A 542455-nucleotide genomic window follows, 5' to 3' on the forward strand; every position below is an offset into this window, starting at 1 on the left:
AGACTACCTTTCAACAGTGATTGCAACTACTGTAAATACTAAGATAAATAACTTCCTACCTATATAGGTACAAAGGAAGTTGATTAATTGTTCTGTTGTTGATGGTAGACGTTCACGGTCGACATGTGATAACCCACTAATAATACACCCAAGGGTATTCCTTTCATCGGTAGAAACGCCGTCGCCAATTCCCCACCATCAATCAATTGGATCTCTCATAACTATGTCGCGCACATCAACAACCTATGCAATCATTACATGGTAGCACTGCAGGTAGCTTAGTAGCTAATCTGCCGTTGCCTCCTGGCGCTTGGGCATCCATTGGATGTTCAGCCTCCGATATTCGCTCTCGCCGTCGGTGATGTAGGTCCTGCCTACTAATTGTCTAGGTTGGTACAAACTGTAGTTACAGCCATGCGTGGCCTTGCCCTGTCTAGTAAAGATCAATCCATCATGATACGGTTCTTATTAGCCAACACTCATTATTCCGTTTCATTATCAGATCTTTTCCATTCGCTCTGTGCTGAATGCAACCTCCACGCGCGCCACTGTCGCTCTTTTTTCCGTGTAGTGGGGGTTGCTTCTTATTACTGATCTGTACCTTATCTTGGTTTTGATGAAATCATCAACATCAATCATCGATATTCGTTTTTAGGCATTGCTCTGCGTCAAGTTGAGCTGGATGTTTCATTGTAGCCCCTAATGCCAGGATATCCTCAGTCAACTCTAGACAGTTATCACTACGAGTCTCTCTTGCTGTATTCCAAGTTTGTCAACATGCAAGGTAAATAAAATGCAAACCGTGTCAAGTCGTGGCAGTGTCTTTCTAACCGCCATAATCCATCTACCTACCTCATAATAACCTAAAATCTAAACATTAAACTGTCTGTCGCGTGTCAATTGCATCAACAGCCAAGCTCCCGGGATCTTAGCCCGACCAAGCGCACCAAATCAAACAATCCATTACCAATTCTGAATCCAAACAACTATTCAACATCCAGGAAAGGAAATCAATCTTGGTTGTTGTCGAATCAGAGACGTCGTAACCATGCGGGAATACCGCTGCATCTGCAGCGCATCTTGCGCATGGTACCCTAGTCTCTTTGCTTCTCTCTCTCTCTTTTCCTCCTCCCCCGGCCTCTTCCTCCGACCATGCGAACCTGCACTGCAGTTTTCTAGTCTGGGAAATTATCATCCTTGTCCAAAATTCATTCTCAAGCACATATCGACACTCCCCCCGGACCCTGAACTGTTACATTACAGTACTTATGTAAGTCTAGATACTATCATGCCATTCTCATTGGCCGCCTTGTCATCTTGTTTGAAGAATGAATTGACATCAACTCACACTCCAGCCAATCACACTCTTTATCTTTACCCTTGACGAAAAAAGAGATCTACTACACTATCAAAACCATGACACAGTCAACCCCAGCCCATCCATCATACGTTACCGAAATCCTTTCCCGAACCGTGCCTCGCCTCTTGTCTCTTGATGGCGGGGATACTAGGGACTGACTAGACAATTGCTGGGATCATACTGTAAAATCCGGGGAGGCCAATATTCTCTCACCAATACACCTCCCCGTCCCCGGACCGATTAGCCACCCTTAGTCTCCCGCCGTTTCACCCTTTGCTGCTATTCTGCCCGAGGTCGCCTCTCTAGCAACTTACTCACTGTACAGTAACTAAATGATTCTGGTCCGCCGTTTACGGATCTGATCTCACAGATCCATCCGGAGATACATGTCCACTCGAACTGAACTTAGTCCTACACTTCGGAATCCCTCCGAGAACCACCGTTTACAGTAAAATGTCCGGAACAAACCACCGAGCCGCTAAATACCAAGCCCCAGGACTGTTCTTTGGGCTTTGACCACTACTATCATGAATTTATTTGTCCATGAAAGTTCTCTCCGGCCTTTCGCTTTCATCATGACTTTGACCCCCACCTACACCCCTCATACCATGATCCTTACTTGGGCATTGAACATGACTCCATTCCGATTCATTCCGTATATCCTCAATTACCATGCCGAAAACTTCTCGTTCTTTTATAAACCTCAACACCAGTCAATTGCTAGTACAATGTCTTCGGTCTATTCACGGTCAGTTCCAGGATTCGCTCCCGCGGAGTATGTATTTCCAAGGAACTTCAACCACTCCGTAGAGCAAGGGTAAAAGCCCTCAAAAACACACGAGCCGGGTAATCATGCCATACATCTCTCTATTATCCCAAGGGAGACGCAAATGCTTCCATTGCACATGTTGATCCATCATTGCTTGGTTCTACCAGCTCAACAGTGAACTGATCTCACCAATTGGTCGTGCCGCTTGTTAAAGAAATATCCTTGAACCATAAATTGATGTCCAATATTATGCTTTGTTCTGTCTGACAGAAATGTAGTAACATCTATAGCAATGTTGAGCCCTGACCCAAACCCCAAAAACGCCTTACGTACATAAAATAACTATGTAGAGCCGTCACATCTCATCTTTGCGACTATACATAATGATATACCTATTACTGACCAATCTTCCAACAGCAGCTCTTGCATTACACAGCATATATCATTTTATCAAACCACATTTCAAGAAACAAATCTCAACTTGCAGTTACTCTTCCTCACCACATGGCCGCCTGATCAGCATCAAAGCGAGTGAGTTCGCGACCGGCGTCCTCGAGATCCTTCTTAGCTTTCATGCGCATATAGAAGATGGGGCAATCTTTACTACTGCAGATAACCTCGCAGTGCATGCTACCCTGGCAGCGTTGACACTGGGTCCACAGTCGTCCGAAGCGCACCTCAAGGTCTGAAACGCGATCAAGCGTCTTCTTGTAAAGCTCTCCGACTCGAGGTGCGCAATTGGAGCATACCGCTCCCTCAGACTCCTCTTTTCCTGTCAGAGGCTTCTTGCAACCCATGCATGTCTGCGTCTTCTTGGCGAATTTCATGAGACCTCCAACTGTAGGAGCCGCTACCGAAATGACACGAGTGTGGTCGCCTGTAAGTAGAGATCGCGCCTTAGTCTCCCCAAGAATTGGTTCGAAAATACGCCCAAGTGGCTTGGCTAGCTGGTTGTCTAGGTAGTAGCGCGTATCTATCGGCACGTTGTGCTCAAGCACGTAGATGGGGTCCTCCGACTTCTCGAAGTTTTTGGCGCCGGCAGGACCTCGGATCATGACGTAGGCCACTCGGTCGCCGAGTCCCGGCGCCGAGCCTGCATCTCGCTTCTTCATCCGTTGCGCCAGCTCGACGTGGGCTTGCTTTGCGGCATAATCGTCTTTTGTAAGGGCTTTTGTGATGACCAATTTCGACATGTCGACCTTATTTTGCAGTAGATCTGCAATCGTCTCTTTGACGTACCTAGTGAATCTTCCGTTAGCATCCCGCTTTCGCCCTGCGCCACCAGATAAGGCTTGACAACCTTGTGCATGATGGAGCGTGATCGGAGGGAGAACTTACTCTTGGGCACCTGGAACATCTTGATCGATTAGAATCATTCGTAGGACCTTTTCAATCACGGTCTGCACCAAGAGACAGTTGTCACGACGCACCGTCTCGATACCCTTGGTGTCCATCTTGTCGTACTTCTCTGGCTTGGTCCAGTATAGACCTGCGTATCGCTTTTTGTTGATGAGTAGGTATGGGAAATATACCTTTTCGAACTCAAGCTTGATTGGCTTCACAAACTTTTCCGACACGTATTTTGATGCTTCTTCTCCGAGCCTCATGGCCTCCTGGAGGTCTTTGGTACCAAACTTGATCATGACCGAATCAGTGTCACCATAGATGACTTGGGCGTCGTGTGAGTATCCGTTGGCGATGTTGTAGCGATTTTCCACTTCTTCCTTGGTCTTCTCAATCATTTTTCGGCCAAAACTCGTTGTACTACTGGCAATTTCAAGACAAGGAAGCTTTCCTGTCGTTGCGCCCGTCAAACCGTAGACACTGTTTGCGCTGATCTTCAAAGCCAGCTGTCGACCGTTCAACACAGCCTTCTTGAAGGGGTCTGTCTCAACGGCCAGTTCACGCTTGGCCTGTTTACGCGCAGCAAGCAATTCCTCGAGAATCTGCGCTAGTAAACCCTTGCGTTGCTTGACCGTCACAAAAGTATCGCCGTTTGGGGTGACAATGTAATCCTCGTCTTTCTGGAGATTGAAAGCTTCGATTGCTTTCTTGCTGACCAACGTGGTGTAGCAAAGGTTATGAGCTTGCATGATACTCGGGTACAGAGATGCGAAATCCAGAGTGGCAATTGGAACATCGTAGTAACCTCGGGTGGGCTCAATGACTGTAGCACCCTCGTACTGCTCATCGGAAGCTTCAGACTTGAGGTTGGGGATAACGAGTTTCTGTTCCAGTGCTTTTCGAAACAGCTGACTGATAAACTTGACTTGCTGACCTCGAGACAGCAAGAAGTTAAAGGGCACGCCTGTGACTCTTGCCATCTCAGTGTAGTTTTCTAAGCACGAAAGTTTGTCCATCAGTCTCTGCGGAAGATATGCATCCTTCAAGCAGTATAGCGCAAGACGTCTTCGGGACTCAGGTGTACCGTTGAAAAGTTCGGTAATCATGGTATGATGCACATCTTCCTTCTGCTCGCCCAAGAAATTGGCACACACAGAGTTCAGAGTGTAACTTCGAAGTTGATGATCGCGCTGAACTAGCTGAAGGAGATCCAACTGCAACCTGCCGTTGGTGTTGGTGGCTTTGGTGTCTCGATTACCCATCTGCTTGCTGGAAAAGTTGGTCTCCTTGGCTCTGGATTGCATGCTGGGAATTCGAGTCCAGTATTCAAAACCAGCTACCTTGAGATGTTTGGCTCGATCCAACAGGTACGGGAAATCAAAGTTTGAAATGTTGTAGCCCGTAATGATATCGGGGTCTGTTCTGATCAGAAACTTTTGCCAGTCGCTAAGCATCTTCTCCTCTTTTTCATATGCAATAATCTGAGTCGCTACAATAGAACTTGTCTCTTGCAAACAAAACACGTTTCGGACAAAGGGCTTCTTCTCTCCATATTTGGTGACAATGTTGGCGATCTGAATAACGGGGTCGTGGTTTGCCTCTGGAAAGATACCCTTGCGACCAGCACATTCGATATCAAAGGATAGAATACGCAAAGGAGCCATTTTCGACCATTCGCCGACCGGCTCGTGTGCGATGAGATCAAGATAGCTAACTTCGGCTTCAATCTGACAGTTCGACTGGCGGATGTGGTCGTTGACAAGCTTATACGTCTTTGCTGAGGCTTCGACCCATGACATTCCTCGGACCTGTTTGGATGTTAGAATTAGACTATCGAGTTAGATGGAAGTCCCTACCTTGCAGTCAACCATAAATCGCAGCAAATATTGCAGGTTGTCAAAAGTTTGAACTTCACCATCATTCCTCCACATCCCCTTCCAATTCGCATTACCGGTTTGGATAGTCGTTCGGACTTTGTTTATGAACTTGGGGTCGGTGACGGTGACTTTTAGGTATGGTTTAGACTGGTTGCCCTGGAATCCGTAAATGTTTTCTCTCATTGCGAAAGCAACGGAGTGAATCGAGGGTTGGTGCTGGGCAACCTGTGTCTCCAGGTAGGCTTTGAAAGCTGCGCAATCCTGAGGCTGGAAGTTTACTGGAGCAGGGACGTAGAGATAATGCTTGAAGTCGGTGACATGCAGCATGACCGAATTCCCTGCCTCGTTCACGCCAAACAGTTTGACAGTGGCCCTTCCGCCGTGTAATGTGCCCTCCTCAGCCTCGATAGCCTGGAAGCATAGACTGTCACGCTCTGGGATGAAGTCCACTACGGGTGGTCGATCCCATGCTTGATCTTTTTCGGTATTGTTTCGTTTCCTATCCGATAAGTCCTGGCTGAGTTTTTCAAGGACTTCTGATTCGAAAGCGCTCTTTGGTTGACTGGACGCCATCTTGGATCGGTGGTCATTCTGAGATCCGGGGACCCGAGCGGCGGCGGGGGACGAGGGGACTGCGTCGACCTTGCGTTTTTTCGTTGAAGCTGGAGAGGATGTGATATTCTGACGAGCGTTGTTCTCGCTCAGGACTCGCTTATGAGAAGCAATTGCGCTTGCCATGATGACGGCTGATGGCAAATGCTATGCTTTGAAAGAGAGAACAGAAAAGGAGTGAAAGAAGGGGAAGGGATTACTCGACAATCACATCCACATACACAAGGATGAAGGTATAAAGTGATTGAGGAATTCTTTGGTCAATTCTATTGTTGACACTAAACGGTTGGAGGGGAGACTCTAACAGGGGAGATTTCTGGTGGGTTTGAATTCAATGACACGACTTTAATTGATAGCCACCGCGTAGCGCGACTCGAGAAGCGTGACGTGAAGGACCCCACTCGATGTATAAGCGTTAGTCACGTGGCTTCGCGCTGGCATAGAGCGTACTCCAAGTAGGCGAGGCATCAACTTTGTTCGAACCGATTTCACTAATGGCCAAGTTGTCATGATAGAGATTTGAGAAATTTTGTCAAAATTGTAGATTTTCTTGGAATTAATTTTCCCACAATTGACCCAAATATTGACTATATATCCCAACAATATTACTTTCGAGTCGTTCAGAATTGGCTCCTTATGACTCTGTAACGTCTATACCATTCAGTTAGTAGTGGTCTACCACAAGATAACTAATTGTATAATGAGGAAATGACATATTCAGACATCCATTCTAATGGCATCAGTAGTCCCTTTCGAGATATTCAGCTAAGCCATGCATTGTAAAGGACTCATCATGAGAAAATGTGAAGTAAAGCTTCCAAAGACTTACTGGCAGGACACCTCGGATTTTCATACCTAATAGATAGCGAATCCTACCTTTTCAATCTTGGGATATGTATAGTTGTCTTAAGCCATTGCGGAAAAGATTGCACACTTTCACAAATGACCAGGAAAGAACAGGAGGTCACAGTACCATTTATACTACTGCAATGGGCAATCATCAAACAAGCAGACAAGGTATGCCATCTCTTCCATTCACACACGTAACAACATGCGGGGTATCGCATGATATGATATATTGGTTAAGCCTGACCAGAGCCAAGAGCTGCAAGCTCATGTAATAGAATTGCCAATCCATGTCTTGCATCCATGTAGGTGTGTTTGTATTGGCGAAATGCCTGATGTTCCTAGTCAGAATGATGGCCGCAAACAGTTGTCAGTGTCTGTTGCGAAAAGTACCGATTCGAATTAAATGACTATATTACGAACACGATACATGTGAATATGTCATTGCTTCATGAATTAACACTATAAAACAAGATCCAGCATCCATCAGTCCTAGCAAGGTCGAAGGGGCAATATCGCGTTTGCCCAATAACGCCAATGCTGTGTGATATGCATGCCGCTGCCTTGAACCACGCATTATTGATTCGATGACAGCGTTCAATTATGTCTCCGCCGGAATAACTCCCCAACTCATTGAGTCGATGTATCTTTTAGGCGGGCTTGAGATTCTCGAAAGATCCCCACTCACACCAGTCATTAATAGGCTGTCTGAAGTCAGTCGATGTGCTAGTCTTTGAGGTCCATTGGGAAACTTACAAGGCAGTTCAAGTACTTGCACCATTCGCAGGTGTCGTGGTACTTGTAGAAATTATTGAGAAGAACGATGAAAACAACAATGATCATGACGAGGAAGGCTGCTCGAACGAGCCACCAAGCCCACCAGAGTGGCTTTCGTCCTTTGAAGAAACCGACAGGGTTCTTGAAGAAGTGAGGGGGCGTCTCGCCCGTCTGGGGAGATACAGCTGCATAAGACAGCCCCTCGCCCATTCGTCGTCGCAGCGAGTTAGGTGAGTGCAAAACGCAAACACCGAGGGAGAGTCCCATCAGAAAACCGCCAATATGAACGAAGTTGTCCAGACCGGGCAAAAGTCCGAGCACAAAAGCGATCACCATGTCGAGAATGATAAACAGGAGGTCCTTGACTGGGTTGCGTCTATCCTTCCAAGAGTAGAGAAGATCGAGGAGAACTAGAGCAATAATACCAAAAAGAGCACCGGAAGCACCAACCGATGGCTGCCCTGGAGGCGCGTAATTTCCACCCATGATGTTGCCAAAGATTCCAGCACTCATATAGACAAGTAAAAATCGTACCGGTCCGATAGCCATTTCCATCTCTTTCGCAATCGTGAGCTGCAGAAGGAGGTTGAAGACGATATGAATAAGACCGGCGTGCATAAAGATCGAGGTAATAAATCGGTACCATTGGTTAGGCTCGGGGCTCTGGTTAATATCGCCGTTGAATTTAGGATCGGGGACATCGCCACCGAAACCACACACAACATGAAGAGGACAAAAACTGTCGGACGTGGTAGCGTTCGGGCATAGAAGGCCAGGAATGATAGCACCATCTTTGTTCTTGTCAACACTCTGTATACCCTTGACGTTACGCATACAAGGTGCGTATCGAGCGCCCATGTTGATGAGTAAACCTGGAGATGGGCCGATAAAGACGTTGAACTGAGGCTTGATCGCAATTGGAGTTCCTGTCAATATACCTAAATTTGAGTTAGTTGGAACCGCTCTCTTTCACAAATCTTCTTCTACTTACCCATTCGTGCGATTTCTGCAATGAAAACGGCAACTTGGATGACAGAAAAAAGATAAACAATCCAGGGGATTCTCTTCTTGTCGGATCCTATCATACCAAGTTCACCGAGGCGGACCTTGCCCTTCTTGCTCTTCTTCTTGGGTCTTCCAGGGGCATCGTAGACGTGATCATTCATTTCAACGTCATCATTCTTTGGAGTCCGGTCTTGAAGAGGAATATCCTCTTGGCCGTAAGGCCGCCCAGCTGCATCTGTAGCTCCACCGTGATAGCTCGTATCCTGATAGAAGCCTTGTTGCCCAATGTCAGCTGTACTGGAGCCGGGAGTCGGGCCCGCGTTCGCGTTCGCTGGGTATACATGATCGTCAAAGACGGTGTCGAAAGGAGACTGACCAGTTTGACCAGGCTGGTTGGGCTGACCAGAGGGACTACCATAAGCCGCCGATGGATGATACTGTATATCGTTAGGTGAGTATGGTGTCTGCTTGGTCGGAACAATGTGTGTGGTAGAGTCGGCAGGGTAGATGGAGCTGTCGGGAGCGTAGTTTGGGTTGTAAGAATTTTGCTCGTAGGGCGGCGCTGGTGTTGGCTGCGGCGAAGGAGTATCGTGATTTTGGTAGTAAGGCGATGAGTGTTGAGGAGCTCCGTAGGGGGGCTGTTGGTTGCCGGCGTTGTAATAATCGTGAGAAGCCATGATTGACAGAATAACAGATTATCGAGCGGCGAGAAGAGGTGATGCAGCGGATGGGAGAATGAGCCGCCAAGCGGCAATGAAAGAAGGGGATGCTGCTAATACTGCGACAAGCTGTTTCAGAGCAACGAGACAGCGTCACAGATACAGATTCGCTTATCTGGTAGCTGATCGGCAAGGTGAGAAAAATCCAAGACAGTGATATCCCCAAGAAAGTCTGCCCGTATACGACAAAGAGAGTGTTGTCGCTTTCAAATCTGAAGATGTTTACCAAGAAAAAGATACGGAGAGTGGCTGATCGGTCAGAATTCCAAGTCAGGTCCTGTCCTGAACTGAACCTCAGCTGGGCTGTTTCAAGGGTCGCCAGGGACGTAAAAAGACTGGTCTGGATTGCGTGGAATCGCGGCTCTGATTGGCCACAGGGCACTGTCGACGCGTATAAACAGGGGTCTTGGATCCGCTAAACTGGTCTTGTTTGGCAATAGGTCGTTTCGTATCGCAGCAGACACAGGAGAAAGGAAAACAACGGATAACAAAGAGTGAAGAAAAACAAAAGTAGTAGGAATGGTGGAGAGGGGAAATACTCTTTGTGTATCTTTATCTTTATTCTGAGGTAGCCTTAACCTTCAGGTAACATCCCTGCTACGCTACAATACCTTACTATGCATTACATGGAGCAAACGTGAACAGAAATTCTCGTGCTGACTGGATGCCATGACGAAACAACTCACAGTTGAGTGACGGTGACGTACAGTGCCGGGGCTGTGCTGACAGCTGTGAGCCATATATCCCTGTACCAAAAAGGTCGATCACTGGGACTTGAGTCGTCTGAAAGGGCTTTGGATGGAACACAAGTGCACCGGAAGGCCGTTGAGCCTCACTCTTTGGGGTTCAAGCGCCACATGTTCTTAAATTAGAACGGTAACTGCCCTGCCCACGGGTTAGCCACGAGCCTTATTTGATACATGCTATCCGTAATTAGGTAGGCACTATGAAGATGGGATGAAGGAATACCCCTCAACTCTAGGCCAAATATCCCTTCTATTACAACCATGAATATGTTCCAATATATCCAGAACCATAAAACTTTATTCCATTCTATCAGGCACCTCCTAACCTAAAAGTCTACGAATTGGGTTAGGTTCTTCGCATCATCCTACCCAACTCATCATTCGCCAACCGCAAACACTCTGCAACAATCATGTTGCACAAACTATACCAACAGCAACCATTGCTATCAAAGTCCCAATATTATCAGCTTCAAGCCATATACAGATACTTGCTCACCAACCCACATTCCGCTTCATATCGAATTATGCGTCTTGGTGGCTGATGCAAATAAGCCAACCACAGCCACTACCGAAGCTGACGAATCTTGCCCGTATTCTACCTTGGTATCTATGGATGCTTGAAGTGGAACCCATTGATGCAGTGCCAGCCCCAGGTTTTACTCCATCAGTACAATCAATTGCCTGTTGTACGGATTCCGACTCTGCCAGGCAATTCCATGTCCAAACTTCAGGCTTTCGAAGTGCAACTCTGAGGACAAGAGCAGACTCAGCTAGCCCCCATGTACCCTCTGTGTGCTGCTTCTGCAAGCCATGTCAAGTAGTTGCTCACTCGACTCACACAATGCACCGCTAAATGCTATTAAATCTGACAGCTGACCTCAACGCCAAGATTTGTGGCCGGCACAGTTGCTCCATAGCTTTCCCCGTCCCTCCTTGTCGGGTTCTATTGACATAACCCGCCTCTGGATGGTCAAAAGCAACTAAAGACGCCATGCGCAGATTTGGGCCGACACAGATAAAGGTCCGGAAATTCGGGCTGAAACATGTTGCATCAGTTCTTCTCGAGATGTTTGCCATTGCTAGCCCTATACCGCTGTTAATGCTGGCTGTGTAGACCAGTAGGTGGCAAGATTTGACCGTTAAGCTCTATCGTGTAGAAATTAATAGCCTAAGCCCAGTCTATATCGCATAGACCGATATAGTTACCAATTTCGTTTCTTGTACTTACATCCAGCGGCCAACTTTTGTGGTATCCTGAGGTAGGCCACTGACCTTCAGCCAGCGCCATGTACTGCTTTTTCCAAATCACCAAGAAAATGAGTTGCTGAGTACAATCAGAATTATACAGTGTGATATTTTGTACATGGCATGAATCATCCCCTTCTCGGGGTGTATCTATTGATATCACCTCGCTGTGCAATCCAACAGCATTGCCCTGCGGCGATTCTCCGCCTTTTTCATCAATAGTAGTACAGTTGGTCTTGTACATGTCGATTCCCGTCGACAGTCAGGTCGGAATGCCTGAAGATTCCTTTAATATGTAGTCGTCGTCATTATTACTTCTTCTCGGTCGAGTTTTCGTTGTCCGGCTTCTTGATACCCTTTCCCCAGTTACCATACCAGACATCGGCAACCTGGTCAATAATGATATCACCAATCCCCTTGCCCTCTTCGATTTTTTGTTGATGCTCCTTGACACGCTTCTCTTTCCAGTCCTTCTCTTCGCCCCCCATCCACACGTCGTTGAGCGTCTTGGCCACCACACCCGTCTTCTCTTCTTCGATATGATGTCCCTCCTTGGCTCTTCGTGCCGCTTCTCTCTCGCGATGCTCTCTTAGTAGTTTTTGTGTGCGCTGAGCACCTTCGGGGAGCTCGGTGCCCATCATGGAGCCCATGCGATTGCCGAAGCGCGCATAGATTGACGACCCCGTGTATTCGTAGGCGAGCTGGTTTGTGGCCATGGACCAGGCTCCAGCGAGGACGAAAAACCTTAGATCTATTTTTCGTGGTGGCAGGAGCATCGCAAGGGGTAGAATGACGGCACCAGCCATGGCAGAGTTGTGGATGAAGGCATTGCGGGGAGGCAAGGGCGGTTCCGTTTGAACTTGATCTTGTGACATTTTGGATATGATACGATGCGCCTTGATTCGATCGATCGACTTGATCAAAACTCTCTGGGTTTTTAAACTGTTGACTGCAACAGCGTCGGAGGAAATGTCGTGATCGCGAATCCTTCTTCGTTGATAAAGTCAAAGATGCGTTGATCCGCCATCAACTTTTTTTCTCGATTCTGGTTGGCCATTGACAGCTGTTTGGGGGTACATTTTGTTTCTGCTAATTCTGTGGCAATTACAGGTACCTGTCTGAGCCAAATTGCCGGTGCAGGGTAAGTCCACTGCCAAGCAACGATTGTGACTCGAAATTTGATGTCAATGGTAAGAGTTCTTCATGTTGAGTTTTGTTCTTTAAGATTGCTTAGGTACCTGGGTATGTGTAAGCTGATCAATCGGTGTGCGCAGGGTTGGGAACTTGGCTGAAAGACAAAAGGTCGAATCAATATCGAGGTGTACGTTACCTTATTGTCAATATGGCATCACAATTTTACTGTCTATATTATTTGTATTTCGCATATATCATGGTATCTTTCGATGAATGAGCTTAGAACTTCACAACGGGATGCATGAATAATACTAGACCGTGAGAACGATATAGTTATTAGAATATGAACACCTTGGGCTGTTGTGTTGGGGTCGGCTATATGAGTCTGATGCACCACTTTGATTGAAATTGGAAAAGCACCAAGACGCATAGCCAGTATACGTTACAAACATACCAAACTACATGGGCAAGAAGACATTAGACAGAGAGGAAGTGTTTTGGAGAACCTGACGGGGGTTTTGGGACTGGAAGATCCCCATGATAATTTCCGGGACACGCATGATGAGAAGCTTTGATGCCGCTGCAGTCTGCAGATCGTAATGGGTTGCCAGGGGATCGAACAGAAACTATAATGTGCCGTGTCAACACCTCCAACATCAGAATGTGTCTCGCTGTATGCTGTGTTTGGGTTCTTCTTGCTCGGAATAATCAAATGAATTCGCCACGTCTATCATTGACGGTGCGTTCGGCCGTCATAAAGTCGTATGCTAAACGATAGAGAATGTCATAATAGTACTATTATGCCTAAGCATCCTCCTTCCGTTCCAAAGGAACTTATAATAAGTCCGCCAGTCGGATTTGTCTCTGTTGTAAACTGCCCCCAGAACTGCCTGGTCAATAACGCACAAAGACGGGACGGATGGGCGAGCAGCCGAGGAACAATTCAGTTGACGGTAACTGGGAAAAGATCCGAAATACCATGCATAATTAGTATATCTCGCTACCTAGACTATGTATGAACTAGCTTCAACGATGCCCTTGTGCAGGTTCAATGTTGCCAAGACCTGGCAAAGAAACATATCAGATCATCAGTCTGGACTACGTGCCTCATCCGCCGAAGGTTGTTAGAAGACTGTTTAGCTTTAAACCACCAAACAAAAGCTAGGACGCATTAGCTGCAAGTTCAGACATGCATCCAACAGCTGGCACCAATTTGCCAAGGGAACGGATAACGGGAGATTTTAGGGAAACAGTCGTGTTTTCAATATTGGGACTTGAACGTTCGTTCGACTTCGTTCGACTACAGGTTGCCCACACCCACTTCCTCCTGAGTAGGCCGAACCGTAATGATGACTAGCCAACAGTTATGTTGAACGAATGAGAGAAGGTTTCAAAGACGGGCTGCCGTCACATGCGTAGATCGTCCAGCTCTATGTCGAATATTTCGGTATCAATCCTTAACGAACTGAGAGAAGGGGCCGACTGAGCGAGTCAAGTTCCTGTCTCATAGTAACGGCATAGCAAGATGCAGGGGCCAGAGCTTAGACAATGTCTAACACAGGGTGATGATATGAGAACGCATTGACCTTCCCTTTTCGATGATTGAGAATCTCAACAGAATAGTACTCGTCCCGATGCATAGTGATCAGGCACTGATGCAGGTTAGTTATACCAAGTCTGAAGTCAGTAGCATGTGCCCCTACGATTTGCATGTCGTGAAGAGGTTTGTGGTACGTTAGTACTGTGAAACACTGCTCGGGTACTGCCGAACCAACAAAGTTGTATCTGTACCAGTGCGTCGGTAATTGATAATTTTTAGTTCTTCATGCTGTTGATTCATGATTCGTTAATTACTAAAGAGCGAATTAAGATTTCAATGTGCCATCATTTGATGACTTGTATTCAAGAAAAATCAATTATGATAAAGAATGAAATAAGAGTCATCATGCTTGTTGCTGATGAGCTGAGTATAACATGCACAGTGGCTTAGATTATCGTGTGACTGCACGCATATTCTGGTTTGTGGTAGAGATCCGTCTGATTTCTGAATGTAGACGGTCGCATTGAGTCGCATTGAGTCGGCACAAAGTGTTTCATCTGTAGGTAGTAGCCCGGCCTGAAAGGGTCGGACACAGCTGAGGCATCTTACCGAGGTATGACTGAATAACCAAGGTCGATCAATTCAACTCGCCTCGTCGTCAAGTTCAGTTCTTTATACAAAACATGATCAATAATAACTAACCCGAAAATTTCTCCGACGATCTAGGTACAGTAGGTAGGTACTTTTGAAAAGTCACAGTTTCTTGTTTCTACTTGCCACTTTTGTTTGTTAATTCAGGTTGCTGGCGATGCTCGGTCACGACTTACCCGAGCTACCCGTATTGCGGCAACTTCCGCAGGGCGTGACGAGACTAAACTCGGCAGGCGTTGAGCCAAAGCCAATCTGGGTAGTCTACCCTGCTAAAAAGTAGCAGGTAGGGTAGATTAAGAATCCATTGCATTCGGAAGGTACAGATGACATCTGGTACCGATTGTATGTATGTATCCGCGTCGCATGTTCTGTGATTCAGAATACTACCTAGGTCTAGTACCTGCCTCCTTGGTAGGTCCAGGCAATAACGTTACCTTAGGTAGTGTGTACATTAGTAGGTACTTCCATGTTAACAGCCTTCGTTTTAGTGCTGTACCCCTGGTAAAATATATTCATTCGTTGCTTAGGCGCAAGTATTCAGGGTAGGTGAGCTCATTAATTAGGTACGTAGGTAGTTCAAATGGTAATTACCTACTAATCTACCAAGGCAAAATCCGGGAAGAAACATGACATAATATCTCCATGCCGGCGTTTTGATAAACCCCGAGTCATCTTTGTCCATGTGCATGTTGTGTTGTTTCATCCATTCCATTAGCTACATCCATCCATATGTTATGCTGGACTTGTGGTTGTAATCCTAGTACGTTATTGCGGAGCTACCAGATGAGGTTACATCGCCGACTGTCAACTAGTCTACGCTCGGGTAGTGGGAGACTAAAACGGCAAACGTAAGGTGTAGATACCGGTACTCAACGTTGCCTGATATGACCCGGTTATTCAAAAGAAGAAGTAAAGAATACCGTTGAGAGAGCATTATGTCCCAAGTCCAACTAGATACTTTAAACGCAGTGCCTGTATTCCTGTTACATACATCATTCGAATACTGGTAGTACATGAATTCAGTACTTTAGCACATTTTTACAATATTATAGAATATAAGCTTTATTGCATGCCGGATTCGAAGAGATTGTGTAGCCTGTTATTATTATTATTAGTGAAAGTTATAGGTTATATTATAGTAGCCAAGTGACTAAAAGTTCCAGAGGCTTGTGCACTACTCGGTACCGACAGGGTCTAGGTAACTAGTAGGTACCTAGTGTCTTTTAGACGAGGGTTTATGTACCTTCCATTTCATGGACAGGGTCCTCTACTCTGTATGTACAAGGTCATGGTCTGTTAGTTGTGAGTGGGATGGCGAGCCACCTCAGTTCCCCGTCTTCCATCGCTGGACCTGACACTTTCCCATCACATACCCACCTCATCACCGTTGAAATCTAATTTCCTACTTCATATCACTTCCGTATGTGCAGTGCACAGCATACAGCCGTGCAGCTGGGTGTTATCACCTCCAATACTGCTGTTTATTATTACTCCGACTCCAGGGCCAGCCGCAGCTTCTTAAGCATGAATCATGATCTCAACTTTAGAACTGGGTCGATGATGCCGTCTGATCCACTGCTACTGCCGAAGCCATTTGTCTAGACGGTTGGTACATGACTAGAAGAAAGGTCAAAGCATGTCACTGACTGACACGATCAAGCACTCCTACAAGCCACTAGGCCACCTAATCAATCTCCCAATCTCTGCGGGCCTCAACAAAACGGCCAATTACGTATATCCAACAACAAATGTCAAGGCGTCAAATGGATAGAAACCGTTCCACAACAATACCTTCTTTTAGGATGTGCGTGCGCCGTGCAGCAGTTGCCGCCGGCAGCCTTTTGTCCGTGCTTTTAATATGAACTAAGTGATATCGGCCGTTTGTCTTTGTGGTTGTCACCATTCGGAGCCGATAGCGAGAGTGAGTCGTCGTGGCTGAGACATACCTACCTTAGCAGTTATGGCACGGCTCAGGCCAACAGGGTTGAGAACGTGCGTTGAGTTGCGGCCAACCCGCTGAGCCTAATAGAGAGTGCAAAGTCTTGGCGAAATCGTACCCACTGCTGTTGTAATTTAGCTTAGCAGTACCTAGGTATCCATCAGGTAGGTTCCTTTGTTGGTCTCTCATCTTTCTCCCTCATACCTAGTAGGTACATACTATAAGTACACACGCGGAGTAAAGCTCACGCCTGTGTGACTCTGTGCAGCCGTTCAAGTCTGGATTTGAAAAGAGGGGCTAAAATAGTACTTCTTGCACAGAAAACCCGGCAAGTTTATTTCTGTCAAACGCCTGACGACTAACGTTATATGCCAGCACGATTCAAAAGTCCACCTTGGTACCCAGCACCTAGTCACCAAAAACAAGCTTGACATGTAATAGGGGATCGGCGAACTGCGTCGTATCGAATTTGGTTTATTGCCTGACTGTGACGGACGAGTCTCGGAGAATATTGGGGGAAGCTGTCTCGAATAGGAGATAAAATTGTCCATCGTTTCCGAGCATCGTACGGTGTTGGGACTGCAGTCTATCTACGGCAACGGTAATTACCTACATGCATATAAGATAACCGGACAGGCGACCGGCAGCTAGGATAACAAGAGCCGCGTACCGGGAGAGTAGACGTCGCCCACGGCCATTAGGCCATAAGAAGAGATCTTCACGAACCATTGTAACATTGACATGCCTAATGTGGAGGAGCCGAACCGAAGGCCAGGGGCTCAGAGGCGAAGCACAATTAGCATCGGGGTGAGATGGGAAGGATTCGTATTGCCGTTACAGTAAGATGATGCTACCCATCTACCTGGTCTTGCTAAGCGCTATGGGATCTCTGAAATCTGTAAGGCTGAAGGTTATGGCAGATATGATAGGTAGGATATGATGGAATGGGGATGGACGAGTATGTATGTACTGTTGAATGATTTGATAAATGGTAGATTTTGGTCTCGGACGGGCATTCACTACCGCAAGGGAACCTTATTAAGGTAAACCTTGACGGGGATAAAATCCTTAATGGCAACGGTCATCATCACTCTTTGGGATATCGAGACTCACAGACTCGATACCCCGCCTCGACAGGTCAAAACTATACTTCAATGGTCAATGGTCGTTTTTGTCTGACAAATGTCCCGTCACACTGGGAGCCCCTTCTCCTAGCAGGCCACGAGGACCAGGTAATCAACCAGGTCTTGGCAACCCTGAGCATTGATAGTCATGCGAACACCTTGGGTGACGGAAGATACCGCCCGTTGCCGCCCCCCTGGGACCAATCTACTACTGTACCACCAGAGCAGAGCTAAGAACCAAATCTTTAGCCCAAACTTAGACCACGGCCAGATTAGGGGACGCCTGTGCAGCTGTAATTTACAAGCCTGCAACGAGACGTGATACTTTCGCCGGAACGATTGGCTACAACAGGAGGATTTACGAACAGCTCAAGAGCACAGGTAAAGCCCATCAAAGCAAAGCCAAGAGGGAAGGAAGGGATGCAGAGGAAGAGAGGGAGGTGATGACCTTTACCAAAAACGAAAGCATGAAACAATCCGATGAGCCACTCACTGTGCCGCACATGGTTGGCGAATGCGAAGCTTGTGAGGGTTTGGTTGGTGCTGTGCTGTATGAACTGTAGCAGGTACTGTACAATACTGCTACGTAGTAGTAGTATGGGGTTGCTTGCCGGAGTTCTAATCTATCGAGATCTAGGCAGATTCTCGAGATTAGACGAGTACGTACCTGAATACACATCGAGTTCATCGCATCTTGGATCGTGGGACTGACCGGCTGTTAGTGTTGAGAAAGGAAAGCCGAGCTCTATTTCTGCACCCATGGCCTTGTATTCATATCAGCGTTCTCGTTACGTATTTAATTAACTGTTTAAGGTATGTTTCTAGTCATCGGAAGCCCCGAAGTTACGATAGCCAATGAACCAAGGACAATGGCACCTACCTAACAATTGGACTATCTGAGAGGTATGATGGCATCACAAGTGCAGTAGAAGGGGGAGGGAAGTATGAGTTGTATCAAAGTAATTAGCGAATGCGAGGATACCAGGCTTTAAGTCGTAGTGATTCAACCTTGATGAGTTGGACTGTGGACTGCGACTGTGATTAAGTTAGTAGGTGGGATTTATTTGCTTTTTCTCAGTCGGAGTTGATGTTCACCCGATCTTTTAAATACTACCTACTAAGGTGCCTACCAACCCAGGTAGGCCTTAAAATGACTTGCCGGTGGCGATGGGCACGACATGTAATAAACCCGCCCCACCAAGTACGAAGTCAACCCTGTAGAATATCTGCTTAGGTACTAAGTGAATAGAATGCATACCTGACTCTCAATGTTTTACGTCTTCTCATGTCGATGGTTTCAGTGGTTATACGCTTATCCCGAGACTCAGCTAGCAACCTAGCTGTGCCTCTGTTGTGCGGGTATAGATCGGATATAGTGGAGTAGGAACACGCCAAGACTCTTTGAGCGGGCCACAAGCGCCCACCCAACAGGAGCTTCCATCCTACTAGCCTGTTCCCAGGGCCGGGCCTGTCCCTGTCTTGACTCGGGGAGGGGAAGGTGTGCATACCTACATTGAGCTTATGTTGTACTTACAGCTGCACGTTGAAGGCAGTCCTTGATCCATCATCCCATTGACAAGCTCAACTCTATCAATCAAGGAGTATCCATGGCACAGGCTAGAAACAAACGTCAGATGCACCCCCTGGCCCCCTGCAAATCTCCACCGCCACCGCGCTAATTACGCCTCTAACAGCCCTGCAGATGCAGATGCAGAGTGCTGGGCGTTAATCCTTCTCGAGGCGGTTTAGTCAAGCTCATCCCTCCCTTGTGCGACCAACGCAGCAGGAACACACAAGCGCACCCCTGTCAAATATCGACTCTATCCCTATTGGGTAACAAAGTCTCGTTCTACCACCAACGAGAGTGAGCCTGCACTAGAGTAGTGCTGGAGAGGGGAGGTCCCGAAGCTTGGACGGTTCACCACCTGGCTCCAGCTCTATTTTCAACCAAGTCTAATCAGCATTCACATCCATATTCGCACTGCAACAGGACAGCATCCGTACCTGGACAGATGAATGGGTTTCATAGACCCGGCTATTGTGTCCCGGGCTCATTATCCAGCGTGACAAGCTTGGTTCAAACGTTGTTCAGTGCTGTGTTATGCTGTGTTGTAGGTACAGAGAGACCTGCAGCACTGCATTCCTTCAGCAATGGGTCTATCTGGAACCAGCCAAAATCTCCCAGGTGTTGCATCTGCCAGTACTTTTCCTATCATGCAACACCCTAGCAGACTTGACCCTGTCCTGCCCTGTTTCTGGAAAAGCGTATCCGGACCGACAATTACACTGACCGATTGAGTACATAGTACATGGCATCTGACCAACTAACCAATTGTTAGCCATCTAGACTGGATCGTACCGTCCCATGTCCCCTCGCACGGAAAGTTATGGCGTTTTAATGCGGCTGTCTCGCCAGTCCCTGGTAGATTTGATCTTAGTTGTGGTTACACAGAGTCATGCTACTCCAAGTTTGGCAGAGCTCGCCCGAAGCATGACAGGCAATATGGATATTGCCCAGGCGAAACCCACCGGCGATCTGTTGCCTGTCTCTATTTCTGATTCTCCTCCTGCTGGTGCTGGTGTTTGCTTCTTTTGTTCCATGGGAAGGGTACCCCCGGACCGCTTGTTTGCTACAATGCTCCGGTTCACCTCCCCACAATGAATCAGATTCGTTCGGGGTCTGTTATTATCTGCTGTCGAACTCTTCACTTTGTCTGTTCCTTTCGGGCTGATTGTTCCACCTCCCCCTGTACTTGAGAGCCATGGCATAGTATGGGTTGGTCTGGCCTGGCGTGCCTTCAGCCTCCTCCTCCTCCCAAATAGGAGTGGTGTTTGATATCAAGGAACGGATGAGCCCCATCCATGCTCATGTCAATCTATGCTTGTCAACACAGTACAGCATATGCTTGATCTGCCCCTTGGAACCATCGCAGAGCAATGGGAGTAAGGAGCTGCCTATAGAAAGGTATCATTGCGCCCGAGTACATGACCGGGGCTGACACTACCTTTTCACCTATATCCTCCACAGCCGGACTGCACTGATGTGTTTCCTTATGCGTATCAACTTAGCCAGCCCTGTGCCCATATCTGTAACGATTTACTTTACTCTACTACTACTAGTTTCTTTTACCTATTGCCTCCTGCCGGTGGGACTTAGTCACTCCCAATCCTTTTCAACTTCTACCGGCTACTTCTTGGTCCTCTGCCACCTTTTTCTCGCAGAAACTCTGATTCTCGGCTATACCAACTAAGATCACTTTCCTCATCCAACTTTCCGTTCTCTCGGCCGAGAAGCGGTTCGATACCTGCCTGCATTGGAAAAACGTGGTAGCCGTGGAGCTATCGTAGGGTGGGATAGTACCTTTATTAACGGCAACCTGGCCAGGTAAATCGACAACCCTACCAACCAACCAGCCTTGGCTACTGCCTATATCACTGCACCTGTCCTTTAACTAAAGGTCAAGTTGGTGGTAGCTCAAGTGTCCTGACATTACGCTGTCTTCCATGGCTCAGAGCTGGTTAATCCAAGAGGGCTCATCGTCTCATTCCCAGAGAGCGGGGGGAAGAACAGCGCAGTCACAATTACAACCACAGGCACAAACACAAGCACAAGCGCAAGCGCAGGCGCAGGCATATGCACATGTCCCAGCCCAAATACATGCACAGACGAACTTGGATGTACATTACTCTAAAACTTTTGCAAATATGAACCAGCCTACCAATGTGCCTCCCTCCATGTCGAGGGCTCAATCGACAGAACCACCAATACCGATACCGATACAAACATCATTAGCATCAACATCATCATTGCCAACTACAACCCATGCTCAGGTCCAGACACGGGCAACATCAACAACCCCGGTCTTTCCAACAACTGACCCGATAACTCAGCCACTTTCCTCCTCTCTACACCCCATCGCTATTAACACTTTCAACAATGTCGAAATTCCTTCCAACGAGAGTAATTACAGCAGCAGCAATGTTTCTGCTGCATCGACAAGTACACCAGCCACTCCAAGTGCTACTACTGACGCTATTGCTGCTTCAAGCAGCCCGTCTATCTCCTCCTCTGCCAAGGCCCCTTCTACTTCAAACTCAACAGACCCAACAGCGTCAGCCACCTCAACAGTAACCCCCAAACCCAAAGCGAAACGAGTCAGAACCAGCAAGCCAAAAGTCAAGACAGGATGTACCAATTGCAAGTTCGTCTCCCCAATTCATGATTCCCCTTCCTTCCCACTTGCTTGACCTTGAACACCCCCCGATATATACCATCCATTCTTACCTGACAAAACTGTAGGCAGAGACGTATTAAGTGTGACGAGGCTCGCCCGGCTTGTACACAATGTGTTCGAAGCAACAAGAACTGCACTGGTTACCCACCGCCCAGTCGCAGTTCCCGCCCCTTTGAAGAGGTTCGAATTGCCCCGAAGCCGATGCCAGTCTACGATGCCCATGTATCCTCAAATGCTATCGTTGCGCCCTTGCACGGTGACTGCCACCTGCTGCCACGTCGAGCACACCAACGAGCAGTTCTGAAAGCTGCCTCACCTGGAACCTCGTCTTCGTCGCCCACTACTTACCAACCATCCGTGGCCCTTCACATCCAGCCCAGTGAATCTTTCTACTTTGACATTTTCCGTTCGCATACGGCCCACGAGCTATCCGGCTACTTTCACAACGTGTTTTGGACTCGCTACGTGTTACAGGAGTGCCATTCTGAGGATGCTATCAAATGTGCTGTGATTGCCCTGGGCGCTCTGTATCAGACCCTCGAGCAGACGGCTGCGCTCGACATGCGTCGTGGATCTGATGCGGGCTCTGAGGTTCGTTTTGAGGCTGTCAGGGGTCATTGGCAGGTGGCTATCAGGCGATACGGCGATGCGTGCAACGCATTGGTCAAGCTGAACACCCAGGATCAGAGATCGCACAGAACCTCCATCATGGCTAATGTACTTCTGGCCTGCTTCGACTCCTTTATCGGCGACCACAGGCAGGCAATCCACCAGATTCAGACCGGGCTTGGTTTGCTCGACATATTCCATACTCAACAAAGGCAACGACTTCTGCCAGCATCCGAAGATTCTCTGGAGGACGAACTGGTCACCATTTTTACCCGACTAGCGATTCAAGCAAAGTCTTATGACATGGCCTTCCATTTCCCTCAACCGTTCAGTATACGGCTCAGTTCTCAGTCTCAAACGCAATCTCCTGGTCACAGTGGTGCGAATACCCCTTTACAAGAGGAGCCTCTCTCCATCCCTGAAAACTTCGCCTCTGTTATCGAAGCTCGGGTTGCCTTCGATAACCTGAATGTTCGAATCATGCGATATATCGAGGAACTGTTCTCCATGAAATCGGATCTCAAGGGTTTTCTCCCTTCATCTTGGCTCGATTATGGTCTCTCGTTCAAGAACCATCTGGATAGATGGGCCAAGGCCTTTGATAATCTGTTTTTCGCGCGGCACAACCCTTCTACCAGCCTACAAGAGAAAGCAGGCATTGCAGCTTTGAGAATGCTGGCCACTAACACAAGAATTCTGTACCTTATGATGTTCAGTGAGAAAGAGTCCGACTTTGACAACTTTCTTCCTCAGTTCCAAACTATAGTCGACCTGGGCATTGAGATAGTCGGCGACGAGGAGAGACGAGCTGCCGCGCGCGACTGCCCAAACCCTGGACAGTGCCAGCATCGACAACGCGAAACTTGGCAGTCTCAAGATTTCTTTCCAGCAATGGGATTCTCAGCTCCCCATATCAAACCTCGATTTGCTGCCGATCTCGGGATTGTTTCCCCTCTATTCGTTGTAGCTACAAAGTGCCGTGACCCAGGTACCCGCCGTCGAGCCATTCAGTTACTTCGCAGCAGTGCTCGCAGGGAGGGTATGTGGGATAGTGAAATGGTGGCCAACATCAGTGCCTGGGTTATGAACCTCGAGGAGTCGGAGGCGCTTACTATGGGAGTTGAGTCGTATCCTGCCGATGGTATCTCAAGGCCCATACCCCGCATAATACCTGAAGAGAAGCGCTTCACGATCCGATCCGTCGACTTCGATTTGCGAACTCGTGTTGCAGACCTCCAGGTTGGTACCCGCGGACTTCCACCCAGCATGCCGGACTCAAAGTTTCGTCAAACCCGGTTGAATTGGTGAGCTCAAGGAACCGAGCTTTGTTTCAATTTACACTATATACCAAAGGCGTTTTGTTGTAAATATAGGCATGGGTCACTGCAGACAAAGTGTTTGGGGCCAGGAGTTGGTTATGAAAAGAGAAGCGCTTAGATATCGTGTCAATGCCATGTACTGTATCATGCTAAGTGAGAATTGTCTCTGTAGACCAAATCCAATAGCGTATCCTATGTGCACTATGCTGAGGTTCACCTAAGGGGCCAATGCCGTTCGAACAGTGGAAGGCCACCCAAGAAACAATAAATGTTGGTTATGCAACATTACTCAGAGCGGTGGTAGCTCCTCTCTACATATGGGACACTGAAGCCGAAATCTCATCCAGCCTTCCAAGCAGCCACTGTGGAATATGTGCCTGCAGGGCGTGACCATGTAAAAGCGGCGAGCAAAGACGCCTGCAACGCCCGTATCTTCGTCCTCAGCTGTAAGTACCGGTACCTCAAGAATCTCACGACAGATGGCACAGTCAATGCTCCTCACCGGGCTTTGCCTTTTGCTGCCATCATCACCCGAGGAACGGGCACGTTCAATTCCAGGTGTATCATCTGCAACAAGACCAATTGGTAGACCGCCGGCTTCCAGTCCGTCTTCACGGAGGAGAGGATGGTAATCCCAAGCATCAGGAGCCCAGCCTGCAGGAACACCGAAACGGGGGCCGATTATATCTTGCGCAGCAAGGATGACGAGCTGTATCCAAACCCAAGCACAGAAGACAAAAAATGCATGTCGATCGGAGCGAGCGTACAGAAAGTTGTCCTCTTTAGTCCAAAAGTATGCCACAGGGAGAAGACGTAGAATGGACTGGCCAACGACAAATGGCCATGCGAGAGCTCGACGACAGTTGCGCCTGATATTTCGGCGAATTTGAGGGGTCCAGAGGGAAAGATAGGCGAGAACACAAAGGTTCATAAATATGGAGCGTAAGTTGGGGTACCATGTCGTGGAAGAGATGGCTAGGAATGTGATGCCTAGAGAGGCGAGAATGAGACGTCCAATGATATTCTGAAACGATAGCGGAGGTTCCTCTGAGCGCTGTGCAGTTGTAGCACCGGCGACGGCAGCTGCTGCTTCAGCAATCTCAGCATCAATATCCTGATCGGACGGGACAATGACGGGCTGCGGCGGAGGCAGAGTCGTGACCGGCTGACGCGCCGTGACATGATTGGGCAAAGGCGGAGCAGAACTGGTCGTGTTCGGCCTCGTGGTGGATGAGACCGCACCATTGGAGATATTTCCTGTACTACCGGTATTCTGATCCCGTTCTCTGCGAGGTCGAGCTTCAGGGATTTGAACCTCGTGAATCTTTGATGAGAAACTTCCGCCGATCGTCATAGACAGGAAGGCAGCGAGCAATAGGGACAGAGTGGGAAGAAAGGTAGAACCGGCAGACGACACCCAGGTAGCTGCAGCAGTGAAAGTCATGCCATCGACCATGAGCATGATTACGATGGTCCAGAAACTCACACGACCCATAGTTGAAGGAGTACAAGACTCGCGCATCTGGTTTTTGAGTAGAAAGACCTGGGCAAACATGATGGCTGCATATGCAAGAATCCATGTCTTCACTTGGTAGACCTGAACCTCCAACTTCATGCCAGTCAAATGCTGAGCCTCGCCTGGGCCAAAGTCTGGTGGTCCCTTACTCTCGAGAAAGAATCCACAGTCCGGAGAGTAGATGACGACCGACATTTGGAGCTTGGGGATTTTGGGAATAGGTGCGCCCACAGGCGACTGTAATTCTGATTCGATGCTGCCAATAAAAGACTGTAAAACGTCCTTGGACGATTCCTCAGAATCGAGATTGAAATGACTTCGACTTGGTGGATAGACCTGCGCATACATGATGTACTCGCAATGTGGTGATGGATTGTTGGTGTACAGTGGGTTCTCCAGGTCAGAAGTCCAGGGAACTGTCTGATCCGCGTAGATGTTATCTTTCTTTCTTGCAATTGTACGGGCAATTGATTCGTTCAAGAGCTTCTGACTTGATTGGAAGAAGTCCTCGCCTGGGGTCAAATGTGGTAAGCCGAAGATGCCTTCAAACTTCTCACTGGTGGTAGTCATCAAAACGACACCTTGACGGGGCCAATGGATTCCCCACAACCTCATTTCCCAGTCATGGCCAGATCCGTATGTGTCTTCTATAGTTGTTGTACCTCTGACACTTCGGATGAGACCACCGGCAACAGGGACACCACTTTGAGCTGGCAACTGTTCGTATTCACTGACTGTCTTGTTCCCTTCAAGGCGCAGCATGATGCGCCCAGTACTGCCAGTGATGTTTCGTGCCCAGGGGGCATGCTCCCCAATCCAGTCCAAGTTAGGGGCAGTTTGGCTCAGGTTGTAACTGTCATAACCTCTGGGCACTGAGCCCTTGCGCTTGACCCATTCCCCATGGACAGTTCCTGAAACATTCATCCACATAGGCTCGCCTTGCCCAGCGTCCCATAAGCTGCGGCCCCCTACTGGTGGTACGGCATGTCGACTGAATGCCAAGCTCCTTTCGCGGAACTTTTTCAAGTCACCCCATGTGAGGTTATCTTGGGCGCGGAATCCCGTAATGTTGAGAAAAGAAGACTTCACATTGGAGCCTTTCTCCGGGGCTGGTGTGAAATCGCCCCAGCGCGAGGCGTTGAGCACGTCTAGCGCATCCTGGAAATGGTCGAGTCCCTCCTGTGCAAGATCAGAGAGAGAAGGAGATTGGCTTGCATAGTCGCCGTCGGGCAAAATAATCCAGATGATGAATAAGATAAAGAGGATGGTAGCGATCGGATGTTGGGCTGGAGGCATGATGACCCAAGATGGAAAGCGTCTATCGCTGTGACATGCTAGGTCTGCTTTAGTCGTCGTCCAAGGGCGACGCGCAGACGATGTTGATGGATGATAAGACTGAACGACTGAACGTGACGTTGGAGGGGTTGGTTGAGATTGTTAATTAATGGTTTGTGGCGCTATATTGGGGACCAATGTTGTTTGCGTTATGATTGAAGAAGAGTACCTGTTACTGGCTGCCCGTTCAAGGAAGGGGTACGTATCATGACAGCCGGGCAAGCATGGTGTGGCTGTGACTCTCTCTGCTTTAGTTACTGTCCCTGTAAAATTATGCCGTACCTTTTCCGGCACAGTACGAATAAGGGGACTTTTATACCTACAGGCTATCATGGAACAAACATTCACTCAGCAAACAGACCAACGACAAACCAAGTCATCTATACATTAGTACACGCTTGCAATTATAATATCGGCCCATTTTCCCTGTTGGAAATATTCATCGTCTTTTTTCCAGCTGTTTTCTTCACCGGAGAAATTCAAGCTCTTACACCCAAGCTTCATCATGGCCAGTAATGACCCCAAGCCGGACACCGCTAATAACAAGCCGGAAAATGTACGTTTTGTTCCCAACTCAGGCAGATCTCGGTAGACCCAACGCATGCACCGTTACACAAAGAATGCTTGCGTTGTGTTGCAGAGCGCCAAGGCCTTTGCAAGGTGTGGCCAGCGCCGCTGACTCTATTCTTCATCACAGGCTTCAGATGATGCTCGCGCTGATGTTACGGCGGCTGTTGAAGAGCTTCTAAACTCTCTCTCCAACAAGTTTGCGGGCGTCTCCTCAGAAATCTTTGCAAAGAGTGAGCTCGTTCACCTCCAAGTACTCAAAGTGCTCCACACTGACCATGCTTCTTCAAGTGGACGAGATGTCTCGAAGATTGGATAACCTTGAGGCAGCTCTTCAAGAGAGCAACAAGCCAAAAGATGGAAGTTCAAGCAAACCTTGATGAGTTTCGGATATAGACCTAGAGTTTATGGCGTTTAGGTTATCTCGTGAGGTTTGCTTCATCATGCGCAAATAGAAGGGCTAGCATGTCTGGTTGTTACGGTATTTTCATTATATCGTTACATCAAGTAATCCAAGAATCAACTACATACAAGATTTGTGATTCTGCACTTGCTATCTTTGTTATGCTGTCGTGTTGTTATACTCGATGTCTTACAACTCGTCCTTGACCTCCTCGATCTTCTCCTTAACCTGCTCGACCTTCTCCTCGGCCTTCTTCTGTACAAACTTGCGAAGGACGTTGGTCTTCTGCTGGATCTGGTCGCGCTTCGAAGGAGCCAATCCGCCCTTAGCAAGAATACCATCCAGACGACCAAGCTCCTTAGAAACCCAGTCGTTGTTGGCGCTCAGCTTATCAAAGACACGAACGTAGTACTCGGCGTAGGTCTTCTGGGCAGCGTCGGTGAGGCCTTCGACCTCCTTCTTGACCTCGGCAGCAACCTCAGCAATGGCAGCACCACCGGTGATCTTGGCCACGAGGGTGTCCAGAGACTCAACGGTACCAGCAATGTTGTCAAGACCGCCACCAACAACGCGGTGAGTTCCTGCCTTCTCGTTGATCCAGTCAACAAAGGCCTGCTCTGTGCGCCCGCTCTCGTAGGCGACGGGCTCCTTGCTACCAGCAGGGAACCACTTGATGGTGGGATAGGACTTGACACCCTGATCCTCGGCGGTGGCCTTGCTGTTGGGAGCTTCAGCATCGACCTTGGCAATAACGACGTTCTTGTCGTTGGAGAATGTGGCAGCGAGGTCCTCCCAGGTAGGTGCGAGCGTCTTGCAGTCTATGAACACAGCAGTTAGCAAGTTGAAGAGCGTTACAGAAAAACAAGAACTTACGTCCACACCAGGGAGCAGTAAAGGCGACTAGAACGTGCTGGTCACCGCCAACGGTCTTGGAAAAGGTAGCGTCGTTGAGGTACGTAACCTCGCTGGGCATCTCAAGCTTCTTCTTAGGCTTAACACCAGTCTTCTCAGCAATGTAGTTGGTCAAGCTCTCCAAATCACGGCCGGACTTGTACTCCTGGGGCTTTGCGCTCTTTCCATCGAAGAACTTGAGAGTAGGGAAACCCTGGATTCCGAATCGCTTGCCAAGCTCACGCTGGGCGTCGGCGTCGACCTTTGCAATCTGGATCTTGTCCTTGGCATGCTCGTAAGTGTTTGCAAGGTCCTCCCAGACGGGTGCAAGCTTCTTGCAGTGGCCGCACCACGGGGCGAAAAATTCGACAAGGGTAGGCTTGCCGGACTTGAGAACGATGTCGTCAAAGTTGGAGGGGAGCAGTTCGATGACGGCGGATTTAGCTGCGACGGTGGCGGCGAGGGCACCGAGCACGAGGCTCTTGATGAGAACCATGTTGGATGAACTTTGGTCCAATTGATGTTGTTAGATGAAAGAGAAGAGTAGAAACAAGACGAACCAGAGCACAATCTTGTAAAGAGATGTGCTTTGTTTCTAGGAAGGTTGCTTGGAAATCAATCCAAGATGCCAGTTTGCATAGGAATGTCCGGTGTAGGTGGACATCCCTGTAAGTAAAGCGGGACCTAAGAGCAGCTGAGGCAAGCTTCCACCGCCACCTATCTAGATGGAGTTGTCAGCCAATTACGTGTTAGCTGTGTAGCTGTGCTTATTGTTTCAAGACTTGTCATGAAGAAGTTATTGCTTCTATTTATTGTTACTGTATAACTAGGAGTTGTTACGGCTTGAGTCGTTACATTGACTCGGAACCCTTGTTCCTATCCGTTGACTTGAGTAGGTAGGTACTTGCTATTGGCTGATAGATAATTTAGTACCTAGATAGAATAGTACATAGATAGATTAGTAGGTAGGTAGGTAGGTAGTTTTGTGAGCAATGGGCGTTGGCTCTATTGACAACTCTTTGTAGTTTCAATTTGAGTTCGATGTTAGATTATCTTAGGTCGGGAATTAGAGATCAAAGTCCTGATAACACATCAATGCACAATTACCAGTTTGACACCTAATCATGTCGAATTGGGAAATATTTGCGGGCTCTCCATCAATTGAGCGGCTGTTGACTGAAAGTTAGGTACCTCCTATCAATCAACAAGAAAGAGGTAGCTTCGTTTCCCAGTTAAATTCCTCTTATATCGATGATTCAACTCCTTCCTATTGGGCGAGATAGCTATAGAATACAATGTTCTTAGAATTAATCCGTTCAAAATCACTTTCGGTATGGCAATAAAGCCTCCAGCTTACATCTAGTTGGTACTCCGTTAGTAGTTTGTTTATAGGTAGGTAGATCTCGCTTGAGACTCTAACTGACTACTAAGCTACGCACACACAACTTTAAAGTGCGAGATAAAAATACGAACATCGCATCTCTGATGATAAGCCAATGACCTGTTCACAAGACTTTAAACTAGGTATCCTTCAAATCTATTCAGAGTTGCCCTCATGTGGATGTAAATCACCTTGTTGGACATCCCAGAGTGGGGATCGAGATAACGGACTAACCCATCTTCCGACTACCGAGCCTGTGCCCTCGCTCCTGCCCAAACTGGGGCTGCGGGACCTAGTAAGTCAGCGCACACAAAATTTCACGCAGCAATCCATCTCGAAATCTAAACCATCCCGCAACCCTTCGAGCTTTCGGCCTTCAACCCCCCAACAACGACACCATGTCTCACGAAAGCGTCTGGAACTCCCGCCCCCGAAACTACGGCAAGGGCTCTCGCAGCTGGTACGAACAATCCACAATTCTCTCCCGCCCGTCGGACGCGAAATAAAAAATGCCACCGACGGCGTCCCCCGATAATCGATTCGAATATTATTACATGTGCTAACAAGTATTCCAGCCGTGTCTGCAAGCACAAGGCCGGTCTTATCCGAAAGTACGACCTCAACCTGTGCCGTCAGTGCTTCCGTGAGAAGGCTAAGGACATCGGTTTCAACAAGGTGAGTTTGACATGGAGCGAGTGTACAGCGTGGGGTCTCCAGGCCCTGGCCCAGGACGATCAACGACGTGCGCGAGTCAGAATGAACAGGACTGACCCGGCTGCGTCTACAGTACCGATAAACAATCCATCATCATGACACCCGGTTTTCTCGTTTAAGGGATGGGGGGAAATGCTGGAGAGCAGAGTATTGAGTGGAAGGGGGAGAACTCTCAGCAGAAAGTCAAAGGCCTCGCGTTAAAAAAGCACTCGGAGGGCGGCCGCTTGGAACAGGAGTTTTATGGCTTGCTTGGGTCCCTCAGGAAGATCGTGCGTCTGACGAACATCCTCTGAGGATAGACGAATACCATTGCATTGGACCTCGAAATGTCTATGTGTCTTGTCTTATCCTCGCACTATCCCGCATGACCAACCTGTGGCCATGGAGTGTATCGGGTCAATGTGAAATTACGACAATCAAAAACTCCATGTGAACCATCGGTCCCCTTACCCATCTCGATACCCACCTGTGATCACGCCATCATGACAGTCAAGATGATTAACGACAGAAGTAATCGACTGTGCAGCCCTAGTGGGCGAGTAATCATATGCCACAACATATGTGCTAGTTTTACAAGTCTTATTACTGCCTCCTATGTTTGTGTCTAAATTACAATCGTCGAGACAACAGGAGGAAGCAAAGCGGAGATCTTTGAGCCCCAAGGCCACCTAATATACAAGAGCCAAATGGACTCAAAGAGAAAGACATTGCCAGATGGTACATAAACGTAATAATTCGTACACTACACCCATAAACTTTTCCTTAACCCGTCTAAACACCGCTTATTTGATGATGCGAGTGCAGAGACCAGTAGCAACGGTTCGGCCACCCTCGCGGATGTTGAATCGCTGACCGACCTCAATAGCGTTGGGGTGGCCCATGGTGACGACCATCTCGGTGTTGTCACCGGGCATGATCATCTTGCTGGAGGCATCCTCAGTACCCTCGGGGAAGGTCAGATCGATGGACTCATCAGCAGTTCGGAGGTAGAGCTGGGGTCGGTAGTGCTCCTGGAAGCCAGTGTGTCGGCCACCCTCCTCCTTGGTGAGGACGTAGAGAGAAGCGAGGAACTGAGTGTGAGACTTGACAGTACCAGGGGCGCAGACGACCATACCACGGCGGACATCCTCACGGCGAACACCTCGGATGAGGAGACCGGAGTTGTCACCAGCCTGGGACTGTTCGCAAGACTTCTTGAAAGTCTCGATATCAGTGACCTTGGTCTTGATGACCTCCTGACCCTTACCGACAAGCTCGATCTCCTGGTCACGCTTGAGGATACCACGCTCGACACGGCCGGAGACGACGGTACCACGGCCGGCAATGGAGAAGACATCCTCAACAGACATGAGGAAAGGCTTGTCAAGATCACGCTCGGGGGTAGGGATCCACTCGTCGACAGCGGCAAGGAGCTCATCGACCTTCTGGGTACCAATCTCGGGGCGCTGGTTCTGGAGAGACATGAGAGCGGAACCCATGATGACGGGGGTGTCGTCACCCTCGAAGCCGTAGGTGTTGAGAAGCTCACGCATCTCCATCTCGACGAGCTCAAGCATCTCAGGGTCGTCAATGGCATCGACCTTGTTGACGAAGACGACAATTCGCTGGACACCGACCTGACGGGCGAGCAGCAAGTGCTCACGGGTCTGGGGCATCTGACCATCGGAAGCGGCAACGACGATGATGGCGCCGTCCATGTTGGCAGCACCAGTAATCATGTTCTTGATGTAATCGGCGTGACCAGGGCAGTCGACGTGGGAGTAGTGGCGGTTGTCGGTGGCGTACTCGATGTGGGCGGTAGAGATGGTGATACCACGCTTTCGCTCCTCAGGAGCCTTGTCAATGGCACCATACTCGAGGAAGTTGGCGAGGCCCTTGTCGGCCTGGCGCTTGGTGATGGCAGCAGAGAGAGTGGTCTACAGAATAAAAGGTCAGCTGAGGTCCAGTCTGCGAGAATAATGGCGGGGTCGTTGTTGTTGATAACGTACCTTGCCGTGATCGACGTGACCAATGGTACCAATGTTCACATGGGGCTTTGATCGCTCAAAGACGGCGTATGTGCGGTAGAGGTTGAGGACACCAGAGGCGTTCTGCTTGGTGAAGGCGGACTGGAGAGGGTTGACGGGGTTAGCCCGGAGCCCTTGTCGAGCGGTGCGCAGGAAAGGCGCAAGAGATCGGAAAGCGGTCGACATAGTGACGGCTCCCTATGGGTATTATAAAGGACGAATGAGGAATGAGAAAAGAGAAGGGAGGGGAGGAGGAACAAAAACACACGATGGTGCTGTCGAGAGTGGAGGGGATAGAGGTGGAAATGGAAGACGGCTATGATGAGGCCTCGAAAATTTCTCGAGCTCTGCTTCGCTCCAAAGGCGTCTGGGTCTGTTCTTTTGGTGGAGCCATTGTCCAACCGGCCAGGATTTGATGCGTCCACTCAGACACTGGGGAATAAAGACAGTCACGTGGCATCGTGATTTATCCATGGAGAATCATTGAGATATTAGAGGGTTATAAATGTGTATAATATCATCTTTATCAAGTAGTAAAGGCATTCCTGCTTTCTATGCGATACACAGAGCGCATCATGAGTCTTTGGTTCCAAGGTACATTAGTAGATGGATGGGGCGAAGAAGAGAAAGAACTCTCCCCAGCATTCATACCTTTGTCTTGAATTATATGTCTATGGAAGTATCACCTACTAAGGCAATGATGGCTCTATAAGTAGATTCCCATATTAATATTGTTTTATTTAATTAAATCCTTTTATCATCAAAGCTTCATTATGCGCTATAAAATCACTGATATTCATTCAAGGTTGCTACCCTCATTTGTCTAGCGGGTACAGACAGGTTCCAGAATTTCCATGGCCAGTGAGCGCCGGCCCCATCGGGCAAGTTAAAAAAACAACCTCCCCGAGTCGCGCGCCATTATAAAACTCGACTCAAAGCCTCTACTTATCAGCTCCCGTCATTTTCCCTCTATTCAATCCATTCCTAGCATGACTGAGCATCCTCAATTGTAATCCTTCACTCACCGTTCACGTGGAACTTGGACTTGGTGCGACTCCTTTCACCACTATAACAAAAGCCACCTTGCATCTACGCCAAGCATTGCATTTAAACCTTACATCAAGAAACGCATCATCGCCAAGAAGCTCAGAAAAGGATTCACTCATCTATAACTACAATCAATCCTACTTATAAAAACTCAACATATTCATAATGGATCCCATGGCTCAACAACAACAAGCCCAAGGCGAACAGCCTGAACTCAATGCCTTTGGCAAGTTCACTGCTCAGTTCTTGCAATATGGTGCCAATGCCTCCAACAACATTTCAAGTGCATTCGACGCAATGGACACAAAGGCATGGATACGTCTTATTGTTATCGTCGGCGGCTACATGCTCCTCCGCCCCCTGGCCCTAAAGTTCATCACGAAAGGAGCTGTTCAGAAGATGGAAGACGACGATGCCAAGGACAAGCGCAAGGCCCAGATCTCCCCTAACGAGCTGCGCGGACTGGCTGAAGATGAGCCTGAAATCGACGCGGAGGGCGATGGTACCGGTGCTGACTGGGGCCAGAAGGCCCGCGTGAGGCAGAGAACTATGTTGAAGGACCTTCTCGAAGCCGAGGAGCGACGAAGGGAAGAGGAGGAGGACGACAAGGATATCGCAGACCTTCTTGAGGATTAGACGTTTCTTTAGTTCATTTTTCTTGAAGAGATCATTGGAGAATTCCTAGTCTGGATTTTTGAGCATGGACGGAGTACTGTACTATGGGTAACAGCCCAATTGGGCTGGTTGTAGCAACAGGGAGACAACATGGTATCTGAGTATCTTGTCACGTCGAAGCCCATGTTGGGGTCTGATACAAGTCCTTTGCTTGGTTTCTTCTTCGGAGTTTTGGTAACACACGAGTCGGGTTGAGTTTGCTGTAGTACACTAGTCGCTTTTGCACCCTCCAACAAAACTCTTGAATGCAATTTAATCAATACTATAGTTGAAGTTACTTCTTTTATCCTTCTTTATCCTTTATCCAATCCAACGTAACAGCTTAACGACTAACCCTTGGCACTGCCCATCAAGGAATAAAGAGCAGACCAAGCCACATATCCATGTATTAATTGAGATCTATTCAGTAGGAACAGCTTCAATACAACCAATCAGTCGATCAACACTCCATGGGATAGATACTAGAAGATTTGACTGCTAGAAGCATAAGAGACGAAATTGGTAGGCCACTTTATGCTCCTTAAATCAGTTGTCAAGTTGCTTATTTTTGTACCCTAAAGCTTAGAGGCCAACTGCTGTCTTATCCTGAGTCATTTCGATATGTGGTTCTGCTAAAGTAACATCAGGGAGGTTCGATTCATCATCTTCGAAAAGTGGCAATTTCTACGATGGATGAGCTTCGGTAGTTTCGCTAGAGTTTGATGTCCTCTTAAATATGGCCAAGATTAATATGGCGCTGCCAGTGTCTTAAAAAGAGTTTTGGTCATGACAACTCCGACCACAGAAGAATAACATTGAGTGACAGTACATGTGTAAAGCCTTTCCTAGGACTGGTCATTCGCCTATTCCACAAACATTCGAGCCATTCTTCTTGAGCTTTAGGGGAAAGATTTTGTTTCGGTTGATGCTCGTTCCTCACATGCTCTCTACTGACCACCCTTAGTGTTATGAGGGAAAGTGCATTGAGGCCGCTTTCCGATGCGGACAGTGTAAATATTTCCAGCCGACCTGGTCGTTTCAGCCAGGGTACCTAGGTAGGGAATATTCGGTACATTCAGGTATCTGGGGGGAAACATTTGCCCAGGTGGTTTTCTTCTACGTAGGTGTTGACATATTTTGCGACGATATCTGAACGACTAGGCAGTCGTCCACTCGATATTTAGAAATTTTCTCCTTTACGCTCTCTTTTATAGTGTTTTTCAATGGAAGTTGTGATTTCATTCCTTATGCTCGGGCTTTTGATGCTGTATGAGATTAGAGTGTCTGGCAGAGTCCTTGTCGCAGTTTGGGTATTTTGCGCGCTCTTCGTTGTGAGAAGTCGTTACATATGGGGGAATGGACTCCTTGTTTTGAACACCATTCCGCACCTATCCTTGTGGTTTCGACGGTCTTGGTCGACATACTTCTCCACTGCAAGGAATATGCATACTGGTTTTGCATTCAGTCGGTCAACAGGGGATTTTCTCGTTTGTCTCCGCATGATCTGTCTCCAGATCCTCGCTCTACAGTGTCTTTTTGGACTTGAATGTATGGAGACATCCAAAAAGTCCAAACTCCTGTATATATGTATATGCAGTGAAAAACCATCCAATTCTATGTAGAGGTGCTATCCAGTGGGCTAGAACGATTTGATGAGAAAAAAGTGGATTTTGTTTCTAGGGTGTAGAGTTAACTACAGGTTGGAAGATTCGGAAGGAGAATATGGTGTTCAATATAAAGCTTTTGATAGACAGTATTGTACGGTGTTTTGTCGTGGAAGATGTAGAATCTCTTCAACTAGCACTGCACTCAGTTATTGAGTGAAGCATTTGGTAGTCGCTGGTATATGCCAGTTACCCGTCAGGCAACAGCAGAAACATAATTCTCACTAGGTAGACCTGCGGCCTATATTGGATGTTGCTTAGTTTGTTCATTTCTTGTTATGTTTCCTTATGTACAGGTCGCCCTTTGACAAGGCACCAGCCAATCTAAAGAGTTTTCTAGCATACTAGCTGGGCTTCATACTCCCTTGATACCTAGGTAATAGGCAGTAGTTAGAAGAACCAGGCTGCTTCTCACATCCGTATGTTTCATTTTGTCTTGGACTTGAATCCGTGCCTAGTACAAAAAATCGAATACGTAGACGAATATTTCCAGTAAGAGACATCCCTGAGTTGGGAATCATAGCTTGTAGACACGTTTAATACTCAAAGTATCTAAGGATAATTAGAAATCAGCAGGGAAAACAGGGAAGGAGTGTGGTAACCCTCACTTGAACTCCCCCCAACTTTCCGCTGGGTGAACTCCATAAGCAATCAAGCAACTACGAGACGGATAAGAGGAAACAGTAGTGGCTGGTACAGACAATAAACGAAGTATACGTTGTGCGTGGCCCTTTATATAATACTCCCAAGTTACTTTCGCCGATATTATTGTCGTCCTTCCGAGGAACTCGATGGGCATGTGCTCAAATGCCACCAGGTTCAGGGTAATGGAAGACAATGTCACCTCAAATAATTGACCGGTAACTTCTGACTGACAAGTCGAAATATATATCCAAGGAAATGTGATGTGTCGACAGCTGGAGCCTGCAAAGGAGTTACTGATATAAACCGACATTTCTACCAGGTGCCTTCCTTCCTTCACTCATACATATTTAGCATTTATAGTCGAATTATAGCCATAATGTCTTGGCGCCAAACTTCATCTGAATCGAGTTCCTAATTTGTCACACCGAGTACTATTCTCGTATTTTCGCTATGGGCTCTTATCACTTGATGGTGTTCGGGATTAGGCTGTTGCCGCGTCAAACATGCAAACCCGCCAACGGTGAGCCTCTCCAACATACTTACTTGTCGCCTCTGTAGCTATGGTGGAACCTTGAGAATCACTTTCGATCGATAACATATCCCTTGTAATTCGGAACATGAATTTCTTTGAGCGGCAACTATTGCAAGTACACCGCATTTGCAATCATCCTCGTCTTGTGTATACCGCTGGACATACCGCTGGGTACTTGGTGGTGAGAATGCGAATCCTAGAAGATAATGGATTTTAGCCCATGCCCATGTATGCGACGGTGTATACATCAGCCCAGCCACCAGATACTGTCGGATATGTCCTACATTATCGAGATGCTTGTGCTGTCAGTTCCATTACAGAGATATGCAACTTTACCGCTCAATGCACCGCTCATTGCAATTACGAAGCCATCGGGAGGAAAATATATGAGGCTAAAACGACTTGTCAAATTGTGGGCTCGAGTTGCGGGACCGTCCCTGCGTCCCTCAGGGATACAGAAAACTCGATAGTACTGCTTTCCTTGGAGACAGAATAACTTTGTTACCTTGTGCCATTTTAGACCCGCTATTGGGCTATTATTTTCTGGATCCTAGCTGTCTTGAATTGATGATCTGCAAAGACCATGGATTGTTTCATGATATTAATATTCGATGGCTGATGGTTATCCACAAATAACCTTAACTCTTTGAATGCAATTGCTTCAACGACTATACCGGATTACGTGTAATAGAATATATATGAAGACGAATTAACAAGTTTAATTCAAAATGCTACCTGGTTCTGAGTGTTTAGTTCCTTGAAAGACCCGTCGACATACATGGCATGGCGTGTTGTTGACTTGTTGGCATGTCTCCAGGGTCAATTAAACGAAAGCGGTGGCTAGGGTCATACAGCAGGGTTCCGAGGTTGATTCTTGGTGACAGCGGGTGACAAGACACTCGTGCAACGATCAAATCTGCATTGATATCTATGTCGGTTTACCGAGACATGATACTGTAGGCTATTGATGGGTGGTGATACGTTGCACTGGAGCAAATCGGTGATTTTCTAACCGTAAAATGGAATGGCCTCAATCGGCATGATCCATCCGGAACGTAGGAGGGGCAACCTGGCGGGGCCATTGAATGGAGGGCTAGTAAGAGGGCTGAGAGGAGCCCCATGGCCCAGAAGCCAAAAGCCAGGGCATGAAAGATGGACGAGGATGACGAGAGGAGGGGTGGATGCCCAGCCGCCCACTCTTGGGAGTACATTGTTATATATGGTGGCTTGGGTGGTCGTTCAAGTATATCTTGCTTGCTCTCTCTGTACTACATATGTCATCTAGCAGATAATCTACAGAGGTTTCCTTTCCATTCATAAGAAACCCGACCTAAACTGCGCCCCAAGGTGTCTCCGACCTTCTATTCTGCTTCTCTCTCTTCGACGTTGCCGCCTCCAAAACAACGTCAGACGAGATTCTGTCCTTTCCTGCTTCTGCTAGTGTCTACTGTTTTATTTAAACATTCTCTACGCCCTTCCCTTATATCACACACGCGGCTATACCTACTACTATCTGCGAAACTACCTGTTTTGGAACCCACGCCCGCACCAACCAACCAACCAACCAACCCAACCCAACCTTCCCGTCTCCAGCAGGCCTGTGCGACAACAAACAACATAGAAAACAGACGTTAGCAAGCAACATCAGCCCTTGGACGTCTTTCGAATTTATTCCCGTAGGCGCATTTGCTGTTTTCAGTCTCCCCATAACGTATCATGATTTCTTGCTCCTCCGACATTTAGAGACGCATCATGGGCGAGTCGTTTGATATCCAGAACCTACTCCAGACGGGGTACTTTACAACTTCCCGGGCCAAAAGCCCAAAACCGTATGTGTATTGCAGTTTCGCCTCTGAACAATTACTGACAACGACCAACAGTCCACCATCTCAGATTGAGGATCGTCCCTCTTCTCAACCTCCAGCCCAGCAGCAACCATACCAACTGCCTTATTACCCATTAATACCACGACCGAAGTCTGCAGTCCCAGCACGAGTTCCAAAAATTCGACCACCGCCACCCTCTGTCGAAGATGAAGAAGTTTCACTCAGGCGAGAACATGGCGCGTCCATCTCCATGAACCAGGAGGAAGAAACCCCGTCACGTGGGGAAGCTGAACAAAATCCGGTGATTATGGAGGTTCATGAATATAACCCTGAGCGACGGTTTGTTATTTTGACAGGCTCTTCAAGTGGTTCAGAGGGAGGCGAAACCGACAGGAAGAGCGGGTCAGACAGAAGAAGTGAACCTGAGAGAAGGGCAGAGGGACATAGGCGCACCGAATCTGGCAAAAAGTCTGAGCCAGAAAGGAAGAACGTATCAGAGTCAAAGCCCCCGCGAGTTGACCGTTTTGAGAGACCTGAACGAAGTGAGCGCGCGGAAAGAACAGAAAGAGTTGAGCGGTTGGAAAAACAAGAGAGATCAGAAAGAAACGAAAGGGTTGAACGACAAGAGAGGTCCGAGAGGAACGACCGTATTGAACGACAGGACAGACCCGAAAGAAGTGAACGAATAGAGCGAAACGACAGGCCTGAACGTAGCGAGAGGGCCGAACGACAGGAGAGGCCGGTGAGCGACACCTATACAGACGCAAGATCCAGCCGAAGATACGATGCCAACCTGAAAGCCGATGCACCAGCAACTAGGGAACGCAGCAGACCGCCCTTAGAGAAACGACGCAGTAGACAAGATTTACCTCGACTGGAAACTGAGTTTCGAGATGATCAGTTACCCGAGAAATACCGTACTCGTCCTTCAGCGTCTGCAAGCAGCCGTTATGAACAGCCTCCTGCCCGGCCACCCAAAATCCCCGTTGACCCCCTGCTTGCGCCTGAAATTATTAAGAGCAGCGCCAGCGGCCGGGATCAAGCGTATTATGGACAGTCCCAAAGTGCTGCTCGCAGGTCACCTACCCGGCCCAACAATGTGTCCAGCATGCCGGGCGAACGAAGGTATGAAAGCAGCCATACCCGAAATTCTTCAACTGCATCCACGACGAAACGCACGACTGTCGAACCTGAGAAGTCGACGCGGCCTTTGTCTAAGGAGAGGGTTGGCGAGGTCCCTACTCGCCCGCTCTCAAAAGAACGGGCTGATGAGAAGTCCTCTCGTCCTTTATCTAAGGAGGGTCGTCCTTTATCTAAGGAGGGTCGTCCTTTATCTAAGGAAGGACCCAAAGTCGAGTCCCCTTACAGGAATGAGTACGCATCGAGAAGCAGCAGGAAGGAAAAATCTCCTCCTTATTCAAGACCAGAACGTGAGGATTACGGCCGAGCCTCGACATTCCCTTCCCGTGAGCCTGTACGAGAATCGACAACTCGACGTGATGACCGCCGTGATGGTCGCGATGATCGTGGGGATGATAGTCGCTCCGGCGATGACCATCCCAAGGGCCCACGTGAACTTCATCCTAGGCGCAAGAAGTCTGTTGTTCTGTCGGATGAACGAGATTCTCAACCGAAGTTGGAGAAGGTCGATGCGCCTAGCGGTCCCAGAGAGAAGATTCGTGGGCCTACGATCCCCGTACCCGTCCCTATTCCTATCCCTGTTCCTAATGGGTCAACTCCATCATCAGAAGTCCCTCCAAGCATAAGGCCCGCCTCCACATTCCCAATAACCAGGGATCATCATCCTCTTCCTGAAAGACCAAAATCGGAACTTCCTTATCCTATGGATGATGATCCCTTGGTTGACCCCTTTGACGTTCGGGGCAACGTGGAAAGGGTCGGCAGGTCACGATCTCGATATGACGGCGATTCCGTCATCTCGATGCCTAGCATGCCAGCTCCTATTCCGGGTGGCCCTGGAACATCACTTGACTCTAGGCCTGCGTCGGCTTTTCCATCGATCAACCGTCCTCAGCCTTCTGCGCAATCCTGGCAGCCGCCGGCCTTTGACCCCATTCGAGACGGCGTTCGCCTCGAAAAGCCAGTGGGATCCGTTCGACGTCACTCGGAACATCAGGAAGCGACAGGTGTTACCACGTTTCCCGAGTGCCGCCGAAAGCATCCTGTAGCAGGTCTGGTGGACTGGCTCACGCTACCCCGTACAGATTTCAATATTTGTCCAGACTGCTATGGCACTGTATTTGCAAAGACACAGTATCGAAACCCATTCCAGCCCATGCTTCGTCCCACATCCCAGCCGATTTCATGTGACTTTGGTGTCGGGCCGTGGTATCGTATCGCATGGCTTCTCACTTTAAAGAACGAGCTGCCTGATCTGCGACTCTTTCATGACGTTGCCAACGCCATTACTGCCACCAAGAGTCTCCCTTGCCCGGGTGATAGAGTCACCACACGCAACTGGCAAACACTCTGGAATCCATACACACGACAACCTGTCTACGATTTCACAGTGTGTCCTCAGTGTGTCAAGATAATTCATGCGCTATTTCCCAATCTTACTGGCATCTTCATTCCTGTCGATCCCCGTTCAGAGCCAACTAGAGGGCTCTGTGCGTTACGCTTCAAGCCGAAACGGAAACGATTCGTCATGTACTTTGACGCTTTGGAAACAACGTCAGATCAAGCACGACGGGAGCAAGAAGAGCCAGACCTCAAGACTCTTGCACAGGACATCGAAAAGATGGCTGCAGTGAGCGAGTGTCAGGAAGACAAGCCAATGGTCGACGGGCATTGGCACATTATGCAGTACCTCCAGCAGTTTACTGTCTGTGGCGAATGCTTTGATGAGGTGGTTCGGCCCTCGATCAAGGATGATAACGTCATTGCTCGCAATTTCTACATGAAGCCACAAAAGCTACCACTTGCAACGTGCCAGCTCTACTCTAATCGGATGAGAGAGATTTTTAAGAAGGCTTGTCGATGGAATGATCCTAAGTACTTGGAGGCTAAGGTACTTGAACGGTTGGATGTCGAGGCCATGATCCACGATAAGCTGGCTAGACTGGAGAGATCATCAGAAGATGAGAATTGGGTTGAAGAGCAAGTGGATAAGTACATTCAAGAATGGAAGAGGTGGGAATAATGGGTTATGAATTGGGTTTTGGGTATCTGCATCTTGGAGTAAGTAGACGGGGCATAACGATGACATGTATCTAACTACGTATGCTACGACGAAGCGACCTTGATGAGCCATGATGAGAATGATATAATATTATGAAATCTGCATACTATCTAGTAAATAGTATTTTGAAATAATGCAATTACGTGATTGGTCTCCTAACTTTTAAGCTGAATTGAATCTCTCAAAGATACTACAGAAGCAGCACATGGTTTTACGTCACGTGTACATACGTTTGGCGGACCTATCGTCGACCCCACCTGGGTAGTGGGTCGGTTAGGGTCTCCTCCTCCCACCAAAAGAGCGGTTTCTGCAAAATTACCCAAGGTGAAATTTCGCGAGCCTTGTAACCTCCCACTCCTCAGCAAATTTCGACGCCGCACGACGCCCGAGGTAAGATTTCAACACCAAAGCTGATGAAGTTTCTCTTGAACCTCATCTAACTTAAGCATCATTACAGGTCCAAGTCTCAACCTTCACAATGGCTTCCCGACCTACCGTCACCATTCTCGGCAAAGATGGTGCTCCCACCGGAGCTACCCACGCCATTCCTGCTGTCTTCACCAGCCCTATCCGACCGGACATTGTCCAGCAGGTTCACACCGGAATGGCCAAGAACAAGCGTCAGCCCTACTCCGTGAGCGAGAAGGCTGGTCACCAGACCTCTGCTGAGTCTTGGGGTACCGGTACGTGAGATTTTGAGGATTTTTTTTTTTTTTGGATTGAGTGGGGGACCAGGTACTCATGACTGAGACACTTGGCGATACTTGTCAATATTCTCATTGTGTCATTTGGTCCGCTGCAGTAGTGAAGACGAACTGGCTGGAAGTTTGAGCTCAAAAAAAATCGATTCTCCGAACACAACACGACCACGAGAGAAGAACATAGGCTAATTAAATTCCCCACAGGTCGTGCTGTTGCTCGTATTCCTAGGTCCGCATAACCTCGCCCATTGTCGACCACTCAACACGAATACTGACATTGTTCTAGGGTTTCTGGTGGCGGTACTCACCGCGCTGGTCAAGCTGCCTTCGGTAACATGTGCCGTTCCGGACGCATGTTCGCCCCTACCAAGATTTGGCGCAAGTGGCACATCAAGGTCGCGACCGGCCAAAAGTAAGCAATCTGGAGAGGTTTTAAAGAAACCGGAAGTCTAACGATGAAAACTAGGCGATACGCCGTGTGCTCCGCCCTCGCTGCCTCCGCGGCCGTCCCTCTGCTCCAGGCCCGTGGACACCAGGTCAACTCCGTCCCTGAGGTTCCTCTGGTTATCGACTCTGCTGTTTTCGAGGCTGCTGCCATTGCCAAGACCTCTGCTGCTCTCGGTCTCCTGAAGGCTGTCGGTGCCGATGAGGACGTCAGCAAGGTCAAGAACTCCAAGAAGCTCCGTGCCGGTAAGGGCAAGCTCCGTGGCCGCCGCCACCGCCAGCGACGTGGCCCTCTTGTCATCTACTCCCCCGAGACTGATGGCAAGGAGCTCGTCACCGCTTTCCGCAACATCACTGGTGTCGAGACCTGCCCCGTCACTGCTCTCAACCTCCTCCAGCTCGCTCCTGGTGGTCACCTTGGTCGATTCATCGTCTGGACCTCTGGTGCTTTCAAGGCTCTCGACAGCATCTACGGTTCCACCACCGAGGCTTCCGCCCACAAGCGTGACTTCCTCCTTCCTTCCAACGTTGTCTCTCAGGCCGATCTTACTCGCCTGATCAACAGCTCTGAAATCCAGAGCTCTATCAACGCTCCCAAGGGAGACGCTATCACTCGCCGATCTGCTGTCCAGAAGAAGAACCCTCTCAAGAACAAGCAGGTTATGCTTCGTCTGAACCCCTACGCCACTGTCTTTGCTCAGGAGGCTCAGAAGAAGCAGAACTAAAAATATCCTGACTTGCTGGGTGTGCAGCGAGTTTAGACGGAACTGGATGACGGGTCTAGCATGGTTTGATATTGAGGCGTAATGGCTTCTTCGAAGGTTGAGCTTTCTTAAAAATGAATCAGATTTGATATGAATTACAGCCAGACCCGGCATTGGTTCCCATTTTATTTGATGTCTAATTACAAATGTGAATTAAGTCGTTCAATGTGACATGTCAATTGAGTAGTTGAGTACTTCTTTTGTAAACATCTTTTTGCATTTTTATCTCGTCCAAGTACTGGAAACTGGTGTGGCGGGTATCGCATATCTGCCTGTGTACCTATATGGTGATACACTCTAACATATCAACCCCGAAGGAACAAAGAGCAGCAGGTAATGCGCATTCCTCACTTTACAGCTACAAGAGTATACATCTAAAAGTACTCAGCTCATAAAGTCGAGATGATATCTAGAAACGCTTTCAACTGCGCATATGTTTTGAACTATCTCAATTGTTCTTCTTGTTTGTCATTCAAATTCATAATTCTTTGCTGTTAAAACCCTGGCAGTTTGTTGTGTAACCTGTTTCGCCTGCCCAATCCAAAAAAACAAAACAAAAAACACACTCGCTTCTATATATACAATCCCTTAACCATGTAATTCTTCAAGAAGTTCCTGAATTTCCGAAATTTCCTGAATCTCGAAAAAGCTTTGGACAGCTTTTGTAAACCTCAATGAACCAGCATCGATGTTCTCATCACTCTCAGCTGCGAAGCACAATCGCACATACCTCCAGCCACGCTCATCCCGGATCTGTGGTGTAGCACTGAACATGGTGCCAGGGCTTCCCAGCACCAGATGAGGTGCTTTGGTGCTGTGCACGAGGAACGCCTTCGAAAGGGCAAGGCCGTCGATGATCGGTAGTGATTTGCGGCCTACCTTGGCCTGGTAGAGAGGGTGCTTCTCGAAGTGTATTCGTACCCACAAGAACATGCCACCACGAGGCCAGTCAAAATCCATCAGTCTTGTCTTGGTGATAATGTTCCAGTCGGAGTCAGGACTACTTGGCGTGGAGCTATTCAACTGGAATGCATTCTCTTCGAGGGTCTTGCACATGCGTATCATGCGGCGCTCATACTCACCACGAAGACCTTCTAGCCATCTTACCCAGCCATCAAGCTTCCAACCCGTAAAGGAGGATTTCTTGGATGGTGGAAGATAGAAGAACTTTTGGAGGGTGGTGGAGTGAGGGCCAAGGAGAGTCTGGGCGACGAGTGCTTGAACAAAGCCAGAAGGTTGGCCGGTGCCCGTCTCGGCAATTCTGTGAGTCACGAATCAGCACATGTCGAGACCTCAAGAATAGGGATTTTCTTACCTTGTAAGACGCTCTATTATCGCCGGTTGAGCAGTGATGTAACCCAGTCGGGCACCAGGAGCGATTGACTTGGAGAAGGTGTCGAGGCGAATGACTCGGCCGTCAATATCCATGCTTAGATAAGAGCGAGCTAGCGAGTCGATGAACTCGTAGCCGGATTTTATGGCTGGCTTGGTTGACTGGGTGTCCTGAGGTTTGCCATAGCCTCGCGCTTTGGCTTCGTGTAGAGCGGCAGAAGGGAATTGAAGAAACCAGTAGGGATCATCTTCGACAATGATGATATCGAACTTACTGGCGAGAGCGTAAATCTCTCTTCTTCTCCTGATTCCTACAACACCGCTTGAGGGGTTGTCTCCCATTCTATAAAATCGTGTTAGTATACAGATATCCGTGAGAAGATTGCCGAGTGACTCACGTTACTGTGTATAGGAAGTGTGGTAATAGTCCATTCTCAGGATCCCAGTTCTCAAGGACTTCTCGCAGGCCACCAGGGCCTTCCACCACCATACCTTGGTCGTCAATTTCGATAGGTACAATGTTGATGCCAAGTGGCTTGACTTGAGTGATGATGTTTCCGAACACAAATGTCTCGCAGAGCATGCCTTGCCTCTCGCTCGTGGGGTGTAGTCCCTCGTACCAGGGATCAACCAGAAGTTGGAGGACCTTTGAGAATCCATCCGTGCTTCCATTGTTGAGAATCACATCCACCCCTCCTTTGTAAGGGATATCTGGGTAGAGGACCTGGTTTGTGAACTGCTTGATGAAGGAGAGCAGAGGCGGGTAGCCGGTGACCTGCCCATATTGAAGGGCGGTGGTGAGATCGACCCTCTTAGCGGGATCTGTCTCATGAACAATCTTGGGGATTACGATGCGCGTCGGTTTTTTGTGAGATTCGGATTCTTTGTTGCTGTCTTTGTTGATAATGTTTTTGCCCTTCTTGTTAATATGGCTGATGAAGCCATGAAGACTGGACGTTGGCGCAGTTGGCGCAGGTTCTGGTGCTGGTTCCTCAATCTGCTCTGGGTAATTGGATGAAGGTTGCCATCTGTCTGGTTTTGATATTTGAGCTTCCAGAGTCTCAAATGGGAAATATTGGGCATTTGGCATTCCTAAAGTACAGGTTAGAACTGGTAACTGATTACCAAAGTGGTCCGAGATCGAATTAACTCACCTCCAGCAAAATTGCTGATACCAGGAATTTGCATAAACTTGTAAAAAGCCTTGATTTCGCTCTGATCTCGATTTCTTGTGATTACCGAGAAAAGATGGGACAAGTCTTTTGGTGAAGGTAATGACTTGAGAGCTGCACCTTTGGTCGCTGTGGTTGCGGTGACTGAGGAGATAACAGTCGCATTGCTCTCAGATCTGGCTTTGGATGATGTGGATGGAGCCATTGTTGATTGCTGAGACCTCGTCAAGTTGGCTCTTTTAGAAACCAATGAATGAGTCACAAATCAAGTAGTGAGAACAATCAATGAAAGCAAAAAGGTCTGGAAGGAAAAAATCATCAAAGAAAAAATATGTGGAAATAGATGTTCTACTCCTCTCCTCAAGTACCCTCGCTATCTCTCGATGTCGCCTTACGAACCGCCAACGCATTAACTATCCCAACGATAGTATATATCCACTTACAAACGCTACCCTTGCTATTCGTATGCGCTGTACTATGCATCGAAGCGTGTCCCCAGACGGCAGCTTTGCCGCCAGACGTTGGATCCAGTTTGCATGACAAATCCGTCACCGACTCCCGCCATTTTAATCCACTATCACAACACCAGCACACTCGGATCCTCCCCCGACTTTTCGTTTCATATCTAGAACTTTGCCGAGCGTCTAAGAGTCATCTGCTGGTCCAATCCTTGTGCAGGTTTGCAGATGGACCCCTGTCACCATGCCTTAGGTAGCCACGAGGAACGGTTCCACGTATGCAGTCTAGGGTAGGCCAGACTGATCTTGACCGTCTGTTGGCCTCTTTTGCTGCCTAATTCACGGTTCACGCGGTACTTGTCTGAGTGTCGTCGGGTTTGTAGTAAAATCCAACCTCCTCCATGGTTCGTGCTTTGCAGCCGAGTTGCTCAAATTTTACCTTGGCGTCAAGGAAAACGCTACGCTGCCACATCAGCTCACGATCCCAGTGAGGCGGCTCCTTTCCTGGCTGCTTAGCTGTCATGACCAGATCATGCAACCTGTTGATGTAGAGCCGTCTCCATCGGGGCCAAACATGTGCAAAGCACCCCCAGTCTGCGTTTCCAGTTCCATACTCCAAGCTTCCATGAATGCTTGGGACGGAAGCTTGATATTATTGGACCATACCGCCGCGAAGAGAGCGGCTTGGCTCTCGGCCAGAGGCCAAGGAGCTGCTTTCATGTTGAGGCCAGGGAAGACGAGGGTAGGATGCCGGATATGAAAAACATGTTGGTATAGACCGTGTACGCCTCGACCTGTAGTAATGAGTTTGTGGTCTAGATCCCGGAGAAACGGGTAACTATAAGGGAACCCAGTGCAGAATACAATGGCATCAACGTCTGTCTCGCGCCGGCCGTCTCTGAAAAGAACGCCCTTCTCCTCAACCAGGAACTCCTCGATTTCAGCCATTTCTTCGCATCCAAGTGATGCAGTCGGTCTGGAGGTGTAGGATGCCGCACAGATAAAAAAGCGGGCTTCCTGCACTCTTGATTGATCTGGAGAGCAATGTCGAGACCAGACGGACCGTTACCCACCACGACTACCTTGCGGTCCTTAAACCTGTAGGGCGTCCGATACTGTTTAGAGTGAGTGATTATTCTGGGGTACGCTTCGTTAAACTCTTTTATGTTTCGCATATCGGGAACAAAAGATGTCGAGTAGTGACCGTTTGAAACAACAACGGCATCGAAAACTTGTGTGGCGGTGTTGTTAATAGTCATGGTGGATTTTGTTTCCACCTCCCATTTGTCCCGATCGTCTTGTCGTTTCAACGACACCCTTTCAACACGCCGACAGAACCGATCAGAGGCTTAACGTCCTCGGAATATTTGACCAGATAGTCTTCAATCATGGGCCTCTCGGGGAACAGTTTGGCATCCTCGGGAAAGGCTGATCGGAAAACTGCATGACTTCCTTCGGGATTTCAGCGTGAAGGCTCTCGTACATTGGTGATGTGAATATTGGTGCTGATGTCGGATCCCACTGGAGTGGCGCATCTGGAGGATGATGGGGATCCTCCTGGGTAACGGGACAAGTTCCAGCAGCCAAGCCGTAGTAACGCCAAATACCACCAACATGGTACTGTTGTTCGAAAATGGTGATATCACAGATGCCCTGTGCTATGAGGTATTTCGCAGCAGCAATTCCTGTTGGACCTACACCGATAATGGCGACTTTGTTGACGTCAAAAGACAAAGACTGAGTCAGAGAGCCCATACTGTAATATACCTGTGTTGGGGGTTAGAACAACGGGCGGGTAAAGTTACTTTCAGTCTCAGACACGATAAGTTTGTCTACTGGTAAGAGAAACTTGATGAAAAAGTAAACAGGCCCCTCCACATCTAATTCGTTATAAAAGTTTGTAATTGGTAAAAGAGAGTTGATTGCTCTCCCTTCCCGTCAAGCGAAGACCGGAACTACTTTTAGTAGTTTCATCTCGAATCTTTTTAAAGGCTTCTGTTTAGATACCTGGTAGGTACTACCTACCTAGGTACCTAAGTAGTAGTTGTCTCTTAGTTGGGTAACTTACCTATAGTTACCTATATCAAGGAATCTTGAAGAAATTCAATTGGAAGGAAATCCCGCCAGTATAGGGCAACCGGAGCCGCATTCAAATACCTGGACCTCAATGATTCGACGATACCTAGGTTAGTAGGTACTAAATGATAAGCTGATAGTAGAGTTTAGTACTACAGTGCTTGTCTCACCGCCTTCTTCTTTAGGCTAGATCTGCACTAAATACCTACAGCCAACACAGCTAGGAGCTTTCCCTGCCCGGAAGCTTGCATGCATGTCATTTCAACATTTGCTTCTTACAAGAAAGGTACGCAATCCAGGCCAGCAACTCAATCACGACCAAAAGTATCCCGACTGTACGCCTACGCGATGCGATAATTCCCAAAGCCTCACAAGATTACGAAGGTTTGGGATCGCACATGTACAAATAAATCAGCCTAGATCTTCTAGGTTTCCAACTCATCGCGAATCCCCGCCGACGCGACTGATCTTGCGACAACACCACCATGAACGACTCTCAACCCCCGACTTCCCTACTCGACAAGGGCGAGTCTATCCCTATTTCTGGACTCAGCCCGGACGCCCCCAATCAAGAGAACCGAGTTGTACATGGGACGATAACCATCGTATGGCCTTTTAGTATCATAACCAAATCTATCGCATTCCTCCTGGCCGAGCATGACGTCCGGCTCCGGCGCGAAAATGGACAAGTGCGCGTAAGATTCCATGGTGCAGCCGCAAAAGCCATCTCAGATGCATCGCTAGGCGCAGGAGATGAGATTCGTGTGAGCCTAAAAGGCGCTCAGTGGGAGAATAATGAGACACAGACACAGGTTGCAGGAAGCACTCTAGCATGGCAGCTGGAATTCACGAATCGCCTGGTCATTGGTATTCGTCAACTAAATATGGAACAAGAAACGCTGCTCAATATCGACGCCCCGGCTGCGGAACCAGAAACTGCCACGGATGGTCAGGCAGAGCGTACCGACCCAATCGACACAATACCCGAAGAACCTGCCACACCAGACCCGCCATGTCCGGAGCCCATATTGCCTGCGAAACGTAGCGCTACATCGAACCTTGATCCCTTCGAGTATACTTCTCCCGCTTTTCTCAAACGAGCACGTGTATCCTATGGTTCCCTGTTTGAAGGAGGCTTGGACATTTTCGACGAGGACATTAGCCAGGCGACTAGGTCGAAGAAGCGCTCCCGATTCAGTATGCCTGGTAATACTTGGAGATATACCAGTCAATCTCCCAGTCCCGAGCCTGATGTCCCCGAGGAAGAAGAGGAAGAAGAGCCACAAGTGAATGGAAATCCGCAGCCAAATGGCGACATTGACGACACTCATTTGGACACGCCATCCAGACCAGCAATGGTTGATCAAGGCTCCCAAACCGCAGATGTTGACTTTACGCCCATGGCCAGTGTCCAGGTGTTGGCCGAATCAAGACCAACCTTTGGCTTTACACAGATGACTCCAACGCCGTTTGCTCGAACAAAACCATTTGGTGCAGATAACCCCGTCATAGATGAGGCCCTGAATTTTGGAGGCGACTCAACGACGTCGCATAGCATGCCTCCTGTATCACAACAAAACTCGCTCAGCCAACAACCAAACACCATGGACACAAACATGGCTTTTAGTTTCACGCCACAGACCGTGCTCTTCCCTCAAGCTCCAGCATTTTTCTCTGGGCAGGATGATGTTCCAGACTCGCCCAGTCGCGTTACGGGAGTGGAAGACTACCCGGCCGCACTCTTGGATACTGATCCAACCTCCTCTAATCCTGTAGACGCCCTGATGGGGTTTGCTGCTCATGGGTCGCAACCCGTCGCAACTCACCAAAATCCTTTCTCTACGGAACCAGCCCTAGACCCGGCTTTCGTTACTGCTGCGCCCTCTCAGAACCCTTGGGCTGATGAAGAACTACCTGGATCGCATTCTGCGAACGCTAGCAGCGACGCTGAGAATCCGGTGGAGATTCTGAGCTCATCACCTTCAAGGCAAGAATCGAGGGCTTCAACAGAAGATCGCCAAGTATCTCCTTCCAGGGAAAACACAGAGATGAATGTAACGGCAGATGCATCGCCCGAGCCGACTCTCGAGGACCCAGCAAGTGAAGCCGAATTTTACCGTGATGGCGGTGATGAGCCTGGGGACGACTACGATCTCAGAAAATACTCGCGCACGCACGATGACGACGACGATGTCGAAACGTCGGAAGAGGAGCGAGATGAGAGCGATGACGATCCTGGAGCGCAAATTATGAACCCCGAGGAAGATGATATGGATGTCGATCAAGACGTTGCAAACCAAGTAAGGTATTCTGGTGACGTTTCCGAAGAATACGAGGAAGAAATGTACGAGGAACGGTTCGAGGGTGATGGACAAAGTTATGAAGGGTCTGGAGATGATGCAGAAGGTGAATACTACTCATATGAGGAGGACTACACCGATGACGAAGAAGAGGATGAAGAGGAAGAAGCACAAACTCGCCCTCCCGCTGCACCTATTACCCGAGAGCCTGTCTTTATCGACCTGCTGTCGGATTCAGAAGACGAGGATGAACCGGCACCCAAGTCTGTGGCAGAACCAGAACCTAAGGAAGAGCTCGAAGAAGAGGTAAAGCATGAGTCCAAATCAGATTCTAAAGATGAGGCCGGAGTGAGCCCAAAGAATGCAGAGGACACGACGCCCTTGCCAGTGCCTGAGGAAAAGGAGGAAGCTGAAAACCTTCAGGCACACGAGGAGATGGCTGAACAAACCCAGTCTGTCCCCGGACCCGCAGAGCCATCAACGCTGACTACAGACGAGGCGAACGAGGATACTGAAACGAAACACGTCACTGAAGAAGAAACGACTCAAGTAGAGAAATCATCAGTTCCTATGCTTCCTGCTCGGAATAATTCGAGTCCAGACCGCGATGAAGATCATGAGGCCCCCATTATGTTTGAGGAAATCAAGGCTAGAGGCGGTCCATCGCAAATTGAGAAGTCTGCGGAAAACCAAGAGCCTTCTACAGCATCAAATAATATGGAGATGGACGCACCTGCACTCACGGAGGTATCCAATAAACCCGAGGATGTAGCCATTACGGTCACAGAAACTACGAGAATAAATTCACTTGACGAAACAACGCCTACCGTGGTTGAGGAAACCGCCGATGCTATGGATGTTGATGCAGCACTCGACGCATCTCTAAAAGACACTATTGAGCAAATAGAAACCGAAAAGGTCGAGGTCATTGAGAATAATGTTACCGTCAACGAAGAGGTACAAACCACGATCACGAATGCACAGGAAGAGACCTCAGCAAGTGTCCAGGTCAAAGCGGTCCAGGAAACATCCCTCATACAACTACAAGAGACCTTGGAAGATATTGCAGAATCATCGATCATTAACTCAACTGAAGGTCTATCCGGCGAGGGTGACGCAGAAGCCGGCAAAACTCAAGAATTCCACGACGCCATGATGCAGGACGCGCCCTCCGAAAATGCTACTGGGAAACCAGCTATCAACACAATTGTGGTAGAAGATGCGGAAGAACACTCTACCAAGGACGGCCAACTTTCACCCCCAGCAACTCATTTCTCTCAAGTGCAAAACCTGCAAGAAGACACCATCAATGTCGCTGCCCATGACCATGGCCAGCATCTTCTCACTCCGGGCGAAACCCAAGTGAGACAAGTTGACATGTCTGACATACTGCAAACTACCGCATACAATGACGAGACCGACGAAGAGGATGCAAACCCAGAGGATCAAATAATGGCTGAGATACTGCAGCATTCTCCAACCAAACAGGATACCCATCTACCGATAGAGTCTGTCGCCTTTCCTCCTGCTGCCTCACAGACCAAACCATTTACTCAGACTGAGCAGGCTGATGAGACGCATGAAGGGCCTGCTTCGCAATCCGAGCCAGAGCATGTGGCTGCTGTTGCCAAATCCTTACGACCCCAACGCTCTAAACTAAACAGAGCGTCCGGTTACATCGATCAAGAGGACCCTAGTATGGCGCTGATAGCAGCTACGCCTGCGAAAGAATCCGCAAACAGTGGTAGCAAGCACAGTAGCCCAGCCCCAGTCGGGCCAAGCAGCAAGACTCGCAGCAAGACTCGCAGCAAGACTCGCAGCAAGACCCACGATGATCCCAGCATTCAGTTAGCGGGTGCCTTGGAGCAGTCAGAGACAAAGAACAAGCGTAAAAGAAAAGCGGCAGATGACGAAAGCATTACCAGTCTGGACAACAGCCCATCCGGAACTCGACGAGTGCTGCGATCTATGACTGACCATGATGATCTGAGCATATTGCTCGCGAAAGGGTCAAGCCCTCCAGCCCGGCAAACACGACCAGATCTGAAGCGCGAGACACCTGTGCGCGAAACCCGCTCGGTATCACGAAGTTTACGGCTGCAAGAAGAGTCGCCCGATGCATCATTTGCTTCACTAATATCCCCGTCAATCGCGGGTTCCTTCGCGACTGTGCCTGAGGATGGTGAAGAGGACGTCAAGTCTCTGAAACTACGACTAGCTAAAAACTTGAGGACAGACTTTCCCGATTTTCTGCCGCTTAAGAGCCTAAGAGGGAATATTGACAAAATGACGGATGTCCTTGCAGTGGTAACACAGACACCACCGCAACCACACCGACCAAAGCAAGGTCGTCCTCGGGGTTTCATGCTCACCTTGACCTTGACCGATCCATCTACAGCACCGACTCAAGTCCGTGTAGCCAATATATTCCGACCCCACCTAACCTCGCTGCCGGAAGTTGAGAGTGGGGACATCATCCTTCTCCGACGGGTCAAGGTGGTGTCAATGACGGGCCGTAACTTCGGTGTCCGGTCAGAAGATTTATCGCCATGGGCCGTGTTCAAGCCGAACGGTGAACAAGCTCTCAGCCAAGTCAAGGGTCCGCCGGTGGAAATTACCCCAGAAGAGATCGAACATGCCAAGGGTCTACGGCAATGGTGGAGCCTCCAGGATGACAACGCTATGAACAAGATCCGGAAGGTGACCGAGAGTAAGGAAAATGCCAAATGAGTGGACTTGCAAGGGGGAAAAGGCGTCATGAGCAGGAGAACAGGACAGAGACAGAGGAAAGGCATAAATGCGTAGATTTAATTCACAGCTCCATTGAAGATGCTTGTAGTAGCTGGTGTTTGGGAGTAAAGAAGTCAACGGGTATTGGCATATGGGAATTATGCAGAAACGCAGCAGTATTCATTTATTATGGCTGCAGTCGTACCATAGGTATTCCTGCAATTACTATGTGAAATATCAAAAGCATTATGTTATTCCATTGACAACACACAAGGAAACGAAATGCTGCATGATGGAATACAACTTATGTTACCGAGGATGTTGGACCATGTGCAAGCAGCTGAAGCTCGATGAATGTAATGACTGATGACCGGTATCGGCAGATTATGACTCCTTTGACAGCCTTGGAGGCTTTTACTATTTGTGCACATGTGGTTGCGAATATGGAAAGCTCGTGTAATTGCAAGTCGGACGGCACATCGCAAGGTTAAAGAGTCATAACGTGGCGCCAGGGACAAGGTTTGGCACGAGTACCGAGTCTGAATCTGGGGGAGCGGAGGGACTGATCTCCAGACATGTGGATAGGAGCTAGGACGAACGGCAAGGCCAGGAGGGAGTTCAGGAGGATTTCCCCAGATATTGAAGAATTCGGGTGTCACAATAGAGTAGGTAATAGTGAATGATGGTATGGTAGGTAAGGAATATGGATGGAGTCGACATGGCTAGTACGGAGCCGCACCCTCGGTACCTGTCCGTGGTGGACATGGGTAGTAGTCATAAGCTTAGTACCTTGAGCTTGAGTTACCTAAAAGTAGATATGTATTTGAAAAACACACGCCTCTCTTGTATTATCTGGGGTTTAGAGTGAAACATTGGCTTTTAGGGGGGTGCATTCTAAGATTCATTGTAGATTCTTGGTTGTACGGTCAAAGATGACTTCTTTTGAGAGGACTGATGGTTGTGGAGATGCATGTTTTTGACGACAATTACTGGTAATGGAAATGATTACCTGCAAATGTGTTCCTGAAAGTTAAATACACGTGAGGCGGGGTAGTTAGCTTATTCTCCAAGAGCTCGGGGAGTGTACCTCAAGAAGGCCGGAGGAGCGGAACATGGCGAGCTATAGAGGTCGCCTATGTCAATGTCGAGGAGCTCGAGGTGTATATGGTGAACAGCTGAAGCTACCCCAGTCCAGTTGCACATCAGGCTATGCTGCAGACATATATGATATCTAAGTGACTTGCATGGTAGTGATTATGCGAGGACCGAATATTGTCAAGACATATGTAAATGTTATTCAATGAGATGGCAACCTGGATGGACCGAGGCAAGTCGTACAAGCAACTAAAGACACATGATCATATCTCTTGTTATGCGGCTCTTGATTAGATCGCATTATCTCTTGGATTAATAAGTCAAGGTCAGCAGGGTTTGAAACTCCCAACAGAAAGATTATCTATCGGGTTCCTAAGCCGAGCTGACTCTAGACTCAGACCCAGCCACTTGCTGATCTCGTTGATATCTCGGGTTGCCATGGCTTATACTGAACACGATTGTTGAGCAGAGAATGTATACTACTAAAAGCTTTGCAAATTAAGTCACAGGCTACTGAGAAATGACCTGATTATGTGTTCGGTTAAACTAGCTTCTCCTCGTGGTTTATGAAGTTGAGCTGGCAAATCACCTCGTCATCCACGAACTAGCGGTGCATACACCGCGATACCGACATATACCCTGGAAAAACGCCCTTGTCAGAGCAACAAGACGGTTTTCGGTGTTGCGGAGACTCCTCCGCATTGAGTTCAATATCAAGAGGGTGTTCATACGTGTAAGTACCAAAGTCTACAGGGTAGTATGGGCGACTGTATATTCCGAGATCAGCAGAACATTACGGTATCACGCGAAAACCGAAACTCGTCCGGATGATTTGGAGTGTCATGTTTCGTGGCTTGAGTTCATGATAGCATGTGAGAGTGTTGTCAGCGTATGGTTGAGCTGAGGAGGTGATTAAGTTTCAGTTCAGTTACATAAGTTTTTGTTGACGTTTTACTTTGGCATTGGCATTGCCGCACCCAATCTAGACAAGGACAAGTCAAGTCAACAAGGTCGTCCCGACTGATAGACAAAATGCGGGGTGACGGCATGACATCCAATAGGCGGGTTACATTGGGCGATTCAATGTAGGTAGGGGCTGCAAGAAAATTGACCTTTCTTTTCTTTTCTTCTTGTTGAAAAATCCCAGTTACGGTGAGAGAGGGCATTGGTATTTTCCATGGTACAGAGACCATTTGTCTGCTCAACAAAGAAGTAAGAAAGAAAGAGAAAGAAAAAAAAAACTGAGTGATTACCAATACATGTCCTCACAGAAAGAACCCCTTGAATCAATTAGCCAAGGGACCAGGGGTGGAACTCAGGTGAAGGAAGATGAAGAAGAGAAAAATCAAACCAATCCAAGTGGAGTTCACCTTCCTGGAGATTCCGTGGTGAGACGCCAGAGACCTTGAACCTCTAGAGGTTAGGCGTACCCGAGCCCGACCCATGGGGCCTTGCCTGCCTTGTCCCCCTGCTAGTTCTTGCCTCCCCGCTGGGCTCCTTCTTATTCAATAGATACCCCACAGAAACTCTGATAAATGCATGTATTTAGCCCCATGAGCTCCTCCTGCAGCCTGGGGAGAGCTCAGTGGACCACACCATTCGGGAAGCCGGCTTGAGGCCAGGGGTGTTGAGCGATGCAAGAGCGACCCGCGGGAGTAGGGGCCATCTTCCATGGTTTAGTAGGGGCCCACTCGGGCAATGTCGGAATGGCGTTTTTCATTACTTTCTTTCTGATACATGTCGAATTATCGAATTGGAATTGCAAGTCATAGGTTTTGTTTTCGTCTGACCTAGAGAGGCGGAGTGAGCTCAAAAGTACCTACTCTGCTGCATGGTCTGGGGGAACATCACGATAAAACCTAATGTTCTTTTTTGTTGATGTGATTATTCCTCGTTCAACTAAGTGTTGTATCAGAAATCAACAGTTGGAAAGGATGTGTGGGTGAGAGAGAGACAAGCGACAGAGAGATACGGATACGCATGACTTATTGCCCAATTAGAGACACACTATCACCAAAAGTTACTGATGCTAATAAAGCATCAAGGTTGCAGGATATGTACCTGATACGTAATAGCACCTTGCATTGTCTTGTCTGTCTTACACTTGACCTAGCAAAACGAACTGTATCAATGTTGGGGGAAAACGGTGGTACCTCACTCATTCAATAAGCACACACCGTCTGACACTTATACACCGACTCTTAGGGAAATGGAATAACATGATATCAACATTCATGTAAGCAAAAAAGAACATAGTACTGTGAGTAACCTCTAGATATTTTGGTCATGTTCCTGACCGTGGCGGCTGCAGTCTTCCTGACCGTATCTTGGGTACGACCAGCCCAAGCGCAAAGACGATAATGCAGCTCACCGTATCGACGCCATGGGTGAGACGCAACATGATGGAAAATCGATCCAATCTCATCAAAAGCAAATACAACGGTAGCCAAAGTGGAGTCTCTCCAACTAATTTCCGTCCAACCATTTGCTTTTTTTCCAATGTCAAGTTGAACCGCCAATGAACCCAATGCTGTTTTCCCATATGATACGAAACTTACACAGGTTAGGTCACAGTGGACAGCGTCCATCGAAGCTCTTTGTAAAGAGCCCGGACCTAGCAAGGAAGGGACAACATCACCCCGAATCACTGGGGGTTTCTTCACTCGCTTGTATGATATACGATACGATTGACCCCCTTTTCGGCCTTAAAGGGTCGGGCCGTTGGCGGATGATATGATTTTCTTTCTTATCGGTGCTTCGATTGTTGATATAGTATTAAATAACAAGCAAGCAATAAATCATGAGATTCTGATTTATACAATTATCTGGGATTTTGTTTCCGTTGTTAGTTGTGATATTTGCCGAGCTGCAGATGGTACCTGGCCCCACGAGACTCCGCAGATTTTAGTGCACAAGGAACGAAAACAAAGCGAACAGCATCTCATGCATCTAACTTGACTTGGTATAATGGGTGTCCGTTTTGGATGTAGTTTAAGCGCTGCTGCGATTCTTATTCTCATGGAGTTCGTCAAGCTCCGTCACCGGAGTTGATCAGGTATTTTAGTTGCGGATATCGAATAACAACAACTCTGTTACTACAGTGTAGCAAGATCCAACCTTGTTTGTTTGCTTAGAAAATGCGTAAGGGTCTTTTCTTAACATGTTTAACTGTGGATAGTTACAATATGGGGTTCTTTAGTAATTATGCCATGGACAACTCAGACTTCTCACATAAAAAAAAAAGATGAAAAGTCAGTCTCAACAACCCCGTTTACATTGACAAAGAAAAACCAATTACGTCTTCACTAATAAAGGGTAGCGTCTGTTTGTGCCCCGTAAGCCGGGCTCAATCTCGACCGGAGGAGCTCCTCGTGAGGGGCCTCCAATGTGGACAGCATCGGGTGCCTGGTGGATCACTCACCGGGGCCGTTTGATGATTGCGAACCGAGACCTTGTTCCGAAGAGCACAACCCAATTCAACCCAACATGAATACCGGGTCGCAACAGATTGGATTGTAAGACAAGAAGAGACAAAAGTCTACGGATAAATGCTGGGATACTTTGATTTGCTTTGACCTCTTTAATCTCCTAAAAGCTTGATCGACTTTCATCCGTTTATCCACTGAGGATTCCCTGTCCAGTCGGCATCAATCCTTTTTCCAGTCTCATGTTTTTCCAGGTCGGTCTTAGAGGATCCTCCCCCGTTAAATCTCATCTCGTCAATCATGTCTGGCGTTACCCTTTCATTGCGATTGCGTGTTCTCTCGAGCCAGGCCAGGGATTATTATTGATTCCTTGAGCTTGACCGAACAAGGGCCATAGCCATAGCCATGGCCACGATCATGATCCACTTTCGACTAGCCCCCGTAGTCGGCGCCATGTCTCTCTTACTGTACCTATGTTTTCCGACCTCGTGAGTTTGCTTCAACGGTGTTTTCTCAGTCTCTTGTGACTGTGGACGGCAGTCGTCGGCATCAATACCGACGGTAATGAAGATTCTATGCAAAGATGCGTCCGATGATAGGCATTGGTTTATAGTGTAATAGATAGAGTGACTCGATTCAATTCATCTAGGGCTGCATATAATTAGATCATTGGTTTAAAGAGCAGTTACAAATGAATGCTACAACCAACTTGCCTGATTTGACCTCACATCACCTCACCTCACCTCGACTACCAATCCTGTCAAAGCAGCAATTGGCTTCTGCCAGCAACTTCATCATCAATCTCGGACAATTCGCCCCTCAGCGCTGTTTGATAACTCGACAACGTGTGAGGCGACCCCCACCATCACCCGATTCAGGTCATCGTCAAGCCATTTACACGCATTTACACCGATATCACTGATTGAGCCTCACCGCGGTAAGGTAAGCCAGCCTATGCCTTGTCACAACCTGATACACGGGCAATTGGCTTACTGAACCAATTCGCCGAGTTGTGGCATTGCATTGACCATTTTTTCGACCAAACAATGCAAAGTGGTCATATTGCTGATCAATTTCAACAGGACATTGTGAAGAAACAGCCGTGTATTTGCCTGCCCCATTTATCAGTTCGCGCATAAAGGCTCTCCACACGAGAATCTGCAGAGACGAACAATTCTGTCGATTGATACATAGATACTGAAGTGACTCATACCAAGGTAAGAAAAAGAGGGAGAACAAGGATTGAATAATCTTTTCAGGTCAGACATATCCGGAACTCTTTTCTAATACCGAAACAGCTGCCAAGCTCACCCCAGCATTTGGCGAGTTTTAGAGTCCTGCCTCTTGAGGAAAGAAGACAGAAGCCCAATCTGCAGCTTCCCTTCCGTAACCAGGGTCTGGTCTGGTCTGGTCTCGTCTGGTCTGGTCTGGTGTCCCGTTTGATCTCCGTCCCGTCAAAGCAATCAAGCCAGAAGACAAGGAATAAGGTACGTACCGATCATATTTCTGTCACAGATTTTGAACGACAAGTTCAACAACTTTACACCCCTGCTCCCTCCGACCCGATACATGAATATTCTTCTCCCCTTCCTTCCTTCCTGCGTTCCACGCGAGATCCCTGCCCAGCTCCAGCTCCAGGCTAGTCGGAATCCACATGCTTAGGCCCACCCTCTTTCTATACTCACCTTTCAGCCCCAATGCCCAAGAAGAAAAATTCCCCCATGCGGTTCCCCATCCATTCTGGCAAATGCAAGTGCAGGTGTCTATGGAATCCGTTGACCTCAATACTTTGCTTCAGTTTGTTCAACACGATATGAGATACTGAGGAAAAGCAAAGAGAGTGAGGATAATGACGATAATGATAATGAGAACCGTCATCATGCACCCATAGCCTAACATAGCAAATCCTAGGTATCCATAGATACTTACATCCTTATTCTTTCCTTCTCATCAATCACATTTCCCGTATTCCAAACGTTACCCCGTCCCCCCTCGCCGAGTCAAAAGCTGCAAGGATCTACTACCGTTACTCGGTCGCGCCGTAGACTTTTCGTTGGCGCCCTAGTTAGAGAGTAACTTACCGAATTACGTGCTAACTTGACAGTCCACTCTCAAGAAAAAAAAGGTGACAAGGGCGTATTTCTGGAGGGGGAAAAAAATCACAGTGAAACCGCTTTCTGCCCGCGTTACCATCCGTCTTGCTCCGTCTTGGTCGTCTTGGTTTTGGTTTTGGGTTTTGGATTCTCCTCAACCTTCAACTCTTTTTGGTTTCGCAACGAATTGACTGTTCCGTTGCAGTCGATATTCACTTTGCTGAAAGGTCACGACAAGCAGCAATTATAGTCACACGCACTCTCTGCTCTACTCTGCTCTACACATATCACATCACATTACCAAGATAAGCGTCGGCCGCAGCAACTTGCTTTCACAAGAATTCCTTAATTCAGAACAAGCATTCTTACCCTGCCCTGTTCCTCTCTACTTGTCTGCCCTACACCCAACAACGTTCACCCCCGTCCCGGAGCTTATCCCTGCTCTCCCTCCCCCATACTCCGGTATCTCTTCTCACTCATTACCAAACATGGGCCTGAGCCAAACGCTCTCGAACATGACGGTGGCCTCGCCTTCGGGTCCCGGTTCCGCCCAAAACGTCTTAAACCGACTTTTCCTCGCTAGTGGCCCCTTACGCTCCGCGACCAGGACATCGTCTACTTTGACCCCAGCCGCTGCCACTGCTCTCACGGCGACTACTAATAATCGCCGCCCTCGACCCTCGATCCCAAAGTCTTCCTATTCATCCTTCTTCCCTTTCACATCACCCCATCTTTCTTTCTCCACGTCCATGGCGTCGTCGTCCCATCAAAGTACCGCCAGCTCTGAAATTGCCACACCTCGTTCTCGCTCATCAACAACCTCTTCGTGCGTACCCCCCTCCTATCCCCTCCCTCGACTATAACTAACATTGATGCCCCTCCAGCCCAAGACTTGCAGACTCCAATCCAATGTCCTCCGTCGACCTTAACAAGATTGAACAACAAATCAAGATGGCCGCTCTTGATCAACACCGTGGCTACGTCCAAGACCACTACCAAGAGGTCAAGCAGGAGCGCACTCCTGAGTATGTCGACGAGAACAATGCCGCTGGCTACCAGATTGTCCGAGAGCCTCTCTGGAACAAGGGTAAGTCCATCTAATCAACCTTGTCTCTGCAACAACACTTGTTGCCACCATCATGGGAACAATGCCCTACCATGACATGTTGTCATGAGGGCGTTGCGATCAACAAATTCCTGTACCACTGCTATGCACTCATTGATGCACTTGCTGACGTTTGATCTCCTCAGGTCTCGCTTTCACACCCGAGCAGCGTGCCAACAAGAACCTCACTGGCCTCATCCCCCACACCATTGAGAGCTTCGACACTCAGTGCGCCCGAGCCATGAAGATGATCCAGACCCGCCAGACCCCCATCGACAAGTACCTTTACCTGTCCACCCTCAAGGACCAGAACACCGACCTCTTCTACCGTCTCCTCATCGACAACATCCGAGAGCTCATGCCCCTCGTTTACACTCCCACAATTGGTGATGTCTGCCTGCAATACTCGAGCATCTACACTCGCCCCGAGGCTTTGTACATCTCCATCAAGCAGCGAAAGTCCATTCGCGCTATGCTCGGAAACTGGCCTTGCCAGAACCCCGAGATTTGCGTCGTCACTGATGGTTCTCGTATCCTCGGTCTCGGTGATCTCGGCATCAACGGTGTCGGTATCTCTGTAAGTTGCCTGCAAACTCACCTGCCAGTCCTCCGCTAACCAGTTTCTTCAGATCGGAAAGCTCGCTCTTTACACTGGCGCTGCTGGTATCCACCCCTCCAAGACCCTTCCCATTGTCCTTGACTGCGGTACCAACAACGAGGAGAACCTCCAGGACCCCTTCTACCTGGGTCTGCGACAAAAGCGCCCCTCATACCCCGAGCAGCAGGCTTTCATGGACGAGTTCATGGAGGCTGCCCGCGAGGTCTTTCCCAACATGGTTGTTCAGTTTGAGGACTTCGACAGTGAGAAGGCCTTTGGCTACCTTGACCGTTACCGTGACCAGTACCGATGCTTCAACGATGACATCCAGGGAACTGGTGCCGTCGTCCTTGGTGGATACATTGGCGCTGTTGAGCAGTCCAATGTTCCCATCGAGGAGCAGCGTCTTGTCTTCATGGGTGCCGGCTCTGCTGGTGTTGGTGTTGCTAAGCAGCTCGTTGAGTACTACACTCGTCGTGGTCTGAGCGAGGCTGCTGCTCGTGAGAAGTTCTGGCTCGTCGACACCAAGGGTCTTGTCACCAAGGACCGTGGTGATCGTCTTGCTGAGCACAAGAAGTACTTCGCCCGAACTGACAACAACGGTCAGCAGTTCCGCACTCTCGAGGAGGTTATCGAGTATGTTAAGCCCAGCGCTCTCGTTGGTCTTACTGCCACTTTCGGTGTCTTCACTGAGCCCGTGGTTCGTGCTCTGAAGAGCTCTGTCCAGGAGGGTGGCCTTGAGCGCCGTCCCATCCTCTTCCCCCTCAGCAACCCTCTCACTAAGGCTGAGTGCACATTCGAGCAGGCTATCGAGTGGACTGAGGGTACCGTCCTCTTCGCCTCTGGTTCTCCCTTCAACCCCGTCAAGGCTAAGTTTGGTGATGAGACTCACCACACTGTCTACCACCCCAACCAGGGTAACAACGTTTACATCTTCCCTGGTCTGGGTCTCGGTGCTATCCTGGCCAAGGCCTCTCGTGTCACTGACGAGATGGTTTACACCTCTGCTGCCGCTCTGGCTGGTTCCCTGAATGCCGATGAGGTCCACAAGGGTCTCATCTATCCCCGCATTGAGCGTGTCCGTGATGCCAGCGTCATCGTTGCCCGCGAGGTTATGAAGGCCGCTCGACGTGGTGGTGTCTCTGAGCTTCCCGAGGCTCAGTGGGCTGAGTGGGAGGAGTGGGGTGATGTCGCCCTTACCTCTTTCATCAAGCAGCGCATCTACAACCCTCTCTGCTTTGCTGATGCTAAGTTGTAATCATGTGCACACTTGTGTATGATGTGCAAAAAGCATTGCTTTCAGGGTTTGAAAAATGGTGAAGTGTGTATCTCGACCATGAAGTGCTCGTTGTTGAGATCGCACTTGCGGATGATTGCGTACTTTTAGTGACTTCATGCCACACACTAAGTTCGGTGGCCATCAGTACTCTCTTGAGCGAGCCTTTTTAATAGGCTTTTCTTGTCTTTGATAATCTGCTTGACGCGTTAACGGCTATTTAATTTTTGTTTTCATCTGGAGCCATATAGGCTGGGTATAGAAAGGAGTCAAAAGAAGAGACGGAAGAATGTATATACCAGTAAAGGAAATATTGGAACAGTTATGACGATGACAAGAGCATTGCCTTGCACTGAACTGCCTTTTTTGATGTGATGAATGTAAACCCATGACTTCATGGTCGGTATATCACCAGTAGTTATCGCATCCGGGGTGGGCTGTCAATGACAGAGATCTCGATGCTGTACACATTGTAGTGGCCATGAGTGCTTGCAGGGGGATCTCTGCCGCATGAACCAAGGCTCATTGCTCTCCGTCCAAAGGAAGTGTAGGGTAGTTGAAAGTTCAATATGTTGCTGCGATGGGTTGGGAATCGGTAGTGATATGGTCTTTCAAAAAAAGACATGCGCCGCAGCTGGATGATGATCCGATAAGATGCCTTAGTCAGTCCCAATGGTTGATGGGGCAGTCTGTTAATACATGACGGTATTTCGTCAAGTGTCATAAATACGATGTAATGGTGTTTGTGCTTTCCGGGATGCTATCCTTGCCAAGTGACATTGTCCCTTGGCTTGTCAAATGAGTACGAGCAACTCAAACTCGAGTCGATCTTCCTCTAAGCTTCAAGGTATGGCGCAACATCCGTCTGCAGGGCTAAAATGAATAAGAAATGGCATATGAAGCTGATTGCTGATAGCCAAAAGCGTTGCTTGTGCAGTGTCAAGCTAGCTTCTTGTTGTATATTCAATGATAGGTGTTAGAGTAAGCTTCCATGAGTGGTAAATTGAAGAGTCGTGAAGTCCAGAGATTCGAGTTTGCTTTTGCCCCTGGGGTAGCAGTTGTTGTTGAATAAAGGGATGAAAAAAGGCAATTGACCCCCCTCCGCACATCAATGTCCGGGAGCAAAAGTGCTTGAAGCTGTCCAGAGTCCAAGCTAAGGCATCGAGGCATGTGGATAAGAGTTGAGGACACAACCGAATACAACACCACAAAAGAAAAAGAAATAGAAGAAATTCAACAAAATACGATAAGATCACGATCGCAGTAAAGAACTGTATTAAGAAGGTCCTGGGATGTTGGGGGCAGGTGGTATTTTGTTTTGTCAAAGTCGGGGGTCGTAAGATGGGAGAGAATCAAGATAGCCGCTTCAGGACGTCGGTAGCCGAGGGTTAGCTCGCCTCGAAGATTCGGGATTGGCGTTTTGGTGGAAGCCAAAAGCCGAGCAAGGGTGGTTTATTTGATTACCTACCATTTTCTGTTGGGCTATTTGAAGTACAAGAATGCAGGGCGAGGGCGTGTGGCATAAGTCATATAGGTCAGGAGAAAGTAACTAGGGCGCGTCTTATTGGATAACTGATTTTTCTTCTTATGCTTGTGCAAGGTTTCTTTGTGTTCTTTCTTCAGCGGCATTGGGGGTTTGTACTTCTTGGTGGTGAGGATACTACGATATGGAATCACTGCTGTAAGGTGGATCCTATCGGGACCAGGCCCCAATTTTTGGTCTTTCGTTGATGCTGGAAGATACGGGAAGCCTAGGAGTTGGTCTTGGTGAAATATAATAATCGATGCACCTTTGTTGTATAGAAGATGACGGCACGAATCTTGATGAATATCTGTACCATGCTTTCATGTCGTTTATGTCGAATGAGTCCTGTATCATTCAACTTAGTAGTCTACAGGTACATACCCCAATGCAACAAAGGGAAACACCCATTCATTCATAGACACAAGTCTTGCACAGCTGGCAACAGAAACTCCGGGATGATATTGGGCGGGTCGACGGGAACTTGATTGCGCTATGAAGCGTTGACTGGATTCAGAGGACTCTCGCTTCACTAATCTGTTACGTATATGGAGTATCTGGACACGATACAATGGGACTGTTGAATAGCATGATGCCGACTTTCAACTTCGACCAAAGCCTGTTCCTAGTCCGATTCAACGCATGAACCACTTGGAAATCTCCCGTGGTGTAGCGGGCAGGGATTCTATTGGAAAATTTGACATGACACTGACGTGGTTGTTGATATATCAATTATCGACTGCTGACAGGACGTACATGATGTATATATGGTGTGTTGAGCGAATGTCCGAAACGGATGGCCGGAAAAGTCTTATCAGCTCATATTTGTTAATACCAAAACCACAGCTATATACATGATTCATTGTAAACACTGAATCTGAGCATCTGCAGTATGATTGCCATGTTGAAGTTCTGGCCAGGGTCACCAAATGGTTGTCTTTTTTAAAAGTGGTTCATGAGAGAATATTCCAAGACGGGAGATCGCACATCACCTGCAACTCAGGAGTAAACGATAGTAAAATACGACCAGCATTGTCAGAAAGAATTCAAAAAAGAGAGCCCGCTTCAAAAAAGCCGGTTCAAAGCTCAATTCTTTGCCGGTCATGGCTTTAGCCCTGCTGCAGATGCGTCTGCATCTGCATCACGATGGCTTTTTTAAACAGCACGAGACTGAACAGGCGTTACAAAAACTCAAGCTCAAGCCCACTTTGCACCCCATGGAGGAGGACAAATAATGTGTTAAAGGGCTGGAGTGTAAGGGTAAAGATTGGTCGGATATTATTTACCGCCCCCCCTTCTTTTCATCCGCAGGTGTACGGCTCGGTATGTGACCGATGGGGGGAGGTGATCTCAGGATAGGATCCGACCGGAGGCACCGGGGCCGGAATGGGTCCCACTGCGGATTACGCTCCGCTGAAGCTTTAAGACCTTCGGTGGTTGATTTGCATCGCGATGTTGTGGGCATTCCACCGAATCACATCCCTGACGTCCTTCCGTCTCACCTTTGTTAGCTCGTTTCTCAAGCCAAATTGGTCCTTCACCTTGGATTTAGGCGGTCACGGACTTGGTGTACCAGCGCAATAAATACCCCGTCTCCACTGCCCGTTCATAACCCGCATGACCTTGAGAAACACGGTGAAGGTCAAGATACCAAGCGTCTTGAGATGGGAGTGTGAGGTGAGACGAGAGTAGACCAAGCCAAGGCAAGTGGAGTGAGAATAACTCTGCTGTCTCGCATCGGCTCGAATTGCAGGTACAATACTTTTTGCAGCTGTGTGTCGATATGCACATGCAAGCACGGCATGTACGAACTTGTGATGGCGATTAAGCATGTTCATGGAGCCAAGTTGTATTCGATCGACTTCTCTCATCAACATGATATGACTAGTTATGACAAGACACCTGTCAACAATTTTTCGGTCTTCCATTGTTCTTGGTAATGTGCCATGATGCTGTATTTGCAAACAAACTGTTTTGAAAATAAGTTTTGCAGACTGTAGGCGTCTGTCCCACCAAAAATTGCAGCGAATATTAACAGCGGTGTTGATCTTCCGTCACCCGCCAGATAATTCCACTGAATTGAGTGTTGTAAGTGGAATTGGAATTTGAGCAGAGATTTCACTGTGTTATGATTCGTTGATCAAGTCGTCTGGCTTCTGGTCTGGATAGCCGAACATAGCCGACTAATCTCCTCTATTGGTCAAATTCCATGACGTAAAAGCGGTTGATGTTGTCTGATTGGACCAATGCATACCCAATTCATCCCTGTTGAAGAGGGCTGCACCGGACCAAAGGGACAAGAACCGTTTGAGGCTGCATGTTTGACATGAACGTCATCGTCTTTGACTCGACGATGATTCGGAGCGCTCGAGCAGCTCAATGAAGATCTTTACAGATCAACGTAGGGAATATAAATACATATTGAAAGAGGGTGGGTCTGAAGAGAAGAAGACGCTTTGATAAACTTCATGATAGGACTTTTTTGATATGGGTGTTCCTCGAAGTTTAATGTGATATCGATAGATGCAGCTTCGTCACGAAAAATAGGGCTCTTAGAGCAACCTTAATCTCACATAAATACAAAAGCACTGCTATGCAACCCACTTATCCTTCCTTTAACACAAAGACAAGACCAATTTTAGACCCCTTGAGCGCAAAAATCCATGATAGGACGGTGAGAGGATCTTGAGACTACGGAGTAGAAGTGGATCTGAGAAAGACCACCACCACACCTTCCTGCTCGTGAACCGAGGATCCTAGCAGCCTAGTAACTCTGGGGTACCTTTCTTTGCTGAGATCAGGCCCTCTTGTCTCTCAGGGTTTTCAAGCATCGGCACCGTGACTGCTCTCTGACTGCGAGATCTATGACGAGAAGGAAATGGCGGCTCGCTAATACATTTTCTTGTTCTTTTTCTTTTTTTCTTTCTTTTTCTTTGCTATCATTCTTTACGGGCCGCATTTGTGAGTTTCAACGGCCTCGTGATTTGACTGCGCCAACCTAAAGTGAACCTTTCCAGTTTCAAAGACACGCCCCCCTCCCCTCCAAGGTCTCCAGGGCGGCTGACTCGATGGGGTAGGCGAGGTAGGACGGCTACCGTCGATGATTGGCTTCTCCACACTTTTACTGACAAATTGTGGGGGAAAGGAACAGGACAGGGTCGGAAAGGACAAATCGGGCAGTTACAACGGGAGCTGGGTACGGCATCTTCCTTTCCATTCAGGCGTCGTCACCTCAGGGGGATAACTGTTGAGTTGATTTGACATGGAACTATTGGCTACAATACTAAACCTCCAGTTTCATCAATACTGACAGTGGAGCAGGGAGATATTGTGTATGCGATGGTTTACAGCGGGCAGTCGTGAAAGGTGAGGGACAATGTGGGTACCTACATCTCACTCCAAGTCAAAGTCGGGGTAATGTTTGGAGAACTTTTTTCTTTTTTCTTTTTTCTTTTTTCTTCACTACTCTTGTTTCACCGTCTTAGACAAACACATAAACAATCCAGTACGCCTCGGAATTCCTTCGAGTCAGGCAAGATATTCGTTTGCATCTGACAGTGCTTGGACCATGTGTTAGTCAATTGCTTGTTTTGCTAGCAAGTAGGTACCTAGATAACGTAGTACTTGCTTGGTCAAGAACATGTGATTGCTTTGCATTGCTTCAGAACTGAACATGCCCAATGGCGTCAGCGTCGCCTTATCATTACCCCGTACTTTGGAAGTCGATCAGAGCTAGGCTTGATGACCCAGACACACGGTAACGGCGTCTATAACGTCCAATTTGTTCTGAAATTTGGCTGTCTGATCAAGATCCATCATCCTCTAGACACCAAGAATTATCGTAACGCCCATACTCACGTGGGGGGGTATTCATCTTGAAGAGAGAGGCATGCCTGACAACGTACAAATTCGTTACCCCGGATCTCCTCTCCTAGGGCATTGTAGGGAAAGAACCTATTATTCATTGTTGAGGACAACATAAGTACGTAGTACTCCTCCGGTCGTAGAGTTCCCCGGTCGTGCCCAGTCCGTCCATACCTGGGGCAAAATTTCTGACGCTAGCCCCCGGACTAACATCTATGGCTCGACGCGACGGTGGTTGTGGCCTAAGAAAGAGACCTGCATCTGGTCCCCCGCCAGCGCCAAGAGGCCAGTCTCGACGCCCTGGTGGCTGATTTAAAGTGAAAAATAGAAAAAAGAAGAGAAGCAAAGGAGCGCAGGAAAATGTCAAATCCCCATGCTTGTCGAATTTTGATTCAAGGTTTCAGAGATCTACAAGTGCTCGTATTTGTGCAAGTAAATCGACAACTCAACGGTGTGATGCATATTAAATACATGCCCAGATTCGGGAAGCGAGGCTTGTACATAATCCAACAATCCAACAAGGTGCCGACTGGTTTTGAGTTCCTTGAATTGAATGCCCAGACTTGAGGCGCTTGGCCATGTGATCCCAGACTTGAAATTTAAAGATCCATGACTATCAATTGTTTGTTCTGATGTTAGTCTACCCACAGTTCATGCTTACATCTCTCTTGGCTTGCCACAATTCAAGATAATTCTACAAGAATTCACTGTCATTATGCACATCGGGTAGCAGTTCCCCCATGGCCGATGGAAATCCCCACAGAGCACCCCAATAACCATTGCCAATGTCACGGTCACCTCCAGAGTGTCTTGTCCTGTCTTGTGGTGGGTTAAAGAGAGCAGCGTTATGTACCAGCTTGGACCCAGGTCTCCGCTTACAGTATCCATCATCCAAGTTCCTCGCTGTGGGTTCGATAGACCCACCCTCTGACGAGCCCTGTCCTCTGCGCTCAAACGCCATCGACACCCTTACCCAGAGCTCAAATGCCTCGTACATTCTTGTACCGTACACGCCCTCCTCCACTTGCTCTTTGCTGATGTTCTTGACCTTTTTGACTCTTTCATCGATCAAACTTGTCGAGTCCCGCTTCGTGACTATAGACTAGACTAACCAGGAGAATATAATAACCATCCACACCCCCCACCTGCTCCCCCCGGATTTCCATCCCCTTGGCTTCATAATCTTCCCGTCCTTACCTCACAAGACAAGACATTTGTTCTTGTTCTTCCTTGACCGTGACCCAAGTCCTCTTTCCTAGATCTAGGGTATTGGTCATTCACCTCAACTCGCACTCCAAGTATTGATGTCGATATTTTGAGCTTGGTTTCGCACCTTTACAGACTCATCTACTCTCCACTCATCCGTCTCAAGCAAAGGAACGATTACGACAAGATCTAACCAGCAATAAATCCAATTGAACTTCCACGACAACTACTCAAAACCATTATTCAAACAAATCTCCACTCTACCGCTCGCATTTTGTCATATCGGACATTCAATGATTTATAGCTACGACACCTGTCGCCTCACTCCAAGTTAATCTTGACAGCCTTACTTCCGTCATATCCGAACACGTTCAATTCAAACACCTGCAACACTGGATACGACACTGCTAATTCTACACGACGCAATTACTCACAATCATACCGCCGCAAACATGGCTATGACAACAGAATCATCACAAGGCGCGGCTGCTCCTCCATCGCCGACGTCAACATCAAAGACGGCCCCTGAGAAGAACAGTAAAAAGCGCTCCTCACCGTCAGGCGACTCAGATCAACCAGAGAAGATCACGAAGCGACGCGCTGCCCGCGCTTGCGTGTCGTGCCGAGCACGAAAAGTTCGGTGCGACGTTGTTGAGGGCGCACCCTGTGGAAACTGCCGTTGGGATAACGTCGAGGTACGTTTCTCGATCTCGATTGTTGACCGCCAGAGTCAATTCAGTTCGGGTTTTGAAAGCAGTGACTGACAGTTGAGCAGTGCGTTGTCCAGGAAAGCCGAAGAAGAAAGTGAGTGAATCTCCTGTTTGGTCACGGATCATATTCCGATGGACTCCTGTTCATCCAACTGATTTCTGGTATAACTGGAGATCATGAATCAGGAATGCATCATGCAAAAAAGCACAATCGAATCAAATTGAAAGTTGCGTTGAGTTTAGGTCACTAACGATCATTACCTACAGGAAGAACCTCTACACGGCCAGCACCGCAGGCCAGTCCGTCTCCACAGAAGCCCAGTTGCGCTGCAAAACAACTCCATCAGTCAGCAACCCCACAGGCCCAAGTGCCAGTGCCAGCAACAGCGCAAATCCAGGCATAATAAGCACAGCCGATCTTCGACGACCAAGCAGTGGCTCAGTTATTTCATCAAGCAGCATCGACGGACCCAGCACTTTTCTCAATAGCTCCGCACTCGACAGCCATGTCCCTCACATGATATGTAAGTTTTTCTCCCCTGCTATTGACAGCGATACGTTGCGCTACACCTCTGGCCTTTAACCCTCATTTTCTGTGCGCTCCGCTTTGTCTTAGCCCTCTCAATTGGCTCTTATACTTTCTTTTTTGGGGGGTCATATCCGTTCTCCGCATTTTCAGCCGCCCCCTGTACCCCACTGACCATATGGGACCTGGACATCATGTTTACGCTTACTCGCTCGATTGCACCCCTCGATCACATGGAAATTGGACAAGTTGCAACTTAGAGGAACTTTGGCTGACCACGAGACCTTAGATCAACGATCTGGCTACCGCCGGGACTCGTCTTCCCTCAACAAGGTGCACCCAATAGAATCCAGCGCTCATCGTTCGTCATGGTCCAGTATTATCCCAGATCCTGCCTTCTTCGATTCACTACGCAACACTCATCTGCTCGGCTCCCTTGACGAGAAGGAAATCCCAAAGCCTCAGTTTCCTTCGTTTTTACGACCTCTGCCGAACAAGATTGCGCCTGAAGATGTTGATTATCTGAAGATCAAAGGTGCACTTTCAGTGCCTACCTTGCCACTGCAGAATGCCTTACTACAGGCTTACGTTGAATATGTGCATCCTTACATGCCGCTTATGGACTTGAACTCCTTCCTCGGCGTTATCAGCAGCCGTGATGGTCAAAATGGCCAGACCAGTCTCTTCCTCTATCAGGCCGTCATGTTCGCAGCGTCAGCGTTCGTTGACATGAGGTACCTCAGAGAGGGTGGTTACACAACGCGGAAAGCAGCCCGCAAGTCCTTTTTCCAGAAGACAAGGGTGGGTGACAAATCCGACCACATGGTATTGGCTTAGACTAACCTGCCAATAGCTGCTGTACGACTTTGATTACGAGTCAGATCGCCTTGTGCTTGTGCAGGCACTGCTTCTGATGACATACTGGTACGAAACGCCAGATGACCAGAAAGACACATGGCATTGGATGGGTGTGGCCATTTCACTGGCACACACCATCGGTCTTCACCGTAACCCCGGATCCACGAGTATGGCACCAGCAAAGCAGAAGCTCTGGAAACGAATATGGTGGTCATGCTTCATGCGAGATCGTCTTATTGCACTCGGAATGCGACGTCCCACACGTATCAAGGACGAGGACTTCGACGTTCCCATGCTTGAAGAGAGCGATTTCGAGATCGAGATGCTCCCCGAGAGCAACACTGTTATCCCGAGCACCTGCGCATTGGTTCGCAACACTGACATGCAGCGAGAATTGGCTACTATGTGCATTGCCAAGGCCCAGCTCTGCGTCTGTATCAGCCGCATGCTCAAGGCGCAATACTCTGTCTTGATCCGGGATAAAATGAAGCCGGAAAACACTACCAACAGCACAATGATGCTTTTCCCAAATAAACAGCTGGATAACGTTGAGAGCGTCACCGAGGTAGATCACGAACTCATGGCATGGGCTGAGTCACTTCCGGCATGCTGTCAATACCGTACCCTGACACCTTTGGATGTCAAGGACGGACGATCGACGGTTGCTGTGCAGCGAACACTGCTACATATGGTTTATTACACCACCATTTCAGCTCTTCACCGTCCTCAGTTCTTGCCATCGTCGCCTCTCCAGGCTCCTACAACATCTCGACAAGTCCAGGATATGTCTCGATTGCGAGTGCGCGATGCCGCGATGCACATCACGCGAATGGCCACTGAGCTCCATCAATACCGCTTGGAGCGATTCTTGCCTACTACTGGTGTCACGGTCATCCTCCCTGCTATGATCATCCATCTCCTTGAGATGAAGAACCCTGCTCCTCAAGCTCGGGAGCGTGCCACGCGGGGATTCCGTCAGTGCATGCGAGTTATGGAGAAGCTTCGGGAAGTGTATGCAGCCGCCGACTACGCAACTGGTTTCCTCGACGCTGCTCTCCGCAAGGCTGCTATCGACATCAACTCTAGCGTTGCTCCCTCTACGTTGGCCATGATGAAGCGCGTGCCTATCGAGTTCAGTGCCCAGACACCACCCCCCGAGAATGCGCCATACATGACCGCTTCTGAGTCGCTGTTCAACGAGAGGCCCAAGGAGCCTCAGCCTGCAGCAGCAACGCCTACTATGATGCCACCAAACACTGTCAACGCTGCAGCTCTGGAGATGCCTACACAATCACCACCCACAACGGAGATGGATTCTCCTGCCGCTGGATTGACACCCAGCGTCAGTGCTGGCTCCGAAGAGATTCAGCTGGATGTTGGCAACATGGACCTTGATTTCATGCAGGGTCATGATGAGTTTGACTGGAACGCTGTGGCCGGGACTGATTTCGACGTTGACCAGTGGCTTCAGTTCCCTCCCGAGGGCGTCAATAACCAAGACGACAACTTGATCGCTGGCGTACTGGGCGTCGAAGAGCCTACCATGTCTGCCGAGCAAGCTCTGACATGGGCCATGAACGCTGAGACAGACACAGCAGCTCGTCAGCCTGAAAACCGCGACATTACCGCGTCGGCATAGAGCTCCAAAGCTCTTGCTGCTATATTCACATAACGTTGGATGGATGGCTTTTTGTATTGGGCGTCATATTTAGTTCTTCCGTTACCTGGTGTACATGCCTGCACTGCATTAGAGACGGGCGTTTTTTGAGCGCAGGCCCCGGCCCTAGGTGGCGTATGTTTTTTTTTTCTGGCGTGGAAACGATGGGCTTGTCTTGGATATTGGTTGTGTTTCTGGATGGCACGAACAAAAAGTAACGCTCGACATGACGGTTAATGAACACATGGACTTTTTTGGCGTTGGATACAGACTAGGAAGAGACGCCTTCAGGGGCTCGATGTCTCTCTTTGATGGTGGGCTTTTACGTCGCCCTTTTTAGTTTAGTTAACAGAGAGGTTGATGATGACAAAAGTTATATTTGACTTTGAGCATTCTTGAAGTCGATATGAATTTGTTTGAATATTGACTTTTGAAGATTGGAAAAGCACCTGCCAAGTCATGACTTTGTTCGAAGAATGTGATTAAAATATGACAGAAGCTGTGCTGAGATGGAATGAGGCTCGTAAGCTGATGAACACTGGGTCCAACTATCTAGATAGTCAGATACTAACCCACTGCGCAACAACAAGAGTCAGTGTGCTGCTACTGCGGTTGTTACTAAGGCTTTGTGAGGACCATGGGGCACAACGATCTGCAATGCCCAAGAACGTGTCCAACCTCAATTGCCAACAGCTTTGTGCTGCAGCGGGGCGGCGTAGCTGAAAAACATGTCAATGTCTCACCAGGAAGACCCTACTTACAGGGGAGGGCCATGGAGCTTGAAAAATGGGGTAGATGGATGTTCCTAGTTACAGAAGAGCTTGGGCTTTGCTGCACGGCATACTGATAGGTATCAGGGAACTGTAGCAGATTTAGAAAAAGTAGGAGTCAAAAGCAGGACCAGTAGAGTGCAAAGCAAAAGCACGCGAAATTGGACGGCTGTTGTGGATGGCGTGTTGGGTTTGTTGACATTCTTTAATTACCGTCATGACGGCTGATATGGTGACGATTGACAGGGATGGGTAGCTAGTCCCGAGCTATGAGCTATGAGCAGAGATGGGGTCTGTGGTGATGAAATGATTGGCACGAGAGAGACAGAATGCGCCGGATGGAGAAATGGCTTTCATAGGAATGGGATACGCAAGTTAATAAGTCTTGAATTCTTTTATTACACTATTTCAATTGTCTTGAACTAACGTTGAGTCAAGTTAGTCCAGGCACAATCACTTATCATGTGCTGCAGATCCAGACACTATTCAGGAATAAAAAGTAAATATGTAATGGGAAAGTCTATATGAACCTATCTAGGTATTCATTCATAACTCTCCTGCCACCCCCTGGTCTTGTTGTGCAGGGCAATCAAGCTAAGTCTTTCGCTTGGTCGTCAACCGGGTATCTAAAGCGGATCATTCAGGCCAAAGCGAGATCTCCTTTTTTAAGTTCTTTTCTTCCTGCAAGCAAGTTTTTCTTTCGGGTTTCTCTTAGTCTAGTCTTGGCTTTGATGAGCTTGTGTGGGAGGTGACCAAGAGCCGGAGGAATTGTGATTATGGGGCCAAAACCAGAACAGGCGAGATGAGATGAGATTGAGGCGAAGGGCAAAGTGCAAAGGAGGGGAGGGGGTCCCTTTTTATTAATTATACATGTACGGATACAGTTGCGTTACTATGTATAGGTAGTTGGCTGGGTAGTCAATAGGTAGTACGTATGTCAATCATGTTGCCCTTGTCGTGAGGGCTCATTTCTTCCTCCTTTCAACCAACCTAGCCTATCTCATCTCATCGACTGAACCTTGACCAGACATCATTTCTTTTTCTTTTCCCATTGAATATTCTGCGACTATGGTTATTATTCTCTGTCTACTTGGCATCTGCTTTTTATACCTCATCCGTCAATGGTCGTTTTATGCTTCTATGCCTCTTCATCATCCCTGAGACTCTATCTACATATTTAATCAGCTGATACACAAAGTGGTCACAGCTTCAAACAAGCAACAAAGCTCTGTTCATTGCATAGTTCCAGCAGAAAGCCGATGAGCTTGGTTCTTTAACAAGCCATTCCTTGTTTCTTTCTTCATCATTCTTTACTGTCATATCTCTAATTCGTTCATTACATTCTCGACACGCACTCTCTCGTCATTCGTCCACTTTTCATTGACGATATCTTGACCTAATCCGGCTATCACATAAGTTGCAACAGCCATTCTATCACCAGCTGACATCTTGTTGACTTTGAGCGACGTCAAATCTACGATTATCCGTCTACCCGTTTTGTGTCTGTCTGTTTGTTTGTCTTCTGTGCTCGGGGCGTACGGAGCAATCGATCAAATCAATCTGCAACCTTCCTTGGCTGCCACTTACCACGACGAATCAACGAACCGAACTGGATTTAGGCCGTATTAGTTTTGGTTTTATTTAAAAAACCAGGGCGCTAAACACCTGGACAAACTCCATCGTCCAGCGTAAAACCTCACTTATTACAGGCTTCTCAGCTGCAGCAGGATCCACGACTTTGCTGCACCGCGACGGGACCTGACCGCGACGTGGCCCGCTCTCCGTCCACTCAAGAACCTCCGATCGAGACCTCAACCTCTACTTAATATTTACTACTCCAACCTCTCCGCCAGGTCAATTTTTGACCGCCATCTTAGCATCGGCGATTACTTCGTTTCTCTTTCGCTCCCTCATCTTTCAGAGTGGCCTAGCAAAGGCCCTCTTTGTCGCTCCTTTTTTAAACCTCTAGTCGACTTGTCGACCGATTACTTATCCCTACTTTGCAGTAGAAGGCATCTGCGTCAGCAACCACTTCACCTCTTTTAAAACACTGAGTTGTTTTCCGACCCGCATTGGCATCCTTGCTGCATCGAACAAGTATCTTCACGTCATCCCACTACCAATCAGACCTAAGAAAAAAAGAAAGGAAAGGAAAAGAAGAGAAAGAATATAAAAAAAAGAGACCTAACGACTGACGGCGACCAACTTGACGACTCTTACGTATCTTCTTCTTCGACATGGGCATCAAAACCATCACTGTCTCCCGCCCTATCGACCTGTCCCCAGGCTCCTAGACAGATCATGATTCTACGATTCATCCATCCGACCCCCATCTGTCTGTCTGCTGGATAATAGAATTACCAATAGTAGCCATGAGCGATACACCTACGCAAGTCGCCAGGCATGCGCGCCATGCCCATGCCCATGCCCATACCACTTCCACTTCGCCGCCCCCGAGAAACAGAATTTCCGATGATATACTTGCCAATCTCGGTCCGCGCAATGTCGTCGATGCTCTCAATACCGCTACCGGTGCCCTGAGGGCATCGCTCGACAAATTTTCTACCACCGATCGAGAATTTACTATGCGAACCGCCCTTGCGTCGCACGCTATCTGGGTATGGCTCGAGGAGCTACAATCTTGGCCATGGCCGTCCGGGTCAGGCTCTTCCGGTTTTGAGATACCCAGTGAGGAGGAGCGTAAAAGAAAAACGATGCAGCTCTCCGTGCCCGAGGAGGGAGATGACCAATGGATGGGGAGTTTGCTAGCTCGAGACGTATCAGCGTACGACCGGAGGGTTGCTGATATTCAACGTGATTTGTCAGATCTTGGTATCGAGGATATCAAGACACACATTCGCATGAACCATATCGATCCAATGTCCCGGCCAGGCACTCCGCTCAACGAATTCAATGCAGCTGCACAGCTCTCACGTTCCAGCTACAATCGCATGGAAGACCACACAGCGGTGATCATGACGATTGTCATGCATGCGCTACCCGTTTTGAACAACCTGAGACGTTTATTGCAGACCTGGGACCTGCGCCTTTGCGCCTTACGCCGTGTTCCAACCCTACTGCTGGCCTTAGAGGATGCTGAAGTCGCTCTGCAATCCGCTTTCAAGGCTATTTCTCTTCATACAAGAGATACGCCACAAAAAGATGATGGTTCCTCACAAGATTCGACGCTTACGAGAGAAACTTTCGACGTCATGAAAAAGCATATCGAGCAATTGATTGCGCGTCCGGGTCGATCTCTTGACTATATGCTCGACTGCTTAGAAGGTCTACCCGACACCCTACCCGGGGACTGGCTGGACCGTATGGAAGCTGTCGAGTCGAGTTATAGTGACTGGGTTGTCGTGTGCGAAAAGAAGATCCGGGAAACTGAGCGGAATACCCCTGCACAACCTGACCCACCACCACAACCCACAGAACCTCCACGATCGCCATCACCAGTCAAACAAGATACAGAAGCTAAAGACCCTACTGTACTTGGTGAAAGTGTGGTCGCCGATGAATCCTATAGCGATGACGACACCCCTATCAACGCCAGCACGGGTGTTTTGCCGATCCCATTGCTTCTACCGCCCAAGATAATCAGGAGCGAATTATCTGATGATGCTGGCACATCCATGGAACCCATCAAGTCCAGAGTTCCTTCTGGCTTGTCCGAGGCCGATACTATCGTGCCCGGATGGCACAAGAGAGATAGTTCATCAGAAAGTGAACCCGAGAGCCCACCATCATTTCTTCCCATCCAAGAGGTCGACGAGTCCTTTGAGGAAGAAAATGATACCTTTGATGGGGCTAGGGATGTCATGCCCGGCACACCTAAAGCACCGATACAAAGTATCGAGCAGGACCTGGTCTCCCCAACAGACTTGACTCGTACCCCTGAGACACCTGATTTCAACTACAGCTTCTCGCACGACTATGATCGAGAAATTTCCCCTGAACTGCCACCTCTCCGCCCTCTACCTCTGCCCCGACCAAGAATGGACCCAGCTCGACAGCTTGCCGTCCGTTCATCAAGCATGAACTTCGCAGCCTTGTCTAGCGACCCCCCTGAAGTATCTGGCTCTCCAGATCTGCCTAGAACTCGAATACGCGAGGCCGAGTATTTCCAAGCAAGCCCGCCCAGTTCCCCACCTACGGACTCAAGGTCGGCTCCCCTTGGTAGCCCTTTCCTAGGACCGGACCGTAGTGTTGATGACCTCGACATGTCGCCCATGCAAATGCAACAAATAGAAGAGTCTTTCGAGGACGAGTTTGATGACTCTTTCTCGATCTCGGAATATCCTACTGCTTTTGAACATCGACCTAGTGCCGGTGACCAGCATCTCCAACAGCAAATTAGCGACATTATCAGTTCCATACCGGCAAAGATCAAGCTGTCTACCGAGCAGTCCAAGGTGAACCTTAATCCCCCGGACTTGCAGTTACCACGTGTCAGGAAGAGGCCCTCTATCGAACCATTCCGAAGGAGTACATCAGGCCTCTCCTCTACCTCTAGGGCGGGCACGCCTTCATTTACACTTTCACCGGTAAAGAACAGCAGGGTGCGAAACCGCGGACACTCTGAGATTAAGGTGTACCATCTGTCTAGATCGACTGGTGAAGCTCCGATTAAACTCTTCATCCGGTGTGTTGGTGAACAGGGAGAACGAGTTATGGTTCGCGTGGGTGGTGGCTGGGCCGACTTGGGTGAATACCTCAAAGAGTATGCAAGCCATCACAAGCGACGATCTGCTGCAACGAATGCCAAGGTAGAGGTCCTTCCAGAATCACCCAATTCGCGAAGAACCAACGTCGGCTCGAGCCCTGGAGGTAGACCCCAATCCGCTGTGGAAACGTCTCCCATGTCACCTCTATCCGTCCGTAAGACGCGCCGGAGTGTAGGTGCCATGGGCAGCGAAACACCTCAGCTGGGCTTTGGAACACCCGGAGACGAAGGCCCTTCCGAAGTCTTTGGCCGCTCGAGATCGAACTCTCACCTCAGCTGGAAAGAGGATGATAGTTCTTTCCTTGGACTTGCGGGACCTACCGGCAAGAAGGTTGAGATGAGCGAGGAGAATAAGGCATGGGTCGCAAGCGTTAAGGAAAAGGTCAGAATCGCTAGTACCGGTGAACGAAGAACATCATCGACAGCCAGCCAGTTTGGAGAACTTGGCAAAGTCGGTGGCACGAAACGACTATTCCTTAAGTCTGAAGACCGCAGAGAATCGAAGGGAGGCCGAGAGTCGAGAGGAGGTCGCGAATCGCGAGGAAGTGTCAGATGAAGTTGACATGAAGCTACGAACACCTGAGTCTCGCTCTTTTCATTTACGCATACGCATACACACACTCACACGCATACACCTTTTTTCACCTACGAACCTACCAACGTGAGCAGTAGAGCATACCACAACGCCTTAACGGGGGACGACTTTGCTTTGTGGAGTTGGGGCATAACTGGCACTCATGTCCTGCATGAGCATATCATCTGAATTTATTTTTTTCTTTGTTATTACACGGCACGATCTTCGGGGGCGGAAACGAGGAGGAAGTAGACAGTCAATACCCAAATATTTTCCTTTTTGTCATGAGATTATTATTAGTTTAGAGCATCTGACACGTGAATGACATGTATCGCAACAGAGATTTGTCCTGGTCACATATTTGAGACGGGCGCGGTCATGCTTGAATCGATTCTTAATTGTGTTGCTTAACAAAAGAAATGTTCATTTTATACCGTAGCTGTCCTTAACGGCAAAGACATGTGTCGTATCATAGCTTGGCCTAAAGCCTATCCATAACCAGATCCTTCCCTGCCAGACCCAATGCACCCGTTTCCGATGTCCGTCTTTTTGTACCTTCTCAGTACGTTTGTAGCCGATCCTGTTCTTTTTGATATTTTATGTTCTTGTTTTTATTTAGTCCTCTTCAGCATTCAGCTTGCGAGCGATACGTCGTTTACCCTTGCCCCCCGCGGGGTTACCCTTAAAGTGCTTCTTGCTGGATGCCGTTGCGACCTCCTTGGGATCGAGGCCGTTCTCGAGAGCGACCATGGTGCGGGCCTTTCGGCCTGACAGGTGCTTGCCTGCTAGAGGGTCTGCCTTGCCTTGGTCTGAATATTGGTAGTTGAAAGGCTTGCTAACATGACCCTGGTTGTTACTAGGTCCGAAGAAACCCTTGTCGATCTTCTGGGACTTGGGGCCAGCGGGAAGAGGAACGTCGACGGTTGAGGCCAGGTCGACAGCCTCATCGTCATCAGCAAGGAAAGGCTCGCTGCTAGCTGGGTCAACGACAGAGAGCTGGTTCATAGCAGCGGACAGGGCAGCGCGTCGCTTCTCAGGGAGATGCTCCTGATCGTAAAGACCACGGTTGAAGTCGGCAGCATCGTCGATTCCAGGAGGTGGTGAAACGAAGAGTAGCTTTCCGCCCACGTAGTCCTTGAGAATGTAACGAGCAGCTCGAGACTCATCAGGTTGACCAAGACCTTGGGTCTGGAAACCACGGGCACGGGCATACGAGCGTAGAAACTCGCTAGCAGTAGGGATTCCGGTACCACCCTCCTCGATGGCTCGAGTGCGGATGTGAATACCATAGATAGCCTCAAGGAAAGGTTGGGGAACTCGTTGAGTTACAAGACCAACGGGGCCCAAGAACTCACGAAGCTGGTCGATGGGAAGGATACCGTTGCAGACAAGGTCGGCTTTGGTGGTGGCAAAGTTAGGGAAGACGAGACCAGGACAATCGCAGAGGACAACATCTGGGCTGAGGTGGATGGTCTGGAAGTGCTTGGTCTTTCCTGGTGTCGACGAGACGGATACCTTCTTTGAGCCGATAAGAGCGTTGATTGTGGACGATTTACCGACGTTGGGGTAACCGACCAAACCAACTTGTAATTTGTGATTCGCGCCTGTTGTCGAGTTAGTGGGAACTCTTGCATGATCAGTTGCGAGACTTCTTACCTGCGTCTGCGGGAGCGTGCTTCAGGAAAATACCTTCCAGCTCCTCGACTGTCAAAATTTGTGTATCAATCTCGTCTGCCTCCTTTGCAGCCTTGGCTTCTTGGTTGATTTGAGTCTCCTTGGGCTCATCATCGACCAGAGAAACACCTTCTTGCTCTTGCTGACCACTACTCTCTCCTTGCTCCTCTACTTCTTCTTCAGTAGACTCATCATCCGAGCCTTCGAGATTTCTCGCCTCATTTTCTGCCTTGGCCAACTCAGCCGAGAAGAAACGGTAAGCGATGCCTGCCTCCGTTAGGTGCTTTGCCCAAGCCATGCGCTGCTTAGGCGTCATCATATCTGCCTTGTTGATGAGGAGAAGGTTCTCCTTTTTGGGGTCAATCTCCTTGACGTAGTCTTCGAGATCCTCTGAACGGAAGAGTAGAGGGTTTCTGGCATCGACAATCTGGACAATAAGGTCTGATCGCTCGATAACTCGCCAAAGTTGTCGCCAGACTTCCAAGTTTCGCTCAAAGGGTGTCATGAGTAGATCGTTGTTCTCTTGCAGCTCAGCTAGGCCGCGTCTCCAATTCAGGAAGCTCTCTCGCTCTAGCCGGTCGAGCTCTTCGGGTGTTGTTGTGGAATCCCACTTGGGTCTTCGGGGCACAGAGAGTCGACCCTTGTGCTGCTTGTGCTTTCCAAGAACAGCCTTCTCCTCTTGCGCTGAAAGGAGGTATGGGTTCTTCTGGTCTGTGTGGATGATCTTGACGTTGTTTGTCTTCTCAGCAGTGAAGTCGGTTCCCGCCAACTCGGCTGTGGCCAAAAACTCGTCGAGATCGCCTTGCTCCGTGACGGAGCGCATCTTGACCCAAGCCGCATCCTTCTTCTCGTTGACGAGATATTGCTCGCCTGTAGCGTGATTCGTTCTTGTGATGGCGGATGTTCGCTTCCTGTCTGTTCCTTTGCCTTTACCGAAACGATCGTTCATGAGGGCGTTGCCCAGGCCGACCGAGTTCTTGGACTTTGCCAGAACCATTTTAGCAGTTTACGTTGAGATATGGTTTGGTGCGCTTTTCGTCTTTGGAATACGAGGAATCTCTGTTCCAAGGTACTATATTTTAAATGAGGGTATAAGTGTTGTGTAAAGGTTTGGTTTGAGTTGAACTGAGAGAGGGCTGTAGCGATCAACTGAGTGTGCCCCGCTGATTAATGACTGTTTCTTGGAGGGGCAAATGGAATTTTCGGGGGTCTTTGTCCGTATATCAATTACCATGCTCACACTGTAATTTGTCTCAACACAATTAGGTTCTAGACTGTGTGAGTCAACTTGCAGGGTCATGGATAACTGTGGATATCTCGATAAGCATTTTTTTCGTCACCCCGCTAGAATTTCTGTACCCAGATGAGTGTGATTGAAGCCCAACACCCTCGCTCGTCTCACAACCAGATTCTTGTCGCTTCAAATCGCCAAGATGCCTCGAAAGTGGATGTAAGTGTAGAAATGATGGGATCTGTATTTTGACATAATTTACTAATACGTTTTTAATAGCGACAAGAAGTCAGCACAGCACTTTACGCTAGTGCACCGGCCGCAAAATGACCCCCTCATCCACGACGAAAATGCGCCTGCAATGGTGCTCAACCCTACCCAGACCAAGAAGGGATTCTCCAAGTCAAAGGACTTAGATGATCTCGCTTCCGAGCTTGGTTACGAAGCCGAGGGTGTCCGCGCGAACGAGGGTGAGGCAGCCAGCTATGGCGTCTACTACGACGATACCGAATACGATTACATGCAGCATCTGCGCGATCTTAACACTGGTGGTGGAGAGGTTGTGTTCGTTGAGTCTACAGCCTCCACAAACAAGGGTAAGGGAAAGCAGAAGCAGTCGCTCGAAGATGCGCTGAAGAAGCTGGATATCGAACAAAGTGCAGAGGATATTCTCGATGAAGATATCTTGCCATCCAAGAACCTTGCAAGAGCCACATATGAGGCCCAGCAGGACATTCCTGATTCTCTCAAGGGATTCCAGCCCGATATGGACCCTCGTCTGCGAGAAGTTCTCGAGGCTCTGGAAGATGACGCTTTCGTGGACGAAGATGATGACATCTTCAAGGAACTAGCCAAGGATGGCCGAGAGCTGGAGGACTACGAGTTTGATGAGGCAGGGTTTGAAGAAGACGACGGTTGGGAGTCGGATGCTACAGCAAAACCCACCAAGGAGTTCAAGGACGACCATGTGCCCCAGCTTGTGAAGCAGATGGAGCAACCCGAAGAGGGTCCCTCTCAGGACTGGCTTGAGGACTTCAAGCAGTTCAAGAAAGATCATAAGGGCACCAAAGCACCAGTTGCGCCATCACAGTCCGAGATGCAGTCGATGTGGACAACCACCACAAATGGTGGCCGCCGCAAGAAGAGAAAGGGTGCCCTTACCGACAACTCGAGTTACTCCATGACTTCCTCATCTTTAGTACGAACCGAGCAGATGACCCTCTTGGACGCAAGATTTGACAAGATCGAGGAGGCATACAATGAGGACATGGATGATGACATGCAATCAGTTTCTGCTGTGTCCACCATGTCAACTGTTCAAGGGCCACTCCGTAGTGACTTTAACGGTATCATGGATGACTTCCTTGGAAACTATACCAAGCCTGGAAAGAGAACGAACAAGAAGAACAAGGCCCAAACAGGCCTTGAGCAGCTGGATGAGATCCGACGGGGATTAGGACCTGCTCGAATTCGGGGTCGCATAAGGTAAACGACGATTCAGTGCGAAAGGGATAGAACAGATCGTCAGGTGAATCTGTATGGGATACAAAAAAAAGGAGTTTAGGAGTAACAATTACCAATGAAACAATTTAAAATTTCCTCTTTAATTGATATCTCTGAGCCGCTATTGCTAAGTAGGTACCTACCTACCTAGGTATTCAATTTGTTTCATCCTTCTTTATTGTCCTATTAATGCACGTCACGTGTTGGGTGGGCCATGTCGCAGACGAAAGCTCCCCAGAATGGGAACTAGCTTGATGGGCTCAATTCTACCTCGAGCATTCACTAACTAACCACCTATTTTACCATCATCCACGTCACGCCACGCATCCCGAGCGCTTTAACTTACCCCCATGTTCAAACGATTCCCCAGATGAGTGCGACATTTGTTGCATCATCAAACCAGATGTTTTCGGCTTTTGGTCAACCAACGCGGAGTCCTTCTCCAGCGTTCAATCCTTTCGCAACTAAGTCTGAAGACAAAGGAAGCGCATTCGGTCTTGACGGCGCGAGCGATTCTTCCAAGACGAAACGGAATAAACGAGCATCAGCATTTGGTGACCATAGCGACAGCGAAGCGAAGTGGAAGGTCAAGACCGGTTTTAAGGGAAAAGATGCCAATATGAGTGACGGAGGCGGTAGGCTCAACCCCCGTAAAGGTGACGACAAGAAGAAGATCAGCGGTTCAAAGAAAAATCCATTCGGTGCTGCCCCTTCTACCAAGAATTCTGCAGGTCAAAACGCGCGCAACAATGGCTCTAACCCATTCGCGACAACGCGTGATGAATCGCGACCAACCTCGCCATCAAGCGTCGACACCCAGGATGATCACATCCCCGAAGCCCACCATTCCGATGACCCTCATGCCAAAAGAGTATACGAGCAGTTGCGGAAAGATGGTATTTACCCTCCTCAATGGCCGTCTCAACCTGGAAACCCTAAGAACAAGGGCGAGGTCTCAAAATTTCGCGAGAAATACGAAACCTACCGCAGTAAGGCACGCGCCTCACTCACAAAGGCTGGCCTAATCGACGACCCGGAAAAGCGAAAGACACTTCAAGATGCGATCGACTTCAAGGGTATCTGTGAGGATATGTGCCCCGAGTACGAAAAGATCACGCGAATCAACGAGATGGATGTTCATCAGCCCGAGAAAAATCCCAAAACAACGTTTGCCAACACAAATCGCATGATCAAGAAGCTTGCCCGTTCCGCTGCTGGTCAAGAGGCGCCTCTTCCCATGGATGTTCGATCGATCCCGGCTCTCAAAAGGACTTTGGATTATCTTATTGATGATCTATTACGCGAAGACAGAAAACTACCAGGTTTGCATGGCTTCCTTTGGGACAGAACACGAGCGATCCGCCGAGACTTTACCTTCTTCTCGTCTCTTACACCTGATGAAATGAAACTGCAAGTCTATGTTTTAGAGAATATTGCTAGGTTTCATGTCACAGCACTGCATCTCCTCACCCAAGAGGGTAAAGCACCCGAAGATTTTGTGGAACAACAAGAATTAGAACAGCTTGGAAAGGCTCTGCTATCTCTCCGTGATGCCTATGACGACTGTAACGATCAAGGCATCCGCTGCGAAAACGAACCCGAATTCCGAGCATACTATCTCATATTCCATGCATACGACTCAAATATTATCGAAACTCTCCAGCGCCAATGGAAGCCAAATCTTTGGAGGGACTCTGATGAGGTTCGCACAGCAGTGTCGCTGGTCGAGGCTCTTCAGAACACCCAAGATTTTCATGGGCCCCTCAAGGACGCACCATCATTAGCTGCATCATCAGCATACCAATCATATTTCCGAATCGTCGAGGATCCCAAAGTTTCTTACACAATGGCCTGCTTCGCAGAATGCCATTTTCCCAGACTCCGCCGTTGTATCCTATCTGCTATAAAACGAGGTCTTGCTAGGCCTCGCGAGACTTCCAAGGATGTCACAGCTGCTGAGCTGAACAAATTCCTTCGCTTCGATACTGTTGAGCAGGCAATTGATTTTGCAGAGCTTCATAATATTGAATTCGGCGAATGCGAAGAAGATCCTTCTGATCTTGGCCGTCAATACGCAAAGCTAGACAGTCGAGTTTCATTACCTCACCTTCGACTACAACATCAATTCTCTCACAATCTGGTTGAAAAGAAGCGCGGCTCAAAAACACTTCCTCAGCTTATTCACGAGACTGTATATGAAGATACGACTCTTGCCAAACCTGCAACTAACGGATTTGCTGGAGCAAGTGCTTTCACACCAAGTACTCAAGCTACGAACAAACCTTCGATCCCTACTGGACCCAAATCGACATCGCCGAGTCCCTTTGCATTGCCCAGTGCATCTGGTGGATCTTTGGGAAATAACAAGGCTGTTAACGGCACCTCAGGTAAGATCCCTCCCCTACTGTTTAATGTGCGCCAAAGATTCTGCATACCGTGGCTCTCTGCATATACAACTATATGTAAAGGCCTTTATTTTGCAGGCGAATAGGAAATCGCATTCAGCCGGAGACTCGATAAGCCATCGCTCCTGAGATATACTCAAGAGCAACACCGTTGGCTCGAGACGAACCACTGGAAATCTGGCAAGGACACGCCTAAACCACTGGTTCTGACGTTTGTATTCGCTAGGGACTACATTCAACGGAACCACACCCACGAACGGCTTTGCTGTGCAACAACCAATATCACAAAAAAGTCCTTTTGTTTCAGTTCTGGCTACCACGGCCAAACAGCCTGTTGGCAATCCATTTGCACCAGCTACTTCTGCATCTAAGCCGTCACTGCCTGGCAGCGCCCCTGCTAAAACAGATACCGGCTCCCAGCAGACACAAGCTCTTGGAACAGCGCAACCTTTGAACCCCTTTGCCTCTTCATTCAAACCACCAACCACCATAGATGAGCCAGCAACGCCCAGCCCGTTCGGCCAACCTTTCACCTCCGCAAGTCAAGAGACTGGACCGGCAACAAAACCGACGTTTTCCTTCCCACCGGTCAAACCTGCAGTCTCGGCGACCGAAACCGCTTCCAGTAAGGAGTTGACAGACAAACCACAGAACCAAGCTACAACAACCGAGTCGAAAAAACCACCTACCATCAACTTCATCCCTCCTACCCCTCAACTACCTTCATTCCCCTCTAATACTGCAATTCAACCACCAAATCCATTAAAATCGAGCGCCAGTAACAGCGCTACACAACCAGCACCCACAACAGGGCTTGGCTCGGCCAAATCTGTGCCAAGGAACGAAGAAGTACCTAAGCCAGCAACAAGTATTCTTGGCTCACAGCCGCCTGCTGCGTCAACACCTCAATTCTCGTTCCCATCCATTGGAACACCAGCTTTCCCGGCACCTCCCAAGAGCAGCGATGTATCTCCACCCTCGACGGTCCTGGCAACCGTTCAACCACCAAAAGAGCCCAGCCCTCCTCCGGCACTGCCAGCTCCACCACGTGATCTTCTTGATGACTTCACTAAGTGGTTTGTTGTGGGTGATAACGGACTCATGGACGAGTTTCAAGCATTCATGTTAGACAACATTCTCCAAGGTGTATATCGAAAATATATTCGAGACGAAGAAGCAAAGAGAAAAAAGGAGGAGGAAGAACAAGCCTGTGCAAAGGCGGAGCAATTCCGTGTCTATAACCTATCAGTCAAGTACTTCTATCGTTGGAAGGAGATTGCACGCGATCGACGCCTGAGTCAGCTTCGTCGCAGTGGCCGAGAACAAATGAGAGCCTACTACGAGGAACAACGAGCAGCGCAGGCAAAGGCTCAGAAAGACGCTGCTCGTAGAGCGGCCCGTGAAAAGGCTGAGATCGCGGAATTGAACCGATCGGAAGAGTTGAAGGACTTTCTCAAGCACAAAAAGCCCAGCAAACGTCGCCAAGCAGAAGAGGAGAATGCCCTACTCGCTTCTGGTGTTTTATCCGGAATCGACAACGAACAAGAAGCTATCACCAGGATCGTGCGTAGAGCGCCATCTGTTGCTAGTTCTGCCTCAAGTAAGCAGTCCAGCGCATCGTTCTCAAGAGGTGGCTCCAAAACCAGGGCTCTTCGGCAACAGTTCGCTGGCGACCAACATGCCGCCTTCAGGCGCTCACTGCCTCCTATGGCCTCAAGAAATACCTCAAGCCCCGAACCCGGCAATCGTGTCAGTAGGGTCTCCGAACGCTGGCGTCTCAAAGCTATGGGTATTGTTCAATTGCCTGATGGCACGGCTGTGCCCGACTCAATAGCAAATGAGATGCACCACGATAAAAAGAGACTTGGTGTTAGTACAATGGGCCCCCCCAGTAGCTACCCCATCCGCCGAGCTTCCGGAGGCGATTTCGCACGCTCAGAAACACGGCACCGCATTTCCAGCTCACACGATACAATCGACACCAGCGAATCTGACAGTGGCGCCACCAAAAACAAGAGAAAACGTACAACTGAAGACGAGGACGAAACTACCCAAGAACGGCAAGCAAAATCCAGCTCACATAAAAGGGTCATGAGCGATGCGCAAAATCTTATCAACGAACTCCGCTCTATGAGAGAAGAGATAGAAGAAGGCGCAACATGGTTCAAAGGTCAGAATGACAGGCTACAAAGCGAGTTGATTAGCAGAAGCTCGACGCCCTGGGATCAAGACGTTTGATTGAGAAAGGAGGAAACAAGAAATTGTGATTAATGGGGGTGACACTACTATCCTGAGTATATAATACTACAATTGGATGGATGTGAGTGGGAGGTATATACCTGTTCCAACAGTTGTACTTTTGAGTAGCGACCTCGCTGTCTGTTTGTGGACAAGGGTAGCATGATTTAGATTTGGTTTTGAAAGGCATCATGGCACAAGGGAATGATTTCGCAAATACACATATCCGGCGTTTAAAGCCAAACTACACACATTATATGTCTCGTTAATTGTGATGACCATGCCTTGTTGAATTGTGTGCTTTGGGGACTTGGTCTTGTCCAAGTCTTTGAGCCTGCTTACGCTGATCGTCTCGATGCCAACAGTCAAAGGAAAACATACCGCCCTATTCCACAAGATGGTCTAAGAATGGAGCTGGGTACTCGACATATTACAACGGTAAAATAGAAGTAGTCAGATAATCCTAAATTGGAAGTGATAGTCAAGTCAACAAACTGTATACATGACACGATTTAAACCCAGAAACCACTTGCACGTGTTTTTGCGTCTACTAGTAGCATCAACATCAGTATGAGATTAAATAACGTCCTGTGGAGGAGCTTGGGAGCTGCTGAGGAGTTGAGTCGCACCCTCTACTTATTGTTAGAATCGACCGCTCGGACATTTTCTGTTTCTACTTATTCTTCTGTCAGTACCAGGAGGAATCCCATATCTTCTTCAAATATCTATAACACGAAGAGATTAGAATTGGAATTCTCATAGCCGACACGATTTAAAGTCCTCTCTCAACTTGTACGAACTGGAAGGTAGGAAGCTTTCCTCGTTAAATAAGACAATGCCAGGACACTCCCCAATCACGCTCTGTTCAATTTTGTTAAATCTATCGCCCAAGTCTTGAATCGTCGTCGGCGTCGAAGTCGATCGTGGCGTTCTCTACCCCTTCTCCAGCCGTAACGAGATATTTGCTGAGCTCGATTTTTGGCCATTCCAAAAATTACAAACAGGGCCATAAATCTCTTAAATACCGGCCTCGTCATCTCAGTTCAATAGTCCACTCACATCCCCCACACTTTGTCGACATATCTGGCAGCTGGTTAATCTGGGGTGCAGAGTCTGGGGGAGATAAGAGGAAGCAGCAAAGATAACGCCCCCTGACTTTGACCACTACTCTCTTTCAACTGCTACTCAGATAACGGAGATTTCTTGCCCCTTGTCACCCCAGATTTCCCCACGCAGCGGCGTTTAACTTGACCAGGGAGAGGTACTTGGCAAGTCGATCACTCTGAGATCATAGTTGATCAATTTGTTGTTGATGTTACGAGATTTATATCTATCATGTTCCATGCTGTTCAGGCTCTATTCGAATGCACGTAATTAGTATGAGGACAATCGTAGTGAAAATGATCCATAGAGTTTGCCTTCAACTCCCCCACGCATATGAACATGGGAACCATGATCAAGAACATGGAGGGCGGGCACGCGGGGGGCAGTCAAGTCTATTGACATGATACATCACAGTTTAACCTGGCTATAACAATCCAGTTGCAATATTACACTGCATGTATTCGATGTAAGGGGCAGGTAGACGTGGCAGTCTTATCCATGACGTGGTGGTGTTGATTGACACATTGTTCAACTGGTTACTATTCTATCTAGTATAAGAACAAGCTAGAAACCTGTCAAACTTTTCCCTCCGACTCATATTATTATCCATTTTCTACCACTTCTATCAGTATCCGTAAATCCGGATACTGAATGAAACACACACTGTTCAGGCAATCAATGATAGATTCTGAGAAATGTTCATCGACATGAACAACACAAACAACAAGCCGGCATGGGTGTATACCCAAGGTATGTTTTCTACCCCTTGATCAAAAGGTTCATTTACTCTTGTCAAAGATTCTCGACGAGACAATCAAGTATAGGACAGAGAGAACATATATGCAGCAACGACAAGTGTTGACTATATATACAAAAACAGAAGAGACACCGCATCACATCACACAAAAAGCAAGAAAAGACGGATGGTAATTCGTTAATTTTTCAAGTCATCCAATGACCAAGTCGTGATACAATCATTCAGGTCTTAAGCCCACCCCTGAGGAACGCCTCTTGATAATTCGCAACTACTGTTGGACCAACAACCGATTAAAGCACAACTCCCGCCGAAATGCAATGCCCACCAGGTCCAACTCCACGATCAGCCGCAGGATTCACTGGGGCTTATAGATTTGACTACAGATTCTTCCCATTTTCTTCTGTTCTTCTTTTTGAACAGCCTTCCTCACTTTCTTTTTCGTGTCGTACTTTTCCATCAAAAAAATTCCGGGACGCCATAGGCCTTCAAATATCGGGCTGCCTCATCATGCTAACCACTCCTCCTCGTCGCGCTTACGGCCTTTTATCACAAGACCGTCATCATTTTCATCGTCGCTGTTGTCGTCGTCGTCATCGCCTTCGTGGATCCTCAGTTGCTCGACCGAGTGTGCTGCGTGTTGCACCTCCTCGTCGTCGCTGGAATCATCTTCCAGCATCCATGTCAGGCCGTTGGCTTCCTCTTCTATGGGAAACATCTCTCTGGCGTACTCTTCGATGCCTCGGGGACCCTCCCATAGTTCCAGAGCTTCGCTTGGACAGCTAATTTCAACCTTTGGATCTCCAAAGTAAGGCGGTTGCTTTCTAGGATCCCTTCGATTGGGGTCGTAGAGTTGCTCAAGAGCCACGAGCTGCTCCCGATAGCCTTCTGGGATGCGGACCTTCACCTCGATGGGTCCATGAACATAGCGCACAGGGCGACCAACTCCCTTGGAGAAAAGGCGGCACACCTCCTTTGGGGTCAGGTACTCGTATGCAAGTGCGATACGCTCTCCATTCCACTTGGCAGGGCCGTCTTTGAAAATTTGGAGAACTGCAGGACCGACGTCGTGCTCGGCATCTAGCCAAGGCAGCTTGGCATCAGGGTGGAAAGGTGCTTGCCATCTGAAGGAGCCGTCCTTCTGTAACTCCATGCAGAAGAGGGGGTATTGAAGAGAGGTGAAGTTGTTATTGTAAATGCCGGTATAAACAAAGGTGGCAGGCATTCTCAATTTGCGCACATACTGCTCAACTTCATGCTTGGCGGCCCAAAGGGGCAGCGAGGGCCATTTAGTATCATAAGCAGCATGGTCGGGCATTGATGAGTAGACATAGTGCTGGATTCCGGCTCGCTTGGCGGCATCGGCAAGGGCTTTTCCAATGGCAATCTCGTCGCCGTAAAAAGTGGTGTTGATGAAGGCGAGTTGAGCTCCGCGGAAAAGATTAGCGATCAGGTCGTAGTTGACTCCGACACCAGTGAGAGGGCCATGCTTGGTGACATCGCGGTTTGCCTCAGAGGGCTGATGCCTCGTGTACAGTTCGCCAACAAGAACGGTCACGTTGGGGTTCTCGGAGACTTCAGAAGCGATCACGCCATCCAGATTTCTCAACTGAGCGCGAACATGGTAACCAACAGCGGTGGCGACGCGAATGAAAGACGCAGCCTGTCGCCCGCTGGCATTTATGACAGCGATGGTCTTGTCGGGGTTTGACATGAGCCTCTTATAAGGACGAAAAGTTAAGGAGTTGTTTCTGGAATTCGCGAGCGGAGAAGAATCGGAGTAGGATGATCTCGAATGCTTGTGCTGTTTGTAGAAGACACCCGTCTGGGGCTGATGTTGAGGCTGAGTCTGGTCGCCCGGTATTCGAATGGGAATGCTGGCGGTCATGGACCCGTTTAGTTGAGCGGGCATGCTATTGCAGTGCTTCGCGCTCTGTGTGTGTTGTGGAAAAGAAAAGATCACTTTCGCGATCGGGAGGGAGCAGCCACCGGAGACGGAGCGGAGATGGCAGAAGGGCCTTTATTAGCCGGGACGGGTCAGAGCAAAGTCAAAGCCGGTACGGTGCTCAGTATGCCGGTTTAGGGGAGGCAAAACAGATACGACCACCAAGGAAACGGTTTAGGTGCAGGCGGACAAAGGTAACAGTACAGACAATCTGTACGTAAAACTCAATGTATGGTGGTGGATCAGCCAGAGGGCAACCGATGCAGACAGACAGGGCTGTTGGTCTGTCTGAAAGGTCGAGAGGGAGGAGGGGGGGAAGAAAGAGGAAGATCGTGAGAAAGTCAACCAAGAAGAGAAAGAGGGGGAGGAAAATATAGAGAATTTCAGTCAAGACAGAATCTCGACTAGTTGTGAGCAAACCCCAGTAAAAGAAAAGAAAAAGAGGTCACGATGCTCCGTCGCGGCGTTGCGCCAGGCTTGTCTTGACTTGACTTGCGCTCAGCGTACGCGCCCCAGTTCCTGGGTGGATTTAAATAGGTAAGGTAAGGGTAATGAGAATTGAATCCAGTCCGATCAAACAGGCAAGCCAGCCCAGCCCTGGCCCCAAGCCAATGCAATGTGCGATTGTGGGTGAAGGTGGATTTGGAGAATTGACGAGCTTTTGGTCTCGTTTTCGAAAAGTCCTAGCGCTGATTGATTTCAAGGGTCCTTCCTGTACATACGATGCAGCAGGAGAGAATGGATGTTCGAAGCACTGACAATCCAGATGAACGAGTAGTAGAGGAGAGTTAAGACGAGCTGATGATGAGAGAAAAGGTCGACTTGCAGCTGTAATGTAATGTAGGGGGATCCGTAGCACCGGTCAAGGTCAGGTCGATCTCGTGTAAGAACAGTTCACGAATAGAGCAGAATTGGTTGGAAAGAGCTAGGCTCTGTGCAAGTATAAGATAGGTTGTAGTTGCAGTTGAAGTCGGTCGGTGTGTAGCAGCCGTACAAAAGAAGAAGAATCTATACCTTTGTAAGGTAATGTATCCAAGGCAAGACAAGGTACGGATAGGATGGGATGGTAATAAGGGTGGTGTCGGTTTATGGCGTGCGGTACAGGCTTTGATAGCGGGGAGGGGTGTGCCAAAGACGGGGTGGTGTAGAGATAGCGCCGAGTCCTTGAAACCGACTGCCAGTAGTGGAGATCACTCGCTGTAATGCGCACACAAACGAGGGTCCTCGTGGGTTCGATCTGGGGCCAAATGTGATGGCGTCGATGAAGCCCAAAGAGGTTCAAGTCCAATTTGAGCGTAGAGGGACAAGATGCCAAGAGAAAGAGCTGCAAGTAGCTCCAGACGGACAGCAAATTTGAGCAAGAACAATCTTGGAAATGAGGGGTCTGGGCTGATTTCCTTCTTTCCATAGGTGCCCGTATAGTAGTAGACTACTACCTACTAAGGTATGAAAAGATCTTCTTTGGTCCTTGCTCGTGCCCGCTGTTTAGTTCGGGCCTGACGCAGCAGGCGCAGAAGCAAAAGCACTCCATCCGTACCTACCTGCTACGATTAATAGTCTGTGTGTGACTCGGCCCAAACTGGATAAGGCAACCAATCAAAAGGCACGGTTCAATTCGTTATCAATTACATCAGAGTTCCTGATTCGATAAGACACGCCTGTGATATCCAATGACACGGCCCTCGGATCTTTCACTGACAGTCTATCCAGGGCTGAAGATTTACTTTGCTTGCAGAAGTGCAGTAGAACACGATGGAAAGAATGGGGAAATGGGGAACATGGCAGAAGATTGCGGGTGGAAACCGGGGAATGGCTGGCAGTATTCGCTTGCTTGGCCCAGCCTGGCCTGGCCAGATCAAAAAAAGATCGTGAGAATGAGGGGAAGCCGGAGAAGGGAAAGGGGAGATAACAACAAATGGATACTTGGTCACAATGGGAAACTAAAGTGGCCATTGCTGCGACTGGTGACTAGGGACCGGCATGGAAGACCGACTCGACCGACTGATAAGAGAATTGGCAGTCAGTCAAAGGAAAAGCCATGTTTAATTCAACGACACTACATAAGTACCGCGACACGCCTCTGGTACCTTTGTTGATGGTATGATTGTGCGGCAGCTCTAGCCAAAACAGATGTATCGTCTGATACAAGGGATACATTAACAGTTGCCTTTTTTGTCCATCAGGCTTTTGGTCAACGAGTCACCTGTCTTGTTTCCCTACAGGCTAACTCAGACGGAACCACTCCGTGTTTCTGCTCTTATCAGTACTTCCACCATGTACTGTACCCTTCCGGATGAAACAGTTCTACACTCTTGACCGTTATTTCAAGGTTGGGAAAAGGGATCGTCCTCTCCAAGATGAGACAAGATACGAAAGGGAAAGATAAAGAAAAAAGTGTTGTTGCGCTGTGCTGTGCTGTGCTGTGCTGTGCTGTGTTGTCTCTTCAACGGCCATGTCATCAATGGCTCTATCACATACGCCCCTGCACCTGGGCTGCATTCCCGTTGACAAGTACAAGTCACCTTACCCTCGTGGTACTCTGTAGAGACAATGGGAATAGTGATTCCCGGGAAATCATGAAGCGTTACGTTAACTCACCACCCAATACGATAGCCCGGACCAATACAAATCCAGTAGCACCACAGGGACAGAGAGAAGGAAAGAGAAAAATTCAAAACCGGGCTGGAAAAAAAGCTTCTGGAGCCGTCAAAGTGGATAAGGATAGTGCTAGAAGATCGGTCTTGGGTGAAAGCTTGGGCCAATCGGGGCAAAAATTGATTGCTCGTGGTGAATGAGCCGCTTCCAAGAATTGTCTGTATCCGTACCTTGGTTAGTAGTTATCGCTATCAACATTGGCTTACAGTACACAAACAGTACAGTTTGGCACACCAAAAAGCCTGATCTGCCTTCTCGATATCGTTAGTAGACGGCGAAGTAGAGGCAACCTACACAATTGGGCCCTAGCATCTTATTTGCTTATCCGGCAATTTTGTTGAAGGCCTCAATTTGGTATCTCTGATTGGGGAACGCTTTTCCCACTCTTTAGTCGTTGAAAAAAATCGAGAAGGGGAAAAAAGACCCTCTTTCATTCTCAGACCAAATTCGACCAAGATTTGGAGAAAGTGAAGAAAAAAAAAGTCCGGGGGTGGCCAATCAGACTCAGGCGGTAACTTCAAGCTTGTCTCTGAATCGGCGATCTCTTATCGCTTAGAATTTTGTCTGAAGGTCTTGTCTTGTCGTTGTCTCGGGGTCAACTGACAAGGAAGCTTATTTAGCGCGCCTCCTTCAGCCATGAGGTCAACGTTAATATTTCCCTGCATGTCAGGACAGGAAAAGGAGTAGGGGACTCGACTCGTGAGCGGCCGATCTGGGTAACATCTTGGCAGGTCTTGCATACTATGTACAGCTTTTGTTGTCGTCAACTTGCCAGTGTCAGATTGACATTCACCCTCATGAGAGGGTGTTGACATCCAAAGACAATCAAATCACCAACCATTCCATGCCACCCATGTCATTAATGTCACATTATTACAGCAAGTATGTACTATACATACATACAAAGAAGGACAAGAGAACAAAGGACGGGGATCCGGTCTCTTCCTATTCGTCAATAGACGCCGACCCATTCTCATTACATAGCTTTTACTCGATTGCATCAAACAATTATATCCCACCGGCATATTTAAGCTGGATAGATAGAGTACCGGTATTCAGGTGCAATTTTGTTTCTCCTTTTGGACCCTGTCTATCTACTATAGCCTAACAGCTAGCTCACTTTTGTATTCCATCACAAGACCACGGCTGGTCCGTTCTATCAACCTAGCACCTGTTTTTTTTTTACTAAAACAACCCCTATGGTTATCAAAAAGGGTAGTAAGTTGAGAGAAACCTATTGACCCTTTTGACCTTGCGGCGTAGCGATTCCCATTCCCCCACGATTGGTACAAATGACGCGATGCTACGTATCGCTTCATCATCCGTAATCCATAATCATGAGAACTCTCGGGTGGGGAAGCCGATGTCTCATATCATGTCTCATGTCTATATCGCCTCACTTGTCTTGACATGACTTGTGGGTGCGCATTGCTTTCCGAGATTAGGTGTAATATAACGGAAGCATCAGTTGGCTAGGGAGAAGGAAACTCAAGTTCATGACTGAGGATTGATAAACTGTTATCGACGATAACGCCTATTCTACTATCTCTCGCAATCCTAAACTCTGATAAGGCAAGGCAACGCAAGTGCTAGGTTGACAATCCAATCAAGACCCGTAAATGGAAGTTGGTTGTTTTTCGAGATTATAGATACCTAGGTATTCGTACCTGCCTACTATCTAATCAATTATTTACATGTTGAATCTCCTCCTCGTTGTTCCAAACTCCAACTTGATCCCACCACCATCATCCTCAACTCAACTCAACTCAACCACTAAAACTACAACAAAAAACCTTAAGATTTGCCAAGACTACCAATCCCTGAGGCTCTGCCCGTGACCAACCTTATTCAATTATTGACCAGTCTTAGCAGGTGCCGGTCACTATCGCTACGGTCGTGCGAACCAGCAAAAGAATAACGTACCGACACTAAGAGATCATCGAATTCGACTCTACGAACGAGACACGAAGGGATCATCGCGTCGCGGGAGTGATCCGACCTGACCTACAACCAGGAACACACGCTTCCGGTGCTAGCCTTGAGCCTGGGTCCAGGTCCAGGTCCGGGCCTAGGTCTTGGTATGTACAGTGTATCCTTCCAGCTGGAGACGAGGCCAGTCCCAACCGGCCGGCGGCGAGATTTTCGTGGCAGTCGACCCTGGACAAGTTGCCCACGATAGGGTGGAGGCGAGGTCAAAGAAGTGCCGAAATAGCGTTCAAATTAGGTAAAAATAACGGCCGACTCTCCAGTCAAAAATTTTTACCCCGAATCCATTTCTCATCGACTTGACAACACGTCCAAGTCTTTAAGGCTGCCCATTTGCTCGTGCAACTGATACACATACTGATAACGACGTTGTCGTGGGATGGCCATGAATATGGAGCCATTACCTTGCCGTTTGGTCACCAGACTTGAAAACAAAGCGGATGAAGCGAAGCAACCCGACAGTTCGGAGTGTCCTGCCTGCCTGTGGACAATTACACAGATGTTTTAAGCAATCCAAGTTGGTGGATGAGCTTCCACTATCGGACCGCTAATCTTGTGTGTAGTAGGCGCTGCAGTTGATATTTGACATGCGGTAGGAGCACATTTTCTTACACAATCCCTTCGGATATTTTTACCGGATTGAATATAAGTGTTGTCACAGAATCCATCATGAGAGATTTTGCTTGTTATGAAATCAAGAAAAATTAATTCGCCATAGCCCTAACTCTACAGTAATGATTGATATGGTTGTGTACAACTTTGAAGTCATGTTGACGCATCCGACTTACATGCGGGAGTGTCGTTCAAGGATTACACGGTAGTAATCGGTTCAGAACTTGTTCTACCCCGTCACCTGTTCCCTACACCGAGTGATTGGCCAGCTCTGGAACCATGACAATGTTCTAGAAGCTTCAAATTCCAATTTGGCGGTCTATCAAATGCAATCGGTCACAAGTCCTTTTGGATAGACGTTGCCCCTTGAAAAAGGAAATTATGTACACGGGAAAATAAAATCATATGATGGCTGTCTGTATTTGTTTGCTTCATCATTCAAGGATACATCGGGTAGTGTTCCGCGCTGATAGCATTGGTGTTATGCAAGCTTTTATGCTGTGCACCCAGAATAAGCCGATGGCATTCCGACGCCGCACCTGGAATTAACATCTCCGCGGAGGCTGAGTCCACTAATATTCTCACCCAATTCCCCGGATCGACGTCATAAATCCCTGCAAGCAGACAATGCCTGGGTTGGCCTTGGTCACTGTTAGGATGAGAGACAAAATTAGTAGGTCAGTTTATGCTACTCAGATCGAGTGTCTTAAGCTGTTTATTTTTGTACTATCAAATTCAAAGCCAATTTGTCCGTTACCCACTAAGCTGAGTTTGGCAGCGTGTTGTGTGGTGTACAGAAACTCTTATCATGCCCAACAGAAGCACGTCAGTTATTTCGCAATCTTGGTGATGAATCCTACAGATTAGATGCTGTTGGTTCTTCTCTTATCGGCGCCAGATTTGGCCAACGTACGTGGCAATCTTGTAGGTTTTCGGGCGACCATGTATGAATGCTTATTAACCCCTCAACAACGCCTCGGCTCACAATAGCTGGGCATGCTGATAGTAGAAGAGGAGCTTCATCAATATCTGAGCGTTCTGCGGGGATTAACGAACTAGTTCCCCGGATCTCCTTTTTCCCCAGATAACGGGCCTAGCTCGGGAAGTTTTGTTTGGCCGTGTGTTGTTGCATAACATGTACCTAGGTAGGTAGGTAGGAATCTTAACTTAGTAACTTCATGAGAGCCACACCACCCTTACTCTTACTCATAGAGGAGGCGGTGACATTCCCCTCCCGAGAACGGCTTGTCTTAACCTGCCAGTATCATTATCTTGCATGGGATCCTTCCCCAACATTTAACGGAGGCTATTATAGTCTTCCCTAGTCGTATCTTTAGTTTCATAGTAGAACATAATTGACTTGAGTAAGATCCACGCCTCTATCTACAAACCGCCTCCTAGTAACATCAGCTGGATCCGGGGTGGCTGGGTATCCAATTTCCTGGTCCCATGATGTCCATCTCCTCCAAAGGCGGCGCCCTCTCTATCCATGTCTGTCCGGTATCCTCGTTCCGTCCAGCATCGTGACTATGAGCAAGTGATATGTCCAGATAGCGCTGTCTTGCCGTTAGTTTGAGCCTCAACTCTCATGTCACCTCCTGGACACGGCAACTTACCCAATCCATGTTGCTAGCTGCAGTATCCATCCAAGCCGGATCGAAGTCGAGCCCCTCCGTCCCCATATTCGGAAAACTCATGCTAGTTCCTGCATCTCCTGTGAGACCCAGATTCAGGGGTGTCTGTTCTGATGCAGATCCAGTCGAGGTGTCTGGATTGATGTCAGCATGTGGATTATTTGTCACCTCCGTGTAAAAAGTCCTACTCAGGCCCAGAGATGATAAAAGTCCCGGGTCCGCTCCGGTCGAGCCCATGGTGCTGGGGTCTACCGAGGGAGCACCCAGTGACGAGGATTCGTTCTCGATGCTGATAATAGACATAGTTTGTTCATAAGTGTTTGTCGATTGACTAACTGGAACTCCGAGCTTAGTCAACATTGTCGCAAGTGTGTCTGCTGTCTTTTTGACCTCGGACACGTCTTGTGAGACATCGGACCAGATGAGATGAGATCGCTTTATCATGTCGATAAGTTCATCCTTCGTAGACGCTGCGTAGTTGCCTCCGAATTCTGAACAGTTTTCGTTCTTGGCCACAAGATAGATTACCATAGCAGCCAGCAAAAAATCATGGACTGAGAGGGATGAGACAAACCAAGCGTGATGGCTCAGAACATGACCCGGTTTAGAAGCTTCCCAGATAATATGTTGATAGTTCAGCAACGATAAAGCTCCTTCCAGACATTGCCTACGTGAGTAGTCATGTTCTCGTTGTGGGATTGCTTCTGCGAGATATCGTCGGTGCAAGACACAGCGACATTTGTTGTAGAGGGCAGTCAGCCCGAATCTTTGAATGAGTAACACTGGCGGATCTCCTACGCACTCATCAAGCGGACGCACCATCATGAAAGCGGGAACGTTTTGCCAGGTGTTCTGCAGTAAATCGTCAAGTTTCATGACTTCGGCGTAGCTTGGCGGCGTCAAGGCATGAGCTTGCCGTGCTATTTGTCCAAAGACTCGTAGAATCTGTGTTTTGTGGATAGGATATGTCATAGACGTCCAATCTGTCGAAGGTCGGCTGGAAGGTAACTCTGTTGAGCTTTCATCAAAATCTTCATCCTGCAAGTTTCGTGGTACTGTAGTGTCCGTTTCGATTCCCTGTAGCATACTAGGAAGGCCCATGTGGAAGGATACCAGAAATTCAACTTGAATAGCCATGTTCCACATGCGCCGTCTCATCTCACCTTCAAAGGGCGAAATGTTGGCCAGTTTGCTTGGATCTCTATGAAGGCCCATCTTGAGCATCAAGCGTATACACACACCGGAGAGCACGTAGCAATTCATCTGGGCTGCACGGTTGAATAAGAAGTGCGACTCGACATACAACAAGAAAGCAGGTAGAGTTGCTGATGAAGGCTGTGTGTATTTACCCCAGACCAGAGCCCATCCTGCGCAGGCTTTGTAGTGGCGAATTCTGTCGAGAGCTGGGAGGGGAGAGTCGCCCTCGAGTTCAGTTGAGTTGATGAATTTGTTAAAGAAGACTCCGAGACTGAGCATCATGAACAACTGAGCTATCCAGTGCAACGAGGTTTCCTCGGGGTCTTGCCAGAATTTTGCATACTGTCTGGTGAAAGTCGGCCGATGGACAATATCTATTGCCTGTTAGTACTTGCATTGTAGGCATCTAATAGAAGACATTTACGTTGCGAAGGACTCATTGAGGCAAAATAGCGTGAGATGAGTCTATCTGCTACCTTGCGGTCCGGTAGACGACCCAACAACTTCTCTCGATTTCTTGGACCAGCTCTGGTATTCAACATGAGTTCCGTGGGGTCGATCTCATCTGCCAAAATTTGATCTTCCTCCGTATCATCAGGCTGGTCAAAATAACTCTTCAGGTCTTCAATCTGAAACATTTTCAGTAAGAGCTCTAGATGTAGCAAGCACTAACAAATACTCACATCTTCCAGCATGGCCATGCAATGTGTTGCTCCAACATACGTTGTTGTTTTGTCGCCTCTCACCACTTGGCCTTGCACCTCCGGACCGGTAGCTCCATTGGTAACTCTAGAGCTGTTTACTAAACTCGATCCTGCTGTTTGGACTGAGTTTTCGGAGTCCATCATCTCCCGTACCATACCTTCAAGCCGCTTTAGCCTCGCTGACATGCCCTTAGCTGGCCGCTTTTTCTCAGGCTTGGGAGCATAAGTGCACTGCGAAGCGCGACCCTTTTTGTCGCATTGGCTACATGGTTGCTCTCTATCGCATTTAAGCTTTGAGTTTCGACAGGGCGCGCACGAAAGTAGGATGCGAGAGCGTTTTTGACGAGCTTCAGATGTTGATGACTGTTCGTTATCGTTTGGACTGAGGTCCAGCTCCATAGTTGATGATATCCTGTATTGTAATGGTGTTCTTTTTCTTTTGGAAAGAGTGGTACAAGTAAGAGTATATTTTTCACTGTGCTTGCATTTTGCTTGTTGAATTCGTATTGTATGCGACAACTGTGTGCCTAAATGTAAGACGGAACTCATGGGTTGTGTGATTGTGATAATCACCCAATCACACGCTATTGAAGGAACCTGTGACCACTTATACATATAGGTACCGGGGTAGTCGATTAGCAGATTTCACTATACAGAAGAAAACTAGTCGAGGAAAACACTAGAGTGTTACCACAGTAAGATCAACGGTCATTCTCAATTGTATGGTTAGATTCTTGATGCTTGATTAACTCCTTCAACCACGGCTGTAATCTACCCTATAACCAGACAACAAAGTCAAGTCATATAATAAGATAAGATATCAACAGGAACTGCCCATGTAACGCATCGTAACTCGTAAATGCAATTTTCCATTCCCAAATAGCAAAAAAAAGAAACTCCTCTATGAGTCTGGTGCACCTGGCAGCCTTTCTATCACGTACTTGGCACGTGCCACACTCATGATAGGCACACCAGGAATCTTGCGTAGCCGTTGCTTGAGCGCCTTATCGTTTGTGCCCACAATGTAAATTCTGTCCTTCTGCACTCGGTCTACCAAGCAGTCATCAGCGTACACACCCTTGTGGTCGCACTCAAGTCGTGTCCATCGCTCGTCTCGCGCAACCCTCAATGCCAGCCGGTACTTGGGTCCAAGCTTTTCCAACTCTGTCGGATTCATGTCAGTAACGTTTCAAGACGGTTGAAGAACAATAACCTACCAGCCATGACACACGATGTGATGATAGGGTTACATTTTGCATAGAGACAATCCATCATGGAGTCGAGAAGAGAGAGCTTTCGCTGGACTGAGTGACTGAGGAAGTTGGTATCGACGAGAACGCTGTACGGCGGGACGAGAGCTGTGTTGTGCTGGAAGAACATGTTGCTGGGCATTTGGGGAGCTTCTCGGATAACCTCGCCATTGATAGTCTTCTTTTCCTTCTCCTTCTGGGCCAACTCAGCCTTGAGCTTGTTCTCCTTCAGCCTGGCATCGCGACGACCGATAACTCGCTTGACCTGTCCTTCATAGTTAGCATGTTGAAATTTGGTCAACTTTTGCGCCGCTTATCGATAAGACGCACCTCTGCGAATTTGCGAGTCTTTTTCTGGACACCCATGGCTGACAGTTCCTTGGTGAGTTTTTAAAATTCGAGTCGCAAGATTTTTTTGCGGATTTCTGACGATACTTCTGTCGCGGGTTGTCGAGGATTCGTGGGTTGAAGGGGTATCTTTGAGGTATTGGAGGGTATCTATGCTCTTTGGTAGACTCAAAAAAGTTATCGCACTGACAAGATTTTGCCATTGAAGGATGGAAAGCGGTGGCAGGAGTGGGGCTCCTGATTCCTTCCACAGGTACACACGCACGGACCAACTTTCCTGCTGCTGCTCGACGCGTCTCATTTCTCTTAGTCGCGTAAAGTGATTGACATTCATAGATTGGTAAAGGACTCTAAGGCTTCAGCTTCATCACCAACACCATACCACATCCCACCCAAAATGCCTCCCCAAAAACCTGAAGAACGTGGCGAGTCATCAAACTCAGTCACAAAAGCAGCTCTCGCCGCTTCCACTAACGGTGCCCCAAATTATGAGCTCCCATGGTATGCTTGTTCTCTTCATCCTGTTAATACTATCGCTCACTGCTGGTTGCTAGGGTGGAAAAGTACCGACCAGTCTTTCTCGATGATGTTGTCGGCAACACAGAAACGGTCGAGCGACTAAAGATTATCGCCAGAGAAGGAAACATGCCTCATGTTATCATCTCGGGTATGCCAGGTATCGGAAAGACCACTAGTGTTCTATGTCTGGCCCGGCAGCTCTTGGGTGATTCATACAAGGAGGCGGTCCTGGAACTCAATGCCAGTGACGAGCGAGGTGCGCATAATTCCCCTTGCATGATCGGTCAACCGACTAACATAACCAACCAGGTATCGACGTTGTCCGAAACCGAATCAAGGCCTTTGCACAAAAGAAGGTCACTCTACCTGCAGGTCGCCATAAACTTGTCATTCTCGATGAAGCCGACAGCATGACTTCGGGTGCTCAGCAAGCCCTTCGACGAACTATGGAAATTTACTCCAATACGACACGATTCGCATTTGCCTGCAACCAGTCCAACAAGATTATCGAACCCCTACAATCACGATGCGCCATCCTACGATATGCCAAGTTGACAGACGTTCAGATTATAAAACGACTAAAGCAAATCATGAATGCAGAAAATGTCGATTTCAGTGAACAAGGTTTGGCGGCACTGGTCTTCAGTGCCGAGGGAGACATGCGACAGGCCATCAACAACCTTCAGTCTACATATGCCGGTTTCGGTTTCGTGTCAGATACCAATGTCTTCAAGGTTGTCGACTCACCTCATCCAATCAAGGTGCAGGCAATGCTGAAGGCTTGCTATGAGGGCAACGTTGACTCCGCACTTGACACGCTTCGAGAGCTCTGGGATTTGGGTTATTCGAGCCACGATATTATTAGCACTATGTTCAAGGTGACAAAGACAATCCCCACACTGAGTGAACATTCGAAGCTAGAGTTTATCAAGGAGATCGGCTTCACGCATATGAAGGTCCTTGAAGGTGTGCAGACACTGCTTCAGCTCAGTGGGTGTGTTGTTCGCTTATGCAAGATCAATATGGATCCCAAACGCTTTAGGGTGTAAGATCTAAGGACAAGTGCATGGCAGGCGTTGGAGTTGGTATTGTCTGAGCAGATAAGGGAAGATATGGTAAAAATGTGATTTTACATCGACGACTCAATGGTCATCATTCATGTGAAATATGTACGCCGTTGTACCCCCAGCAGTTATAGTCAAACTTTTCAGTGAAATATTCATAGCTTCCTGACTTTGTTTCCCAACATAGTCATTATTTGCCGTCGCCTTTGATGTATTCCTCCTCGTATCGTTGCCACTTGGCCCTGTCACCCATTAACCTCCTCTGCATTCTTACCCGTTGCTCATATGCTCTCAGTCGTGAGTCCGCCTCAATCATAGCTCCTGGAACCATGCCACACATTTGTAGATACCTTGAAATGGTTAGTGTAAGGCAAAGACGTTCTAGGATTTAACCCTACACTTTGAATTGAACCGTCATGGATCGATATAGCGGCGACCAGACGTATCCGGCAGCACCGAGTATCGCAGCACCAATTCCCCACTTGACAGCACCTGCGACACCTCCTCTGGCTGCTTCCCAGGCGGCATCGTTGGCCTCCTCACTTTGCATAGCATCGTGGGAACGCATGATGACGGGACGAATTGAGTGAGGCTCTATGCTCAGTACTTAATTTATGAGCTCAGGGTTTTGGGCGACCTGAGACCAGCCTGTTTGAGGAATCAATTGAGGAATTGAATAATTGAATTGATGAGAAAATCCTCATAAAACATCAGACGATATGGCCGCGAGCCTTGTAGAGAAGCCGAATGCCGCATGCCGCATAGTTCCGCTTCCATGACACAATCAAATTGGTCGAAATGTGGCGCGAGCTCTCAACAGCCACACTCACAGCCGCGATGACACGGCGAAATATCGGCCCTGACTTCGTGCCCCGCTATAGCGGATTCGCTCATTTAATGAATTTTTTTCTCTCAAGCTACCACCTTCTCTCTTTCCACTCTCTTCCATGGACCAACAAGCGCCGGGAACGAAGATGACACGCATGCAATAACCAAGAATGGTGCCTGGTTTCGCAAAGTCCCGCGCTTCTTCTCCTTCCTCATAAAACGCCGCTGAAGCTTTCGCTTGTTTTCTTTTTCTTCATTACGAGAAGAGAAAACTGTTCTTGACTCGGCTGTTTTATTTACTAATTTATTGCTACCACTAACTCTACATCGCGCAATTGAGCAAAGTTGCCCAAAATGGCGGACAATGTGATGACCGCCTACTGGGATCTCCCAGCTGTCTCTCGGTATGTCACTCTTCGCCTTCATGCTCCTTTGTCCATGTTGCTAACTATCATTTAGGAACCTTGTTACTGCTCTAGTGATGACATCCGTCACCTGCAAGCTTAACATTGTGTCGGTCTACTCGGTGCTTTATCATCCGAAATATCTGTGGATGTTCCCTCCACAGATCTGGCGCCTCGTAACATCCTTCTTCGTCGAGCTACACCCCATCAATTTGCTCATGAATTCGTTCTTTCTGTATCGCTACTGCAATCAGCTGGAGATGGGAAACGCTCGTTTCCCGCGCAAGGTCGATCTTGTCTTTTACATTCTCTTCGTCTGTTTAGTAATTCTGGTAAGCTTTTGTCTACACACCCGTGCCTTGCAACATTCCTATGTGCCCCTTTCAAAACCCCCCTCATATATCTGCCCGGATAGTGCTTTGCCTCTTCAGCTATCACGGTTCCTGGAAATGAGGAAGATTACCCTTGCACTTCGGACCGCCCATCATTCGCATATCAGGGCTGGTCTGTGGTGCAGGCATGGTGGGATGTCTATATGGATGGCTTGTGTGACTCCCAATTCACTCAAGTGGTTTTTTAGCTCCCTACATTTCTATATCATAGCAATAAAACATTTTATATCCCAAACACGTACCCGGATGCCTTGTGCCTGTACAGAGGTTAACGACGTCGCTAGATGATCGACTACCTTACCGGCTTGAACAGCATGCTGTACTTGAACGGCCTCATTCTTGCTATGGCATACACCGTGACCCAGGATCAGCGAGGCCAAAAGGCGCAGTTTCTCGTCCTTACCATCCCAGCTCAAACTCTGCCGGTCTGCATGATAGTCGCCACTGCCCTCATGGTAGGACCTAACGCAGCCCTGGTCGAGATTGAGGGTTTGTTTGCCGCTCACCTCTACGACTTCCTCACACGCCTCTGGCCCGAATTCGGCAATGGCCCTCAGCTGTTGAGAATCCCTTCCTGGCTTGAGCGTCTCGTACGGACTCCCAGAGTTCTCAACCGTGGTTTTGGTACCGCTATCCGACCTGGTAACTCGGCGTCTACTGGTAGCAGTAGTGGTGTGGATAAGGGTGGTCCCTTGCCAGACTCGTGGCGAACTCGTGGCCGAGGTCAACGACTTGGCTGAAATAAGCTCGTGGCCAACAGTCACTTAGTCAATTGCAGCATGTGTACAATAAGATAGAAGAATGATTATCGCTATAGACTCCTGCGCCTTGCCATATGTACCATATTCGTCGATCTAGAGAGCATTTTGCTCGGATATTGCAATTCCAACCAGTAACTCCAGGCTTGAACCCTAATCACATAAGACATGAATTCCCATCCTTGCTGTATCGAGAGCATCTATAATCTATCATCCATAAACACGACTGTTGCCGCTCAGCATTGGAGATTTGTTCGCCTCTCGCCTCTGCAGGTAATCTTCGTTGAATGCAGCTGGTACGTTCTTCGCCATAACGGGACCTCCGCCCAGTGGCTTGTCTTGAAATCGAGGATCCAGAACAGCCAAGGGTTTGGAAATTCTCATTTCTCGCCGAGGATCGTTTCCTAATGCCGATATCGGTGTCGCTGACTGCAGGTTGAGCTCTGGGGGAGGAGGGGCGTTCTTCTTGGGAATGACGAGCTTGTGCAGCGAGGGGAACGAGAGCGAAGGCAATCTTGGTCTGCCTGCATGAAGATCAGGTGCAGGAGGTGCAACAGCTGGAGGCTCGGGGACCTTTTCTTGTCGAGCAGGTGACGGGGTTCGGCTTGAAGCTGTACGGCTCGATGAGGCGTCATGTGTAGGTGCAAGATGTATGCCAAAGTCGTCCGTCGCATTCAGATATGTCTGTAGCGCATATGAATCGGGTGCGTAAGTCTTACGGGACTGGGAGGTGGTCCGAGGCTCGGGAAGTTTGCTCATTACCCTTGGGATATAAGCTGGGTGCGTTGGAAGAGCCGCGTTTGGTCCATTGGTCTTTGAGTGTGGTGCGTAGTGGTAGCTAACATTCGAATTTGTGCCCGCCATGTCTCGTTCGACTGAATCGTAATGTTGCGCATTGGACATACTGCGGATATGACCGCGAGAAGGATCGTGAACAGGGGGTGGGCGCCTTCCGTAATTATCGTCTTTGAAATATGACGACTTTTGTATGCCATGCATGGAGCGGTGGTTCATTGGTGTATCTGGTGGTGGTGACTCAATCTTGATGCCTGCTCCACGACGGGGTCGGCTTCGTCGACAGTAAATCCAAATAAGCCAAGCCATACCAGCGAGTCCAAGGCCACATCCTACCGCAATGCCCACAATGGTACCGGTAGTCATGGAACCAACAGGAGCACCGCCGTCGCCTGGGAGTGTCTCGTTGGTGTCTGGGTCCGTGATGTTGACCAGTGAAGAAGCGAATATCGTCCCGCTGAGGCCAACGATGTCACCTTTCTCGGGTTCCTGTATGCAGCCGGCTTTCAGGGCTATCAAAACTGCAATAAGGTCAGTAACTCGCTTACCAGATGGCAGAAAGAATGGCTTACAATTGGCGAGGTAGGTTTGATCTGACGTTGACTGTAAGCAGCCAATACACTCCTTATAGCTTGGACCATTGATGATAGAGTCTTCTGCCGTGCAATAGTCGAGCTGGTTGTCGGCATTTGACTTTAGTAAGGAAGTCTTCAGGGCTTCCTCAAGGGACCCGCAGGAGGTTTCGATGTTGCAGGGAGAGTTGGTGGTCCCTGAATCCACTGCATCGGGGTAAGAGTAGAGACAAACATCGAAAGCATAACGAACATTGTCTATGGTATGATGGTGTTAGCGGGTTTCATGACCTTCCGGCTTTTCTGTATAACTTACACAGAAACCAAAACACATCACTCTCTTCCTCCCACGTAGCCTCACTCTTCTGAAGACAATTGAGGCAATTCTTGAATCTAATGCCTTTCCCTGTTTTGGAATATTCATCGTCGCCACATACGATATCCGAAGAGTTCGTTCTGGAGAGGCTGGCGTCGCTAAGGGTGGTGTTTGAGCCATCGGAACACAGAGCAGCGCACTCCGAGTCGGGTGTTACTTGAAGAGCAAGTACGAGAGGCAGGGAAAGAGCCAGGCTGCTCAGAATCCCAGAAGGGTTCCACATGCTCGGCGGGTTCTAGGATGGTAGATGAGGTGATAGATGAATATGTCGGGGCCGCCAGAAAGGTTTTGGATCGGTCAATGTGAAGAACCAAGCATGACAGGCGCCAATTCGTTGCAAGTCAGATCTCTCAACTTCTGTGTAATCTACTGCGATTACAGATATTGCTTATTCATATGAAGATCGAAACAAAGAAGATATGTTTCAGTATCTTGACGAAAGATGCGTCGTTGGTTCTGGGTATGCGTTTAAGAGCGGGCGGGTGTCATGTCAGTTTTATCAGAAGAGTTGGAGTAGTACAGACATCAAAAGCAGATGGACAATCTCCAAGAATATCCATAAACTTGCATGGTTCTCACGCCTTAGCTTCCCTATTCCGGAGAAAATGCATTTTGAGTTTTTTAGATTATTATTTCATAGGATAGATAGTCGCCTATTCACCAAAGGAGTGTAAGAGTGTGTCATCCAAGAATAGAAACTTCAGCTGTAGGGATGCAACACACCAGCCAATAGGCTCTCACACTTCGGGAATCTCGCTGGTTGAGTCCCTGGCAGCTACCAATCAGGGGCTAGTAGAATGCTCTCTGGGCGGCTACGCTCAATGATTCCTGGTTTCCGATGGCCGGGAGGGGCTTGAAATTCAGTGTCTTAATCAAATCAAGACACGCGGAAGAGTTTCCCAGACGCCGGCCCGTTGTGCGGCCAGACCATTTCTCTATCGTGCTTGGCTGGAGAATGTTTGGAAACACGTCAATATCGTCCGGTTTCTGAGGAACGGCGGGGCAAGAACTAGCGAAGATAAGATTTTGATCAAGATACGCGGTCAGGGAGAAGAAGATCATCAGTCCATCATCTTGGAGGGGAAAGACACGTCCCAGATAACTGGTACTGTACTTCCCTTATAATATCTTTCTTGCTGCTGTTGGTTCATGGCTACAAACCCAACACCGATTCGATCTCTGTCTACCATTTCTGGTCCGTTCACAGCTTCGACCATGAGAATTGATCTCTTGGCCGCTTCGGTTAGACATTAGCTTGTTATTAAGCGCTCAGATTGCCGCAGACGCGACTAGTTTCGATGCCATTTTCCAAGTTCCTGTCTCGCGTTACTGCCCAAATTAGTAACATGCTCTCGTCGCTAGTCAGCGATGTGACTGTGATAACAGGTGCATATGTATACTCACATAGCGGGTGTGTGGTCTCCCATCCGTGATTGGATAAATATATCATGAGGTTACAATTATAAGACAATTTGGCGCCTTATCCAAATGAAGGACAGAGGCAATAGCCTCTGTTCTCGAGGGTTTTCTGAACTAGGTAGTTGAGATTGCAATCCCATCCGTTACGATGTATATATTAAAGGTGCCATCTCCCTCAGCGATCGACTCGTTGGTTTTTTCCTTGAGAAACTACTTCTTTTTCGCCTATTCCCGTCATCCGATGCCACTGGCTGTTTAACAATAATTCCAAACTGTCGAAGTAACCTAATGTCCAAGTTTTGTGACATTGAGCAAACAGTACAATGCGTCTTGAAATTTTCTTGTCGAAGTCTTTGTGAACAGGCAACGGCTGAACCTTTATCATGGCTTTGGCAAATAGTCTACAATCGTCTCCATCATATACTCAGAAATGCTTTCATTTCCTTGAACTTTGCTATCTCCCTCATTCTCCTCTTTTACTTAGTTTCGTTATACTAACCAAGTCCTCGCGTGTCTCAATTGTTTTACGTTGATTTTCGTACGTGCCAGTTTCCGCTCAATCAAAATTGTCGAATATAGCAAGTGCAAGCACGCTTCGGTTGCGTTTCCCCCAAGTCCTATTTCGTTATCAGGGGCTATTCATCATGACGAAACAACGGTAAGAGAAGGAAGAACATAATGAATAAGCGGTGTTTTGTTCGTGATTGATATTCTCCAAGCAATATGTTGCTGGGTTCACAGTCAGTGATTTGAATTCTGACAGTAAGGTGACTTTTCGGTGAAATCAAGGGCTGGAAGATATACAAGACAATCATGGATAGAGACACATGCTTCAGTTTGAATACCCTAGAGTGTATTGGCAAACAAAATATCAATGTTTGAGTGGTGTCATTATTGGTTGTGAACCTACCCGGTAGCGACTCCAAGTCGATCTTGCAACCGTCTTAAGCCAACGGGATGATTCTTGCCAGATCATCTAGATAGACTAGATAGTTAAATAAAAGGGGCTTCGTTAGTACGGCATCCGGATACTGCTTAAGCTTTGTTCTTAATTGTTAAATGATGCCGTAGCCCAAACCAACCCACAGCCTGATAGACCGACACCACGATATCTCTCACTAAACGCAACTACGAGAATGGCGGTAAGCCATCTGGTATGCAGTTTGGGAGGAGGATTGACGCTGATCACATCATGGTTTCAAGCCAAATCGTTACCTACGACTCTTGTGGCCTTTAAGCGCATTCGTGTGGCTGGACTATATTAAACAGACCCAGCCTCTCAGGGCTCACGCCCAACATGACGGCTGATCACATGGGTGATAAATTGTGCGTGTTGGCACCGGCATTGTTTCTGTCGTGGACAAATTGGATGGCGAACATAACCTTAACCCAGCTTGTGAGAAGCGAGGCGGGGAAGAAACGGTGACATACGGGCACGATAACCACAACAGCCTGATAATTCTGCCCAAAATTTCCCTCATGCAGCGACAGACAGGATTGTGGTAGTGTCGGATTTTCATGCAATTGGGCGGCCGGATTCCTGGCCGCATTAGACGAATGGACGTGTGGTGTTTCGCGCCTGTACCGAGTTCTCGGAACCCAATAGCATAATACAGCCCCTCTATAAAGTGGCATGGACTTGACGTGTGATGCGAACAAGGTACGGAGACAGGCAACGAGAGGCTATCTTTTGAGTCTCCGAGCTCAAAAGGTCGGATCCTATGCACTGTGCGCACAAAAGGACTTGTTGGACTCTGCCCATGGTTCTGCGAATCTAACTAAGTGATATTGATAGGCTGTGACGAGGCCGGAGGAGATGAGAGATTGGTATCGGTCTTGCTTGTGGGTATCGCAAGGCATAGTTCTCTTTGTTTACACTTCCAGGACATAAATCTGATAGCAGTCTAATGAGCCGATGATCTGTGGGGAAATACGAAATACACAGATACAGTACCGAGCTGTCACGTCAATAACATCTATCTAGACTGAGGCGAATTCCGGCAATTTCGGTGGAGTGGAATCTCACAGGGTTGACTAACCAGGCTGTGGATTCCTCAATAGTTCTACCTCTTATCTCACAATTCGAAGTTTGTTGTTACTTTAACAGCGGGGATAAGACATAATAAACTGCGTAGAACTACCATAAATGAACTATCAAGACCATGACTGAGAAATCGAAATCTCTTGCACGCGGAGAACGTGGAGGAGCTACGGAATGATCCAAAATACATACGTGCCTCGTCTAACCGAGATTTGCTGGCTCTGTAGCTCGTCGCCTTGTAAGGTGCAGACAGGGCTAGGCAATACTTGCTGACAGGGTGAAGACGTATGTATGTATGCACTTTGCAAGTATGCGGGACGCACATTGCAGAAGAACCAATATGCCATATGAGGCGATATGGTGGGAGCTGTATGTACAAAAAAGGGCATCCCCTGTATGCTGTTGATTGACATGGCTCCATTCTTGTTGCAATCTGCATCATACGTAGGTAGGCACCAGATATGCTCTATTCAACCATTGCATGGCATAATAGGTAGGCGCCTTGACAGAACGGCCGCTCATACTATACTCCTTTACATACTGGGCAAGTTCCCTCGTGAGCCTCCAGGAGCAAACAATGTCAACGTCGACAGCCAGTCGAAATGGCGAGAAACGCCCAAGCTAGGATGATCATGAACATGGGTCCCCAGAAAGGGCCCTAGGAAGGAAGGGTCCCCTGCACCCTGACAAGCTCCGTTCATAGCGCTTAATGACAGGCCCTGGTTGGGTTTAAGTTTCTACAGCCGCACCTTTCCCCCGCCGACCGTTTATCCACCGTCTGCCTCATTGCCCACCATCACATAAAGCAACTCAGCACTATGATGGGTCAGGAATGACCAAAGTGAAGTGGCAGCTAGCAACCAACATACATATGTAATATCATAACCAACAACCAACACAACTGACAGGGGATTATTAGCTGCCAGCCTCTGGGCCTCAGTCTGTCTTATATTGCTTTGGCCCCCGCGGGCCTGAGGTACGCTAAATCCCGGTCCCCCTCCGTTTTTAGTGTCGTGAGGTCGTTTCCCACATTCTCTTGCAATTAACCTTCTTGTCCGGTCTTGTCATTTCTAATGTTTCACTGTTGATCCTCGTTTTGTGCTTCTTGTTCCTCGTTTGTTCTTCTTTCCGATATACTCACCACTCCGATCGCGTAGTCGTTATTGAGACACCCACCTGAGCCTTCGAAGAGCTGACAGGCTGGCAAGGCGTGCTGTGCTGTTGTTGCGGGGTTCAGTCCAAAATCGCAGTTATGAGAATCGGTTGTTTGCAGTTCGCGCCCCAGGTGGGAGATGTTGACAACAACCTAAATCGTGCGGATGCCGTGCTATCGAGAGCCAACCCCGACGATCTGGATGTTTTAGTCCTACCTGAGCTGGCTTTTTCAGGTAAGTTCATGAAATAGCATCTTTACGTGGCCATACTAATGTCGATTTTGTAAGGATACAACTTCAAATCACTGCAAGATATCACCCCATTTCTTGAACCCTCCGGCTCTGGAATCACATCTCTTTGGGCCAGGACAATCGCTCTCAAATACAACTGTGTTGTCACTGTTGGATATCCTGAAAAAGTCGACGTTTCACCAAAATGGCCTACTGGACCCGAATATTACAACTCGGTCATCGTTGTCAACGGCGACGGCGAGACCATTGCCAACTACAGGAAGTCCTTCTTGTATCAAACCGACGAGACATGGGCGCTTGAAGGTAATCGTGGATTCTTCGATGGCTTCATCCCAGGACTCGGAAACACTTCAATATGAATTTGTGAGTATTCATCAAGTGTCTGGTATTCCTTTATTATTAACATCCTTTATAGGCATGGATATCAAGTTTGTATTCTTTGCCGATGTCATTTTTGATGCACACTAACAAGACATAGTCCGTACAAGTTCGAAGCCCCTTGGCACGCCTTTGAGTTCGCCTTTCACGTTCTAGAAGTGGAATCCAATTTGGTCATTGTCTCAATGGCATGGATGACAAGAGATGACCCACGACGATTTACTCGTATGCCCAACGAGCCTGATATGGAAACTTTGACATATTGGGTCATGCGGCTTGAGCCCCTCATTCGGTCCGACAACGAGGATGAAATCATTGTCGTATTTTGTAACCGTTGTGGAAACGAAGATGAGGTTTTGTATGCTGGGACTAGTGCCGTCGTTGGTATCCACGAAGGCGAGGTCAAGGTTTACGGTCTTCTGGGCCGTGGTGAGAAGGAACTCCTCGTTGTTGATACCAACAACTCGCCTTACGCCAAACTTGTCTATCGACCAGAACCTGGAGGCTCTGGCATGGAGGCTCCTGGCCATCTTGAACAATCCAAAAAACCAGACAGCAACGACAGGAACAGCAACGCTGAAAATCCAAACAATGCCCAGTCTAGCAACCAAAGCACCGGATCTTTGAGCGGAAAAGAGAAGCCTAAGTCGCCATCCGCGCCACTACCACCGCCCCCTCAGCTTCCCGAAGACTTTGCTTTAGAGTCCGAGAGCCCTCCCACAAAAAGGCGACACCCGCCAGATATCACCATCCCCAAGGGCCCTACCGGATCGAACCCCAATTCGGCGCGCTCTCCCGGAGCACTTAGTCTCAACATCCCGACACCGTCCGCTCCCAGCCCAACGCCCATGGCTATTAGACCGCGATTGATCATTCCTGAGTCGCCTCCTATCCTCCCTCACCAATACCCTCCAGACCATCCCATCAGTGCTGCATCCTTGAGATCAGAAAGATCCATCCGATCAGTCAAGTCTGATCAATCGGAGGCCTCAGTGAAGACTGTCCGCACGAATCCACGACCACCAGAGGACAGTACCCCTTATCCAGACAGTGGTGCTCCATTGAGTGGTTACCCAGCAAATTATTCCTATCCAGAGAAAGTCATTTATGGCGGCCATGTCACCATCGACAGTGCTGGGCCATTCAGCCCAAACACCCCGTTCGAAGACATGTCCCCTGTTTCGCCCGAACAATACTACTGGCGGCCATCTGGTAACATGATGAGAACACCACTCTCTGTTGGCGGATGGACACCTGGAACACCCATCGGGAGAAGGCCCGAGCCATTTCCCTGGCCAGCTATTACAGGCAACTCACGCACCCCAAACCCAAGTAGTGCTGTAGAACGGGTGAAGGACAATGCGACGCCAAAAGACTTTCGACAACTCCCACCGCAGTCACCGCAGTCCAACTCCTCATCGAACAGAACAACTAAGAGTGAAAGATCTACGCGATCTGCTCGTTCGGGATCATCTGTCAACTCTAAAGGTACCGTTCAAGGCTCTACGAAACAAGACAAGTCTCTGGCACGACCGTCTTCTCCCAAATCTCGAAATGCCAGCCGTTCCAGAATGCATGAACGCTCTGGTTCAGCACTTGGCGATCGAGGAGCTAACGCTGCGATTTCACTGCACCTGGAGGGCATCTCTCTGCGAGCCGAATCTGCCAGTCGTATGCGGGCAGGTTCTGCTACTGGCACTCCTGTCGGCGAACGCGTCCAATCTCCGCCATCTAGGAACGGTAGCCGTTCTCGTGTCGGCGAATCCGGAAATCTCCAACCTGAAAAGCATATGATTCGTATTGCTGCCAGTCCCAGCATCCTCGAACAGGATCAGAGAAATCAGTACCAGTCTCTGACGCGTGCAGCCCATCATCAACGGAGCAACTCTTTCGTATCCAACCGTAATCCTGCCGACAACGACCGTTCCAATACGCCCAAGTCAGCTATCGAAATGGCACGCCCGGCATCACGTGCCGCCAGCCGTGGACGAACGCCTGGCCCGAAGAAGTTTCCAACGAACGGGGTTGTTAATCCTGCTCTTCCAGCTACGGAACGAGCCTCTTCTGCAGACTCAACGAGAAATGATAGACTCCATAGTCGTGTTCATCAACGTGGAACCGGCAGTCGACAATCTCGGACTGGTAGGATCTCATCCGACCATACCGTGCGTCGTCGGTCTGATGAAGGTGTTACACAGGAGTTCGAAAGAGTTGAGGCCATTCTATGCCCCAATTGCCCAGTACATGGCCGCCGGTCTTCCTCCGCTGCGGAACAGAACATCGATGTTCCAGCACGCGTACCGCAATCGCCTCTCAGATTCCCTCCAACTCACCGGCCGGTGTCGAGCACTGGCCCGTCCCGCTACCTTGAACCCGAGCAGACAGAACTCCGCCGGGCATCGTCAGGTGATGCATCCCAGCTTACCTTTAAGAAGCTTGTGCTTGATCTGAGCGACGATAAACAGTCGTGTTCTCAGAATGAGGCTACTGAGACAAGCGACTGCGGGTCATTCGCGGAAACACTCCAAACTGTCTCTACACCCGGTCGATCTCCCACCACGCCGGCTTTTAACCCATCCACACCAAAGGCAATGATCCTTAATACCAATGATTTAGAGGTCGAATCATTGTTTGGCGGTAACCTAAATGGTTCTGAAAAGACGCCAACAACCGGGTGTGCGGAGCTTGCCGCACAAAACACATCAACCAAGTCTTCAAACGCAGTGGCATGATTGCTTCTCATAGCACTGACCAAGTGTACAACAATCATTTTTTCCCCACTTGCGTTGATGAAACATTGGATACTTTATTATCAATGGATTGATAGTTGATCCTTTATATGGATATTTGAACGATTTATATGACGAAGATAGATGATAGGACATCCGCAACATCGCTACCCTCGCTATTAGCTGGCAGCTACGATACCATTGGTTTTCTGCTTTGAGGAGCCCAACATGTTGTGAGTGGAGGATTTTAAGCTATTATGGCTATAATCCCATTTGAAACTATGGTTGCAAATGGATTTGTCGCAGTTGGCCTCCCTCCAACTTGTGCTTTTGGGGTTCATTTGTTAGATATGCTGAGGAACAAGCTAGGAGTTAGAGAATGGGAGTTTTGCGACATAATGATCATATTTTTGATCGAGTTTATCTTTTTACACCTGAAAAAAACATCAAATGCAATTCAATCAGCAGAATAATTTGCTCGAAATATGTATTCTCGAATGATGCCAACCTGAAGGCAACAGCTGGTGTTCGTGAGGGCTCGGTTGTCCAGTTTCGCTCTTTAGTAACTGGGAATATGAAAGCCTAGTTAACCGTGGACATGTATAAGACTCATCCAATAGGAACGTACGAGTGTATACTCTCGGTTGTATGCAGCTGAATATATTTCCCATATTTCCTGCCGTCGTCGACCAGTCCGTTTTGGAACAAGCATGATCTAGGATCTGAGATCGCATCATGATGGAGAATGGAAAGCTGTGTATCATACGATAGTGCCCATCCTCAGAACTGGACAGCCTGGGAACTTGTCACTGCAAGCACTTGATGTTAGGTCTATGATTGATTGCTCGTGGCCCGGCCGCTCAATATCAACCGTGATAGTGGAGTCTCGGCACCGGGAGACCTTACGCTAGGGTCGGTAGGCCGTACCGACAAGGTCTTTATCATCAATAATTGGCTCTGTAACCGCCAGAACTGGTGTGAAAGTTCAGGGGTCCCATGCAGAGACCCCACGGCAAAAGAGACGGGGCTGGGATATATTGGTGATGACGACTCTGAGTGGTTGGACCCCTCAATCATATTTCTCTCAAGAGCTTGCCCAACACCAGGAAGACCGCCTGCTTTTGCCGGTGGCCAATCCTGATGCTACTTGCTGTGATGAACGAGTGCCACCATATCGCGGATCTTCCAATCGATGTTTTCCGCCCCCAGATACCCCATGCGCCAATCAATCTCCTGCGTGACGGGACAACAGTGGATATTAGAGATATTCAAGACCTGGCGGCTGCACTCTCCTTGTCACGGCGCCATTGCAACTCATCACTCGCATCATTTCACTTGTTACACTGCTAATACAGAGCTTTATATCGAAAGTTTTTGCCTTTGGTAACCGCTCTGTTGGTTCGCGGTGCTGTAATCTGCAGCATCACCCACTGTTTTCACGCATTAGTTGAAGGCACAGCTATATGTCACATCTGGCGGGCGGTTCAGATTCATAAGTGTGTGCCTGTCTCATCTTTGTTTTGTTATAAGAGTGCTACTGTCATCGCCTTTCCGCCCCCAAGCGTCCGGCTTATCAAAACCAAGGTCTTGATCGTGTGTCGGCACATACCTATGTAATACATAACGATCTTGATTTTGTTCCTTAAGGCCCCGCTCTGGTCGAGTCTATTCCGCAACCCGCAGCCTTGATTCATATCTTGCACCCATTGACCTGGCCACACTCTTTCTCCAACAACTTTTAAACTTACGATGAGACCATCAACTTTCATATCAGCCTGCGGGTTACTTAGCCCTGCTGTCGCCATAATAGTCGCAGATAATTCACCTTGTGGAACTTTATGTGGCAACGTTCTTGATGCCACTGCGTCTGACGACATCGTCTGCCATGAAGACGACTACAAGAGTGGTGCAGGAATTGTATATCAACAATGTGTCGCATGCCAGCTAAGTAGCGACTATTACACGAAGGATAACGAGACCGACCAACAATGGCTACTCTGTGAGTCTGCTTGCTGACCTTAAACCCACCTAGCTATAGCTAACATGAAGTGACCATCTTCAGATAATGTTCGTTATGCAGCATCATATTGCTTATTTGGGGTGCCGGATAACGATAAGGTTATCAATACTCCATGCTTAACCTCGTGAGATTCCATTGCCAGCCTGCCATTGATGGTTTGCTAACAATTCCGATAGAAAAGCTTGTGGGCCATTCCGACAGGCCGTCGAATACAAGAACCTGTCTACACAGATCGAGAGTTACGAGTATTGTGATAAATGGCCGGTGCACGACACACTCGACTTCGAAGGATGCACAGAGTGTCTGCGCGCTGGCGACAACCATTATTTGGCCAACTGTAAGATCTTATCAGTAAACGAAAATGGTCTAAACGCTAAAACGCCATAGTCTTTACCCTTCTTCAAGCTGGATGTGAACAAAAACCAGAACCTGGCGTGGAGATCTCTATCGATGGTAGCGTCTTCTCTCAAGAGATTGTGAACATCACAGAACCCTCACCTGTTGCTTCCTTGGACCCAGACTGGCTTGATCAGGGACCCATCAGCCTAGGTGCCAAGGTAGGCATCGCTGCCGGAGGCGTAGCTCTAATTTTGTTCGTCGTTGGTTTCTGTATCATCTGGCGGGGCAAGAGAAGAAGGAGAGCATTCCTACGACAAATCGAACACCGACCCAAACCGCAACCCCGACCTCGTACCAAGAGCGGATGGCCAGCCCAATTGCAAATTAACAACGACATGCGCGAGACACCATTGAGCCAGAAGCCATTGAGAAGCTGGGATGAATCACCAATTAGTGCCCGATCCGAGAAGACCTTCCCAAGATATGTATCTCCATATGGTTCTCAGTTCAATAGCCCCGTCAGCGCTACCGAACTACAGCTTGCACAATGGCCCGTTCTGAATCCCAACCAACCGACATACCCTCCAATGCCTCCCAGTACGGCATCGAACACTCCTTTCGAGATGTTTCCTAACATGTATAAGACTGATCCGAGTCCATCAAATTCTCAGATCGGAGTAGCCCTGGGCGGAGATGACTCGGCACTCAACACTCCTCAGTCAAAAGGCAAAGATCGCGACGAGTCATACGAGATGTACCCCGTCGACGGCCGAGCGCATACTGGCATCGGGATCTACCAGCCTGAACAATATGCGCAGCACGAATATTTTACTCGGGAAACCACGTACCATGGCCAAACTTACCAGGGACAGGTTTATCAAGGTCAAGGGCATGAGTATGAGGACATATATGGTGATGAGCCAAGGGGTAGGAGACAATGACGACAATATGAGAACGATTTAACGCGCCAATCCTTAATACGTACTTAAAACCTGGGCGCTTGGAGTTTCATGGCAGGAATACCAATTTCAATTTCAAAGTCAACTTTTACGTGATACATTCTTCCTGTACCAACTGCAAACATAACTATGGACCAGTATCTAGGTACTTCCTGACGGGAAGATCAGCGCATGAAAAAATTATTTTCAATATAAATAGCTACTGAGCAGGCTTCGCAGCGCGATAGTGTGGGTTAGGATAAGATTGTTGCGTGGAGTATATTATGTTTCGACTATTATCCACAGTGTCAGGACGAAGTCAGTCTTTGGCTTTGAAAGTCACAAACAACCACGAAATCTTACCAAGAAAGTAGAAATGAAAATGGCTGCTAGTCTATTGTGGCGCTGATGTGCCACAAGCAGCTGAATAAGGACTAGTGTCTAATTGCCGCCACACACCGGTCGTAGTTTCCTTCCGGTCCCCACATTGAAATCCATCCAGAGAAAAAAAATTTGGAAGCTTCCTTCCAAACCATCACACCGGGCAAGACACCGAGGAAATTTACGACTCACACCTTCCGTTTCTTCCCTCTTGTCGCAAAAAGCACCTGCCGCGCTTGGCCCGGTATATCACACTGATTCTCCAAAAAGGAAGTCACATTTCACCTAACAGACAAAATGACCACGGACGTCGCAGTCGTCAAGAAGGCGACAGAGGAGGAGTACATCATCAAGCCCCAGGCCAGCACTCCTACCCTCGACACCAGCCAGTGGCCTCTTCTCCTCAAGAACTACGAAAAGCGTGAGTCTCCCTAATGGTTTGATGCGCCTGCAACTTCTTTTTGATGCATTCCCGAGCCTCAATTGCTCGTTCTGTTTTAAGTTTCAAGTGCTAACTCGTAATCTTCAAAACTTGCAGTTCTCGTTCGCACTGGTCACTTCACTCCCATCCCCAATGGCTGCTCTCCTCTGAAGCGCGACCTTAAGCAGTACATCAGCTCTGGTGTCATTAACCTCGACAAGCCCTCCAATCCTTCGTCTCACGAGGTTGTCGCTTGGGTCAAGCGCATTCTTCGGTACGAAAAATTTCAACTCCACACCAGCGCGTCAATGCGCGCGTCGGAATACTTGCTAACATACATTCTAGATGTGAGAAGACTGGTCACTCCGGTACTCTCGACCCCAAGGTTACCGGTTGCTTGATCGTCTGCATTGACCGCGCCACTCGTCTCGTCAAGTCTCAGCAGGGTGCTGGAAAGGAGTATGTGGCTGTTATCCGCCTCCACGACAAGCTGCCCGGTGGCCAGGCTCAGTTCGCCCGCGCTCTCGAGACCCTCACCGGTGCGCTGTTCCAGCGTCCTCCTCTGATCTCTGCCGTCAAGCGTCAGCTCCGTATCCGAACCATCCACGAGAGCAAGCTCATCGAGTTCGACAACGACCGACACCTTGGTGTCTTTTGGGTCAGCTGTGAGGCTGGTACCTACATCCGAACACTCTGTGTTCACTTGGGTCTCCTTCTTGGTGTCGGTGGCCACATGCAGGAGCTTCGACGTGTTCGCAGTGGTGCCATGGATGAGTCTAAGGGTCTCGTCACTCTTCACGACGTTCTCGACGCCCAGTGGCAGATGGACAACACTCGCGACGAGTCTTACCTCCGCAAGGTCATCTCTCCTCTTGAGACTCTCCTGACCTCATACAAGCGTCTGGTCGTCAAAGACAGCGCTGTTAACGCTGTCTGCTACGGTGCCAAGCTCATGCTTCCCGGTCTTCTGCGATACGGTATGTTAATCAAATAGTTTCTTCTGTCGCAAAACGCTAATTCAATTCCAGAGGCCGCCATTGAGCACCACGAGGAGGTTGTCCTAATGACTACCAAGGGTGAGGCCATCGCCCTGGGTATTGCTCAGATGTCCACCGTCGAGATGTCCACCTGCGATCACGGTGTCGTTGCCAAGGTCAAGCGCTGCATCATGGAGCGCGACCTCTACCCCCGCCGATGGGGTCTTGGCCCCGTTGCCCTTGAGAAGAAGAAGCTCAAGGCTGACGGCAAGCTCGACAAGTATGGTCGCCCCAACGATGCCACTCCCGCCAAGTGGAGCTCCGAGTACAAGGACTTCAGTGCCGACGCTTCTGCTGCTGCTGCCGCCGCCGCCGATGCCCCTGCTACCCCCGCCAAGGCCTCTGAGGCTGAGGACACCCCTATGAACGAGGCTGCTTCCCCCGCTGCCGAAGACAGCAAGGACAAGAAGCGCAAGAAGCACGACGGCGAGACCGCCGATGAGAAGGCCGAGAGGAAACGACGCAAGGCCGAGAAGAAGGCCGCCAAGGCTGCTAAGAAGGCTGCCAAGGGTGAGGCTATGGATAGCGACAGCGATTAAGCGATCTACCAAGTGTTTGGTTATAGGCTTGAATCTGAAAGCGGACCTTGATACCCGAGATGTAGGGTCTGTTGGCAAGGAGCGGTCTGCGTTCTGTACCATATTCTCGCGTATTGTGCCGTTTTTTGCTGTTTGAAATTATGTTTTGGGGATACAATGGCGTTTGGTTCGAAAATCGTGGGAGTAGATGTCAGGCACTCAATGCAAAGGACGATAAAAACTACGGCTCGTCTCTGACGGAGAATTTCCTTGATTCTGTGAATGTGTGTATATGTACGTACATATGAGATTGTAACATGTCTCACTGCCGGAGCTGGTTCTTGTGACCGGCATGTGCAATGCCCGATGATGTGTGTTTGGAGGGATGGATTGCGACACACAACGCATAATAAAGCGGTCACGTAATCGGGGACTCGCTAATAGCATTGAATTGTTGGATGCGTAGCTGAGGCTCCATCATCTTGAAACATCTAGAAGCCTAGGCGATGCATGTGTTGTCAGGAAGAAGCAAAGCAGCTGAGGCTACTGCATGTATGATGACACATTTTCTGGGTACACGATGAAAAAATTGAGTTGAGACGAGGTTCCACTACAAAAAGATTCTGACCAGTTCCTGACACGCCGTCTATCTTGTGTATCTATGTATGTAGCAACAGTCCAACCACTGTCGTGTTAGTCAAGGAACCAGCCTTGGCCCTATGAAACACGAAACATTAAGATCTGGATGGCAAAACATGGAACCAATCAGATTCGAGCAGCATATCTAGGAGTAATCTAGCAGTATAACAGCTGTCCCTGTTTCACCATCAACGCAAGAAGTGGCCATCAGGGACGCCTACGGCTTGTCTGGTTCGCCCAGAGTGACCATAGCGTTACAATTCAATCGACCAACGCATGACACAGCATGAATGATCGAGGAGGATCCTGGCTTGGGCGTTGTCTGGCAGTTGCTTGGGCCATCTGATATATTGAACCCTGAAATCTCGGTGCGCTAACAGATTGCGAGGGACCGTCTTAAAATAAATCATTTTGGAAAAGATGGGCCGGAGAGACCGGACAGCTGAACCTTGGTGTCATGCTAAGTTTGTATGAGCACAATGAGGATCGACTGTGAGAGAGGGCGACCCATCACTTGGCCTGGGGGGTTTTAGGGGAGGGGAAATGAAGTATAAAGTCGAGACGAGAAGCGTGATTCGTAATGTTTGACGTGTTGTGTTATTACTCGCTTTCACTTTTCCAATATCAAGCATTACACTTAATATCTTCCTCTTAGACAGGCTTGGCTGCAGAAGAAAGTTTCAAGCAAACAAAAGTTTACTGTCTCAACATACTGCCAACACATCACTGCCCCAAGAACCTTTTTATTATCATTTTCACGACAAGGTTTCTTCTTGGCTGTGCTTATCCAAGCTCTTATATGGGCCAGTGACTTAATAACCAACGTCAGAGTCTGTTGATCCTCCAACCTTCAGCTTTCCTTGGACCCATTGATCGACGACACATATGACATCGAGATAAACAGGTACCGAGATTGAGGCTCAGCTGAACAATCTATATAAGACGTCCCGACATCTTGTAAAGATTTGAACATCGAAAACATACCCATCATGTCTTCCTTATCAAGCCCTTGGAGGCACATTATTGTCTTCCTCTCGTTTCTTCTTCTGGACATTGCCTCAGCCCTACCTTCTTCTCCCTCGATACGACCATACCTACTCCCACCGCCTAAGCAGCTCATTGGCAAAAGATCAGAGTCTTCTCCTTCGATACGGCCATATTTGTTGCCACCTCCCAAGCAGCTCATTAGCAAAAGGTCGGGAAATGGGACTTTCATGCCCCGGCTTGACGTCAACTTCCCCGACCCATGCCTTCTCCATGATCAAGACGGTCGCTGGATATCCTTTGCAACAAGTGGAAATGGACACCATATCCAGATCGCCATGGCTGATGATCCTTTTGGCCAATGGACTCATCTTGAACAAGATGCCCTCCCTGGAGATGGGTGGACGAGCGGCAGAAACTTCTGGGCTCCTGATGTGCGAAAGTTGAACGACAATTCATACGTCATGTACTTCTCAGGGGAAAATCCCGAAGGCGGTCACTGTATTGGAGTTGCGCGGTCACAAAACAGCACAGGTCCATACGAGATGGATCCTGAACCGTTCGCATGTCCCAAAGACGAAGGTGGAGCAATCGACCCGGCCGGTTTTTACGATAAGTCGACTAACAAGCGCTATGTGGTCTACAAAGTCGACGGCAACGCTCTCAAGGGTGGCGCCGGCACTCCGATCCGACTACAAGAAGTTTCAACCGACGATGGATCAACACCGATCGGCGCGCCTGTGGATATCATGGATCGGATCCCTGCAGAGGATGGGCCCCTAGTTGAGGCTCCAAACCTGGTGCACACGGATGACGGCAGATACCTGCTCTTCTTCAGCAGCCACATATACTCGGATGATGCATACGATGTCAAGTACGCTGTGGCCCATCAGGTTGAGGGACCCTATGTCCGGGGACCGGAACCATTCCTCAAGACGCCGGCTCTCGGGCTTAAGGGGCCGGGCGGAGGCACAAGTGCTGAGGATGGGGGTTTCTTGGTGTTCCATGCGCGATGCGCGGACCGGAAGAGGTGTATGTACACGATTGGGTACGATATTGCCAGAGTGGATTGAACAGTCCAACGTATGACAAGGACACTGGATAGATGGGACGGCGTTTAATAACCACGTGGGAATGATTTTTGTGCAATGGTAATTTCCTCTTGAGATTAGAATATTTAACAAGACAATGAAAAGTTTGTTCACTTAGCATCTCGTCTTTGGACTACTAATAGTATGAGATGGATATCGCTTGATGGGGAGTCATGGTGAAAATGAAGTCGAAGATGGAGGCTCGGGCTAGCTACTTTAGGGCGAACCTTTTACCATAAGCGCTGGGGCCTGTGCAACCCCTGGATTTCTGGCTGAACGGCAGTCGTAACCGCCCTTTCCTTTTCTCTCATTCGCTGTGTCGAACAGCCACTGTCTCACCTTCCCCAGTGCAAGCGAATGAGACTCAAGGAAACCTCCTGCGAACAGACTCTAGCAATGTCTTTTCCAACACCATCACTATTACCTAACTTATCACTTATTACTCTGTATACCTGAGCATATCTATAGAACTAAGCGCCCGTATCTGGACCCAGTACTCACCGTTGCCTGATAGCAATTCTCATTCGACAATGGGCCGCTTCCCATCTTGAAGAGGGCATAGTTGGTGACTGTCGCTCATCAACTGCAGTCAAGCGCACAAACGTCAATTGCGGCACGGACAATATGGCGGCATTTTCCATCCGAATATTGGGTGATTGGGAGCTGCATCGCGGCAATCAGATCTCTCCATTTAGTTTTGTCCCTGTCTTGGTTCTTTGGGGCTGAATCTAACAGGCGGGGAAAGTGATGTCTCCATGCATAGCGTCACATCAGCAGTTCTTGATCCAGTGATGAAGAGATCAAGCTGCTACATAATATAATCTCTAGGTACTTGTTACGCTAGTCGTAGTACTTCATATTCGGAAAGCCTGCCCTTCCACGTCTTTATTGTTTTATCGTTCTTGTTGGTTTTCAGTTTGTGTTTCACCTTCACTTTGTTTTTCGTCACCTTCTCTTCAATCATTCGTTGGTATTGCAGACATCGTTTTGTCAATCTACCATTTCTCATTCGTACACCATCGTGACTTGTCTCTTGGATAGTTGCTACCACCAGCATGTTGTAGGAACAACGGGAGATACACACTTCCTTTCTTTCTTCTATTCTTCATTGTCATTCCTTCAAACCCCAACACGAGGTGTTTCACAGCTGGTCTGCCCTCCAATCTACCCTGATAGTTCAAAATATCAAATCGCTTGCCGAAACCGCAAACCACCTTCGAAACAGTGGCCCATTACGGCGGCCAGTATCATAAACCATGCCCCTTATTTCCGCTTTCCTTACACTCCTCTTCTGGGCCTCGGTCAGGGCTCTCCAGGTCACTCCAAATTCGCCATGTGCTCAGTTTTGCCATGGCGCTCCTGATTCAAAATCGAACAAAACCAACGGTGGCGAGATTGTCTGTAATGACGATGACTTCAAAAGACAAGCCGAGGGCCAAAAGTTCCAAAGATGTCTGGCCTGCTTACAGGACAGTACCTTTGAGCAGGGTGATGAGAATGACCAAGACTGGTTCTTGTGTAGGTTGCCTTTATTCCCATTCCCATGTCATCCTCTAATATTTTTGCAATTAGACAACATGCGATACTCTTTCGACTATTGCATATTTGGCTATCCAAACGCAACTGGAATCTCATCAGGCCCATGTGTCACTTCGGAGGCATGTGGACCGATCGAAGATGCCTTGAAAGAGGGTATTACCGAACCCAACGACAGAGACAAGTATGGCTATTGTGACACTGATAGCAAAGCCATGCTTGGTGATGCAGTTGCCAAGTGCCAGGCTTGCGTCAAGGCAGACAGTAGCCAAACGATTATATCGAACTGTGAGTTTTATTCTTATCTAGTCACCCGCCATCTCTGACGTTTCACCAGTTCTCATTGCACTTGAAGCTGCGTGCCAACAGCGTCCCAATCCCGGCACCACGCTCGGGCTTAACGACACTGTCTTCAGCGACAGGACCATCTCGATTCTTGACCCTTCTGCTTCTCTTGCTCCTGGAGATAATCATGAGCTCCCCAACACTTCGATTGCTGCCATTGTAATTGGAGCAGTTGCTTTCCTTCTTATCTTTGCAGGATGCATTTTTATGCAACATCGTAAACGCAAGAGGCTTTCTACCCACAATCGACGCTCGTCCCTTTCTTTTCGCTGTCAGGCACGTCTCACGCCACGAACACCTGGTTTCCACGACCTGCCTCCATATATGGATGAGGAGCGAAACATTTCAAAGTCTTCGCTCTGGAGCCCAAACAACATAGCGAGGAGTCCAAAGGAAGGCCACAAACTCGGTCTAGTCACAACTATTGTCACAATTCCTCATCCGCCACCTACAAAGGCCCCGTTACATACCCCTTCTCGCGAAGATTCGTCACCAGCAGAAAGTGTCTCGAGTTGCTGCAATGCTCCTCTCTTATCCAACGGTACAGTGCAGCAATGCAGCACTCCTTGTGTCGCATCGCCGCTTTTCAGTCCTGGTCTTTCTATTGCAACACCCCGGTCGGGAACCTTCCCACGTGATTGCCATGATAGCAACAATCCTTGGGCGCAGCAACCAACAAGTGCTACAGCTAGAGGTTTCTTAAGAAAGAAGCCGTCAAGAGACTCTCAAGCACCAACTGAGACACGCAATATTCGGATTGTGTTTGATCCACCACCCAAAAAGCCCAGAAAAGGTTGATACACGTTCTTGCTTTTTGTTTTTTAATTCTTTATACTTACTTCAGCAATGGTGTTGTGGGTCAAATATATCCGGGGAAGCTTGACTTGGCGTTTGGGAAAATTTGGATTGGCTGGCTGGGATTAGGATGTGTACATATATCCAAAGAAGTGTTATCAATGAACGTAGTTAGCTTTTAAGTTTCAGGGTACAAGAACAAGCGACCGAAAGGTCGGATATTATTAGCATGAACTGACTGAATGGTTTCATCTCTTATGCTTCTGGGTTGTCTGTGTGATAGTCGCGATGAGGTTTGACACTAATGAAGTTTGGGATCATACGTTGAATCAAGTACCGTTTGCAAAAGCTATATCGGCATTGCTAGGAGTACCTCTGCTCACGAGTGAAAGTCCAGAAGAACATTGACAAGATACCTGAAAACATCAAGTGCCTATACTGTTGGTTTTCTTGTGAAAATGATCTCAGCACTGGCTCCTGAGACCTGACCCTCTTCGAAGTCGGCAGAAGAAATGTCATTGCGACAGCTCTTGCGAAATAGTTTATGGTGTTGTACCTTTCTATCTTGGTCGCATGTTTTTGGCAACCCGGCTTGCCACCTGACATTAGACCTAGTATCGTTTGCTTCCAGGGTAATATTCCAATGCCAATTATATCTGATGAATGACTAACAAGACAAAACATATTCGAGTTAGGACCTAACAGCTGTCAAACATAAGGAGTAACTTAGGGTGAAACGAGGGTCTTTATGGAAGATGTTCGAACTCGGGATCTAAGACAGCTGTTTGTAACGCCGAAAGGAATGGTTCACAGCAAAGAGATGCAAGGTGTGTCTATCTCAGCCTACGGCCCAGGACGATGAGGCGTGGGTGACTATCCTTGGAGATCACTGTGCTGTCCACACCGCGACTGATCATTGAGTGGAACTGAGAGGAGACTATCCATCACGGATGTAAATATCGGCGGATCACCAATACGAGTCGATGCCTGATAATGATAGTCATGGCATGTTTTCTGTCTTGGAAGAACTGGGCCAAGCTGTCGGTTATGCACATGATAACACTGATAGACCTTGCATTCGGCCCCGGTTACCGAGTCCCGCAATGATTTTTTGGAATAGCCCTGTGCTGTTGGATTGTACAAAGACATTGTATTCGGTAATATCGTCTCGGTCGGAAAAGGGCTTCGTCCGATGATATACGTGCCCCAGTTTCCAAATCGAGGTTAACCAACAGTTTAATAACGAAAAGGAGGCATTACTATTTCTAAGATTACAAAGGCAAGAACGATAGCTTGGCAAACAGAAAGTGGTGCCAGCCTGCCTATTTCTGTATGCTGTTGCTATATGTTGGTCTTGCCTGCGCCTGCCCAATTGAACATGACAGAAATTCGTTGGTCGATTAAAAGAAGCTTAAATTAAGTTGCGTCCAAGGATGCTTCTAGCGCGGGGACGTTAGGCTAATTTAGGAAGGTGGCTGGTTTGCGGGGAGGGAGATGGTCTCGTGTAGGAAAGCCATGTTTCTTATTACGACCTTCATGGATAAGGAAAACCACCGATGAAAAGAAAAGGTTGAAGCTGGAGGAGCTTGTTTTTGATGTGGGTAGATCTCTGGGCTTTATTTGCCCAGTTAGTCTATGCTATATGCTCAAGCTGTTTCAAACAAGTTGTATTCGCCATGAATCGACAAAGGATCGAATACCGATAGTCTTTATCTATCTATCTATTTTCGTATCTAGCCGTTCCTTATCACGCGTACATCCATTCCATTTATCCCAAGTAATCGCCGAACTGTTACCGACCTAAAACGTTGCGACTTCCATAGCTACAATACGTTGCTCCAACTTATCTTTTCCGTCTTTATCATGCCCAGACTTACAAAAGTTCTCATCGGCCGGTGCCAAGATTTAGAGCAACGAGCCATCCACAAGCAGCCAGCACCAATATCAACCTACCCCATGCTTGCAGCACTATCTTGGCGCGCCTGTTATCACGAACTGGCTAATCAGGGAAGACTCTCAGCTGCTTCAGATGCATATGTCTTGGCACTGTCGCCTTTTAATGTAACATTGTCGGGGGTCATATCCTAACTAGGACTTCTCAGATAAGGACTGTCCGTTCTGCCAAGCCGAAGGGATTCATTCCTCGACAACCTCGACTCTGTTTGGGATGCGAGAAACTCTAGGACGAGTGTGGTACAGCTTGTGAATGTACACTTTGTCGGAACATGGAGATGCCAAACCTCACAAGAATTCAGCTGCAAGACATGTGCATTTGGCAGATCCAAAACACTTGGGCACTGCACTGTCCCTCTCGCCCAGACGCGAATGTCAAAATCTCCGAGCACCAGCAAGCCACGAAAAGCTAAAACAAACTACTAAAGAACTTTTCCCCCGTTGCCAAGTAAAAGGTGAACTAGTATCCATATAGGTATTTGCAAAAGTTCGTCCTGCCTCTATGCTGGCAGGCTGGTAATTGTAAAGATGCATCCCATTCGCCTCCCTTGACCACTATTACCAACAAACCCATTGTCTTCACTACCAAAGCTGCATGGCTAGCTCTTGGCAGTCCGAGGGATGAATCCACCCCGGTCTTGAGGCTCCTGGTATCAGACCTTTTACAGTAGGTAGCTAACAGGACCTTCTCTTTTCATTCCCATCCCTGCGCCAGAGGTACATCCTCCTGACCCCAACGATGCACAACCTACATACTCGAGTCCCATGTCTCGTCAGATCTGGCGTCTTGGCCCAACCCTGTGTGCAGACCTTCGCCTTCGTGTCGATCGCTGAATGTTACCCAGCAGAGTGTTGTACTGCGCGAGGTCAAAAATGGTAGCTTGGTCCGACAGTTGGAAACTGTATAAAAGACGCATCCCCATGGTAGATGTTTCTCTTCTCTTGACTGTTCTAGTTCGTGTCAGATTATACCATACCTGTCGGTCCATCACAGATCAGCAAATCTTCCACAATGGCACCTACCGGAGACGCTATGGGCGAGACCGTTGCTGCGGCCGGCCTCCACGCTGAGATGGTTGACGAGAAGCGAGCCTCTGTGGCCGCTGAGAGGAGATCTTCTGTGGTCACCGACCCTCATGCTCCTGCTGCTTCTGTGTCCGCTGGTGGTGTCACCGCAGATGGGCAGTTTCCCACTCCTGAGGAGATGCAAAGCTTGAGGCGAATTGCCAACAAGATTCCAATGAAGCTCTTCAGTATCGCTTTCATCGAGCTTTGCGAACGATTTTCATACTATGGATGTACAGTTGTTTGTAAGTCATGAGCTCAGCCGTCATAATTCTATCTCGGCCAATCTAACATTTAAAAGTCACAAACTTCATTCAGCAACCTCTCCCTCCTGGTTCCACTACCGGTGCCGACGATGAGCAGCCTGGTGCCCTCGGAATGGGTCAGCGAGCCTCGACCGGTATCACCACCTTCAACCAGTTCTGGCAGTACCTGATGCCCCTTCTCGGAGCCTACCTCGCTGATCAGTACTGGGGTCGTTACAAGACCATCAGCTATGCCTTGGTTATCGACATCATCGGTCACATCATCCTCATCATCTCCGCTGTCCCTGGTGTCATTCAGAGCGACGGCGCCCTCGGTGCCATGATCGTTGCCATTATTGTTATTGGCTTCGGTACCGGTGGTTTCAAGCCCAACGTCAATCCTCTTATCGTCGAACAGCTTGGTGAGCAGTACATGCACATCAAGACCCTCAAGTCTGGCGAGCGTGTCATTATCGATCCTGCTGTTACCATTGAGCGTGTTTACATGTGGTTCTACTGGGCTATCAACATTGGTGCCTTGGTCGGTCAGGTTACCATGGTCTTCGCTGAGAAATATGTCGGTTTCTGGCTATCATACACCCTTCCCACTTTCATGCTGTGCATCTGCCCTATTATCTTGTTCCTAAACCGCAAGAACTACGAACGGCGACCCCCTGGTGGTTCCGTCCTGGGCCCTGCTATGAAAACCTTCTTCCTTGCTCAGAAGGGCCGCTGGAGCATCAACCCCTTCCAGACATGGAAGAACATGCACACTGGCGACTTCTGGGAGAACGTCAAGCCATCTCGATTTAGCCACGAGAGCCGCCCCAAGTGGATGACTTTCGACGATGCTTGGGTCGATGAGCTTCGTCGTGGATTCAACGCTTGTGCTGTGTTCTGCTGGTACCCCATCTTCTGGCTTTGCTACAATCAGAGTATGTACCCCTTATATAATGCCTTGTAACTGGCTGCAACATCTTGGAATGTTTTGGAATAACTTTGAACGAAAACTAACAATAATGATAGTCAACAACAACCTGATCTCTCAGGCCGCTCTCATGCAGCGTCATGGTGTCCCTAACGATATTCTCTCCAACCTTAACCCCTTCGCTCTCTTGATTTTCATTCCCCTCAACGATCGCCTAATCTACCCTGCTCTCCGAAAGGCCGGTATTCGTTTTACTCCCATCAAGAAGATCACGGCAGGTTTCTTCACTGGCGCCGCCGCCATGATCTGGGCTGCTGTTGTTCAGCACTATATCTACCAGAAGTCTGAGTGTGGCATGCGGGCATCCGGAGAAGACTGCCCGGTCGTTGAGATTAATGTTTGGGCACAGACCGGCGCTTACGTTCTCATTGCTTTGTCCGAAGTGTTTGCCTCTATCACTTCCCTCGAGTACGCCTTCTCCAAGGCCCCCAAGAACATGCGTTCCATGGTCCAGGCTGTTGCTCTCTTCATGACTGCTTTCTCAGCTGCTCTTGGACAAGCTCTAGTCGGTCTTGCTGCTGATCCTCTTCTTGTCTGGAACTACGGCGTTGTTGCCATCCTCGCTGTAATTGCTGGAACTTGCTTCTGGTTTCAGTTCAAGGACTTGGATATCATCGAAGATGAGCTCAACGCTCTCCCTGAGGGTCAAGCAGGTGCCAAGCTCGACGAGGAGTCTCCTATGGGTGAGAAACGAGTTGACGGGTAAGGGGTTGCTGTTTGAGAGAATGAGCTACATATCTCTATTGGTTTTTAGTCTCGATACCCCTGGGATATTTGTTCAAGATATTTAGTTTTATTCATAGGGCTAATATATTCACCCATGATTTACTACACAGTAGTTTCTTTCCACTTACCCTATGTCGTTTAGGCCCATAACATCGGAATAGCGTGATAACGGGAGATCATCGCCTTTTCGAGACTGAGCTGATGATGTACAAGCCGACACATTTATGTTAAAGAGCCCAAGTTAGCATGCTACTGTACATACTTTGGTATGTTGTGACTATCTTATATCCGTAGGTTAAGTTTACTATATATAATTGTTTTTATCATTGCACCTATTGGCCCAGAGATCCTGGAACAAGTGAATCGCATCAACAGGATGGATATTATGGATATTCTAAACCAAGCCTTGAACTGCATACTAAACTAGTAGGTCTCGGTTTGGGATCCAATTCCTTGTTCGCCAAACAGCCTTATTTCCTGGAGAATTATCAAGTAAGTACAAGAAAGAACAGCCTTACTTCCTTCTAGAAAAAGTCGGAAAGAGTTACTCACGGCAACTTTCCGTGAAAGTAACTTTGGCTAGTCATGACGATCCACTTGAAAATGGAGGCAATTGCATCATGCTGGGTCATTCATTCTCCATATATTATCCCCGAATCTAGCAATCATGAACTCGGAAAAGAGTTTATTTCTCGACTTTTATAAATCAATTTCCCTTCCAAATTGCTCATCATCCATTGTCATTCAGACTATTCATTCGTCTACCGGAACCGAGATAAAGTCACTTCAAAACACATTCATCATGGCTGAGAACGTACCCGACAATTACATCCCCAAGTATGCTCAGCAAGACGAGTGGGAGGACAAGGAGCTCCAAAAATTCGCGATTGAGTTCTATCGCATCTCAGACAAGCCAGAAGAGAACCAACGCTGGGTCGACTCCTTTTGCGAGGACGCACGTGTTCAAATTGGCGCTGATAAGGCGCGTGGCACAAATGGTTAGTTGGAACAATCTCGGATGAATTCGTCTGAATCATTGAGCTGATGAGTTAATTTATCTAGACTTGGCCCAATTCCGAACTCGAATGTGGAAGTTAGTCAAGGAGAGGAAGCACACGGTACTCAAGGTCTTCCCTGGACGGTTCCCAGACTCGGAAGCCAACGAGAGCGAGGTGATGATCCTCGGCGAGGTCGGTGTGACTACAACAGACGGACGACTCAAACAAGCTGCTTGGTCAGCCCATGCAGTGGTAAAGAAGGTTGATGGAGCCTGGAAATTCAAGGAGTACCGAGTTTGGTTGCAGGATGAGGGACTTCTATGAAGGATGGACGCAATCGACCGAAACGAACAAAAGTGAATTTGTGCATAGCCTTTAAAGTCGCATTGATGAATAGCAAAACAGAGCAAAACAAAACAAAACAAAACAAAGCAATCGGGAAGCTACCTACTAAGTTACTCACCGTTCACAACCCGATACGTCATGCCAGGATGGAAATTGCGGGGAGACAAATGCCGAAGGATGCCATTATCGTTATCGCTATCGAATCAATTGACCACGCCGATTAATGGACAAGTCTCGCAGGGGAACGGGGAATGGAAGAGTCTACTACTACTACTGCTAATAACAACACCCCCAGTGCGGTTGACTCATTCATCTCGCTGCATCTATTAGACCTCGGACTGTTGAGATGAATGGGCCAAGCTAAACAATCAAGGTTCACCGTCCCTTGCTTTACCACGATGCCGAGTGCTAAATCTGGACAATCAACGTGCCCGTCCCCTGGTGATGATAGGAGAGGCACGCTTAGCACGGCCACATGCTGATGGCGTAGCGGTATGGTCAGGTGAGAGAATCATGTGGCTAAAGGGGGTCGGCCAGAGAAGCTGGGACAGGAACAGGAACCAACAAGGATACAACCGGTAATACCAAGTTATGAATGGGTGGTTTATGCTGAGATCGAGAGGAGGTGAGATCAGAGTCGTCATCAGTTTCTCGCAAGGTACCCGAGGTCGTGGATAAACCTGTTATCACAGCGAATGGGGGGTGACAACGTATCGATAACGACTTAACATGTATGTAAGTAGGTATATTCGGGTGGTCAATCCGGTCTAGGATGGGTTGTCAAGTTCCGGATTCGATCTGATTTGATACAGCCATCTTTCTTCATTGCCATTCCCTTTCCCGGTTCTTAGGTACTAAGTTATTGTCACAGTAATAACCCCGCGCCCAGAACAAGAGTATACCTATCAAGGAATGGGTGACAGGTCTGTTTGTACAATACATACTACTAAGCCATTCACCCGGTATGAAAAAGAAACAATCCCTCGACTTCCCGAATGAGCTAGAAATATGACAGGGACGAAGCCGTGTAGATCCGCCATTTTGATCGCCTACCCGTACTCCATAGATACAGTCACAGCACAGTACCACGGAGACTATTGAGGAGTCGGACTGGGTGTCTTATCGCATGAGGGGTTCAATAGACCCAGCTCCTTATCACCATGGAGGCCCAGCCAGGCCCAGCCAGGCCCGTCAGCCCCCATAAGAATGCCCCATCCCGCGCTAGAACATCCTCGGGGCTCAGTGTGCATGTGGCCTGTAGAGTCAAAAATTAGCCAGACGTTATTATACCAAAACAATCATAACCATTTCTGTCACTACTCCTTTCTCCAATGTCCTGTGTGCCTGTCCCCTTACACACCCCCATGTTTAGCGTCCCCTCTCTCAAGGCGTCAGTGACGGGATGTAGGTACTAATCCTGGCTGCTACACCAGATATCCCGGCGTGACTCTATCCGACATGACTACCTCCTACTGACTGTACACCTTCCTTTGAGCGAGCTCCATCTCAACAATCGACCCTCTCCTTTCACTTACTTACAACTTAACTCTTCAGTGAATGACTACACGATACAAGCATCAAACAAGCGCATGACGATTTCTTTCACTTCCAACTCTACAACGATCTTTGTTTCATCATCATCATCATCATCATCTGGTTCTGTCTCTTCCATCTTACATACTACATACATACAACTTTAGACTACCCATCTACTGCACAGCTGGTCTGCGCCGCTATTATCTACTCAACAATCTCGAGCACCTCGCCGTTCATTCTCGATAATCACTCAACTTGATAAAATACTCACTGGGTTGCCTCTTCCTAGCCTTTCTCACCTCTTTATTCGACAGTCAGTACCACTTGGGTTGCTGTTGCTAATCTCCCCTCCGATTTGTACGAGCCTACCATCTGGCGTCATTTCACTCGACACTGTACAAAGAGGTACGCGACATACCAAAGGATATAGACTGCGAACCTTAATAAACAAGTGCCGGCTTCACCTTTAACGAAACCGACTTGACGCCTCTTTACTGGCAACTACGTTCTGCAGAAACGCGAGCGTTTTTGGGGTAGGAAACTGCTCCGACACTTGCCCAAATCAGTTGAATGCCTTGTAAGTCGGTACCTATTTACCTCTAACACCAACCTACCATCAGCCCCTACCTACATTACCCCTCTACTCCATAGCATTTCCTCCTCCGAACCGTTTGCGCAACGCGCGCTGCCTTTTACCATAGCAACCCGAAAGGCTAACCATGACTCTTTCCTCAGCCTCTAAGAAGGACAGGAAACATGCTAGAGAGAGTGGCGGTATCGCCGCAGCCGTGACAAAGCAAACAGCTGGAAAGTTCGCGTGAGTACCATCCAGTCCACGGGACTCGTCCATCATCATGTTAAGTACCTGGCTGACCCGCAGTCACATTCATAGTACCGCCAACAACACCAGCACAAACCCAAGCAATAAAGACAACGCCATCAACACCAATAATAACGGTGGAGAAAGCAAGAGCTCGTCTACTTCGGTCGCTTCCACGCCTCCGGTCGATACGCCAGAGATCAAGCCTTCCTCCGTCCCTAACAATGACAACCCTGCCGTCTCCCCCATGCTTGCTGCATTGTCCACAACTCCAGCTTCCGTGAGCACAGCGCCGAGTATGAATAACGACTGGATGCGAAGCGGTATTGCTGGCTCCCCAGGAAATTTGATCAGCATCATGGGCGACTCGCCTCCTACTCAACCCTCCTCGTATGAGGATTCGGGTCGGCTGCATCATGGATGGGCTGTCCAGCGTCCATACATGAGTCCGTCACCCTCGTCTCTATCGCCACCAAACCACAGTCGTCGTCCCTTGAGCTTCCAGATGGATGCTCAGTATCAGTCTCCAGAGACACCACCTTTGGCTGGCCACTATCGTCGCAGCTCAGTTGCGTCTCCCTTTAATGGTACAAGAATCGGGAACCTCCCGCCGCTCCCTCATCAACCCCAAGCGCATTTCTACGGAGCCCCCGATATTGACCTTAACCTGACAAACAACTCTGGCATGAAAGCTGGTGAGCGTGGTTACTTCTTTGGCTTCGACAAGCTGCCCGAGTGCCCAGACTTCCCAGCTAGTCCAAGTAACGTCGTCATCGCCGGATATGAAGGTGGTTTAGACGTATACACTGTCGGTAAGAGAGGCCTTGAACCTACTGCAAGCTTGAAGGGACTACGGGGAGGTGTTCAATACGCCAAGATCCTTCCATGGACGCTCAACAACGATAAAAAGTCACTTTTTCCTCTCGTAGCAGTGGTTCTGCATGGTCCTGTCCTGCCTTCTGGTACACCTGACCCTGCACAAGACGAAGGATCAAGTCCCAGACCTGATGGAGCGGCGAGTCCTCGGTCAGTCTATACTCACCAGGAGGGCTTCCAAGGAAGACAGAGCATCGACGCTTATCAGACTTCCGTCGAGGTTTACTCGTTAAGAACAAACCAACTCGTCGATGTGTTGCTCCAGGCACCAAAGATACAAATCAACCCTGAAATCTCCGTTACAAACCCTATCTTCAGACCGCCTCCGCCCAGCGGTTCCTTCACAATTCGGGCAGATTCCGGTACGCTCGCAGTATGCTCAGGCGTTACCGGCGAATGTTGGGTTTACTTGCAGCTATTGGAGGACCAGAACGGACATGTATTTACATGTGTCGGCAAGATCTGGACTAGTCTTCAGCAAAGCGCCCGAGGTGAGGTACCAGAGGAGACGGATAAGACACGCATTTCAACGGCACCCCCGCGCTCGAGCCCGCAAACACCTATTCTTGCGGTCAGTGGAAGATGGATCGCTTACTGTCCCGCGACCCCGTCATCTCAGGTCTCTGTCAGAGCTCATGTGCCACTCCCGATATTGGGCAAAGCACCCGGGCTTGCCACTGTAACTCCGCCTCAGCTGCCATCATCTTCTGCATCGGTAGATCTCCCAATATCCGACAGCGTTGTGAATAAGATTATGCGCGAAACGACCCAAGAGCTTATCCAGGGTGCGAAATGGGTCGGACAACAAGGCTGGCAGGCTTGGAATTCATACTGGAATAAGTCAAGCCCCCAATCACAAACTCAACAAGCACGTTCACCTCCCCAAGGCTGGGCGGGCACTCGATCACCTCGTGGCGATTCATCCCAATTCCCTCCTACACATGGATCGACCGGTCAAACCATGGCAAAGGATCCAGGTCTCGTGTCCATCATTGATACAGAGTCTCTCTTTGCTTCGTCATCAATCCATCCAATTACTACGTTCGCGCCGCCTCTGGGATGCAGTTTCCTGTCATTCTCCCCTTCATCCTTGGCTTTATTTACAGCCAGCAGCAAGGGTGATGTACAGACAGTTTGGGACCTCTTGCGTATTCAACATACCAGATCGTCCCCTCTGCAAGCTACAGTTAGCCCAAACACAAGCACGGGTCCTCAGGTCCGACAAATTGCACAGTTCTCGCGAATGACGGTTGCACGCATTGTTGATGTTGCTTGGACGCAGGCGCAGGGCGAGCGATTGGCTATGGTGACTGAGCGTGGTACCGTTCATCTTCTCGACATGCCCTCGAGTGCGTTCATGTGGCCCGCGCCTCGTCGCCGTCAAGCCATCCAAGAGAGTGGCACTGCAACACCAGAGCAGCCAAGTACAGCCGTCTCTTTGGCAACTGGAGCTTTTGGTGCTGCTTACCAAGCTGCGAAACCATTTGTATCACGACCCCGCCGCAGCAGCGGCAATGTATCCAATGTTCCCGGCAATAGTCTGAAAGACTCGGCGGCCATGGGAGGACGAGTAATTGCTGCTAGCATCAGCAGTTCGCTCGGCAAGACTGGAACCGCTATCAACCAGCTTCGGCACACCGGAGAGAATCGCGTTTCCTTGCCGCTTAGTTCGGGTCTCCCTTCGACATCATGCGTCACCTGGGTCAAAAGTCGGAGGCATCAAGGGCTCTTTGTGGTTGGAAACGGCTTGGTGCGGGCGTTCTCCTGTAGAACTCGCCGATCTAGCGTACAGGCTGGCAGGAAGGTGACACGTGCTAGCAGATATCATGATTACAACGTGCCGAACCTACCCAGCGACCTGGTAGCCCCAGCTGTGCGACAGATGGTGGACTTGGGCGCCCAAGATGAGATTCTCGACCTTTCAGATCGCGACATGGACGCGGGGAACACCTTGACACTCAACGCTCGACCTCGTGTGGCATCGGCAGATCACTATATGGAATCGTCGATCCCCCAGGCTGAAATAGAGTCTAGTGCGCCCTATCAGCCTTTTCACACAGACCGTCGAGTGACGCTTTGCGAGTACCGCAGAGGTACAGTTGATCAACTCGAAGTTGTTTCCGCCATGCTGGCCGATACCAACCTAGAAGAAAATGCACTATCAAAGAAAAAGAAGAAGAAGGGGCAACCCATGGAAACACATGCATCTAGAGAAGTGTCAAACACAACGGCTTGGGCCTTTGGCCAGGATATCCCAGTGATCCGACTGGATTTGGGCTTGCCTACTGTTACCGAGGAGGAGTACGATGGTCCTGAGGATCATATTGCTTTGCCCCCTTCTGCCATGGAGCGGGTGATGCAGTATGGCGACGAGGCGCAGATTGTGGTGACGACGAGGAGACGTCGCGGGGCTCAAGGAGGCAGTCAAGGTGAGGATGGCTTCTTTGAGGATGATTGCGAAGTCCTCGATTTTGCAGATCAGAGGGTGTAAGTGAGATGAGTCTCCTCTCAACAGGCAATTTGTGCAGGGGGTGGTGGTGGTGTATGGATTGTTGAGCTTTACTTCATTCTATGGATTTGACGCTCGGGATAACAATCCATTGCTTATGCTATTCAAACATGGAGCCAAATTTCACCTGTCCATGCTCAGTACGAATGGCAGCATTTAACCAAATTATTGGGCCCGGAATGTTGGAGTTGGTTGATTCTTGACGTGTGGGTATTTTGCCTCATGTAAGGAACACTCTTTAGCACGGAATTCGCTCTGGCAGTTCACAACGCCTTATTAAATAAATAGAAACACATTAGATACCCATCTCTCGTAGTGCTTTTTTTTTTTTTTTTACTTCTTCTGCATAAGTTGTTGCCCCACGGTATCCAATGTTCAAGTCGTCGACATGTTCCGTGGTGCCATTAGGTGACTTTAAATGCCAGTGAACAATTAAAAGGTGTATGAGTCGGCATATTGGTCGTCTAATTGGCCTTCTTAGCAGCAGCCTTGGCCTTTGCAGCCTTCTTCTGGTTGCTCCGAATCATGACCATGCCAAGGAACGAGCCAACAACAGCGGAGCCGAGGAGGATGATGATGACGGGGATGCGAATAGCCCACACGCGGGGAGGGAAGAAGTTCTGGAGAGGGTGATCGTCGTCGACAAAGGGCTGAAGCAATTGTTAGCTCACGATGCATCTGCAGACATGGGTACCCAGGGCAGGTAAGGGCTGCCATATAATGGCACCGAGGTCGGAGGGGTACTTACCATAAGAAGAGCCCAGATGGTGTAGTACGTGAAGACGACAGAAGCGGCCACGAGCATGGCGAGACCGACGATTTTGTCCAACTGTAGTAAGAAAATTATGTTAGTAAAGTTGAAGAAGAGCGAGGGGCTGTCGTGATGCCCCAAGCGGAACCGCGTAAAGGGGGACAAGCTTGTAGATCAGGGCTTCGAAGTGGACATAGTAGTTACTGACCATTGTTAAAGATGCGCAAAGAGCGTAGGCCTTGGATAAGCCGAACAGAAGAGTGATGCAGAAGAGTAGAAATAAAGGAGCGTTGGAAGGTTTGACAAAGTGTCAAGAGTAGGTAGGTACCTGCTAAAAGGCCAAATTTACAATGGACGCGATTTCACCTCCTGATGACCTAGCAGCATTGTCTCGGAGTGGGTGGAGCAGACGCCACTGCACCGCCACATTTGTCTATTTGCACCTGCATAAGAGACGAAATTAGTAGGTTGCTTCCTGCTCCTTGGATTATAGTCTAGTTCTTAGACTATTTATTTATATACATAGTATATATTATCCTTACGTTTTTGCTTATCGTTTTTGAATTGTAAAAGTTCTTAAAATGCCAATCTGTCTGCGCAGATAGTTCATTCAAACCAATTCCATACGGTTCCTTAGACAAAGTTACTGAAAAGATAGAGGCAAGAGGCCGGGAAGACCACTATAGCTGCCCTGTAGGCAACCTAGGCAGGCTCCTTATATGCCGGCGTGAAAGGCAATTCAACCAGTTGCGATTGAATGGTTGCCCGACTTTTGGGTCTATTAGTGGCACCTTTCTTCGATGTGTTACAGTTTCCAATACAAACGTGACAGGGCAGCTGTCTGAACTCTATGATGTCGTTTACTGATTTGTTCTTATACTCCGACCATTTTTCTCTGGTAAATACTAGACTTGCGAGTCCGTTGTAACTCAATATAACCTTTGAGAGAGAGGAATAAGGTGTGTGATTATTGAAGCTCAGTTAAGCCCGGCCGGGGTGGACCTGACAACCACAGCTTTGGCGGGTGCCTCAGGCCCCACATCCAACATTTAAATACTAAGGTAGCTGCTGGCCTACCAAGGTAACTTTTTCAATCGCGCGACTGTAACGGCGATTTTTCTCACGATGACTCCCGCCCCACGATCGCCTTCGCGTCAAATACGAGGCCCTGTGCCTGTGCGCACGGAGGAGGAGAAGCAGGCTGCCGCAAAGGCCGAGTACGAGAAGCTTCTAACAATGAGATCCGGCGGAACCTATATCCCACCCGCGAGACTGCGCGCGCTCCAGGCACAGATCACCGACAAAACGAGCAAGGAGTACCAGCGCATGGCATGGGAGGCACTCAAGAAGAGTATCAACGGTCTCATCAATAAGGTCAATACAGCCAACATCAAATTCATAGTTCCCGAGCTGTTTGGGGAGAACTTGGTTCGCGGTCGGGGTCTGTTTTGCCGATCGATTATGAAGGCTCAGGCTGCCAGTTTGCCTTTTACACCCATCTATGCCGCCATGGCCGCGATTGTCAACACCAAGCTACCTCAGGTCGGAGAGCTCCTGATACGTCGCCTGGTCCTACAATTCAGGAAAGGATTCAAGCGAAACGACAAGGCTGTTTGCCTCTCGTCCACCACTTTCCTTGCGCATCTTATCAATCAACAAGTCCAGCACGAAATGCTTGCTGGTCAAATCTTACTCCTCCTTCTCCACAAACCCACCGATGACAGTGTTGAGATTGCGGTTGGTTTCTGCCGTGAGGTTGGACAATACCTGGAGGAGATGCAGAGCTCGATTGCGAACGTAATCTTTGATCAATTCCGAAATATTCTACACGAAGCCGATATCGATAAGCGAACGCAGTACATGATTGAGGTGTTGTTCCAGGTGCGAAAGGACAAGTTCAAGGACAACCCGGCTATCAAGGAAGAGTTGGACTTGGTTGAAGAGGAGGATCAGATCACCCACCGAGTCGACTTGGAAGGCGAGATTGAAGCTCAGGACGGGCTCAACATCTTCAAGTTCGATGCGGAGTGGGAAGAGCACGAAGAGGCGTACAAGAAACTCAAAGCTGAAATTCTGGGCGAAGGCAGCGACGATGAAGACGACGACGAGGACGAATACGAGAGTTCATCCGAAGATGAGGAGGACGAGAAGACAAAGGCCATGGAGATCAAGGATCAGTCCAACGCCGACCTAGTCAACCTGCGTAGGACCATTTATCTCACCATCATGTCCAGCGCCGACCCTGAGGAGGCTGTCCACAAGCTCATGAAGATCAACCTTCCTGCAGGACAAGAGCCTGAGCTTCCCTCCATGATTGTGGAGTGTTGCTCGCAAGAAAAGACATACACCAAGTTCTTTGGCATGATTGGTGAGCGCTTCGCTAAAATTAATCGACTTTGGTGCGACCTCTTTGAGCAGGCTTTCGCCAAGTACTACGAAACCATCCATCGATACGAAAATAACAAACTGCGCAATATAGCAATGTTGTTCGGTCATATGTTCGCTTCAGACGCTCTGGGCTGGCACTGCCTATCTGTCATTCACTTAAATGAGGATGAGACCACGTCTAGTAGCCGTATCTTTATCAAGATTCTATTCCAGTTTATTGCGGAGGAGACCGGCATGCCCAAGTTGAGGGCACGTCTGACAGATGAGACACTCCGGCCTGTCTTGGAAGGTCTCTTCCCCAGAGACAACCCCCGCAACATCAGGTTCTCCATCAACTATTTTACAAGCATCGGTATGGGCGCTCTTACAGAAGAGATGCGAACACATCTTCAGAACATGCCCAAACCCGCTTTACCTGCTCCTGTAGCTGCAGCTGCAGCGGATTCAGACTCGGATTCCGTCTCCAGTTATTCATCCTACACAGGCTCTTCTTACTCACGATCTCGCTCTCGCTCTCGCTCTCGTTCTCGTTCTCGAACACCACGCAAGGTTGCTGGCCGAGGCCGATCCCTCTCTCGATCCCCTGGCCGGAAGAGCAGGGGACGTTCATACAGCCCCTCAAGGTCAAGGTCATACTCACGCTCTCGATCTCGATCTCGATCTCGCTCTCGAACACCACAAAAGGTTGCTGACCGAGGTCGATCCCTCTCTCGATCCCCTGGCCGAAAGAACAGGGGACGTTCATACAGCCCCTCGAGATCAAGGTCATACTCGCGATCTGTATCTGCACGAGGGAAAGGCCGCAGTCAGTCTGGTTCCGCCAGCCCTCCCCGACGAGGTCGTCGTTACACCAGCGAGAGCCGCTCGCGATCTCCAGCCCCTCGTAATGTCAAGGGCCGAGCTTGTAGCGCCTCTTACTCATCTCGAAGCCGATCTCGCACGCCGCCACACCGTGAAGGAAACAAGTCTATGAGCCCTGTGTCGCCAAAGAGAAGGCGTTACAGCGACAGCGTCTCCATGTCACCGCCACCAATGAAGCGAGGACGGCGGGGCGATTGAAAAGGGCAAGAGAGAGGAAAGTCTATAAGATAATAAGTTTATAATAGGGAAAGAAGTCACTTTATAACTGGTTAAGGTGTTTTATTAGTAAGGCCGATTGAAATTAAAAATGATCAAGGCATAGGTTATTTATTGTTTTTACTAGCTTTGTATTCGCCGACTAGTGAAGTTGATGGGTTTTATTCATGTATCATATCAAGCCCATGTTTTATGCTTTGTGTATGAGATCTAAGGATCAAGTTCCTATGCAATTGTCAGCACTTCACCATCTGTTTCTCATGATTCTACTTGGTAATATTACTAAACCGCCCAATATGAAATTGCATTCGTAACCTGACAATTTGGCCAAACCCACCTCATACAAGACGTCTACCCCTTTCATCGCAGCTGGGCTCTTACCACTGAACTCTAGAGGAAACAACAAGAGCTGTATCGGCGATGGCTCATATGAAGCTGTTTGTTATTTAAGATCATAGGGCAAGCATTGTTGATGGTGTTTGTGGTCACCTAGTGAGGCGACTCCCACCGCATGTTAATGAGTCAAACGAAGAATGGGAAATGAATAAACAGTGCGATCGTCTGTTGCAAAGTTCAAATGAACGAGTCTATACGCTTCAACTATTGCCTTTGTGCTTTTCTTAATCATACAACATCACCACAACCGCCATTTTGACTTGCATCATTTTTTCACAAACCATCGTGGTCATCATGGAGATCATCACCTTTTTCATCATCATTTCTATCTTGGTTGCGTTCATCGCTAATGATCCTATGCAAACGCCATTTGGAGCTATTTTCACAGCAGGTGTTGTTGCGTTCTTCGCATTTATTGGGGGTAAATACGATCATCATCTCTGCTCCTCAGAGTTGGTACTGACCATTACCAGGTGCTTCATTCCTAAATCAGCTCATCATTGCTATTCAAGAGCGATCAGAAGAACAATCAGAAGACGCAGAATCCCCTGGGCCCTCTCTACTTAGATTGGCAGGCCACGGACCTGCAGAATTCGACACCTATGATAAGTTCTACCATGCCTATGGCATCTGCTGTGGTGAAAGGGGGCACTGCCACTCTTGTCTTACGCAGTACGCAGAACAGTTTAGAAAAGAGCATGTGGAAGATGGGCATGAATTTGACAGGCAGTTCAAGCATGCTCTTGCTGAATAGGATGGGTAAGGGTGTGTTATTTCTGCGGTCTGAGGAGACAAAGGGGCACTGAGCAGGATTACAAAACAGTCAGTGAGGGTATTTGATACTGCGCTTCGACGACTATGTATTGTCAGATTGTGGCAATGATGGCCATCGGGGGTTATATGACAAAGGAAAACAGGGCATTTCAGTCATATACGTGGCCGACAGCGCGTCATCTATTCGGCTATGCTGTCTGCTAGAGGTAGTTCTCTCCTGGCTTTACATCAGGGTCTGTTCATTATTCTTCCACGTCCTCTCGTATAGATCCTAGCTTGCGATGGGCTTGTATACAGCCTATCTCTTGCCTTGTTCTCGATTATACAGAACTTCTCCCTGTCCAAGACTTTCTTCCCAGTACCATCGACATGCCTCTACAGCTTCTCTTCTTCCCTGCTTTCTTTCACGTTACTGCCACCACCCGAGGACTTCTTTCCGTCGCACTTGGAATCTCCTTTCACTTCAGAGTAAGCAGTTCTAGCACCCAGGCCCACACCGGCAGCCTGGACGATACCGTGAACGATAGGGACTCCATATCCAGCCATCCCGTAGCTTTGGAGTGTCGCAAAGGCGCTGTGGCCAACGACATTGCCGATTCCTGCGTGCACACCTGCAGCTGCAGATCCTTCACCCCAGTTAGAAAATATGTGAGAACCAGGACATGTTATGGTAGTGTCTGACCTGCAGCTATTCCGTTCGCCCCAAAACCAGCGAGCGCAGCAGCTGGAGCAACGACCACACCTGGCGCGGCTACCAGAATGCCGGCAGCTCCCATGGCTGCTGCAGCTCCAGGGTTATCTTTCGCGTACTGGATAGTACTGTTCGCAGCCTTATTCTTTGGTCAGCAGTCGGTGCTCAGCAACGGTGAACTTGAGTGACTCACGTTCACAAAGTAAGATTTTGCGGATGCCAGCATGATTGCTGATGAGGAATGAATCAAGTCGTGTATTTTGATACAGAAGTTGGGTCTCGGGGTGTAAGTGTTGGCGGTGGTGGTGATATTGAGGGAGAAGAGATGGCCTGCCAGAATATGGGATGCTGACTATAAATATCCTGGCTGTCAAAGGCGGCGCCTATTCAATAAGATACTGTCGCCCTTGGGGGGTGAATATCGAGAATGCCTTGCAAGGGTTGGACCAACACGGTATAAGCGCCAGGATAGTTGCATATGTTGGTTTATATGGAGGGGCAACATGATATGGGATAACAACCAACAAGCACTGAGGCCGGCCAAAGAAGCGGCCTTATTCAAAGTTACCCAATCCGATAAGTAGATACACCTTTGATAATTATGACTCGACTTTACTGGAAATGGTCACATCGACAAGAGAGATAACAACTTTGATAGAAAGTGACAGCCCAAGGTGAATGAAAGAGATCCAGGCAATGATACTCACTTGACCAATAAATAAGAGTCTTGTTTCACGATATGTAGTATATATATGTATGACGTCTGGTGCGGGAAATCAATATTCTACAATTCACTTCAAGCCATTTGGTTTGCTCCTTCATACTATTCGGTTCTGCCTCGATATAGAAACACTTTAAACACAGTTTGTTATATGTGACAGGTTTTGCATAAGTTTGTGTAACAAATAGTCGTTCACCCGCATATAACGTGTTTCAGTAAGTGAATCCTTCTTTAGGTAGGTACCCGTGGATTCGACCTAATAGAGACCCTACTTATAGAGTAGGCGGCAAAATTCTAGGATAAGGGTAAAATTCTGGGATAGCTGGATACCTTGCCCTATTAGAACTTTATTAGAATTACCTACTAAATCTAATAAATTCTAATATATATATATATATAATTCAATTGACTTTTATTTATAAAGCTGCCTTTTTAATCTAGCTAATAAAATACTATATCTATATTATATTAATAATACTATATAAACTACCTAAGAGATCCTTATATTATAAAATTGCCTTAAGTATAATAAAAGAAAGCCTATTACTATAAGGGATACTACTATTAAGTATTATACCTCTAAGAGCGCTATAGAGAGGTATTTTTAATTACTAAAGCTTACTAAAAAGCTAGCTTTTAGTAATATAAATATTAAAAGGCTAAGGAATCTTAATAAAAGTAAAAAGTGTATAGTTATTATATATATTATATAGCTTAAGAGATATAGATTTTCTATAAATTAATTAGTTATTAAAGTAGCTATAAATAAATTAAAGGTATTATAAACTCCTTTATTATACCTAATTAAAGAAGGATAGTATAAATACTTTCTTAAGGATAATCTATAGCTATAAAAGAAAAAGTTAGTATAGGCATTTAATTATAAGAGAGCAGAATTTAAAGTATATAAAATTCAGAAGGTTAAGGATTTCTATATTAACCTTACTAATATTATATAAAGAAGAGATATTAAGCTATCTTAGATCCTAAATACTAATAAATACAGTATATAAATAGGCATTATATATAAGTAGCTTAAGGTAGTTATTATAAGGAAAAAATATAATATAAAATATAAGATTATTGCTTTTTTAAACTGTAAGTTAGTTATAATAATTAGGGCTATAAATACTAAAGGATATAAGTATTCTTTTAATTCTATAGTTTATTCTAATAATACTTAATAGATACTATCTCTTTATTTATAATCTTTAAATTATAGCTAATAGAAAGGTAAGATATTAATAATTTAGATAAGAATATTCACTTTATATACTCTAAGACTGACTTTTCTAATATAGAAATCTCAATAGATTAGATTTATTATTTTAATTTATATTCCTTTTTAGTAATAGTAAAGGCAAGAGCTCTTAATATAAACTTTACTAATTAGTATAATTATAATAAGTTTATAAGAAATATTAATAATCCTGATTTTATTTAGAAAAGGCCTTACTTTAAGTAGCTTAAAAAGGAAAAGATTTAATAACTTCTTATTATTAATAGCTTTATAGGCAAGACTTCCTTAGAATTTATAAAATATTACCTATACTTTAATATTAAGATCTTTATACTTCTACCTTACTTAATATATCTTATATAGCCACTTAATATAAAAGTCTTTTAACTTCTTAAGCTTATATATTAAAAGGCACTTTATAAATATATCTATAAAGGATTTCTAAACTTTAAGTACTTAAATCTTATTACTTACTTATAGAAGATTATTAATAAAAGCTTTATAAAGTATAATATTATTAATAAGTTTAAGAGAAATAGAATATTTCTTCCTAATAGTATAGAAATTATATAAAAGCTAAAGGAAAAGCAGAAATCTATTCTCTCTTAAGCTTCCCCTATAATCTAATCCCTATTTCCCTAAGAATTATAATTCTAAAATACTTAGGAGATTTCTTATTATATTAAGCATAACTATTATAAATAATTTAGCTTGCCTATTTATAAGGTATATAGCACTATTAATAACATTCTTAATAAAATAATAGTATTAAATTCCTTTACTAAAAGTTATATTAAGAACTACCTTAACTATATTTCTACTATAAATAGTTAAAAAATATATAAAAGAAGAGTTTATCCTATTAGCCTCTATATAAATAGTATAATAATATAGTAGATAAAAGAGTAAGTTACTATTATAATATAAAAAGAATAAGTAAAAGAGCTTTATTAATAATATTATACTTAGAGGTAACTATAGAAAGAAGAGGATAATTACTTAAAAATTAAGTAAAAAAAGTAATATAAATATAATATTAATAATAATAAGAAGCTAATTTATATTAGCTTTAAGCAGTAAAAAGAGTAGAAAAATAAGAATATATAGGATAATATTATTACTATTACTTTAATATTATAAAAAGCTTTACTTATAATGCTTAAGAATAGATTTTACTATAATATAAGCAGTTCCTCTGCTTAGCAGTATTTCTATAAGTGCCTTTATAGTATAATAACTACTAGTATTTATTATAGCCTATTATAAAATATACCTATATTTCCTTTAAGTAATAAAATTAAATTTAAACTTAGTAATATATAAGAAGATGTCACAGCTCGAAGTCAGACCAACCTACCCTAGAGCCACAAGTGGATCAGATCACGTGGCGATAGCGTTATCGCCGTAACCTTAGTTAGACCGCCAGTCAGATCCTGAACGTAGCTCCTTGAGCTACGTCTTGTTAATAGAGCCTGACCTGCCTGCAGTGCCTATCCGTAGCAATAGAACCTATTACGCCCGAAGCGTTCCCTGTCCACCCGTACCGCCGGACTCAGCCCGTGACACTACGTAGCTCCTAACCGTTGGACACCGAACGCGATGTCTGCCCGCCCGCTCCCGCCCTTCCTGCCGGACAGCGTCGAGTCATTCCGTGACCATGCCCCGGAACACCTAGACGATTGGTTCGAATACTTCCGGAACGTTTATACCTACGCCGAGAACGCCCAGAACCGTATATCCCAGCTGGAGAATGAGACCCAGAACATGAAGGATAAACATCAAGGACTCGAACAATCCCTGCAACAAATCACCACTGAGCGTAACTTTGCCCGAGCCCAGCTCGAGTACACTGAGCAACAACACGAGAAGGCCCTAAAGAGGAAGGACGACGACATCTTCGAGGCCCGCCTCGCCGAACGTCGCGCCCTCGATGCCACCCGACCTACCGTACCTACTATCCGTGAACCCCCCGAGACTAGCGCTCCCGCTGAGCTTCGTGTAGCGACTCCTATGGGAACGACTCCTCCGCCTTCTTCCCGATCTACCGAATCAACCAGTCTTACCGAACGATTACCCGACCCTGACAAGTTTGAGGGCGAACGGAGCGACCTACGCCGTTTCGTCTCCCAGATACACTCAAAACTAAAAGCTAACCATGACCGATTCCCGACACGCCTCGCCCGAATGTCCTATGTAACTGGCCGTCTTAAGGGACGCGCCTATGCACAAGTCCTACCGCACATTAAAGCTGGTGAATGCCAACTCCCCGACTACCAGGATATTATCGATCTACTAGAACGCGCTTTTGGAGACCCGAACCGGATCAATAATGCCCGCGCCGAATTATTCCGCCTTCGCCAGACTCACAAGGATTTCAGCACCTTCTTCGCCGAGTTCCAACGCCTCGCGCTGGAAGGAGAAATGTCAGAAGAGGCCCTCCCTACCCTGTTGGAACAAGCTGTCTCCCGAGAACTACGCGGAATGCTTATACACAACCCACCGCCTAGCTATAAATATCACGACCTAGCCACCTTCCTACAAGAATTGGAAAACCGACGACGCCGCTTCGCAGCGGAGCCACAGCCTGCGTCACGAAAGACGAATATGCCGCTGAAGGAGTACCCCCAGACACTCCGAAAGAAGTCCCCATCGCCTCGTAGAGGGAGAAGCCCCCCCGAAAACCGCCAACCAGCCGGAGAACCTATGGACCTCAGCAATCAGCGCCGCTATAACCGCCCTAACCAACGACGGGAGAACAACCAGTGCTTCCGTTGCGGTTCAGCCAACCACTACCTCCGCGACTGTCCCGAACCTGACACACGTCCAACCAGGCTCCGTCAAGCCACCTTCGCTTATAGCCCCAACCGCACCAGCCAGCCCCCGTCTCCACACTCGCCTACATCCAGCCGCGCCAGTTCCCGCCGATCTAGACACTCCCGAGGACGCCAGGAAAACGGGGTGAGCCTGTCTTAAGTCGGCGCCAGGCTCCCCTCCCCGCACCTACTGTACCGAAGATTAAACTGTCCGCCGCCTCCGTTCATGGAATCCCGATTGAGAACGAGAACAACCAACGTTCGAACCTGATGATACTGCCTGCCAGCCTCAATGTGGCCGGAAGAGAACCAATTCCGTCTTACGCTATGACCGATAGCGGAGCGGAAGGAAAAGGGTTTATCGACGAGAGCTGGGCTAAGTCCCAGAACCTGAAGTTTAGACCCCTGAAGAGAACCTTCGAGATTGAAGTGTTCGACGGGCGACCTGCCGAGAGCGGGAAGGTCGCCTACTACGTCCGCGCCGGACTCCGCATTGCCGATCACGAGCAGAAGAGCATGATCTTCTACGTGACCCAGCTAGCCAGCTACCCTATTGTCCTGGGAATGCCTTGGCTAAAGCAACACGACCCGCAGGTGGGCTTCGCGGCCCACACGTTCACATTTAACAGCCCGTACTGCCAGAAATTCTGCAACACCCCAACCAAGCCTACAAGGATTAAGGCTTTACAGACCGTCCCGAAGAAGTTCATGCGCCAGATGAAAGGGAGTATCCCACCAGCCTTGGAGGGAAAGGATATCCTCCCGGTTTCCCTGCGAACCGCCCGAATATACAGCCAGAAGGACCGTTACCGCCTCTTCACCGTCACCCTGAAGCAACTGGACTACCTGCTTAAGCCTGAGCCAGAGGCATTCGTGCTGCCGGAAGAACTTCGAGAGTTCCAGGACGTTTTCTCGCCTAAGGAGGCAGAGAAGCTACCACCGCACCGATCTGGAGACCACCACATCGAGCTAACCCCAGGAGGAAAACTGCCGTTTGGACCCTTGTATGGAATGTCCCGGAACGAACTGACAGCCCTACGAGAGTGGCTAGACGAGAATCTGCGTAAAGGATTCATCCGCCCAAGCTCGTCGCCTGTAGCCTCCCCGGTACTATTCGTCAAGAAACCCGGCGGTGGTCTACGCTTCTGCGTGGACTACCGAGCCCTGAATAATATTACGGTTAAGGACCGCTACCCGCTCCCCCCTGATCAAAGAATCCCTGAATAACCTGTCTGGTATGAAATACTTCTCCCGTATTGACATCGTATCGGCCTTCAATAATCTGCGTATCAAGGAAGGCCAGGAGTACCTGACAGCATTCCGCACCCGATTCGGATTATATGAGTCACTGGTTATGCCCTTCGGCCTAACAGGAGCCCCCGCGACCTTCCAGCGGTACATTAATGATGCGCTGAGGGAATACCTGGATATATTCTGCACTGCGTACCTGGACGATATCCTGATCTATAGCCGGACCCGAGAAGAACATGTCGAGCAATTAAAGATGGTGCTTGAAAAACTGAGAGCTGCCGGGTTATTCGCAAACCCAGCCAAATGCGAATTCATGGTTACGGAAACCAAGTTCCTAGGCCTTATCGTGGGACGAGACGGCATCCGAATGGACCCTGCAAAGATCGAAACTGTTAAGAACTGGCAAACCCCGACCTGCCTGACAGATGTACAAGCTTTCACAGGATTTGCGAACTTCTACAGGAGGTTCATCCGTGACTTCTCTAAGCTTACAGCCCCGTTGAACCACCTGACAAAGAAAGACGTACCGTTCGTCTGGGACGAAACCTGCGAAAAGGCTTTCCGAGACTTGAAGGGAGCCTTCACATCAGCACCGATCTTACGCCCCTTCGATTGGACGAAGGACGTAATCCTGGAGACAGACGCCTCTGACTATGTATCCGCCGGTGTGCTGTCGCAATACGACGATGACGGAAGGCTGCACCCGGTAGCCTTCTTCTCCAAGAAGCATACGTCCACGGAATGCAACTACGAGATCTACGATAAGGAACTCATGGCCATTATTCGCTGCTTCGAAGAATGGAGACCCGAACTGGAGGGGGCACCCTCACCGATAAAAGTGATCACGGATCACAAGAACCTGGAGTACTTTACGACGACGAAGTTACTTAACCGACGACAAGCCCGCTGGTCTGAGTTCCTGTCCCGATTTAATTTCCAGATCACATATCGACCTGGGAAACAGGGAGTTAAACCCGATGCCCTGACCAGGAGGTCAGAAGACCTCCCTAAAGAGGGGGATGAGCGCTTAGCGCACCAAAGCCAGGTGGTACTAAAGAAAGAGAACTGGCAACTTCCGCCGCTACGAGTCCAGAGAGCCCGCATCCGCCACCCACTACAACAGAACCAACCCGCACCAACACCCGAGGAGCCGTCACTCTCAATAGAGCTACCAGAAGAGATCGACCGCTTGCTGAACGAAGGATACCAGACCGATGAAGACCTGCAGTCGATACTACAAGCCCTCAGGACCGACGCACCGCGACACCCGAAGATTACGCTTGCAGAGTGCAAGATCGTCCAGGAACGACTGTTGTACCGGGACCGCATCTATATCCCGAGCCACGACGCCCTCAAGACCGCCCTGCTGAAAGCCTGCCACGAACACCCTATAGCAGGACACCCAGGTCGTGCCCGCACTTATGACCTGCTTTCCCGGGATTACTACTGGCCCGGAATGTTGGCCTACATCGAACAATGGGTTAAGAACTGCCATACGTGTCGAAGAGCCAACCCAGCCCGAGAAGCGAAGCAAGGTGTGCTGAAACCCTTGCCTATCCCCGAACGAGCCTGGCAACATGTGTCAATGGATTTTATCACACATCTGCCGCCCAGCGAAGGAAATGACGCCATCCTGATTATAGCCTGCCGCCTGACCAAGATGAGACATATCATCGCATGCAAAGGAACCTGCGATGCCGAAGACGCAGCCCATTACTACCTGAAGGAAGTGTGGAAGCTACATGGGCTCCCACAGACTATAGTATCGGACCGGGGACCCCAGTTCGTAGCGGAGTTCTGGCAGAAGCTCACCAAACAACTGTCGATCAGCTCGCTACTATCCACCGCTTACCACCCTGAGACCGACGGACAGACTGAACGCCTGAACGCTGTGTTGGAACAGTACCTGCGAGCCTACGTGTCATACCTACAGGACGACTGGAACCGATGGCTCCCCCTGGCCGAGTTCGCAGCGAACTCCCTGAAATCCGAAACCACCGGCGTATCTCCGTTCTTTGCAAACTATGGATTCCACCCGCGAATGGGCTTTGAACCCACGATTACAGTCAGAGGAACCCCAGCCACTAGAGACGCAGAACAGTTCGCAAAGACGATGAACGACATCCTAGAGCACCTGAGATCAGAAAGCATTGCCGCACAAGCCCGTTACGAAGCCCAAGCGAACCGACACAGACGACCTGCCCGACGATACCAAGTAGGGGGACTCCAGTGTGGCTAGACGCCAGGAATATCAAGACCCTTAGGCCACAGAAGAAACTAGACTGGAAGAACATCGGCCCGTTGAAGATCGGCAAGGTCATCTCCCCGTACGCCTATCGACTGGAACTGCCCGCCAGCATGAAGATACACCCCGTGTTTCACACGAGCCTGCTAAAGCCAGCTGCCACCAATCCGCTGCCCGGTCAGAACGTAGACCCGCCACCGCCAGTAGAAGCCGAAGGAGTGGAAGAGTGGGAGGTTGAAGACATTGTGGATTCCCGATGGGACAGACGAGGCCGAGGAGGCCGCCCCAGGCTGAAGTATACTGTGAAATGGGCCGGATATGCAGACCCAACAGAAGTCCCTGCTGCTTACGTGGAGAATGCTGCAGAGATCGTGGCGAACTTCCACAGGAGATACCCTGACAAGCCCGGACCACAGTAGCCCGTCTCGGCAGAGCTCGATGCTAAAGAGGGGGGCACTGTCACAGCTCGAAGTCAGACCAACCTACCCTAGAGCCACAAGTGGATCAGATCACGTGGCGATAGCGTTATCGCCGTAACCTTAGTTAGACCGCCAGTCAGATCCTGAACGTAGCTCCTTGAGCTACGTCTTGTTAATAGAGCCTGACCTGCCTGCAGTGCCTATCCGTAGCAATAGAACCTATTACGCCCGAAGCGTTCCCTGTCCACCCGTACCGCCGGACTCAGCCCGTGACAGAAGATAGATTATTTAAAAACCTTATTATAGGAGAATTAAATAACTCTGATTTTAATAAAGAAGTTATTAAGGTAATTAATTTTATATAAAAAGAGCCTAACCTTCTTCCTCTCTTTCCTCTGCCTATTAAATTTAAAAGGAATTTCTCCTTTATATATTATAGAATTATAAATACGCTTTACCTATAAAATATATAGTAAATTATATTATTAGCACTTTCCTTATTAAGAGGAAGGCTAGGCAGGTAAGTTATAAGACCTTATACTAAAGGAAATAAGTCTAATAGTTCCTTAGTAATTATATTAACTTTTAGCTATAATATAGTAAGAAATATATATTATATAATAAAATACTTTTAAATATAGCTTTAAATTAATTTAATATTATTATTTTAGTAATCTCTATTTAATTTAGACTAAAAGTAATAAAGACTAAATAAAAATATTAATCTTTTATATCTATTTATACCTATTTAGCTATCCTAGAATTTTGCCCTTATCCTAGAATTTTGCCGCCCACTCTATAAGTAGGGTCTCCGTTAGGTCGAATCCACGGGTATCTACAAGTGTCAGTGACCGTGCCAGTGCTCGCCAGTTGGCACATTAATATCATCATGAAGCTGGTAGGCCTCCCAAAACCTTCATCTCCCGTTTCTTTCTAAACACGCATCTCGTACTGAATTTATCCATCTTAGAGAAAAGTCATTTATCATCCATCAAAATCTTGGCCATTTGTTTATTGTAGGTCTCATATTTCGACGGCGGAAAACCAACTATGCTAACCTATTCTGAAGCCTCTTTCTCGACGAACAAAATGCCTGCTCGATCCAAACCAGGAGCTGTGGCTGCTGCTGTCACTGGCGCTGCGATCGTCGCAGTTCCTGCTATTGTCGCAGGCCCTATTCTTGGTGCCTTGGGCTTTGGCGCCGCTGGTATTGCTGCAGGTTGGTCTCACCTTGAACCCATATACACGAATTTCACTGGCTGACTCTCTGTCGATAGGTTCTGCCGCCGCTGGAATTCAGAGCGGGATTGGAAGTGTTGCTGGGGGAAGTCTTTTCGCAGTTCTCCAGTCTGCTGGCGCAGGAGGCTATGGTGTTGCCGCTGTCCATGGAGTCATTCAAGCTGTTGGAGTGGCAGTTGGTGCTAGAGGCATCGGTGCTTGGTTCCGTGGCCAGGGTCATGAGGAGGGCGGTTCTGACCACGAAGACGAAGATGGTTCTGGTGACTCCGTTGACGATGACAGCGGCGGAAAGGAAGGGTCTGGAAAGGACAACTCGACCAACGATGGACACTCGAAGTCGCCCAACTAAGAAGTATCGATAGGGCATCACAATCCCCTTTATACTAATGCGACGAAACAGGACTGCCCGAGAATAAACCACAGATGCACCGAGACGATGTGCCAACACGTTTACTCAATTATGAAGTAAAGCTATTGGACAAAGTCTTTTACTTAGAGTACAAACAAGAATTATTGAGTGCATCGAAAAAACATAGAGTTCATTAATTAGGGGTTTCTATGGCATGCTAAATGCGTGCACGATATTGCCCATTTGATAAAACAAGGTGCAGTGAGAAATAAATGTCTTTTGAGCCCCGTACAACCTTACGCCATCTATATTGCATCGATTCTGAGTCATCCTAAACGCCTATAATCTATCCGGCCAGAGCCTCATCCTTTGCCTTTATGTCTTCTTGCTTCCCCTTCTCTTCCTGTTTCTCCTGTTCCTTCTTCTCCTGCGACTTGGCCTTCTCCTTTTTGCTCATAGTCAAGGCCCCCTTCTTGAGGGCCTCGTTGGGCAGTGGACGGATGATTGGCTGTACAACCCAGACTGGTCTCTTACATCGCCGTTGAGTACCCCTTGAGCTCTCTGTCTCTGGGGGGTCTTCCTCTCCCTCCACCAGCGGTGACTCGGCAATGCTCTCGCCGTTTGTGCGCTCGTACTCGAGGAGTTCCTCTGCAACTTTGCGCTCTACTGCCGATAGAACGCGTTCATAGGCTTCTATGTCGCCTGCACGGCTCTTGCCCAGCATATCTCGCACGTCGGTATGCTTGGAGACAAAGTGTCGCAGGAGATGGAACAAGTGAGGTTGCATGGCTGCCATGTTGGGCCCCTGTTCTCCCTTCTTGCCTAGATCCTTTCTTCGCTTTTTGGATGGTGGCTCCTCCTCAACAACCTCACTCTCCTTCATCCATTCTGTATCGTCGCCAGGCATGAAAAGTGGTCGTCGCTCGGGTGGTTTATTTCCGAAAACGTGTTCATGAAGGATGTCCATATACCGTCTAAAGACAGCGTCCACTCTGTAGCCCCCCTTTCCATCTTTTCCACGCCAGTAGTCTCGGCCCTCCTCACCTACAGGTGGTGGTTTGGTGAAGATAGCTGGGTCGCTCAGATTGCCCTCGGCACTCATCACACCATCAGCCCCTGTGGCTTCAAGACACTTCTCTATGTCTCCCTCCTGAAGAATGTTTCCATTGGCAAAGATGACCGTTTCCTTGGGTAAGCTATCCCTTAGGAATCGAATCATCTGCCACTCAGCCAAGCCCGTTAAGTGGCCTTTTTGCTCTCTCCTACGCCCATGAACCGTGAGAATGGATGCACCAGCCTTGAGGACGTTCTGCGCATACGCCAAAGTCTCCTCCTTGGTATCCAGGATTCGAATCTTGGCTGTAACAGGCACAGGTAACTCCTCATGCAAGATATTGATCAGGCGGAAGATGAGATCCTGATCCTCCTGAAGGAAAGCACCGTACTTTCCTTTCCGTGCGATTCCCTGTGGACATCCGAGGTTTAAATCAACGGCATCGCAGTAAGGTGCGACTTGCTTGGCAGCGGAGAGCAGCGCATCGGGATCGTTTGCGCAGAACTGAACGAAGAGTGGGCGGTCGATAGAAGGGTTTCCGTCGAGCCAGGGAGTTTCGCCGTCAGCCTTTACGGCCTGAAAGTGCGCCTTTCGGTACTTGTCATCCTGGGAAAACAGTCGGGCGTGAAGCATCGGCGTATAAGCGAGAAGGCTTTTTTGTTCGGTAGGTGAAATGAAACTTCTGGTGAGCATGCGCCAGGCCTGCAAAACATTAATATATGTTATTATCACAGGACTTGAGACGACCTACAAATTCAGACTGATCCACCATCGGTGCAACAATGAACTTGGGGCTGCCGATACTCTCGTAGAAGGCTCGACCCTCCAGCTTCGCTGGGCGTTCGACCGCGGGGCTATTCTCTTTGGACGTCATTGTCGACATGCACTGTGCGAGACAGAAAAATCGACGCTCGGGGATGGATGCAAAAAAGGGCCCCGGAGTCTTCCGGAGCCGATTCAGACGAGCAAACTTCTCCAGATTGTACAACGGGATATGGGCGCAAAAGCGGTTCTTGTCGTCAAAGATGGAGGTTACTTGACATGCCCCGCGTAGCTTAGAGGAAGAAAAAAAAAAGATAAATGTTGTCGGCCCCGCCATGAACCGGGAAGTGGGTGAGCCTCTAAAGGTGTGGGTTTGTGGCTGGGCGAGACTGGAGCTTTCCCCAGATAAGTTTAAGCTTTTCATATTGTAGTAGTACTTGGCTCTAAAAGTAGAAGGTAACTTCAACTAAGGTCAAGATCTCGCGATCCACCAAATACTACCAAAGAAGCATTGTAAGTACGGATAACAGATCCCCTGAATTACATGCGGCTATCGAATATGGAGCAGACATCCGATTTGTAAATCACTTTCACACTTTCAACATGGACACGTAATGCAACTCAACTCTCTCATGATATGGAACCAAGTGGTGTGCATGTCTCCCAACTTTGTCTCTTCGGTCACGGTTAGAAGTAAAAAAATATATGCTTTGTTTTTTTTTGACCAAATTGGCCATGTTTCGTTATGTCCGCTCCATTGAGTTTTTTTTTCGTGTCTTAAAAAGACTAGTAATGAATAATAATAATGGATAAGTGGCGTTCCCAGTTTCAACGGTGATCGTCTGCTTACAGAGTGCCACGCGTCATTACATAGGGATCCAAGCACACTGACTCCGCTACTGCAAGGTCCCAGAAAATGGTTTCCATCACGCTCCGTTCCTGCTCGAGACCAAAAAAATGAAAATGAAAGAGAGAGATGAGTAAGGCAAGATTAAAGAAATGTATGACTCCCTGGTCTAAATTCCACATGACATGTAGAGACTGGTTAGAGTAATTGAACGCCATTCACCTAACAATGCTGTCCCAAACGCCCAATGGTCGGTTGCGATACAAGACTCCGAGTCTCAAGGCTCGGTTTCAGTCAAAGGAAACAAAATACTGCGCTTGACAAGCTTCGCTCCTCGTGGTGGATTTTGCCATCATCAGAAAAAGTGCGTATAAATCTTTGAGTTTTCGTGAACTTCCATTTCCTGAGCTCGATGTTAGCGGCTGGTGTGCCATAAGTGGAAAAAAGACAATCTTACCATCTTGAAGGTATTGAGCTCCTCCTTAATCTGTTGCGCAAGCAGAGGAGTCAATCGATTGCATGTGGCAATTTCACCACGGCGGTCGTATTCCTGGCTAGGCCAGGTATCATGGAAGATTATGCGAGGAGAGAATGTAGCGTTGCGCTTGGCAGATGGGGTGTTGGGGGCGCTCTTGCTGTCCTGTCGTAGTCTCAAAGCAGACATGAAATAGTCTTCACCGCCAATAGCAATTGAGCCAGTTCGTCGATGACTCTGAGAATCATCGTTGGGAGTGCTAGGAGCACTAGAATTGGGCGAGTCATTGACAGCAGGCAAGCTGGGAAGATCCAGTCCAGGGGACGTGTCTGCAGGTCTAATAGAAGGGCTGGCTGAGCCAGGACCTAACAATGGTGTCAGTTTGAGATATTCACAAGGAGATAACTGTACATACGCTTGAGGATACCCTTCCGAACAGCGGCAAGAACTTCCGCACGCTCTTTGTCGCCGCCAACAATACTCCTGCGAGAGTTGGAGTTGTCGGTTCCAGAGCTTCCAAGACGTTCAGCAATGTCAATGCCCAAACTGGTATCGATCGAATTGCGTTCCAAATGGGGGAAGGTGTCTGTCTGTCTGGGATCTGCCGACACGTTGACCCGTTGCGTCTCAGCTTCGACGGTGACCCTTGACACAGCGGCTTGACTAGCCTCGGGTTTCACGGGACCATCGGCCGGGGCGACTCCAACCACCGATTTGGGTCGGAAGATTCCAACAAATGACCGTCCACCCTTCTTCATGCCTCGTCCCATCTTTCGAATCATGATGGAAGCTGAAGATGCCGTCGACGAGATCGAAAGATTATCGGTTGAACCACCGAAGAATCTGCCACCATAGATGCTGTGTCCGAGACCTGCAGCCTCCTGCGCCTCCGCAATACGGGCTTGTTCGGCATCGTAGGCTTCGTCGGTCGTGGGGTCCTTGTGGAGCTTGGACGGTTCTGTCTTGTCAGATCCTTCGGCCTCCTCGTCAGCCTTGCGGAAGTCAGCAGCGCTGCCGAAAGAGAAAGCGCGACGCAATCTGGATGTCTTGCTCTTCGACTTGCGCCCTTTGTTGATGGCGGCGAGTTGTTTAGCCGCGGGTGATTCCATATTACCCGCACCAGAAGATCGGTCTTCAGCGACCTCGCTTGCCATAGTGGCTGGCCGAGAGAGAGGTGAGGGGTTCGTTGTGCGCTTGAGGGCATCAGAAGATGAACCTCGAGGTGGGACATTGACCTTGGCGTGATCCTGCTTAGAAGTTGTTTCGCTGCTTGCCTGGGAAGAGGGGTTTCCAGTGGGGGCAGACACATTACGGTTGGCAGACTGCATGACATCCCTGTTAGCATACCACTTTTACCATCAATTGCTGATTGGGCAATGTTTCAAGGATCATCAACTTACCGAGGATGGGCGAGAGTTACTGCTGCGACTAGAGTCGACACTCTCAGAACTCCCGTTGCGTGAATGTGCGGCAGCATTGGCGACAACACGTAGGCTTTGGGAGTTTCCATCGACTCTTCCTTTGTCTTGGACGGTTGGTCTCGTAACGTCAGAGTTGGCGCGGACACTGCGCCGGCGTGATCGGTTAGGATCTTCCATATGGGCGAACTGCATATCTTCCGCGGACATTCCAGGCATGGCGTTGTAAAAACTGTTCGGGCGGTTTGGGATGGCGGAGCGAGAAGGATTGGGTCCGTTATAAAGCTGGTTTGCTGTGGGCATCCCAGCATTCACTGGGACAGCAGTGCTCTGAGAGCGACCATGTTGATTTTGTTGGGGGGCGAGCGAGCGTCTATACCTGTCTGGTGCTGCTTTGCTTTGTGAAGTTGGAGAGGCTGGCTGTGTAGGCCCAGCTAGAAAGGCGGAATGGGGTCGAGGAGCGGGCACAACGTTGCGTCGCTGAGGAATGGCCGAATCATCACGGGCACCAGTTTGCCCGACACCCATGCCGTTATACTGCATGTTTGTCCCTGAAGAGCTGAACTGACGCCCGCCGTAGTTGGCGTTGGGGTTATAAGTCCGCGAGGGTTGAGTTTGCTGAGGCTGCCACGTTTGTGCGTGGTTCAAAGTCGGTGTGCTCGTAAAGGCGTACTGCTGGACAGGGGCCGAACTACCACGATAGCCTGTAGGAGAAGGGGCAGCATATCTTGGGGTCTGGGAAGTTCCTGCATACTGGTGGCCATTTTGGCCTTGGGTATTGGGTATCATGCCTGTTGAAGAAGCCGGTCTAGTCTGGAGCATTGTAACCGTTGCAGTTTGCTGGGGGTAGGTTTGAACCAGTGCAGCCATAGTTTGCGTCGACGTTTCGCAGGTGTTAGAGCTACCGCCAACAACAAGCTTACTCGCGAGAGTCGCTTTTGTTAATTGTTGTCGGGCTTTATTGGGAGGAATAGTAGATAATAACGATTCTCAATGCAATCAGTTTGCAACTTGAAAAGCAGCTAAGAAATCATTAGCATCTGTTTCCTTGGAGTCGTGTATACAAAAGTTCAATACATCATCAACGGCTCAACGTTAAGGGCAAGGTTTCCTAGGAGTGTTTGCGTAACCGACCTACCTTTTTTTATGTTGATATCTTTATGACAAACGAGAATAGGAGTAGGCGATGATATAGGACGCCAGCGACCTGAAACAAAAGAAACTGATCGTGCTGAGAAAGTAGCTCACTTTTACCGTGAGCAGGCTGAACTCTGCTACGAGATTGATGTTTGCTAGTAGTAGGTTGGGGGGGACAAGATCAAGAGTCGTCTTTGACAACTTGAATCTCGGCCTAGTTGTAACGGAACATGAGAGTGTCGTCGACGGATCGGGGTAACGAAGATAATGAGGTTGTCGAGTAAGACGAGTCGAAATTTTACGAAGTTCGCTCGCAGAGGATTATGATCGGTAGGACTAGGCAAGATTTCCCGTGGTTGGAAGATCGCCACGGCGGTCTGGAAGGAGCAAAGGCAAAATGCGAGGCAAGTGCGAATGCTAGTGTTACAAGTGTCGAGGTCTATGAGGCCAAACGATCACAGGAGACGAGATGCAGAAGCGTAGGAGGTAGAAAGTATTCGAATGCTTCAGGGAGATTTCGGGTGAAAGCGACGGCCGAAGAAAGGGGGCACGGCAATTTAGAGTGTCAAAGTCGAGCCGTTCAGAAGAGGGGCTGAGAAAGCCAAACAGGCGAAGGTGATGGCGATGATGAGGAGGGAAGAAGAAAGGAAAGAGTAAAACGACACCAGAACAAGGAGAAACAACGAGTATGAAGTTGAGATGGTGATGAGTAGAAAAAAAGAAGTGAGGTGAGGTGTTACCGTTGTTCTTACGCCTAGTCAGACCCGAGCCCAGAGGAAAGAGGATTGGGATTGGATTGGACAGACCCTGCGAGCACCTCACCAAATGCTACATTAGCCCAGTACCTGCGCCCGTACCGGTACCTATCTCCTCAAACTCGTGTCCATCCATACTACCATGGAAGGTACCCACTTTCTGCACAGTTGAATAGCCCACTGAAAGATGCAGCTAAGTTTATCGGTCCAGGGACAATTATAGCGGGCTCTGCGGGAGTGGCACCCCTTGACAGCGATTTAAATCAAACTTGACAACGCTGTAGAACAAACATTCACTGCCCGATCACATTCTTTTAACAGCCCGGGAGACAAGAAGTCCATCTTTTCACGGACGGGCGTCCATCCGTCTATCCATCCATCCATCCATCCATCCATCTACAATCTCAAGTAGTATTTATGGTCCCAGTCGAGTGGGGCCCCGTGACGGTCGTTTGTGCTGCTGATAGTAGCCCCAAATCAGAGAGTTGATTGTTGAGAGAAAAAGCACCTACTAGCATCTTCCTCGCCTAGATGGTCAACTTTCAGCTCCATCACAACAATAACAACGCGACATTGAAAAAGAACGTATCGTCTCGGTGGAGACGATTGTCCTGGAGATAAAGCAGAGTACATACAGTGCTGTGTGTATGCACATACATAATAAGCATGCAGGGGACAAGGGGCAAGACGTCGTAAGCCAATTCTCTCTTCGTCCGTTGGCATTCTCGATTTTACATTCATACTTGCCTCACCCTCACTTGAGCCAAACACGAGATACTGCGTGGAGACCGCCCCAGGGTTCCCCAAATCAAAATCCCACGGCCTCAAGGAGACTTGAGCAGGTCTGTTGATGCCAGAAACGCGACTCATTGGTTCATCGCCCACCGCTCTGGCTGTGGCATTGACCCATCCTGCGCTAGTTGAACAGGGAAGCATGATGGAGATGGATCCCGGGGCCTGGTCTGGTCTGGTCTGGTTTGCTCAGGTCAGGTCAGGCTAGGTAGAGTGACCCGTCCAAGTGCCTTTCTTTCATCTGCTGTACTCTGCTGTGTGTCTTTTGACACGAGGAAAACATATTCCAGCATTAACTCAGTAACAAATTTCCTGTCCGTGCTGACGATGGCTTTTATCTGTGCTTCCTTTTTGCTGCATTGCTCAGCGACCGACTGGCGGGACTGGAGAGAACTCAAACAATGGTGCTGTTTTGTGCGAGGTAATCACGGTGCTTAAGATCAAGTCCCTTAATTTGGCTCGTCAGTTCATATGTATGATGCGTCTGGGCAGCTGGGTTGGTCGTCGTCTCAAACTGGTCCAGTCAAAACGGAGTCAAAAGATTTCGGGGTCTGTGGAAGCTGCCAGGGGTCCTGTGATGATTGTCCGCCTGCACAAAATACTTGCCTGCTGTTCGTGTCCGATAAATGGACTCAAAGCCTCAAAGCAAGGGATCATTCAGGGGAATCCTGGCTGACTAACAAATCTGACCAGACGTGCCAATAAGCACACCAGATATTCGTGCCGATCATCCACAGGGACGATTGATTGTCAACGCTTTAGCTGCTTTAGGAGTTCGTGCTTGTGTGCATCTCGTCTGGAAAAGGTCAAGGCTTTTTTTTTTCGGGGTGTTTCTTTGAGCAAGAGTCCGGACAATTGGAAAGTGGCTTAGGTTGAGCTGGTCCGACTTGGCGACACGATGGATTGAATCTTCATTTCGATGTGACCAACAGCTCGAAGCTAGGAAAGCTATCGAAGACGATTCAAACAAGACCCCGGAGAATGACTCGCCGTGAGAAATTTTGCGACCGAGGACAAATAATTATATGTACATTTTTTGAAGGTTACAAACAGGGCTGCACCGGGTCGTCCCAGTCGAGGCCTATTACTGGGCACAAAGGTGGAAACCGCACAGTTGGTCTGGTTCGTATCCATGGATAGATCATAACAAGCTACGAGCATTGTGTGTACAGTAACTACTATGCCTCGACTAAATAAACTTGGCCTCAACTATCTCCTGCGTCTGATATGAACCAACTTCTTAACTTTTGACATACTGACTCTGAATCACTGGTTCTTTTCCGCGCAACCATAGCCCTGAGACTTTGTCTGATATATCTTACAGACGATTCGAGACGGCAGAAACATCGCGTTCATGGCTTGCAGTAGCTCGCTGCGATGCAATGTCCGCAGTACGTGGATCTCAAACAAACAAACGTCCGATAGTGATGGAAGAAACGGCTGTAAGTTCCTGTACTTCAACGGCTCAGTCGCCGATGCAAGACGCGAGACCCAGTGGATCCCAGACTTATGCACGTTGGGAAAGGTAATAAACGAGAGATCTTGATAGGATGGGGTTTAACAGACATGTTCTACACGACACCATCTTTAGTAACTCTCACCCTGAGAGACATTCCTATGCTTTCCTTGGAAATCCATCGACTTCACTACGGCCTTCAGCCCTTGCATGAATTTCTGCCTCTCCTATTCTCAAGATGATCCATTATGACAATCATTATAGGGGCTGTACTGGAATTTTCCATGACGAGATTACTGACACGCAGATTATCTTACCACTTCTTCCAAGAAGCAATAGCGAGCAATCCGCGTATTTTTAGAATTGGGTCCGCCGGTTTCTCCATCATCAATCGCAAAACCTCCACTGAAGAACTTGTTTTGCGTGGGGTTTGGCTTTATGGATGCGTGGCGAACCCTAAATAACTCGAATGTCTGAGCGCGAGGAATAATTATAGTTACTATGCAGAGGTTCTAATGCTAGTTGGGATTATCATGTTTTGCATCTACATACAACAAAGCAGGTACAGCACAATGCTCTATACGACATGTGACAAGGATCTAAGACGATACTTTGCATCGATACTAGAGCCGCGAGCATCGCAAGTAATCTATAGAAAAGAAAGACGGTCTCAATTCGGCAATAAATGCAGTACTAACTGGTAGCGCATATCAACCGTTGTGCTCACCGACAAAAGCATCGTCACTTGCATACCAATCACTGTCTGCCTCAAGTGTACGGGCCTGAGGTAGGTGGACGATGATGAAAACAAGCTTAGTATGGGGCCTATCAGGCATTTTAACGTCGATTTGACAATACTCTATCTATAGATTGCTTGATTATGCTGATCCTGGCCTTGAGCCATGGATGGAATCGTGATCACCACTCGACACCAGAAGAAAATCGTGGGGTTTGAAGTCTAGAAGGTACGGAAGAAATGAGCTTGAATCTCGGCTCTGTGACAGACCAGATTGGCGTAATTTTGAACCTCGGTTGTAAATCCTTGGAATCATCCTGATAGATCACCTGATGAAGGCCATGGTGATGAAGGGGTCCAATATATTTAGTAAGTTGTGGTTGACGCGGCTACCCATTAAGCTCAAGTAATAACACCGCCGTAGGCGTTGATTAACGGTCACTTCATCCTTCTAGAGAGGTTCCGCTTCAGTCAACAATGTCGCCAGTGGATTGGCTTGGTATCAATCTAAACCCCATTAAACTCCTGGCCTTATTGTTCGCTGTCTTTAGCTTTGCTCGCACAGGCTTGTTTGTGAACCGCCCGACCCTCTCAAGAAAGACGAAATGCTTGTTGGGCAATGTAGATCGATCAATATCTCATCGATGGGTTGGTTATATTACAGGGAGCGTTTAGAAGCGTCTCGCCTCGTACTCAATGGCGTACATTGGCGTGGCTGATGTCGATTCTGATGCCCCTATATTCAGATAGATTGGTTACAGCGGGACCATCAATCATTTCATTTCAACATTTCATTTCCTCTTGTCCCCTTGGTGGATATAACGCGGAGTCTCGATGACATTGTTAGCGTTGTCTCTGAAAAATATTTAATTCCCACGGCTAATTACCGTTAAATATCGTAGCCTTGTTAGGCGTACCGATTTCACATCAATCAATTTCGGTGCGGTTGTCCTATCTAGTTTTTGCCGAAGAGATGATGACTGGAGACATGAGTCAATATGAAGTAGGTACTGGGTAGTAGGTATGGATAGGTTGCAATATGCATACAGCTCAATTCAGGTAGGTCTCATATTAATATCCGAACTGCCCTGCCCAGGTCTTGGAAGAGACCAAATCCTGGTTTCCCCAGATATTTGGACATCTTAATTCTAGCAATTCATGTGTAACTCGACATCACATTACGCGTGCCTGCCAAATTTATGCATATGCGAGTAATTCGTTCCTGCCAAATTTGTTGGTATCCCTTTAGGTTCGGATTGCCTGTTTTAGGTAGGTACCTCCTACCTAACTAGTACTAAGAGAAGATGGTGTATGTAAACTTGGGCAAGGTGAGGCAGGTACGCTGTCAAGAAAAAAAGGTACATAAAGTCAGCAGGCGCCATGAGTCTGACTTACTACAGTCAAAACTGTCATTCAAGGGACGACGAAGCAACGGGGAAGCTTGACAAGGGCCGAACCGGCGGTGCAAATCATTTCCTCCGTGCGCCTCTCCCGCATCTACAGCATTATTGCGCTATACTACAATCATTTGCCCACGCAATCTCTCACAACTTTGCCGGCCGCTTCGGGAAGCTGAGCCGCTGTTCACTCCGATCTCATCAGACTCGATAGCGGCACAGAAGGTTGAGAACCGGCGGTGAGCACTTTCAACTTGAGCAAGGGCAAGACAAGTAACTCCATTGATTGACATCGACATTGGTCATGGGTTAGCACCTATCCAACCGCAAATACTGACTAGGCTCGGACTGACTACAACTGGCAGTTGGGGTACCCCGGAGTACTGGTTGCCAGCTTTGCAGAACCAGGAAGGTCAAATGTGATGGTCTCAGACCCGCCTGCAGTAATTGCTCCAAGTATGGCACTGCATGTCCGGGATATGATCGCAATATCAAGTTCGTCAATAATAATACTGGAAAACACTTGATCCGTCAACGCGGTCGAAAATCAGGAACCGTCGAGTCATCATCCGCCAGATCTTCGTCTAGCATAGCTGCGTCTGATGAGATCGAGAACACCTATGCAGCCAACTCATCAACGTGGTCTCTGGTAAAGACCTCACCAACCCTGCTGAAGCCGGGGCTGCCAAGAGGGCCACTTCTGATTAACATGGTTGAGGTATCATCTAGCTACTCTCAGTCCACTGATGTCTTTACGCTCTTATCATGGTTAAATCTAGACCGATTAGGAAAACGAGCTGTCCTCGATGGTGCCGTCTGCTCTTTTGCTTTGCATCTCGCTGGCAAAGCAAGCTCCAATACAGCTCTAGTCGCTCAAAGCCGGACTATGTACGGCCTGGCACTCAGTGAACTACAAGCAGCTCTCCGACACTCTACAGAATGGAAGACATCTGAGACTTTGTGCGCCGCTATACTCCTATGCTACTTCGAGGTGATCCTCTCACTGCACTCTGTTGGGTCATGGAGCTCATTTGTCTTAGCTATTTGCTGGAACCAGCAGTTCTGAAACCTGGCTCCAACATGCCAAAGGCATTGGTACTTTGATGGAACAGCGAGGGCCAGCCGCTCACGCAGAGGGGTGGGATGCCGCCATGTTACTGTCGTTCCGTGGCGTTCTTGTACGTCCCTTAGTTTTCTTCAACTATAGAAATACAGCGAAGGGTCAAAAACTCGCATTGCCTCTTTGTCAAGTGACAAAGAGGTTTGGCATAAAGATTAGATACTCTTTCTCAAGAATAACCAATCAGAAACGCAGTGACAACAACACCTCAAGCATATCTCTCGTTTCGTCACCGGCAGGGTTACTCTGCATTGAGATGGCGCGATATGGCATCTCACATATCACCCACCCAATCCAAGTGGATTTGCCATCCTGGTAACTCAACCCGAGTGGATCTTTCGTCCCTTCAACAGGCTTTGACAATGTTACCATAGCGGAGTTCCAACTAACACGATCCCTTGTCAGATAATAGGCGACTTTTTTTATCCCGGCGAGGAAGAATTATTTCTGTCACGGCCGGAATGGAATCAAGTGATGTTCGACGGCGGAAGACGCCTCATCTACAATGCTGATACCCCGATCGGTCATATTCACGTTGGTGATGGCTTTCTCGCGAACCTGACACAGCTTTCACCTGTCATACACTGGGGGTATCTCGTCCGTGAAGCCAACAGGGCTGGCATCTCTGTTGAGCCTAGCAAAGTCTCCGCCCTGGCCCAGATGGCTCTGGTAAGCCATGCCAGATTCGTGCGATGGTACGAAGAGTTTGATGCTCTTGAGTTTCCACGTCCTATTGAGACTTTGCCTACTGATCCAACGGCTTCACTATTCAAGACGGTGTTGGAACATCAATCGGCAGCGGCCGGTTCTTTACTCATGGGATATTGGGCGAGTATGCTTATTATTGAAGAAACATTGATCGAGTGTGGAACACCACGAGCCAATGCAGATGTATCCTCTCGATATTTTGTGGAACAGATACTGCGCTCGATAGAATCTGTAGCACAAGGCGCCATGGGACCATATCGAATCGGGTTTGCTGTGCGTATTGTGTATGAGTTTTCGACTGGCGAAGAGCAAAGATGGATTGGCAGTCTCTTGGATAAGTTCTCCAAGGGATATGCGGCTGTGGACAAAAGAACGTACCCTAAGCCAAAGGACGACATTGTTGGATCAGTCGGAGGTGTTTTTTAGTGAGAGCCAATGAAAGCTACGGGAAATAGTTGGCAGTACGGTAATCATTGAGTATCGATAAATTCTCGGGCATAGAGTAAACCGTTTATGAGTCTCGTTTAATGTTGTTTTGGCTACTGGGTAGCAGAAACGTCGGCCTCCCAGATTTCAGGGTATAAAGATAAACAGCCTAGGAAGTGTATGGTCTAAATAACTTAAAGTGGCCTGCTAATTTCGCATCTTATGCTTTTAGTGGCCAAATCCTGATACCTCAAGGTTTGGTCGCTTGAGCGAACGATGCCAACTCGGGTGACTACTGTTATATCCAGGGATAAGGATGTTTCTCAGTTTTTCTTCTTATAGTTCCGTTAAACTGTTGGTAGCAATGGAGGGCTCTCCCATATATAGCGTCCTGTTTCTAAGAAGTGATATGTTTTGACTGTTGAGTAGGAGTCTAGTGTTTGGAGTTTCAGGTATTACAAGCCACATGGATCAGCTTCTACAAATGCATTGAGATACATAAACCCTTTGCAAGGGATATATTGGAAACTTGGAATAAGGTATGGAATATACAAATATAGCAATATGCTTAATAGCTACTCTACCGTTTCAGTTCTGATTCTAGTGATGCACGATTGGATCAGGTTACTCGAAGGAACCCAAGACAGGAAAAAATAACAGGGAAATGTTGAAGTTACACCGAAGCAGGGGTTTGGTATGAATAGGGGCTCAAGATAGAACAAGAATGGTGTATCATCTCGAGGAGGTAGCGATTGGTGGTTGATAGGTATCCTCTCCTGGTGTTATGGGAAACACAAAGAATGACCTAATTTTCCCTATATTATATAGGAGTAGAGAGTTTCCGGTCCGTCAGAGTTTATATTTCAGATATCACTGTAGACTCTTATCCTGCTCATAAGGAATTTATAAAAAGATCTCATAGTGTATAACCAGATATAGATATCCACTATGGGTATATTCGACTATAAAAAACGGGGTTTCTTTCACTTGTAATATATAATATTCGCCCTAACGGGAGCTGGCGTCTTACTAGCCCTATTGTAACAGATTTAAGTAAGGATCTACTAAGCTGGTGCCAGATAAATGGTAGCGTACAGTATATGCCATGCTTTGTATGCTATCTCTTATACTTTAACCACTTTCCTGTAGGTCTGTTGATCTAAGCCAAAGCGTGAATACATCTGACGATCTACTATCGATCCTCGTGGAAGGGAAAGGCCTATGATCTCAGCAGTATCACTCCAGAAAGATACACATGTGAATGAGAGGATGAGTAACTCGGTTAAACTTTGCAAGACTAAATCTTCGAGAGAGAGTGCGGAAAGTAGAAGCAGCGCTCAAGCAGGAGATAAAGAGCATACAAATGCCCTACGTCAGAAAGACTCACAGCTTCACAAAGGCCAAGCCCGTGTAATTAAAGAGCGAAGGCCGAGGCATCCACTGTTCATACTGGCGAGATGATGCTGCTCTCAGGTCATTCGGTGTCTCTTTGTATCATTTGACCGAGGATTTAGCTGGCGGTTTGCACAATTTCTGTATTACAGAGCAAGATGGTTCCGATATGACATACTCAGACTACAGATTCAATATGAATCAATACGCAGCAGCGAATGAAGTTTTGAGTTTTGATGTTAGCGTAAATACATAGGTGGGAAAGTTAGTTATTGAGAAAAAGTTAGGTTTGATATATTGGGTTCTTGATCTGTATAGATCCTTCAGTTTTAAATTTACGAGATAGCTTTGAGAAGACTCGGGCTTCAGCGGAGAGTAAAAAAAATAAAAAAAATAAAAAAAAGTAAATACATAGGTAGCCTAGGGCCGAGATAATTGCCAAGCAATATTCGGCACGGCCAAGAAAACAAAAGAGTTCTTGGCGAATGCTAAGATAAAGATAAGCTTGCCATTTTTTATTTTAGTGTTGATAGTTACGAAGCGAGTGCGACAGGTTAATTGTGGTTGACGACGGTACAGCCGTTTAGTCAAACTTCAACGTTCTCTGCAAAAACAGACAAGCAATGGACCTCATCGCTGGGACATGCCGGCGCAAACATGCTACTGTGGCTTTCCAGCTCAAGCCCATAGCATCATCCCGATGACAGTGACTCACTAAAAATAAAGGATTTGGGCTGTTGTGGCTGCATTAGGTCGTTCTGGTCAGCCTGGAAGATACCGATGCAACGTTTCGCAACACTATTTTTCGGTTAGAAAACTCTCGCATTGTTATTTTGAGAGAAACTAAGTATGACAGTTGCGTATATTTTCTATGAAGCGGAACAAATGTGAGTTTCTTTGGTAAAACTGAGGTTAGGTGCAAGCCACTTTTGGAATTAATGCCTAATAATGCAGATCTCGACTGAATAGAAGTCGACGTTAAGCATCTGACGCAGATCAATCATGAACTGATCATTTTAGGCTCATTTTCGGAACTATCATCAGGCAACAGAAATACTTGCATAAGGCTAAATAGCCATTGACCAACAATGGTTCATCCTATGTGTCTTATGATTCACTCCCATGACAGGACCAAGCCAAAACCGAGCTTGCATTGGGCAAGGCTGAGACGAGGAACGCCCAGCTTGAGTGTGACCCCCCCTCATTCTTGTTGTTGATCTTATCTCTCAAGTCGCAGTCTGCAGATGTACGGATCAACGAATCACTTTCGGAGATGTACAATCTTGCATACAAGGGTTTGCTTCTAGCGGCCTTCTAGAAATGGGGACGCAGTGGAGAAGTGATGTTCTCGTGACCTCTGCTTACTGCTTGGCGATGACAGATAACAGGTCAAGCAGACCTACCAGGGTACCGGCACGGATGGGTCTTCGGAGCTTCCGGTCTTTGTGGGACCAGCCGGGGCCCGCATCGTCACCTTTTCGGATCCGAATTTGCCGTGCCGTACGGGTCTGCGTCACTGGAATGCGGTTGACGGAAAGAGAAAGTGGAGAGGAAAGGGAAAAGAGAGGAGGAGATAAGGGTGACGGACTTGTTCACAGTTGTCTGTCTTAGACTTTATTATCATGTCTGATTATTGTACTCTGTGGTCTGTATATACGCAGCAACCAATGTCTGGCTTTGTTGTTGACAATCTGTCTTTTAGAGAAGGTAGAACAGGTTCTATTCATTGTCTACACTGTACCGTACAGATTAGGTAGATCACTGACTTTCAGTTAACTCATAAGTGGCTGGCTTGTAGTCGATCACATAGCTTCTAGATATCTTCCATACATACTGAAAAAAAGGACAGCCACCATGTCGCATTGTATCCTTTTGTCGGGACCCGCGCGTAAGCTCGTCGGATCTGCACTTCGTCATACCAAGAACGGGCCAAGGCTTCCGGCTGACATCGCGCATGGTTTAGCGTCCTTTCATAGGGCTTTGCTACGTAGCAACAAGGGTTGGCGTTTCCTTAGGGGCCCAGACCTGGGCTTGGCTTGGGGTACGTTGGCGGGGGTTAGGATGAATGAGAATGCGAATGGGACCAGTCCAACAAGTGTCAGGGTCCCTTCACTTCAGGTCTGATCACGAAGGAACTTTTATTTAAGGGAGCTCTTCCCCCCTTGGTCTTCATTTCTTTCCTCCCATCATCAGTCAATCAAGCAACCAGAATACCCATTCATTCTTCACAACAGTCATCATATCACATAAACAAACAGACATTCCTTGACATCTTTTAGATTGCACCAGGAGTGCCTTGACTCGACTCGACTCAACTTGACTTGAACTGCCTCAAAGGCCTATTATACAAACAATACCCCCAAACAACAAATATCCTTTTTAATCAAATCAACAAACTCAAATCTTCAAATCTTCAAAATGGTTTTCGGATCTCGCAACAACAGAGCCTCTGAGGAGGAGCAGCGTGGTCGCAGCCGTGAGCCAGTCCCGCTTATGGAGAGCAAGGTAAGTTCCATCAGCTACATATGCTCCCAAAACTCAAAATCTGGTCTGGACCCTTCAACTAACCGAAATCTTTCCAGCAACGTACCAACTCATACGCAAGCGAACTCTCTACCTCCACCACAAAGTCTTCGGCTTCTTCCACAGCCAAGGCGTCACGCTCTTGGTTCAAGCCCGCACCACAACCCGCCAACGTCAACGTTCACACCTACTGTGGAAGGCACTCAAGCCAGTTCCTATTTGGTGGCCCATCCCTGGTTGACCTCGCTCGAGCCATGTTGGGCAAGGATTGATTTCCAGCATGAGCATAAACGATAAACAAAGTCTGTAACATCCTCACTGGATTATCAGCAGACCGCCTAATCATCCGCGCTCACCCAAACAACCCTTTACTTTTATTATTATTGCATCGCCTTCATTCACCCACAACTTCAACGTCACTGGCTGGTACGGGACGGGCACTCTCATTGGCAAGCGTGGCGTCTTTTGTGTGGTAAAGAAAAGAAGACATTTCAACCATTCATTCGAGAGAGACCAATACACGCAATAGATACCCTTTTGGGGAGGAGGTGGGGGAGACGAGAAATCAGTGGGAAGACTGTACCACGAGAGACGACTTGTACGATTCCATTCTGTGTAGCTATATTCGTAACGAGTCATGAATCCGAACCGATACATACAAATAAATGTATTATTACCTATACATATAACAACTTTTTTATTACTTCATTTCTAAATTTGACCGCAGTGATTATGTTTATGGTTTATACTGTGCTAAGACGCTTATTCCTACCCTGATCCTACTACTGCTTTTAGATGATGCCTCGGTTTCGAAACGATCTTCGCATTACGCGTCTGTCTTGGCGATGTCGCAGGTGCCAAGGCTTGTGATAATCATGCCAATGCTTGGGGCAAAGTGGGTTTGCCGTGTCATCCGTATAACAAAGGACGAAAAATGGTAAAATAGGGTCCGGGAATAGAGGCACGTATCTGTAGATCGCTGGATATATTTTGGGTAGGTCGGATGGAGACATAGGGTAGATAGCTCACACACGGCTAGACGCCCAACCGCTATAATGTTGCAATGTGGAAATAATGATGTTGCTTGTCGAGTCTGTGAATCTTGTGACCGTCAATTTGGTAGTGGAAAAATGGCCGATGGAGGGATCAACATGGTGGTATTCATGTTCTTGCCTGGGTATTTTAGAAAAGCATGCCATTTCTACCGCCCTCTAGATGTGAATACGTAGTTTCCAGGTTTGCAGGCCCTCTAGATTGAAAAGTGAACATATTGGGCTTACCAAAAATATATCAAAAACTCTGCTTTACGAGGTGGCTCGTGATGTTCATGTAAGATATTAATGCACAATTTACGCAGTCACCAATGACAGTAAACGGAACGATGCCTTCTATGTATGACAATGGGTGTGTATACAGAGTGGATCTTATCTGGTATTGCTGCCTGGATCCCAAGGCAACAAACTGTCATCTATCACTGCATGATCCCCCGCCGATTAACCGGCTGTGGAGCTACACGTTGTCGGTTGTCAACCATCAGCCCTATGGAGCTTGAAGTTGACATTGAGCTTTGGCTCCGATGAGGATCCTTGATAGAGCTCGTGTAAGTCGAATTCCTTGAATGGAATACGTGGAAATGAGATCAGGAATTGAATGCGCAAAGACGATCGAGACGCGTCGAGACGTGGAAAAAACGAATATTGAGACAAAAGCCGACCCAAACGATGAAAAAAAGACTCGGAAATCGATATCGAAAGTCATGTCAAGTATTCACCGTTTTAATTAGTATTCATGTCCAAACTGAAACGACTTCACATCTCGATTAATCTCATGGAGTTTTCATGCAGCTGGCCAATCACAGCTCAGGGCAAATAGGATCCACTTCTGTTTTGGTTGGGTTTGGCGCGACCTCAAGACTTCAAACAGTGAACAAACGCGCAACTACCGACTTCATCAAACATCATTCTCTTGTTTTTTTTTTGCCCGCGTTTATGTCCATTCCATCACCGGTATCGGCCAAACGCACTATTTAATCGTGCACTGTTTGGTTGTTTAGGTTAATATCCCTTCCGACGCTTTTGCGCCGATCCTGAGCGCGCTGTAAGCCAGAGCTTCGAGTGCCTTGTCTTCACGCCGCCCATGCACGCCTTGACCTGATATCTTGCACAACACGTTCATGTAGAAGGTGAGTTTGTACCAAAAAATTAACATGCGAAGTTATGGTGATTTCATTCATCCCATCGCATCATTTGCGCCCATGGCCTCTGGTTCTCCATCACGCGAAGTATCCCTTACTGACATCCCTTTTTCTTCCCAGAACCGCAAAAGCTCGATTACATCCACCACCCATCTCAGAGCCACCACAATCTGCACTGAACCCATTATATAGCCATGGTCAGCAAGAGGAAGAGAGTCCTCGAGGACTTTGACCCTAATAAATCAGACCCCGAAGACGAAAACTTCGACCCCACAGAAGCTGGACCACCACGAAAGACCAACAAGAAGAGCAGCCGTTCCCGTAGTGGAAGACCCGGTCGCCGACGTAAAAACGGGTATGGCGGATCGGATATCGACGACGACGAGGATGAAGTCTCTGACAGTAACGAGGAAGACTTCTTCGACGAGGAAGACGAAGAAGACGATGACGAGGCAGCACCTGTGAACGCAGCTGGTCGCCGTGCCAGGAAGGCTGCTACCCAACACACCACCTACTTCGAAAGCAGTCCCGAGCGCGAGGCAGAAGAATCAGCTACCGATGATTCGGATAATGCTGGTAATAATGATGTCAAGCCTGACGAAGATGGAGATAATAAGGAGGATGACGCCGAGGGCGAGCCTGTCGAGGAGCCTATTGAGGAGCCCGTCAGACCAACCAGATCTAGAGTCGTCAAGTTGAAACTCAGCAACAATGTCCCTGCGCCCCGCAGGACAACTCGGGCTCACACGGAGGAAGCTGAGGAATTCCTTGAGCTCTCCAATTCTGGCAAACATGCTGTTCCGTCACGAGACTCAAGGAGTAGAAGTCCCGAGACTTTTGCGCGGAGCACAAGAACCACTCGTGGCCTCAAGGGCCTAAAGAACGCCCCCGAGACGATTCAAGAGGCTACGCAGGAGAGCAGCTTCAGGGAAGTCAGAGAAGCCGACCAGCCGGACGAATTAACTCAAGACCCTGAAGAAGATACGAAACAAGAGGTCGTTGATCAAGACATGCAAGACGCCGCCGATCAAGATGCACCCGGAGAAGACGCCCCTGTCCAGACGGTAGAAGATGATGACGATGACGATGATGTGCCTATTACGCGTAGGACTCGTGGAAGTCGCGCCAATGCTTCCGCCCAACCACAAGAAGCTGAATCCGATGCCGGCCCTAGGAAGTCTCGTCGCTTGACCCGCAAATCTAGCAAGAAGTCTCAAGAAGTCAGCAGTGATTTCGAGCCTGGCGATGAATCCGATGATGCAGAAGCTTCTGACGCAGAGAAACCCCGCCGTCAAGACCCAGACGACGTTGACAGCCCGGTTCCTCGAGGCCGACGCTCTCGACCTGCCAGATCTCGTCGTGGTGGAGATTCCGGAGATGAAGAGCCAGATTTTGATTTGGACGAATTGAACGAAGAAGCTCGAGAACTTAGGCAGGACTCGCGTTCTCGTCGTCGCCGTCCAAGGAAGGAATCACCCATCGTCTACCAAGAAAACACTCGACGAGCACGAACACGCGTCAACTACTACATGCCGCCTCTCACCTCGGCTAACATCGAGGAGGAAGAAGTTGAGGCGGCCACGGCACAACCACGTGCCCGACGCGGACGTGGCGGTGCCAGTCAAGGCTGGGAACGCAGCCTCAACACTACATTTGGGCCCTTCGGCGGAGGTGGTGGTGCCGGCGCCCTTCTCAATGGGCCTTGGGGCACTGGTGCAGCTGGCGGTGTTGATTCGGACAGCAGCGACGATGAAATGGTGCACCGTTCAAGCGTCGCTGGAAATATTGGTATGACTCCGACGTCTGCAGCTGCACCTGGTGGTTTGCTTCCTGGTGCGCCTGGAATGAACCTCGATGGGGCTGGTGCGGCACCCAATGTCGGCAAAATCAAGGATCGCAAGGCTCTTGCAGATGCTGACCCCTTGGGTGTTGACCTGAATGTTGACTTCAGCAAGGTTGGTGGTCTGCAAGGGCATATCGATCAGCTGAAGGAAATGGTGCAGCTGCCCCTACTATACCCCGAGCTCTTCACCCGATTCCATGTTACTCCACCACGCGGTGTTCTGTTCCATGGTCCACCTGGAACAGGTAAAACGTTGCTTGCTCGCGCTCTCGCCAATTCGGTAGGCTCTGGCGGTCGAAAAATCTCATTCTATATGAGAAAAGGTGCCGACGCTCTGAGTAAGTGGGTTGGTGAAGCCGAGAAACAGCTTCGTTTGTTGTTTGAAGAGGCGAGAAGAACCCAGCCAAGTATCATCTTTTTTGACGAGATTGATGGTCTTGCCCCAGTTCGATCTAGCAAGCAGGAGCAGATTCATGCCTCCATTGTTTCGACACTCTTGGCTTTGATGGATGGTATGGATGGTCGTGGCCAGGTTATCGTTATTGGTGCCACCAATCGTCCTGACAATATCGACCCTGCCCTTCGCCGGCCCGGTCGATTTGATCGCGAGTTCTACTTCCCGTTGCCTGATATTGAGGGTCGAAAATCAATTCTCAACATCCACACGGCAGACTGGGGACTCTCAAACCAGTTCAAGGACTCGTTGGCTGAGAATACGAAAGGCTATGGTGGTGCTGATCTGCGAGCTCTCTGCACCGAGGCCGCCCTCAACGCCATTCAACGAACGTATCCTCAGATCTACGCCTCCAAGGAGAAGCTTGTCGTTGATCCTGACAAGATTGGTGTCCACGCGACTGACTTTATGTTGTCTATCAAGAAACTTATCCCCTCGTCAGAACGATCAGCAACATCTGGCGCTAAGCCTCTCCCTAAGTCAATAGAACCCCTGCTTCGTGATCAATTGGCAGCTGCCAAGTCGGCTCTCGATGGCCTCTTGCCTCGCAAGAAGAAGTTGACAGCCCTCGAAGAAGCTATGTACGAGCAATTTGATGATGATGATCACGGCTTTGGTAGGGAGGCTATGCAACAAGAGTTTGAGCGATCTAGAGTATTTCGCCCTAGATTTATCATATACGGCCAGAGCGGAATGGGCCAGAGCTACCTCTCATCTGCTATTCTTCACTATTTTGAAGGAGTTCATGTCCAAAACTTTGATCTCCCCAGCATCTTGAATGACGGAAGGGTAAGTCCATTGCCTCCTTGAAAGCCTCCATATACTAACAGATACCAGGCCATGGAACAGGTTATTGTCAGTCTGTTCACAGAAGTCAGGCGGCACAAGCCCAGTGTGATTTACATTCCCAACATTGAGGCTTGGTATGCCGCGCTGCACAACACCCTCGCTCTCACTACCTTCAAGACTATGTTGCGATCCATTGCTCCTACCGATCCGGTTCTTCTTTTGGCTACGGCAGAAGGTGATAGGGACGAACTTCCCAGCGAACTCATCCGTGACTTTTTCGGGTTCTCCATGAAGAATCAAATGAGGATCAACAACCCCAGCAAGGTAAGTGTTGGTTTCGCGACTGAGGCTATGTACTGTGCTAACTTGTGTAGGAATGCCGCATGGAATACTTCAACACCACACTTCAATATGCCAAGAAGAAGCCGCGCGAGTTCCCTGACCCTGAGAACCGCAAGAAGAGGGTTCTCGAGGAGCTTCCTGTTGCCCCTCCTATGGAGCCTGCTCCCCCAACCAAGGCGGATATGAAGGCTGCACAGAAGCGGGATCATCAACTGCTCAACGCCCTCAAAATCCAGCTCCAGCCTATTATGGACCAGATCAACAGGAAGTACAAGAAGTTCCGACAGCCTGTAATTCCTCCTGCTCAGATAGAATACCTCTTTGTCGAGTCGGAGCCCAACTTTGTACGACCAGATATAGAAGCTGGTCAGCTCCGACCATACGAGATCGTCAAGGACAAGTATGACAACGATGTCCTCCGAGACACCGCGAGTGGCAAGTGTTATTATAACCTCGAGACTACTACTATTGAGGAGCGCTTGTCGAACGGTTTCTACGCCCGACCAAAGGACTTCCTATTTGACATCAAGGCTCTTGCCAAGGATGCCAAAAACATTGGAGACAAAGAGCGAACTCTTAAGGCCAATGAACTTCTCAGCAACGTTGAAGTTGATGTCGCTAGTATCGAGAATCAAACCTCTCAAGTTGACTGGGAAGGGTTATATCGACGTCAACTCCAACGAGCCAAAGATGCCACGGAGAAGGAGCGAAAGCGAAAAGCGATGCAATCACTTGTAGACCGTGTCCAGTCTGATGTGGGCGGTAACGATAGTGATTCTCAGGGGCCTGTTACACTCGGAGTAGTGGTTCCAGGATCGAGAACGACTGCAAGGTTCCAAGTCAGAAGCCCGCTTTCGAACGACCATGGTACTTCAGGCCAGGGCTTGCAGCTTCTGAGCAACGGTATCAACAACACGGTTGGGGAGGACACCCAGATGAGCGGCATCGACAACGATACCCAGGCGCTTTCCGAGATGGGACCCCCGCCCAAGTCTCACGAGCAACTCGGTGTAGCGCATGCGGGAATGACACAAATCTCGCAAAAGTCTGTGGTGACAACGTTACCACCGGGAATTTCGCCCTCAGCTATCATCAACGAGGCATCAACGACCAAAACATCGGACCCTTCAACCCACCGCTCATCAGACTTTAGCCAGATGACCAATGGAGGCCACAGTGAGAGCCGGGGCGTTGATGATGACAGCCAGGTTGATATCCCTGACACACTGATTATTGGGCACAACATTTCTGGAGATGACTCGTGGCTACACTCTCAGGCTCAGGCTGCCGCTGCAGGTGGCGCCCACATGCAGGTCTCGAATATTTCTGACAGTCCCTCTTCGGCGCGCACGTCATTGGGCTTCAAGGCCCAAAGTGTGGGTGGCATGGCGAGCATACTGAACGACCATATTTCTGACGAGCAGTCTGCACGCAACTCTGGCTCGTCGACTTCAGCTTCCCAACCCCTGACACTAGGGGAAGTGGAAGGGATCTTGAATAACTTCACAAAGGCGACTAGTGGCTGCACCATCGAGCAGCTGGAACAGATCAACCGTGAGCTTATGGACGAAATTTGGCGCACAAGAAGTGAGTGGAACCGCAGCAGAGTCATGGACCAGGTTATGGCGGTGTTCAACAGGACGATGGATGAGATTGAGGCGTTTCAAGGCATTGAACCAGCCAGCCAAGCTCGTGACTACTAGCTAGTGCTGGGCAACTCGAGAATTCGCAAGTGAGGACTACCATTTCATGGAAATGTCAGGAAAGGGACGGGAAAGACGTTTCAAAGAGTTGGGTGTACGTTTGTAATCATGTCTAGGAGTTATTTGGGAACGCGACTCTATCAAGGAGTCATTAGATGTGTCTGTTTTTAGAGGATATCATTCATGCATGGCCGCAAAGGTTGACATCCCTACACTATTAGCTACCTGTACAATGGTCTTGTTTTCCTACATATATCTACTCATAGCGATTGCTAACAACTTTACAATTTGGATTTGGCTTTTGTGCTGTCGTACCTTTTGCCCTCGTCTGCTTGCTCTACTACCGTCAGGTCTGGAAGAGACGCGGGCATGATCCTCCGTGGCGCAGTGCCTGGCACAACGTTGTATTTTGAGAAGTCTTTTACACCTGCATGTTCACGTAAGAAGTCTTCGTCTAGTAGTAGTTCTCCATTAACTACAGAAGGCGAAGCTTGAAGGATGGCGAGAATAGCGTCGGAGAAGATGGTTGCTTTTCGGAGGTCGTTGGCTTCTTCTGGGTTCTTGCGTGTGAACTGGTCTGTAGCAGCAGACTCAATGGCCTAGTTTACTGTCAGCTCTCTACTTTGTTTCAGAGGATATTGTGATACGTACCACAGCGGGCCATATGGAGGTAATAGCCATATCATTCTTTCCTTGGCGCTCAAAGTCCATGGCAAGGCCTTTTGTAAGAACACTCATGCCAACCTTGCCCACCGCATAAGCTGTTTTGCCACGGAAAAAACGGCTATAGATGGGAGGGCTGACGACTACAATGCGGCCCGTGGAAGGTAGATGAGGCAGAGCAGCTTGAATGGTTGCGTATAATCCTTCTGGATTAACGCGCTGCATGAGTTGAAATCGCTTCAGGGGTGTTGATGAGACGGGGGCCCAGAATATGGCACCCGAGTTGTAGACGAGAACATCCAGACGACCATAGGTCTGTTGGCATTGAATTAGTACTGGTTTTAAGATGGACGAATTGACTTACAGTGATGGTTTGCGATATCAGGGAGTCAATACTCTCGGGGTAGCGAACATCTACTTGAATGGCTGTGGCGTCGCCTCCTGCTGAACTGATTTCATGTGCGACGGTTGTGATTGTCGAGGCAGATGAATTAGGATCTGGTGGAAAAGGTGATGGGAGATTTGAAGGGTCACTGATGGTTTTTGCGGCGACAACGACTTGGGTTGCCGTGTTAGTTGGTAGTCTACACTGCAGGATATTAGTTGTAGTTGGACGAACCGGCATAGCCATTAGAGGCGAGGTCGATGGCAACTTGACGACCGATGCCCCTGGATGCACCAACAATTAGAGCGACAGGCTTTTTGGATACCATAATGACTGATTCTTTGCTGTAGATTTTGTATATGTTTAGGTTGTTGATGGTATTATAAATACAACTCCAAGGGCTGAGTTGGAGAATCCGGGGGTGGATTGATAGCCTCGGCAACCCCACACCACCAACTAACTACTAAGACATCTAAATACCAGGGGTGACAGTACAATAATAACACGGGGTACCGAGATCCGAATCATTCTTGTTGACTTGTACTTACAAACATATTCAGAGATCATTTTGTGTTATCTAGGTAGTCTTGAGGCAAGTAAACAAACACTCTTAAAATGGGTGGGCGTATCGATTGCTATCTGGACATTGGTGAGTAGCAGTAGTACACTTACCATCTTGGACAAGACAAATAACAATCACAAGTGTCTTTCTACAGCTATACTGGCTTTATTGAGCTACGACGGAGCATGAGCAAACTAGCTGCCCATGGCGTTCAAGTCAAGTAAGTTGAGAATTACTCTCAAGGTGTGCTGTTAAATACTGAGCTATCATCAGTTTCATCCCCGTCTTCTTGGGCGGCATTATGAATGAATCAGGTATACTCTGTCTAGCGACAACCAAAAAAGAATCAATCTCACTATCTACTAGGAAACAAACCCCCTTGGCTGCTCCCTGCAAAGTCGAGATATCTTGCCAAAGACTCTCGTCGCTCTGCAGAACGCCTCTCGGCTCCTTATCAAGGCTCACCACCTGACCTCCTCGCCATCGCAAAGACCATCTCGCCTCTTCGTGCCCTACACTACATCAAGGAAAATTACCCAGAGGAAACCTTTCTCGCAGCTATGCGATTTCTTTTCCACAAGATCTGGCTACCTCCCCACGTCAACCTTGCCGAGGACGCAAATCTTATTGCAGCGCTCAAAGAAGCGACCGACGAGCTCGACGGAGGCAGTGACAGCAAGTTATTCTCTGATGAAGATGTCGAAAAGATCATGAAGGGACGTGAGAGTATGAAAGACAGAGTCAAGGAGGTGACTGGACTGGCGCTCAACAAGGGTGCTTTCGGAGCGCCTTGGTTGATTGCGACGAATACGGATGGCAAGTCGGAGGCTTTCTTTGGAAGTGACAGGTGAGATACTACCCAAAAATATGACCAGAGCATTGCTAACTAATCGTATAGGTTCAACCATATTTATAGGTTCTTGGGAGTTCCTTTTCAGGACGTCCAGATCTTGGCTCCTTCAAAGTTGTAATTGAATGTATAGAGACAGCCTGGGCAATCTATGGAGGATATTCTTAAACGCTGATATGCAAAAGGTAGTCGATTTGGTGCTTGGTAATAACCATGTACTCTATATATATGTATATCTATGACCAGCTGTTGATGTTATGTCTCATGTGTCAGTAGTAGCTCAATCAAAACCCACTCAGTCAGTCATTCATTCAAGTAGAACCTCGCCCAACTTATTACTAAACCTTGACCTCTTTCACCCATCACCTTTCACATACATCGACACCACATTCGAGAGAGACAAAAAAAAATGCAGCCTCTGGAAATCACTCTCATAGTCGCTGCGACTCGTAGCATGGGCATCGGCCACCTTGGTCAAATGCCCTGGCAAGGCTTGCGCAAAGAAATGAAGTACTTTGCACGTGTGACGACTAGACTGCCACCACAGGTACTGACTGCTACTGTCCTTTATTCAAAAACACTGCAGACTGATTATCTGCATAAATGGAATGAGAAAATACGAAAGAATTGCACTAACAAACTCTCAGGTCTCTTCACCATCACTCAATGCAGTCATAATGGGTCGTAAAACTTGGGACTCAATCCCCACCAAATTCCGGCCTCTAAAAGACCGCCTCAACATCGTCATAAGCCGCTCCGCGCCCTCAAACATCCCCGACAAAGTTGAACCGTCCGAGCCCGTGAGAGTCCAGTCACTTGAGCTCGCACTGCAGTACGCTCGTGCTCGCAGTGACATCGGCCGCATCTTTGTCATGGGCGGTGCGCAGATCTACGACGCTGCGCTCAAGCTACCCGAGGCGCGACGTATCTTGCTCACAAGCATCGAACGGGATTTTATTTGCGATACTTTCTTCCCTGTGGAACTGAAGAGTGGAAAGTGGGAGAGGAAGTCGAGGGAGGAGTTGCAGGAGTGGACAGGCGAGGAGGTTGAAGAAGGTGGCCAAGAAGAGGCAGGGACACAATATGAGTTCCAAATGTGGGAGAAACATGACTAGATGAACGGGTAGACTTGGTGGTTTCGCTTCATGAGGCAGGATATCATCATTGAAATTATTCATAAATACAGCAGTCATGCCCAAGAACAATACATCCGCCCAACTCAACCTTCCTCCCGATGCCCTAATCATACAGCCCGACCTGGTCTATTCTTTTTTGTTGTTCAAGTGACATATACATACAGCTGATAATACACACCATCCCTCTCATAATTTAGTTCGTTGACACCTTGGCTGCTCCTGTTGGTACAGTCTCGGCCTCCTTTACAGGCTCTGAAGCAGGAATACTGTCTTCCTGCTGTCCACTCAGCTGCTTCTCCAATCTCGTCCAGAACACATCGACCGGCTTCGCCATGATGGATGGTAATTGTGCAGGGAGGTTATTATCCGAGACAGCCTCAAACTGAAGCAGTGTCGATCGCATCCATCCCACAATGGCAAGCAGAGCCCTGGGATCAGCGTCAGGTGAGCCCTTGAACAGGTTTCGCCAGATAGCGCTCGCCAACATAGCATCGCCCTTGATCAGACCCTCGTCGTACGCCAGGAGAAGACCACGCCACTGGACAAAAATGTCCTTGAGGTATCGTTGTCGCAGGGCACTCGATGTGATGTGGTGGTCGATGTGCATCTTCTTCTCGCACTCGAAGAAGAAGTGATCTGTGAGCTGGTGCTGCCAGTTGTGGAAGCCCTCGCGGTCGAAGCAGCGTATTCGGGTGTTGATTAGGTAGAGGTGCAGCATAGTGACATGGGACCAAGTGCTAAAGGTGGGAGGAAGCTTGAAGGCTATTGCAAGTACAGGGTTAGCAATTTTGAATAATATCTTTTGGTCAGAAATTGTCAGGAGATTAAAACGTACTGTGATGCCAGGGGCTCTCAGGGTTTAGAGAATGTCCAATCTCCTCGCCATCCTCTGCAAGCTTTACATGGTCCTCCTTGCGCTCCTTCTCAGTAATGTGGTAATCAGCTGCCTTGGAGGAAGCCTTGAATAACTGCTCTGTAGCACCTAGGACACGATACGGCTCGGCCATCGACTTTCCGATACCCTGAAGGAGACTCCTTGAGCTCGAATTACTGAAATTTCGTTGAGAAAGCACAGTTGCAACGGGCGGCAAAAACTTTCTTGTCGTAGGTGCTGAGGCTCGTGATGCGCCGACTCGCATTGTGGCCCGGAGGATAGACCGAGCCTGGGTTCTGCAGGATTCGCATGCCATTTTTTTTTTTTCGATTTGTTTATTCGAGGGTTTCGTTCCGGAAAGGAAATTGGCTTGGGAAGAGCCTGAGAAACGGCACCAAGGGAAGTTGTTGTGAGTCTTCACGTCATGCACCAGGTCATGACGAACTGATCTTTTTGATAGTATAGAAATTGTTTGACTTTTGATAGGTTGGCGGGTATATGTCGGCAGTGGAGAAGACCCTTAGTGTGAAGGGCACTGTGCACAATGCGATACCTTCAAAGAGCGACAGTTTTAATTTACCTGCCCTGCCTGCCTACCTACCTACAGTTGGATATTTGTCCATTAGTATTTAGAAAATACTAACGAGCTATTTGTACCACCAAATCCAAAGCTGTTGGACACAGCCACGCCAACGTCTCTTTTCTGTGCCGCATTCGGTACAAAGTTAAAAGCAGCACCGACATCTGGCTTCTGTAGATTCAATGTCGCAGGCACAACTCCCTGGAAATTGTTAGTATTAGGTACATATAATCTAACACAAACACAACATACCTGGTGAATGGCTAGGATTGAGAACAACGCCTCAATGGCCCCAGCAGCACCTAATAAATGTCCAACTGCACCCTTGGTACTACTGACTGTAATATCCGATTCTTTTTCATGTCCCTCCTCGCCAAGCATGAGTCGTCTGATAGCCGATGTCTCTGCCGCATCCCCAACGTTTGTCGCTGTTGCGTGAGCATTGACATAATCAACCTGTAAAGGTTTGACTCCAGCATTCTTCAAGGCTTTTTTCATAGCAAGAAATGCGCCGCGGCCATCCTCTCGTGGCGCAGTCATATGGTAGGCATCACCGCTGCAACCATATCCTTTAATTTCAGCATAGATGCGAGCTCCTCGTGTTTTGGCGTGTTCCAACTCTTCAAGAACCAGCACAGCAGCACCTTCAGAAACCACAAAACCGTTGCGATCGGCATCAAATGGGCGGCAGCTTGCTGTAGGGTTGTCGTTGTATGCTGTTGATAGAGATCTTGCTCTGCCGAAGCCTGCAAACGTCAAGGGATGGATGCACGATTCCGAGCCTCCTGCAACCATGATATCGGCGTCTCCCATGCTGATGAAGCGTAATGCATCTCCGATTGAGTGCGCACCAGTTGTGCAAGCCGTAGTTGCTGCATGGTTGGGGCCTTGGAAACCGTATTTCATGGCTACATGACCAGCCGCCATGTTGATCAGAATCTTGGGTACAAATAGCGGCGATACCTTTTTATAGCCCTGACACATGTTCAGCACTGGTTCAGAATTGGTTGACATGAAATCTTACATCTTTATGGTGCACTAAGCTGGTGTCATAAATCTCATCCAGATTCCCAATGCCACTCCCTAGGCAGACTCCAGTAGCCTCCAGTTGCTCTTGGCTCTTTGGCTCCCATCCTGCATCTTTGAGAGCCATATCGCTGGCAGCAATGGCGTATTGTGTAAACTTGGACATTCGTCTTTGCTCATTTGCACTGAGCCAATCTGATGGCCTCCATCGGCCTTCCCCTTCGCCGCTGGGCACTAACCCAGAGACTGTACTTGTCAACTCTTTCCAGCGCGCTTGAGGCTCTAGATCTGCAACACTGACGATTCCACATTCTCCATTAAGAAGACGGGTCCAGGTTCGTTTCACGCCTACCCCCAAGGGCGTAATGGCTCCAAGGCCAGTCACTACTACCCGACGCATTATGATTCCATACCGAGGAGAAAAGATTGAGATTGAGTCGGTTGGTTGATGATGAAACTTACGTATCGATATAATAGTATAATAACCATAAAATATAATCCCCACTTTTGGGTTAGCGCTAGTTGGATCGTGAGACGGATACAAGGGGCAAATACGGTTTGGTACCAGGTTAGTAACTACCTAGGTAGGTACGTACCTCCCTGGATATATATTCTCAAGATAAGCCTTCAACGACATTCTCAGTAAACTCTCAATCCTTTGTCAATAATTGAATCATTTTCATGATAAATTCTTGTCATGAAATGAGCCAACATCACATAAATTATATACCTGTCATTCATTTAACGTGACGTGATCAATTCCAGGCTTGAATAGACGCCACAAAACAACAAAGGACACGACACGAAACGTCTTTCACACAACGCCAATCCAATATCTTTCCCAATCATATACTATCACCATAGCTTCAAATGACATGAACAGCCTTTGTCGCTAAGAAGAGCACCCTCAAGTTGTGCGGAACTTTGCATTAGTCCTGGCAGCAACTGTCATTCTATCCAGGCGACGACACGCCCAGCTCAGACATATGTTACCATACCAAACGATATACAACATCTTCGACTCTGGGTACTTCTGAATTCAACGATATTTACATTTTGAAACGGAAAAAAGAGAAACCACAAGTAGTTGGAACAGTGTCATCTTCAGGGATTGCAGTCAACAACTTCTAAAAAGGACAAGTCAAGCTCATAATGTCTGAAGTTCGGAAGCCGGGGTCGGCATTACCGGTCGAACATATCGGCCAAAGCATATCAGGTCCCAGCGGACGGCTCTCAACATCATTAGAGATTGAAGACCCGCCCCCCGAAAATCTCAAGCATCGTCTACATGAGTGGGCAGGCACTGGAGCACGCAACGATGACGAAGATGATCAGGGTGAAGAATACGAGCTTCTCATGGACCCAAACCTTCCCCGGGAGTATGAGACGAGACGAAAAAACTCACAAGAGTCTGGCGACGAAGCGGCTTTGATCAAGGATGATGACTCAGACCAACATGAGGAAGAAGAGAACTCACCCTATCCTGAAGTTCGGGCTGCGGTGCGTAACTTTGATGAGGATCTCCCATGCAATACTGTACGAGCATGGACTATAGGAATGCTACTCGTTGTTGTGGGTGCTTCTATGAACACTTTGTTCTCACTACGTCAACCGTCTATTAGCATTGGTCCTCTTATCGCTCAAATCGTTGCATGGCCAATGGGTCATGGCTGGGCCAAATTTGTGCCAGAGCGGGAGTTTACCACTTTTGGTACAACGTGGACTCTCAACCCTGGACCGTTCAACGTGAAGGAACACGCCATCATTGTTGTTATGGCCAGTGTCTCGTTCTCAGTTGCATATGCCACTGATATCATTCTGGCACAAGTCATTTTCTACAAGCAAGACTTTGGTATTGTGTTCCAGCTTCTGTTGACCATCTCAACTCAATCAGTGGGTTACGGCATCGCAGGTATGCTGCGGAAATTCTTGGGTAAGTGTTTGCCATCCCTGGCTGTAATTCTTTTGCTTACAATCCAAGTGTATCCTGCATCCATGATCTGGCCCGAGAATCTTGCTGGCGTTACTCTTATGAATGCCATGTACGAGAGAAACGATGCTCCAGATCCTAGTGTTTTAGGAGGCGCAATGCACCGGTACAAATGGTTCGCAATTGTGACTGCATGCTCCTTTTTCTATTACTTCATCCCGGGTTTCCTGGCTCAATTTCTAAGCATCTTTGCCGTAGCTACTTGGATGGCCCCTCAAAATCCCATTGTGAACCAGCTATTCGGAGGCCAGACAGGTCTGTCTCTTCTTCCTATTACTTTTGACTGGACACAGATTGCAGGTTACGTTGGTTCGCCGCTCATTCCGCCGTGGTATGTATAATGTGCACTTGATCACTGGATTGTAGAATTGTATTAATGAGGAGTAGGCATGCTATCGCCAATACTCTCATTGGTGTCGTTGTCTTCTTTGTTGTTGGATCTTCTTTCCTTCACTACGGAGGAGCATGGTATGGCGAGTATCTGCCAATGAGCGACTCTGGTACATATGACAATACCGGAGCTCGCTACAACACCACGCGGATTCTCACAAAGGACTTCACACTAAACGAAGAAGAGTACAAAAACTACTCACCTCTTTTCATCAGGTATGACAAACCTTCCGTATACTACCGACCTAAGCTGACAAGTAAAGTACAACCTTTGCAATTTCTTACGGCCTGTCCTTTGCTGCTATATCTTCACTTGTCGTGTACACTTATCTGCACAACGGCAAACAGATCTGGCAACAATGGAGAAATAGCACAAATGAAAAGCCTGATGTACACATGAAACTCATGAGGAAGTATAAAGAAGCGCCTACTTGGTGGTACATGTCACTCTTTGCAATTGTGAGCTTCCATTCCTAATTCTCTTGGCAACAATCGATTAATGATAGAGCAACTCAGATGCTCCTGATTGGATTCTATACAGTGCTTGGCTATCCTACCAACCTCTCCTGGTGGGCCTTTCTGCTTGCCATCGCGATCTCTTTTGGATTTGCTCTCCCTATAGGCATCATTCAGGCTGTGACGAATACTCAAATTGGCTTGAACGTCTTGACAGAATTCTTATACGGATACCTCCAACCAGGTCGACCTCTGGCCCTGATGATGTGAGTGTTCGTCTGTCCTCGATCCACACTACTGTATGCTAATCCTGAATGCCTAGTTTTAAAACATATGGATACATCACAATGTAAGTATTGAGCTCTCTCCCTTGAAGCCTCCGAGACCTGCAAGACTTCTGCACAGACACTCACACTCCTCTGTCTAGGGCGCAGTCTCTTCGTTTTGTCTCGGATTTGAAGTTTGGACACTACATGAAGATCCCTCCTCGAACTATGTTCTTGTCTCAAGTTGTCGCCACAACATTCTCGTGTTTTATTCAGATCGTTGTTCTGAACCTGTCTCTGAATAATATCCCCGACGTCTGTGAGCAACATCAGGTAGATCACTTTACGTGTCCCGGAGGTCGCGTCTTCTTCGCTGGTAAGTTTAATGCCGAGTCTAAAATGTTTCTGATCTAATGCATGAGTCGCAGCCTCCATAATATGGGGCCTCCTCGGACCTGCCCGCATGTTCTCGCCTGGCCAAGTCTACTCTGGGCTCTTTGTCTTTTTCGTCATTGGTGCCATAACTCCTGTTGTTATCTACTTCCTGGCCAAGCGCAGGCCCAAGTCTCCTGTGCGTTTCCTCATGGCACCTCTCATATTCGGAGGTGCAGGGGCTATGCCGCCTGCGACACCTCTCAACTATCTTTCTTGGGGGGCAGTGGGCTTCGTCTTCCAATTCTGGATCAAGAAACGCCACTTCAGATGGTGGTCAAGACTTAACTTCCTTACATCATCGGCACTCGATCTTGGGCTTGCCCTTGCGACTTTGTTCATCTTCTTTGCGTTCACGCTGCATGGTATCGACCCGCCAAGCTGGTGGGGAAACGACATCGTCTCATCGACCATGGATGTCCAAGGTACCGCGATACAAGCACATGTAGCTGAGGGAGCGCGGTTCGGGCCTAAGAGCTGGTGATGGTGGGGTGCACACCCAAGGGGAGTTGCTATATATGTATCGTATGTATATTACCTATCTAGAATAACTGCATGTTTTGTTTATGTTTGTTGGTGGCTTGTGCATCTGCAGACAGACATCGAATACCAGTTTTCATTCCGAGACATGTTTGCTTCTAAATAGCTGAATTTACCTACTAATGTAAGAGCCAGTAGGATTTCATGTGGCTTCTGTTATGCAGCGGGACAATAAATCCGCCGCCCGCAACATTGAGACGGCCCTCGACAAGCACTACAGGAGAAAAGATGTACCTTACGTTGTCCAGTCAGACCTCAAGACCGCCCTAAGTTTGTAACTCATGACGTTGCTTTTTCATCCGTTGTAGTGACTAGATTAGTAGTTACCGCCCACCATCTTGCATATCTCGCGGCCCGTGGCTTGCACAAGGGATAAATCCCACGTACCTGGAACCAAGGCTAGCTCTCGCGACGTTTCGTTGCACTAGTTATGTGATCCTAAGGGATATGACTAGGATCGAACAAACATGCATGTCTGACCACGCAAGCATAACCTTTCTGGTCCATATTAGCGATTGAGAAAAAACCCATCCGCCAAAGAGAAGAGAATGTGATACATCGCGAAGGATTTCTTGCAGCATGTACCTACCTAGTCTGGCTGGCGCATGCAATTGAATGATTAATTGTCTCGCTATACATTTGTCAACTCAGCAAAAGTAAAGATCCAATAGCATTTATTGGGCTAGTATCTGTCATTTGTCAAGCCATTCAAGGTCAAGGATTGAAAAACACGTTTACTGAGCGGTTACTGAATAGAAACATGGATACCGCGATGATTCAGTCGAGCTCAGTGTGAGGGTAGTCGAGTTCTATCAAGCCATTGTAACAATAACCACTAAAGTCAATGAACACATGTCACTAGAAAACAATACCATGCTCTCATGTTAATCTTTTCAATTGTAAGGACTATGCCTCTTTTACAATGTCACCATCCACTACTCAACTGCAGTTGTTTACGACCAAGGCCAGGACTAGGATGAATCATCTACATCCCGGAGTGAATTCCCTAGATGCAGTAAACAAGCCATACGAGCCAGTGACTAAAACGTGAGATGCTATCTAATAAGGGAGAGTTCATGCACTACTCAAACATGGCTGGAATAAGCTTATAGCTGTTTATAGGTATAACCCATCCTGACATTAATATGATCCCCAGTAATATTGTGATATATGATGTAAGAAAATGAAATAAGGAACCGTAGAAGTTTGCGACGACGCCTCTCGAGAAAGCCAGCAACATCTTGACACCATCTCCACCTATTCAAATCGCCCACATTGTGAGCCGTCGAGATCCATATCACCACTGTCTTCATTGTGCGAGGAACGCTGATAGTTTTCGACTAAAGTTTGGTGGATAGAAGCGGAAGCGTTTAAATGGTCATGGCTTTCTTGTTTGACAGCATTATGATCATCGGCTGCTGGTCTTCGACGACTATCATAAGACGGTACCCAACTGCTCTGTGTTCGCTGATGGAAAGGAGAGCGGTATTGACTGGACTCATATGCATTAATGATCTCAGTCTTGGTCTGATATGCATATCTCTCGAGCTCCGGCTTGACGGTCGTTGCACGCTTCTGATGATTGAAATCATGTAGAAACAAATTTAGCACCAAAACGGAATGCTCTGCATAAGGGTTCGTTTTTTTCACTGTCCCCAACATGGCTATTGCGTCTTTTGCCAGTGGCAAATGTTCGTTCGTCAAGTGTATGCCTGCATACATGCTGCACAGTAGTACATATGTCGCTTCGATCAAAACGTACCTAGGATTGTTCAGTAGATAGATAGGAACAGCAAACAATATTACTTACGGAATAAATGGATCGATAGGAAGAGGTGGAGTGGGACGCGTGCCTTTTTTGAACATATTTATTGCTCGGATTGATACGGATACACATCTTTGGGATAGCTCGTTAATCTGTGGCTCGATGTTATTCAAAGTCTCGCGTTCTTGCGCGGAAGCGATGAAGCGGAGAAGAAAGAATGGCCGGCAAAGAAGAATGTCGGCATAGATGCGGAACGAGTCAACGCGAACTTGTGCCACAGAAAGGGCCAGGGGGGCAACTTTGACGTCTGTAAGAGAGTCCAGGTATCCTAACAAGACCTTGACGGCTTTCATCGAAATCATGGGTCCTAAATACACAACTTTGACGGTTTCACCGATAATCCGGCATGCATCGACGGCAGGGTTGAGAAGGGTCCCCTTCGGCAGTACAAGAGACTCGTCAGTGTATTGGTTAATAGCCAGTGGCTTGCCCAATGTGGCAGCGAGGAATCTGTCGAGAACGAAAAGGCTTCTCCAGACATTTCGTCTCGATATCTTTTGGGTATCAGACCAACTCTCGATTTCGGTCTTTTTCCCCTGATGAATCCCGAACGAGTGAGCAACTTCAAAGGCTCGAACTGCAAGTAATAAGTCTCACTTCTTTGCAGGCAAACCATATATGGGGCTTACCACAGTAAGAGTGTGCATCATGCCGCCTACATACACACAGCATGTAAAACGACATCAAGACGAGAGCCTGGAGGACCCATGGAACACTATCGGAGCTTTCTGTTCTCATGTATGTTTTCAATGGCGGAAGCAATGCTTCAGCGCTTGCAAACAACTGTTCTTCCAGATTGGGGTCCTGCAAATTTCTTTCTGTCGGACCAGACTCAAACACAAGCCCAACCGCTAGTACCAGATAGATAATGCACCGATCTGAGTTGCATACCTGCATTGGTCCATTGTAGGTTTGATGCAGTATGGCTTGGACGGATTCGAGGCTTACAACATCGATGGAACCGGGCGCCTTAGCCCAGTCAATATACTTATACGTGTAGGATAAAGTGATTGGTAACTCACATTAGTGAAATAACACTTCACTAACCTCGCAGTAGTGATGTGAGACAACTTGGGCGGCCATGTCGGGTACGGACTAGCAGGGCTAGTTTGCTGCGGCCCAGACGAGATGCATGACGACTCTGTAAAATTCGAAGATCCAGAGCCTAGGTTCAGATGTTGTTTGACAAGAGCCACGAAAGACTCGGTTGCATAGCATTCAGCAAAGTCTGGTGGTTTTAGCAACGGGAAATGCAATGTAATAAGGTTTTGGTATCGCTGCTGGCAATACTCTGTGCGAGGGGGCGTATATTGTCCAATTTCTTCGGATCTCAATGTAGAAAGAATGCGGAAACCGTCCAGTTTCCCTGGACTTGCCGATCTTCTTAATGCATATTGACTGGCTGTTTTCCCGCTTGTGCCTGGTGTGTCAGAGTGTTCGGCAGCTTCTGGTGATTGTTCGCCCAAATCGTGCCTTGGAGACGAGCAAGACGCAGTCGAGTCGCTTGACGAATCGGTGGACTTACTCGGCCGATACACGCATTGTAGCCCTCGCTTGCGGCAATTCTTGCAATTTATCAGGCCATCGCACTGCAATTTGATCATGTTAGCAACCAGTGACTCTGCAGCTCACATGAGTACGTGCTAATCATATACGCCCACTGAAGCTTTGCTCAGACCTGGACAGATTGACGTTATTGATACCAGAGGAAGTTTCGCGTTGACAAGAGCAGTTACCAATCTCATCTTGAACAGACGAAATGTGACATACTGCAACAATGGTATAAGGGATATGATGATAAGGAGCAGTGAGCTGAAAGAATCAGGGGCTTAACGGTGACAGCCAAGGCGAGTCTAGCGACAAAAACCTGAGAGATTGAAAGATGTTTCCGTTGACTTACTTTTTGCTTGCGTGTCTTACAGGTGTTGCAGGCTTTTGATACCCTTTTCCGCTTTTCCAAGGCGACTTTGATGTTGGGCATTTTCAACTCAAAAGGCTCAGGTGGTATCTCCTTACCGTGAGAAGATATAATACTAGAAGCCAGCTGATTTCTCAGTGCTTAACTTTTCAGGGTCTTGTGGCGGTATAGAAGTGTGAATGATCGCCTGTTGTGGACAAATATGGTGTTTTATAACTGAATCAAAACCTGACTGTAATACCTACAGCACTGTCAAAGTATTGGGGTAAAATATGTGTCCAAAAGTTCTTGAGATGGAGGGTCTGGTTGGTCTCTGGTCTTATATAAAGTATCAATTTCTCGATGTAGGCCTGTCCCTTGAGAGTGGGCGAAGCAACAGATTTTAGAACCAAGTCTAATGCAACAGGGTGACAGAGTACGCCGAGTAGATTGCGCAGTAAACGGGCTCCTTCTATCCATTGCGAGTCAAGGCGAGCCGCGATGGCTCAGAACATCCAAGTAGAAGCCGTCCCGACTGTACGGGACTGGCTGACAATTGCTATGTGACCAGATGAAACCAGTAATAGCTAACTTGAGAGACCGAAAGGGATATATGTGGCGTAGGAAGATGCATAGGTAGTTGCTTAGGCTAAGAACACAATAGAGCGACTTTGGATGGACACAAGTTCCTTCCTGCCGGCGATGATCCTGGTGTCTCTGGTTCGAAGGGGGGCATGCGGTCGTGTATAGCTAATGTGAGGGGCAGACCTGAGACCGTAGGAAACAAACAAGTTGTCGGAGAGGGCTCTTGGAATGATGTGGATCTTGTCTCGATGGCCATGAGCCTGAACTCAAAGCCCGCTCTCCCCGCAGTAACTCTTCTAGACTTGGTCATGCAATACTTTGAACACTCGACCGGGGGAGGGGGTCCATGTTCTCATTGCTTTGGTGATCCGATATTAGGGAGTGTGGAGATCTTAGCGAGATCTTGATTGCTATTGATCCGTAATGTGTTTCTGTTGGTTCGTAAAAACTGTGGCAAATGCCGATTGACGTCTGTGTGTGGTTGATGAAGGTTTTCTTGTTGCCTCGTGGGTGACAAAGACAGGGGAGGAGACAATGTTCCTGCCCGTGACTTGGTAAATAGGTAGAGAAGGAAACAACGATAGAAGTTGCGTTTCATCCCCCAGCACCGTTTCCCACATGACAGAACTCGACTGCGAGTGAAATCTACTAACCCAGTAGGTACCTACTAGGCAATCTTGTGCTACCTCCTTCCCGTGAGACTTACATGGCTTTATTTCCTTAGTCATCGATTTATTACCCCAGTCCGGATATTGTGAATGTCAATATCTCCTCATCTGTAAACATTCCATAGCTGACAATACAACACCCACCCCTTGCCAGTTTCTCTCTTTCCTCCTTTCTCTCCCTAACGCATGTCTTAGTTCGGGGTTCTACAATTACAAGGATGTCCAAACTCAACATAGCAATCGATATCGACTGATGAGTGGATTGATTAGTCTACCCTCCTAACCTACCTACCTACCTACCTCAACATGGGAAGGATGTTTCCTTTTTCACCCCTATCTAAACCTTTTAGGAAATGATGTCAGATGTGAGTCCCTCTATACCACCGATATCTAGATAGGCCTCGTAGGTAGGTCCTCTGTACGAGCCTTGATACATTGCCAAGGCGTCCATGGATCGGCCTCTACCGGGTCCTTGGGTTCATTGGTGCTTTCCGAGACATTCCCACACCACTATCTAGGTACATTGAACAATTAATCATCCCTAACCCCGGTCTCACGCGCGTAATGCGGATGAGATTACTAGCTTGATGTTGAGGTTTTTGTATGCAAGGTGGTCGACTAAACAACATGAGACTATTTCCTCCTCTTGCATGAATTAAATGGGAGACCGATCTCGACTAAATCAATGTCGGGCCGGTGTGGGAGACCTTGCTCACACTCGCACACTGTCATTGCAACTGATACATACATGGTGATCTATTCGTGATAGGGCTTAGCTTGCGGCTCGGCTCTGGAGATTTCTTGTTCAAGACTGTAATACAGGATGATTAATCATCAATGATCGGGCTCTGCTTTCAGCTGGCTGTCGATCGGTTAACTAGATACTGTACCGCCAAGTGGGAAAAGAACTTTGGACTGCCAAGCTGAAAGGTTTCGAAAAGATCACTAGAGCCAATATCCATTTAGCCATTAGCCATTCCAGAATCTGGAACGATTTGGTGGTCGGTCGGCTTCTGTAATGCAGAGCTGCACGTCTCTGTCTATGGAAGGAGAGATATTGAGCGTGGGAACATTGCAGCTGTTCTGGCGATGGGTTTCATTTGGCTTCGGAACTTACCCAAGTAACAGTGACTTGCAGGTTGGTGATTTTTGACAGAAACTACATTTATAGACTCACCAAATGTTTATCAACGTAGAGCTGAGATCAACCTCCTCCCAGATGACTTTTGCAAATTCCACCGACTTGCCCCTGGGTCTTCTGCTGTAACTGTGGATTAGATGTGACTTTTGATAAATGGATAGAAGTTGCTTCCGAAGTGAAGCAACGATGATATGTAGTCTGTATTCATTTTTAGGATACGGGAATTTCTTTACTGACAGTCAAGTTTTAGGCAAGATCAAGAAATTAAGATCGAATAGCAACTTTCCGGCATCAAAACTTGATTCATAATTGGGGTTGTAGTTCTAGCTATCTGGCAAAACACCGTTGAAAAGCGTAGATGTATCATACCACAGGTGCGTCCAAGCGCAATTACTAGCCATTGTCTATAGCAAAAAAACGATATATTACAGGGATATTTTTCTTCATAAGCTCACAGTACCAGCCGTCCAGGCTCCTCCTCGAGGATGGCCTTGCAGCGTGCAAGGAAGACCAGTGCCCTCTCCTCTTCAGCCTTGGGGACCGTCAGAGTGAACACATTGGCGCCGCTGGACAAGCCGGGGACGGTGCGAACGGAGGCGGACTTGGGAGCAGACTTCTTGCTGGGTGCAGAAAGGAAGTCGATAATGTCGGCCTTCTTAGGGCGAGGTCGAGGAGAAAGCATAGAGGGGGGAGGGATAGCGGAAATCTGGGGTAGGTAGACACCGCGAGAAACCTTGGAGGCCTTGACCTTGTCGAGGCCAAGGACCTGGTCAAACAGCTCGTTAGCGGTAGGGGCACGCTTGGTAGGAGGAAGGTCATCGTTGGCAACCTCAGCCGCACGGCCAACAAAGGTAGAGATGGGTAGGAAGACACCGAGAGTCTCGTGAATTCGGTTCTGGACTTCGACAACCTTGGTCAAGGTGATGGGGATAGAAACTTCCAGATCCTCGACCACGGGGGCCTTGGATTCCTCGGCGGGGCTTGGCTTAGAAGGAGGAGCAGGTTTCGTAGCGACCTTGATGTTGCTAAGATCAAGGTGGAACAGGTTGTTAAAGTTGGTCTCGTTGGCAGCGGGAGTCTCGGGGTTAATGCTTCCAACGTGAGCGAGGATGTCACCCTTGACTAATCGACCGTGAGGACCGGTGCCCTTGATCTTCTTGAGATCAGCCTCACTGATGCCCTTCTCCTTGACTAGGTGCTGAACTGAGGGCAGGAGAGGATACTTGTGCTCGTAGGTGTCGTTACCAGTGGGCTTCGCGCTCTTCTTTTCGACGGGCTTCGACTGGGAAGGAGCAGCCTCCTCCTTGGGGGCCTGAGCGCTGGACTGCTCTTTGGGTTGCTCCTTGGCCTCGTCGGCGGGGATCTCGAGGGTGTTAATATCATCGCCAGCCTCAGCAATGACACCAATGCGTGATCCAACCTGCACGGCCTTGCTGCCATCCGCGGCCATAATCTTGACCATGATACCGTCGTCCTGGGCCTCGACGTCCATGCTGGCCTTGTCGGTCTCGATCTCGAGCAGCACATCTCCGGCGCTAAAAGTTTCTCCCTCCTTGACCTTCCACGTAGCAATGTTGCCCTCGGTCATGGTAGGCGAGAGGGCGGGCATGGTGAAGTTCTGTGCGGCAAGGCATCGTGTCGAAGTGGTGAAGCCTACATCAGACAAGATGTGTTAGTCGGTGCGCGACAAAAGGGGGATTTTCAACATCAGCAAATCGACGTACCACGGACGATAGAAGACCGAGCAGTAACCACCCGGGCAGATGCCCTGCAAGCTGCAGAGAGAGAGGCCATTTCACAGCTTGATTGAGTTAATTGTGGATATGGCGAGATGGAGGCTGGCGAGGGAGGGTTTTCGGTGCAGGTGAGAGCGACCTCGGGGTGTTGAGAAAGACTGGGTTGTCTTCAACTGAAGCTGTTGAGATCCATTGGCGCTAGTGGGGACCCGACGTTAAATTTTGGCGGTAGAACGCGACAAGACATAAAACCCTCAGGGCTTTTGAGATAATTATTTCCCTAAATCGGGTGTGAAGTCTTTTTACTGTAGCATGCTTGATTTAATCAGGAAAGTCGCTTCTATCGAGCTCAGCGAGTCCGTTCTTTTTAAATCCTCCATATCCTATTGTTTACAGGAACTCTTCTTCATGCTTTTATTAATGCTCATATCTCTCATGTCCCACTTAATTTTCTACTCAAACTTCTCGGGCGTTGGTGCCCCGAAAGCCACTTGATCGACAAGCACTTGCAATAATGTACAATTAATAAGTATAAAGAAAAATGAGAACATCGTATAGGGCTTTGACGTTATAATTAGTTATCCAGTCGAACATTATTTATAAAGTCGTTTTTCGTTAATTTGTTGAATTGGGGAATTATGCATACTCACCAATTGCCGCGCATGCCTCCGGCTTATATCCGCTTATCTTATCACATATTAGTAACATTCGTGGGCAAGCCTGAAAATTGAAGCTATTTCAACATTGAACCTCTGAAAGTCACTGTAGCGATTGGATGGCGACGTTTTTCTAAATTGTGGTAACCTCATACTCGACATATACCACTACTGGCCATATACAAATCTTCTTCCGAAAGGCCTCGATTTTATTATGGCGAGCCTCGCAAGGGGCTTCTGCCTCCCGGGCCTACGGCCCCTCCTCGTTCCTCGCGCCGAGCCTCTGCTCCTTCGATCCCGCTTCTTTTCTACTTCCCTCCGCCGGGCTGCTGAGCCTATAAGATCTTCACGGTCACCAAATGCATCAAGGGTTGCCGCCGCCGCCGCGGCGTCCAAGATTGCTCCTAGTCGATACGCCTTTATCAAGAGCCTGACTTCTAAACCAACACCCACGGTCCTCTATGAGGGTCCATCGCACTTTTGGTTCTACTTCGGTTGCTGGTCCAGTGGACTATCTCTGATTGCTTGGACGGGTCTCACTGCGCCGTATGCTGTGCAGCAACCTGAGGGTGTCCCACAATGGATCGGGCTGGTCTTTGGCACAGCTTATCTGCTCCTCGCGTCTATGGGAACATTCATGATCACGAAAACACCAAATATTGTCGGGCAAATCCGTATTCTTCCTGCACAGGCATCCAAGCTCGCTGCCGCTACGCCGGGGCCTACTCCCATACAAATGGAGCTCACTGTCAAGCGAATGGTCCCAATGCTTAAGCCCAAGGTCGTTGTCGCTCCCCTGAATGAGGTCACCATCGCATCTCGGTTTTCGCTACCAGAGGAGTACGTGCCTGGGCTACGGCGCATCGAGTTGGAGCAAAAGACAGAGGCGCAGCGCAAAGCATTGCACAAGTTTGATATGCAGCACCTGTTCACAATGCCGTTCCGAAGAATGGGTCGAGCCGTGTCTGCCATGTTCAACGGTGTCAAGTCTGCCTGGACTGACATGGGATTCGGCATCATAATTGTCGATGGCAAGAAGTACAAGGTGGATGTGACCAAAGGTTACGCTCATGACGGATTCAAGACGTTGGAGAAGCTTGTGGAAATCAAGTCTTAAATTGCTTACCCTGAAGCAAAGATACGACATGTAGTTTGACGGCACAATGTAATTGCCGTTTCAGAGCTAAGGTCTACCTTAGCTTGTACTTGTATTATATATGGTTTATACCAGAATTTTAGCGTAAATGACAGTATTTAGTAACGCTGACTTCATAGTCTGGTCTTGGGTTGAGCTGATGATCGGGTCACAAATCACAATACGAGCAAAACTTTTCATACATTCCATGCGAACACATGTGCAAGAGGAACTTCTTTACCACGTGGCGGAATCGACCGATCAGTTGGACACATGCGCATCATGTAGTTAGTTATACACAGACGGGGCTGTTGCGGCAAGCAGAATTGCTCGTGCACTTCGAGGTGTTGCCATATACGAATGGCTCAGCTCAACACCACTGCAACTGATCATGATGGATAAGCTCAGCACTAAGTTTGACTGAGTCTGGCACTTCTATTCAATCTCCACAAATCAAAGTAGTTCCCCAAGACGGTTGCTAGATGCACTGGTAAGTAAGTATATCCACATCCTGGTTCGAAGGACCATGGTACAGTCCATATAAGTGTGGCAGTGGGATATTCACGCAGGTCTTGTGATGGCCGAGAACCGGAGAGCCGACTTACACGAGTTCCTGGCTGGACACCGCTAAAAGACGCATGTGAAGCAAATCAGTATATCAAGGAACTTGAAAGTATCGGCACACGAGCCAGACTTAGCGTTGGCGTTGGCGTTGGCGTTGAGATTTGACTGTAAACGTCTTCCGCCAGGGGCTGATGAGCACGTCAACGACGGGCCAGGCACGATCCTCGGGGCTTTGCATCGTAGATGGGAATGCCCTCAGACCGGGCATTCCAACGAGACTAAGCACTCGCCTACGAGGAACATGTATGTAACTTAGGTGCATGTACAGCATTACCTTGCGAGGTCAAACAGGGGACTCGGGGTCTAAGCTGAGAAACTTAAACCCAGTTTAGAAGATGTCGTGGAGTTGATAGAATCCTCATGGGTCTCTTGAAACTTGGAAGAGGATATGAAGTTGCCCCTCCAAACCAATGTCGTCCAGTCTTTATGGCGAGCGGTCAGCCAGCCTCAGCTTTGAAGAAACGAGGCTATCCTTGACAAAGACTGGCTGAACAATAAGCGCCAGATTCACCAAGTTCCCGAGATCCACCGACGTGCATAGGCGGGGCACAGAGCGTGGGTGCTATTCTTTTCTTTCTTTTCTTTCTACTGTCTTGGGTATTTCTTCAACTACAACGGACGATTTTTGCTATACTGTATGTGTCACTCGTTTTTGGCAGTGAGAAGCGCAAATCATGCCACGACAACCCCCCATTTTTCATGGACTAAAACGTTGATCAAAGACCGTTCAAGATCAGCAGTTTCATCCTTTGCACATCAGGGTCCAAGCCAATCTCTCAAATAGTTGGAGTTAAGTTTGGAGTTACAATCGGGCTCATCATTCTCGCCTTGAACCCTGAAGAATAACCCCGAATCCATCAAAACCAACTGCCGATGCAGGATATGTACATACTGATACATTGGGCTTGACAGTAGTTGCTTGACGTCATAAAGCCTAGCGTACTCTGGTCGGTTAAGGTCAATCATGGCTTGCGGTGAACAACCAAGAAGCGAGACGAGGGGGACCCTTGTTCCGAGATGGGGTTAGTGTGCGATATCTTGGAACCATTTGGATGAAGATCAACCCCAATTCTAGACTCCAACCTTGAGGCTTTGTCCTCATCAAGGGTTCATTGGCGCCCGCCACCAAGCATCTGACAGCTTTGACTAATAGTAGCCATACAAGGGCCGTGCCATGACAGTCGGTCCATCTCATCCCATCAGAGTGAAAGCATGTTAGTTATAGTGTAAGTGATCATGCAAGGCATTTAAACGTCACTCAACCATCAATGCCCAACATTCAATCTCGCAGTGAATGGTACACCGCCAGGGTGCACCCCTATCAAGTTAGTTATACAAATCCAACTGTGTGACGAAGCCAGAGCATTTTATAGTGTATCAACAGACATACTGCCGGCATGGCCTTCAATGATAACCACTCTTGACAGAAGGGAAGCACTAGGCGTGTAGTCAATGTAACCTGCCCATCTGTCCTCCTCCTTCTTTGTCTTTCGGAACCATATCCACGCAGACAAAGTGTTTCCAGTCGTTGGTGAAACATGGTCACACGCAATCACCCTTCTCCATCAAAGAACTCGCGGAGAATCCGAAAAATCCAGCATTCAGCCATAAGATATGTGCGCAGGTAGCCGCGCCGGCGGGGTGGCTCGATATTAAACGAGAACTTGAGTGCACCTGTGGTCATCAGCCAACCACTTATCCGCTGCTTGCTTGGCTGCTTGGCTTCTGTACCGCAGTAACTAACTTATTGTTAAAATAATTGCGCACCCCTTCCTTCACCTGCAAAACGGTGGCCCTTTCGTCATTGATATTGCAACCCTTCCATTGAGATGCGAATGTGGTATGTTGCCAGAAGAGATTGGATAATTCTCCACTAGATCGAGGGGCTTTCATATGCAACATTCCCATAGAAGGAGGGGTTAGACCAGGCTCTTGACGTCGAATGGCCTGTGCCGCAAGCTTTTTATTTTATTTCAGACGGCATTGCCGGTTGATCGATGATCTACTGAGCACAACACCAACCAATCTCCAGCATGACAAAACTTATACTGATAGCACATCTGTTGGTGTAGTCCTCTACGAGTCTACTCGAATTGCCATTTTGGATATTCAAGACACTATTTTGGATCATCACAAATGATCAACGGATATTGTTCTAAAGCGTCGTTTATGTCATTTCTATATCTCGATTTTAGAAGTTGTCGAGCTAGGAACCGTGGGGGGTTAGGCTCAAGCAGCGGTGAGAAGATCATGAGCGAAACAGAAAGAAATATCGACTGTTCCAGGACGGTCGTCGGCCGAGCTCCTGTTCCCGCAGCCTCAAATCAAACGAAAGGAATGCGAGATCGTGCGTCATGTGCTCTATGTTTCAATCTGGGCATGGCAGCATCTCCTTCGCTATTGGTTGGCTTGTACGTCTTGATTTCTAGAATATCCGCCCGTAGCGCAAAGAGTCGAAATAAGTTGAAGTCGCAAACTCGCCGATCCAATGATACAGCAAAGGGGCGCCATCTAATTGATGAGGTACATGGGAGGGACGCAATGGCTTGCCATTCGCTGGGTCGAGGATATCTACCACACACCCTAGATCCTTAGCCCACTAGCATCTAGATAGAGGCAGCATGGCGTAGATATGAATATCGCGACATTTGAGGCAGGTGATAAACATGGTCTAAACAGCAGACATGTTTCATCCGCTGATCTCTTATGACAACCGAGTCGTGAAATAAATTATTCAGCCCTGTAGCATGATTATGTCCGTAAGGTCCTGTATACGCTGTATTGTGCCTGTGAAACGGCATGAGGCAAACGTCAACTCGAAATAGTCATTTCATTTTATGTTTTCGAGACTATGCCGTAGTGGAGAGGTCTTGATATTGCCTGTGGTGTGATCCGATGCAAGGAATTTGTGGCAGACTCACGGGGTTATATTATTTCCCCAGACTGAGGCTGGAACACGCTTCTTTAATAAAACATTCAACATCGGGGAAAAACAATCTTGTTGAGACAGCATGACTCGGACCACCAAACGCACGTGAAACGCCAGATGATGGCCAGTGCACGATAACAGAAACCCGGGCCTCTTGGCCTTGGACCCTTGCTGTGCCATTACAGAATGTCGTTCTTCCGACTAATACATCTGGAAACAATTCCATAGAGCTTTCCAAGTGACGTATAAATAGACTCTTGGGCATCTAGCTTTTCTTTGTAGAAGGAAAAAGCCAAAAAAAGATTCTTGCGCAGCATTTCGATGACTGCATCTTGTTCGAGCCGCGTCTGCGACAATGACTGCAGTAATAATATTGTCGTGCAGCGGGCTATAAATCAAACAGCCTATGTCCTAAGACACACTGCCAGATTTGGCAGAAAGGCTGATGTTGACGCTCAACGACGGTCTAGACCTCTCACGGAGGGAGGTCCTGCATACAAAGTCCATCGTGAGAATGCAAAGTATCGAGACGGAACAGAATCCCAAAAGTATCTCGCTGGAGCTCTGGGGTGTTGATAGACTCGTCTCGGCCCTTTCTGTGTTAAAAAAATCGCTTGATTATAATAACTACCGGGTTCCCGACAAAGGACATTACAACTGTGGTAAGCGGCACAACGTTTTTGTGGTTAGCGAACAGCCATGTCGCCTCCACGTTCCACAGGTCTTGGCTTGCGCTCTTCGCGTAGCAACACCATGCGCTGATGAAAGTTGTACCACTTTCTGACATCGTAGGGTACCACGTCTGTTCAAGAAGTAGTAACATGTAGCTCGTTTCGGTGTGCGGGCGAACTTATACTATGAAAAAACGCAATCGGCTGGTAGTGGTGAGTTAATATGATAGGTTTCTTGCAACCTAATACGATAGGCAATAAATCCCATATAAACAGTCCAATATCGATCATCCCTTATCGTATGGTAAAAGAGAACAAATGGTACAGTTGCTTTGGTCTTGTCTTGGCAAGTGCTGAGAATGTTTGAAGATCATCGTGAGTCTGAGCATTCTGAAATGTGCAGCGGGATGAGCATCCACTAAGCGACAGGGATGGCAAGATAGATGCGGGCTCAAAGTACTCACTACCTAACACTAGGAGTGGAGCTGGAACAAGGGTCCTTGAAGCAAGATGACATCCAGCTCCTCCAATAATAGATTGTACCTGTTCCATTTTAGTGGAGGTATGACATAGCTGCTGCCAAAACGCCAAGAGACATCAGAGCAGAGGCTCCGCTTGGAGCGGCGTTGACAAAGGGTAAAGGCGCAGCAGAGATGTACATGGATACGATGAATCGTGGTCTTGACAGGTCCATAGGGAAAAGAAAAAGAAAAAGAAAAAAAAAAGAACAAGGAGAAGAACAAGGGGCATTTAGCGAGAAAGAAGAGGTTACGGATGTAGAGAAAGGGTCCTTTCCACATGCCCTAGCCTCATGACGGGATTGCGCGTGGTGTAAGCATAAGATATAGAAGGGACCAGACGGCATGTAGTGGTTGGTCTCGTGGTAGCGAATAGTTGTGCTGCGTGATGGTCATGTCTTAGATTTGCGAAAGATAGTCATGACAGACACCTGGACCGTGACGCGTCGGGTTACAGGTGGGTTTGGTGCTGTGAAATCGCGTGTGATGGTGTTACTGTTACTCCTGAATCAAGAAATGATGTCGCAGATGGATGGGACATCGCTGGATCGAGACCGCGGCGGTATACTTGGTAGTTGGTGTGGGTGGTTTAGTTGATCAAAGTGGACATTTCGGTGCTTGAGGTTAACAGCGTGTAACGGTTTGCTAGTCATTAACTACCTACATATAAATCTCAATGTGCATTTGCAGCGGTTAACTACTGCACATTGCAAGTCATCACTGTCGGCAACATCGCGTAATAACTTAAACAATGCCAGCGTTTGGTAAAAGAATATCGCTTGAGCATCGCTGTGCAGCTAAGGAAGTTTGTGCGACTCCTTGACTGAGATGGAAATTTCCTGATGTGATATATGTACGATGTCTTGCATCACATCGACGCCGTCATTGATTGTCGATGAGAGCCAAGAAGAGATTCAAGGCATTCAAGGGCTGCATATTCTTTTTAAAACATCGACTCTAGCCTGCTGGCGATCCACCGGCACGCAATCAGCTGTCAATTGTTGAGTAACCATGTCGCGAAGCAGACAACTTGGGTAGGGTTTTCATTGTACATAATGGCGTTTTTCTGCATAATCTGATCCTTGTGTCATTTGTCAATTCTTTTCTCCTAATAAGCCGGGATAATTCATGGTGCCAGTAAGAACTTTACCAATGCTTGAGAATAGCATTTTCGGGAAGCAAGTAAACAATAACAACAACAACAATAACAACAGCAGGGCATGACTGTGTTGCTGTTGTCGGTGCTCACGATCTTGGTCTGTGAGACATTGATCAGTGACCTGGAACATTGAGCTTTGACGATGGCTGCGCGCGCAAGCACTGGATCTTCGGTTTGATCGTACTGGCCAGCATCCCCATCTACCATGGTATTATCGTCGCTGTTAAGTTTGTTTACGCCAGAAATCGTCGAGCCTGGACTGTTCCTGGCGGGTAACAGGAAATGAAGGTCCAGCATTAAGAACCCGTCAAGGACTGGATTCCCGACGCTACAGCGTTCTTAGAACCCCTAGAGGAAATAAGCGGCTTGCATCCATCGCTAAAATGGTGATTTCAGCGGGACGGTTATCACCAATCTTGAGCGCAGCACTCGAATTCTCGTCTGTTACTCGTCCGAGTTTCTGTGCCCCTAGTCGTCTCTGGACCATGCCTTCTTTTAGCCCCGGTTCAACGTCAAGAATACCCCCACCATTAGCGAGTCGAGCAAGCATCCATGAATGCTACGACCCCACTCAAGACCTGCGAAGTCTTGGCAGTGCGACTTAGTTGTGCTGTGCAGATATGCTCTTCTCAAACTGGTATCATGAGTTTGCAGCGAGTTTGCAGAGAGTTCGCAGCAAATGATAGGCCGGGCCTGAGGTGTTTTACAGTGTTTTTCAACCACTTGCAAATTTTCTAAAAAGAGAGAAAAATGTAGTTCGTTGTGTCAGTTTACAGGAACTGTGGCACTGTCTTAGCCAGCCTTTCAAGACACAACTGTCCAACAAGCCCAGTCACGAGAATAGTAAGACTCAACGAATTGTTTTGAAAGTCACCGAATACTTGAATGTCAATGAACTCGTTCTATGACATATTCCATGTGGGCCATGTCAGCACATATTGGACTTTGCTCTTACCGACTTGAAGGATAAAATAAATAAAAAACACACAGAGAGGCAGAAATGCGGAGTTGAAGTGAAAGATGACGGAAAATCCTTGAGTCAACACGACAGAGTTGAAATGTGGTGGTACAGGGGACGGATTGGTTGAATGAGAAGCATTGACGGATGGGCTGGCTGGTAGATGAAGGTTGATGCGAGCAAAGCTAAAAGTAGGCGCAGGGTTGAAGAGCCAGGGCCATTATGTGGTCGATGTCGTTATCGTTGTTAATTGTAACTATAGTTATTGTCAGCATTTCGAATAGTGCTTGTCTTGTAGATTACGACTGGAATATGAGCACACTTGTTGCCAACAAAAGAGAGACAATGATCTCAAGCACGAGAGAGCGACGCGGCCCAATCTGTGACGAATGCGTCTCTGCTGCAAGAGACTGAAGCGCCAAGCTCCGTATGTAGAGGACAGTTCAGAAGCCGTCGCTGATGATTCTTCTGAATACCATGGGCCGGGATTGTTCGCAAAAGGTAGACTTCAAGATCCAAGGGGTCCACACATCAACGAGCAAGAGAGAGCGGAGCATCTCATGAGTAACTCCACCATGTTGGTCACTGGTACTTTGCGCGACGGGTGCGTGCCCCCAAAGGAGACCACCCCAGGTCCAATCAGCCGCCCGTGCGACTGCTGATGAACCAGCCAGCCTGCCGGGGTGTGGTGTTTAGTGGACAGAAAAAAGTTGAGAGGGTGTCCTCGAGGCCAGGAAAGTGTGCGAGGTGAGGTGTGAGAGGTTCCAGTGAGAGGCCTGCGCGTGCCCGCTGGCTGTCCGTCCTGTCCTGTCCGCTCCGCTACAGAATAATGAGCCCGCTGTGATGGAAATTGAGGAAACCCCGGCCCCGTCGAATTAGCAGCGTAAATCAGTGGGTGAGGAAAAGATTCCCATTTCTCCCATCTGATCCTATCCCAGCCGGGCAGTCAAGTTAAACCAACACCCCCCTGGCTAGGAAAGTTAGTTATCGTCCATCTGAACGGGTCTCTTGTTCTCTTCCATGCACGGCGCCCACTTTTAGACTTACAAGGAGGTACTTAGTCTACCTAGGCCCCAATTTGGGACCCCTTCTCTGCGTTTGCGTCTGCTTCTTGTCCTCCTCCTACTATCCTCTCCGACCTCGTCGTCGTTCTCGTCCCTCAACCTCGATCATCTCGACGGTTCCTCGAAGCTACAAAGGATTTTTGGGCTCACAATCGGACTTTTCGAGTCTTCACAATCGGTTGTTATTATTATTATTATTTTTTGGAATTGGTCGGACGGATTTGATTGCAAGAGCTGCTGCTGTGCTTGCGGCTGTTTCCCCTCTACACCATCACAGGTCAGTTCACGATGTTCTCTGCAATTTTCTATTCTTTGCCGTCGCATTCTCGTTGAATCAACACTTGCCTTTTGACATTGCCCGGCCTTGCTGCGAACCTGTCCATTATCGCTGTTGTTTCATGATGAAGGAGAAGGTGACTGGTGAAAGCGAGTGGCTTTTCCTCGGCTGCCTGCTCTGCTTCACAACTCTTTCGGCCAACAACCTACCTGCCAATTTAAATCTGTTCGTTGTGTTCGTCCACCCGGTTGCCCTTTCCCTTTTGCAACCTTACGTCCCTGTTTATCGATCTGCACTTTTTCCCAGTGCTCTTCTGCAACCCGGCGACAGAAAGATTTCGTGTTTGAAGGTACAGCCAAGTTTGATTGTGGTTCTTCTTTTGGTTGCTTTCTGCCTCTTGCGTGACTGCTGCCATCAGCCATCCTCCCAAATGCGTGTGACTACGGGTATACGATCGCGATCCATCATGCATCTATACCTGAACAAACTATCGACGACAAGTGAAGAAAGAGCACGGATGTGCCACAACAACAGAAAACCATTGTATTTGGTTGCACGCACTCAATACACTCGTGCATTTTGCTCTCCGCTAGCATTTATCTCTTGCGTGCCAAAAACCTGGAACCAAAGAGTTTGTGCTAGTCACTCAAATTTCAACCCCTTTGCAATTTGTACTGGTCGAGTTTTCAAGTGTGACATGCCACTGACTTTGCTGTGAAATAGGTCGACAATACATTCCCTCGATCCTTAATATCGTAGGCAGCTCCGCCCTCGAAAACGTTTCTTATATATCCTCAAATCTCGAAATACATTTATACCTTTCTCGGGGCGATCCCACTTCTATGTATAGAAGCCGATAAATCATGGATTCAGAAGACGGAGAACTGTTCATAAAGGTATGCCATCTCTTATTCCCATGCACAAATCATGGTAACTGACATTTTTGTTCTCAGCAACTTGCCGGCTTCGTACGTACGCACGAAAAGGCTTTAGCCAATGCTCTCCAATTGCGCCGCCAGGTCCGACATAAACCGTCTCAAAGTACCGGCTCAGCGACGTTGCTATCTCAAACCTCGACTTCTCTACCCGAACGACCCTCTACCTCAGCCTCTACATCCAGCTCGCTCGCAGCCGCCTTGTCGCTCGGGTCCCTCAGCTTCACATCGCACAATGCCAAATCTGCAAAGCTGGCACTTACACCCCATCACCTGTTCTACCTTCTCTCTCGCTTCGAAGAACTCAGTATCAATGTTGGTCCTATGAAGGTCCGGCTCGAGAACCTCCATGACAGTTCATCATCAGCCAATTATGTTTCGTTTCTCAGCAACACCCAACGATCCAGGAGCAAAGGCTCAGATATCGACTCGATACACTCTGTCTCAAGCATGCGAAGTGTCATGTCGGGCATGTCTGCATTGTGGTCGAGCTTTGGTATCGGTGCTAGCATCTCTGCCGCTAGAACGGAGCGTCAAAAGGCTGCTCTTGAAGCTGACATGAAGTATCTCTATTCCGCTTTCACCAAAATCCCTTGCTTGAAATTGGCACCTGATTGGCGCGCTCGTTTGATTCGTGGATATGAGGAGTTTCCCTTCGATTCCGCTGTTCCTCTTTATGTTTTTAAGAACTTGCAGGCTCTCGAAGTCAGCAGTATTGACTTCCGACAGTTCTTTGGTTGGGACCGTCTTGCCGATCAGCTGCGCTCGTTGACGCTCAGACGTGCCGGTATCGAAGACCCTGCAGACATTCTGATTGACATCGTGCTGGATGATATGGACAAACGCCGCAGACGGGTATCCAAATCCCAATCTTCTCCCACGTCTGTTTGGGCAGGTAGCGGTAGCCCTCGTCGAAATGTTGCACACCCTGAGCTCAACCGTGCAGTGTCCGCCCCGAGCTCCCCGGGTCCTCATATCGACATGAGAGTCGGTTCAATGACTCCAAGTGAACATGCTATTGAAGAGAGCAGCCGAAGACAGTCTCTGAGCAAAGAAGACGAGCACAGTGACGAACAGCAAACCTCACACCAGCCCTCTCGTCCCAGGAGCAGTTCACCTCCTCGTCCAACAAGCTCCAGAACTCAGTCACATCCTATCCGGGGAAACCATCACCGCATGAGACGATCTGGATCTGGAAGCTCCCAGTCCAGTTTGTCCGATTCTTGGACTGGCCACCATCACTCTCGTGGCAGCTCTGGTAATTTACTTGCAATGGGAGTTCTCCCCCCTTCCAAGTGGCGTTTTCTGAGACACCTGAGCTTGGCTGATAACTCGATGACATCCATTCCACGCAACAGTCTCGCACCTCTTTCCAACACGCTTTATTCTCTTGACATCTCTTCCAACCTCTTCAGCCAGGTCCCTGATAGCCTTGCTACTTTGACTGCCCTTCGAGCTCTGAACTTATCTCACTGCATGATCGACTCGCTTCAATCTTTGACGCGCAATCCTCTCCCTGCTATCACTGCTCTGAACCTCCGGGCCAACAGACTTCAAAGCCTTGCTGGTGTGGAGAAACTCGTTCCCCTAGAACGACTCGATTTGAGAGATAACCGCTTGGTTGACCCAATGGAACTTGCAAGATTGACTGGAATTCCTGATATACATGAGATCTGGGTAGAGGGAAACCCTTTCACTCGTACCCACAAGGACTACCGAATCACTATCTTCAACCTCTTCCGTAATGCCCCTGGCTACACGGAGGATGTGATTATCGATGGCAGCGGTCCTAGCTATGTCGAAAGACGTTCTCTAGTAGACCGACCTCCTATGCCTGAATCCGTCCCTGTTGTTAAACCACAGGCTCCCGAGGTGCCCACGGTTGATCTGAGCAAGCCGACCGTTGTTTACAACATTCCCAAGGAATCAGCTGTTCTCCGCAAGGAGCGTCCCACCCCTAAGGCCGTTATGAGCGAAATCAACACAAGCTCAACGCGCCGCCGAAAGACACCAAAGAGACGAATTGTTGATTTGGCTACTCCTGAGGCTCCTCCCTTTCCTACTCCCGTTGATGTTCAGGTCGCGAGGCCACCCAACGCTGCGATTGTAAATGATGGAAACTACCGAATTTTCCAACAACCTGAAGGTCAACCGTTGCCTGCTGCTGTTTTGTCACCGAATTCGCACGCCGTCACTTCTCCTGAGGTACCGCGAATTGACACCAATGTATTCTCAAACATCCCTGCCATCTACTCTCCAAGTGACGACACTTCTAATTGGACAGAGCCCCAGGATTGGGATGCTGGTGGTGAAATTTACCGTCAAAAAATCGAAGCTTTGCGAAACAGTGTCGGCAATGGCTACCTTTCGGTTCTGAGTGAAGAGAGCTGGACCCCCGACCGTTCATCAGATTATTCTCCGCCCAACATCCCATCCGGTGCAGTCATGCACACAGCGCATACTCCCATACATACTCCTCAAACTCAGCCCATCCATAGTGGCCGAACTTTGGGCTAAGTGGAACATGAGACACCAGCAGAACTGCGCGTTAAGGAAGGCGGTCCCCAAATGATACCCATATACCCTCTCTGCCGTGGAGTTTGCTGGACTCCTCGGTATGATTCGATTCTCTGTCTTGCTTGGCTCTGAACACCCAAGCTTGGCCACATTTGTGTTTTACGTTTTACTGGCATTTGCAATGAAATTACGGAGCATAGCGAGGCGGCGTTCTGAGCAGAAGGCATATCTGCATTGTTTAAGCATTCGGAAGCAACGTATATGTTTCTTACCCCCTTGTTCTAGAGATTTCAGTTTTTTCGAGAGCCTCTATAGAAGGAAAGGGTTTCGTTTTCGGGAATGCCTGCCACTCTCTTCCCTGCCTATGCGGAAGAAGAATCTGTATTTGTTTTTAGTTTGCAAACTGGAGTCCGGACAAGGCGTTGATAGGAAACGGGCATTTGCTCATTTGCATTATTGGTTTTATATGGCATGGTCAGAAGAAGAAAAAAAGACTTGACCCATGGTCTGAACGTCATACGATCTGTGGTTGCTATAGTGAAGCATTGGAGATTGTTTTAATACACGAAAATCATTGATTTGTTGAGTTCATCTGCGTGTTGCTTCTGATTGCTTAACAGCAGCCAACATGCCCGTTACTGTCTCAAACGTCGACTTAACACTACGTATTAGTGCGTGGTATCCATCCTCTGTAATCACACCTGAGTGCTCTCGTCAGTCATCGGGCTTACTGAACCCCTGGAAGGAAAATGACCCTTCCATGTTCCGGTGATGCCGTCGCGGAAGAAGTCTAAGAGATTGGGGCGGCCTATTGGCTGGCGTGACCAAGTCAGCAACCACAAGTTTCGCATGACCCTGTTTTAACCTGACGCCACAGAAATGAAGGCTACACTTCCGGTCACGGTGCAAAACCTTCGGGTCACGGTGTGGGCCTAACCGATAAGGCCGATAACAGCTGATAAGGCCGATAAGGCTAAACTATGCCTATTTCAGCTAGATCTCTTCATTTTCTTTAAAAATCAATCATCTCTTTACTCTTTAATAAAGGATAGATAAATATATATAAATAAATTCCTTTCTCTCTTCTCTTTCTTCTCCTTTTTCTCTTTTTTAAAATATCTTTTTTCTTTACTTATTATATATATTTTTCTAATTTTTTAGACTGAAAAATAAACTTACTAGGATTTAAAGAGACTAAAAAGAAAAAGTAATATAATTGGCTATTTACTGCCCCACACCGTGACATGAAGGTTTTACACCGTGACCGGAAGTGTAGCCAGAAATGAAGGCCAATCTTGGGGCAGGTTGTAACTAAATTGAGTATGAATCAACACGCGAAGCGCTGCATTTGGCTTACATGGTTCCTGGCATAGCTTAGAGGCTTGAGATGGTGGGATAGATGTAGACGGTACTTGGCGTTTGGAGGAGCGGGCTGATGAAGGAACGAAGGCCTTGGAGGTGGTGTAAGTTTAGGACTTGACCAATTGTTTGAAGTTGAGCGGCGTCGTCATTCCAGGGCGCGGACAACTGCAAGATGTGATATTGTGGCCATGATTAAGCGAGGCTTGGGTGAGTCCTGTCTCAGAATTGAATTCTTACCTCAGAATTGAAGTCATTCGATGAGGCCTGTCATGTGCTTAAGTTTGATGTGAAGATGTCAAGGAGCGATGCGTGACAATATCCACGACAGTCGATTTTCATTAAGTGTTGAATGACAACCTAGGAAGTCATCACATTCGTCTACTTTAGTTGGAAAAAACCCTTGGCCTTCCAAGGCTTCGGGTTGACTTGTCTGTGTCTTGTGAAGTCAATTGACAGAAGCTTAAGGTTTCCTGTTCATCTCGCAAGACACCTTCTCGGGTTGCCTGATCACTCACCACTACCAGGTAGGAGGTAGGTACCTTAGTAGCTATTAAAATAACATCCACGACTGTTAGCGGTGGCATCAAAGTCAGTCGTCACTGGCGTCTAGCATGAACCTAAGGACACACGTTATAACACTATAAACTGATGCACAACTCACGACCATGGATCTTGACGTTCGCCAGCCCTTGGTAGTTAGGGATGAACTGATGTACGAGTGACTACTACGAAGTAGACAGCAAATGGATCCGCCGAGATCGTGCCCGTTCTGGGGCCGCTTGGGTGGATCGAGAAGGATAGTCCCGTGGTCGGGATAGTACTAGGGTCGCTAGATCTGAGGCCATCGTATATACGGCAAAGCTCTCATGCACGTATCAATCACGTAGTTTGTGAAGTTTCAGTCCGGCTTCATTTTGATCGTTTGCGGTGGCTAATAGTACAGCGTTGGAAATGCAAGGTCAGTTTGTCCGTTTCACATGGGTGATTACCTGGGATGTCTAATCTCACAATGCCATATTTATAAGAAAGACCGACACGTCAGGTTGAAAAGGCGGTAACGCAGATCTATGAGGAGTCTTTGACCCAGTTCGCTTACACGGATATCCAAGTTTCAATCAGAGTGGACATGGCATGGGACCTGGGAACGGACCCCAGATCCGTCATTGACTCAGATCTTGCCTGAGCAAAAAAAAGATGTTCCTGCATGGCCAAGATTTGTAAATTCATCAAATGCCATGGGTTGTGTTTCTTGAATTTCAACACATGTTTATATCAAACACTGGAACAATGTTTGACCATCACTAAAAAAGAAAAAAATCATATTTAACCTGGAAATCATACGTCATTTGGGGTTACTACAGTTGAATGGAATTTCTGCTACCCACTGCATTAGTTAGTAGGTAGGTAGTAGTTAGAGCTACGAGTCGTGTCGGCTTCGATAATCAATCCAACAATGTCATTCAGTCCGACTAATGTAGATCTTGTTTCCCCACGTATTAAGATGCAACCTGGAAACCTTAAGCCTGAACAAGACTAACAGACATGTGAGCTGCAGCCTGCAGGAGTAGGTACATATTAAGTCCCAGGGCCAAGTCTATCGAAATTATAACCCAGACAGAGTGTCGCTAAAGGTATGCACAAACAGTCACATGTTTTTTGTCTATCAAGCCATTCCCTGCTGACTAAACTGCACCAAGCCCCTGCTCTACAAGTGGCCCGTGCCTGCTTCGCGTTCAGGATCGTTGCCCCGAAGCAAAGCCGCCAGCCGATTCGACGTCACGTATCTCCTGAAAGTCGCGATTTCTATCAATATTCTACCAGCCAGGCCTCATCTCGACTATCTTTCCCCCCGTACTCAACACAGAATCATTTTCTGCGTGTATGGTTCCTTTCAAATGATCGGTGACCCTGCCAAGCCTCCAACTGAGCCAGCGCGCCACCTTCTCCCTGACGCGATTAATCATCCTCATCTACCGCCAGCAGCACATCGAGCCTTGTATACACATCGCTGTTGACCCCGTTCATGATGGCTCCGGCGTCTCCGACTCTTAGGAGACCCGTGACTGGGCGTCGTAGAGGGCGTCCTCCAGGTTCAACCAACGCGGCCCGCGCCGCAAGGGCTGCTGCTCTTGCGGCAGCTTCTGCTACCGAACCTCCACCAAAACGACGCCGATATGCTCCTGCAGGCTCCAGATTCATTGCTGGAGGGGCTGGTGGAGGTGGCCGATATGTCACGTCTGATATTTTGGCTACACCAAATACCGCTGGCCCTTCAACATCATCCCGGTCACGAGCCGCTGCGCGCGAAGCCATCAATGGCCCTTCACCATCTCTCATGCCCCGGCGCGAACGAGGGGCTCGTACACGAGCTGCCGGAAACGAAGATCTGGAAGAAATGCAATGGGGCTCCGCTGCGGCTATGGCCACAGCGGTAAAGCAAGCTGAAGACTACAAGCCTCGCGAAGAGCGTAGCTGGGAAGACTTCCATCCTAATTTAGATATCGAGGCCACTTTCTTGGTTCTTCGATCCGAACAAGTCGATGGAATCCCGCAAGAGCAGCCAGACATGTCAGCTATCCCGATGCTCACAACACCTTTGGACGAGACCAGGACACCTTCGAGACAACCGAACCCCGCATCAACCGGGAACACTCCAAATCCCCAAGGTCGTTCAGACTCTAATGCCGGCGATGCTCCCACTGAAACCCCCTTACGTCGCCCTCGTCGACCGACTCGAGACGTTGTCAGCTTCTACAGCAGCCGACCTTTGGATCTCATGACAACACCAAAAACACCAAAGATCCTTCCTATTCAAAACCAAACACCGAAAGAGAAACTAGACCTCAAGCTACCTTCATACCGCAAGACGAATCGCATTGAACTGTTCGAAAGCAAAACGTTTGGCCAGGCACGTTATGTTGACAAGGCGATGAGCAATGTCGGTTATCAAGAAAGCGACCATTATATGCGTCCAGACCAATCTTTAATCAAATCCTCTGATCTCCACGCTGAAGATGACGGCGACTTGACTGATGCCACTGCATCTGAAGAGCCGGTTTCCCATCGACGAATTGGCCGTGTAGAGTATGACATGGACGAGCAAGACGACATGTGGCTTGAGCGATTGAATGTTCGTCGCAAGGAAGATGAACTCGAGGAGATAACACGAGAAATTTTCGAGATCACCATGACGAAAATCGAAAAAGAGTGGCATGCGCTGGAGAAGCGAATACCGAAACCTAATCCCAAACCGCCTCAAACTCATCGTCCCCGATCAAGCTCGGCTGCGGCAGTCAATGGTGAGCCGCAAGGAGGCGAAGAGCCTGACTCTAGATGTGCAATTTGCGATGATGGAGACTGCGAAAACACCAACGCAATCGTGTTCTGTGATGGCTGCAACCTTGCAGTCCACCAAGAATGCTACGGAGTACCTTTTATCCCAGAAGGCCAGTGGCTGTGCCGCAAATGCATGCTTTGTGGTCGAGGAGTTCCAGTAGGTTGATTTGAAATCATACAGATAGGCTTTTATGCTAACTTGCACAGACTTGTATCTTTTGTCCCAACACCGACGGAGCGTTCAAGCAAACGAATTCATCCAAATGGTCTCATCTCCTTTGCGCGATGTGGATTCCTGAGGTATCTTTGGGGAACCACACATTCATGGAACCTGTTATGGATGTAGAAAAGGTGCCTAAAAGCCGTTGGAAACTGACATGTTATATATGTCGACAACGGATGGGCGCCTGCATCCAATGTGGAAACAAGAACTGCTACCAAGCGTTCCATGTTACATGTGCTCGAAGATCTCGGCTGTTTCTTAAAATGAAGACGAGTCAGGGTGCCCTCGCCGTATTAGACGGTGGCATGGTTCTTAAGGCGTTTTGTGACAAGCATTGTCCTCCCGACTATGCGCAGGAGCATAACACCCACCAGGCCACAAAAGCCGCCAAGAAGTTCTACAAGAGAACCATGAGAAATCGCATCTGGGCTGACAACACCGTCACTGCAAACAACATTGCCGCGCGGCACCGTGATGCGCTCGCTGAACAACCGTCAGATGAGTCGCAGCTCACGGGAAACAAGAACTCTGCCTCTGGTGACAAGAAGAAAGGGCAGCCCCCAAAAAACTTGTGGAAGATGCCTTCAGGTGCGCCTGTTATACCCCAGATAGTATTTGAGATTGTGGAGGCTTCAATCCAAAGATTTCCTTTCCGTAAGCGTAAGGATTTCTTGAGTGAGACATGTCGCTACTGGACCCTCAAAAGGCAGAAGCGCCGCGGCGCTGCACTCCTGAAGCGTTTGCAGCTCCAGATGGAATCGTTTTCTTCAATGGAGCTAACACGACGAGACTTCGCGGCGATGGGCTCAAGCGGAAAGACGAGATTGACTCGACGCATCGAATTCGCCGAAGACCTAGTGAAAGAACTGGAGCAGCTCAAGAACCTCGCAAATCAAATTGTCGAACGAGAACAGATCAAGGTGGATGCTGGTGAGCTCGAACAAGAATTTGTGGATGAGTGTTATTTTCCCGTTGCAAAACTCCTCGACCCTGCCATCGACAGGGCGATATCGTAGGTACAATCTTCACTACGACTTGTGGCAAAAACTAACTGGTTCAGATTGGACAAAGATCTCTTCAGCGACGGCTTAGACAAGCTCCAAACTCGCATAAACACCCGGTTTTACGTGACAGTAATGTCGTTTGCTGTAGATCTGTGCAAGGTTATCAGCGACGGCGTGGCTGCCACACCTCAATCTAAATCATCTACGGACGCAACTCAAGACGAATCAAATGATACGTCGCCTGCCAAGACCGCATTCTCTGATATCCGAGAACGACGGAAACTGGGGAAGCGAATATTGAAAGCAGTACAGCCGTTCCTCGAGGCAGCTTTACGAGTTGAATCTGAGATCTCTCAGAAGCCATTCGAGGGTTTACAGAAGGAGTTGGAGGACACCATCGAGAAGAGCGTAGAAACTCGTCGTCCACTGACTGCTACAAGCCAAGACAAGTTGACGGATCCTTCCGATGAAGCGAATGACACCATCATGGTTGATGCTGAACTCCAAATCACTGTCAAGGCTGATTCGACCGAGGGCGGAGATGCAATGGATACCACGTCGGATGACGGAAATATCGACGTGAGCACTAATATTGATGTGGACACTTCAGAAATCGCAAAGGCGGAAGCAGGAGGGAAGCAGGAGTCCCTCCCCAACACCGTGCAATCATCTGATACGCCTCCTGGCACAGATGGTTATGTGTCAAAGCCTCAGACTGCGCAGTCAGGGCCACCTACACCACCTCAGTCCAATGGCAGCCTCGGGTTAGATCCCTCGGACCCGCTTACGGATGGAGGGATACTTTGGTATCTCAAAGTGCTTGACCCGAAGGGGACTTCGGTTCTTGAAGAACAGTGGGCTGGCAGGGATGCTGTCCGAACGCTCAGCGAAGATCTGACGGATCTTGATGACGAGGCACTAAAAGGGCTGGGTATGGATGTTGATAACGCAGTGGCATCCGCTGCCGTAGAAGCGGGTGAGAAGGAAGAAGTGAAGGCGGCAGCGGAATCTGTGGGTGGCAAGACCAGGGCGAGCAAAGCGAAGAAGCGGAGGGCATCAACCCGGAGACGATGAATCCTAATGGACAGGTGCATTAGGGTAGCAGACTCATTAGTGAGTGGTTTTTTTCGACATGTTGAATTCGGTTTCGGTTGCATGGGATTATTTCTTGAGACTACAAAGGGCTATACAGAGGCACTCGAGCTTGGCGTTCAAAGGCAGGATGGACACTATAACTACAGGGTTATCTCTTCTTTTTTGAAGGGATCATGGGATGGGAAAAGGCGTTGGCGGAGGACTCCGCAATGGAATGCGGAAGCCAAAGGGCTGGCTCAGCAATGGACTGTTTGAGAATATTTTAAGCCAAGAGCTACGATATCAATGCACAAGACTAATTAATGATAGTGGATTGTTTATATTGACATTAAGGCCACCTTTATCTCGAGTGGTATTCCAATGCTTCGTAACTTAACCTACAGCAGTAGGTAGAGAGTACTGCATCTAGAATCTGAACCAACCATCAGGATATCAATAAAGTTAGCTGCTAGAAGTGAAAGAGACGAAATTAGTAAGCCAGTTTATGCTACTAAGGCTACACTCATTAGACTATTTATCTGTGTACCCTGAGACTTCGGAGACCAACTTTTCTGCTATCCACAGGTACCTAGGCAGCATTTTCATATACAGAGCAGAATATGACAAGATAAAGACGGGCGGGTAGAAACTAACAGTGACATGTTCGAGAATTTTGAGTCAATCATATCACAAAGGAGGTCTGTATCTCATGATTCAAAGTGTGTCTCTAAGCTGTTAGCCGTGCTGATCAGAGCGTGTGTAATTGCGATATCACGTGAAACATCGAGATTAGCAGCTGGATGAATGATGACATTTTCTTGATATGACAAGGTGCCACACTCGTTCGTTCCAGTTGCTTGCCTCAATATAGACTCTCAGAGACAAGCTTGCATTATCGTACACCGGCTGCATGTTTAGTGGGGCATGGAAATGTTATCCTGACGCAATGCTGTTGAGGGAAAGCTGATGGTCGGTGAAGGGTTGGGGTTGTTTCTTTTATTACCGAAAGAGTCGAAGGAGGGACAAAATAGATTACATATGAACGATTTGTTACCGTCTATTTTGACGACTGACGTGTCTGAGAGCAAGAGTGACAAGCTGTGATACACAGATGATTAGATGCTACCCTCGTCGAGCTTACGTGGGATCAATGGTTCAACCGTTCTATTGTAGACTGAGCTTAACTTTGTAGAGCTAGTCCCCCGTCGGTCAAATAGTGAGTCCTCGTATACACCGGGGCTTTGGTCTTGGTTTAGTGTTTCCAGTTATCGAGGGGAAAACAAAGCAACAGACGATGGATAATGATCAGCATGTTTTACAGAAAATGGGCATGTGCCGTGATGTGTTGTGTGGAAGCCGAGTGGCAATATTTAGGCCGTCTAATGCACCGATGTTAAGAAATCCCATGGGGTTTATGGAGATGATCCAGAAACACAGCCCGCGGACGACGGGCTTGACGTGTAGGTTTAGAGGTATGGGGTCTACCTACTAAGATAACTTAGTGCCTACCTCGGTATGTCGTGGCATTATCAAGACAACATCTATTTGCTATAGCAAACGAGAAACTGCACGAATACATAATTGGGATTGGATGTCACGTATCCGCGCAATACGACTTCAAGCTCTCCCATATACATATTTTTTATATGGATATCCATCCATGGCTAAAAATGCATGGATCTCATTTGAGACAAGACACCCCCTGCTGCTGCTGCTGCACTTCACGTCGAATCAGCTCTCCCGATCTAAAACGCACGCGACAGCTTCTTTCTCTCTCGTGTATGTATTATTGTCAAGGTGGCTAATGAGCGGAGAGTTTTTGATATTCGGTACTGGTGGACTGACTGAGCTAAGAAAGCCGAGAGAGGCTGAGCAGTATGAAACTGATATTTAAATTGACTTGGTAATTAAGCGCCGACGAATCCGGTCACTAAAGCTACCTATGCAGTAAGTCTGAGAGTTGAGATGGACGCCCCCTTTTTGTCTGTCTGTCCCCCAAAACTTTCTAATAAACTGGATATTTTCTTCTGCAGAATGGGATGCGGAAGTGAGGGTATCCATACTTGGGCATCCAAAGGGCAGCAAGTAAATGAGACTTTTTAATAATAGACAGAAGGAAATGAGACGTTGATTTCAGCCAAGCAAGCGAGACAAGTAACCCAGGACGACGTGTACATACAGCTACTGACGAAGCAACTGTGGAGGGACTCTGAAGTCGCAAGATGAGCTACGTTCCAGTCTCTTGTTGTCGCATGTGCGTTTGCTTGATTGTCGAGAAAGCCAAGCTTTCATGAGGTGACTTTGATGTGAAGATCGCCATCCTGTACTCTGTAGGATGAATCAAATCTTGCTCAAGACAGCCCGAGGTGCCCAGACAGCTCCGAGCCCGTGTTGGACCGGGCTCAATTATAGCGGCCTCCCACTACAAGCTAGCTACAGCTCAGTAGTCCCAGCAGCGTCGTCATCCCTGTAGTCGCATCCCCAGAAAGCTCCCGAGTCCCATTCCAGCTCATGGATAAGTACCTATCCAATCCTCGGGCCCTGTACTAGCGTCCTTTGAGCCAAGGCAGGTACCGTCGCAGGCAGACCCAAGCGCGGGTACTACAGAAGGTCTGGGCTTTTTTTTTTTTCCTGTAGTGGATGGCTCTAGCTTGCAGTTTGCTTTTTGGTGGTATCCGTAAGGTGTAAGGTGGTGGTGACGAGGACCTTAGGTACTAAGGTAGGTAGGTAGGTAGTAGAGACGACGGACTGGATGGACTGGATGGGTAATGAAAAAATATCCCCCTCCCCCTTCCGTTCTGAGAAAACCTTCACTTCAACCCTTCAAACTCAACCCGACGACGACCGAGACGAAGACGTTACCTTACGTTTATCACCGTGTTAGCCCATCGCCAACACACTCTGCGAATATTTTCCAAGCTGCCCATCTTCGCGAAGAGCTGCTTTGATTAACCCTGCTCCGCCATTTACTTTGGCCCCAGACGACGACCGACGAACCACCGTGTCCGTCCTAAAAACCCGACTCCAAATTCACTGATCGCGCGCCCGCTTGGCCGCCCCAACACAAATACATCACAAGACGACGACAGTAGCGACGACGAGAATATCACTTCTCATCTTCAAAAGGAAAAAAAGAAACAGAAAAGACGATCGAGTGGCCTCTTTGCTACTCTTGACCTGTTTATTGTACAAAGGCGACGAAGCGTCACATATTTGTTGACGCATACCTATTATCTCGGACGAGGATAATAACAAAAACTCGCGCTGACGGTGTTTTGTTCTATTCTCCTCTCCGGCTTGCCCCCCGTTTTCTGACGCCCTGTACCTACGTCTCTTTCTGGTACAGTTATCAAACAACCAAAGTCGGTGGCCCACTGCGGCAACCACGACGACGACTGTTCTTGTCCTTGTATTTGACGTGATCTGATTGTTTTGCAATTCAATTCGGTATCGACAATCTGCTTGAGTCGCTCCTCTGCTGTCAATTTCGCTTTCAACCCTCGAAAGCTTCCGCAGCTATAGCAAATTCTCTCCCTGATAGAGAGACGTGATCCCTTCACGGGTAAGTTTCTATTTGGTGCGCCCCATTCATTATTGCTCCCTCGCTGGCTCGCCGCGCCGCGCCGTCTCGTCTCGTCTCCCCTCTTGTTCCCCTCCCGCACTACCTACGCACCTTGTCTGGCTTCTCCCCTCCAAATTTTCTGGGCTCTCCTTGCTGTTTCCACCATCGCAACGCAACCCGTCTTTTGCCTCAATATCCATCGTCAAATTTTCACGCTTTGTGTCGGTCAAGGCGTTTTGCGAGTTTGGAGACAATTTTTTCACTTCCATTTGTCTTTTTCCTCCGTCTCTCTTTATCTTGTACCTTATTGCTTCTCCGGTTTCACCGGCTGACTCGGCCAGATTTTTTGTGAAGTGCATCTATCCATTTGCTATCATATTCCACTCGACAAGTTGCCCCCGCAGTTGTTCTGATTAGCGATCTTGACTGCCGCCTTCCTCCTCCCCCACGCGACCCTCCCTCATTTCTACCGCGGGCTCGCTCTCGCCAGCAAATATCCTCGAAATGGCAGACCAACACGAGGTCGATCTCGACTCTATAATCGACCGCCTACTCGAAGTGCGAGGCAGCCGGCCTGGCAAGCAAGTCCAGCTCCTTGAAGCTGAGATTCGATACCTTTGCACCAAGGCTCGTGAGATCTTCATTTCTCAGCCTATCCTCCTCGAGCTTGAGGCTCCCATCAAGGTAAGTCTTTTTCCTCTTCTTCTGTTTTTTATAAAAAAAAGTGACTCGGCCGTTTCAACTGGAGAATGATACAACGACTTCTCCGCCGTTGTCTTTAACCTGAGACAACCAGGAGAATCAATGGGCTGACCTGCCTTTTTGCGCATTATTTAGATCTGTGGTGATATCCACGGACAGTACTACGATCTTCTCCGACTCTTCGAGTACGGTGGCTTCCCTCCTGAGGCCAACTACCTCTTTCTTGGCGATTACGTCGACCGAGGAAAACAATCTCTTGAGACCATCTGCTTGCTCCTCGCCTACAAGATCAAGTACCCCGAAAACTTTTTCATCCTTCGGGGCAACCACGAGTGCGCCTCTATCAACCGTATCTATGGATTCTACGACGAGTGCAAGCGTCGCTATAACATCAAGCTGTGGAAGACCTTCACCGACTGCTTCAACTGCCTTCCTATCGCTGCTATCATTGACGAGAAGATTTTCACCATGCACGGTGGTCTGAGCCCTGATCTCAACTCAATGGAGCAGATCCGCCGGGTTATGCGCCCTACTGATGTGAGTGCATTCTGCCTCGTGCAAACGATGAGGTGCATTGCCCCTCGGGTTTCATACTGACGTACCCCAGATTCCTGACTGCGGTCTTCTCTGTGATCTTCTGTGGTCTGATCCCGATAAGGACATTACTGGTTGGAGCGAAAACGATCGAGGTGTTTCTTTCACGTTCGGTCCTGATGTTGTCTCGCGTTTCCTCCAGAAACACGATATGGACCTTATTTGCCGAGCTCACCAGGTTGTTGAGGATGGCTACGAATTCTTCTCCAAGCGTCAGCTGGTTACACTATTCAGTGCGCCCAACTACTGCGGTGAATTCGACAATGCTGGTGCTATGATGAGCGTTGACGAGAGTTTGCTGTGTTCTTTCCAGGTGAGTTTCAAGAACAATCGTTTTGATATGGAGGATGCTAATATTTCCCCCCCAAACAGATCTTGAAACCCGCTGAAAAGAAGCAAAAGTATGTTCAACTGAATGGCAGCAAAAACACGCCAATCAACTCCCCTTCCAAGATGAAAAAATGAAGAATTTATGCCAACAAATTTTGCTCAACAGGTTCGGACGACGTTAATGATCGCAACCCCGACCGAAGTGGATGGCCACTGCGACGAAGAACGAACGACTCGACTCGGGACTTGTCTCGATCGAAGCGCACCTCCAATCTCCGCCGTCTCGCAGCTAGCCTTGCCACCTGTGGTGGTAGGGAATGTTGGTTCACTGGGAGGGTGACGGAACTTAAGAGGCGCCGGACCGCGACGCTGATTTTTGCGAAACCCGAATCGTCTCTAATGCCTATATGCGAACTTGATAACGACAAACGGCTGTTTCTTAGCTCCACAGATAAAACATTGACAAGACTTGTTTTTTGAGTTGCACACAGTTCTCGGATTCCATGCATATGATCCACGGGACAGACGATCTGATGTCATATGTCTGCTCCGCGTAGGCTGGCCCGTGGACAAACGCAGTTCGGGAGGCAGGTGATATATTTCTCACTTTATTTCTTGTGATGACGAGGATAATCCATCGACGGCTAATCTGGCTGGGAGCGTTTTAACGGTCATGTTGCATTTCATGGACGAGGTTTGTGTGGTCTCAGTCGTTGCTTAAAGGCAACCTCTGTATACGTTTTGTGCTTTTAGTTGGGTCTGATGAGGGAGGAGACAGCGTTTGCTTGATTTTGCTGAGTGATCTGGGAGCTAGTGGAAGTTGACCAGGAGGATAGAAAATGTTAATTGCTGTATGAATTGTGAGCTAAAAAGAGATTTCGCTATATTCCCATGAGTCTTATTAATCGTCTTTGTTTCCGAGTCCTAGTCTGGAGGAATGTGTTTGGTATATAGAAACCAGTCACCGCTATAGTTGGTATTGTGCATTGTCCTGGGAACTGTAAGCGGGCTCCTGTTCTAACTGGCCCTATCTGATGTCACTGCGCACTCGTGGCATCATAATTTAACATAAGGCATTCAAATGGACTCTTTATGGACATGTTATTGGCAGTCCTCGCACTTCTTGTCCTCGGTCTGGATTGTCTTTTCGTCCACTGCATCGTCATTCTTCTTACCCCCATCCTTCTTCTTTCCGTAATCTTTGTCTACGTGGCCCAGATCCCTTTCCGGTTCAATGACATCTCTTACCCTTCTCTTGAGCTCCTTTGTCTCGGGGAAGCCCCCATCTTCACGACGGTCCCAGAGAGTTTTGGTGGAGGCGGCTTCTGCCCCCGGAGCCTGATGGGTGATGGAAACGATAAAGGTTCCGCCTGTGGAGGGCTGGAGAGCGACTTCGCCGAGGCCTGTAGAGAATGTGGACAGTAATTCTTGAGCGTACTGAAGAATGTCAGCCTTTTGTTCATGGGGTGTGCCATTTTATATGTCTCATCAGTTGAGGCAGATTTGGCTAACTTACATAGGCTGCTCTTAGCATCCATTTGCATTGCGTGCAAAATTGGATAGAGACGCGGGGAAGAGGCGTTTGGCTGGCCATGCTTTTAGTATCGATCGATGGTTGTTAGCTTCTATGTAGTCGGTTCCGGGAACGTCGTGGTCTGTTTCTTGGCTGGGCCGGCTCTGATTTGACTTTTTATTTCTTTTCCGACCGTGGCGTTGGGGTTCAGAGTTTCAGCTGTAGGAGTAACTCAATGCCTTTCTCAAGCAGCGATCCTGATGTCCGTTTTGATAGGTGAGACTCGAGAGAAGATTCAGAAGTAAATAAGAAGACAGAGAGATTAGATAGGCTCTGGATATGAGAATGATAGATATAAAATGGGGTGAGCTGATGGTTCAGAGTTCAGACACAGTGTTGCTGATTAGCTGATGTGATTGATGCAAGCCTCTTCTTGGTCGAGAGCTCGACCCAGACGATCCACTTGACTCGCTCTGAGGTTGATCAAACTGAACAACTAACATTTTGATCGGGTGGGGTCGGACGAATGCAAGCAGAGTCAAGCCATGTAATGCATGGTGAGTGAGGGAGCAAATAATGTCTGAAAACGACAACTCAATACAATTTATATACCAGCCATATAGAGAGAGGTTCAGAGCAACATTAAAGTCAAGGACAAGCAATTGCAGACGGGTTGAGTCTAGTAAAGACGTTGGAAATTCGAATAATTAAACTCGTCGACTCATTGACAAGAAGTAGAAATTGGCTTGGGAAACGTACACGACATGGAAACGATACCTAGATGATAACAAAAAACGAGAATAAAAAATTGGGAATTATTACATTCGCGAAAAGCCCGATCCGTTAACCGTTTCTTCGAACCCAGACCCAGACCTCCTGGTGGTGCTTCAACCTCCCCTTTGCGGTCTCGTGGCAGCCACTCATGTCTCATCCAGCTGGAAGGAAAGCATGGGCCGAGACAGAATTAAAATCACCTTGAACTATAGTTCCCCTTGCTCTCTCGCTGTTGGCTTTTGTGACCCGCTTAAATGGTATCTTGGGGTATTTCGATCTGGGTCCCTGTGGTACAGCTGGATCATATGGATATAGGCTTTCCCCCCTTCTGGCGCTTCGTCAGTGGGACAGTTTGTTCCTGACAGTTCCCCAAATGACTGTCGTGGATGTCGTTGTCGTGTCGCTAGCAAGCGCTTCAGTATCCAGGGCCCATTTCGCCCGTGTTGTCCGAGTAACCCATACTCGGATCTCCTTAATTTACTCCCCTTAAATGCGTCACAAACATATCAAAATTGACTGCGGCCCTCCTCCAATCGCTGAATCATTGTCGACATTGCGTAGTAGTTGATTTTTGGTAATCCGTAGTGAAGAAAAAGAATTGCAGCGATTGGTATTACATGACCACACAGCAGCCACCAGATTGTTGCGGCGCATAGGGATCCTCGCCCTTGGGGACAGCGCCCCAGACGGAGGGAACCATGTAATCCCGAGTGACATTGCAGTAAGCGATAATGCTGTCGCGGGATTAGTTACTGCAAGAGAGAGAAAAAACGCGACAAATTCTGCGCCAACACTGTTTACATACCTCTTTGACGCTGTGCTGACGGGGATGCGTTCTCGCTCAAGATCCTCGCGCAGGCGATTGTTGAGCTCTGTTAGCCGTCGGAGCTTGAGATCAGCCATGGACTGCTTGTTCTTCTTGATCTGCGAAGGGTCGCCGACATCGCGAGAAGTGTACTGAGGCATCTTGAATCGGGGTACCCAGTGAATTAAGTAATGGTATTTGATAAAAGAATCACGACGACTGGGCGCGCGAACACGTTGAGAACTGCCATTAAGCAAGGTTAGTCAACTGAAGAATCTATTTCGTACTGGTTTCGAGGCGTGATGAAAGCGTCGCGACATGAGCAAAGAGCGGACCAAGGAATTGAAATGAACGTGCTCCGAGTCAATCGAATTTCTTTCGTTCAATGCCAGTACAGGCGGCTGGTCGAACAAGTGCCTTTCATCTCGTAGTTGATCTGGTCGTGGAAAAGGCGAATAATGCCAATGTCGTTCGCCCCTAATTGATGGCGGGTTCGATTGCTTGGAAAATAACTTACGGAGAGTCGGGCTCGAGTCAAATGAATGACTCTGAGTGAGCTGAAAGCTTGCGAAGCAGCTGAAGATGCAGACGAGAACGAGAGGATCGACGGTCGGGACGGTATTCGGAGGTCGATGGTTGGGTTGAAACGGGTATGTGAAAGAAGAAGAAAAAAGGGTCCGTCGAAGCCAGGGAAAGTGGAAATGGATGGGTAAAGGTAAGGAAGGTAAGGTTTGGTGAAGTTTGGTGGCAGAGAACAGGAGCGGGAGAATGTGATGGGAAGGACCCGGGGGGATGTTAGCCTGGTAGGGGGGGAAACTGCACCTCACTTCACTGAGTGGAACCCCCCCGAGCTAGAGACCTGAATTGATGGAAGGTACCTACCGCTACCGCTACCGCAGCCTATAGGCCTAATCCATATTCAGCAGAGTTTAGTTAGAGCCAATAGTGGGGTCGTATCAGTAGAGAATTGACCAGTGATTTTCGTCTGGCGGTTGAGGAACTTGGATGCACGGATTTTCTGAATGGCTCGTGTACTGCGGGAGCCCTGGCAGCAACTGGGGGCATAACCTTGCTAGGGGCCCTTTTTGCGGAAGGACGCTTTCATTGCTACTACATATTAGTACAATCCATGGATGTATATAATAAGAGGAGCACAATATGCTCGGACGCTGATTGTTTGTTCTCAGGAAGCATGCTATGTGCACCTATGAAAACATAACACAAACCCACGGACCAGGTGATTGGTACTTGATGTCCTTCTTTTCTTCATCATGAGGCTGGATCTGATAACTAGCTATCGATGAATATAATAGTGATACTCTGATGAGCTCACTCGCTCTTCTGTCCCATTTCCAGCAATTGATGAAATTTGTCTCGTCTCCTTATCCCCTTGATCGTCTTAGTCTCCATCAGCCGAGAAGCTCGCGCCATTGGTTGGTAGCGGGGCTGCGGGGCTGTCTAATCCCCTTGGACCCAAAATCAAACTCCAATCCGTTTACGTCCAGGCTTCTCATTTTAGCTGCAAAGCTACAGGCACTTGATATTGCCTCTCAGATTGTGAGGAGAGAAACCTGAATCAGCAACCCTCCTAGTCAAAGTCTACAGTGGCTGGGGTTGAGGTTGAGAACATTGTGTTGCTTTTCTAACAATAAAAAGAAAACCTAGATGGTCGATTGGCCAACGTTGTCATTTCATATTAAGAACGAAAGGAAGCTTAATAATTAATGATGACACGCATGTTTCAAACAGCCCATCCCACATTCCCATCTCGGCTTCCCAAAGGACCGCTGCGAAATCACAATCAAAGTATCTGTATCGTCCTCGAGATTTGTTAGCCATTAGGTAGAAATGACAAGATCCACCACCAAAAGCGCGACTCCGAAAAGAAGACATGTCGAAAAGGCATATGACCTCGGGCATAGATAGGTACATGCAAGTACATCAAGTGATTGCACATGGTACCAAGTTGGGGGACGAAGACCAAGCTCTTGATCTCGTCTCGACCACTTGGTGCAAGCTTCGAGCCAAGGACATCAGGATCCGAACTGTTCACGGCCTTTTTTTTGTAATAAACCGATTCACATTTTTCTTTGGGGGATCATGTTCGAGGCGAGACATCCACAGTCTCCGTTTTTGTCGCTTCCCGCTCTCGGAACGCTGCAGTAGCGGCCTGCATACATAAAGGGGCTGCTTTAACCTGCGGGTTAGGGGGGATCTCCAATCGACTGTGCCTTGCAGAAACCATCATCTAGGAATCGATGAGTGAAAACGTCCGTTTTCAAGCCTCGTGCATGTTCTGACAAGCCCAATGTTGCTTTCAGAAACAAAAACCACTGATGCGTTCGGTTTGTTTCTCATATTCCCTCTCTTATTACACCCAGGCCCTTAAATGACATGCTAATAAGCTACCTAGTAGCTAAGAATCCAGGATTGTCTGCTAAAGAAGAGCCATCAAAGCTCCACCAAGAATTGCTAGGGTTCGCGTCGTGATTAAGATGAGACCCGTCTTGGCGACACAACAAAACTCTTGAGAAGGATTTAGTCCGACAGGTCACGATAGTTTTTATTCTCAGGGTTGTAGCATGGGAAAGGGCTGTGTAGCCCTGCACGATGATTGCTATTTTCCGTTTCGGATTACTGTGAGCTGCTGCATTTGAGCTGGGGCTTAGCAGCCGCAAGTGCTCACCAGAGAGTGAAACATTTCTGTATCAAGATGCACAGTATTGCTTTTGTTATGTTGCTTGTTATCCAACGGCTCCAGCTCTCTCAGCCTTCCGCTTCCCCCCGTACCAACGTGTCTCGGTTGCCAATCCCGCTTATGAGCTGATTGCTTCTCACCTGTCTTGACTTCCGTGTATCGACGTGGTCCAAGCCAGTGCACGCCTTCGGCATTTTTACACGATCCGCGGTCCATGTACCTGCGTTCTACCCCTGGCCAGGTTACCATCTCATCTGCTCGTTATGTGCATCCGTACTCTCTTATGGGCTCAAAATCCCAAGCTCGGTTAATTCCAAGTGGACAGTATTGATCAACGCCAAGCTGGGACCACCTGACGCCATTGTCAAGGATCTCCTGTTGATGAGTACGATAAATATTGAATGACCTCTCGACACAAGACATATACAGACCTCGGGTTATCAGAAAAATTGGCCGCTGGAAGCATAAGAGACGAAATTAGTGGGCCACTTTATGCTCCTTAGACTATAGCTCTTAGACTATTTATTTTTGTAACCTAAGACTTGGGAGGTCATTTTTTCTGCTACCCACTAGGTAGACAGAGTAAGTAGAGGCTTCTCTCCTTGGTTGCCAAAGGTTAGTGCTCTGAGTCATTCTCAGTTATCTACGTTGAATGACACATGAAATTAACCGATATGCAATCATGCTATGAGGATAAATTAGCTCGATATCTCCGAACCTAAATTTCGGAAGAGATGCCCGCCCACATTTCTATAACGCTCCGTATGTCGACTGCTCCTGTCATTTTACTAAATCTGAAGGTGATTTCAATAATAAATACGTAGTATGTCCCAACAATCATACTTGCTTCTCAGAATATTGAGTCAAATTGTAAATTTAAATCCGATTTGCAACAAACCTTATCGTAGCAGCGACTACGAGAATTATACATGTATGTGAACTAAACATTAGGGAGCACGTTCACGCCGTACACAATGACGTCCAACTATCTTGCTCAGAGAGGCCTTTTGCGAATCACTCGAGTAGTAATCATATTAGCGTGCTATTTAAACTACGAGTCTCTATAGATACCCATCTCTTTCGAAGAGAGCTGGGTTTACACAACACACCTCTCTCAAGCAGCTTGATATGTCTTTGATAGGTACAGAACACGTAATAATAGCCTTTCTCTCAAGGTTCAAGATAGCTTGAGAACTTCTAGATCACTTGCGCACCTATCAACTTTGCTGAAACGCTCCCTGGATGAAATTGACGTCAATGTCGCTTGTTTCGGATTCTCAGCTGCTCCAAAGCGACCAACTAAATCACCCCGTCGACAAGAATTGTGGCTTCCCTTCCCAACTAGCCACAGACGGTTTATCACCGCCACAACTTTACACATTGGCTGACTCAGCGTGTGAAAGCCCCTCCTCGCATGCTGTAGCGGCCACACACGAAAAACGAAAAATTCATCACAAGAAGGGTGCCTTGCAACACCATCACGAGTGCCGGTCGAATTTCCTCAGCTCTCTCTCCCCGCCGGCTGATCGATCTCGGATCATCGTTACCAACTCTCCTCTCTTAGTCAAGTTATATCTAGAGGAGGTTGCCCAGCATGGTATGTGAATGCCTTTCTTTGTTCCCACCGCCGTGACTCGAGCCCTATCTCCGTTGAAGCCTTACCCCTCCTCCACACTGTATCCGTCATGATGCTGACTTCAAGTTTTCCAACAGCCTCCTCCGCCACACCAGAAGCCCGAGAATGTTCTCAAGAGGGCCCATGAACTCATCGGTGTCGGTCAGGCTTCCGCTGCCTTGACCCTGCTGCATGAGCACATCACCAACAAGCGGTCCCGAAATGTTCCCATCATGTCGCTGGAGCCCGTGATGCTCCTCCTCGTCGAGCTCTCCGTCGAACAGAAGAAGTGCAAGCTTGCCAAGGATGCTCTATACCAATACAAGAATATTTCGCAAAACACAAATATTGCTACCATCGAGGTACGTACATCGATTACAACTTGCGTCTAATCGCAAATCGCTATTGAGATGTTTCGGCGCTAATACAAGCATGTACAGTTGGTCTTGAAGAAGTTCATCGAGCTCGCCGTTGAGAAGGTCACTGCCGCCCAGCAAAAGGCCGACGAAGTTCAGGAGAGCATTGATGCTACTGCCGGCACCTCCAACATCGACGATCTCGAGGCAACCGAGACCCCAGAGTCTATCCTTCTCGCTACCGTCTCTGGCGAGCAGTCCCGAGACCGCACTGACCGAGCCATCGTCACCCCTTGGCTCAAGTTCCTCTGGGAGGCCTACCGAACTGTCCTCGATATCCTCCGAAACAACGCTCGTCTCGAGATTCTTTACCAGAGCACCGCTACCCAGGCATTCGACTTCTGCCTCAAATATACCCGCAAGACTGAGTTCCGCCGCCTTTGCGAGCTGCTCCGCAATCATGTTCAGACCGCGGCCAAGTACTCTTCTCAGATGCACGCTATTAACCTGAGCGACCCCGATACTCTGCAGCGACATCTCGAGACTCGTTTCCAACAGCTTAACGTCGCTGTTGAACTCGAGCTCTGGCAGGAGGCTTTCCGCAGTGTTGAGGATGTCCACACTCTTCTTAACCTCAGCAAGCGACCTCCTAAGAATGTCATGATGGCAAACTACTACGAGAAATTGACTCGAATTTTCCTTGTGGGAGGCAACCACCTGTTCCACGCCGCTGCTTGGTCCAAGTACTACACTCTCCTCCGCCAGTCCTCTATTCTGGTCGCCAGCGGCCAGGGCAAGAAGTCTGATAACCCACCTGTATCCGACGCCGAGCTCCAGAAGGCTGCCTCTTTTGTCGTGCTTTCCGCTCTGGCCATCCCCGTTATCAGCACCAGCCGATCTCGCGGTGCCATGGTTGATTTCGACGAAGCCAGAAAGAACAAGAACTCTCGACTGACTCACCTTCTTGGCATGTCTCAAGCCCCTACTCGTGCCAGACTCTTCCGTGATGCTCTGTCCAAGTCTCTGCTTCAGCGTGCTCGTCCTGAGATTCGTGAGCTCTACGAAATTCTCGAGGTTGACTTCCACCCTCTCTCCATTTGCAAGAAGATCTCCCCCATTCTGACCAAGATTGGCGCCGACTCTGAGATGGAGAAATATATCCTCCCTCTCCAGCAGGTTATCCTTACTCGCCTGTTCCAGCAGCTCTCTCAAGTCTACGAGACTGTTGACCTTTCTTTTGTTGAGAGCCTGGCCCAGTTCCCTGAGCCTTACCAGGTTACCCGTGGCACTATCGAGAAGTTCATCATGAACGGTAACAAGAAGGGTGATCTCTCCGTCCGCATGGCCCACGCCACTGGCGTCTTGAGCTTCGACAACGATGTCTTCTCTTCCTCCAAGGCTAGTCACGGTGGATCTTCTGCTGGCTCTGCTGAGTCCGAGACTGGCACCGTTCAGCGTCTTCAGAGCACCCCCTCTGAGATCGTCCGCTCGCAGCTTACCCGTCTCGCCAAGTCTCTCTACACCACATGCCACTACGTTGATCCCAACTTTAACAAGAGCCGTGTCGAGGCTCGCGAGGCTGCCCTCGCTCGTGCTAAGGCTGGGGCCGAAGAGGAGCATCTTGCCATTCTCTCACGAAAGGACCTCATCCAGAAGCGCAAGGAAGTTGCTTCTGAGATTCAGGCCAAGAAGGAGAAGGAGAATGCCCGTCAGAAGAGACTTCGCGAGCAGGCTCTGCAGGAGGCTGAGGATCTGCGACTTCAAAATGAGCAAAAGGAGCGCGAGGCCAAGCGACTCAAGGCCGAGCGTGACCGTGTCCGTAAGGAGGAGCTCAAGAAACAGATCGCTGATCTCAAGATGGGTGATAAGGCTATCGATATCGATCTGGAGGACCTTGATAACCTTGACAGCAACCGCTTACGTGCTATGAAGCTTGCTCAGTTGGAGCGTGAGAAGAACGATGTTAACGAGCGTCTCCGCATCACCGGTAAGCGCCTCGATCATCTTGAACGTGCTTTCCGTAAGGAGGAATCCAAGAAGCTGTCCGAGGATTATGCCAAGCAAGTTGAGGAAGACCGCAAGATCTACGATCAAATGAAGGCCCAGAAGCTTGAGGAAGCTGAGCTCAAGCATAAGGAGAGCGTTGAGCTTAAGCACCGACTCAGCCGACTGGTACCTCAGTACGAGAAGTTCCGTGACTCCCTGCATGAGCGCCGCCGTGACGAGTTCGAGAAGCGTCGCCGCGACGCCGAGCGAGAGCTTGAGAAGCAGATCACTCAACGTAAGAAGGAGGTCCGCGACCGACGTCTCCGTGAGAAGCGTGAGCGTGAGGAGAAAGAGCGTGAGCTTCGGGAGGCTGAAGAGCGCGCTGCCCGTGAGAAGGAGGAGCAGCGCATCCGTGATGAGGCTCGCAAGGAGGAGCTTGCTAAGCTCAAAGAGCAGCGAGAGAAGGAGCGTCAAGAGACACTGGAGAAGGCCGCCCTTCAGCAACGACGCGAGGACGAAGCACTGGCGCGCCGCAAGGCCGAGAAGGCTCAGGCCTCTGCTGGCTTCTCTCGTGGACCAGAGCGCACAGAGTCCTCCGAAGCCAAGAGACCTGTGTTCGGCGCTGGCAAGTGGAGAGAGCGTGAGGCTAATCGTGAGGGTGGTGAAGCACCTCCTGTCGAAAGGTCCGATTCTAATGACCGACCATCTGCCGGTGGTCCCCCCAGAATCGCCCTTGCTGGCAACAAGCCCAGTTGGCGAGAGCGTGAGGCTGCTAAACAGGCGGCCGGTGGTAGCGGAGCCGATACTGGATCTTCCACTCCTCCACCTCGCTTCGCGCCCAGGGGTGGTGCGCCACCTATGGACCGAAGCGGCTCTGGCCGTGCTGAGGACGATCGAAAGCCGTCTCCAGCTCCTGCGGCGGAATCTCAGCCTGCATCACGAACAGCTGGCAAGTGGGTTCCTCCTCACATGAGGGGCAAATAAGTGGTTAAGGATGACATTTGCGACTCATGGCGTTAAAAGGTTTGCTTCCATGTAGGAAAAGTAGTAGTAGTCCTTATGAATCAATACAAGCGACTAAGCACACGAGCACCATTACAACCGTTTCTTGATTGCGAATCAAAGTTTATAGTTATTCAGGAATAGGTTAGGATTTTGAGGTAGAAAAGCAAATAATGACATGTTGCGACTCTTTAGGAAGAAACCAAGTGCCACGACCTGGCTAGACCAGTTGTCTATTAGTTTGCATTCCTTGTGCCTGGTCGAGGTTTTATCACGGCTTTTGTGGCTGCCAGATTTGAGCCTAAAAGCCAACTGGTAAATTTAGGCGATTTCTTGCCCTGACAAGTACGTAGGCAGTGAGTCGCTGAATAGTGTCATGACATGGAGTGTTCTGTTTGGCAGCTATAGGCTTGGCTAGGCTTACGAATTACAAATGCCAGATTTTGTGAGTCAGATGGATTAAAGTGTTGCGTAATGTTCCGGTTTGATGGAGCTGATAGCAGGTATACTCTACCTATCTAGGTACTGAAGAAAATCAAATAGTCCGAGCTTGAGCTTACGGTAGTCCCATCGATCAGCCTCGATGCTGCCGACAAGACCAGTCGAGGAGTTCTAACACCAATGTTCTGCAATATAGCACCCACCGCAGCAATCCGTTGCGGTTGACGTTGTACTGGTATACATACAATCAGAGTTTGGTTCCTGGATCCTCGGCATCTTTAGTGAACCTCAAGTCTTCAACGGTTCATTCTTGAAACTGCAAGCTCTTTGACGAGACCCATGCTAATGGAGACATAGTTTAAGTATGATCAGATTTCCTTGCATGAGGTCAGACTGACCAAGCTACTGAAGCCAGTAGTGGCACTTCCATGATGCGGCGTTATGCTTCCCTTTGTGTTGCCGATCCCAGGCGGACAAGATCGAACCTGACAAACTCTTTCGCACAATGGTAAGCACTATTTGAATGAGCTTCAGACTGCTGAGTCGTTCCAGGTTTAACGATCTGTTCTCGCGCCTTGAGACGGTTCATTGACCGTGGGTACCTAGTATGATGGTGTCCGTATAAGTAAGTGTCCGTGTAAGTGTCACGTGCGCACTGACTATCATAGGTAAGTAACCTCATCTCTTGACCGCAGCTTCATCTATGCAGCACAACAGAATGGCAATTTTATCTCCAATCTTCTATAACGGGAATGGTTTGGTTATAAATCCCCTGGTGGCTGAAAACCCAAACAAATTCATGAACAAAAGTTTCCTCCATTATTTGTCCAATCTTGACCAAATCCGGCGACGAATGAGACCGGCCAGACCGATCATCAGCCGTCTAGGTTCTCACGGCATGGGCTTTCCGATGATTGGCACCGGATCTTTCTCCTTCTTGATAGGACAAGACTGGGGATGTCGAGGAGTTTTGCTGTGCTAGTAGATCGACGACCAACGGCCAGCAAACAACAGGACGCCAGCAAGTGCTAAGTCCACAGCTCAAGAGTCGACTGAGCAAAGTCATGCGGGTCCATGATTCGCGATATCAATTGCTTGGGATTGGTAATGGTTCTTTGGATCCGATCGGGGCCATCTGGACTACCCAAGAATTTTGAATATAACCATGCGAACTTGTGTCATAGACACTGTCCTCACAGGAACTGGAAGCATATACTCTTCTCGAGGCCATCGAAAGAGAAATTTCCACTGATATATCACTAGCATGGTCTAAAGGATACGAAAGATACTGCATTTTCACTTTGTTTGAGCGCATCCCAACTTCGTATCTGTGGTAAGGTCAACAATGCTAGCACTGGTTCTCAAACTCGGCTCTCAAACTCGGCTCTCAAACTCGGCTCGTTTTCCTAGTGCTCTGCTATGATCTGGCTCTCTTGCAGTGTACATGTACCCGCTTCTGCAGGGACACACGGGAGACCTGCAGAAGCCTCGGACATCTTTGGATCTACTCCAAAAGCCGACCGCCATCGGGCACGTCTGGACCCTTGGCGTCTCCACGTGTTTGGAACTTCATCTTTGAACTTTGTTCCACTCATACTCTCGTGTCAATACAAACGTCTCAAGCCTCCAGATGCCTCGCCCGTTCAGCTAGTACCAACAGCCAAGGCCAATGTACAAACCAGGTTCTGTCCGTCTCATACTCCCCACCAGCCTAACGAGAAAAGGCCATTACCTCACTAGGCTTGGTCGAACAAGTCTCTATCTGGCGGAACTTGAATGAAGTCCGGACACTACAATACTCAAGCTACCTTGGTACATGTTAGACGCTCCGTGGCGTCTATCTGCAGTTACCGATTTAGGCAGAGCACCTCTAGTTCCGCCACTTAATGTGTCCATTGGTATTGGAGGCGTCTCTTGGTCACCGATACTATATGGGCATTTCGATGTGGTATTGTGGACGAGGACGGGGCTTCCGGCCCCTGGGGCTTATTGCAGGCATGGCTGTAAGTGCAGAAGCTGTTGGGGGTGACAACAAACCGTCTTAGTGATATCGGTTCGGGCACAGAGGATAAATAACCTCATCTTCCCATCCCAAAGTCATTCTTCCCTTATCATCCAACAGCAGCTTCTCAAGCAATCAGCTACTCTCACACTCTCTTCTTTCGGCTCATACACTCTCGTTTGTACTCTCGAGTACCACTTTCTTTGAATATTCAGACAGTTTGCAACCTCATCGAGGCAATCGACTCTTACTCTCACTTACAAGAACATCAACCTCGATCTGCAACTCTCAATCCCTTCATTTGATAACAACATCATGTTCTCCCTTCGAACTGTCGCCGCCGGTGTGACTCTCGCCCTGGCTGGCGTTGCACAGGCATGGCACACCGAATACCCGCCTTGTCTCGATCCTTTTCAGCCCTACGTCGCTGCAGGATGCTTCCAGGATGGCGTTCAGGGCAGCAACGCTGGTGCGCTCATCTACCGCTCTGGTCAGAACCAGTACAACATGACTGTTGAGAAGTGTGTCGCCGAGTGCAAGGGCAACGGCTTCCGCTATGCTGGCCTAAAGTACTACGGTGTCTGCTACTGCGGCTCAACTGTCGGCGGCGCCCAGCTCGCTGATGATCAGTGCACTTATCCTTGCACTGGTGATAACACTGAGACATGCGGCAGTGACAATGCCCTCAACATCTGGCAGGATCCTACTTTCAAGACTACCAACCTTGGCGGCGTTGTCACCAACCTTCCTGGGACCGTCCAGTCCATCGTCGGTTACAAGCCTAACGGCTGCTACACTGACAACTCCGCCAAGGGTCGTGCTTTAACCTGGCCTATGGATGTCGATAGCTCTACAATGACTCCAACAACCTGCCTGACCGCTTGTGCTGACCAGGGCTTCCCTCTTGCTGGTCTTGAGTACGGTGGCGAGTGCTACTGTGGTAATGTTTTGGCCAACGATACTGTCAAGGCTGATGTTGGTGACTGCAATGTCCCTTGCAATGGTGACAAGACCTTACTCTGTGGTGGACCCAGCCGTCTGAGTGTCTATATCTCCAACGATTTGCTGTCCCTCCAACCTTGTGGTTATACCCCTGGTAGCTCTTCTTCTTCCTCTTCTTCTTCCACTCAGTCTTCGACCTCGACCACTTCTGCCTCCACATCTAGCTCCAGCTCTACCAGCTCCAGCTCTACCAGCTCCAGCTCTACCAGCTCCAGCTCTACCAGCTCCAGCTCTACCAGCTCCAGCTCTACCAGCTCCAGCTCCTCCAGCTCTACCACAACCTTGAGCACTGTTACCAGCACTACCACGAACAACGGGCCTTACCCTCCTCCCTCAAGCACCAGCAAAGGACCTGGCTCTTCCTCAAGCACCACCAATGGTCCCAACCCTCCTTCAAGCACCACCAATGGTCCCAACCCTCCTTCAAGCACCACCAATGGTCCTAACCCTCCTTCTGGAAGTACTGCTACTACTACCTCCTGCACCACCACTACCGGTCCTGCTATGTGTACTTCTACTGTCGTTGTTCCTAACACCTGCGAGTACAAGTGCGGTAACTGGTGTGCCCCCTCTGTTCCCGATTTTCAAGACCAGAACAGCTGCCAGACTGCCTACAACAACTGCGCTAAGAACATTGCCTCATGCTTCCAGAACGCCGGCTGGCCTGGAGTTCTCAACTGTTTCGATTTCTCCAAGTGGTGTGATGGTGTCCAGGGTTACTGCGCTTCTACTTGCACTCGTGGTCGCACCTGCAGCAAAGCTGGCTGCTTCAATAACAACGCTCCCTCTGGTGGCAACAATGTCAAGACCACTACCAGTGTCTACCCTTGTGCTGCCACTAGTACTTCCACCACTGCTTCTTCTGCTTCTACATCTTGCGCTCCCCAGCCCACCAACATTTGCTCGCAGCCCAGCTCTCGCATCTGGGGTTACGGTCCCGGCAACCCTGTCGGCGGTATTGAACTTCCTCTCGTTGCCTGCAACGACTTGAAGAATGACTTTTCCCAGAACCCATTCAAGCTGTACACCGATACAAACTCCAACTCTTGCTCTTCTTACTCCCGCAACCAGCAATCCAGCGCCTGTGCCGATGCCTGCAAGACCCAGTACAACTCTTGTGTCAATACCTATGTTCAGAGCTGCAAGAAGCTCAATACCCGCAGCGAAGGTAACAACTACTTTGACAAGCGCTCGCACTCCCATTTCCACAAGCGTGCCCTTGAGAAGTCCGGCATTGAGCCCCGCTTCTTCAACCTTTTCGGCAATGTTCAGTGGCAGACTGCTCAGACCAAGTGTGGCATCCAGTACACCGACTGCCTTCTTGAGAACAAAAACGTCTACTACAGCAACCGTTGCCAGACCTTTGGCACTGGTGTCTAAGAATTTGTTTCCAAAAACCTGAAATTTGCGAGGTTAGCAATCAAAACTTGTCAAGGTGTTTGGGTTTGGAATTTGGATAGATATGTTAGGGATTGGTTGGTGTATGGACTTCGGGTGTAGGGTCAGGTTTGTGCTATCAAATTGGTTGGTGTTTTTGTATTTACACACACTCGCTTGGTTATCTTTTACCAGTCAGGCTGTCATTCGCTAAAGAGAAGCTGTTTTGTTTTGATACTTGAATGTTCCACGTACAATATGAATTGTGAATGCTGCCACCCGCTGAATGCCAACTTCTCGTTTCTAATGGTTTCCATTTTCTGCTATTGACACAACACAATCTTTATATATTCTATTGTTGAACACTAGTTATTTCATCATGAGATGATGTATCCGTAGTTAAAAGGTATACTCCATACGCGTATCCACAGTTGACTCGCGATATCTCAGACGGTGCTGTAGGGTAGTTTGTGTCAACCTACCAATTTATTGTGTTGAAGTCTATATCCGACCACCTCATAAATGTGTGCCTTTTTGTTAGTACTTCAATAGGCATGCATGAGCTTCATTATATGCGTGAGTTGCCAATGAACTGTTCATTTGCTAATCTCACCTATGTTAGTTATCTCTGCATCATTATCATGTTCCTAACGACCAACTTTGAACCATGACAAGAAGTCTCATGGAAGACTGCGGTTTGATAATGCAACTCATATTTACATGTATATATTTACGGGTCTTATAGGTCGTTTCTAAACATGTTGGGCTTGCCCTGACATTCTGCTATGAATCGAAGTCTGTCTTGTTGCAACATGTTGATATATCTGTATTTGTTATAGACTTTACTTAAGCAATGCGTTATTGGCACTGTGCAGAACGCGCCAGTCCTGGTCATTGGATAAAACATGTGCTTCCTTATTGTGAACAGCCAATTGTTCTCCTTTCTCTTAACCGACAACGTAAAATCTCAAAATCACTGAAGCTAGGGAGGACCATGGAGGGATTGATACACCAATCTATTGATCTGATGTCGATTTTGACACCAGCCCAATGGTGCCAGACTTTCTTCGCCCTTTCTACGGCCATCGTCCTTGGTATCCAAGCCCTCCCACAAGATGTTCGCAGCGCTCTCATGGACTACGGCGCTCGAAGACCCAAAGATGCAAGACACGGAGAGGAGCAAGAAGTAAACAGGCAGAAAGCTCTTGTGCCTTTGAGTTCATTTATGAAGAATTTGACAGAGTATGGGCAAGTGCCCCATTCATGGTTCTTGCACTTCTACATTGTTTCGGTGGCCCTGTCGGGTTTCTGGGCGTGGCAGTACCTCACTAAAGGTCATGTACTGAGAAACATTGCGACGTGGCAGAGTCGAGCTGGTGGACCGTCCATGACCCTGGAGCAAGCTTTCGTGGCATGGTTGCTCATGGCGTTACAGGGTTCGAGAAGGCTTTGCGAGAGTTTGCTTATGTTCAAGCCAGGGCCATCACCTATGTGGTTTATTCATTGGGCACTTGGTCTTTCGTATTACATTGCAATGAGCCTTGCGGTCTGGGTCGAGGGTTCCAGTACGTTTTCGATATTCACACCTGGCTACGGTAGAAGCTGACAAGTTGCAGGCGCCATTTTAGCAGCCTGGGATTCTGCATATCAGCCTCTCCGGATTCCACGACGGCTACCTTCAGCTCTAGCATTGTATTTTGTGGCTTACTTCAAGCAGAACCAATGTCACAGACACTTGGCAAGCCTCAAGAAGTATACTCTCCCAAGTGAGGGATGGTTCAAGTATATAATCTGTCCACACTATACTGCAGAATGCCTTGTGTACCTTGCAATTGCGTGGATTGCTGCACCGCACGGCCAGATGTTCAACAGATGTATATTGAGCGCTGTCATGTTTGTGGCTGTGAATCTGGGCGCCACGGCAAAGGGTACCAGGGTATGGTATGAGCAGAAATTTGGCGCAGACAAGGTCGCTGGGCGGTGGCTCATGATCCCGCCTGTCTACTAGCTTGAAGCAACAGGCTTCAACGCTTCATGAACAAGCCGAGCTTGCTTCCGACTTTGGACACCTGAAGAACATCCCGATATGTCAGACTTGTGCGGGTTTGACGGACATTCTTGCCACTGGCGAATGCAGCGGGTGAACCAAGGAGATCCCAGTTCGCAACAGTATTCGCACCAAGGTCGACATCCTCTTCGGTATCGGAAATACCGTGTAGATAGTCGGTGTACAGCTGATCAGCAGTGATGAGCAAGCTACGAGGCTCCTGAAGAATTCTCCAAGCAGGCACATGGTCAAGGGCGCCGTCGTCCTTGCTGCGATGCAGGTTCAGACACAAGCTGGCACCAAGGCTCACTGTGCACACTACGGGCCAATACGTGGCACCATCCTATGTAGGATGAGCATGAAAAAGTATAATGTATATCACTTGATGTTTACTCAACTTATGCGGCATGATACCAATGCCAGGTGGATATTCGTTGATTAGAACGTGGTTTGGTTTGTGGTGTGGGCTCTCAGAAAAGACATGGCCTGGTTCCGAATCTTTGGTACGAAGTGACAACAGACGCGATATGACGGGATCCTGAAGCCATACGGGAAGAGGCGCATCAAGTAATTTGTTGTTGACAAGGTCTGAAGGCCATGTTTGAAGACGTCGCTTTGTCAGCTGTTTCCATTTCGGCTTAGGAGCGCTGGATATCTAGAGACAGACTTCAGCGACGAACTTGTTGTTGTGATATCTAAGGACGCACTTTATCCAGCATCATTTGCTCTTCTTCTTCGGAGATAAAGTTGGGTATATAATACGCGGTCTGGGGTAAAGAGGCGATGCGAGCATCTTGTAGCGACTCAGGAAGCAGGGTGTGGCTCCCATCACCACTAGACGAGGCAGACTGTGATGTCTCCATCATGAACTTGCTTTTGTTGGGCAGCAGATGTGAAAGCACATGTGTGTGTGTACAATATGTGTGGACTGGGACTATCCGTATTAGTCGTGATGTGATTAATTTCACACATTAGGAGTTTGATAATGGTTGGTGATTTAGCTAAGATCAGCAGTTATGGAATTGTTAGGTGACTAAGTGGAGAAACTCGAGAATTGTTAGTGGCTACCTCCAATTTTGAAGAAGGCTGGACAACCAAATCCTGGTCCCGACGACATAAATATGGGGGTAATAACAAGCCAGGACTGGTGTGAGGCAAAGTCTAATTGACCTGGGGAGTTGGTTTCTTTCCTGGTAGATAAACAGTTCCTTGAAGTCGTTATACTAGCAATGTCGTCTATGGGAGTTACCTACCTACTATGTATCGTGCTATGAACTGATTATCTTTAAAACTTGCACGTTTGATCCAATCAGAGACAACTTGGATGGATCAAGGTGTCATCTTCAAGTGCCTAAGTAACAGGGGGTCAAGAACTGCCAGCGACCTAAGCCCACTAAATGACTATCGCTAACGCAAGTACGGATAGGCTTCAGTGGGTTTGCCCCCCAAGGTCAGAGAGTCAGAACTACATACATACTAAGGTATGGAGAACTGCCCGGCATATTAGGTAGGTACCCATTGAACTCCACTGGAAGGCCAGGTCAACAACATGGATGGAAACCATAGACCTTAGTGCCTAGCACCTATGGACAATATAAGCAGTATCTGGTCAGAGCCCGCCTTTTATGCTTTAGTTATGCTCTGTAAATGTTCAAGTACTTTGCATACACGCACAGACTCAATATTCATGTCACACGCTCCAAAACAACCCCTTCTTTTTCTTTTATGCTCAAATTGAAGCCTATCGACTTTCGCCTTTGATTGGCTTGAAAGTACGGTCATAGCCTCTATGTGTGACCGTATCTTACTCGCCCTAGTTTTTCTACCCGGACGGACTAAAAGACAGTACGAATGAACGACATGATGGGGCCAATGAGATCCTTCCTTGGAGCCCGGGGCCTGGCTTCTATTGCCCAGGCTTTGCCTTTCTCTCTCTCTTCCACTTTCGTTCTCAGTCAATCTCGCTCTCGCCTCGCCTCGCCTCGTCTCATCTGTCTTACTTAGCGGTTGCCCTCACTCCTGTCTCTGGGTAAACACGCCGTATTATTCATTAGACCGTTTCCCAATACCTATCTACCTACCTACGGACATCCACGGATACCACAACGTAACTCTACCTAAAACAAGGTTTACGTCCCCATCCAGTATCGGTCCTCCGTCGCCAATAAGCCTCCACTTTCAATTCCAATTCTACTCTACCTTCAGTCCAGAACCCAACATTCTCATCGTCTCCCATTATCCACATACAACAATAGTCGACGCCATCGTCTCCTCATTCGACTTCTCGAATAAATTCTGTCATCGCGCATAGCCTTTGGTGTTTTTCTCTGCATCTGCTTCGTGCGTGTCTTTTGACTGCGCCCGTGTTCTTTCGCTGCCTCATTGTCGCGCCCGCCCGTTGCATCCAACTCAATTCATTTCAAAATTCAGTTCTAGGTTTAAGGCATACGCATCAACAACCGCGCGAGTTTATCGCCAGCCATCCTCAGCTTTGATAGTCATCACCAGAATGGTGGTAGTCGCTAGTCGTCCTCGCAGGTAAATGTCATGGATGCGCAGAATGCTGCCCAGTCCGACCAGACGAGGCCTGCTGGCGACTCCCCTCATCAGCGGCCTGAATCGAAACCCGAAATATCGAGGTCGACACCACCGCCAGTAAGCTCAAAACCTTCCGAGCCCACTGGCAAGGACAAAGACAAAGATGCCCGTCGGAACGCGAATCCTTCATCTGTAGTCGATCAAGATGCTTCCGAAGACCGCGATTCTGACGCAGAAACCATCGTACTGCCAGGCAAAGATGGCCATTCCCCGTCAAAAGCTCGAAAGGTGAGGCAGGAGGACAAAAGTGACGGTGACGGCGATAATTCCAAGTCTTCCATCAAGGCTGCTGGTTACCGCCCCCTGGAGCTTGAAAAGCAGGCATCATCTATCCACGCCCGTGGCGACCCAGTTAAGAATAAGCGCACGCCTGCTCATCTCGAACGCGAGAAACTGTCACGAGGGAAAGATGCGGCTGCCTCGAGCGGCTTGAGCTCTGCGCCCGCGTCACCGCCGCATCATCGGCAACCGCAGCGTCGCCGGTTTGTTGAAGACACGCACTCGTCTTCGGATTCTGAACCCAACCCTCTGATCCCTCGCAAGTTACTTGTCAAAAAGCCAAAACCGAGTGAAGCTTCTGTGCCTAACAAGCGGAAAAGCCTCAAAGTTGAGTCCGACGACGAGGGGGAGGGTCGCAAAATCAGGCGACAACGAACAACCAGTGTAAGCATCGATTCGACTCGCCTGCCAAAAGAGCACAAGCCTTTCTCGGCAAAGACGCAACATGATTCGCAAACCCGATCTATTTCCCCACAGTCTCGAACACACCGACGAAGTGCTTCATCACAACTACCTTCTTACACGTCCAACGGTTTTGGCCAGAAGAAGCGGCGCCTGCCACCCCCACTGCACTCGACTGACTGGCACTCCGACGATTCTTCTGCCAGTGGCAGCCCCCACCCTCGCAGCTCTAAACTTCGTAGCCTGGCAACGCCCGCCATCGATACAAATGCATCCCCCGCAAGAATGGCCCCTCATAAAAAGCATCTCGATGCTCATGGCCAAACTTTCTTGGCCCGCGCTTGCGCACGAGGCGAATATGAGGGAGCTAAAACACGCCTGACCGAAAGACCCGAGGACTTAAATGTTGCCGACTACGCCGGAAATACGCCACTTCAAATTGCAGCTATTAATGGCTGCGAAGATATCGTTAAACTTTTGATCGATGCTGGATGCAATTTGGATTGTGTTAATTACGACAAAGACACACCACTGCTGGACGCAGTCGATAACGGTCATCTAGGCGTTGTCAAGCTATTGCTGGAAGCCGGTGTCAACCCCCGAAAAGCAAACGTCAACGGCGAGGAGCCCATCGACCGTGTGAGTGAGGACACGGATAACGCGGACGAGATCAAAGCTGCTCTCATGGCAGCGAGGAAGCGAGTGGGGGATCGAAGGCGCACTTCGGAAGAACACCACTCGCACCAAGATCAGGACGCCAGGGACTCGCACGCGCCAGATAGCCCACGTCGGTCGCCTGCCACCAACTCTGGATCTGGTCGGAGAACGGGAACCGTACGCGCAACAAAGACACGAAACGATCTCTTATACATGCCCCTCGACGAAAAGACACTCCGGCAGGCTGCGGGACGAGGAGATGAAGAAACTGTTGCCCGCATTTTACAAGTGAAGGAGGGATTCAACGACCCCGAGTCTATGGTTGCTGCAGCACGAGGTGGACATGATCTGGTTATTCAGTTACTCCTGGGTCTTGGGGGCGCTAATCCCGACCCGCGACCTGTCTACAATGCTCAACCAGAGTTTGCGACGCCGATACTCGCAGCGATTGGCCAGGAAAACATTAAAGTGGTCGAGTTGCTGTTAGAGCAGGCCGGATTCGACCCTACTAGGAGGTACAAGGGCGAAACATACTACGAAATCGCTCGACAGCGTGCAGGCCCGAATTGGAAAGACGAAGAGCACATGCTAAAGAATGCCTACGACGAATATAAGAGAAGCCATAAGGATCCGGCCAGGACAAAATCACCAAGTCGACGCGAACGAGATCAAGAACGCGGCGATCGTGAAGAGCGAGAAGCCAAGCGCGCGCGGCGCGTGGAAACAAAAGACAAGGAAGAGACCCGACAGCATAAACGAAATCTCTCCAGCCCTGAACCAAAGAAGAAATCCGCCGCCTCTAAACTCACAAGCCCAAGAGAAAAACGACGATCCAACTCTATCACAAATCAGGGAGATGAAAACTTAAAGCGTGGCCCAGGACGACCTCGAAAAGAAGACCGTATCCCACCCATCAATGTATCCGATCGCGAAGTGTCTCCAACGATTTCTCACAAGCAACTCAAGGCCAAGCATGCCGACTCGGACGCTGCTGGTGTATCCTCTGAAGGCGAAACTGTCAAACCTAGGAGGAAACTTGTATCTAAAGGCGAACTTCGAGGAGAACGCGAGCGACAACGACGCGCCAGCATGGCATCGAATGCTTCGTCTTTCAAAGACCCCCCGACAAGCCCCCACGAGTCCAAACACGAGGAACCGGCAGACAAGCATGATAAACACGACAAGAACAGGGTTGAGAAACTGTCGGAGAAGTACCACGATCGAACTAAGGCCCTCAAAAGGGACGAATCTCGGGACCGTTTGTCGGTGTCTGGTGACGGATCAACTAAAAGGCACCGTGCTAGCATCACACCTGATCGACCAAGTAATGGCGATAAAGATGACAGTGAAATTCCCTCTAAACGTCGGCGTCTGGAAGGCGAAACGAAAGAGAAACGTCAGAAACAAGCTTTGTCCTCAGATGAGAGATCTCGTAAATCCAACAATCTCCAAGACTCCTCCAAGACAGCAGCTAAGTCAACACACAAGAAGCACGATGATGATAGACGCGAAAGGCGCGCCAACTCCCATCGTGCTGATATCGATCGTGCCAGCAGTGCTGAAAGGCAAATCCATGTCAAGTCAGAGGATACTGATGTGGAGATGAGAGATGCTGATTCTATTAAGGCTGTGTCGGAGTCAGAACTGCAAGCAGCTCGAGCCAAAGAAGCTAGGGAGGCCAAAGATGCCGAGCAAGAAAAGCAACGACAACTCGAAGCAGAGACAGCCAAGAAGGAAGAGTTTCGAAAGAAGGAGATGACACGCAAGAAGGAAGAGGAACGCAAACGGGCTGAAGCTGAGGAAGAAGAGGTCCGAAAGAAAGCAGAGGAAGATGAGAAGAAGCGGAAGGAGGAGTCAGCAGAGAAAGAGAGATTGCAGAAGGAACAGGAAGATCGCGAGGCTGAGCGCAAGCGCAAAGACGAGCAAGAACGCCAACGCCGAGAGGAAGATGAGAAACAGCGACGCGAAGTTGAGGAAAAGGCGCGACAGGAAGAGGAAGAGAAGCGACGAGTTGAAGTGGAGAAAAAGAAAAGGGAAGAGGAAGAGCAGAGGCAGCGCGAAGAAGAGGAGAGACTGCACCGCGAACAGCTCGAGCGAGAGGCAGCAGAAGAAGCTCGCCGTCAACGTGAGGAAGAGGAGCGGAAAGAACGTGAGCGGCGAGAACGTGCGCATCGTGAAGATCAAGAGCGTAAGCGTGCTGCACGTGAAGCCGAACAACGACGATTCCGTGAAGAGCAGGAACGGATCCGCCTTGGCAGACTACCTCCTCTTCTACGATGGCTTGATACATGTCCAAACCCCAAGCTCCCAGTTCTTGCAGACAAGTTCAAACGCATTCAAGGATGCCGATACGATACAATCCGACGAGAAGCCAACGGAACGCCCGAGGGTCGCGAACAATGGGTGCTCAACACTCATGTGGCTCTGCTTCTGGGCGAGAAGGATCTAGAGCTCTCAAGATGTAAGTTCAATGGCTGTATATGCTAAGGTGATGACTGACAAACTCTCAGACACGGCCTGGGAACGCGCTCCTGTTAGCCAACTAGCCAAGATGTCCCTTTGGCGCGTAGAGTGGCGTCTCTACTCTCTCGTGGACGACAAAGTTTGGGATCTTGGCCGCCAACTGCCAGAATACTACGGTGACGAGGATCCCTCTGAGCTGTGTTTTCATACGAAGCAACGACTAAGAGAAGAGGCTTGGGAGAAGTTCCGCAACATGGACATGTTTTTTGTCAAGGTAATTACTCCAGAGCATCAGAATGGACCAAGGATTTTTTGAAGCTAACACGACACAGTTGTCTGACCTAATGTACACCGTCTCCAACATCCCACATCTCCGCACCACCCAGCTTGCGGTCGAATACCGTGAGCTTCTGGAGTCGGAGGCACAAAGTATGCAGTGGGGTTGGGGTACGTGCCAGAAGTGGAAGCAAGATCCGGATGCGGCCCGCTATCATGGACTCGCTCCACGCTGCAAATACTATGTCAACGGAACACTGGTGGGTGAGGATATGCCTCAGCTAGCACAGACAAGTAGCACTCCTTTCCCCGATAAGAAGGTGCCACGACGCGGACTGGTGCAAGTATTCCCAGATGATCCTGACTATGCGCGGCTTTGTTTGGAACAAGGTCTAGAGCATCTCATCAACGGCCACCTCAGCCCACTGGTCAATGGCATCCATTCTTCTCCAATCAGTCAAAAATCGATGGTGTCAGGGGGACACGGTGTCAACGGCACATTCAAGGCTTTGACGCCCGGATCGACAATTGAGAGCTTGCCAATATCATCAGCAGGCCACGAGACATTGACCAACGGCATCAATGGAAAGACGAATGGAACCTCGCACTGAATCGGATGAGTTCGACATGACGATCGAACATACCTTGTTTTATTATTGCTTTCAGTTTTCTTTGTTAGCATAACGATCATGGGCGGCGCAGATACAGACTAGGGCTACGGAATGGCTTATTGCTTTTATCAACAAGCGGGAATAGTAGTCCGTGAACTACCAGTGTTCACTCACGATGATTGGATCGGCATACAATACAGGTTTGTGGAATACTCGATGGGCATGATTGTAGAGTTGGATGGAAGATTTATCTGGACCGCTAGCGGATGATGAGATGGCTACCTCGGAAAGATTACGCAAGATGATGGGCGATTGTTTTATGCTGAAGCATGACTACATATGATGTCGTAGAGAAGCAGCAGGGACTGATGGGCAGGCAGTCCTGCTGGTGAGAGATATTCAGCTCACTGTGTTTGAGAGGCTGTATATAACAAATTACGAAATATGAAAAACAAGAAATTATATCATGACTATAGTACCTTACCTTGTTACTTCGTGTCTTGAAGGCGACTCTTAAACACATTTTGATTGGCCGTGAAAGAATATTTTGGCTGACGTCAAAGTTTTATGGGCCACATAAAATTCTACCCCACCATTTGACGACTCCCACTCACGCATTTACGCTTTCTTTACAATTTATCACCAGAAGTGCCTTGATCACGAATTGGGCGACGAACCCGAGATCTGAGGCCAGACAACGACCGAATATCGAATCTAAGCCGCTTCTGAAAAGGAAACCGCAATCATGGCGACCACGGTGGACAAGGTTCGTGGCCGCTCCCACCATCAGACTGCACCTGGAACAAGTTTGCTAACCCCAGTCCCCCCACCAGATCAAAGATATTGAGGCCGAAGTATGTGATAACTCAAACGAACCCTTCTACCCGACGCTTTAGGAGACGAAGATAGCCGACGAGTCATAATGGGGGCACCTTTTGTTTCGTCGACCACGGGGACTGGCTCTAACGTGTGTAACTAGATGGCCAAAACCCAGAAGAACAAGGCGACGTCCTACCATCTGGGTCAGCTCAAGGCCAAGTTGGCCAAGCTCAAGCGCGAGCTGTTAACTCCCAGCGGTGGAGGAGGTGGCGGCGGTGCTGGTTTCGATGTGGCCAGGACAGGTGTTGCCAGTATTGGCTTCATCGGCTTCCCTTCAGTAGGCAAGAGTACGCTCATGAGCAAACTGACCGGACAGCATTCGGAGGCTGCCGCATATGAATTCACCACCCTTACCTCTGTGCCTGGTCAAGTGGTCTACAATGGTTAGTCTTATGTGATATCCCCTCCTCCTCCACTTTACCGGTCAGATGTGGCAACCTGCTTCATACAGGGCGCTTGATCTTGATGCCCGATTCAACTTGTCAACGGTTTCCTCACGCGTCAAACATTGCCGTGGCTGACTCGCATTCTCTAGGCGCTCCCTTGCAGATTATTGATCTTCCCGGTATTATTGAAGGTGCCAAGGATGGTCGTGGCCGAGGTCGACAAGTCATTGCTGTGGCCAAGACTTGCCATCTGATCTTCATTGTGTTGGATGTGAACAAGCCTTTGACGGATAAGCGGGTGATTGAGGCGGAACTCGAGGGCTTTGGAATCCGCATCAACAAGGAGCCACCCAACATCACCTTCAAGAAGAAGGACAAGGGTGGTCTTAATATCACCAACACCGTACCCTTGACCCATATCGACCATGGCGAAATCAAAGCTGTTATGAGCGAGTACCGTATTAACTCGGCGGATATTACAATTCGCTGCGACGCTACTGTCGACGACCTGATCGACGTCCTCGAGGCCAAGAGTCGAAGGTATGACTGCCAAAATCGACACACAGACCTACATCTTTGGTCAGATGTGAACCTTGGTTCGCTAACGTTTTGACATGATAGTTACATTCCCGTTGTTTACTGCCTAAACAAAATTGATTCGATCAGCATTGAGGAGCTTGATCTTCTTTACCGTATCCCCAACGCTGTTCCCATCAGCTCTGAGCATGGATGGAACATTGACGAGCTGATGGAGGCTATGTGGGACAAGCTCAGCCTTGTGCGAGTGTACACAAAGCCCAAGGGCAAGCAGCCAGATTACTCTCAACCTGTCGTGCTCCGAGCCTCGCGCTGCACCGTTGAGGATTTCGTAGGCCTACCCATTTCCTCCATATTCTCGCCCCTTCACATTTATGAAGAGCTCTGGATTACTAATTGGTTTGATGTGTAGTGTAACGCCATTCATCGAAGTATCACGGAGGTTTTCAAGACAGCCATCGTTTACGGCAAGTCTGTCAAGCATCAGCCTCAACGTGTTGGCTTGTCCCATGAATTAAGTGACGAGGATGTTGGTAGGTTGAACCGGAACCCCCGAAACCAACTCACAACCCCAGTAGCAGCCTAGACACAGATTGTGAAGGAGGGGGGAACGGCCAAGGTCTGCGATCTACCCTATTCAGGATCTTGCTTCACTGGCCGGCCATGGCGTCCCTCTTCACAACCTCATTCTGGTGGTTAGGGGCTAGATTGCTGGGGTCGGGTTGTACTAAGCTTGCTGCAACGCTAACTTGTAACAGTAACAATTGTCAAGCGATGAAAAGATAACTTGCGGAGATTGAAGGGGGCGATCCCACGGCAACGCGAGAAGCTTGGTGAACTAGATTGCTTGGACTGCCGCTTTCGCATCAAGGTGTTACCACAAGCCATGGCACAGTCGACCACCCTCCAGTATGCGACTCTGGTTTAGCTCCGAGTGGCTCAAGAGGATAGAGAGGAAGAAACCGCGAGGACCAGGGGGATATCGATTGCAATAGAGTCAATAAGGACAGGGCTGACACTGGATGCACGGCTACAAGCACGTCTGGCTGACAACAAGTATCCACCTGGCTCAGCCAGGCACGATAATGATCGGCGCAAGTTTCCGGGGGAGTTCAGAAGTGGCGTGCCTACTCACAGACAGCCTGATGGGTTTAGAACAGGGGGCCAGAGTGTTAGGTCAACGACAATGAGCAAGGGGCGGACACGATTTTAAGATGACGATGGAGAGCAAGACGGAGTAACTACGGACGGGACGGAATTCACACGAAATTCTGTTTCCGGGTTGGTGGCCGGGATGAAACAAAAAGCAACGCATCGTTGTTGATATTTTAGCGCAAACTACTCTAGCAGAAGAAAGAGATTTGGTAATTGGTTATCAGCCGGCTGTAAGGGAGAATTACAATCAACTCGTGAAAAAAGAACATGCATTGTTTCACCAGCAAAGGCGGCAGTCTGACTCTGGTCGTGTGTTGCTGCGTCTCATCGCGATGATATTGGTAATCACTTAACTATCCGCGCGGCTGAAAGAAGTTTTGACCGAGCGGAGATATTTCCAAGAAGAAACTCGTGCCAGGTTCAGGCAACACACACACTACGACAGGAGGAGAAATTTTTGAGGTCTATGCATTGTGACAGATAACATCATGAGATTATCTCCGACACAAGATTAAGAGTACAGGCAAATGTTGATATATTGGATGAATAGATAGGTAGTTTGGCACTAGCTGTTTTTAATTATTCTGACGGGTTTAATATTCTTGACGATACGGCATGCAAGAGCTTCAAGACGCCACCATCTGATGTCAATAAGCAACGGGATGCATAGGTTCGACCTGCATAACCGAGGGCCTCTTGATCTGCGGCCGGATTTCCCAGCAGAAGCGTGGGATGCAGGGCCAGGGGTACACACTTGCGAATCAGGTTGCGCTTTGGTCTTGGTCTTTGCATCAAGGCGCTTAAAGGGACGAGAGGGCACATTGCCTTTTCCCAGGGTGGTTTAGGGCTTTCCCTGTTTTGGTCCATCATGTCATGTACCCATAGTGAAAGAAGGTTTTTTCTTCCCTGTGCAAGTGACCAAGTGTGAGTGAGTGAGATTTGAAACACATCTCTCCAGTTTTGCCAAGGTTGGGTGATGCGGCTTGACAATATCAAAAGTGGTAATGCTCTATATTGCACAGCTTCGTATCGCAAGGTATCTACTAGATTGATACCTCTGTAACCTTTTAGTAGTAGTAATAGAGGTAGGTAGTCATGTGCAGTGTATAGGTACGTACCTACTGTCGCATCGCAGTATATTACCTTGGGCTCCATAACACGCTCCGTTCCGCTCTGCCCCCTCGCTAGCCTACTTCATAGGTATGTACTATGTGCAGTAGAGTCGGAGAGTCCACCCGAGCCGAGATAAGTACATAATGAGTTCTGATCATGGCGGCGCCTAGAAACTCGTTGTGAAAGGCGGAGAGCGTAAGCCTCTTTGGCGAGAATAACGTCCCGAAGCCCACACCAGTTTTGAAGAGGGTTAGTGGGAAGTGAAGGGCCAGGGGACTCATCAGCAGCAGGGAAGAGAAGAACGACCAACAACAGTTCTGTTAGGCGAAAGGTGATCTCCACAGCCAATGTACATACACTACATCCATCCATCCATCCAATGTTGATGAGGACAAGGTCGTAGCCATGGATATGGGTATGGTAGGGGAGCTATAGTACCCGTAACCATAGGTAGGTAGGTCATACAACAGCCGGTAGAGTGGCTGCAGTACAGGGAAGGAGAGAGAAAGAGAGAGAGAGTCTCTCTCTGTCTCTTGATCTTTGCTGAATGAACGTTTTTTTTCTTTTCCTCCTAGCTCAAGCATGATCTTGTCAGAAAAGATGAGCAGCAAGGTTGTATTGTATGTATGTATGTACGGGTAAATTGGTTACATGGCTAGCACGGGCATAAATGAATACACGGCACGGCTCGTCAAGCACTAGATAAGGTCGATCCCGCGATGTAAAAGCAAATCGTCAGCGGTAAAGTCAATGCTGAGATGGATTGATGTTACTGTTATTAATATTGTGGCCGGAAACGGGAGGGAAAAAAGCAACACTAAAAAAATGTAATTCGAACACATCCGCATACGCAGTCATCATTACTTACCTGCCTACCTAGTGCAGGACGGGCAGCTGCAGCACTGATGAGATCTCATCAGCACTCAAGTCAACTGGGCACCAAGTGCAAGGGGTAGATGGAATGGCGCCTAAAGGACGGACAAAGAGAACAGGGAATATCCCTCGGCCGTTGATGATTGATTGACAGACCCCTGGCTGCGCTTGCTTAGCAACCATTGACCAAACGCAGTGCTCATGAAGAGCATCAGAGCAAACTCGAGAGCGATTGGTCAACATTGGCCACTTGTATGCGGTTTCTTTCACCGGGCGTTTAGGATACGATATCGATGTCATGCCCGGCATGATGCTCCTGTCATGAGATGCCGGATGCTTTGCTCTGTGCTAGGGCTAGATTTCGACGCCATTCTTTCTAGTCATGATCTTCCCACTTGGAAGGCCTCGTTTTTCAACATGTATGTTCCTGCAAACTTGTTACAGGGGCATATCCTTTGACGCCTAGATTTCCTAGTGAGTTTAGAGTCCAGCCGGGGAGGTCAGTAGGTACCTGACATGGAAGGTAGACTACTTGTACCTCGGATAGGCAATTTCAATTTCAATTTCAATTTCAATTACATACAGTTGCAGTTGCAGTTGCAGTTGCAATTAATTGGTGAGTCGGTACGTACCTGCCTTACCGTGCCCTGGGCTCTGAGGAGCTCTTTCCATGAATCAGTAACAACTGCCGTCCATGAGGAGCTCCTTCTCGCTTCTAACTTGGAGCAAGGGCCTGAGGATCGTCAACGCCAAATAATCCAAAACAATGGGGCTCCCGTCTTTCCCTTACATAGTATTTTCCACAACTTCCTGCTGTCGCCAACGACGGACAGGACAACGGCAAAGGAAAGGAAAGCAAAGCAAACAGATGCTAGACAACATGAAGATTACCCTCAGCCTACGATCAAGGCGGCGTCAGGGATCTTGATCAAATTGGCCAACTGGATCAACACCCGGACGGATTGGACCGTCCATGGCGCGCCACAACTTGATCCCCTCCTTTGCTCTCCCTCTGTCTGCTCATCATCCATGTATATGCATTCGTCCCATCGCATTTCTCCTCATAATCTACGAGGAGAGACGGACAAACACTGGCAGATTATGGATACTTGCTGCCCAATGGCAAAATCTCTGGGTCGAGTAAGGTCATTCACCCATGGTACTACACAGTAGTGGCTGCATGCCCAATGATTGACAGGTTGATTAATTGACCTCTCCCGAGATTGCACTAACCGTACAGCCACGACGCTGATCCTTCATCGCGACTGACTTGCTTTCGATACGAAAGGTGAAGAAATGAAAATGCTACTCAAGGAATCACTACCCATCGCGCGACCTACCATTTGTTGCTTACAAGACAAGGCTATCCATGACGAAAACGAGGCCAAGCCCAAAGCCCTACACACATGGGGATGTCATGGAGGCCAAACATGGATGTTGATGGGATGGACTAGGGGCGGAATGGCAACTGGCCATGCTGCAATAGGCGGCAGGCGGCGGCTGTCAAACTGGCTCCAGAAAGGGCCGTCCCACTAGTCTACCTCTGTCGATTTGCCCTGGTTAGCCCCAGTTCTACCTTGTTCAGAGTAGCGGTAGATCTCCGTCCGTTTCTCATCCAAAGACGAGCCATACCAAGGCTGCGAGGGAAACACCGTGAAGCTCCAAAATTAACCAATATCGGTGCCTTACCGCACGCACATCAATGTCCTTCATAATACGGGATAGGACGGTCTGGCCTCGGATTTTGACCCACCGTCATTCCAGTTGCGGCATCCCGAGAGCACCATGTCATCATGGTGCTGAAAAGGTGGGAGAGAGGACCGGGGTCGATGTCGGTGTTGACAATCTTTGGCATGACTGCTAGATTGCCAGTTTGCTTCGACAAAGGCAATGTTGAGCCGTCAATACGCTGTAATCATTGATTGATTTCAAAAGAAGATGATTTGCGGGTCGGCTTCACAATGATCATTGCTTCGCATGAACAAAAGTTGAAACGTACATCTCGCAACCTTCGCTGGATTTGTCACACATCAAATAACTCACTATTGAACACTGGCAGACCACGTGCACCGGTCTGTTACAGAGTGAGATAGCCACTACAAATCCTTTTCTTTGTCCTGGTTTGGATGGGGCCGCATGTTACCTGGGTGCCAAATCTCCACGGGTCATGATGTCTGACTACACTAAACTTTGACCAGTAAGCCATGCCGCTCAAAGATCTTGGCCAGAAAACTAGCAAGAACAAGGCCGAGTTGGCTTAAAAGACAAGGATACCTGGATGAAGTTTCGGGGATCCATATCTCATAAGCGAAGAGGACCCTTAACAACCTGAGGCATTCGGTTTATACACTCGGGTTGGATATGCAATCCCGGAACCACGAGGCAAGCAGGACGAGGCGAAGAGACACGACAGGCAAAGAAGAAGCTGTGGCCAGGACATCTGGGCATGGCATGAGGAACAAGGCTGAACGAATCAAAGCACCAACGCCTTGCTCAGCAATCCCCTCCCTTCTTACCACGCCTCTGCTCCATCTTTCCCATGAGACAGGTCTGAGCTCCGGATCTCACCTCCCGGTTGGGCTTTGACCGTGAAGCGCGCCGTGTATCAGGGTTCAATGCCTGAGAAGGAAATAAGAGGGAGAACCAAGAGTGACATACGAGACCGCGCGGGCTGGTCCGCTCAAGGCTGAAGCTGAATGATTGCTGCACCAAGGGCTAACAAGCTGAATTGCCATCATCACGACTACCCATGCCCCGCTATCATTTACGGTTTTCGTCAATAGTCGACTTACTCGCGGTTGACGATAATTATCCTTGATCACTGGAGGTTTCTTTCCATCAAATACCAGGATCATCATGGACCCCTGTCTCTAAGAGTGGCCGGGCATGCCGTTGCCGTTGCCGTTGCTACATACATACTCTTTCTGCTGTACAGAGTACATAGTAGACTGTATCTTATCCGTGGCCCGTTGGTCGATCTTACTTTGGGCTGTATCAAGTCCCTGCTGCCGCTATCCCATCAAAATATTGGGCATTATACTAGAACCAGCATGTTAATATTACGATTCAAGGCTTCGGACCTTCAGGCCAGGCCGGGTTTCGTCTGGGGAGGATCTGGTTTAACAGGTGACCAACCCACCGAGTGGACTCTCTGTGGAAGAATTGGCTGACCTATGGCAGCTCTCCATCGTCCATCTCCAGTTTAAAGACAGACTAGTCACCCATTACCATCAATCGCATGGGTTTTTGGCGCGCCGCGCTTTCTAGATCAGAGAGAGATACCCTATGAAAGCTGCAAGCTGATGGTTCTCAGATGGACTATCCCTCTAGCCCGAGCGCGACTTTTCCTTCCTCCTCCTCTTACAGAAAACTCCAGTGGGCTAGTACTGACATGGCACGCCCCTTCGTCTGACCTCATATTCATCGGAACTGAGCCATATCGTTACACTCTCAGCTCTCGTAAGAACAGGGCCAGTCTCCTGCCCGGAGTGAAATGAGGGATAACAGGTCCGAATATACAACCCGCTGTCAACGTTGGTCTATACGAGAGTTAGTCGCAGCATCAACAGAATGAATACAGAGAAAACCTCATTACTAGGGTTGCAATGTTGAGATGGAGAATGATACTTTAGTCTTGTCCTGACGATTTTGGGCATCTCTCATTGCTTCTTTCACTACTTGTGCCGCGGATCGGAAGTTTATGTATATGGGTAAAAGATTGATTGATTATGCCCTTATTTGATATTCGTCTAGTTTTCACCTATCAGATGGTGCTGACCAAGGGGTTTGCACCTGCCTACGGATTCATTAAACGGTTGACGATTCTCTTGCTTTTTCTGACCTGGCGATGGTCTGGCTAGGATCAACAACAAGAAGAAGATTCGGCTGAGAGCTCCATAGGAGTGTACCCTAGCTCACCGGTCTATCCCCGAACCCGAAGGCGTCCCATCCCATTACCTCATGAGCCCGTCGTCTATCATTCTTTGGTTTTGATCAAATCGCCGCAATTATTAGCGGGTGAACGAGTATGCGTGCCTGTGTGTGAGCCTCTGTCTTGCCTGCAATCTTTAGTTCTTTGCTCTGGGCGTTGAAGGCCTTGTCATACCCTATTCAAAACACTTTCCGTCTTTATCAGCTTCATCCACACCTCCATGCACTGCACACACACTTACACTGCGTTTTAAGGATTCATCAGTTGTCTACAGAGCACACTGGCTTCAACCCACTGCCCTCCCACACACACCATTTCTTGATCTCACGATTACAGTATACACCCCTCCCCCTTGTTGAAGGGAACCCCCACACCCTTGCCTATTCCTCGTGCGTTCTGCATATGTATATGGAGAAGGTCGACCTCTGGGGATAGCTATGCATATGGCTTTAGGTCTCGCTTGTCTACACTACACTACACTGCATGTATTGAAAAACGATATACTCCTCAACGGTCTGGCCTCGTGTTGGAACGTTCGCCTCAAGTCTGTGGTCCACCATCAAAACTTTGTCTTGACGTTACCGTCCGGATCAAGCTACTGGCGGTCGTTTCTGGACATCGTTACTGTTTTACCGCCCCCTGTGGCTTTTCTCATCCGCCCGCCCACCCTCCACCTACTCAGTCCGTTATTGTCTTGTTTTGTACATTGCCCTGCCGCCTTTATCCTGAGACGGCGTTATTGTCTCCGCAATTTCCACGAGCTCAGCGAGAAAAAGCAAGTAGAAGAAACTTCCCGCCGTGTCTCACTTCAGTGAGCTTGCGCCTTGAGAGGAGAGTTGTTTCTGCCCATCGATCAAGATTCACAAACAGACAGAACTGCCTCGAGACCTACCCAAAAACCAACCCTTCTGCGATTTGGACGGTTCTAAATACTGCTGGCCCATCACTGAGGGTTAGACTCTTTCCGGTTCCCTGTGGTTGAGTTACTTGTGTGCTGATGTTGGATCTTGCAAAGGTTTGCTCCAAGACACCCAGCATCATCTACAAAGGTACAAATTGCCCTGAACAGGAACTTGGGAGATCGACGGCAAACGTGGGCCACCTTTTGTCTACACATCCAGAAGCCAATTCGGACAAGACGATGCATCTACCCATCGACCGATGTTAAAAGTGAAGATCATCACATTAAATATTCTGTTCCCTTCTGTCTTCATTTCCAGTTCAGAGGAAGCCGGCCAAGTCAAATCATTCAACATCTCATCCTTGACTAGCTCTCGTGACCGAGATTCTTCAGGCATTGGTAATCACTTGGCCAATTCTAACATTTTCTATACTTGATCCAGTGTCAACTGGACAACACACGCAACGATGAATCACGTCAATGGGACGTCTACGATGGGACAGGACAACACAATGGCCCAAAGCAACGGATATGGAAGCGATGTCTGGACGAGTATCAGTCCCTACAGCCAAAGTCCGTACAATGCCAGCCCGTTGACCGAGTATCCATCCTTTGGTGCCTTTGGCGTCCACGGACTACCATCAGAATCGATAAACCGAATGCCACCACCACAAACACACCAAATGATACAACCAGCACCACCTCCAATGGCACACCAGCAGCTTCCTCTCCTTAATACAAACCAGACCTGGCCGAGTCAGTTGACGAATCCGGCTCCTTCTCAAAGCTATCCAGCACCACCAGTATCTATGGCGCCAGCCACCAGCGCTCCACCTGTGGAAGCCCCCAGGTTACCGACACAGCACGAAAAATCGAGAAAAACCCTGACTACAGAGCAAAAGAGAGCTATGTGCCAGTTTCATGAGGACAACCCTGGTACTCGACAAGCCGATATTGGAGCCCGGTTCGGCGTTGAGAGAAGGTAGGCATTTTTGGATACCAAGTCACACTTCGCCATGGGAATCTAACAAAAACATAACAGCACGGTATCGAAGGTTCTAAGACACAAGGATCAGTACTTGAAACGCGATCAAGAGCCGGAAAATGCCGCAGTGAAGCGTGGAAAAGGCAAGCATCCCGATTTCGATCGAACACTCAGCAACTACGTCAGGAGACAGCAGCAACGAGGGTTTCAGGTCAGCGACGAAGAGATCATGGAGCAGGCAAGACTATTTGCTCATGCGAGTGGTAATCAAGAGAGTGTATTGAACAACCTGAATAGCAGCTGGCTTCAAAAGTTTAAGCAAAAACATGGTATTGGGGCAGGCAAATTGATGCGGAGAGCCTCAGAAGCCAACATACCAGACAGTGCAAGACTATCGACACTTGCCACGAAGGCCAGCGACTTATCCCCCGTGTCACCAACAGGACAGCTCTCGCCCCTATCCGGAAGCAGAAGCGACGAAGAGGCACATGCCGATGGAATCGACTTCGACTTTGGTTACAAACATGCAGAATCCCAATCAACGACGTCACTATCCAGTGATTTCAGGGACAATGTTGCATCTTCGTTCTCAACAGGCACAATGAGCCCTACGGGTACGTTCACTTTCTCTCCTGATCCCAATGTGGGAGGCTTCCCAATGGATTTCCAGCACAGGGAGAAGAGGAGCAATACATTCCCATCCCTTAACATTGATTATGTGAACCAAATTTCATGCTCAACAGAGCCAATGACTCCTCGGTACCCCTCATCGTCGACTGCGCCGTCTTCAGCTCTGGAGTCACCCCAGCATGAACTGCAGGCACCATTCAGTATCGACACCAACGTCAACTCACCGCCTCCGGTACTGCGTCGCAGCAGCAGCAACTCGAGTATAAATCGCTCTACTGCAGCAAACAGTGCTACATCGTCAACCTCGATCGACTCATCTCCAGTTTCGCCGTCCCAGGAGGATGCTCGCCGAGCAGCACAGACACTGCTCAACTACATCCAATCAGCTGGCACATTTGACCCAAGCGACTATCTGTCCATCGTCCAGTTGACCAAAAAGCTCAAGATCCACCAAGGCCGACCGTCCATTGGTGGTTTGTCCCGTATCCCCGAAGGCGACGTCGAAGCACCGGTTCTTTTATCGGCCAAGATGGAACCAGCCTGAATTTTTATGCGGAAACTCATTGAATCTGTTTATTTTTTCTTCTTATGGTCTATATCTTGTCACTTAAACTTGCTCTCGAGTTTAATCGCTGGGAGTACTAGAGGGAGTGCTTTGATCAGGACCATTATGGGTCACTCTTCTGCTCACGCAAGAATCTGCACTCTTTGCATTTGCACTTTACGGCATCGACTGCTTACCATTGGATCCGACATGAAACCTTCGACTGCTAGCGGCAATTGTCGGATAAAAGAAAACACTAAAACCTTACAAAAAAAAACTGTCTTACAGGAACGGACAATTTCTTATACCCAAACCACCCTTGAAGATTTGAATCTCCCGCTCACGCGAACCCGAACGCTTACATACAAAAATCGTCCACACGAATCTACAATCCAGAACTACTCCACGGAAGGGTGACGCATGGAGGAGAGTGAAAGGGCTAGAAAAGAGGAGAAAATACGACGGCCGAAATACGAATGGCAGAGACAAAGTATAAGTCAGAGCGAGGCTCTTAACAACAGTTCAGGGGCGTTGCACCCCGCTTTGTCAAATGTCTGTTTTCTTTTCTCAGCATGTTTTCTTATTTCTATATATATCACTTATTTTCTTTCAATGCATGTATGGCATCGATGCGGAGGGAATAATCATCTACGCACACGCTGTTTTATTTTATTCCCATCATTTCTTGTTTACTTTTCTGTTCAAAGACGAGAGGGCATCTGCTGCGAGGCACGGCATGGCATGGCATGGCATGGCACGGTACGGTTAAGAAACGAAGTGGTGCATATTTTGAATTACATCGGCGATATCCATGTTTTTCAGAGGGAGAGAAGGGAGAGGTCGTTTTTGGCTTGTTATATCAAGAAGATAGCTGGACCAGGCTAAGAACCTACTCAGGGGTTACTGAGGTCGTCAAATGTCTGGCAGATAAGTACATCCCTTCTTTAGTTAACTGGGTGGCATTTGTGCATTTATGAATGTCCTTGATCTTGAATGCCTTATCTATGTCTCATCCTGACGTTATGTTTGTGTGTATTGGTATATTTATTAACAAAGGGGTATCATCAATCTAAAAGAGTGTCTACAGATCTACTGTAATTATCTACTCAACCAAGTCTTTCTTCCCACAATTCTGTCACGCCCTTCTCGGTAAGCTCGGGCATCAATCTAGCAAGTACCAATTCGAGAATGCTGTACATGAGATGCTTATTACAGTACTCGTCATCCAGTACAAGGAGAAGCCGCTCCATCTCATCCACAAGATCTTCGTCATCCGATGGATCGCCCTCGGCCTTCGTATCTCGCCGCCATAAGCGACCGCCGAAATAAAGTCTTCCCACACCCTTCGGTAGCAACTCCCAAAGTGACTTAGCGGCTCTTCGACGCAGGGCGTGTAGCTCGGCTTCGGAAGATGGTGGGAAAAGAGATGCCTTACCGGGGGCATTATTGGGGAAGAGAACGCCGCGAAGTGTACGCAGAAGAGGGGGCAGGTTCGAGGGAGAGAAGAGAGAACTGATATGATGAGAGAGGAGCCTGTGTGAAATGAGAACGTAAGTTAGCAAATATTAACTTCACTTTCCGTTCTAAGCTTGTGCAGCGCGTGGGGTTGAATGATCGGAAACATAATGTACAGCAAGGGGCGCGTTCATTGTCGGCCTAGCCGGTGTGATGCGATGTAATGCAACGCAATGTGAGGTAGAGAAGCAAAGCACAAAGTGAGACGAGGCTGCCAATGGCTTATTGGGTAGCAGCGCCTTTAGACTGGCTCATAAGGTTGCTTCTGTGCTGATCTACCCATGTATGAACGAAGCGGATCTAATGAAGGCCAGGGGAGCAACAAGCAAGACAAGCCTTGCAAGGTGCGGGGAAACGCATCAAGAAGCACATTCTTCGTCTGTATCCCATGCAGGGAGAGGTAGAGGTAGAGATGTGAGATTATATAACAGGCACCCAAGCAATGGGACCGAGGCTGCTTGTGGATAGCGTGTCTTGGACAGGCTTGCTTTCACCCTCAAAGTCGAGTCCAGGGTCGTGCAACAGTCCTGCATGGTAGTCGCAAAAAGCTCGGTGGTTTTTAGCAGTTGTTGGTTTTTAGGAAGACTTGAAGCTGACTAGCCAGAAAGCCGCGATTTAGGAATCCAAGGGCTTGATTGGGTGGTGGAAACCAGGACTGTGATAGCTGCCCTCTTCACGATAGTACTGCAACCAACGTCTTGAAAGGTGATTGTCGCAGACGGGTGGCGCGGCACGGGGCGAGAGTCAATTCAAGCTTATTGACGCATCTTGAAGCGGGTGGTCCTCTTGGAGAAGCTGACATGGGCCGGGCGCGTAATCTTGGCATCCTGCTGGACAGAAAGGCCTAGCTTGGGGCCTTGTCAAGCAATCAGATGTCAAAAGCAGCATCATGCTTTTCAATTGGCTGAGTCTCAGCTCCCAGGACCCATATCAATCATGGTTTAAGGACAGGCGACTTAACAAGAAAACACTATTGCCTTGATGCAATTGCCCTCATCGCGACTCGTGGTACAGTGAAGTGTGTGTTGCAAGGGTGTGTATCGACAACTGCTTCCCGCTCAACAGCCAACAAAGGGTAGAGACGGTATGACCCGCTTCTAAGACCGTGCCGTTGAAGAAATTTGTTTCTGGGAGCTCACTGGAGCATCAGAAGGTCCAGTGACTCCAGACTCATGCGAGGTGGAAATGTCTGGTGACTGTGTAGGTGTGAAGAACAAAAGAAATGCTCATATCTTACCTGTCAACAGGGCCATCATGGCCAGCGATTCGTCCAGGTCCGTTGACCGCGCCGTACTGTAAAAGTGACAAAAATCCATCGAGCCAAGGCATGCGCAAGCTCAGCTCAAGCAAATTTCCAAGGCATGTCCATACTCGACATGATAGGATAGGCGCTTTAATGTAGTCGGCTGACTCGTGGCTCGATGAGACGCTGGACTGTTTATCCTGATCCAACGATACTTCCTTTTCGTTCATGGGTGTCGTTCTAGCAGGTAGGGATGAAGCCATCACCAGGGCAGTACTGATAAATCGGAGTGAAGCAACTACTATCATTCCAAGTTGGATAACGCCGAGAAAAACGGACCTTACAGAAGATCTCACAGACCAAGCGCGACGACCCTTGACTTCAAGCTTTGACTCAGAAGTTTCCTTGTGGGTTCCTGCAGCCGACGGCCCATCATCCTTCTTTTGGCGCAAAACCCTGGCTGTGATACAGATGCCCTCGTATAACATCCACGGCTGTGAAGCCTTATTAGCTATGATGTTGCCAATTATGAGCTCGGAGAAGATTTGTTCGACGAGACTCGTGAGACATGGGTTCTCGAGGTCTTCCGTGGGCAAGAGAATGGCGAGGATGCCTTGGACTAGCAGCTGTCGATATAACGCTTCGTTCCCAGCTTGGTCGGATATTGTGTCTGGTTTGTCTAAGCGAGGCACTGGCGCTAGGTGCGGAAGAGGACATAAAGCGTGGTATGCCTCTCGGGGATCTACCTCCACAGGGGGCCTTGAAATAGTACTGTGAGAGATTCGGTATGCTGATTCTTGTTAGAAAGAGAGGCTCGCAAATACAGTGCATACTTACAAGTGATATGCTTGTCCAGCAAGTCGGGTATCTCGTCCAAAACCAAAGTTTCCAGATCAACCTTGCGGAAGCGCTGCTCCAGTGCTCGCGAACAATGAGCGATGATGTGCAAGACTTCTGCGACAAAGTTCTCGTCTGTCGTGATTTTATTGTACCAGCTTTGAACAAACTCTCTTAGTACGATAGCGAGAACTGCGTATAGCTGGAGGTCGACATCGTTGCGACTGGTCAAAGGAGGAAGCAGCTCGTCAATGGGCACTTGCGCATCGCGGTTCTTATCGCCGAGCTGAGGAGAACACAACGTCCTGCGTATCAAAAGTGAAGTTGCTCGATCAGATAAGGGGTCGATCGTGTTAGAGCGCGTTGAACGACGTGGAGGGGCAGCAGTAGAAGCGACGGCAGTAGAGAGCGACGGTTCAGTATCAAAGGTCACCGACTTGGGTCGTGGGGCCGGCGGTCGGGCAGGAGAGGCGGCCGGGGCCACAGAAGAAGTGGCTGTCATGGCCGGTGTGATCGGCGAGTTTCCACTATCATGACCCGGTCGCAGAGGCGAGGCGAGGCGAACAGAAAGGATACTGTGATGAGTTTACGTGGAGTTCAATTATGTGTCTGAGGATGAAGTCAAGTTAACAACAGGTCGCAGGGGAGGCCGCATGTTAAGCTCCTTCCTGCATGGTACGGGTTGGCCCGCCGCCTGAACCGTGCACTGCAGGCGCGGGGGAGCCGCATGCATGAAATACATACCTACCTGTTACCATGCCCTGCGCTTTCCGAGTACAGTCGAGCACTAAAAACAAGAAGCATTCCAGGTGTATCTACAGTTCAAGCCACAATACTATTGTGTATCTCAGACATGTTGAATAGCGTGTACTGCGTATTGGCTACCATGTACCTAGTCAAGCTATTGCCTACTAGGTGGGTAGGTCGATTTTGATGACGGAAACGTCCAATGGCTGGTTCAGGAGATGCTACTTTTCTGCTACCAAACCTGCATGCCTCCTCATAAAGTTTAGAGAATAGCGTAGTACTTTCAGTGATGATCTATCCATATAAACAGCTATGCTACAGAATCTGTACAATATGGTACACGAGAACTCGGCGGTTTGTTCTAGCTCGTCTCACACTTTTTAAGCATCCCTGGTGGCTGTCTCGTACCTCTTTCCACGGAACGCCCACACGCCCCAGTTACCACAACTGACATCCTGAGGATCCATATCGTTCAAATCCCATCTAAGACTCCTGAAAGTGTTCTCACCGGGCTGCAATAGAATATCGAACTCTCCCTTTGACTTCTTGTTCACCCATTCGACATCGCGCTCCATATCAAATTGAGTGTAGCCTGTGCTGATAATGGGAACCTTGGTCTCCAACAAGAGAGGGAGAGTCTCCTCCCATTCGTGGCTACTAGCAGGATGACCCAGGCCGGGATGGAACAGCACAAAGCAGTCAAAGTAAGGATCGTATGGTGCAAAATGCTGAGTCTGGTGAATTGTGTGGTAATAATCCACGATTGTGCTGATCTTCATCTTGTACCAGACACGGTCCTCAACCACGGCCCCAAAGGGGTTTGAGGGGGTGCGCTCTGGCAATGGGAACTCATCATCCCGGTTGGCCATACTTTCAGGCCCCACAAAGATGAGATGAAGTCGGGCGTCGGGGAACATGTGAGCCAGCTGTACCCAGGCAGGTCGTGGGAGAGAAGACTCTGCACGAGCTCCTAGGATAAATACTCGCACAGCAGGGGCCTCTGGCTTCAGCTCGTCAACGCCAATTCCTCGACCGGACTTGGGAGGATGCAGGTTATATCTCAATGCTGCTCTCATAAATCAGTCGTGAAACCTTCCTTCTGGTCAGCCATTAATACTAACCGCTAAAACTCTTCAGGCCTTCCGTAGTCATTCGCTCCCCAGCCTTGATACTATACGGGCTGAGTTCATGAAGAACACTGCCAATGGTAACCGGGTATGTCAGGAGACGAGTAATCTGTCTCATTTGACGATCAGAGTTGACGGCGTCAAATTCTCTGGTATACATGAAGGTATCCCAGTTTGTCATGTTGATAGCCGCATGCTCCATTTGAAGATCGGGGAGATTGCCTTCCTCAAACACCCGACCGGATCGCAAGTCATGATCATCTTCATTAATCTGTCGTAGGGTATCGCAGACTTCGAGGTGTTTCTCGTAATCGTCCATCCAATGTTCCTCGCAGCAGTAGACCGGCAAACCACAGTCCGGGCACTCAAAGTTCACATGCTCTGGCGGTTGGGTGCCACTCGCAGCTTCTGCATCCTCAGGTTTCGGGGCAATTGTCGGGAGCTTCGTTTGCTGGTGGTCGGGGTGGGGGCAGTAGGCGTGCTGTCGCATAAAGGCAGCTCGTTGACGAAACTCGGGAACAGGCGATTTCGAAAATGGATGGAAGAGGTCATCTTGACTAAGGCGCAGCGATGATGGGTAAGACTTGTTAGTTACAGGAGCAACTGCCCCAGACTTTTTCTTTGCATTGGTTGAAAAGTCTCGGTTAGCAGGTGCGGGTGCTTTTCGTTTCTGGTCTTTGACTGTCGAGTGAACATTTCGGATATGATGGGGTGATATCCTCATCCATGGCTTGGCTGTCACTCCCAAGGCCAATTGCCTCCGCATAGTTGCAGAGCATTGTCCGCAGAGGCTCGAGGCCACTCTTCTCAGAGTCGGCTCCATATCTTTGACAAATATGACCAGTATCCGGACGCCAGTTATTTTACTGACGTCTTCTGTATATTATCTGATTATCGATGAAGTGGGATAATTCGAAGGAGCTCGGGCCACAGTCGGCTGCGCCGCAAAATAATTCCTCCGATGCGCGCCAAAGTTTTGACATGAAAGCTCGCTCGAGTTTCAAAAGCTCCAACCCTCAGCTTCGACGCGACACAATCTGACCTACACCTATTCTTGAAGCCGCGCAGGCTCATCTGCGCCTAGCCGCAAACATGGCGACCACATCGAACATGTTTTTATATTCGCTTACGGTCCAGCCACCTACAAATGTCACACAGGCGGTCCTGGGCCAGTTCGCAGGCACTCGGGAACAGCTCATCATCACTGGTGCTGGCTCACAGCTCTCACTGCTACGACCTGATCCCTCCCAGGGAAAGGTGATTACCCTCCTCTCTCATGACGTCTTTGGCATCATCCGTTCCCTTGCCGCCTTCCGGTTAGCCGGCAGCAATAAGGGTAAGTCAATCCAGAACCCCTCAGGAAAATCACTTAGTGATGTTCGAAAGCGATGCTATAGACGCGTCGACCACAGTGCCACCGAAACTCGAAGCCCTGTCACCAGAAATCTAAGGCTAACTGAACTTTCATAGATTACTTGATTATTGCTTCTGACTCAGGTCGGATCACAATTATTGAGTATCTCCCGGCTCAGAACCGCTTCCAGCGATTACACCTTGAAACATTCGGAAAGTCAGGCGTGAGAAGAGTTATTCCTGGCGAGTATCTTGCTTGCGATCCTAAGGGCAGAGCCTGCTTAATTGCCTCAACTGAGAAGAACAAGCTTGTTTATGTCCTAAATCGGAATTCACAAGCCGAGCTCACGATCTCGTCGCCTCTTGAGGCTCACAAACCAGGTGTCCTTGTAATCTCTATGGTTGCACTCGACGTCGGCTACTCAAATCCTGTCTTCGCCGCGCTCGAGATTGACTACTCAGAGGTTGATCAGGATTCAACAGGCCAAGCCATGGAAGAACTGGATACTCAGCTTGTCTACTACGAGCTTGATTTAGGACTTAACCACGTAGTCCGGAAGTGGTCGGATCCTGTCGATCCTACAGCCTCGATCCTATTTCAGGTTCCAGGTGGCAACGATGGTCCAAGCGGTGTGTTGGTTTGCGGTGAGGAAAACATCACGTATCGACACTCAAATCAAGAGGCCTTCCGTGTTGCCATCCCTCGTCGCCGCGGTGCTACAGAAGATCCCAACCGCAAACGAACAATTGTGTCCGGCATTATGCACAAGCTAAAGGGCAATACGGGTGCGTTCTTCTTCTTGTTGCAAACGGATGATGGTGATCTCTTCAAGCTCTCCATCGACATGATCGAAGATGAAGAAGGTAATCCAACAGGAGAAGTTAAGAGGCTCAAGGTCAAGTACTTCGACACCGTTCCGGTGGCGTCCAGTCTTTGTATCCTCAAGAGTGGATTCCTCTATGTTGCAACACAGTTTGGCAACTACTCCTTCTACCAATTTGAAAAACTTGGTGACGATGATGAGGAACTGGAATTCTACAGCGACGATTTTCCTGTAGACCCCAAAGCCTCTTATGAGCCTGTGTACTTCCACCCCCGGCCAACTGAAAACTTGGCTTTGGTTGAGAGCATTCCTGCCATGAACCCCCTACTAGACTGCAAGGTCGCAAATCTCACTGGCGAAGATGCCCCTCAATTATATACCATCTGTGGCAATGGCCCACGCAGCAGTTTCAGGATGCTCAAACATGGCTTAGAAGTCAATGAGATTGTGGCTTCTGAACTTCCTGGAATTCCTTCCGCTGTATGGACACTGAAGCTGAACCGCTCGGAACAATACGATGCTTACATTGTACTGTCATTTACCAATGGTACGCTGGTTCTGAGTATTGGAGAAACGGTTGAGGAAGTCAGCGACTCGGGTTTCCTCACGAGCGTTCCTACGTTGGCAGCTCAGCTGCTTGGTGACGATGGCCTGATCCAAGTTCATCCCAAAGGCATTCGTCATATCCGCAATGGAAACGTCAATGAATGGGCAGCCCCACAGCATCGGTCCATTGTTGCCGCTACCGCCAATGCCCATCAAGTCGCTGTCGCCCTCAGTTCTGGCGAGATTGTATACTTCGAAATGGATGCCGACGGCTCGTTAGCCGAGTACGATGAGAAGAAGGAAATGTTCGGAACAGTCACATGTTTGAGCTTGGGAGATGTCCCTGAAGGGCGCCTGAGAAGCTCATTCCTGGCAGTCGGTTGTGACGACTGCACTGTCCGTATTCTAAGCCTTGATCCCGAATCGACTTTGGAAAACAAGTCGGTGCAGGCTCTGACAGCGGCACCTACGTCGTTAGCTATTATTGCCATGGAAGACTCTTCATCGGGTGGCTCTACACTCTATCTTCACATCGGACTCCACTCCGGTGTGTATCTTAGAACAGTTCTCGACGAGATCACCGGTGAATTGACTGATACCCGCCAAAAGTTTCTTGGTCCGAAGGAAGTCAGACTATTCCAAGTTACTGTTCAGGGCAAGACTTGTGTGCTTGGGCTTAGCTCTAGACCTTGGCTTGGCTATGCGGATCCTATCACCAAGGGATTTGTTGTGACACCCCTCAATTACGTTGACCTCGAGTGGGGCTGGAACTTCAGCAGTGAGCAATGCGAAGAAGGCATTGTTGGTATTCAAGGCCAGTCACTACGGTATGTCCATTTTATTTTATTTTCCACCCGTTTTGAGTTGCATGATGAGAAAAAGGATCCTATGCCTTGAGCAATGAGGTCTTATTACGCATTTTTTCCAATTGTTCCTACTGAAGCAACAAAATTTTCTGGAACCCTATTGTCGCATACATCAGCGAGACACAAGCTAACACTCGCAGGATCTTCAACATTGATCGTCTCGGCGAGACATTGATTCAAAAATCTATTCCTTTAACTTATACCCCCAAGAAGCTCGTCAAGCATCCTGATCAACCTCTTTTCTACACTATCGAAGCAGATAACAACACGTTGCCACCTGAGTTGAGAGCACAACTCCTCGCCGACCCTGCGGTCGTAAACGGCGACTCCAGGGTGCTCCCACCTGAAGACTTTGGCTACCCCAAAGGTACTCGAAGATGGGCATCTTGCATCAACGTAATTGATCCCTTGTCTGAAGAAGGCCAAGTTTTGCAGACAATAGATTTGGAGAACAATGAGGCAGCCGTCAGTGCGGCTATTGTGTCATTTGCCAGCCAGGATAATGAGAGCTTCCTCGTCGTTGGTACCGGTAAAGACATGGTGGTCAACCCTCGAAGCTTTTCGGAAGGATACCTCCATATCTACCGATTCATGGAAGGGGGTCGGGAGCTTGAGTTTATCCACAAGACCAAGATTGAAGAACCACCATTGGCCTTGCTGGCATTCCAAGGAAGAGTGCTTGTTGCTGTTGGCACATCACTTCGCATATATGACTTGGGTATGAGGCAAATGCTTCGCAAGTCCCAGGCCGAGGTCGCAACACAACAGATTGTATCTCTAAACACACAAGGCAGTCGAATCATCGTAGGCGATGTTCAGCAGGGTGTCACTTACGTTGTTTATAAGCCTGCTTCTAATAAGCTTATTCCCTTTGTCGATGATACAATCGCAAGGTGGACCACATGTACAGCCATGGTGGATTATGAATCAGTCGCTGGTGGTGACAAGTTCGGTAATATGTTTATTGTACGTTGTCCTGAGAAGGCCAGTGAAGAGGCTGATGAGGAGCAATCCGGCTTGCATCTGATCAATGCCCGAGACTATCTCCATGGCACACCTCACAGAGTGAGCTTGATGTGTCATTTCTACACACAAGACATTCCCACCAGTATCACTAAGACAAGTCTTGTGGTTGGTGGGCAGGAAATTTTGCTATGGAGTGGTATCATGGGCACAATCGGAGTTTTTATTCCATTTGTCAGTCGCGAAGATGCAGACTTCTTTCAGAACCTCGAGCAACACCTTAGGACAGAGGATCCCCCACTCGCCGGACGAGATCACCTCATGTATCGTGGCTATTATGCCCCTGTCAAGGGAGTCATCGACGGTGACTTGTGCGAACGGTACAACCTTCTGCCAAACGATAAGAAGCAGATGATCGCAGGCGAGTTGGACCGCTCAGTCCGAGAGATTGAGAGGAAGATTTCTGTAAGTCACTGGAATTACTACTATTTGAACAGGGAACTAATCGTTTTCCAGGACATCCGCACACGATCTGCATTTTAATGAGAGAACATGGTATCTTTAGTGTATCATGGATGCTATTGTACAAATGTTGCAAAATTTGAAGTATTTGGGAAGCTAGCGGCGTTAACGTACAGGGTCAAAAGCAAAGTCCCTGGCTTGGTAGAAGATGGGTTGCCAGCGAACTGAAGATAGGTTGAAACCGCAAGGCGGTATGAAATATGAATATAATAAGTATCCAATTCAAATCTTAATCACAGGCCTCTCCAAAAGGGGCCACGGTTTTTGTACTTGTCAGCCTTCTTGCCTTTGCCGGGTACTGAATGTTCCTGTTCCCATTTTTCGTCGTCTAAATACGCTGTCACGGCATTTGCAATATCATAGCTTGACTGCTCCAAGTAAAGCACGGCAATATCATAGTCAGAGACCTTGCAGGATGTCATGAAGCGACGGATCTTGCCCTTTCTCATCTCCTCCTCTTCGCCTTCGACGGGTCGTGGAGAAAGGCTCACGCCACCCTTGTAGTATTCGCCAGGTATCAGGATTGTTCGTCTGCCAAGAAGCAAGTGGTCGCTTGTGATATTGTTGCTTCGTCGGAGAGCAGAAGCCGGCACGCCGTATCGGAGAGATAAAGAGCTGATACTATCATGATGATGATCGAGAAAATGCAGAATATCTGGGGCGTCCTCCTTCAAAACATCCTGTGCCAACACTGCCTTCTCAACATTGACATGCTGTGTCGTTGAAGCTGCTGAATATGGTGGTGGCGCTCCTGATATATGTGCGGTCGAGCTAGATGACGAATAAGCCGGGGGCTCTCTCAGGCCCTGCGGCAGTGAAGTAGGCACTGTTGAAACCTGACAGTAAGGACAATAATCTGCAAACCGCCCATTTTCCTAGGGACAATAACAGAGCATCAGCTTTAACCCACGCTGCGGTTACGCGAGAAAGAGATAGATGACGAACATGAATGCATTTGCCACAGATGACTCTTGAACAGCATGCGACTCGGCGATCTTGCGGTAGAGACGGTTCCTCTTTTGTATAAGCCGGCGTTGACGAGAGGATGGTTGCACAAGTAGAACAGGACTCCATAGTTTCTTTGCAATTTAAAGAGCAGGCTGTATTAGAAAGGTTCGAGAAATATATTTGCAGTCGAATGCTTGATAGGATTTAATAAAGGATGCACACCTATCCGGGCTATCTGTAGACAAGTATCCAATCACGTCATGGTCAAAATGTTAGTGGCATGGATGCGAGTACAAGACGCCACTTCGAGAATATTGTATCGGCAGCAGCCTGATAGCACGCGTCGCCTGTCATGTGAGAGTGAACAAAACTCAATTCTTAACTTATTGGTAACTCAAACAAACTGTGGGTTGCCCGACATGCTTTGAGAGTCAACCCCAGTCAAGGGTGGACAATACTGTTGACCATATCTAGGTAGGAAACACAATGTGTAAAACGTATCCTTGACTAACAAGTCATGATAAAAAGGTCACAAAAGAGGAATAAGAGATGATTCAATGGGTTTTTGTCATTTATAACCATTTACTTTCAAATATAGTACCTAGGCAGTGCTGTTCCTTAAGGTCTAGGCTACATCTCCTACAAGGGGTGGATAGTGTGAACTACCTTGGTAGGCCTACATACTAACTTACATTATTTTTCACAAGCTCATGCCACGACCCTTATTAGTCTTTATTCTTCCTTCAACTTCAACCTTCCAACAAACTTGCCTAGCCCGCCATTCTGACGTCGCACAACACCCAGCCATACCAGCCGCACTATAATTACCCCAAGGAATACCGCGCCATCCGAGACATATCAAAATTATGAGCAAGCCAGGCTTGTCCTTTGGCCTCAACCTTACGAAAAAGCCAGGCGCGTCGAAGCCTACGCCACCAAAAAGAAAACCCTTGTTCGGCGACGACGATGACTCGGATAACGATGGCGCCAACGTCCAGGGAAAGGTAGAGAAGATCGGAGAGTTCGATGATTTCGACGGCGTCCCAAAGTCAAAGACAACCACGAAACCGACCAAACCGAAGAATGGCCCTCTCACCCAACCACCGAAGCTCAAGTCAAAGGGTCAATCAAGCATGATGTTTGGTGATCTCTCCAGCTCTTTGACGTCGCGGAAAAACGCCGAAGCTGCCGCCGAAGTCGATGCCAGCGTTTACGAGTATGACACTGTTTATGATTCCCTTAAACCAAAGAAACAAACCACAAAAGAGGATCAAGAAAAACGGCCCAAATATATGAAGAACATCCTACAAGCCGCAGACACACGAAAGCGAGATGCGCTTATTGCAGAAGAAAAGAAGATTGCCCGAGAGCGAGAAGCCGAGGGAGAAGAGTACGCCGACAAGGAAAAGTTTGTTACAGAAGCCTACAAGAAACAGCAGGAGGAGAACAAGCGACTAGAAGAAGAAGAGAAGAGGAGAGAAGAGGAAGAAGCAAAGAAGAACAAAACAGGTGGCATGTCTGCCTTTTACAGAAAACTCCTGGATAAAGATGAGCAAAGACATTCAGATGCCGTCAAGGCAGCTGAAGAGCAGACGAAATCTAGTGCACCAGCACGAGAAGAGACTGATGATACTGAGAATGAGAATGACAAGACAGAAGCCGATCTAGCCAAGGAGCTGAATGAGAAGGGCGCCTCAGTAGCCATTAATGAAGATGGCCAAGTCGTTGACAAACGCCAGCTTCTCAGAGGCGGCTTGAATGTGGGCGCAAAGAAGAAAGAATCAGCCCAGCGCGATTCTGGGCGACAGGCAGAATTGCCACAAAAGGAAACCACAAATCACCAATTTAGAAGACGGCAAGCTCAGCGAGAACGTCAAACACGTATGATGGAGCAGCAGCTAGAAGAATCCATGAAGCGATCACGAGATGAAGAAGCAGCACAAAGGGAGGAGATCGAACGGGCAGCCAAGAGTCGCAAGACAGAAGGCGAGATCTCGAGCGCCAAGGAACGATACCTCGCGCGAAAACGAGCTGCCGAAGAAGCCAAGAAGGCTGCTGGAGGAGCTTAGATACCCAATAGTTAGAACAAGAGAAGAGTTTGAATACAATTGCGCAGCATGGCCTTTGATACGTTACCCCTGTTAAATCTGTTCCAGCTCGTCTATTTCCCAATTCTATCCATAATTCGATTGATCATACATTGTGATATCCTCCCAAGACATCGTCCGGCCCATTCCAGACATGTTGTCACAATATCATACAGTCCTGCGGTTTTATTTCAAAGTGTCGCAAGTCGTTTTAAGTTTTATATTCGGATTTCGCGCATCGTCAAGCCGCAGAGGTCTGTCTAGTGACCAGACTCCTGCCTTAATCGAGCAATGTAGGCTGAGTTGACCATGTTCCAGGCAGCCATGTACTTCTCCATGCAGCTAGTCATGCAGGTAGTCTCGCCGCTCGACAGGGAAGTTCCGGGCTTTGGAACGCACTTCTCGAAGCAGGTTTCTTGAAGTTTCTATACCGAGAAGCCGATGTTAGTATTCTGCCCGTCTGAGAGCAATTGCGATGTGGACGGACCTCGATCAGAGTGCGAGCGTTGACCAGGTTGGCCTCCTGCTGGACCTGCTTGATGACAGCAGCCTTGACTTGTGTGGAATCCATTATTGTGATTTGTGGTATGAGAGGCTTGAAGTCGTTGACGTTGCTTGGGCCGTAGAGAAAGCTTGATCAATCGCCTATCGCAAAAAGATAGGCGGTACTGGAAAAATTCATGGTCCGGGTATCTGCATGACTCAGCGCACCATTGAACGGACAATCTGTATCTGCGGTCAATATTTATAGCAATGTCATTAGCTCATCATATACTAACCTTCCTGTGCATAACGTCGTACATGCTGACGTCCAATGATGTGATCATTGCAGTAAGGTAGGTAGGTAGGTATTCCTACAAATAGTGGACGGGTGCCGTCATACATTTTATATTATTCAATCAATAGAATACCAAAGTGATTGGACTTATTTAAAAGCCAACTTACATCACATCGTTGAAAAGTGTATCCATCACGACTAATAGAAGCATCTTTATAATGGTTCTAAGCACAATGAAGGCTATGGTGACCGAGGTACCAGAGAATGGTTCCAAACCTGAGTTGATCAAGAAAGACATCTCCCCGCCGATGCTGGAACCTCATGAAGTGCTGGTCAAGGTGACAACTGTTGCCCAGAACCCAACTGATGGTATATCCTCCCAGTGCACTCTGGCATTTCTAACGCTGACATTGTGCCAGTTCAAGCTTTTGATCTCAATCTCTTCGGAAACGGCGCTGTGCTTGGTTGCGACTTCGCTGGTAAGGTCGAGCGCCTTGGTAAAGATGTCACGAAGGTTACTGAAGGTGACATAATCGCTGGTCTCATTTGGGGTGGTAAGTGGGAGTAGTATAGCATAATTCGAATCAATGACTAATATGATGTGCAAAGGCGAGGTCAAGGGCCTAGGGGCATACAGCGAGTACACCAAGGCGCACGAGAGCATCTGCTTCAAGGTCCCAAAGAGCATCTCCCTGGCAGAGGCTGCCACTATCCCACTGGCATCTTTGACTGCTTGGCTCGCCTTTTTCTCAAAGGACAGCCTAAACATTGACCGTAACAAGTCAGATACAACTGTCCTGATTTGGGGCGGAAGCTGTAAGTATATCAACACCGTTTGTTTCTGAGCCAACTATCTCTAACACCTAGAAGCGAGCGTTGGCCAGTACGCGATTCAAATTGCAACAATTCTTGGGTTCAACATCATCACTACTTGCAGCCCTCACAGCTTTGATCTTGTCAAATCATTTGGGGCCACCCATGTCTTTGACTATAGCGACCCCGACGTGGTGAAATCCATCAAGGACGTAGCACCCAGTTTAAAATACGTATTTGACACGATTGGCAAAGAAACATCATCTGCAAAGGCATCTGAGGCCATTGACGAGAATGGAGGCACTCTCTGTACAGTCAGACCGGACAAGAGCTTCACTGAGAATGTGACCAAACAGACCAAAGTCACGCCTGTACTTGTCTGGACTGCATTCAACAGGGTTATTCAGTACAAGAAGGCTTCGTTCCCGGTGAGTAATTTCGAACCCGCACTGGTACAGTGATGCTGATAGTGTAACAGGCGAGTGAAGATGACCACAAGCTGGGCGCTGAGTTCAACGAGAAGCTCCCTGGTTGGATCAATGAGGGTAAGATCAAGCCTAACAAACCAAAGGTTCTTGGTGGGCTGGATGCTATTCCACAGGGGTTCCAGGAACACAGGGATGGTAAGATTTCTGGTTTCAAGATTGTGTATGAGCTATAGGTCCTAAGGTAGCCACTGAGTTTCAGTTTCACTGTTTATGGGAACTAGGAGGAAGAATATATATCGGTCAAGTTCACTTGTCGTTTGTAGAGTCATGATTGTCTAGGTACTAAGGTACTAAGTTGAGGCTTTCTATGATGCAGCAGATGAATTGGCATCAGGGTGGGTACCAGAAAAGTTGGTCTCTAAGCTTTAGGTTACAGAAATAAACAGCCCAAGAGTCCTGATCTAAATGACATGAATTGACCTACTTATTTCGTCTCTTGTTCTTACGGCAGCCAACTTTTCCGATACTTGATGTTGGTGCATGTGAATCGTGGCTGCTATTTGTGGCTTTTACAAAGTCCAAAGAGATCGAAGGGTCGTCAAATGACAGGGGTCGTCCCCGTTAGTACCTGCAGTGGGGAGCGTCCTCACCTAAAAATCGTTTGGCTCAGAGGAAGAGGACACTTGTGCTAGCTCCTGACCCGACCTACATACAGTATCGAACAGAACACTCCCTACCTTACCCACAGCGTCACGGCGACTTTGACAGCGGCCACTGTGGTCAATCTCTACTTTTACCTATCCCACCACCCGATCGTACTGCAACGGTCAAAAGCAGTGTGCGCCCAATCCAGCCAGTTTTATAATTGGCCTCTTTCGAGACCAGATATAGCTTCATCATGCGGCTGTCCTCACTATCAGCGGCGCTCCTTGGTGCGTTCGCATGGACTACCAGCGCTGCCGAGTTCGATGATGAGAACATCAGGAGTATCTCGGTATGCTCTCTATCCTCTGTTGGTAAACATGTAGAGCTCCTTTGCTAACTAACCTTTTTTACCATGTAGCTCAGAACACATTCCTTGACCCAGGTTAGTTGCGCCGCACGCACGCGAGCATAGAATTCAAGGACCGGCGGATTGATTAACCCTCGTCTTCAAACAGCCTTACCTCGACTCGGATATGCAAAGCCGTTGGTACGACTTTGGCGGGGATACCATTATTCGAACCGACTCGTACGCTTCCCCCCGGTTCTCTAATAACGATATGACAAGACTTGGAACATTAGGTTGACTTGTTACAGGTACATCCGACTTACTTCTGACCGTCCATCGCAGTCGGGATGGATGTACTCGCGAGTACCCCTCACTGCGACGAACTGGCAGGTTGAGGTTGAGTTCAAGATTTCGGGCAAGAACCAGCTCTACGGCGACGGTTTTGCTATGTGGATTACCCGCCAGCGTGCGCAGCAGGGAGCTGTCTTTGGCGGACCCGACAACTTCGAGGGCCTCGGAATCTTCATCGATACCTACAAGAACAACCGCCCCGGTGTCGTTTTCCCCTATGTTATGGCCATGTACGGTGATGGAAAGACCTCTTACGACAAGTCCAACGACGGAAAGCACACTGAGCTCGCTGGCTGCTCTGCGCGCGGTATCCGACATGCAAGCATCCCCACCAAGATGCGTCTTACCTACTTTCAGGACAAACAGCTCAAGCTGGAGCTCCAGTACAAGGTTGAGGATGAGTGGCAGACATGCTTTGATCTTGAGGAGCCCCCGGCTGTTCCCAACATCGCCTACGTCGGCTTCACTGCCGAGACGGGCGAGCTCAGCGACAACCACGATATCATCTCCGTCGCCGCCAAGAACTTGTACACTCAGCCTGGTACCGGTGGCAATGCTGGCAGCAAGTCCTCCAGCAGCAAGAGCAAGTCACGCAAGGGTAGTGGCAAGACTACAAGCGGTCAGAAGCAAGGCAGCAGCTGGACATGGTTCTTTACCAAGATCATCCTGTTCATCATCGTTGTCGGTGGCGCGTACGTGGGCTACACAGCCTACCGATCCAAGGCCAAGTCGCACAGGTTCTAAACTGATAAAATGAATTGTATCGAACAGGCCAGTGATGACGGAAAGGGAGGGATGGGACCGGTTTGATGAGGTCCACACGAGTCTCTGCTCAGAGGATAAGGTCTGGGTTTCCTTGGATTTTTTACATATGGGAGGGAGGCTGATGGGAAGGACACAAGACGGTGAAGGATTGTGAATACCTTTGACGAAAAATCGATCTATCTTTTTGTTGTGTTACAAAATTCGTTTGGTGGTGATCCGATTATCTACATTGACCCTTGCTTGATGACAACCAATGGTAACGCTCGACGTATCTAGGTAGGTAGGTATGTAAATAGATGTAGGTTTGGGTCTTGGTTTCCGCCCGAAGCGGCTCGAACCAACCGCCGGGACAGTTTCTCCAAGCAAATGTAGATGCTGGCGCAAGATCAATTGCGTTATCGGTGCTACGTCTTCGATCGAATGTCTCCGGAAACGGTCAGCTTTAGGGTAGGACCACTGTAAAACAGCTGGTCGTGTTTGATTTGTCCTGGACGGATAGTTCACCAGGTATGTGGTTGAAGGTTTTAGAAACCAGTAAAGACATTTTTGGTTCGCTCTACTTATGTTGTTATTGTATGTAAGAATATATCTGTTTCCAGTGAATGCATATCTACAATGTTGAATTTTTGGCTTTGTCCTCATAAGACCCCGGCCTCAGGATTTCAGAAAAGTTGCGGCTTAGAGTATTAGGTAGTTTTGAAATTAGGAAGTCACTTTGTTATGATATTTTATATTGATGCAAGCAAGACTACCTAGATGCAAATATAAATACGACATTCCACTGCATTCAGGTACAAGAGACAACTCATCATCACACGTTCCGGAGAACGCACGCGCTAACCCTGAGCCGGGATTGGAATTGAGTTACACTTGTTTGATTAGTAGTTGGAGAAGGCTTTCTTGAGTCGGTGTTGGACTAGTTGATCGTCCGCTCGTATTTGAACCCTACCACAGCTGTGTCCTTTTGTCCAGGGCGGGCAAGCACGGTATATCATTAGTTCAGTGTACATGGTAGGTAGCAGCAAGTGAAAAATGGTGGAAGCTCCCGTCATTTCATGACTTTCAACCCCACCATGAGAACACTTCTACTTGCTAGGCCACGCTAAGCCAATGGCTTCGAGGCGATATGCTATGATGCTTGGATGAGTAGGTTAGTAGGTAGTAGGAGGTAGGTACAAATACATACGATAAATCTGTAGAAGAAGGTAAGTATTTTTCCTGACGCCATCTTTTGGCATGCTCTCATGTGCCTGTGTCTTGTTCCCGTTCAATTCAAATTCCAACCCAGTAATATTTGTTGTAGAGCGCCAACCCTCTCTTTCTTCCTCTCTTTTTCCCCCTCTTGCTATCTCTCCCTGTCTTTTCATCATCATTCATCAAGATCATGTTGTCTTGATCGATTTGTTACTCTCAAATCTATCCGACCCGTCTCGTCTCGTCCTCGTTACAGTACTGCACTATATAGTAGACCGTATATCCACCAATTGCCTCGCCTCCACGTCTCTTTCTCCGTCTTTCTATCACATTTCGAACGGACACAAAGAACCGCAAGCGAGAAAACCTGCGACATCGTTTGGCACCTAAATTACCTAGTGTGCAGTCGCTGATCTGAGCTGATCATAAAAGAGGGGCAGCTTTTGTTTTGGCCGAAGCTCCAGCTGCACTACATCATCACCATAGCGTGGTAAACCTTGTATTGTTTGCTTGGTTTAGAAAGTATTCTATACTGTTCGCTCAGAGGATACTGCCTCGCATTGCATTGCGCAACGGTTTACCGTCGCTGACAAGCTCAATTCGCCTCACCTAGAAGTTAAGACGGATTCGCTCTGCTTTTTACGTTGGTCTTTATTTGAAACGGCAGACCCTTTTGAAAGTATCATTGAGTGTTGCCGGGCCACCTTTCCAGCCACCACGAGCAAGGTATAGAGCAACAGCTCGATCTATCCTATCCAATTGCCGGACTCTGTGGAATGCGCCAAGCGTTTGAATCCTTTGTCACCGGCAACACGACCAAAAAACATAATCAAGCCCTGCTTCTGGAAACCAACTTACAGTCATTGTCTTGATCATTCTTTACTTCCTCTTCTGACTTGTTCTCTTGCTGGTTCTTGTATGCTAGCCGAGCTAAAAGTCTCTGTTGCTGTTAAGTTACACCTGAAGCTCAAAGCTGAGAGTGAGAGTGATAGCGAGAGTGAGAGTGAGAGCTTCCCCACAGAACAAAACAGCCCAGGCTCAAACTGGACAGACAGCACGTCAGAATCCAGCCCTTCCCCACTATTACGTTGTTGTGCCTGGACTTGAAAGAGACGGAGAGCTCCAGTTGCAAGGTTAGGATAACTAGGTACCTAGGCTGGGTTAGGTTGCACCCAGGCCAGGCGAGCGAGCTCACTGACCTCTTGTTGGCACCAGAGACCATAGACGGCTTGAATTCTTTCAACTAACAAACTTGGCTCAATCTGTCCTGTCTTGAATTGATCTCAATTCTATCCAGGGAAGAGCAACAGCAACAACAAACCTCAGCAATCTGGAAACTTGCAAAACCACATACTTCACACATAGATCCCGCTTCCAACTCAGCCCTCCCTCCACCTGGCCTTAACTGGAAAACCGTGCGATCGATCTGCAGCGAGTGCTTCCTCATCTTCGGGTCCATTCTACCGTAATCACCAACAGCACGCACCAGTCCAGTACCTACACTACCTACCTACACTAAACTCCCCGCTTCTCTTGCAATCAATTGCTTTCCCCCCTCTCTTTCTTTCGTCACACTGTTACTACCCTATGCCTTCACTGGGGTTTCTCAAGAAAAAGCGGACCAGAGAGGGCAACTCTGACCCTTCGGCCTCAAGTCCAACTAGTCCAGTCACTCCTACCACGTCCAGGTCCAAGTCCATCTCCAAAGCTTTTCACCTGCCTCGAAACAACAGACATTCCACCTCAGCACCGACGGCCCAGCCAACCAACGCCCAACAACAGCAACAGCAACAGCAACAGCAACATCAGGAAGGCGCTGCGTCTCAATCCAATCAGTCTCCTGCGCAAAACCAACAAACGGCAGGTGCCCCCGACGGCCAGCAACAGCAAGACCACGATATGGATACAATCAAGCTTCATAAGCCCGAGTACGGGACAAATTCCATGAACCCACACGATCATCAAAACCTCCCAAGCATCAATAACCTTATCAATCAGCCCCAGCAGCAAAATGCTCAGGGCAATTCCTATAACAACGGCCAGACCAATCCGCAATTCTTAGCAGCTACGATAGATAACCACCGACCACAAACCGTCAGTCCTGGAACTGATCCCGCAATCCTCCAGCAGCAACAGCAGCAGGCTATGCCGCAGCCTCCACAGCAACAACAGCCTTCTGACAACCAGCAATCTCAACAACAATACCAGCAACAGCAGCAGCCTCAACAGCAGCAACAGCAGTTTCAACAAAAGCAACACCAGGAACAAAACCAGAACGAGGTGCAACAGCAGCCACAACAACAGCCTCGTCAGTCTGGTCACCAGTATACTAATTCCGTCATGCGCGTCACGAAAGGCAAGTACTCGCTGGGTGACTTCGATATCTTGAGGACGCTTGGAACTGGTAGCTTCGGCCGTGTCCATCTAGTCCAATCGAAGCACAACCAGCGTTTCTATGCTGTCAAGGTGCTCAAAAAGGCACAAGTGGTCAAGATGAAACAGGTCGAGCATACCAATGACGAACGACGCATGCTGGCTGATGTCAAGCACCCTTTCCTTATCACCCTCTGGGGTACCTTTCAGGACTCAAAGAACCTTTACATGGTGATGGACTTTGTTGAAGGTGGTGAACTGTTTTCGCTTCTGAGGAAGTCTGGTGTAAGTTTCGAATCCGTTTTAAACAAAAAGTCAATTGACTAAAACGTTGCAGCGCTTCCCCAATCCTGTAGCCAAATTCTATGCGGCAGAGGTCACTCTTGCCTTGGAGTACCTCCATTCCAAGAACATCATCTACCGTGATCTCAAGCCAGAAAACCTGCTCCTTGATCGACATGGTCACCTGAAGATTACAGATTTCGGCTTCGCGAAGCGTGTGCCTGACAAGACCTGGACTCTGTGCGGCACACCTGATTACCTAGCTCCCGAAGTGGTCTCTAACAAGGGTTACAACAAATCTGTGGATTGGTAAGTCATGATACATACCAACCGGAGGTGTATGCTGACAGAATTAGGTGGTCATTGGGTATTCTGATATACGAAATGCTTTGCGGTTACACGCCATTCTGGGACAGTGGATCTCCGATGAAGATCTACGAAAACATTCTCAAGGGCAAGGTCAAATATCCCGCATACGTTAACACAGACGCCCAAAATCTCTTGGAGCGCCTGATCACGGCCGACTTGACGAAGCGATTAGGTAACTTGTACGGGGGTCCTGCAGATGTGAAGAACCACCCTTGGTTTGCCGAAGTCACCTGGGACCGACTAGCCAGGAAGGACATAGATGCTCCGTATACGCCACCGGTCAAAGCAGGTGCTGGTGATGCCAGCCAGTTCGATCGTTACCCTGAAGACCCTGAAAAGTATGGAATGGTCGGAGGAACAGATGAGTAAGTAACGAGTATCAAGAAGCGACGAACTAGGCTAACCCATATGCAGGTACGGACACATGTTCACAGAGTTTTAAGGGCATCCTTGACGGAGAAAAGGCCGAGGCTTTTGTATGATTAGGATGAGGTCAGACCTCACTTGATGCGAACAACCGTGGGTGGGGCGCTGATGATGGTGAAATGATGGGCACGCTTTTGTTCTTGACATGAAGGTTCTGTTGATTCATTTTTGCGAGCAATTGTGAGTTTGGATTGTAGGAAAAGATGAGTTGTTGGAGAACAACTCAAGTCGAAAGAGCGCTGGTGGATAAAAGGAGGCTTGGATATTCCCTTATGCAAGCAAGGCTACAGAAACAACCTTATATTAGTAGGGTTACAGACACAGCTTCATCGAGTACGACTGTATCCTTTTGCGACCTATGTATGATGGAATAGGCAGCTTATATGTGGAGATTGATGGAGCTTAGCTTGATGAGCACTGACTTGAAACCAAGGACTTATTCATCCATGGGCGGTTCCTCTATATAGTCTGTTGAATTGTAGAGCAGAAAACCCTATAGTTCCATGAATATGTTGGGGTTTCGTGCGAAGAATGGTTATGATGATGATGATGATGACATTTGACGAAGTCCAGCTTCATCTTCCTTTGCTTTGATTGAATGTTGGACCTTAGTAACTGCCTTTCTCCACTTGACCCATGAACGGGTTCCTCTTTTAGCGGCACCGCGCAGAGGCTAAGTCGAAACGGTATGGGCTGATCTTGATTGAGGCTGGGGTTACACTTCATCATTGCAGTCTGCGTATGGATAGACGGCCACCATGTGGGATAATATTTTTATTAATCGAAGAGGCCGCTCTTTCCGCTCTATTTTCAATTCAATAAATAGAGTTACGGCAAAGGATCGAACTGCAGCGAGAGCAAGGTACGTATGGAGAAAAGAAAAAAGGTTAGTATTATTGCGGGTTGTTCCTTCCACTTTCAAATGATAAAAAGTCACGAGGTTGGGAGCATAATGCTTGTCATTGTTGAGCGGGCAGTAGTAGGTACTTTACTTAAGCAGTGGAATTCTCAGAATCGTTCAATGTCACTCTGAAATGTCACTCTGACATTTGATTCAGCCTCATTGAACATCTGGATCATCTCTTCCCATAAGTACCTGCTACCCAGGTAGTAGTTAGTAGTCAGCAAACTCACCGACTTCTGTTCCTTTGCCTCCTTCTTTGTCCCGTCCCGCTGGAATACGATCCTGTACCTCGAACTGGATCTATTCCTCTTAAAGCTTATAGCCAAGCTTTGACTAGCGAGCTGCAAGACGCAACGCAGGCATTGAACCCGGATGTGGCTTTTTCTCAGGACGCGCCTGCAATTTCATTCATTCATTCATTCAATCAATCAATAAAATAATCACTTCGCATACAGAAACTTATCCACAGCACGTTGAGCATCTGTTCTATACCGCACTTTCGTAATGGAAGATTATCTGTTTCGGCATTATGTTGATCAATGTCGTGTCGTTAAAGAAGAGACAAGCTACGTCGAGATTTTCAATTACTCGGTAAGTCATCATCTGCATAAGCGTCTGCATCCAAGAAATCAATGTCGACGAAAGACCAATCGATTTGCTAATGTACACATTAGGATCCCTTTTACAACGTCTGCGAAGAACATCCTTTACCAGACGACGAGTTCCATAACTTTGTGAATCAAACCGTTAGTATACTACCACTCTGATGCCTTATCCAGAACTCGATTGACAAGAACAGGGTGCCTTCGCACCACCAGAGAATCCAAGGCCTGATACCAAGTTGCTCAGCGGTGTCCGACTGATGTGAGTTTTGAAGATGCTGAAGCTTTGGTATAAGAAACAACTAACACTGTCGCCAAGAGTTCAAAAGAATGCCAAGCATCCTGATACGTTCCTCCCAAAGGTTATCTCACTGCCTTCGGAAAAATATGGATCTATGGTTCGTGCTATGAATCTGCCACATCGAGGTATCGAAACGAATTCTGTTGTTGGCCCTTTCTTCTGGTGCGCCCATGATCAGGATGACGATGACCCTCATCTACGTACGTTGGCTGCTGGACTTATCTAGAGCTCAAATTCACTCACACTCTCTCTCACAGAAATCATCCACAGGAAATCAGATGTCCTTAAAAAGGGTAGGACCAGAGGCTGGGAGATGCTACTCTCTCATTCCTTCAAGACCAGTATCACTACTGGCTTCATCAAGGGAACCCCCAGCTCAGAGATTGAAAAGTCTTTGGACCACCTCAAGGCATGCGCTGATCAAGTTGGACATCCAATTCTTCTCCCTCTCATAATCCTTACGTACGACCTATCTCCCGAAAATGATGAGAAACAGCGTAAAGCTCGTCACTGGCTTCGCCGCCTTGAAAATGCCGTCAGCCTGCGCAACGAGGTCGAGGAGCAGGAGCAGTATTTCCAAAATGGTTTCATCGACATCGACGGTCTGAGTCGCGATCTTGTTGAGTGTCATGGAAATGTCATGTGGAAGCGTCCCCAGGCATATGAAGCACTTGTCAAAGAGATGGAGAAGGCCATGGAGACCTTTCGGTTTGTGTGGATTACGCTATGCCCAGATGCCGAGAAACAATCCGAGGCTGAGCGAAAGCATCGCAAAGAGATTGAGAAACTGCATCGAAGCATGGTGTCCCGATTGGACTTTTACAAGGTCAAACTCAAGGGCCTGGAGAACTACATCCACATCACTCTGGAGAGGCTCAAAGTTCAGCGCGAGGCGGTAAGGGTTCTATACAGAAATCGCGAAGCACTGCTAACATATCATAGCTGTACAACATCATGTCACAGCGTGAGGCAAGGCTGAACCTCGAGATTGCAGGAGAGCAAAGGCGAATAGCCCATGCTAGCAAGCGGGACAGTACGGCTATGAAGACGCTATCCCTCATGGGTGCTCTGTTCCTGCCAGGGACCTATCTTGCTTCTGTCTTTAGCATGACATTCTTTGACTTTGCAGCTGGTTTGTGATAATCATCTGTTTTTAAAGTGCCTCTGAACTGACATGGTCATCTAGATGCCGATCCTGTCATTTCTGTTGAACTCTGGGTCTACTTCGCTATAACTATACCCGTCACCGCCATAATTGTTTTTTGCTGGATGTTTATCGACAAGCGCCGACAGGAACAGCACAAGAAAGACGATGCAGACCTTGAAAAGAATATCGACAAGATGGAGAAGGAGATCATGTTTGCTCTTCGCAAGCGAACGATGAGTAAGGCTAATACTTGGAACACGGTTAGCCCGCCGCCAAAACCATGAGATTTGCCAGGATATTAAACTTGTTTGAACGACTTTTTGCACACTTCTACGAAGGAATGATTCTTGGCTGCAAGGCAAGGTTATGACTAACGAACACATTTTGATGCCCTGTATTATGATGTATACGAGTCGGATTTCATGGATAGAGCTTGTTTTAAATATAATGAATATATCTGCATGATTATATATAAATATGATACATTAAAATCTGAACGTCTTCCCACAATGGTACCTACTCTACTGTTTGCCGAAAGGTCATCAAAACAACTGCCACCGGGTTCCCAATGTCAACTTTCCCTACCTAGATACGGAAAGCAATATTGACATGGCTGCATTAATATTATACTAACTAAACCCTCAAACTCCATCATGGTCTATAGCAAAACGTGAGGCGTTATTCAAACAAAAGTGTGCTTTTCTCCCAAAAAAAGACCATGCGCCGTCATATGTGGAAATGATATTGTTATATGTGAATTTGACCATCGCCAGAACCACCAAACCACCTGCGGAAATCAGGCCCAGAGCTGGTTGACCCAGCACCCGCATCGTTGTCATCACCACCCATCCATTTTGGCTTCTTGATGTCATTGAACCACTTGGGAGCCTCGATGCCATCCATGGTGTTCTTCATGCGATGGCCGATAATTGTAAAAAGGTTGTCATCTTCTGGTTCTTCATCGTTCCAGTTTGGACCATAGCGATGTTCTGGGCCACGGCGTGCGCTCGTCGTTGAAGGCCGAGCGGGTGACCGAGCAGGCGAAGAGGTCGCGCCGCGAGCTGAGGGTATTGACAGAACAGGCGCCGACCTGCCGCCAGTTGTTCCAGCTCCGCCTATCCTGGAAAGAGCATCCTCCCTACGATGGAAGAGTGTGCTTCCACCGAGTTCACGAGAGATGAGATCTCTACCTTCACGCCAAGATCCAGTGCCATAAGTAATTCCGTTCTCTTCTTCGTCATCAATAACATCCATGCCAACGAAAATTCGCTTGACCCTGCCATAGATGCCAAACAGAGTAGCAAAAACAGGGAAAAGCACAACAACAGGGAAAAGATCGTCAAACCAATGACCCAGTGGTGTAAAGTCGATCAGTTGGCCAAGGAAATGGTAGAACACTGTCTTTTTGTAGACCTGACTTGACAAGAAGGTGATGAAATTGTAAGAGATGGGGATGGTGAGTTTAGCTACTTGCATGGCATACCAGAAAGCCGATTCATGGGCTGTATTGCGACGAACAAGCGCTCGGCCACGCCAGACTTTGACTTCCGTCATTGATATCAAGGCAGCTGCACACATGTAGCAAATCCATAGAGACGAGATAGCCTGGCCGGCGAAACCAACTTCAGGCTTATCGCCAACCCAATGGTGCACCACTGTTAATCTGATGACCGATAGCTTGGGGAACGCAACCTTAACGACCTCAGACCAAACAATACAAGCGGATGCCGCTGCCAAGAAAAGGCCAAGAAGAACTTGAGCATAAGGCAAAATCTGGTAATAATAGAGATATCGTGTGTATGGCGTCAAGATGATCGTCCTTTCCCAAAATGTTGCATGGGGCGATACATCGCCAAAGTCGAGTTTTTTTGATGCTGAAGAATCCAGAATTGCTTGTGTTTCGGTTGCTTCTTGAACGAGGTCACTCCAGGCGTTGGTATATCGCGATCGAGCGTGTTTCGCGCGCACGTACTTCCTGGTGAGATCGGCAAGGTATTTTTCAGTGATGACATGCGGAATAATGGTGGTGTCGGAGCCTCCGCCAAATCGTGTGGTGCGCGGTTGAGATTCGGGAATGTTTGCCATTTCCTGCAGTTCTTCAATCCAGTCCCTGTACACGTTTGCACTTCCTGTCTTGCGTCGTCCAAGTTCCGCGACCTGTACCTCAATATCCTCAAGTTTGGCAATCGAATCCTCCATCTCCTCGTAAACCTTGGGCGCCTTGCTTTGAAGTCGTCGGAGTCGTCCGCTGATGCTTGCGCCACGCATAAGGCGCCTAGGTATCGATACCAGACCGTGGCCCATTAAATAAATGGCGAGTATCAATCCCCAGCAGTAGGCAAGTGCCATGATCGTGCCCTTGATGGCTTCGACTTTGAAACCAAACTTGATAAAGAAGTAAACGAGGCCGATGGATGAGAAACCCAAGATAATGGCGTGAAACTGCGCATTACTGCGGACTGAGTACATGAATTTGTCGTATGGTTCTCTGTATCCTGAGTCGGAGTATTCGGCAAGAATTGGTAGTATAAACCTGGGATCACTTGTCAGTATGGCACGCCATATAAACTATTAAGAAAGTCATCATACCAAGTCAAGGCAAATGTCAACCAATACGAAATGCGCCATGAAACCAATATGACTCGCTCGGGAAGCCATATCCCTCTTGTAGCTTCATCTCCAGTGACAGCGCTCGAGGCAAGATCGATTGGGACAAGAATAACGACTATTGTTGGCAGCCAGAGAGCGAAGAAGATGGGGATGAGATAAAACGCTGGTGTTGTTCGTAGAGGGAGGTAGTATCGTAGAATGAGTAGAACGACGAGGGAGATGACGACAAGAACGATGCATGAAAACACCGCTGAGCCAACCGGCGACGAACTGCTTGTTATGTGTAACATTTCTAAGAGACGAAGCGCATGGCGCACAAGTCTGTAAGGATGGGAATTAAAGTGAAGCCTAGAGTGTGTTCACCAAAAGATGGTTTAATGGACATGTTCGGGTTAATGCGACAGACAGGGGCACGGGCCGTTCGGACTTGGCCTAGAGTACGTACCTTGTTCTCTCTCCATCTTGCGTCATTCAAACTTTGATCCGCACAGTGAGCCCTGCAGGTACCTGACGGGACGTTGGCCACCTAGAAACGGAGCCCGCCTTAATTGAAACGCGTCCACAGTTACTAACCTACTAACCTAGGTAGACGCGCTACTGTACGGGCGCGTTTTTGTAGTGGACGACTCTCAACCTAGCAACGCAAGCAAACTCCTACAACGGAGCATCGCAAGTTACCTACTAACTTTATTTTTCTTTGTGCCCTGCTGCGCCGAATTAAATACTATTTGGTTATCACCGTAGTTTATTTCCAAGGAAAAAGGAGAAATGGAAGACGTCACGCCGTGTAAGTCTCGTCTTCATCGCAATTTACAATAATAGGTATTCAGTATTGACATTTTCCCAAGGGCTGTCTGACGCCAACGAGGCCATTCACATCAGCCTTCTGTCTCCCTCTGACTCTGGTCTCCAGCATATTGCGACCTTTAATCCCCGGCACACCTACTCGATTTTCGGCGATGAAGAGAAGATTTTTGGTTACAAGGACCTCAAGGTCAACCTTCGATATCGCGCCAACGACATGCGACCGCATCTGAAGATTTCATACAGCAAGAAATCCGGCACAATCAACGAACTTGAACCCACAGATGTTGCAGCTATCCTTGACGAGGGCAATCATCTCCCTAAAAGTGTGTAACCCATATTGCGCATAGACCTTAAGAAATGCTGACTACATCCAGTTGCTTTTGCGAAAGCCAGCGATTTCGAGGAAAGCTCAAAGCAACTGGGCAACGATTGGACACCACCAGGAACGCTTCACACAATCTTGGACAGCCCAGAGGGCCAATACGAAATCTGGCGCGGAAACCTTGCCGACCCCGCTGTCAAGCAGCTCAACAACCGTTTACAAATATTCGTACCTCTCTTCATTGAAGGGGGTACCTATATTGGCCAAGACCCTGACGAGGACTCGACCGAGCTCGACCTGTCCGATGCCGACCGTTGGACCTTCTTCGGCCTCTACCAGAAGCGCAAGGTGGGAGACAAGACCGCCTATGTGTTTGTAGGCTACTCGACCATCTATCGCTTCTACTACTTCCAACCTCCCACCCCACCAGCATCACCACGAATTGACGAGTGGGAATTGCCCAACGGCAACACAGACCTCGGTGAACTTCCTTGCCGGACGAGACTATCTCAATTCGTTATTCTACCTCCTTTCCAGGGCAAGGGCAATGGTGCGCGACTCTACAAGACCATTTTTGAGCACTATCACAAAATCCCACAAACTTACGAGTTCACGGTGGAGGACCCCAACGAGGCATTCGACGATTTACGCGACATATGCGATCTGCAATTTCTTCGAAAAAATCCAGAGTTTAACAATTTGCAAGTTGACACCACTATTGCCATCCCTAAGAAGGGAACCCTCCCAAAACTGATTATTGGCTTCTCGCTGCTTGAAGAGATTCGCCTTCAGGCTAAAATCGCTCCTCGCCAATTTGGACGAGTTCTCGAGATGCATTTGATGTCTCAGCTCCCCCTATCAGTACGACCAACCATGGCGATCGATGAAGACAAACCAGCTGCGACAAAAGCCGACCGGCACCAAGCCAAAGTATGGAGCTTGATCGTGAAGCAACGACTATACCGTCACAACAAGGACCTCCTTTCTCAAATTGAACCTGCTGAGCGTGTGGAGAAGCTCGATGATACCCTGCATGGGGTTGGGCTGGAGTATGCACGTATCTTGGCTGCTGTCGATCGCTCAGACAAGCACGAGGACCAGACAACAGCTAACAGCAAACGAAAGCTGGATGCGGAGGAGAGCGTCGAAGATTCGAGCAACAAGAAGGCTCGAGTGGAAGATGCCTAGACACCATTTTTCTCATTCATGTGCGAGCTACCGCAGTAAAGAAAGGGGTCTATTTAGGCGTTAGGAAACGTACCGAACAGGAAAAACTGTATGTTCACTCTGTATAAAACCAGAACCATTGCACCATCTATATCCCGATCTACCTATGCTATGCGATGCTATGTAAACAAACTGTCTCAACAGAGGTGAAGCCAAACTTGAAGCCGTTAGAAGGCTTTCCGACTGTTCAATACAATGTAGAAATAGACCGGCAGATCCACCCCGAGGCCCTGAGCCAAACTTCAGTTTGGTCCTGGAAGGTCTCAACCAAGTCTTGATTATAATCGCCTTATTCATAGTTGAACCTTGTTCCATTCACACCCTCAGCTCCCTTGCCAATCTGTCCAGCAACAACAGCGGCTTCGCGAACAGCTCTTGAGACAGTACCTCGGACTTTGCCCTCCTCAAGTACCAAGACGCCACCAATAGTGCAGCCTCCAGACGTGCAGACCTTCTCCCGAAGGAGAGCAGGGTGCTCGCCGTGTTGGACAAGGCCAGCAGTGCCTCTCATAGATTGCGTGGCCATGCGCTGAGCATCCGCGCGGGGGATACCCATGGCGACGGCACCATCAATAGCAGCCTCTAGGACGAGAGCGAAGAAGGCAGGGCCTGAAGCGCACAGAGCTGTTGATGCGTCCATGTGTCGGGTTGGCAAGTAGACGACATCGCCAATACGCTTGAAAATCCAGGTGACAAGGCTTTCAGTGGCGTGGTCGAGAGGAGAGTTGGGAGATGCGATGACGGTCATAGATTCACGGATAACAGCAGCGGTGTTGCACATGGCACGGACAATGCGGCATCGGCCATCTTCCTCGGGATCCTTGCAGGGCACAGCGCCGTGAAGCGCAATCTCAATATCCTCAACTGTGATTCCAGCACAAACACTGATGAGGAGCTTGCCGTGAAGAGCCTTTGAAATACCAGGCTCGGTGAGAATCTCCTTGACCATCCACGGCTTGCATGCAAGAATGACGACCTCAGACTGCTGAACAGCACCAAGGTTGTCATTGTGGACAACCTTGAGAATAGAAGAGTGCTCCCAAAGGGCACTCTTGACGCGCTTAGCACCAGCAGAAGTGGCCACGCTGGCAACAAAACGTGAAGGAAGTCGGTCAGGCACCTCATCGCCGGGCGTTGAAGTCAAGGTCTGGAGGGGCTTGGGTCCTTGCATCTCTGCGAGCGAGTTCAAAATACCGCTGAGAATGGCAACGCCCATGGTACCTGTTCGATGCTCAGCAAGTGAACATGGTGGTTCTGGCCATATTCAATGATCTCAAAACCATGCTGGCGCTTATATCCATGTCTGAGAATATGCTGCGTAGCCATGGTATTTGTCTCATCATGAATGGATCTTTCTACTTACCACAGCCAAGGACAGCCATGGTGAGGTCTGTACTTCCATTTGAGCCGTAAGGCGTGAGAGCCATTGAGTTGGGCATGGTGCTTTCCGTGTCTAAAACTGAACGAATGACCAAAAGTTATTTGTGTATGAGAAGAGGAAAATCTAGAGGCAGAGGACTGACTGACTCGTGTCAAGTGTCAGAGTGGCTCTAGAATTAGGTAGTTTGAAGGAGGCAAGTATGGGGAGATCGGATTGGGGAAAGGTGAGAGCAAAATTGAAGAATACAAAAAGCTGGGGAAATGGGGGGAGAGACTAGATTTATACAAAAGGATTCCACATTTATTTATTTTAGCATTGTCAGGTTGACAGCGCGAGCTTTTGTTTACTACTACATAATACAGCTCAAGAGTACAGTGAAGCTACCTCTCAAATGGTAGAAAAATGCCGGGTAGTAGGTAACGTAAAGTGCCTTTGCTGCCCAATGCGCGACCTGCCCCGTATCCAAAACAGGAAAACGAAGCAAAGACGGAACGATAAGGGGTAAAATAAGTAGCTACATATAAATTCTGTGTGGAAATCGATACTTTTCAATGGGTTCCATTCACCGAGAGAAGAGGCGAAGCAAACTGAAGACACCGAAAGTCTCACCATACTGGGAATTAGGGAATTAAGGAAAAGAAAAAGGAAAAAAAAAACCAACCATCATGTACATGTTTAGCATTCCTCGTGTTAGGTTCCGGCTTGTTCCAGCCAGTCTTGTACGTGTAATAAAGTAGTAATATCCTAAGCCCAAGGTGAGGTGGCCTCTTCGTTCAGATTGTGTACCTATGTGTAAGTGACCCCTGGCGATCTGAGAGAATTCGTGAACAAGGTATGAAGCCCCTGACATGCCCATGCCCATAGCCCATGTGTGGCTTTCAACGTTGCTTCAGCGAAGACGCACACACTTGATAAGTTTTCACCGGCAACCTTTTGTGGTTAGAGAAATGTGATACGTCTTTGGCTAGCCCGATTTGTGTGGTTTTTTTCACCAGTGAAGGAAACAGCTGAAGAGGAAAAGCAAATATTAAAGTGAGGATTGAAGGAGAGGAGAAATTGAAGATGCAGGTTAGGAGGTGAGACTGGCTTATTCCCGGTCGCTTTTCAAGGTCTGAATTCTCTCACCGCGTATGAGCACGGTCACAGCCACAGCCACAGCCACAATATACTACAGGCAATTGTTTCCTTGCCGATCCACTAACAAACAACCTTACCCAGTCCCAGTACATCAACAAATTGTCTAGACCAGGTCTCTCATCTCAACTATCACCACTAATCATCTTGGTTGAATCTATTTTATACGAGAGTCTTGTGCCTTGTCACATTGAGCTTGAAGTCGTCCAAAGGGTCCGAACTTCCGAGATCTGTCACTCCGAACTTTTTGTTTTGTTTTCTTCCACTACTGATTATTCTTATCAGGACTGAAATCCATACTCGTTCACTATGGCCGATCCTTTCGAAGTGCGCATGCGCTTCACCTCCCAGCTTCAACACCTCAATGCATCCGTAGCATCTGCACAAAAGGCAGCACAATATGCTCTCAGATATAGGGATATGGACGAGGATTTACACTCATGTATCCTGGAACAGTTAGAAAGAGTGGTAGGCCCATCGAATCTCAGTATAAACGCATCACTGACCTAAATCAACAGAATAACATGAACATACGGGCCAACATCATGTACTTCATTGAGCATTTTCTCGACATGGCACAGCGCGATGGACACCCAGACTATATTCGGATGATGCAACGTGATATTATTCGTGTTGTTGATGCTGTCGCTCCTGATGATGGATCTGGTGCTGCCAACGTCAGAGTAGTTCGAAAGGTCGGTAGACCCTAGCATCATGCAATTCTCTGGCTCGACTTAGGACACCTGGCTCACATTTACTATAGGTTTTGCAAGGTCTTCAAGGCAAAGGGTACCTGGAGTCGCAAGCAGTCATTCAGATTGAGGATGTCATAAAGGAACGCGAGACAAATGCAGCAGACTTAGCCTCACCAAACGGAGATGTGGATATGACAGATATACCACCTTCGCAAACCATCCCCAAGCCAGGCCGACGAGGCGCATCAAATCAACTTGACAAGCGTCAAATAGAGCAGCGAATCGAAGAGGACCGGGAGCGTCACAAGCGCGAGCGCGAAAGTATATGGGCTATTCCCAAGACTGAAAATGCGGAAATGAATCGGCTGTGGGAAGAGACGAGCGATTTCGGTGAAGACGACGACCGCCTGATCACTGAAGAGCAGAGGGATTTTCAAAAGGAGATGGAGATGCAGTCTGGTTGCCAACACAACCACGGAGCAAAGAATGGCAACCATTACTAGAAACGGGCCCGACGACAGAGGGAAAGGAATCGCTTTATAAGGAAACAAAAAATGGAATGGGGATGCTGCCGCCATACAGAGAACGGAACGAACGGGAACAGTCGTTGGACGTTCAACATATCTCTTCCGGGTTGGTCTTGGAACGGCGTTCGTAATTGGGGAAACTGAAAAACAAAGCATTGATACCCGTCATCTCAATGACTGCCTAGGGTAGCGAAATTTCAACGTTTCATTATAACTTCGAGGTAGAAGTGATTGTAACTTGTCAGAGCGACAATAATTACTTCATGTTCAATGTGATATCATGATTAAAAAGAACTCACCGATGAGTCTCGTCCAAGGTTGCATATTGTTAGATACTAGTACATATGTTTTTATACATGCAATCCAGCAATCTATTGTGCCAAGTCGCTAGTCGTCATGTCCCATAGATCGATCATCCATTTTACTCCATAACCACGGTGGCGCCCAACTCCTTCATGGTGTTGATGATCTTCTCGGCATCTTCCTTGGGAACGTTCTCCTTCATCATCTTGGGTGCGCTTTCGACGAACTTCTTGCTGTCCACCAAGCTCAGCCCGAGCATGTTCTTGATCTCCTTGATGACCTTGGCCTTGGAGGGGGCATCGAATCCTTGAAGCTTGAGGGTAAAGAGGGTCTTTTCGGCGGCGGCGGGAGCAGCCTCTTCAGCCTCCTCAACGGCAGCGGGGGCAGCGGCAGGAGCAGCAGCAAAGCCGCCTATGGGCATATCGGGAATATTGAGCTTGCTCTGTTCAAGGCGTCATGTTAGCGACTACGATCCAAATAACCCCGCCAATGCCCAATTAATGTTTATTTTAGCACCAGCACTACTAACCTTGAGGCTGGAAACAAGGTCGGCAGTCTCCAGAAGAGTAAGCTGGCTAATCTGGTCGACAATGGCTGCGATCTTGGGGTTGACGGGAGCGGCTTCGGATGAATTCCATCTCCTTGATGTGGCCGGGATGCGGACAAGCTGTGCGGGTGCTCGGGCAGCGCCAGCGGATCGGAGCTGGCGAGCACAGCTCTGGGCGGCGTACCGACAAGACATGGCCATTGTTTTGGTTGAACTGGTGAATGCTCAATTCGAGAGAGTCGTCGCGTGCGGGCGTCTAAGGGAACGTCTTGAAGTTTTTCGAGTATCGATGTTCTGGCGGGCTAGCGGCTTGATCACGTGGATAAATGGGGCATTTTTATGTCGAACGATCGTCTTCAATTGCTTTGCAATTAACTTCGGGAGACAAGTAAGTAGGACTTGAATAATATAGTTAATGTTTGATTTGGAACAACTATCGAGCTAATCCGTTTGAATTGTTAAGGCTGCCTGAGTTCAATTGTAATGCTGTGCTGTCTGTCACCTGAGCCAAAAGTTGCGCTTTCTTGGGCCGATGAGACTCAAGGGCAGAACTAGACGTCAATAGTTGGAGGATGGGAAGGTAAAGCAACGCATTGGTTTAAAAATAAATGACAATATGATCAATACTCTCAGAATAGAAATACATGACCTTTAGCGACTCAATTCGGTAAAATGAATGTTGTCGATACTAATTACTTTCCAGGTGGACTCCAGGGTCCATGAGATTAGCGTAACCTGGATGGCCCCACATCTAGCACAAACCGAGATAAGATAACAGAAAAAAAAGTCAAGTTCAAGGTGCGGATGGTGAATCACGTTTACACCAGCATCGGCAACCAAAATTTGTCGACAAGAGCGCAATCATGGCAATGATTGATGTCTCACGACAGAGGAAGTCGCTCCTTGCGGACGCGATTGTGTTAGAACTGTTGCCCGCAGAAATACTGGCAATTATTCAAACAGAGTCCTCGACGAAACTACTCGATGCTATTGCTGAGGCAGCTCTTTGCCCACCACTTACAGAGCGTATCTTTGCGCATTTCGAGCATGTCTTTCCAGATGTTTGTGCTCGATGGATTCTCAACCCCGGCAATGAACAAAAACATATACGAATATACTCGGCACTAGCACGTATTCTTCCTTTTGCTCCCTATCTATCAACCTTCATCGAATACGCCTCTTCTACCGCCGAACAGCCGACTAATTCACACTCTCTACGACTCCCACCCTTGAAACTTGACCAGGATGCCATCACTCAGGACGGCGATGTCCTCCTGCAGAGTCTCCTTGTCGCTTGGAGGTTGATCAGCTTTGACTCTCGCAACTTCGGCCCCTTGACATCCGCTGCTTTCATGCAGACCCTTTTTAATCACCAAAGTACAGCAGTCCGTTATCTCGCGACCAGAATATTTATTCAACTTCTTCATGGGTCAGATTGGAAGCTTGAGTCTCTCATCCAAGAACATATCGGCAAGAGCGAGGCTATCCTCGCAGACTTTGACGGCAGATCGATTGATTACGGGTTCCTTTCGTTGTACGAACAGTCTCGAGTAAAGTCTTTCCTAACCTTGCGTCAAGAAGTACAGGCTGCTCATGAAGCCGAAGACGATGACTGTCCTCCGCACCTACAGGCTCTAACGCCTTATGTCGTTTCCTACGGCAATGTCATTCTCCCCAGACCTCTTGGCCCAACCGGAGAGCCCTCGAATCTCGTACTCACCCCCACGACTGTGTCCAACTTGGAAAAGCTGGCGACCATGCTACGGGAACATGACCCAGTCATGCTTCACGGCCCGCCTGGAGTTGGCAAGACCGCCTTGGTCCACGAAATCGCCAAACAGCTTGGCATGTACTCGAATATGGTTACACTGCACCTTAACGAACAGACTGACGCTAAGATGTTGATCGGCCTATACTCAACTGACACGAAACCCGGCAGTTTCCAGTGGCGTCCTGGTGTTTTGACTACAGCAGTGAAAGAAGGTCGATGGGTGTTGGTGGAGGATCTGGACCGAGCCCCCACCGAGGTTTTGAGCACCTTGCTCCCCCTTATCGAACGACAAGAACTTCTTATCCCAAGTCGAGGCGAAAGGATACGTGCAGCAAGCACCTTCCGACTCTTCGCAACAGTGCGGACGTCACGGGGTATAAATGGACGGGAGAATCTGCCTAGCATGGTTGGTATGCGCTTCTGGCAAACTTTGAATACCCAGGCCCTCGCAGCCTCCGAGCTTGAAGATGTCATAGTTCAGACGTATCCCATCCTGCGAAGGCTTGTCCCCGATATTCTTGCAGTATATGCCCGCCTGTCTCAGTTCAGTAACAAACCTGGTGCATTGACTCGGGGCCGCAATGTGATGGACCGCCAGATGACGCTGCGTGATTTGCTGAAATGGTGTCGCAGATTACGGGAGTCTTTGATCGCCGCAGGCTCCAAGACAGGGGAAGAAGCAATCACAAACACAACAGAAGATCAAATGTTTATGGAAGCAGTTGATTGTTTTGTTGGAAGCTGTCCTGATCCACAAATCGGCAAGGACCTTATCTTCGCGATTGCTGAGGAGATGCGTATTCCAAAAGAACGCGTCGAATATTACTTGTCAACTCATATACCTCCTTTGCAGGAGAGCGAAAACCAGTTCAGCATTGGCCGCGCTGTGTTGCGCAAGAAGAAGCAATCAAACAGAGTACAGAAGTCAAAACGGCCATTCGCGAGCACAGCGCACGCCAAGAGGTTGTTGGAACAAATTGCTGTCGCGGTCAAACTCAATGAGGCTGTTCTTCTTGTTGGAGAAACCGGTATCGGCAAGACTACAGTGGTACAGCAGCTGGCCGAGTCCTTGGGCCACAAGCTTGTCGCCGTAAACCTGTCCCAACAAAGTGAGGTTGGTGATCTTCTTGGTGGCTTCAAGCCTGTTAATACCCGAACATTGGCCATGCCACTCAAGGAGGAGTTCGAGGATCTGTTCTCAGCTACTGGCATCTCCGCATCGAAAAACCAAAAGTACCTCGAGCAAGTTGGCAAATGCTTTGCCAAGGGACAATGGTCAAGGGTGTCTAAACTGTGGAAGGAAGCCCCCAAGATGTTTAACAAGATTGTGAAAGAGCTCGAACGAGTTCAGGCAGAACAACCAGAGACTCGAGATGGGTATGAACAGCCTACGAAGCGTCGAAAGACTCAGTCCAAGCTACAGACTCTGCTCGATCTACGTCCGCGGTGGGACCTGTTTGCCCGTAATCTCGAGCAGTTCGATGTTCAGGTCTCCGGAGGCTCTGGTAGCTTTGCCTTTTCTTTCATGGAGGGAAATCTTGTCAAGGCTGTGCGCAACGGTGACTGGGTACTTCTCGATGAGATTAACCTTGCCTCTCCCGATACCCTTGAAAGCATCGCTGATCTCCTGACCGGGCCTGAGGAGAGGCCATCCATTCTTCTGTCAGAAACTGGCGAGATCGAGAAGATCGAGGCTCATCCCAATTTTAGAATCTTCGGTGCCATGAACCCTGCAACCGATGTTGGAAAGCGAGATTTGCCAGTTGGAATCCGCTCCAGATTTACCGAAGTTTACGTATCAAGCCCAGACAAGGATATTAAGGATCTGCTCAACATCATCAAAACCTATCTCGGCAACAGCAGCAGCAAAAATGACCAAGCAGCAGATGACATTGCGCGTCTCTATATCAACACCAAGCGACTAGCAGAAGAGAAGAGATTGGTCGATGGAGCGAACGAAGTACCTCACTTCAGTCTTCGTACCCTGACACGAGTTCTGAGCTATGTGAATACCATTGCACCCTACTATGGTGTGCGAAGGGCTCTTTACGAGGGCTTCGCAATGGGATTTCTTACACTCCTCGACAGAGAGTCGGAAAAGATGCTTGTGCCCTTAATATCCCACCACATCTTCAAGAGCCACGGTAACTCCCAATCATTACTTTCCCAAGCACCGAAGCACCCTAACGACGGTAAACAATATGTACGCTTTAAGAACAAAAACCGGGACAGACAATACTGGCTCTTCCAGGGTAACGAAACACCCATCGAGCGGGACGATTATATTATTACTCCCTATGTCGAACGAAATCTTCTGAACCTTGTTCGTGCTACCTCAACAAGGCGATTCCCAATTCTTATCCAAGGTCCAACCTCTGCCGGAAAGACAAGTATGATTGAGTACCTTGCAAACTTCACTGGAAATAAGTTTGTGCGTATCAACAACCACGAACATACCGATCTCCAGGAGTATCTCGGTACCTATATCTCCGGGTCCGATGGCAAGCTCCGATTCCAAGAAGGCATTCTTGTGCAAGCAATGCGCCAAGGCCACTGGATCGTGCTTGATGAACTCAACCTGGCGCCAACCGACGTTCTAGAGGCCCTGAATCGTCTTCTGGATGACAACCGGGAGCTGTTGATCCCTGAAACCCAAGAGATTGTTAAGCCACATGAGAATTTTATCTTGTTCGCTACACAGAACCCTCCTGGTCTTTACGGTGGTAGAAAGGTGCTTTCAAGAGCGTTCCGTAACAGATTCCTCGAGCTGCACTTTGATGATATACCCGAAGACGAGTTGGAGTTTATTCTCCAACAACGAAGTCGAAACACTTCCCCTCCTGATTGCCGAAGAATTGTTACTGTCTACAAGGAATTGTCAAGACTTCGTCAAACAAGTCGACTTTTTGAACAAAAAGACAGCTTTGCCACACTTCGAGATCTGTTTCGCTGGGCGTTGCGAGAGGCCGAGACACGTGAAGAAATTGCTTGTCACGGATTCATGTTGCTCGCGGAAAGGGTTCGCGACGAGGAGGAGCGCGTTGCTGTGAAGGATATAATTGAGAAGGTTTTCAAAGTCAAGATCGATCCCCAAAATCTTTACTCTGCCACTGTGGCCCCTGAGCTGAAGCAGTTCACGAGTCAGACGAACAGTCAGGGAGTTGTATGGACCCATGCAATGCGCCGACTCTATGTTCTTGTCTCTCGAGCATTACGCAACAACGAGCCGGTATTGCTAGTGGGCGAGACAGGTTGTGGCAAGACAACCGTTGTCCAGCTGCTTGCTGAAGCATTAAAAAGAGAGCTCCATATCGTCAACGCTCACCAAAACACCGAGACGGGCGATCTGATTGGTTCGCAGAGACCTGTTCGTAACCGTGGAGCTATCATCGATGCCATGGACTTGGATTTGAAGTCGGTTCTGCAGACACTTGGATTAGATATCTCCGGCTCGGTTGAAGAGCGCTTGGAGCGATATAACGGATTGGATATTTCAATCATCAACAATATTCCTCAAGAAGTCCGGGAGCGGATTAATGCCCACGAGACACGAAGCAAAGCTTTGTTTGAGTGGGCAGATGGAAGTCTGGTAGAGTCAATGCGAGAGGGTCACTTCTTCCTACTTGATGAAATCTCCTTGGCCGATGACTCAGTTTTGGAGCGCTTGAACTCTGTGCTGGAACCTTCAAGAACACTTCTTCTTGCCGAAAAGGGTGTTGACAACTCTTTTGTTGTTGGAGCCGATGGGTTCCAGTTCTTTGCCACTATGAACCCAGGTGGTGATTTTGGAAAGAAGGAACTCTCGCCAGCATTGCGAAACCGCTTCACTGAAATTTGGGTCCCAGCATTGTCGCAAAGCGAAGACATCTATGAGATTGTCAAGACAAAGCTCAATAGCGACTCTAAGCAGTTGACTGAAATCATTGTTAAGTTTGCTGCTTGGTTCGGTGACACCTTCAGGTCTATGGCATCGGCGCCGTTCTCCGTCAGAGAAATTCTTGTTTGGGTCCAATTTATCAATAACTTCCGACCCAATGAACCTATAGTTTCTCTGGTTCATGGTGCTTCGACCATTTTTATTGATAGCATTGGCGCCAATCCTTCTGCCGTCCTGGCTACTGATCCCAAGTCACTTGGCCAACAACGCCAGAAGTGTCTGAGCAAGTTGAGTGAGCTTATTGGCGAGGACATCTCTAGGATCTACGAGACACAGCCAGAGCTCTCTATGGATGACCATTCTTTGACCATTGGCCACTTCAGTATTTCTCGGGCTTCCACAGGCGTTGCCGATCCTGGATTTGCTTTTCATGCACCCACTACTCGTTTGAACGCCATGCGAGTCCTTCGAGCGCTTCAGATGCAACGGCCGATCTTGCTTGAGGGAAGTCCCGGTGTCGGTAAAACGACTCTTGTTGCAGCCTTGTCCCAAGCATGTGGGCAGCCGCTGACAAGAATCAACTTATCTGATCAGACTGATTTGATGGACTTGTTTGGTACTGATGTTCCTGTTGAAGGAGCCGAGGCTGGTAATTTTGCTTGGAGAGACGCTCCATTCCTTCAGGCTATGCAGAAGGGCGAATGGGTACTCCTGGATGAAATGAACCTTGCTTCCCAGTCTGTACTGGAAGGCCTGAACGCTTGTCTTGATCATCGAGGAGAGGTTTATATCTCGGAATTGGACCAAGTGTTTAAGCGCCACCCAGATTTCCGCCTTTTCGCAGCACAAAACCCTCATCACCAGGGTGGTGGCCGCAAAGGTTTACCCGCCTCCTTTGTTAACCGTTTCATCGTTGTCTATGCCGATGTCTTCTCAGACGACGATCTGAAATTGATTGCAGCACACAACTACCCCAAAATCGAATCACAGGCAATCAGCCAACTGATTCGGTTTGTATCTCAACTCGACCACAAGCTGGCCATAGAGAAGGCCTTTGGAAGTCAGGGAAGCCCTTGGGAGTTCAATTTGCGCGATGTTCTTCGTTGGCTGAAACTTCTCGACTCTTCTGACCCTCTACTTCGCAATGCCCATGTTGATGACTTCCTCGATATTATTGTCCGACAGCGATTCCGAACACAGCGGGACCGTGAGGAAGTGGACAATCTTTTTACGTCGATTTCCGGCTCGCCGCCACGACAGCATAGTCTGTACCATGATATCAACCCAATGTTTGGCCAAGTTGGACTGGCTCTGCTCGACAGACACCCCCATTCTCAGCCAGAGCGACTCCCCAATATCGACATTGTTCCCAGACTGGCTGAGCTTGAGTCACTCATGATTTGTGTCAAGCAGAATGTTCCTTGTATTCTCAGTAGCCCTTCAGGCTATGGCAAGACTGTTCTGTTGGAGCATGTCGCAGCTTTGGCCGGAAAACCTCTCGTGGTGTTCCCAATGAACGCTGACATCGACACCATGGATCTTGTTGGTGGATTTGAGCAGGCAGACCCCCTTCGGGAGGTTAACGCTGCTCTCCGAGCCCTCCAGCAGGACCTGCAGAACTTGGTCATGTCAACAGTACCAGGGGATGTTCCTAACCAGGCGCTCTATTTACTTCACTTGCTTGACGGCTTTACTGGTGATGTTGCATCGCTTCCTGCCATCACCGAATCGGCCAAAAGGTTGCTTCAAGAGATCCCCGCCGACTCCGAGGTAGCCAGCGCATTGTCTAAGGCCCTTGTTCCCCTGCAACATAATTTGGTATTGGAGAACCCTCGTTTTGAGTGGTTGGATGGTGTCATTGTCAAAGCCCTACAGATGGGTCAGTGGCTGGTTCTTGACAATGCCAACATGTGTAACGCTTCCGTCCTGGATCGACTGAACTCCCTCCTTGAGCCAAACGGCTTCTTGAGTATCAATGAGCATTGCGGGCCTGGCGGAGAACCTAGAATTGTGCGCCCACATCCAGAATTCCGCATTTTCCTAACCATGGATCCCCGATATGGCGAGCTCTCTCGTGCAATGCGGAATCGTGCTGTTGAAATTCATATTCATACACCCCCTCCCGCCCTTGATCCCTCATACAACAGAGTTGTGAGCGTGGAGAGTAGCCTGCAACGGTACGGCATGTCCAAGCAGGTAGCGGACTCGACTACGGCAACCGATGAATCGGTCGAGATCGTTGAGCGCACCCTTGAGACACTTTCTATTTCAGATATCGCTCTCCTTCCTCGATTTGCCGACACTCTGCCAAAGAATACTGTCAACAAAGAAGCGTTCGAGGTTGGGGTTGCAGAATTGCTTAACTTCCTTCACTCAAGCAACGGCACTGATGGTTTCAAAGCCGTCTCCAATTTGTATGATTCCCTAACCGTTCCGGCGCTCAAGCCCGCGCAGCCCCTACACCCACTGAGCAACTTTCCCATGTCTCAGCTTCTGTCTTCGACAGACCACGCACGATGGTTTGGCGCTTGCCTCGAATTCTACCACGACCTGTATCGACTGCAAAACTCGATCGAGGACCAGCGACGTCAGGCTCAGGTTAACAAGTTGAACGCTCTCAACAGACTTCAAAGATCACTTGTCAGCGATCGTGTTGCAGCTGTGTCGAAAGATGCCACTGTGAAGCTGGCTTCGTTCTTGATCTCTACAATCAACACTATTAAAGAGTGGTTTGGGTTCGATTCCGGGTCTTCTGAATCGTGGGCGGAGCGCGTTCGCATTCTCAGAGGTGTGGTACGCTATCTTCAGCGCACCGTCCGGCTCACCACTGAAGACAACTTCGACGAAGCCAAGTTTCAAGCACACCTTGCACAAGGTGCTGACTTGCTTAAAAAACAATTGACTTTGTCAAATGGCACCCAGGCGCGAGAATTCGTTCTCCTTCTTCTTGACCGGCTGGGCAAAGACTTTACAGCCGGATTCAAGTTGTCGACCGGTCTGAGCATGGAGCTGCTTTGGCACGTCTTCCGCCCGACTCCTCTGCCTACAAAGACGCTCTTGGACCAAACAGTGGAACTTGAAAAGTTGGGTTCTCGATTCGATACTTTACGATGGAAGGCGGGAGCAGCAATTTCCGATTTAGCAAAGGCTATGACAACTCTCGAGAAGGCCTCGGGAATTATTAGAAGTGATGTTCCAAACGTGGACGGCCTTCTGGAAGCTCTTACTACAGAAATCGAGTCCCTCGAAAGTCGAATCGGTGCTGATGAGATTGAGCGTATGCCTTTCATGGTTGAAGAATTTGAATCACTTCGCCAAGTAGCAATGCTCAGTCCCACCAACCCAGATCACGCAGAGTTGCAAGTATTGTCTAATATCCCTACTCAGGCCGGAATGATGCTTGCCAGCTCTGAGAATCAGGCTGCCCTTCTCCAGACAGTCGAGAACCTTGTTTTCCAGAGCCAATTCTCATGGGATGGCAAGTTCGTAACGTCGTTCTGGTCAAAGCTTCAAAACTTGGGATCAGTCAACCTGGGCTCTCTGGCTCTTCTTGAAGCAGAACTCCCAATTGCCGGTCGGCAGCTTGCAAACCTCAGTGCTGACTTGGTTCAGAACCCCTTGATTAGACTTAACAGTGTTCTTTCCAACCTTCTTCTTGAGGTTTTCAATGCTCACGGCCAGGGTCTCAAGCAGGCTGTTGTTGAAGCAGCGCAACTTGTTTCTCAGGATCCTGCCATGGATTCTGCAGCCTTCGATGGAATCTTGCCTCTCATTGAACAAGATCACTTCCATCAGATTGCCGTTGAACACCTTATCCCTGCCTTGAAGGCGCTCACTACCTCTCAGGTAGACGTCCACAAGCAGGCACATCTGTCAGCTTTTGCTTGGATTCACTTCAGCATTGGCACTGTCAAGCTGTACGTCCCAGATCGTGTCTTTGATCCTCAGAGCAGGCCGAAGATGGAACGCGAATTTCTTCAAGAGATGCATGCTCTTCTCGACCAGCGAACTGGATCACTTCGAGCGTTTGAGAAACTCTTTACTGGACAGGATACAAATGAGCGCATCCGTCTTCTTGAAGCTGAAGCCATAGCCCTAGGCCCTCTTCCTGAAGAAGTTCGGCCAATCTACAGACCCGATCAATCAGAGCTTAGTCGGCTCCATGCTGAATTCTCTAACGTGCTGAAGGCCGTTACAGGCCCTGCCCTGTCTTCCGCTCTTAAGGTTCTTGACAATGATCCAAGTCGAGCGGCAGAAGAGCTGCAGCTAGTGAAGGAAAACCTACTTCGACTTTTGGACAGGCTCTCTGCGCGTTTCGAAGCATATCAAGACATGACAAGACCTACTTCGAGTTTGCTTCGTTGTCTGATGATTGGACTTTCACTATGCGATGCCGCATCAGCTCGCAACTTGGCACCTGCTTCACAGCAGATTCTTGAAGTTACGCCTTTTCTGGGCGGAACCATGTGGAATCAGAAGGACGGAGACTTTTCGTCGCGAACGTTTGAATTCCTCAACTACATATCTGTCGTTGCCAGCGTTGAAGGTTTCGAGAACATCGGTCATCATGCTCGCGATATGGTTTTCAAGAGCTTTCATAGTTTGTTCGACGAGTGGACTAAAAGACTTGAGGCCGATCGCAAGGAGCAAGCTGCCAAAGGCAGCCTTTACCGTTTCCGAGGCTCATTGGAGGATGAAGAGGAGATTGATACAGAGGAGTTCAACGAGCTATTCCCGACTTTTGATGACGAAGAAGCTGCGAACGTGCCTTCCGCCAAAAAGCAAGATGAAGTGCGCGACCAATCTCTGCGTGTGGCACAAATCCACAAGAACCTTTTCCTCACTCGACAAGATTTCGCTACAACCATCAAGGATGTTTGCAGATCTGTAGGAGACAGAGTTACATCGGAAACCATCGACCACAAGAACATTGATCGCAACCTAACAAACAAGATGCTGGCTGGCACCATGCTCTTCCTGAACGATAAACTTGAGTCACTCGTCTCACCCACCGTGGACAAGGGCTACAACTTCTATACAGATGCCAACGTTCCGGAAGCTCGTCAGCTTGTTGTCCTCATGCATAAGATCAAAGCTCGTTTCCGTGAGTTGCAGATGGTAGACGAGATTGGTCATATGCAACCGTTGGCCGATGTCATCCATGCTTGTGATCAGGTCCTTGAACTTGTCCACACCGAGCCGTTGGCCAAGATCCTTCCCAAGGTTGAGTACCTTCACGGCCATGTTTACGAATGGCAATTTGGTGGATGGGCAAGCAAAATATACGGTGTTCTTACTCTCCACAATCTCCTTACCGACACGGTCATTCGTTGGCGACGACTGGAACTAACAACTTGGGCCAATCTCTTTGACATGGAACATAAAAAATGCCGAGATGATGCGTACTCATGGTGGTTTGTGGCTTATCAAGTTGTCATTGCCGTTCCCCTATCTCTGATTGACGTTCCTAAAGAGATGAAAGAGTATGCTGCTTCTCTGATTTCAAGTCTAGAGATGTACTTTTCCACTGCGATCGTTGGCCAATACGGACCACGTCTCGCCCTATTACGTCAACTTCAAAGCCATCTCAAGCTCCTGACTGAAGATTATCCAATTCTACAGGTTGTATTGCATTCGTTGTCCAACTTTATTCATTATTACTCTCGATACGAAAAGGTTATGGAGGAAACGTTGCAAAAAGGACGTCTTCCGATTGAGAAGAAGATGAAGGATGTTCTACTCATGGCAAGTTGGAAGGACACAAATATCAATGCTCTTCGCGAGAGTGCTCGCAAGTCTCATCAGAAACTTTTCCGGATTATCAGGAAGTTCCGCGGTGTTCTTGGCCAGGAGGCAAAGCAAATCATAGAGCAAGGCCTTCCTGACGAAGAAGTCCGTCGCATGTCTCATATTGGCGACAAGTCTTCTGCTCCCGAGGTCCCGGCTGACGTCTTCTCCAAACTGAACAAGACCATGCCTGGGTGGATTGATGGCCATAAGCGACTTGCCAACGTCTCTAAAACTGTCTCGGTCATGCGCAAGATCTCAGGCAATCCAGAAATGTCTAGTGATGTACCGCAGACCATCGATGACTATGTTTCAAGTCTCAGCGATTCGATGACAGAGTTACGGAAAGAAACGCCGCCTTTCTTGAACGACGAGAACAAGGACCAGGTCAAGCACTTGAAGACAAGAAAGAGGAAACTGTTCGCTGATACCTTGCGCGATCTTCGACAGATGGGTCTCAAGTACAACCTTGGGCAAGACAAACTTGCTGAACAGGAGACACTCTCACTCGTATTAGCATCCATCAAGCCAGTGCAGCTTCCTGAGGACGCTTCCACCGAGGCTATGGACTATCACTTCCACAAGATCCTGGACCTTGTCCCCAAGGTTAGAGATGCGTCTAGAGATCACTCCGAGGATCTGACGAGTGCAGAGATTGCGCGAAGTGTTGGTTTCGTGGAAGGCATGCTCAACCTCCTGATTGCCCAGAGAAGCCTGATATCTAATGGGGGCTCCTCACTGTCGCTACTCAAGCGATCATCATCACAATTTCATCACTTGAGCCTCGCCCAGGAGCACGGTACCCTTCTACGCCCGACAACTGCATCCGACTGGGCACGTCTTCTTCCCTGGATCGTCCAAATCCTCCAGTATGCCATCCGCTTAGTAGAAATCCACGAGAAGCTAGGAGAAGCCAAGCACACCATGACTCTAGAGCATCTAAAGTCGTGGTATGGACGATTTGAGTGCCTCCAGAACTCCACTGTCGGTCTCAAACAACTCCCAGAAGGCGTATCTTCTGAAGCAGCTGCCCTTGCTGAGGCCAAATTCTCCAGCGAGCTAACCAGTTTCCGCGTCAGTCTTGAGGATATGAACAGAGAACAACCGAAGCTCTCATTTGTTTTCATGCAGATTGCTGGCTGGACTAATATTAGCGAGGAGGTTCTAGGCCTGACATACAATGGCGCGGAACTAGGCACCTTCGCAAACGCTACATCGACACTTTGCGACAAGATCCTCGTAGCTGTTGAAGGTGCAAAGAAGGCCGCCAAAGAAATTCCTCGCAAGGAAAATGAGCCCGGTTGGCTGACTAGCCACAGTGACGCCTTTGCTAGCTTGTTCACTAAGCTTCATACTGCAGAGATTGAACGTAGTGTGACTGACTGCATCGATATGCTGCAGCAAATGCAACTCGAGGATCAGCATCTTGGCCAAGCAGCCATGAGTCTCATGGCAATCGCAAGCCCAATCTTGACCGAATATGTTGACCTCTCGCAGCAGATATTGATACAAGTCATCGACATCCATAGCGCTATAGCACACATGGCCTACAACATGACCAAGACCTTCACTCAGATTGCGTCTCAGGGATTCTGCACCCCACAAGAAAAGTCTGATGAAACGTCTGGCGAATCCGGTAAAGTGGAATCTGGCACTGGCCTCGGCGATGGAGAAGGTGCCGAAGATATTAGCAAGGACATCCAACCTGACGAGGATCTCTCTGAGCTTGCTCAGGAAGCCAACAAAGAGGAGAATGGTGAAATGGAAGATGAAAAGGATGCTGTCGATATGGCGGACGAAGAGCTTGAGGGCGATATGGGTAGTGTTGATGGTGCCGATGACGATGAAGAAGGATCGAAGAATGGAGATGAAGAGGAGGAGGAGAATGACATGGACGAAGAAGCTGGGGATGTTGATGACCTTGATCCCACTGCTGTTGACGAGAAGATGTGGGACGGAGACGACGAAGAGAAGGCCGACAAAGACCAACAGGGTGAGAAGGCTAAGGGGCAGAAGAAGGATGATGAGCAGCTGGCGGGAGATGAAGACGCTCAGAAACAGGATGGTGAAGAACAACCAGAAGTTGACGATTCTGGCGAACAAGATGCTGAGGAGGAGGATGAAGCTGGTGCGGAAGAAGAGGATGTAAAAACCCAGGAGGAAATGAACAAGCAAGAGCAAACTGCGCAGGAGAACGACACCCTGGCGCTCCCCGAGGATATGGACTTGGATCTCGGCGACGAGCAGGAGCCAGCATCAGACAGTGATGGTTTGGATGATCTGTCTGACATTGAAGAAGAGAAGAAAGAAGTCGAGGATCAGGAAATGGGTGATGATGTGGACGAAGACTCTGAAGATGCAGCGGCGGAGGCTCAGCTTCAAGAGGAGGCCGGAGAAGAAGCCGAAATTGAAGAGGATGAAGAACCAACCGAAGAAAAAGCTGGCGGTAAGGACGAGGTCGATGAGGAAGTCAAACCAGAGGAAGAAGAGAAAGCCGAAGAACAGGAGGATGCTATGGATCAGAACCAGCCTCCTCAAGACAACGCTACGACAGACACCGACAATGCAGCACCAAGCGATGTCAAGACTTCTGGCCAAGACCAGAATGCAGATTCGATGGACGTCGATGATAACTTTCAAAACAATGCCGCTCAACAAGAGGATGGGGAGATGGGAGAAGGCGCCGCTGACCAGGATACAAGCGCCGGCAACAAGGGTTCTACATCGCAGACAAAGGAGATTATGGACAGAGCCGACCAAGAGCAAGACAAACCGGACTCGGCCCGTAGCGATCCTTTCAAGAAACTCGGCGATGCGCTTGAACGTTGGCATCGACAGCAAGAGGATATCAAGGACGCCGAACCCTCTGAGGCCAATGAACAAAACGCGCCACAGGATCCAAGCGCCGATCAAGGTCGCAAGGAATTCCAGCATCTTCAGGACGACGAGACTGCCACGGACACGCAAGCTATGGGGACTGCAGATGATGAACAGGTGCAGCCCATTGACGAGTCCATGGCCATCGATGAGGAGAAGCAAGATCCCACCAGCCGTTTGATGGACGAGGACAAGGATGAGACCGAGCAAGATCCTGACAAAATGGATACCGCCGACACCACCGAGGCGCCAGATGCCAGCATTCAAGATACAGACAAGGACCAGGACGACACTCGCTCAGGAGTCAAGACACGCCAAGGTAACTACGACCGGGAGCTCAGTCCTTCTGAGCAAGAGGCGCAAATGTTGGAAGACCAAGACGAAGCAGACATTCAAGAAACATCGACTCAACTCTCCATCACTCACATTTCGGATGAAGAACGTCCACTCCGAGACTTTGGAGAGTCGATGCAACAATGGACTGATTTCCAGACCAAGACACACTCACTCTCGCTGGCATTGACGTCTCAGCTCCGACTCATCCTTACACCTTCCCAATCAACCAAGCTCTCGGGCGGTTTCCGTACCGGTAAGCGGCTCAGCATCAAACGCATTATCCCATACATCGCCTCAAGCTACAAACGAGACAAGATCTGGATGCGACGCAGTATTCCGACCAAGCGAACCTACCAAATCCTCCTCTGCGTGGATGACAGTAAGAGTATGGGGGAGACATCATCGGGTACCCTGGCGATGGAATCCCTCGTCATGGTATCACGCTCACTTACAATGCTGGAGGCTGGACAAGTTGGTGTCATGGGCTTTGGCGCCGACGTTTTCAACGCTCATGGCCTTACAGAACCTTTTGCTTCGGATGCTGGAGCCAAGGTGCTGCAGAAATTCAATTTCGCTCAAGATCGCACCGACATTGGCCTGCTCATTCAAAGAACCATCGAAACTTTTAGAGAGGCCCGGCAACAAGGCAGTAGTAATGCGGATCTCTGGCAACTTGCACTCATCCTCTCCGACGGTCTCACACCTTCGTCAGCCCATGAGGGCATCCGACGAATGCTGCGAGAGGCTATGGAAGAGCGGATTATGATCGTGTTTATTATTATGGATGACACGGACAAGAAGAAGGGCGATAGTGTACTTGAGCTCAAGGAAGCCAAGTTTGTCCGGGATGGAGGAGAGAGCAAAGTGGTGATTGAGAGGTATCTGGACACGTTCCCGTTCCAGTACTATTTGATTGTCCACAATCTTGAAGAGTTACCAAGTGCACTGGCTGGTCTTTTGCGAACATGGTTTGCAGAGGTAAATGCTTAGAGTCATGGCGCAGCTTGGACAGTTGTTTCCTTTACTTTATATAAAGGACAAGGTGGGATGGTTTATAGACTGGAGTTTAAGGGGAAATTTGATTTGTTTAACATTCTCGGCAAGATGGGGAAATCTTGATTGATAAAATTACTTAGAACTTAATTTGATTCGATTATTTGTTAGATAAAGCCGTTTTACAATAGCCAAATGTTGAATGCAACAGAGCGTGTAGAGAGAGTATGTATTGTTGAATGAGTCAAACTGTGATATTAAGAACAGAGACACCGATGTCGATCTTTATTATTGTACCACGCTATTGGATCACATTCCAGTGATGACCCGCCTTCAGACCCTGGCCCCCGCCGAGACCTACCTATGGAGGTATTGGGCCCCTGTAGGTAGTAACCTAAGATAGGTAGGTAGGTAGTGGACGCCTCTAGGCCAGGCCTACTGGGGAGTTTACAAGGCACTGGCGCTACTGCATGAACCCAAGACAGCGCCCGCCCCGGGCGATCCCCCCACTTTACCTACTAACCTAGGTACCTAGGTAGGTAGGCAGGTTCCATCCATACTGCCGTTCCCCCGCGCTGCAGCTACGGCAAAGAATTACTTCTCCCACTTTAAACTCACTCATCAAACTCCAAATGTCTCAGATGCCGAATACCGGCTACAGAATTTGACCAAGACTTCTATTTGCATGACAAGAAGCAATACGAAATACCTTTGATTTGGAATTACTCATATTCCCTTTCTCTATCTTGATACCTTTTCATTTTCCTTGTCACACTCCTCGTGGATATGCAAACGCTTGCACCAGTTCTTGCTCGACGTGGGACATCTCAACTAGCTATCGGTTCACGGGCTGCTGCAGCCCCGAATACTGGCAACTCGCTGACAGCTCATTTGATCAGAGGATCTATTGGAGGAAATATTTCGACTCGATCTACTGTGCACAAGGTGCAGCTGCATGCCATGTCTTCTTCAGCACAGAACGAGCTGCGGTTTAGTGAGTTTCGTCGTACACAATCGAGTCAAAGTGAAAAAGGAAAAGAAAATACTGACCATTGATTACAGAGAACCCAAGGATATTGTAAGACAACATGAATAGTACGATACAAGACTTGAAAACTAACTGTGAGTGACACAGCGTCTGCGACATTCAAGAAAAGTTCCGCAAGGTCATTTATGAATTTGACAGCATGTATGTCTTCCTTCATCCCTACCAAAAGTTTACCGCCACACTAACCAGTTACCAGCGTCCTTACCACACAGAAACTTGTTAAATTCGCAAACTCCCTTTCTGTCCCTGTTGTAACCACAACTCAAACCTCAGCTAAACTTGGTCCTACTGTGTCATCTCTTGCTCAGCTCCTGCCCTCAGCACCTCATGACAAGACCAAGTTTTCCATGGCCATCCCCTCTGTCGTTGCCGATTTACCTCCGAACTCTGAGATCGCTCTTGTTGGCATTGAATCTCACATCTGCATTACCCAGACAGCGCTTGATTTGCGCAACGCCGGCCACAAGGTTTATGTCATCGCTGATGGAGTGTCGAGTTGTAACCCCCGCGAGGTCGGCATTGCACTGGACCGGTTGCGCGCCGAGCCTGGCATCACAGTGACTTCGAGCGAGAGTTGGATGTATGAGTGCGTGGGAGACGCATCGCACTCAGCATTCAAGGGACTTTTCGGTGTTGTCAAGGAATCGATGGCCGACACTAAGAAGGTCTGGCAGACTCTGCCTCCAGAGTCCAAGATCTAAGCAGCGGCGTATTTCATAATAGACTGACGACAGAGCCTTCCACTACATAGTTTTGTATAGCACAAACACCATCAAAGTTACAAATTTGTTTATTTTTCTGGTTGAAAGCAAGGGATAGCAGCTTCCTTAACCCTGTCTGTTTATCCCACAAGATCAAATCCCCATTATTATCATTGTTATCATCCTCTTTCCTCGAGAGTCTGTGACTAACGGATAATCACTTTGTACAGCTCAAAATAGCTATAGCTAATCACAATAGATCCAGGCTATCGACTCTGAAACGTCTTCATATCTACAAGACCGTCAAAGAACCGTCAAAGAAAGTGATGATAAAGAATGAAAGACGACATATCATTTTAGGGATCTTTATTCTGAGCCTGCGGTCGCCCTGGGCTTCGATGTTGGTGTCATCCACGAGAACGCTGAAGCAACACCAACGGGGTTGGCTGACCTGGGCAAAGCATTGTTCGAGTTCCCGTTAACATTACGCCCCTCACGATTCACAGACGGCGATGATGACTGTGATTGCGATTGCGCCTTGTGTTCGGCACTGCCCACGCTCATCACGCGCTTGGCCTCCCATCTGTTAGCAGGAGTGACACCATTCTCGCCAACGCCGGCTTGGCTTTTACGCCGGCTGTCCATCGAGCTTTTGGTCGAAGGAGAGGGGTCATAGGAGGAGCCCGCTCTAGAGATTGACTTTTGAGGCTTGAGAACTTTCATGTTGCGACCCCGACCAGCGGGCTGATATCCACTTAACGAACCGTCTCGCTGTGGGCCGTCTGCACCGTTGCCTGGCCCATGGCGCCAGGATCCCCAGATACCAGAAGGAGGCTCCCGCTGACTGGTCTCGGATGCATTGTGTTCAGCGATGCCACCTTTAGGACTCAATGCCCCTCCATTGGTGAGCCCCCGAGACCGCTCACTCTCTGCGCCAGACAAACTGCCTCTGGAGCTAGGGCGCTTGGTAAGGGCTGCTTCGCTTGCCATCGGCGACATTTCGCTTCGGATTTCATAGCCCTGGTCGTTAGTAGGCTCCATGTCATGAATGCTTTCCTGGTTAGCCTTGCTAAAATCACCGGAGACGAAAGGTGCAGCATTGGCATTTAGCTTAGGTTTCTCAGGAATCAAGTTTGTGGTGCAAATATTGCGAAAAGTGCTCTCGTCTTCTGGGCGGACAAATGGAATCTGGAGTCGTTCTCGCTCGTCACCACGAAGAGTCATGGTATTTTGAGAAAAGAGAATATCTGCAGAATGAGCTCTCAGAACATCACTGCCCAGATAAATACGAATAGCTTTGCGATCGGCCTGTTGGGTAGGCTGCTCTGTGATTCCAGAAACTTCGAAAAGGACAGTGATTGAAGGAACAGGAGGTCGAGGGCTGCTGGAGCGGCTGCCATGATGTGTGGAGAGAGCTTCAGCAAAGTAGACATTCAACCTTACACGATGGAGACCATCAACGTCACGTTGAATCTCATCGACTAAATCCAACTCTCTTAGCAGCGAGAAGTCAACCGTGGACTTCTGCGAGCCGCTGCAGACGTCAGCATAGAGGAGTGTGGAATGACCAAAGTTAGGGGTCAGCCAGCATCGCACGATTGAGGGCACTGTGCCAAGGACAAAGAGAGCAGGGGGAGGACCAGGAATATCGAAGGAGTCGTCATCATCGTCGCCAACAGCGAAGTTGTTGTCAAGGCCCAAGCTACTAGCCCGACCAGAAGCAACAGAGTGATGAGAGTGCACTGAATGCCCGGCAGAACTGTGTCGACCGTCCGACTTGTGTGATAGCGAGCGCTCCATCATAAGACCGCTTCCAGGACGAACGGGTCCAAAGTCACCCGAGTGGCGATTCCCTGGGCCGCCCCAGCTTGACCCGTGCAAGGCGCTCTCGTCGAATCGAACACTATTAGCCCGCGAAGCAGCCCCGCGACGAACAGGCTCCTCCTCTGCTGGTCCAAGATGAAGAGATCCTAAAAGTTCCTCGCCTTGTTCGTCCAGATCATCAAACATATCGTTGTGCGGGATAGAAACAGGTCCTAGAATTCCGTTAGAAAACAATTGGCAGTGTTGAGCAGTTGGCTTACCTGTCTGGGGAGTGCCACTCAAGACTCCAGGAAAAGGAGAGTTCCAGACAGATTTCAAGGCAGCATCGTCCGCCTGCTTCTTTTCCAATCGCAGAAGTCGCTCAGCATGATTGCTTTGGGCATACTGTACTTGTTTTACTTCCATCTGTAAAGTGTACAGATCTTCGCGAGAGACAATAAATCGAGGATCCATCCCCAGAGCTGTGTCATACAATATGCCAATATGTACAAGATTGAAAGTGTCTGATTAACTGTAGAGATCTCAGCAAGAGAGAGTTGGGATAAGGCGAGATAAAATCGAGAACGCTGGCAAGGAATGAATGGCAAATAAGATGATTAATTTCAACCATACAGCATGAGCTTGGAGTCCGTACAGATATTATTCGCCAGCCAAACAGTTTGGCACTTCCGACCTCGATCCCCAGTTGAAAAATAGTTCACGAGGTCCTCCCTCCCCGCCTCATCGCCTGGCGTAGACCACAGGTCTCTCTGAAAGCAGAATGCGACCTGGAGAATCGCTTGATCCTTTGGGAACGATGGCCGTGAGTGTATGATAGATTGTTTGCCTGGTACTATGTGTCGACGAATAATGCGAGGCCAAATGGAGCGCACCGGCTCCAGGTGATGTGTGCTGGGATCGGTCGTTGAGGGTCCAGCGTGTTGTTCGATCGCACGTTATGATAATCTGTCGGTGATCGCAGTGAAGCAAGTTGCTGATCACAACGAGTGCGGTCGGGTGTTTTGGGAGGATTAAGAATACAATATATCGCACTTGAAGGGAGACAAAAGCAGAGGGTAAATCGCTATTCGATCGATTCAACGTGATCTTGATATGCAGGTCGGGTTTAAGATGCGTTTGGGCGGCGCGAAAGCAAGGCGATTGTATTCGTAGCGGATCACTTATAGAACAGAAGATGCGACGTCGAGGGTATTTCGTGGGCAGAAGGGGGTCGTATAAGGGCTTTCTGTGGACGGAAAGGACTTCAAGGTAGAAAACAGGGCGAATTGCTGAAAGGGAAGGTCCGATATCAAGTTTCGAAGTTGAATAGGATTCGAGGGATATGGATGAACAAAGCAACCTTAGGGTGGAGATACGTAGTTGAGTCCAAGTTCAAGGCGGACCTAACGTGGCGGATTTTTGTAGCGCCTGTGGCGTGTTAATGCAACCCACTAAGCCACTATAAGCATTGAATATCAGGGGTCTACGTACCTACGTAGGTGCTTTTTAGGTGACCCAAAGGTAGCACAGCCAAACCACATCCTCACAGAGAAGCAATGCGGTTGTATACTAGTCAATCGATTGGAATAGATATATACACAACAGTAAAAACACATGTCAAGTTCTTTCTTTACAAAAGGCTTCCATTGCGAGCTGCTCAACTTCTACTTGTTAGTGGGGTAACGTCGTCTTGGCATTCATGGATCGAAGGATAGGTACCTTAGTACTACTGGCAACCACCAGAAGGCACTTTCATTTTCCTGAGACATTCGGTCGCAGATTAACAGCGATTCAAAACGTGTTTGGGCAGCATAATTGAAATCACACAAAGACAGATTCAGTGCGCAGTACGCCGAGTGTATTAGTTTTCAAGTGTCGCAAATACCATTCAGTTTAATCGCCAGTGTTAAGATCAGCCTGGAGCTCAAGAAGCTCTCGCCAGTCAGGAATCACAAAACCCCTTCGATCATCGCCTGGAAGACCATGCCACTCTTTACCAATAAACGGCTTTAGAGTCTCATAGAATACTTGATATCCAGCACCGCTCATATGGAGTCCATCGTGTAGGAGAATGTCCAACCCGCCCTGCTTGCCATTCTTAGGATCGCCCAGCCATGGCCCGTCAGGTGTGTAGTCTGAGGGGGCAAGGGAGATGGCCTTATCCATCAGGCTTTTCCAAAGGTCGACGAGGATCACTCCGGGATTCTCTCGTGCGACTTCACGGGCAACTTCAGAATAGGCAGCGCTGATAGTGGACATTCGAACAGCCCCCTTATGACCATTTTCGATAGACCGAGGCGTCGCCTTGATTTCATCCAGAGGGGGAGGGGTCACCAAGAGAATATAGGGCTTGTGCGCCGCGATACGTGGGTGGTTGACGATTTGTGTGAGGTTCTTCTTATATCGATCAATTGGAACATGTTGCTTGGTGAAGGCATCTGGGAGTACGGCATCATTGGCGCCAAACAGAAGAACCTAGGCGGGATTAGTCTTCATGTAATATTCATGACAGATAGTTGGCTTCCATACCAAGTAATCCATCTTGGGTGAAGAGGCTGTGCGCTCAGCAAAGATCTCAGGAAGGTATCTAAGTGCGATGTCGGTGTTGAAGCCTGAGTAGCCTCGGTTCACGATGTCCAAACGGCGGATAAATTCTGAGAGATTTCAAAGTCAGAATTGTTTCAAGTTCATGTAACAAGAGACAGATTCTCACCTGACTGTAGAGCAGCTTGGAAAGAGAACCCCTCCTGGAGATCCGAGCATTGCTGGAACAGAGAGTCTCCAAAGAGAACAACCTGAGGAACTGAAGACTGTGGTACGTGAGCATTTTTCTACCACTACTATACATGATTGATAATTCTTACAGCCATTTGAAATTGTAATAGAATCTAGCTTTAGTGAAGCTCTCGTTGATGCGCGAAATAGGCGGGGTGTCAAGTCCTATGCGAGACCAGTTGGTCACGACTTCAACAGCCTCAATGATGCGGTTAAATGGAATTCCAGGTCTAACAATGGATGTAGGTACTAGACGGATTAATAACTAAGTGTTCTCTTTGATGGGCAAACAGGCCCTGTCCCACTCGTTCTCATGTGCCAGCCAATAGTCTTATCTTATGGCCAGTCTGAATGCCAAAGTGGACCAAGACGACTTCCATTTCGATACAACAAGTCTGGCAGGTATTTAGATAAAAGAATGATGGCCTTACTTGGGGTAATGCAGAAGGCTCTTGGAGCAATTACGCTTACCTACCTATCTAGTTCATCGGTAGTTACCAAGTGATAGCGAGACAGTAGGTGTATATGTATGTATAGATGGTAATATGTATTTTTTTTATAATTGCAATTAACATAGCAGACTTTGATTAAGGAAAGACTTACATAGATTGGGAAGTAGTTAGAGTATTTAACCCTTTCCCTCCCCCAACTTAATGGATACCCAAGTCTTGTCAATACATGCTCTAGTGGGTAGCAGAAAAAAATAACCTCCCAAGTCTTAGGCTATAAAAATAAATAGTCTAAGAGCTATAGCCTAAAGAGCATAAACTGGCCTACTAATTTCGTCTCTTATACTTTTCAGCGGCCTATTTTTCTGATGCCCTGAGGACGCTCAACGTCTGCTATGTTTAAAGGTAGTAGGTATCTTAGCTGCTTAGGTAGTGGGGCAGAACGGGAAAGATGAAATGCGGATTTATATCCGTACCTGCACGCTAAACCCAGCACGTTCTTATCGATAACAAAATCTCCAGCATACTTTTTTCTGTCGCCAAAAAATTTCCAGGCCTGCCTACTACCTCATATTTGATGCTATCACCGATCACTGTATCAGCATCACCACGCCGTCTACCGCCCAGAGCCTGAGGTTCAGCCCTAATCATCATGGCGACCTCTCTCGCCGCTCAATTGGCGCAGGTAGCCGCCAATTCGAAGTCGACTCTCAACGTCAAGGCGCAAAAGGCTGCCCATTCCAAATCGCTAATCTGGGAGCCTCGAGTTGCCGCTACCCAAAGCTATCAAAACCTTTACACCACCTGTATCCAAGGATTCGAGGAACTCTGCCAGCTGGATGCTCGTTTTGCGCCGTTCCATTCCACCATCTTCAGCGAAGAGAGTCAAAACCAGGATCGCACCCAGCTCACAGCTGCCGAGAATGAGGAACTGGATCGTCGTGTTGAGGCTTTCCTGCGCCTTGCAGGTAGTCGACTCAGGCTGATGCCTGCGATCAAGTCTATCGAATGGCTTATCCGAAGATTCAGGTAAGGACCGTCTTCTTAGTTGACGAAAGATCAAACTAATATCACGTAGAATTCACGAGGAGAACACACAGGCTCTTCTACTGACTTTCTTGCCTTACCATTCGATTCCAGCCTTCGCTACGCTACTATCGATCCTTCCGAACAAGATTCCTTATGACTTTCGCTTCCTCGACCCTTACATCCGTTCCGTCACATCTCCTCCCCGATCCGTGTTGGTTCGACAGGCCGTCATGCACCCTGCCTTCCTTTCTCTCATCTCCGAGTACACCCTCCAATCATGCCGGATGCAGTACAACTATCCTACCCTGATTTCTTTCTGGGCCGGCATCATGACGGAGGCAGTCGGTGGTATCTTGGACAAGACTAGGTCGGGCAGGGCCAATGTGCAGAGCGAAAACGACCAAAACTTGCTTCACCGACTGGGACCTATCTTTGCCGAATCATTAGTTATGAAGAAGGTCCCCAGTATTCAAATCGCGTCGTACATGGCCATTGCAGTTTTTGTTGCCAAGGGCAATCTCGAAGACAATGCCGTGACTGCATTCATGGACCAGACTGTTTATGGCTGGACAACCGAAACTGTGAGGCCAGCCCTTGTCGTGCTTGCCACCCTAGCGCAGTACCGATCCGCGAAGCAGATGAGCGGCAAGACCACAAAGGCATTGATGAAGGTCACAGACATTGGAAACCTTCTCGTTGAGATCGGTCAAGACCGACGAGTTGACAAGTTGGCCAACGGCCTCTGCCTTGCGCTGATTGAGCGACTTACAAAGAAGGGCGACGCTCGAGGTCTAGCGACAATCATCACCATTCTGAGCAGCTCTGTTCTCAAAGACAAACAAATTGCCGTCATTTTCAAGTCACTTATCTTGACCGCGCATCGACTGAACGACGACAATGACGAAGACGGTGCCCTTCGACGAGAGCTTGGGTCAGCCCTTATTGCCCTGTCTCAGAACGAAGGCAAGTCCGGTGATACTATTCAATCCGTTATTGAGGAAGTCAAGTTCGATATTGAGGAGCTGGAGATGAAACTCGACCTTTCCTTCCGCTCGCGGCGGTTACCCGAATCAAAGAGCGATCAGGATATGGGTAATGGCGTCGAAGAAAAGAAGACGCCTCAAGACTTAAGTTTTTTGCTCAAAGAACTTTCAGGCCGATCTGAATCACTCTCTCCCTGCCTTGTTCCCCAACCTAGCGAGATCTTTGACGAGTTCAGCCACATCTTTTTCACAGTTGTTTCTGAGAGTTCTCAAAGCACCGAGTTGCTCTCCGAGTTTGAGCTGAACCCGAAGCTTCACCGACAGGCAGCCTTCAAGGATTGCACCTATTTCAGTTTCTTCATCCGCATTTGGACCGGCCCCTACCCAGCTTTGGCTCGCGTCGCAGCTCTGGATATGGTTAAGAGAAGGCTTAAAGCTGGCGATGCAGGAAAGACGGATCTTCAAGCTTTGCTTCCTTACTGTATCTCGGCCCTCAGCGATCCCTCGAAGCGCGTCCGTAAAGCTGCCGCCGACTTGATTACTGTTCTCACTGGTCTTTACATTCCTCCTGTGCCTGCAAAGGGACTGGACCTCTGGGGTGAGCGAAGTCTTTATGGAAAGTCCGAGGAGTTTGCCTCTTTGACTTCCGACGTTGTCGCCAAAGTTTTGCACCTGCAGATTCTTCCTACTGTGGAGGAGTGTGTTATGGACCCCGAACATATCACTGCCGTACTTCGCGCCGCCATCGAACAAGGCAAATACCAATTTAAACCTGACCCATCATTAGACAAGAAGGACCACTTGTCTCAGCCTGGAAGATTATCTTTTCTCCAATTCCTTGCGTCCCACATTGTCCACACGCCTTTGATTTTGGTCAAGAGCAGGTTGCTGAAGGCTGTCAACGAGATCCGAGGTGTCAGTACCACAACGAGAACACAGCTTCTACTTCCAGTTTTGAAATGGTGGGCCAGCCTTGGTGAAGATGAGGCTGCCAAGCTTTGCAGCTCAGAACGCCTGGACAAGTCCGACATGGACAATTATTTCGTCGATGTAGTGGTCGCCAATGATGTTGCTGGTCTTGAGTTCTTTATGATATTCCTTAGGGAGCAGGAGCACACGGAAAGGGCGGGTCTCATCCGTGCCATCTTCGCACGTATGAGGAAGATTTGGTCTTCGATGAAGCCTGACGTCAAGTTCACAGCTGCTCAACAGCTGCTGGAGATTTCGCAAGAATCCGCCGTCTCTGCTGATTCCAAATCAATCGTTTCTGCTGAGGCTGCTGACTTCTTGAGGAACGTGCGACTCACCACCGATATTCTTGACTCTTTCCTCAAGTCTATCCCATCTGGAACAGAGATGATAACCGAGCCCCCGGCGAACAAACGACGCCGAACTAGCTCTTCTGGAGGTGACCGTAGCCTCGTCACTCAGGTCACACCCGAAATCAGCCAGGAGCTTCGAAAGCTCACATTCATTCTGCAGCTGGTTGAGAACTCCGACCCGGCCGAGCATCCTGATCTGTTGGATGGCTTGTTCGCTGCCCTCTCTGAACTCCAGCAGTTTAGAACAGTTGTTGGATCTGAGTTGGGCTATTTACAGAACCTTATCCTTCGAAGCCTTCTTGCCATGATGCCAGTTTACAAGTCGAACAAGAAGCTCAAGATTGACAGCTCTGGTGGCTACGGGGACTTGCTTGTTAACTGCATTCAGAAGTCTTCTAGCCCCGTTGTCCAAAACGCTGCCCTTCTCCTGGTCGCTAGTCTGGCCACTGCCGCGCCGAACCTGGTTCTTCATAGTGTCATGCCCATCTTCACGTTTATGGGTGTTTCCGTACTTCGCCAAAGCGATGATTACTCCGCCCACGTTGTGTCCCAGACTATCAAAGAGGTCATTCCTCCGTTGATCCAATCTATGCGCCAAGGGCAAAAGAACCCTCTCGCTAGTGCCTGTGACATCCTCGTCAGCTTCACGACCGCTTTTGAGCACATGCCTGCCCATCGCCGACATGGACTGTTTGTTGCCCTGGTCGAGACTCTTGGCCCCGAGGATTTCTTTCACGCTATCATCGGCATGTTGGTCGACAAATATGGTTCCAGCGACGCTCTATTGCAATTTGTCATTGAGCTACTCAACCACTTTAGCATTGCAACACAACTGCAGACACTCGTCAAGCTGCTCGATCTTATCGCCGACTTGTTCAAGCCTAAGCCCGGTATCTCGTTCGTTCTCCTTGGCATTAGTGAGAGCGGAGATCACAAAGACAAAGATCTCCAAGAGATTGCCCTCAAGCAACTATCTGCCTTCCCCGTCTTTTTGGCCAACAAGAAGCTTAGATTACAGATTGGAGGCTTGATGGAGAACGATGACATGGAGGCATCAAGACTGAGGGAGCTCTACGCTACCCTTCTTGAGAATATCCTTGTTCTGGCTGATACGGTCAAGGCGGACAAAACACTCCATGGCCGTTGCGGTCAGGCTCTCCATAACCACCTCAACTTGCTCTCGATTGGAGAGTTCATCAAGGCCGTGGAGAACCTTCTCGACAGACCGGATATGGGTCTACGACAAAAGGTTCTCCGCGCTCTCGAGGTCCGAGTGGAACAGGAAAGCAATACGGATCCCGCATCCAGAGCCGTCCTGCTGGCATTCCTTCCTCAGCTTACTGCCGGTATCCGGGAGTCGACGGACGTGCGATACAAGCACACTGCAGTCACATGTGTCGACAAGATTTCCGAGAAGTATGGCAAGAAAGATATTGAGGCAGTCGTGGCTGCCGCTACAACAATCGCCGGCGAGCATTGCTTGGGTCAGTCTGACCAGCGACTTCGAGTCATGGCTCTGCTGTGCCTTACCTCGCTCGTGGATGTACTCCAAGATGCAATTGTGCCAGTGCTGCCCAGCGCAATTCCTCAGGCTATCAGGTACCTTGATGAAAGTCTGAAGGGGGATGCTCAGGACGAAGAGCTCCACGTTGCTAGCTACGGATTTATCAGTGCTCTGGCTCAGCATCTTCCTTACATGCTTTCAACATATCTCGATCGCATCTTGGAGGTATCAAACAAATCTGCTGAAATTGACCTGGAAGACAATTCAATTGAAAGCCGTGTCGATTGCCTTCACTTTTTGGCTAAGCAACTTGAGGCAAAGGAGATCTTCTCGGCCCTCGACCGAAACTGGGAGAGTGCCAAGAGCGCCGGATTCTCTGTAAGTTGTATCATTGCACTTGAAATTAACATTATCACTAACTATCACAGGCTGTTGCGGAATTCCTCGATGTACTGGGCTTGGCTATCGACAAGCACCCCAAGTCCAGTATTTCCAAGAATGCTATGTTACTGTTGAGCATTATCACGAAGGTATTCGATCTTCGACGACAGGAGCGTGTTAAGGGCGAGTTTGGCGAGCAGGATCTTCTGAGACTCAGTGCCCTTGACGCCAGTGCCAACGACAAGGCATTGAAGATGATTTACAAGCTCAACGACGCAGCTTTCAGACCTGTGTTTGTACAGATCATTGAGTGGTCGAGCTCTGGTCTGCCCAAGAGTGACCGATTGGGACGCTCGTTACGACAATTCAGCGTCTATGGATTCCTCGAGGCGTTTTTTGGCACGCTCAAGTCGATTGTCACCAATTACGCCACATACATTGTGGAGGATGCTGTCAAGATTTTGACGTGGGTGGATTTGAAGAACGCCGAAGAGCGACAACTCCGGACAAGGGTACTACAGACTTTGGGCAACTGTTTTGAGCACGACCAGGATGACTTCTGGCAGGCTCCGGCCCACTTCGGCGCCGTTGGGCCGGTACTGATGGATCAGTTCGCACATGCCGGCACGGTGGAGGTGATGGATGATCTCATCCCAACCACTGTGGAGCTCGCCTCGGCAGCAGACTCACAAGCTCATCAGAAGGAGCTTAACTCTGCGCTCCTGAAGCACCTACGATCCGAGTCTGCAGCGGTTAGACTTGCCGCTGTCAAGTGTGAGCAGGCATTGACGGACCGTCTGGGTGAGGAGTGGCTATCCATGTTACACGAGATGCTGCCTCGCATCAGTGAATTACAAGAGGACGATGATGAGGTGGTTGAGCGTGAGACGCACCGATGGATCGTCAAGATTGAGGGAGTGCTGGGAGAGAGTCTGGATGCCATGTTACAATAGAGCAAAGGGAAGCGGACGAACGGAGTGGAATTATTTAAAAGCAAGCTCGAGATAAGTAGGCCATGACGTAGAGAGTCTATAGTTTTATTTTTTTTGCTATGTATGCATCCGTTAATGGATAATCTTTTTTTTTTTTTTGTTTATGAATACGATGAGGCTGAAATCTGTAACATGAGAACATGACAGGATATTCACTAAGTCAACGCTTCCGTAGCATGTGAGTCAGGCAGTTAGACTGTCCTTGTTCTTGTTTGCTCGGGTTTTTGGGCTTCGACGTTGCGTTGTCTCGGCGGCACGGAGCAGACTGTTTCCCGGTCCATTATCGTTGGCGGAGCTTGAACTTGGGTTCACCGGGAGGTCCGGGGTGATGCTCAAGTATCGTCTACAGGGATCCCCTGGTGGTCGATCTCCAGAACGGGGGTACCGAGTACAAGCCCAAGTTAGTGTCAGCTGCTAAGCAAAACTACTAGGGATGCAGCTGCAATTATACAAGTAAGAGTGACGATATAAAAATCGATACATGATGAACCTAGGTAGATATATTAAGCTTAAGTACTAAGTTGAGAAGCACCCGCTTAGTTACGGCTCTTCCCAATCACTTATCTCGTCACGACTCAATTCTTGAATACTCAACCTTGGATTGCGGCTCCGTCGGCTTGAAGTAACTCTCATAGTCTAAAGTAACAGTGGAGGCCATTCCATCAAGCCCACTAACACGGTGAGACTTGCGGTATCACTTACTTGCACATACCCATATTCTATCGGACACAACAAACTCCTTATCGTGGATTGTTGATTGATTCCAACAGTCGGAGTTCTTTGTCACGGAGAGATTAGGAGATAGCAGCCATGGCCATAGGGATGAGCGCCGTTGCTCTTGCCCGTCAAGAGCCGCGCTTGTTGGTGAAGCTCGGAGTACTAAATTGCAAGAGACTAGCCAGTACTGTGGCTCATGAAAGTGAGTAATGTCTCTCCCCTTTGAATTGGCTTGTGCTTTTGTGGATGTAGCTCCAGTCGGTTGAAGAGAGTCCTATCTCTTGGAAAACTAGAGCTGGAATACTCCTCCTGCAACTTGCCAAAGCACCTTTTCAAACACTACCTAACTGACCATGAACTTCCTCTCAGCCCATAAAGAACGTATCGTTGTTTTAGGCTCAGGATGGGCTGGATATGCCCTTGCCAAGAAAATATCACCTTCAGCAGCATCTCGTGTCCTCATTTCTCCTCGGTCTCACTTCGTCTTTACTCCCCTCATAGCCTCAACAGCCGTCGGCACTCTGGAGTTTCGTGCCGCTGTTGAGCCCTGTCGAAAACTTGACCTCACAGAGTTCCATCAAGCCTGGGCTTCAGATCTTGACTTTGCCAATAAGAGCATTACCGTCGAGGCCAACCAACGCGATGGAGTCACAGCTCGTTCGGGCAAAGATCTCAAGGGCCCTGAGTTCCAGATTCCTTATGACAAGCTCGTTATAGCTGTTGGTTGTTACAGCCAAACTTTTGGTGTTGAGGGTGTCAAGGAGCACGCGTGCTTCCTTCGAGATGCCACTGATGCTCGAACCGTGCGCCTAAAGATTTTGCAAAAGTTCGAACAGGCTTCTCTGCCTAGTACAAACACGTCTCAAAGAAAACGACTACTTCACTTTGCAGTTGTAGGCGGTGGTCCCACAGGTATCGAGTTTGCAGCTGAGCTTCACGATCTTATACACGAGGATCTGTCCAAGCTATATCCCGAACTGATGCCTCACGTCGCCATCACCATTTACGATATTGCACCCAAAGTTCTTCCCATGTTTGACCAGAACCTTGCCGCATACGCGACAAACATCTTCAAGCGAGAAGGCATCCGCATCAAGACAGAACATCACCTGCAAGGCATCCGTCGCCAAGGTCATGTACTTCTCATGCGTATAAAGGAGGAGCCCGAAGAAGTCGCAGCAGGTGTTGTGGTCTGGAGCACAGGACTCATGCAAAATCCACTCGTTGGAAGGACAGTCGACCGTGAAGTCGGGGACTTGGGCAAGATTGTAAAGAACGAAAAGACAGGTGGTTTTGCGGTTGATTCCCATCTTCGTGTGCAGGTAAAAAGCAAAGATTCCAATGGCAAGGAAATCACAAAGCCTTTGCCTGATGTGTACGCTATTGGAGACTGCGCAAACATTGAAGGCCAGGCACTCCCTGCCACAGCCCAAGTGGCGAGTCAACAAGCAATATATCTCGGCAAAAGATTTAACTCCGGAATATCTTCTCAAGGTCCTCCGACTGCGCCCTTCCACTTCCGTAACTGGGGGACTATGGCCTATCTCGGTGGCTGGAGGGCGATTCATCAGAATGGCGCAGACGAGCTCAAAGGTCGAGCGGCGTGGATTCTTTGGCGCACTGCGTATTTGACCAAAAGTATGAGTTTTAAGAACAAACTCATGATTCCTTTTTATTGGTTAATCACTTGGATCTTTGGACGAGATATCTCGAGATTTTGATTCGGGTAAAATCTGTATAAGTTGGCAAGGTCCAAATGATTATCATGGCTGGAATAAACTTGGAAGCCCAAGTCTAAAACATGGAGAGTAAAAGAAAAAGAAATCAATATGTATTATTATGTAATTTATGAGAATTAGTACTATAATAACAGCTGAGTATTTTTGCTTTCCTGGTAAACGACCAGGTATAATGTCCTACCCTATATCATTCGCTCAGCAATCACCTCACTTTCCTTCTTTACCTCATCAACCTTGAGTCACTCACTCCACTCCTTCTATTCAAACACTACTAAGGTCTTTCCTGATTTCTAGACCACCGTTTAGATCTGCCTTAGTAGGTAACTATCATTTATTTCGTGTGTGCATGCCCAGTCCAATCTTGCTTCCCTCAATGACTAACAAACTAACCCGCCCAAAGTCCCTCATAACAACATCATGACTACCAAACCAACTGTGAATTATGGCCTGTACCTGGTCACAGACTCAACGCCAGAAATTCTTGGTGACCGTAACCTTGAACAAGTTGTCGAAGAGTCTCTACGAGGTGGCGTTACGATTTTGCAATACAGAGACAAACACAGCGAACGAAACGTCGCTGTAGATACAGCCAAGAAGCTACACTCCATCGCTCGCCGCTACAATGTTCCTCTCCTCATCAATGATCGTGTTGACGTTGCTGTTGAAGTAGGCTGTGAGGGTGTACATATTGGACAAGATGATATGGGTATGTCAACGTCCTCAAACATTCAGCGAATGGACTGACAATATCGTACAGCATACGAGGAAGCAAGAAAGCTACTGGGCCCAGGTAAAATTATTGGAGTGACCGCAAGCTCCGAGGAAGAAGCCCTCAAGGCTTGTGAAGCCGGCGCTGACTATCTCGGTATCGGGACCGTCTATTCCACACAGACGTGAGTGATATATACAAACTCATGTACGACTCGATCAATCCCTAACACTGGTTTAGCAAAAAAGACACCAAATCCATCATTGGCCCCTCTGGTGTCCGAGATATACTCTCGGCTCTACACAGCGCAGGTTACGGCTCTATCCCTACTGTCTGCATTGGTGGCATCAACGCCAGCAACACTACCCCTGTTCTTACCTCGGCTAGTTCTCCCTCCAAGGCTCTCGATGGTGTCGCTGTAGTGAGCGCCCTCATCGCTGCCCCTGACCCGGCCGCTGCTGCTCGTGATCTTCTCGGCAAAGTTGTCATCGCCAAGATTCCAGAAGTCATCCGCGCAGTGGTCGACAAGACGCCTCTCTCGCATAACATGACAAACCTAGTTAGTCCAGCGGCGTCTTAACCATGACTTCTGCTCACATCCCAATCAGGTCGTTCAGAACTTCGCTGCTAATGTAGCTCTTTGCGTTGGGGCAAGCCCTATCATGGCCAACTACGCTGAAGAGGCTGCGGATCTGGCTAAACTTGGCGGTGCCCTTGTAGTCAACATGGGGACCGTCACTCCGGATGGCCTTGAGAACTACCTCCAAGCCATCAAGGCATACAACGAGGCTGACCGACCCATAGTTCTTGATCCTGTTGGGTAAGTTTTAGACTTGATGGAAACCGTTCCTATTTGCTAAAAGTTTATAGTGCCGGTGCCACGGTCGTTCGACGCAACGCCGTCAAAACTCTTCTTGAAGCTGGCCGTTTCACTATCATCAAGGGTAATGAGGGCGAGATCCAAACTATCGCTGGTGTGACCATCACTCAACGTGGAGTTGACTCTACATCGTCTCTTGGTTTTGCCCAGAAAGCTTCCCTCGTGCGCTCCGTCGCCTTGCACCGACGAAACGTCGTCATCCTCACGGGCGCTATCGATCTTATAAGCGATGGAGCCCGCACTCTGGCAATCAGCAACGGGCATCCTTATCTTGGTGAAGTCACAGGTACTGGATGCACTCTGGGCACCACAGTCAGCGCTATGGTTGCTGCATATGGCACTGACCCTCTTCTTGCCGCCGTGGCAGGAACCGTCATGTTTGGACTGGCTGCCGAACTTGCTGCCAAGAGACCTGAGGTTCGTGGACCGGGGACTTTCGTACCGGCCTTCCTCGATGAGTTGTACGCCATCAGGAAGTCAACTGCCAACGGTGACTTGGTGTGGCTGAACATGGCGCAAGTCAAGGCAGTCGATGTTAACGTTGATGATACTGCAACTAATTAGGGGTTAAGACACTCCGTATTAAAAGGTTTTTTTTATTAAAAAAAACAAAAAACAAAGAAACAAAAATATTCCGCAATAATTCGCTATATACAACAAACTCCTTCGGCATGATCAGTCGACGATCTCCAACTTGACCTCATAATAATCCAACCAGCAACACATTATCCCAATGCCAACACGCACTAGATCTCTCGCTAATCCTTGCGTATCAAGATGCCTCGTTCAAAACACTAGGGTCGCCGATGATATGCCACACGTTGTAACCTCTCGTAGCTGCGGCTTGCCAAAAGTCGGTCCCAGAATCATCCAACAGAAACTCCTGACTAAAACTCACGAGGTCAGAATTGCCAGCCCCCGCTAGCAACCGCTGTCTCTCAGCTCTAACTAAATCTCTTACATTCTTGAGCTGTCTTACAAGTCTCTCAAACGGATCCGGGGGAGGCGGCGGCGTTGGAATTCCCGCAGGTGTTGCTGTTCCTAACATATTGCCATGCTTACGACGCTGGACAATGATGTCCAGGTCTTGGGCTTGCTGGCTCATGACTTCAACGACATCAAGCTCTCCATGAACATTGACGAGATTCCACCCTGGTAGCTGAAGTGTTACGATCTTAATACCAACGATGACCGTGTATACGAACTCAGTAGCACTCATGCATAGGAAACGGGGACGTTCAAGTTCTCGATGATCGAAACGGAGGTCGAAAAACGTTCTGAGGGACCGGAGACAAGACCAGAGTAGTTGCAGTCTGTCCGTCAAAGGCAGATAGGATGCTGCAGCTGGTTGCTCCGAGAGGGCGATCTCATAAAGGAGAACTTCAGCTACATTTGCATGGGATTTGAGGTTGTCTGAAATATTGTAAGCGCCAAGTCACTGGTGTCAGTCATCAGATAGGTACATACCGTTGTCCGAGAACCGTTCAACAAGAGATTCTCTGTACTGCCGCAATTGCTCCTCAAACGATTGTACTACCATATTTAATGGCACCTTGCTGGTGGTTTGACCAAGGTTGTCCTCTGCCATGGTAACAGATATTGAATGTGTCAGCTGTTGAATGCGTACAAGCTTGATTAGATACTCATCGGACGGGTATTGCATGTTTGTCTCGATAACCCTGCAACACATGTCCAAATGCGTAGTGTTCATCATGAGATCGGGTCGCCTATTCGTTGCAAACACTCTGTATCCAGAGTTAGTTGAGTCTTATGCATGAACTAAAGTGGCAAAACTGACAGAGTGTTAAGATAAAATGTTCCGACGTATACCCTCATATGATCAAGGTTACGATGGAATTCTTCACCCTTGAGGCTAGCATCGTCTTTGAACCTTAGATTGGCGCAGATAGCCCGAGCAAGGAACAAAAGATTCGTCAACTGCGAGCCTTTTAGCCCGTAATGAAACCTGCGAGAAGTTAGGTACGAACTAGTCAGTTGATTTCAGTGTTGAGTACATACCATGCCACCAGAATCTGCATGCCCTGCAACAGGTCAAGACTGTTAAGTCCATCTACAACAGCTGATCGGCCAATTTCAGCTAATAACTCTTGGCCAAGCTTAACCTGTCTAGCTCCGTCGAGAAAGCACCCCACCATCATGACGGCTTTCCATAGAAATGGTCGATCCTCCCGCAGCTCCAAAGCTGTCATATGCGCTGGCACGCACACGAATGGGAACAGGCATGAGTGTATGGTCCTAAATCCATTGAGCAGAAGCTCCGCTTCCTGTGGCGTGGGCCACCAGGAGTCCCATGGCCGTATCTTGTTAGGAGCTGACGGTGGAGGATGTTGACCGGGGTTACTCTCAGTCCCTGGTTTGGAAGGAAATATGTGATCAAACCTCCATGCATCAGACCTGGACAAGAGTTCTGGTCGACTCCCTTCTGTCTGAGAAGGACTAGACTCTTCTTCTTCTGAAGAGGATTCGCGACGTACGTGTGAAGACAACTCTTCGAGACGTTTCTCCAGAGCTGCTATCTTAGAAAGCTTTGGACTTCTACGGGGCCGGGCCGGAGCCGGAGTTTGGTTCACGCATGGCTTGTCCAGTCGATGGCACCTTGAAGATGGAATTCTAATGTCAGCATATGTACCTGTCCACCAACCCGCACCACATATGTATACATATGGCACAAGACAAGCCTGGTACGGCAATGATTAAACACAAGCCATCGAGATATTCCCAAAAATGAACCAATTATCATGACTTACCTGTCGCACTTGAGGCTCCCAAGAGGGCCGGGGACACATCTTGCCTTAGCCTTAGCGCATGTTGTGCATGCTTTGGGCCCCTTGTTCTTAGCTTGAGCTGAGCCAGGACTCATCTTGTCACGATTTAGGTATCTGTGTGTGCTTGTCTCACAGAGATTGAGCAGTTTGAAAAGGAGACGGAGTTGAAAAACGGCGACATCCCAGACAATGATCAATATTCTGTTGACCCCGGTCGTTTCGAGCGCTCTTTGACTGGTCTGAAGTTGTTGATATGCAGGGATCCTGTCACTAGAAACGGACCCGGGCCTCGAAATCTCACCGTTGCTCCGGTTCTGTGGAGGCCCGTCATCCCTGCAGCCTTCCTAGTCGTCACTCCATCATCGGCAAAACATTATTCCGATTCAGGATGCAATAATGTCAGTAATCTATCATAAATTTGTTCCCAAACAAATTAGTCAGGTGTCATGATAGCAGCATTTCATCAACATCACAGAAACAGTGGAGAGTAAATATTGCAGTTGCTCCATATACCACGTTCTGTGGCAATGGGCATGAAAGTAATTCAATTTGCATATCCAACGGATAGCATAAATGGTAAAAGATATCTCAAAATGGTTATCAAAGAAGTGAATTCGAACTGCTCATCTTTCACCTACGATGGCAGTGTGCGCAAGGTGCTGAGTATACCTTACGCTTAAGCAGCAGTAGCAATCTCGGAGGATTGCTTTATCTCGAGCTCGAGAAGCGCCTCAGTAATACCATTAGCGGCTTGGCCGGCGGCCTTGATCTCCTTCGTAGCCTGCTCAATATTGAGTTGTTTGTCAGTCCAAAGAGGATTCTGTACGTTGCTCTCCTCACCGACACCAATGAAGCCACCCTCGGCAGCCCAGTCGGAGGTTCGCTTGATGTTGAGGCGAGTCCAGATCTCATCAACAGCCTCGACAAGCTGATCGCGATACTCCTTGACATGACCGGGGGTAGGGGTGATGCGAAGACGCTCCTGGCCAACTGGAACGGTGGGGTAGTTGATGGATTGGACATAAATTCCATAGTCGTTGAGAAGCATGTCGGAAGCCGCCTTGGCGGTCTCGGCGTTACCGACTAGAACAGGAATGATGTGAGAGGGATTGGGGATCACAGGGATGTCGCGAGCGTTCATAGCCTCCTTGACAGCACGAGTGTGCAGCTGCTGGAGTCGTCGATCACCATCGTACTCCATCTGGTACTCAATAGAGGTTTGGGCACCAGCCATGGTAGCAGGAGGCAAAGAAGTAGTGAAGATGAAGCCGGGAGCCAACGATCGGATCATGTCAATGAACTTGGCGCTACCAGCGATGTAGCCACCAACGCAACCGTATGCCTTGCCCAGAGTGCCAGTGATGATGTCGATTCGGTCCATGATGGTCCCGCGAGGGGAACCGTTGGCGTGGGCTTCCCAGTCAAGGTGCTCAGCAACACCAGCACCATGAGGACCATACATGCCGACGGCATGGACTTCGTCGAGAAAAGTGATGGCGCCGTACTTGTCGGCAAGATCACAGATTTCTTCGATAGGACCAATGGAGCCACACATACTGTACACCGACTCGAAAGCGATGATCTTAGGCACGTGTAGGGGTAGCGAAGCCAGCTTGGCCTCGAGATCCTGCACATCGTTGTGCTTGAAAACAATCTTCTTGGTACCAGAGTGTCGGATTCCCTGGATCATAGAGGCATGGTTCAAGCTGTCGGACAGAATGACGCATTCGGGTAACTTGCTGCCGAGTGTCGCCAGAGTTGCGTCGTTGGCAACATAACAAGAGCTAAACACAAGAGCGCTATCCTTGGCGTGAAGCTTAGCCAGTGTAGCCTCCAGCTCAACGGCGTGCTTGTTGTGACCAGAGATGTTTCGAGTACCGCCCGCACCAGCACCATATTCCTCCAAGGTTTTGTGCATCGTGTTAAGAACATGGGGATTGCGGCCCATGCCCAGGTAGTCGTTGGCGCACCAGACAGTTACTCGATCCTCCTTGTCGGACATGTGCGCGCGTGGAAACTCCTTTGCCAAACGGTTGATATTGTTGAAGTAACGGTAGGATTTATCCTTGTGTTTCTTCTCGAGCTCAGTATTGTAAAAGGTTTCATAGTCGAATTTGCCAGGAGATTGGAAGCCAGCGGCGGCAGCGGATGCGGTTGGGGATGCGGATGCGGCCTTTCGGTTCGCGTGAATACCAGGAGGAGCTGGGGCGCAAGATTAGATACAATCAAGTGACTGAGAGAAGTAAATAGATTTTTTTGGGATTTGAACATACCATTGTCGCGGCCTTCGAAGAGTGGGCGTTCGACAGCACGAGCCTCCTTGTTGCTGGAAGTATGAATCTTGGCCTTTCCAGTCTTGGAGTGGTTAGAGAAGGCACGAACTGAGCCAGCAGCGCGGTTCTTGGCAGTCTGAACAGCCATGGCTTTGCCCATGACGGGGCATCGTTGACCAAGAAGTTGCAGCTTCGACATGGTGCCGCCACACGGCGAGGCAGGAGCCGGAAGGGCGCGAGACGAAGTCGACAGGGCGCGCAGAGTGGCGGGAGTAGCCGTCTTCATGAAAGGGCACATGGCCTTGGACTGGCGAAGAACAGCATCCATTGTCACGAGTATTTGGTAGCACAGGTCAAGTCGCGATAGCAATGCTTTCGTAGAGCGAACTAGAGCGGCAAAACGTGGTAGTTTTGAACTTGGAGGGGCAAATATGCTAGGTGAATAAAAAAAGCGAGGGGCTTACACTCGATCGCGGGAAGAGCGAACAAGCGAACAAGCAAGACGAAGCAAGACGAAGCAAAATCAATTGAGCTTTTGCAGTTGAGGAGAGGCGGGTTGAGGTTGAGTGTAAAGAGGGGGGAAGAAGAAGGAGGGAAAAGATGAAGAAGGAGGATAATAAAGCGGTAGGTAGATGACTGTAAAGAGAGGATTGAATAATAAGTCGGTGGTCCATCTCGGCAAGAACGGTCGGTCATTGACCCACAAAATACTTCCGTTTCGATTCCGTCCATTTTCTTCTGGTCTTCTCAACTAACTCCGCGCAAATTTCCCCTTCTAGGCAAGTCTATGGTACATTCTTATGGCCATGCAGGGCCCTGATGCTGGCTGTAAGGCCTAGTCTAGACAGCAGGGGCTTGTAAATAATGATCTGACACGTGAACCGTTTGAGCCACTGACTTACTTATGTGACAAGTTGTACATTTCAATCTACAACCGCCGTGAACGCTTCCACATGAACGAACAAACTGACTTAGTAGTTAAATTACTGACCCTCTTACTAACTCTATAAGATGTACAGAAAAAAAGATGAAAAAACTCAGGAAGACAATGACCTCGGCGAAAAAGATTGTCAAGTTGCGGCCATGTTGCGGCCCGCAACCTTGAGTTCCAAAGTCCGCACGTACAACGCTCGGCAATCGTACAGGGACGAAACCGCCCGAGTCAAACTCAGGGACGGCTGTAGAGAAATACATTACCCTTGATTGGCTCGTTCTGTTCATGCACGTTGCAGTCGTACTTTTTAGCCTTTAGACCCTTGACAGCTTTACACACATTGGTTGAGCACCTATTGTTGGACTGTCGTCGAAAGACGGACAAGTGTCTTGCAATAAAGACAATCTGCTTACCTGTACAGTAATTAGCATTGGCAACGCGCTTTACAATCAATCGTTTGCCTCGTCTCTTCGTAGGTGTTAGTACGTCAGCTCATATATCTCCCGGCTTAAAATACTCTGCTCTCGGCTTTATACTAACCGTCTCGTACGATGAATTAAACGTTTAGTGCCGTACCCGCTCCTCAACAATCCCTCACTTCCCACTTTCTCCGACTGGAGCCCGAGTGGTAGACACAGGTGTAGTTAAATAGACCTCGTCCATGTCTAAAGTAGGGGCCACTCACTACCAAATTGGGCTTTGGTGATCTGGAATATGAAGGATAAAAACTTCACCTGACACCAATTAATCTTGGCCAACAAATTAATTGCCGAATACACTACTGCAAGTAAAAGATCGAATTGTCTGTCCTGTCTCCACATCAAATGAAATGTGGTAGTCAAGACTACATGGATCTCAAAACTGCATAGCTATGTCTTAGTGCTGCAATATCAACACATCGAGGCAAAAGCTCCCATCTCAATAAATTGGGAAACAAAACTGCTGTTCTAAAAACAACATTGCCCTTATTTGCCGTACCTTCACTCGCGTAATCAATCCTCAAAAAGGGGTATCATATGGCTCAATAGTATGCCATGCCGTAACGCCGTCGCAAATCCTCCCTATTCACTTTACCCATCATGTTACCAGCCCGCCTGTTTGCATGACCCGTGAACTCCTGCCCCATGCCAAAATGACAAGACAAAAAATACCACTCTAGGTACCGTGAAGGGTTCCGTCCTTGGAATCAACCTGATTTTTTGGCGTGTCGATTGCCGGCGGTGCCCGATATCTCTGCTCATTGTGAAGGGCCTCGTTAGCCCATGATGGTAGACGGACCGCTCGGTTTCTCCTATTATCCATTGCTTCCCGCATCACTTTCAAATCATCCGTGGCCTTAGATTGCTTCTCGCCTTCATGTGAATTGTGACGTCCGATATTCTGCAAGTTCTTTTGCACAACTAGTTAGCGAAGAACATCTCGATGCAAGGCAGGCTGGGGGACAGGATCAGGTTTTCATACATCTGGGTCGTTGGCTTTCTGGCGTGCCAGAGCAAAAATTTCGTCTTCTTCAAATCCGCGGATAAGTTTGAGCCGCTCCTCCAGCTCTTCTGATGTGGCCTGGGCCACATACTCCGGGCTGATGTAGCCCGAGATGATGGCAATCACAAACTTTTCGTGTGAGATCAATTCCTTGAGTAGTTTCCAATGTCCCATGTCAGGTAGCAGACCGTAACGACCCTCCTTACGGATTCGGTCTATCCTTGTAGTCAGAGCTTTGGCGTCCTCAAATAGGTAGTCTCTCATCGTCGACACGTCGCGTTTTTGCAGACTCTGTATGCTTTCACCTAGGCACGCCTCGAAGTCATTCCTCGCTGGGATCTCAGTCACATTGAACATCCCGCCTTGCTTAAAGATGGGACTAGCTTGTGAGAGTACTCCAGTATTTTGAGCCGACCCAGAATCTCGGTTTGGCGCGTTATTCAACGACGCACTGGTAAATTGCGCAATTCTCGGCGACCCAGCTGATGGATTTTGAGATGGTATCGACTGTGTGGGTCCTCGTAAAGTTGCATTTGGCACTGGCTGTTGCGTAGTGAGTGGTTCCGTGTATTGTTGCCCACGAAAATACGTGTTCGCACCAGCCATTGGCATGGGAATTGGACCCTGACTAGGGAGGACAGGCGGCCTGCCGGTACCTGATAGATCCCACTGATGTTGTGTGGCTGTTAACGAGGCCGGCAGAAACTGAGCGTCGCCAGGCATATCCATCGCTCCATCAAGTGACTGGTGCACAGACTGAGCCTGAGCAGGGCGAGGGAGCTGTTCTTGTTCTCTAGCCAGCCGGGCTTGATTCATTAAATCCACACTAACTCTGGCTCTGGCGTACTCTTGTGGGTTAGAAAATCGAAGCTGGTTCAGTTCAATCAACTTTGTCACCGCCTGATTATCTTCCTCGGTGAGAGTCGCGCTTAGGTCCTCTTCCTCAAACGTGTCTGTTGATACAATGGAGCGGATTGCCTCGCCATTCTCTCGGTGTTTGATGAGTTTGTCGAGAATCAGATCCTTGCCGAGGTATGGAACAAGATCAGTTGCTGGTCGTTCTTTGATTTCTGCTACAACGTCGCCTTTGCGTTTCGACCAACTGATGGGGTTCTTTTTGTCTACCACCCGCGATGCAAGTTGCATCTTGAATACTTGCCTGTTGTTGAGATTTTCCTCGAATGTGCCGGAAACCATGAAACGATAAACAAAAACTTTCTTCTGTTGCCCTATGCGATAGGCGCGGCCCACAGCCTGTTGCTCGTGAGCTGGATTGTATCGGACGTCGAAAATTACTACTCTGTTGGCACCTTGAATGTTGAGGCCAACGCCACCAGCAGCCGTAGAGATCAAGAACACTTCCTTGCTACCCTGGTTGAAGTCTTTGACTAGTTGTTGTCGGGCTGCTACTTGGGTCCCGCCGTCCAATCGGGACACTGTTCTTCTCTGCATTTTGCACATATTTTCAAGGTAGTCCAGTGTGTGCAGAGACTGACTAAAAACAAGTACCTTGTCATTGACTTTGCGTGCTTCGTCGAGTATGATTGTCAGGAGCTCCGTCTTCCAAGAGAATGCTGGCGAGCTCAAGTCTCTAAATGATTGCAGCGTCCTAGTGATCTCGGGAATGATGGTCTTGGGGAAGGACTTGTCGATAGCTTTATCATCCTCATCGCCTCTCGACGAGATACCATCTTGAATTTTCTTGATCTTCGCCTGGAAGCATTTAGGATGACTGCAAATTAGCCCAAGGTGGTTGATGGCGGCGAACGTGTCGGCTTGCGTGTCGCCGCCCTCAGTAGTAACACCTTTGATGTACGACCGGTACAATTTCTTTTGAGGCTCTGTGGGTGGCACAAAGATAATGAACTCTTGCTTTGGCGGCAAGTCGTCCTTCAAAACGCTGATGTTGCGACGATGGACCTTTGGTGCTACCATCTGCTCCAATGCCTTCAGCACCGTCTGTGCCTTTCTCTTTTCAGAGGTTGTACTGTCGTGATAGAGACCTCGTTCCACCGGAGCAGAGTAGATTTCACGGAATTCGGAGTATGGACCAAGAAAGTTGGGTGCGACCCAATCGATCATGGCGAAGTACTCGAGGACGTTGTTGGACAAAGGCGATCCCGTCAGTGCAATGCGGCTCTTGGTCTGGAAGCGCGAACATGCGATGTTGGTTTTCGACTCTCGGTTTTTCATATGGTGTGCCTCGTCACAAACAACCACGTCAGGACGATCGGTAAGAAGACTCGACAGTTCTGAGGACATTTTAATAAGCTTTTGAAACATATCGTAGCCCACAATCAGGACTCCTTTTCCGGATGCCCACGACGTGACCGTTGAAGCTCTTTCAGGTCGAGGCATATTTGCCGTGACCTTGCGCAACTCGCCCAGTGCATTCGGTGGAGCCCACTTTAAAAGTTCGTCCATCCAGTTGTCCACAAGTGCAGCTGGGCAGAGAACTAAAGTACGTGAGTTTTGCAGGTCTGCGGGAATTTGAGCGACTACAGATGGGTCTTCAGATTCTGATGCCTCTGCCAAAGCAACAAGAACAGTGATGACTTGCATCGTTTTTCCGAGCCCCATTGTATGGGCAAGTAAGCAGCCTTGCCGAACACTAGCATCACGCACGATCTGGTTCCAGATGAAGCGAACACCGGCAATTTGATGTTTTTTGATGCTACGGGCAATGTGCTCGTTGATGTTGATGAAGCCTTGGTGGTCCTCTTTGCTTTCGTTTATGATGATGTGGTTTCGATCCTCAGAGGCCAAGGGTTGAGAAGCGAGGGTCGCTCTTAATCTCATCCTGCGACGTTCTTGCTCCTCAAATCTTTGTTTTTCTCGCTCACGGAGATCCACTGCGGCTTTGTCGCGAATGATTTCTCTTCCCCGTGGTCTCTGGCTGTTTCGGTCGTCCTCGGCGCTAATGCCATCCAGATCGTCCAAGTTGTCCAGATCATTCTCTTCCTCTGGGAAAAGTTCATCGAGAATATCTTTCTCTCCCTTGTAGATTTGACTATCTTGAGGAAAGAAGGGCATGAGTAGCTTGACAAACATGCATAATAGCTCGAACATGTTGGATCGCGACTGTTGTTTCGTGAGATGCTTCTTGACCCTTGCCGGTTTCATGTTCAGCATCTGATCGTCTGTCTTGTGCTGGCACATGAAGAAACAGTGGCAAAGGCGCGTAACATCAAAAAGGATCACGTCAGAGATGCCCTGGTTTGGCTCTCGCCCATCTTTTTCTAATGTAACGAGGTAAGGAACAATATGCTTCGACCAGACAGCAGCAGGCTCCTCCGACAGAATCAAATCGACTGCTGCCTTTCTTCGCTCGTGTTCCATCTGCCACATCTCGCCAATCAACAACCGCCAACGATCACTGCTCTTGGCTAGCTTATTGAGCGATGCTGAGGCAAATCTTTGGAGGTCACCAAAATTCTCGATTGGGGGAGGTTCGAGATCGCCAGAGTCGCTAGGACGTGGAGATGTTTCTAATGGGGGATCGTGTCCATTGATTTGTGTCTCAGCACCGCGGCTTTCTATGGCAGGGCTGGTAGGGGCCTGGGTCTCAGATACGCCAGGTCCGGACAGAATGCCTACGGGAACGATAGATTCAGGCACGGTGGTTTCCGGGGTGTGTATGTCGAGAGTATTGTTCTGTGCTTCTTCCGCAAACGGTTTGTTCGTATTCTTCGCCGGGCTGGTCAGATCAATAGGATGAGTCAAGTCGCAGCCATCGCGGTCGTCGGCATCATCCTGGGTCAAATCTACAAATGTAAGGTCAACATCCATTGGTTCTTCCTTCATAATGCGAATGGGCGAGCACTGATCTCCGTGCCGACCCTCTTCGGCAAGGCTGGCGCGATCGTCACGAAGGATGAAATCATCGTCTTCGTCAGAGCTTGTAAGGACTTCGTCTTCTAGAAGCTCTCTGGGTTGCCGCTCGGTAGCTGGTTTCGGTCTGGGGGCCCCTTGCGGCTTTGGAGGCGGTTTCGAGGACTCTAGCATCTTGATCAACCACGTCTGATACAGCTTGTCCTCCAAGCTCTGTTCAAGACTTCTGGCTAAGTCGCGGTAAGTTGATTCCGATTTCGATTCTTGCTTTTGTATTTCATAGCATAATTTTTGGATGCGATTGATGAGATGCGTGGCCAGTTGATGTGCTCCAAGGATTTGCTGTTTCTTAGTCCCATGACGTCGAGATTTCTGCCATATGCCGTGAGCCTTCCGCTCGTACTTCGGAAGCTTCTTTTCCCGCCAGTTTGCCTCGACAGCTTCGATAGTTTCGTTTAATATTTCAGCAACTCGCTCAGGGGTGACAAAAGGATCACGTTCGCCATCGTTATGAGGTGCCTCTTGATACTCGGCTTCTTCGTTCACAACCTCCTCCCATGTCTTGTCGTCGGTCTCGTCGCCAACACCACCAAGCTCTGCCAGCTCTAGAGTTTCGTCGTCCGGATCAGAGAGAAGACTCGGTGATGACGAGGAGTTTTGAGGCATTCGAAGGCGACCTCTGAAAAGTCGCTTTAAGACCTTGTTCACAACAAGTCTCCTTGCAGGCGGTATCCTACGCAAACTGGTTGAATCGAAAATGTCATTATGCCTGTGTTCTCTGACTAGAGAGGTTAATGCGTCGTCGGGCGACAAGATGGCCTCTCGCGATAACTGTCCGTCACCCAAGTAAGCATACGCTGGTGCATCTTCCCAGGGGAAGGCTTCTTCAGAAATCGAGTTTGCATTATCGGCGGTCGTGTAAGTAAGAACATCGGCTTCTGTGGGAAGAAACGCGCCGGCGATGCTGAGTGGCTTTTCTGCTAGAAGCGTAGGCGCCAGTCGTCTGCGTTTGGTTGACCTCTCGTCACCCTCTGTGCCTTGATTGGGACGTTCGTGAATCGGTGGCGGATGAGGATGAGAATGAGAATCCTCGACAGAATTGGGCTGAGAATCCTTTTGCAGTTCCGGCATCTGGTTCACGCTCGCATGCTCTCTTATTGATCTCTCATCCGCGCTGTGGAATGTCGCATTTGAGGTGGAAGCTAGTGTGAATGTTTCATCTTGTCTCTGATGGTCACCATTCGGCAGGTTGAGGGGATAGGTGCGCTCTGTTGCACAGCTTGTTGGCTCTTCGACTTGCTCGTCACAATAATTGGAATCTTTCCGCAAGAAATCCTGCTTCCACAGCCAGTACCCCTTACTCTTGGATCGCAGCGTGACAATGGTTTCCGAAAGTGCGGCTTTATGGCGAGCGATCTTGATATTTAAACACTCCATCAGCTCTTGCCGAGAGCATACATACTCAAATGTTAATAGAGTTTTGCCATCGATTTCCTCTTCACGAATGCGCGTTGCGAGAGAGTCAGGATCTTTACTCCACCGACACCCAGAAACACAAAGCTGTTGAACTACAACTTCGATGTCCCACGAAAAGGGATCACCTTCTCCTGTATCACCCATTTGATGTTGCACGTGCTCTCAAGAACACAATAAATGGGATTTCTGATGATTGGTTAGGCTGATCTGGTCTTAAAAAGAGACGAAGTTGGAGAAGAGGAAGACATACCTGAAGAAGATATTTAAAAACATGGGCTGTGACGCCTGTTTTGCTAGGCAGATAGGCCCAGCAACGATAAAGAGTGAAGAGAAAGGTGCACAGTAGCCTGTTAGCCGTGCTTGAGTGAGGTTGACCTGAGCCGCTTTTTTCTCGGGGCCTTGGGGCGTCTGCAAAGCAGACTGGATGGAATAGTAACGGCCCTAAACTTGCTTGATTTGAAGAATCAACATATAGAGGTTGGCTGGTGGCTAGTCAAGTGCTTTGAGATAGGCCTGGGCAGGATCAGATAGATGCTTTACGCGATCGGGACGCAAACACGAAATGAAAGTTAAAAGATGAAAAAGAGATATGACAAAGCACTTCTCTGCTTCCTTCTTTTTGATGGTACGTAGGAGCGAAGGGGCAAAGGGAAACGGGCGGTGCGCTTACTCCGTAAAGAAATCGCAAATGCAAATCAATAGCAAACAGGCGAAGAGAGATGCACTAGAAGTCCGAACCCATGCACACTCACTGTTGGAGCGCGTCGCAGTATAATACTGTAGTCTAGTAGCTTCTGGAAAAAGTGGAAGAAGGTCAATGCTCTCACGTGATCTTGAAACGGGCAGGTACCTACTACTCGGTAGGTAGGTACTACTAAGGTAGTAGAGATGAATGTACGTGGATAGAAATGGACAATGAACGTGAAACATTAGTAAAGGCATCTCTTTCTAACAGATAGATATATTTCATCCACACAAAGAGCTACTTAGCTATAAAGGTCCAGCTGATGTCCAAAAAAACTCTGTTAATTTTTACCTGCCTTCCATAGTAGGTAGGCAGTAAGTATTCTCTTTACCCCGCCAAAGACCCCTCATGAAATTTAACATATGGAACAAATGAACGTTCTACGTTATGTACTAGAATAGAATGGAGAGGGGAAAATGAAAAATCATAAATGTATCTAATATACAGAGTCCATAAGTAAATGTCTGGTATCGTCCGCGGTCATCTTTCATGCACGTTCAGACTATAACCAGCCGTTCTCTAATTCCGTCTAGAAGCACCCACTGAATTATTAAGCCCCCCCCCCCCCAATCTAGCGCAAAGGTCCAAAGCACGCAAGCCGACAGCTTTCATCAGGTTGGCAATCAGATAAATCTTTGAGACAGTCTCGTCCTTTTCCCGATCTTCTTCTTTCATGTTAGGTTTTTTTGTTGCAGAATCCCAGTCAATTTCAACACCATGGTATCTCTTATAAGCGGGGAGTATCCCCCCACTCTGAAACCCGAAGAAAAGGACGCCCTCATTGAGACTGCCAAGGACTGGTCGATAGGCAATGGTCTCGCAGTCAGGCCTCCGCCAACCGTGATAGCCTCCGGGACAGATCCCAAGGGTATTGTTGCTATCAATGTGCCCGTCACACTCTTCCCCAGCCCCTTTCCGAGGCAGTGCTTCTCCCAGGGCAAGGCGGTCCAGAAGACTTACAACGAGCTGTATGCCTCGGTGAGTAGGGATGAAGAGTTTCTGGAACAAGTAGTGAAGGAGTATGTAAGCTCCAAACTCTGTTAATGTCAGCTGCTGAACAGTCCTAGGGTTGCAGATGGTGATGAGTTTATTCGAAACTTATGGGACGTACATACCAAGGTCAAGGCTGAGGGATATACACAGGCAAGAATCTATGCATTGAACGAAACTACCTTATAGCTGACAGAACGATAGCACCTATCCCTGGGTTTGTTCCGATCCGACTACATGGTTCACCAGGATACCCACACTTCTCCCCCTTCTCTGCAAGTCAAGCAGGTAGAGTTCAACACCATTGCCTCTTCTTTCGGTGGTCTCTCAACACACACTTCCTCTCTCCACAAGTAGTTACCACTAAGAACCAGGTTCTTGATGATACAAGACTGACAACGATAGGTATCTTGCTACAACGGAGTATCCTATCTTGGAAAATTCCATCGCTCAAGGAACGCTGGATCTACCAGAAAACACCAGTACTCGCGGCTTGGCAGCAGGTATTGAGGCAGCTTACAACACTTACCCTCAATCCGAACTTGGCCATCAAAAATGTGTCATCTTCCTGGTTCAGGATGGCGAGAGGAACGTTTTTGACCAGCGCCACCTCGAGTATCAAATTATCAACTCTTCTCCGTCTATCCCCGTCTTCAGACTCCCATACTCTCAAATCCTGAAGCATACAACAATCGCAGAAACCTCTGAAAGACAACTCCTGTACCATCTTCCCCGAAATCCCGCCAAGGTTTACGAAGTTGCTGTCATCTACATGCGATCTGGGTACGGACCTTCCGACTACCCTGACCAACAAGCCTGGGATGCTCGATACCACTTGGAGAGATCAAACGCAATCAAGTGCCCTACTGTCCTTACTCAACTGGCCGGAACAAAGAAGGTTCAGCAGATTCTGGCGACACCGCGACCGTCGTCCTCACCTTCAGCTCTCAGCAGATTTATCCGCGATGACACCGGGGATGCCGCTGAACTATGGCGCACATTCACCAACATTTACCCTATGGATACAAGCGATGCTGGCCTTGAGGCTCGAAAGAAGGCCCTTGACCCCAAGGCTTGCCAAGATTATGTGTTGAAGCCTCAGCGAGAAGGTGGCGGAAACAACATCTACCGGGGAGCCATTCCCGATTTCCTCAAGTCTGTTCCCGAGTCCCACTGGGGATCTTACATCCTCATGGAGCTCATCACTCCTCCCCCAGTTAACAACATAATCCTCCGTAACGGCACCCTCGAACAAGGAGGCGTTATTTGTGAATTGGGAATCTATGGCACTTGTGTATGGGATCAGAACACAGGAAAGGTTCATCACAACGAAGAGGCCGGGTACCTCTTGCGCACAAAGGGTGATAAGAGTGAGGAGGGCGGTGTTGCTGCTGGTTTTGGATGTATGGATAGCTGCACTTTGGTATAGAGCCCCCATATTCCCTAGATAACAGAGGATACAGCGACCCAATGAAGTCATCTTTCTACCTTTCCTCGGCTTCCGTTTTCCCTTTGAGGCAGTCGGGCGTACATGTTGAAGTCGGCCGAATTTGCCTTTGCTTTTCATCCGTGACTACTTCTACTTCTTACTCAGTTATGTGCTTGGTCAGTCTTAGGTACCTGGTTAGTAGCTGCCTGCTAGGAGGTAAGTAGGTAGGTATTCAAAGCTAATCGAATTATCCATAAGACAGTTTGATACCCTATTCTATCCCATCGCTATATCACTTGGTTATGCTCGCATTCGTTCTTTCGTAACCTTTCTTTTCATCGGAATCTCCAAGCCATCATCAGTTAGACTTTCCACCGTCACCCAGCACTTTGCCGCACATCTTAAGTACAATTCTTACGAAAATCCCAATTCAATACTAGGTAGTGCCTGTATAGACTCGACTTTAGACCAGGAGACCAAGATGTCGTCACCAGGACCCTGTCAATCTCGACTCCGCAGACCATGGTTAAGAAATCCACCGGTTCAAGGATTGGTTATACTAACCCTAGCATGGCAGGCCATCGCATCGCCTTTCCTTTAGATATTATCACGGTGGCGGATGGTGACCAGCGATCGCTGGTTGTTGATGCCTATGTTGATCGCCTGCGTTGTTTGATATGCAGTATTGTCAAGTTGTCCTAGCAGACATCTCATCAGGGACCTTGGCTCTTTCGGCATTTTATCTTATTTATTCGAAAGCCTCATTTGCTACAGAGGCTAGTCGTTGTATCATTTTTAGCATGTTAATATCCATGCTGGTTAGAATGCCAAAAGCTCCTCTGATCAAGGCGCATGGTTCCCTGGGGAATCCAGTTGGGGAGATTTATCTAGTTATGTTTTATATTGGACTTTTCCAGTGTCCATGCGTTGTTCATTAGCTCACGGTAATCCTGGGAGCCATGCGCTTGCATAGCCATTGGCTTCTTTAGATTGGGCACCGCTTCTTGGGTCTTAGTTGAGACACTTAGACAATGACTTCGCCGCGAGTATCAACTTTACGGAGTGACCACTCGCCGGGTAGGAGATGAATCTGTAGATTGGAAACAGGTTGCTTTAAGGATCAAATTGGCCATTATCAGCACAACAACAAGGTTAGAGTCAAATGTCATTCATCTCAACATGATGGAGTTTAATAACAACTGATAGACATGGTAATCATTTCTTGTCACCGACTTACTCAACTACATCGTGAATATGTGATGTTAAAAAGTATATTGCATCGTGGTATCATACAGTTCCTCCAACGGCTGTCCTTAAAGCTCATCGTACATTGCACCCATACATTAGCATCAACAAAAGAGACCATCTTTGAGAGAGAGAGGAGAGCAGCGGTCGGGGTATTGTGGCGCCACGAAAAGGTTGCATCCATATATGGACACGAATCGACCAAGGGTTATGTTTACTCGCCCTGCTCGGGAGCTTGGGGGCGTCGAAGAACCTCGATTTGGCCTGAACCATGTTAGAAGATGAAGCAATGTCGAACTGGGAGGGTGGACATACGCTGGACAACGCTGAAGCTTGTGCGGTTCTGGCCGTTGGCGTCAGTGTAAGGCTGGAGAGTAGCGTCGCCCTCGACGTAGACGGTAGCACTGTATGAATTGTCAGAATGGCCTGTCTCTGAATGTGTCGAATAGCTAGCTGGCTCTTATCATACCCCTTGGGAAGGCTCATGAGGTAGTCTCGGGAAGCACCCTCGGCGAAGCTTGTAACCTTGAACCAGCTCGTCTTGCGGTTTTCGCGAGAACCGCTGTTGCTAGCGACAGCGTAGCGGACGATTTCGCGGCCGGTGCTGGTGGGGTGAACCTCTGGGGTGTCGGCAAGGTTACCAACGATGGTGATCTTGGCCAGAGGTCGAGCAGTGGTGGTGCTGAAAGAACGGGCAGAGAAAGCCGGGGCAACGGCGGCACGACGGAAGATAGTAGAGAAAGACATGGTGTATGTGTGTGATGGTGTCTGCTTTTTTAATTTTTTTTACTTTTCTTTGTTTGTATTCGTCGTTAGCTGGAGGGGAACGAGAGAAGCTGAAGCGGAGACAAAAAATTGACGGGGATTTGTTGATAAGGAAGGGACTGTGACTTTGATGACAGTCGCGTAGTTTCGAAATCCTGGGACGCGATAGGGTAGGAAGCTGAAATTGAAAGGGGATCCTCTTCAATGCGTTATTTGATTGGTTTTTGAGTAGAGCTGTTGTGCGACCCGATAAACGGGTGCCGTTGAGGTTGATGGCTCGGATAGGTACATATGTACAGCATATCGTTATAGACATGCTTTATTCAACCTCACAGTATTGTGCCTCGACCAAACCAGCATTCAAAAACCAAGAACTGCTTGATCCCAAAAACGGACTCTTCAATTCGAACAAAGTTCAAATAAATAAGATTTAAGATAGAGAATTCCACCCAAATACTTAAAACCTACCTGCTACCTATGCCATCCTACTGCCAAGGTCACTACTATCTCATCTAGTGATACTATGTAAATGCTCTAGACTAGATAGATCACCACCACTAAATCAGCCAAGCATCGTCATTTTGACCCAAGAAAGAAAGATGGCGGCTCAAAGTTCAGCGCCCCCTCGATCTTTGGCTTAAAAAGATAGATTGGATTTCCAAAGAGATTGAATGAGGCGTACCTGGATTTCAGGCTCAGACTTTTGGTCATGGAACTCAATGTGAGCTAGCTTCTCCCACTAGAGAGGGTCTCGTTCGTTCGCTTAGATACCCCTGCAAGCTAGACTTACCCGATCGGGTTGTCAATAGACGCCCTCAATAGCCGCGCTCTATAGATCTAGGCATGACAGTAACGCTTTACTCCAAACGGAGACAAAGATTTCTGTTTATTTCTTATTGACAGAGAGGGGGAGTAATAAAAATGGAAGGGGGAAGGCTGAATACACTACTAATGCTACTAATTGAGAGTTGCTAATTCTGGACCCTAACCCCCCAGGAATGCCCATCATGTTGTCTAAGTCGCCGCCCTATTGAGCTTTACATCCTTATTGACGGGCTGAATTGGCCGACTATTTATGTTTTTCAATTCAAACACACTGTATAAAGTTACCAACACAGCCGTTACGTATCTTCTTGAGTGAGGTCCTTGCGCTTCCCGCTTTGATCAACCGTTGGGCCAAGACGTTGCCATCTTTGCATCTGTCAACCTCACCAATAGCCAACATCACCAAGTTGCTTTGACTTTTTCTTCATATATCTCAACCACTCACTCATAAGCCTCAAAAGCTTCTTCCACCTCACCATCGACGTCATGACCGACTCAATCCACTTGTTCGGTCGTGACGACCTCTCTGTAATAGCAGCTCCTGGACCGGGAACAATCACAACTCCATCCCTCACAGCCAATCTCGTCTGCAGAGTGCTTTTCGGCATAATCGCCAACCTAGCATGCATAGTGCCTCTGAAGAACCTCTATCGCAACGGGGAATTTGCAGCTGTTGTCTTCATTGCCAATATCGAATTGGCAAATCTCGACACAATCATCAACGCCCTCATCTGGAGAGACGACGACACTAGCAAGTGGTGGTCTGGACAAGGATTCTGCGACGTCAGCCCTTATTATACCAACTTTTTGAATGCATTGTTCGGGACCTGTCTGCTTGCCGTCATGCGCAACCTCGCTCAGCAAGTTGGTCTTCTACGTGCTAATCCTCTGTCTGTCCAAGAGAAGCGCCGGCGCAATCTTGTTCAAGCACTCATCATGTTTCCGCTTCCTATCCTTCAGATCGCCTGGGTCTGGCCTTTAACTACACAAAGATATGCGGTAGCTACTCTTGTCGGGTGCAGTTGGATCGCATGGCCTGCCTGGCCTTATATGACCTTCTTCGTCATTGCTCCGGTTGTTGTTGCGTTGATAACATCCGGCTACGCGAGTGAGTTCACCTGTCTCCTTTCCCAATCCATGCACAGCCTAGACTGACTGAAATCAAAAAGTTCTCACTTATATCCGCTTTCGCCAAATCGCAAGGACCACTCGGACAGCCATCAACAGCAGCAGGTCTGCTAATCAGCGGGCGCAAAGGACCAAGCGCCGCCTCTATCTCATGGTACTGGCCATCTTGATACCCTATCTGCCTGTCGTCATCACCCTCGCCGTTCTCAACATTCTCGGTGCTTTTCCACTCCAGCCCTTTGACTACGATCTCATTCACAGCCGCACCTGGCCCTATCCGTGGTCGGCTGTAATACTTGTCCCGTCCAACGGCTTCACCTTCATACATCTAAACAACTGCTACATCGATATCCTCGCTGCCATTCCTGTCGTCCTATTTTTTGGCATGACAAAGGACGCTATCAACAGCTATCGTCGCGGCTTGCTTTACTTTGGTCTTGGGCACTTATTTCCCAAACTCCAAGAGGAGTATGACCCTAACAGAACAACATACGGTAGTAGTTCTGGGACCTCTAACCTGATGGATTCATCATTCTCTACGTAAGTATTAGCACTTCTAATACACGACATCAATACTAATTGACGCAGTACATCGTCACTTCCGAAAAAGATCAAAAGTCTTCTTACTAATCGCAACTTAACTGCAGCGTCGTCTGCAAGCCTCAACCCTGTCTCTTTTCAGCCCACTCGCAGCGCCACTACACCAGGAATCGAAATAGGACACGAATTGGGCGAATTTCAGACCTCTCAATCGCCTCTTCGAGAGATAGTCTACCCTCCTCTGAATGTTCCGCCTTCTTCAGATTCACTTGCTCTACCTCCTCGTAACCCCTTCCTATTTCGAACTCGTTTCGACTTGCCCACTATTCCACTCCCATCTTTGTCTTCTTTCAACTTCAGAAGGAAGAAGGATCGTCGACCTCCTCTAGATCGAGGCTTACCTCTTGATTCCCTCCCTTCTGTTGTGAACGGCCGTATGTGGGAGAGCAAAGCGTCTGGTCAACCTCCTCGCAACCAAACACTTGTTTGGGCGGATGCAGAAGACACACCAACTCCCGACATCGTCACATCCGACACTCGCTTACTGGTCCCTATGTCATCAACGTATTCTGTTACGACAGAGCCCCTCGAGGAAACATATCGACGCTAGGAACGTCTATACGGCTGGGCCAGATAATCTATCAGCTATTCTCGAGCGGCCAAAAGTACATAAGGCGATTCCCTATTTGATTTTTGTGACTTCTTATTCTCATTCTCATTTGATTTCTTCACCTCGCTCTATGCGAGCTCGGCATCATTGCAGGCGACGGCGCAGGTACCAAAAGGATTCATTCTGCTTTAGGGGACATACAATAGTAGCCAATTATAATAACTTACTCTTTTGCACGGGAGTGGTTTGCTCTCGTTGTGTTTATTATGCCCTTCTTCATATGAATAGTCAATGGTCAGTGTGAAGAATTAATAGTTTTGTGATTATCATTGTAACCTGGGTAGTATAATGCATATCCTGGATTTTGACCAACATGATATATATAAGTGACTCATAACGAGTTTCCTAACCCGTAATTATTTTACCCAACCGTCATAAACAAGCCCTAGTTTTGGAAGATGTACACGTGAAACCCGTTGGTATCATAAATAGTCAAAAGATTGAAGATGGGTATGTGAACTAGTAAAAAAGTAGAGATAGAAAGATTGTGATGGAAAACTCGATGATTCAGTGAAGGGGCTCGAGGACCGATGATTACATGTCTTTAGCGTTCTTTTGAAGTTTTCGCATAGCCTCACGGTGTATGTCGAGAAGGTCTCCATTTCGCATGCGCTCGTCAAAGGCTTTATCAGCCCATTCTTTCTCTCGCTGTTTTGATTCGCGGCGCTGGGCCTCAGCTTGCTTCTGGCTCAGCAGGATATTTCGGCTCATATCGACATTGCGTTGGACCTCAACTTCCCGACTGGCTAGGAGAGAGGACGGAGTGAATGGGGTCTCCCGGCCGGAGGTACTGATAACGGGTGTACCCGCGCGTAACTCCTGTTGAACTGACTGTCGAAAGTTGGCAAGCGCATTCTCACGGGCAGCAGAAGTGGGGAGTGTCGACACGCGTTGAGGTTGATGAGAGTTTAAGAGCGCCTCTGAAGTGTTGAAGCTGTTGAAGTTGCTACTGCCACTGAGACGTTGAAGCGATGGCGTCGAGTTTGAGGGGCTCAAGCTACTCTGTCGGATAAGTTCCTTTCTTTTGCTTAATGGCAAATCGTCAACGTCCACTCCAACAGCGGCAGCATACATCGGGTAATTGTGCAGCGACCCGGCGTCGCTTGAGGCTCTATGACGAGCGGGAAGGTTGGCTTCTGAAGAGCCGGCCAACAAATTTCCTACTGATTTGTTGCGGAGATACATTTCCCGTTGGCCAAGAAGAGTTTGAGGGCTCGAGTACGATACAATACCTGGCGTCGATGAACGCTGGCTTTCTGTAACACCTGGAACGCCTAGGGTTTGCGATGCCATTGCTTCTCCCGAAGGAGTAGATAACATTTGGTTCGATACAGCTTGTTCTTCTGCGATAGATGAAATTACTCCCGACGTCATCCGTAACCCTCCAGAGGATGACCGTGGCATGTTGGCGCTAGTCGGAGTTGTGCCAGGGCTACGATGCTGACTCTCGCCGGTTAAAAGAGCGAGTGCTGCAGGAACATGCTGTTTTGAACCCCGTCGGGGTGCTGTGTGGGAGACATTAGAGGCTCGCGAGTCCGACCGTGTAATTGCCGGTACCGGGGTTCCTTCGTTGGAGGACTTGCGCAGCTCTTCCACGTGTACTGGAACTGGTGCTTCAGTCGTGGGTGCGGTTTGGCTTCTAGGTGCAGCGATATGGATCTCATCAAGCTCGGGGACATCTGCGTTGCTCAGGTGCTTGGCCCATTCGTTAGTCCGGTAGGACAATGCGACCTTGGAAAGTGATCGGGGGAGCCGATCTTTGGTCAAGCTAACACGAGCTGAGGAACCTGATGTTACAGACTTGCTCTTACTCATGCCTTCTGCAACGTCTCCTTCTTGTCGCTTGGATTCGTCAGGATTGGCCACACCATTCGCACTAACAGCCGTGGAAGAGTCCTGCTGAGTTTCAGGCGTGTTTCCTTTATCATCGTTGTCGTTTCCAGAAAGCTCCGCGTTAATTTGAAAGCTCTTTCGCACCTCATGGGTTGCGCGCGACTTGTCGTCACCGCTTGCACTCCCGTCGTCGATTGTCGCCGCAACTGAGCCGTCATCGTCGCGAGATTGCCTTTGTGGAATGACCAATTCGTCGCTGCTTTCACCATGTTGATGTTCCTGAGACTCTCCAAGAACACGACTCGATCGGTGGGACATATTTCCAAGCAATTCCATTGATCCACGAGAGAGACGAGATAATCTTTTCGCAAGTGAGCGTCGGTGGCTAGGTGTATGTAGCTCATTGTCATCTTCATCAGCAAATGTTGCCACTGATGAACGGTCGTCGTTGGTACAGGCGTCATTGTCGTCATTGGCGACAGGAATAGTGAATGGAAGAGGTATAACAGGAGGGGCAACGGATCTAGCGACAGATGATTGCGTAGAGATACGTCTACTCTCAGGGGCCGAGGTAAGTACATTGCTGTCAGCCACATGGTTCACGGTCTCTGTTGCCGATGGAGTGATATCATCTGAAGCTACCTGAACCGTGACTCTGCCATCGTTGTTGTGTTCCGAAGACATCAGGTTCATGGCAGTGGTAGGCTGCTTCTTAAACTGCTCAGAGTCGGGCATGTCTGTCATCTCGATAACCTCAACAATTGAGGCGGATTGTCTTTTCGAAGAGTCGGTTTGGCTCGTGCGGTTATTCTTCTCGTTGGAGGTCTCGCCGCCATCCGAAATATGAGAGATCGTCGAGCTTCCTGCATCGCCATCCCCGTAGACCCTCTCCCATTGGCGTCTCTCACGCGCATTCGCCTCTTCGATGTTCCTTCCGACTTGCTCTTCTTCCTCGCGGAGGCTGCGCTCCCCTTCGGCAGCCTCTTCCGCCTTCTTTTCGCGTTTTTCGCGAACCAGCTTCCATAGCTTGATCTGTGAGATGATTCCAAACAGGCAGACGATGATAATTGCTGCAGTCTCAACCCGGATGCCTTTCGTGACTGGATAAGTAGTGGCGCCAAGAGGAAACAAATCATCATTGAGCTCCCAGACATAAGCCCAGAATTCTTTTAGCCCAGCTCGGCTGAAACAGTCGATACCGAGCACCGTAACTGTGGCACCAGAGAATGAGATCATCAGAATGAGTGCCCAGTCTCGCGTATAATGGCTGAAGTAAAAGGCAAACCCGCCTACTGTAAAACAAGCGATGAAAATAGCTTTGGACACAACAGGTCCGAGCAGCCCACCTGGGACCAAGCAAAGAAGCCACATGCTGATACAGAAACCACCCAGAGCACAGCCTAGGCCCTCAGTGATTTCCCTGAAAAACATTGAAGCTGCACCGAGGATACAGCCGGAGATGACGACAGCAACCACATAGCCTCCCTGCAAAGCATCGCTGACTTCAGCCTTCATGACATATACGATCAGTACCGTAACACAGAGGGATGCAGCGAAAGCAGTCGAAAAGAAGGTATGGATCATTCGATTCTTGATTCCGACAAGAGCATACGCAACACCGGTTAGCAGCATGATAGTTCCCGCAACACCCCACCCTGGTGTGAGCCTTGGCTCAATGGGAAGCTGACCAGCGGGTATTGTAGCTAGGGTGCTTGTTAGCAATAACTCTAAGCTGTTGCTCACTTGTTACAATACCATTGTAGTAGGAAGAATCATCAAGTCCACTTTGGAAGGGACCATCTGTGCTGGTCGATGTAGGGTCTGAACTTTCCGATTTCTCAGTTGCCGTGACGGTCACCGAAGTGGCCTCGCTCTTTGACAGGGAGCTTGTGGGCTGAGAAGATTCGGTTTTCTTGCCCGTAGCCTCGGCGGTTTCGGTAGTACTGCTCTGTGCTCTTTTCGACTCAATGGCTGTTGTCTTTGGGAGCTCATCGTCGTCCGCCCTTGGAGATATTCTGAAAGCCTCCCCGCTGACAAGCTGAAACACCAAGAGGAGACAAAGTAGCGTCCACAATCGAGACCAGGGGGCGAGCATTGTGCTGAAATGTGATGACGGAAACGCGGTCGCCTATGATCGTTTGAAGTATTAAGTGTTTGTTTTGTTGTGAGGCTCTTTGAGCATCCTTGAAAGCACAATTGAAATGTCCTAAGCCGGAATGGTGAGTTTGGATATGGTTTAAAGATGAGATACTGTTGGATAGTCGAGGAATAAGGATATCGTAAGAACGGATGTTAAACAAGCTTATGGAGGTTTGGTTCAAGGTAAGACAAAGGCTATTATTGGATATGAAAAGGAAATAAAACAAGAATGAATAAATAAAAGAACGGACAAAGCAAGGTGTGCTGTGCTGTGCTGTGCAGCTGATGTGCAGTAGTACCAGTACAGCAGCAATGATTGTCAAGCAATCCCGGGATCAAGATCCAACACCTGCAGAAACAAGCGCAGCTATAAAGAGTGACGAAAAGGTAAAGCGAAGAAAATGGAGGGACCGAGAATCGGGAAAGGTGTGGCATTACAGCGTAGTTATTGTCTCGGCCTGCAGAGACAGAGAGATCTGATGGATGGTGGGATGAACAGGAACTCGACTTGAATGGAGACGAGACCCGGAGACGGACTAGGACTGCCCCGGTCCGAGAACAGGATCCATGATCCAATATTAGCAGTGACTGGACGAAAAGGCAGCACATGGCGCGGCCGTTGGGAAAGGGACGCCTTGGGCCAATCTCCCAAAGGGCCTCCTGTGACGCCTGTCTATCGTGATGGGATAGTCGACTTACACCTAAAGCTGTTAGTTGAGGAAACCACGGCCCACTCCCGTTGCTGCAGTCGATACGTACCGTATTCCCGGCTCTTGGCTTGCAGCGGCTTGCTCCTTCCAGGCCTAGAGGGTGGGTGACGCCTGGAGCACTTGCCGGCCCACCCCTCTTCCACTCAAACAGCAGCCAATCGCGGTGGAAATGTGCCTGTTTCAAGTACTTCCAGGTACAGTTCAGCCCATTTTAGACCAGAGCGAACCATTAACAGCGTTAGGTCCCTTTCTAGAGGTATTAGTCACATTATGGTAAATGAAATGGCATGGATGGTCTTTTTGATCGAGATAATAGTACAAGCTCGAGGAAGAATACCATGCAGAAAAACCACAAAGAAATCGTCAATTATCTTTCGGTGAAGGTAAGAAACCCACTGTCTTAGCAGTCGGCACGATAATATCTGAATCATCCATTTGCCTCACAAAGTCTCAGGAATATGTCTGAGACGGAACGCATAAGAACCGCGCCTCGCCATTAAGGCCATGTCCGCCCATCTTCTCCACCTAAACATGCTTTTCTCAGATTGCATTAGGACAGGGATTATGCTGAGCGGCTGATTGACAGGAGGCAGATTCTTCCTCTGCTTTGCTGTAGTTAGTGCCATGTGATTTCATTCGAGTTTCTGACTGTCCATACAGCACGGGCAGCTAGCTAACCATGCCCATGTTGCCTCCAACTGGTCATTTTTCGTATCCTTCTCATTCGGTAATATCTCAATGAACCCAATGGAGGAAACCTCGCGAGAATCCTGATCGGAAACATCCGATGGGCAATCCCTGCTTCAACTGGTCAATGAGCATCCAGAGTCTCAAGTCTTTGCATTCACAGCAAAACGTATGTAGTGTTAAATGGCTGGCAGCGACGATGTGAAGTAAACGCCCTGCAGACTCACTACAAAAAGCCACCGCAACGATGCTGCAGGCAGCTCTCCTCTCAACCGATACCATTGTCACACGTAGCCCAACCTACTGCATCATCACCCAGCCCTTTGCCCGTTGACCTCACCGATAGGTCAATCTACTTTTTCTCTCAAGCTAACAAAAGGCTTTGCTTTTGAGTTGAGGCGGGGATTGCATCCTTTTCCAGCCTTTCCCACCGCCACTGTTGATGCAATGCCTATATGCTTATGAGCACAGCATTTCAGCCATGATGTTGCAGACAAGTCATACATACATGGAGTGGCGTGGCCTCCGGCTCCCCAGTCAGCACTGCCTTTGTCTCAGGAGACGACAATGCTACATATATTGACGGCCCAGCCTCTCTCAACCCCATCACAAGGATCTTATTATTGGTTCATTATACCCAAGTCTCGGTGAACTATAATTGAGAACTGACCATCATCCAGAATGACGAGATGTATTTGACTCTCGTCCGAACTACTAAATTTACAGTCGCTCAGGGTCCATCTCACTCTTTCTTCAGAGTGCACGGGTGGAAAATTTCATTTCTGTCGTCAAAGCGCTCAGTCAAATTGTTCTGGAACGTTTTGACTCACAACCTTCATTGGTTATTATCTGAAACTTGGTGAATCAATACTTGGTTGCATAAAATCAGAGCAAAGTCCAACCCCGAACTGGCCGATGATTGATCGATGCACACAATGAGGCCGTTGATGGTCGGGTCAAAGCACTCCATTTCATATTCTCAGCTGAGCCTGGCTTCGAAGTACTTGCTTACTGGCCTACTGCCTATTACAACACTGCTCTACTGGATGGAGGCTCCATTTCCAGTCGATGACAGGCTCTGTCGCTCATCCTGTTACCGCAATGCTCCCAAAGCACAGATCTAAATATCCCAATACGTTGTTGTTTCTTGAACAGTCATTGATGATTTCTGACTCTTATCCGTAACTCAGCCTCATCGTTTATCCACCATCCATTTTCGTGGCCTGTGGGCGTTGCAGTCGCTTTCGTACATATCATCATCGTTGAGGACGGAGCACCCCCATAAAACTTTTGTGCCTGAAGGTACCCATCGATACATTGAAGATCCCTTGTCCTATTTACCACATTAGGAACACACGCTACTTTACCCGGACGCCTCACCGGCGCGTCTGGAGATTAAAGTGATTAAATGGACCCAGTCTTTTGTTTGTCCTTCAGCTGAGTAGCAAGGCATTGGCCCGCACGATGGAGCCATTTTCATATGAATGCCATCATACCAGCTCGTGCCCTTCTCGCCTATCTTGAGACGGGAAGATCAATTGCCCAGGAAAAGACGCGCACCCCCTGTTACCTTGCTTCCATCCATGAGAGCAGGAAAACCAACGGCGGGCTCAAATCGATGACTGCAGATTGACCTGACAAGACAACAAAATGCGAATACAAACGACCCGAATGGTGTGGAGTCACACACACCTCATTCACCATCACTAACACCAACTTAGCTGATCCCAATCGTGCAGTTTCTGCAACCGAAGTGTGCGAGCCAACGGCCTCCACTCAAGCCTTGTTTCTTGTTTGTTATTCAATGATAAATGGATGCGGTGTTCTGAATAAATACCGTCGATCTTTAAATCTCTTGTGGCCCGTAAGTAGCCTTGTACGATCGGAATATGTGGTATACTGTTGCTGAAGCTCATTAGCGATCAGTCACCACCGGACAACTTGCTTGTAAACCTCTTCAGATCACTCATACGAAAGAATGTGGCTGTCATACCATCGTCATCTTACAGAGCCAACACATCGTACAAGAAACTATTCTCTTTTTAATCATAGTCTCTGTGCCAAATCTGAATCTGGATATAAGTCCTTTGCGCCAATCTCGTTCTGGTTGCTCTCAATACTAGATGAAAAACAATTTTCTCGGCCACGTGCTATATTCAGCTTGATACATAAGGAATGACACGATCGTTGACGGAACATCTTTGTATGAATTTCACTTATGAAAAAACTCTTCGCCCCGGATCCTTGCCAATATCAGCGCGTTGTGTTGATGCTGATGCTGGTTTGCAGAAAACAGCGTGGCAGCACATGCATGGTAACCTCGACGTTGCATTCGGACGCAACTATGTAAGACGCGGTAAACTCAATTCCTGGCTCCCACCTCTCCCAAGTCTCTGAAAGCTGGTCGCTGCACTTATTGGGCTTTGAATGAGGCTGGACCGGTCAAGTTTCCGAGTTACAGCTCTCGAAATTCAAGCCAAGGATTTACTCTGCTGCTGCTGCTGCTTCCCCAAAAATGTACGAATGGGAGGCGTGTGCCTACTGATTGCAACGAACATGATAAACGCCTCTCTGGTCGGTCCTAAAAATTGGTTGGCATTAAGCGAGTGCGGCGTTAGTAATTAGAACTAACCTGAGACAAGGACAAACTAAAGTGATATCGATAGTAACTATCCGTAAAGCCGCCTAGTCATTACCGTTAACTTTTTTTTTTAGAGCTGGATTTCACAATTCATGTTGCTGATCAGATCCTATCCAGTCTTCAACAGTTAGGCTCCCTCCCTTCGTGATCTGTCGTTTTCAGTGGTAGCAATCTCGAGGTTTCTCTTGAAGCTAGATGGCAGTAAACGGTATGTTTTTCACAGACCCGAGACGGGAGGCTCAGAATAGCTTCTGGACTATTGTTATGGGCTGTTCGTACAGAGAAGAGTATTGCACATACGTATTTAACTTGGGATAGTGTGCAAATGTTGCTGTAGCACAGATCGATATGGTACGCCGTCTTAAACAGTACAAGCTCCACTGATCGTGTACCAATTGATTGTTCGTGGCCATTGCTGAACAGAATTCAAGTCAGGACATAAGGAATATTATTAAGGCATACTGGATACATGTTCCTCCTCAATCTTCGATCATCGTTTAGCCACTCTGGATGGGACACGATCACCATTATATTTCGGCTGTGCAACCGTCTTGCCGTTACGAATGCTGCGTGACGACTTGACTGTCGGAGAGTTCCGCTTCTTTCCTTTGCTCATCAATGCCAAAAGTGTTCCTAGGGGAAGCAGCATTATCCGTAAAAGTGTTCTGAATGGGAGGAGGAAGACAGCGGTGAGCGACTCCATGGCCCATACAAATAAGTTCTTGTGTGACGCGCTATTCTTTGCAGCACTTGCAGCAAGGGCGATAGCATCGTCCAGTCTTGCTTCCATCCCTGAGAATCGCGACTCTGTCTGGATCTGGAGAAGTGTGGCCTTCTTTTCGTAACGGCGCACAGCCCTGTTGAGTGCGTCAAGCTCAGGCTGGATAGCATTACGAACGTCGCGTGCCACGACGCTGTCCTTCTGCTTCGTCTTGCTGATCTCTTGTTTTATCTCTTGGACGGTACCCGTTTCGTCGTTAGTGACGCGAGATTCCAAACGTTCTAGGCGCGCAAGGACAGCCTCCAGTTGTTCTGTATTCTTATTAACCTGCTGAAATTTGGAAGGCCCTCCTTGTACCACCCGCTGCAGGTGAAGCGTTCTCGACTGGACCAATTTTATCATGTGCGATAAGACACGAAACTCAGCCATGAGAAGGAAAATCGTCAAGTTGTAGTTGGAAACAAGGCCTTCCGAAGGTCGGCTTAGTTGTGATCGAATGGTGTGCAGAAGGTATGCACCAAGGAGTGGGAGGAGAAAGCATGAGGCCAGGGCCGTGATTTCGTAAAAGTATAATTCCGCGAGGGCATCTCGCTGCTGCTTACTCGGCTCTCGCTCATGTATCTCCTCTATCGGTTCGGTAGACACTTCTTCATCTTCTGGAACATGGTCAAGAGTTGAGTTAGGCCCCGGACCATGAGTGCTAGAGTCAAGGTCACTGTCATCGTCAATGACACTGTCTGCTACCACTTCATGCTGTATCCGAACTTGCTGCGCTGAGTGATACCAGGTCCTGTTTCTGGTATGAGTATATAGTTTGAGAAAATGCAAAATATCGGCAGAACGCCACCCTAAACTTACCATGGCTGCGTTACGGACCAGTTGAGGAAAACACCAGCAAGGCCCAGGAGCATGAAATCTGTCACGACCGCACTGCCATTTTTGAAAAGAAGACCAGAAATAGCTGGCAGGAAAGCAAAAGCCAAAGACAGCGACGGTAAAGACGATGATTCCTCAGTCAAAGATGAATCAGCATTACTAGGATCTCGCGGTTGAGGGTTTAAGAAATCTCGAGCTTCACTGAGGCTGTACTCGGAAAAATTTGAACTGCGGCGAGGGGGGATGGAATCGAAGCTGGGCGATGCCGGAGGTTGACGTCGAGATGCAGATGCAGCTTCCTCGGCGACTGACACGGTCATGGAACGTCGAAGCCCATGACCGGAGGGCGGGGCGCTGAAGCCGGAGCTGACACCGGCAGCGGGTCTCCCGGAGGAGTTTGACGTGGTATTCTCGTCCACCATGACCGAAGCTCAATCGATGGCCTTTTTCTTTTTTTTTTTTCTTTCTTGGCTGAAATCGAAATACCGACTAGGGCAGACTTGAGGTAGGTAAATGAAGGGAAAGACGGCACATTAAAATCAAGTCACGCGACAAAGTTTACGAAGAGGCGGAGAATGAGGGGGAAGGAGAACAAGGGAGGGATGACAAGAGGAGTCGGGATGATTGTGAAATGAGAATACGTTGTGCGACAAGATAAAGAGTTGGAATGTGATGGCGATGAGTTCGTCAAACGAAAAGAGAGACGGGAAATGATGATGGTGAGTGTCGAATAAACGACGTCACTTTGGTATAGAAAGTGAGACTTAGGTAGTTTACCTTACCTTGGTACCTGCTAAACTCTAACCTACTAACCTATGTGCATTGATTGATTGTAAATCTGACGAGGCTTCTACATGAAGACGGGAGTCCTGGGCTGGCAAAGTTCAACGCCTGCAGCTGTAGCTTGCCTTTGTAGGTGGGATTTACGTTAGTTACCGCTATAAAGCCAAAGCTGCTAAGTTGGCAGACAGGCTGTCCATGGGATTCGCCCGTGAGAGGTACGTAGCGACGAGCCTCAAAACGCGGAGGTTTCTCAGCTAGGTAACTAACAGGTAGAACTAGGTAGCTTCGATTGATTCAGCTGAGAACAGGTCTAAGAGTCAACCTAATCTGCCAATATTTGGAATTGGCACAGAAAAGGCGGGAGAGCTAGAGGGCGGTATGGCTCTGTGATTTGATGACTTGCGACGTGCATGTCTTGTATTGGGTCCAACCGAGGTGATCGACATGCAAGGGAAATGGCAGATTGGGGTGGGACAGTCCAGTATTTGCGGGTATGTATGGTATCTATATGCAGTTGAAAAGGGAGATTGTTAAACCAAGCGTGTTGACATGAGTAGATGGGTACAGTAGACGGACATCTGTTCAACATATGAGAGCCTGTATCAGTGGTTGACAACATTGGAATCCAGCGACAATGTGTTAGGGGAAAGCCGTCAAAAAGAGATCCATGGCTACGATCCATAAATAATGGCCAGAGAGGCAGAATCGATCCTTATTCGGCTTCATGCACAATATTAAGCCGCCCCAGTCCTGTGCGGCTCGGGACTCATGTTTATTAATAAACAAAAGTAAAGACGACAGCTCGAGCCTCTTAATTTAGTATGTGACGTCAACCTTGACATTCAGCTCGATGCTACCTAACACAATACAAGAGTGCGCTGATATGGAGCCTTTTCACCAACCCATGGGTAAGTAGGTAACTAACTACTTAACTCACGATAGGCAGATGAGTAGCATTCTATAATAGATTCAACTGATGAAATAAATGTTGATCACTCGCTACATCGTCCCATCTCTCTTAAACATTTACAAGGCCGAGGGAGATAGATAACTCCAGACGAACCTAAATCCGAGACGCCCATTCATCCCGATTTGAGACAGGGGCAACGGTCAGGTGGAGCGACTATGACAACATGAAGAACATGACCCGTACTAATATGCAGCTTCTATCTCTTGCTACTGTGTCCTGCAGTGTGATGAAGATGTCGGAGTAGCCTAACGGTTCAGATTCATCGTTTACTTATATTGCATGAATAATTTGGATTAGCAACTCGGCTTTAAAAGATGCCGTAACGTCTGGTCCATTAGTCTATCCTTTCTTGTCCTAAACTAACCTCGTAGGCTCAACGCCCGCTATGGCGTCACGGGAGACAACCAGACATCCCTTGATACCTAGGTACCTAGGATGATAGAGACTGCGGAAGCCCCTTGTCAAGAACCGTCGCCTGTCAAAGAAAAAAAAACCATTCAGGGGATGACTGCCTGCCTAGTAGTGATTGCCCTAAGAACCCAGCAACTTGGGAGCCCCTGGTTTTGAAGATTCAAGATGGAGATTTGATCTTACATCACATACCTAAACTAGGTAACCAGGTATGTAATCATGAACAGGATAACCCGGATAGGAAAAGTGCCTACTAATAGTTAGTAGAGGAAAGGAAGGGACTGAAAGAGGTCCGGTTCATATTGCATGACAAGACAAGACCACCTCGGGACGGTGGCCCGGGTTGCGTTGGGTTTTGAATGATGAGACTTGGGCTGTATTAAAGTAACCAGACTGCCTCCCGTCACCCCTCCGTGTCTTGCACACGATTTCTTTATTCGACTCTAACACCATTTCCTACGACATCATTTCAGCCCCAACAACTCCAGGGCTTAACCACCGTTTGTTATATGAAGCTAGTTCATCCAATGCTTCAAGCGAGCGCAAATCTCCGCCAGTCAGCCTAGATTCTGAGCCCTGGCAGATTCCGGGGACACCGGTAAAAGAAACAAAAAGCAACAAAGTCAATCAACAAGCGAATATAAAGGTTCAAAAGGTTCCTTCTTCTGCTTCGGCTTGGTTTTGCCTGGCTGACGACTTCTATTGAAGGGAGTTCAACGTCCAATAGCATAGCGACAACTAGTCGCAAAAAACTCGACAGCCCTACTATCTAATAGGTAGGTAATTTTTCCAAGAACTACTAAGGTCTGCCGCGATATTCCCGGATTCAATTCTTCTATCTGATCCTTTTTGGGAACAACATATGTTGGACAACACGAGTTGAGAGAGATTCCTTGCTCACGTCCACTTGCATGACCTGGAAGTGACCTATACAACCTAGGACCAGCCCAAACTCGCCCAACAGGGCACTGAATATGCTGGTTTTCAGGGCATCCAGCAGCCCGTCATCCACTAAAACCCCGGTCGCCCTCTCCCCAGCCTCCTTGTGCCGCTTTCATTGGCCCACCGTCAGCGAATTTCCCCTTGACATCTTGTCCCTTTGTTGCTTCTTTTCTTTCTTTTCTCCTTGGACTATTATCAACGACTCGAGCAATTCCTTTGCCCGCTGCCACTCGATCATCCACTGCGACGAGTCCGAAACCGACGACGACCTTACAGATATCATCGCCTCCAACCCATCACACTCTCTTAGCATTGCCGAGAAGAGCTTAGCAACATCCCGCAATCGTCGCATTCCTTCATTCTCTGTTTCGGGCTCCGTCTTCCACCACCGCCGGCTCCGTGCACTGCCCGTTAGCGCTCAGCCTCAACCAGGACTTCAGCATCAAAGACATATTCAACAAATCGGTCGCGACTCCAGTCTTATCGATCACGCCTCTACTCACGTTTCCGTGAGAAGGACCTCGCTATATCTCCCGAGCGCGGTCGTCTTGGCGGCCGTGCCGACAACCTGTTTCCGACGGATTCCCTACTCTCCCGCTCACCCTCCAACCCCGTATCGGCCGCCTTAGATGCTCCGGGCAACACTCTGATCTTGAGCCTTGATCACTCACAATCCGCCTATCCCAGAACCGGCTCATCTTCTGGTCGAGCTGCCGCTTTGAACCCTCGGCAGCAACAAAGTCGAACAGCCGACGGTCGTCAACCATCCGCGTTCCATCCTTCGCCCTTTCGACCTCAAAAGGCTGCTGGAGCTGCGCATCGCGCCCGTCGTCTGTCAGCCGCTCGTCTCTGGAATCCTACCAACTCGACTCCTCGGCCTCACACCAAGCCCGACTCGTCGCGCAAACGCCGTCCCTCGACCCCTCCTCCACCATCCATTCCGCTACTGCATCCTACCTTCGACCACCGAGCACCCCCTGATTCCCTAGGCGCCGGTCCCAGCGATTACCCTCTTCTTACACTCTCCGAGCAGCATCAAATAAAGCATTCGTTATCGCCTCGTGCGAGTCTTCAAGTCGACAGGGCAGGAAGCAGTGACCGACGAATAAGCCTACCGAATTCGGTGCGTGCGTCTTACGACGAAAAGGGATCGCGACAAGGTGCAGTATCGGCTGAAGAGTACCGTCTCAGTCGGGACCTTTTGGCCCAAGGTTCTGTTGTGGAAGATCCGGTCGTCAAGATCGATAAGGGCAAAGGGAAGGCTGTAATGATGGCTGAAAACACTGATCCTATGCCATCATACGGTACGGACTTGGAGCGTGGTCCAGATATTATGGACCCTAGAATGTCCAATGTATCGGCTGGTGATGGAATTGGATCTGCCTTGTCAACGACAAACTCTTCTATTATGGGCGAAGAGGTCGAGCCGGATGCAGCTGGTGAATGGGGCCCTCAGCATCCCTGCTATCCACATCTAAACCCTCATGTACCTGTCGATTCGCCAGAATACACCAACACACGGATCATCCGAATACGTCGCGACTGGTTGATCAAAGGCGACCTGGCGCCCACATTTTCAAATCTCTATCCCGAGATCCTAGACCCCGCTGGCTTATCCGAACAAGAATTCCGTCGTATTATTGAGAAGCTCAATGGAGAGTTGATTCCCGCCTTCGATCCGTACAGCGCGAGGAATATTATCGACAGTCTGCTTGGGCTTGTCACAGGTTGGGTCTGGGATGACATGGGTCTCACTGGCGCCAAATCCAGACTGAATAACCTTGAGAAGTGGATAGAGCAATGGAATTGTGAGATGGAAAAGACCATGGGCGCTGAGGATGGTGTTATGCCACCCAAGATCATGCCTCTACGTCAAACAGGTTACATGACAGTACGTTCCTTTATTCATTGCAATCGAGCGTAATACTGACTCCGCAACAGCTCGACATTCAAATCCCCGATCCTGAGATTATGCCAGCCCCCAGCACTGCCAACCCCAACGAATCGAGGACAGCCTTACCTATGACACCTTCGTCCGCTATTGTTGCCTGAACATAACATTCACTTTTGCACTTCACAAATTCCTTCAACTGATTGGCTAACTGACAGCCCTTCGGCTTTCTTTAACGTTAACTTCTTTAATTCCTTGACGACGAACGAGGCGGCTCCTTTGATGAACAGGACGTCTCTGAACGAGTTCCACCAAGTCTGTTTATACCCTCACAGACTTGGGAGAGATTATTCCTTTAACCCATCTTGATACCACTACACATCGCATGGCGTTTTTTTATTGGATTTGTATTTTCTTTCACAGCAGGCTAGTCCCAGATTCCTTTGATCTGGACTGGGCCGGCTTGGTCTTTTCTTTTTTCGTTTATATATCATGGAGAAATGATGGGTGGAAAAGTTGTGGCGGTGTTGGATCCGTCGAGCTGAAAGTATCATGTCTGGTGTCTCTCAACTTGCGGCATGCTCTAGATGAGGATGAGATTAGACGGTGCTTGTTTGGGAAGAAGCTTATTTAATTTTATTTGTATCATCATGTAGTTTCTGATATGACATATTCATCTAATACCATGACATAAATGCTCCTACTCCACCAGACTTCCTCACTGGTTGGTTGTAAATGTCATCAGAATACCTGGACTAGTTACCTAGTGCTTGCATGAGTCTCCGATGTTCGGATCCATCCATGGACATTTCAAAGTCCGCCCTCTATCTTCGAACGCGGCAATAGCCCGGGCAACTTCTGAGTTATCCCTGCCAAGATACCAAGCCCGGATTATAGCCATGGTTGGCATTAGCACTGTCTCCCATTTAAGAATGACTCTGTCCTTCTACTCCCAGGTCAGCCTTCAAAAGTATTGATGTGAAAATATGGCGAGTACGCCCGCGAGAGTTGAGAATGTCGAGTCAGGTAAAGCAAGAACAGCCTAAAAGAGGGTTCATCGGCTGGGTCAAAAGGGTGACGGACCTGATACTTGCGCAGTATCTTGTCATCGGGTTTGCCACCGCCTGCGTATTAGGGTATTTCTTCCCGTGTAAGTCGTCTTTCATCCTACTCAAACGCAAGTTGCTGATAGTCGACCTACAGCTGTCGCTCGGCATGGAGGCGTCATACGCTCTGAGTATAGCGTCCTCTATGGCGCTGTCGCTTTTATCTTCCTTGTCAGCGGATTGCAGCTTTCGCCCGAGAAGCTGCGTAAGAATGTGACCAACTGGCGATTGCATGTTCTGGTTCATGGAATCAGTTTTGCCGTCATCCCAGCTATCGTCTTGGGTAAGTTGATTTGACGACGGTCTCCCATTGACGGCATGACAATAAAGCTAGGCAAATGAACTGACATTGACAGCCATTGTTCACATCTCCATTGCTGCTGGAGCTCTTGAGTCGCAAACTCCTTCGCCACCAATTCTCGTCGGCCTTCTCACTACGGCATGTCTTCCAACAACCATTGCCTCCAATGTTGTCATGACACGGGCTTCAGGTGGAGATGAGGCTGCGGCTATCATCTCGGTCGTGATTGGCAACGTGGCAGGATCATTTCTTTCACCACTGCTCATCTACGGCTTCTTTCCGACTGGTCATCCTGAGGTGTTCGATAACTGGCGCCCTGCTGACCCATCTACCCTGAGACATATGTATGCAGATGTTGCCAAACAACTGTGTCTCAGTGTCGTCCTGCCTCTCATTGTCGGTCAGGCTATAAGATGGAAGTGGGAAGAGCGTACAGTGAAAGTCCTCGATACACTTAAATTGGCTAAAGTTTCGACAATATGTCTCGTTCTGCTTGTCTGGACAACATTCTCGGGGGCCTTCGGTACCGGTGCGCTGAAAGACTTGTCGACCAGCAATGTCCTTTTCCTTGTCTTTATGAACGTTGCACTGTATGCTCTATTTACCATCATTTGCTTTGTCCTCGCGAGGCCTCCCGAGAGATTGGTCAGAATGAATTCTCCATCCTGGTTGAGGGTTTTGTTTCAGCGCATGACCAAAGAACAGACTATTGCGGTATGTTTTTGCGGCGCGGCCAAAACAACAAGTTTGGGTATCCCACTGGCAAGCTCAATGTGGGCTCGTGCGGATGATGTGACACGAGCTTATATACAAATACCAGTATTGCTATACACTATAGAGCAGGTCTTTATGGCCCAAGGGTTAGTGTACGTCTTCAAATGGTACATGCGCCGTGAAGCCAAGGAGAGCCTCGACGAGGAAACGGAACAGGATAATTCTGGAGAACAGCAGTCTACAGCAACACATACCGAAGCCTCTGGCTTATCAAGAGAAGTTATTAACACGGATACAGAAGAAAAGGTACAGCGTGGCTCATAGGGTTTCGGCAGGGCGAAGCTTTCGGGACGCTTCAGTCTTCCTATGCATGCGTGCATTGAAAAGCGTTCTCATGCATAATAGCATAATATATATCAACTCATGTTCACCTTTTGATGGTAAATTATTTATAAATTGTTCATATTCATACGCAAGAAATCATATAGTTGTCATGATCATCTAGTCTTGGCCGATTTCAAGTTTGTCCTGCCTTGACTTTGCCCACGCCGTTCAAGCCATTCTCCTCCTTCTTGATGAGACTGTCGAACAAGGGTTTCAAGTGCTGTGCGCTCTTTTTGGGGTAACGCTTTTGGTCGCTCTCATAGTCGACGTAAGTGACACCGAATCGAGTCTCGTAACCCTCGGCCCACTCGAAGTTATCTAGCAGAGACCAGGCAAAGTAGCCATGGATATCCACGCCGTCGAGACGCGAAGCATCAGCCATAGCCTTGGCATAGTCATCGTAGTACTTGACACGGAAGTCATCCTGGAGGATCTTCTCCCGTGGCATGTCATTCTCGCCCTTGATACTGGTGCCGTTTTCAGTAACATACATTCTGGGGAAGCCGTAACGCTTGGAAATCCAGACAAGTAGGTCGCGGAAACCTTGAGCACACGGTCGCAGCCAAGTAGACTGAGTCTCTTCACCGATGCAGTCACCTCGGTGGTTCCAGAAATGCAGCTCAAGGTTGCCAACAAAATCCTCAGGAGCAGCCTCACCCTCACTGTGCTTAACATAGTTGGCTGTGTAGTGGTTCATGCCATAGAAATCGTTTGAGCCCAAGACAAGCGCCTTCTCCTCTGGTGTAAACGTAGGGAGGCGATCACCGAGCTGGGCACGCATCGAGGCTGGGTAGTCTCCAAAGTAGATGGGGTCGGCGAACCAGGAAATAGCAAACTCAATCTTACGTTCGGCAGCCTCGATATCCCTTGGGTCTTTGGGGTCCCAAGGGTATGTAGCGTCACCATTAAGGGTGATTCCAATCTCGCCACCGTTCTTGGGCTTGAACTCCTCACGGTAAATCTTGACGGCACGGCCGTGAGCGACAAGAAGGTTGTGGCCAACAATCCAAGGCTCAGTAGAAGAGTCACCAACGTCAGACTTCTTGCGATCAGAGCAGCGACCAGGAGCGTTGGAGCCGGTGCTGTAACCAAGAATGGCGGAGCACCAGGGCTCGTTGTGGGTGATCCAGTTCTTGCAGCGGGGGATCGCCTCGAACATGACACGGGCATAACGCTCGTAGTCAAGGGGGAATTCCTCGCGGTTCAAGAGACCGCCATATCGACGGTCCAGCTCATCGGGAACATCCCAGTGGAAAAGAGTGATGAAAGGGGTAATGCCGGCATCAAGAAGGTCGTCAACGAACTTGCGATAGTGGTCGATTCCAGCTTGGTTGATAGGGTCGTTACGACCACCGAGCGGGATGATTCTAGACCAGCAGATAGAGAATCGGTACGCCTTTGAGCCTAGGGACTTGAGGAGAGCGATATCCTCAGCAGTTCGGTTGTAAGAGTCACAGGCGGTGACACCAGAACTGCCATCCGCGATCTTGCCAGGCTGGGCGCAGAAGGTATCCCAGTTAGCGGGGCCTCGGCCATCCTTGTCAATGGCGCCCTCGATCTGATAGCTGTTACGGAGGTCAATTGCTGCCGCACATGATAATTGCTGCGAGAAGTAACTTACGAAGCGGTGGCAAAGCCCCATTTGAAGTCTGCGGGAAGCGACATGGTGGATGAAGGCTGGCTCTTGGCTCCTCGAGATCCAACTGTACTATGGTATGTCGGGCAGGAGTGAAGCTATCCCCGAAGACAGCTCGTCGAAATAACAAGGAAAGGGGGTATATCTGAGCGATGGAGAAAGATGCTGAATGCAGAAGAGGAGGAGAGGAGAAGGTCTTGTCCCTTGCGCATCAGAACACTCTCTTATATACCCAAACTCTAGCATGGGTTGGCCGTCTGTCCGTCCATCCATAACCCATCCCTCCTTCATCCTCGGCTCTGCAACCTCCATTCCACTCGCAGCTTAGGCGCACTCATGTCAGCTACATGGTGTAACTGGACTGGAGGACAGAATAGAGGGATATGCCTCAAAGATCGTGTCTGTTTCTTCGGACCGTCACAGCCGTGGCCGGATCATCTGCCCCAAAGGCTGGGGTGGGGTTGACAATGTTGCAAGAGCATGATTATGGTTGGTGGTCAATGTACCTTCCGGAGTTGAATTGGTGGATTAAGGTAGTATGTATAGGCGTACTAAGGGCCATGGCGGCACCTGCCCAGGCTACCACCTGCATTCTGCTGACGGGATGTCTCCTTCCATTCTCTTAAAAGGCAATTAGTCCCAACCAATAGCTAGTACCGTTGCCCCCATGGGGATTTGTTTCAGAATCCCTCTAACGTGGGTTGGGAATCTAGTCTAGGCTCTTTCATGTTTCCTACTACGCCGCTCTGTCGATTTTACCTCCTCTTCGTCCCCTTTTTCCTCGTCCCATTGTCATATTTCAGAAACTCGCTCTTATCCAATTCACAGAAACCGAGTTGAGGAAATCATAACCTCTTTTTTGCACTTTACTCTTTTAGTCGTACATGGACATCCGTGCTCGTCAGACGATTCCCGCTCATCTGTGCCTCCGCGAGCCTTCGGCCCGCCTCTCCGGCGCCACGACAGGCCGCTACCGCCAGAACTTCGGTACCTTCTGTCACCATGGAACCTGGAGCATGCATGCCTCGTCTCGCTTGGTTTCGCCTCACCGGATGAAATAAACAAACGCAGGAGTAACTCGTCGACTTCCCGAGATCTCGCACTATGCACGTGGTGTCTCGGCTTGAAGATCCAAGGGTCTTTGTACTGCTGTTGCCCCTACATTCTGGGTTGCATTGTGTTTCGGATGCTGGATGTCTGTTTTTTTATCAAGACCGGTTCCTGTCAAACGGGCCAGACTGCATTACCCCGAAATTCCCGGCCTGTCATGGTTGATAGGGCCGGAACACCATGCGCTGTATTGGGATAGTCCGGGTTTTGGGGCTCTACTACGTACCTGCCTGGTCCAGGGTCCGGCTCCATCTTCACACTTATCTTTCTTCCACTCTCCTCATCATGCGATCGGCTACTTCTCACAAACTTCTGAGACACGCTAGTTGCTATACAAGAATGATCAATGATACATTCATACGAAACTAACAGAAGACTCAAAGCACAATCATTGGGTACGTTCAATTTTGACAAGCTACCTATCTAAATCGCTGTTGAGCTTGCGTCAACTGTCCCTAAAGAGCGACTTGATAAAACAAAAATGCCTCCTCGCCTATGCGCCTATCGACAAAAGAGGATCTCATTGCTAGGATTCTAGCAAAAGTCCTCGTCATTAATCCCATTTCGCATGTGTTGATCAACAGTCGCCAGCTTCTTCGATATTACAACGGACTCCACCCGTTTCCGAATCTACTCAACGCTGCGTTTTAGTTGCCTCCAGTAGCTGCTTCTGGATCGTCCCGGTCCTTCATCTTCCGCTTTCCAGGGACTGACATTTCCACATCGATATCATGTTGTGGAGATTCATTGGATTCGTCGCCGTTGCCTGAGTATTCAACAATCTCCCACCCGACCTTGACTCGGCCATCTTGCGATTGTTTGACGCCTTGGCTTCGGCGCATGTTGCCCAGGCGTGTTCCTTCAACCATACCATCGAACCAAGGGACTCCATACGATTGGCGCAGTGCTGTGTTCCTGCCCACTACCTCCGATGGCTGTGTAGTTAAAGTCTTGTTGTCTTCGTCTTCGGGGATCAATCCCATATCCTCGAGGTCTCGCAGGTCTTCCCTCAGCAAGCTGCCGAGCGTGAGGTTGATGAAATCGGCTTCAGTGTGTGGGTTTTCAGACCAGTAGGACAGGGGCGTGCCACAGTAACCGCAAAAGTGACGTTTTGAGTATTCTTGGCTAGGGTGTGTGTAAACACGTCGGATCAAAGCATGTGTCTCGTCAGGGAAGAAAGAGTAGGTTGTACTGTGGTACCACGACAAAGGAACTCGAATGTAGGCAGCTAGTGGGGTTGCAAGGGATGTCTCTGTAAGCAGTTGTCAGATCATATACTCAATACTCGAAATTGTTTTTCTGAATCTCTTGGACGGGATTTCAAACTTACGATGGGCAGAATCGGTGTTGAAGAGGACCTGTGCCTCGTTGATGCCATCCTGTGGGACAGCGATAATGTACCGGTTTCGGCCGCATTGGCAGCCACCGCGCAAAGGTCTGAGGGTACTCATAGCTAAGGCTAGCGATTAAAATGGTGGACTGGTTGAACGAACGAGTCGGTAGTTTATATTGCTCGTGCTAGGGCGTAAAGGCTGAGAAAGAGAAGGACGGAAGGGAAGTAAGAATTTAGGTGAGGAAGAGTTGTAGTGGCCTAAAAGGTCCCGTCAAGTAATGGAATTGTTTGCCCGGTGATCAGCAGTTTGCGCCCACGTATTAATTGGGCTCTTTTCCTCCCGTCTGGATCTTGCGCGTTGAGGGGAGGTAGTTGCAGTAAAGCTCTGCTGAGCTGAGTGCTCCCACCTCATGGCAGGACCCAGCAGATGAGCAGGCAGTGACGACATTCTTTCAGTGAGTTTCCACTAGAGCTCAAGTTGCATTCCACGACACTCTAGCGCTTCGTGGGGTCTTCTAGAATTATGAGTTATGCCGCCAGCCGACCAACCCCGGGCCGGGCAGCTGAACTAAACGCCCCTCTTTCTCTTTTTGTTAAAGCTCCGTCAAATTGAGTTACCCTAAGGTCATTATGTCTATAGGTTAGTAGATATTTCATCATCAAGCAAAGTATTTCAATGTTTATATTTCTGATATAACCAAGACCTCATACCTCTGAAATTTCAATACTACCATCAAGCCGACCCAGTATTATTTCTCGGCTCTGCAGTTGCCTATGCGCTGGCATGTATGTTGGGATGCATTCGCTGGCTCGCCTGAGACTCGGTCACTAACAGAATATTCCAGTAAGATCGAATGCATGCACGATCCCTGATTATGCCAACAGGTTTCCAATTATTTCCTAGTCGTAAGATCCTAACCAACAAACAACAGGCTCAACACTTTTCGACTATCGCGGTCACTCACCGCAAGGCGTTTCAGCTCATAAAGATCATTGCACACGAATCTAGGACTACCTGTATATCTCATAATCTGTATAAAGATCTCTAGTCTAGGTGGTAAACATAAACATTCCATGTGCTCGAAACCGATATACAAGTATCAACCCTTATACTAAAGACTTGAAAAGAAAAAAAGAAAAGAAAAATAGATATTGCTCAATATTCTTACATCGCTCATATTTAGGTAGAGCAAGAAGAATCAAGCTCCACTACCTGCTTACCTCCTCTAGTCTAATTGACTCTCATCTATAATTCGATGGATATACATGCATTTACACTGCCTAACTACCTACCTATGTTAGGGGCAAGACAATAGACCTGCCAGTAGTCACTTTGTTTTGCTGACAAGTTAGGTTGTTTTTTAACCAGTAGTTAACCTTTACTGCAAGTGGTGAATAAGACTCACTAAGAACGCACATGAATCATCTGGTTTAGCGTATTACTCAAACCTTGCCTATCATCACCACTAAACTTCAGCGCAGTCTTAACCATGGACACCGCACTCACTGCCACCAGCCGCCTCTCTATTCAAAAATCCGCAAGTGGCATTCCATGTATCGGGTTCGGCAGTTACAGAATCCGCGGCCAGTCGTGCGCAGCCGCCGTGCTTGCAGCGCTTTCCGCAGGATATAGACACATCGATTCAGCCGCTCTGTACCGGAACGAAGTGCGTGTCCGTGAAGCAATTGAACAATCAGGTGTGGCTCGCCAAGACTTGTTTCTTACTACAAAAGTGGGAAGCCCAAGAAGGAAGACGGAAAAGACTGAGGTCTATGAAGACGTTCTCGCGACAGTGGAGCGTATTGCTGGAAAGGATGGCTACGTTGACTTATTACTGATGCATGTCCCTGGGACATCACGAGAACATCGACAAAGCTTGTGGGGAGCTATGGAGAGAATAAAAAGAGAGGCAAGAGCACGCTATGTTGGTGTTAGTAATTTCCGAGTACGACATATTGATGAAATGAAGGAATATGCTACCGAGTGGCCTCCAAGTGTGAATCAAATCGAGGTGAGTTATTGCGTACAACTTGATCACGAAAGAAATCTAACCATATTTTTGTTGTCTTCGGTGCCAGCTTCATCCATGGTGTCAACAAAAAGAAGTTGTAAAGTACTGTCAAGACAACGATATTATTATCGAGGCATATAGCCCGCTTGCGACTGGTGCCCGGCTGAACGATCCAGTAGTTGAAAGTATCTCGACAAAGCATGATAAGTCGCACGCTCAAATTCTTATTCGGTATTCACTACAAAAGGGTTGGATCCCGTTGCCCAAGAGCTCGAGGCCGGATCGTATTTCCAAAAATTTTGATGTCTTTGATTTTGTCCTGGATCGAGATGATATGGAAACCTTGGATGGTTTGGATAAAGGGCCAGCAGGTGCTGTATTCAAAATGAATGTAGACTAGTCTAGATCGTATACTGTATCCCCTTGTGAGTATGAAGACTCATGTTTATGACGTTCAACGGATTTGTATTACAACGCTAAGTACATGACTCGGGATATACACAACAGTACTGATAGGAACATGGGTGTGTTGGATGCTCTTACTCTTAGCAGAGAACCCTATGTCCTTCCATGCTTAGCCCATTCTCGCAGGACGTTCTTCTTAATCTTGCCAGTGCTTGTCTTGGGCAGCTCGTCCACGACCTCTACCTCTCTGGGAACCATAAACCTGCTGATATCACTCTGGTGTTTGGCCCACTGAATAATCTCATCCCCAGTCACGCTCTTGCCATCCTTAACTGTGATGTAGACCTTGGGCCTCTCACCCCAGTGAGAATCTGGAACGGCGACAGCACCCGCCTCAAGAATGTCTGGATGCTGGGCCAGCATGCTCTCAAGAGCAACAGACGAGATGTTCTCGCCACCAGAGATGATGATGTCCTTCGCGCGGTCTTGAATCTGAGCACTGCCATCTGGGTGCCACACCGCCAGGTCGCCCGAGTGAAGAACGCCTCCAGCAAACAATTCCCGTGTGGCTGCAGGATCCTTGTAGTATTCTTTGGCACAAATGTTTCCCATAAAGACAATCTCGCCGATTTCCTTGCCATCCTTTGCGACATCGACAAGGACTCCTTGTGGCTGGTCTGGCTTGATAATGCGGATTGGTAGACTGGTTATGAAGCCGTGCCCTTGCCGGGACATTTTTGCGTATTTTTCTGTTGGAGGTAGATCATCCCACTCAGGTAGAGTGTAGCATTTAGTGATTGGCCCGTATGTTTCTACCGGGTATATTAGCGATGTTATTTTTGAGGTTCTACTAGACGTACCTGTCATCCCGTAAACGTGGACGGGTATGAGGTTTAGTTTTGTCTACATGTTCGTGTTAGAATCTTGTTTCTATAGGATTTGAAAACACGCACCATTTGTTCGAATAGGTATCCTGTTGGGGGGCTAGCCGCCACTGTGACTTTGACTTCGTGTGGTAGCTTTTCAGCTTCCGTAGCCGCTACCAGTAACGTATTGACTGTTGGAGCGGCGTTGAAATGTGTAATGCCCTCTTCCTTCAGCAACTTCCAGATGAGAGGATAATCGATCTTTCTAAGACAGACGTTGGTGCCACGCACCGCAACAACGGACCAGGGAAAGGTCCAACCCACTGCATGGAACCTACAGATAGTTAGTTAGTCGTTGAATCTCCACCACGGTGATATATATTTTCCATGTTACTAACATTGGGAGGATCCAGAGGTATTTGCAACGCCCGATATTCAGACCTGACTCGACAATGTTGGCCATGGTAGCAAGGTAAGAGCCTCGATGTGTGTAGACGACGCCCTTGGGCTTTGACGTTGTTCCCGAAGTGAAGGGGATGGCAAGCATGTCGTCCTCACTCCGGGCTTGAGCATGAAGACCCGCCCAGCCTTGGCTTCCTTGGGCAATATCATGCTTCAAGCCCTCGAGAACGGCGTCATCAAAAGGACCAGACAATTGACCCACGGTAGCATCATTATCCTGGCAAGAAAGGTTAGCAACAGCCTCAAAACAAGCGTATGCCTGTTTGCGGGGGGAGGAAACCAACCAAATCGACAATCAAGGGCACATTCGTGTGTTTCTCCTTGTACGCATCAAGCAAGCCAACAAACTCATTGTCAACAATAATGCAATCCACTTCAGCAAAGTCAAATATGTAGGCGATGTCTTCTTGTTTTAGACGGTAGTTGGCCGGAACAATAACAGCGCCTGCCGCTACAATGCCGTAGATAGACTCGAGGAAAGCAGGCGTGTTAGGAGCGAGGACGCCTACGCGCCGATAGCCATGCTTGACGAGATAGTAGGCGAGACCACGGGCGCGATCAGCAAACTCGGCATAGGAACGGCGCAGTACAGCTCCGTTAACAGTGATGTGAAAGATGGCTTCGGCATCGGGCTCAATGGATGCGGCACGCTCAAGAAATGTTGTAGGGGATAGAGTGTGAAAGTTGACAGGAGCTGTTGGATGAGGGCGGAGATGACTGATGATAGAGCGAATGCGAGAAGGGGGGTCCGACATTGTGAGTTACGTTATGAGAAAGGTAGGCAGAGTTGGATGTATGTTGCGAATCTCGTGATTTAGTTAGGTATGAATAGTATCTAGATAAATGAGATGACTTCAATTCATAAGTAGCCATGTCTCGGTTCAGCCCGGCAAACACGGTTCTTGCTCGGTTTCTCCAAGTACTGATTGCCCCGGCCGGCCATTAGCATTCATTTCAAGGACGATTACATACTCGAAGAAGCTTAGCAGCGCCAATAAGCCAATCACAACCTTGGAGATGATAGATCCATGCTTGTTTATTCTTTTAGTGTCCTTTGTGAAGGCGGGGACCCCGCATAATTTGCTGCGGAGGAGAACAGGGTAGTTACCAGGTACATACCTATATGTCTACTTGGCAAAGATGAGGAAAGGGAATGAATGAGATTGAAATATTCTCCAATCGATCAGTAACAGAGTTCACACACTATAATGCGGAATACTCTCCTCTCTGAGCAGCGTCAAAGTGCAGTGGAGAATGCTGCCGACAGGATATAAATGAAGCCTGAAGCATAATGGTCAAGTCTATAAAGGCCAAACTGAGACCGGAGCCAATGGTTATTAAAGTAGCGACGTTAGAAGACAACGGAATGACAATTCCAAGCGAATAAATGAAATAAAGACATGGGCAAACCAAATACTAAAGTAGGTACCTATCTCATGGTAGATACGAGGGAACCTATCACATGTTGAAAGTTGGTCTTAATCCAGGGTATTCAGATGTGGCGCTGAGTGGCTCAACTATGGCGGTGCAGCATCAGCTCAAGTCTCCACTCCTCCCTGCAAGTCAATCTACCTTAGTAACTTTACTTACCCACTACGTAACGTAACTAGAACGGGGTCTTTCATATGATTATTTGAGCTTAGTTATCACTTCGTATACATAACTTACGTTTGTACACTGTCAAATACTTTACACTCGTTTTGCGGCTGCAGTATACTCTCTTCTTACTGTCTACCTAAGCTATTTTTGTGTATCGAGTTCTCGGCCAGCACGGACAGAAGGAACCACCCCCTCTGCTACGTCTCAGACGGTCTGCATTGATGGTTCTGTCCTGAGACACGCTGGTCGTTGCATCGCATCATCTGTTTTTATTAGGTTCAGACAGCGTAAACCTTCCACCAAAGTTCTCTCTCTATCAACGGTATGTACTTCAATACCCCGGGCGACGGGTGTAAAGTAACTGTTCTTTCCCCTCCATTCAACCTCCATCAACCTTACCAACCCTCTGGAAGCTCATCATTATTGTCTATAGTCCAAATCAAAGATCCATGGCGTCCCGCGACCCCTCCGAGAGCTCCCCAGCTCGCCCATCTGCTATCCGTACCGCATCTCATTCGCATGCCTCCAAGACACCTACCTCCACCACCGGAGATCGCTTAGCAGTTCCTAAAAGAGCTCACACCTTCGCAAATGCTACCCCATCTTTGGATGATAGCGCTACGTCTCCAGATGCATTTGAGACCGGCGAACAAAGCGACTCCGATGATGGAATCGAGGTCACCAGAGCTTCCGTCGAGCTTGATATCCTTCCCATCGAGCTTATTACATTGACAGATAGGTATGCTGAGGAATGTAGCGCATCCTTTAAATCTCCGTTGCTGAATCCATCTCCCATTCATAGCTTCATCGGGTCGCTGAATGCCAAAGTTCATCCAACTCCTCCCAACATCGAGAACCTCTCACGAAAGTTTCAAGACTTCTATGCACAAGCGTCGTCCAATATCAACACCCACATCAATGCTCTTGCCTCGAGGCAAAGTCGCGATGCATCGCCCACACCATCCGTCTCTTCCATCTCCTCTGCTGCTAGCCGATTACGTTCGAAAGCCAGTGCGCTCAGCATAACCAAAGCAGAGCCTGAGCAGCAAATGATCACCGCGGAAGAGCTAGCGAGCCGTAAGCGCAATAGAAAAGCCCTCGAGGCCAAGAGGTCACTTCTTGAGGAGGCTGTTGAGCGCAGATTATGTGAAGGCATATACGACAAGATTTGGCGGCATCGAAGCACTCAAGATGAGGCGCATGACGATAAATTACGCTCAAAGACAGCCGCTCTAGCCTTGGTCGGAATCGGGCCCTCTGACCTAGGCATTGACCTAACAGGCGAAGCGGATGAGTCTGGGGAGATAACTCGCCCAACAGAAGATGATATCAAGGAGAAATTGGAGCCGGCCAGACGAGACATTATCATGATGACACAGAAACGGTATCCTCTAGGAAAGCTCAATCACCTTAAAGCTGCTCACCGGAGCATCGTCGATACCCTTGCTCACTTTCATCCTTCTGCATCCGCTGATGAAATTATGCCCATGCTCATCTATACCCTAATTACGCTTCCACCTGAAAATCTGCATGCCATCAGCGATGTCCATTTTATACAGTACTTCCGTTGGGAGCCAAAACTCACGGGCGAGGCTGCTTACTGTCTGACGAACCTTGAGGCTGCTATCAGCTTTTTGCAGACTGTGGATCTTGCGACACTGAGAGCAGACGAACAGCTTTCTGGCCCAACAAAAAGCACAATCCAGAGGACTGAGACATTCCCTCCAGCGTACCAACAAGGAGAAGCGTCTCCGTCGCTTGATGGTCTTAAAGAGAACAAGACCAACGCTGATGCAGCCAAGGCATCTGCTCCTGATGTTAAGACGACACAGGCATTGCGCAACCGCCGGCTGAGTGATCTCATAAACGGGCCCACACAAGCCTTTGGTGCCGCGAGCGATGCCGTCTTTAATACGGCCGATCAAGGTTTAAAGAACATATCCAACAGCCTGGAGGGCAGCTATAAGTTCCTTGTAGGTAAATTGAGGGAGCACCAGGACAGTCCTCGAGAATCCATTACTGTGCCGAGGACTCTAGAAGATGCCCGCAAGTTGGTCAGTACGCCATCTCCCGATGAGGATGATACCACTAGCCTTAACAGGCTAGTTGTACTTGATGATGCCGACCCGTTGAAACGTCCGGCATCGCGTGAAGATAGAGTTTTGAACCTGATCGGAGGTCTTCGCGACCGTAGTACGGATAGCACTCGAAGTGGCCGCAGTGCGAGTTCATCAAAGAAAGTTCTGTTTGCCGCTGAAGAACCAAAAACGGCCAGTCAAACTCCGGGACAGAACCCGGCTGTCTTGGATCAGATGCGTAACTTGGGTAACTCGTTCAACCCTATGGCTCGGCTCCCCAGTATTAGTATGATCCGTGGGTTTGGGCGCAACACACCCACAACGCCACCAGTACCGACAACCAAGGAGATAGTGAGGCCTGCAGACGGTGGGGACTTGGGAACAGTAAGTCAAGGGTCTTTGCGGAGCCATACAATGCGTTTGGTACTGACTCATGTAGGCGTTCCCTGATATTGCTCCGGCACTTCCACCCAAGGAGATTCCTAAGATTGCGCCGCCCAACAAACGATTCATGGAACTACAGACTCCTGGTGAGCTAAAACTGGGTGAAGTTCTTGACCTGCTACGAGATTATCGCCGCTTGGCCAACACATTAAAGGATATTGGCGCTTTTGAGACAAACTGAAAGGGGATGCTCGATATATACATTCACATCACTTACTGGAATTAATGCATCAGGATACATTGCTTAGAATTGCCATCACACCTTCTCATCATTGCTATGTTGCAGAAAAACGTGCCGCACTTGCACGGTAACATGTTTACAAAGGTGAGACAGGAGACGAGACGTTGATGTGAGCTTGCACCCAAGGCAGTGTTGCCTTAAACTATTGATCTATGCCAAAATCCATGAGGATGCACATGCGTCCTCCAAAATCCAAATAAAACCGTACTATAACGCCCCGAGGGCGCACACTGTAAGTGTAGGCACCAAACATGAAGAAGAATCTTGAACTCTTGTAACTTCAGATTCGATTTTAAACATAAGTCTGAGCCCTGACACTCCCTTTCGTCCGTCTATGCTGTCATGATACTGATGCTGAACGCCCAGAAGCCCCTTTCAAAAATCGAGATCGCTTTTTCTTTGAGATTATCAAGTTCGTAAATATGGTAGCAGCCAAAATGGTTACTGTCTAGATGCAGTAGAGGGTGCTTTGTGCGAAGGTAAAGCCCGAAAGCACATAATGTATGTAATGCGAAGTATTTGTGTGTTTTAGCCCGTCTCTGCCCGCCGAGGTGTGAATTGGTGGGATTCGATGGGCCGCAGGGGAGGAACCTCATCCTTCTCCTCTTCGAACACTGGTTCGGTATTGAATCGTGGGAAGTCGCGTGTGTTATTGGAATTATTTGAGGTTGCGCGCTTGTGGCCATGGATCTCGTTACTGGGGATGACAGGTCCAGGATAAAGGAACTGGGAAATGATGCGGCTATTTGCTCGCTCGCGGAAACGGCTGACACTTCCTCGTCGGCCAGGAAAACCTGGACTTGTCGGGGGTTCCATGCCAGATGCTGCTCCCATGGACGCATTTGTACGTGTGCGTATTAGAATTGGTTGGTTTTCTTCTGCCTCCTTCTGGAAGCGTGCTTCACTAGGCAAAAGCACAGCACGATCCAAGCCATACGGCAAGCCCCGGTGCCGACCACGAATTTGCATGGCAACAATGATAAGTTTGCCGACAACAGTGAACTGCGAGCAAAGGGAGGCATTGACGTTGGGTACACCCATGCTCAGACCAACAGTCCCGTATGCGCTGATGACCTCAAAGAGAATGTCGAACAAGTTGAAGTCCTTTGCTTTGAGGCTGCCACCTTCGCTAATGGCAAGGAGGAAGAAGCCGACGAAGACATACCACAGATCGAAGGAGAGTTGACGCCGTAAATGAGTGCCGACATAGTTGAGAGCACTGGCTGATTCCTCTTCGTCGTCATCTTTCTTGCTGCTGTATACACCAAGAGACTTTTCTTCGTAGACATTGGTTCGGCGAATGGAAATTGCGATGGGGAAAATGGAAATGTACATCATGATCATGTACAACACTGGAAGCGCAGGATGGAGGTCACTCAAGCTGAAACAGGAAAAACCTGCAGTCCTAGTAGAAGCGGCTTGAAAGAGACCATCGGCAATGCGAGTATGAACCGGCAGTTCGGCGACTGGACCTGAATTCAGCTATGATATGTTAGCATGCGTAACAAATCGCAACCCAAAATCGAAGAACTACGTGACTCACATCAAGTATGACAAAGAACAGCAAGTCTATGGCGTTCAAAGCAACTAGGATCCAAAACAGCCACCAGTTGGCGCTCGAGGGGAACAGAAGGGTGAAGCAACGACGAGGGTGATCAAGAAGGAATCTGAGCTCCTCCCAGAGTCCGGTGTTCGTGGGTACAAGTCTAGACAGGACCCATATCACGAAACGCAGCATGACAGGAAAGCCAGTGTTTCCAATGATGATGAAGAACCACATGATCATCATGATATACTCTGAAGTATTGAAGGAGTTCATGCTGTCCGGTGTCAAGGTCAGACCCAGATCGTTGAAAGCAGAGTTGGCTGTCCAGAATCCCCACCAAGTTCTGGAAACAGCACTGCCCTCAACGATTCTGCCATACTTCTCAGTATGGAGAATCCAAGGAAGGAGGAAGGTCACAGCAATAAGCTGGAAACCCCAAAAGTAGGAAAGCAATATAACGGCCAGAGTCCTCAGTGACCGATATTCAATGCCACCCAATTCCTCTCGCTGCTCAAGGGTCAACCCCACAAAGTTGGAGTTTCGACCCATAGTCGGTGTATAACTAAGATAAGGCATGTCCTTGGTGTGGTCGCTTGTTAAAGCTGACTTGATGGTGTCTATTGTGCGAGTTCGGAAAGCACGACTCATTGTGCTGTCGGCATCGTCGTGTGTCTCCTTTTGACCACGGTTGAGGATACGGGGTTTTCGCATCCTGATAGCATCGAGAGTGCCACCAATGGCTCTGGCATCATCGGTCAATTCGTGTTTAAGAGGACGTTTCGGCTCCGCAATAACGATGGTTGGTCTACGGCCAGGTGGTGCTCTCGAGTCGATAGTCGCATGATCTGGTCTCGATTCTACCGTTCTCGTCATGGCGATAGTGTTATTGTCGTCATCTCCATCATCATCTTCAAGTCTTCGCGGGCCCAGTCCCCTCTCGGTTTCTCGTGGACCGGGAATCCTTAGCACTTCGTTATCTTGATTTCGCTGACGCTCCAAGATGGCAATGTGTTCTGCGTGAGTCCTTCGTTGAGGGAACTTGGTCAAATCATCATCAACTCCGTCACTCCTCTTAACCGTCTCGGCAAATTTGATTCCAGATGGTGTATTCTGCGTTCTGGATTGTTCCTCTTTCCACTCATCCCTGTTGTCATGGTGAGCCTGACCAGGCTTTTCTAGTGGACTCAACTCTATGCTGTTGGATCGTCCAGCTGAAACTGTATCGCTCTCATCGCTGCTCGCAGGGGGTTGGCGCGGTTGGTGATCATTATCGTCATCGTCGTCGACAATTGCCTGAGATTGAAAGGCCTCACTCCCGTCTAATAGAATGCCATCGTTGGTGATCCGCTGACGCCGTCCCTGAGCAGGAACAATGGTGATATGCCGGCCATTGACTCCCTCTTCATTCTGACGATCATCGTTTCGCGGACGGGTTTTTGCCTTGGAAATGGTAGCGCGGCGCTGTCGAGCATCTGTAACCCAACCCTGGAACCTCTTTTCAAACCAGTAAAGACGCAGAAAAACGACCGAGGTGTGTAGAGTGATGGGGTTAGAGGTTAAAGTAAAAAAATAAACAACCACCTGTTGAAAGGTGTTTAGAAGATTGACGTCGATGGGGTTTAGACCAGCCTGCGTATTGGCTCCGCTTGCAAACATTAGGGAATCGATGTAAGAAGTTTGACCACGACCAGACCCGTAAATAATAACAGAAGCACATAATGTTGCGCCGATGATCCATGTGTCTATAAAGGACTGTCAGACTGGAACTCGACATTGGAAACCGATAGTGCATAAAAAGCAACAAAGCATATCGGCGTGGGGTCGAACCGATGATGTGGAGGAACATGAGACGACTGCATGCGACTTGACTTACAATGAATGGAAATAAAGTTGAAATGCGGTTTCTTTGAGACGAAGGGCGGCTTGACAGCTTTGAGCCGCGCCCATATAGAGGCGCGCGCCTCGGCAGCCATATCTTGTAGACAAAAGGAAGACGGCTGGAATCTTTTGCAGCTATAATGAAGATGGAAAATATAAAGCAGGAAGGAGTAGGAGCAAAAGCAGGAGCAGGGGCTGAGAGGATCTCGCAGCTATTTGGGTTGGTGTTGGTAGCCAAGCTTGTTGTAGACTAGACTAGACCAACCATGACCACGGCTACTGTAATGGCTATGGCGTAACTAAGGCGGAGACTGGAGAACGGCGGACATTCGATTTGCTGCACCTGGAACAAGGTTTTCTTCGGAGGGAGTGCGGGTACAGGAAGTTTGAACTTTTTTTTTTTTTTTAAATAGAGAACAGGAATGGACCGCGGCTGGGTGCCAAGTGAGTCTCTGGGGCACTTCTAGTGGCCAATTTGACCGAACAGCTGCAGTTGTGATGGGTGTCGCGTAAGGAAAAGGGCGCAAAGCTGTACTCTAACGTAGTCAGAACGATCGACTAGCTAAAGAGTGTCCAAATTGAAGACAAAGGTTGGTTGATCTGTAAGTAAAGGAGCATATTGGGTTGTGGACGACGTCTCAATTGGAGTTGACAAACAAATTGGAAAAAGTAGACATGAAATTGTAGGAGGAAACTTGGATATAGGTAGAGGTAAAAGAAAGAAAAAGATAAAACAAACAAAGCAGCCTGATGAGAATGAGTAAAATTTCTATTAGTACTAAGATAAGGTGTCCGAGGCAAGTACCAGCCAGTCGTCTAGACTTACGGAAGGGGGTAGGGCAACGATCGAGAGAACTCCTATGGAAAGAACCCCGGACGTAAAACCTCTCCTGCCAAACTACCTAGGTAGGTACCTACTAGGTAAGGTACAGATATTACAGTACATCCAAGCGAGAGACAAAATAATAAAGCACTGACCGATCAAAACAAAGACAACGACTCGGAGTTGGCGAACCAGCCCACGAGGGAGCTGCTGATAATTTCAAAGGGTCGCAGAATCCATGTCATGATGATAACCTGATGCCTGATCAGCCAAAACCTACCACACCATGCATACTCCCGCCTCTTGGCTGATCTATTGCTCCGAAAAAGAAAAAGAATAATCCTACACAATAGTTACAGACAAGGGGGGTCTCAGAGAACAACCAGAGAATCAACAAACTTGAATGGGAGGGAACGCCAAGATGGGACCGAGATACTGGGTCCATCAACGATCCAGGCACACACCCTGGCTTACCTGTGCGGCGCGCACACACGCGGCATTGACAGGGCCAGGATTAGGGAGGCCTAGTTAGATGCTTGCAGATGGAGCTCCGGCGGGCGGCGGGAAATAGAGAGATGGGGACGAAAAAGTAAGCCGAGGGCATCATTGGCCGCTTTTATACGACAAAGAGAGGAATCCACGGCCAATGCACGGGACCTGTTCCCCGGCACTGGCATTAGACATCCGCCCATCAGTCTAGCGGCGGCTTCATTGGAATACCGAGCTTGTCGTATTGATCTTTCCCCATCTACGGCACTTGTTGCTCGAGACCAGTGGGAAGGGAGAGCGCGAGGATGAAAGAAGGAGAGGGACGGAGCGGAGCAGACCAGAAGTGTGAAACCGTTTGCAATCAAAACAAGCACGTTCACGCCAACAGACAGAGGACTACTGTAACTAAGCGGTATGTAACAGAGCGTTGAAACGCCCGCTGACCTTGACATAGCATTCGTTGATTGGCAAGCCTTCATCTAAGTCAGATAAAAGGTAAAGCTAATCTGATCAGGGCATTAATGACGCCAGACTCTTTGTTCCAGATGTGATCGTTGTTCATCTTTACCTCTACGCCGGCTATTCATGACTATCACTTCTAAATTGACTTTATTGACCATGCCATTATCAGGACAACGTCATAATCCAGTTTTGTCACCCTAGCTTTGGAATCCGAAAGTTCCCTTGATTTTCCCTGCATTTAACGACTAAGCCCTTGTCCTTGTCTGCTGTCTGTGTGCTGCATTGCCATTATCGGGCCAATGACATTCCCGACAATACAATCTCCAATTCAAAACGCCAAGCAAATTCGGAGATCTCGAAAGCTGGTGAAACCACTTACACGTGCTTGTTCGAGTCAAACGAAGGGATAACTAGTCGCGCGAGATAGAAACAAAGTCGGTCAAGGAACGCAACGACTTACAAAACCCGGGAACGCAGCGTTGAGTGGGCGCATTGTCCGACGCAAAAGGGGCTCGTTCGGACATGCAACTATTACCCTTGACAAAGCCCAGGCCAGTCTCCAAAATATTAGGGCCGTTTCTCATCACAATAGGCGAAGATACATTATGTACATGATCGATCGCGATTCACCCGCCCGTTGCTCCTAAGTAGAGCAGAGTTGAGCAACCTTTCCTCCCGGAATTGAACGTCATGTCATTGGACTTGAACAATAACCGCCGCTCCGCCCTTTCGCTACAAAAGACGATAGCTTCCGACTGATAACGTGATGCCACGACTCCCATGTTACCATCCATATCACGCCCGTTTGCACGTCTGATACCTTGCGGCCTTGTCTCAGCCACCCACCTGCCTGCATGTGTACGAGGGTGTTGCATGACAATCAATGGAAACATCGGAGGAATGAAACCCTTTTTACGGATACACACGGATGCACAATTTACGACTCGATTGCATATAGGGCCAATAACTATCATGCCGTCGTATCCAGGGAGGCTATGTAAAGAGCCATGCAGAATGAGGTGAGGAATATCTGAATCTAGACCGCCTCACCCTTATCGTGTCACGCATACCTTGAATTACCTAGGAATAAGGATCGTATAATGAATAACTGACAACACCAGAAAGGCGAAAAATCTATAGTCAAGATTCCCTTCATGATTTTTCGGGGTTGCAGCACAAAATGCAACCAGAAACAGAGATCAAACCCTAGTACTGCCAAGCTTTCTCCCCGGTACACTAGGTGACGCTAGTTCGAAGGGCCCCAGCTCCAATTTGAGAGCTGTGGCTCTAATTATTAAAATAGCTACGACGAAGCTATGTATTTGTCGATATCATTTCTTGTTGGTGAAGTTGAACATGGCATCGGCTTGCCATCGCCCATCACCCTTAACATTGTATACTACCTCTCTGTCGTAGTTGTGCCACACTGATACCTGTCGATGTGATGCATGTCACCCTGTGATGCTGTTATGTCGACTTCTTTTCCGAGATCTGATATGGTGAATGAGTCTTCTTGAAGTGTAACCAAATCACGACGTCACCTTCAACGCCGCCATGTCACCTGAACGTACTGACTCATACACTGTCACCGTTCCCATGCATATACAGCCAGCCATTCACTGGTCCGAGTCACACATCGTTTCTTTGTCAATATAATTGATGGAATTATTGCTTGCAATCTGATCAGCATTTGCCATGTCCTTCTGTTTCCTAAACGCCGAATCATCCCCGTCCTTGCGCCTAACAAAGCATCCGTCAACAAGTTGGTTGCCTCGTATTTCCGAAGTTTTATTCTGCCATCCTCCATTGTCCGTTATCTAATTACCTCTCTATTACTGCGCCGCTGCGCGACGGGCGTTCTCTCGTCCGATCTTCTTGAAAAAGGCATTGCTGTCTGCCTTCTTACGCTTCGCCGACATCTTCTTGTTCTGCTCGATGTACGCCATGTCCTGGCCACCACTGAGTTCGCCGAGGGTTCCTGCCGTTCGTCGAGCTCCCTTCTTCTTCTTGCGTCCCATGGTGCCTTGATGGAACATGTCGTCATTGGGATCATCCTCTTCCATTGTCTCATTCTCCACGAGTACCTTCTGCAATAGCTCTCGACGCTCCGAGACATCTGCAAATGCCAAGCCAGGCGTCTTTTCGATGTTGGCGAGCTGTGTGATAACCTTGAAAGCATATCCCTGATCAACAAGGAAAGCCTGACGCTTGGAAGAAAAGTACATTTCTTGAGTATCCTTTGAGACCAGCGAATAGAAAAAGGCGTTGAAACCTTCATCGTTACGTCGCTTGGCTCGTAAAATTCGGCCCAGACGCTGTGCCTCTTGACGACGGGATCCATAGTGTGAGGAGATCTGGATGAGGCATGTGGCCTCGGGGAGATCGAGAGAGGTGTCTCCAATCTTTGACAAGAAAAGTGTGTTGACGTTCGGGTTGTGCTGGAAGTTCTCCAACACTTGGAGGCGTTCTGCTTGGCCGGTACCGCCATAAATGAATGCCTTCTGGAGTTTCAAAGCATATGCTTTGAGAGCATACACGTTGTCTGAAAAGACAATGATCTTGTCTCCGCGTGATTCGTGATAGTTGATAAGGTATTGGCAAGCCTGGAACTTTCGTGGGTTCATGATATACAACAAACCCTTCTTTCGACTGGGCGCCTTGAGGTACTGGTCGTAGAACTCGGTAGGCATTGGACACCAGACCTCAGCACACTGAACCCTGGCAATATGTCCTTGTTTTGAAAGCTCCATCCAGTTAGCCTCAAACAGCTTTGGTCCAATCAGGAAGTTCAGATCCGAAATCTTGTCGTCTTCTCGCAAAAGTGTAGCCGTAAGACCGAGCTTGGAGTGAGTCTTGATTGAGGAAGTCACCTTTCGGAAGATATTGGCGGGCACGACGTGCACCTCATCCAGCAGCATCAGACCCCATTCTCGACCAGTCAGGAACCTCATCATCTTCTCGGCGTCGTAGGATCGTGCTCGAGATTGTGTGACCATTGCATACGTTGTGACAATGATACCTGTGCTTCCAGTGAAGACGTTGTTCTTAGAGTCGGATGTAAATGCAACAATATCGTCGGGGTTGATGTTGGACCACTTCAAAAACTCATTCCGCCATTGCACGACTGACATGGAACTTGTGCACAGAACAATCACGCCCTTCTTGATAGTGCAAGCTGCTGTGATGCCCACTAGCGTCTTTCCGGCACCACAAGGCAAGACGATAAGACCACTCTTCGCTCGTCCATTACCGAACATCTTGCTCAAACTCTTTTCCTGGTAAGGACGAATCTGGGTGCCTGGCTTAAGATCGATGTCAAGATTGGCGTTGGCCTCATCCCGTCGGAAATCGTACTCTTCAAGAACTGGGTAACCCAAGTTCAAGCATTCCTTCTGCACGGTTTCGACGTCCTTGTCGGCGATCTCAAAGGAGTGCGTCACTTCTTGATCCTCGTCGTCTTCCTCGTTCAGCGTCGCAAAGACCTCGCCCTCCTGAACAGGTTGTCCATCCTTTCCTGGTTCGCCTGACTGACCAAGACCATTCGCTTGCTTCGCTCCTGCCGCATTCTGTGTACCGGGAATAACAAGTCCTCCGATCTTGGGCGCCACTGATGTTGTGATTTCTTCTGTGCCTTGAACACGCAAAGGTCCGATTCTGGGGTTCTTGAGGAGAGTTTGGAGCATATTTGGGTCGGGGCTTTCAACGTAGTACTTGGTATTTTTAAGGACCAGCTTTACCTTGCCGTAACTCTGAGTACAGCTTGTAATGAAGTTCCGGATCTCATCTGGTAAAGGTGTTTTGAGGAATCGGTCTAGAGTGTTGATGATGTCCTCTGGTGAGAGTCCAACGGACACAGCAGCATATAAACTGTGTGTTGTAAGAGCATACTCGTGCATGAAGGTCGGTCGTGACAAAGGCTCAGAGATGGTGATGAGGAAATCTTGGGCCTGCTCAGCAAGCGGGTTAAAACTCTCCAGAATAATGCGACCCTTCTGAGGGTCGATCCAAAGAGGTCGGTTCTGGTGGTCTTTCTTCAGGACCAGGTAGGAGAAATCACGGTCGCCAAAAATATGCGGAAGAGGATCCCGAATCGCGTGTCTCTTCTGGTAGCGATCCAGGGAAAATATGTCTATGTTTTTATTCAAATCACGTTCCAGAGCCTCATCGACTGGAGCTTCATCCTCCTCCGGCACCTCTTCATTGCTGTCGATCGTTCGTGGCGTTGCAGCGCCGGGCGTTGTCATCCGCGAAGACCTGCCGACTTTCGCCCCGCCCTGCACGGCACCAGCAGCCTTCCTCTTTGGTGGCATATTCGTCGTGATGGCGAGCGAATTCAAACTTCCTTGGTGGTTGTCGTAAAATTGGGATGTAGGAAGCAGAGGAGAGTTGGAGGTTTCAAAGAATGCGCCTAGGCGTTCATGATGAACGTCACTGGATTGCGATGACTAATATTTAAGTGGATCCGTATTCTGCCTGATCCGCCTCGCTGAGGTCTGTTTTAGCGTGGCTCCTCCAGGGGTAGGCAAATGGATGGCGGGAGGCTAAAGTGCGTCCATAAAGTCTGAATAATACATGGACCCCGCCAAAACTCACCAACTTTCGTCTAAACTCGACCTGCAACTATCCTACAGACGCCCGACCGCAATTCTGAATTGTTCACCGACACTACCTCACAAGTATAGAACGACTTCTGTTCATTTTCGTCATGTGGTACGACAGGACTCGGCACAATAAAGCACACGATTCATGATTAACAAATATTAGTAAACACATTCTCAATGCCCAAGTTGCTGTTCGATCGCCATGTTGTACGTAGAACCACACTGAAGCTGACGCCTGCAGCTTTTCGATGTCGCCCAAAGCTTACGAAGCTAACTTCACGTTCAGGCAGAAAATGGTTTGACTGCGTCGAGTGCCATGGTGAACAGGAGAGCCACCCTTTGAAAGAAAGCTACGAGATGATCTTTGCCTGCAAGAAGTGCAGAAAATGCTTCCGAAAGGACGTTACAGAGTTCGAGGAGGCCGACGAGTTCTGCCCTCACTGTGACAATCACTTTGTTATCGATGCGAAAACACCCCAGGCGGCTTTGTCAGTTGAGAGCGAAGACGTGCGAATGGACAACAAAATGCTCAGGGACGACAGACAAAAGACCAAGACCAAGGGCATCAGGTCCATCTTTGACCCGTCAGATGATGCCGACAAGCTAGGATAATGAAAGAAAAGATAGCAGGACAAAGGGTCACGGCGTTCAGGGTACAATGGTACACAGCGAGTTGTCACTTACGGGGAACAAATCTAATAGCGTGCATCCCGTCATTACTTGTGTTAATACAATGGCACTGGGCTCTGATTCTAGAGGCTCAACGCGCGCTTGTCTATGTATTCGTTCTCCAAAGACCTCTTTATTCCGCAGCAGAGTCATCTTGAGATCTAGTCAGGATGGCAGCACTGCCAGTTCCAGGGGTCCGGCCAGTCTTCTTCTTGGCAGCCTCCTCCTGCTTCTCCTGCTCAATCTCCTTAACGTAACCCTCGATCTCCGATGTGGGCAATGTCTCGATAAGAGCATCGGGCGCCATCAGGGAAATCTCGATGTTCTTGGCTCCAGTTTGAACGACCTCAAGCAGCGACTTGATGGCCAGTCGAATGGTTGCCTCTCGGTCCATATCCTCCTTGTAATTTCGCTCGAGAAACTCGCGGACTGTCTTGCTGGAGCGTCCGATAGCATTTGCCTTCCTTTGGGAGAGTCAGCGTTGTGTTCCCCGCCTTGAAGAGGTACAATGTCTTACCATGCAGAGTAGATGCCTGAAGGCTCGGTCTGGTAAAGTCGAGGGACGTTGCTGCCATGATCGAAGCCTACAATCAGAGTGCTAATGCCGAATGGTCGGACTCCACCAGCCTGCGTGTATCGTTGCTGAACGCCAGCGACATATTTGGTGATGTAATCGATGGTGACGGGGTCTTCGACTGAGAGACGGTGGGACTGTGCCTCTAACCGCGCCTTATCGACGAGGATACGAGCGTCGGCGTTTAGGCCAGCGAAGGCGAGAGCGACGTGGTGATCGAGAAGTTGAATCTTGGAAGGCGTAATGCGAGTATCTTGCAACTTCATAGCCGAGCGCTTCTCACATCCTAGCACGACAACATCGGAACCTTTGACACCGACAGCACATGTTCCTGTTAAGAGTATAAGCCACCGCGGCAATGATCAACTAACCCAGAGTCTGATGCGTACCTCGCTTGACAGCTTCACCAGCATATTCGACTTGGAAAACGTGACCGTCGGGACTAGTGGAATGTTAGGAAGCTTCGCGTGGAGTGTTTTTATGAAACCAACCTGAAAACTGAATCTTTAGTTAGCGATGTATCATTAAGCATAGAACACTATGGGAACTCACCCGACAGAGCTCTGTCGTATCCGGAAGCCATGATGTAGGATTAGAGGGATTTCGTTTGGAGAGCACGGTACTTGTGAGTAATTTGGAATGATTCTGTTGGTATGATAAAAGCGAATCGAGGGGTTGATGCTAGATTTGTTCGATGAGTGTTGACGTTGATGTACTGGGGTGCTAAGCTTCGTCAGAACGGCAGCCTGCCAGTTACCTACGGGCAGGAGGGCTGAGAGCTGGAGCTCCCCAGCTAACGGACAGCAACCAGACCGGAGGATCAATCCTCCGGTCTCCGATTACTGTGTGTATAGATCTGCGCACAGAGTTCTCGCACTTTGCAACTTTCATTACATTCGTTTGTCTGAATGAGTAATTCATATCATTGATCCTCTATCGACTAATTTCTGCCATGCTTAAAACCGATAACAGCTCCTTAATCCTGTGGTGTCCCCTACATCCGTCCAACCTACAGATATCGCCTATTACAAGCCTTCCAGTCCTGCTATTTATCAATCAATCTATATAAGGATCAGACCAAAGTGTTATCAAAGCAATCAAGGTTTTGTCTTTGACATGAATTGTAAAACGACAGAAAAAAGAAGAAGGAAACAACGACGCAACATGGATGCCAAGACCATGGTTTCTAAATAAGAGCACTCCAGCTTCCTTCTCCATTAGAAAGTTGCAACTTCGGACCATTTTTGACTTTGCAAAACACTGGCAACATGCTGCCCTTTCTCAACTAACCGCGATCGGAAGTTGTCAATCCACATTATCTCCATCAGCCCGTCCTGCGAAGTCGCATGGATGTCTTTATAAAAGTCCATCGCTACTTTCATCGGCAAGATTAGCATATCAGGTTGGACGGTCTCGTGAAGGACTGAATCGAGTCCGCGACAAATATCCGCGGCAAACAGACGCCCATGCTGATATTGAGTGATATCAATCTGCAAATCATACGGCAAATTGGGCCACATATCTGGATATGCATCGATGGCCGGCTGATAAATGATTTGGTGCAGATTCTCAATGCATCGATGGAAATGAATCTGTGTCATCCAGTAATACAGGAACGCAAGCCCAGTGTTTCCGTCTCTAAAGGTGTATAGATTTGAGAATGGAAGAAGGCCACCAGGGTTGATAATTTCATCGGCCCAGTAAGCCATGGGATATCCGTAGCTGGATCGGTTTGCAAATTGAAACCAAGCACTGAAATGTCTTTCGAGCGAAAGACAACTGCGGAGAAGCTGTTGAGCGTGGTATTGCCGACTAAGTGTGGCTTCCATGGGCATTATAAGATCGACTTGAGCAAGAATAGCTGGTAAGAAAAGGACGTGGTCCAGGAGGCTGTCCAGCAGAGATTTCGGATGTCTTTGCCAAGGGATCGTTCTCCAGTCATGAGATGAGATAAAGGTATCCTGCCGCCTAAGGAGAGCAAATCCGGTATTGAATTCACTCAGTACAACAGAAGTGACAGATATTTTAAGGGTCACTTACAGCTAGAGGTCGATATACACGGACGAAGAAATGATGATTAGGGAAATGGCCGAAATAAGCTGGACCCAATCTTCTCACTTGGTCAGATCCAGATTCGTTGAATGCATATGCTGTTTCATGCTAATAGGAGTCAACGTGCGACCGAGACCAAAATCATCAGTCCATGCATGCACCAACCTCGAAGAAGAAAACACAATAACTCTGCGCCGAGTCATCTTGATCATGAGAATTTGGTATTCGCGCCAAACATTGAGCTCTAACGTTGAAGTCTCCTTCACCCATAAAAGGTTGTATCTCGGTCGGCGTGTATGGTGGAAACGTAATGTGGAAAGGCGAGGAAGATTCATCTCCATCCCGAGCCGAATTGTTTGGCAATGGATAGGGGAGCCTGGTATTGAGAGCTGAGACGAGAACTGAGTACTCAGCACCTTGACTCGACATGGATGTATGGTTCTCCCAAGCCGACCTGAGGGGTTGGGTTGGGGTGATTTCGATAGCTCGGGGTGGTTTTTTGGCTGATGGCGATCTTGTCTTCTTGGACGACGACCCTTTCTTGGGATGGGAGGCGACTCTCCCCTTATTTTGCGGTGTTCCAGTGATGAATACCCGTTCTCTCTCGTATCCTTCGCATTCCTTTCCGCTTGCTATGCATTTGTGGCAGTGGGGTCTCTCGTTGCTACACTATTTGGTGTTGTTAATTCGACTTGACTCTTCATCAACGGGATGGAATGCGAACTTTGACCCTTCTACGTCGGCACGTCTCGCAGCCTTTGTATTTTCCGGGAACTCCAACCATAATACTAACTTGAGTAGGAGAGATAAATTCAGGAATTGGGTATGTTGTTGTCGCAACTTGTGTTCGAGGTGGCCACTATTATAATCAAACGATTTGGGTCACAGCTAGGATCTCGGAAACGCCGTCTACGATGCTGCAACTAATCAGTCACCAGCATAAGTTGCAGTGAGGCATTCTGCCTACTTTCAACACCCCACACACGACAAAAGTTCATATTCAACACATGCATAAGGCTGGTGTCATTCACTACCAACAGCGGGTAGAGTCACCTCAGCGCAGAGGCTCAAATATGTCGTCTTGCATAGCAATTACCTGCGATGGTTTCATCTTGCAAATGAGATCCAGCATATACGCCGAATTGGACGAAATAGACGCTTGGAGTCAACCCAAGCCCGATGGAGGACAGTATGCTTACGTATCCACCAAGGACACACCTTACCTTACCTTCCCTTCCCTTCCCTTGGCTGGTTGGGGCTGGGGCTCGGGCTCGATGATATGACGAAATGGGCTGTGTTAGGAATCAACTGACACAAGGGTATGAGTGACGATGCCAATGGGCAACGACCCACGGCAGGGACTTTGGAGCATGGATGCTGTATGCTACCAAGCTACCTACGTATAAGCAAGCAGTCTTCACCTACAGGGGAACTTTTGGTCTAGCGCATCGGCATGTGTGGAGAACGTGTTTCCAAGGTGCAGCAGCCCCATAAGGCTGACAGGGAAGCACAGCATGTGTGGAAGGGTTGTAATGGCTTCTCGTTGGCTGTCAGTCTATTAGAGTTGAAGCTTACCAGTTGGCATAGGGTGAGAATGACAGATTCCAAATGGCCATGAGGTATTAACCCACATTACCCTCCTATCAAGTACAGGATAGGATAGCAAGGGAAGCAAAGGCATGTAGCCCAACATACTAGCACTTGGAAGATTGACGTTAACCTATACTACAACGCTCAGTCATTTGGAGTATTCCAAATTATGACCATGGATGAAGAGTTGGGCGGCCGACTTAGAATGCTTCCGAATCACGGAACAGTTTCCGCTCTATGGATCAACCGTTACTCTACTTATCAAACCCTTCTTGTTTTTATTTACCCAAACGTCCAATCAATACACATTTCATGGCTTAAATACCGATATACAATATTCTCCTAGCCCCACAGTCGCAGTACGGCACAGCATTGCTCACATCATGTTTTGGGCACCATTATTCAAAACGTCTGCGCATTATGATTCGCTCCGTACCAACCACAATACTATGGCTCAAACGGAGGTGTAATCAATTGAGCAAGCAGCATGCAATGCATGACGCTGCAGAGCAAGGGGGTGAGATATGTATATGCTGTCACTCGTATACGAAACCAAGAGACAGGGGTATCAGATATACTTGTAAGGGTTCATGATGCCATTCTGGGTCAGATGTCAGCCCTAAGCTCGGAGGAAATGTAACAGCGAGGAGAACAGAGCAGCGTGATAAACCCTGTAGGGCTGAACACACAAAACATGGAACAGAAACGAGCGCGGAGACGGGAAGGAATCTTGGAATAGACAGGGGTCAAACTTACAGGATCAAAAAGGTTCTTGATCTGCTTCATCACACCGATAGTAGTGTCGTCTCGGCTGTAGCCGATGAACTTCTTCTTAGCAATTCCCAAGCCATGTTCAGCGCTGATGCTGCCGTTACGCTTCTGAATCCACTCATACACCCAGGGCTCCAAGGCTTTCTCGACGGCGGGATCGTATCGGCGCACGGGAATGTTGAGATGCAAGTTGGAATCGCCCATGTGACCGTAGCCTAGGACATCAACGACTGGGTGGTCGGGTGTGTCACCCAACAGGCCAGCCTCAGTCATACGGGCCTTTGTGTCCTCGACGAGCTTGTACATCTCGTTTAGTGGGATTGAAATATCGTATTTGTAGGTACCGCCCCAGTGGCCAAGGCACTCGGTGATGCCCTCACGCCAGCCCCACAAATTGCGAAGCTGTGTCTCGTCTTGGGCAACGACACCATCGGCAATAACCTCACGGGTCATAACATCCTCCAGGAAGGCCTCAAGTTTTGCGTAGTCATGCTCGCTGTTGGAGCCGCTCGTCTCGATGAGACAGTAGAAAGGATACTCACCCTCGAGAGGATGCTCCTGACCCTTGACCTCTGATACGATTCTCTGACTGCGGCCGTCCATCAGCTCAAAGGCGGAGAGAATTTCCGACAGCTGCTTCTTAGCCTCACGGAAAGCAAGCTGAGCCTTTTCGTATGACTCTAATCCAAAGACGGCGACATTGACTGCAGGTGATCGCTGAGGGCACTGGATGGCGATCTTTGTGATAATACCCAAAGTTCCTTCAGCTCCAATAAAGAGCTGCTTGATATCGTAGCCAGTGTTGTTCTTACGCAGGGTACACAGGTCATTGATGATGGTACCATTAGGTAGGACGGCCTCAACACCAAGCACAGTACCGTGCAAACTGCCGTAGCGGAGCAATCGCAGGCCGCCAGCGTTCGTGGCAACGTTTCCGCCGACGTGGCATGAGCCCTTGGCACCGAGGTCGAGGGGAAAGATATAACCCTTTTTGGCAAGGTACGTATCAACAGCCTCAAGGACACAGCCAGCGTCAATAACGAGAGAGCCGCTGACCTCGTCAAAGGAGCGGATCTCATTCATGCGGGCCATGCTAATGACGATTTCGTCGAAAACAGGGACAGAGCCTCCCACGAGGCCTGTGTTTCCACCCTGAGGCACAACAGCCAGGCGCTGCTCGTTACAGTACTTGAGGACACTGCTGACTTCCTCGGTAGTGCCTGGTCTCAGCACCAACTTGGACTGGCCCTTGTACTTGTGCATCCAATCCTCGTTGTACGTCTCAAAATCGGCAGCGTCTACGCCCGTTCCATTTGTTACGCCGTCGATAATGGCCGAGGGGTTGTCACCCAAAATCTCTCGGAAGCGCGCGACATGCTCAGGCGTCACTTGAGCGAACCTTGAGTCGCGCTCGAGCTGCGGGTACATCTCGGACGTCAGCTTGCCTTGCTGAGCCCGTGTAAGAGTAACGAGCCTCGCAGCTGTGGTAGAGAGGCATCGAGCAGGCGATTGGGAGTGGACGAGGCCTCTACCAAGAGCATTGGTCCTCAGAGAAGCAGTCCTCTTGCTACCGGAGGTGGGCACTCTGAGGGCGCGGAAGAGCTGTGAACGACAAGACATGCTGGCAATTTGACTCTGAATCAAATTGGCCATGCAGGTTCGTTATTCGCTGGCCCAATTCGTGATAAGCAGAGCAAGCAACAGAAGCTAAAAGAAGGAAAGGAAGAGCGAAGCTGTAGCAATTATCGCCCAGCAACTTTTTGTTAATGGATTGCGCAAGGCTAAGACTGGAACTGCGGAGCCCACTTGACACACAACCTGGGCTACAAAGACTACAACCTACCGACACCGGCTCTGCAAGTGATTCAATAACTGACTGGTACAGGGGGACAGTTCTTTCTTTGTCGCCTATAACAGAGAGCGCAATTAACGGCGACGCCGTCATCGGATTTACTCTATTTTTTCTCCCCCAACGGCCCAAAACTTTGTGTTTAAACGGGTCATGCACTGTAAAAGTCTCAGTATACTTCGGTACAATTGACTTTACACCGAATTTAGGCTAGCACCAAGAGTCGGCGATAATGCGCATTTGCCGCACTGAATCGCCTCCTACTTTGATTGCATGTGTAAGCCTCTTTTACCTACCTTTAACTTAGTACGTGAATCGATATCAATAAATGAGCATGTAATCTATTTTCAAGCCAAGGAATACCAAAGTTCCAGCATCAATAGACATAACACACAGATCGTCGTTCGTATTGCAAGGACTTTTGATTTACACTTTATAATTCACATATAAGCAAAAGTTGGGTGTCAGATTTATCGGCTCAATAAATAGTATCATTGACTTATCAAGTCTCTGGTTTCTTCATGGTATTAACTATAAAAAAAAGAACTACTCACACGGCGGGTGTCCCCAAAGAAAGCTGGGTACAACCGCCCAGGTTGTTATCCTATCCCTCCATCTCTACAATCGTCCACTCTCTGGTATAGCTCAATGGAATATTCATTTGTCAAAAGTCCCTCCACCTTCGCCTGTATGAAAAAAAAACAGCACTGTCGAGTATTGTATTGGATAGAGAGTGAAAGCCATTGTCTCATCGCTTGGTTTCCCTCTGCCTATCTTTCCCTCCCCTCCTTTTTGGGCACGCTAGGTCAAGCTTCATATTCAACTCCATTTGAACAGACGCATGCATCTCTAGCCACTGATTCTCCTCTTGTTCCTCCTAGACCCCGTTGGTGTGAGGGCTCTGTGGCTCAGGATTGGACCTATCCGAGGGGGCAGTTTCTGAGCCTCCCTGCCCATTGTTTTGTTCGTTGATCAGTTTCTCCATAAAGGAGATGTAGTCGTATTGCGGCATTCCTCGGTCTTCGGACATGTCTGGTCCACTGTGTGCGGGCATGATCTCGATAAGTTGGTCAATCACTTCATCGGGTACCAAGCTGTGTCGTAGATCCATCTCTGTCACATATGGCTTGCCATCTGCCACCTCACGGAACGATTGGTAGACTTGCTCTGCCGTGTTCTGGTCTTCTGTCACATCCACCATGAATCGGATAAATTGTTCAAATGTCACGTAATCTCGTCCACCAGATGTCGCATGAAAGTAGTCGTGCATCTCATCTTCCGAGAACACAAGTCCAAGAGACGCGAGAGCTGCACTGAATTCGAGCTCCTGAAGAGAGTTGGTATCGTCGCGGTCGAAGTGGCGGAAGACACTCTCAAACTCTTCCAGTTGGATGGGTGTCAGGTTTGTCATGCTTCGTGCGACCATTTGATTTTCCAAAAAGGCAAGCTTCTTCTGCACTGATGTCTTGACAAGACCCAGTTCGTATGACAGCTCGTCATATGTATAAGTGGTAAAGTCGTTCTCCTCAATATTGGCCTCTTGACACTTTTGGTCCAGTTCTGAGATCTTGTCCAGATACTGGTCCAAGGGAGAAAGGCTCTCACTAAGCTTCCTGACATGGTGTAATTGGTCTTCAACATCACCATCAAGGCCAGATAGGGCTAACTGCATCGTGTTAAGAGCCATTGCAAAGTCGTTCGCTTTATCGGCAAAGGATTTGCGAAGGGCGTTCTTGATGCTACAAGACAGTCAGTTAAAATGTCAGATATCTTTTCCAGGCAGACTTACTCTCGAATGGTCTCATTAATGAGCTGGGCACGTCTCATCTCATTTGATGCCAACTCTGCCCACCTCTGTTCAAGAGCATCCAGGCTCAACTCCGCCGGTGGGTCGTATGGTCTCAGTCGATAAGTGCCTAACTTTGTCTTGATGTTTCCAAGCAACGTTGCCAGATCACTCTTCTCGGCAACCCATTCTCGCTTCTTGCCTCTCTTGTAATCGAAGAACTGGTTCAGTTGAGCTTTGGCATCGGCGTAGGTTCCTTCGAATGTGGCCTCCTTCCAAACCTCGATTCGCTCCTGGATGGCTTTCAGGAGTGCCCGCATCCGTCGTTCGTACGCACTCTGCATCTCCCAAGCACCTTGCATGTTGTTGACAAACTTTTCAACACGACGCCCAGCATTCTCGACCTTTTCCATTTGCGAGAATGCGTGGAACCAATAGGCGATGTAAGTCATCAGGGACCGCTCATCAGGCTTCGCGACATCGCACACATCCTCTACATCCAGCAGCTTGGGGATACCAATCTCCTTATGTGCGATATCGAAGGCCAGTTGCATGTTGCCTCGGTGGTCTGACTTGTCCAAGGCATCGTAGTCGATAAGATCTGGTCGGTGAATATCCAGTAGAGCACAGAACGCTAAACCATCGTTCCAGCTGCCACTAAAATCTCGCACCTCGACCTCGTCGTAACATGCCGTTTTTCTTTGACACCAAAGCAGCAGGCCTTCCTTTGCTGACATGCCCTCCTCGTTGATGTCACTGATGGTGAACCGAAGAATCAGGGTCCAGATGAGACCCAGAACAATCTTTTGGTTGCCATCAACAACATCCTCTGCACCAATGTTAGTCATCTGAATACCCCTGGATTTGACAAAGTCGAGTGCCGTGTTCGCATTCTCGAATTTTTGTACTCGAAGCTTAGGTTTTGAGGCATAGCGGCCGAGCGATTCGTGTGAGAGACATTCGAGGAGGTGAATCAGCATAACCTAGGCGTGGGATTAGTCAAGCCGGTCAAAGTTGTGTTCTCGTTCAACTTACACCGTCACTGAGATCCTTCACAAGGTCCTTAACCTCGAGGTTGCGCACCTCGATCTTCGTGTTGAGCCTGCGGAAACCAATTTTAGATTGTCATAGCCTACAATTGGAACAAAACACATACCATTTTGTAAAGGTCTTTTGTTGGACCGTAACCCATCTTTGCTGTTCCGCAAAAGCCATCTTGGTTAACTTTGGGTCATGCGACTCAACAGCAGCAAGGGCGTCAGCAGGAGTGGGATTGCTTCTGAACTTTCTTGAACTTGTTGATTGCTCCTTTTTTTGAAGCTCTACAGGTGACGGTGCGTTCGTAGCTGTGCTTCCAGACCGGTGCGATCGAGCAGCATGCAGTTGTGACTTGTCCCGCCTGGTGCGCGGGGTCGGTGAGGATGGTGGGGAGGAAGAGACGGAGGATAAAGAAGCGCCTGTGAAGGATCGATTGCGGGCGATGAACTCAGGTATAGGCGAGGAGTAAGTATTGCTGGCGAGTGAGGAACGGGGGGAGTGTAAAGAGGAGTCGAGAGTAAGGGAGATTGGAGTCGAAAATGAGTCGAATGAAGCGGACGAGACCCTCGAGGATGTAGAAGATGAAGCCGAGGCCGAAGCGGTGGAGATGCACGATAAGCGAGATGATTCCGATATTGAAGCTGATGGGGAATGCGGACGCGGATAATGGAAATGGGGATGACGCTGCTTAGATTTGTTGTTGTCGAAGCCTTGGTCGTGTTGTTGCTCTTGTTCGTTCTCTTGGTCCTTATCCTGGGAGTCGTTGCTGCACTGTGCCTCCGAGTGTAAACAAAAATCGGGGAACTTCTCGTTACCATCCAGGTTGCTGGGTTGTAGTGGAAGCATCCCCTGAAAAGCCTTGACGGAATTCCTAATAGCGTCCATTTTTAGCTCTGAGGGACAATTTCTAGCGGTTGCTGTGAGCCCCTGTTAAGGTGCCAAGTTAAGCCAGGTTAGGTATGGACTGTTGACAGGTACTGGAGGGTGTCTGTCGGCTGGTTGGAGGCCGTTGGAGGTGGTATGAAGGTAATTTAGGATTAGATACGAGGCAGAGGTGGAAGATGTATGAATGTTCAAATAAATATGTCTCTTCTTCTTATCAGGCATTAAATCGAGAGGCCGGCTGCTGTTGGGTTTATACCTGAGTATTGGGTTCCATCTCTTTCATCCCCAACGCCTCTTGAACCTCCTCGCATAAGATTCATACCACTGCATTACCCTTGAAAATAATGAACAGCATGATGTAAAAAGCTTTAGTCCTATTATGACAAAGAGTAAATACTGTTTAAGTTGTTTCTATTAAAATACTTTTAATATTCCCCAGACTTTACTCTATTGTTTAGTAGTAACCTACTACTGAGTTTCACACTCGAGACCTACTCAACCTACCTACCTATGCACATGTCAACTGAACTGCACGGGAAAGGGAATTTATTTCCAGGGGGTCCCTGCGACCGGCTGCAAATCCCGGCGCGTGGCGTTCGTTGTTCAGATGTTTTTGGTGCCACTTGGAGGGGTACAATTGGGGAGTGGCAGAAACAGTTCATCCATTACTCGTTGATGAACAACCTGACCTAGACTTGAACGCGTGTAAGCGGTCGACTGGCTGTAAACGTTTAACGGTTCGTGAAACGTGTAGTTTAATGAACCCCCTTTCTTATGCGAGTTTAAGTTAATCATATTTGCATGGCAATTCTAAGTCCTGGAAATAAAAACAGGTATCTGCGTTGTATATCATATATGTATATAGTATTGAGAGAGCCATGGACTTGATATTCCACAAGCATTTAACTTACAACTTTTGAGTTCAAACCTGCCTAGTCAAGAGATAAAAAGAAACGGAAAAAGAAGAAATCATTCCTTGTTTTTGAAATATTAGATACTACGATGAATTTAGTGAGTAGTCTATTGTTAGCAGTTCCGGAATTTAATCAGTTGCCGACGAGAACTGTCTCAGACGAGCCATTTGCATGAACACCACCAAAGTAGGTATATAGTGCATACCCACTAGGTACGGGTGATAAAGGACTACAAATGTTGTATGGCAGAAACAGCATACTTTACTGAAATCAACTATCACCATTAGTGGCATTCGAGCATTTGCTATTATTAGAGAGATAATTCGCATCATGTTCAGGCCTACCTACGCATAGATATTAACATAGGGGGCCTGGTAGTTCAAGTCTCAACACAGTAAAACAATGACACTGGGGACTGGAAGTAATTATCATCGTTTCCATAGTGGGGGGTTGATGAGAAACGGAGACTTTCGTAAAGTGATTGATACACTCTATACAACTTCTTATACACAATTTATCATACAACCACTCCCAGTACCTGAATTCATTTATGGCTTCTTTTGTCCGAGAATCTTGGCATGTTGCTTCCCAGCCGGCCTTCCAGTCTGACTGGCGCGTGACCGTAGAGTGTATCTCTCCTTTTTCCAGGCAAATACCATCTGGTCCACACTGCCCATGTCGTGCTTGGGTTTGCGCATGTATGTGAGACGAGCACGTCGTGCCCTCTTGGGTCGTCGCCAGATAATATCAATACCCGTTACGGTTGGACTGTAGACCTTGAACCACATCTCAACGCCCACCTTCATCATCTGTCCTCGCAGTTGGATAGCCGTATCTTGGCCCCGGCGTCGGATTTGAAGAAAAGCTCCAGCAAAGGGCTCGCCGCTTTTTGTCGTTACCATCAGGACATCTCCCACCTTGGCGCTGTCGGCATGTTCCTTAGAGAAAAGTCGTGTGCGTGCGCCGGTTGGATCGAGTTTGGCGATTTGCTTTTCCAAGAGTGCGGGCATGGGATCGGGGTGTGTGCTGCGAATGCTCGGGACGCGAGGATGAATGTGGAATTTGCTGACCTTGGCAAGATCCGCCCCTAGATTGAGTGTCAGTGATAGAATTCGCAATGCTACGGACATATAAAAACGTACGCTGCTCAGCGCTGAAGGCATTTGAGATCCGCTTAGCCATAGGCTGAACAGCGACTGCTGAAGAGGCATTTCTCTGGAAACTCCTCTGGAATCTCGTTCGTCGAAGGGCAGTCTTCAGACAGCCGACTGGCCGTCCCAGGCTTGCGACGTTCATTGTGATGTGACTTGCCGCGAAAGATACGACAATGATGAGCCAGGCTAGAATTTCTAGAGCTACGTACAATGTTCACGGCCCGACGATGCCAATTCCGAAATCTGATTGGTGCGGTCCCACAGTTTGTCCGCCCGGGTTATTTTCAAGAGCACCGTTCTAAGGTACCTGAGACACCTGCTAATTCAGAAAAAAACGACAGCCATTTTTCTGGACCAGCTCGATCATTGAGTTGTGCAGCCAGCAAGATGCTGAACAGGTCAATCATGCCGGCCTTTAGGCCGCTTGCGAACTTGCGAGTGTCCCTTGCAAACCCTGCACCACAATACCGACGCTTCAGTGCAACTCCTACCCGATGTAGGTCAACTCGAAACCCGACGGCATTGATAATGAGATAAATCCATTGACACTTTGCTAGGCTTGAGTGCCGTCTTCGCAGAGACTGAAAACCCCGAGTTGAACGAAATTCTTATCGATGTTCAGGAGAAGATCATCCTTCCAGCATACCTGCCTGAGACACAGAGGAAGATTGTCTATAACCCAAGCAAGAGCGACTTCATGCGGCGCAACCCCATTGTTATCGAGCTTGATGGCCTTGAGCATACATTTTCGCCAATCGATATAAAGAATGACATCCCGAATTCAAAGAAAGCACTCACGCAAGCGACCAAGCTAATGAAGACCAAGGAGGAATGGGACAACATCGCTACGTTCCTGGCTGGCTACAAGAGGGCTGGGATTAAGCTAGAAAACGAGCACTATTTGTCCTTGATTCGGAGGGCATGCGCCGCTCAGCAGGAGTATTCCATTATTGAGTGTGCCAAGCAGGCTGACAAGACTGGCCTTACTCTAAAAAATGTTTCCTCAATCGCCCTCTTAATGTCATCCATCAACCAAAGGATCTACGACTCAACGCGGGAAGGGCGCGATGTTCTGCAAGCTTTGAAATGGAATCAACTGATTTGGGATCTGATACAACGTCCACAGCACAAACGGCAAGAAAGTTCCATCCATATGCTAGCTCACTGCCGCCCTACTATCCGAGGACTTCTTCTCTTCAGTCAAGCACATACAATCCAAGCGCAACAGGCAGCCGGAGATTCTGCCGAGAAACTTACCAAAGGATTGCGGGATAATTTAGAGTTTATCTTGGCAAAGTATGAACGGAAACGTCGCAACATAGCCCCTATGTGGCACATGCTGAACGTACGCAGTGGTGTCCAGGAGTCCTATGAAAAGCAGGACCCCATCAGCCCCTACTATTATGTTAGGGTAGTCGCTCAGAACATCAGAGCGATGGAACTTGCACAGGAAATTGTTGGTGACGATACAGGGAAACTAATGTATTTCCGCGACATGCTGGAGAAGCATGTTGAAGACTTCATCAAGGCAGGCTCCGAAAATAGGAAAGGTTTTGGTCTCGAGTACGAACGTATTACAGGCCGAAAGCCTGATTGGGAGAAATACTTGACTATGGATTAAAGAACCACTGAGATGCTCTCCAACTAATCAAGGACGGGTTCATCCAAACATATTCTGGAAAGATTGATGGTGGTTTTCATGTAAAATATATGTATCATCTAGATTCCTTAAAAAGCACGTTCTATGGTAGAACAATGTACTTCTCCAAGTGCTTGGGAATAGCTCCCAGAAGTTTCTTATCAGTCAACCACTTGCGAGAAAACAATCGATCGGCGTATCTGTAAGCGCCATCGCAGAGGACAGTAACAACAGTGTGACCCTTGCCTAGCTTCTCAGCAACCTCTTTAGCAGCAACAACGTTGAGGGAAGAGCTGGCGCCAAGGTAAAGACCTTCCTCATCTAAACAGCGGTAGACCATCTCAATACTCTTCTCGTCCGAAATGTGAAGCGAACCATCCACCAAACCAATATCTGGTTGGAGGTTGTCGGTGATGCGGCCTTGTCCGATACCCTCAGTGATACTGGAGCCAGTGCGCTCGTTGAGCTTGCCACCGGAGGATACGTAAGAGTGGAGGACACTGCCAGGAGGGTCGGCGAGGAAGCTCTTAACCCGGCCGTTGGAGACGTCCTTCAAATATCTTGTAATGCCAGCCAATGTACCAGCGGTACCAGTAGCGCATGTGAACGCATCGACCTTTCCATCTGTTTGCGCCCAAATTTCAGGACCTGTCGTCTCGATGTGCGCACGGCGGTTAGCTGTGTTGTCGAACTGATTCGTCCAGACGGCATTTTCTAATCGCTCGGCGTGTCTACGGGCCTGGTGGTTGTAGTTCTCAGGGTTGTCGAAAGCAACGGCGGGGACGGGGTAGACCTCAGCACCGAGAAGCCGCAGAAGATCGATCTTGCCTTGGGACTGGGTGTTTGGCATGTAGATGACAAGCTTGTAGCCGCGAGACCGGCAGACGTGGGCAAGACCGATACCAGTGTTTCCTGCAGTGCCTTCGACGACAGTACCGCCGGGCTTGAGAAGTCCTCGCTCCTCGGCATCCTTGACAACGTAGAGGGCTGCACGGTCCTTGACGGAGCCACCGGGGTTCATGAACTCGGCCTTGCCCAAAACCTCGCAGCCGGTTTCGTCGGAGAGGCGGTTAAGACGGATGAGAGGTGTGTTTCCAATAGCTATGATAACTTAGCTTTCTGGGTATGTTTTAGTAAAATCCAAGTAATGCGCACCTCCAGTCAAACCTCGGGAGACTCCTTGAGCTCGAGCGACATTAAGAGTATGGGACGTAGGAGCTGCAGCGGCTTTGGCCGCAGTGGCGGCGAGCCTTTTCGCGGTGGGACGAAACATATCTTTGGTATGAAGCTTCGCGGGCTGAACAAAAAAAAATAAAAATTGACAGGGTCACGAACGTTCAAGCTTCCCAAGGCTAGAGAGGATTGGAGGTTGATCGTGGACGTTCAGCTTGGTAATATGGGAAGTACTTGATAGTGGGGCCGCGATCGGCAATGGCGCAATCCCGGGCTGTCGGCGATGGGACGGTATTCTTGCACCGACTTCCACAAAGGCGTCATTAGTCTAGATCTCATTTTTGGGTAGGTAGCGACGATTATGCAAATCAGGCATTGATAGAAGTAGTTAAGTTTCCAGGCAAAATATAGATAAGTGGTAAATATCCAAGGGTATTTCATCTTCTAGGTATCCAGCATAACGCCCAGCTTTCATATCTTCAAGGAGTATTCTGTTCCAACCGCACGTATGGTGCTGGGAACAAGCCTCGAGAACCCATATATGCTCCAAAGAACCATTCTCCGTTAACATCTTCAATCTCTTTTATTTCAGCTCCTCGTGGGAAGAGAAGCTCATCGTCGGCCCCTGCCTTCGGGTACCATCCAAATCTCGCTGTCGCTTTCATTCCTACCCCACCATCAGGAGGGAAAGTCTGAGTGAACCCGCTCTCCATCGGCGCTGCTTCTGATACATCTCTCGTGACGAGCCGGGCAAGTTCTTGATCATTGTCGTGCCAGACCCATTTCAGGAGGCCATGTTCGCGGTGTTCCGGCTTTTCTGGCGCATCTGACTTGAGTCCTCTGCCTCCCACTAGGTCTTGGGCTATGTATCGCCATAGTCCGATTTTCCCATCTGTAAACGCGACAACCACCATTCTGTGTCCATTCAAACATCTCCTCCATCCAGAGTGGCCGTTCTCAGAGCTTATTTGTCGCTGTGTGACTAGATTGCCATAGCAGGAGGAGCATATATCATAATCGCCTGGCGTAGCATCTGAAACTAAAGTACTTGTGCAGTGGTAGCAATGATACCGTGCCTGGTTCGGTTGAATGGGTTCCTGGCAGACGTCGCAGCGTGTCGTGAAGGTCAGTGGCTTGAAGGGTCCAATATTGGATGCATTGGGGCCTTTGAGTATGGTTGCTGCTGTTGGCCGACCTGGCGACCTAGGAGGACTGCCAGATCGGCCTTGGTTTGGCTGGGTGGCTTCGTGAGCTAGAGGTAGAAGGGTATGTGTGCAGGATCTCCCTTGGTTCACACAATCGTTACAAAAGCCCCAATCGCCTTCATTGCATATGTTGCATCGCCAATAACAATCGTTTGTCCAAGCAGAACAGTTTGCGCAGAACGTGCCGCTTTCTAATCTATGCCTGGGATCATCTGTCGTAAGCGTTTTTCGTCCATCAGCCCCACCAGGAGCTGAGCGAGGAGGGCGGTAGCGGCTCGCAGTCAACATGTGCGGCTTTGCCAGAGAAGGATCCCCTTGCTGTTGCCGCGTCTTCTCCCATTTTGCCCAGGCACCATAGCCGAATCCGAACCAGTAGAGACAGCCCTTTCCAGCCCGGTAGCAGTCGAGACACATGTTCCATTGTCCATTGGCACAAATTGAGCAGTTGTAGTGCACCTCATATTCGATATGTGACCTATTACATCGAGAGCAGCTGACAGAAGGCTCCGGATATAGGTGTGATCTTGTCCTCTGGTGCGCCGAAACTGTTGGGCTGCTGATTGGGCTGGTCACTGTCTGGTGAACAATTGCAAGATCGACAGGACGGGGTCTGTTGGAGCGACCGGCTGCGGGATCATGGTGAGAGAACAATGGAAGAACTGATGCACTCGCCACATTTCCCTGGCGACTAGCAAATGAAAGGCTCCCAGTGTTGGTACTCGGTGGAGCTTCCGTAGGATTTGGGAACGGCGCAGTGTGGACAGGAGTACTTGTACTACGCCCTTCGCTGAGGCTAGGCCGGGACTGGGTAGGATCAGTAGTTTGGGATCTCGAACCTAGGTCTGTTGATGACCGAGCAGCAGGCCTATTCTCAGCTGTAGTTGTGGTCGGGAATATCGGGGTGGTCGAGCTACGCCCTCCACTTGCGGTCCTTCTTCTTGGCCTCCGTACCGGCTCCTGAACTTCGAGACTCGCTGATGCTGCGTTCGTTTGCGGACGACTCCGTTCCTCAGTTTGACTTGCAGCGCTGGTGGCGCTCGCGGCACTCGCAGACCTTGAATGTGGTCGTGATCTTTCCCTTGTTCGACCTCCTTCAGGTGCCAACATACGAGCGTCTGCCCCTGGAGTCTCGACAGGTCTTGTTAGCGGCGGGTAGTTGTTTCTTCGTGCTTCCTGGCGTGTTCGATCTCTCTGACGCCGTCGATATGCCTCAGTGATTCTCCTGCTAAGCTCGTCGTCGCGACTCAAATCGATATTATCCAAGTCGAGTCCGTCGAGGAGCCCTTCTTCCTGAATTTGTCTTGCAAATGATTCTATTTCCCGCTCAATATCCCTCTCGCTCATATCACCGGAGCTTATGAGTGATCGAATGGATGACTGGTGCTCGATCTGGCGTTGTCTTGACTCGCTCCGTCGACGGCGTCGCTCCCCTTCCACTGGCAGTTGGTCGGAGCTATGCCGGCTTCCGTCGTCCATTCGCGGGCGGCGGCTTCCTCGCTGGTGGCGGCCATCCAAACTTCGATCCCTTTCCTGATCCCTTTCCCTGTCTCTGCTTGATCTTCTCCTGTCGTCTGCAGATCGACTTTCGCGCCTCCGTCTCGTCCTTGGCGGTGCTGAAGAAACACCGGCTTCTTGTAAGCTCAGCTCTCTAACCTCTTCTATCAACCTTCTATCCTCAGCATCAGCGCGTCGCTCCTCAGCCGTTCGGCGAGTATTGATTGTTGGCAAGACTTGATCGCCTGGCTTGTACTTTTTGGCCATCTCCTCCTTTTCCACTGCAGAGCGATCTTTTCCAGGGCTGGCTGCAATGAACATATCCAAAAGGGTGACGACGGTGGCATTATGTTGAGTGGTTCGTACAGTAGCTCGACACGATGGGCATGTAAAGATGTTGGTGCCGGGAGCAGGCGGGTTAGGCGACCGCTCGGCCGTCGCGGCCTGAAAAGTAAACCATTCCTTCAAGCAAGCACCGCAAAACGTATGAAGACAATCAAGGAGAGTCAAGGGCTGGTAAAGGAGCTCCGTGCAGATCTGCGCGCATAGTTAGCTACTGTTGGCGGGTCATTGAGGCTGGATACAAAAGGCGGGGAGATTTACAGAGCACGTCAGCTCCTTTTCTAAGTCCAAGCCAGTGTTTGTAGGCTCCATTCATGATACTGTATTAAGTACCGCCCTTTATATGGGAAAAAAAGAAAGGATGGTAGCCCAAAATAGCCAGCGCTAGGTGAGTAGAGGCTGATTGAAGATGCAAGTTGAGGATGATGTTCTGTCGACTGCCAGAGGTTCTACTGTACAAGCTGCTAGTCTAGTGGCGGGGTCGGTCTGGGCGTTAAGGCTCACCCACGAAAGACAGTCAGGAAGAACTGCATTTGCACAACACACCTCTTTTCAAGCTGGTCACAATACATTGAAGATGGGTTGGGCAGCAACCAGAAAAATTGGAAGATAAACACTGCATACAGAGAAGGTCACGTCTATGTATGTATGTCCGCACGGCGTATAAGACATTATCCGCACCAAAAGCCGAGTCAAGCAGTAGAGCTGAACTGTAGGTTAGCAGATCATGGAGAGAAAGGTCATTCGAGGCTCTGACGCTTGATGCAACACCATAGTCATGAATATGTATTTATATAAGCGTTGATAAAGTACATTCTAGTGGTTTTTACAGCTAAGCTTGAGCTTAATGGTGCATCGTAAATTGCCGTGAATCAATTTTATAGTTTGCACCAACTCCCATAGCTGGAGAAGCCATTGCTTCACCCCACTCATTAACGGTAGATGGTGTGTTGGCGGACGTGTAAGGTAACACATCATGATGCCAACGTGTTTGGTCGAATTTTTATCCATTGTTGAGACTATTGTGTATTTCTCTTGCCAGAAACAGAGATACACCTGGATCTAAATATCTTTCGCATTATCTTTCTCATGAGTGGCTCCACTCAGCTTTCTTCTTCTCTGCGAATGCCTTCATTCCGATCTTTTGGTCCTGACTACCAAACAGACTGTGGAATACTCGTCGCTCAAACTCCACACCGTCGCGAAGACCAAGGTCCTGGCTCTTGTTGACAACCTCCTTAGCGGCTTGAACAGCGACCTTGGAGTAGCCAGCAATTGTCTCAGCGAGTTTGAGAGTCTCCTCCATCAAAGCTTCATGAGTTGGGAAAGTTCTGGCAGCGAGTCCCCACTTCTCAGCATCAACTCCAGAAAAGTTCTTGCCAGTGAGGATGAGTTCCATGGCCTTTGATTTGCCAATGGCACGAGTGAGGCGCTGGCTGCCTCCAGCACCAGGAACAGTACCGAGCTTGATCTCAGGCTGGCCAAAGTTGGCATTCTCGGTGCAGTAAATAAGATCGCACATCATAGCTAGCTCGCATCCTCCGCCTAGAGCGTGACCTGAGACAGCAGCGATGACGGGCTTCTTGATTTGAGTGGTGAGATCGGACCAAGACTCGATGAAGGAGTTGGTGTAAGCTTCAGCAAAAGTGAGAGGGGCCATCTCCTTGATATCGGCACCGGCGGCAAAAGCCTTTTGAGATCCGGTCAAGATAATGACTGAAGTGTCATCGGCTGCATTGAATTCGAGAAGAGCCTGGTTGAGCTCCTTGATAAGAGGTGTGCAAAGAGCATTGAGAGCCTTGGGGCGGTCCAGTGTCACTGACAGAATAGTTAGCTGCGGAATTCTAAGTAAATATTGAGACATTCTTACCCTGGCCGACACCAGGCTTGGGCTGTGAAACCTGTATATATTCGTAGGTCTTGGAGCTGTAAGCTCGGGCAACTCGAGGAAGAGTAAACCTCTGAAAAGGCACTCGAGCGGCGACAGGTCTCATGTAGCGGAAAGCATTCATTGTAAGGTTTTAATGAGGAAGTGGGAAATAGAAAACGGATAACGAATCTATACTGTAGAAGAAACAGTAAGTCGAGGCTGGGCAAGTCAACAAGAGCTTGACTCTGGGGGTGCTTTAAGCTTCCCCAGTGACGCAACTGGACAAAAGAGCCGAGGATAACATGGGCCGGCCATATCCATTACAAAGCCGATGAGACGAGGATGATTGCCAATATACGTCACGTGCTTGTTTGATACTGCTACTTAGTCTGAGGGTGCATGATTTAATATTCGGTTCCATGAGTAACCTATGATAAATATCTATTTCGTTTTCTTTTGCTCATGACACTTGTGTGTGGTAGAAAATGAATCGCAATAGCTTGGGTGATATGTCAGCCCATCCATGGAACACACCCAGTTATACCTACCTAGGTAGTCCTTGAATGGACGATAGAGTATAATGCAACAAATTTTAAAAGAATCTGATGGCTAGGAACGAATGAACATGTTTAATGAGTTTGACATCTGAGCGCCTCTGAGAAATGCACTGTTATATATAATGTCGCTGATTCACAAAGGCTGTTGACAGTTTTGTTTCAATCAAAGCTGCTCACTGTTAGATTGTAGATTGCCCACATGAACTGGGCAGGGGTCAAATAAACCCCAACCACAGGGTACCAGAAAAGTTGGCTGCCAGAAGCACAAGAGACGAAATTGGCAGGCCCAGCTTATGCTATTTGGGTCACACTTGTTGAGCTATTTATTTTTGCACTCTAAGATTTACAAAGCCAGCTTTTCTGTTACCTACTAACTAACTTACTGGCCCATAAACTGCGCCTCATCTATATGTGGGGTCTTAGTCCAAGGGGCTCTCCCCAGGAGTCAGGACCTCTAGGGCCTCCATGCCAGGACCTAAGCAATCTGGCTTTAATCACCAATAAGATTGTAGATTAACAAGGGAGGCCACCAAACAACCTGCCTGTCAACGGTTCTCCTTTGTCCGGCAAAGGGCCGGTTGTTTTTAGCTGCCTTCCGTTACGTGGCTGTATCTCTATTTCCAACAAAAGTTCGAAGCCTGGTTATCTCTACAATCGTGAATTCGCCATCCTTTTCCCTCTTTCGCATCAATTCAGCCTAGCGAAACTAGAGTCGCTGTCTCCCACGTACGATCAGACTCGTGGTCGGTACTTACTTGCGACAATCTTCACCAAGAGAAACAACCTACCTTGATCAACAGCCGCGAATCGATACACTCTATTCAATATGAATGCGCCAGAGCCTGAGCAGACCCCCTTCGAGGCTGTCAGTGTCCACACTTCAAAGATTCAGCGAGTATGTCTCTGAACGCCGTTCATCGTATCCTGCGACTTTTCTGACGATTGATATAGAAATACCAAGCTTTGTTGGACCAGTCAACCCCTTTCGTTCTCTACAGATGGATCGGTACGGTTGTCTGCCTCATGCTTTTCTTCCTGCGAATCTTGGTTGCGCAGGGCTGGTACATCGGTATGTTTGGTTCTTAGTTCCTGCTCTCGTATGACCGCCATGCTAATCAATGTTTAGTTGCCTATGCGCTCGGCATCTACCTTCTGAACCTGTTTCTTGCTTTCCTGCAGCCCAAATTCGATCCTTCCAATGAAGAGGCCGACAATGATATGGAGGATGGCTCTGTAGGCACCCTACCTACCAAGTCCGACGAGGAATTCAAGCCCTTCATCCGCCGACTTCCCGAGTTCAAGTTCTGGTACTGGGCCACCCGCGCCATTGTCATCGGCTTTACCTGTAGTTGGTTCGAGGTCTTCAACGTGCCAGTTTTCTGGCCCGTTCTGGTCATGTACTGGTTCATCCTTTTCTTCTTGACCAGTAAGTTAGCCTGGATAAACGTATTACTACAAAGCTGACTCTCTATAGTGCGCAAGCAAATCCAGCACATGATCAAGTACCGCTACGTCCCCTTCACCGTTGGCAAGAAGAACTACGCCAAGAACAGTTCGTAAACAACCAGAGCTTTCTAGGATAATTTTCTTCTTCAGCACGACGGGGATCTTAATCCGCGAGAAACCCGCGTGTCCTGTATTACCACGAAGGCCAGCTTTATCAAGCTGCACTATAATACGATGTGTGTTCCGAGGCGTGTATTACAATCATGAGGCAGAATTGATGGGCTATAACGCAAATTCAAATGGGGTTCGGCGATAACGGATACGGGTAGTTTGAACGAACGCACCCTAGCTATAGATTTGACTGGGCTTGGGGTCATGAAAAATAGTGAAGACGAGGCATTTAATGAAAATGACAATTGAAATGATTAAAATATCTGGCATTTATGCAGTATGGTTATGGTAAGTATTTTTGTGGCGATGAATGGTGGTAGTACCTGTGACTTTGGAATAAGTATACAGGTTTGATGGGAATACCATGCGATCATGAATCTTTCAATTGCACGAATTGACTTGAGTTGTTACATTATTACCGATTAATTCAGGCAGTATTTCTGCCGCAGCGTTTCAGTATTTGCGATTACACATGTACACAGGCGTGGAGCTTGGACAAGCCAGTAGCCTTGCCGCAATTCTCAGAATTCCTTACCTCGAACTTCAGCCGCGCTCGCGCTTAAGCTTCTCCAGTCAACTTACAACCCAAAATCAACAACGAATCGCGCTCCCTCATCTTCTAAACACATCACGACGACATAACTTACACCAATTCGTTTACCAGGCGGTCGTCGCCAATTCTATAATCATGTCATCTTCGGCTTCCCGCCCCGGTGAGCGCATGGTTCACCAGGACTTCATCGCTCGAATCCGATACTCCAATGCGCTCCCTCCACCACCGCACCCCCCCAAGCTGCTCGATATCCCTAATACTGGTCTTGCGAGTGGACAGTACACGACGCCAGGCTTCGCCTCGCGTCTTGCGAGGGAACAACCGCTGAACATCGAGGCTGACGCCGAGTTGGGAATGCCCCTTGACTTGGTGGGAATGCCCGGCGTTTTCGATGGTGATGAACGATGTGAGTTGGCTTTTTTTGGTGATTAAATTTGGTAATACTGACTCTCGCTCAGCCATTCAAGCTCCTGCTCATCCTCCCGCTCTTCATCCTCATGATCGACCGCTCCTAAGACCCATCGCTGCTCTTGGAAAGATGAAGGCTGCCGAGGCCAATGTTTCTTTTCTTCGCCGAACAGAATACATCTCTTCAGGCAGCTCGAAGCGCAAGGATGGAGCTATACCTAGTGCCATGCTCAAGAAAGCCAATAGGAACAAACGTGTTCCGGAACCTGCTGCCGATTCTCCTCATGCCATCAAGCGCAAGATCGACAAGGGCTTCGAGATCGCAGAGCAAGAATTTAACGACCCCAAACGCGCCAAACATCCCAGCAAGAAAAACCTCAGGGTGGTCGACGTGTCGCCTCTTATCCCCGATCTCGATGCTTTCCCGGACACTGGCGCATACGTCACGATCAAATTCCACCAGGCCCCTGTAGTCAGCGCAAAACAGTACGACAGACGTCTTCTGAGCGGTTTGTTCAAGCCTATCGATCGAACACCGGAAGAAGAAGAGGCGTACGAAGCAGCTGTGGCAGCCCACGAGCAAGATCCCGACAACATTCCCAAGCCTCAGAATACAATGAACTACGAATACTACCTGGCAGCTTCGGCTACTGCTGGGGAGCGCTTCCGTCGCAAATTCGATGTCGAGGACGCTGACCACAACGATGACGAACTCTATACTCACCAATCAGATGCCGGTGGCTGCTTTCAGTTTAGGCGACTCCGAGGCTATGAGACGGCTCAAGAGGTCGAGTTTGAAGCCGCGACCAAGTATGACGAAGAAATCATCTTATCGTACAATGAAGACACATTCTATCCTAACCAGAAGGCTGTGTACTATTATCCTGTCCAGCAGAAATCTACTGTCCGACCTCAACGAACAAAGAATATTGCACGAAATATCGGTATCGCTCAGGAGGAGCAAGTTATCGACCAGCTCGACATCACCGTCGAGGATCCCACTGAGGAGGTTCGTGAGATGATAAAGGCGCATCATGATCATCCTCTTGGTGGGGGACCTGTCGAGGAAGAGGAGGAGCACCACGAGGGCCAGGATGCTGAAGGCGAAGAGGATGTTGACCACCGGGGCAGCAGCCCAGCTGCTCGTCGCTCAAGGTCAGTTTCTGAGGAACGCGATGCAGAGGGTGAGGATGATGAATAGGTAGTCATCGAACGCGATGTCAACGGTAACATCAGGAAGTCGTGCCTTTTAACGGAATAAACAGAAATGTTTCTTGAGAGCATTTAGCGGCACATGATCTGAGATCTGATCGCGTGGAGGATAGAGAAAGGAGCATGCACTGGGCGAAGGCAAGGACGGTGGCGCATACTTATTAATTATAGATTTTAGGCGTAGTAAAAATTTGATATTCTAAACAATATATTTGCTCTATCTTGAGACTTGCTTATATATAATGCTGATATCTTGATGCAATCAACCATAACGCCAATCATGCCTCGCAAGTCAAAATGTCCTCCCTCTGCTCTATTTCTCATAATCCATACACGTGTGTCGTTCAATGAAGTTCAGCCCTTTCATTCCACGAGACTATTTTTAGGCAGCTTGTTGTTTGCGCTGCTACGATCGTAGCCAATAATTTCTCTCTTGTCGTCTATCACTCGAGCATATCTGCATCATGTCAGTATTTATTTGGGAGGGCACAAATAAAGTGTACAGGAAGGAGTCTTACTCTAGCATTAAGCGGAAAAACCATGCCTCCATGTCGACCTGGCGAACAGCCTGATTTGCCCACTCGCGGCTAGCAGCAGCAATGCGTTCGCCCTCTCGACGACCAGTCTCCTCGTTCTCGAAGAAGCGAACTGTCTCGAGCCAGTCGTCTCCTTGAATACTCAGTGGCACGTAATGAGCCCATGGCTTGAGCCATTCAGCGTGCCACTCGCGAAACACGGCGAGCTTGAACGTCAGACTGCGACTGCGCAGAAAGGCAGTGAAACGACCTGAGAATGCATTGCCATCCATGTCGAGGAGGTATTTGTAGGACCACGCATCTTGCTGGTCGACAGCCTCGGTGACGTTAAAAAATGCTCGTTGCGCTTCACAGTCGCCTGGGTCACATTGGCCGACGTGAGAGAAGTGGACGTCGACCATGTCACTGTAGTCACCCCGAGGAACCTCGCTGGCTCCCCAAGACGGTTTACCCTGCTGCCTCGTGAGAATCTGGGCTTGGTCCCGTGCATTAAGCTTTTGGACAAGACGCTGGCGGTGTTGACGTCGCCAGCGACCATTGCGGCTATATCCCCCTGTCGTTGAACCCCGCCAGTACAGCTTGCTCTCCTTCTTAACCCACTCCATATCCATTTCCTCATCGTGTTCCACCATTACAGCCCAGTCCCAGGGTGAAGGGTATACGAGATCGCTATAGGACGAGATCTTGGATTGTGAGAAGATGGGAAAGAGATCTTGTACAATCCGGTATGTGTTTGGGCCACCGAAGAAACCAAAGTTGGACTTGAGGCTGGGTGATAGACAGATATCGGACATGGCGGTTGTGTTGTAGACGAACCCAAGATCACTCATGCCGTACCTGCTTCGATGATCGACAGTATCGTCTTCTTCGAGACATCGAGCTGGTGTATCCGGTGGACAAGACAAGCGCGAATGGGCCCAGGTTGATTGGTGGGCAAAAGAATTGAATCGTGTCAGAGTCGTTTCTTCAAACGACTTCCCATCATGCAGCTGCTCATTTGTTTGAGTAAAATCATTGGCAAGTTGTGATTTCGAAAACGCTGCAGGCATGGTCTTCTCCTTGGCTGTCTTTACCAATCTTGTCAAGTCCTCGTGGGACAGAATAACACGGGACTCATCATGAAAGTTAAATGCAAGATCCATATCCGGGAGATACTTGAGAAATTTGCTCATCATTCCTTTTGTAGCGTTTTGCTGCCACTCGACACCGTTCTGGATATAGGTGATTCTGTGGTCTCGAATAGATACTCCGATCAACCCGTTGTCAAACCCCAATGCCTCCCTGGCTCGAGACCGGATGGTTTTGGGCTTTAATCCCCAGAAAGGTGTGATCAGGTCATATATCGTGTCGAACTCATCAATCAATTTGACGTTATTGTCCTTTGCAAACTGAAACCACTTGTCGAAATGAGGCGGTGGTGGCATTCCATATCGTCGTCGATACTCCTTGACCGCTTCATCAAGCGTCTTGGACTGTCGAGCCTTGATTTGTTCCAGCTCTTGTTGAGCATTACCCATGAGATAAGTTATGGGATGAGTTTCTGGAGCGGGAGCTTGTCTTGGTTGCGAGCTTCCCTCGACGAGTTGTTCCTCTTGTGATACTACCCCTGGTGATGATGAAGGTTCCAAGGGCGCTTGCGTTTTTATTTGATAGTGTCTTGTCTGCTCGGGTGGAATTCTGAGGAGAGTATAAGCACAGAAGCAGAACAATGTGAGGACTGCGACGGATAACAGTTGACGCCGTTGAGAGGCGCGAAATGATAGCAAAGAAATCATGTTTATGTATGGCTTCTATGCCAAACACAAGATGCAGCAAAAAATGGCGACCGCAAGTTCCGACCGTTCTAGTTAGAAACCAATCTTTTTTTAAAAACGAATCAACAAGAAGGTTCAGGGATCATAGAGTCATGGTTAAATATCATGTCTCAAGATGAAGCTCAATATTGATATGAGACCTGAGGTAGTGCAGCGATCTTGGCCGATGCGCTTTAATTGGCTGGTTTTGGTAAAGAAAACAACGGCGCTGCAGGCACTTTGTTGGCACAACGACTTGAACCTCTTGGTGCTAATTCAAGCTTGGACAGTCAACAATGATACCAGGCTGATGAAGAATATTTGTAGACACAGAGTAAGTCCTTATATATGATCATTGTTTATATAACCTGAGCCTAGTGAACAGCAATGCCATTTGCCAACAGATTTGTACTACGTATATAACTTTGGCTCGATAAACATCCCAAGTATAAGCGTTCAACATATCACGATTGCATATGAAAAAATTAGGTTTGAGCATCTCGTAAAGGTTCAATTGGTATGCTCGCGTGTGCGACAAGCGACTTGGCTATGTAATCGCATCGGTCCTAGTCATCATCGTCCTCCTTAACGCCGAGAATGCCTGTTGGTTTTTAAATCACTTTTTGATTGGTTTCCCGTCCCTTTCTAGTAGAAGAAGCCAATGATCTTGCCAGAGACGTGCTTGCGGCGGGCCTCCTCGTGGTCCATGATACCGGCAGAGGTGGTGAGGATGACGTAGCCGAACTGACGGGCAGGGAGCAGCTTGACAACCCACTTCTCGAGCTCGGAAAGGCGGACGTTGTAGCGGGGCGAGATGACTCCGACCTTGTTGAGACGGCCGTTGAGCTGGACAACGATCTTGCCGGATCGATGATCGTCTATCTCTTCAAACTCCCCGATGCCAGAAGGATGTTAGTTATGTTTCGAGAGATTAAACGTTAGACATCATGAGAAGGATTCCGAAAAACGTGTAAGTCTCCGAGTTTGAATCTATCGGCAATTTATAGGGGCTGAGTCGTGGGGCAGTATCGACGGTGGCCCTAGTTATCATGCCGAGTGATGGAGATGGGATAGTATTCGACGACATATGGTGGTTGGATCATGGTGAAATAGGACCGTCGACCATTTTTGCCGTATCGAATAGTGGAGACTAACACGAAATCGGAGGGGGAAAGACGGATATGAAAGATTTGTAGCACATACTAGCCGTGTCGCTGCATGACAGTGAGGAACTTGATGATGACCTTGGAAGAAGGTCGGATCAGGACCTGGCGCTTGCCAGCCTTCTCGGCGTTGTTCATGGCGTTGAGAGCATCGTGGAGGACGGAAGTGCGGACCATTTTTGCGGTGTTTTGACGAGATTCTCAAGTCGGGACGGGGAAATGAGGTATCTGACAAGGTTCATGTTAGCCTTTCAAGGGCCTTTGAGCGAGGAGAGTGCCCTCAACGATCGATCGCGAGGGTTCTGCCGCCCAGTGCTGAGGAGAAGCGTATCGAGGATACAGTCGCCAGTTTGTGACAAGTATTTCCGGCCATTGTTGAAAAGATCGGTCTTTTCTTCACGGTCGACGACGATACCCTCGATTGCTACCCTTTTGCCATGGTGAAAGGCATCATCCTTTTTTTGATCCGACTCGCTGCAAGCGTAAGTCATACATACCTCAAAAAAAAAAAATTGACTTGTCGGTTGATGAAGACTGTAAAGGAACAAAAGCTCAAATTCACAAAGAGGAAACAAAAATAACCGGTACCTCATCGGATGAACTGTGTGGTTAACGGGTCCGTGCACTTGCCCTAAGGGTCTGCGCACTCCTCGTTTAGATTTCGGCAAATCCCAGTCAAACTAAACGAAGACATTTCCAGATCACGACTTAACCCCCCCTTCCAACTTTTCCTTGATACACATAGAAATCTTCGAGGATCGCCCGACGAGAAAAAAATATTCAAGATGGTGAGTTTTTGATACTGATCCGTCTCTGCTCGCCAATTGCTCTGTTCAGGCCGCAATTGCGACTTGGAGAACCAATTTGCGACGTCAGCGGGGAACAACAATAAAATAATTACCGAAAAGTCGACATGTTGGCTAATGTTTGTTTCTCCCTATAGTCGGACGTAGAAGACAACACCCCCGAGGTCGCCGATGTTGTTGAGGTTTCCGGCGATGCCCCCAAGGGCCAGATGTCCATTCTCGATGCTCTCAAGGGTGTCCTGAAGCTCTCTCTCATGCACGATGGTCTTGCCCGTGGTCTCCGTGAGGCTTCCAAGGCTCTTGACCGTCGCCAGGCTCACATGTGTGTCCTGAACGAGAACTGCGAGGAGGAGGCCTACAAGAAGCTTGTTGTCGCTCTCTGCAACGAGCACAACATCCCTCTCATCCAGATCCCCGACGGCAAGCAGCTCGGCGAGTGGGCCGGTCTCTGTACGTTTTTACAACCTATATCGCAACTAGCAGGATCCGTAAGTGCTAACAAGTTTCAACAGGCGTTCTCGACCGTGAGGGTAACGCTCGCAAGGTCGTCAACTGCTCTTGCGTCGTTGTTAAGGACTGGGGTGAGGAGTCTCAGGAGCGATCTATCCTCCTGAACTACTTCCAGACCGAGCAGTAAATGTCTTAAGCGGCGTTGGATGTGAGGATGAATTAGAGGTGCGGACTTGGTTTCATGACCGCTTGACACATGCGTGTTGTACTCTAGCCACTTCGACTGGCATCTAAAACGGGTTTAAGGCCTTACGTCTCATGGCCATTGAGAGGAATAAAAAAAATTGGGCATCATCTGACTTTCAAATTGCTTCGTGTGTATCTCTTGTGACTAATGCATTGATGGGCTTGAGCTTAAGTTGTCTACTTCCGTCCTTCCACCTGGTCATGAATATTAGATGATGTGCCAAGACATACTGGGCATGGGTAAAACTCACCATGATGATGTGATATCCAAACCCGGTCTTGACTTCGACGAATTTGGGGCTGTTGGTTGTGCTTGGCTCAAGAGCGAAAGCCACCTCTTCAAACTTGGGATCCAGACTACCCTTGGTCTTCCAACCTAAGGAACCGCCTTGTCTCGCCTTGTCCTCGGAAAACTCTCGCGCAACGTCGTCAAACTTGACACCATCATTTAGCTTTGCCAGAGCCTCCTCCTTCTTGGCATGCTTCTCGCACTTTTGATTCAACTTCGTCAGTTGTAATGATGGGGTGAGACCTGTACGACTCAACTCACCAAGATGTGACGGACATTGATGCTCTGAGCACCTTTTGCCTTGCCGCCAGAGCCGGAGTCTTTGGTGTCTTTGGCATCTTTACCCTTGTCTCCTCCCTTGGCCTTTCCGCCCTTGTCTGCGCCCTTTTTGTCGTTTTTGCCCATCTTGTCTGTTGGAGATTGTCGTGTAAGGGGAAGAAGAGCCTGATTTGCTGTAGCCAAAGTACTGGAGGTAGCTTTGGTGGCGGGGTGAAGTCATGCCCCGCCATGGCATGAACCCTTGAAGACCTCCTAATGTGGCCGTGCCCTCTTCAATTCGTAATTCGGTTTGCATTTACAAGACTTCACTGGCGAACTCGGAAAGGATTGAACGTTGAATATCGTGTTGCTAGCATTTCATTTCAGTATCGAGACTTGTGAGTGTGTAGCGCAGCTGCTCCATCTTCCCACTGCCAAATCAAAGAAGTTCTTCTTTCTTGAATCTATAAACCAGCGAGTTACGAAAGTCGTTGGACCGCCGGTATTCCTCCCGATTAACATCCTCCTGTGCCCTTTTCAATTTCTAATCCAGAAAAGCTTTGGCCCCTTTCTTCTGTTTGACTAACTCGCTCTCGTATTTCTGGTAGAGGTTCCAATCGTCTACCTCAGATGGACGGGGTATATTAAGTATATCCTCTATTGGACGCTGGTCACTCACTCTTTCCAGAGTCAGCATCATATGGTGCCGGTCGCTGACTTCGTTAAACCATTGACTATATCGGCGTATTGTGTACCTGCTGTCTGTTAGAGAGGCAGCTATGGTTTGGATGCCGGACAAACTCACAAACCATCGTAACGTATACCGGCTTTTGGTGCAAAAGGGCTTCTGAGGTGATAGCCGCGCAGGATGCGAAATGTGGCACCCACCTGAGATATTAGCGAGACATGAATGTCTGCGATTCTACCTTGTCTGACATATCGTATGGCCCCGTCATCGTAGTCAATATTCTCTTGCCCAGTTAGCAACGGCAGAACGGCAACTCCGTATTTCCCTTTGGTAGGTTTCTCGCGGTTGCTATCAACGATACCATCGCGATGTGCGCAAGCCAAATTGAGCCACCAGCTATGCCTCGATGTTAGGAACAGCTCAGTTTATGAAGACGGGAGTATCTTACTGCCCAGGTTCGATCTCCAGATTTCCCTCCATCTCTGATAGTGTCTCACCATTATTGGCTTGCCAGCGGTCCTCAGGATTTTCAGCATCAAGGTTCGGCGTCACATCTCTGAGCCGGCCCTTCTTGGGCAGCTCGCGGTAGCGGTGCTCCTCGATATGAAAGTAGGGACCTCGAAACCGCTCGATCCATTTGCGCTCTAAACGTTCAACCAGTTGAATATCCGCTGCAAATCTCGTGGGTACCCTGGGATGTCGATATTTCGGATCCATTATATCCGATATAAGCTTGTTCAGGTGCGTGTTCCGGATGGTGTCGAATTCTATGGCACGACTACCGTCATTCTCGTCCCTCAAAACTGCTTTCAGAAATCCCATGACTTCTTCCCATCGAGGTTCAGGGCGACCCTCATGTAGACTGGTGCGGACAGTGTCGCACATCTCACGGAGCACGTCTGCATCATATCCTGTTCTAGGGGGTAGGGGTTTCTTGTATGTAGAAGGCCCTGGTTGCGATTGAGGCTGAGAGTTTTGTTCAGAATTGGTAGCAGGGGCTGTGGGTTGTGAGTTGGTCTGCGTCTTTGAACTGTGCCCAAAGTAGGTAACTCAAGATGCTCACCTTTGCCTTTGCCTTTGGAGGACGACATGAAGTCAGCCTGATCATTGATTGAGCTCCAACGCCGACGCTCACGGTCAAGGCGGGCAGCCAACGGCGTCTGTGGGTTTTACTATCAGCTTTTTGTAATAAAGTAAAGCATAGACAATACGTCAGAGCAAGGAATGAGATGCAAAGATTCTCTCAGGTATGTCTATTATAGACAATGCAATGAAGAACAATACACAATCCCAGTAGCTAGGTAGGCAGGTAGGTGATTGTATGTAACAATGGATACGAGGTTTTAGGAAATCAATATTTGGTTGTCGTTCCTTACCTGGGAGTAGCTATTGCGATTCGGTATCGCGGATCTGCCGTTCATTACTGGCATTTCGGTACAAGATGTACAGCGGGTTGCTCCTGACCCGGGTTACTCGTTCAGAGTACGAGTTGCACTTGCGTTATGATGACAAACAATCAACCTTGTCTTTCTAAATCCAGGCTGAAGCAACGCAGAGAGACGTATGGCAATAACAGAGTCTTTTCCGACATTTGTCTTTGCGGCTCATGATTGACATATCAATTGCGGGCCCGATGCAGTCAACCGCAAGGACAAGAAGCGACTGGAAGGCAACTTGGGCAGTGACTTTTTTCTTCCCGGTTTTTCTCACGAGGAAAGGCGAAACAAGAACATCTAGGTCGATAACCAAGGTAGGTTCAAGGTGGCCTTACTCTGGTCTGTTTTTTAATTAAGCAAGTGATGAGAAAAGATGAAAATTGGAGAGAAAGGAGAGCACGAGAGCGAGAGAGCGAGAGAGCGAGAGGAGGGGCGGTTGGATCCGGATCACATCTCGTGTGCGCAAGTGCGTGCGCAACAAAAAACAACCCTTGCAAGTGAATGAATGGATGAATGGACGAGTTATTAACCGATGTGCCGTGCAGAGTCTACCTAGTAGGTAGAAACAAGGTATCAAATTAAGTACAAGTACAAATTCTAAAAGTAAACTTGTCATGCGGGCAACTTTCTCAGTCTTTGAGTGACTCGTACAAGAGAGGGGGTCTGTCCGGCTTCTGAATGTTGAGGAGACATGGTTTGTTAGTGTGCTCACATTTCAAGATGTGATTACTTGCTTAACTGATTGATAAAATGACCGCTCTTTGCGCGGCAATTACATGTAATGCATGAGAGAAGACCCATCATATCCACCAGGGGTGCATTATACCACGTGAACTATGTATTAAATGGACCCCCAAGAGCCTCAGGAATGTCTCGAAAACATGTTCAGCTGACTTCATTCTTACCTTAGTTATACAATCTGTTGCACTCACTGACTGACTGACTGACTGACATTCGGCACTTTTTCCCCATATTCCACTAGTCGAACTCAAGCTACTACCGCATCTTATCCTTGCATCGGTCCACCGACCTGCTGAGTTGTTATTTGATATCGGCAAAGACGAATACACATATTTGTTATGAAATAGTTCTGCATATTAATTAAAGTAGAGATAGATTAGGTATAGGTAGTAGGTAGCTCTTATCAAAGGTAGACATTGCAGCCTACAACACTGAGAACTTTAAAGTTGCGCCGATATAAAAGAGACTCCAAACCTTGTCTCCATGTAAAATTAAAAGTCATCCATTTACAATGATCAATTAGGAAATTTGTAACACTTTCGGGGGAAATCCAAACAGGTAACAAAAAGTATCTGGTCGCGCTCTATCGTCTCTCATATTCCAGCTTTGACCGCCTGCCATTTGAGGTACGCCATTGCACTCGCTCACCAAGTCAAGCTTATCACCGCCTTCCTCAATCAACCATTATCAAAATACTGCCGGAGAAAAAAAATACAGATCGCAAAGTTGCCCCGCCAAGCAATTATTGAGACGAAACAAACATAGCTGTCGCAACATTACGCCAACTTTGATATACAGCTCAATCTCGGCTGCAATAGTCACAATGGCGGAACAAAATCACCACACAGCGCGCGGTACAACATCCTACACCCGGTCCATCGGTATTAGCCAGCGCGTAACACCCTTGGCGATATCATGGACTGGCGAGATGCGCACCAGGTATGCGCCTTGTCAATCTTCAGACCAGCAATTGGGAGACTAACTTGGGACAGATTCTCAGACTTTCAAGTCAACGAGATTAACGAAGATGGTTCGGTTCTGCACCTTCAACAAGTTGGCCTCGCAGGTGAAGAGGTACCAGTGAGTACTACCGTGCCTTGCGACTTTTCTGACGCGCTGACAATGTCGCAGGCAACAGAGGTGAAAAGGGAGACAAATGGCGAGTCCGAAGTCAAGGAGGCCAAACCAGAAGAGCCTACGCAAAATGTGGAAAATCAACCTTCGAACCAGACTGCGAACGAGGCCAAGCCTGCTACTCAATCCGAGCAGGTCAACGAAGTTTCAGCTGAGGATGCAGCGATTCTTGAAGGCCTGACTGACCAGCGCTTTGCTCAAGAGCTGATCGAAGTATACAAGGCTGGCGCAGGTCCCGATAACGACAAGAGAAAGACGGTTACTTCGGAGGCCATGGACGACAGAGCAAAGAGAGGTCAGGTCCACCAGGAGATTCGACGTATCTTCAAGTCGCGCATAGACACCAACACCGCCGACGATGGCGCTATCATCGCGACTCTTATTCCTCCACGGAAAGCCAACAGCAAGAAACGCGGTCGTGGTGGTGGTCGAGGTGGTGGTGGCCGCGATGAGAAACCCGCTGGTGAGTACCTGCATTTCACCTTGTTCAAGGAGAATCGGGACACTATGGATGCCGTCAACCAGATCTCCCGGTTTCTCAAGGTCAAGCCCCAAGTCATAGGATACGCGGGAACCAAGGACCGCAGAGCCTCGACAGTGCAGAGATGTTCAGTGCGATACATGCGACCTAGAAACCTTGCCGGTATCAACGGTAGAATCTGGGGAGTTTCGACTGGCGATTATGAGTACAAGGATAAGCCAATTTACCTTGGACAACTTCTCGGTAACGAATTCGTTATTGCGATTAAGAACTGCCAGATAGTTGGCGACTCTAGCGACGAGTCCATCGCCCAACAGGTCGAAAAGCTGAAGAAGAATGTTGATTCTTCCTTAAGCCACATGAATGAACACGGATGGATCAACTACTTTGGTCACCAGCGATTTGGAACCCACGAGGTTGGCACTCACCAAGTTGGTCAACTTATTCTGGGAGACAAGTACGAAGAGGCAGTCAAATCGCTGCTCCACTACGACGACGAGATTGCGCAAAAGGCCGAGGCGGGCGAGATCCCTGAAGAGCCTTCCAAGAGAGATGAATACCTACGAAACCAAGCTTGCATGCTCTTCCTTACAAACAAGGACGTTAGACGAGCCATTGACATTATGCCCCGAAGATTTTCTGCCGAGAACTGTATCTTCAGGCATTTGAACCGACAAGGAGCTCAGTCTCGACGTGATTTTATTGGATCCCTGGTTCATATTACCCGTGGACTTCGGTCAATGTATCTCCATGCCTACCAGTCTTACGTCTGGAACCACGTTGCCAGCCATCGATGGGAGCTTCACGGCGAGAGCGTCATTCCTGGCGATCTCATCATTGCGCCGGCGGAGACCACACCCCTCGTCAGCGGCCAGGACCAAGACGGTGATGATATCATTAACCCTGTTGAAGACGATGAGGACACTCCTGTTCGCGCTCGCCCACTTACAGCCGAGGAAGCAGCCAGCGGTAACTACACCATTTTTGACATCGTACTGCCCACACCAGGTTACGATGTTGTCTACCCTGAGAACGACATCGGCGAATTCTACAAGGAGTTTATGGGGCGTGACGAGAATGGAAACCTCGATCCTTACAAGATGCGCCGTATGCGTCGCGAGTTCAGTCTGCCCGGCCGATACCGTAAGATTATGAACCACTTCCTCGCCACGCCCTCTGCTGAGGTCCGCGCATACTCCGATGACACGGAGCAGATGCACCCGACCGATCTAGATAACATCAAAGCCTCAAAGGCAGCCAATCGAAAGCGCTCTCGAGAGGATGCCGAGTCCAACTCGACAGCTAAGAAGACCAAGGTTGAGGATAACACCGAAGTCGAGATGACAGATGCCAGTAGTCAAGTCGGTGAAGGGGAGGTAGTTCCTTCGGAGAACACTTCCGAGGCTATTCCTGTTGTTCAGGAGCCTGGCAAGATCGCAGTAGTTGTCAAATTCCAGCTTGGACGCAGTGCATATGCAACTGTCGCCCTGCGTGAGCTCATGGGAGACCCACCTGCGGATTCCGAGTAAATTCAGAGGAATGTTTAGAGTGCATATATGTGTTTGATATCTGGATTGGATTGTGCGGGGAAAGTCATATAGCCAAGAAGTTTGATACCCATCTATTGAACTGGGAGAATATAATAAAAATGATGCGCTTGCGGTCAGACATGACGTCTATTCAATGCGTAATTCGCTGAGTTTTAATACACTGCCTCACAACCCATTCCTGACCGATATCCAATACTCAAAGTTTGCTAATGTTGCAGACACATGTTTCCATTCTCGTGACTTGCAATCCTTCACAAGTCAATGTGATTGCGGATTCCCCAAGCCATCCCCCTGGTTGTAAATTGAGATAAGCAGTAGAAAGATGGTTACGACAAATGCCCAGCTTTGTTTACATCATCGTGGGTGTAGACAAAACTGCTGTCGCCAAGTATAGTTTTATCTGCTTCGGTTGATGATATGAGAAACAGTGTTCATGGTTCGGAGCTATGTCTTCGATTAACGAATCCAAGCTGCCCCCACATCTCAACTACTTCTTCAGCAATCTCTGCTTTATGAGTGTCTCGAGGTTCACTGGTAGCCTGGCCTTCTAGGGTTGGGTTGAAGTTCTGCTCGTCAGAGGCTTGAGCGACTCGTGAATTCTTCTAAGAGTCCTTGGGCTGATCTCCCCAGCCCCAGACGTAAGAAAGATACTTCACCATGTTGACGCGCTTGCTGCGCATCTCAACCATCCACGGATGCTCCATCATCTTCCAGGGACTGGCTCGGCGGTTGGGTTGCTTTTCCAAGCTCCAATGATGTCAGCAAGCGAGGATGCAATTAGGGTTCAGATAACTTACCAGCACTCAATGAAGTATTTGAAGTTATTACTCCAGTATACGTCCATATCAGGCTCGTCCTTCAGTTTTGGCACATCCTGCCTCACAATGTAGGTAAGGAGATCGATGAGATTGGCACGCGGTTGCATCTCGGTGCCATCTGCTGGAAACGGGAATCGATGTTGGGCGACCTCAAGAAGAGTAACTCCTGTTGACCAGACATCCGAGGTAATAGTATACGACTGGCCCGTGATGCGTTCAGGGGCCATGTAGTAACTGGTGCCGATAAAAGTATTGGCCTCGCCCTTGGTACCAAAGTCGCCCGAGACACCGAAATCGCAAAGCTTGACGGCGCCGTCTCGACACAGCAGGATATTGGAGGGCTTGATGTCTCGATGAATGATTCGTCGGGTATGCAGGTATGTAAGACCGCCGAGAACACCCTCGGCAATTTTACCCAGCACTTTCTCTCCCGTTCTGCCTCCTAGGCGTTTTACTTCCTTGTAAATACTGTCGAGTGAGCCACCCTCACAGAACTCCATTGCGATGGAGATAGTGGCAGTGGATGGGTCCACAAATGCACCATAATACTTGCAAATATGGTCTGAAGCGCACTCCTTGTTAAACCCTAGCTCTCGGAGGATCTGCTTTTTCACGTCGGGATCCGGATTCGTAGTGATGACCTAGATATTGTTAGTAACTGGGCGTGATTATATCCCAAGTCGTCTCTCACCTTCAAAGCAAACACAGTGTTGCCACCCTTGAGCTTACACCTTGTGACGGCGCCACCAGCACCCTCACCAAGGTTTCCGATTTCGACAATTCTCTTTTCAAGACTGGCGATCCTCCAACCCTCTTCATCGAGGTCATCGACATCAAGAGTTCTGGCTTTCTCGATAGTCAGCTTGTCGAAAGCTTCCAGTCCCTGCAAGCTTCCATCACGCTCCATGGAAACGCCACCTTCGCTTCTCTCCGAATACATAGATCCTACAGCAGACACAGGGTCCGGGGTTCCTTGGGGCCTTGATACACCAATGCCATATTGAGAGGCAAAGGATAGAGCTGAGTATTGAGATCCTGCAGAAGTGGGGTTGCTTGCCCGGCCATCTAGGGGACCAAAGCTGCCGGACCTTGAGTGAGCAGCGCTGCTCTCGCTACCGCCGCCTGCTGATGGCTGAGTGGCGCATTGAGATCGAGGGAGTTGTTCTTGGGGGGCTACTTGGCTACCCATGGGAGTTGCAAGGTGTAGAGTTGGCAGAGGCGGTCTTGAAGGAGCAGCTGCTGGTGCTCCTTGGTTGCCTACTGGTTTGGCATTGGGTGATGGAGGAATAGCAAGGCCAAGTCTCGGTGTGCGAGCTCCACCACTTCTTGCGCCGGGAATGGCAGGTCGGAGAAGAGGGACAGGTGAGGGGCCAGAGTTGTGTGTTGGGAGAGAGATCGGAGTAGGAGCGGCAGGTTGTTGCTATTGTTTCGTAAGTAAGTAGCTCAAGCTGTATGAGTATGGTGAATGGGAGCATACAGGTTGGGGAGTTGGGTCGGTGCCCTGAGACTGTTGGTCGGCCATCTTGAGGATCGTGCTGGTCACTACAGCTTACGGATGGCGTAGGTGTGAGATGTGAGTCAAAGCCAGAAGATATTGTTCTTGCGGTTGACCGAGGGCTTCTCCAAGACAATATCTATAATATTGGAGACAATCGGTTCGGATAATCGGGTTTGTAGCGGCAAAGTCGTCGAGCGGCCAGCGTCGTCGGGTGTTTGGAATATAAAGATACAAGAAGGTCCAAGTAACTTTGGGGTTTCGATAATGACCAAAGTCTGATAAAAGACACAGCGAGCGTTTGGAAGTGATGAACCAAGTTATCAAAGCGAGACTGAAATACAAACGCCGTTGTCGAAGAAGGTGAGGCAAGCGCAGGAGAACAACAGCCCACGCAAAAGAGCGGGGAAGGGACGATTCGAGGCGAGTGGATATAAAATGCAAGGGAAGTATTTATTGGGTATTCCGTAGCAAGACCCAGGACAGTTGCAGGGTCCAATATGACAAAAAATCGTGTCAACCAACGACACGTCGTCAAGTTAAGTAAATGAAGCCGAGACGAGAGGAGCCAGGAGAAAGAGAAGAGATGAGAGAGGACGAGACCAAGAAATGAGAGAAAAGAGGAAGCGTAAGCTGGTAATGGCGTTCACGGTAGATGCATTGATTGGATCGGGTCCCTTGAGTGGGCTTGTGACTGAGGTGACTGCCTGTGCTTGATGGACAGCTGGACCTGGGGGCGCTTCCATGGGAACTAGGGCACCTATGACCCCTCGAGCTCAGTGGAAGATACCCCTGCAGTGTACCTGAGCTCATCCATTCTTTGTCTGCGGCGCGGGGGCGTTGAGCGGTTCAACTTCCCTGCAAGCATTGGGCGCTAGGCTTGAGTGGGGATGAAGCTCAAGCTGTTACTGTCTACCTCCTAGACTAAGGTTAACCCTGAGAGACGGACTATCCGTCCATGGATTGGTGGTTTTGGGTCTTGTCTCAGATTCTCGCCAAATTCTGTATACCATACACGCGTACGATTATAAATTGTTATTAGGTTCGGTATATACAAGCACAAAGCATGGTACGAGGGTTGCTATGTCCGAGGTCCCTACAATGTGCGAGGTATCACCAATAACCAACAGTCCAAGCATGATCAGATCAATGAGCATGCATGAGATGGATGGTGGGGATGAACATGATCGACTCGACTCGCATGGACCTCTATATAAAGCCAAAATTTTGCTACACGAGAAGTTGAAAGAGAATACATGGACTGATAAATCACCCAAAGATTGAATATATAACTTGGTGGTGGTACACGCATCGTCATTTTCGTCGTCACAATTGACCGAATTTCAGGTTTTAAGCTATGGCCCCCAATCCTTGGTGTCTTGGATATGCACTCTTCTGTTTTGTTTTACTTGGTCTCACTCATATGCCGACGACCCTGTCAGCCTGCCCAAGCCTTCTTCTGCATCATCGTTTCAAAAACACTCATCAGATTACGACAGTCAGTGGGTCTTGCCTACTGACCTTAGTACCTACTGGACTAGGTACCTTAGTACAGTATTGATTGGCAAGTTGAACATGCTCAGAAGTGCCTCCTATGGAAAGAAGCCCCTGAGAACATACTGGCATACAGAGTATCCTGGCATGTTGCAGGAATCGATCAATCATCAAAACAATTCATATTGACAGGTCCATCCAGCGAGTAGAAATCCAAAACACAACTACAGTAACATTACAGCTGAATGCATCCCGGGGCATGTCTTCCTATTCGTCACAAAGACCCTGTCGCATTGGATGGTCGATCTCACCCTTTGACGACGCAAAACAGACGCCGATTGTTTACATCAAACTTGTGTACTGATACTTGATATGATATATACAAGACAAATGATTTTAGTCTGCATCTCAGGAGAATCAGTCTTATTCCCTTAATCAAACGTATATACCTACCTATATAAGTGATTAGTGTTTTTAGTGCCTTCTCATGCTGTAAGCGCGCGTCTACATCTATGTGGGGTCCCAAGTGGGCCAAAGAGTCCCACGGGCGATTTTACGACACCAGTCACCGCCAAAAATTTCAGGTCCCGTCCATCGAATCGAACTTCGCATTGGCGCAAGCTTGCACTCGGACTGATTCTACCAGCTCCTAAATTCGTAACCAAATCTCGAAATATGGCGCCTTCCGTTGAATCAGATCATGCGACTTCTGTATCAGATGAAGAAATTCTATCTGGTGCCGCCTTATCTTCCGACGAGTCCGATTACCTCGACAGTGGCGCATCTCGAAAGCGTCGCAGGACTGCAGAAATATCGCAGGATGAGAATGAAAACGTTGAGCCGGAGGATGACGATGATGAAGAGTTGAATAGAGTGCTGTCTACTATCGCGGCGCCTTCTCGAATTAAGCGAAATGTTCAAGCAGACAAAAAGGAAATTCAAGCAAAGCCTGTAATCGCACCCAAAAACTCAATTCAAGCTCCTACCGACCCAAACACCACTTTCTCCGCACTCAATGTACGACCATGGCTAGTTCAATCGCTAGGAAATATGGCTATCAAGCGACCCACGGGTATTCAGAAGGGCTGTATTCCTGAGATCTTGAATGGAAGGGATTGCATTGGTGGCAGTAGAACAGGTTCAGGTAAAACAGTTGCTTTCGCGGTGCCTATTCTGCAGAAGTGGTCTGAAGATCCTACTGCCATATTTGCTGTTGTCTTGACGCCAACCCGAGAACTGGCACTTCAGATCTTCGAGCAGTTCAAGGCTATCTCTTCTCCTCAAAGTCTCAAGGCTATCTTGGTGACCGGCGGCTCAGACATGCGAACACAGGCAATTGAGATTGGAAAGCGACCACACGTTATAATCGCAACTCCAGGACGTTTGGCAGATCATATTCGTACTTCCGGGGAAGACACAATCTGTGGATTAAGGAGAGTTCGATATGTGGTTCTTGACGAGGCCGATCGACTTTTGAACGCCACCGGACCTGGCAGTATGCTTCCTGATGTGGAGGAATGTCTATCAGTCCTGCCACCAGCCACCGAAAGACAGACTCTTCTCTTCACTGCTACTATTACCCCAGAGGTCCGCGCCTTGAAGGACATGCCTATCAAGCCGGGCAAGCAGCCAGTATTTGTTTGCGAGGTTGACACACAGACACTGGCTATTCCTGCAACACTGAAGCAGATGTATATCAAGGTTCCTGTAACGCATAAAGAACACTACCTCCACACCTTCCTACTCACCGAGGTTAATGTCGACAAGACTGTTATCCTATTCTGCAACCGAACTTCGACTGCCGATTACCTTCACCATCTACTTCGCATGCTGGAACATCGAGTCACGTCTTTACACTCCAAGCTGCCCCAGAGGCAACGAATCGACAACCTGGCCCGCTTCCGTGCTTCAGCAGCTCGTATTCTCGTGGCGACCGACGTTGCTGCCAGAGGTCTGGATATCCCTGAAGTCAGCCTCGTTATCAACTACGATCTGCCTCGCGACCCCGACGACTACATTCACCGTGTAGGTCGTACAGCCCGTGCGGGTCGTAAGGGTGAGGCTGTCAGCTTTGTGGGACAACGTGATGTGGAGTTGGCCCTGACCATCGAGAAGCGAGTGGGCCGCGATATGGAGGCCTGGGAAGAAGAGGGAGTCAACCTGGAAACACGTGTTGTTCGGGATGCGCTCAAGCTCGTGTCGGAGAAGAAGCGCGAGGCTTTACTGGAGGTGGAGGAAGGAAGGGAAGTCGGAGGCAAGCGGAAGCGAACCAAGCAAAAGTTGCGAGTGGAGTAGGTTGTTTGAATACAATTGGGATAGACAAAAGCGAATATCATTTAATACTATTTCCATGACTGGGTGCTCTAGATTGTGAGGCACTTCATACTGTAACTAGTAACCGACCGGTCTGTCCAAACCAGAACCTAACTAAAATTAAAAAAAGAAAAAAGTCTAGCACAAATCACTTCAGAAGGATTAGGTCAACACAATGATAGCAAAACATCAGAACACAAAAAATGTGGTGCCCCTAGCGAGGATTGAACTCGCGACCTCAGCATATCTCCAAAGAATCCTGGATATATAAGAGCTGCGTGATAAACCACTACACCATAGGGGCTTATGGCCGTCAGCCTTGAATTTGAGTATATAAGCCCCTCACCGATGAGGTGCCAATATTCGAAGTGTTAGTTAGAATCTGTTTAGGTTTTGATAGGAAGTACGAGCAGTGTAGATTTTTGGCCCTTCATGCTAACTTTGAGTGTCTGTTATACTGACAAATTTCCACCTTGATTTGCTTGATTGATGTCGCATGACTCGCTTGACCTGCTAACCTAGAGCTAGTTATGTACTGGAGAGTCAGTGTATAGGTAAGGCAATGAGTTGTCTTGCTATATGGTCAGAATAATCCATACAGGGCGAATATGTATATTCTACCTAGAGTTGAAGGTCTACTAAGCGTCTTCCAGAACATTGGGTGTTGAGAGCCGTGCGACTTATAGACGCCCAGTACAAAAGGACTGCATCCCCAAATAATACAACAGATCCTTTCAACCGGCAAATGGGAAACAAGAGATTACTCATTCTTGCACTAACCGCTATATATCACGGCATGGTCTCTCTCGACATCCATATTAACTGCCTCTAGGCTTCATTGACTTATAAGACGCATTTAGGGGAATTACTAGTCAGATCCAGCATCATGACTCCAGACAAAAGGCACTGCATGCATACGGTTCCCTTTAAGCAGGCTTTTTAGTATCTCATGTGTTATATATAGTTATAGCATCTCATAATCATATGTGCAGTCAAAGAGCTGGTGGTGACACAAATCCTTGTTAATGGTTATTGTACCATCTAGACTATCAAGGGAAAAAACGGTTCGAAAAGAAGGAAATATTGCTCATCGTGTATATAATAGAAAACATGCGAGTCATATATATTTTCGAATTATGCGATTGGTACTACGCAGGTCCAGACTCATTTGCACCACTCTTGATAGGTACCTTACTAGTTAGCAATATAAAACTTGATAGACTTACCGTTACTAAAGTTGTCGCCGTCAAGGTACTCATTTTACTTTAACATCAAGGTGTTGAAACCGAATAGTGTGGTTGCTGTTGGTAGGTATAGTATCTAACCTAGAGCAACACGTAGTACACCACAGTTGCAAACAACACTATCCTTTTTGAATGACAATTTAGTTTTAGTCCTTGCGATATCTCAAAGAGGGGCTTATTTTCAATGGAATTGGTGTATTTTCAACCGTTCTATAAAAAGGACACACCCACGCAGCTTTCTTCTCACGCTACCTGGCTATACAACCAATACCAAGAGCAAGCGTAGCAAGAGACGGGTTTGAGGGATAGCGCAGAGGACTAGCACACCAACGAGAAGGACCCTTATAATCGACCTGGTTGGATCAGGTCTTCGATTCGAGGTAGGGGTTGCTGAGAAACAAGACTGCAATAGTGTCAGGTGTGTGTGGTGACTCTCTCAGGTAAGCATTGTTTCTCGTTCAAGAAATGCGACAGAAGATCATTTGGCGTCATATCAACATTGCCAATAACCTGGGAAATGTTATTAGAAATAGGACCGACACCGTAGTAACATCCATCGCTGAATGCTCGACGTTGCCGCTCTATCCATAGGTCGTCTAGCCGCCCCATCACTGATGTTAGATCATTCGGAGTTTTGCAAAACTGCGAAAACACCATGTGTATGCATCACCAAACTTGTTGACCCATTAATCAAAGAAATATTCTTTTCCCCATTTGAGTATATGTTTCACATTTTTGAGTCGCTTTTGCGTCACTGAGGGTACCGATCTGAACGAAAATCGCCTCGGAAGTTCTAGTGATAGACTAGACGGTTGGATCGGGAAATTTGGAAGATCGATGCATACCCTGAAGTGACGTCGGTTCCCACAAAGCCAAGACTAGATGGCGAAGTGTGTATACATAGCAGATAGAGTTGGGATTTTTTGGCCCGCGATGACTGGGTATCAAGGCGAGATATGTGATCGATAGATGATCTCTTTCCAGACGAGGAAAAGGAGAGCGCGTGGCTCTGTGTTCGACGACGTAGTTTCGTGGCGTTATGAACTCGCGTGCCTGACAAAGCACGGCTGTGGTGTTGTTTTTTGTGGTCTGCTTTGTAATTCCATTTTGTCTTTGTTAAAAATGACAAGCTCAACTTGATTCGAGTATTAACGTCATCAATCTATTTGAGTCGAAGGGACGACGGGTTGGCATGTGCCGAGCCGTCCGTATCAAGCTTCCGCGAGTTTGTTTTTGAAGGTATCAATGTGATATCCTGATAAACTGAAAGCTAGCACGGGTTGAGCTTCAACGACGTCAATGAAACGGAATTTGCGGCTTTATGTCAAATTGCGATAATGGTCACGAATGAATGCGACGGATCCTTCGGGGCTAGGAAATAAACGTGGGATATCTTTGCTCGCTTCCCCACGTTTTGCCGGCAGATCGGCCATTATGAAGTTCCGTGGGGATTTGCTGTGATGTGACTCTTTTTACCGAGTCGGAGTTGAGTCGATCACAGAGATAACTAGATCTCTGATCAGCGGGCGTGTGGAAGGATTCGCTCGGGTCGGCAACGGAGACTTGTAAGATCCGAATGCGAAAAATCTCCGCAAGAGTCACGAGGAAATGGAAGCTTTCACCAACAGATGAATGTGCAAAGAAAGGCATAACGGTATATACATGTTGTGATTTTTATTTTATTTTTAATCATCAATGTCGCGTCATCGCAAACATGATACAATCAATCCGCCGTAAGAAATAGTATCCTGTAGAAGCTTCTCACTCATCAGTAATTATCGATCGCATTAGGAATCAAGGTGTGAAAAAACAGGCAGTGTTACGAGATAAGTGGATAGATCGTTCATAAATACACCCCCCAATGGGAGCTAGAAAACCTTCGGCCGAGAAGAAGACGCAAGAAATCAAGAACCGACTGACAAAGCAGATTAAGGGACCATCCGCTAAAACAACCCAATCCGGTAACCTCACCAAAGTTAACGCCAAATCTTAACACCGGCTTACGCCTATTCTTGAACGTGAGCCTGACTGAGCCTGAACATGAGATAAAAGGTACGCTGTGCTTTAATTTTAGCGGGCGCTGGCTGACGGGCTTTTTGCGCGGTGAATGTGCGATACAACTCACCAATCTCCGCTATTTCAAGATGCGATGCTGACTGTATTGTGGACAACCTTAACCAGACCAGCGGTCAAAAGGGGTCAAGTATGTAAGTTACGGTCTGCGTGTCACCTATTTGCAGCCCATATGCGCACAGTAATAAGCGGACTTTGGCTTGTATGTTAAACCATTTTGAGAACACGTTACGGTATGGCTTGATGACTCGAAATGGTATCACTCAATCCTAAAATTCCCAACTAGGGTTCTTATGCAGACGGTCGAAGCCGATGGACGCAATGTTGAGCCCTTCTCTTCAACCTTCTGTGCATGGCCTGCTGGGCTGAAGAACATGAATCGAAGGGATCTTGCATCCAATAAACGGTGTCTGGGCTGTCAGGAACGGCTCGGAAATCTCCCAGCCCAAGGAAAGGGAAAAAAAAAAAGAAGAAGAAAGGACCCATTGTTCAACAAGTACCGCCGAGCAGGCCGTTCTGATCTGATTAGCGAGTTACGAGTACCGTAGAATGGGTAGCCACTCTTGGTGATGGAAGCGAAAAAAAGAACGAAAAATACAAGAATATCCACAAAAAAAGAAAAAGCGGAGTTTCAGACGAGACGAAGCAGACAGGCAGAGAAGAAAAAAAAGGTGTGACTCTTTTGTCAATGTCAATCCCGTGTAAAAACCGTGCATGCGGACACACACCCAGAGTTGACTGATGGGCTAGCTCGGTGAACTCGGGAATCCGCACTGATGATTCGGCAATAACATGGACATTGTTTTCTTGTCAAGTAAGATTCGGCATCAACTTGAACCGATTGACAAAGCCGCGTAGCCGAGTTGGCTGAGTTTTGGCTGTCATCACGAATATTGACTATTGCGGATAGTCGGATGATATCGTGAAAAGCTACTTACTCTACCGGCACTTGCAGAATTGAACAAGGATGTGCAAACATGCTTTAATCGTGTGCCTGGAAACTAACGCAGTATTGAGAGATGCCTAATGATTACCCGTAGAGACAGGCAGTCGTCAAAGACAAATGGCCCAGCAACGCCGGCATGGGATCGTGGGATAATTCCTTATGCGACGAAAGCGGAATTAAGTTGCCTGGTTATTAACAGCTCCAGGGAAGCTTCATAGCTACCTAATAAGCCACGACTGTTAGTTGTCTATAACAAAAAGCTTGGCCGTGTGTAAGCTTGACTTGTTATCAACTGCGGCTGAGGAACATGATGGTGATCAGTCGCCAACCATTGGCCCGTACGTACAAAGCATAACTCGGTGTTTAGCTCAAACCCGGTGCATACAGTGAGGAGGAGTTCAACTTCACCTCAGCCCTACAAATTACAAGTGATACGTAGGTTCACACGTATAGATGTGGCCCGCGGACTGCGCCATGACCCCGGATACTGTGAGCTATCAGTGGTTGCTCGCTCTCGCTTTGCTATCCCTTTTGCAGGAATCTTGACGGGCTTGGCTAATGACAGCTTGACAAGCGATTGAGGCGGAGTTAGGCTTCAGCAAGGGTACATGATGCGAAGCGAATAGGCGATACACAATGCGGAGGTTATAAGTCGGCCGCTATGTGAAACTGCCCTACATTAAAAGGGTGCACACTGTAATATTATCGCGAGCTTGGCTCTGCCCAGTGGTCAATTGATAAGCCTTGGTTTTACTTCTTAGTGTTTACTGTGATGTGATGCGATATGTGATTTGACGTGCCTAGATGCTAATGTAGGGGGCCTCAGCAATTAGTAAAGGTAGATAGTTAATATTTGAGTTTACATTTTTTGGAAGGTCATCCTCCTTGTCATCGTGACAGTGAACGGGGGGATCAGGTTTTGAATAGATGGGACGGACGGCAAGCGAGCACAAGCACAAACACAGGCACGGGACGCAGGGGAATGTCTTGAATTAGGATAGGAATTGATGGATGCTACGGAAATCGACATTACTATTCGGTTTATTGATATTGTTGCCAAGCCAGCAAAAGAAAAGAGTCATCTATAGTAGCTGTCCCAAGTAGGGTAGTGTATCGTTATGCAAAAAGAGTCACCGCCGTGTCGGAGTCTGTCAAGCTCTAAACACCGACAGGGCGTAATAACGACTCATCAACGATTAAACTTCCATTACAGTTTGTATATGGATGGACTGGAGTGCTGAGAAATCGCACCTGCGTTAGGTCTAAATGTAAGCCTCCATCTCGCTGAAGGGAACATTTCAGAAGGGCGATGCTTGTAAATCCGCCCTCGGAGCTAAGAGGACATGTACGAATAAACAAGTCTGATTGGGTAGAAGGACACACTAAGGCACAGGGTTGCTAATCAACGACCTACTGCGATTATGAATCATTTTATGCCAACCCTGTGCGAGATTGCTGCTACTTAGGTACAGTATGCTTACAGCGCTTCGATTTGAGTTGTGCTGAGTTGGCCTTTGGTTCGGTGTTTGGAATTGCGCCATTCGCTCGATTCATGGAGAATAACGAGTCCATCACTGGCTACAGATACAGTCAATCCAATTGCAAGGCTGGTATGAGACGACACGGAAGTTGCAGTCACTGAGACAACATTGACTCCAGAACATGGAAGAAACCCAGGATAAGAAAAAAGAAAACCCTAGAAACCTAGGATAAAGGCATAACGCGACTCCATTTCGGGTACACTTTGCGTGAGAGGTACCTGGTCTGACCCCGTAATCTGGCGGCCTGACCGAAGTACCCAAGCCCGAGCATTGACATGGGCTCTCCGCAAGGTCCGCCAGGTCGGGGCCGGAGACGATGAGATACGTGTTCTGCACATGGCAGTGGGTAGAGAGACCATGTGAAAATCTATGTACCGTCAAGAGTCGGTGGTTTCTAAGCTTTCGCGGCTTCGCGGTGTCCAAGAGTCATCCGCTCACCCACACCATAACCCCATCCTTGTCAACCGATCACTAAGCCACACCCCCCTTTGAGCCTCTACCCCTGCCAGGACATTTCTCGCACTCCTCGGGTCCGCGTGTGCAAAGTCCGCCAAGCGGCGTGTCGGGCATAACTGGTAATCCCCATGGCCCACGCCCTTGGAAGCTTGAGACAAGGTGAAAAGTCCGTAAAGGATCAACTCGAATTAAAAGATTCGCTTCCCCCCCGTTCCAAGATCCATCTCGTCTCCCATCATTAACAGCAACAACAACAGTTAACCAAAGATTTACAAGATCATCACATCTTCTCCACAGTCTTGGCTCTTACAGTCTGTTTCATCTTATCTACTACCAAGGACTCATAGTGCTAGTCCCTTATCACACAATCTATCAAGTCATTGTCACCACCGAACACACCCCGGCCGCTAATTCAAGCCTGCCGCAATCGGGATCGTTGCCTTGACTCACAACATACATATATACACCCTGGACCCTCTACTCACAATGTCGACAACTACAACTTCAAAGACTTCTTCTCTTCGCCAGTCCACACTCAAGAAGAACATGTCCGTCACACAAACTTACTACCTCGCCCACAAGGCTCGGGCCAAGCTTTCTCGAGAGGCTGCCCAGCCTGATCACGACCTCCGCCTTCTCGTCGGCCACGCCAACCTTCTCGACTCTCTGATGCTTGAGCTTGCCGATGCTGAGCGTGAACAAGAACGTTGGTTCAACCAGTCTGTCCGAGGAGCCAACAACGCCCAACAAGAACGACGAGTGCAGTGGGCCGATGAGGTTGTCCAGGAAGAGGACGAGGATGACTACGACTCTGACTCTTCTGACTCTGACGACTACGACTCTGAGGATGAGGACATTGAGATGTCCAACACTCCTTCTCTTCCCACCAAGCCCACGAGCCCCCGAATTAGCCACATCGAGATCGAAGACGACATGGAGGAGGATGATCTCGAGGAGGACTACGCTCAGCTCGAGCTTGTCCGAACACCTTCTCACTCCAGCTCACCACCCGAGCTTGTCGATCACGACTCAGACTCTTCCGACGAGGACTCAATGCCCCCCTCGCCTCCTCAAGCCATTCTCACATTCAACGAGAAGGACGCCAAGAAGCAATCTCAACAACAACAAGAAGAATCCAACTCACTCTACGAAGAGGAGTACTACCTTCCACCTCGCAGTCCCGCGAGGCTTGTGTCGGCCATCTCGGTCTACTAAAGCAAGGGGTTTTACTCTGACTCTGCGTCTTATGAATGAATTGTGATTTTCTTTAGCGACTTGTTTCATACACAAAGCGATATGGCGGGCATTACACTGGCGTTTTTTGTTATACAAAGGGATACCACAACAATGGGATTTTGGGATACAGCAAAAAAAGCATATTATTTTTCATATTTAAAGGATACGACTTATACGGATTTTCACCACTCTACCACTATTGAAGGAATAAAGAAAGACAGAGAATTGTACCAGGCAATGAGGAATTGGATCAAATCATGGTTAGGTGCCGCTCCCAATGGAAGGTTGAGTGGCAGCCGATCAGATAGATAGTTCAAAAAGAGACTTTTAATCGAGTCAAAAAAACAAATGATAAAACATTCAAAAAACAATCACTTGATCGTCTCTTCATTTTGACAAACTGTGAATCTCATGCTTCTTTGATATGGTATCGTGATGTTAACATTAACCTCGGGCCAGGAGTTTCTCATAGTAGCCGGCATTGACGCCATATCATCACTTGTCCGGCCGCTGATAGTCACCAGGATTCCTTATCAGCGGCAAAAACTCTTGACCATTTGTTTATCGGGATCGGGCTCAACCCAAGGCCGATCGAAGGGGGTGAGTGTGTCTTGTCTTGTCTCTGGACCAACGAGCGGCACAGAATCAAAGGCATGCGACACTAGACCAACACCCTTGGAGAATAATTCATCAGCGAGGCCCGCTCCATCATGAAAACTCAAGTTCAAGTCTTTGACAAGACCTTGACGTCCCACCCATCAGGGTCAAGGTCAACAAGATGGCGAATCACGACCCGTATACGATTCATATTGGGACACAACGGTTGAAAGTTTTGTCAGCGGAAATACAAGTCCTTCTTTTCACACTCCGCATGTATGACTGGGCTCTTTGAGGAATTGATTATGACAAAGTCCAGTTGTTTCAGAGATTACAAAGAATCAATCTTTTAGAAAGAAATGGCTGGCAAAGTCAACGCCCAATATGACCTAAATTAGAAGGGAAAAAAAGGCAATAAGATTATACATGGCGAAACCGCCGTCATTTCGCTCATGTCCGTCCGCCTTTTTGACCCTTTGGTTTGCTTTTGCTTTTGCTTTTGCACTGCCGTTCCCGTTGCCTCCCTGACTTGTTAGGTCTTGGCGAAGTCGTCAGAATATTTTTTAATCTATGCCCAACAATTGATATTTTACATGAGATTTTTGCTTGGTCTCGCACATGCTTGGACTTGAAGCACTGACTTAGTAGTTCATGATTCTTTCTTCTCCACCATGCGCCGCATCGAGCCGGTAAATGGAGTCAAAAACTGGATCTCAAGTGGGAAGAGGCTGAAAATTTCTTTTTAGAATGAGAACCATTATATGTAAATCGTGAATCACAAACCAGGATTGGCCCCATCACATAACAAAGTCCCAAGGGGCGTGGGTTGGACGGATGACTTGGATGGATTCACAAAACTCCGCTTTCACATTTCAATTTAATTGTTTAAAAAAACTCTTTACGATGGGACGTGACTCCATTCGTTTGTCACTTGGTATGAATTATCAACCACCTTGGGCAGAGACACAGAAACAGACCGAGACCGACCCAATATGGATTCCTTCATGTCTGTCTGGATGGATCATAATGGATCAGGATCAAAGCGAGACGGCACAGAGAAACAGAAACGACATGAAATTTCTTTTTCATTCGTCTCAATCCTCCCGATGATAGACACGTTTCCAAGTTGACGTCCACTAGGGAGTGTTTATTGCCATCTTGGCTTTTCGTTAGCCTTTCCGGCCCCATAATCCCAGGCACACACTCCTCATATACCTGTCTTACCGTAACTATCATGCAAGGGCATATTTGTTGGCGTTGCTGAAGGCTGAATTGTCTACTGACCGCTTGGGCGTGTCGCTGCTCACCGATGGGCTGACCTGGCAGCGCAGCGCAGCGCAGCGCAGACAACAGCCGCCCCCAGAAGCAATGGGACCTGGCCTGGTACACCTTTTCTAGACGCAGCTGGGGAAACGGAACATATGTGCCTAGTTGAGTAGCCCTAGTTAAGTGTCCAGCCAGCCAGCCCCCTACACAGATATTACTTTGGTGTAGATGGGCTTGGTAGAGATGATTGTAAAGGGCGGTAAAGGGTGAATTGTCAAACTTCATACCTAAGCGAACTTGTCTAGTAGGCTTTGTTGGCAATTGTTTTTACTATCATTTTATGCATGACTTCTTTCTCAACAACTACTGTCATATCTGGTTTGATGTTCGTGTTCGGAAGTCAACCAGTGCCAGTCAAGCTAAGAGTCGATCTTTTCTGGGATTGAAGGGGGGGTTGGGAGATGAATACGAAAACTGGGGTTAATAATTCTAGATGTGATCTGTGTCCCTGTGATCATGAGATTGATAAGGCCATAGCCCCCTGTTTTTTCTGGTTATCGATGCGGTATACGCGTACATACCGATGAAGCAGGTATTCTATAGATAGTAGTAACATAGCATGCCCCTTAACTTGTGCTTTTAGTGTCTAGGCACGAACAATAGTATCAATCGAACGATGATGAATCGGTAGAAACTCGTAACATACGCGCAAGCAATAATTGTGCCGATTATTCATAGATCCATTGTATTGCATGCATTGCATTGTTTTCCATGGGGCTATGTTGTGTTGTGTTGCGTGTTCACTGTATCAGATCTGTCTGTAACTTGATGCGCAAGCCTAGGTTCTCCAGTATAATGCTAGGTTCAGTACATTATAATGCTACTTACCTTATCGATAAAATCGACACAAGGTCCGATACGGTATCACGGACGTCGTATCGGCCGGTCCTCCAACCGTTCAGGTCGGGTCATGAGACCTTTCATGACCCACACGCTTCCGCGTTCTCCCCTCCGAGTACCCGACCACACCCGGGTCCGGAAATCGGACACCAGGAACAAGTCAAAGAGAAGCCTTATTGGTTCGCCAGCACTGATGCGCTACAGCTACAGGGGTTTCGGGTGTTGAAGAACGAAAGTAACCAAGAAAGTCTGGGGAAGTTGGCCTGTGTGACCGAGGCGGACATGTTTCTTTTCTTACCGAGAGGTTCTCGGCATAGAGGACTTTGTTTACCGGGAACAAGCATGATAAGTCTACAGTAGTTCAATGAAGCCGTCAATGCCGGTGCCTTGAATATGCCGAATAGAGGGTAGGGGTCTGCTGATCGTATAGTTAGTTAGTTGCACACTCTATCTATCTATCTATCTATCTCTCTCTCGGTGTGAGCTGCTGACCTCTACTTCGCGGATACGGCGAGTAATGGGATACTCTTATCAAGTCTGCCTGGTCACATTCATAATGCGGAGAGGCATTGTCTAAGCACCATCTCTTGGCTGTCTCAAGCGTCGATCTTTGTCTACATTTTAGTTCTTCTCGTCAGCATAAACACAGTAGAGAGGTGCAGCCATGGCGGTCTTTCATCACGGCTGCTTACGGCTGCACAGCCCACACAGCCTGTCCTCTGTCGTGTGACTAGGAATAGCAGATAACAATACACTCCTCCGCCTAATATTCTTTGGGATTTTGGACGATGCAAGTGTAGATCTTGGGTCTGTTCTGCTTCTCAAGCCTCCGAAACTCCGAAGTCCGCGGATCAGAAGGAACGTGCACGGACCATTCACCTGTCAGTACGTCATTATGTAACTTTTCGCAAATCAATCCAACGCTCTCTTCAGTGTAGAAACGGGTTGAGGTTCTTATTATAACCCGCCCGCTCACTCAGGTTGTCACGATGCGAATTCTCCCGAGGAGAGCCCTGGCTCATAGTCAGTCAAGCTTCTCATTATGCCGCAGTGGTAACCGGCTACATCGGCGACAATTTGCGACTTCGCTTTCCCCTCCACCTCCGCCTGCCTCGGGATTCACGGCTTTGACATCACGACGACTCATATCCGTTACTGGACCCGATTCGGCAAAGTTTCTACAGGGAATCATCACTGCGAATGTGACGACAAAAGATGGATTGCCGAGGACTGATGGTTTCTATGGGGCTTTCTTGACTGCCACAGGCAGAGTCTTGTACGATGTCTTTGTCTACCCTAACCATAACTCTCCGGGGTTTTCGTCCGAAGACCCGGCGTATTTGATTGAGGTTGACGCAGGTCATGCACAGACGTTGGCTAAGCACATCAAGCGTTACAAGCTCAGAGCGAAGCTTACGGTGCGTTTACTGGGTGAGGATGAAGCGTCTGTTTGGCATGCTTGGGATGACTCAAACGCTGTGAACTGGGATTCAATTGTCAAGTCGACGAACCTGTCTCTACAAGACCCACGAGCACCAGGATTGGGATACAGACTCTTGCAACTGGACCAGAACATGCCGCAAGCCGACTTGGAAAAGACTACCGAGGAAGCTTACACAATACGACGCTACCTCAATGGCATTCCTGAAGGACAAGACGAAATCTCGAAAGAGCATGCCCTTCCACAGGAAACAAATATGGATATCATGCACGGTATTGACTTCCACAAGGGTTGTTATGTCGGCCAGGAACTCACAATCCGCACAAGACACCGCGGTGTAGTTCGCAAGCGAATTCTACCATGTATAGTCTACGAGAATGAACATGCGCCCCCAACAACACTGCAATACCACGCCGACAGCGCATCCTCATCTCTCGAAAGTGTGACCGCGGACATGATACCACGGGACACAAGTATTGGGCGGTTCGAGAAGCGAGGACGCAGCGCGGGCAAGTGGCTCAAGGGCGTGGGAAACATTGGACTCGGGTTGTGTCGTTTGGAGAACATGACTGATGTTACACTGCCGGGCGATGCGGCGTCGGGAGCGTTTAATCCCGAGGACGAGTTCGTACTGGATTGGGGCGAGGAGGAGAACCGGAATAGAGTCAAGGTCAAAGCCTTTGTACCGGATTGGTTGAGGAAGGGCCTTGATGCTGAGAATTCAAGGCATCAAAAGTAGAATATGACAGGTATGTATCTGTGGTGTACTATATTGTATCATTGTAAAAATATATCCAGAAGAAGAGTTTATATCTACATGACAGTACCTGTATCAAGGCGCAGTCATAGATACGCAGCCTTTACAAACAATATAGAACAGTGTCATTCATGAGGGTGTAATGTAGCCTTTCTGTAATATTGTGGCTATGCCATGGATGTGTTTTGAATGTGTCGGAGTAGAGCGATCATCAACAAGGCTCCCAAACCATAAGCAACCAGCCGCCCTAAGACAACGGCTGAAAAGTCGCTGTACTTTCCTCTATAATACCTACAGGTAGGTTGTCAGCAATAGGCTGAGCCAGCCCCCAACCTACATAGTAGGTACCATATTTCCTTCTGCCTGCAACACGAGGGTAAAGATAAACATGTTCATTCGCGGAATGCAAAGCGAATTTATGTGACCCAGGTTATGTTTACCCAATTGAATGTAAGAAATACGACCGCAAGCTTATTATTTAGCCTTGGATCGTCGCTCAGAAAAGTGTTTAATCTCGTAAAACCTCCGTCAGCCCTGTCATGTTGCGATGGAGAACAGGGGGAAAGTCTTGGCCTGTCGCTTAATTAATCTCATGGATGGTAAAAGGCCTGAAAGCTGACATTTGACGCCTCTGTAATGTATTTCTGAATCCTCATAACAGTTTTTCATATTTTCATATTTTTAAAAAGCCATATGTGATAACTTATAAGGCGTCGAAGAACTAACTAGATAGAATTCTTTCATTGACTCCCAGTATGACTACAGAACCCATCCCGAAAACGGTCAAACGATTGATCGCTTGTTGTGATGGAACGTGGATGGACAGTGACAAAGGATACCAAGAGCCTGGACTGTTCGAGAAGGAAGGATCTCTTCAAACCCCTTCTAACGTCACACGCATCTCGCGTTGCTTTGAAAAGAGATGTAATGATGGAAAGCTACAGGTAGTCAACTACGAGTCAGGAGTTGGCACAGGTAGCAACAGGCTCGACAGTATTACTGGAGGTGCTTTCGGACAGGGTCTCGCCGAGGTATGTATGAATTCGAGAAAGAGATAGATGTTAACTAACCTTTGCCCACAGCGCATGAGGGAAACATATTCTTTTATATGTTCCAACTATATGGATGGTGACGAAATCATCCTCGTTGGATTCTCAAGAGGTGCATTTACAGTCCGCTCTGTTGCCGGCATGATAGGTAACCTCGGTCTTCTTACTCGTGAAGGCGTTGAGTTCTTCTATCCCATTTTCAAGGACATGCAGCATTGGATGGATGCCGATTACGAAGACCCATTCCCCAACATCCCTTTTCCTGACAAGCCAAAAGGAAAAGATGCTGCCGACAAGTACAGAGCTCGCTTGGAGCAACTCGGCTATACTCGCGTGAAACGAGACCAAGGAGACGAGATCATCACAATCAAAGCAGTCTGCGTTTGGGATACTGTTGGTAGTCTCGGAATCCCCAAGATTGCCTGGTTGGACAAACTCGGAATCCGTATCGATAATGACGAATAAGTCTCCCTTTTTCCTAAGTATACTAGGCCAAGACTGACCAACTTAGCACGTTCAAGTGGCATGACACAAATCTATCAGACAGAATAGAGCACGCTTTCCAAGCTCTTGCCTTGGACGAGACTCGCCCACCCTTTCAGCCCGCAGTATGGGAGAGACTCCCTGAGAACAGATACACAACGGATCTGAGGCAGGTCTGGTTCCCTGGCAATCACGGTAATATTGGTGGTGGATGGGAGGATCAAGGTATTGCCAACTGCACACTTGCCTGTAAGTTCTCCAACTTGCCATATCGAATCTATACTAACCAAGTATTAGGGATGATGGATCAATTGGCTTCTATTGGCGTCGAGTTTGATCTGCCCTCTCTAGAGCGCTGCTTCGTGCAAAATGTCAAGTACTATCACAAGACTCCTTCAAAACTAAGCATCAAATCAAGGAAGAAGAAGCAGAAGCAGAAACCACGCCAATGGGCGATGAGCCCCATCTACGAGAACAACCGCCCATTCAGACCCTGGGGGCTTGGAGCAATCAACAAGTCGCCAGGTATCCTCTATAAGCTTTCTGGTCAGACGACTCGCACACCGGGTCTATACAGACCAACTGACCGCAGATCAAAATCCGACAAGTCAAGATATCTTCTGGACACGAACGAGCGTATACATAGCTCAGTGAGAGTTCGGCTTGCTTGTAAAGGACTCAGCTTAGATGATGAGCATGTCTGGGACTGCCCAGCATTGCTCGGGAAGTGGAAACTGAAGCGAACGCGAGAGAAGTTCAACGATCCAGTACCTCAGGAGCCGGGCTGGTGTCCACATTCTGCAAAGGATAACATGGGCCATCCCAATGACTGGTCAAAGGGAAGATGGGTATGGGAATATATCGGAAGCGAGAAGAATGGCCCTACTGATAAGAGGCAACGCGTTATGGTTGAGGAACCGCTGGGACCTTATGAGCGATACTTGCTTAGCTTGTCGGCGGGAACTCCAAACGTTTATCACTTTGCAGACACTGTTGACTTTTAGAGGTGACGCAAGCACTCAAGAGATGGATATAAGACCTGATGGCAGCTGGGTCAAGAGAAAAGAGTCTGGAAGGTCAACTCTTCCAACACGAGATACATATTTAATTGATAATTTTGACGGTATTGGGTATCTATAAGATCGCTCGTCTATAATATTATTCAATATAATGCTACAAACTGTAAAGTGTTAGGTCACGTGTTTTCGTGATGCGACAAGAAGTTCAAGCTTGAACCAGAAACCTAGAATCTTTAAATTCCTCGCTTCTCGCTCTCTCAGGTCACCATACACGAGTCACCCAGCAAACACAGAAATCAACATGTCGGATTCAAAATCAGCCGACCTGCTGCAATATGCGCAGGAATACGCTTCCAAAGATGAAGACCTCTACGAACTTCTCGGCGTCGATGCCCTCACACCCAAAGAGGAGATTCACCGCGCCTGGAGAAAACGCTCTCTAAAGTATCACCCCGACAAAGCAGGCGATAAATTCGACGCAGAAGTTTGGGAAAAGTTCGAACGTGCCCGCGATATCCTTTCCGACCCCGGGGCGCGCGGCGCCTACGACGGCGCCATCAAGGCCGCTCTCCTACGGAAACAAGAGCGCGAAGCTATGGACCAGAAGCGTAAGGCTCTAGTCGACGATCTTGAAGCTCGGGAAAATGCCTGGAAGGTTCAGCGAGAAGAAAAGGAGCAACGGGAGAAGGATGAGATAGAGAAGGAAAGGGCACGACTGGTCGAACAAAGGCGTCGGCGCGAGGAGGAGGAACAGCGTCAAGCTGCTGCTGCGCAAGAAGTCGAGGATCTTGCTGAAGCAAAGAGACGTCTGAAGGAAAAGAAGGAGAAGAAGAAGCAGGATGAGGCGAGGGAGAAGTTTCTGCGCAAGTCGCGAATGGCCGCAGAAGCTACAGATGGCAAGCCAGCGCCTGGCCCAGTCAACGGTGCCATGAACGTGCCAGGAGATTACTCGGTGGATTTCGGCACAGAACAGAAACTTTACTGGGAGTTAGTTTGCGACAAGCTGCGTGCGGTTCAGGCCGTCAAGAACCTACAAAAGAATCATGCAACGCCGGAAGAGTACCAACAAGCAGAACAAGGTCTACTCGAAGCAAAGACGAGAATTCACCAGGCTGAAGTGCGATTTGCCGAGCAGCCATCTATATCTTGATTTGGAGCGCTTTATGGGAAATGAATTGGGGTTAGGTCGGTAGCCTTGTCTATACGCCATTCAGGCGTTTCTATCTTGTGCTAATACTATACATTTAGAATCATGATTCACTGTCAAGCCGCAATATCTTGACTGCGTTCATTCCCATGACGTTTTCGCAGTCCTCCGTGCCTTGTCCAACTGCACGAGCAACAGCTTCTGCGTTCAGGCTCACGCTCTCCCATTCGCCTTGCTCGTCACTTGTAAGAGGTGGAAAGAAAGGGTGATCGGTTCCAAACATGAGTCTGTCCGGGCCACTGGCCTGGATGGCTGCTTTGAGACCAACATCCGAGTAGATGACGGCGTCAAGATATATCTGCTCTTTCAGTACGTCCCACACTGTTCGACGGTCCTTGGAAAGTTTTCCCTCCCGGAGAAATTGCCCGTCATGCATAATGCAGCTTTCGATCCTACCGGCAAGGAAAGGAAGTGTTCCGCCACTGTGGGCAAGGATCATGCGCAGCTCTGGCACTTTGTCAAAGACTCCTGCTAGGTACATCCTGGCAACAGCAATGGTTGTCTCCATGGGAAAGCCAAGAGCCAGGGGAAGGACGTGGCCATATTCGGCGCTCGCTCGAGGTCCCCAGACATCGTTCGGGAGGCCGTAGTGAGGGTGCAGAAACACTGTCAAATCCGCTCGGGCAAGAGCCTCGAAAATGGGGAGAAGGTCAGGATCATCCAAACCCTTGCCAAGTCCTGATGTGCCTAGGATAACTCCTCTACAATACTTGAGTGTCGGGAGATATTTTATCGACTCGAGAATGGTCTCCAAGTTTGCCGTCAAAGGTAGGGTGCCAAAGAAGAAGAGCCTTCCTGGATGCTCGCCGCACATGCGCGAGAACTCTTGATTGACAGACTCTGCTATCGATCCGGACTCTGAAGGGTCCAAGAAGTCTAGCCATGGATTTGCTAGGGATATGACAGATATGTCAATCTTATGCGTATCCATGAAGTGTACCTTTTGCGCAAGCGACGCATAGTGAGATGTCAAAGGTCGACCGGGTGGTTTCGCTTCGGGGTCTCGTGTCGCTTCTTCCAAAGCCTTGACTTCGGCCTCTAGGAGGATGAGTCTAGGATCGGATGCCTGAGGAAATTTGCGAACGAGAGGGATGTTGGAACGAGACTCCAGTATTTGAATGTAAGAGGGGGGATACATGTGCGTGTGTATATCAACCACGCGAACTGAAGAGGACGACATGGTGATTAGATGAATGATACGAGAGGCTGGCTATACTGGAACTGAGGGTGTTGAAACCTGGAAGAGACTCTTATGAGTGAATGTGTAGGTAAAGAAGGTTACCAGGATACCACCTCCTCAATGCCCTGTCTACATCTAGCGGGACAAGCCGTGGCACAGTTTCAGGACACCCTCACTATCTGGCGGGACAAGCCGCAACGTTGCAGATCAACAGGTTGCGTTGCCCAACTTGAGGAACGCGCATGAATTACCCCGCATTCATGATTATTATCAATATCGCTTCACAGCCTGATTATGTACGTCGGTCGTATCGTCTATACAGCTTATCGGCGGCAGTTGGGGGGGTGATACAACGGCTGCAGGTAAAGCGCCACGCTTATCAGTTCATGCCAGAAGCATATCTAGTGTTTGTATATAAATGGAAGGTGCCGTTGTATTACGGCGAAGTTATATGTAGCTCTCTATAACATGACTTTGCATTGAATGCTGTGATTCTCTAGAGGATTTCAGCTGATTTCTTTTCATTAAATCAAAAACAAATCTAGGCAACTTTGTATTATCCAACTTATACTATGACCTCGGATCTTGCTGTGAGCAAAGAGGGTCTCTCAATTCCTGTATGTCAAACTTAGACCTTGAGAGTTCTTGCCAGTTAATCCAGCCAAAGCTTATTGATTTCTCTCGATTCCTTGCCGGAAACCCCTCGGAACGTAACGACACTGCAAATGCCATTCTCGAAGGCTTCAAGACCGCTGGCTTCATCTACCTCAGGAACCATCCCATAGCCCCCAAAGACTTACAGCATGCATTTGACATGTCGGCGCGCTGGTTTGACCAACCTCTTGAGTCCAAGATGAAAGTTGTTTGGACCACACCAGAAGCCAACCGAGGCTACTCAGCTCCCGGCAGAGAGAAAGTCAGCCAACTCACCGACCTGGTCGACGTTGAGAAGATACGCGCTGCTTTACCAGACATCAAAGAGAGTCTTGAGATTGGCCGCGAAAACGAAGCTGGACACCCGAACCACTGGCTTGAAGAGAGTGGCGATCTTGTGGGTTTCCGAAAGGACATGCTTGGCTTCTTTGAGCAGTGCCGCCAGTTGCATGTCGAGGTCATGAAAGCCATCGCTGTTGGTATGGGCCTCGACGATGGTTTCTTTGACAGTTTCGTTGACGTTGGGGATAATACGCTGCGGTTGTTGCACTATCCGTCTGTTCAGTCTAATGTTTTCAAGATGAACCCAGGCACTGTCAGAGCTGGAGAACACAGTGTAAGTGACTCTCGTATAGGTAACCAAGTTCAGGTTGTTAACAGACTAGGATTATGGTTCGATTACTCTCCTGTTCCAAGACGTTCGAGGCGGACTACAAGTCAAAAGCCCGACGGGTCAATTCGTCGATGCAACGCCTATCGAGGGTACTGTGGTTGTCAATGCCGGCGATTTACTCGCCAGATGGAGCAATGATACGATCAAGAGTACTATCCACAGAGTTGTCGAGCCGCCGCAGAAGGAGGCAGAATCTTATCCTCCACGCTACAGTATTGCGTGAGTCTCTGAATGTATCAGTGCATCACCTTGGGTATGGACTAATTCGAGGGCAGATACTTTTGCAATCCCAACTTCAAGAGTTTTATCGAGGCTATTCCGGGAACTTTTGAGACGGAGAAGGACAAGAAGTATGATGGCATCAATAGTGGTGACTACCTAGTTCAGAGATTGACTGCTACGTACTGATGTAGAAATGGATTCGGTGTATTTGACTGGTTCCAGAAAGGAAATGATTCTATGGCTTTTATCTATATGCCTGTAGATCAACTTGATAGGAGGGTGATTTGTTACAGTCAGTTGCACACAGAGATGACTAGGTTGTTGGGATATGCATCTTAGGCGACCCCAGGCTTGACCACTCTGACTAGGTATCTCCTATACAAGTTTTAGGCATACCAAGCCTTTCTAACCGTGGAGCAGTAAACATTATAGTACTAACACTTACATTATGGAAATGGAGTTTGCTTACAATATGGATATTCTGTATTTATTGGCTTAGGTACTAACCTTAGGTAGGAGGGTTGGTACCTGATTACAGTGGTATATCCCCTATCCCCGTCCCTAGGTATCCCCGCCAAAACAGGTACTGACAGCAGCACGTTAAACCCGATGGGGAAGCTAGGAGCTACAGTCAAAGTAAAATGGCCTCCTCAACATCTAACTATTTTCCCAACTTAAACATCTGTACATATACGAAGCTTCAACCTCTGTTTCAATCGCCTGGTCTCTCAATCCAACTGGACCCCTCCATAGTCTTCCTCTATTCGATCGCTACCTTTCAAAACTCTACAACAATGGCCGCCAGCGCTGCTGCTGCTACCAAGCGGCCCCTGAAGCCAGCTTCAACCGCCAACAAGGCCTATCTGATCTTCTACAACTTTGTCTCGGCCGTCCTATGGTCCGTTGTGCTTGGTCGTACTGTTATGCTGCTCGGCCTTCATGGGCCTGAGTATGTTTATCCAAATGTTGGCGAATTTACAAAGTGGACGCAGACTTTGGCTGGCTTGGAAGTATTGCACTCTCTGCTCGGTACGATCTATCTCTCTAAAACAAGAATATTATACTGACATGTATGGTTCTTATCAGGCGTCGTTCGCGCCCCTCTCTTCACAACGCTCATGCAAGTCTCGTCTCGCTTCCTCCTCGTCTGGGCCGTCGTCGACGTTTTCCCTTTCCTCGCCCTCTCGCCCTTCTACTCGTCCATGCTCATCGCTTGGTCCGTCACCGAGATCATCCGATACTCTTTCTTCGCCCTCACGCTTTCCGGTTTCCAGCCCAAGTTCCTTACCTGGTTACGATACAACACCTTCTTCGTGCTCTATCCTGTTGGCATTTTCAGCGAGTGCTGGCTCATCTGGTTGGCCACCACGCCTGCGGGCCACCTCAATGAGCTGTACAAGTTTGCTCTGCAGGCTATTTTGGCTATCTACGTCCCTGGTAAGTTTGAAAAATATTGGCGTTGAAGCCTGGGACTGACTTTATATAGGATCATATGTCTTGTACTCTCACATGATGACCCAGAGGCGCAAGGTTATGCGCAACATGAAGGCTCAAGGTCAAAAGGCCCAATAGATAAAAGTCACCGACAATATAAACAAGGACTCAAAAATGCGGCAGATTTACCGTCCGTTAGGATAAATGATATGGGCCTTCTACCTGGTCCAGTAATACATAGAGTCTAGGGGAGACATTTATTAAAAAGAAAAAGAAAACATGTTAAAGAATCTCTTGAATGCCTGCATCTTCAGTAGCAGGTTTGTCCTCAGTCCAAGGGCTATTCTCATGCAAAGGCGTCTCCACATGTAGAGGCCTTTCCTCAGGTCTTGGTGCCTCTTTCAGAAGCAGTGGTTCTTCGGCACTTGTCTGGTACCAATTGTTCTGCAACCAATCGTGAATGAGTTGGGTGGCATCTTGGGTCAACTTATTATATCCTGGGTTCTCTGCTGGAGTAAACATATCTGAGAGTGTATGCATTAGTACATAAACCAACTCTTCATGTCTGATGTGTAACTCACTCATGTGTGCCCCGGCCTCGTCTTTGGCCTTGTCATTGATGGCTTCCTTCCATACTCCCCCAGGCTGTTTTTTGGGAAGATTGCAAAAAGTCCGGTCTTTGCCCAAAACTGTTCCAACAAGGTTGATCTCTTTTGATGGCGCCGCCTTTCCGAGACGAGTGTACAGATTCGCAAAACCTACGTCCAGCTCCTCCCGCAACTGGAGGAGGCACGACACACGTTTGCGAAGCTCTTCTCCCCTGGCAAGGCATCCCACGAACTCCAGATGTGAAGACGCCCATGACCATCCCTCGCCCAGCTGATCACGGTTCAACCACGCAGCTGCACCTCCGGCAGCCACAGCCCCAGCAGCGCCGGCATACATGGCCATTTTACCCCATTTTTGCCACTGACTGCCCCCAGACGCTGAGGGAGCCGGTAAAGCCCCAGCTGTCTTTGGGAGAGCCGGGGTTGTTGTGGGCGATGCGGCTTGTTTAGCACCCCAGAGTGATGCACCAAGTCCGCTAAGCTGCGAGATGGCGCCCAAAGCTTGCGAAGCGGTTTGATACTGGTCCTCAGCACCATGTGCCACCACGCCAGGAGAAATACCCAGGTAAGGAGTATCAAAGGCGAGAACACCCTGGATGTAGGGAAACATGAGCGAGTTGAAACTAGGTGACTCGGATTTTTGAATGCCGTCTTCGGTGTAGATGGGCTTCTCAGAGGCCAGGCCGATAAGCATCTCCGCCGCCACGATGCCGCCCATGGAGTGGCCGACGAGAATGGTGCGCACTGAAGGATCTATCGTTGGCGATGGTGTACCAGCTGCAACTTCCATGTCGATGACCTTGTCCTGCAGCCTACAGGCGATTTTATTAATCGATATTGCCTTGACTCTAGTCTAGATAGCAAGCAAGATGAGTGAATACATACCAGTCACGAAAGCGGCTCACGCAGCTGCCCAGATCGCCACGGGTCTCATATCTGGGATAAACGATCGACTCAACTTTGACCTTTGGCAGAGCCTCCCTCACCAAGTCGCGCAGGTCCTTGGTAAACTGGTAGTCGACACCGAAAGTGTCTTCGCCGCCCTTGATCAGCATTAGTAGGAAGGAGAGTGCGGGGGAGGGGCAAACATGACAAACCTTGAAACCATGAATAAAACAAAGAAGCAATGTCTTCTTCATCTTGAAGTCTTTCCCATCCAGCCCGATGTAGCAAAAAAGGGAGGTGCGACTTGAAGGTTTATGCTTGTTTGTGTTGGAAATGTGTGATGAATAAGGTCATGTCTCGTTGAGCTGAGTTGGCAAAGGCCACACTCAGAACACCTGACTTTATGTAACTGAAACTGTCAAACATTTTGTCTCAAACGTCTACAAGATTTACTTCATTCATAGTCACCATAGAGCGTTGTCGAATATTCCACCAGATGAAAGTGACAACATGTCAAGCTTCTATTAAAGTACATCCTACTAGTGAATTTATCTAAATATGTAATGCAGTTTCGCCGCCCCTTGCAGGCTCGACGCATCCCAAAGTCCAAAGCAGTACTTTGGCAAACCCATCAAAGAGCTCCGGTTCATGCATCTTTATGGTGGTATTGAATCTCCCCTTCTGCCCTCGACCGCATATTTGTTTAGACACCTGTCCTGCCCAACGCCATTGCATATATCATCAAACAATCGCCCCCAACGGCGATGCAACTTTAGAGGTCGTTTTTGTGACCCTTTTCGGGATTAAGGGCACTGTGTTTTCTCAATATCACGTCCTTCATTCCTCGTCACTCTGTGCGGCAGTGCTACCGCCGTTCGCTTCCTTTGCGCTATTTGAAATCAACTTGATGCGAGTGCCACTGGGTTGAGGTGTGCCGCCGCTGCCAGAGGGCGCCACTGAACTGTCCTTGCCCCCTTCTTCAAGCTCTTGAAGTTCAGGATGCGCTGCCAGTTCTTCTTGGTACTTGGAGTTGAAGAATTCCTGCATACAGTTAGACATTGTGACAAGTGTGAACGGAACAAGGTGTCACTTACGTTCATGATCTTAGCATCCTGATACAGAATGCTTCCATCCTCGTTGTACGTTTGGCAGTTGCGGATCATCAGTTCGATGTCTTTCCGCAGTCCGCTCAGCGAGGTATACTCTTCCTTCTTGATTCGGGTCTGAATCCGGTTCATGCAAATAGGATTCTGGATGATGAGGTAGTAGTCGGCATAGTCGCGCTTGGGGGGTAATTTGATGAAGGGTCCAATGATGAGACGCTTGCCTGGATCCGACTCGTCATCCTCTGGGGGTTCAATATCGTCCACCTCCAATGTCATTAGACCATCGTAAAGGCTGCGAAGACTCTTCTGCAGCACTTCTCGCTGGTGGGCTGGAATTCGTGATTCGAGACTGACCTTGCTAGGCCGGCCTTGAGGTCCACGTCGCTTCTTGGGAGGCGGCTCATCATTACCATCCTCAGCCTTACGCTTCTCGTTCTTACTACCTGGTTTGCGCCCTCGTTTCTTTGGTGTCTCAATCTCGATCTCGATCTCCTCAGTGCTTGCTCTACTGCCAGTAGGTGATTCATCCATCGAGTTGAGGAGTGCAGATTTCTTTAACCTGTTGTTGTCACGCCTGTCCCTACGGGCTTGCTTGCGAGCAGCAGCCGCTTCAGGAGAGTCATCATCATCGTCCACTGCCATCAACCATTGCTCTTCAGTGAGACCGTCGTCATATTTGACCTTGGTGCGTTCGCGAGCACCGCGACCCAGTATGACCTCCTCAGTCTCCTCGTCCATAGGGTTGCCTTCGTTCAAATAAATCTCGGGCAATTCATCCTCGCCCATTAGTCGAGCCTTGGTGCCTGGTCCAGTACCATAAGGCGAGGTCCTCATCCGTTCCTCGTCGAGCTTTTGAAACACCGTTATCTCTTCATCACTACGTGCCAGTAGCATGTTGAGCTCTTCGTCCTCCATCTCATCCTGCTCACCCGATTCGGCCATATCGGCTGTCTCCAACAGGGTGCGAAGCATGGCATCACGATCTGTTTCTGATGACTTGTTATCGAAACGACCAGCCTGGATAACCTTTCCATCCATATCCAACTTGAATCGAGCTCGTTCAAGAATTTTCTCTTCAACCGAGTTGGAGCTGATAAGTCGCAAGATTCGGACTTCGTTCTTTTGACCAATACGATGGGCACGATCCTGAGCCTGCAGATCTTGGTGAGGATTCCAATCGGAATCATAGATGATGACTGTATCGGCCGTTTGCAAGTTGAGACCCAATCCACCAGCACGGGTCGAAAGCAAGAACATGAAGTACTTCGAATCCGGGGCATTGAACTCCCTGAGCAAGTCGGAACGCTCGTCGGATTTGGTCGTACCATCCAATCGAAGATACTCCACTCGCCTGTATCGGAGGTAGTCCTCCATGATGTCCATGATGGCAGTCATTTGGAAGAACATGAGGACACGATGGCCAGTTGCTTGATACTTGGGCAGAATTCTGTCCAGCAGCTCAAATTTGCCCGCTGTTCGCCACAACAAATCGTTGCTAATGTTGAGCGGGTTCATGACATTCTCAACAACGTCAAATACAAATGGATGATTACAAAGCTTTCGCAGCTGCATAATCATGTTGCTGAGTCCACGAGCACCCGTTTTGCCACCCTTGCCGTCACTAACGACAAGCTTGTTATGGGTAACCATCTGCTTGTAGAGCTTGGATTGAAGTGCAGAGAATTTGCACTTGATAACTTTTTCTGTCTTGTCAGGAAGATCTTTCTCGACATCCTTCTTCAGACGACGCAGGAGGAAGGGTCGCAGAACCTTGTGAAGACGCCTGATGACGAGAATCTGCTCTTCTTCCGTAAGTTCCATCTTATCCTGTCCACCTGTGTTGGCAAAGGGGGTGTTGAACCATTCATCAAAAGTTGTTGCCGACTTGAAAATATTTGGTAAGACAAAGTTAAGCATAGCCCATAGCTCTGAGAGATTGTTTTGCAATGGTGTTCCAGTGAGAATGAGTCGGAAACGAGTGTGGTAGTACTGCTGAATGGTATAGCTCAGTTTGGAGTTGGAGTTCTTCATTCGGTGACCTTCGTCAATAATCATATGGAACCACTTAATCTTGCTGAGAATAGGTCGGTCCTTGATGATGTATTCGTAGGTTGTGAGCAAAACCTGGAATGCGCCTTGTCGGATCTTATCCTGCTGTAGTTTACGGGTGTTGGGAGGTCCCTTGTAAACAATGCGGTTTATAGAAGGTGCCCATCGCTCAAACTCCAGGTTCCAGTTGGTCAGTGTACTGAGAGGCACAATGACGAGATAGGGACCTGGTTGCTGTTTTCGCTCAATCAGATAGGTGATTAGACTGATGGTTTGAATCGTCTTTCCGAGACCCATTTCATCAGCCAAGATACCGTTGAGGTTGTTGTTGTACAGCGAAATCATCCACTGCAGACCCTTGACCTGATACTCTTTGAGCTTACCACCGACGAGCATGTCAGCTTGTCCGGTGACCTCCTCGCGAATACGATGTGCCACGGCATAGTAGTCAATCTTCTTGTTGCTCTCGTCGTCCTCGTCGTAGTCGCTGTTGTCTTCCATGGGCAGCTCCTCGCCATCGCCGTATCGTTCAGCAGCCTGGCGCTGCTGTGCTTTGACGGAAGAGGCAAGCTGGTGCAAGAAACCGTCGGTCTGCTTGAGCAAGTGTGTGATACGGGTATCCTTGGCTTGGTCAAGAAGCTTGAGGTACGCCTCTTCATCGTTGGCCTTAAGGGCTTGCAGACGTTGCTTGGCCGTTCTCTCAATACGCTTCTGCTCTTCCTTCTCAATGTTGAAGTGTTGCTGGTACATGAGACGAGACAACTTGTGTGATTTGGTACGTTGAGAGGAAGCCGACTCCTGAATCTCTTTTCGGTGGCTGGTAATGGCATGGAGGAAGTCAGTGTGCTTCTTCTTCTCACGGTTCTCCCGGGCGTCACGTTGCTGCTTCTCAAGCTTCTCTGTGATGCGAGCTTCACGGACATTTTGCTTCTTCATTCGGCGATAGCTGGATCGGTTGGTTGTCATTGCGAGATTATCATAATGCATCATTTGTCGCCCGATCTTATCGCGAAGTGCTCGCTGCTTAGCGTACAAAGCAATGCTCTTCATCTCAATAATGGCCTTACGCTTGAGAGAGTCATCAGCCTCCAGGTTTTCCTTGGAGGAGTCCCAGTGAGCCAGATCACCAGGCAGGTTCTTCAACTCGGCATAGCGCTGTCTCATCCTGTTCGAAACAACGACTTCTCGCTCATATCGCAAGTGATCGAAATCAATGCCTGTAGGAAAGACGCCGGGAATGAACCATCTGTTCTTTCGCTGCGAGTGGTCAAAGTACTTGATCTCAGGACGAATCATGCTTGTGCCATATGGAGATTTCACCGTCTTGAACACGTGCGCCTTAGGAATTTCTGCACCATCATCTTCGGTTGTAGCTTCGGGTCCATTTTGCGCGTCCTTGTTGGGGTCAGAATCGGTCTGGTTGGTTTTTGATGCTTGTGCTGCTTGAGCAGTTTCGGCAATGGCCGCTTGCCTGCGTTGACGCTGGTTGAAGATGGCTTGTTGTAGCTGTAGCGATACTCCAGCATTCTTTCCGAGTAGTTTAAACGCATGGATTTGCTGTCTTAACAGTCCCAGTTGTTGTTGGGTGAAGTGATTCGAAGATGAGCCGGTCGAAGGTGAGGCGCCGGCAGAAATTGGAGTAGAAGAACTCTGGGTCGGCATTGCGGATGCGTTGAGTGTGCTAGATGCAGGCTGAGCCGCTTGTGGTGAGCCTTGCTGGAGAGGTCGGCCAGGCATTATACCATTGGCAGGCGAACCATTGGTCGCATTCTGCATCTGCTGTTTTTGCTGTTGTTGCATAAACTGCTGCTGGGTACGTCGCATGTTGTGCTGTTGTTGGAAGTTCATCAGGAACTGTGAAGCCTTGATGTATTCGGGATCCGTGGGTGGAACACCCTGTTCCTTCATCTGCTTAAGTTTCTACAGGATGGATCAGCACAAAGAAGTCAAGTCGAGAGATTTGCCAGCATAATCGAAGAAAGCCATACCCTGAAAACTTCTTCCGCCTGCTGCTTGGTCGCGCCAGTAGGCATTGGCGCGCCAGGATGCTGAACCGCGGGGGGTGCATGCACCGAGGCCATGGTGAAGGATATCTGTGCCGCGAAGCCCTGTGGCAGTTGAGTCGGATAATTAGATTGAGCAGTTACAGCTACCTATATCGCATATCGTGGAGGTGTAGGCGATAGTTGTCGCGCGTGGTGTAGCAAGCTTGAATGTCGCGAAAAACGAAGGTGAAGCGTAATAGTAAAACAGGGGCGAGAATGAACGCGTCGAAATCGAAATTGAAAAATCAATAGTTTGGAAACCCCAAGACGGCGTCGTCAAAAAGTAGGCGACACGTCGTGAACAGCGCGTGGGACAGCTGTGGTGTGGACCGCAACCTCCAAATTGGAAACGCGGCTAGATAGGTTGGTTGCTGGAGGCACGAGATGAACACTCGAAGTTCCAAAGAAAGGTTGAGTATTGAAGGAAAAGTATGGGATGTGGCAACACGGCGCGTTGGGAACCGGTACAAAAGACCAAAGTTGTGTGCAAATCGCGTGCAACACGGATTTGGTGGTTTCTCGAGATGAGAGCCGATGGTTTGAAATGGCCCTGGCGATTTTTTGGATGCGCGCGCTCGCCGGTTGATGATGGGGAGTGGTGAAGGCACAGCTGGACAAGATGCGGCGTGACGGTTGGTGCAGTTCTGAGTCGCTCAATCACAGTATTTTTCAGCACGACCCCCTGCAAAAGGCGACCGCGACCGAATTTCATGCAAAGACGCCTGAGGCAGCCATAAATTTGTATTAAGTAAGCAGGAATCCACTGTTCCAATTGGTCAACTAAAACTACATGCACGTGATATCCTTGAACGCCCCATGGCATGTTCTCAGAATAGGCGTTTTTGGAGTGCAACAATGCGAGACCGAAATAGCGAATAAACACCTGTACTTGAATGATGCCGTTCGCTTCGGTCTATAAAATGGTTTCAGTGTCCGCATTTAGGCGGTTGAGGCGCCCCTGAAGCCCGATACTTTGATGGAATGACAGAGACACGGCGGTGTTACAATGACTTAGGGGATGCTTATGGGCCTCTGGCCTGGACTTTTCGCATCCCAGAAACCTTGTTAAACCACATAGCGTCTGTCAACGACCGTTAGTGCTCTCACCTCTTGAGCCTCTTCTTGTCAGGGCCGTCTTCCCCATCGCTAAGCTCCGCATACTGGGTTTCAGGCTGCGTCTTGCTCCAAGCTTTGGTGAACATTGGGTCATTCTGAGCCTTGTCTGCATACTTCAGCAAAGCTTCTCGAGGATCTTCGTGCAGCATGCGTGCAAGAGGAATGTTTGCTGCGATAGACTTCTCGTCGGGTGCGTTCTTCTGCAACGGGGTTTGCTGAGGCATGTACGGGCGTCGAGGATCCTTAGATCGGCCAGATACTGTAACACCAGACTTCCTTGAGCCTCCTGAGGCGCCTGGTACCATGATGGCATCACCAGATACACCGGCCGACTGGTCCATGGTCAGTTCCGGGTTGTCGTCGATATGGCGTTTCTTCGGTGCTCGTGACATGACATCTACAGCTCCTTTGCTCGACATCTGTGGGTTGTACAAGACGTGGGTTTCGGCGTTAGCTGAACCTGTGATAATTTGATTAATCTTTGGGTGCCAATCAACTGTGATGAGTGGTGACCCAGGTGTTATTGGAGTGACATGTTCCGCGCGCAGATTGCCGGGGTTCAGGATATGGAGATGACCCGTAACGGAGCCTGTGATGATACTTGTCGAGTTCGGCGCATATTTGATGTTACTTGTCGAGTAATGGTCCGAGGTAGATGTATGAGACACTGTGACCAGGGGTATGGTAAACTTGCGAGTGTCCCATAGCTTAATCAAATCGTCGCCGCCTCTCGTGACCACCATGCGGCCGTCTGATGATATGTCGATACCGCTGGTCCAAGTCTGGGGCTTGTGGGCATCGCGAATCTCTCCTGCAGGTCGTGAGAAGGGACTGTTGCCGCTATACATGACTAACGAGCCATCAAGAGCTGATGCGACAAGCACATTGCTGCCACCTTGAGCTGAAGATCCCCATGCAACCGCGGTCATCTTGGTACGGCCCGCGGAGCCAGCGGCCTTGGATTTGAAGACAATGACATCCTTCTGGGATCGCTTGTTGTTGACATCCCATATTCTCAATGTGCTATCGGTGCCAGCAGTAATACATAAATTCTTGTCAGTAGGGTGCCATGTTCCAGTTGTAATCTCGGAAATGTGACCCTTGGTATTGTGCATATCACGAAGATACATATCTCCCTTTATAAATTCTGTAACAATGTCACCATCCCGAGACATGATCTTCGCTTGGGGGTGTGCTGAGACGCAGAGGAAGACCCCTCCAGCGTGCGGGTTGAACTCTATGCGATGGACGGGGTGCGACTCGGAGCTTGCAGCGGATGTCTTCTGTTCGTATGGATCGACGGAGCGGAAAGCCCTCAGAGTGGTGGGAGTCATGGAGGCGAAGTCGTGCAGCTTAACGGTGCAGTCTGTGGAAGCAGTTGCTAAGCGTCCTCCTGCAGGGTCGAGCGAAACCGTGGTTACAGCGCGGTCATGTGTTTTGAGAACAAGCTCGTGCGATACAGGAAATTCGTCGTCGTCATCGGAGTCGTCGCTGTCGGAATCGTCGCTCGAATTACTCTTCTTCTTGGGTTCCTGGGCTTGCTGTGCACTACTAATTTCTGGGGCTTTACTGGTCACTGTCCTGCGACTTCTGTCGAATTGGGCAGCGATGTCGGCTTCTTTCGACTTCTTTCCAAAAGCCGTCGGTAGAAATGCTCTCATAGGATCGTCTGCCGCGAGGTCGGGCACCTCGATTTCGAAATCGTCGTCAGAACTCATGGCGAATTGCTCGATCGTAGGTCGCCAAAGTGCGTAAAAGAAGTAGGAGATTAGGTGGGGAGAAGGAGGGTGGGAGAGGTTTATCAACGAGAGTGATAGTAGGCAGGCAGGGTAGGCATGCGGGCGGTCTGTCTGTCTGGTCTTGTCTGTTTGAGCAACTTGGATTTGGGCGGTGCTGGTTGGGTTTGTCCACCGCCCCGGTTCTTTTATTAGCTCACATTGAGGCAGTCGGCACAGATTGAACATGTTTGTATTTTATTGCAAATCTTAGTGGCATTAACTTTAATAGTGAATCAAGAGTTTCGTCATGTCTATTTCCTTGCAGACTTTCACAGATGTAATATCGATGCTATGCCGAGTGGTTTTGCCTCGTCAAGGTTCGTAATGTCTCAAGTGTTTCGTATCGTGAGATATAGTCGTGAACTTGGATGGTCCTTTACACCGCCAGGTGGAGTTCGAAACATACATACATAGATCATCAGACATGTTTCTTACATGGATGTACGTCCTTCTTTTCCATCCATACAGGCAACTCTCTAATAACCTAGGGGTCTTAGGTTTTCGGTCTAAAAGCACAGTAAATTGACGTACGACAGCACACCTCTCTCGGCCGCTTGTATGGCACGAATCACGGCCAGTTTCAACCCATTGAACGGCAACTGTAACTGAGTACATTCTAGAATGTATGAAACGGGTTTAAGTTAAGCCTCTTCTGTTTCAATGTGTCGAGTCAAACACATGATTACTATTGAAAACCTCTTGGTGAAATGCTAATACATATGAGCAGATGAGGCCCCGATAGGCCACTTCAGCTCGCAAATACCACACGGAACTCTTGGATTTCCCCTCTATATAATTGTTACTAAGTGTATTGGTGACATATATTCGTCATTTGTTTACTATATACTTCACGTAAATAGTCTCATGCCCCTACTTGTTCCTGTCAATTGTTGTGATACAGATAACAAATAGCCGATTGGTTGTTCACCTTGGCCCGCTTTCCGATTAGCGACATCCAAACCTTTATCCTCCAGGTTTATAGTTTACGCGACCGGTTCTCTTGTAGGCGCGTACTTTCAACATCTTTTTATGACACAAAAATGTCACCAGATTCGATATTAGATGAAGACGAGCAATATGCATCATCGGAAGACTCCGACTTTGCTCCCGACGATGCACCCAATCAAGTTTCCGATCAATCCGACGACGATAAAGATGAGGGCGACAAACCATCTAGTAAACGGAGTCGCCCCGCGGCTAACGAGGACACTGCTGATGCAGGCTACGATAATTCGGGTGACGAGGCAATCATAAAAAGGGGCGCGAAGCGCCGTAAAAAGACACAGACGAAGGGAGTGGATGAAGATGAAGATGGTGGTGAGGGTGGTTTGGTCAAGACCCGGAGACAGCGCGCCGCAGAGTAAGTTTATATTGTGCGATATGCTCAGCAATTCCATTGACTTGAGACCATAGAAAAGAGGAACGTAAGTATACCACCAACAGTGAGCCGGTCACTATCGACGTGGATGCGCTATGGGCGCAAATGATAGCCAAGACGCCCATTCCCGGGACCAAGGTCGACGAGCCCACCGATATAAATACAAGCATCGCTCCCACAAATAAGAAAGTAGAGTCAGCCGTTCAAACGACGGGCTCAACTGATCCAGGTGATCCCTCAGCGATGATACGCATCAAGCGAACATACAATTTCGCTGGTCGGGTGCACACAGAGGAAAAGCTTGTTGCGCGCGACTCAGCTGAAGCAAAGCTCTACCTCGCCTCGCAGAGCGATACCCCTTCAACAGACAGCCCTGAAAAGCGCGCCACAAGGAAAGCTTTCAGGTCTGCTTTTGAGCCTCAAGTGGACCTCATGCCTCAGCGATCCGACCTGAATCTGGGAATGGCCGCACGAATTAAGGCTGGCAAGGAGGTCCAGGCCAGAAAACTCAATGTCGTGGACAAAAGTCGCATGGATTGGGCTGGCTATGTGGACAAGGAGGGCATCAAGGACGAGTTGGCGCTGGCAGGCAAATCCAAGGATTCTTACATGGCAAGAGAAGACTTCTTGGCCAAGAGTGAAGCACTGAGGGAGGAAGATTCAAGAAGGGCGAGGTTGGCTGGAAAAGCTTAGATTCTTTTTCTTACTGGCGTTAAGGGTATGATACCATGGGTTAAATATTTGATCAATTGACTTGAAACGAAACAAGGTATGTATGGCTATGCCAACTTCACTCAGATGTTCCAATACTATGAAATTTATATCTCAATTGTCCTAAAGTCGATTCCAGTGTCTTGAATACTGGCATAAAAATTGTAAGTAAACCGTCGATGTTACTCAGAGCTTATCTAGTACCTAACAATAAATTCCCATGTAAATCAAATGGTGGGGCAGCCTTGCAGTGAAATGCAAGGCTGAAAAGCATAACAAAAAATTTCCATTCAACATCGTAAACTAGCTTTTCGTCCTAACAACGTTCTACAGACAAAATCTGCCTGCTATGGCTATCCTAGGCAAGCGCAAGGCTGATCCTGAGCCTACAATCTCCGAAGAAGATGCCGCTGCCATCTTCCGCCGACATTTCGAAGCACAGTTCGCACCATTGCCCGATGCGAAGGAACCCAAATCCAGGTCAAAGAAGACAAAACATGACGAAGAGAGCGACGAAAACGACGATGGTGAAGGAGGCGACAGCGGCAGCGAAGGCGGTAGCGACAATGAGGACGACGGTGAATGGGGTGGCCTCTCTGGCGAAGACTCCAGTGAAGAGGAAGAGGAAGAGCAGCCTCCAGTGATACAGGTCGTTGACCATTCCGGAAAACAACCGATAATACCAGCCACAATGTCCAAACGAGAATTAAAGGCTTTCATGGTAATACCAACTTTGATTCGTAACTACGAGATATCATACTAACATACGAAACCAGTCATCACGCCCTCCAGACCAAGCATTCACCAAATCAGAACCCACACCTACAGCCACACCATCCTCACCGAACGACCTCCCCGAAGACGCACCCTCTCTCCTCGCTCAGGATCTTGAACTTCGTCGACTTATCGCAGAATCACACCTACTCGCTCCCACTATTTCGGCTTCTGGCGTAACCGTTGCGCCAAAGGCGTTCGCTGCCGGTCGTACTCGTCAGAAGGCCACAGACATGCGCGTTCAGGCCCTAGGATCCAAAGTATCGATTCACAAACAGGAGAAGATGCCCATGAACATGCGCAAAGGAATCGTGGCTGCAGCAGATGCGCGCGAAGCCAAACGTCGAAGAGAGGCCAAGGAGAACGGCATTATCCTCGAGAGGGAAACTGGTAAAAAGAAAGGACGTCAAGATCGAAGAAGAGACATGGCAGTTGATCGACCCGGGGTCGGTAGACTCAGAGGAGCTGAGTTACGTCTGAGCGATAAAGACATCAAAGGCATAGAGGGAACAAGAGATACTTTTGGCAGAAGAGGAAGGCGATGAGGCCACTGGTTCAGGAATTGTATACATGTCATTAACACAGCTACGCGGCGCATCCTGTCATTTCACCGTCTCATACCACGAAAATATCTAGGTAACATGTAAAATCATACAAATTTTCTTCTAATCACCAAGCTCCGGATCAATTTCGATCACAAGCGTTGGTTTCCACACAGGATATCTAAATACTCTAACAATCATCAAAGAACGGCAACTATTTATATATAGATGCATCCTTTGACACTCCTCGACATAACGCTGTCTTCATGATACTCACAGCCCTTCATCAGAAGCTTGTCCCAGCCATCACAGCATGGGTCTATCAAAGCCATATTTTGGACCACCGATGAGCGCTTCCAACCAAAAAAATAAATGTAGTAAAATATGAACATAGGAAAGCAAGCAGAGTGCACGCAAAAACCGTTGCAGATTGCCACCAAAATTGAAGCCATAAATCCCTCGTAGTCATGATCTGTGTGCAAATAAAATGACAAAGTCGTATATAATTCAACCGTTACATCATGCCGCTAGCGTTGATAGCAGCCGGTTGGCTCATTGTCATGGGCATGCTAAGGGTTTCGAGGCTGTTGAAGGTTTGTGTGGGTGCATTGCTTGAGGGGGGAGTCGAGCCATGAGCGGCAGCATTGAGGGAGCCGGTCACGTATGCACTGTCAGAGTGAGGGGATGCCTCTTCTAACGAGCCGAGATGGTCATCACCGGAGAAATCCTCCTCTTCATCGCCGGACAGGTGTAGTGAACCGTCACCGCCGTCTTCGCGACCATGGGTGCGCTTGTGTCTAGGAGCATTGTTAGTGGAGGTGGATCAAAGGGAAGACAACGCAACGTACTGTGCCAAATTATCGGATCTTGAGAAGGCCTTGCTGCAATGAGGGCAAACATAGGGTCTCTCCTGTGTGTGTGTTCGAACGTGTCTGGTAAACAGATCAGTATTGACAAGTTGAAGTGTCTGGATATGAAATTCTTACCGCTTGAGGTGCTCTAAACGCTTGAAGAGACGGCCACAGGTGGGAATAGGGCAGGAGTGGGACTTCTGGGGATAAGGACCAACTTCCATAACAGTGGCGGAACGAGCCCGTCGGACAGCACCGTTGGAAGCGGGCGCAGATCGTCGCTGCTCGCTCAATGAGCCGTCACCGTTGTATTCTTCACTAGCGAGGTGTGAGAAATCCTGATGGAGACCCATAGAATTGGCAGCGGGACTTCCTTCCACTGTGGACAATGGAGTTCCGTGACGCGACATGTTCTGGTGGTGTTGGCTGTTCATTGACATGCCAGAGGTGCTATAGGACAAACCGGGAGGAGAGTTGTCTGCAGACTCATCACCCTCAGCAACGGGGCCAACGGAAGCGGAGACCGATCGTCGCAGGTCAGAGGGCCGACGAACGTGCGAGTGTGCTGGGTGAGAAGGGGCAGTTGGAGGCGCAATCGCCGACATAGATGGGGGAATGGATGAACGCCGCCTTCTCTGCTTATATGTCGGCGAACCTTCGATGACAGAGTAGACGTTGTTTGTACCGTAAGGACGAGAGAACTGGGGGCCAGCCAGGTTGGATGGAGGAAGCTGAACCATGCCGTTGAGTCCGTTCATGCTAGCCATATGATCTGGGATGGCGGAGTACAGACCGGTCTCCTCGTTGGCGATATACGCAGGTTCAGCAGAGATACCCAACGCCTGTTGTGGAGGTGTAATGGGTTCGAATGAGATTCCTCGGTTGCTGTAGTCCTCGTACTGGGAGGAGACAAATGATGGGGCGGGAGAGTACTCGAGAGCATATGCAGGCATTGACGCGTGACGCTGGTGGCCTGTCGTGATGGGAATACCGTTCTGGTTGTACTGAACACGGGTAAAATCAGGTTCCCTCTTGACGGGGACAGCTTGGTGCATCTGGTGATGTACCGCCATCGTTCCATAAGGTACCATTGCGTCCATCCCCTCCGCCAAAGGGGGCATGGACTGAGGCATCATTGTCGGGGGAGGAGGCATCGAGTCCATCGCTCGCATGACGGGAGACGTGGACTGACTCTGGGAGAAAGCGGATTGCTGGGCGCTGAAGGATGATGAGTTGGCTTGTTGAGCCTTTGTCAGTTGCTCGTAGAGCGACTGAGACGAGTCGTACTGGAAAGACAGTGCTGGCTCACTGACAGCAACAGTGGTGGCTTCCTGGCCCATCTTCTCCCGCTTGAGGTCGCGTTCCAGCGCGTCAAGGAACAGGCGATCATGGGGGACGCTGTACCAGTAAAAGACTTTTTGCTTTTTCTGAGTTCGGATGCAGTTATTCTTGTAAAGGAAGTCGAGGAAAGCGCTCTTCGGCTCCTCCAGGGAAGCATCAGTTCCTGACTTGAGGTTTCGCAGGTCCGAGAAGATACCCTCCTCGAATTTCTTCGAGTTCTTGACAGGTCGGCCGAAAGCCTGGAATCGGAAGGACAGACATCGCACAATGTCTGTGCCTGAGATGTGAAAAAGGTTGTTCCACAGAATACATGAAACATATTCACCTGTGGGCAGAAGGAATCGGCGAATGTACTGGTCAGGCTGCCAGTCAACAGGGGCAGAGATCAGGAAATACTTCAAGTTGTCGACTTGTTGCAGAGCGACTTGAGCATCATGAGGAAGAGCTTGCTGGGCCTCAGTGCTTAGCATGAATGTTTCGGGCTTCTGAGGCGCCATTGCGGAGTGTTGCGAATACATCTTGTGGCGTTGTGAAAGTAATCCGTGACGTGACCGCGGTTGGTCAGTCTATTTGATGGCGCTCGACGGCCGAAGATGGTTGTCGAGGCTAGCCGAAGTGTTTGGATAGTCGCAACCAGAGGTTCTTAATTGAGCAGTTGAAAGCAACTCAGTTTCGTTGAGTGAAATGAAATGATGGTCGAGGCGCAGCCTGAGTCCGAATGAATAAAGACGGTTGGAATGATGCTTATTGACCAAAATTCGAGACCAGCCCGGAATAATGGAATCGCTGCGCGATACGATTCGAGACTCAGCAACCGCGTCAAGCGAGTGCAGCTGAGGCGTGTAGAGTAGCAACCGTCGAGGCGTTGGCGATGGTGGGGGTTCGAAGGCAATAGCAATCGAGCCAGATTAAAGCTATAAGCAAAGAGTACAAAGCAAGAAGCGAAAACAGATCAACAGAGCCGGGGGGCAATGTTCATCAAGCGACTTCGTGGTGGAAACGAAAGAAAGAAGCGGCGCGTTGATGATGAACTTGAGACGTCGGGGGTGAAGACGGCTTCTATTGAAATGGGAAGAGAAACGATTTTGAGAGCGACTCCGGGATGAGACCGGGGAGTGTGGAGCGAGGAGCGAGGGAGGAGGGGGAGGTAGAGAGAGGAGAAGTGAAGGGAAAACAAAACGACGAGAGGAAAGGATTTCAGAAGGGAAATCTGAACGGGTGGGCGAGCGAGGATATACGGGGGTTTAATGAGATGCTGGTGTGGAAAGAGCAAGCGTATCCGTAGGGTCGCGCCGACAGACGGGCAAGAACAAGGTTAGGCAAGGCAAGTGAGTTGAGAGACAAGAGGTGGAAGGAGAACCCCGGCCATGTCATGTCCTTCCCACTCATCCATGAAAAGGAAAAGACAAGGAAGGTAACCTAAGGGCGAGTACCTGGCATGGATGGCAGGCGCAGGCCTGTGGAGATGGGTAGGGTGGGTTCCAATTAGGTTGGGATTGGACTTCTAGAGCACGCGCCAGCTTGAGAAAAGCGAGCGACGGCGTTGCGAGGGCGGGAGAGCAGCCACATACCACGCACGGTGCCTTTAGGAAGGCCTAGTGGGGAGGACTTGCTCGTCGACAACGGGAGTAGCGGGGCTACAGTAACATCGTGCCAATCAAACATGTTCAGTGGAGGCTTGCTGTTTTGCCAGACTTGGGAAGGCACAGTGTGGCTGACTCTTCCTTTCTTTCCCCCGGCTGTCATGCAAACAACACCAGGAAGTCATGGTTCATCATTTGATAGTCCTCTGCTCCATGCCATTATTTGCGATGTTCTATAGATTCTTTCACTTACGTTCTCGTCCCTGAAGTCCCACTTTCATCGTCGCCTTAGAGTGTTTGTTCTATCCTCTTTCCAGGGCTGCAAAGCCCCTATCTGATCAAACAACAGGTCATTCTACTAAGACTAGAGCCTAGAGGACGAAACATCAAGACCATACGGTGCAGTACAGTGCCACACTTTACAGTACCGTCCACTCCAAAGTCAAATCAAGAAAATCTCACACGCTGGCTCTACCTTTATAACCATGAAGCGCACTGAATAGTTCGTCGAAAAGTGGACTTGGCTAGTTATTAGTGTGTCCAAACCAATTTTGCTTTGATATCACCGGTATATCAGTCAGTGCACGGAAGGCGCAGAAGCTCAATTTGAGTGGCTTTTGCTCATCGAACTCTCGCATATGGCCGAGCGTACTCTATAGTCGGTGGGCGTTGACTCTCCATTATAAGATATCACTCAGTTCCCTGTGGGCAGCGATGAGTGAGCGAATTGATATGGATGTTAACAACCAGTGTCTTTGTTACTGGCTGGCTCCCTTGTTTCCTACAGGACTGTTTGTATTACTACAACATCGATAGGTTGGTTCCACGCCCCTGCTTCAAACAATCTACGCTCCCTTCCGCGTCGGACAACATTTACTAAATAGGGTCGAGGCCGAAGAGATCGACAAGGGTCGCGGAAACAAATCCAGAGTTGCATTTGCTGCTAATACGCAACGTGGGTAACGGTCCTCATTCTTGTCTTTGATTACTGTCTCTCAACCATTATCTGAAAGAGATGATGACTTTGAGCATGCATGGAACCTGAAACATAAAATCCAATTTGCTCACAGACTGGCCGCGTCCTGCCGTTTGTCTCAGCCAAACAATTGGTTCTCAAAGAACTCAAGAGTGGCCTGAAAATTCATGAGCCAATCTTCAGACCACCAGCAGAACCCACTACCAACTCCAAGATTCGATCGATAGACCTGTCAAATATGACCAGCAAAGCCAAGGGTTATCTGACTTTACATTTCTCTCAACGGACAGCGTTGCATGTCGAATTCAACTAATTCGGGGCATTTATCACCCATACCACAACACCAGAAGAGTGGGTTTTTCAGAGATTAGCAACTACTGCTAGTCAGAATAGTCCGAGCCAGAAATCGATATTAGCGTCTTCGGCTGACCATCTGTGGTGATTGTTATTGTTCTCTATTATTATGCAACTTTAAAGTCTCGCAAATACCAACAAGACATTGTGGCTTGTGCCAGTGCGAGAGTCGTAATTTCCATCACGATCCCAAGACCCATTCTCGGAGATCACTCTTATACTATGCGCTATAGTTTAGCGGTCAATTGTCATGGATCACTCGAGTCGTGTCTTAATGACTGCGATGTCGAATATCACCAGGCCACCATACATAATGCCGGAGCTGCCTGGTTACGACGCGAGCGGGCAGACTGGAGTGCAGCTCGAATTGAAGCAATAATGGAAAAATTCAGTTTAATCCTTGATCGCCAAAAAGGGGTTGACGAAGATGTTTCCAAGCCATACGGATGCGGGAGTTTAATTACCACCTGGCATAGCACGAAAACAAGCTGAAGCGAAATGGAGGGTCCGTTCGCCCTTCTGATCCCTTCAAACAAACACAGCTGAACAGTTGAGGTTTATTCTTTCCGTCAACAAAGACTGCTGGCTGATCACTGATGGCTGTTGCATGCACGACATGGAACTCATTATTCAAGCTTACCAGAGTAACCAAACTTTATCCATCTAAAGTGGAGAAACAACAATGCACACCATGTACTACCACAAGGTGCTGAGTGCAGTGATCGGAATGTCTTGACTCTCGCCAATTCTTTTGTTGACCAAGAACTCGACCAAGACTTCACCACCTTTTCTCAATATTGGCGGGCTTCATCACTGACTTCAAGCCACTAGTTCGTCGAAATTGGATTCACAGCTTAGAACAGCATCCCAGGGCCGACCAGCGGAGAGATGCGCCCACGACTAGGGCAGCCCGATTAAATAATCGCCCAGACTCTTGAAGATCCCACCACCATAAATTGATTCCCGCTCTAACCTGACCACTTTGCGCCATCTTCTTTTGAGTCTGTCCACGAACCGTGAGCACCGCTCTAGCAACAATACCGGTGGGTTCCGCAGACCATTTCTGCAGGCTAATGCAAAACAAGGATGTTTTTCCAACTAAACAGGGTCACTTGTCCACACATCCCTACCAGGTCTGCGTCAAGGCATCGTTTTCGTCAAGATGAAACGTGCCCGCAGGACTGCATCAAACACCACATCCTCGTCTCAAGACTTATGCACCAATGATGCCAGGCATCTGAAACCGTCACACCCCTTCATGAATGACTTGAATTGTTTGATATTTCAAGAGAGGCTGGATCATTGGGTCACTCTTTTCCATCACCACTGTCGAATCAGTCTTGCGGCTAGTGAGATACGCAGCATCATGGCAAACATTCTATGCGCTGATTGGACCATACTCTGACAGGGTTTTCATGGGTTTCGATTGGTGTTTGGTTTCCGGTTTGCGGTCAATCTCCTTCGGTTGTGGGCCACAACGATTCAAGCCCTTCTCTATTATTCGCACATACTACATATGTACAGTCGGCATGCAAGGCCTTCGTCACCTGGAATCGACCTTCTCGAAAGAGCTTGGCTGGTTCTAGCCTATGGAGGACCCGAGAGCATTACCTGACCGAGATACAGTAAAAATGTATACGCCATTATGTGGCTTCCCTGTCCTTAACTGGATAATATGTACCTGCACCTCATGACCACTCACATATCCATGTGGACAGGAGATGGGGAAGATATCTACTCGCTACTGCATACGAGGCTCGAAGCAAAAGTTTTTGTGTTGCTCCATGGCGGATCCGTCAACTCCTGGATACCGTCAACGTCATTGTAATAATAAGCATTGTTCTCAACATGACTGATCATGAGGAAATGCTTCCATACCCAGTATTGTGAGCTATCTCTAACCGAGCTTCCAATCAGTAGTGGCATTTGCTTCGTTGAGCTCTCATCAATACGAGTTTATGACTGGTCAATACTTAGCTTACTCGGCAGCAATAAGACAATCACTTCACTATCACAAATTTGGTACGCGATGAGGTAGCATTGATTCTTATGCTCTTATGGACTGCGTTACCCCTGGGTAATTTTAAAATTGTCTAGCTGGAGGTGCAACTGCACGTGAGAAGGTTCTCATTCGCGCCGCAGCGGGCCGTAACAAATCTTGAATGGCATGGTCCCAGCTGTCTCTGCAGATTGGATATTATGTTGTTATTATTCTAGGTGACACGAGTCGTTGATACCTTGCTCCAGGCCCATACTAACTCAAACGACGCTGCACACATTGACATTACGACATGTCCCCCTGTCAGATCGCAGCACGAGAAAGGAAAGGGGAAAACATGAGCGTTTAACTTACCAATCTTGCTATCAGGGAGGGACTGGGCCTCATCGCATCTGACCTGGTTCTTGACCACAGTCTTTCGGAAGCACTCACAGGTACAGTACTTACATACAGCCAAGATCTCCACCAAATGGACTGCCACTCAGCTCTCAACGCTTGCGTTTCAAAAGTTGGAGGTGTCCAAATTTAGGTTGAGCATCTCACATCAGCCAATCAATCTTCTGAGGAGCTTCCCTGTCGGCGGCTGGCAAAGACCCGCAAGGGGCCCAGTTTGAGATGCGTCTCGGTTGCTCGATTGGATGTATCAGGATTTCACCCCAACCTCACATTTATGCTTCATCTTGGTTCTGGCGCCTTATGTTGTCGTTACAGACCATAAATAGAAGCAATCAAAAATTCATCCACTCGGTAGTGGTTGTCGATCGGGTTATCACCCGGCGGTGGACCATTCTTAGGGCTTTTGCTCACCGAGGGTTGTCAATTATCAGCCAAACTGAGATATCATTATCCAGGTCAGGTACAGACAGCCAGGCACAACTGACCTTCTCATCAACTGCAGCGCTAGCCGAGTCTCTTTGCCAGGGGTTCAGAAAGGGACCGATTCTGTTTCCTCAACGCCAAGAGTGTAGGCGGAACGGAACCTACAGTATAGTTCCGGAAGGCTGCTTACTTGCTGGGTTCGACAGATATCACGGTCAACAACTAGTTCACCTGCAGTGTTGCTCTGGGAGGCCCGCCTTGTTAATTGGGATTGTCGCTCCGATGCTACAATGACGATATGGATGCTTTCTTTAGCTGTGAGCTGCACTGCACTGACTTTCTACTCAGCTGCCAAAGCGAGAAGTTTCTGCATCTAGCCTTAGATCTGGTGTATTATTTCGACCCGTACACTCTACTGACCTGAAACAGTCCGGACCCCCGGCCAGCGATCAAACCCACGTTCTTGCCCTGCTGTATTGTCACCTTCCTACAGAAGTGTACCTGTCGCGTATGGGAAACAAAGTTGGTGTTCCGTGTTAAACTATTCGCCATCGTCAAGATCTGTGGTCATTAAGCTGGGCAACTTTGGCCTCGGCCCTGGAATAGCCCATCGAGTTGGTCGCCCGAACCCTGCAGCAGGATCCATCAAGAACAGAGCCTTTGTTGTTTGAGACGAGACTTTTGCAATCACATCACACCGCCGAGATCGTAGAATGGTCCCTGCTCTCTGCTTCAGAGACATGAAACACTCGACAACCAGCCACCAGCTCTTCCAGAAGAGTTGGAAGCGAGTGCCTTGCAAAGTTGCCCATCAAACTTGTCACTACATACACACTCCTTTCCGGGGTATCAGGGGTTTGGTTGCGCACTTGTTCCTGCAGATACGACCCTACCTGCTCCGTACGCACAGTCAACCACGATGCTCTCGCTTGAGTCATGGTGTTCGCGGAAGTTGAGCAGTGGGCATTCCTCACTGACGTTCCTTGGCGAAGCCAGCAAGGTCTGAATAGTTTCACCACACTTGCTTGGCATACTATTCTGGTGAACCTGGCCATGTCTGACTTCTAGATATGGCATATCGATCTCTTTTGATGCAACCTCGTTCAAACAGACTGGACATCTCAAACACCTCGCTGCCACTCGAATGTTTGATCGGCAGCTATTTTCGATTCTTACTCGGTCATGATCTAGATCCGAATGTCAGTTTCGAGGCAAAGTGGCTGGCTGGCTGGCGTTTTTCGCAGTGTTACAGGCAGGACAAGGCTGATACATGCCACTGCCATGGAGTATTCAGTCGACTTCTATCTATCATGACGTTTTAGAACGCCACTCTATCATGATTCCACCTCAACGGTCCGCCAGGAAAAGATCACAGTTCAGCTTCCCAGAAAGCTCTTCTCGAACTCAGCATGGGCCCGAGTCTGGACCGTATGCCCCCATCAGGACCCTTTATTATGAAACAGCTCGACGACCAAAGCTTCCTGGAAGAGAAGTCCGGCTACAGTAGCATAAACTCCTTGATGGCGAAGTCCACTGTTCTGCTTCCATCCGACTGGTCATCATGGTAGGTGCATCAAAAGCTGGCTGTATTGAGTTCACCACTGGTGAACCATGCTGAACACCAAGAAATGTTAGCGTCCATTGTCCGAAATCCCCTTCAACCCATTAAGCACTCAGCACGAGAAGGTCTCTGCCACGGCCACAGTGTGCGCTTACTGAAGGTTAGCTCGATGAATTTGTTTCGCAGTTGCTCACTCGCTTGCTATGCCGGCAACCTGGCCACCGCTGACAGACCAGAATATGTTTCCAATGGCGCTTGAACCTCATTAGTACAAACCCCCGAAGTGATTCTTGATGTTTCTATTTTTGAGTTGAGTCTTAACGGGTGGCAGTTGTTTGGTTGGGTAAACATCATGTGTGGTCATCACCGGGAAAGCGCATGTTGAAACAAAAATATGCAGTACATCACACTTCTACTAGGACTTGTCACATAGCTGTAGTTGCGGTCAAAAGCTCAAGTGAAATAGGTTCAGAGATGTGTCAAGTTTTGCAATGGTAGATGGTTGCAATATCGAGATGGTTTTCGAAGTGGGTTTGGTGTAGGGTAGGCCCAGCACATTACGCCTTGGCTAGACTTTTACAACATTGAAGACTTGGTATTAAAGATTTCATCATATAATAATTATATACACGTAAACCTTTAATAATGCTGATGAAATGATTATTTGTGTAGTGACTTAACGTGCAACTGATGTGTGCTCACACTGGATTAGTTGCGAGACAAAACTCAAGTGTGAACAAACAACTTGGCAAGGATCAAATGATGTAAAGAGTCAAACACAAGAACACAACAAAATGGGCTGTCAAAGCGCAATCTTTTAAATACCCTATCTATATACACATATTCGCTACAACCATCCACCCACGTCTCCCAAGTTTCTAACGCCGGGAAGAGGCCGCTACACACGTTCCCAGAGCGAACTGTGACCCTGTCATTAGGACCTCGCTTCCTCCAGCTCAAGCTCAAGCTGTCGGATACGCTCGCTCTGGTCCTGAGAGCCAGTGCTGACCTTGCGCTTGAGCGCTTCAACCTCAGCGGTCAAGAGGCCGATCTGCTTGGTCTGGCCCTCGAGCAGCTGCTTGATCTCGGCGAAGGAAGAGTCGCTAGTGATAGTAGTAGAGGAAGAAGAGGCTACGGGAGCCGAGAATGCGGGAGTAGTAGGAGTCTTGACTGGCGAGGAAGGCTTCGCGACTGCAGGGGTGAAAGAAGAAGTCGTTTGCGATTGAGCAGGAGGCGTGAACTTGGCTGCAGGAACGGCTTGGCGTTGAGCAGGTCGCGAAACCTCCTCGAAGCTTGAAGCATCGTCGTCCTCTTCTTCCTCCTCCTCCTGCTTGTCCTGGTATCTGGAGGCCATGGCGGAAATTGATCCCTTCTGCTCGTTCATGGTAGGAGGGGGAGATCGGAGAGCGGGTGCTGGCTTGAACTCTTCTCTCTTGGGTTCCTCCTTGGGAGCAGGCTTCTCAGCGACGGGGGTGGGGGCAGCAGGAGCCTTGTAGTCGGATGCAACCTCCTTGGGGGCAGTACCGTCGTAGACGCTCTCGAGGTCAATCTTGTTAGGGACTGCAGTCTTGCCATCGAACCACTCCCTAGCAGTGGCGGCAGGCTTAGTTCCAACAGCAGGGGGGAAGATATCAGCCTGGAAGGTCTCGGCACGTCGTGGGACAGTGAACGAGATGGGTTCGATGTAAGAGTCGTTGACGGTCTTGTAGGCCCTCATGACCTCATTCTCATGAGTCTAGATCTGTTAGTAAACGTCACACACACACTTGGGCCTTTGGGAAACCATACGTTAATGCCTCGTCTGGGCATAAAGGCCATACCGCGCTGAGGGTCGGCCGACTTGTACTCGCTGAGGAACTCAAATTTGTCATTCTCGTACTCAAAGTATCGAATGTTACCGTCACTGAGCTAAGTTAGTATTGTCTCAGTGCGGATAGAAGCGAACACTTACCCCTTGCCAGCAAGGTACAGGCAGTTTGAACCATCATCTGCAGAGAGAGTATTAGTCTCGGCGCGACCCGAACATTGTTGAAGAGAATTTACGTACCCCAGAAAGGCATGCAAACACCAGAGATGGAGTCAAGCATGGTGAATCCGCCAATGGGTTCTGTCCTTCCAGGCTCCCAGAGAGCTATTTGTCGTTCGCTCATGCGCGAGAAGCCGGTTGTCGCGAAACGGTTGTGCTCTCCCAACCAGACGGCGCGACTGTTCTTGGCACCACCGTGGCCAGGGCCCTCGTGGACGGGCTTCTCCTGTCGGACATCCCACACACGAATCTTCTTATCTCGCGAGGTGGTGGCGAGCATGCTTCCGCTGGCGTTCCATGTCAAACTCTGGACGATATCATTGTGCTTGAGCGTAAGAGGCGACTGGCCGGTGTTGACATCCCAGAGCTTAATGGTGAAGTCGCCCGAGGCGGAGGCGAGAATGTTTTCGGCCGCGGGGTTGAAGAGAACCTGTCCAACCTTTCTTTTCGGATGTTAGTACCTTTGGGATTACGGTTCGTCTACTATGTAACCAACCTGGGGTGACCAGCGAGCTTGCTCACGGGCGTGACATCGGTAATCTCCTCGGCGTCGGTGAGCAGGGTGAAATCCTTGGGAACCTCCCAAATAAAGACCTTGCCATCGTCGGAGGCAGATGCGATAATGTTGTCGTGGAAAGGGTTCCTTGTGTCTTTGTTAGTAACCTCGACCAGGTACGTCAGGGGCCCAAACAGGGGATGCATACCAGTCGGTATCGAGCACAGCGGCAGTGTGCCCGCGAAACAGCGGGATCTGGTCGGGAGCCTTTCCTCGCTCGTTCAGAGGGATGACAGCGAATGCGCCGCCACCGGAAGCATCCCAATTGACTGAAAGATACTCAGGGTTGACCTATTTGAACCCAACCACCCCCTAAATCAGCGCGCCGACTCTCTAGATTATGGGGTTGATTGCACCACGCGCCGCAATGCAGTACGACGCACCTTGATCAAGTTTGTATCCCAAGCATTGCGACTAATATGGAGGTTGTCGTAGCAGAATTCCTTTCTCGTGGACTTTCCAAAGACGTGGCCTGGTGAGTAACGTCAGCATAATCGATTCGGGTTCTGGCGACCTAGGTAGGCTTTGAGTTTGCGCCGGTACGTACGGTACTTGGACGCCCGTACGAAACGGCCGGCCATGGTGACAGAGGTTAATTAGAAGTAGTTTGTAAAAAGAGACAGTAAATGAAGCGCGAAGGAGGTGGTATAGTAACAAAGCGATCGAGGAAAAGGACGTCAACTTGGCAACGAAGCCGGAGGTTGTAGCTACCAAGGTGAGATGGGACGGGATCAGATGGCACTAATACGGGCTGATCCTATCCTGTAAGGTAGCTCGAGGTATGGGTATGAGCCACTGTAAATTACGCTGCGCCTCATGAGCTCCCCTAGATGCCCCGCTTAGAGGCGCCTACAGGTGGATCGTGTCATTCATTGCTCGCATGAACATACGTGGATACGTGTTGTTTTGGTATCACGTGCGCATGCCTGACAGACTTTATTGTTTCATTCATACGGTATGTTAGTAGGTACATTGATTGATGTGGGTGTTCCCCAAAGTCTGATAGCTTGATTCACGCAGCCTCGCCATGAAAGATAGGGCTTCTAGAGTACTAAGGTACTCTAGGTACATATCAACGTTGGTTGCTTCAAGTTCTACGTAAACGGCAATACGATGGGTATCGTACCGAGAGCACTTTAGTACTGACACTCAACATTAGCATTTTGACAATTCATTATAAGCTGATGCTATAAACAGAAAACACCTAACGCGCAAGCGCCGATGAAGCCCCCAAATTCAAAGTAAACAAATATAAAATAACCATTTCCATGCGACGCCTTGCAAGTGCACAAACGGCCAATGCTCCCAATTTTGTCAGCCAAGGGTACAACACCTCGCCCAACTCCAGTCATATTACAACGTCAACATGATATCCCATCAACCATATAAACAAATACCAGAGGACTTGCAAACAGAGACATCTATCGTTAATATCCTGCTGGTCCCGAACGCCAGGTCCAGGTAGTCATCATATGGCGCCCGGCGCCCAGCACCTTGTCTCATCTTTGTCTTTGCCAACCGACACCGTGTCTTAGAGGAACATACTCTTAGGTCTTGAGTTCACTCGGCGACCTGATGCACGGCGACGTAGTTGCTCTTCTCGTCTAAGGACCAGCTGACACCACTTGGCTTTTGAGCGCTGATTTGAAGATTCCTCCTCTGGGCTGTCACGTCCGACAACCTCGGTGAGGACCTTCATCCAGCCTTCCTTGTCTGCAGCTGTGTCTGCGTAAAAGTCGATAAGCTCACCATTGTTGAATCGGATGCGGAATCCTTCCTCAACAAACATGTAGCCTTCCTCATCTTCCGCAAACGCTGAGCGACGACGGCGGCCACCCCTGCCGGTAGTCTCCTTCTCCGTCAAGGCCCGACGATCATCGATCAACCGCTTGGCATTGGCTAGGTTGATAGTGGCTCGAGGCTGGCGAGTTGCCTCATGGTAAGCTGTGAGCTTAGTACCAACAAGCTTAAAGTATCGGCGACGCCAGTACTGCATCAATGTTAGCTCAAGATTGAATGAAGGGCTTGGCGATAGAAAACTTACAGGGCAATCACCACCTTGCTGGCTCAGATGTCCTTCCCAGTTGCGGGACATTCTCTCCTCTGCAGCCTTGAGCTCGCGGATGCACGAGTTCATACTCTTGGGCATGTCCTCGTCCGTGGCGTTCTTGGGGCGAGGGACAAACAGGAGCTGAAGTTCCAGCTTGCCCACCTTGTATGGTGCACGGCGGACAACGTTCGTGTTGCCGCGCTTGCTCTTGACGCTGGACGCAAAACCAGCCTCTTCAGTTGCCCATTCGTTGAAGCAAGCAACTTCAGCAAGATAAGGCCGGCCGAAACATCGACTCTCGTGCTCTCGAAGGCAAACATAAGCACGACCGAAGCTGCCGTCCTCGGCAGCCAGAGGAGAAAGAAGCTCGTATGCTGTTGGAGGGACGTTGCGCTGCTTAGCTTGAGCATCCTTCTGTAGCTGAACAGCTCGTTCTTCTTCTTCTCGCTGGCGAAGCTCGAGTTCCTTGCGCTTCTTGGGCGACGCAAACACTCTGCTGAAGGTTGACGTCTTGTGCTTGTGAACCTTGGCGGCGGGTGGTGGCGGTCTTGCACGCTCAATGGGTTTCTCAAGCTTGACGTTGAGCGTGAGTTGGAACTCGAGATCATTAGGAACAACAAGTTCGAATTCCTGGCCAATAGGTGCGTTGCGTGCCAGCTCCAGCCAGGCTGTTGTCACGCAGTGGACGCCGTTGTCAAGTGTGAGGCTGAACCAAGTACGCTCATCTGCTTCTGTTAGATAAATATTCCAATGGTTAGAAAGTTAGACTCACTCTTTGGTAGAGGTAGGTCAAGGTCCTTGACACCCATGACCTTGACGAAAAGACGACCTCTCTCTCCGCTCTCAGGCGTAGCCATCTCGAGAGACAGGTCCTCCTCGACAGCAGCCTGGTTAACAGCCGTTGCGTTGCTCTCTTGCCCAGGCAAAGGAGGAACAGGGCCAATACTGCCACCAACACGTTTTCGGACGCTTCGCTGGCGGGGCTTTCCGTTCCAAGGCTCGACAATGCACGACATCGGCCTGTCCTCCTTGACGGGAGAGTTCCCAACTGACCTTGTCACACGGAATTCTTCCATGTCCTTGTCACTCGCGGTGACAACCTTTGTATTTTGTCGCATAAGATAACCGCGCTGGCGACGAAATGTTACGTTAGCATCGAGTTCTTCATTCTTGTGTTGTTGACTTTTGGTTGTAGACACTTGTCTGCTTGGGCTGGAATTGTATGTTGGAGGTTGGGTAAGGAAGGGGTCGTTGTAAGCCACCTTTTGTGCCTCAATGACTCGCTCAAAGTCTTGATCGAGGCTGAGACCTAGGTCGAGATCCAAAGTCAAACTGCGGTTCTTAAAGCTAGGATGTCTGTTGATGAATTCTTCGCCGGTAACTAAAAGTCCGGTGTTGTCCCTAGAAAGTCGCTTGGTATGCTTGTCAGGAATTGGTGGGACGTTAGGAACCTCCATGCTGACTTGTCGGCGGGCTTCTCTCATAGCATGGAGGTCGGAAGGGGTGTTGGAGAGACGAGTCTTGAGCTTTGAACCAGTCGCCTTGATCGTAGCAGTTCGCTCAGGGATGGCGGGTAGTTCAGGCTCCTCAATAGCAGGAACTGGGTGATGGATGACTGAGTCTGGCGTGCTTGGACAATCGTCGTCATACTCGTCTTCGGGATCACCCCAGCCAGTGCCATCGTATTCAGGTTTGGATAGAGGTTGCTCAGGAGTGAATGGTCGCTGAAGGAAGGCCTGGGCATCGGTCATCTTGGGCGCCTCAGGCTGTGGCTCCTTGTCTTCTTTGACAGGCTCGTCGTCGACCTCGGCCTTCTGTGGCTCAGGAAGCATGTAAGACTCAAAGTCTCGCGAGAACGACGCGTCCTTGTCATTGGGAGCGATATCAAGAAGCGAAGACATGCTTTGACTTTGTGTGGGAGTAGCAGTTGTAGGCGTTGCCACCTCCTCTTGAATCTCCTCGGGTTCTGGGACTTGCTCTTGAAGTTTGGCTTCGACCTCCTCGAGCTTGATTTCCTGTGGTGTTGGCTCTTGCGAAGAATAGTGGCTCTCGCTATCATCGTCTACCGGCAACTCCAGCCTTGACTCGTCCTCATCGAAATCGATATCGGAGTCCTCATAGAACTCAATCTCGCTATCGGGGATTCTCCTGATGATGACACTGCCTTCCTGCTCCTCATCGTCATCCTCCGTTTCGTCATCCTCAGAGAGAAGAGAGTCTTCAGTGGAAGGGATAGGGACATCAGGGTCGTCAGGGATCTGTCTCTCAGGGCTTCGGCTGGGGCTTCGCGAGGCAGGAGGAGAAGTGAAGATGCAGTCCTTGTCTTGGTCGGCAGAGTTGCTGTTTCCATTGACCTTTCGCATGATTGAGTCACGCGAGATGCGAGGGGGAAGTTGGTAGTCTTCAAGTGCCGACATCTCGCCGACCATGTCGTCTTGTTCCTCAAGAGCGTCATTGAAGCTCATCATAGACTCCTCAGGTTCCGAGATGGGGCTGCTCAGTCGCTCACGGCCATTACCCCTACGAAGGCGACGCTCACGCTGCTGTTCAGCCGCAGTCTTGCCATCGCTATCATCAGACAGCATCATGAGCCTGAGTCGTTCCTCGAGCGACATCTTGGCGTTGCCAATGCTCTGAATGTCCAGCTTGCTCGCGGGTGAGGCGGCAGGAGGAGAGGGCAGGTTCCTCTGGTTCCCAAGCATTCTCTCTGCAGTAGCCGAGAGGCTAGGAGAGGCGGGTGAGGATGGTCCTGAGTTGTTACGGGAGTGACTCAAGAAGCCAGGAAGAGGCGGTAGAGGTCGGTGCTCACCGCTAGAAGCAGTGGAATCAGAGCGTACATGCAGGGGACGACCGCCATTCAATGAAGCGCGGGGTGTTTCGGGCATAGGGCTGCCATCGAACTCGCGCGGGGCAGTGCGTGTTGTCATCGGGCTGTCCCCTCTCCAGTCGTCTGGGCCGACGACAGGTGTCTTGTCTGTGTCTTCGAGAGAAGCATCAAAGCTGTCGCCCTCGAGATCAGCATGTCCAGGATCGTAGAGAACGTCACTGTCCTCCTCGTCATACTCCAACGACTCATAGCTTCCCTCACGAGAGTTGGTCCCGATAGATGAAAGGTCGGGAGTTGCCATTTCATATTCGTTGACCTGCGGAGGTGCAGCATCAAAAGTCACACTCTTTGCATGACGCCGACCCATAGGGTGATCGTCATCCTCCTCGGGGGAACCAAAAGTCCAGGTGCCAGTTTCCATATCAAAACTGTTCTTGAACCGGGAATGGGATAGGGACGACTTTGTAGGTGACACTTGATCCCGGCTTGGTGTGAGGGGACGATTTGGTGAACCTCCGGATTGAGAGGTTGTAGATCTGGTTGGGCTAATGGTGGGAATCGTCATTGCGCTCTCACTTCGGCCATGCCCAAAGTTGGGGCGGTCAGTGGTTGATGAGCGGAAAGAAGCAGTCGATCCATGGAAGGAATTTGCTTGAACCTTAGCAAGCGGTCTTTCGATCTGAGGAAGTCGTGTAGGATCATATTCTTGTTTTTGCTCGAGTGCTAGAATGTTGCTGTTTTTTACGCGGGATGCTTTTTGAAGGCGCTCGATGGAAGAGCGGCGGTGTGACGATGGGGATCCAGGTCCAAAGATGTTTTCTGTGTTGCGATTCTGCCAGAAAAGGCGTGGAGAGGTAACTTCTGAAGGGGAAGATTGGAAGGGTGACGAATCGGGGTTTCCTGGAGATTTCTGCATACTGGGTCAACACGAAACGTCGAAGCGGTAGATGGTGGTTAGCAGACGTACCTTGGGAGAACCATTCGATTGTCTGTGCCAGCTGGGCGAGTTTCTTCTCATCTCTGTCGGTGAGAGTTCCGACAGCGGACGAGGAATTCCGCTCGCCATTGTGGAAGGAGATTTGCCTGGAGTGTTGGTCTTGTTTATTCGCAAGGGATGCACCTGAGCATCAGTCAGAGACATTTTGTCTGGGAGATGGGACGAGCAGGGCGGGTCTACATACCGATTCAGTAGCCATGGATGCTACAATGGTGATGGGTAAAACAGTCGTCGTAAATTTGGGTGAACGACTATCAACGCATTGGTATGCGAGTCAGGTATAACACGATGAAATGAAGCCGAGGAATGTCGCGGTGAAGGCGAGAATGAATGCAAGCTAGAAATGCGACCAACGTCTGTTGCTGCTGATGGATGGAAGGAAAAATGAAGACACGCCTGAACAGAACAGCTCTATCAAAGGCTCGACCAACAGCACAACACAACTTAACTTACACACGGTGATGCTGTTAGTTTATGTTATGAAAGTCGCAGGTTGACTATGCTTTGTGACTATGGCGAGTTGATGTGTTTAAGGAAGCACACCAGGTAGATTGAGGAGCGAATGTGATTGGACCATGAGAAAACAAACATGGAAAGCGTTGCCGGGGATACGGTCGGGTACCCAGCCCAGTTCAGTACCTTAGTAGGTTCAGTTGCGAGCTAAAGCCGGACGTTTTGGAGGGCGCTAATTACTTGTTACAATGCCCGCAGGCTTACCCCGCCCCTGCTGGAGCAGCTCCCCTCCAAGGACGGTCCAGAACCAGCAGCAGCTCCAAGCCAGCATCCCTTCACAGCGTTGCAGCAGCTCAGTCGCCATGGCAGCAAGGCAGCCAGCCGCATAGCAAAAGCAAATAATTGGTTGTTGATTCTGGCATGATCCTTGAAATATTCTTCAATTCTGAGACGCAATGTTTACTATGCGATTGTCTGTCAAGACTTGTTGTTTTCTTTACCATGTTATTGCCCTGACTCCTCATGACGTTTTTTTTTCTGCCATCTTTACAGTAGGTTTCGTTTCACCCCTAGCAATGGAGAATGGGGAAAGCCATCCATCTGGCTCGGTTAATACCTACCTAGGTCCCTATAAGCTTATATGTCCCGTAGCATGCAAGTTACTGCACGTCGGGCATCTGTCAGTTATGGAGTTGAGTTTTATTAGTCTACATAGGTAGTAACCCAAGTTAAAGAGATCTTCAACTATGGGATTTTAATTTTTCTCGATGCAACTTTTCTTTTCCGTCTCGAAGATCCCCCACCAACTCTCAAAAGTCTCCGCTAAGCTACCTACTGTACCTAGAGGATTCTCGATTCTCTTGCCCATCCATTATTTAACTATGGATGTCTTGCATCTCGATCTTCCCGTGCACCAGACGAGGCTACTCTTGCACTAACTGACGAGATTATCCACCCTGGTTATCTCTGTGCTTTTTTGTCATGGATGTTTGTTTGTTTCCCAGCCCGAACGAACATGGTTGTTTACAATTCACCTCGCTCTCTGTCTGTTTTCCCTCTCGCTCTGACCCTGTCTGCATCTCCCCACGGCCCCATTATGCGCCTCTGTGCCTATTGCTTGGCACCAGATCACTACGTACATCTTGATTTCGATCAATAGGTAGTTAGGTACTATTTTTCTTAGTGGACCTGCATTGACAACGCTTGATCAAATATGACGAAATCGCCGTCAACTTGGTCGCCGCAAATGTAAACATCACCAGATCTATATCAGCTCGCCTAAGTAGTTTACAAGAATTAACTTTTTTTACTGCCGTCTTGAGTTAGCAACTTATCGTTAGCTCACCCGAAGACATGAGAAATTTCAATCTCATATACAATATCATGCTACATATTATTACCTCATCCAAACATATCAGGGTAACGGCATGATACGAGACACATGTTGTGTTCATACAGCTAGCTGCATGCGACAAACCAACATCAACAACACATTCAACTGGTTGGTAAAGGATTTTAGTTTCTTTAAATGTCTTGCTTCTTGTTCCAAGCGACGCAATCGTCAAACTTGACACCCGAACCACCAAAACAATCCAATGCACTTCCAATAGTGAGATCCACCTTGCCGTTGCTGAGTCTCTTGACATTTTCCAAGTCCTCAAGATGTCTGCCACCCCCTGCATACGTGACCGGGATAGAACACCACTGGGCAAGTCGTTCCACGAGCTTCTCGTCAACACCCTTTTGCAGACCCTCGTTATCTGCCGCATGAATCAAGAATTCGGAGCAGTAGGGTTCCAATAATTTGATAGACTCTGCGCCTTGTGAGTCATCCATTTGCTTACATATGTTACTCTCTACTCACCTTGGTTCACTTCCATGTCTGTGATTGTCTGCCATTTGTTCATAGCAACAAACCAAGAGTCCTCTTCACGACGACGACAACTCAGGTCAATGACAAGCTTGTTTTTATCACCACCCAGAGCCTCCAGAACTGCGTCGAGCCTTTCCTGGCTGAACCGACCCTCCGGAAATAGGTACGAGGTAATAATAACCTGGTAAATAATTAGAAAGAATGTCTGTGCGAGATGCTTCCGACGTGGTACCTTTTCCGCTCCCGCATCCATCCATTCTTTTGCGTTCTTATCGTTGATGCCGCCTCCGACCTGAAGACCCCCGGGCCATGCTTGGAGAGCCTCTTTAGCAGGTCCGTCGTTACCGGGACCTAGCATAATGACATGTGCACCGTGAAGTTCATTATCCCGATAAAGCTGAGCGAAATGGGCAGGGGGGTGTTGAGAGACATAGTTGGTTTGCAGAGTCGCTGAAGTACTGTCAAGAGTACCTCCAACGATCTGCTTGACCTGACCGGCGTGGAGGTCAATGCAGGGACGGAATCGTGTCATAGTGAATGAATTGAGTTTGGTTTGTTAATCTGAAGATCAACTGCGTAGGTAGATAGATACCGGCCAACGTCCCACCAGAAAATCGCAAAGGTGGGGTATCGTTGAGAGCATTTAAACGACGGGTATATAGGTACTCAAAGAGAATATATTTTGAAAACTGTAGTACTTCAAGTTTTACAAATTGAATTAAGGTCGAGGCTTTGTAGATAACATATGAATTTATTTGCGAGGGAAATGGCCTTTTCACTTTGTTTCAAATTTGGTTGACACAATTGAATGAGACAACTATTGCTATTCACCCACTTGTAGTCCGATACAAAGACCTCAGATTATCTCTGGGTCGTAAGTTTATTCACCGAAAGAAATTTGATAATCTTGGAGCATAGTAACATATGCTATGGTTATGTGACGACAAAAATAAATCTTCACAAAGCTCAGATGAAGTTACTCCCGATCGTTGGACGTATTCATCAAGGCTTCCAAATCGAATACATGCAGCGAACGAATGACCAGATAATTGCTCATCAATTGAGTATTTCAGCATCACTTTTACTGTATTCGAAATCTATGACGGCGTTTACTGCGCATTCTCTTAGTAGGTAGAGCGAATAGGAAATTGGTTGCTTCTTACAAGACATACGCCAGACCAACGTCATCCAGACATTACCATGAATTATTTCAGTAACAGCTAGAAACCGTCAAGATAACTCAAACATACATTTATCTAATATAACAGAAACAATATGTCTGATAAAGGAGTCATCAATCTGACATTGTCCAAGAGACAACCTCTGCTCAAAGACAAGCCCGTTGCTGGCGATGATCAATCACTCCTTTCAAAGGCGACCAAATCCCATCCCACAGGCAGCAGAGGCGACGAGAACGCGAATATCTACTTCATCGGAACAGCTACCACTGTGATCGAATGGCAAGGCTTTCGTCTTCTCACAGACCCAAACTTTCTCCATGCTGGCGATCATGTTCATCTTGGTCCGGGTGTCACTGCTCAACGACAGACTAACCCGGCGGTTGACTTGCATGAGTTGCCTTCACTAGACGGCATTCTTCTCTCACATTATCATGAAGATCACTTCGACCGACTCGTCGAAGATTCCCTCAATAGGGACTTTCTCATTGTCACTACTCCCCATGCACATAAATGCCTGACAGCTAAAGAACTCCCCTTCACTAATGTCAAGGCACTCGACTTTTTCGACCATGTCAAACTCAAGTCGGATAACACTGATACTGACAAACAAACTCCTGTCATCAAAGTCACTGGCATGCCGGGCAAACATGTTCCTCCTGGCCCGCTGGCCGCAATGAACGACCTCATCGGTGCAGTTCCGCCTACCAACGGCTGGATGCTCGAGCTAGGCTCCCACAACGACGGAGATGAGAGGTTACAAACTGGTTATCGTATCTACATTTCTGGAGATACCCTACTCGTGGATGAACTCAAAGATATTCCAAAGTGGCTTCAAAATGAGCGTATCGACTTGATGCTAATTCACTTGGGAGGGACCACTATCCCTGGGCCGTCTGCACCTCTGCTCATGGTAACCATGGATGCGAAACAAGGTGTTGAGATGATCAAAATGATGAATCCAGACGTTACAATTCCCATTCATTACGATGACTATGATGTTTTTATGTCGCCACGAAAGGATTTTGAGAAGGCTGTCAAGGAGGCTGGGTTGGAAGACAGAGTTGTACTTCTGGATAGAGGGGACAAGTATCAATTCTCTGTACGGAAGGATTAGGAGTCTTCTAACACCGTATAATGAACTCGAGGATTTCACAAGAGCTAAACAACAGGAGGGTTCTAGGAGAAAGATATAGCTAGCTTAAAATCAGAAGCACATCAATAACAGACATTTTTTTACATCCCTTTACCACACTTATAGAATCTATGAGGTTCCAATAAAATACTTGGGAACAATGTTTTGAAATATTTGAAGATATTGATTTGTTGAGATTCTGTTAAGTCTCATTTCTTATAATAGAGACATAGCGTCAGTCCCATTATCTGGCAACCACCTTGTCTACAAGCACCAGACTGACATTACCTGTCTTTTTCTTAAACAACTATATTTTTAAAGCATTTACTATAAAAACCCGTAGTAAAATACTCAGCTATAATTTTCTTTTAATGTTATAATCACTTTATAGTATAAACTATCACAATCAGTTATCACAGACCTACACTCACGATCACAACTCCCCTTATATCCAATCCATAGGTTCTTATTCCTGAATTGTGACTAAACTATAACAAACAGGATCATAGTGATAATGCTAGCGCGTGTGCATAAGAAATAAAATGCAAATTGTGTTAACTGGGCAATGAATTTGACATGCAACGATTGTCACAATGATGGCGATTTCAACTACAAGCAATAACTGGCGCGTAAGTAATGAAGTGTTTGGCGTAGCAGATATAGCATATACATTGCTCAGATTCAGATGTAAGCATTCATTCTTACATCCAGATACAAGCTCTTTCAGATCGTCAAGATATACAAAGTGTCCCCTGTAACCAAATCTATATCCCATTTTTTCCAAAGCCCGGAGTATAATATACAGAAAGGTGTTCTTTTTGGTCTATGACTATCCACGTTTATACAAGATCCATCTCACCCCTTTTACAACTTGCCCTTGATCAAGTTGTTGATCATCTCGCGACCGGTGATGCGAGTGGTGTCCCAGAGAGTAGGGAAGTCGAGGGTGCTCGAAAGACCATCGGCGAAGCCGAAGAAGAGCATCGGAGGGATCCAGCCACGGGCGTACTCGAGAGCGAAGCAGCCCTCGGGCATCTTGTACTGCTTGACGTCGCCGCGGCGAAGGTGGTGGATGCTGCCAGCAGGGTAGACCTCGGGCGCATACTCGCCAGGGACGTAAGCCAGCTGAGTTCCGGAGAGGATGTGGAAGTAGTCGTCGGCGGTGTGGCGACCAGTGTGACCTTCAGTACCGATGGCAGTGCCTAGCAAGTTAGCCGATTGAATCTGTATAGGTGAAAGAGTACATACCAAAGATGATGAGGTACTCAGTGACACTGGCGTGGATGATGTACATGGCACCCATAGCACCACCAGCATTGTTAAAGACCCATTCCTCCTTGACGTTGATGTGCTCGGGGTTCTTCTCGCTAAGCTCATCAACAATGTGCTTGACTACAGCCCTGGTATCCTCTCCGTGTTTGGCGAGCGCTCGCTTAGAAAGATCGTCGAGGTGCTTGAGGTCGAAGATGTAGAACTGCTCGAGGTTCTGCTCGACAAAGTAGACGACGGAGCTCAGGAGCGCGGTAAGGAGGCCGAAAACTAGGAGAAGCTTGCTGACGCTACCCTGCGACTTCGAAGCCGACGAGGGCTTGCTGGACTTGGACTTGCTCTTTGCCATTGTTGCGATTCTTTCCCAAGTTGAACAAGTAACAAGTTCAAAGATGGTAAGAAGGAAAAGGATGCAAGTAAATAAACGGTGACACCAATTTCTGTTGAGCCCCGGAAATTAACTTAATCAGCCAGACGGAGCTGGACCCTGGACTGGAGCTTCGCGGACTCGGGACGGGGAGTATTGCCGTCCAATTTTTTCTATAGCGCGCCGCCGACTATTAGTCAATTCAATTCAAGTCCCTGACGTTAGCAAGTCTCTAGTGACCACTCATTGTCTCCGGCTACATGTGAAACCCCAGCAGCCCAGCTACTGTAGGTACAACGTGTCACTTTATACCTTCGTTTTCGTATTTGTATTCGCTCAGGGACACTCTTTGACCTTCAATCTGACCAAACATTTTGTTCTATTGGTAGCAAACGCAAACTATCTAAAGAAAAAGCAATTGCTTTTCCCTGATTGTCCTCACCGCATCACCTAGATGGTATGCATGTTTCTTTAAACGCCATACAAATTATACCCATCGAAACGAAACCCACGGCAAAACGTGTGCGCACGACACGACAAGCCAACTCCAGTGCCCATAAGCCAAGCCGCGATAGCTCCTGTGAATCGCTAACCATTCGTTTCCTTTCCCATAGAGTTACACTGCCAACTTCAACTTCACCCTCCTAGCATTGTCTCTTCGGCTGATGTAATCCTCTACCTGAATCTGCCGCCTAGTCAATATCGGAGTCTCCCATTACTTCTGTCCGATCTGCGTCGTCCACTTCGTCGTCGTCGTGGAGAACTGTTTGGTCCTCAATCTCAGCGTCGTCCATCGTAACGTCGCCCATAGTCATATCACCGGCTGTCATGTCTCCCACTGTGACATCGCCAAGTGTGACATCGCCGTTGAGATCCCCGTTTTGTTTATCTCCATCAATATCATCATCCAAGTCGAGATCCCCGTCGTCTTCCTCAGCCTTTTTCGGCCTGGGCCGTTTGACAGCCGGGATAACACCAAGCTCGTGAGCCTGCGGCCTCCAACGAGCCAGACGTCTTGTTGCCCTTCTCAGAGCAGCAGCGTAAGCACTTACTTCCTCACCAAAATCGTCCTTCTCCTTCGCCAAAAGGCAAAGTCCGCCCACACCCTTCTCGCGGAATAATCCTGGATTCTTGTCCCCGTAGGTCAGGTTTCGTGGCAAGGAATTCTCATCATCACTGTCCTCAAATGGATCCTCTTGAGCATTGACCCGTTGATACGCCCTAAATATGGCGCCATCCTGCCTTCTGAGTTTTCGACTCTTGTGATGCTGGCGGCGGAGACCTCGATCCAGGATGTACTCAACTCTCTGGCTCCGGTTTCGCTCAACTGCTAATTGATGTGCTGTGGGAGGCCGAGGTTTTCTGGCAACGACACCTTCGTTAACGTGATGCGCTGGTGACGATGCACCCTCGAAGATCTGATATTTAAGGGGAGCACCTCTGCGACTCGAGTTAAGACCCCGGCCACCAAGCGCTCTCGGTGGTGGTGTCGACCGGGTGCTGTCCATATCGGACTCATGTTTGGATGGGCGTATACGAGGGAGAATTGCAGGGCCTTCGTCGGCGGCATAAGATGGTCGCATTTTGCCTCTCTTTGTGTCCCTCTCATTAAGATAGGCCTGGTCCATTTCTAGAATCTTTGCTCGCATTTTCTGCTTGGTGCGACCAAATTCAATTTCTTCCTCGGTGTCCACGTTCTCCCTGGCTTGTTGTTCTTCGGTCATCCCTATGAGTTGTGGAACTCCTTGATTGGCTACATCCAGCCCGTAATCGACACCAGCGCCGAAAGGATTCTCTTCGCAACCTTCTTCCGTGAAGTCGGACTCAAGGTAGAACCACATGAGCCACAGGAATGCATTGGCTCGGGACTGGCTCGTTACTTCGGTTTTCATGATCAAATCGTGAAATTCACAGGCTCGTGGGAAATGAAGCTCTTTGATCTTCTGCGCTGCGTTGCACATGACAAAAATAAGATTGACGGGATTTGTGCGCGGGGTGTCTAGCGCTTTGATCTTGTCAAGGGAGTTGGGTTCTTCTCGATCATCTGCGCCACCTTTCAAGATAGACTTGAGGCGAGGAGCATCTTGGAGCTGCTTGTAGGCATGGGGGTCCTGGCGAGCTTGAAGTGACGGGATGGCATGATATGTACGCAGCTGAGCTCGCATCTCGGGAAAAACTGAAGAAAAAAACATTAGTAAGGGCGGTTTGAGAATGATATCGTTCCTTACAATTTAGAGTTGTGTTCATGCGGCCCATATTGACAAGAAGACACACCATTGCCATGCCCTTCGCAGCCTCTCTGTCGCTGAGAAGCTTATCTCGAAGCACTTTGCTGGTTTTTGAGCTACGAGACATGGTATCGATGTAAAGATCGGCAAAGCATTGTCGCTGAAGCCTCTCGGGTTCGTAAGAGTTGGTAAAGACAGTCTGCTCGTTATCGAAAACGGCCTTGAGAAAGTCGTATTGGATGTCTTCCCTCCAAAGGGGCTCGCCATCTTCCTTCTTCAGATGACGTATCTTGCCGATTGTTGATTGATTTGCTGCGTCCTTTTCCTTGTCTTTTTCATTTTCCTTTTCTTTGTCCTTGCTTTGTGATGCTTTGCTTTTCGCACGGGACGACTTTTCTCGGGGATCAGGAGTGGCATTGCCCATCTGGGTATCGTCGTCCTCGGACATGGCTCGGGAGACAAATGATTTGACTTCAGGCTGAACAGGGGAGCTTGGTATGTCGAGCTCGGAGGTCGCGGCGAGTGATGCAGGAGACGCCATGGCGGGTGAATGTAGTTCTTACGATTGCCGGAAAATGAAGCTATTCGCGATGGAGCGTAGGAAATCGAAATTAAGAACTGGTCACCAGGATGAATCAACGGCGCATCGCGAAAGAATATTTCGGCGTGATAGGAAAGTTCGCCAGGGAGACGTGGAAATTGGTGGGGACTTGTTGATGATGATTTGATACCAGATTGCGCGTGCGCAGATTGTTTGCGAATGCGATGGTGATAATGTAGACGATGGAGTTGGGCTGGTGTAAGGATATAGAAGATAAAGGAAATCAAAAAGGAAAAGGGTCGAGTTAAATTTCTCAGCTCGAATGATGGTATGGGAAGGAACGATGGTAAGTTTGAGAAGCGAGGTTGCCAGCTGCGCTGCTCTCCTGTACCTTTGCCTTGTCTTGCGTTAGTTTGCCTGGGGCAGCCGATGCGCCCACGAGCCGGGAAGTTGCTGAGGCGCGTCACGGTAGGTAACTGTAGGAGCACCCAGCATTTCACGACCAAGGAAGGTACCTAGGGAGGCCCAGTGGAGCCAACCTCTATCAAATGAAAGCAGGCCAGTAGATTACAGTATGTGGTTGCCTGTCTGTGGCTTGAACCATTGAGATGTGGCGCAGTTTCATATGCACCAGGGTCACCCAAGGTCCGTGCTGGTCGCGCTGCAACAGACAAGAGCTAGTTAAAAGCTACAGCAGAGCTTTGTGTTTTCATAGCAGGGGAGCCGTTCTCCCTCATCTCTCTGGTCGCAACATCAACAAATCTCATAACTAAGGGAGCAACCGAGCTCACCACGGCCTCGGCCAGAACGATATACATACTAACCAACAGGGACGCTACATTTGGAGGCATATCGCCACATTCGAGTCGGAGCGGAAAGTGAGAGAGACTTTGGCCCGTATCTTGCAGAACATTCAAGAGCTCCACGGCATTCGACAAGCTACACATAAAGAACCTATATCAGAATCCTCTGCCTACCTCAAAATGACCACTCCAGTTCGGACAGCTACCATTGCCGGCCCCTCAGTGACCGACAGCCCTGGTACCTGGCGTCACCCGCGACTCAACGAGATTACTAGACGTCGTAATGCGACGACATTTTCAGAGAAGAACGTGCGCCAAATCGCCTACAATGTTATTGCGCTGCTAGGATTCTGGTCTGCGCAGCTCCTAGCCAAACTCAACATTGGGTCTCAAGCGTGAGTTGCTGTCTGCTGCCTTTGCGACTTGTCATGACTAACTTGATTGTTCAGTGTTCCCAGTTCTTTTAGAGTATACTTGGGCTGGGCTTGGTTTATTCTTCAACTTATCCCTTTCATCAACATTGGCATTGCCTGTCTGCCTTTGATTCGACCGAAAGACGATCTATCCGACATCCCTCTCACATCTGCTCAGCGCCAACTGCTGGGCCTAGATCCTTCGTCGACCGCGCCAACTCCTGACACCAAGTTCAGTACCCCCCCTCGATACTCTCGCACGCCTTCCATCGGCGGTTCAGTCGGAAGCCGTGGAAGTTACAACAGCTCGCCTCTCTCTGGTCGAGGTAGCCCCCTTGTTCAAGGATCTCCATTGGGTAGCCCTCTTTTCCAGAAGAGCACCAACAGCTTCGGTAGCAGCTTCGGCAACAGTTTCAACGGCAGAAGATCTTCTTTCGGGTCAACAAGTCCTTTCGCTGCTAGTTCTTCTTCCAATGTCTTCTCTGACCCTACTTCTCCCAGTACCCCGGGTGGTAAGCGAACAAGCGTTGGACTGAACAGCAAGTGGTTGTATGAGAAGGGAAGACGGCCGTCTGGCAGCGCTTGGGGCAAATAACCAGCGATTCTTTTTTAATGAGGGGGGTGTTTCGGACAAGCATGTTTACACAATAGCACTGTAATCACCGTGGTCTATTAGATAGTCTGTTCTGCATGTACAAGATTTAACTGAGCTGAATGATTGGCCCGACGTAGATATATTTGGCAGAGGGTCAGACCGGAGTTATGGAAACTCTTGAATAAATAAATAAGTCAATAAAAAGCTTAATGATCTATCAATGTGATCAGCCAAGGGGAATAAGCAGAGCAAAGTCTTGACGCTGAATGGAGATACTTAATTCGTCCCCATGTCAAAATCTTGTTTTCATTGCAATAAGTTGATACTGTTCCTAATCAACTCATCGAACATCAATCTTTAGGCCTTCCGGAATGCAACCATCCTCCTCCTACTACTTGGCTACCCTTCAATCTTGACGACTGGACGACCGACTAACACACGAGCTTGGGACTTGGCAATAACGTGTTCTGCCTCCTCCATCGTGAGCAAGCTCAGATGGCTTTGAATCTCATGCTCATTCACAAACTTCACCATCTCTCTTGTTTCCTCCATACTGCAATGAACGATACCCTTGACTACAATCTCTCTCAACACAAGATTCATTGGATCAAATCTGAATCCGTTTTCTGGGAAGCCACCTGCGACCAGTACTCTCCTGTTGGCTGTAATCGCTGAGCAGCCCAGTCGTTAGCGTTGTCGTCGCTGGTACATATAACTGCAGCTTTGAGACCGATCTCATCCGTGAAATCCGTGAAATCCGAGACCTTTTGGGTCGTTTCTGGATCGTCGTACTCGAGGACAAGATCCGGTTCGAGATGAGAAGGGACCTCCGTTGCGAGCCTCAGGCCTATCTTTTGGTTGCCAATAGCTACAACTCGATAACCTCGAGCTTTTGCGAATTGGATACCAAGAACCCCAAGACCTCCTATTCCAACAATAGGTATAGTTTGACCTGCTTCCACATTCGCTTGGTTGATAGCGTGCCAAATAGTCGCCTGAATTTCATCGTCAGCATATCCCGTTGAGGCGATACCAGCTTTGTGCAAGACTTACTCTAGCGCACATCAGAGGGGCTGCCTGTTCAAAACTCATACTATCAGGCAAATGAACAAGGGCGCCATGCCATGAAGTCATATACTCAGCGAAGGCTCCGTCACGATGGAGAATGCCGCACATGGTTCTGTTATCACAGAATCTTGGATCAAGAGACCCGATAGTCTGGCTGTCCATTTACACCCCTTACAGTTGCCGCAAGGATCCATGAAGTTTGTAACCCCCACACGGTCTCCTACATGCCACACTTCCGGCACGGCTGACCCACGGCTGACTATAGTCCCGGCTGGTTCATGGGAACCGATAAACGGTAATGGTACCTGTGTAAGACCCTGATGCACCAGGAGATCAGAGTAGCAGAATACAGCAGTGGCCACCCGAATAAGAACCTCATCTGACTTTGGGGACGGGGCTGGGACATTGTCATGAAGTTTATAACCCCTGTTATACTGAATTGTTAGGAAATGATACCGAGCTCGCCTTTCACTTTCATTTAATTCCTACTTCGAATATTCTCAGAGCTTTCATCTTTTGAGGGATGGGGGGCTGGTTTGCCATCGTTGGAATGATTACTATGCTTATCTTTCGATCTGAGGAAAGAGGGTGTTGGTAAAGGGTCACTTTTGGGGTATGGTGATGTTTTATGATTGAATTTAACGGAAGGACCTATGCCACCAGGAAGAGAATATTTTGCTTATGCAATGTAGAGCTGTCTGACACGAACCAAGAGTGATCTGTAACCTTCGAATCTAGATAGGTGCTTGCGAGAGAAGTAAGGACTTGGCATACTAGTCCAGTGGTCACTCTGATCGGTAGCTTGGTGAAAGAGGGGTTCGTATCGCGCTGCTCGGCATCTGGACAAGAAATATATTTGCATATTCGGGACAAATTACAATATTCCTCTGGGGCTGATGATGTGCAGATGATTATGATGATATGAGGACATATCCGTAACGATGATCATATACAATGGCATGGCTACATGCCTGGAAATGCTCACAACTTCGTTATGAAGTCACTCTTTTCATTCTCAAAAACGTTAGTAAGTGTTCCAATATGAGGCAGAATCTCAACTGCAAATTCGTCACCATGTCTTAGAGCGTCCTTAGGTGTTCTACCCATTCCAACACCCGCAGGAGTACCAGTGACGATAACAGTTCCAGGAGGAAGAGTGGTGCCCTGGGATAGCCAGCTGATAATCTTCGGGACAGGAAAGATGAGATCACTTGGGAACGGTTAGTATAGGGGCTTGTGTGCTTGGGCAAGGACTACTGACTCAATTCCACTCTCCTGATACACCTCGCCATTCTTAAGACCTCGCATGTGAAGCTTGGAAGGGTCTGGGATCAGCGACTTCAGGGCTAGTGTAGGGCCTGTAGTCTTATTAGCTAGAGTTCGCTAATCGCTCCAACAACCTTACCAAGAGGAAGCGCTCCATCGAAGCTCTTGGAGAATGACCACTGGGACTGGTTCAGCTGTTGGGTACGGCTAGAAACATCGTTGGCGGCAGTGTATCCTAGAACGTAGTCCAAAGCCTCAGCTTCACTAACGTTCTTGGCTGACTTGCCAATGACGACTGCCAGCTCAGCCTCGTAATCGCCAGACGCGTCTACTTGGCTCAGCCTTGGAACAATTCCTTTGGCAGGCCAAGGGTCCACAAGAGATGTGCTAGGCTTCCTATCTTCAGGTCAGTTTAGAGGCTATAGACTATAGAGTACTAAGTCAATGTACATAAATATGACCGGGATCGGTGGAGGCTCGAGTCCGCACTCGGCAGCGTGCTTTCTGTACTAAGATGAAGGGTCAGTGGGCGAGAGCACAGGGAGGGGCGCACTCCACGTACGTTCAAGCCGACACATCTCACAGTGCCAACTTCGTTTTGCGCAAGAGGGGACAAGACACGATCAATAGTCTCGGTAGTGCCAGTCAATGATCCTGGGGCCAGAACTGATGAGCCGGACCAGACATCGACAGCAACCTCTTGACCCTTGCGCAAGGCAGCGCCAACGTCAACGTTCTTGTCAGCTGGCTGGCCGATGAGGATCTTGGAAGGACTAGATCTCGGAACGAAACGCACAAGGCCTATTGATGTTTGTTAGTACATATGATGGATGCTTTGATAACAAACAGTGAGATGAGTGACTTGCGCTGAAGAGTAGATGAGGCCATGTTTTATATTTTATTACTAAAGTTGACTTATAGTCAAGAACAATCCGAGATCAAAATAAAACAGAGACAACATATAGGGAATAATGAGCTCTTTATAATAGCAGAGTTTAGTTAACGCCGGCTTCGGCATTCTTACCCGGATGGCATGTCATGAACAGAGTAGCATCAACAACGTCCGGAACTAGATCCGAGTCGCACTGTCCGTCATGGGGCTGTTCGGCCTACTATCGATCGGTTCGGGACTTCAACGGATCGAATAGTACCTATCTACCTATATATCATCATTAAACACCTAACAAGGAGATAAAACAGATGAGATATATGACAAGATAGACAAGCACTTTTAAGTCGAATTCCATACCTGTCGTCTTACTTCTTCTATCACATGTTCATAAAATACTCATCAGAGGTAAAACCCACAATACCTATAGTCCAAGCTGAAGAGTGTATCATTTACATACAGTAGGAACAAAGTACACACCACTGCACTACTTGTCGAGTAACACGACTTATAAAACTATATGGCTCTCACATAGGATAACAGTATCAATAGCTCAAAGACGCAAAAAGATACTGCGCGGTCCGGGGATCGAACCCGGGACACTCCTTTTTGGTTTATTTCCCACCACTTGGGGGAGGAGAGTTTTACCACTAAACTAACCGCGCTGCTGGTGCTATTTGTTTGCTTAGAGAATTGAGTTGAATGCCCAAGTAGGATAACGACAGTGAGGTCTTTTCTCGTGTAACTAGACATGTCCAAGGTGAACCAAGAGGGGATATCGAGCTTCTTATATACCTACGTCCAAGTTGATAGGGTCCACTTGGATGACTTGCTTCACGTATTGTGTCGTGTGGGGCAATGAGACGAACCTTACTGTATTAGCTCTAAACTCTTTCTGTCTCCTGGGTACAGTACCTTTATCTCGATTTGGATAGTGTATATTTAGTCAAGGCATTATAAATATCTTGTCAGACAAACTATTAGACTTTGAGGAACACCCACATCGATATCTTGTTCAAGGAGAAGAAGGCAATGTCAGTCAACATTCTTTAAGGTCTAACGGCTTGGTTTAGATAAGCGTCCAGGGGGTAACATATCTACTAACGCATGGTCCTTGATGGTACAAGTCGACGATGGATGAACTGAAGATCGTAACAAAGGCAGACATCAGACAGAACTGGCCTGTAGCTTGTCTCAATCATGTAATTGGTCGAATGAATGACGAAGTGAGGTCTGATAGATGGAAGTTGGTCGCAAGGGAAATTTGTCTCAGTTTCTAAAATCCCAAAAGTGGAACTTAGCGGAGCTCAAGGGTAAGCTTGGGTACGTATCCGTGGTTCTGACCAACAACCCGACCCCTCCAACACTTCGGCCACCTGAGGTGCGACAACTTGCAGTCTGTATAAGATATTCTACATCACTTTCTTTCATCGCATCGCCAACCTTCAAGCCGCCCTCTGCCCAAATCTCCAGCTTTCAAAATGGCCAGCAAGGTCGACCGCATAGTAGCTCGGCTACAGGCCAAAATCGAAGAGGGGGATTACTACGAGGCTCAGCAACAGACCCGTGTCGCCGCATCTCGCTACATCAAGACCTCCAACTGGCCCGCCGCCATCGACATCCTCTCCAGTGTCTCCCAAGCACTGTTACGTGCTGGCCAGGGCGGCAGCGGAGGAGATCTCTGTGCCATGCTCGTCGATGTCTACAAGCAAGCAGAGTTGAAGCCCGATGCTGATTCCAAGGGCAGACTGTTGACTTGTCTACGACTGTTTGAGGCTGGGGAACCTACAAGGAAGAAGTTCGTGGGCGAGATTATCGGGTAAGTGGAAAAGCGCTAGACAAAAAACGCCGTGGATGAACAGTTCTAATGTCGGAGGACAGATGGTCAGCCAAGTTCGGCGAATACCCTGCTGGAGACCCAGAGCTTCACCATGTTGCTGGATCACTCTACGCCGAAGAACACGACACATACGAGGCCGAGAAACATCTATTACTAGGCACCAAAGACTCGCCCGAGGTCCTGACGAAAATGGAATATACCTGGTACAAGGAAAGTGAGCCTCACCAAGCAGCTCTCTTTGCTGGCCGTGCTGTGCTCCCCTACCTCCTAGTAGGCAACGTGCGAGCCGCCAATACCTGTTACCGCCTTTTCACCAGCTCTCTCTCCAGCGACAACCCGAATCTTGGTGTCCAAGATGTATCCAGCCCTGCTGGCGACATCCGCATCTTCCCAAGTCTCCCCCTCCTCAACTTCCTCGGCTTCCTCCTCCTTGCCATTCAGCGTGGCGCACCCGAACTCTACCGTGCCCTTGTGTCTAAGTATGCGACACAAATCAACGAGGCTGGATCATGGGCCGAGGCGCTCGAGATGATTGGAGAGATGTACTTCGGTCTTTCCAAGCCCCGACAGAGCAACCCTCTGATGGATATGATGAGCGGATTCTTTGGTGGCGGTGGTGGCCAGCCAGAGAAACCCAAGCGTAAACAGGTTACGCAAAGGCAAGATGCCCCCGCAGCAGAGGGTCTGGACTAGAAAAAGTCCATCTATAAGGTTGGGAATGGGGTATACCATATCGTCTTGAGGGGAATACATAGACAGCAGGCGTTGTAAGGTAAACAAAAAGACTTGGTTAGCCACGGTGTTGTTCCTCAGGCTCAAACATCCAGTTATCCTCACTGAGAGCTGCTACTTTCGCTCGTAGACTTGCCCTTACAGCCTCGATGAGTTCTGAATTCTGTTAGTGTGATATGCATATAATGGGCGAGTGCAATGCGCACCTTCGGGCTGTTCGTGCACATCATGACGATTTATTTGATAATGCTTGACGGCTTCTGCGAGTCTTTGTCTCTCTTCTGTTAAACATGAGCTTTCTCCATCATAAATCTGAGACAGGGGACATTGCATACTCTCAAACTCTTGTGCATTGTCTAGAGGGAGTTCATCTTCATCGTCCATCATTGGTGTCGGGGGATCTCCAAGCTCGATTTCTCCATGCTTATCGCGAACGACGATCTCAGATGTATCAGACAAGACATCCACGTCCAAATGCAATGTCTCAGCGGATGTGGACGTAGAACCGGCTGTAGGTCGCCGGGTCAACTGGCTCTGGAACAGATTGCGACGGACGCCAGCAGAAGAAGCACCGTTGCGGGTGCGTGAGACACCGTTTCCATTTGTAGTTGCACGAGAGTGATCAGCCATAATGTGCAAGTCGAAGGGATGTGATGCAAAAAGCAATGTTTGTATCCAAAAGTTGATGTTTATCGCAATGGTCTCCGAGTCAGATGTGAAGCCAAGTCGCCTATTGACTTTGTTTTGTGTGGGGATGCGCCAGGGTGCCTTCGTCTTAGGTACCTAGAGGTAGCCACCAACTTACATCAATTCCGCTGATCAACTCGGGCAGTTACAACTGCTTCGCTTAACGTGTCAAATATGAATTAGAGCCCTTCGTTAAAACTACTAATACTTGCAATCACAAGAGATTACAGTAATCATATAATATAATAAGAGGTTAGGCATATGATTAAGTTTAATTATCTATAATATCAATAAAGCTTTTACTTTAGCTTTTTAACTTTATATTAAACTCTTAATTATATATATAAATTTCTTTATTTATAGACTTTAATTTAAATAGAGTTTTTTATTTAAGCTATTATAATTAAAATATATTAAAAAGCTATTATTTAGAATATTTATATTTATTTTTAATAATTTAAATAAAAACCTTTAATTTTATAAATTATAATATATATTAATTTATTATATTTTAAAAAGTAATTTACTTTTTTATAAAATTAATTTTATTTTTAATATAATAATATATTATATTAATTTATTATATTTTTTATTAAATTTATTATAAATCTTTTTAAAAAATAAAAAAATTAAAAAATTATAAAATTTTATAATTAAATATAATTAATATTATATTATTTTTAATTAATAGTAATTATTCTATAAAAATATATTTTAATCTTTTTATTATAAAGATATATAAACCTTAAAATTAAATTAAGGTTATATATAAAGCTTTAATAATTTAATTATAAATATATTAAAAATACTATATATATTACTTAATTATTAAGTTATTATCTTTTAATTAAATTATAAGATAATATATAATTAATATTATAATTATAATTTAAATTAATTTAATATATTATATATTAAAGTAAAATAATTTATATTTTTTTTTAATAATTTTATTAAATAAAAAAGAAAAAAATATATAATATTATTATAATTTTAATAAAGCTTTTATTCTTTAATATAGAATTAATTTTATTAAACTTTATTAAAAAGTATAACCTTATAGCCTTATAATATTATTTTATTATTAAAGTTTATTATTCTTAAGTATCTTATTTCTTTATAAAATAATTAAAATCTCAGTCATGCATAATAAATTAGAGCACAGGGCCGACTACCGAGATGCCGGAGAATCTACAAGTCTTCAATCATCATCTTGACTCTATGACTCAAGGTCCATGTCCCATCATACTGGAGCATGTGAATGTTTGCACGTAATGTTATGAACATGAATTGCATGCCAAAAAGTCCACCTACTCCATATTTAACGCTAATTCTAACCCAACCCCAGATTTAAAGGAAACATACGAAACAACTCCTCAGCATGCCGAGTTTGTTCAGGTAATATTTCAGTCAATGCTGGTTACTAATTAGTTGCTGCTGAACGGAAAACGACAGCATCGCAACTCATCCTTCCATCAATATGCTTTAGACTTCTGTTATTAATCGTACATCCAATGCTTGTGCAACTAACTCAACCCATCAATACGCCCTGATGTTGGCTCGACCCTGTTGCTCGAAGTGACGATTTATAGTATTTACAGGGAAAGGTTGTAGGAGTACTCGTCTTCCATGTTCTGGCTGATCCAAAGAACGACAGAACTACAAGAGGTCAGTAAACATACGCATTGTCTTGACGGTGAATGGAAATCTTACCTCACGCCCACCAAAGCGTTGCTGAGCACGTTCTCAATACCCATACCCAACGCAGGCATTGCGACACTTGGGACAATAAACTTGAGAACAAAGACGGTAACGCCACCAGCCATTCCACCAGCTAGGGCTGCAAAGCCAAGGAACAAGACGACGCGAGCCTTCCATGCCACCCCATTTCCACTATAACTGAAGGAATCGGCGCTCAAGCGTTGTTTCTCGACCGAATTGATGATGAGCATGCCCAAGCTGGAGAAAATGAAGGGCAGCCAGTCAACAAACTTGACGTGGATATCGGAGCCGTTGCGTGGAGATTTGGACCAGACGGCGGAGTCGAGCATAATGTAGAAAGCGACGGAGAACTAACAAATCTAGTTAGAATGGATCATACATCAATAGCTGGCGCATATAGCCGCGAGAAATCTAATGGCGACGGTGTAAAGGAAAAGCAGTGTCATATAACCGGACTGCGACATGTCAAGAGGCGAGACGTACAATAGCTCCTGCGCCATAGACACCAGCGTTACGGGCCCAGACGCTGTTAAGCCATTCGGGCCTTGAGAATTTCCAGAGACGTTCTTCCTCCATGTTTATAGTTATGAGGCAATTAAAACAAGATCCAGGGTTCGAAAGGGGGTTGGTGCTGCGATTTCGGTTGTCGTTGATCGATGATAATGTTGGAGCTGGCGATGCTGGAACTGGAGGTTGACAATGACGAGGCTCGCGCGTGGACGGGACCGGCCTTGCTGTAGCGCCGACGTCGAGTCACGTGCTGTTTGTATCTACGGAATCAGCGACGTCGCGAAAGTTGAGAGTGGAGAAGTTTCCTCGCGTGGCTGGACACGATAAACTGCAAAACACAAGAACCCACACGCGGAGCCATAGAAGATCCCCGTCAAGGAGACCATGTCACGTCAATTAACTAACTACCCCGCTGGCGTGTGCGAGGTTTCCTCCGCTCTCATACAGGACCCTGAAAACAACAAATTTTGGTACGTGGAGAAGCAACCAGTATCACCATTATTCCATATACGGCTCGTTCTATACACACAGGGTCTTGTTAGGTGTATTTGACTTTCTGGATATTCAGGGCAGATGTAAGGAACCAAAACACTGTCCTGTGGCGTCGTTAGATGTTGATGGTAAGTAAACTCTAATTTGCGAATATTGAATCATGGATCATGAATGAGTTTATTTTACCTTGCACAGTCGTTAGAAACGTCGCTCAACGGTTTCATGCTGCATGATCATCTGCAAGATAAAGCGGCAGAAAGGGTAGCCACAGAAGCCACATCAAGCACGTCCAGATGGACATATTCCTACCCTACCAAGTGGTAATTGATAACTTGATAGCAAACTGTTGACAGAAAATTCGACAAGTGAACATACGGCCAACAAGTACAAGTGCAATTGACTACGTATCATGTGTCAACTTGCACCTACACTATATCCTCATGTGGACGATCGTCAACCATTCCATAGCAACCAACCATAGGATCAATAGAAGGAGCACAACACTGTAACAACCTTCAAGTTCTAAGTAGTCAGCCAGTTGGATCAAAAGGCTGACCACCAAGTAAATGTGGCGGACGGTCGTGATGAGTCGCACTAAAGGATTGAAAATAGGCGCCGAAGACGAGACAATTAATGAAAACCGTGCCGCAGTAGCCTTCTTTTCAAAACGGCTGCTGTCTCCTGAGCTTTGCAGTCCCAAGCGTTGAATCGAGCCAGGCACTATCGAATACGAGCGAATGGGGTCCATCAACACCAAAGACTCTAGACCTATTCAATCTTAACCGTCCGTTCTCCGACTGGCTCATCAAGTGCACTATTCCCCTTTTTCTCTTACTCCTTGTCCCAAACAAACGCCTGGCCCACGCACTGACAAGCAGGCATTAGGAAGGTGCATTTCACCCCAGTCCCTGCCCTTCAGTCGTGCGACCCCGTCTTTCTCTCAGTTCCTCCCTCCCATCACTTCAGCCCGATCTTGAGTCTATCAAACTCTCTACAATTAATAATTGCTAACGCGGTTTATGGTAGTGCGTCTCATCCACTCGCTTGGTTACGCACACTCACTCGTTAGCCCATACCGTTATCACATTCTTTCCTTTTCCTTCTTTTTGCTTTGCACTGCACCTTGGCAAAACTAGCACCAGCAAACAGCATTATCGACTTAATTTAACAGTCCCTCGCTTCCTGTTTTTACTCACCGCGCCCCTTGTTAGGGCAATACACGCGAAATATCCTTTCGAAATACATACACTCGACATCTCCTCGTTCTTAGATATCGAGAGACAAGTACAGATACTCCGTCCTTGTTGGGTACTGCCTGTTATACTGTAAGGGCATGCTCAGGCTAAACCACTACTGAATCTCCCTTTCGCATTCCGGAGCGCCCTCGATATACGTAACATATCTCAGCCGCCCTTGATCGTCTATCAGTCAGGGGATATTGTTTATTGTTACCAACTCTTGAAAATTCCCGAGGTCCTCTGATATACACGACATATTCTTTTGAGCAAGTGCTTGATAGACAGGCATTCGTAGCCCAGCATGCGACCTACCCACTACCTACCGAGACCAAGCCTTTTGTTCTCGGCCTTTACCTCGATCTCAATCTACGGCGCTGTCGCGATGGCCCAAGACAACAAGGACGATAATAAAGACGATGCTAAGAACAACGACCCCTCTGCTGTACCAGCCTCCGCTGCTGAACCAACCGATGCGAAAAACAGCGATGCCGACAAGCCCACTGATGCTGCCGAGTCTGCCAAAGAGGCAGGTGACGAAAAGAAACCTGAGCCTGCCAGCGAAACCAAAGACAGCGCAAAGCCTGCGTCAACTCAAGAAACCAAGGATGAAGCGCCCTCGAAAACAGAGGAGGAAGATTCGGCCACCACTGTGACAGGAGAGGGTCCGACAAAAACCGAAGATATTCAATCTAAAATCACGGCTATTGCTGAAACTGGAACCGAAGAAGCCATGCCTACTTTGACAAGGTACAAGCCAATTCCTACGTATCCAGCTCCTTCCGTTCCACCCACAAACAACGCACCTTTCATGCGACACTCGAGCGCCCCTGACGGGACCGTCTTCATCGCTGTCGGGGCCATCCTCGGTGCGCTTGGCCTTGGCATTCTTCTTTGGCGTCTCATTGTTGGCATCCTTCTTCATCGATCGGTGGACCGAGCTGCTAAAGCTCAGCACGATGAAACCGCAAAGACAGCTTTTCCTGCACCTCCTGCGCCTTTTTACAAATATACTGATACCGGCTCTACCATGTCGCTCTCGGCTGGACGTGGTGTACGACGAACTAACAGAGGGCCTGTTCTCTCATCGGCCCCTAGTGCCTCCAACTTGTTCTTTTCTCCGACAGCTGCGGCGTCGAATAATGGGCCAGGCAATCGTAGCTCTGCTTTCTTGCCTTCTGGTTTTTATGCCGCCGGCACTAGCTCTCCTGGTGGCCAGCATGATCACAGCATCAGTATGACCAACCTGCGTCCTGATTCTAGAGGTTACTTCGGTACTCCTACGAGGCCCAGTCCCCCCGACTCACCATCATTCCAAGCCCGAAGAGACATCAGTAACTCGACTCTCAATCTGAACCGGCCACCAAGTCAGCGTGCTCCTAGCGCTTTCCTTGAAGATCTTCTCGCCGATGATCCTTCAAGTTTGCCGCCTCCTCATATGCCTGGCGCAGCTGCTAGGCGCTCATCGCATGGCAGTGGTTCTCCCGGTGTCCACAATCGGGTTTAGATCAACGCCGGCCGATTTGTTTCATTAATGTAGAAGACATATGAGCGACACAATAGCGACATGCCCTCGGACATGGGAAGTCGCAATCGGTTCATTTTTAACAGTGGCGTCAGGAGAAGAGGTCTTTATCATTGGGCCATGGTTTCTGGATAACCCGATATCATTTCATAACATGATTCATGTAATATTTTGCTCTACACAGCTTTCATCAAGACGTTTGGCTTCAGCTACGAGTGGGGCTCGGCTTGTCTTGTTCACATACAACTTGGATAGACAGTCGAAGGCATGGTTAATAGCACCCCTACTCGGCGACGTTCGTTTACGTATTTAAAGATCAGATCAGTTATATCAGGACAGCCAGATGGAGTTTTAAGGTTTTGGTTCATATTCAAAGGTTACTTTCTGGTTTTATCTGTACATAGTTTAACCATAGGGCAAATTCATTGTCTACCTATCTAATCATTTCAGGTCAAAGCGATCGCGTGACTGACATGGCCATACAACGCCAGCCGACCACGATACTCATGTACGGCAAATCTATTAGCGACATTGTTGCAATTACAAATGCCAGTGCAACTGCGACATGATCAGGCGTAACGGCCGCCCTTGTACGTGCGTCACATAGTACAGACGATTCAATAATAGACCAGGTGTGACGAAGTCATGGGCAGAATCACTTTTGTGGCTTCCAAGATGGAAGCGAAACCCCTTTGTGTCTAGCCACATTTATTAACGTACGTGACAATGTTCCAGTAGTTTGTGTTAAAAACAAATAGTTCGCCCTTTGATCGGCTGATAAGTGAATGAATGCTCCCTTTTGATTTCCTTGTAACACCAACGCCATTGTGCCATGCATGTATTATGCCCAATATCCAACACGACTAAACTCCACGCCCTATATCAACTGACCTAAACAAGTATGCAGCAACTTCGTTATGCGTTTGTCCCTTTAGATCTATGAGTTGCCTGTATAATACCGATGATAGAAAGAAGAACGAAGGATTGATCCAGCTGTGCAAATGTCCCTTTATTTCCCTGATGTATCGCCGTCTGATTGCTCCTGTCTGCTGGGCTTATCGATGGATCGCCTTTCTAAGTTCTCATCGGCAGACACGCTGTAAACTGAGTCGTGGTCGTTATGCTCCGATGTTTTCGCCCTTGACTGCTCTCTCTCCTTTCGTTCCTCTTCTTCTTGTTGTCTTTCCAGTGCTTCGATCTCTTTGACTGTTTTCTTGCTTGACTCGACGTCTTCTTCCGCCTCAGCCAACATTAATCTCACCCGCTCGATCCGAGACATGGCCCCTTCTAATTTTTCTAACCGTCGTCGCTTCTCCATATCTCGTCGCTCCAGCTCATCTACCCGCTGTTCCAGCTTAGCGCGTGCCCGTCTTTCTTCAGCAACCATTTTATTAGCTTCCTCAAAAAGAGCAGCGCTGAGCTCTTCCACCTCCTGGCTTGTAGCTGCCACTTTGCCCTCGGCTTCCTTTCGAAGAGACTGTTCTCTGTTCAGAGCCTCGAGAAGGTCTTCCGCCGAGGGCGACGGTGGAGCTTGGTTTTGCACTGGATGCTGTGGGCGGTGGGACTGGCTACTTAGAGAACGTCGGTTGGCAGGTCGAGAGGGGTTGGGGTTGGTGTCGATGTGAGGAAGGTCGTGAGGTTTGCGTGGAGAGAGGAAAGAGGAGAGTCGACTGGTGCCGCTCTGGAGAAATGACATGCGAGCATTCGTAGGTGTCGCTGGGGCTTGGGCTTTCTGTGCTGTTGTCGAAGAAGGGAGCTGTGCCCTTAGAATAGAGATTTCGTCTTCGTAGTCGGCCCATCGGTCCACGGCGGCTGTAGCCTTTTCGTTGAGTAGTCGAACCTGGTTCTCGAGGTCTTCGATACGGGCTTGTGCTTCCAGTAGTTGAACTTGGCTATGATCAAGAGGTAAGGAGTAGCCACAGCCTGGGCAGCACGGCGTAGAATCGGCAGAGAGAGTCGGCGGTGCCATTGTCATGACCATTGTTGCTGACATGGCCGGCGCATAGAAGACGGGATGTACGGATGTAAGCGCTTCAGGTCGAACAGAGATAACGGCAGGTCTTGTGATCAGGTCAAGTGTATAGGTCGTGTGTAGGTAGTTGCCTATATGTGTGGGGGAGAAAAAAGAAAGATTTGTTATCGGAGTTGTATGTAGAATTAGCAGCAAATTTCACGACGGTCAAGGGATGAAATATAATGTAAACCCAACCTACTAGTCGAGCTGTTTCAAAGAAAAAAGGTTTCCGATCCATGGATAATAACAAGGGTGGCCGGTCCAAGTGTCCCTATTTTTGTCGCTGAACGAATGCGGGCAGTGGCTTTGACGCCTGCGTGCGATGGTGGGGAGGCGCTTCGGCGGCTGAGCAGGCCTTCTCAGTGGCGCGTTCCTCGTTGATCAGGGTCCATTCAGTGGCAGGGGACTTCAGAGTTGGAAACCAATGGTGTTTCTTGCCAGACATTGGTACGTGTGTAATTCTTTTGATGTCAGATGCATTGACTTTATTCGCCTTGTTGTATCATGTGCGGGGAACAGGGGGTTGGCTGTTCTTTATTCTCAGTCGTTTCAGCAGCTAGTGGGTAGCAGAAAAAATGACCTCCTAAGTCTCTAGGTTACAAAAATAAATAGTCTAAGAGCTATAGTCTAAGGAGCATAAAGTGGCCCACTAATTTCGTATCTTATGCTTCCGGCGGCCAATTTTTCTGATACCCTGAGGAGCAGCAAAGCTCAAGAGGAGTCATGTATAAAGGGTTAACGAGAAACATTGACCACTCCTAGAACATATAGCTTGTAACAGCTCCCTGGTGAAGTGAATCAGATCGGTGCAGCTCTCACGTCAGGCAGGTTACATCAAATGCAATATATCGACAAACGTTCCTTGACTTTTTGATGTTATTAAGTTTACTTTGGGCTTCTAAGTTGATTCTAGCGCATTCCGGCTTTCAATGAGGCGGTCCTTGGCTTGGGCTCAACTCTCGTCAGTGGAATTCCTCATCAATACCATACTCGATTTAGTGTATCGGACTTGAGCGACCCAGCCAAGCGGGTTGTGGCATTTTTGGGCGTTCCTGGTGGGAGCGTCACGCCACGAGACGACTAAAGAACGCGATTAGAACTTTGTGGCTGTATCAACATCATGACGCCTTGTTCCCTACAGAAGCAAATCGTTCATGTGGGGTATTATTGCTTCATCGTGGGCAAGCATGCCCAGTTATATTGTGAAACAGGCGAGGTCGCGTGCCCTTGTTGCATTCCAACGCAAGGGAAGGCGGTATTCTAACAAAGCAACAAGCTCAGCTAGGCTTTGCGACTTTTCGAGGCTCACTGATGCCTGTCTCGGGGTCTTTGTATTCTCTCCAACTGATAGGGACCATGTCGTTGCCCGTCTCGCTCGTAGCCAGGATAACGCCCAATTCGTTGGATGCCGTTGAGAGGTAGTAGTTGGCCTGGTCACCAAGAGAGATCTAGCACGTTGTTAGTACATTGGCAGTGGTACGACAGAATACAAACAACTTACCACTTGCGCTCGTACAATATCACCAGGCTTGAAAGATTCGTAAATCTTGACCTTGTCCTTCTCTGTTGCCCTCACATCCTGCACTCGAATCACACCCTGCCACTCGGTTTGGAGAACAGTGTCGCCCACTTGCTGGATCACCACAATGGCCTGCTTGGGCATAAGGCGGAGTACACGCGCAAGGACAATGTTATCGACATCGGGGAGAATCTCGCGCTTACGACCATGGCGGGATACGGAGATGGTGGCAAGCTCTTCTGACGTAGGGGCGGTGATCTTGTTCAGGCGCTTCTGAGGTCCTGGACCCTTGGCCGCAGGCGTCACGGTGACTTGGCCCAGTAGAGAAGAGACAACATTTCCCTCGTAAACGTGTGTGCCGGCGCCGGGCGTAAACTTGGTGACCGGGCCCAAGACCTTGCCGGGCAAGGCAACGGAGGGGATATCGTCGATGGCCATTGTCCTCGGGATTAGATGACGAATTGACCTTTCTTCGGACTCCGCGCGGAGCAGGATACAGTGCTTGGATAAGCACTAGATGTCAGTCGTCAGCTTGATTATTTACAAAAATCAGAACTGAATAATGCTGGATGACGAATCTCAGCCTTGTAGTTCGGGCTGTTCGAGCTCAAACTAGATTCTTTGCTTGAATTTCTTTCCACATCCCGTCGGAACGGAGTTGGAGTGTGGGGCCGACATTACGATCGATTGGTATTATGTCAGCAGGAATATCAAGCTTAAGTCCCTGCCGCTAAGTCCGGTTTATTTTGTGCTGACTCTGGCCGAATCGGAGCCGAGCTTTCAAGCCCAGGAAAGTGATACTTCAATGATGTTATTGGATATTGCATTTCCTTCTCGCTTACAAGATGTAATAGCATGCAGTAGTTCAGCTGATGGCAGATGCGAGAGCGGGGAAACAATCGAATCAGAAAGAGTCGTCATGGATAGCCGGCGGACAATAGGTAGCTACTGTATCTCCAAGGTTAACATCGGCGGGCGATCGGTCGCCGGACTTATCAACGAGTGACTGTTATTATGCATGACGAAAAAGGTTATGTCGAGTCAGAAACGTGTAAAACGTCCCGCACACAGTAACTTGGCTTCGGAGTCAGTCACTGCCATGTTGTTGTCAGATTTAACCAGCAGAGTCGCATGCTGTTAGTGGATGGACATTCGATATTATACATGCCGACATCCGTGATAACAGCTCAAGCAAGGTATGTATGTATACGATGATACCATGTTCTTTAGATGGTGATAACATGGTTTTATCATGCATGAAACCACCTTCGGATCACAACCTTTAGAATCGGCTCCCGTCCATGACCACTGTACTGTTCCAGTCGGCATAAGAAAAGAGGTCTATTACGCAGACGTTTTGTGCCTGTTGAAATTGAAACTTTAGAGCTCCAAGCTGGTCACCAGCGGGATCTCCACACCTGCACACTTGACAGGAACTGACTAATGAGAAGAGTCTTCGTTTTCGCTAAACCGTTCAAGTTCCCAAGGGGGAAGCTATGCTGGTCATTTAGCTTATCCGTATACGCGGACTGGATCTTGAAGGTGTTCAGTTCAGCGCGAGAGGCCGAACCGAACAGTACAGTACAGTATGTTATTGACAGAACCGAGCCACTGTTCGGTTCAGCTTTTTTTGTTTTGTTTCAATTTCTCTCTATCATCTGGGTCACTATTGTTCACTGAGACAAGTTCTCAGAGTTGAGATCTTTGCTCAATTACTCATCCTCATCATGAGTCTGTCATGACCGTCATGGACAAAACAAAACGAATCCCGATCCTACTTGTCTCCCTAGCAAGAGGAAAAGTTCCGACACCCCCTGGTGCTGACTCCGCGTAGCAGGCATCAATCCATCTTTGTTTGCCGTAGTCCGAGTCTGTTGCGAATCGGATTAATAAAGTCTTCGGGCGGTCTGTATTGTTATACACTGCTTTGTAATCTGTTTGGGTCTTTTGCTTGCCTTTGCCTTTGCCTTTACCTTTACAGTCAACAATACACTAGGACTAGGACTAGGACTAGGTCCGTACGGATAGATCAGTCCAGTCCGCTTTTTGCTAATGCAGCCACGCCCACCCACACCCATTGGACGGATTCTTTTGCAACTGTCATATTGACCTGGTTCTATTACCGTACTTCCCTAATCCCTTTTGTTGGATCTTTTTCCTCTTCTCTTTAATTTCCCATCTTTTTTCTTGAATCTTTCTCTTTGGTTCATCCTTTCATCGTGCCAAGATCTACCCGTGGGACCCATCGTTTAGCCCTTGAATAACCCTTTTCGAGGTTGTATCGCGCCGCTGGGACGAAGGCCTTTTGTTCCCGTCCCAATCCCGATGTTCTGGTGTTATTAATATCGTGACTATTCACTAACAAACTTGGCATCACCTGTGAACTGAGACAAGATACCATTGAGCTCAATTCTGTGTACCGTCGTTGGCCTTGGAGAGGTTATAAGAGGTTGACGCAACGCCAATATGCCAGACCCGGTAGATAAGGAGCTTCAGCCTTCTGATACTCAAGCTGCTCCTCTCGCCCCGACCAATTTTGAACGGTCTGGTGACTCAGATGAGGATCAAATAAAAGAGTCTGAAGAGAAGGACAGTGGAGGAAAAACGCAGTCCCAAGAATTGAATGAAAAAGACGAATCACGATTTGCAGACCTCGAGGAAGTCAACACCGGTGCATCTGAAGCACAAACAATTTCGCGGGCGACATCAGGCCCAAAGGACCCTCCAAAGAAGTCATGGCACAGGAAACTCAACCCTCTCCGCTGGGGCTCACCACCTCCAATCCCTGAAAAGTCAGCAAAGAGTCGGGAACACGAAGCAGGATTCCTCAGCAAGTTGACGTTTCAATGGATGAGTCCTCTAATGCATGTAAGTCAAAACATCCCCATGTTTCGATTTGGACGGCGGTCGTGACATATCTGCAAGCCACTATTATCTGACCGTGGTGCGGCCCGTCTTTTGTCGATTATGCTGACGAGATATTCTTAGGCTGGTTATCGAAGACCCCTAGAGGCGAACGACATATGGACGGTCAATCCCGATAGGTCAGTCGAGCCTCTGACTCAGAAAATGAAAGAGTCGTTCCAGAGACGAGTCGAAAATGGTGAACAGCATCCTCTGTTTTGGGCTATGCATGAAACCTTCAAGGTCGAATTTTGGACTGGCGGTGCATGTGCTCTCTACACCAGCATCATACAAGTCATCAGCCCCTTCACGCTTCGATACCTAATTCAATTCGCTTCCGATGCCTATGTAGCGAACCAGACCGGCGGGCCTCCACCCCATATCGGCAAAGGTATAGGCCTGGCTATCGGTATTACACTGATGCAAATCAGTCAGAGTTTGGGAACCAACCATTATATCTATCGAGGTATGACAGTAGGTGGTCAGAGCAGAGGAGTTTTAATTGGCCTCATCTACGAAAAGTCTCTGGTTATATCTGGCCGCGCCAAGGCTGAGGGTGCTTTGCAGAGCAATGTTCGTGATGCAGAAGACGACGCTCAAGCCAAGAAGAAGGCAAAGAAAGCAAAGAAGGCCAAACCAGATGCTTCAGATGGCACTGGTTGGGGTAATGGCCGAATTACTGCCTTACAAAGTGTCGATACCTACCGTGTCGATCAAGCATCCGCTCTTTTTCACATGGTATGGACATCCCCGATCTTGTGTCTGCTCACATTGGCACTTCTTCTCGTCAACATCACCTACAGCGCCTTGGCTGGTTACGGTTTGTTGGTTATTGGTATGCCTTTTCTGACAAGGGCGATCCGGAGCCTGTTCCATCGACGACGAGCGATCAACCTTGTCACCGATCAACGTGTTTCTCTCACCCAGGAAATCTTGCAGTCGGTTCGCTTTGTCAAGTACTTTGGTTGGGAAAAGGCCTTCTTGGAACGTCTCGGAGATCTCAGAAACAAGGAGATTCGCGCCATCCAGATCTTGCTCGCCATCAGAAACGCCCTTAACGCTGTCAGCATGTCGCTGCCCATCTTCGCTTCTATGCTCTCCTTCATCTGTTATTCCCTGACACACAATGGGCTTACGGCTGCTGAAGTCTTTTCCTCGTTGGCTTTGTTCAACGGCCTTCGAATCCCTCTGAACTTGTTACCGATGGTCTTGGGTCAGGTAATTGACGCCTGGGGATCTGTTCAGAGAATTGAGGAGTTCCTGCTTCAAGAAGAGGCGGTTGAAGACATGATATTTGACACTAAGGGAGATGACGCGATTCGACTTGAGGATGCTTCGTTTACTTGGGAGAAGTCTCACAAGGAGGAGGTTGGTAAGGACGAGAAAGGCAAGAAGGAAAAAGACAAACGCGCTCCTCCCCCCCAGGTTGAGTCTTCTGGCGATGATACGAGCACTCTTGTCGAAGAGCGGGAGCCCTTCAAGCTTCAGGATCTCAACTTTGACGTGAAAAGGAACGAGCTTGTTGCTGTCATCGGTTCAGTAGGTAGCGGAAAGAGTTCTCTCCTGTCTGCCCTGGCTGGAGATATGCGAAAGACAAACGGTCAAGTCACCTTCGGCTCATCTAGAGCGTTCTGTCCCCAATATGCTTGGATCCAAAACACCACTCTCAAGAACAACATTATATTTGGCAAGGATATAGACAAGACATGGTACAACAAGGTCATTCAAGCGTAAGTTTCGAATCCGTATTTTGCCGGTTGTTTATTGTTGTTAACATCATTCTACAGTTGTGCTCTTCAAGCAGATATCGATATGCTCCCCAATGGTGATTTGACAGAAATTGGTGAACGCGGTATCACCATCTCTGGTGGCCAGAAGCAGCGCCTCAACATTGCTCGAGCTATCTACTTCGATGCTGACATTGTACTCATGGACGACCCTCTCAGTGCTGTTGACGCTCACGTTGGACGCCACATCTTCGACAATGCCATTCTAGGCCTTCTCAAGGACAAATGCCGTATCTTGGCCACTCATCAGCTCTGGGTCCTGAGCAGATGCGATCGCATCATCTGGATGGAGCACGGAAAGATCCAAGCTATTGACACTTTTGAGAACCTCATGAGAGACCACAAGGGATTTCAGACACTAATGGAGACTACTGCCATCGAAGAGAAGCGCGAAGAGGTTGAGAAGCCTGTCGACGGTGATGAACCGACTGCGGATGAGAAGAAAAAGAAAAAGAAAAAGGGTGCTGCTCTGATGACGCAAGAAGAAAGGGCCAGTGCCAGTGTTTCGTGGTCCGTTTATGCTGCTTACATCAAGGCATCTGGCTCGATCTTGAATGCTCCACTGGTATTGTTCCTTCTCATTGTATCTCAGGGAGCCAACATCGTCACGAGTCTGTGGCTGTCATACTGGACTTCGGACAAGTTTGATCTGTCAACGGGTGTGTACATCGCCATTTACGCAGCACTGGGTGTTGTCCAGGCTATTCTTATGTTTGCCTTTTCCGTCGTCTTATCTATCCTCGGTACAAAGTCAAGTAAAGTCATGCTTCGGATCGCTGTCACTCGTGTTTTGCGAGCACCCATGTCTTTCTTTGACACGACACCTCTTGGACGCATTACGAATCGCTTCTCTAGAGACGTTGATGTTATGGATAACAATCTCTCGGATGCGCTTCGTATGTTCTTGCTTACCATGGGTATGATCACGTCTGTGTTCATTCTTATTATTGCGTTCTATTACTATTTTGTCATTGCTCTGGTTCCTCTCTACGTTGCATTCGTCATCGCAGCTATCTACTATCGTGCATCAGCCCGAGAGGTCAAGCGTTTTGAGTCTGTCCTTCGATCGCACGTCTTTGCCAAGTTCGGAGAGGGCCTCACTGGTGTGGCATCCATCCGAGCTTACGGACTCCAGAATCGCTTTATCAATGAGTTGCGCGAGTCTATTGACGACATGAACGGTGCATACTACATCACTTTTGCCAACCAGAGATGGCTGTCCATGCGAATTGATCTCATTGGTGTACTTCTCGTCTTTGTTACAGCCATCCTGGTCGTTACCTCACGTTTCTCCATCAACCCTTCTATTGGTGGTCTCGTCTTGAGTTATATCCTTTCCATCGTGGGTATGATGCAGTTTTCGGTTCGTCAGCTTGCCGAAGTTGAGAATGCCATGAACGCTGTTGAAAGACTCTACTACTACGGCACGGAGCTCGAGGAGGAGGCTCCCTCCCATACGGTTGAAGTACGCAAGTCATGGCCCGAAAAGGGCGAGATTGTTTTTGACAACGTTGAGATGCGATATCGAGCAGGCCTCCCATTGGTTCTTTCAGGATTGACAATGCATGTCAAGGGTGGCGAGCGTATTGGTATTGTCGGACGTACTGGTGCTGGAAAGAGCTCTATCATGAGCACGCTCTTCCGTCTGGTCGAGATCTCAGGTGGCAAAATTACCATTGATGGACTCGATATCTCTACACTTGGCCTTCATGATCTTCGATCTCGTCTCGCCATCATCCCACAAGATCCTACCCTGTTCCGAGGAACTGTTCGCAGCAACTTGGATCCTTTTAACGAACACACCGACCTGGAGCTTTGGTACGCGCTTCGCAAGGCAGACCTCGTCCCTGCCGACGCCGAAACACCCGAGGACGCTCGCCGCACAAACGACCCTTCACGTATCCATCTCGACACAGCCGTTGAAGAGGATGGCCTTAACTTCTCGCTCGGCCAACGGCAACTCATGGCTCTTGCGAGAGCTCTTGTCCGAGGTGCCCAGATCATCGTCTGTGACGAAGCTACTTCCTCAGTCGACATGGAAACAGACGACAAGATCCAGGCTACCATGGCGGTTGGCTTCCGAGGCAAGACACTGTTGTGTATTGCTCACCGACTGCGTACCATTATTGGGTACGATCGCATTTGCGTCATGGATGCGGGGCGTATCGCAGAGTTGGATACGCCATTGCAGCTTTGGAAACAGGGAGGCATCTTCCGCAGCATGTGTGATCGTAGTGGTATCAGAATGGAGGATATCCACGGCGCAAGAGAGGAACTCGGTAGTGCGATCGGAGAATCGAGTGGGCAGTAAAATATTGGCAACTTTGACTTGATCAAAAAGCGATGTTCAACGAGGTCGGATCCATTTTATAAACATGGATTAAGTTACTTAGAATAAATCCATAATCACATTTACCTAGAGGAGAGGAATTGTTCTGCGGAATAAAGTTCATATATATTCTTTTAGGTCCATAAAACCAACAACGCCTGAATGATACATGCCGCTCCCGAATACCTCTAGTCTAGCCACCCATCAGTCGATGTTGGTGGCTCTCACAGTCATGCTATATACACTAATCTTAATCGACCCTTTCGCATCTAAACTATCCTAGTGGATATGAACGGTCGTGCTCCTCATTCTATACCTGTTCATCAATTCTTGTCTTTCAAGTCAAGTCGTACTCATAGCTCAGTCTTCGATACCGTTCCATGACTTCTCATCATCGGAGCGATTCCCGGCGTCTGGCCTGACCTCCTCTTTGGGCTCTTTCACGGGCTTGGAGTCTTGCTTGGATTCAAGAGCTACCGCCTTGCGGTGTGGTGATCCTGTCCCGTTGGGTGATTCCGACCGTCGTCGCTTCTCGCCTTTGTTGTTCTGTTGCTTGCTGTGCTTCCTTGTAGGAGAGCCGGGGCCCTTAGTCTCCTTCTTCTGGGGGCCGGCTGGACCCCGAGGGCCGGCTCCCAAACCATTGTTCCACCTTTCAAGCATACCGGCGACCTTGGGGCCCCAGACCTCTTCACCCTTGGCGAGATCCTCATACTCGAGACAGTTCTCGGTGCCAGTCTCAAAATCGTTCTGGCGGGTGCGCGAAAGCTCTGCCATGAGAGCTGCTGAGTCAAGCTTGGCGCCTAGATCGTGGCAGAAACTTCTGACGTAGAAACCAGATGTGACTGTCAGTCGCACCTTGCAAGCTGGAGGGCCTTCATCGCTCCATGGAGGTGGGGTGCTCGAGTCGGGTGCGTCGGGAACCAGGTTGTGTCCCTTATTAGAGTAGGCTGGCTGTGGTAGCTTTCCGAGGGCGCCCGACATCAAGGGAGGTTCCTTTGACTTTCGCGATTTCTTTGAAGGCGCATCTTTGATAAGGGCATCCTGACGCTCTTCGAAATTGCGCTTGAACGATTCATGCGCCGCTATCGCTTTGATGTCCTGCTGCTTCTCTTCGGGACTCAACGGCTTGTTGCTTTCTTGTTGCTTCTTGACCCTCCAGACCTGTTCTGCCAGGTTACGCTCCGCAGCTTCGGCCTCTTCGGTAGGCCATCGGTGGTTGTGCTTTCCGGGCTCGTACCACTCCACCATTTCAATGTCCTTGACCTCGACTTCTCTGCCTTCGATCTGTCGAGGAATAGGCTTGCCCTCACGCGCATACTCGTAGAGGGGCTTTCCGTTCATCTTGAGCGCAGAGAACAGTGGCGGGATCTGAGTGTGGCGGCCGCGGAAGGAGGCAATCTCCTTCTCGACCTTTTCGCGAGTAATGTGTTCATAGGGCCGCTTGGTAAGGATGCGGCCAACTCTATCATAGCTGTCGGTAGCGGCACCAAACACAACGGTGGTCTCGTATGTCTTGGTACATTCGAGGAACCGGGGCAGTGCCTTTGTTGCAGATCCTACACCCAGGATGAGAACTCCGGTAGCGAGAGGATCGAGAGTTCCGCCATGACCAATCTTGACTTGGGAAGCCTTCTTAAGAGCCTTGCGACGGGCGGGCTGCCCGCCATTCTCGTTGGTGCGCTTTGCGACTTCTGACTCGATCAATGGCTTGAAAAACTCGGAAGGATTGAAAACCTGCTGGCATTCGCGAATGACTTGGGCTGAGCTTTGACCGCAAGGTTTGTTGATGGCTGGATAGGAGCAATCGTATTAATACCATTGATTCCATGAATGATCAACCCAGAGCAATCACATACCAAATACGCCCTCCCTGAGAGAACCCGTGGCCATCCTAAGATATCTTTGTGGGAGGCGCATGTAAGCGCTTCTAGTAACAGAATAGAACAGATAGTGAAAGGAAAGAAGGTAAGTAAGGTGTGAAGATGCGGTGGAGCTTGTAAAAAAGAATCCATTCACCACCCGCCTCAGTAAATAAGTTGCACCCTGGGACTATTAGTTAGGTAGGTAGTTACTCGAGGACTGATGGAGGGGAAAAAAAAGTCTTATCGGCGCATTCCCCGCTAAAACAAACTCTAGAACTTTAGGACATTAAACAATTGGACATTTCATCGGGCAGTACATAATCAAATGATGAAAGAGAACTCTATAGATGGAAAGATCAACTTCAAGCCTAAAGCATATTCCTAAGTCTTGGACGAGGAAATCTCAGAGATTTGAAACCTATTTGTTCTATATTTTTTATGTTTCCTGTGAATTGCAAAGGTATGGGCAGCAACTGAATAATTCTGACAATCCATCGAAGCTTAACAAGTCATTATCAGAGATATTCTATTGGAGCGCAGGCACTTTAAAGCTCGCGTTTTAGTGGGTCTTGGAAGCTGCAAGGGCCCCTCAGGGTGTCAGAAGAATTGGCCGCTGGAAGCATAAGGAGCGAAATTAGTAGGTCAGCTTATGCTCAATAGACTATAGCTCTGAGGCTGTTTATTTTTGTACCCTAAGCCTCAGGAGGCCAACTTTTCTGCTACCCAGTGGCCCCCCCGCCCTGTACTATTTAGCTTTCACTGGGCTCTGCCCCGCCAATTTCATCAATGTTACACTTGCCATAGCGCGACCGCGTTCCGTCGGTACCTAGGTTATACCCACCCACCTACTACGATTATAGATGCAACATTTCAACATCGACGCTGCACTCTTTGCACTCTCCACATTTGACTTAACCACTTTCGCTGCGCATTACAGTTTGTAGGCTTGACTGCCTCTGCTCGCGTCAAAAGAAACGTTTCGTCAACAAATACCTGGCCATAAATACGTCCAAATCCAGATTTATATTCGTCCCCCTGTCGCCATCACCGAGTGTGCGGATCAACAGCCCAAACCGACCGCTCCATGGGCTCCATCCGCGTATAAACCAGCAAACATGGCCGGGCGTCGCCGTCGTGCGTCCACGTCGAGCGTCGACACCGAAGATGAAAGCAAGGTGTCATGGTGCCAGGAAAAGTCGGTTATGAGATTCAACCATTCCATTGTCGACCCCGAGGCCTGCTTTGAACTCAAGGATGCTATCGTTCTAAACAAAGATGGACAAACCATGGAAAATGCCCTTGACGTAGCTGACCGTGGTCCCTTCATTATCCGCGGGACCTGCCTTGTGGAGGATCCAGCGCAGAGGGCGCACCGTTTGTGTTCCAACTATTGTCCTTACGCATTACTTTTAATAACATGTTCCAGTCATCATGAAAGTCCGCAAATCGATCGAGCTAGAAGTCAGGAAATGCGTTCTGTACTCTATCGGAGAAGACAAGAACGGTTCGCCGATCATCTGGGTTGCGGGCACATGTGCTTGGTTTGAGCTCAACCCATCAAAAGCATACGCGCCCATTTACAGACAGATGCGAGAGGCTGTGGTACTCTATTATCGCATACTGGCTATCTACAGCGATAGAAAGCCAAAGAAAACAAAAAAGGGGAGAAAGGATATTGAGAGAGACCTCCATCATGTTTTCCACGAGGTTTGTGCTCAAGGCCACTTCATTCCGATCTGGCGTGCGGCCTTGCTAACCCTTTTCAAGTATGCCACTAGGATCGGAGACGGCTCGACACTTGAAGACGTTATTTCACGATGTGATAAACATGCATCATTTTTGATCGCACAGTGCACTGGAGATGAGAGCGAACTTGACTGGCGAACTACCCCTTTCTACCAGTGGTTGATCAAAAGACATCCCGTCAGTAGAAGACTCTTCTGTCCCATGGCAAACTAGACTAACACAGACCTTCAGGATATTTACAACAAGGAAATTGAGCGCCAGTACAAACCACTTCAGCCTCTTCCATCTCCTTCCATAGAGGTCAGCGAGCCATTGGTACCCCAGACACTTCCCTCACGAACACGCAATGGCTCGTCAGCCCCATCAGTCGCCCTTAGCAATGCTACCCCGGAGGTCATCGAACTTGATGACAGCCCGCCACCACAACCAGCGTCGCGGTCACGCTCTTCTAGTCGCAGGGCGAACCCTGAAATTGTTGAATTGGGGAGCTCTACTCAAACCTCGAGGGACATCTCGGCGGCCCCAAGACCAGCTAGTGTTCACTCATCAATGAGCACACCATCATTCACCCCTCACCCAAGTGAAATCTCTTCCTCGGCAACCAGCGCAAATGAGACTCCCTTCCAGAGTGTCTTAAATGCTATTGAGTGGGCATATGCGGAGACTGAAAATTCTAAGGCTGGCCTCACTCATTCAGCCACTATGAATAAGCTCTGGACGAAATACAGATTTCCCAACTACAAAAGCGACCAGAAAGCATCCTATAGGGTCCCAATTGAAGAAGTACTTCACTACAACGCAGGCGCACTGCTCCAGGTGCTTGATACGGATAAGTACAAGCACCATGGTTTCTACACCTGGCTCGAAGAAACTTCCAAGAAGCCATTCAACCCTGTAGCCATCAGGCCATCCGATTTTCCGTACCGCTTAATACGACGCAAACAATCTAGCAATGCGCTTTCTAGCAAATTGGCCCAGCCATCGCCCCTCGCGCAAATCGGAACACCTACGGGACCGTTCAATGAAGAGTTCTCAAGTCCCGCTCGTTCATCGCCAGCTGGCAAAAGTATCAGAAGGCCAGGCCGCCCATCTGGTGTAAAGTCCAGCCTTCGTTTAACAGCCACTTCCAGAAAGCGAGCTCACTCTGATGTGGACATCGACTCACAGGATGAAGGAGCAGAACCGAAAAGATCACATTATTTTTCTGATGAAAACGATGCGATTGAAAACGAGGGCCAGCTAGGTTCATCTGAGGATGAACCGACTCCTGGTTCGTCCGAGGAACTTGTGAAAATTTTCCTCAGAGCAGACAACATACCAACAACTATTCCACGCGGCCCTAATGAGACATGGGTTTGCGAAGAAGACAATTGTGGATACGTAGTCCGCGGTGGTGATCTTCGAGACTGTCGTGAACGCATCAGGCAACACTTCAACGAGCACGAGCGACAGATGAACCGTGTGAGTCTCGCAATGACGGAGGGTTCACGTGGACATCTTCCGGTGAAGTACGTATATTTTAAGCCTTTCTTGATACTCGTCGAGTTGAACAAACCTCCCTTCCTCCCCGTCCCCAAAACCCCAACCCCTAGCCCAGGAACTACGGATGAAGCCGACACAGCAGCATCAACCCCAACCCTGGCCAACAGCCCTGTGAGAGTTCACCTGTACCAATCTCAGACTCCTGTGTCATCCCCGAAAGCTCCCGTACCCGTTACCACCCCTAATTTCAGGTCGATGATGGACGGATTCCGAAGACGCCCTCACCCTGTGTCAGACAACATTGATCGACTAACATTTGAGCAATAGTCACCTCATGGATAAGCTCAAAAAACTAGGCGAGGCGTCCCAAGCTGCCGAGCAGCTCATAATTGGCAGAACTGTATTGCCTCGGCGCATCAAACGAAATCTCCTTATATGATGAGATCAACAGGCGACCCGTCTACTCTCCACCCTAATCTTCTTTTATTTGCATTAAATTGCTTTCGATTCAAGAGACCGAAAGATGATACCCTCAACATTAGCTCGGCGCGTATGTGTTCTATGGGCTCTATCGGTGGCATGGTACTTTTGGGATGTTTGGTCTTGATTTCCAGCATCAAATGGATACTACCACAATCAAGGATAGGGAGTGTGAAGTGTTGCATATGAATTGAATTATGACTTATGTATGAAAGATATCAAACGCGTGTCCACATCCTTCAAATACACGAGTAGTTGTGAGCGAATAACATCACCAGTATGAAGGCAATTAAATGCGTGACCATGACGCACTTACATAGACACCCGAGTATTGCTCGTCACAGAATGGCACGCCAGAGGGAATTTTGAACACGTCATAGCTATGTCTAGTTGAATAATGAATCCTGCAAGAAATCTCTTTGACGTGTATGGTATTAGATAAAATTCGCCTAAGCTCCGGTACCTGTAATTCTTGAGAGGAAAACACACCAACTGAGCTCCTTTTTAGCATGTGGCCATTTCTAAAAACACAAACCCTATCTATCACCTCCCACCACCACAACCTTGCAATTAACTCCTCTAGTTCTCTGCTCCATCAGTTACCATATTATCTTTGCCTACACTCTTGGCAGCCTCGAGAGCAAACGCCTCCTCAACAGCGCCCATTCTGTTGAAGACGCGCAGCCATCGCTGCCCCCATCGTCGGATCATGGCCTCACGATCACTTGATCCGTCGCCTTCTTCCATTAGCTCATCCTTGCTTCCCCCGGCCCAGCTAATAAGGGCATCATTTGTGGCACGGAAGAGGTCGCGGATCGACTTGACTTCTTTGGCGCGTGTCTCGTCGTCAGTGTCAGGAGAAGAAATCACCTGGCGACTGCGAGTGGCAACCTTGGTAAGTGTGTTGGAGACGAGCTCAAAGATATGTGGCTCAGCTAGACTCTCGCCTCCATTGGCGCCGTTTGCGGGTGTGCTGGCGACGAGGGCCCAATCCACCACGGTCATCGGGGTCAGAATAGAGTAGTTGAGAAGCTTCTCGGTGATGGACAGCGCAATGCCTGGGTGCGCATGCCAGTAGCTCATAAGTGCTGAAATGATCTGAGCACGCGCCGCCTCTGAAGCGTTGCCGGCTTCAAGCAGTCTGCCCTTGGCACGGTCGATACAAGCAAGAACATGGCTCAGCGACTTGGAGCCAACCCAGCAGATAGCGGTCATAAAGACGTCTGTGCTAGCAACCAAGGGATCCAGTGATCGCTCCGAAGCTTGGGACTGGATGCTGTCAATAAAAGGTTGAAACTCTTCATCCGCAGCCTTTTTTCTCAGAAGACCAGCGATCTCCATGCCTTCCTTGGAGAATGGTGTATCTATATCGTGTGTCAGTTGTCTGGGCTTCACGAAACAACAAAGTACATACCAGGGTTCTTGAACTTGAAATCGGGGACATCCTTCTCCTTCTCAGGGCCTACCAGAGGCAGATAAGGTTCAGGCAGAGTCTTCTGAATTCTCTGAGCGAAACTGAGTCTCACCTCCTTATCAAGTGCTCCTTTCAGGAACCACTTGCTTGGGTGATAATCAGGCAGTTGAGCATCGTCTACCCACTCGGCCCACTTCCATGTGAAGCCAAAGTTGCTGAGGTGGTGGGAAAACCAGTCCATAAAGCGGTAGCTCAGCGCCAGATCCATGCGCGGGCTATTTCGGTACAGGTATCGAATCGCCCTACCAAGACTGGGTGCAATGGCTGCTGGTGCCAGCTTGCAGGCTTCAGTAAGAACGGAGTGATAGTACACAACTTTTCGTTCAGGAATAGGCAGTTGGAACAACTGTGAGAAGACGGTGTCAACAGCAACATCCTCAGGTTTCCAAGTATTCTTTCCCGTTGGGAAATTCTTTAGTTCATCGAAAGGTGTAGCTCGTTTAACAAAAGTGCCGTCAGCGAAGTAGCAATCCAAATCCATCAAGTAGCGAGCCGTGACGTTGCGGTTAAAGTCCAAAATGTTGATTGTGTCGAGAAGACCGTCTCGGATAAGAGAGGAAGCAATATCGGTGACGGCAGGGACTGAGGGCATGTCCTGATTGGTGTATACGGAGAAATAAATCTCAGGAAACAGAGGGCGAGGTCCGGCAATGACAGTTGCAGGAATGGAGATCTCGGGAAGCGCGTGCTTGGGCGCACTCGAGAGTTTGTCTTGCGCCTCAATATCCTCCAAAGGCATTTCCCAAGGCCGTGGCAAACACGATAGCTCCCAGTTCCTGGCAGCTTCGGATTGGAGTTGTTTTTGGAGCAGCATGCACACACTCAGCGATGTGCCAGGGCTCTCCTCCTTGCCTTCGGGGTGATAGGGATCAACAAGGGCCTGCAGGGCATGGGGCTCCGACGCAATAATGTCCGTCTTTTCCATCAATTCCGCGGCCTTCTGTTGGAATTGTCCCGGAGTGGAGACCATAATGTAGGGAATGGTGAGAAGAATGATCTTAACAATCTCAGTACCAATGGTCTGCCTAAAGTTAGTAAATGGGATTCAATTGCAGATGTTCGAAACTCACGTCATCTGAGCTAGCTGTCTGGAGATCCGCAGCTCGGCTGAAGAGCTCCTCCAGAATTGGGAAAAGACCATCTCCCTCAAGCAGAGACTGCAAACAAGCCAAGAACTTGAGTAGCAGCTTCACGTCACGCCATTCGCCTTGTGCGATCTTCTCTGCCGTGATTTGCGTGATACTTGCAAGGATCTCGTCAACGAATTCGGGTTTCAGTGTGTTGATGATAAGAACGACAGCGGCAACGAAGGGTGTCTTCAATGGCTGCTCGAGCAGAAGCTGTGTCACAAGTTCGAGGAATGTCCTGCGAAGGTTTTCGTCGTCGTAGTTTTCGGCCACCATCTGCGCAATAGATTGAACTTCTTCAGCCCATCGGCGCAAAGGGGAGTCTGCGATGCTGAGAAGCTGTCGTCGGACGCGCACAGGAAGGGGCGCAGAATCAACCCGTCTCCGCTGGTTTCGGCGATCGTAGTGGTCATCGTCATCTGTAGGACAACATATTAGCAGGCGCATCAGAGACAACGCGACGACATCGCGTATCTTGCATTGATGCTAATCCACTAACCTCGATATCTTCGCTTGCGGTAGCCGCCCGGAGGTCTTCTATCGTAGTCGGCCATGATGCTGTCCTCGTCCTGCTATAGCAATCCAACGTGTGTCAATGATGGTCGATATTGGCGGTGGATGAAGTTTGTGAAGTGAAAGTGTGAGGCTGCGTCACTGCTAAAAGTTAATCAAGGGAAACAATGTGCAGGGATACATCCACTACAGTGCACAAAGCGAGCAAGCTAAGGTGCATGAACAAGGTTCGGATTGGAGCATGAGGCGCTACTAGGGGAAAGGTATCGCGAGGCTAACACGCTAACACCCGAGCATTGTGTATGCCTGAGGCATTCTTTCAAACTTTACATCGACTTCTTCGTACCAAGATAATTGAGAATTGAGATGAAGCAAGCAGCGTGCTGAATTTACAAATATTAAACAAATCGACTCTCCAAGTAGCTTCAAATATACTTTCCCCACAAATGGTTGTGAGTTTCAAAATGGCAAAGACTATAGAGCAATGGCCAATTCTTAAGTCAAGTTGCATATGTACCTATGTATAGGTAATATACATATGCAACTTGACTCGACATAGAATACAATATTTACCATTTATAATATTTCCCCAGACAAAGAAAAAGGATGCAACATTAACGTAAACAATCATATAAATTTAATCAACTTGCGCGTTTGAAGTCTAGAAATAAAAGCTCCGTGCTTTTCAAAGACGTCAAACCCTCCCAACGTCCTTCAATGCATCACATCATTCATTCTTTCTGCCTTTTATTTGCGATTCATAACCAGTCCCTTATTCTTTATATCGTCTTGGACCATTGACGACTAGACCAAATAATGCCAAACTCCTCCACGTCTTGGGGAAAGCGAGAGTAAGATGCCACAGGGCCATCCATAGCCAGCTTCAATTGATAATTTCGTTGCAGCATGAAGAACAATACCGGGTGCCGGGCTGCGTCCTCTGCAGGTAAAACCAGGCCGAGTAAACCATTCGCCTTCACTTCCGGGCCTCCAACCAACATCAGGATCGCGAGTCTCCGAGCAACCATGACAAGCCAGAACACGGTACCAAAAAAGAATTCAACAAATGTTATCCTCGTCATTCCCAAGCCAACCATTGCCGCAGCACTGGGTTCCACCCCTGAGGCGCATACAATGAAAAAATAGCACCGGTTATTATCCGCCATGCATCGAAAAGTGGTCTAAAAACGTAATTCCCTGCGATATGCATCAATGGGGTCATCCCTCCTCGTGACTAGCCTTGAGGCAAAACTGAGAGCGGGTTCGTATAAAGGGCAAGCACAACGCCCAATCCCCTCCCTACCGGGAAAGACTCCAACGCTCGCCAGAACAAACAGACCTTCTCAACTGGCCCTCGACGCCTATACACCGTGCCTTGTATTAAAGAACGACGCTGTTGGCTCTAGGGTCACATAGCGCCTGCTCGCCATCTGGTCAGGCTTTGGTGGGCCCTTGCTCCCAACCACTTTTGCTCAGCTCGGTACTGGGAGTGGACGAGGCAGGTCTCTTCCAGAGCCGCGGAGAGCCGGAGAAGGGTAAGAGCATATGCCAACTACCCTTTGCCTCGACGCGAGGCCGGCTCAGTCCAGTTTCGCCATCATCTCCTGCTCCGTCAAGGGTGTGAAGTGGTCGATATCAAGGCCTTGCGATGCGAGAACGGGGCGAATGTGTGCTGGAACAAGCTTCTGGTTCAGGCTAGGAGCAATTGAGAGTTCTGCTATGATGTTAGCTGTATTGGCATTGAAATGAATAGCAAAGTTCTACATACCATGACGAGTGAAGTCGAAGAGAGCAGGGAGTTCACGGAGCTGGCCAGTTCCGTGTCGCGAGTCGGGAAGCTTAGTGTTGGGGTCACGAAGCTCGTCGAAGAAGGGGTGAACCATGGCATCAATTGCAGATTGTCGCTCGGTGGGGGTGTACTCGAGCAGGCGAGCAATGAGGTCAATAGCGTTGGCGTCCGCCTTTCGGAAGACTTTATTGAAGGGATGAGGCTTAATTTGAGGGAACTTGTGCTCCATATAGTTGGGGTTCATTGTTCGAATCTGTTCCCGAGTAGGTGTACCCAAAACTTTGATGATCTCGACGAGCTGGTCGATACCCGACTCGCCAGGGAAAAGAGGTTGGCCAAGCATGAGCTCGGCCATCACACATCCAGTTGACCAAACATCTAATCACAATTAGCGAATGGAATTAAGCAAATAGGTTTTACACGTGATCTTACCAATCTTTGTTGTGTAGTTCGTGGCACCAAAGATGAGTTCGGGTGCACGATAGTATCGGGAGCAGATGTAGGAAACGTTAGGCTCGTTGGGGACCAAAATCTTGGCGCTTCCGAAATCGCAGAGCTTGAGAATACCGCTGTTGGGGTCGAGAAGAAGATTCTGAGGCTTGATATCTCGGTGGCAGATGCCTTGAGAGTGGATGTAGGCCAAGGCTCTGAAGAGCTGGTAGATGTAAAGCTTGACCTCTAGAATAGGCATGGTTGTCTTCATCTTGTTGAAAAATCGAGAGGCTCGGTAGACGGTCTCGGGCACAAATTCTTGAACGAGGTTCAGGTAAACCTCATCCTTCTATGAGGGAATTAGCGGGTAAGAACAGATGACTGGCTGGGCAAGGTCACATACACGTTCGCCATTGGAGTAGTAGAAGGCCTTGAGCTGGACGATGTTGGGGTGACGGACAATACGCATAATCTGTAGTTCACGGTTCTAAAACGAAGGTTAACGAACAGGCCATAGTACGCTGTGTTAATTGTACACACCTTGAACCTCTTGTCTTGAAGAACCCGCTTAATAGCAGCATCCTCTCCTGATGGAGACAGCTTGGTCTGGAAGACGACACCGAAAGAGCCGTTTCCTACAATCTTGCACTGCGTGTACTGCAGGTCCCGAGTCTCGCCGGTAATTCCGTCCTGAACCTTCTCGCGGATAACCTCTGCAATTATGTCAGTTCAGGCACCATACGTCAAGCCAGGGCCAGGCAGGCCCAATGACAGGGAAGATGTACTAACCTCCCATCCGGAGGCTGTTGAAGGCGTTTGGCCGATGAGCCGACATGGTTTGAATGCGTGAATCTTAGTCAAGGCGTGAGTGCAAATAGAGTTGAACGAAATCGCCTGGGCGTTTCGACAAAAGAGAATATGCGAAGAGCTATTAAGTGGGCCGTGATGGGCAGAATGGAACGAGCCAATGCTGAAAGACAAGCAAGAACTTTGGGTAGCGATGCTCCTTCAATGGAAAGCTAGATTTGCGCAATAGACAAGTGTACGACACTTGAATGACGATGGGCGAATGTCTCGGTCGAGCAGGGTATCGGCACGGGCGCAGAGGGGCGGCTCGTGAGGTTATTTCTGCACGTAAAAGCTCGTCAACCAAGGAAATTCTGGCTGATGAAAGACGATGCCGTTATTCCAAGTAGACTATAAACTGTTCGTGAGTCGAAGGCAACAACGAGGACGATGCGCACGAAATTGGCAAGGCCAAGGGTATCTGGGGAAACAAAGAGAAAACCGAGGGGAGAGTCGGTGGTGTTTTTGGTGGCACGGGACAGGCTGGAGGGGGGAGCGGGGCAGAGGGGAAGGGAGGGGAGGAAAGGGAACAGTGGGCGCGAGAAAGTGGGCAAGGGACGGGGTATAAAAAGCTGCTGGTAGCGAGGGTTAAAAAAAAAAAGGACGCCGGGGGGGACAGGGCCTAAAGATAGATCGAGGTACTAATGGGAATGAGTGGTAAGGTAAAAAAGGTATGGTAGAACCAGAGGTGGCGACGTAGGTGCAGGTGCAAGTTTAGGTGAAGGGACGGGCAAGCCGTGTTCAGTCAGGCTTCGTTTCTTGAGAGGCGGCGTTTGCTTTGCTGACTGATCACACAGGGACGGGGCCCAAAGCGATGGACTTTTTGAATGGAGGCAGGGCAGAAACAGGCAGAGAGTGTGAATAAGTGAAGGAGGGAGGCAGGAAGGGTGAAGTCGTTGACTTGACGAGTGTGTGCGTGTGCGTATGCGTGCGAACGTGAGTGCGGCAGGATGCGCTATGCTACGCATGGATTTACCAGCATGGATTGTTTGGGTAGGAAGGTTTTATTATTCTGTCTCTCTCTTTTTCGTCCTTTTGGTTTTCGATTCTCTCCAGCCCGTTTCTGCAGCTCAGGCTATCGACGTTTGGATGCCAGTGATGTGCAGTGGAGAAGCAGCTGCAGTCACTGTCGTCGCTGGTTTTGAATAAAAAAGAGGCTGGCTATCCACGCTCTCAACTGTGATGGATGCCCGGACGAGCTTTTTTGATTCAGAAGGCCTCGAAATAATCCAGGGGACAAGACGACGGGTAACAAGGCGTGTACTCGGTGCTAGGGGAGTGAAAGCTCAGGGAGTGCGGGCACGGGGCTGGCACCAAGCGGGTCTGAAGGGGCGGGGTGCTGGCTTGATGGAGCACGCTCGTGACAGCCCATCGACAGAATGCAGCCAGAGAAGACGAAGGATGAAAATAAAGGCGTTCCGGAACTGACGATGATCAAGGAATTTCGAAAATTGGAAGTGCAGCAAGGGAGAAACTCATACGGTTCATGGGAAAGGTTGGTAGGCTGAAGAGAGACATAGATTGAATGATGGACTTACTATGTGATGCGGGCGACACGAAAAATGATGACGATATCGCTTAGTTGGGAGTCAATTGTGCTGGTGACCTCGAGATCTTAGGTATGTAATCGTGGCAGCTAGCACCGAATGATCGCGAGATGCGTGAGGCTTTCGAATCAATCAAGAAATAATGTGACAAGGGCCTTCTGTTTGTTGGAGAAAGACACAGGTGTAATCGGAACGGCTTGTTATGCACAGGTACGGTTGTTCAAGGTTGCTGGGCAAGTGTTCATGTGAGTGCAGTTGGGTGCGGTGCAGTAGCTGTGCTTCTGGCGGCGTACGTGGTGATGCAGCGGCTAGGTACTGTAGCAGGGGCACAGGTGGTATAAACGATACGATGAGAGACGAGCGAGGCCACAGCGAGTCCCTTTTTTCTAGGTGATTGGGTTTATTCGAGGTTTTACAGATAACGGCGTCGAAGAAGGCAGAAGGCGGTTGGTAGTCAAGGTAGGCAGGCTGAGGCCGAGCTGGGAACGCTCGAACGGACAGATGCGATGTACGCGAAACGATGGGATATGATACAACCCAACGAGAAGTCTTAGGCCAGGGGAGAGTGTGAAAGCTCTCGAGGCATTCTAGGAACGGTGGATGAAGTCAATCAAAGATGATGGTAGAAGAGGAATGTCTGATGTCTGGTGGAATGAGCTGAGCTGAGCTGGACTAAATTGAGCCTCGTCTATGTTGGTTCTAAGCTTGCTTGCTTGCTGAGAAGCTGTTCTGAATGGGACTTGACAAACGGCCTGACTTACCTAGTACTGGACCTAGCTGACCTCTAGGTACCTCTCAGGTAGGTGTCTACGAGCAGGTACTTACCACTAGGCACCAAGTGACCTGAGATGAGACTAAATGATAGCGCCTTAGGGGTACTTTTCCATCTGAAAAGCAGTCTCCGTACCTTAGTACTACTAAGGTACGAATTAATCTACCTGGTACAGAGTGCTCTGTGGCAGGACCTAGGTAGAGGTGCTAAAAAGCGTGCACGGAGCGGCTATGCGGGGCGGTTTTCTGCTTAATCGACAGAGTGACGGCATGGGCGGCCATAGAGAGTAGGTAGATACCTACTAAGGTAGTGAGACGTCAACGAGCAACTTAGTATGTAAAGTATAAAGAAAATAAACGGTTTCCATTAGTTACCTAAGCTACCTACCTGCCTATGCTAGGTAGTTTGTTTGGTGCAGAGGAAACTGCCTTGGAGTGATAGGAAACTTGTTACTATCTAAGCTAGGGATCCAAAATAAAACCCAGCAATTCTATGATCCCATTTGGTGTAGATAGAGTGAGTAATTTTGTCGCTAAAGACCTCATGTAGCAGTTGGGTTTTGGGGACCCCAGGGAGTGTATCGGGAATGGCAAAGGGGGAATTCTCCATTGGGCTGGTGTGTGAGAGGCTAATGTACCAGAAAGGTTGTATTCGTAGCTACTAAGCTGGAAGGAAAGACAGGACTCGTTCCAGTACATACTATGCATATTCTGACTGTTGATGCACGGCGGTGTCTGATATGGGAGGTGACAGATGCCAGCTAAGTATTCATAGCAGGGGTCTTGTATCGTGAAGATACGGAGAGAATATGAGACTGAATATGCGTAGGTACCTTACGTAGAGAAGTTGAACAATGTGGTGGTGGGGGGTACAGCACGATATGTTAGTACTTATTTGCAGAGGCTCTATACTCGCCTGTTCAGCAAAGTAGTCTAGATCTCGTTAACGAACGGCTTGAACCGACCGCAGGGGGATTTATTTTTGGAAAACAACACTCCTTGTGTCTCGAGAGCCGCGTCGCTACCAGGACTAAATCAATCGAGGATCAATGGACTTCGATCTCGAAACAATTGGTTGCAAATATGTGAACGTCTTGTGAGCAAATCCAACACCCATTCAGAGGACCCGCAGCGTTGGGCTTGCTCATGTGCCCATCTTGAGACGGGTAAGGTTCCTGGAAGGTACCCAAGCGCTAAAGTCCGGCAGGCGAGACCTTTACCATCCCGGGCATGAATGGATACCATGCAACCGCGTACTTTACTTTCCTGGAATTGGGTAGATCGAGTCGGGTCTGTGCAGCCAAGATGCCTCAGGGTAAGGTACCGACGCAGCAGGTCAGGTTGAGTTCATTCAGGGAATCGACAAACGATACCTGTCATCTGTCTAGCTATTCCTGAGATGGCTCAATGTTGACTATCCAAGGGTATTGCAATCCATACTTTAGCTACCCTTGACGGGTTGGATCCATATCGGTGAGACGAAATAATCGGGTTGTAGGGAAGTGATCCATGGGCCTGCCGAATCGCTTCCTGCATGACAGTTAATTGTCTCGACCCTTAAAAAACCTTCATACAGCAATGCCAGTTCTTGGATGCTTGCATTTCGCCGATGAACTGCCTGCCATACGAAAAGGGTACAGTATCGGAATAGCGATTTGAGTGACGTGAAGCAAGTGCGGTCGAAGACGTTCCTGCCTAGTTACATGCTACGGCTTATAGACCAGGTAGGACAATGGAAGGTGAAAGTCAAATGAACAATGAACCACGACTGCCCGATATGTCGTATTGCACTGCGCCTTTACAACACCACACTCATTCACTCAAGTTGACCTGAAAATTGATTGAGAGCCTTGAACATACTACTATTTGCCTACTACCAGAAACCAATTGCCCTCGTTAACAGTTAAGTTAACACATGCAGGACGGCAAGACGTGATTAGCGAATATTGACCAATCGAGTTTCTGTATCAACAGTTAGTTAGATTCGAGCAAAAGCAAAAAGAAAAAAAAAACCCCATGAAAAGCAAGCGAGAGATAAAGACAAAAGAGATCTACAATCTTGCCAAAAAGAGACATGCAACTACGTACCAGACATCACATATGGATCCTTGAGTGGACTCGGTAGAAGCACTGACCATAATCTGCAAGTCAAGGTATCCCGAAAGCCACATGGTTGTCTTCATTATTAACAACGCAGACAGGCAATCTGCTATCCCTCCCTACACACTGCCCATTGTCAGGATCAAAGAAGCTGTACCTATGGGAGGGGGGGGGCACCCACGAACGAGGCCAGCACATAATCATCGACTAATTCCCATCTACTGCAACATGAATACCATTGCTTCAAAGGAACACTTGGTCCACATGATATTGAGAATAAGGACCGACTAATGCAATACGTTAACTCCTTACCAGAGCCTCAGAGGTCACGTCATGTCACTTTCCATCTTAACGCATCAGCTCACGATTACGGCCAAACAAAACAGAAGTTATTAACAACAATCCCAAGAGCCAATGACAATCAAGAAAATTGGTAGAGAAACAGACTTAGCACAAGTATGTAGTTATTCGTTGAGTCAGGCACGGCTGCACATAGATGCATCGGCACTGTAACAAAGGTACTGGGTACCTAGGTAGGTATGTATTATGTTCAAGGATTAGATCTTTTGACGGACCAATATCAACATTGTTAAATCTATAACGGAGTACCTGCTAGCTAACTACCTACCTAGATTATCGATCAAAAAGCAACATTGGTAACTTACAAGGGGCATGTTGGGCAGCGCAAAACAGACTGCAGCTCTTTCCCCGGCACCCTCCCCTGGCAGTCATAGTGGTCCAAGCTGACCCAGTCTCGGTTGGTTCCCACCTGATGCAGACGCAGAACCAGAACTTGAGATAATGATGGACGTTTTCACTTAACACAGAAGTCACTGAGCACATGCGCCTGCGGGGCCGTGGCACGACGAGGCTGGGTGGAACCCTGACGTCTGAAGCTCTGGAACCTCAAGATCCAGAATTCAGGTGTCCAATTGAACGATACGATTAATGCTTGTTGTTGCAGTTTGTCGTGCCCTAACACCTCCACAGAAATTTGCAACTCTGCGGTATCCTCCTTGCCTTCAACGACGCCGATTTCGAGTTGGTTGATCAGCACGAACGCTTACTCCAACTATTGAAGCTGCAATAGATACGAATCTTTAAACCTTCACCAACTGATAAATCTTATACATGTGCACATGGCATGCATCAGCTTGTATTCGGGTAATTTTATCGGTTTCAGTACTACTTTCAGTACTACCAAGGCGGGCAACTCGCTGTCCCGCCATAGCCCTAGGTAGAGCCATCAGTGGCCAGTGATGATTGGAAGCCAATTGGTGGTGTCGAGGCGTGATCAAATGGTGCTTGATGTGGACCTACCTTGCCTTTACATGGTTACTGAGTGTCGACGCCAACGGTGATCTAGCTGCGGCCAATGAAAGCGCCAGCAGACGTCATGCTACCCATGGACGTCATCTGTCAAGACCAACGGTACAGGCAGCACTAAGCTACTGATTGCCAGTGGGTTGGGTTGAGTTAGACTTGCAGCAAGTACAAATTGAATGTATCGGAACAAGCGATAGATCTTGCAAGAACGGGACGGAGATGCCCATACCGTTTCGGCATGTCTTGACAGGTATGCAATCAACAAGGTCGCGTCAAAAGCCGATGCGGCCACGGCACATGGGTGACAAGTTACGCGATATGTTGATGACGCTCTGCTCAACTCAAGGACTGAGAGGACTTGAAGACCATCAAGCCCCTGGCACCATCGCCTCCACTTAGACCAAAGCTGACCACGGGTCACTCAATGGGCGGCTGCCGACCACTCACGGGCTACCGGTCGCGGAAGTTGGAGCTTCCCAGGTGGTGTGCAGTCATGCTTAGTGGATAGGCTTTGCGGAATGCAGATGGTCATGAGACCCTCGTATGCAACGCTAATAACCATGGCCGAGTTTTAAGTTCACGAAAGCGCAAGACCTATTTGTTCAACGAAAGGGAAAAAAGGGGTCCCAAGCCATGCTTGAACCAATCATTAAGTTGATCAAACCCATCAAACCAAATTCCAAGCTCTCAACTCTTGAGTCTTGTTATCGCCAGGAACCAACCAACAGGGCTTGAATTCAAAGCGGCATGAGGAGTCGTTTCCCTCAACAGATGAGCCAATGGTTCGCCACGCTATCGTTATTAGCTTCACTGAGGCTCAACCGACAAGTTGAAAGTCGCTCTTGACTGCCCATATCATCAAGCTCATTGTGATACAGACGCTAACTGTCTTTCGCTGGATGTATTCGTCTTAACACTTTCTCAAAGCTTGGAACCGCAGCCGGAAGGCATGTGTCTGATTTGGACCGTTCAACACCAAATCATATTTTGGCATGACTTCTCAGATATCAGTCGCCCCATGTTCCGGGCCTCGATGTCGAATATCTTCAATGCTTAGCTCCATCTCAATTAACGTCAGGTGACACTGGTTGAACTGCCGAGACAGGTCAAAGCAATTAAATATTATGTAGCGAGTTGAGGCAATGCAATCAGGATTGTCGCGGGCTTGCTGATGTGCTTCGCAGGCCAAGGCCAGGTTAGATGAATTCAGCATGCCTGTCGAGTTAGCATTACAAGTGCAACTGTTGCTTACATCGAATAAAGGCTGATTCGTGCTTCTACCTAAGCTTCCAAACTGAGGCATGACAACTAACACATAATCCTTTCCAGAGAGACTCAACAGGTTGGCTTACATTTCGTTTGAGGCACATCCAACAGAACATTGACGTTCCAGAAATGAGAGAATAGGCCACAAATATACGTCTCTTGACAACAGCAGTCATCGACCAACCAGTGATGACTCTGTTCATTTAGACCGCTCGAGATGTTCTCTTCCTCTGAGGTAAATTTCCTCTCCTTACAACCTTGCCAGACCTTTGCGTTTTGTCAAACAATACAAGCTTTCGGAATGTCATCGAGTATCGATAAGCGCTGTCTACGTATGGTGTTGGAACGCCAGTGCAATTTCCATCCTCATGTCTTGCCTTGGAGCGACATCTATGATACCGCTCATGCCATTACTTGAGAGGCACAATTGGTTTATATCAGCGTCGGGGCGCACGACAGCCTCCTGTTTAAAATGTGAAAGCCAGCAGCTCCGACTTTACATCGTTCTACCGACAGCAGTGTGGTATCTATGCTGTTGTACAAAAACAAGCCATCGTTGGTCTGCCTATGTCGGGTTTCTCGTTATACAAAGCCTCTTTAGACCCCTCGCACAACTTGACAAGGATCATTCATTGTTGGCTCCGGCGATCCGTGACACGAGCCTAGATAAGATCCGTGACACCCTGTTTCTCTAGTGAAGCTCTTGGGTAATGACTGTCTAGTCGACTTAAATAGGCTCTTGTGGCATGTGGTTCGTAGCGCGGCACACTGAAACGAGTCGTCCTGAGTTTGTTTGGGTCTCAGCTGTCACAGAAATGAGGGCTGACAATCCAGGCTCTTGAGAACACTATATCACGCTCTACTCAGGCATGACCAAGCGTTGTTACAGAAGAAAACAACATCTTGCTACATAGTAACCTGGTCCGTTCGCCATTCTCAATGATTGTTGCCAGATAACCACGCAATGACATGGATAACAAGATCTATGACTAGCATGATGAGGGCTACACGGACAGCCACGGCACATATTGATTCGTTGAGGCGTGTAATTGGATAATGTACCAAGTCGAAGCCACCGCACGAAAAATGAAGCAGCTTACAGGCTTGAGAGGTGGGAGGTAAATTCATTGGTCTTCCAACTCATATACACTGGCGGTTCATTGAAAAAGGTTGACTAGCCGATGCAATTACATGAGTGAGGCACTTTTGGGGTGGATGAACACTCTTCGCCGTTCCTGGTGTCAAATAAACCAAGAGTGTCTCCTTTCACTCCTCAACATACACAAGATCTACCGAGTGAGTACCGTCCCGTCCTGACATGTCTCTCTTGCACAAGATTTTGTGGATATTCATCTACCGCCTTAAAGATGTTGTCTCAGGCTTGGGGACTTGAGCCATCACCGAGCATCTCAAAACCCACTAACTTGACAGTTACCCGAACCAACACTGACACAGGCATGGCATAGGGATGACAGCAGTTGGGTCGGGGTTTATCAGTGTTACCCTAACTAATGCAATATTTGACTCAATTGTTGAGGTAGCCTAACATCGTTGTAGGTTCTTGTTCTTTATGCAGGTGGTAGTTCTGCGTCTTGTCATATATGACCGCAGACCGGAGCGTTATCCAAGTTCCCCGAGCCAAAGGGATCTACTGGCCTATGATCTGACGAAAATCCAAAGCTCCTGGCATTGATGTAAGTGAATAAACTGGTGATCTTTGTCATATGACCCTGTTACAAACAGACACTGCATATTCTGCTGTTGTGTACTGTTATTCAACCATTGCCAGTCAGCATAATCGTAACGATCATCACATGGGCACACATCATCCTGCTTGTTCTCCCAGGCAAGAAAATTCTCAGCCAGCCAAAATCACGCTCATCTCGTCACTCCTTCAGAAACGGCTCACGGCCCCCCTTTAACCCCTGTGCACCCGCTTCCATATCCAGCGACGTGCATCCGTTGATACTGAGCCCCCCGGCCGTTCCCCAGGTACAAGGCATCGGGAGGCCGCTGCATTGTGCTTGCGCAACGCAACCTAGTTGGATTGACCTATTTGACGTGAGTGTCGATCCTTGCTCAACTGCAACTGTACTGGGAGAGCTGCGAGACGAGCCTCGCCCAATGTAACAGGTTTCATGGTTTGTCTAGCTTGTTATATCGCGCCACGACTACGTTTACGCGGTCCATCTTTGGTCTTTTCATCCATTCTTTTTTTGTTTGGTACTGACAAGGAAAGACGACTGTTTCAGATTTGGTCATGACATTAAATGATACTGGCATGTCATCTTGGAGAATTTTCTGCCTGACTTTGTTAATCGGTCAGCGTTTCTGTAACAACGAGTCGTTACTATGATATACTGTACCGACTTATTGGCACAGTACCCGTTTCTACATCATGATGTTCACCAACTAGGTTATGTTAGATCTTACAGATCATGCCCGAAGACGGTCATGACCCGTCCAATACGGCAAACTACCCTGTAGTGTAGAGGCGGTATGATGCTCTCCATGACAGGCTATCAATCCGAAAATGTCTGTTGCCATATAATGTAATGTTAGCACATGGCTGTGGTCATGCTGTGGTTATGATCAAGACAGCTCGTGCTGTTATCAATGCAACGCAATTGACTCAACTCCTCTCAAAGTAAAGGATCAACGAAGTAGAGACTTGGGAACAATGACATTATTTGGACATTCGGACTCGATAACTTGACTTGATAAGTCATCATGCACGTTTCAGAGGGCGCAGTAGAGCTTCCGACATAATTATGTGATTTATCATGAATCAGATTGACATTCAGCCTGTCATTTCCCTTATACGTCATATTCTTGATCTCGTGATAGTCCTTCCTCATAGACTCAGCAATAGATAGCAACTGATAGTTTGTAATCCCAAGAAAACAATACCTTTCCATGGATGATTTCTCTCATGTAGCTAGTCTTCGTCGTTGACCTTGTCTGCTACCATATCCTTGGCCGTGTTAATGACCTTCTCGGGTGGCCGTTCAGCGTGCTCTGCTGGAGTGCCAACGCCACTTGGGATTGGGGAAAGCTGCGCGCTCACGACTCCGCTGCTCGGAACAGGGATCTTGATATCCTGGGGCGAACCAGGTACGATCTGAGGGTTGAGGCCAGGGATGTGGATTCTCTTGGCCTCGTTTTGATACGCCGCGGGGACGATCTCGATGATTTCGTCGCGCGGGAAATTGATCACTGGAATATCAGTAGTAGAGCAATGCATTAAGTAGGCGTAGAGCACGCGAAGCACAGACTCGTGAGCAATGATGAGAAGGTCCGTCTGTTCTCGTTCCAGCTCAAGAATAATGGGCTCCAGGCGAACGGCAAGATCGTGGTACGACTGTTTCCAGTCAGAATTTTTTCACACGATTTGAAACATCAACCACATGGGTTTAGACATACCTCTGCACGAGGGTATCGGTGGTGGTAAGGGTCCAATTCGTGCTTCTCGACCTCATCCGGGTAGATTTGACGGATCATACGCTCAGACATCTTCTCGCATACACCGGGGTTAATTTGACTGAGCTGTGATCGCTGGCGGACCTTGTAACCCTTCTCATTCAGTACATCGGATGTCTGCACCGTACGCATTCGAGTTGATGTCCAGACGGTGAGTGGTGGCAGGGGAGCATCCGTGCCTCCTTCCGAGATAGTCGTAAGCCGTTCTTGTTCACGGTGCTTCAACAGTGCCTCGGACATCTTTTGAGCATAGTCTCTGCCTTCGAGTGACAGAGGAGCGTCGGCTTTGTACGAATCCTCCTCTGCTGTTGTGCCAGCTCGGGCGAAGAAAGTCTTTCGTGACTTGATGTGTAGGTTTGTGAGATAGAAGACAATTCGATGAGCGAGGTAGTTGAAGCTGACGTTGTTGTAAAAGAACTTGGTTCCTGCGTTGATCATTTTGATGTAGTTTAGCTCCTTCTCATTCATGGTTTCAAAGACAGGGATTTTCATCTCAATCCTTTGGAGGTATAATTTGGCAGCCTCGTCAGGTTCCATTCCAGCGAACTAGAGCGGGTGAGTTGCCATTCCTACACATTTCGAAGCGTAGCACTTACATCTGGGGACGAGATCTTAACGTTTCTCGCATTCTCTCGCAGGATACGCTCATCATCGACAAATGATTCAATGAACAAAGTCTATCAGGTGTGTAAGCGCAGATGGTCAAATAGAGGAGTGATCTTTCTAACTTGAACATCGTGCTTTGCAAACTCTTTGGCCAGGGACCGTCTTCCATTCGCAGTAGGGTTCACTGCGTCGTATATCGCCACTTGCCCATTGTCATGGTTCAACCAGGAGTAAATGTCCTCACGGCACTTCTTCAGAATCTTCTGACGCAAAATGACAGAGGCTGGTGACGCATTTGGGAAGAAATAGTCGTCAGGAATAGACCCATCGGGGCCAACAGTTGCTCGACGGTAGTCACCCAAATGGAATATCCGAGATTTAACGCCGAGCCAGCTCAAATATCGTGCCATGGAGACACAGATATGCCTGGATGGCTGTAAGTTTAGAGTGCCAGTACTAAAAGGAAAAGACTTACGTTTTACCACGCGCAGGCGGCCCTACCATGACGATGACGATACGCCCGGAGTGGAAAAGTCGGCCAGACATGGTACTGTAAAGCTGGGCCGGGGCCAGATCTTGCCCATGGGGAATATCGTGAATGGCATCAATGAAAGTCGAGCTCTTGCGGCGATAGCGAGGGGCGTTGGCCGCGATCTCGGCGGTTCTAGTAATGTCAGTCACATAACATCTCCATATATCAAACGACCGCTATTCCAGTATGATGCAATGAGTATTATCGATCATCATCACGGTCACGAGATCGAACGGCTTATGATGCCAAGTCACACCAACACGTCGGTGAAAGCCTCAGAGATAGGAGATCGTCACACGATAAAGTGGCGGTTCAAGGGTCAGAAGAGGGAAACACATACAGAAGAGTATCCATGTTGGCTGGTAGCTGAATAAATCCTTCCGGTATGATAATTCCAAAGTGAGAAGGTTGTGTTCGAGTCGATAGAGTTCACGAAAAACACTTGAGATATTCCAGCTCTGGGAGATTGTTAAGACTCGTAGGGACTGCCGAATAGTTCAGAGCAAGATCAAGACTGTGGACAAAAGATCCCGATAGTTTTGTGTTGAAGAAGAAGTCTCCTGCAGCTCTTACTGCCGAGCTTGATGCAACTTTGACAAGGGTGAGATGAGCCTCAAGATAAAAAGCCAAAGAAGAAGCCGGTGGTTGCCGGCGGGGTCAACGATAAACGATTCAGATATTGGGCGTTTGAGTTGACTACACTAGTAGATCAGTTCGACTCGAAAGAAAATATGACTTTGGCGCTTTATATGAACACAACAACAGACAACTGTCGACGAGAAGACAAGATCAAAGTGAAAACGAAAGTCAAATATAAGTGGTTGGCGCTCAAGGTTCTGTAAAAGGCTGGAAGGAAGGAAGTGATTGAAGGAAGAATCAGGTGCAAGTGTGACTGGCATACAGGTATGTAGGTACAGGTACTTGGTAATTGGCACGTCATGCTCAAGATGCGGTGTAAAGTAGTGCAAGCTACTCCATAGTGCTGGGTAATGGTATCAGCTGGAAGTACAGGATACTTTACACTACCAAACCGACCCCAGTCAGTGGACCACTGCCCGTCCAGCTTTAGGGTAGGTTGTTTGGTCTAGGTGGTGTCCGCCACACATCGATCTGGCAAGGCACATACATAGGTGCCTAGGTACTAAGGTAACGCAGACACCGCCACGGCCGACTCGGCATCATCGGTGGCTAGTGCCTCTCCACTACAGAGCTGTCCAAGCCAGATGAAAATTATTCTCCATCTCCATCCTACTGCGCTCGTCATCACGTTCCTGGCGTTTAGAGGCCTCGGGATATTAATCGCATTCGAGGTTGTCTTGCACAAATTCTTATTTTTCATTAGTTATACCATTGGTATAATCGCTACGAACGCCTGATCGTGTGCATCGCCATCGTCGATTTAACACCTCGGCTCGCTCCTCTTTCGTCATTATCTCCATCTTCGCTTCGGCGCTCCTCAGTCACAATGGCCGCCGCATTGAGTCCCGTCAAGACGGCTCTTCTTTCTAATCCCCTCGGTAGCGCCCTCGGAGATGTCCTCAACTCCTTCAACGAGCGGAGGGCCAAGCTCGGCCTTTCCAACCCTGGCACTATCGAGAGTCTTGCCAAAGAGGTTCAGCGGGATGTCTTCCTCAACAACTATATGTTCACTGGAATCCGAGCGGACCTGACAAAGATCTTCAGCATGGCTCCTCTCTTCCAGGTCTCCCACCAGTTTGCCATGGGCGAGCGTATCAACCCCTACACTTTTGCTGCCATGTACGGAACAGGAAAGGTAGCTACTAGTTAAACACAATTTGATATTCAAGGTCGCTAACTTCATTGCAGGTCTTCTGTCAAGGTAACCTTGACAACGAGGGTTCTCTGTCCGGACGATTCAACTGGCGATGGTCGGACAAGCTGGTTTCCAAGTCTCAACTTTCCATCTCCCCAGGTGGTCAAGATATGGCGCAGTTCGAGCACGAGTACACCGGAAACGACTTCAGCGCATCCCTTAAGATGCTCAACCCCTCCTACCTCGAGGGTGGTGTTACTGGTATCTTCATCGGAAGCTACCTCCAATCCGTTACTCGTAAGCTCGCTCTGGGTCTTGAGACTCTTTGGCAGCGACCTTCTCTGTCTCAGGGCCCCGAGTGCGCCGTTTCTTACGCCGCCCGCTACAAATCTGCCGACTGGATCGCTACTGCTCAGCTCCAGGCTGCTATGGGCACCCTGAACAC

The 542455-nt window shown here is 48.5% G+C and overlaps 163 protein-coding genes and 1 non-coding gene across 164 annotated transcripts in view; 84 read left to right on the forward strand and 80 right to left on the reverse strand.

The window, feature by feature from the left end:
- Positions 1-2626: 2626 nt before the first annotated feature.
- Positions 2627-6088, reverse strand: POL3 (DNA-directed DNA polymerase delta; the record flags this gene model as incomplete). Its single annotated transcript, XM_044855337.1, has 3 exons — positions 2627-3368; positions 3468-5281; positions 5330-6088. The coding sequence occupies 3 exons, from the start codon at positions 6086-6088 to the stop codon at positions 2627-2629; spliced, it is 3315 nt and encodes a 1104-aa protein (XP_044702650.1).
- Positions 6089-7458: 1370 nt separating this feature from the next.
- FPOAC1_010951 (uncharacterized protein) lies at positions 7459-9267 on the reverse strand (the record flags this gene model as incomplete). Its single annotated transcript, XM_044855338.1, has 3 exons — positions 7459-7512; positions 7565-8523; positions 8577-9267. The coding sequence occupies 3 exons, from the start codon at positions 9265-9267 to the stop codon at positions 7459-7461; spliced, it is 1704 nt and encodes a 567-aa protein (XP_044702651.1).
- A 2344-nt stretch (positions 9268-11611) lies between these two features.
- On the reverse strand, positions 11612-12175 carry FPOAC1_010952 (uncharacterized protein; the record flags this gene model as incomplete). The annotated part of the gene is made up of 1 exon (XM_044855339.1): positions 11612-12175. One exon carries the CDS (start codon positions 12173-12175, stop codon positions 11612-11614), a length of 564 nt encoding a protein of 187 aa, XP_044702652.1.
- A 9218-nt stretch (positions 12176-21393) lies between these two features.
- On the forward strand, positions 21394-23840 carry FPOAC1_010953 (uncharacterized protein; the record flags this gene model as incomplete). Its single annotated transcript, XM_044855340.1, has 3 exons — positions 21394-21411; positions 21580-21890; positions 21989-23840. 3 exons carry the CDS (start codon positions 21394-21396, stop codon positions 23838-23840), a joined length of 2181 nt encoding a protein of 726 aa, XP_044702653.1.
- A 300-nt stretch (positions 23841-24140) lies between these two features.
- On the reverse strand, positions 24141-26663 carry FPOAC1_010954 (uncharacterized protein; the record flags this gene model as incomplete). Its single annotated transcript, XM_044855341.1, has 1 exon — positions 24141-26663. One exon carries the CDS (start codon positions 26661-26663, stop codon positions 24141-24143), a length of 2523 nt encoding a protein of 840 aa, XP_044702654.1.
- Positions 26664-27207: 544 nt separating this feature from the next.
- On the forward strand, positions 27208-27649 carry FPOAC1_010955 (uncharacterized protein; the record flags this gene model as incomplete). Its single annotated transcript, XM_044855342.1, has 3 exons — positions 27208-27258; positions 27400-27502; positions 27561-27649. The coding sequence occupies 3 exons, from the start codon at positions 27208-27210 to the stop codon at positions 27647-27649; spliced, it is 243 nt and encodes an 80-aa protein (XP_044702655.1).
- Positions 27650-27861: 212 nt separating this feature from the next.
- ERP38 (Protein disulfide-isomerase erp38) lies at positions 27862-29059 on the reverse strand (the record flags this gene model as incomplete). The annotated part of the gene is made up of 2 exons (XM_044855343.1): positions 27862-28490; positions 28546-29059. 2 exons carry the CDS (start codon positions 29057-29059, stop codon positions 27862-27864), a joined length of 1143 nt encoding a protein of 380 aa, XP_044702656.1.
- A 1283-nt stretch (positions 29060-30342) lies between these two features.
- FPOAC1_010957 (uncharacterized protein) lies at positions 30343-30757 on the forward strand (the record flags this gene model as incomplete). Its single annotated transcript, XM_044855344.1, has 2 exons — positions 30343-30404; positions 30520-30757. The coding sequence occupies 2 exons, from the start codon at positions 30343-30345 to the stop codon at positions 30755-30757; spliced, it is 300 nt and encodes a 99-aa protein (XP_044702657.1).
- Positions 30758-31440: 683 nt separating this feature from the next.
- Positions 31441-32850, reverse strand: TUF1 (translation elongation factor Tu; the record flags this gene model as incomplete). Its single annotated transcript, XM_044855345.1, has 2 exons — positions 31441-32574; positions 32647-32850. The coding sequence occupies 2 exons, from the start codon at positions 32848-32850 to the stop codon at positions 31441-31443; spliced, it is 1338 nt and encodes a 445-aa protein (XP_044702658.1).
- A 1026-nt stretch (positions 32851-33876) lies between these two features.
- FPOAC1_010959 (uncharacterized protein) lies at positions 33877-34347 on the forward strand (the record flags this gene model as incomplete). Its single annotated transcript, XM_044855346.1, has 1 exon — positions 33877-34347. The coding sequence occupies one exon, from the start codon at positions 33877-33879 to the stop codon at positions 34345-34347; it is 471 nt and encodes a 156-aa protein (XP_044702659.1).
- Positions 34348-36565: 2218 nt separating this feature from the next.
- Positions 36566-36984, reverse strand: FPOAC1_010960 (uncharacterized protein; the record flags this gene model as incomplete). Its single annotated transcript, XM_044855347.1, has 2 exons — positions 36566-36581; positions 36638-36984. The coding sequence occupies 2 exons, from the start codon at positions 36982-36984 to the stop codon at positions 36566-36568; spliced, it is 363 nt and encodes a 120-aa protein (XP_044702660.1).
- Positions 36985-38958: 1974 nt separating this feature from the next.
- Positions 38959-42195, forward strand: FPOAC1_010961 (uncharacterized protein; the record flags this gene model as incomplete). The annotated part of the gene is made up of 2 exons (XM_044855348.1): positions 38959-39035; positions 39087-42195. 2 exons carry the CDS (start codon positions 38959-38961, stop codon positions 42193-42195), a joined length of 3186 nt encoding a protein of 1061 aa, XP_044702661.1.
- A 172-nt stretch (positions 42196-42367) lies between these two features.
- Positions 42368-44104, forward strand: FPOAC1_010962 (uncharacterized protein; the record flags this gene model as incomplete). Its single annotated transcript, XM_044855349.1, has 6 exons — positions 42368-42377; positions 42431-42624; positions 42692-42917; positions 43140-43164; positions 43222-43347; positions 43402-44104. The coding sequence occupies 6 exons, from the start codon at positions 42368-42370 to the stop codon at positions 44102-44104; spliced, it is 1284 nt and encodes a 427-aa protein (XP_044702662.1).
- A 627-nt stretch (positions 44105-44731) lies between these two features.
- On the reverse strand, positions 44732-46852 carry FPOAC1_010963 (uncharacterized protein; the record flags this gene model as incomplete). Its single annotated transcript, XM_044855350.1, has 4 exons — positions 44732-45404; positions 45459-45818; positions 45874-46567; positions 46630-46852. The coding sequence occupies 4 exons, from the start codon at positions 46850-46852 to the stop codon at positions 44732-44734; spliced, it is 1950 nt and encodes a 649-aa protein (XP_044702663.1).
- Positions 46853-47451: 599 nt separating this feature from the next.
- FPOAC1_010964 (uncharacterized protein) lies at positions 47452-48860 on the reverse strand (the record flags this gene model as incomplete). The annotated part of the gene is made up of 3 exons (XM_044855351.1): positions 47452-47718; positions 47772-48122; positions 48555-48860. The coding sequence occupies 3 exons, from the start codon at positions 48858-48860 to the stop codon at positions 47452-47454; spliced, it is 924 nt and encodes a 307-aa protein (XP_044702664.1).
- Positions 48861-49666: 806 nt separating this feature from the next.
- On the forward strand, positions 49667-54211 carry FPOAC1_010965 (uncharacterized protein; the record flags this gene model as incomplete). Its single annotated transcript, XM_044855352.1, has 1 exon — positions 49667-54211. The coding sequence occupies one exon, from the start codon at positions 49667-49669 to the stop codon at positions 54209-54211; it is 4545 nt and encodes a 1514-aa protein (XP_044702665.1).
- A 4581-nt stretch (positions 54212-58792) lies between these two features.
- On the forward strand, positions 58793-63785 carry FPOAC1_010966 (uncharacterized protein; the record flags this gene model as incomplete). The annotated part of the gene is made up of 9 exons (XM_044855353.1): positions 58793-58821; positions 59610-59673; positions 59814-59835; positions 59926-59948; positions 60030-60218; positions 61130-61650; positions 61709-61911; positions 62076-62506; positions 62559-63785. 9 exons carry the CDS (start codon positions 58793-58795, stop codon positions 63783-63785), a joined length of 2709 nt encoding a protein of 902 aa, XP_044702666.1.
- Positions 63786-69974: 6189 nt separating this feature from the next.
- FPOAC1_010967 (uncharacterized protein) lies at positions 69975-70295 on the forward strand (the record flags this gene model as incomplete). Its single annotated transcript, XM_044855354.1, has 1 exon — positions 69975-70295. One exon carries the CDS (start codon positions 69975-69977, stop codon positions 70293-70295), a length of 321 nt encoding a protein of 106 aa, XP_044702667.1.
- A 552-nt stretch (positions 70296-70847) lies between these two features.
- Positions 70848-74128, forward strand: CTF1BETA (Cutinase transcription factor 1 beta; the record flags this gene model as incomplete). Its single annotated transcript, XM_044855355.1, has 5 exons — positions 70848-71090; positions 71171-71199; positions 71373-71629; positions 71921-72432; positions 72485-74128. The coding sequence occupies 5 exons, from the start codon at positions 70848-70850 to the stop codon at positions 74126-74128; spliced, it is 2685 nt and encodes an 894-aa protein (XP_044702668.1).
- A 3160-nt stretch (positions 74129-77288) lies between these two features.
- FPOAC1_010969 (uncharacterized protein) lies at positions 77289-80198 on the forward strand (the record flags this gene model as incomplete). Its single annotated transcript, XM_044855356.1, has 1 exon — positions 77289-80198. One exon carries the CDS (start codon positions 77289-77291, stop codon positions 80196-80198), a length of 2910 nt encoding a protein of 969 aa, XP_044702669.1.
- A 633-nt stretch (positions 80199-80831) lies between these two features.
- FPOAC1_010970 (uncharacterized protein) lies at positions 80832-82887 on the reverse strand (the record flags this gene model as incomplete). Its single annotated transcript, XM_044855357.1, has 2 exons — positions 80832-81820; positions 81873-82887. 2 exons carry the CDS (start codon positions 82885-82887, stop codon positions 80832-80834), a joined length of 2004 nt encoding a protein of 667 aa, XP_044702670.1.
- A 436-nt stretch (positions 82888-83323) lies between these two features.
- On the forward strand, positions 83324-84610 carry FPOAC1_010971 (uncharacterized protein; the record flags this gene model as incomplete). The annotated part of the gene is made up of 2 exons (XM_044855358.1): positions 83324-83340; positions 83401-84610. 2 exons carry the CDS (start codon positions 83324-83326, stop codon positions 84608-84610), a joined length of 1227 nt encoding a protein of 408 aa, XP_044702671.1.
- A 417-nt stretch (positions 84611-85027) lies between these two features.
- FPOAC1_010972 (uncharacterized protein) lies at positions 85028-89267 on the forward strand (the record flags this gene model as incomplete). The annotated part of the gene is made up of 2 exons (XM_044855359.1): positions 85028-87011; positions 87256-89267. The coding sequence occupies 2 exons, from the start codon at positions 85028-85030 to the stop codon at positions 89265-89267; spliced, it is 3996 nt and encodes a 1331-aa protein (XP_044702672.1).
- Positions 89268-91633: 2366 nt separating this feature from the next.
- FPOAC1_010973 (uncharacterized protein) lies at positions 91634-93037 on the reverse strand (the record flags this gene model as incomplete). The annotated part of the gene is made up of 1 exon (XM_044855360.1): positions 91634-93037. The coding sequence occupies one exon, from the start codon at positions 93035-93037 to the stop codon at positions 91634-91636; it is 1404 nt and encodes a 467-aa protein (XP_044702673.1).
- A 6692-nt stretch (positions 93038-99729) lies between these two features.
- Positions 99730-103474, reverse strand: FPOAC1_010974 (uncharacterized protein; the record flags this gene model as incomplete). Its single annotated transcript, XM_044855361.1, has 8 exons — positions 99730-99879; positions 99940-100091; positions 100146-101528; positions 101579-101783; positions 101838-102135; positions 102800-103022; positions 103076-103373; positions 103439-103474. 8 exons carry the CDS (start codon positions 103472-103474, stop codon positions 99730-99732), a joined length of 2745 nt encoding a protein of 914 aa, XP_044702674.1.
- Positions 103475-103853: 379 nt separating this feature from the next.
- RFC4 (replication factor C subunit 4) lies at positions 103854-105024 on the forward strand (the record flags this gene model as incomplete). Its single annotated transcript, XM_044855362.1, has 3 exons — positions 103854-103957; positions 104011-104231; positions 104285-105024. 3 exons carry the CDS (start codon positions 103854-103856, stop codon positions 105022-105024), a joined length of 1065 nt encoding a protein of 354 aa, XP_044702675.1.
- A 205-nt stretch (positions 105025-105229) lies between these two features.
- FPOAC1_010976 (uncharacterized protein) lies at positions 105230-105607 on the reverse strand (the record flags this gene model as incomplete). The annotated part of the gene is made up of 2 exons (XM_044855363.1): positions 105230-105389; positions 105438-105607. The coding sequence occupies 2 exons, from the start codon at positions 105605-105607 to the stop codon at positions 105230-105232; spliced, it is 330 nt and encodes a 109-aa protein (XP_044702676.1).
- Positions 105608-106221: 614 nt separating this feature from the next.
- FPOAC1_010977 (uncharacterized protein) lies at positions 106222-107403 on the forward strand (the record flags this gene model as incomplete). The annotated part of the gene is made up of 3 exons (XM_044855364.1): positions 106222-106271; positions 106327-106603; positions 106948-107403. The coding sequence occupies 3 exons, from the start codon at positions 106222-106224 to the stop codon at positions 107401-107403; spliced, it is 783 nt and encodes a 260-aa protein (XP_044702677.1).
- Positions 107404-107631: 228 nt separating this feature from the next.
- On the reverse strand, positions 107632-109387 carry FPOAC1_010978 (uncharacterized protein; the record flags this gene model as incomplete). Its single annotated transcript, XM_044855365.1, has 3 exons — positions 107632-108737; positions 108789-109046; positions 109105-109387. The coding sequence occupies 3 exons, from the start codon at positions 109385-109387 to the stop codon at positions 107632-107634; spliced, it is 1647 nt and encodes a 548-aa protein (XP_044702678.1).
- A 4489-nt stretch (positions 109388-113876) lies between these two features.
- On the forward strand, positions 113877-117140 carry FPOAC1_010979 (uncharacterized protein; the record flags this gene model as incomplete). Its single annotated transcript, XM_044855366.1, has 4 exons — positions 113877-114012; positions 114067-114333; positions 114446-114458; positions 114509-117140. The coding sequence occupies 4 exons, from the start codon at positions 113877-113879 to the stop codon at positions 117138-117140; spliced, it is 3048 nt and encodes a 1015-aa protein (XP_044702679.1).
- Positions 117141-118886: 1746 nt separating this feature from the next.
- On the forward strand, positions 118887-120437 carry FPOAC1_010980 (uncharacterized protein; the record flags this gene model as incomplete). Its single annotated transcript, XM_044855367.1, has 4 exons — positions 118887-119136; positions 119200-119281; positions 119334-119494; positions 119545-120437. The coding sequence occupies 4 exons, from the start codon at positions 118887-118889 to the stop codon at positions 120435-120437; spliced, it is 1386 nt and encodes a 461-aa protein (XP_044702680.1).
- Positions 120438-121112: 675 nt separating this feature from the next.
- CBF5 (centromere/microtubule-binding protein cbf5) lies at positions 121113-122812 on the forward strand (the record flags this gene model as incomplete). Its single annotated transcript, XM_044855368.1, has 4 exons — positions 121113-121236; positions 121354-121510; positions 121582-122213; positions 122265-122812. The coding sequence occupies 4 exons, from the start codon at positions 121113-121115 to the stop codon at positions 122810-122812; spliced, it is 1461 nt and encodes a 486-aa protein (XP_044702681.1).
- Positions 122813-124419: 1607 nt separating this feature from the next.
- On the forward strand, positions 124420-125933 carry FPOAC1_010982 (uncharacterized protein; the record flags this gene model as incomplete). The annotated part of the gene is made up of 2 exons (XM_044855369.1): positions 124420-125446; positions 125854-125933. 2 exons carry the CDS (start codon positions 124420-124422, stop codon positions 125931-125933), a joined length of 1107 nt encoding a protein of 368 aa, XP_044702682.1.
- An 828-nt stretch (positions 125934-126761) lies between these two features.
- On the forward strand, positions 126762-128184 carry FPOAC1_010983 (uncharacterized protein; the record flags this gene model as incomplete). The annotated part of the gene is made up of 3 exons (XM_044855370.1): positions 126762-127023; positions 127078-127329; positions 127379-128184. 3 exons carry the CDS (start codon positions 126762-126764, stop codon positions 128182-128184), a joined length of 1320 nt encoding a protein of 439 aa, XP_044702683.1.
- A 2962-nt stretch (positions 128185-131146) lies between these two features.
- Positions 131147-133138, forward strand: FPOAC1_010984 (uncharacterized protein; the record flags this gene model as incomplete). Its single annotated transcript, XM_044855371.1, has 3 exons — positions 131147-131444; positions 131501-132379; positions 132471-133138. 3 exons carry the CDS (start codon positions 131147-131149, stop codon positions 133136-133138), a joined length of 1845 nt encoding a protein of 614 aa, XP_044702684.1.
- Positions 133139-133960: 822 nt separating this feature from the next.
- FPOAC1_010985 (uncharacterized protein) lies at positions 133961-134480 on the forward strand (the record flags this gene model as incomplete). The annotated part of the gene is made up of 2 exons (XM_044855372.1): positions 133961-134156; positions 134221-134480. The coding sequence occupies 2 exons, from the start codon at positions 133961-133963 to the stop codon at positions 134478-134480; spliced, it is 456 nt and encodes a 151-aa protein (XP_044702685.1).
- A 2127-nt stretch (positions 134481-136607) lies between these two features.
- FPOAC1_010986 (uncharacterized protein) lies at positions 136608-140224 on the forward strand (the record flags this gene model as incomplete). The annotated part of the gene is made up of 3 exons (XM_044855373.1): positions 136608-136614; positions 136773-136854; positions 136930-140224. The coding sequence occupies 3 exons, from the start codon at positions 136608-136610 to the stop codon at positions 140222-140224; spliced, it is 3384 nt and encodes a 1127-aa protein (XP_044702686.1).
- Positions 140225-140706: 482 nt separating this feature from the next.
- On the reverse strand, positions 140707-141204 carry FPOAC1_010987 (uncharacterized protein; the record flags this gene model as incomplete). Its single annotated transcript, XM_044855374.1, has 3 exons — positions 140707-140892; positions 140991-141071; positions 141142-141204. 3 exons carry the CDS (start codon positions 141202-141204, stop codon positions 140707-140709), a joined length of 330 nt encoding a protein of 109 aa, XP_044702687.1.
- Positions 141205-142118: 914 nt separating this feature from the next.
- Positions 142119-144440, forward strand: CWC22 (pre-mRNA-splicing factor cwc22; the record flags this gene model as incomplete). Its single annotated transcript, XM_044855375.1, has 1 exon — positions 142119-144440. One exon carries the CDS (start codon positions 142119-142121, stop codon positions 144438-144440), a length of 2322 nt encoding a protein of 773 aa, XP_044702688.1.
- Positions 144441-145148: 708 nt separating this feature from the next.
- On the forward strand, positions 145149-145608 carry FPOAC1_010989 (uncharacterized protein; the record flags this gene model as incomplete). The annotated part of the gene is made up of 2 exons (XM_044855376.1): positions 145149-145275; positions 145328-145608. The coding sequence occupies 2 exons, from the start codon at positions 145149-145151 to the stop codon at positions 145606-145608; spliced, it is 408 nt and encodes a 135-aa protein (XP_044702689.1).
- Positions 145609-146003: 395 nt separating this feature from the next.
- Positions 146004-146545, reverse strand: FPOAC1_010990 (uncharacterized protein; the record flags this gene model as incomplete). Its single annotated transcript, XM_044855377.1, has 3 exons — positions 146004-146254; positions 146311-146458; positions 146513-146545. The coding sequence occupies 3 exons, from the start codon at positions 146543-146545 to the stop codon at positions 146004-146006; spliced, it is 432 nt and encodes a 143-aa protein (XP_044702690.1).
- A 9552-nt stretch (positions 146546-156097) lies between these two features.
- Positions 156098-156596, forward strand: FPOAC1_010991 (uncharacterized protein; the record flags this gene model as incomplete). Its single annotated transcript, XM_044855378.1, has 2 exons — positions 156098-156227; positions 156286-156596. The coding sequence occupies 2 exons, from the start codon at positions 156098-156100 to the stop codon at positions 156594-156596; spliced, it is 441 nt and encodes a 146-aa protein (XP_044702691.1).
- A 346-nt stretch (positions 156597-156942) lies between these two features.
- On the reverse strand, positions 156943-158524 carry FPOAC1_010992 (uncharacterized protein; the record flags this gene model as incomplete). The annotated part of the gene is made up of 2 exons (XM_044855379.1): positions 156943-158352; positions 158402-158524. 2 exons carry the CDS (start codon positions 158522-158524, stop codon positions 156943-156945), a joined length of 1533 nt encoding a protein of 510 aa, XP_044702692.1.
- A 1090-nt stretch (positions 158525-159614) lies between these two features.
- FPOAC1_010993 (uncharacterized protein) lies at positions 159615-161974 on the reverse strand (the record flags this gene model as incomplete). Its single annotated transcript, XM_044855380.1, has 4 exons — positions 159615-159662; positions 159717-160099; positions 160150-161056; positions 161135-161974. The coding sequence occupies 4 exons, from the start codon at positions 161972-161974 to the stop codon at positions 159615-159617; spliced, it is 2178 nt and encodes a 725-aa protein (XP_044702693.1).
- Positions 161975-168134: 6160 nt separating this feature from the next.
- On the forward strand, positions 168135-169679 carry FPOAC1_010994 (uncharacterized protein; the record flags this gene model as incomplete). The annotated part of the gene is made up of 3 exons (XM_044855381.1): positions 168135-168416; positions 168466-168603; positions 168951-169679. The coding sequence occupies 3 exons, from the start codon at positions 168135-168137 to the stop codon at positions 169677-169679; spliced, it is 1149 nt and encodes a 382-aa protein (XP_044702694.1).
- Positions 169680-173489: 3810 nt separating this feature from the next.
- Positions 173490-173866, forward strand: FPOAC1_010995 (uncharacterized protein; the record flags this gene model as incomplete). Its single annotated transcript, XM_044855382.1, has 2 exons — positions 173490-173576; positions 173654-173866. The coding sequence occupies 2 exons, from the start codon at positions 173490-173492 to the stop codon at positions 173864-173866; spliced, it is 300 nt and encodes a 99-aa protein (XP_044702695.1).
- A 2116-nt stretch (positions 173867-175982) lies between these two features.
- Positions 175983-180919, forward strand: FPOAC1_010996 (uncharacterized protein; the record flags this gene model as incomplete). The annotated part of the gene is made up of 3 exons (XM_044855383.1): positions 175983-178874; positions 178923-179198; positions 179249-180919. The coding sequence occupies 3 exons, from the start codon at positions 175983-175985 to the stop codon at positions 180917-180919; spliced, it is 4839 nt and encodes a 1612-aa protein (XP_044702696.1).
- A 181-nt stretch (positions 180920-181100) lies between these two features.
- Positions 181101-182295, reverse strand: FPOAC1_010997 (uncharacterized protein; the record flags this gene model as incomplete). The annotated part of the gene is made up of 5 exons (XM_044855384.1): positions 181101-181128; positions 181235-181518; positions 181571-181897; positions 181947-182140; positions 182202-182295. The coding sequence occupies 5 exons, from the start codon at positions 182293-182295 to the stop codon at positions 181101-181103; spliced, it is 927 nt and encodes a 308-aa protein (XP_044702697.1).
- Positions 182296-182582: 287 nt separating this feature from the next.
- On the forward strand, positions 182583-183500 carry FPOAC1_010998 (uncharacterized protein; the record flags this gene model as incomplete). Its single annotated transcript, XM_044855385.1, has 5 exons — positions 182583-182616; positions 182671-182749; positions 182803-182843; positions 182896-183376; positions 183428-183500. The coding sequence occupies 5 exons, from the start codon at positions 182583-182585 to the stop codon at positions 183498-183500; spliced, it is 708 nt and encodes a 235-aa protein (XP_044702698.1).
- Positions 183501-183833: 333 nt separating this feature from the next.
- On the forward strand, positions 183834-184494 carry FPOAC1_010999 (uncharacterized protein; the record flags this gene model as incomplete). The annotated part of the gene is made up of 2 exons (XM_044855386.1): positions 183834-183926; positions 184027-184494. 2 exons carry the CDS (start codon positions 183834-183836, stop codon positions 184492-184494), a joined length of 561 nt encoding a protein of 186 aa, XP_044702699.1.
- Positions 184495-184708: 214 nt separating this feature from the next.
- Positions 184709-185654, reverse strand: FPOAC1_011000 (uncharacterized protein; the record flags this gene model as incomplete). Its single annotated transcript, XM_044855387.1, has 2 exons — positions 184709-185277; positions 185351-185654. 2 exons carry the CDS (start codon positions 185652-185654, stop codon positions 184709-184711), a joined length of 873 nt encoding a protein of 290 aa, XP_044702700.1.
- Positions 185655-185982: 328 nt separating this feature from the next.
- Positions 185983-187395, reverse strand: FPOAC1_011001 (uncharacterized protein; the record flags this gene model as incomplete). The annotated part of the gene is made up of 4 exons (XM_044855388.1): positions 185983-185986; positions 186034-186170; positions 186222-186944; positions 186994-187395. The coding sequence occupies 4 exons, from the start codon at positions 187393-187395 to the stop codon at positions 185983-185985; spliced, it is 1266 nt and encodes a 421-aa protein (XP_044702701.1).
- A 752-nt stretch (positions 187396-188147) lies between these two features.
- Positions 188148-191013, forward strand: FPOAC1_011002 (uncharacterized protein; the record flags this gene model as incomplete). Its single annotated transcript, XM_044855389.1, has 8 exons — positions 188148-188928; positions 188977-189316; positions 189373-189591; positions 189639-189834; positions 189892-190097; positions 190154-190180; positions 190259-190473; positions 190526-191013. 8 exons carry the CDS (start codon positions 188148-188150, stop codon positions 191011-191013), a joined length of 2472 nt encoding a protein of 823 aa, XP_044702702.1.
- Positions 191014-192326: 1313 nt separating this feature from the next.
- FPOAC1_011003 (uncharacterized protein) lies at positions 192327-194875 on the reverse strand (the record flags this gene model as incomplete). The annotated part of the gene is made up of 7 exons (XM_044855390.1): positions 192327-192644; positions 192957-193471; positions 193524-193549; positions 193942-194367; positions 194420-194483; positions 194550-194706; positions 194795-194875. The coding sequence occupies 7 exons, from the start codon at positions 194873-194875 to the stop codon at positions 192327-192329; spliced, it is 1587 nt and encodes a 528-aa protein (XP_044702703.1).
- A 2761-nt stretch (positions 194876-197636) lies between these two features.
- Positions 197637-198979, reverse strand: FPOAC1_011004 (uncharacterized protein; the record flags this gene model as incomplete). Its single annotated transcript, XM_044855391.1, has 2 exons — positions 197637-198838; positions 198910-198979. 2 exons carry the CDS (start codon positions 198977-198979, stop codon positions 197637-197639), a joined length of 1272 nt encoding a protein of 423 aa, XP_044702704.1.
- An 812-nt stretch (positions 198980-199791) lies between these two features.
- FPOAC1_011005 (uncharacterized protein) lies at positions 199792-200694 on the forward strand (the record flags this gene model as incomplete). The annotated part of the gene is made up of 1 exon (XM_044855392.1): positions 199792-200694. The coding sequence occupies one exon, from the start codon at positions 199792-199794 to the stop codon at positions 200692-200694; it is 903 nt and encodes a 300-aa protein (XP_044702705.1).
- An 8342-nt stretch (positions 200695-209036) lies between these two features.
- FPOAC1_011006 (uncharacterized protein) lies at positions 209037-209671 on the forward strand (the record flags this gene model as incomplete). Its single annotated transcript, XM_044855393.1, has 2 exons — positions 209037-209261; positions 209636-209671. The coding sequence occupies 2 exons, from the start codon at positions 209037-209039 to the stop codon at positions 209669-209671; spliced, it is 261 nt and encodes an 86-aa protein (XP_044702706.1).
- Positions 209672-209775: 104 nt separating this feature from the next.
- On the forward strand, positions 209776-212364 carry FPOAC1_011007 (uncharacterized protein; the record flags this gene model as incomplete). Its single annotated transcript, XM_044855394.1, has 2 exons — positions 209776-209808; positions 209866-212364. 2 exons carry the CDS (start codon positions 209776-209778, stop codon positions 212362-212364), a joined length of 2532 nt encoding a protein of 843 aa, XP_044702707.1.
- Positions 212365-215752: 3388 nt separating this feature from the next.
- FPOAC1_011008 (uncharacterized protein) lies at positions 215753-219363 on the forward strand (the record flags this gene model as incomplete). The annotated part of the gene is made up of 3 exons (XM_044855395.1): positions 215753-217219; positions 217270-218297; positions 218346-219363. The coding sequence occupies 3 exons, from the start codon at positions 215753-215755 to the stop codon at positions 219361-219363; spliced, it is 3513 nt and encodes a 1170-aa protein (XP_044702708.1).
- Positions 219364-223429: 4066 nt separating this feature from the next.
- Positions 223430-224686, forward strand: FPOAC1_011009 (uncharacterized protein; the record flags this gene model as incomplete). Its single annotated transcript, XM_044855396.1, has 4 exons — positions 223430-223609; positions 223763-224164; positions 224235-224534; positions 224594-224686. 4 exons carry the CDS (start codon positions 223430-223432, stop codon positions 224684-224686), a joined length of 975 nt encoding a protein of 324 aa, XP_044702709.1.
- Positions 224687-225652: 966 nt separating this feature from the next.
- FPOAC1_011010 (uncharacterized protein) lies at positions 225653-226145 on the reverse strand (the record flags this gene model as incomplete). The annotated part of the gene is made up of 2 exons (XM_044855397.1): positions 225653-225988; positions 226068-226145. The coding sequence occupies 2 exons, from the start codon at positions 226143-226145 to the stop codon at positions 225653-225655; spliced, it is 414 nt and encodes a 137-aa protein (XP_044702710.1).
- Positions 226146-227451: 1306 nt separating this feature from the next.
- On the reverse strand, positions 227452-228837 carry GNG1 (Guanine nucleotide-binding protein subunit gamma; the record flags this gene model as incomplete). Its single annotated transcript, XM_044855398.1, has 4 exons — positions 227452-227572; positions 227644-227886; positions 228161-228171; positions 228799-228837. The coding sequence occupies 4 exons, from the start codon at positions 228835-228837 to the stop codon at positions 227452-227454; spliced, it is 414 nt and encodes a 137-aa protein (XP_044702711.1).
- A 3098-nt stretch (positions 228838-231935) lies between these two features.
- Positions 231936-235282, forward strand: TIF32 (eukaryotic translation initiation factor 3 subunit A; the record flags this gene model as incomplete). Its single annotated transcript, XM_044855399.1, has 3 exons — positions 231936-231938; positions 232055-232318; positions 232397-235282. The coding sequence occupies 3 exons, from the start codon at positions 231936-231938 to the stop codon at positions 235280-235282; spliced, it is 3153 nt and encodes a 1050-aa protein (XP_044702712.1).
- Positions 235283-238058: 2776 nt separating this feature from the next.
- Positions 238059-240125, forward strand: FPOAC1_011013 (uncharacterized protein; the record flags this gene model as incomplete). Its single annotated transcript, XM_044855400.1, has 1 exon — positions 238059-240125. The coding sequence occupies one exon, from the start codon at positions 238059-238061 to the stop codon at positions 240123-240125; it is 2067 nt and encodes a 688-aa protein (XP_044702713.1).
- A 1024-nt stretch (positions 240126-241149) lies between these two features.
- Positions 241150-242130, forward strand: FPOAC1_011014 (uncharacterized protein; the record flags this gene model as incomplete). Its single annotated transcript, XM_044855401.1, has 2 exons — positions 241150-241687; positions 241739-242130. The coding sequence occupies 2 exons, from the start codon at positions 241150-241152 to the stop codon at positions 242128-242130; spliced, it is 930 nt and encodes a 309-aa protein (XP_044702714.1).
- Positions 242131-242211: 81 nt separating this feature from the next.
- FPOAC1_011015 (uncharacterized protein) lies at positions 242212-243032 on the reverse strand (the record flags this gene model as incomplete). The annotated part of the gene is made up of 4 exons (XM_044855402.1): positions 242212-242216; positions 242269-242512; positions 242552-242824; positions 242877-243032. 4 exons carry the CDS (start codon positions 243030-243032, stop codon positions 242212-242214), a joined length of 678 nt encoding a protein of 225 aa, XP_044702715.1.
- A 1684-nt stretch (positions 243033-244716) lies between these two features.
- On the forward strand, positions 244717-249455 carry FPOAC1_011016 (uncharacterized protein; the record flags this gene model as incomplete). Its single annotated transcript, XM_044855403.1, has 3 exons — positions 244717-248566; positions 248616-248842; positions 248901-249455. The coding sequence occupies 3 exons, from the start codon at positions 244717-244719 to the stop codon at positions 249453-249455; spliced, it is 4632 nt and encodes a 1543-aa protein (XP_044702716.1).
- Positions 249456-250200: 745 nt separating this feature from the next.
- RBG1 (GTP-binding protein rbg1) lies at positions 250201-252035 on the forward strand (the record flags this gene model as incomplete). The annotated part of the gene is made up of 7 exons (XM_044855404.1): positions 250201-250221; positions 250289-250309; positions 250435-250717; positions 250870-251260; positions 251342-251588; positions 251670-251790; positions 252016-252035. 7 exons carry the CDS (start codon positions 250201-250203, stop codon positions 252033-252035), a joined length of 1104 nt encoding a protein of 367 aa, XP_044702717.1.
- Positions 252036-259742: 7707 nt separating this feature from the next.
- FPOAC1_011018 (uncharacterized protein) lies at positions 259743-261389 on the forward strand (the record flags this gene model as incomplete). The annotated part of the gene is made up of 2 exons (XM_044855405.1): positions 259743-260212; positions 260273-261389. The coding sequence occupies 2 exons, from the start codon at positions 259743-259745 to the stop codon at positions 261387-261389; spliced, it is 1587 nt and encodes a 528-aa protein (XP_044702718.1).
- Positions 261390-262495: 1106 nt separating this feature from the next.
- Positions 262496-265486, reverse strand: FPOAC1_011019 (uncharacterized protein; the record flags this gene model as incomplete). Its single annotated transcript, XM_044855406.1, has 3 exons — positions 262496-262922; positions 264142-264937; positions 264985-265486. 3 exons carry the CDS (start codon positions 265484-265486, stop codon positions 262496-262498), a joined length of 1725 nt encoding a protein of 574 aa, XP_044702719.1.
- Positions 265487-266111: 625 nt separating this feature from the next.
- FPOAC1_011020 (uncharacterized protein) lies at positions 266112-267582 on the reverse strand (the record flags this gene model as incomplete). Its single annotated transcript, XM_044855407.1, has 2 exons — positions 266112-266797; positions 266853-267582. 2 exons carry the CDS (start codon positions 267580-267582, stop codon positions 266112-266114), a joined length of 1416 nt encoding a protein of 471 aa, XP_044702720.1.
- Positions 267583-267950: 368 nt separating this feature from the next.
- RSE1 (pre-mRNA-splicing factor rse1) lies at positions 267951-271953 on the forward strand (the record flags this gene model as incomplete). The annotated part of the gene is made up of 4 exons (XM_044855408.1): positions 267951-268194; positions 268329-270408; positions 270588-271875; positions 271927-271953. 4 exons carry the CDS (start codon positions 267951-267953, stop codon positions 271951-271953), a joined length of 3639 nt encoding a protein of 1212 aa, XP_044702721.1.
- A 212-nt stretch (positions 271954-272165) lies between these two features.
- FPOAC1_011022 (uncharacterized protein) lies at positions 272166-273006 on the reverse strand (the record flags this gene model as incomplete). Its single annotated transcript, XM_044855409.1, has 2 exons — positions 272166-272807; positions 272878-273006. 2 exons carry the CDS (start codon positions 273004-273006, stop codon positions 272166-272168), a joined length of 771 nt encoding a protein of 256 aa, XP_044702722.1.
- Positions 273007-273746: 740 nt separating this feature from the next.
- On the forward strand, positions 273747-274949 carry FPOAC1_011023 (uncharacterized protein; the record flags this gene model as incomplete). The annotated part of the gene is made up of 1 exon (XM_044855410.1): positions 273747-274949. The coding sequence occupies one exon, from the start codon at positions 273747-273749 to the stop codon at positions 274947-274949; it is 1203 nt and encodes a 400-aa protein (XP_044702723.1).
- Positions 274950-275227: 278 nt separating this feature from the next.
- On the reverse strand, positions 275228-275538 carry TIM13 (protein translocase subunit; the record flags this gene model as incomplete). Its single annotated transcript, XM_044855411.1, has 2 exons — positions 275228-275392; positions 275455-275538. 2 exons carry the CDS (start codon positions 275536-275538, stop codon positions 275228-275230), a joined length of 249 nt encoding a protein of 82 aa, XP_044702724.1.
- A 440-nt stretch (positions 275539-275978) lies between these two features.
- FPOAC1_011025 (uncharacterized protein) lies at positions 275979-277219 on the forward strand (the record flags this gene model as incomplete). The annotated part of the gene is made up of 5 exons (XM_044855412.1): positions 275979-276114; positions 276165-276299; positions 276355-276561; positions 276616-276986; positions 277037-277219. The coding sequence occupies 5 exons, from the start codon at positions 275979-275981 to the stop codon at positions 277217-277219; spliced, it is 1032 nt and encodes a 343-aa protein (XP_044702725.1).
- Positions 277220-277884: 665 nt separating this feature from the next.
- On the forward strand, positions 277885-279072 carry FPOAC1_011026 (uncharacterized protein; the record flags this gene model as incomplete). Its single annotated transcript, XM_044855413.1, has 4 exons — positions 277885-277980; positions 278050-278073; positions 278147-278217; positions 278286-279072. 4 exons carry the CDS (start codon positions 277885-277887, stop codon positions 279070-279072), a joined length of 978 nt encoding a protein of 325 aa, XP_044702726.1.
- A 2802-nt stretch (positions 279073-281874) lies between these two features.
- On the forward strand, positions 281875-283753 carry FPOAC1_011027 (uncharacterized protein; the record flags this gene model as incomplete). Its single annotated transcript, XM_044855414.1, has 4 exons — positions 281875-282945; positions 282998-283251; positions 283299-283676; positions 283726-283753. 4 exons carry the CDS (start codon positions 281875-281877, stop codon positions 283751-283753), a joined length of 1731 nt encoding a protein of 576 aa, XP_044702727.1.
- A 1392-nt stretch (positions 283754-285145) lies between these two features.
- Positions 285146-286975, forward strand: FPOAC1_011028 (uncharacterized protein; the record flags this gene model as incomplete). The annotated part of the gene is made up of 7 exons (XM_044855415.1): positions 285146-285232; positions 285316-285387; positions 285441-285505; positions 285563-285744; positions 285802-286439; positions 286487-286676; positions 286731-286975. The coding sequence occupies 7 exons, from the start codon at positions 285146-285148 to the stop codon at positions 286973-286975; spliced, it is 1479 nt and encodes a 492-aa protein (XP_044702728.1).
- Positions 286976-287438: 463 nt separating this feature from the next.
- Positions 287439-289591, reverse strand: FPOAC1_011029 (uncharacterized protein; the record flags this gene model as incomplete). Its single annotated transcript, XM_044855416.1, has 2 exons — positions 287439-289224; positions 289281-289591. The coding sequence occupies 2 exons, from the start codon at positions 289589-289591 to the stop codon at positions 287439-287441; spliced, it is 2097 nt and encodes a 698-aa protein (XP_044702729.1).
- A 478-nt stretch (positions 289592-290069) lies between these two features.
- On the forward strand, positions 290070-291618 carry HAT1 (histone acetyltransferase 1; the record flags this gene model as incomplete). Its single annotated transcript, XM_044855417.1, has 3 exons — positions 290070-290088; positions 290150-290431; positions 290483-291618. 3 exons carry the CDS (start codon positions 290070-290072, stop codon positions 291616-291618), a joined length of 1437 nt encoding a protein of 478 aa, XP_044702730.1.
- Positions 291619-291946: 328 nt separating this feature from the next.
- P5CR (Pyrroline-5-carboxylate reductase) lies at positions 291947-293096 on the reverse strand (the record flags this gene model as incomplete). The annotated part of the gene is made up of 2 exons (XM_044855418.1): positions 291947-292878; positions 293021-293096. The coding sequence occupies 2 exons, from the start codon at positions 293094-293096 to the stop codon at positions 291947-291949; spliced, it is 1008 nt and encodes a 335-aa protein (XP_044702731.1).
- A 1385-nt stretch (positions 293097-294481) lies between these two features.
- On the forward strand, positions 294482-295370 carry FPOAC1_011032 (uncharacterized protein; the record flags this gene model as incomplete). The annotated part of the gene is made up of 3 exons (XM_044855419.1): positions 294482-294640; positions 294691-294867; positions 294936-295370. The coding sequence occupies 3 exons, from the start codon at positions 294482-294484 to the stop codon at positions 295368-295370; spliced, it is 771 nt and encodes a 256-aa protein (XP_044702732.1).
- A 445-nt stretch (positions 295371-295815) lies between these two features.
- On the reverse strand, positions 295816-296445 carry FPOAC1_011033 (uncharacterized protein; the record flags this gene model as incomplete). The annotated part of the gene is made up of 2 exons (XM_044855420.1): positions 295816-296139; positions 296227-296445. The coding sequence occupies 2 exons, from the start codon at positions 296443-296445 to the stop codon at positions 295816-295818; spliced, it is 543 nt and encodes a 180-aa protein (XP_044702733.1).
- Positions 296446-297107: 662 nt separating this feature from the next.
- FPOAC1_011034 (uncharacterized protein) lies at positions 297108-311882 on the forward strand (the record flags this gene model as incomplete). The annotated part of the gene is made up of 1 exon (XM_044855421.1): positions 297108-311882. One exon carries the CDS (start codon positions 297108-297110, stop codon positions 311880-311882), a length of 14775 nt encoding a protein of 4924 aa, XP_044702734.1.
- A 789-nt stretch (positions 311883-312671) lies between these two features.
- Positions 312672-313634, forward strand: FPOAC1_011035 (uncharacterized protein; the record flags this gene model as incomplete). Its single annotated transcript, XM_044855422.1, has 4 exons — positions 312672-312879; positions 312948-312963; positions 313021-313074; positions 313130-313634. 4 exons carry the CDS (start codon positions 312672-312674, stop codon positions 313632-313634), a joined length of 783 nt encoding a protein of 260 aa, XP_044702735.1.
- A 366-nt stretch (positions 313635-314000) lies between these two features.
- FPOAC1_011036 (uncharacterized protein) lies at positions 314001-315911 on the reverse strand (the record flags this gene model as incomplete). Its single annotated transcript, XM_044855423.1, has 2 exons — positions 314001-315670; positions 315719-315911. 2 exons carry the CDS (start codon positions 315909-315911, stop codon positions 314001-314003), a joined length of 1863 nt encoding a protein of 620 aa, XP_044702736.1.
- A 1419-nt stretch (positions 315912-317330) lies between these two features.
- Positions 317331-318307, reverse strand: FPOAC1_011037 (uncharacterized protein; the record flags this gene model as incomplete). The annotated part of the gene is made up of 4 exons (XM_044855424.1): positions 317331-317912; positions 317967-318091; positions 318151-318247; positions 318302-318307. 4 exons carry the CDS (start codon positions 318305-318307, stop codon positions 317331-317333), a joined length of 810 nt encoding a protein of 269 aa, XP_044702737.1.
- Positions 318308-319313: 1006 nt separating this feature from the next.
- Positions 319314-324833, forward strand: FPOAC1_011038 (uncharacterized protein; the record flags this gene model as incomplete). Its single annotated transcript, XM_044855425.1, has 3 exons — positions 319314-319690; positions 319740-323877; positions 323928-324833. The coding sequence occupies 3 exons, from the start codon at positions 319314-319316 to the stop codon at positions 324831-324833; spliced, it is 5421 nt and encodes a 1806-aa protein (XP_044702738.1).
- Positions 324834-325942: 1109 nt separating this feature from the next.
- Positions 325943-327310, forward strand: FPOAC1_011039 (uncharacterized protein; the record flags this gene model as incomplete). Its single annotated transcript, XM_044855426.1, has 1 exon — positions 325943-327310. The coding sequence occupies one exon, from the start codon at positions 325943-325945 to the stop codon at positions 327308-327310; it is 1368 nt and encodes a 455-aa protein (XP_044702739.1).
- A 435-nt stretch (positions 327311-327745) lies between these two features.
- FPOAC1_011040 (uncharacterized protein) lies at positions 327746-329481 on the forward strand (the record flags this gene model as incomplete). The annotated part of the gene is made up of 5 exons (XM_044855427.1): positions 327746-328034; positions 328086-328221; positions 328278-328596; positions 328646-328857; positions 328908-329481. 5 exons carry the CDS (start codon positions 327746-327748, stop codon positions 329479-329481), a joined length of 1530 nt encoding a protein of 509 aa, XP_044702740.1.
- Positions 329482-329689: 208 nt separating this feature from the next.
- Positions 329690-331798, reverse strand: FPOAC1_011041 (uncharacterized protein; the record flags this gene model as incomplete). The annotated part of the gene is made up of 5 exons (XM_044855428.1): positions 329690-330330; positions 330385-330662; positions 330716-330883; positions 330937-331533; positions 331686-331798. The coding sequence occupies 5 exons, from the start codon at positions 331796-331798 to the stop codon at positions 329690-329692; spliced, it is 1797 nt and encodes a 598-aa protein (XP_044702741.1).
- Positions 331799-332379: 581 nt separating this feature from the next.
- On the reverse strand, positions 332380-334304 carry ALV1 (5-aminolevulinate synthase, mitochondrial; the record flags this gene model as incomplete). The annotated part of the gene is made up of 2 exons (XM_044855429.1): positions 332380-333905; positions 333977-334304. The coding sequence occupies 2 exons, from the start codon at positions 334302-334304 to the stop codon at positions 332380-332382; spliced, it is 1854 nt and encodes a 617-aa protein (XP_044702742.1).
- Positions 334305-336365: 2061 nt separating this feature from the next.
- FPOAC1_011043 (uncharacterized protein) lies at positions 336366-341843 on the reverse strand (the record flags this gene model as incomplete). Its single annotated transcript, XM_044855430.1, has 1 exon — positions 336366-341843. The coding sequence occupies one exon, from the start codon at positions 341841-341843 to the stop codon at positions 336366-336368; it is 5478 nt and encodes a 1825-aa protein (XP_044702743.1).
- A 1318-nt stretch (positions 341844-343161) lies between these two features.
- On the forward strand, positions 343162-344863 carry FPOAC1_011044 (uncharacterized protein; the record flags this gene model as incomplete). The annotated part of the gene is made up of 4 exons (XM_044855431.1): positions 343162-343463; positions 343512-343551; positions 343639-343787; positions 343840-344863. 4 exons carry the CDS (start codon positions 343162-343164, stop codon positions 344861-344863), a joined length of 1515 nt encoding a protein of 504 aa, XP_044702744.1.
- A 1459-nt stretch (positions 344864-346322) lies between these two features.
- FPOAC1_011045 (uncharacterized protein) lies at positions 346323-346855 on the reverse strand (the record flags this gene model as incomplete). The annotated part of the gene is made up of 3 exons (XM_044855432.1): positions 346323-346372; positions 346424-346512; positions 346578-346855. 3 exons carry the CDS (start codon positions 346853-346855, stop codon positions 346323-346325), a joined length of 417 nt encoding a protein of 138 aa, XP_044702745.1.
- Positions 346856-348184: 1329 nt separating this feature from the next.
- FPOAC1_011046 (uncharacterized protein) lies at positions 348185-349976 on the forward strand (the record flags this gene model as incomplete). The annotated part of the gene is made up of 3 exons (XM_044855433.1): positions 348185-348806; positions 348868-349366; positions 349415-349976. The coding sequence occupies 3 exons, from the start codon at positions 348185-348187 to the stop codon at positions 349974-349976; spliced, it is 1683 nt and encodes a 560-aa protein (XP_044702746.1).
- Positions 349977-350570: 594 nt separating this feature from the next.
- Positions 350571-353964, reverse strand: FPOAC1_011047 (uncharacterized protein; the record flags this gene model as incomplete). The annotated part of the gene is made up of 2 exons (XM_044855434.1): positions 350571-353572; positions 353625-353964. The coding sequence occupies 2 exons, from the start codon at positions 353962-353964 to the stop codon at positions 350571-350573; spliced, it is 3342 nt and encodes a 1113-aa protein (XP_044702747.1).
- A 4572-nt stretch (positions 353965-358536) lies between these two features.
- FPOAC1_011048 (uncharacterized protein) lies at positions 358537-360065 on the reverse strand (the record flags this gene model as incomplete). The annotated part of the gene is made up of 2 exons (XM_044855435.1): positions 358537-359557; positions 359626-360065. The coding sequence occupies 2 exons, from the start codon at positions 360063-360065 to the stop codon at positions 358537-358539; spliced, it is 1461 nt and encodes a 486-aa protein (XP_044702748.1).
- A 2716-nt stretch (positions 360066-362781) lies between these two features.
- On the forward strand, positions 362782-364801 carry FPOAC1_011049 (uncharacterized protein; the record flags this gene model as incomplete). Its single annotated transcript, XM_044855436.1, has 3 exons — positions 362782-363258; positions 363288-364640; positions 364691-364801. The coding sequence occupies 3 exons, from the start codon at positions 362782-362784 to the stop codon at positions 364799-364801; spliced, it is 1941 nt and encodes a 646-aa protein (XP_044702749.1).
- Positions 364802-365654: 853 nt separating this feature from the next.
- Positions 365655-367085, forward strand: FPOAC1_011050 (uncharacterized protein; the record flags this gene model as incomplete). The annotated part of the gene is made up of 3 exons (XM_044855437.1): positions 365655-365790; positions 365844-366029; positions 366103-367085. The coding sequence occupies 3 exons, from the start codon at positions 365655-365657 to the stop codon at positions 367083-367085; spliced, it is 1305 nt and encodes a 434-aa protein (XP_044702750.1).
- A 193-nt stretch (positions 367086-367278) lies between these two features.
- FPOAC1_011051 (uncharacterized protein) lies at positions 367279-368810 on the reverse strand (the record flags this gene model as incomplete). The annotated part of the gene is made up of 2 exons (XM_044855438.1): positions 367279-368710; positions 368767-368810. The coding sequence occupies 2 exons, from the start codon at positions 368808-368810 to the stop codon at positions 367279-367281; spliced, it is 1476 nt and encodes a 491-aa protein (XP_044702751.1).
- Positions 368811-370538: 1728 nt separating this feature from the next.
- On the reverse strand, positions 370539-371342 carry FPOAC1_011052 (uncharacterized protein; the record flags this gene model as incomplete). The annotated part of the gene is made up of 2 exons (XM_044855439.1): positions 370539-371143; positions 371222-371342. 2 exons carry the CDS (start codon positions 371340-371342, stop codon positions 370539-370541), a joined length of 726 nt encoding a protein of 241 aa, XP_044702752.1.
- Positions 371343-372714: 1372 nt separating this feature from the next.
- On the forward strand, positions 372715-373636 carry FPOAC1_011053 (uncharacterized protein; the record flags this gene model as incomplete). Its single annotated transcript, XM_044855440.1, has 2 exons — positions 372715-373236; positions 373304-373636. The coding sequence occupies 2 exons, from the start codon at positions 372715-372717 to the stop codon at positions 373634-373636; spliced, it is 855 nt and encodes a 284-aa protein (XP_044702753.1).
- A 158-nt stretch (positions 373637-373794) lies between these two features.
- FPOAC1_011054 (uncharacterized protein) lies at positions 373795-375724 on the reverse strand (the record flags this gene model as incomplete). The annotated part of the gene is made up of 5 exons (XM_044855441.1): positions 373795-374453; positions 374502-374544; positions 374595-374841; positions 374906-375186; positions 375254-375724. The coding sequence occupies 5 exons, from the start codon at positions 375722-375724 to the stop codon at positions 373795-373797; spliced, it is 1701 nt and encodes a 566-aa protein (XP_044702754.1).
- Positions 375725-377017: 1293 nt separating this feature from the next.
- Positions 377018-379271, forward strand: FPOAC1_011055 (uncharacterized protein; the record flags this gene model as incomplete). The annotated part of the gene is made up of 3 exons (XM_044855442.1): positions 377018-377307; positions 377371-379030; positions 379086-379271. 3 exons carry the CDS (start codon positions 377018-377020, stop codon positions 379269-379271), a joined length of 2136 nt encoding a protein of 711 aa, XP_044702755.1.
- A 588-nt stretch (positions 379272-379859) lies between these two features.
- Positions 379860-382850, reverse strand: FPOAC1_011056 (uncharacterized protein; the record flags this gene model as incomplete). The annotated part of the gene is made up of 3 exons (XM_044855443.1): positions 379860-380813; positions 380875-382619; positions 382751-382850. The coding sequence occupies 3 exons, from the start codon at positions 382848-382850 to the stop codon at positions 379860-379862; spliced, it is 2799 nt and encodes a 932-aa protein (XP_044702756.1).
- A 3511-nt stretch (positions 382851-386361) lies between these two features.
- Positions 386362-388839, reverse strand: PTR8 (transcription factor TFIIH complex ERCC-3 subunit; the record flags this gene model as incomplete). The annotated part of the gene is made up of 1 exon (XM_044855444.1): positions 386362-388839. The coding sequence occupies one exon, from the start codon at positions 388837-388839 to the stop codon at positions 386362-386364; it is 2478 nt and encodes an 825-aa protein (XP_044702757.1).
- A 395-nt stretch (positions 388840-389234) lies between these two features.
- FPOAC1_011058 (uncharacterized protein) lies at positions 389235-389742 on the forward strand (the record flags this gene model as incomplete). The annotated part of the gene is made up of 3 exons (XM_044855445.1): positions 389235-389239; positions 389294-389337; positions 389417-389742. The coding sequence occupies 3 exons, from the start codon at positions 389235-389237 to the stop codon at positions 389740-389742; spliced, it is 375 nt and encodes a 124-aa protein (XP_044702758.1).
- Positions 389743-389932: 190 nt separating this feature from the next.
- Positions 389933-390956, reverse strand: PRE6 (Proteasome subunit alpha type-4; the record flags this gene model as incomplete). Its single annotated transcript, XM_044855446.1, has 5 exons — positions 389933-390263; positions 390317-390704; positions 390763-390815; positions 390865-390871; positions 390926-390956. 5 exons carry the CDS (start codon positions 390954-390956, stop codon positions 389933-389935), a joined length of 810 nt encoding a protein of 269 aa, XP_044702759.1.
- Positions 390957-392398: 1442 nt separating this feature from the next.
- FPOAC1_011060 (uncharacterized protein) lies at positions 392399-393209 on the reverse strand (the record flags this gene model as incomplete). Its single annotated transcript, XM_044855447.1, has 3 exons — positions 392399-392533; positions 392591-393094; positions 393150-393209. The coding sequence occupies 3 exons, from the start codon at positions 393207-393209 to the stop codon at positions 392399-392401; spliced, it is 699 nt and encodes a 232-aa protein (XP_044702760.1).
- A 1374-nt stretch (positions 393210-394583) lies between these two features.
- Positions 394584-396406, reverse strand: FPOAC1_011061 (uncharacterized protein; the record flags this gene model as incomplete). Its single annotated transcript, XM_044855448.1, has 2 exons — positions 394584-394616; positions 394772-396406. 2 exons carry the CDS (start codon positions 396404-396406, stop codon positions 394584-394586), a joined length of 1668 nt encoding a protein of 555 aa, XP_044702761.1.
- Positions 396407-397512: 1106 nt separating this feature from the next.
- Positions 397513-400344, reverse strand: FPOAC1_011062 (uncharacterized protein; the record flags this gene model as incomplete). Its single annotated transcript, XM_044855449.1, has 4 exons — positions 397513-398374; positions 398425-399404; positions 399457-399523; positions 399578-400344. 4 exons carry the CDS (start codon positions 400342-400344, stop codon positions 397513-397515), a joined length of 2676 nt encoding a protein of 891 aa, XP_044702762.1.
- A 1462-nt stretch (positions 400345-401806) lies between these two features.
- Positions 401807-402554, reverse strand: FPOAC1_011063 (uncharacterized protein; the record flags this gene model as incomplete). The annotated part of the gene is made up of 2 exons (XM_044855450.1): positions 401807-402345; positions 402401-402554. 2 exons carry the CDS (start codon positions 402552-402554, stop codon positions 401807-401809), a joined length of 693 nt encoding a protein of 230 aa, XP_044702763.1.
- A 263-nt stretch (positions 402555-402817) lies between these two features.
- On the forward strand, positions 402818-404033 carry FPOAC1_011064 (uncharacterized protein; the record flags this gene model as incomplete). The annotated part of the gene is made up of 2 exons (XM_044855451.1): positions 402818-402908; positions 402970-404033. 2 exons carry the CDS (start codon positions 402818-402820, stop codon positions 404031-404033), a joined length of 1155 nt encoding a protein of 384 aa, XP_044702764.1.
- Positions 404034-404154: 121 nt separating this feature from the next.
- Positions 404155-405324, reverse strand: CYS17 (Cysteine synthase 1; the record flags this gene model as incomplete). The annotated part of the gene is made up of 2 exons (XM_044855452.1): positions 404155-405152; positions 405207-405324. The coding sequence occupies 2 exons, from the start codon at positions 405322-405324 to the stop codon at positions 404155-404157; spliced, it is 1116 nt and encodes a 371-aa protein (XP_044702765.1).
- Positions 405325-405703: 379 nt separating this feature from the next.
- FPOAC1_011066 (uncharacterized protein) lies at positions 405704-408577 on the reverse strand (the record flags this gene model as incomplete). The annotated part of the gene is made up of 2 exons (XM_044855453.1): positions 405704-408460; positions 408527-408577. 2 exons carry the CDS (start codon positions 408575-408577, stop codon positions 405704-405706), a joined length of 2808 nt encoding a protein of 935 aa, XP_044702766.1.
- A 775-nt stretch (positions 408578-409352) lies between these two features.
- FPOAC1_011067 (uncharacterized protein) lies at positions 409353-410277 on the reverse strand (the record flags this gene model as incomplete). The annotated part of the gene is made up of 2 exons (XM_044855454.1): positions 409353-410083; positions 410136-410277. The coding sequence occupies 2 exons, from the start codon at positions 410275-410277 to the stop codon at positions 409353-409355; spliced, it is 873 nt and encodes a 290-aa protein (XP_044702767.1).
- A 1241-nt stretch (positions 410278-411518) lies between these two features.
- On the forward strand, positions 411519-412252 carry FPOAC1_011068 (uncharacterized protein; the record flags this gene model as incomplete). The annotated part of the gene is made up of 4 exons (XM_044855455.1): positions 411519-411587; positions 411644-411761; positions 411819-412118; positions 412167-412252. 4 exons carry the CDS (start codon positions 411519-411521, stop codon positions 412250-412252), a joined length of 573 nt encoding a protein of 190 aa, XP_044702768.1.
- Positions 412253-412997: 745 nt separating this feature from the next.
- Positions 412998-414471, forward strand: FPOAC1_011069 (uncharacterized protein; the record flags this gene model as incomplete). Its single annotated transcript, XM_044855456.1, has 2 exons — positions 412998-413268; positions 413321-414471. 2 exons carry the CDS (start codon positions 412998-413000, stop codon positions 414469-414471), a joined length of 1422 nt encoding a protein of 473 aa, XP_044702769.1.
- A 374-nt stretch (positions 414472-414845) lies between these two features.
- Positions 414846-416535, reverse strand: FPOAC1_011070 (uncharacterized protein; the record flags this gene model as incomplete). Its single annotated transcript, XM_044855457.1, has 2 exons — positions 414846-414939; positions 415001-416535. The coding sequence occupies 2 exons, from the start codon at positions 416533-416535 to the stop codon at positions 414846-414848; spliced, it is 1629 nt and encodes a 542-aa protein (XP_044702770.1).
- Positions 416536-417456: 921 nt separating this feature from the next.
- On the reverse strand, positions 417457-418151 carry CRP27_2 (40S ribosomal protein S22; the record flags this gene model as incomplete). Its single annotated transcript, XM_044855458.1, has 2 exons — positions 417457-417702; positions 418035-418151. The coding sequence occupies 2 exons, from the start codon at positions 418149-418151 to the stop codon at positions 417457-417459; spliced, it is 363 nt and encodes a 120-aa protein (XP_044702771.1).
- A 608-nt stretch (positions 418152-418759) lies between these two features.
- On the forward strand, positions 418760-419417 carry RPS12 (40S ribosomal protein S12; the record flags this gene model as incomplete). Its single annotated transcript, XM_044855459.1, has 3 exons — positions 418760-418762; positions 418918-419230; positions 419293-419417. 3 exons carry the CDS (start codon positions 418760-418762, stop codon positions 419415-419417), a joined length of 441 nt encoding a protein of 146 aa, XP_044702772.1.
- A 236-nt stretch (positions 419418-419653) lies between these two features.
- Positions 419654-420170, reverse strand: PIN4 (Peptidyl-prolyl cis-trans isomerase pin4; the record flags this gene model as incomplete). Its single annotated transcript, XM_044855460.1, has 3 exons — positions 419654-419671; positions 419728-419967; positions 420027-420170. The coding sequence occupies 3 exons, from the start codon at positions 420168-420170 to the stop codon at positions 419654-419656; spliced, it is 402 nt and encodes a 133-aa protein (XP_044702773.1).
- A 397-nt stretch (positions 420171-420567) lies between these two features.
- FPOAC1_011074 (uncharacterized protein) lies at positions 420568-422132 on the reverse strand (the record flags this gene model as incomplete). The annotated part of the gene is made up of 5 exons (XM_044855461.1): positions 420568-420778; positions 420829-421107; positions 421160-421709; positions 421775-421871; positions 422088-422132. The coding sequence occupies 5 exons, from the start codon at positions 422130-422132 to the stop codon at positions 420568-420570; spliced, it is 1182 nt and encodes a 393-aa protein (XP_044702774.1).
- Positions 422133-423711: 1579 nt separating this feature from the next.
- On the forward strand, positions 423712-426032 carry FPOAC1_011075 (uncharacterized protein; the record flags this gene model as incomplete). The annotated part of the gene is made up of 3 exons (XM_044855462.1): positions 423712-423827; positions 423881-423968; positions 424020-426032. The coding sequence occupies 3 exons, from the start codon at positions 423712-423714 to the stop codon at positions 426030-426032; spliced, it is 2217 nt and encodes a 738-aa protein (XP_044702775.1).
- Positions 426033-426655: 623 nt separating this feature from the next.
- FPOAC1_011076 (uncharacterized protein) lies at positions 426656-428393 on the reverse strand (the record flags this gene model as incomplete). The annotated part of the gene is made up of 4 exons (XM_044855463.1): positions 426656-426800; positions 426851-427512; positions 427563-428291; positions 428349-428393. The coding sequence occupies 4 exons, from the start codon at positions 428391-428393 to the stop codon at positions 426656-426658; spliced, it is 1581 nt and encodes a 526-aa protein (XP_044702776.1).
- A 2142-nt stretch (positions 428394-430535) lies between these two features.
- DBP8 (putative RNA helicase) lies at positions 430536-432155 on the forward strand (the record flags this gene model as incomplete). Its single annotated transcript, XM_044855464.1, has 1 exon — positions 430536-432155. The coding sequence occupies one exon, from the start codon at positions 430536-430538 to the stop codon at positions 432153-432155; it is 1620 nt and encodes a 539-aa protein (XP_044702777.1).
- Positions 432156-432382: 227 nt separating this feature from the next.
- FPOAC1_011078 lies at positions 432383-432477 on the reverse strand. The gene has a single exon. It is a non-coding gene; the product is annotated as a tRNA-Ile (tRNA).
- A 6442-nt stretch (positions 432478-438919) lies between these two features.
- FPOAC1_011079 (uncharacterized protein) lies at positions 438920-439648 on the forward strand (the record flags this gene model as incomplete). Its single annotated transcript, XM_044855465.1, has 1 exon — positions 438920-439648. The coding sequence occupies one exon, from the start codon at positions 438920-438922 to the stop codon at positions 439646-439648; it is 729 nt and encodes a 242-aa protein (XP_044702778.1).
- A 3773-nt stretch (positions 439649-443421) lies between these two features.
- FPOAC1_011080 (uncharacterized protein) lies at positions 443422-444612 on the forward strand (the record flags this gene model as incomplete). Its single annotated transcript, XM_044855466.1, has 1 exon — positions 443422-444612. The coding sequence occupies one exon, from the start codon at positions 443422-443424 to the stop codon at positions 444610-444612; it is 1191 nt and encodes a 396-aa protein (XP_044702779.1).
- A 773-nt stretch (positions 444613-445385) lies between these two features.
- FPOAC1_011081 (uncharacterized protein) lies at positions 445386-447166 on the forward strand (the record flags this gene model as incomplete). Its single annotated transcript, XM_044855467.1, has 4 exons — positions 445386-445661; positions 445713-446124; positions 446223-446411; positions 446460-447166. 4 exons carry the CDS (start codon positions 445386-445388, stop codon positions 447164-447166), a joined length of 1584 nt encoding a protein of 527 aa, XP_044702780.1.
- A 316-nt stretch (positions 447167-447482) lies between these two features.
- On the forward strand, positions 447483-448331 carry FPOAC1_011082 (uncharacterized protein; the record flags this gene model as incomplete). Its single annotated transcript, XM_044855468.1, has 1 exon — positions 447483-448331. The coding sequence occupies one exon, from the start codon at positions 447483-447485 to the stop codon at positions 448329-448331; it is 849 nt and encodes a 282-aa protein (XP_044702781.1).
- Positions 448332-448431: 100 nt separating this feature from the next.
- FPOAC1_011083 (uncharacterized protein) lies at positions 448432-449568 on the reverse strand (the record flags this gene model as incomplete). The annotated part of the gene is made up of 1 exon (XM_044855469.1): positions 448432-449568. The coding sequence occupies one exon, from the start codon at positions 449566-449568 to the stop codon at positions 448432-448434; it is 1137 nt and encodes a 378-aa protein (XP_044702782.1).
- A 572-nt stretch (positions 449569-450140) lies between these two features.
- On the forward strand, positions 450141-451303 carry FPOAC1_011084 (uncharacterized protein; the record flags this gene model as incomplete). The annotated part of the gene is made up of 4 exons (XM_044855470.1): positions 450141-450185; positions 450236-450838; positions 450888-451114; positions 451171-451303. 4 exons carry the CDS (start codon positions 450141-450143, stop codon positions 451301-451303), a joined length of 1008 nt encoding a protein of 335 aa, XP_044702783.1.
- Positions 451304-451911: 608 nt separating this feature from the next.
- Positions 451912-452689, forward strand: FPOAC1_011085 (uncharacterized protein; the record flags this gene model as incomplete). Its single annotated transcript, XM_044855471.1, has 3 exons — positions 451912-452146; positions 452204-452554; positions 452604-452689. The coding sequence occupies 3 exons, from the start codon at positions 451912-451914 to the stop codon at positions 452687-452689; spliced, it is 672 nt and encodes a 223-aa protein (XP_044702784.1).
- Positions 452690-452833: 144 nt separating this feature from the next.
- FPOAC1_011086 (uncharacterized protein) lies at positions 452834-454298 on the reverse strand (the record flags this gene model as incomplete). Its single annotated transcript, XM_044855472.1, has 4 exons — positions 452834-453075; positions 453133-453971; positions 454045-454202; positions 454257-454298. 4 exons carry the CDS (start codon positions 454296-454298, stop codon positions 452834-452836), a joined length of 1281 nt encoding a protein of 426 aa, XP_044702785.1.
- Positions 454299-454881: 583 nt separating this feature from the next.
- Positions 454882-459280, reverse strand: FPOAC1_011087 (uncharacterized protein; the record flags this gene model as incomplete). Its single annotated transcript, XM_044855473.1, has 3 exons — positions 454882-455085; positions 455139-459119; positions 459188-459280. The coding sequence occupies 3 exons, from the start codon at positions 459278-459280 to the stop codon at positions 454882-454884; spliced, it is 4278 nt and encodes a 1425-aa protein (XP_044702786.1).
- A 1067-nt stretch (positions 459281-460347) lies between these two features.
- FPOAC1_011088 (uncharacterized protein) lies at positions 460348-462078 on the reverse strand (the record flags this gene model as incomplete). The annotated part of the gene is made up of 1 exon (XM_044855474.1): positions 460348-462078. The coding sequence occupies one exon, from the start codon at positions 462076-462078 to the stop codon at positions 460348-460350; it is 1731 nt and encodes a 576-aa protein (XP_044702787.1).
- Positions 462079-463178: 1100 nt separating this feature from the next.
- Positions 463179-464209, forward strand: SWC5 (swr complex subunit; the record flags this gene model as incomplete). The annotated part of the gene is made up of 2 exons (XM_044855475.1): positions 463179-463498; positions 463552-464209. The coding sequence occupies 2 exons, from the start codon at positions 463179-463181 to the stop codon at positions 464207-464209; spliced, it is 978 nt and encodes a 325-aa protein (XP_044702788.1).
- Positions 464210-464576: 367 nt separating this feature from the next.
- FPOAC1_011090 (uncharacterized protein) lies at positions 464577-465481 on the forward strand (the record flags this gene model as incomplete). Its single annotated transcript, XM_044855476.1, has 3 exons — positions 464577-464948; positions 465004-465391; positions 465456-465481. The coding sequence occupies 3 exons, from the start codon at positions 464577-464579 to the stop codon at positions 465479-465481; spliced, it is 786 nt and encodes a 261-aa protein (XP_044702789.1).
- Positions 465482-466057: 576 nt separating this feature from the next.
- On the reverse strand, positions 466058-468253 carry FPOAC1_011091 (uncharacterized protein; the record flags this gene model as incomplete). The annotated part of the gene is made up of 3 exons (XM_044855477.1): positions 466058-466340; positions 466392-466475; positions 466530-468253. The coding sequence occupies 3 exons, from the start codon at positions 468251-468253 to the stop codon at positions 466058-466060; spliced, it is 2091 nt and encodes a 696-aa protein (XP_044702790.1).
- A 7708-nt stretch (positions 468254-475961) lies between these two features.
- On the reverse strand, positions 475962-478190 carry FPOAC1_011092 (uncharacterized protein; the record flags this gene model as incomplete). The annotated part of the gene is made up of 8 exons (XM_044855478.1): positions 475962-476762; positions 476816-476930; positions 476979-477015; positions 477075-477496; positions 477550-477696; positions 477758-477900; positions 477993-478081; positions 478157-478190. 8 exons carry the CDS (start codon positions 478188-478190, stop codon positions 475962-475964), a joined length of 1788 nt encoding a protein of 595 aa, XP_044702791.1.
- A 950-nt stretch (positions 478191-479140) lies between these two features.
- On the reverse strand, positions 479141-483682 carry FPOAC1_011093 (uncharacterized protein; the record flags this gene model as incomplete). Its single annotated transcript, XM_044855479.1, has 5 exons — positions 479141-479599; positions 479654-480384; positions 480432-483396; positions 483454-483606; positions 483668-483682. The coding sequence occupies 5 exons, from the start codon at positions 483680-483682 to the stop codon at positions 479141-479143; spliced, it is 4323 nt and encodes a 1440-aa protein (XP_044702792.1).
- A 1778-nt stretch (positions 483683-485460) lies between these two features.
- Positions 485461-486341, reverse strand: HIS7 (Histidine biosynthesis bifunctional protein hisB; the record flags this gene model as incomplete). The annotated part of the gene is made up of 3 exons (XM_044855480.1): positions 485461-485750; positions 485801-485990; positions 486042-486341. The coding sequence occupies 3 exons, from the start codon at positions 486339-486341 to the stop codon at positions 485461-485463; spliced, it is 780 nt and encodes a 259-aa protein (XP_044702793.1).
- A 743-nt stretch (positions 486342-487084) lies between these two features.
- FPOAC1_011095 (uncharacterized protein) lies at positions 487085-488104 on the forward strand (the record flags this gene model as incomplete). The annotated part of the gene is made up of 1 exon (XM_044855481.1): positions 487085-488104. The coding sequence occupies one exon, from the start codon at positions 487085-487087 to the stop codon at positions 488102-488104; it is 1020 nt and encodes a 339-aa protein (XP_044702794.1).
- An 882-nt stretch (positions 488105-488986) lies between these two features.
- On the reverse strand, positions 488987-489740 carry ERG1 (Squalene epoxidase; the record flags this gene model as incomplete). Its single annotated transcript, XM_044855482.1, has 2 exons — positions 488987-489324; positions 489371-489740. 2 exons carry the CDS (start codon positions 489738-489740, stop codon positions 488987-488989), a joined length of 708 nt encoding a protein of 235 aa, XP_044702795.1.
- Positions 489741-490450: 710 nt separating this feature from the next.
- FPOAC1_011097 (uncharacterized protein) lies at positions 490451-492527 on the reverse strand (the record flags this gene model as incomplete). The annotated part of the gene is made up of 2 exons (XM_044855483.1): positions 490451-491934; positions 491987-492527. The coding sequence occupies 2 exons, from the start codon at positions 492525-492527 to the stop codon at positions 490451-490453; spliced, it is 2025 nt and encodes a 674-aa protein (XP_044702796.1).
- Positions 492528-493510: 983 nt separating this feature from the next.
- Positions 493511-494338, forward strand: FPOAC1_011098 (uncharacterized protein; the record flags this gene model as incomplete). The annotated part of the gene is made up of 2 exons (XM_044855484.1): positions 493511-493725; positions 493780-494338. 2 exons carry the CDS (start codon positions 493511-493513, stop codon positions 494336-494338), a joined length of 774 nt encoding a protein of 257 aa, XP_044702797.1.
- A 599-nt stretch (positions 494339-494937) lies between these two features.
- FPOAC1_011099 (uncharacterized protein) lies at positions 494938-495514 on the reverse strand (the record flags this gene model as incomplete). The annotated part of the gene is made up of 2 exons (XM_044855485.1): positions 494938-495333; positions 495392-495514. The coding sequence occupies 2 exons, from the start codon at positions 495512-495514 to the stop codon at positions 494938-494940; spliced, it is 519 nt and encodes a 172-aa protein (XP_044702798.1).
- Positions 495515-496387: 873 nt separating this feature from the next.
- On the reverse strand, positions 496388-498314 carry FPOAC1_011100 (uncharacterized protein; the record flags this gene model as incomplete). The annotated part of the gene is made up of 7 exons (XM_044855486.1): positions 496388-496616; positions 496668-496764; positions 496812-497068; positions 497123-497181; positions 497235-497473; positions 497697-497781; positions 498282-498314. The coding sequence occupies 7 exons, from the start codon at positions 498312-498314 to the stop codon at positions 496388-496390; spliced, it is 999 nt and encodes a 332-aa protein (XP_044702799.1).
- Positions 498315-499042: 728 nt separating this feature from the next.
- Positions 499043-500094, forward strand: FPOAC1_011101 (uncharacterized protein; the record flags this gene model as incomplete). Its single annotated transcript, XM_044855487.1, has 2 exons — positions 499043-499380; positions 499443-500094. 2 exons carry the CDS (start codon positions 499043-499045, stop codon positions 500092-500094), a joined length of 990 nt encoding a protein of 329 aa, XP_044702800.1.
- A 97-nt stretch (positions 500095-500191) lies between these two features.
- On the reverse strand, positions 500192-500763 carry FPOAC1_011102 (uncharacterized protein; the record flags this gene model as incomplete). Its single annotated transcript, XM_044855488.1, has 3 exons — positions 500192-500289; positions 500340-500414; positions 500469-500763. The coding sequence occupies 3 exons, from the start codon at positions 500761-500763 to the stop codon at positions 500192-500194; spliced, it is 468 nt and encodes a 155-aa protein (XP_044702801.1).
- A 1652-nt stretch (positions 500764-502415) lies between these two features.
- On the reverse strand, positions 502416-503118 carry FPOAC1_011103 (uncharacterized protein; the record flags this gene model as incomplete). Its single annotated transcript, XM_044855489.1, has 3 exons — positions 502416-502479; positions 502534-502892; positions 503026-503118. 3 exons carry the CDS (start codon positions 503116-503118, stop codon positions 502416-502418), a joined length of 516 nt encoding a protein of 171 aa, XP_044702802.1.
- Positions 503119-505164: 2046 nt separating this feature from the next.
- On the forward strand, positions 505165-506286 carry FPOAC1_011104 (uncharacterized protein; the record flags this gene model as incomplete). Its single annotated transcript, XM_044855490.1, has 1 exon — positions 505165-506286. One exon carries the CDS (start codon positions 505165-505167, stop codon positions 506284-506286), a length of 1122 nt encoding a protein of 373 aa, XP_044702803.1.
- Positions 506287-507313: 1027 nt separating this feature from the next.
- On the reverse strand, positions 507314-508285 carry FPOAC1_011105 (uncharacterized protein; the record flags this gene model as incomplete). The annotated part of the gene is made up of 1 exon (XM_044855491.1): positions 507314-508285. One exon carries the CDS (start codon positions 508283-508285, stop codon positions 507314-507316), a length of 972 nt encoding a protein of 323 aa, XP_044702804.1.
- A 1310-nt stretch (positions 508286-509595) lies between these two features.
- On the reverse strand, positions 509596-510275 carry FPOAC1_011106 (uncharacterized protein; the record flags this gene model as incomplete). Its single annotated transcript, XM_044855492.1, has 2 exons — positions 509596-509766; positions 509820-510275. 2 exons carry the CDS (start codon positions 510273-510275, stop codon positions 509596-509598), a joined length of 627 nt encoding a protein of 208 aa, XP_044702805.1.
- A 2028-nt stretch (positions 510276-512303) lies between these two features.
- Positions 512304-516839, forward strand: FPOAC1_011107 (uncharacterized protein; the record flags this gene model as incomplete). The annotated part of the gene is made up of 3 exons (XM_044855493.1): positions 512304-512705; positions 512826-514471; positions 514529-516839. The coding sequence occupies 3 exons, from the start codon at positions 512304-512306 to the stop codon at positions 516837-516839; spliced, it is 4359 nt and encodes a 1452-aa protein (XP_044702806.1).
- Positions 516840-517217: 378 nt separating this feature from the next.
- On the reverse strand, positions 517218-518747 carry FPOAC1_011108 (uncharacterized protein; the record flags this gene model as incomplete). The annotated part of the gene is made up of 2 exons (XM_044855494.1): positions 517218-518647; positions 518714-518747. The coding sequence occupies 2 exons, from the start codon at positions 518745-518747 to the stop codon at positions 517218-517220; spliced, it is 1464 nt and encodes a 487-aa protein (XP_044702807.1).
- Positions 518748-519834: 1087 nt separating this feature from the next.
- On the forward strand, positions 519835-522386 carry FPOAC1_011109 (uncharacterized protein; the record flags this gene model as incomplete). Its single annotated transcript, XM_044855495.1, has 5 exons — positions 519835-520093; positions 520146-520426; positions 520487-520642; positions 520697-521973; positions 522275-522386. The coding sequence occupies 5 exons, from the start codon at positions 519835-519837 to the stop codon at positions 522384-522386; spliced, it is 2085 nt and encodes a 694-aa protein (XP_044702808.1).
- Positions 522387-523006: 620 nt separating this feature from the next.
- FPOAC1_011110 (uncharacterized protein) lies at positions 523007-525582 on the reverse strand (the record flags this gene model as incomplete). Its single annotated transcript, XM_044855496.1, has 4 exons — positions 523007-523791; positions 523842-524922; positions 524972-525447; positions 525528-525582. The coding sequence occupies 4 exons, from the start codon at positions 525580-525582 to the stop codon at positions 523007-523009; spliced, it is 2397 nt and encodes a 798-aa protein (XP_044702809.1).
- A 1539-nt stretch (positions 525583-527121) lies between these two features.
- Positions 527122-528597, reverse strand: GSK3 (serine/threonine protein kinase; the record flags this gene model as incomplete). Its single annotated transcript, XM_044855497.1, has 6 exons — positions 527122-527255; positions 527310-527708; positions 527763-528111; positions 528166-528249; positions 528303-528475; positions 528552-528597. 6 exons carry the CDS (start codon positions 528595-528597, stop codon positions 527122-527124), a joined length of 1185 nt encoding a protein of 394 aa, XP_044702810.1.
- A 9959-nt stretch (positions 528598-538556) lies between these two features.
- FPOAC1_011112 (uncharacterized protein) lies at positions 538557-540590 on the reverse strand (the record flags this gene model as incomplete). The annotated part of the gene is made up of 6 exons (XM_044855498.1): positions 538557-538979; positions 539042-539644; positions 539695-539775; positions 539827-540130; positions 540180-540368; positions 540577-540590. The coding sequence occupies 6 exons, from the start codon at positions 540588-540590 to the stop codon at positions 538557-538559; spliced, it is 1614 nt and encodes a 537-aa protein (XP_044702811.1).
- Positions 540591-541701: 1111 nt separating this feature from the next.
- The window catches only part of TOM40 (translocase of outer mitochondrial membrane), a gene marked incomplete at both ends in the record, with an annotated part of 1179 nt that continues 425 nt past the window's right edge, over positions 541702-542455 (forward strand). The window contains 2 exons of the mRNA XM_044855499.1: positions 541702-542010; positions 542064-542455. The exon at positions 542064-542455 is cut by the window's right edge and continues 256 nt beyond it. Coding sequence (XP_044702812.1) covers positions 541702-542010; positions 542064-542455 — 701 coding nt within the window. The remainder of the gene's footprint in view (positions 542011-542063) is intronic.

Source organism: Fusarium poae, chromosome 4 (assembly GCF_019609905.1).
Source record: "Fusarium poae strain DAOMC 252244 chromosome 4, whole genome shotgun sequence".
Lineage (NCBI taxonomy): Eukaryota > Fungi > Ascomycota > Sordariomycetes > Hypocreales > Nectriaceae > Fusarium > Fusarium poae.